At 48.8% G+C, this 575140-nt stretch overlaps 6 protein-coding genes across 22 annotated transcripts in view; 3 read left to right on the top strand and 3 right to left on the bottom strand.

Moving 5' to 3' along the window:
- VIPR1 (vasoactive intestinal peptide receptor 1) overlaps positions 1 to 24201 on the bottom strand; it is a 27432-nt gene extending 3231 nt beyond the window's left edge. Inside the window, exons 1-11 of one of the 4 annotated variants that reach the window (XR_004986925.2) lie at positions 24023 to 24201; positions 13940 to 14042; positions 9525 to 9632; positions 6586 to 6692; positions 5486 to 5589; positions 5022 to 5154; positions 2488 to 2641; positions 1961 to 2021; positions 1684 to 1753; positions 1206 to 1297; positions 964 to 1117 (exon numbers count right to left, since the gene is read on the bottom strand). Coding sequence is in view for 3 of the 4 variants with exons in the window: in XM_045579454.1 (XP_045435410.1) it covers positions 1206 to 1297; positions 1684 to 1753; positions 1961 to 2021; positions 2488 to 2641; positions 5022 to 5154; positions 5486 to 5589; positions 6586 to 6692; positions 9525 to 9632; positions 13940 to 14042; positions 24023 to 24091 (1001 nt within the window). In the remaining variant the exon portion in view is untranslated. The remainder of the gene's footprint in view (positions 1 to 963; positions 1118 to 1205; positions 1298 to 1683; positions 1754 to 1960; positions 2022 to 2487; positions 2642 to 5021; positions 5155 to 5485; positions 5590 to 6585; positions 6693 to 9524; positions 9633 to 13939; positions 14043 to 24022) is intronic. The other 3 variants (XM_045579454.1, XM_036431999.2, XM_045579453.1) reach the window with 3 other exon arrangements.
- A 44407-nt stretch (positions 24202 to 68608) lies between these two features.
- LYZL4 (lysozyme like 4) lies at positions 68609 to 75367 on the top strand. Its single transcript, XM_036432004.1, has 4 exons — positions 68609 to 68747; positions 68872 to 69021; positions 71193 to 71271; positions 75298 to 75367. Exons 1-4 carry the CDS (start codon positions 68609 to 68611, stop codon positions 75365 to 75367), a joined length of 438 nt encoding a protein of 145 aa, XP_036287897.1.
- A 45074-nt stretch (positions 75368 to 120441) lies between these two features.
- CCK (cholecystokinin) lies at positions 120442 to 125579 on the top strand. Its single transcript, XM_036432009.2, has 3 exons — positions 120442 to 120497; positions 121485 to 121720; positions 125178 to 125579. The coding sequence occupies exons 2-3, from the start codon at positions 121504 to 121506 to the stop codon at positions 125309 to 125311; spliced, it is 351 nt and encodes a 116-aa protein (XP_036287902.1). The 5' UTR covers positions 120442 to 120497; positions 121485 to 121503; the 3' UTR covers positions 125312 to 125579.
- Positions 125580 to 130622: 5043 nt separating this feature from the next.
- On the bottom strand, positions 130623 to 179562 carry TRAK1 (trafficking kinesin protein 1). Of its 9 annotated transcripts, none has more exons than XM_045579450.1 (16): positions 179246 to 179552; positions 168192 to 168268; positions 162329 to 162445; positions 161427 to 161527; positions 160859 to 160967; positions 158900 to 158978; positions 157745 to 157875; positions 156849 to 156923; positions 156160 to 156297; positions 153777 to 153853; positions 151758 to 151994; positions 149740 to 150056; positions 142728 to 142946; positions 135498 to 135783; positions 135281 to 135383; positions 132499 to 132640 (listed from the first exon to the last, which is right to left on the bottom strand). In XM_045579450.1, the coding sequence occupies exons 1-16, from the start codon at positions 179358 to 179360 to the stop codon at positions 132635 to 132637; spliced, it is 2187 nt and encodes a 728-aa protein (XP_045435406.1). In that variant the 5' UTR covers positions 179361 to 179552; the 3' UTR covers positions 132499 to 132634. The 9 variants fall into 9 exon arrangements, with proteins under 9 accessions (XP_036287851.1, XP_036287853.1, XP_036287856.1 ...); XM_045579452.1 differs by lacking the exon at positions 135498 to 135783 and adding an exon at positions 134488 to 134578 and having other exon boundaries at positions 142599 to 142946; positions 179246 to 179551; XM_045579449.1 differs by lacking the exon at positions 132499 to 132640 and adding an exon at positions 134555 to 134578.
- Positions 179563 to 289984: 110422 nt separating this feature from the next.
- ULK4 (unc-51 like kinase 4) lies at positions 289985 to 505021 on the top strand. 3 transcript variants are annotated; one of them, XM_036431957.2, is made up of 37 exons: positions 289987 to 290163; positions 293107 to 293300; positions 294518 to 294617; positions 296215 to 296354; positions 300084 to 300246; positions 301541 to 301642; positions 302667 to 302750; positions 304347 to 304422; positions 306999 to 307091; positions 309054 to 309172; positions 309311 to 309380; positions 310104 to 310200; positions 310587 to 310691; positions 311310 to 311370; positions 313112 to 313293; positions 314136 to 314182; positions 318651 to 318729; positions 326791 to 326898; positions 328647 to 328730; positions 330907 to 331068; positions 335780 to 335962; positions 343704 to 343831; positions 350617 to 350753; positions 352296 to 352417; positions 352835 to 352891; positions 358523 to 358574; positions 358678 to 358772; positions 363945 to 363996; positions 364075 to 364219; positions 376892 to 376984; positions 394980 to 395028; positions 412419 to 412524; positions 432458 to 432624; positions 436153 to 436251; positions 455041 to 455226; positions 500483 to 500568; positions 502184 to 505021. In XM_036431957.2, exons 2-37 carry the CDS (start codon positions 293163 to 293165, stop codon positions 502245 to 502247), a joined length of 3831 nt encoding a protein of 1276 aa, XP_036287850.1. In that variant the 5' UTR covers positions 289987 to 290163; positions 293107 to 293162; the 3' UTR covers positions 502248 to 505021. The 3 variants fall into 3 exon arrangements, with proteins under 3 accessions (XP_045435404.1, XP_045435403.1, XP_036287850.1); XM_045579448.1 differs by lacking the exon at positions 335780 to 335962 and having other exon boundaries at positions 289985 to 290163; XM_045579447.1 differs by lacking the exon at positions 436153 to 436251 and having other exon boundaries at positions 289985 to 290163.
- A 978-nt stretch (positions 505022 to 505999) lies between these two features.
- CTNNB1 (catenin beta 1) lies at positions 506000 to 541277 on the bottom strand. 4 transcript variants are annotated; one of them, XM_036431969.2, is made up of 16 exons: positions 541089 to 541277; positions 519409 to 519469; positions 518737 to 518967; positions 518292 to 518545; positions 517938 to 518176; positions 517651 to 517852; positions 516408 to 516552; positions 513209 to 513312; positions 512786 to 513124; positions 512409 to 512567; positions 510662 to 510781; positions 509590 to 509740; positions 509382 to 509503; positions 508171 to 508231; positions 507065 to 507285; positions 506000 to 506755 (listed from the first exon to the last, which is right to left on the bottom strand). In XM_036431969.2, exons 2-15 carry the CDS (start codon positions 519419 to 519421, stop codon positions 507077 to 507079), a joined length of 2349 nt encoding a protein of 782 aa, XP_036287862.1. In that variant the 5' UTR covers positions 519422 to 519469; positions 541089 to 541277; the 3' UTR covers positions 506000 to 506755; positions 507065 to 507076. The 4 variants fall into 4 exon arrangements, with proteins under 4 accessions (XP_036287862.1, XP_036287864.1, XP_036287863.1 ...); XM_036431971.2 differs by having other exon boundaries at positions 506000 to 506596; XM_036431970.2 differs by lacking the exon at positions 541089 to 541277 and adding an exon at positions 530256 to 530280 and having other exon boundaries at positions 506000 to 507285.
- Positions 541278 to 575140: the final 33863 nt, after the last annotated feature.

Genomic DNA, 575140 nt, shown 5'->3' with positions numbered 1-575140 from the left:
AGGCCCACAGCAAAAAGCAGAGCGTGAGGGTGGGCAGGCCTGAGGTCCTACCCCTTGGCAGACTGCCGCCCCCTGTAGGGCCTTCCCTTCAGCAACCGGGAGAAGCCCCGCCTCCACACCCAGCAGCAGAGAGTGCGGGCACCCTGGGAATGCCCATCTCCGTCTCCTGTCTCCTCAGTGAGATCACAGGAGTCCAGAATAGAATCCTCACTCCAGCAGCTCAGGACGTTCCAGCCTGGAACCTTAAAACCACAGCAGACTCCACCAAAGAGAAGCCAGGCCCAGAACATTCTAGAATCCCAGGACTAGAAGGCCCTTGCAGGATGCCCAGGCTTGTCTTGTCTGTGCAGCGCTGATAATCTCCTGTTCCCATCTATGGGCTTGCAGACTCCTACTCACCGCCCCACAGACACCCTTCTCTAGTTTCTTTTGTTCTGTCTTCAAGCCCATTGTTCTCACGAGAACCTGCCTGTTTCTCCAGGACGCCCGGGCACAGGGAGCAGCCCTCAGACCCTGCTAAGCCAGGAGCATGGCCCCTGTCCCACGGAGACAGATCAGGAGAGGGACGCTGGGGCCCGAGGTCAAGGTGCCCCCCCCCCCCCCCCCGCCATGCGACATACTCCCAAGCCTTTGAGTGGAGGGCATATGTGTCACTTCCTCGCTTGTAAAACAGGAGCAGTTCAGAGGGGATGGTGGGGTGAAAGGAGATGATGGATGGAAACCCCTGGCTCATGCCTGGCATGCGAACCGCAGATGTTGCTATTATGACTGGCAAGCCCTGAGTCCTGAATATGGCTGTCTTGTTGGTAGATTGGGGGCTCCCCAGGACAGAGCATTCATCAACTGCATCTATTGGCCCCTTTCCTGTGCCAGGCACATGCCAGGGACTGGGCACCCAGTGTGGACATGACACAGGTTATCTACTGTCTTTTGCAGCACCCAGGCTCGGCAGCAGGTTCATACCTGGGTCAAATCACCTGCCAGCGAAGGTGGCTGCAGGAGAAGCAGATGGAGGACTCATGAGCCTGGACTGGTGGGGCTGGGGCAGAGGACACGTGTGGGCTGAGCCAGGCCATGGGGAAGAAGTGGGCAAGAGCAACGTGGCTTTTTGGTGACTCTGGAGGGGGGCACAGAGGGGACGTGGGATGCTTTGAGGCCCGGGCATGGGGATCCTGGGAGAGCCAGGGCACTGGCGTCACACTCACGAGTACGTGCTATTGTCACTCTTCCCGATGTTTGGGGGCTGCAGCTTCTGAACCAGGATGCGGATGATGCGAATAAATAGGATGAAGTTCACCTGGCGGTGGTAGGCCAAGGTTGGGTGGTCAGACAGGGAAGATTGTCCAGCTCCCTGGGCGGATGGCCCGTCTCGTCCCTCGGGGCCCTGCTGCTCCTCCATCTTACTGGTCCCCTAGCTCTCCTCACTTTTGAGCAAGCCATCTGGGGACTCTACTTCCCACCCCTAAGGCCTGGGCCTCCCAATCCTTCTCCTCTACTCTAGAGGAAAAACGCATCCCTAAGGCCGTGGGGGGTCGGGGGGTGGGGGGAGACACCCTGTGTTAGGCATTGGGAAGCCTAGGTTTCAGTTCTGACTAGACTGGAATTTCCTGTGTGACCTGAAGCAAGCTGACTACCCCATCTGGGCCTGTTTCCCCATCTCTAAGCGGCAGGAGGAGGTCTTACCAAGATGGAGGTGAGGATGGGGGCCCTTAGGATCCACCACAACAGTGAGGAATTGATGGTGTCCCAGCATCTGGGCAGGGGATGGGAGGGGAGGATGAGAGAGGTTGTCCTCAGTCAGAGAGACGGTCCGCAGTCCTCCCCGTTGTCCCCAGCTCTGCCCCCGGTCCCTTCAGAGGCATGGGCCCAGAGTCTGTTGCTCCCAAGCCCCCCTCATCCCACCCAGGGGATCTGCCCCAAGGGATGGCAGCCAGGAGGAGGGGGTAGGGTGACAGCTCACCCATAATCCTCAAAATGGATCCTGATGATGGTCCACACCATGGTGAAAATGCTGGGCACCCCTGTCAGGGCCGGAGGAGAAAGAGAGGAGAGGGCATGGGAGGCGGGAGAGAGGGCATGAGGGAGAGATGAAGGAGGAAGAACCAGAGAGAGGGAGGGAGAGAGAGCAGGGTGGGTTACTAGGACTGTGCCGTATGGTTGCATCGGTTGTTCACTGTGCTCCATTGAGGATTGAAATTTGTATGTCTGAGGGGCTGTGCCCACCCACAGGGAGAGTCTTCTCCGGCCCTGTGTTTCAAGGGCCGGAGGGGACGTGGAAAGATGTTCCTAGAACCTGTCTGTCCCACAGTTCAGCCTTGGTGCGGTCCCAGGGCACCTGCCCTAGGTCACACATTTAGGGGACCTCTATCAACCCTTGGCTAGAGACTTGCAGGTAGGACCCACAGTCCAGCAAGACCCGCCCCTTAGTAAGCTCCCCCAGCCTGGTCTCCTATGTCCCCAGCCTGGTAGCCCTCCCCAGAACCATACCCCAGCCGATGAGTATGTACCCCCAGAAGTACTTCCGGTCGGAGAAGAAGGAGACTACAAGCAGGGTGTGCAGGTACAGGCCCTCCACCAGCAGCCAGAAGAAGTTGGCCATGACACAGTACTGGAATAAGACCACCACGGCCTTACAGCCCACCTGCAGGGAAGGAGGAGAAGAGGGGTCTCATTGGGGCTAGCCAGGGGCCCCGCATGCCCACAGCCTTGTCTGGGTTGCTGTACAGCCGTGTGGGGATGTGAGCTCTGGGCTGGGGAGTTATTTTTCTGTTATTTTTGCATTATCCTCTTAAAAATATACTCGGTGGTTTTCCAATTATCCTTGATTTGAGATCATCTGATGGTTTGGAATAAAATTGTGGTTTTAATTATCCTAGCAATTTATCATCTTATCTATCCACCACCTACCCATCCAACCATGCATCCTCCTACCTATCCATTTATCTACTTATTCACCCACCAGACATCCATTACCTACTCACCCATCTATCTATTCATTTACCATCCATGCAATCATCCATCATCTATTCATCTTTCCATCTATCAATCCATCCACACACTCACCTATCTACCTCTCTATTCATCTTCCAACCCACCCACTAGACTGTTGCTTCAATCCATCTACTACCAACCCGGATACCTAACCATCTATCTATTCATTCATCTACCTGTCCATCAACCTGCTCTCCATCCATCTATCCATCCATCCATCCATCCACCCCTCTACCATTATATATCCTTTCTTTTTCTTACTTTATCTATCTATCCTTCCACCTACTCAGTCATCCACACACCTATTTACTCAGCCAGCCATCTACTTACCCATCCACTTAAATATCCCTCCCCCATTCACCTTATTCCAATTAGGACTGAAGGTGGCTATAAGAGGTGTAAGGGCAGTTCTCGCTCCCATTTGCCAGAGTCCACTGAATGTGTGGGGATGTGAGCTCTGGGCTGGGGAGTAGCCCAGATACGAGTGTTGAGGAGAGATGGGGACTGAAAAGAGAGAAGTGGGGTGGGGAGGAGAAATGAAAAAAAAAAAAAAAAAAAAGTGGAGAAGGGAGGGATGGCTATTCCTCCTGGGGGCCAGAGGAGCTGGTTAAAGAATGGGTTCCCCAGGTAGGTGAGGACAATGGAGGAGTTACAGGCCACCCTGAGTAGGGCAATCAGGGGCTCTGGGTTGATTAGAAGGTCTCCCGTGCTCTCCTAGAAACAGTCTCCCATTTCAGATCAAGCCCAGCCTCCTGTGAGCCAGAGCTCAAAGCCGCCGCCTCCAGGAAGCCCTCTAGCATCTATTCCTCCCAGTACCTGGAATGCAGGGTCCCACTCTTCCTTCCTGTGCCCTTGGCTTTGAAACATCCTCAGAGAACAGCCTACCTTCCGTTGTATAGTTGCTTTAGGAGAATAACTCAGCTCTTTAACAGGACAGTTTACGTGTGTTTCTCCAGCCTTTGAAAAGCTTCACGGAGCTGCTAATGAGTCGGGAAGCCAGTCTCCACAATTACCCTTCACCAGTGAGCAGCTGGTGGCTGCCGGCGGCTGCCGGCGGCTCCCCAGGCTCTGCCCTGACACTGCGTACGCCTGGGGCCTCGGGGGAGCTCTGGGAATGGCCAGGGTGGCTCCCCTGGGGGTTCCCTTCCCTAGTCCAGATGCCTGAGATTCCACTGGCACAGATCACCCCTGGGGAGAGGGGACTGCTCCCCCCTGAAGCCATGCACTGTGTCCGCCATCACTCATGGAGTCGGGGCCTGAGTGGGAGCCGGGGCTGGTCACCAGCTCTCTGTCCGAGCTCCGGGACACTCCTGAGCTCAGATTCACCTGCACGCAGACCCCTCAGTGACAGCGATGAATTCTCAGGTGCTCTGTTAATTTCTCTTCTCGGGGAAGCTCCCGAACTTGCCGATGCCAGGGGAGAACAGGAGGGGGGGCTGTGTGTGTCTGGACTGGCTCCACATGGCAAGGGGGCGTAGGAAGGGTGGCGTGGTGAGCAGAGCCCGGGTTTGCCGATGGCAGAGGGTAGAGTTGGAAGCAAGCTTGGAAGTCCTTGCACAGATGGGGGAACTGAGGCAGGGAGTTTCCCAAGTCACATGGGGAGTTAGAACAGATGTGAGGCGGCGGCTGTGGGCTCTGGCCATGAATTTATTTCCCATTAAGGAGAGACGTTTCACATTGATGGGGCCAGGTCTTCAAACCCCTCGGTGGCTGGGCACCGCCTCCCATTCTGGGGAGAGGAGAGGATTCAACGAGCTGCCAGGCAGGGTCAGGTGGGGGTTGGCCATCCATATAGAGGAGAAGAGGGTAAAGGGGAGAGAGAGAGATGAGAGAGAGAGAGAGAGAGAGAGAGAGAGAGAGAGAGAGAGAAGAGAAGAGAAGAGAAGAGAAGAGAAGAGAAGAGAGAGAAGAGAAGAGAAGAGAAGAGGAGAGAGAGAGAAGAGAGAGAGAGAGAGAAGAGAGGAGAGAGAGAGGGAAGTTACAAGAGAGATATGGATGAAGGAGAGATAGGACGGTGGCCAGGTCCTCACCGAGGCCCCGGAGCAGATGTCTGACTCGCTGTCGTCAAAGAGGATCAGGTCCTTGATGAAGACGGAGGCTGCCCTCAGGATGAAGGACATGAAGAGGTGCATGTGGATGTAGTTCCGTGTGCAGTGGAGCTTCCTGGGTGACATGGGCAGAGCTGGGAGGCTGAAGGGGCCTCGGACCCCCACCCAATACTGTCAGTGCTCTGAGCAAGGATACAGAGGAAGGAGCATGTGGCCCAAGTGCTGGTCTTGCCCCAAAGGGGGTCCCAGGTATTCCTTCCCTGACTGACCGACCGACCAACTGACTGACCAACCGACTGACCGACCGACGGTGGCAGCCGGGCCTCCAATGCCTCAGCCTCCGGGTGTCTCAGTCCAGAGCACAGGCCCCGCCCTCTGGTCCCCTACTCCCAGGTGCAAGGCCATTCCGTGGGGACTAGGCTAGGACAGAGGAGGCTGGACCTTACCTGAACAGGCTCAAGATGGCCATGGCGACCAGAAGGGTGGTGAGGGACAGGCCATAGCCGATGGTGTAGCCCATCTTCACGAAAACGTAGAACCTCTGCCGCTGCTGGCAGAGGGAGGTGGTGAGGATCTCCGGTGAGGGAGGGGGTGAATGCACCTAGGGGTATGGCAGGGGTGGGGCGCCCTACACATCCTGCCTGCCCATCCCTGCCTTGGCGGAGGAGGCTGAAGCCCAGGGCCCCCTTCAGAACCCAGACCCATGACGACCCAGTCTGCCTCCTAGGGAGACAGTCTGCCTCCTAGGGAGGGGGCTGATGGTAATCGCCCTCTGCTCCTTCGTGGGAAATGTCAGGGAAGGAGAGAGAAAGACCTCACATGTCCCATCTGTCCACGTGTTCTTTGGTCACCCCCTCTGTGCCAACTCTGGGCTTGGCAGCTTCGGGAACCAGGACTTCCCTCTGTGGGGAGGGAGGCACGCCGGGCACAGAGAAGGCAGAGAAGACACTGTGGGTGATCTCACATGTGGGGCTCTATCTGAGAAGGCTGTCTGGGGCGGGACAGATGTCATCACAGACACACAGATACACGCACACACGGGCTCTCACACCGAAGCAGCGAGGGCCACTAGCTGAGAACGCCCGTTACAGGCCAGCTCCCCATCAGCATCCCTGCCTGGCTCCTCACAGTGACCATCCGTGCTCCCCTGCTCTGGGACTGAGGGGGCAGTCCCGTTCCCATCCCTGCCCCTGACTGACTGTTGGTTCCCTCCAAGACCTGCTCCTCCTTTTCCTTCCCCAGGTGCCAGGGAGGATGGTATTTCGCTTCCTTGTCATGTCCGGGGCCGGAGCAAGGTCCCAGCAGGCAGTGGGTGGCCTGGCCAGGGGGTGCGGCTGCAGCTTTGGCTGCTCTGAGTTCTCCTCAGGAAAGCACCCTCATCAGGGGGAGCCAGGGGACAAGACCCTGGAAAGGCGGGCCTGGCGAGGGAGGAGGCGCGGGGAGGGCAGAGCCCAGGGGTCCTGGCTCCCGCACAGCCTGCCACCTCCTCCCCTCGGTGGGAGAGAGTGGAAGGAGCCTGGCGGGGGTGGGATGCACTGAGCCCTACCTCGTCCAGATCTGGTTCTTTGCCAGCCATGCCACAGGCAATGTCGTAGGAGCCAGGCACCAAGTCGGTCCAGCCCTCGTCCGTACAGCTGCGGCTCACGTTGTGGCCTTGGGGGAGGAGAGAGGTTGAGGCCAGGAGAGGGGCAGGTCCGTGGAGTAGGCGTGGGGCTGTCCCAGCCCTCAGCCTTACTCCTGTGAACCTCTGCTGTGTCAGACTCCCACCTAGACCCCAGGGCATCATGGGGGAACCTGGGCAGGGAGAAGGGCCTCTTCTACCTCCCAGCCCCTGCACCCCATCCTTCCCCGCTGCCAGGGCATTCCTGGGCTCAGCCCTGCCCCTTATCATGTCTGAACCTGACCCCAGGTGCAATATAAGTTCTGATTCTTATCCCAGCGAGCCTGGATCCTTGGCTCTCTGCACGATCCCTGACCCCTTGCCATGAGCTCAACGTTGACCCTTGTCACAGGGCCTGGTGTGGCAGATGCCTTCTTGGTCCTGTGGGTGCAGACAGCAGCCCTCTGGCCTGTCCACTGCTCCTGGGCCAGCCTGCCTGGGCCTCTGGGCCTGGGTTTCCTCCCATACCTGGTAGGGCTCAGGCGAGGAACCACGGGTGAGGCAGGAGGTGGGTGGGTGGGGCTGGGGGACACCTGATAACGGTGCTGAGCTCCAATCCGCACAAATGGAGATGCAGGGAGGGCCTGGCGGGGGAACCTGCCCAGGCAAAGCAGGATCTTGGGGCTGAACCCTGTGGATCCTGGGGCTCCAGGCAGCTTTGGGATGGTGGGGGCGGGGCGAGGGGAGGAGGTGTTCTATAGACCCCCTTCACACAGACTTGAGTTTTCCCAACCAGAACAGCCATCACCCTAAAAGAGGCTCTTCAAACAGTTGAAGGTAAAGACCGGATTGAAGGCATGCAGACCACGACTTAAAGGACTAGGCCCCAGGTGCATTCTGGGGCTTCCATGAGTGGCCCGCGCCAGGCCCAACCCCACCCGGGCCCTCGGACCCAGTTTGGGAAAAGGACTTCTCCCTAACCCTCTGCCATCTTGATCTTCCGCAAGGTCTCTTCCGCTCTCATGGTAAAACCGGGTCCCTTCCAGCCCTTCCAGGGAGAGCACGTCTTCCCGAGTCCTGGTACCCAAGGAGCTAGTGCTGGCCTCCCCCTCCCCCCTCCCCTGCACGTCCCATTGGCCTCACCCCTCCCCTGCACGTCCCTTCCTCACCAACTTCCCTCTTTGGAAGGCAAGGCCAGCTGCTCACACCCTCTCCATCTAGCTGCCCAGGAAAACCCACCCTGTTTCCTTCACATTTCCAGCCCCTCACCCTGCCTGCCTCCGACCTCTCTCGGTCATTTTCAGAGACACTTGCATGGCCAAGAGGAGCTGAGCAGGCTGCTCCCTGCACAAGGGCGTCGGGCTGGTGGGGACGGGGGCTCAGTGTTCCTTTACACTCAGCTTGCCACCAGGTGGGCCTCTGAGAGTCTGGCTCTGTCTGGGGAAGGGCAGCCCTTTCCTCATGGGCACAAAGGCACAAAGGTGTGGGCCCCGGGAGGCTGGCGGCCGGGCATTAGTCAGCCGGTGGGCTGCGGTCCAGGTTCTCCAGTGAAGGAGCTGCTTTGATCATCCCAGCAGGGCCAGAAGGAAGAGCCGTCAGGAGGAGGAATGCAATTAGCGGGCGTCAGGAAGGAATGCAATTAGTAGGTGCTTCCTGGGACTGAGGGGAGGCCGGGTGCCAGGCTCCGCGGATGGGGCCTGGGGGAGTAACCATCTCCGACCTGCCCCCGGGCTGGGCTTCCCTGGAGGAGTGCTGGGCGGGGTGGGTGCCCTCTGGAATAGGACACGCCTGTGATCGCTCCCGGATTCTGCAGGGAGGGCTTGGGGGTCTCTCTGTCATGGCTGAGGACACGCCCCTGCGGGAGGCAAAACTGGCCTGCCCCAGAGAAACCATGTGGTCCACCTCCCCATGCCTACTTTACAAACAGGGAAACGGAGGCCCAGAGAGGAAGAGGTCACCTGGAGTGGGCGGTGCCGAGTCTTTGTGCTGCACCCTTTGGATCCTTAGCCTACGTCCTCCCTGCCCTGCTCCGGTCCACCTCGTCCCACCGATGTGGATGCTCTCCGGATGCCCCCCCCAACAGGATCTCTGCGTGGCGGCTCCCCCCACACTCCAGGTCTTCAGTTCCTGTCCCTGAACATCTGCTTTACAATGCACCCCATCCCTCTCCCCCTTCCCCTCCCGGCACCGCTGACCATTGAGGACACGTGTGTCTGTTTTCTCGCTCAAGGTCTCTCCAACTAGAACGTTAGCTCCCTGTGGGCAGACGGGGTGTCGTTTATGCCCGCCCCCCCTCCACTGCCTGTTTGCCTAGTCCCGTGCTGGGCATGTTAGTAGGTGTTGAATTAACATTCACTGAGTGAAAGGGTGGCTGACGGACCACATTATGCTGTCAGCCTCTTCGCTCACTAGCAAGAAAGCCCACTTCCTCAAGAGGCTCCGTTTTCTTTTCTCCCCTGTAGGTGAACACAGCGTTTAGGCAGAGCACGGCAAGGCGTGGAAGCAAGGCCACGCGGCGGTTTCACGGAGCGGGAGAGGGCACCGGCTCCAGGCAGCGAAAGACTGAATCCAGAGCAGACCGGGCCAACGGAGCGCGGGAGCCATGATTTAATTAAGTACCTGTCAGCCCATCAGTTATTAATTGCTGAGCAAATATTTAGCGAGCCCTTCCCACATGGTTATCTTTAGGCGAAGAGTTAATCAAATCCCGTTAAGTCCTTCCAAGACCTGGTGCCAGAGCATCCTCTTCCAGGAAGGCGCCTGGATTGCCCCAGCCCCTTTGACACTCTCTCCCTTTCCTTTTCATTCCTCCGGGAGGCGAGACTCCACTCTAGTCCGCGCCACGTGTGCCTCCCAGCTCCCTTGCTCGAACCCAGGGCTCTTACCTTGAAGCGGGGAGATTAGATTGTAGATGAGGGGACAGGCCAAGACGACCACCTGGCCCCTCGGGGTGGCTGGCCAGCAGGTGATGTTGTCCCACATCTTGCTGCAGCCTGTGGGGTAAAGGCAGGGGACCCATGGGTCAGCATGGCCATCGGGTGCCTCCAGCCGCTCTTCTTCCTCCTCCTCCTCTTCCAGGCTCCCACCTCAAGGAGCCTGTGGTCTGAGAGGGGAGGCACAGCTTGCCCAGGCTGTACAGGGACCATCCTGACAGGAAGCAAGGAGGACTTCCCTGGGGGATTTCTTTGCTGTGACTACAGCTCCACAGGCCTCCTGCAGGGGCAGAGTGCCCCGGAGGACAGCACTGGGGGATTTCTTTGCTGCAGATTGGGGGTCTCACCCTGCATTTGGTGGGCAGGCGCCAGCTCCAGCATGGCCCTGCACAACGGTGAATGGCAGAGCTTCTGCAAGACTTTCAAGTGAGCCACTGGGCATGGGCACCGGTGAAATCTTGTTGTTAGGACCAGAGCCTGGACTCACCCCATTCTCCATACAAACACGGGCACTTATGGCACGTCTAACACGCACCGTATCCCCCGAGTGCAACTACTGAGTAAAGGGAGGGAAGGCTGGGCTTTGGCGCTTTCTAGACTTTACTGAAAGTTGTTTAATGTTTTGGGAAATCGCGTTCCCTACAACAATGCTGCCCGTGACATCGGAGCCAGGGAGGCAACCACCGTCTATACAAACCTCCACCCATAGCTCCCCCATTCCCTGAGGTTATGTTTATAGACCCAACCTTCTTATCTCCCAGTGGGAACTGGCCTGGCTTTGTTAGATAGTATTTAATTATAAATTACTGTCCTTCCTTCTTTTATTTTATTTTATATATTTTATTGATTTTTTACAGAGAGGAAGAGAGAGGGAAAAGAGCTAGAAACATCGATGAGAGAGAAACATTGACCAGCTGCCTCTTGCACACCCCCCTACGGGGATGTGCCCGCAACCAACGTACATGCCCCTGACCAGAATCGAACCTGGGACCTTTCAGTCCGCAGACCGACGCTCTACCACTGAGCCAAACTGGTTTCGGCTGTCCTTCCTTCTTTTATGTTACAATTAGAACGTCATTTAAAAAAATGAATGCGTGGCCACAGCTGGTTTGGCTCAGTGGACAGAGCATCGGCCTGCGGACTGAAGGGTCCGGTTCTACTCTGGTCAAGGGCACATGCCCGGTTGTGGATTTGATCCCTCGTAGGGGGTGAGCAGGAGGCAGCCAATCAATGATTCTCTCTCATCATTGATGTTTCTATCTCTTTTTCCTTCCCCTTTCCTCTCTAAAATCAATAAATACATATATTAATAAAAAATTAAAAAATGAATGTGTGTCCTGAATGTCATTTTATAATAGTAAAGGAGGCATTAGACAATATATTTTTTTTAAAGAAGTTGTTTATGGTGGGGTGATGGGTATATTGGAGTTCAGCTAGTTCTTGAGGAGTCTTCATAAAACTCACAAAGCAAGACGATGCCCCCAACTCAGTGAAATTGTGACACGTAAGGCGGGGGGGGGGGGGGGGGGAGGCGGAGGGCGGGGGTGAGTTCAGAGGAAATCCTGTATCACAGGCTGTGTATTAGCCCGAGACCTGGTGGGGGCGAGGGGTGCACAGTGGGGTCCGGAAGAATCTACTTTAATAGGCAGATGCAAATGCCATGGTTTTGCCTGTTCAGGGTCTGGCGCCTCACAGGGACTAGGACTCCGCTGCCCTCCCCAGAGAGAGGTTTAACTGTCTCTTTGCAGCCCTGCCAGTCCCATAGCTTTTGTTCAGGAAACCCAACCCCTGAGCCAAAGTCAACGCCAGCTGAGCCAAGCCCAGCCCAGCCCAAGTCCGAAGGTTCCCGAGTTCCCAAGAAGGGGGCCTGGGAAGAAAAGGTGGAAGGATGTCCCCACTTGAGGAAGAGCCGGGCCAGCAATGGGGAGGAGTACCTTCCAGGCCTTCAGCAGCCAATGGCAGCTGCCGCGGAGGCCTGAGGACACCTGGGCCCCCAGGGCTGGCCCAGGAGCACAGGCTGCCTTCCTCTGGGATCTTAGAACTTCTGCCTCACCCTGTCCTGAGGCTTCTGTCCTCACTGGTTCCCAGTCCCTCCTTCACTCCTGTGCCAACCTCTCTGGCGGCCACAATAGGGCCAGTCAAATCCTGCTGGCTGTGCAAGAACATTCATAATACCAGTCAACACTCCTGGAGCCTATGTAAGTGGGAGGAGCCATTCCCCCCTTTTCAATGGGCCACTTACTTAGTCGTCCCATTTTAGAGATGAGTTACTGAGGCACAGAGCAATCAGGGAACTAGCCCAGGGGCGGGAGGGGTTGCTCCCTCTCCAGCAAACCTCTTGCTCTCCGGTGCTGAATGGCTGGAAGCCGATTCTGCGGGGAATTTTCTCTGTGGGGCATTTTCTCTGTGGGGCATTTTCTCTGTGGGGCATTTTCTCTGTGGGGCATTTTCTCTGTGGGGCATTTTCTCTGTGGGGCATTTTCTCTGTGGGGCATTTTCTCTGTGGGGCATTTTCTCTGTGGGGCATTTTCTCTGCGGGGCATTTTCTCTGTGGGGCATTTTCTCTGTGGGGCATTTTCTCTGTGGGGCATTTTCTCTGTGGGGCATTTTCTCTGTGGGGCTCTGTGTTGCCTCCCTGACGGCACTGGGCTCCACCTCCACCAGAGGCAGAGCAGAGGAGGGAGACCAGGCCCTGTCCTTGGGGAGGTCACACTTGGCCTCAAGGAATCTCAGTGCCACCAGGCTGGGCGGTGAACTGTGCTGGGCACAGGCCAGTGGGCAGGGCAGGGGAGCTCGGGAAGAAAGACAGGCAGAAGGACGTGGTCCAGGGAGCTTCCTGCAGGAGGCAGCAGGGTCTGGAGCAGAGAAAAGGTGATGGCCAAGAAAATGCTGGGCATCTGGAGGCCTGCTGTCCTGGGCTGGGCCTGGATGTATTCTCTGAGTGTCCACCCAGGGAGACCCACCACGTGTCACCAGGCCCACAGAGACACAGGGCCCGGCTGGCTGTGTGTGCCTGTGGGGGATGGGGAAAGGGTGGGGGGAGGGGGGACTGCCACCTAGCAGGAAGGAAAGATCAAACAGGAGCCTGGGGTGGGGGATGGTGAGGCAGAGTGGGGACCTCTGCCAGGTCATTTCATAGACCTGTGTGCACAGAGAGAGACACACTTACTGACAAGCGCTCCCAGACACACAGAACCACAGACACATGCAAACATACATACATGTATGCTCACTTGGACCCAAAAAGACCAGACACAAGTAAACACAGGCACAGAGACATGATTTGGACACATATGCATAGACATGACAGCGTATCACAGATATTCACACTCACACACTCAGTACACCAGGCAGATACACCTGGGCACGCCCAGGCTGCACAGACACATGCTCTGACACACAAAGACACCCAGAGTCAGACATGGAGCTCAGACCCCAGAGGCACAGAAACAGAACCAGGCAGACACGAGCCAGGAGCACACACCTGCACCTGCCACTGCCTGAACACGTGCAGAGCCCCACATAAGGTCATGGGCAGACTCACCACTGCCCACTGACCCATACCTGCCCTCCTCTGGATCCCCAGCTGGCTGCCTGGTGACAGGGTGTTTGTTGCACCTGACAGGCACCTGGTGCCAGCAATGATCTCATGAGGATCACAAGAGTGGCCGGCCCTTGGGGCCTGGGAGGGATGCAGGGGGGCCTCCAGTCTGGGGTCCGGGCCTCTCTGAGTTGTCCACGATCCAGATCGTACCACTGGGGCCCTGCTTCCATGTCCCGGGGGGAGCATCGGCAGTGGGCAGTACCCCTGGACCCAGGCTCAGTCTCAGGGGCCCAGGAGACAGGAGGGCGCCCCTCCGTGAGCTGAGCGAGGAAAGCTATCGGCAAGGCTACTCACGCTCGCTGATGGTGCAGGAGGAGAGAGCCTGGGCGCCGGGGCCAAGAAGGAAGGACCCGGAGGGGTCACATAATTGTCAGCCTCAGAGGCGGCAGGGGACTGGGGAGCCAGGAAGACATCACCCCACTTTTCCCGGAGAAGAGGGGTAGGGACCGCCAAAATACCAAGGTAGCTGCACTCACTTTTCTGAAACCCAATTCATATACTCTCCTTAGGCAACAGCTGGGAGCTCCTCAGACTTGGGGTGGGTGATGGGAGCATGGAGGTCTGTTGGTGCCTTCCGGCTTCATCTGGCTCTCCAGCTTTTCCCAGCATGCTCTCCTCACCACCCAGTACCCCCATGGTGCTGCCCCCTCCAACACTGTGCAATGAGTGTGATGTGGATCAGGGCTCGCACTGTGAGAAGTGGGGCTCCTCGGGGGTCTTAGGTGCCTTCTTTGTGCCCCTCTTCCTACCGGGGCAGGCTCACCTGCTGTTTCATTCCACAGCGGGTCCGCCTCCAGGCACTGCCTGTGCTCCACCTCGATCATTCGCATGAAGTCACACAGCTCCTGCTTGGAGGCCCAGACGCTCTGCAGGACAGAGACAGGGAGGGGACTGTCAGCCTCGTCCATGGCCCACATCCCATCCACAAACTCCCAGGAGCATGGGTTAAGTAAGGGAGGCCTGGTCACTGGACTGACCCGGGTTCCCGTCTGAACCCCAATCCCAACCTCGACTCAATCCTAATCCTCACCCCAGACCAAAGCCTGACCTGACCTGGATCTTATCCAAAACGTGTTCCTTGTCCCCAAAGCTTGGTCCGCCTTGAGGACCCTGTCCTGGCTTCCTGGTGGCTCCCCAGCCATGCTGTTGGTAACAGCTGTGTCTCTTTGAGGGTAGCATGGCCCACCGAGGCGAGAGGGCCTCTCCTTGGAGCCCAGAGTTGGTCCACGGACTCTACGATTGTCCAGCTTGGCGGGCGCCCTGGGAGTTCTCTGTCCCGTCTTCAGTCCCTGTGACGGACGGGGCCCAGCTAGTGCTGCCTCGTTACAGAGACTGGACCCTGGCCTCCTGTTCCTGGAGCCAGACCTGGAAGGAATCCAGGAGCCTGGCTGCATCTTCCCATCTGCCCCCATTCTAATAGGAGCCTGTGCTCAGTCCTCTGGTCACCAGCTAGAAGGGCACACTAGCCCTTGCTGCCAGACCTCAACTGCCTCCCTCTTAGCTTTTGAATAATTCAAGCTAAGTCAGACCTACTATTGGGGGGGTGGGGGTGGGGTTAGGGTTAAGGCAGTAAGGGAAGCCCTCCCAGGATGGCTTGCCACCCACCAGGCCTCCTCTGTCTCTGGAAGGCGGGGAGAAGCTTGAGCTTTCTCATCCCCTCCCATCCCCTCCCCTTCACCCTACCTAGCGATCAGGGGTGGGGCCAGACCTGTGTGCCAGTGGAACATTGGCACTGGAGCCAACATGTAAGTAGGGGTGATGGATGCCTAGGAACAGCCAGAAAATTCAGGTCTGGGGAGCCGTTGGGTGGGGAAGGGCGGGTGAAGGCCTCCAGGAAGGAACTGCTGGGCCGGTGGCAGCCTCTGCCTGTCTCTTTGGCTTTAGGGAAGTGGCTGCTGCCCCTGGGAACCCCGTATCAGCTTCCTCATTTCTGCTTAGGGAGGAGAATGTCACAGTCCCAAATAGGGCACCGGGGGAGAGTCCAGCAAGACTGTGCCAGAATCAGATTCTCGGTGTGTCTTCCAGCTTGTCCTCCCCGCCAGGGGACAAGGTCTTCGCCTCCCTCGGCCTCAGCTTCCCTGTAGGCTAAATGGGCCTTAACTACCTCTCCGAATGATTAGAAGGGTTCTTGTAGAGGGAAGTCACAGATTGGAGGAGTTCCTCCTTATTTCCTGTCTTTAAGAGGGTCCCCATCTAGCCAGTAGGCACCACGGGTGTGACTTTGACCATTGTTCTAAGTGAATTGCCCCCCCTGAGGGATAAGTGCCCTGGGTGCCAGTGAGCTAGCTCTTCCCTGCTGCAGGGAGGGGGGTCCAAGCTGAAGCCTGACCATTCTGTGTCCAAGGGCCACACGGCTGAGACCCTTCCCCCTCAGCAGCTGTCTCACCCCCTGAGGAAGGCTTGGTGGAGCCTCATTGTCAGAGGTCCCCAACTGTCCCAGTATAGCACCACAGCTGACCACGCCCAGGTCCAAGGGAAGGACTCCTTATCCAGGATATGTTCCAGACTTCCCCGCATCCAGACCTCACTTGCCCACGTGCCACAGGCCTGGGAGCCACAGTGACCTTGGCTTCCATCTTGTACCATTCACTTGACTATCCAATTGGAGTAACGACATTAGCTGATCAGTCACTTAAAACTTGGCACATTGAAAGTAACATGGATCTGTTATGGAGAGGATGATGTTATTTGTATAACTTTCAAAGAAAGGATATGAGCCTTCCAAGGAAGTGCACTGTGATCCCTGTTTGGCGTCGTGTGCTTCCTCTCTTGCCCATAGGGTTATTCAGATGAAACACTCCAGATGCTCTGTCCTAAAGGATCTGTGGCTGGCTCAGGCATGGGAAGAGTGGTGGCCAGATGGATCCCAGAGGTGGCCTCTAGAAGAGGAACCTGGGGATTGGCTACTCCAGGTTGGGTCCCACCATCTTGCTTGCTTGGAGGGAAGCAAGTCCCTTCCCAAAGTCCCTTCTCAGTCCCATTGTCCACCAGCAACAGGGTTCAGTCTGCCTTCTGGCCCCTTCCCAGCCTTGCCTGCCTCTCCTTCCCATTCCTACCTCTTATCTCCCACACGGTAATGGATCTATTGGATGGTAGTGGATTTATTGTTGCTGCCTTCTACCCTCCTCTGGTGCCATGTCCTCATCTCTATCTGGGAAACCACCTTTTCTCCCACTCCTAGTTCATGGGTTCTGATGATCTCTCTTCTAAGGAACCAACATGTGACCAGACTTGAGTCAGTCAGAGTATTCCTGGCCACAGTATCTGGCACATGGCCCAAGTCAAAGCCAGGATGTTCATTCCTGGGACTCTGGATTAAGCAATTAGGGAAGTGGATCTGTTCTTTTCCATTGGACTGGAAACCTCAAGGAATGAAAGGGCTGGAGCTTCTGCTACCATCTTGTTGCCAAGTGGAACGCAATGTGGTAGGTTTTGAGTGCCACACAGCTAAAAGCAGAATACAGAGACGGAGACACACTGGGCCCTCTTGACATGATCGGCTTCCCTGGGCAGCCATGCCTGAACCCAGCCCTGCTCCCAGCGGCATGAGTCAATACCTTTCTTTACAACTTGAGCCAGTTGAGTTTCTGTCTCTGTAACCAAGAGTCCAGACTTGAGCTGGACAGGGCAACGGATGCCCTCACTTGTGGGGCTCTCTTAAGCTATGTTGACCAACAACATTTCTTTTCAAATCACTGAGGGCTTCAGAGGATTCTTGGTGACTTCTGCCTGCTATCATAGTGGGGGAAGGATGTTGGGTCACCTGCTCTAGCCAGTTTCTGCTGCCTCCAGCAGCACAGTCACAGAGCACTTCTGCACAGGGAGGTAGGAGCCCCAGAGTAACCTGGATTCGGCGGTGTCTTTGAATAAAGTGGGGGTGGTCTGGGAAATGAGCTCTGACTTCACCACAATGTAGTTGAGTGCTGGGCCCCATCTGGAAACAGGGACCCAAAGAGGGCTGAGGTCACCCGGCAAATGAACATTCCTAGAAGGGACCAACATTTCTGAACTTTTGTCTGAACTACATCAATCTTTCTCCACCATCTCGCCTTGGGCCATCTGGTCAACCATTGCCCTTTGGGCCAAGGCAGCTCCCTCTAGTCCTTATCACTGAGGAATTCAGGCAGACTTTGGACTTCCTCTTCCACTTATTTCCCTATTCTAAACATCCTCATTATCCCTCTGGACTCCAGACACATGAAATTGGAAAATTCCCAGCTGGATACAGGCAAGCCTGCTGATCCATGGAAGGGTTCCACGGTAGGACATAGCTGGGGTGTGGACTTCATAGAGAATGGCTAGTAGAGGTGGGAGGGTCTTTGAGGATGTGTAGCAGGTGGATAATTAGAGGTGGAGTAAGAAATTCCAGAAAGTAGGAGCTCTGTGCACAGAAGCATGGAGGCATGAACATGCTGAAAACATTCAAGGTTGCAAGAACCCTGATGTGGCTGCAGCAAGGAGCCCTGGAAGCATCAGGAGACAAGTTGGGAGATATTGACAGGGGCCAGGCTTCATCAGTTCCTGCTTGGACTGGTACAGTTTTCAGTCCCAATACCGACAACCTGAGGGATCTTTATAAAATGTGTATCCCCATCCTCATTCTCCTGCTTCAAATCTCTGATGGTTCCTATGGCCTAGGAGTCAAAGCCCACACTTCAAAATGCATTCAAGGTCCTTCCCAAGCCCACACTTCAAAACACATTCAATGCTGTTCTCTCACAACTCGTCTCCTGATGCTCCACGTGGAGAAGAGAAAGCAGGGCTTTCCCACGCCCTCACCAATTACTGCGCTGAGGTCCAAGTGAGCTTAGAGTCAGCCTGGCCTTGCAGCTGGGTTGAGGCTGGAGAGTTCAGGACATCCTGGGTCCCCATCACCTTCTCTACGATAGGAGTGCCTGAGCACAAAGAAGGCACCTAAGCAAGAGTGAGGGAGTCCATAGCATCTCTTCAGTCCTGGTCCTCTGTGTTCCCTGCCAAGGAGTTGGCTGGACATGGGAGGTGACGGACAGAAAGTTGGTGGGAGAATCCTGACTCTCTGGTTGGGGTCAAGGATTAACCCAAGCCTGTTAATTCCATCTGCTCAGCTGGGGGCCCTCCTCTCTATCCCCATTGGGAGGGGCTTGGGAGAAACCCTGCCTTCTCTGCATGTGGCATTCCTGAGATTTGGGGCAAAGGCTGGGGAGGCTGAGGATGCTGGGAGTTGAAGCGGTTAGATGCTAGGGGCTCAGAAAGACAGGGAGGGCCCCGCTCCCATGTTGTAGGCCATCCCTAGCTCCCTCAAAGGGAGCCTGAGACCACAGCGTTGAGTCAGAACCCTCAGCCTCATCCAGGCAGGAGGAGTCAAGGGAGACAGAAGCAGTATGCTGGGGGAGCACTTTTGAGGAGCACTTCATTGTCTCAGAGGCGATTACCATGCAGCAGATTGGATTAGGTGAGACAGGAGGAAACTTCCTGCCTGCAAATTACCGAGCACTGGGAGCCACGTGAATAAGGGGGCTTGTTCCTGCCGGGGTAGGGATGGTTGGAGGAGTCTGGTGATTGGGGAGTAGAGGGTAGGGGGCTTAGGAATGGTCCCACTTACCATTCCCCCAATACCATCTTATATCCCCTATTTCTTTAAGCCCACCCCAATTGAAATAATGGAGCAACGAAGAGTCCCAGGGGAAAACTGAGAACCCAGAGAGAAAGGCACACAGGAGCACACCCCAGCCTCCCAGGTGGACCCCCTCCATTTTGGCATTTGTGTTGGAGTTGGTAAGGAGATGGAGGTCTTGCAGTGGATGGGGAGGGGCAGGAAGAGAAGAGGGTGGGGAGGGGTGTGGTGGGGGCACGAGGGAAGGTTAGGCAGAGCATGGAATGCAGAAGTCTCAGAAAGGAGGAGAATCACCGCGGCTTGGCAGAGGGCGTGAGAAGAAGCTGAAATCAGACCTCCTCTTAGTGGGAAGGGGCACAAGGGAGACTCTGGGGGGCCAGAAGATATGTCACTAGGTGATCTGGGTGGTGGCTACACAGGCGCACACATGTGTGACCATGCCCAAGCTGTCACTTCATACTTGTGCATTTTACTAATTAAAAACTATCTTGAAAGGCCCAGGGTAGCACGCGGCACCTGTAGCCGTGTTGGAAGAAGCAGTTCTCCTTAGGAAGACAGCAGAACCAGTTAGGCCCACAGGGTCTGGAATGCGACTGTCTGCCACTCCCTGGGTGGTGACCTCAGGCCAGGTATCCCAGCTCACCTGTAAACGGGGACAAGGACAGCACCGCCTACTTCCGGGGCTGTATTGTGTGGAGGGTCGCATGGGAAGTACACTAGGGGACAACGGAGAAGTGAGCAGTAATTACCCACATGCCAGGCCAGCCCCTCGTGCCGAATTGGCCTTTCTGGGACCCCAGCCTTAATGCCCTGCGTTGTCCCACCCCCTGACTAATGGCAGCTGTGCCATGGAGGTTTCCAGTCTGGCAGGTCCCCTCACCCGCTAAGGTAATCATTTCTCTCCCCTGCCCTGTATTTTTACATCCTTTAGCCAGCGGTCTGAATCTTCCCTTCTCTGCAAATCCATACTTTGCCGAGCACACCTCCCCCTGGGGAAGGCTGAGCTCTTGCTGGTAGGAGAGTGGAATGAGAACCAGTGTGTGTGGAGCGGGGTAGTAAGGAAAGGTGGAGACAGAGATGCAGGGGTGGGCTTGGGGCGAGAAAGCTTCCCAAGGCTCACGGTGGCACCAGGACAAGGGCTCTTGCTGTTAGAGAATGCAAGCAAAGACGATCAGCTTGGGGCTCGGCCTGGGTTCATCCAAGGGCTTTTCTTGCGAGATCTACTTAGGGGCACAAGTCCTTTAGGATTTCCTTGCAGAGGATCACGGTGGCATCCCGAAGCAGGGGGCAGCGGGACTCTGTTTTAAATCCCTGCCCCTTGGAAATCATCTTGGGTACCCTTAGGGCAGCCCTCAGTTTACAAGCATGAGGTCTGTGGGTGATGCTGGTGTTGGGATGGCCTGAGCACCAGCTCAGGGGGCCACAAGGCTGTGAGTCCCAGAGACACCAGCACTGGACTGCTGGTGACCTCCTTCCTCCTCTGATGACTCGCTGAGCAGGAAGAACTTGCTTCTAAGACAGTAAGAAGCATGTCCTAAAAGACAGGGACCCTCACATCATGAGCCCCATGAAAGGGGGTGCATATAAAGGACCCTGTCCAGGGAAGCCCCTCGCTCAAGGCTCACGCTCCCTGCAGCTTGCTCTGCAGCCACAACACGCCACAGGCAGGAAAGCTCTTTGCAAGGAGACCAAAACCCCGGATAATATTGATGCTTGATTCCAGGGTTCCTGGAGAGATCTGAATATTAGATCTTAAGGAACCCTGTTAATTTTGTGAGTTGTGATTGATGGTATCATAGTTATAGAGAAAAATGTCCTTTGGTTTTTTGAGATTCATTGTAAAATTATTTGGGGTAAAAGGTCATGATGTCTATAATTTATCTTAGAAATACTTCAGCCAAAACAAACAAACAAACAAAAACACACACACACACACACACACACACAAATGATGCAAATATTAATTAAGGCTAAAGATTGTTAAGGCTAATAACAGTCAAACCTAGGAACTGGGAGGGATGAGTGCTATTGTAGAAATTCCTATGCTGCCATTTTTCTGATGTCACTGCAAAAAATGAGTCTTTCCATGTTTGTTATGCCATTCTTTACGTTTTTACGCGTGTCTGAAAATTTCCCAAAAGCGCCCACTAAGTTTCATTCTCTTTTTCTGAACTATGTCTCAGGTATGCGAGGGCTTTCACACACAGCACATTTTCACACACAGCACATGTCACCATGTGCAGTGACAGCTGCATTGTGTGGGGAAGTCAAACAGGGGAGGCTGGAATCGGGGAGGTTAGGAAGAGGGACCGGGAGAAAGGGATGGGGCTTTGGCTAGCCAAAGCCCCTGGCTCTATTCCTGCATTCACAGCCAGCGGGACCGCAGTGAGGAGATCGGGCAGGTGGCAGGTGCTGCCCAGGTTGGACTGCCACTGAGAATGCCCACCATGTGAGGAAGCCCATCGCCTGTCACCCAGCCCTCCCAGCACCCCCTTGGTTTGGAGTCTCACCCCCACCCCCCCAACTTCTTCTAGCGCCACTTCTTTAAAATAGACTCGCCCAAGCCGTGGTATTTTGTGGAAGAGCCAAACTCAAGGGTCCAAAGAGCCGCATGTGGCTCAAGAGCCGCAGTTTGCTCACCACTGAGTTAAAGGAACCACACCTTTCCCAACCCCAGAGCCATTCCAGGCTGTGGGGGGATCTAGAGGCTTCCTCCTCCTTCTTCTGGGGTCAGGCCCATTGGTTCAGCCAACTGAGGCTGTTTCATGATTTCAGGTGGAAGGTTGGCCTCTTTTCATGGACCTCCTCCAGGGAGACTTCCCTGACTGCTCCTCTCAGAGACCCGGTTCTGGGAGGCCGCACCCCACACCCATCAGGACTCTGCTTCCTAGGTCACTGGCTCTGTTCTTCCCCACTTCCCAGGTCAAGGCCCGGGTCTGTCCCTCCACTGTGGCACCCCTCCCCCCACCTTTCGGCTGGGCATTGCCCAGAGCAGTTCTGCTGTCAGCGAGGAGCCCCTGTGCCTGCTGTCTGGCAGGTAGGAGCAGTGGAAGCCTGACAGGTGGCCTTGGGGTGGACTTCCTCCTCGGAGACACTGCAGGTTTTCTTCCCCTGTTTTTGCTTCCCTGTTCAGAGATTTCCCCTTCCCAGCCTGAGGTCAGGGCACCATAAACAAAAGTGATAAGGCCTTGGGCCTTCAAACTGAACTTTGCAGCTGCCACTTTATGGCTCTGATAAGGTTAGTCTCCCTCTCCCGCGCCCCCTCTTCCCCTCCCCTCCTGCCCCCCCCCCCCCACCACCACCACTTTGAGTCCGCTGGAGCAGGATTGCCTGATGTCCATTCAGTGCAGGAAGGAACAAGTGGCGTGGGGAGAAGAAGAGGGAACTGGGGCCTCTCCCTCCAGCCTGTCCTCACTCGGTCCTGGCTGAGTCCCTTCTCCTCCCTCTGTGGGCTCAGCCCTGCACTGGGCTGTGGGGGACAGGAGAGGAGACAGACCTCAGCCCTTGATCCCGTAGGATGGTCAGAAGAACCTAGGCTGGGAGGTGGGGAGGGGGGGTGGAGCTGAAGGGTGGGGTCAGAGATGGGAAGGCTGAGTGGGCTGGAGCAATCAGGGAAGGCTGTCTGGAGGAGGAGGTATAAAGTGAATAAGATGTGGAAAGACAGGGAAGGGGAGGCATTGGAGGAGCCAGTCTCGGGTGTCTCAGGAGGTGGGGGGCAGACGTGACCTAGCATGATAGGAGGGCTCCTTAAAACCACTCTTCACATGGGCTAAGAGGCCTCCAGAGATGGGGGACCGGGTGCCAGTGGTCGTTCCAAGATTCCTGGCCCATCCAAGGAGAAATTGAGTGATCGGAGCCCAGGGTTGTAAGAGCTATCAGTGGTACGAGAGCTGTGGCTTCCGGTCCTGAACGTGGTAGGGATATGAGTGCTCAGGAGCTGGGTCTCTTGGCTGGCAGTGGGAGGAGGGGAAGCACTTGCCAATGGTCACACAGTCTGCTCCCGGGACAGGCAATGAGCTCCCCGTCCCCAGGGTGTGCAAGATACCAGTGAGAAGGAAACACAGATCCCTGTCCTGGGGAAGGTGACAGTAAGGGAGGTAATCATGGGGTAGAAGAGCCTAGATCAACATACCCCACCCACCCACCAGCCAACCTGGAGCTGGTGGTGCCTGACCTGGAACCCTGAAACTTGGGGTTCAGGCCCTGCACGAGCAGCAACCCCCGACTCCTCAAGTCCTGGGGGAAGGGGAGAGAGAAAAACCAACCGCAGCCCAGGCCTGATGGGTAGGGGACAGGTGCGGCTCCTGTGTCTTTGGGCCTCACCTTACCCATCGGCAATATGGGCCTGAGTCGCTTTAGTGTATTGAGTTCTTCCTTGATGTTCGAGGGAGATGATCCTTGTGTCTCCTGCCTCCAATAGGATCAGCCTGGCAGCCTAGGTGAGCCACCCACAGATATGCGAGCACACCCACACATGGGGCACACTGGCACACATCAGGGGCATACCCATACCCATACCCATGGGGGTGAAGCACAAGTGACAGGAAGAGGGAGACCGCCGCTTGCTGGCTGTTTGCCCCCAGCTCAGCCTTCCCCATGCAAGTGGCTGGTCCTTTCTGGTAAAATCCCCTCGCCCCCCTCACTGCCCGTATGTGCCTTCCACCTTTGGCTCCCTGCCTTTCACCTCTGCTAAGCGAGGAGGCACAGGGAACGGTCTGCTGGTCACCCACCTGAAGCCCCAAAGCTCCTTCCCAGCCTGGCCTGGGGTCCCCAGCGCTGGATCTGGGCTGAGACGTCATTCCTCCACGGAACACACAGCGAACGCCCCGAAGACACCTCTCCACCGGCATCGCGCACACACAGCCCCCCTCCCACCCACCGTCTACCGTCCACAGCCCCAGCGCTGCAGCCCCTGAGCTCCCCGCTCCACGCACCCCCGCGGCCACAGCACGGAAGGCGGGTGGAGCGCGCTGGCACCCACTGCCCCCCGCCGGCGCCCCGATCGCAGCGCGGAGCGGAGCGGGCTGCGGGCTGTGCGCCCGGCGAGGGAGCAGGGGCGCCCGGGACCAAGTCCCTCCGATCCAGACACGGTCCGAAGCGGCCCCGGGGGGGGGGGGGGGGGAGGCGAGACCCCGCGCCCCGTGCCCTCCCTCCCCTGGCACCGGCGGCCGCACCAGCAGCGCGTCTCCCGCCGCCGCCGCCCCCACCCCGCACCCAGCTGCCAGGCTTCTGGGGGGCCCGGCGGGCACTCACCGCGGGGCGGAGGGCGCAGGCGAGGGCGCCCGCCAGCAGGCACAGCCGGAGGGCCGGCAGCGGGCGCATGGTCCGCCGAGAGCCGTGCCCGGCGGCCCCGCGCCGGCAGCGGGCGGGCGGTGCTCCGCGGTCGACGGCGGGAACCGGGCTGAGTGGCGCTGGCGCGGCCGCCCCGCGCCGAGAGACGCCGCTCGGGGCTGGGGGGAGGGACCCGGGGGCTCGCCTGACAGGCGGCGGCGGCAGCCAATGGGTCGGCAGGGGCGTGGCCGCAGCGCAGGTGTGGGCGGGGCCGGGGCGCCCGGCGCTGGGGTGTCCCCGGGCTCCTTCCGTCAGGCCCTGGTCTGTGGGCTCCGGTGAGCCTTCGCCCCCGCGGACTGCGCCCCGGGAGTCTGGAGGCCCGAGCGCGCCCCGTTCTTCCCCTGGCTGGCCGCCACGTCCCCTCCGGGCCGGCCCTCGGTCCCGCCCCAGGGCGCTGAGCCCGAGCACCTGCAGAGCCCCCTCCCCGCGGCCTCGCAGGCAGCCTCCCCCTCTCCCTGCCGTGCGCCCCGAGGGCGGGTGCTGGCGGGCCGGCAGGACCGCCAGACGGCACCGGGCACCTCTTCTCGCCCAGGCTGCCGGCTGGAGGAGGTGGGACGCGTGGTTTGCTCCATTTCCAACCAGCCCAACCCACCCCGCCTGGGCCAGCAAGGGCGCCCGGGAGGTCCGACTCCGGGCTCCCCGGTGCGTCCCCGGATCCCGGGCGGCCTGGCGGGGCGCGCTGGGCACCGCGCCCTCGCACCTTTGGGGGGAGGGGGGCACCCCCGGAGGGCGGCTGGGCCTAAGTCCCAGCGCCTCCACGCGGGGAGGGGAGGTCTGCGCCCAGCGCTCCGGCCCAGGCTCCACCCGCAACCGACCTAAAAGCCGAGCCCTCCTCCCTGTCCTCCCTCCCGCCTGCCTGCCCGCTCTGTTCTACAGCCCAGGAAACTTGGGTGCAGAGAAAGGTCCGGGCCTGGGCCTCCTGCCTCTGGGACCTCGCTTCCATGGCCCTGCGGCCCGGCCGCGGGGTGGCTAAGGGCTCGGGGCTCCGTTTGTTTGTGCCCGGAGCTCGTCCTCTTGGGACCCAGCGCAGGGGACAGCTCTGCCTTCTTTCCGATGGCGCAATGGAGACAGGTGGTGGTCCAGGGGGCAGGTGGATGGTACATAGACGGGGGAGGGGGGTGCCAGCGAGTGCGTCAGGGTTCCTCGAGGACCCGCCCGGGCTTCACTCCCCACGGCTCGGGGTCACTCCGGCTGCTGACCTTCTGGGGTTGGGATGGAGTTGGGGAGCCGGAAGGGATGAGGGCCCTGCCCTTCTCAGTTTCGGTTTATTTGCTTCCTGCTTTCCTTCCCTTTTCTGCCTCCCTCCACCTCCTCTCTTCCCACTTTCCTCTTCCCTCCCTCGCGCATGCCTTAATAACCCGCTATGTGCCACTCTGTGCTGTCTGTGCCCGGGCACAAAGGTGGGTGAGGCAGGGGCGCCTCTTGTTGGCAGAGGAGCTGGGGAGCTATGGTACTCCCCACACTTTCCACCTCCTCCCAGATATGATCAGAGAGACGGCGTAGGCCCCTCCCCAGGTATGGAAACTGTTCGTGGCTTTGGGTCTCAGGTTTGGACCCAACCCCTGGGTTGGGGGAGAGGGGACCGCCAGCCACATCCTCTCCTATCCTCACTTCTGGGGGCCGGCTTAGGCTCAGGGGCCAGGGGTCTTTGCTCCCTCTAACTCCCTCTTCTCAGGCCTCAGCTCTCAGCAGGACACTGGAGTCATGTCCTCCTCACTCTGGGGAATTGTCTGTGCCAGCGTCCTCCAGTCCCAGATGAATGGCAAATCCATGGGCACTCACAAACCCTTGTCCACTCTTCACACACACACTCCCTCCCTCCCCACCACCTGCAGAATGCTGAAATCCCACCATCAGTGCTCATCCCCTGGACCGAGGAGGCTCTGCTCTCTGAGGACAGGGGTCTGGGTCCTGGAGAGGTGAGGGGTGAGGATGGGGGAATAGCCTCCCGGTGGGGGGTGGGTTGCCTCTGCTTTTGTTCTGGAGCTGAGGGGCGGGGGGGAGGGGGGCCAACCCGCCTTTAGCTCCGGATGCCGGAGCAGGCTGCAGGCGGCGCGAGTGAGTGACAGTGAAACCGGACAGCAGATGGGTCTGGGCTGCTGTCACTACTTGAGCCACTTAAGCAGAGACAAGGTTGAATAATGTATGAGCATTTGTTGCAATAAAGCCGGCAGTGTGGGAGAGCAGTCCTGTCCATCTGTGAAAAGGTCACCTGCGAAAACCTGCTCTACCTCCCCCTGCCCCCAGCCCCCAGCCTCCAAAAGTTCGCTGTTTACATTGGTTAGAAGGACCAGCTCCTTGGGACCAGCTGGGACACAGAGAAAGGGGACCAGGGAAGTGGGCAAGGGGGATAAAAATGGGTATTCCAGGCCAAGGGAAGCAGGCAAAAGGAGTAAACATGGTGTAATGGTTACAGACGCCAGGCACTGCAGGCTGGGGGTTGCAAAGGGCGGACTCCACCGTTTGGGCAACAAGGTTGTTAATCTTTTCATGAGGATAGTTAGTCCTCGGATAAGGAGCAGGGACCACATTCCCAGGCTAACTCCCAAGTCCCGGGGTCCAGCTCCCAGCCGGGTCAGAATGTGCCTTCTTTAATCAGAACAACACAATCAGGGGTAACGGAGCATGATGAATATTTCTCATAACTGTAACTGGCCCCCAGGGTGCGATGTCTCCCCCCTGCCCCTAACAGCAGGGCGGCTGGGTGCCCAAGCTTTCCCGGCTCCCAGGAAGGAAGTGGGGGCCGAGGGGGACTATTATCCTGCAGATCCTTTGCAGTGAAAATGACTTCTTTGTTCTGTCTGAGGGAGACCCGCCCTTCCTTACCTATCAAAAGGCACTAACACAAAATCAGAAGAGAGAGAGAGAGAGAGAGAGAGAGAGAGAGAGGGAGAGAGAAAGAGAGAGAGCGCAAAAACAAACAAACAAACCCCTAAAAAATTTAACCAAGGCTCCAGGGACTGCGCTTCCACGGATTGCTGCCGAATGCCCGGTCCTGTGTCCTGGGCCCCAGGGGGATCAGCCATGGCCGCTCTTGAGGAGGCCATGGGGATCTGATGAGAAGCTAGCCAAGCGATTCATCTGTCAGGGGGGCTGGGAAGGCCTCTAGGTGGCAGAGGGACTTCCGAATCCACAAGTGGGTGGGAGGCAGTGACTGGGATCTCTGTTCCCATCCCTCCTGATCCCTCTGGCGTGGGGAGGGGCAGAACCACGCCCTGCTCTCTGTTCCCCCCATGCCCTCCTGTGTGGGCTCCTCCCAGAAACATGCTGTTCTGAGGCTTCTCCTCCTGGATCCCTGGAGCTGGTCCCCAGGCTCGGCCCCACCCCCACCGCCACCTTGCTTGGGGACTTGAGAACCGCGTGGGTGCAGAGGTGGAGGGGAAGAGAGAGGCAGTCACTCGCCATCCTTCCTGACATGAGTACAGGCACGACAAGCGAGGCAGGAAAGGCTCTGTAGTTACTCACCGGGAGCCTGCCTGGCTTCCGGGCCCGCCTGCCTCCCCCCTGCAGGGGGGCCACCCTCGCCTCCCCCAGTCCTTCACGCAGCCCTGAGTCACCGCGCTCTCTTCCCAGGCTCCCAGCTCAGGAGCTCAGTGGCAGCTGCCAGCTTCTGCCGCGGAGTGGGGCGGGCAGCTGGGGGCCACACACATGGCTGTGCGGGTGCAGAGAAGCTGTGCACTCCAGGCCTTTGAGTTGAAGGAACCCGCACCTTCAGGTCTTTATCCCTCTCATGGGGCTGGCAGCTCCAGGAAACGACCTGCTCACCGCTTCCCCTTCTTTGGGGCCAGTTCTTCCTGTGAGGAGACACATCTTAGCTCCAAGCTTAAGGCCAAGGTTGGGTGGAGGGCAGGAGGCCCAGGTAGGTGTTTCCAGGAGAAAAGTTCTGTTCATCCCTTTGGACTGGCACACAGTGGGTATGAAAATTCCTTCATTCTTCACTTACACTGCCAGGCCTGGGGACGGGCACTGGGGATGGCACGGTGACTCAGGCAGGGGTTGCCCTCCAGGGGAGCCTAGCACTGCTGGAGCAGGCACTGGGCCGGGGGGAGGGGGAAGGGGGGCGCGTCAGGGTGGTGGGCAAGCTTCTGGTGGTGCATGAGAAGTGGAGGAGTGGGGAGCTCCTGCTCCAGGGGCAGAGGAAGAGGGGACTTGGCTCCTACGCTTGGGGAGCTCCTATTCTGATTAAAGAAGGCACATTTTGACACTTGAGAAGGAACTCCTTTCCGCAGCATCCAGGGCTCAGTTCCGTCCTGGGGGTCGGAAGTCTGTCCTCATGAAGCTTGGCACGAAGGTCACGGTGCAGCGAGACTGGGACACTCCAGAGGGGAGGACCATGTATGCTCCAGCGGCCACCCTCTCTTGGTCTCGAAGGGGTCCTCAAACTTTTTAAAGTGGGGGCCAGATCACGGTCCCTCAGAGAGCTGGAGGGCCGGACTATATGAACTACTAATTCCTACTGTAACACCTCGGCTGCGCTCACTGCCCAAAAAACCTGCCGGGTCGGATCAGACTCCTCTGAGGGCCGCATGTGGCCCGCGGGCCGTAGTTTGAAGACTCTAGTGCCTACTGCATGTGTGTACTCGCGCGCGCATGCGCGTGTGTTTGTATGTGTGTGTGTGTGCATGCACATGCACGCCTGTGTAGGAAAGCGTGTGGGGTATGTAACCTTGTGTGTGGGCATGAGTCAGAAGAGACCTGTCTGATCCCAGCTGGGGTCTGAGAGCAGGGCTTGGCCAATGTGTGTTGGGAGGAGGAAGAGGAGCTAGGGGCAGATTGTGGGTAACTAGGGGCAGAGAGAAGCTGTGTCTCAGAGAGGGTGCGGGGACCACAGGCAGCACCAGGCCACCTCTCAGAGCTCATTCCTGGGGCTGGGGGTGCCCTGGGGGTTGTGAGGCACTTTCCACCCCAGGGAGAGCTCAGAGGAATGCCACAGGAGGTCTGAGCGCATGCGCTCACCGCCCCAGCTCCCAGCCCTGGTCCCTGGGAGTCGCTGTGTAGCCGATGTTGGGCAGAGATTGTAGGAGAGGAAGGTAATGGAACAAAAGAGACATGGAGTTTAAGCGACATAACTAATGTCACCAGAGATTGGCGTGGTGTGTTAAAATTTAAGGTTATCAACTGAAAAAATTCTGGAAGTCTCTGTGTAACTCCCATATGCAAGGAGAAGGAAAAAAAGAAAACACCACCAATTTAATAAAAGATTACATGTCTGGGGGATTAGAGCAAAAAACAAAACAAAAAAAAAACCATGATGAAGGGAAACATAAAATCAGATATATGGCATAATTATGGAGATTAATCATAATAGTCCATGCAAATGAAGGAGAGAATTTGAAGTGGGAAATTGAAGAGAAACAGTTCATATTATTAGAACATTCGATCTGTAATAATCCCAAACATTGACGTATCTAATGACATAGCCCCAAGTTACATAAAAAGGACACATTTTTCAAAAGGAAGACTTTCAAGCATACAGTCACAGTGGGAGACTTGAGTGCCCTTCCCTTAGGAATCTATTTGCGGGGTGGGCCCGCCAAAGAAATGAGCTAGCATCCCACTCCCCAGCGGCGGTCTATATCTCAGAACATGGTGCTGAGCAACCAAAGCAGGTTGTAGGATGATGTGAACAGAACCATGTCACCTGTGCAGAACTTAGAATCTGCAGGCAACACCGTGTGCCTTTGATGGACACATACGTACGCAGCGCCTCTAAGACATGCTTAGGAAGGATAAACACCCAAACCATGTGTTTCCTCTGAGAGAGGGGGAAGGGAAGCGAGGTGCATTCATTTTCTATTGCTGGGTAACAAATCACCCTCACTTAGTGCTTACAACATTTTCTGTAAATCAGGAGTCCAGATATGGGTTCGCTGTGTTCTCAGCTGGAATTGAGGTGTTGGCTGGGGCTGTGGTCTCTTCCAAATCCATCCATTTTATTTGCAGGATTCTTTTTTTTTTTTTTTTTTTTTTTTTCAGCTGTAGGACTAAGGTTCCGTATTTCTGCCGGCAATTGGCCAAGGGGTCACCCTCAGCTCCTGCAGGCTGTTCTCAAGCCCTAGTCACGTGGGCCTCTCCCCAGGCAGCTCACAACATAGACGTTTGGTTTGCTGCCAGGCCAGCAACAGAGGCTATGCTACAGATTTGAACTTCTTTGAATTCTGTCTAAACCACAGACCCTTCTTTAAAAAGGGCTCACCTGGTTAGGTCAGGCCCCCCACCACACTCAAGGGGAGGGATCACACAGGGCACGCATACAAGGGGCCCGGGCATGCATACAATTGGCTACCATTTCAGAATTCTGCCAACCATAGGAGGGACACACAGGGGGAACCTCAGATGCTTACGTATTTTATTTCTATATAAAATTCTACAGTGAATATGGCATTATGTTAAGGTTTAATATGACATTATGTTGAGGGTGATGACTAGACTGGGTATAGATTGCGTTCAATTTTCTTATTTCTTTCTCCTGTATATTTAGAAATATTTCACACACATATACAACAACACAACAACAACAAACCAAGAATCACCCTTCTAAGTAACTGTTGTAGTAAGACATCACAATTGAAATTACAAATGACTTAGAAACAAATAGCACAATGAATACAAAAACCTGAGAGATACAGACATTATAGTAATTAGGTAAAACACTATAGCTTTAATTACTATCTTAGGAACAAGAAAGACTGGTAATTAGTGAAATCAGTTAACAACTAAATATACTAGAAAAGAAACAACAAAAATGAATTTAAAGAAAGAAGGAATTAGTAAAGATAAAAGCATAAAGTAATGACAGAAATAAAATATAGAATACATGAAATAAATAAAATTGCCCCTTGAGCAGTAAACAGATAGGGTTAGCCAGCCTGATCAAGAATAAAAGTGGAGCCCTAATTGATTTGGCTCAGTGGATGGAGCTTTGGCCTGCGGACTCAAGGGTCCCAGGTTCGATTCCGGTCAAGGGCATCTACCTTGGTTTCAAACACATCTCCAGTAGGAAGTGTGCAGAAGGCAGCTGATCGATGTTTCTCTCGCATCGATGTTTCTGGCTCTATCCCTCTCCCTTCCTCTCTATAAAAAAAAATGTATATTTTTAAAAAAGAAATAACAGTGGAAACATAAGAAGAGGGACATAATTCCATTGAGGATATGAAAAACTGTAAGAGAATATTATCTTCATGCCAATATAGTTGAAGATCCAGGTGAAATGCATGCTTTTTCTAGCGAAATATGAATTATTGCATTTACCCTTAAAGAAAGATACCAGGCCCAGACAGTTTTATAGGAGAATTTTATAACCTTTAAGGAACTGGTAATTCCTGTGCAATCCAGCTGCTCGAGAACAGCAAAGAGCACGGACTACTTCCCAAGATATTCTCCGAGGTTTTACCATGCTGCCATTAAAACAAGGCAGGGGTAGCACACTAAAGAAAACTCTAAGTGCCTTTTCTGATTCAGGTCATATGAGTGAGTAACTGTGACTTAATTTAATACATACGTAACTTCATGTTTAATTCATGCCCATACATAATTACATGACAAAGGAGACAACCGAAGGGTTGGGGCAGGTCTGTTATCAGCTGCCAGCCATTGCCTGGTGAGGGGTGGGCATGGGCCCAGGGGGTGTGTCTGCAGAGGCCGGTCTCATCCGCCAGGTGGGAGTTGAAATTGAAGGAGAGAACCTCGCTGGTAACATGAAGGCTGCTCTGGATGAACCAGAGGTTTCCAGAAGGGGACAGACCCTAAGTCTGGGCTGCCATGGGCCTGAGAATCTTGGTGGAGTTGGGGTCTCCCCCTTATTGAGGTGGAGCAGTAAGGGAGTCAACTTCCGGGAGCCCAAGGCAGTCTCCCCGCCCCCCCTCCCCTGCAGGGCCAGCCTAGGCTTGACACCTGACACCCCTGGCCTGGACAACCCTCCTCTGTGGGGCGAGATCATTCCTCCAAGAGAGGAGTCATTCCCAGGGAGAAGAACAGCAAAACCCACCTTGAGCTCTCTTGGCCAAGTGGGGCCCCACCCTGCCCCTCCCTGGCTGAGATAGTGCCTCCTCTGAGCAGGAAAAATAGACCCTGCAACACCCCTTTTTCTCCTCCGGAGGAGATGTGGTGGTGTGCGTGTCTGTGCTGTTCTTAGCTGGGAGACAGCAGGCCCAGGAGACCGGGGGTGGGTGGGAGTGGGGGGGCAGCGATCAGAGGAATCACACTGGAGCTGCCTGGTAACTGGAGCAACCTAACTGCAGAGAAAAACCAGCTGGGTGGGCCACCTGTGCAAGGCTGGGCGCCAGGCCAGGGCGGAGCTTGCTGAAAAGAGGCGGGAGGAAGGCTGATGAGGAAGGAGAGGGAGGATGGAGATGTGGAGGAGGAGGGACGAGGAAGGGAGGGTGAGGAGGGTGGGTGGGAGAAGGGAATTTCATGGTGGTGGTGGTGGGGGGGGGAGTGAGGAAAGCCATGAGCAAGGCAGAAGGAAGACGGGTGGGGAGGAATCCAAAGCCTGGAGCATGGGGGAGTCTTGGCAAAGGAAGTCGTCTCCTGCAGGCCCCTCCCTTTCCCTGTGCCCGCCCCCACCTTTCCTCCCAGTCTCAGGTCGTCTTCATTCCCTCCCTTACTACTCAGCTGCGCATCTGAGCATCGCAGTAGGTTCTGGCTTCTCCCTAGCCCTGCCCCCCTCTCCGATCTCAGCAGCCAAGTTGTGCACCATTATTAGTTTTACATTTGTGAAGAAGAGCTTCAAAATATGCAAAGTGGATAAAATAGTAGAACAAACTCTCACATACTTAGTTTCCTCTGTGCACCCACCCAACTGTGATCCTTCTGGATAAAAATCACAGATCTATCTTTTTTTTTAATTGATTTTTTACAGAGAGGAAGAGAGAGGGATAGAGAGTTAGAAACATCGATGAGAGAGAATCATCGATCAGCTGCCTCTTGCACACCCCCTACTGGGGATGTGCCCGCAACCAAGGTACATGCCCTTGACCAGAATCAAACCCGGGACCTTTCAGTCTGCAGGCTAATGCTCTATCCACTGAGCCCAACCGGTTTTGGCACAGATCTATCATTTTAATCTGTAAATATATCATCAGTATGTATGAGGCGAGATAGGAACTAAAAAAGACTGACCTCAATACTGTTATCACACAATACCATTTTTATAAAAAAAGAAAAAAAAACCTCCCCAATTCCTTAATAATAATAAATATTCAGTTATTATTTAATTTATTTTTGTCTCATCGATGCTTTTTTAATTTTAACTGGTTGTGTATTTCAGTGAGGTTCCCACACTAGGATTTTCCACGGAGGCCCGCCACCTCCCTGCCCAGGCCGCTCCTGGCAAGTCCTCTTTTGAAGGAACTGGGTTGGTCCTGTCCGCTCGCTCCCCACAGAGGGAGTGTGCTGCCGGCACCCCTGTGGTGTTATTTAACCTCTTTCTCTAAGACCGAGTATTTTAAGACACATTGAGCACAGAAGCGAGAGACCCCACGGCTCCTTGGTTCCAAGGGCCCGAGTGAGTCCCCATCCCTCTCCTTTCCCTCTCCTCGGGGCTTCTCCCTCTTGCCTGCAGCCCCACCGGCCTCCCTGCGATTCCAAGAACCCATTCCTCACCCCATGCTCTCAGCTCTTTGCACTGCTGCTCCCTCTGCTTGCTAGGCCTTCCCAGGTCTCCCCAGGACTCCCGACCTCTCTCTTCAATGCAGACTCCCGTACTTAATGCTGCCAACGGCTCCCTCCCCTACAGCTCCGGGGTCCCCCAAGGGCACTTGTCACCTTCTGAGGCACCATGTCCTTTCAATGTTCCTGCATTTACTTTATTACATTTCTTACCCATCGCCCCGGCTAGAGCAGAAACTGCAGGAGGGCAGGGCTTTCCAGGTGTTTTGTTCCCAGGGTATCTCAAGTCCCTAGAATGGTGCCTGTTACATGGTAAGCCCTCTATTTATATTTATTGAATGAATGAATGAATGAATGATTCTTCCTGAAACCCAGAGCTGATGCCTCCCTCCTTCTGCTCCCAGCTTTTTTGTTTTGTTTTGTTTTTAAAAATATATTTTATTGATACTTTACAGAGAGGAAAGGAGAGGGACAAAGAGCCAGAAACATCGATGAGAGAGAAACATCAATCAGCTGCCTCTTGTACCCCCCTCTCCCCACCACTGGGGATGTGCCTGCAACCAAGGTACATACCCTTGACCAGAATCAAACCTGGGACCCCCCAGTCCACAGGCTGATGCTCTATCCACTGAGCCAAAGCTGCCAGGGCAAAGTTTTCTTTTATTTTTTTTTTTAAATATATTTTATTGATTTTGTACAGAGAGGAAGGGAGAGAGATAGAGAGTTAGAAACATCAATGAGAGAGAGTCATCGATCAGCTGCCTCTTGCACACCCTCCACTGGGGATATGCCCGCAACCAAGGCACATGCCCCTGACCGGAATCGAACCCGGGACCTTTCAGTCCTCAAGCCGACGCTCTATCCATTGAGCCAAACCGGTTTCAGCCAGGGCAAAGTTTTCTAATGCTGCCCTCTCACTCTTCCCACCCCCACCCACGCCTGGGCTCTGCCTTGCAGAACACAGTGCTCATTCTGCTTCTGAGCCTTTGGCTGGGCTGTTCCTCCTGCCGGGAATGCCTTCCTCCACACACCTCTCATGCCCCAGGGCTTGTCAGTCATTCCCTCTGGGGAGACTTCTGGGGGTCTCTACTAGGGTTAGCAGGGTAGCATGGGTGCCGGGAGGGTGGATAAGCGAGAGAAAGAACCCCTCGGGGAGGCCTGCCCTCCTTTGACCTTTCTCTGACTCTGGGCCGAGTCTGACCCTGGACCACAGGTTGGTCCCACACCCTGATCATAGGCCTCCATCCAGACTCATCTCTGATGCCGATCACGGGCCTCAGCCTGGAGTGACCCATGGCCCCAGGCTGATACCTACCCCTGATCACAGGTTTCAGCCCAGCCGAATCTGACCCCAGGCTGACCCCTGGTCCTGATTCCAGCCCCAACCCACACTGCCTGCCTTGGGGAGCCAGCGAGCCTGTGGCGGGCTCCCAGCAGGCTGGCCTTGAGACTGTGGAGCCAGGGCCTCAAGGCGGGGCGTCTCACTCTGCCCTTCCTCTACCCATCCCTCCCCTCTGGCTCCCACCCAGGGGATGCTGCCAACTGGTAAGAGACTTCGTGACCAGGTACCGAGGGAGGGAAAGAACTGGCTGGACCAGCCTGCACCTCTGTTTGCACAGGTCTGGGTAAAAATAGCCTCAGCCCCCGCAAGCCTCTCTCACTTCCTCCCTCCCCTGGATCCCGCCCAGGCCAAGTCCCTTGCCAGCTGTCCCTGCCCCGAGGCTTCTCCTGGACTCGGTGGGACAGGGCTCAGGAAGACGGGCAGGTGCCTGCACTGCCACAGTGGCTCTCGTCAGCCCAAGCGAACCCTGCCACCTGCTGCAGCCTCTGGGGAGCCCCCCTATTGGCTGCTGGCTCTCTTGCCTGGTGTTGGCTCCAGATATGAGATTATCGATCCTTCCTTGGAGGTGTGTAGTCATGTCTGTCCACTGCCTGGCAGGGGGGAGGCCCTGGCAGGGGAGAAGGAGCAAGGAGGAAGCTCAGGCCCTGCCATGAGAGTCCCCAGGGCGGGTGGGGGAGTAGAATTTAATTCCCTGTAGACGGGGGCGAGTTAGAGTGAGTGGGGGCTGCAGGCTGGCCTTAGCCTTTCTGGGTGCTGCAGACCAGAGGAGGGGTTCAGTGGGAACTGTGCTCTGAGGGGACAGAGGATCAGGGAGGGGAAGCCTTGGACTAGTGGTGGAGGAGGGGTGTGTGTGTGTGTGTGTGTGTGTGTGTGTGTGTGTAACCTACAGTGGGGGAGTGGGACCATGTGAAGGGGTCCCACTCAGGAAGGTACCGAACTGAGTGCTCTAAAGCAGTGTTTTTCAACCTTTTTTGGGCGAAGGCACACTTGTTTCATGAAAAAAATCACGAGGCACACCACCATTAGAAAATGTTAAAAAATTTAACTCTGTGCCTATATTGACTATATATAAAGTAATTCTCTTGAATAGGAATCAAATAAACACAAAGAAAGTATTTTATAATTACTTTATTATGAAATATTAAGTAAACAAAATAGTGAAAAATTATAAAATTCTTGTCTTGTCTGCACCTACGGCACACCAGGCAACATCTCGCGGCACACTACAGCGGTTGAAAAACGCTGCTCTAAAGAAATGCCCCACCCCTGGTTTAGGGGAAGTTCCAAATCATGGGAAAGCTGGGGCCCCAGAATACCGTAATATGGGGCCAGCGCAGGGGTTGGGGTCTTGGCCTTAACCTCCACATGGATGGGCTGGGTGTGTTTTACTTTGCCCAGGCTGCTCTAGCCTGGCACACGCTGGGCACTCAGCGGTTGGAGCCTCTTCCTTCGTCCTGATGTTAGCGTGGAACACCCAGCCACGCAGAACACATCTGTCATCACCCAGCGCCCTGCGGTATTGATTGTTGGGCGGAAACCACAACTCTCCTCCTCTTGGCCTATGTGGTCTAGGAGTTTGGAGGGACTCATCCTCCCTCTGGCTCTAGTCATGGAAACTCGCCCCATGCCTGGCCAATAAGAGGCATGCTGATGGTCACATGATTCAAGCAGAGCCAATGAGCATCAGGCCTGGAACTTCAGGGGAATTCTAAGCGGGCTGCTATTGGGGCCATGTGGACCTGTCTTAGATTTGAGCCAGGCCACAGAAAATCGGGTCCAGAAATGCAGATTGCCTTTTCTTTCTGTGGGGGATGGAAAGGGCCCTTGTGCCAGATTACTTTACAGGGCCTGGGCTAGAAAATTCCAGGCTGGTTGATTAAGATTACATTTCCAGGGCCGGTTAAAATAGCTGTTAGGCAGGTATTAGATATAGGGTTGGGCCCTAACCGGTTTGGCTCAGTGGATAGAGTGTCGGCCTGTGGATTGAAGGGTCCCAGGTTTGATTCCGGTCCGGTCCGGGGCATGTACCTTGGTTGTGGGCACATTCATGTTTCTATTAACTCGCTATCGCTCTCCCTTCCTCTCTGTAAAAAAATCAATAAAATATATATTTTTTAAAAATGCAGGGTTGGTATCATGGACTTTAGCACAGTGATGTCATTTGGGGCCTGTGGTTTTCTCTTTAACAAAAACTACAGTGACTCATATGACTTGGAAGTCACACACAGTCACTCTGCCACAGTCTGTTGGACAGACAGGCCACTCCGGGCTCAGTGGCGTGAGACCCTTGTCCACATGGCCCAAGCTGGCTTGCCACCGCTTCTGCTTTCCAGGGAGTGGGAAGGGCAAAGGAGAAGGAAAAGACGCCCTTCTTCCCAGCAACTAAGTGACTTGAAAATTGCACAGTCACCTCTTTTCATATCCCATTTGCCAGGACTTAGTCACATGTCCACACACAGCTAAAGCGTGCAGCTGGGAAATGTAGCCTTGATCAGGGGTAATCAAGATAAACGATTATATGTCTTCCAATGGGTACCCCTGAGCAGAACCGGGACTCGGGTGCAGATAGTTTATTTGGGCGGTGATCCCCGCTGGTTGGAGGAGGGGGCCGGGGGTGTGTTGCTGAGGTCTCTACTTCGGGGGAAGAGGCTCAACTCAGCAAGGGCTTCTGAAGCCTCCCAGAGTGGTCCACGCCGGGGTGGGAAGCTGGGGCATTTATGTACAGTCCTACCCTGGGAAGGAACTCTCCCCCACTTTCTGGCTCTTCTCCCCACTCCCCCACCCCTCACCCTACTCTCCCTGGCTCTCAGGGCAGGTGCAGAGGGCTCACGCTAGGGCCTGTCCTGGCGTTCACGTCCCAGTCCTGTCTGGTCACCAACACGGGTCATCTTCAGGAAACCCTGGGACTTGGGACTCTGTCACGCCCAGACCTCAGCTGGGAAACTGGGAGCCATTCTGTGGGCTGCTGGCCAACCCCCTAAAACCTCAATCCAGGAGGCCACAGACTGGTGCCCCCCAGGCCCGCGCTTGCCACTCCATCCTGCCAGGAACCCTCTCTGCCAAGCTCCGTACCAAATGGAAATGTTCAGAAGTCGAAGCCATAAGTGTAAGTCTAAAAAACGAACAACTAGAAAAGAATGGCTGCCCAGTTCTGCCCCCGAACACTCATTTCTAGGACTTCCTGGCCCCCTCTGCAGGGCTGAAGGAGGACCCCTCCTGCCTGGAGGCCCCCCTTCCCTCTTCCCTGGAGGTCTCTCCATGGCAGCAGGCTGGACCTTTTTACTTTCATGGACCTTCTGGCGAAGCCCGTGCACGCTGGTTAGAAGGATGTTTTTAAATGCATGGACCATGTCAAGGACTACAAAGGCAGTCGGTTAACGTTCAGCCATCAGAATATTACAAACAACGTTGCCTCACAGCGATGCCTGTGTCTTCATTCCATTAAGATCTGGCGGCGGGCTGAATGACTGCATGGCTTGAAAGCAGCGATGAGAATAAAGGACATTGTGAGCCGTCACCTCTAATGGAACTGTGAGATGCAAATAGCTAGGGTTTCTGTTGGTGACAGAGTCGCAGCTTCTGTTGGTGCCACCGTGCTTGCCTACTTTCATGGTGGGAGAATGTGCTCAACTTCAGTTAAAAGCTAACGGGAACAGCCCTGGCCGGTCTGGCTCAATGGACAGAGCATCAGCCTGCGGACTGAAGGGTCCCGAGTTCGATTCTGGCCAAGGGCTCATGCCTGGGTTATGAACTTGATCCCCAGTCGGGGGCATGCAGGAGGCAACCAATCAATGATTCTCTCTCATCATGGATGTTTCTCTCTCTCTCCCTCTCCCTTCCTCTCTGAAGTCAATAAAAATATATGTTGTGTTTTTTTTTAAAGTTAATAGAAATAAAGTTGTCATTTTCTCCCACCCAAATCCATGAACCTGATTTCTAGTCCTATATTCCTTGGTGGCCAGTGGACCCAGGGCTGAGATGCCCCATTCTACCGGGAGCCTTAACCGAGATCTGTGGGTATCTCAGGCCACATGGTCCCAGTTGGAGATCCTCTCCCTGCCTGGGCTGGCTGCTGATGAGCCAGGGAGGTTTGGGGGAGATGCCGGCGTGTGCATTCAGACCCTGGGGTTCCAGGCAAGGGGGAAGCTGAAGCAGACCCAGCCTCAGCCTTGCGAGGCTCCGTCAAGGAGGAAAGGATATTACCGGCATCTGAGGTCGAATGTTGCCGGGGCCACCAGAGTCTGGGGATCCTGAGGGAAGGGAGGCGGCATCTCTGACGGGACGCAGGGAGACGTCATGTCAATGCTGGCCTGTGAGAGTCCAGTGGGATGTGCAGGGTGGGGGAAGACAGCAGGGGCATCCCCAGCAGGAGGCACTGACAGCGTGATGGGGCTGTGGCTGGAGGTCAGGCAGGACTGGACTGGAAGGAGGTGGTCACGGAGGGCCCGGAGCAGAGACCTAAGCAGGCAGGCAGCTGGGCCCCAGCTCCACCCTGAGCCCTCAGGCACTTCCTCCTGTGCAGGCTGCCAGCAGAGCCGGCACAGCTGCCGCTGCACATCTTGGCTTCGGGACAGCTCGACCCAGAAGTGCCAGCTGCCAGGCACTCGAGCTAGAAGCCACTGCCCTCATGAGCTGGCGTGGGATCAGCTGCTTCGATGCCCAGTGGCCCGGATGTCTTAGAGGTTTGTAAATCATCAGATTAAAAAATGAATCGCAGGGTTAGCCCCAAACCTGGCTCATCCCTGTCAATGCCTGGTTTTGGTTTTGTTTCACTTCTGAGGGGTCATGGAAGCTGCAGGGACAGCTCAACGAAGCCTTGAGGGATGGCGGTCGGGGAGGTCCGTGTCTGTGGCTTTGGCTAGGCTGGCCTGGCCCCCTGTGTGCTGGGCAGTACCACCCACCTTGACTGCATGTCCCAGGAGCCTTTGAGGAAGTAGGGAAGAGGGCGTGGAGGGATGGCTGGGGCTGTAGACAGGAGGCTCAGCCTCCCCGTGGACCTCACCGGGCCCTGGGAGGAGGCAGGACAGGCTGCCGGACTGCAGAGGAAAGCTGGGCAGCAGCAAGGCCCAGAGGCTGGACTGGGTCACTTCAACCAGCCCTGAGCCCAAGAGGCTCACCGGCCTGGGAGGCTGCTTAGCATGTCAGCTGTGCCCCTGGGTTCTCCATCCCCCAGCCGTCCCAGAACCCTGACTCCCCCATCCTCTCTGCTCAAGACCCCCTGTCCTGCCTCCAAGTCTCCCCACAGCCTGACTCCCCACCATACACACACGGATGTGCCACTCCCCCGCCCCCACCTTCCGGGGCTCCCATCACTCTGCTCCTTCTGAATGGAAGGCCCTCTTCCTGTAGTTCAAGGTCTAACTTGCTCCTCCGTCCCAGTGTTTCCTGAACCCCTTCTCCACAGCAGCTCAGGCTGGAGCTCTGGAGCCACCAACAACGAGCAAGACAGCGCAGCTCCTTTTCCCTCCTGAGAACTTCCCCGCATCGCTGTGACTCAGCTCATCTGTTTGACACCTGTTGCACTGTGAAGCGTAAGGTCGAAGATCACACATCATTCATGTGAACACTCTGTCTTGCTGGGTTCACATTTCCTTCGAAGTCCTGGCCACTACAAGGTCAGGGCCGGGACAGCCCGAGAAATAGTCTGCCCACTTCCGAGGAGGCTGAAACCCAGAGGGGACACGGAAGACCCCAGGCCACCAGTACACGGCGCAGGCCTGGGCTGGGACTCGGGCTTCTTTCCTCACTGCTGGAGGCACGGGGGCCAAGGACACCTCCTAAGCCCCGGACGCCCACAGGAAGGCTCTCCCTGTGCAGGCTGCTGACGTTCTGGGCCATCGGAAGTCCTGCCTCATGGGGAGCTATTGCTTTGGCAATGGGTGGGTGTAGAGCCCACAGAATCTTGCCGCCATGCAGGATGGCTACACCCTTTCTGTGGAGGTGGCCGGGCCCCTCAGCACCCGAACACGACCCTCTCCCGCCCTGCTGAGGTGTGGCAGGGTGGCATGCGGGAGAGTAACCAGTGCCTGTCCTCCTCTCGGGGCTGAGGTCTGGAGTATCCACACCGGACAAAAAGCACACACGCCAGCCACCTAAAAGCGTGGGCGTCCCAGCCAGCGCCACCCTCTTCACACCCACACAGAGCCGAGGGAGCTGGGAGATACGGGAGGGATGTAGGTGTGCCCCAGGGTGGAGTGCTGTTTCTTGCTGCCAAAGACCCAACGGGAAGAAGCGGGGAGAGGTGAACCCATCTCCCAAGGGCCTCCTTCCTAGCCCGCCTGAGTGCTCCCCCGACCAGGGAGGCATCAACAGCCTCATTGTATTCCCCGGCAAGGCTGCCTGGGAGGGAGGCTGTCTTTCCCGTAGCACAATGTCCTCCAGGTTTATCTACTTCGCAGCTGCAGTCAGTTTCCTTTCTTTTGAAGGCTGAGCATCATAGTCCATTGTGTGGCTATCCCACATTTTATTTACCCAAATACCCACCGAGGGACACTGGGATTGGTTCCCTATGTTAGCCATGGTGAGTTCTGCTGCTGCGAACACGGAGGCACGAATATCTCTTCCAGGCCCTGTTGCCAATTCTTTTAGGTCTATACTGGAAACGCTGGATCCCACGGTAATCTTATTTTTAATTTTTTGAGAAACCACCATACTGTTTTCCCTTAGCAGCTCTCCCATTTTACATCCCCACTAACATGCACAAAGATTCCAATGTCTTCACATCCTTGCCAACACTTATTATTCTCTGTGTGTTTTTCATAGTGGTCATCCTCATGGCTGTGAGGTGATATTTAATTTGCATTTCCCTAATGATTAGTGATGGCAACAGCCTTCCATGTGCTGAGTGGCTGTGTGAGTATCTCTTCAGAGAAATGTCTATCCATGTTCTCTGCCCATTTTTGTGTTGGGTTTTGTTGTTGTTGTTGATTTTTAGTATTTCTCTACGTATTCTGGATATGAATCCCTTACCAGATCTATGAAATTTTACAATTCTTGGGGTTGTCTTTTTACTTTGTGGAGAGTGTCTTTTTCTGTACAAATTTCCAAAACTCTTTACGCAGTCCAATTAGTCTATGTTTTCCTTGGTTGCCTGCACCTTTGGTGTCATATCCAAGAACTCAATGCCAACTCTAGCATCGTGTAGCTTTTGCACCTATATTTTTTTCTAAGAGTTTTACAGTTTTAGGTCTTACAATTAAGTGAACTGGAACACTTTTAATATATATATATATATATATATATATATATATATATATATATATATATGTGTGTGTGTGTGTGTGTGTGTGTGTGTGTGTGTGTGTGTATTTATTGATTTCAGAGAGGAAGGAAGAGGGAGGGAGAGAGAAAGAAATATCCATGATGAGAGAGAATCATGGATCAGCTGCCTTTTGCAAATCCACCACTAGGTATTGAGCCTATGTGCCCTTGACTGGAGTCGAACCTGGGTCCTTTCAGTTCCCAGGCTGACGCTCTATTAAATGAGCCATACCAGCTAGGGCTGGAACACTTTTGAGAATGGAAGAAAAAGCTTTAAATAATGACATACTGAAATTTTATTGATATATTCCCCAACAAACGAATTGTTTTATTAATGACCCTATGAAATGTTTTCATTCACTAATTAATTTCAAATGTAAAGTTCTTTCTAAAATACAAGCAATGTATGTCCATGTGCATCAAAACAAACATTTTGTTGTGGTTATTTGAACATTAAAAATAGCATACCCAAGAACACCTGGGGCTGTCAACACCTGCTGCAGCTGAGGGACGCTGGAGTGAGTGCCCAGGTGGAAGGTATGAGCTCTTCCTGCTGGAAGGTCCCTTGGAGAAACAACCGTCCCCTCATCGCGCGCCCACTACCTGCGATGGTGAGTGAGACGGGTTTAGAACTCAGAGTGCTTCTGGTGCTTACCCCGAGCAGAGTTCGACCCTGTGTGAAAACAGCTTCCTGCCCTAACCAGGCTGTTCCTAAGATAATGTGTTGAAAACGTTCTCCTACCCTAACTGGTTTGGCTCAGTAGATAGTCAGTCCCAGGTTCAATTCTGGTCAAGGACATGTACCTTGGTTTCAGGCACATCCCCAGTGGGAGGTATGCAGGAGGCAACTGATTGATGTTTCCAATTCTCTATACCTCTCTCCTCCTCTCTATAAAAAAATCAATAAAATATATTAAACAAACAAACAAACAAAATCCAGCTTCCTGGTGCCCCAAAGACGACCAGGCCAAATAGTGCAGATGTTAACTTCCTGCCCTGGAGAGGGGTCCCACTGAAGTTCACTTTGTTGAAAATGACATTGTAACAGGCAAAAGCACAAGGATATTTGCCTTTCTCCTAATAGCATGGATATTCCAAATATTAAGAGACATGATTATCAAACCATTTAAAAAACAAACAAAAAAAACCACACAAATTACAAAGAGCAAAAAGGTAAATTTAGAGCCGAAAAATCCAGCAGATACCACTTCGCCAAACAAGTGATCAAAGTCAACATCATCAGTAATGGGACAAATGGCATCGCTTGCCTCCTGATGTGATATTCAGAGGCATCTAATTTATGGAGTGTTCCTGCCAATAAGTGCATTACCTGAATCACGAGGAAGCCATCAGACACATCTAAGCTAAGGAACATTCTACAAAAAGGTGGACCTGAACTCTTCAAAAACGTCAGTGTCACACAAAAACGAAGAGAAATGACTGTTCCAAATTAAATGAGATTAAATGGACCTGGCAACCAAATAAAAGTAAGATGTGATTCTGAATTGGATCTTAGAGTTGGGGAAGAAATTGCTCTAAAAGATGGAAACGGACATTTTGAAAAAATGTTTTTAATGTATTTCAGAAAGGAAGGGAGAGGAGAGAGAGAGAGAGACAGAGACATCAATGTTCAAAGAGAATCATTGATTGGCTGCCTCCTGTAAACCCCCTGCTGGGGATGGAGCCTGCAATCCTGGCATGTGCCCTGACCCGATATCAAACTGTGACCTCCTGGTTCATAGGTTGATGCTCAACCACTGAGCCACACCGGCTAGGCCATTTATTGCTTTTTAGAGAAAGTTGAATGTAAGTAGCATTTGTGGAAAGGAACAATCTTAAACAAAAAGTTCAGTCTCAGCTGTTCTATTCTAAAGTAACTTATTATTGCTTTTTAGAATAACTAGAGACAAATGTGAACAAAGACACTGAGACACATTTTTTTCTTAACACTACCTACGAGTGACATAAACAACCTGCATTTGAGGAAATGAGCAGAGTAAGTGGAAGCAAGCTCAGTCTCAGAAATTCTTCCCCAAAGTACCTACTTATTATTTGTTAGAATACAGGTAGGAATGTGAGCTTTATGTGGGAAAAAAAATATAAGACACACACATTGTGAACTGATATTTTTTTAATGTAAGTTAGAGCACATTGACAGATTTACATAGCATTTTTTATATTTGAAAACATTTTTAATGGAATATTTTAGTTTGAGATGATTACAGATTCACATGCAGTGGTAAGAAGTTATAGAGAGCCAAAACCGGTTTGACTCAGTGGATAGAGCGTCAGCCTGTGGACTGAAGGGTCCCAGGTTCGATTCTGGTTAAGGGCATATACCTTGGTTGCAGGCACATTCCCAGTAGGGGATGTGCAGAAGGCAGCTGATCAATGTTTCTCTCTCATCAATGCTTCTAGCTCTCTATCCCTCTCCTTTCCTCTTTGTAAAAAAAAAAAAAAAAAAATCAATAAGATATATTAAAAAAAAAGAAATTATAGAGGTCCTGTATACCCTTTACCCAGTTTCCTCCAATGCTATAATTGACCATAATATGTAGAGCAATATCCCAATCAGGATATTGACATTGGTACAATCAAGACACTCCATCTCCATGAGAATCTCTTCACTGGTCCTTTTATAGCTAAGCCTACCTCCTCCCTTCCCCATCCCATTTCTCATCGGCATCCATGGCAACCACAAATCTGTTGTCTATTTCTATAATTTTGCCATTTTAGGAATGCTATATAAATGGAATCCTACAGTATGTAACCTTTGGGGAATTTTCTTTTCTTCCCCACTCAGAGTAATTCCTTGGAGATTCATCCAAATCATTGAGTCAATCAAAGATTCATTCTTTTTTAAATTGCTGTGGAGTATCTATATATATAAAAAAGCTCAGCAACCAAATGGCAGAATGACCAGAATGGGCGGAATGACCAGAATGACTGAAACAAGGAGTTGCTATGACATGCACTGCAGCAGCCAACCGCCCCGATCCAGGCCCTGATTAGCCCCCCAACTGCCCAAAGCTCCTCCCCTTGCCGGCCCTGCCCCCGATTCTCGCCCCTCCCCTATTGGGGGTGAGGCTGGCTGGCAAACCTCCAGTGTCCCCTTCCTTCCCCTACCCTGCCAGCCTGCCCCAATCAGGCCCCCATCCTGGAGGGCCAGCTGGACCCCAACCATGCATGAATTCATGCACAGGGCCTCCAGTTTGAAAATATGTATGTAGCACTGTTTGTTTATTTTTTCACTTGTTGAAAAACCTAAGGGTTGCTTCCTGTTAGGGGCAATTATGAATAAAGCTTTCTGAACATTTGGGCACAGGTTTTCCTGTGAACATAACATTTAATTTCTCTGGGATAAATGCCCAATCCTGCAACTGCTGGGTCTTTTTGTGATGGAAAGGTTAGAAGCTGCCAGGCTGCTTCCCAGTGTGGCCGTACCATTTTACACCCCACCAGTAACGTTGGAATGATCCAGTTTCTCTGCATTTGGGGTTGGGACTATTTTTTCTTTTAGTCACTTGCTTGCCAGTGGCTATTCAATTGCTACGGCATTATTTGTTGAAATGACTTGTTTGTTCCTTTTCTTCAAAATTGCTTTTGCACCTGTGTCAAAAATCAGTGGGACATAAGTGTGTGGGTCTATTTCTGGACTTTCTATTCTGTGCCGTGGATCCATGTATCCATCTGACTCTAATATCACACTGCCTTGATTACTGTACTAAGCCTTGATTTGGGGTAGAGTGATTCCTCCCACTACATTCTTACTTTTCAAAATAATTTTTAGCTCTTCTAGGTCCTGTGCCTGTCCATATGAATTTTAGAAAACACGTGTCTATGTCTACAAAACACTTGCTGGGAAATCTGATAGGAATTACATTAAACCTTTCTTTACGATGTTGAAGTTTACATTTATAAATATGTTATGTCTCCCATTTATTTAGGTCTCCTTTAGTTTCCTTTATTAACATATAAAAATTTTTAGCATACATCCTGTTCATGTTTTGTTAGAGCTATACATACTAAAGTATTTTGTTTTCTTTGGAATGACTGTGAATAGTACTGAATTCTTCATTTCAGTTTCTACCTGTCATTGTTAGAATACAGAAATACAATTGATTTTTTTTATTATCTCATTCCTGTGATCCTGCTTAACTCACTTATTTGGTAGACTGCTTGGGATTACATAGATAATCACAGGGACAGTTTTAGCTATTCCTTTCCAACCTGTATGCTTTATCTCTTTTTCTTGCCTCACTGCAAGGCTAGACAGTCTAGTTAGTGCTATATTAAACAGCAGAGGTGAAAGGAGACACCCTGATCTTGTTTCTGGTCTAGGGGGAAAGCATTCAGGCTTTCCGCATTAAATGTGATGACAGCTATAGGCTTTTTGTAAGTTTCTTTATCAAGTTGAGTATGTTCTCTTTGAATTCTAGTTTTCTGAGAGATTTTCTTTTAATTTAATTTTTATTTTTATTGATTTCAGAGAGGAAGAGAGAGGGAGAGAGATAGAAATATCAATGATGAGAAAGAATCATTGATTGGCTGTCACTTGCATGACCCTACTGGGGATTGAGCCCTCACCCAGGGCTTGTTCCCTTGACCTGAATCAAACACGGGACCCTTCAGTCTGCAGGCCGACTCTCTGAGAGTTTTTTTTTGTTTTGTTTTTTATCATAAATGGGTGTTAGATTTTGTCAAAAACCTTTTTGTGTCTATTATTATAATCATAGGTTTTTAAAATTTTAGCTGATTGATTACCATGTTTCCCCGAAAATAAAACATCCTCCAAAAATAAGACCTACTTACAGGTTTCCTTCGGAGTGAAATATAAGGCATCCCCTCGAAAATAAGCCCCTCCCCCCCTCCCCCCAGGCTCAGGCTCAGAATGAAAACTAATTTACCGTAAACTGGTTGCTAGGGCCACCCCAACTGGCGTCTAGCAACCAGTGAAAATAGAATGGAGAGAAATCAGCGTGGAAACTTTGTGAAACCTAAACTGCAAGAAGTTGTGACTTGGGTGAAGAATTCATGGGAGAAAATCGCTGACAGTTGCATTGCAAATGCACTGCGAGCAGGCTACCTTGACAAGAAGTGCTCATTTAAAGACAGTGCTATTGCTAAACATGAGAGATTTGGTCTACTGATTCTGAAAGAAATGGAGTCACAAGAAATTCACCAAGAAATACAGGAATTGGATTGTTATGATGATGTTCCAGAAGATGATGACATGATTGTCATTAATAAATGAGTAAATTCTTGATACTGTAGGATTCACAGTTTGTCTGGTTTGTGTTGACAACTACCGTACTATCGTACCGTACACAGGTAATAAATTTCCTTTATTTTCATTTAACAATAAATGTGTACCGTATTCTTCTTCATGGAAAAATAAGAAATCCCCTGAAAATAAGACCTAGCACATCTTTGGGAGCAAAAACTAATATAAGACACTGTCTTATTTTTGGGGAAACAGGGTAGTTTTTGAATGTTGAGCACTTGCTATATGCCATGGTCTTTTCTGGGGGCTGATACTATAGTAGTAAGCAGAACTGATGGCATCTCCCCCTCCCCTATACATGAGACAATGAAAGGAAAACCCATCCCCATTATTATGAGAATTAAAATCAGAGACCCCAATATTCTGCTCAAGAATAATTTTTCAAAACTGGTAAGATTATGACTTATACAGATATAAAAGTGAACACATGTTAAAGATGTTTATTTTGCTCATTAATAAGAAAACTTAAAGATTTCACGGCTCAATCAAAAGAGAAACCAAAAAGCAGATCCATTTATAGACAGATTAGGACATTGAAATGAAGGTAGAAATGGATGCAAATTGGCTTTTCCAATAGAGGCGAGGGGCATCCTTCCCCTGCACAGAATTTATTTACACGTCTCTAGGCCAGAATGAGTTTGCATTGCTCTGGGCTACAATTTGAGTTGCAAATGAGCTCCCATAAAATCAGGATTGGATAAACTGGGCCCCAGCGTGCTATAAACAAATACATTGTTTTCCAATGAAACTCAAATTTCTCAGTTTTATTGGCCTAGTGGTTTTCCCTTCTAAACTCAAAGGAATGCTCTCACTGTAAACCAAAAAAGTACATGATAGGAAGGAGCAGGCCATGAGCAAGGAGGTGGCCTGATCCAGGATTGGGGGGGGCCCTTTGGGATGGAAAGCCACTGCAGAGCCCCAGCACCTGGAGACTGGCCTGCTGAACCTCTGCGCCTGTTGGCGGAAGGAGGGGTGGGCTCTCGGAGGCAGCAGGTGGTTGTCCAGAGAAGAGATAGCTTTGGAGTGTTAACAACCAGCACAGCACAGGGGTGACAGGTGCACCTACTCTGGGAATGGGGATGTGTCCTGGGTACCAGAGCATACCATTTAGGATGCCACTTACATGTCCTTTCTTTCTTTTTTTATTTAATATATTTTATTGATTTTTTACAGAGAGGAAGGGAGAGGAACAGAGAGTTAGAAACATCGATGAGAGAGAAACATTGATCAGCTGCCTCCTGCACACTCCTCCCTATTGGGGTTGTGTCCACAACCAAGGTACATGCCCTTGACCGGAATCGAACCTGGGACCCTTCTGTCCGCAGGCCGATGCTCTATCCACTGAGCCAAACTGGTTTCGGCTACACTTTCTTTCTTGATATCCTAGCCAACCTGAGTATGGAATCTCATGTCCATTTCATACTTGAATGGGGGCTCTCTGATCAGCACCATTGGACTTTGGAGTCAATCAATGATGGCCTGGAGGCCAGGTGATGGTCATGAAGATGACTGTGCCCATCTTGTGTGGATAGTAGTGATAGTGGCGAGCATTCTGCCCCATTGCCCAAGCCCCCAGAGGCACCATTCAGGTAAAGGATGGAGCTGTGTCCCAGAGATGCCACTCACACAGAACACGATGCGTAAGCTATGCCTGGAGTATGTACCACATGGGCTTTAGTGTTACGGAGTTGAGGGGTCCCAGAACGTGCCACCCCAACATATGCCTCTTTGGCATACAGGCTGTTTTAAGCTAAAGGCCGTTGAGAACCTGCAGATGCAGGAACAGCTCTGGAAGCAGGGCACACATTTTCCTTTGGTGAAGGAAATGATAATCCATTTATTATCAAGGAAATCTCCATTCGTAGGGGTGTCTCTATCTCCCACTCTTATCAGTGGGGAAGGTAAATCTACAACACAACGCTTGTCACCACACTTTTCCTGGTCACCGTCCCGGACCTGCCTCCTCCACCCAGAAGTCCCCTTTAGCCTAAGATGGTTGATAAGCCCGAGTCTAAACTCCCCTGCATGTTCTCTTGTGTTACGTGTATGATACACATATTAATAAATGTATATTCATTTTTTTCTTCTGTTAATCTGTCATTTTTTTACAGAGGACCTAGAAGGGCAGAGGGAAAAAGATTCTAAAAAAATCCCATACAGGGATGAAGACTATTTCCCAGAAAGTGGGCTTTTGAGGATAACTGTCCAAGGATGTGAAGTGGGGTAGGAGATATAAGGATGCACAGGTCATGGGATCCATAGCACAGAGGACTTCGGGTTTCTCATTAAGAATTTTCACCCACCTGCTGCCACCCAAGTGGGGGAGTTGACAAAGAAAGGCCAAATGGAGGCAGAGTTATAAAGGGGACTCTCACTTCAGGGCTCCCACCACATCTGCTCTTCTGGGGTGAGGCCCAGGCTTCAAGTCCTTCTGAATTGTTTTCTTCTACCCCAAAACGTGCCTGTCCTGTGACTCATTCCCTTGACCCTTCTGTCTCTTGCACAACGGTTAGCTAATTAGCAAATGACTAACAGTGATCTATATATATAAAAGGCTAATATGCTAAGTGTCCCTCCCACTGTCCAATTGGTTGCTGGGACACACACTGACCAACAGGGGGCAGATGCTCAATGTAGGAGCTGCCAAGCTGCAGTGACGTGGCAGTTCTTGGGTGGTGCACCCCAAAACCAGAGAGGAGGGAGCCCAATTCCTCACAACGCTATGCAATTCCACCTTTGGCCGTGGGTTATGTTGTCACTGGGGCACTGTCGGCCCTGAATCTGGTTTACTGCACACTTGCATTTGCGTTCCACACCCTGCACAACAGCAACTGTGCAGGGTGTAGAACCTCAGGGGATGTTGGAGAGCCGGTTTCTGCCCGATCCCTGCAGGCCAGGCCGAGGGACCCCACCTGCCAGAGGTACCTGCTCACTCTACACACCCTTAGAGGGGCCAGCAGGGAAGGGACTGCGGGAGGTTGGCTCCAGAGCATGTCTGGTCCATCTTTCCCAGTCCCGCCCCACCAGCCACCCTCTAATTAATTTCCTTTCAATGTGTACGAATCCATGCACCGGTCACTAGGGTGTTCCTATCATAGAAACTTTGGCAAGCATGTGTCTCCAAGTGCCTTTCCAGAAGGAGAGATTCTAATCGCGAGTCCTGAGCCCTCTGAGGACAAGGCTTCCAGAGAGGCTTTCTCTGTCATTGCCTTCAGTGGGAGCCCCAGTCATGGCCATGTGAGAGCAGCACCACCAGGTGGCAGTAGCGCCACGTCCCTCAGGCCTCAGGACACCCTCCGCCCAGGTGGTGGACTTGAGGGAAATAAAAGCTGGGAGAGGGGTGTAAGGAACGGAGCCTGGGCTTTGGAGCCACCCAGGTAAAAACGGGGTTTCTGCTCTGACCCTTACAACTCCAGGCCTTGGGGAAGGGTCTGAATTTGTGCTTCCATTTCCTCCCTGAGAGTGAGAACTGTGTCACTGCATCAGCTTTTAAACGAAACCCCAACCTTCCAGAATCATCGTTTATGCAGGGCTTATCATGTTTCAGGCGTGCGCTAAGATCTTTACATAAATTAACTACATCCCAGAAGAGGCTGTGAAGCACATGCTATGGTTATCCTCATTTTTTTTGGATGAGGAAACAGCCCCAGAGAGGTTCAGTAACTTGTCTACATCACACAGCAGGGCTGGGCTTTGAACCCAGGCAGGCTGGCTTCGAGCCGCTCCTGCCTAACTGCTGTGCTGTGCAGCTCAGCACCAGGGAGGGTGACAATCTGCTCCCAGGTTGCCGTCACGAGCCACCATGTGTGGCAGAAACTACATGTTGGGAAGACGGCAAAATCAGAAGAAACATCAAGATGCTTCTAGATCAGGCCACTCAAGTTCCTTGTCCAGTTTCCAGAGGTCATGACCTGTGGATCTAAGACTGTTGAGAGAACCTCCACAGGCATTGATGTCTTTCCCATCTGGGAGAGACAGCTCCCACCCTCCCTGCAAATTCTTTCCACTGGAGATCGGGGGGGCCCTGCCTCCTGGCTTCAGAGGATGTGGGGATTATGTGAGGGAGGCGTTGCTGGTTCTCCTCTGGGTCCGTTACTTGTTTGGTGCCCCATCCCCTGTACCTAACACTCATCTGCCATCCCCCTTTATATATCCTGATGCGCCCCTGCACTCCTGCTGGGCCAGTGTTGGCATGGAGGATGGCAGCAGACCCCCAGGCATTGTCGGTGTGGGGTTCTCCATCTCCACAGTCCTGGCCCTCGTGTCACAGGTGTGCATGGTGGCCTCCTGCTCCAGGGTCCCTCGGCCCCACCCTCCCGGCCCGATCCCGCACAGGAAGCCCTGCTCCCGCTTCCCAGGCTGGAGCTCCACGCGTGACCCTGGGGCCTCAAGGTCCAGGTGAGGACAGCGTGCCTCTCTGAGGCTCCTCCCTGGAGCTCACCCGGTAGAGTCACTGCCACACTCGCACATGCTGGGGGAGGGAGTTCAAAATGCCGTGGCCACGTGGCTAGCTGCTCGGCAGTAATGTAAAAGGTTAGATGTCTATCTGTCCTTGAACTCAGGTCTATCTGTCCTTTATTTAACCAAAGGCAATGTACGGTAAGGTCCACAAAAAAACCCGTGCATAAATATTCATGAGACCTTTACTCACAACAGCTCAACATTACAGACAGACCAGATGTCCTTGCTCAGGTGAATGGACAAGCAACTTCTGGTACTTTCTTTTCTTTCTTCTGTTAAAATATATTTGTATTGATTTAGAGAGGAAGGGTGAGGGAGAGAGATAGAAACATCAATGATGAGAGAAAAATCATTGATTAGCTGCCTCCTGCAGCTGGGATAGAGCCTACAACCTGGGCATGTGCCCTTGATGGGAATCGAACCAGGGACCCTTCAGTCTGCAGTCTGAAGCTCTATCCCTGAGCCAAACCAGCTGGGGCTGTTTTATTTTTTTAAATTAAATATATTTTTATTGATTTTAGAGAGGAAGGGAGAGGTAGAGAGAGATAGAAACATCAACGATGAGAAAGAATCGTTGATCAGTTACCTCCTGTACACCCCCTACTGGGGATGGAGCCTGCAACCCGGGCATGTGCCCTGTCCAGGAACGGACCACGCCTGGTTCATAGGTCAATGCTTAATCACTGAGCCAGGCCGGCCAGGCTGGTCCTTGCTCCATAGCAAGTGCTCAGTAAGTGTGGGCTTTTATTGCTGTGTGTGTGTGTGTGTGTGTGTTTTCCTTCCTTCCTTTCTTCCATCCTCTATCTATCTATATCATCTATCTCTATCTATCTATCTATCTATCTATCTATCTATCTATCTATCTCTCTATCTATCATGTAGAAGCCTGGTCTGGTGACACCCGGAGTCCACACTGTGCTGCTGAGGAGAAAGCTTCCTGCAGGTGGCAGCCGTGTCCTCCTCATCTGACTTAGGAAACCTCCACCAGAGGCTCGCCCGTCCCTCGGATGCAGGCAGAGCAGACATGGCCTTGCTGCCTTCCTCGCCTTTGTCTTCCGGTCATGCTCAGGCGAGGGCACCTTTGGGCGTTTCCCCAGGATGCACACAGAGCTGCCAGATTTAGCAAATAAAAACCCAAGGCACCTAGCTCACTTTGAGTTTCTGGTCAGTAATGAGTGTGCTGTTGGGTTTAGTGTAAATCCTGTCCCAGGTACTGGATTTTTCCTGGGGCTCCACACCCGTCTGAGATTCCTGCCATGCTCCTCACCCCCTGCCGGCTCCCTGCGGGCGGGTCCAGCAGCAGGGCCTTTTCGGGGAAAACCCAGGGTCCACGACCCTTGTGACTTCCAGAGGCTCCCCCTCCTGTGTCCTGGGGATGTCTCCTCCGGAGCTGGGGATCGGGCTCTCACTTGGCACAGGTCTTCGAAGTTTCTAGATTATCTGTAAATTCCATGCCTGAGTCTTCGCTTTCCTACGCCTCAGGTTGGTTTCTGACATTGAAAAGCCAGCCAAGGTTTTGATGCTCAGGAGGTGGGAGGCTGGAGGTCGTATCTGCCGGGCTGAGAGGAAGCAGGGCACCGGGGAAGCGCCACAGGTGTCTCCACGGGTCCCCCAGCAGCACACACAGGTCTCACCGAGTCTCTCCACCGTCTGGTCCCCCTTCCCTCCCAACCCTGTTCTTTGTTTCCGTGGCCATTGACGGGGCAGGGGTGCTGCTGGTACAAGTGCCAAGCCGTTAAGGGACAGGGGTACCTGGTTCGTTCACAGCCCCTCCCTGCCATCTGTCAGAAAACGCAGCTGTCCGCTTTTCGTGCTGCTTCCAGAGGGGACGGTCGCTGTGTCTATTCTGCTGGCCGATGGCAAAGGCATCGCAGCCGGGGATCCCGGTACATCTCTGCCGTGAGCTCAGGACCGAGCCCAGAAGGCAGAGGAGGCTGCAGAGACGTGGCAACTGCAAAGCGCTTTACTGAACCTTCTGGAAGATGCAGCCGCAATGCCCACGAAACTGAGCCTGGCTGTGGAATAAGCTTGGAACAGGCTTGGCTGGGTCCCTGCAGGTGTGTGAGCTCAGGACGTTACCTACCCGGCACGGTGAACCCCAAGGCAGAGGGGAGCGGGCATGGGATTCTGATGAGCGTTGTCCCTCAGCCCCGAGGCTAAAAATGTACCTGTTTGTGTTAGACACAGGCCTTAGTCGCCGGAGAGTGTGGCAGAGAGAAGCGTCTGATACTTGGCAAGCTCGCTGAGCAGTCATACTTCCTGAATCAAAGCCACTGACATTTTGGGAAGAGCCAAACTGAATCCAGGCGTTTGGGAGAGATCTAAACCGAATCAAAAAGGCATGAGGACCCAGTGGCAGCATGCATCTGGATGACTCGTTAGAATTGCGTTTGTTACGAAGCACAGCTTTCACAGCAGATGATGGGAAAGCCGATTTTGTAAGAACTGAGGAAGGGGGCCTATTTTATCAGGGCCGCATTTGGAAAGAACATGCATGCCTGAGGTGCCACGTTTGCTCTGACATGGAGCTTGGGGTGTCTTGAAAATGGGTCAAAGTTTTGTCCACTTGAGGATCATGGCTTTTTTTTTTTTTTTTAAATATATTTTTATTGATTTTTTACAGAGAGGAAGAGAGAGGGATTGAGAGTTAGAAACATCTATGAGAGAGAATCATCGATCAGCTGCCTCTTGCACACCCCCTACTGGGGATGTGCTTGCCACCTTGACCGGAATCGAACCCGGGACCTTTCAGTTCGTAGGCCGACGCTCTATCCATTGAGCCAAACCGGTTTCGGCGGATCATGGGGTTTTTAGCTTTGAGATTGTGGTTCAAACAAAACCTCCTTTAAAAGGCCAAGTTGCTGCCGAGACCGGTTTGGCTCAATGGATAGAGCGTCGGCTTGGGGACTGAAGGGACCCGGGTTCGATTCCGGTCAAGGGCATGTACCTTGGTTGCGGGCATATCCCCAGCAGGGGGTGTGCAAGAGGCAGCTGATCGATGACTCTCTCTCATCGATGTTTCTAACTCTCTATCCCTCTCTCTTCCTCTCCTCTGTAAAAAATCAATAAAATATATTTAAAAAATAAAAATAAAAAAAATATAAAAAAATAAATAAAAGGCCAAGTTGCAAGCCCAGCCAGTGTGGCTCAGCGGTTGAGTGTGGACCTATGAACCAGGAGCTCATGGTTTGATTCCCGGTGATGGCACATGCCTGGGTTGCAGGTTGGATCCCCAGTGTGGGGTGTGCGGGGGGCAGCCAATCAATGATTCTCTCTCATCATTGATGCTTCTATCTCTCTCCGTCTCCCTTCCTCTCTGAAATCAACAAGAAAAAAATATATATATATCAATATAAAGGCCAATGTGCAAAACCTGGAAGTGAGCTGCTCTGAGGAGGAGACCAGGAGTCTATGCCCCTGAGAGCCCCCACGTCACGTGTAGTTCTCCCCTCACTGGAATGTGTGTCCACGTGGACAGGATTTCCCCCCGACTTGCTCACAGCTGTCTGCCCTGGGTCTTGAATATTGTCAGAGGCAGCCCTGGGTGTGCATTCAGGCAATGCGCGAGCGAAGGGAGCACAGGGCAGTGAGAACGCTACACGTGTGGCCATGGTTTGCGAAGTCCCTTACTCCGTATGTAGCCCCTGGCAGGTTTGAACCTGTCGCGCTGTTCTCCTTCCATGTGCGGTAGCATCCCACGCCGCGGGTAATAACGCCGATGGAAGCTACAGTTGAAATTGCTAGAGTGAATGAGTCTAACTCATCTAATCAGAATGCAGCGTTAGTGTTTGTCCCAGAGAGTCCTTTTAAACATTCTCAAACGTTCTTCTCCAGCCTCTGAACAGAAACACGGCAACTTGGGTCCCTCTCAGACTTGGGTACCAGACAGTCTTGGCCAACCTCAGAAGACCCAGAGACGCCTCCTGATGTGCCCATTGAAGCCCATTGGCTCCAGACCTGAAGCAATGGAGGCAGCACTCCATCCAGCCCCACAGGACCCCTGCCCAGTTTCCCCAAAGAATCCCTCCTCAAATCCTGCCCCTTCCCACTCAGATCTTGTTTCTCATCCTTGATCCAGCTGAGGGTTCCCACTTCCTGGTAAATCTGCGAATGAGGAGGCTGCGTCTCGGATTTCCTTGGCTACCCAATGGGCAGCGTAGGGAAGCGTCCTCTGAACTGGAGGCCAGGAGTCCTAAAAGGGCATCGGGATCCTGCACCTGCTCACGGCTTCCTTCCTCTTCTCCTACTGCCTGGGTGCTGGGAACTTCGTGATTCGTAGAGTGGAGCTCCACCTCCTCAGAGTTCAATAGGGTCCCAAGCAGCAAGCTGAGAATCTTCACGTATGGAGACATCTCTCTCCGGTCCTGTGGACACTTTTGTCTGCCCAGAGCTGCCTGGAGGGGCCCCAGAGCTGCTCGCTCAGGTGATGAGCACCTCCACCTGCCTTCCTTCTCCCTCTGCCCTCAATTTATTGACTGAAAACACCTCCTGTGCTTAATAAAAGCTCAGAGGCCTGAGGTGGTGGCCAGGTGGAGGGCAGATGGGTTGGACTCTGGCATCATGAGTCCTGGGTAGAAAGGAAGTTTTTCCTCTAAGATTTTATCCATGTACCCCAAGAACCATGGGTGTCATTGGTTTTGAGGTTGGAAGGAAGCCTGTATTTAAAATCACAAAAGCAGCTGACCACTGTCTCAGTGGATGGAGCGTTGGCCTGCAGACTCAAGGGTCCCAGGTTTGATTCCAGTCAAAGGGCACATGTCCGGGTTGTGGGCTCGGTCCTCAGTGGGGGGCATGCAGGAGGCAGCCGATTAATGGTTCCCTCTCATCATTGATGTTTTTCTCTCATTCTTCCTTTCCCTTCCTCTCTGAAATCAATAAAAATATATTTAAAAAAAAATAAAGTCACAAAAGCAGATCTCCCTGTGGCTTCCTAGTCAAGAGTAGGAGGGAAAATGAGGGGGGATTTGGAATACGTGTTTCAAAGACTTGCAGTCCCCGGTAAGAGTAGGTTCAAGTAGTCAGTTCTCGACTTTTCCAAAGCTTTACGGTCTCTCTCCTCCCCCCTCCCCCCACCCCAGGACTTGGTTTTTGAAACCCAGCCCAAGGCAGAATCTTAAACACATCTCGAGTTATAATCTCAGTGGCAACGGGCTCCTGCTGGGTCGAGGTTCTGTAAGGCATTTCATGACAAATGCATTGAAGCCACAGGAGCCCAATTTCTGTACACAACCCTGGCCTCCTCCATCGCTCATTATCTGCCATCAGCCCTTGGGGAGCAATTAGTTTCCACAGAATGGAGAGGCTTTCCGTCTGCACACTTGCACTCACAGCACTTTTATTTTTACCAACCGTCCATTTGATCGGCCCTCTAAATTGATTTCGGCAGCACTGGAGATATTTTATTTATGAAAACCCTGTGAAACAGCTGTGCTGCTGCCGAACCTACGGCGAGATCCACCCAGGTGGGGGCCATTTTGCTAACACGCCGTGCCCCGCTGTGCCAGGGAAGGGATGCCAAACCTATGCAGGCACAGCCCTGGCGCGAGCTGGAGAAACACACCCAGAGGTCAGCGGGGAGGATGATGGCACGGAGGCCGAGACACCACGCCCTGGACATGGCGAGGACCTACCAGGGCTTTCAAAAACCATGTTTCAAGAGGTGGGCACCTGGGACATCGTGTCACAAGCCCGTCCACCCTGAGTCCCCTGTTAGAATAAAAAACAAGAAGGGACCCGCCTTTAAACCCCCTGGACAGACGAAGCCAGCGTGGTGGGGCGGACAAAGCTTAGCTTGGGCCCAGGCCCAGCAGTCGGTAGAAAGCCTGGGTGGCCCTAACCCCTGTGTGTGTTACCTCTGCTATGTTGACAGCAGGCACAGAGCCCGCCCACATGCCAGAGCAGGGAGTGGGACTCTTATCTTTTTTTAAAATTAAATATATTTTATTGATGGTTTACAGAGAGGAAGGGAGAGGGATAGAGAGTTAGAAACATTGATCAGCTGCATCCCGCACATTCCCCACTGGGGATGTGCCTGCAACCAAGGTACATGCTCTTGATTGGAATCGAACCTGGGACCCTTGAGTCTGCAGGCCAACACTCTATCCACTGAGCCAAACCGGTTAGGGCATGACTCTTATCTTTTAAGGGATGCCTGTCAAAGCATTTGTAGCCACCTGTAGTCTGCTCTGTGCCTGCCCCAGGCCAAACCCCAGTGAGAGCATAGGAACCCCGAAATATTGGGTCGGCAGCTAAGTAATTGCGGGTTTCACACATATATGGCTTCAGTTGAATTTTTAGGTTTGCAGACGTAGTACAAATGTAAAACACATTTTGTTATTTGATAGTTGGCTATTCAGCTGTTAATCAGTAAAAAAAGTTTTTTGATCTGTTTTGTAGTTTTCGTTTGGCGTTCGTTGAAAAATGGAAAATCAAAAGGAACATTTTCGTCATATTTTGCTTTTTTATTTCCGCAAAGGGAAAAACGCATCGCAAGCTCATAAAAAGTTATGTGTTGTTTATGGTGACGAAGCCTTAAAAGAACGGCAGTGTCAAAATTGGTTTGCCAAATTTCGTTCTGGTGATTTTTTACTCAAAGATGAAAAATGCTCTGGTCGTCCAGTTGAAGTTGATGACGCCCTAATCAAAGCAATAATCAATTCGGACTGTCACAGTACAACACGTGAGATTGCAGAGAAGCTTCATGTATCACATACATGCATTGAAAATCACTTAAAACAACTTGGCTATGTTCAAAAACTCAATACATGGGTTCCTCACGAACTGAAAGAATCACAGTTAACGCAACGCATTAGCAGCTGCGATTTGCTAAAGAAACGTAATGAAAATGATCCATTTTTAAAACGACTGATAACTGGCGATGAAAAATGGGTTGTTTACAACAATATCAAGCGGAAAAGATCGTGGAGCAGGCCAGGTGAACCAACTCAAACAACATCAAAAGCTGATATTCATCAAAAGAAGGTTTTGTTATCAGTTTGGTGGGATTACAAAGGAATTGTCTACTTTGAACTCTTACCACCCAACCGAACGATCAATTCTGATGTCTACATTGAACAACTAACGAAATTAAACAATGCAGTTGAAGAAAAGTGGCCCAAATTGACAAATTGAAAAGGTGTTGTATTCCATCATGACAATGCAAGGCCACACACATCTTTGGTCACTCGGCAAAAATTAATGGAGCTTGGTTGGGATGTTTTGCCACATCCACCATATAGTCCTGACCTTGCACCATCTGATTACTTTTTATTTCGATCTTTACAAAACTCCTTGAATGGTAAAAATTTCAATAATGATGATGATGTCAAATCATACCTGATTCAGTTTTTTGCTAATAAAAACCAGAAGTTTTTTGAACGTGGGATTATGATGCTGCCTGAAAGATGGCAAAAGGTCATTGATCAAAATGGGCAATACATTACAGAATAAAGTTATTTAGTTCCATGAAAAAATTGTCTTTGATTTTCTTTTTAAAATCCGCAGTTACTTAGTTGCCGACCCAATAGGTTTGTAGGATCTGGGAGCTTGAGAAAGAAGGCAGGCTTTCCGGTTCTACTCCAGGCCCGTGACCCAGAAACTGCATTTTGGCACGCTTCCCCGAGGTGTTTGTATGTCTAATGAAGATAACTTCTAAAGGACCCCCCAACCCCCCCCTTCCTCACCCTGAGATTCAGCATGGAGGAGAGCCAGCCGAGGACTGGGGAGGAACAGCAAGACTCTGGGCTTCGGCTTGAAGGCGCTGGCTGAGACACTTTCCCCGGGGGTGGGGGGTGGCCTGGAAGGGGAGTGTTCCATGAAGGGGCTGGGATGAGAACAGCCCCTGGGGAGGCTGACTTCCAGGACAGCTGAGAACCTTCTAGAAGACCCGTGTACAGGAGAGCAGGCTCTTCAGATGGCTGGGCACAGCCTGAAAATCCCCACCTTCCCAGCCGGCCACACTCAGAATCCTCCCAGCTGCTTGGAAAATATCCTTTGTGTTCTTCTTCTGAATAAAATACATTTTTATTTCATCCTTTGGGACTTGAATGGTTTCTTTCCTCTTTTCCACTCCCCTTCCTTATGTCTACTTCAGTGCTAGCTGTCAAGGCTGTTATTGCAACCTGTTCCTGCTTGTTTTAATTGCTACCCCCGTTTTTATTTTTTATTTTTGAGGCAAATGGGAAACTGAAAATTACTGTGATTTCTGTCCTCCCACCCCCACCTCCCCACCCCCACGTCTGTCTGTCTCAACAAGGATTTCTCGCTTGGCTATTTCCCTTGGGGCTTCGTGGCTGCTTCTCTCATTTTCACTTTGCCCACGTTCTTGTTATTTATCTGTAAGAGCAATTAAGTCCGATATAATGATACTTGCCCACAATGGGAGAGATGGGTATCGCTGCGCTCTGCTCTCCTTGAGGCTGTCATATATTTTTAAGAGATGTTCGTGAACGTGTCTTATTTCTTAGGATCTCTCCAGCACAGCAAGGCTTTATGTTGCTCCAGCGGGGGGCTGGGAGCATGAGACACTGCTGATAGCACCAGCGGAGGGCCTCAAAGTGTACAGCACAGAGGTTTGGATAAGTCATTAAATGCCATCCCGTCTGCTTAGTGACTACCCTTTCCTTTATTCACCACACAGTCCTTGAGCTTCCATCAAGGGCCACAAAGAGGGCTGAGCCACAGCCTGGATCCCAGAAGCTCACAAACAATTACAGTATCTCCCGGGGAAGGAAGTGGGGAGGTGAAGGGTGAAGGGGGATGCCAAACAGAGGTGTCAACCCAGCTGTGGGAAGCCCCATGGAGTGGGGCGGGTCACTGCTGTTCTCACAGGAAGAGAGGAAGAGTGGAGTGAACTCTGCCCCTGCCTCCCAACTGAGGATTGAGAAGAAGTCACTGGCTTGTGGTTTGGGGCTCCCAGCTAGGGAGATGGGTTCAGGAGAACTAAATATTTTTGTACAGGGGAATGGGGAAGAGAAGAGGTTGGGGAAAGGAATAAAGGAATCAGGTGTTGGGAAATGGATGCGGGAAAGAGGCAAATTGCTCCGCAGGAAAGGTCCACTGAAGGCCTTGGGAGTCCTAAACCCGTGTGTGTGTGTGTGTGTGTGTGTGTGTGTGTGTGAGAGAGAGAGAGAGAGAGAGAGAGAGAGAGAGAGAGAGAGAGAGAGAGCGCCAAAGTCTGGGACAAGGTGCCTGGTGGGCTGTGGGAAAGCAGAGAAAAAGGCTTGTCTTTCATTTCCGCTGAGTCTGACGAGTGCTGAAAGGGTCCATGTGCCTATCCCGGAAGCAGTCACTGTAGCCCGGGGAATGGGCTGCCCTCAGTCCCAGGTCACATGCTCCGACAGAGACTTCATACTTGTACTGTCTACTTGAATGCCTCCAATAGAAGCTGTAGAATCCGCCTTTGATGATCAAAACTGAGATAGTCAACACTGACTGGAGTGTGGCTTACGTCATCCCTTCAGGTTCTAGAAGCTCTAGAGCCCTTTTCTCTCCTACACAAGCCCTGGGTCTCGGGCCACAATAGAGGTTGCCCCAAGATCTGTCACAGAGGGCAAGCTCATGCCCCTCTGGGGACCAGCCCCCACCTGCCCTCCACAGCCCATTTGCCAGGGGTGGAGAGCTGCTCATCTGGGGACTGTTGCCCTGTAATGATCCGAGTCCTCTCGCCGGCTGCCCTTTTCCTGCTAATTCCCAGCCTGCGCGCTGTTGACACCGGATAATGCCGGTCCACGGGCTGATATGGCGGCGGATGAGCAAACATTGGGCTGCTGGCAGAGTCCCTGACTTCCTGAGTGGCCACCATCGCAGACTCATTGAAGTTTAAACACACACAGCCTCACCACCCTTGCCCTTTGCGTTTGCCAGGAGATGAGGTTATTGGTGTAAACAGCCAGCCCTCACTTCCCCCGCCAGCTTAGCTCAGCTGGCACTTTAGATTTTAATCAGGTACAAGGCCTGCCTGTAGGGCCCTCAGGCCAGCCCATGGGTGCTTGCATGTTAGCGTGCACGTTAGCGTGCACACGAATCACCCAGGGATCGTCTTCACATGCAGAATTGCACTCAGCAGGTCTGGGTGGGGCCTGAGAGCCTGCATTTCTAACAAGCTCCCAGGGACCCTGATGTTCCTCCAAGATCCACAAAGGGGCTAACACCCTTAAGATCTATCCAGGATGGTACTATGTTAAGTGAAAACTAAGTCAGACGGGAAAGCACAAATACCATAGGATTTCACTCACATGTGGAATAGAAAACAACAAGACCAAAGAAACTAACCAAGCAAAACAAAAACCAGTCATAGAGACAGAAAACAGAATGGTGGTCAACAGAGGGAACGGGTTGTGGGGAGGGTGAATGGGGTAGACTTTCGGTGGTAAGCATGCCATAGAGGACACAGATATTGAGTTATAATGTTATACTTTTGAAACCTCAATGTTATCAGTACATTTAATGTTATCTCAATACATTTAATTAAAAAATTTCATCAATGTTATCTCAATACATTTAATTAAAAAATTTTTTTCCAACGGACCAACAAATAAATAAATAAATACAAGCAAGGGCTAGGCCAGGGGTTGGCAAACTCATTAGTCAACAGAGCCAAATATCAACAGTACAACGATTGAAATTTCTTTTGAGAGCCAAATTTTTTTTAAACTTAAACTTCTTCTAATGCCACTTCTTCAAAATAGACTCGCCAAGGCCATGGTATTTTGCGGAAGAGCCGCATGTGGTTCACAAGCTGCAGTTTGCCAACCACTGGTCTAGGCCAATGGCTTTCAACCCTGGCTGCACCATCATGCCCCAGAGCCTGGCCCCAGGAGAGGTTAGTGCCACCTCCACGCCACTTCCCATGGGCTCCTCTTCACTGGCACTGGGCACGGGCTTCTAGATGGTAAACTCTTCTTTTCCGTGCTCACAACTCTTTCAATGGAAAGCAACTTCCTTCAAGGCAGAAAGGTAAGCGTAGGAAATGTGTGCAAAATGTGGTATTTTTGATTTCTGGCCTCAAATGGGTTGCTTTTACCCCTCAGGCCCAGCAGGGAAAGATGGTGCATTTACCAGTGTTTGTCAAACGGTGGAATTTATGTTAGTCAATGGAAAACAGTGGTGTCGGAAACGGAACTGTCGTGTAAGTAGTTACGCTATTGGAATCATCCATCCACCCACCCACCCATCCATCCATCCACCCATTCGTCCATCCCTTTATTGCTTTCTGTTCCGCAGATCCCATGGAGTGACCGTAGACACTCGTCCTGAACCCGCCAGACCCCAGGCCAGGCATCCCTCTGTGGGGTGGGTGGGTGGGTGAGAGGGTTGAGCAGGTGTGGCTCCATCTCCGGTGGAACTCATGTGTTTAAGTAACTATTATGTTTAGAGCCGCCACAACCCAAACTTGCCCAATTTTAACAATGGAAGTCCTGCATCCCTTAAAGCCCCCCAGTCCCAGACAAATGGGGGCAGTGGGTCTCCCCACCTGCTGTTTTCTCTCATCCCCTTTGTGATTTGGGTTCACAACTCCCGCACCCCACCCCCCTCCCCCTGGACGAGGCTGCGCCTCCCACCATGCCTGGGCTTGCGGGTCGTGACGGGTCCCCTGCCTGCTCCCTGCCCAGCATGGCTCTGGGCACAGCCTGGCGTCTTTCTCCTTCCCTCTCGGTGCCCTGCGGGTGGCCTGGGGAGTCTTTGTCTGCACTCAGGCAACTAGGAGAGCGTCCATAAAGGAACACCGCCCGCCCCTGCTCGTCTCAAGGCTGCGAGCCCTCTCTGCCTCAGCCAGCTCCCGGAGACTACACAAAAGCGGGGCGCTTTCTCCCTGATGCCATTTCAGAGGAAGCCGAATATTTTTAAACTAGGCAAGCAACAGCACAGCTACACATGCCTGGACTTGAAGATGAACGTGTGGCAGATTTACACAAATTCCTAGAACCAGTGGGAGGTGTTTTCAGCGCAAGCACACAACGTGACTGAAGGGGGCCAGGCCACGGAGCTTCGCGCTTCTTGCATAAGGAGTCTGGGGGGTGGGCAGCTGAGATATTGACTCAGGGAGCAGTGGTGCTGGGCTCTGAGCTGACATCAGTGCCATTCTCCAGGTCCCTTCACATGGAAAACATGGCAGCGGCAACTCCAAACATCACGCTGTGTGCAGCTGAGCCCAGAGGGGAAGCAGGTGGTCTCTGACTCCGGGGGGGATTTATTCCCAGGACCCCCCTCTCCCAGTGTACTTCCCCCTACATCTTACTGGCCACAACTGGGCCATACACCATCCGTAGGCCAGACGCAGGTCCCACCTTCTTTGCAATCCCCCCGGGTCTCTGCCCCAAATACTACTAGGGTTCTTTTAGAAAAGTTGGGGGGTGGGGGGGGGGCGGAGAGAAGCTTTGACTGGACCACCAAAAGTGTGTGCTCAGCCCTCTTTCTCTGGTGTCAGAAGCCCTGAGTTCTCGTCCTGGTCTGGTTTCTGTCTTGCTCAGGTGTGAATGACTCGATGAATTGGCCACATCATCCTCAAGTCCCAATATGGCCCCTATGGACCACTCCCAAGGAAGAAAGTGAGGGAGGGATGGAGGAAGGGGCTCCACAGCCAGAAACAACTGTGAATGCAGGTGAACTAGCTCATTTCAAAGCGAACTTCTACCTCAGGTGTTTCCGAGCATCATGATTGGCGGGCCAGCATCTTGTCTGATCTTCAGGCGTTCCTCCCCCCCCCCCCCCATATAGATGCAGATACGGACACAGATACAAATGTAATTATAGACTGTGTTATCTGGTCGTGTCTGCAGAGCAGATGGAGATCCATCTGTTGGGGAAAAGCTAGGGCTGGGGCAAACTGAGGGCAGCTGAAGGCAAATGAGACTCATGTTCAGGGCTGGCTCCCCATCTCAGAGTCAGAAGGGGCCACGCTTGTACACGTGTGCGTGCATGTGTGTGTGTGTGTGTGTGTGTATGTATGTGTGTAAAACTCCCAGTATGTGTGTGTGTGTGTGTGTGTGTGTGTATAAAACTTCCAGCATAAGATTCAAAGTCTGCTCTACCATTAAAACCTTTTAAAATATTTCTAATTTAACAGTATTTCATAAATATTTTTCCCTATTAGTATGTGGAGAGCTGCCTCGTTGCTCTATAAAAAACTTTGTGCCCCAGCCAGAACTCATAGCTAAGAAAAGGTCATCTCTAACGATTGTTGAGCAATTGTGCAATTATGGGTTTAAGTTTGTTTTTATGGCCTGGCATTTTCCCACCTCCACTTTATCACTTTTAATTAATCAATTAATTACCAGTCATAACTGAGTCAAGCTAGAAGGACTTCTGGGTTTTCAAAAGGCCAACACTGATCCTCAATCATCTCAACATCTCTTAACCTTTTTGGATCTTAAAGATAACCTGCTCTGATGCTCTTATGCAACAAATGAGCTTGCCGAGGCTCCAAGATAAGATGTCTTTGATTATGGTCCCATTGGGAGTAGAGAAACAAAATAAGAGCTTCTCCCACTGCTCCATGCTAGAAGGAATTTCTGTGGGGGCCCCGAGAATTCTGGGATAGGCAGAATAATGCTCCCCACAGGTGTCCACGCCCTTACCCCAGAACTTCAGAATATGTTATTGACATGGCAGATGTGATTAAGGTTGAGGACCTTAAGATGGGGAGATGATCCTGGATTGTTAGGGTGAGCCAATCTAATCTCATGAGACCTTAAAAAACGTGAGAGGAGGCAGAAGGTGAGTCAGAGAGGTACAATGGAAGAAGAGGCAGGGGAGAGTCAAAGTGTGAGAAGATTTTGACCCATTCTTGCTCACCTTGAAGCTAGAGGAAGGGAGGTCCAGTCAAGAACTGTGGGTGGCCCTCATAGCGAGGATGGTCCTCAAATGCCAGCCAGCGAGGAAACGGGATCACAGTCCTACAGCCACAAGGAACTTTGTTCTGCCAATAGCACAAATGACCGAGGGAACAGATCCTTCTCGAGAGCCCTCAGGAGCCTGCTAACACCTGATGTGAGCCCATGAAACTCATGTCTGACTTCAGACCTACAAAACTTTAAAACAACACACTTGTGTTGTTTAAGCTGCTACGTTTGAGGTCACTTGTCACAGCAGCAATAGAAAAAAGAATACAAATGCTATGGTGACAGACCCCCTCCCTGCTTCAGAATATTCTGGTGCATAGCAACTGATGTCATAGAAAAGATTCTAGAAGAAGAGGTAGTGGAGAAGGACATATGGTTTAGAAGCTCTTGGGTGGAGGCAAAGGGGTATCAAGAAGTGGCATCTGAAAAATCCAGGGAACTGAGTGGGGGGAGAGCAACTTTCCATAACAAAGACTGAAGCTGCCACAGGGGCTGTTCCTCCCCTCCCCCGAGAAGGCACCTAGACCTGCAGAAGGACTGGTAGACTGGTAAGCAGGTTGGCAGGAACCAGGACAAGTGTGACAATACCCAGTTGCAGGTGACACTTCTTAACAAATTCACTTACTGCTCATCCAACGACAGTTCTGTTGGGAAGAGTAGGTTTTTGTTCATTCATTCGTTCCAGAGAGATTTATTAAGCACCTACTATGCACCAGGATCTGTTCTAAGTTCTGGAGATAAAGTGGAGAAAAAATTGACCAGGTTTCTGCATCACTGATGCTTAAACTCTGGTAATGGGAGATAGACAAGTGAACAAATAAATAAACAAGGTGATTCTTAAATTGACCTATATTATGAAGATTGGAGCCTTCTGGCTGCTGGTTGGGGCCTTCCTTCATTCAGCATCACCCTCTGGTGGTCGGTGCACATCATAGCAAGCAATCGAATTCCCGGTATCCTGGTTGAACTCTTGAGGAGACACTTTGCATACTAGCCTTTTATATATATAGATAAGAATAATTGTCTGTGATGGGTAGTAGTCAGGGAGTCCTATTTGAGGTGGTGACTTCATTTGAGCTGAGACCATGACCAGAAAGAGCAAGCTATGTGGTGATTGGGTAGAGTCATGTTGTAGGCAGAAGAAACAGCATGTGCAAAGGACCTGTGGTGGGAATGGGATTGGGATGTCCAAAGAAAAACATGCAAGGTGAATGTGGTGGTGTGAGGGTGAACAAGAAGGGGAGAGGTATGAAATCGGGCTAGAGAAGTTCTCAGAGACTCAGTCAGGAAGGGTCTTGTGGGCCAGGTTGAGGAGCTGGGATCTTGTTTAGAGTACAAGGGGAGTCCATTGGAGGCGAGTGATGTGACGGGATACACGTTTTTAAGAAGGTCTTTCTAGGGTTGTGTGGAGAATGGGAGAAGGGAGCAAAAGAGGAATACAATTAGGAAACCTCAACCGAAGTTGGAGATGATGATGATCTGGACGAGGATGGTATGGAGATGGCGAGAAGTGGGTAGGTTTTGGAAGAACGGGGGCCAGGGCTCTGGATGAATTGCCTCCTGGGGAAGAGGGAGGGAGAGAGGACTGAGCATGACTTTTATCAGCTGAGAAGGGGCCTGCCCTCTGGGAGCCAGACATTGCCCAAAAATATTGCTTGCTTTCAACAATATGTTGAAATGTCAACAAAGTTCTCTCAGATCCATTGGAATTCAGTCATGAAGCTAAGGGTGTGGCGTGCGCAAGTGTCCATGGGAGATTGAGTCTTTGCATATTTAACTCACTCTTTACATCAATGCAATTAGGTGAGTGGTGCTTTCACCTTGATTGCAGCTGAGGGAACGGGCGCAAAGAGACGGAGACCCTCTCTTAGCTCGCCCCTGGGATCACGAAGACCCCAGCCACGGAGGGTGGGAAGCTGGGATTGACCCAGGCAACCTGAGCCCTTAGGTGCTAGGCCCTCCTAAAGCGGTGTGTTGGGTCATGCCTTCCTTCTTTTGTCTTCCAAAATGCATTTAGTGAACAAGTTCCAGTTCCACAATAAAGGGGAAGAAAGGACTGCAGCGTCTGTAACTGATGCAAAAGAGAAACGAATGAGGACGAACCAAGAGGAAGCCATTGGGTTTTGCTGAAGAGAAAGTGTGTGTGTGTGTGAGGAGAGGGAGGGAGAGAGAGGTGCCTTCAAAAGAGCAATTTCTTTTTCTTTTTAAAAAAATATATTTTATTGATTTTTTTTTCCAGAGAGGAAGGGAGAGGAAGAGAGAGTTAGAAACACGGATGAGAGAGAAACATCAATCAGCTGTCTCCTGCACACCTCCCACTGGGGATGTGCCCACAACCAAGGTACATGCCCTTGACCAGAATCGAACCTGGGACCTTTCAGTCTGCAGACCGATGCTCCATCCAAGGAGCCAAACCAGTTAGGGCCAAAAGAACAATTTCCTTAGAAAACAAGAGGTTAAGCAGAGGGTGGGGCCGCAGGTATCTGGGTTTGCAGGAACTTGCAGGGGAGAATTGAGATGGGCAGCCGTGTCGTGGCTAAGCCAGAAGGGACGCCCATTTCTCTGAGCATGCTGAGTCGCACCCCCCACCTTCACAGGGCTCGTCTGTCCCTTCAGAGGAGCCGGTGTCCCTGGGACTTTGGTAGAAACTGTCTGTGACTCCGCCCGCTCCCCTGGCCACTGCTGCCCAGAGCTGCAGGAGCCCGGTGAAGATGAAGGCTTCCGCGGTCCTCTCCCTCCTCGGCTACCTGGTGGTCCCCAGCGGCGCTGCCATCTTGGGGCGCTGTGTGGTGGCCAAGAGGCTCCACGATGGAGGCCTGAGTGGTTATGAGGGCTACAACCTTGAAAACTGTGAGTAGGCCCCTCTTCGTCCCCTTCCTCCTCACCCCTTCTCTCTCCGCCCCTTACCCCAGCACTCCCAACTCCAGCCCTCCTCCAAGCCACACACACACACACCCCTCCTGTTCCATCGTAGGGGTGTGCCTGGCTTATTTTGAGAGCAAGTTCAACCCCGTGGCTGTCTATGAGAACTTGCATGGGTTGTACACGGGCTACGGACTCTTTCAGATTCGCAGCCCCGACTGGTGCGACAGGGGCAGGAACCTCTGCCACGTGACCTGCTCAGGTAGGTCCCCTCCCTCCGTTTCACACTGGGGCCCTCAGGGGCACAGCTTTGAGGTCAGGGGTCTGCCTTCCTAGTGACCAGAGTTTGCAAGTTTGGAGCAGGGAGGAGGAGGGCGTGGCAGGTGGGGCCCCTGGGGCACAGGCAGAAAGAGGAGGGCTGTGAGCCAGGCACAGCGGGTGGCCTGGGGACAGAGCGATGGCCACCCACATCCAGATGGGCACAGGAAGTGTCTGGTGTTGAGGAGGGGCAGGGAGGAAGCTGCAGGCGAGAGAGCTCGCTGAGCCTCACGGGTGAGCGTAGCGGGCTCCGGCTGGGCCTGATAGGACCCACACTTGGCCCTGCACTCTTTTCAAGGGGACAGAAGCTGCCATGGTACCAGGCAGAAGTGGACCCTGGGAGGAGGCAGGAGTGGGCCACCCCACAGTGCGCTGGCCCTGCTTAGGAGGGTCCAAGCCTCTGTGGTCAAGAGGAGATGATTCCTCAAGATTGACTTGTCCTGTGAGCATTTCCTGAGTGCCCACTAAGTGCCAGAGAAACTGCATGAAGCCCCAAAAGGGGGTGGAGCATCCACCATCGGGGAGGGCACGTCTTTGTCTCCTGCCCCTTGCCAGGTCCTGAATGGTGGGGTCACGGAGGAGAACAATGGGAGGCAAGGTTGGAGGAATGGACAGGCATGTGGGGCAAAGTTAGACTAAGCCAAGGGTTTGGGGTTCTTTTTTGCAGGCAACAAGGGGGCCAGGAAGGAAAGTTTTAAAGAAAAGCAGACTAGGTTAGGGAAGGGTTAGCTGTAGTGCAGGCCAGAAGGAGGACATCACTGTGGTCTTGGTTTCCATATTCCAAGGAGGGAATGGAAGGATGGGTGACAGCCATGTTGGTTCCTCAGAGGCCCGCTCAGATGCTGTTCCTTCTGCCTGGAACAATTTTCCTTCTGTGACTCCCTCAACCCACTTTCCTTGCCTACTCCTTTATTTATTTACTAGGAGCCTGTTGCAGGAAGATTCTGCTACCCGCCCTGCCCTGCCCTGCCCTGCCCTGCCCACGCTTTCCCTCTGGCAGCTGCCTTGCTTTCTGCTTTTCCTCCCTCTTCCTTCTATGCTGTCTTCAGTCTTCACTCCTCCCTCCCTCCCTCCCTCAGCATTTGCAAATTAACTGCCATCTTTGTTGGATTAATTTGCATATTCACTCTGATTGGCTGTGGGTGTATTGAAATTACAGTCAATTAGCATTTTCTCTTTTATTAGTGTAGATTATTGATTTCAGAGAGGAAGGGAGAGGGGAGAGATAGAAACATCAGTGATGAGAGGGAATCATTGATTGGCTGCCTCCTGCAAGCTCCCTACTGGGGATTGAGCCCACAACCCAGGCATGTGCCCTTGACTGGAATCAAACCTGGGACCCTTCTATCCACAGGCTGATGCTCTATCCACTGAGCCAAACCTGCCAGGGCATCATTGCCTACTTTAAATATCACTTGGCCCAAATAGCCTTTTCCCTGATTCTTCAAATCTAACTTAGGTGCCTCCATTCAAGGTACACCCCACCCCCCGCCATTCCAGGTACTCCTTGTATTACAATTGATGACACTCTTTACCCACTTCCAGATGGCAGACACCAAGGACAGGGATTTATCACGTGGGTCATTCTTCTTCCACTACTTCTTATGTTGCCTAACACAGAATATTCACTACACACATATATTCTTTTCTTTTTTTAAAATATATTTTATTGATTTTGTACAGAGAGGAAGGGAGAGAGATAGAGAGTTAGAAACATCGATGAGAGAGTCATCGATCAGCTGCCTCTTGCACACCCCCTACTGGGGATATGCCCACAACGAAGGTACATGCCCTTGACCGAAATCGAACCCGGGACCCTTCAGTCCCCAAGCCGACGCTCTATCCATTGAGCCAAACCGGTTTCGGCCACACATATATATTCTTAATGAAGATATTGTAAGAATCACAAGACAAAGTGAATAGATTTAGTCAAAGATGACCACATCCTGCTACCCCCCCTCCTCCCCCCAATGCTGTCTGGGAAACATCTAGGGATAGATGTGTTCTTGGAACCACACGGAAGCCTCTCAGCTGGGAGCACCTCGGGCCTTCCCTGACGTGCTCTGATTTAGCCACGTGGTGGTTTGGTTTCATTCCACTTCATTTTCTCCACAGCTTTACTGAATCCAAATTTAAATAAGACCATCGAGTGTGCCAAGAAAATTGTGAGAGGAAAGCAAGGAATGGGAGCATGGTAAGTGGTACCTCTTTAAATGTTCTGTGTTAAAGACTTTTACCTTAATTAAGATTTCTTCTTACTCTCTGTCTAATTTTGGCTGCACACCTGCAGTCCCAAACTAGTGGGATCCCACTCCCCAAGTTAAGCGAACAACAGCATTGTGTTCTACAACCCCAAGGCCACAGAAGGAAGGAGATAATTATCAATCAAATTGCCTTAAGTTGAACATCTTTCCCCCTCCGTTCCCCCATTTAAATCTTGTGTAGGGTTATACCGGATGCTAGGATGAGCATCCTTGTAATAAATCCTGATTATTTCTTTCATGTATATTCAAGGGTTATTGAATACTTTCAAAGATCCTTGATGCATGTGGTGAAGTGACAGTCCAGCAAGCCTGTACCGATTTACACACATGTTAATAGTTGAGTAAAATACCCATTTACTACTCTCTCACCAATTATAAAACCATTGCCAGGTGAAAGCAATTTTGTCTCATCATCTTTGGCATTTTATGACATCCCCTAGGGCAGTGGTTCTCAACCTTTCTAATGCCGAGACCCTTTAATGCAGTTCCTCATGTGGTGACTCCCAACCACAAAATTATTTTCGTTGCTACTTCATAACTGTAATTTTGCTACTGTTATGAATTGTAATGTAAATATCTGTGTTTTCCGATGGTCTTAGGCGACCCTGCTAGCGGTTCGCAACCTAAGACCATTGAAAAACACAGAATTTACATGTTTCAAAATTAGTTATGAAATAGCAACACAAATAATTTTATGGTTGGGGATCACCACAACATGAGGAACTATAATATATTAAAGGGTCGAGGCATTAAAAAGGTTGAGAACCACTGCCTTAAGGTGTTTGCGATTGGGTTATCTGTCTTTTTCTTATAAATTTGCCAGGAGTTATTGAAATTCTGGCCACAGGGCTAGAATGGATGGTGACGCTGTGCTTTTCCAACCTTCTAAAGAGACGGGGATGGTCTGCAGAGAGGGCCTACGGCTACGCTCTGCAGAAGGCAGCCGGAGGGTTCCGTGCTGTCCTCCTGCGGGGCCTCCTCGGATCTCCTGAGCAGAGGCAGCAGCGGAGCGGGGCAGACCCGCAGGTGGGCTTGTTGCCTTGTAGAAGCCAGCGTGGTGTTCCTTCCCCTAGCCCACAGCCCTGCATACACTGGAGATCCTGTCCGGTGTCTGGCAACAGATGGGTCTGTCTCAGAGGCCATGGCTTTTGTGTTTGCTTTTTTATTTTTTTAAAAATATATTTTATTGATTTTGTACAGAGAGGAAGAGAGAGAGATAGAGAGCTAGAAACATCGATGAGAGAGAGAGTCATCAATCAGCTGCCTCTTGCACACATCCTACTGGGGATATGCCCGCAACCAAGGTACATGCCCTCGACCGGAATCGAACCCGGGACCTTTCAGTCCCCAAGCCGACGCTCTATCCATTGAGCCAAACCGGTTTCGGCTTGTGTTTGCTTTTTAGCTTTTTTTTTCTTTCTGTCTTTTTGGGAGCAGAGTTCGGCCAGAGATGTTTGCCTTCCGTGTCTCTGTCTCTCCAGCATCTCGCTCTATGCCTGGCACGTCATAGAGCCCCAAGGCCTCTTGAAAGACCAAAGCTGCACTTGAAGCCATTACCCAGAAGGCACTTTTATTATCTTATAAAAATAAAACAACACATAGGTATTCTAAATTGAAAAAAACAACAACACTTATTAGCAGCCTCCCCAAGGTCACCCAGTGGCCGTGTCTCATGAACCAGAGAAAAACTATCGCAAAGCTATTTCAAAGTCCACGTGGCATCCCGGGGCGTGCACGGACCAGCATCCAGCTTTTCTCACTCAGGAACAGAGCTTGCCAATCCTGGCGAAGCTCTCCCTCCAGCCTCTGCCATCCCTGCCACCGCTGCTCCGGGCTCGTCTGCCAGTCCCCATGGGGAAGCAGTGAGGCGGTTCCTGCTGCTGTTCCCAACAAGTCTACACGAGCATCTTGCTCTTAGGATTGTTATGCTCTTTCAAGTGTGTCCTATGGAAATCCCTTGCAGATGCTCTGCTGGGACCATTCAGTGCATCGAAACGTTGGAGACAAATTGTTAAATTGGCTCCAGGGAGGGCATACCTCCAGCCACACTGCGTGTGGGGGGGTGTTCGTGTATGTGTGTGTTTTGTGTGTGTGTGTGTGTGTGTGTGTGTGTGTGTGTGTGTGGCATGTTCCCCCAGCTCATTAGTTTGCAGCGTTTCAGCTTGTGTGGCTTTTGGCAATCATGGCTTGTAAAACAGCGTTCTGTTTTCCTTTGCATCTTTAAAATGTAAAATAAATTGGGCATCTTTTCAGTCTGTCTGAGCCATTTCCTCTGAACAGCTTAATTGTGTTCTTAGCCAGTTTTCCTATTGGGATAATACTTGTTTTTATTGCTTTTATATGTATCCTGCATAAATTAGAGTCATGACACCTTTGTCCACCATATCTTTGTAAACTGTTTTTTTCAGGTTTGTTATTTATCTTTTGACTTATGGCATTTTCATCATCCAGGAGTTGGACATTTTCACAGAATCAGGTCCCTCAATCCTGTCTTGTGTGTGTGGCTTGAGTTTTTGTGAGCTATCCTTGTTAGAAAGTTTCCCATCTCCAAGACTGCAGAGAAATGAAGCCATATTTCCTGCTGTATTGAAACAGTGGCTGGCACAGACAGAATCTCACATTAAGTTTTTGTTAATTCAATTACAAAATAGAATTGTTACGTTTTTATTCTTAAATTTCTGCCTTCTTGGGATTTATTCAGGTATAAAAAAGATCGTGCTTTATATTTTCCAAATGGCTAGTCGAGGGGTGGGGGTTCAGGGGGTGGGTCTCAACACCACAAATCCATGATTTGATTGTGTTTTAAGTGGGAGTCCCCTTACTCATGTGAACTGTCTTCTGAGTGTTTACAATAGCTTGCATACCTCGCCTTGACTTTGCAATGAACTTGGAAGCTTGGCTGACTCTCCAGGGTGAGCCCCAAGGAGCTGAAACCATCTGTGTGGTATAGCACTAAGTAGAGAGATGCCAGGTCCGGCTGGTCAAGGCCTTCTCACTTGCTCAGCATTCCCAGGGAAGTGAGCTCTGATCGTGCTAATAAGCAGGCAGGCCTTTTCCAAAGCTCAGGTGGTCAGCGCTGCAGCGTAGGGGCAGACAGGAAGGGAGGGGACCAAGACCCTGCACGCCATAGGAATTTCTCCAGCAATGCCCGCCTGGCTCGTGGGGAGCCTTGAGATTTCTGAGAGCCTGTGTGGTTTCTTTGCTGCTTTATTAAACCCATGAGGGGCCAGGAGCCGGAGTCTCCTCTTCGATTCTGGGACCAAGGACCCTGAAAGACTCATGGAGGCCCGGCACCCAACAGCATTTCAAATGGCCTGCAGCTGGCCTGGCGACACCCACAGCTTCCGGGTTGGGAGAGGAGGACCTGGGGTCTGGGTGCTGGTGCAGGAGCTGGGAATAGGGGGATCCCTTCCAGGGGTGCCAGAAGAGAGGTCAGAGAAGCTCAGGCCAGCCGACCTGGGCAGGCGGAGGAGCCGCCAGGAGTTCTGGAAGGTGAGGGAAAGCAGGTGCATGGAGAGGTGAAGGAGGCCCTGGGCTCAGGACACAAGGGTCCCCATTTCAGATCTCGGGTCTGCCAGGTGCTCCATGACCCTGGGCCAGTCCCAGAACTCTGACACTCACTTCGGAGAAGTTAAACATACTGAGCTTGCAGGGCTGGGGAGAGTTTTTCAGTTCACAGGTCCTGCTCCCCATAAATCGTGGTGTGGGATGTATGGAAAGAAGTGTGTTTGTTGCAGGGTTTGGGGGTTCGGGGTGAGCATGCGAGCATAGGGAGCATAGGGAGCACCAGCATTCCTTTAGGGTGTGGTGGAGGCAGCAAGACACACTCTTGAGATGCGAAAGCGCCTTGACAAATATGCCCACAGCAGGAGTAGCCTGCTCCAATGCCCCAGGGCCTGTGGGGGCTGGATCTCTGGAGAACCTGAGCTCAGACTCCCTGGCTGTCCTCTCCGCAGGCCCTCCTGGACTCTGAACTGCCAGTTCTCCGACACCCTGGCGCGGTGGTTGGACGGATGCGAGCTGTAGCTGCTGGGGCGGCCCTCGCCACACTCCCAGCTGAATGTTCTGAATGGAGACGCCTTCCTGTGTGCGGCCTTTACTCCGTCCCGCTTGGCAGCTCCAGGTTAAAAGGACAAGAGTTTGCTTCCTTCAGGGATGCAGGATGCAGAATAAACCAGCCACTTCCTCAACCTGGGCTAACGGTCTCCACCTGTGTGATTGTACTGTGATTGTTACTACGCTAAGCATCATTGGCCATTATTATGACTTATTATTAATTCATCTCAGATGGAGGGTTTGGAGGAAGGAAAGGACCTGGAAAACGAGATGTGTCTATGAATATTAATTAGGAAAAGGAAGAAAAGAGGCCGTGGGAGAAAAGGGGAGTCCACAGCATCCCCTTTGCACTCCTGTGGAGAGAACCCAGGGACAGTTGCTCTTTCTTATAAAGAGTTAAGTTTTTAAATATATTTTTATTGATTTCAAAGAGAAAGGGAGGGAGGGAGGGAGAGAGAGAGAGAGAGAGAGAGAGAGAGAGAGAGAGAGATACAAGGTACATGCCCTTGACCGGAATCGAACCTGGGACCTTTCAGTTCGCAGGCCGACGCTCTATCCACTGAGCCAAACCAGTTTCGGCTGAGAGAGAGATATACAAACATCAAAAGTGAGAGAGAATCATGGATTGGCTGCCTCCTGCATGCCCCACACTGGGGTCTGAGCCCCCAGCCTGGGCATGTGCCCTGACTGGGAATCAAACCATGACCTCCTGGTTCATAGGTCAATTGATGCTCCACCACTGAGCCATACTGACCGGGCAAGAGTTAAGTTTTTAAAAGTCATCAATAACACATACTCACACTAGAGGAGCTGTGAGAGATACAGAAACATAAAAAAGGAGCGTCCACCCATGATCCTGGCACCCAAAGACAGCAGTGCCATGCTTTGGTGGCACTCCAGCCCTTTCTCTGTAGACGGGTTTCCTTCCTTTTTTTAACAGCGCCGCCATAAGGCCATAGGTAGAGTTCTAACGTCTCTTTTTAGAAAGAAAATGGTGTTAATCCATTGCTCCCCTACATGTGTTTCCATTTTAAGCAGAAAGGGGTTTGCTCCCGGAGCCAGGAGGCTCATAGGGTCTTGCAGAGGAGGGAGCAGCAGATGTCAGCTCACCTGCAGAGACAGGCAAGCGGGAGCAGCAACACCTGCTCCCCAGGAGCCAGGGCTCCTGCGGGAACCCGAGCTGGGGTGGGCTTCAGCCCAGTATAGGAGGGGAAGGACTGGGGGGCGCAGGAAGGGCTCACCTCAGTGGTGTTAGAGATTCTTCAGAGTGACCACATTCCATGGTGTGAACGCACCGCGTTTTATGACCTTTCCCCACACTGTCAGCGTATTAGAAACCAGGAGAGGATGCTGGAGTGCTTAGACTCTTAAAATGACACAAACAACTACATGGGGTGAAGAGAATGCGGAGAGCACAGATAGCCATAAAGAAGGAAAGTGAAGACGCCCACCATCCCCTTCCCGGAAACAGACGTTGTTCTCATTGTCATGCAGCCACGCAGAGAGGACCTGGGCGCAGGGATGGGGGTGCCAGTCACTGTGGGTGCACCCTCCCCACTTCAGGGTGAACGTGTGCACATTCTCATCCTTACACACATGGACTGCTACTGTGTGTACCAGTGGTCGGCAAACTCATTAGTCAAATATCAACAGTACAACGATGGAAATTTTTTTTGCGATCCAAAAACTGACTTCTGCGCATGGGCCACAAAGTTTCAATGGCACTATACGTGCGTGCCCACACGTGGTATTTTGTGGAAGAGCCACATACAAGGGGCCAAAGGGCCTCAGGTGGCTCGAGAGCCGCAGTTTGCTGACCACTGGTGTATACGATTTTGTAGCTGTGTCAGTTAATGTTTTGTGGTCTTAATAATCTATGGCGCATCCCAGAGCTGTTTGCAATGACTGCACAGTATCCGTTTATGTGGAACAAACTATAATGAACATAACCCTCCATTAGTCTCTTCCATCTAGACAAAAAGTCAGCGACAGGAGTGAATCATGGCCCCCCAGAAGGCAGGAAGACCCTTCTTTTATCACTTGGCCACTTTCAGAAAGTAGAAGCAAGAGCTCTGAGTTAGAATTTCAGGGGCTGCACTTCTACTCAAGCTCAGTAACGACTGACCGGCCTGCTCAGTTGGTTTCGTGTGGCTCTCCCCGCTGTCTAGCTAAAAAGGCATTCCCAGCACAAACTGGACATTAAAATGCTGCTGGCGGTGGCACTTGCTGTGGAGGCCACTGAGAAACGTTTGAGACCGTGAGAGCAATTTCCTTATTGAGCTGGGCGGGTCCCGAAGTGATAATGCCCCTGCCCTCCACCCCCCTTACCCCAGCCGTTAATGCAGCCTGCAATTGACGTGAGCCCTGTCTCCTGAGGAGCCACCGGCGTGCTGCCGCCTCCTTCCAGCCCATTACTTCAGCCGTGGCTCATCGTTGTCCTCTAATGGCCACTTGTGTCAACACGGGGTGAGGCTTGAGGACAGAGCAAATGTTAGTGTATTGATTGGAACAGCCTCTCTGGGGTTTCCCCACATCATCTCCTGACTGGGCGACCTCAAACCCGCTGGTAACGGGCGTTACTGCTAGCACTCATTCTGGGCCCCTGGTCTGGTTTACAGAACGATCAAAACTAGATTAAGAAATCTCAGCAACTCCTCTTACTGTTACTTCTATCACCAGCAGCTACCAAATTAACTCCAATTGTACAAATATTACACTGTTAGGCCTTCACATACAATATTTTTAAACCTTGAATAAACCTTACAAGATCGGTATGAATTATAACCATGACTCAGGTGGAGAAATTAAGGTTTGGAGGGACTAGATCACCTGGCTTTACTCCAGTCTGATGAGTGAGGGAGATGGACTGGTATCTACACAAAACCTATAGTTCCTTCACACAGCCCCTTGCAAACCCTGGCACTATATGGGTGCTAATTTTCCATTCTACCCATTAGGTAGAAAATTGGCTCTCCAGCTTTTTCTTTTTAAAGTATGTTTTTATTGATTTTAGAGAGAGAGGAAGGGAGAGGGAAAGAGAGAAGCATCAATGAGAAACATTGATCGGCTATCTCCTGTATGTCCCCTACGGGGGATCAAGCCTGAAACTCAGGCATGTGCCCTGGCCTGGAATCAAACCGGTGACCTCTTGGTGCACAGGCGGATGCTCAACCAATCAAGCCACACCAGCCAGGGCCTCAAGCTTTTTCATGAAGACTTTGCATTGAAGAGGTTTTAGGCAACTAGCACCAAGCAATGGGTCATTATCCCAGTGCCCAATTCAAAGGCTGGAACATGGGAGACCTAAGAGATGAAGTATGTAGTAGTTGAAGATGAAGTATGTAGTAGTTGAAGATGAAGTATGTAGTAGTTGAAGAGATGAAGTAGTTTTCTCAACTACATAAAATTAACCAACAGAGAGGCAGTGTGGTGACCTGCACTCTTTCCAAACTGTCCTGATAAAAACCACCTGAGGTGGCTGTTAAAATGCTGAATCCTGGGTATGCCCCGTAACTACTGAGTCCCCATCTCTGAGAATGAGGTCCAGGAATTTTTTTTAAGGTGTCTCCAGATAAATCTGATCTTTGGGAGACTTGGGAGGAAGTGGTCAGTGGAAAGAGCATGGACTGGGAAGAGTCAGAAGACCTGGGGATCGTTCTTGGCTCTGGTACTATTGAACCACCTGCATACCATCTGCTTCTACTGAGTGGCCCAGGTGCCTACTGAAGCTGCCTTCTTTATTTTCTCCCTCCCTCTTTCTAACTATACATTTTTATTGATTTCAGAGAGGAAGGGGGAGAGAGAGAAACATCAAAGGTGAGAGGCAATCATTGATCCGCTGCCTCTTACACACCCACACTGGGGATCAAGCCCACAACCCAGGCATGCGCTCTGACTTGGGATTGAACCGTGACCTCCTGATTCATAGGTTGAAGCTCAACCACTGAGCCACGCTGGCAGGGCCTGAAGCATCCTTCTTGTTCTTTCTCCTGTTCATACGTATTCCTTCCTCACCTTTGTTTTCACTGTGAGAGCTGCTGCCATCCCTCCACACCAAGCATGTCAAACTCTTGGCTCTCAGGCTGCATGCCTCGTTTATTTGGCCTGTGTTAGCCTTTGAGTCTGACATGCTTACCCTACACTGTGCATAAGATAAGACATAAGTACAGATCTAACAACAACCAAGTTTTGTGTCTCACTCTTAACTTATAGATGTGATTTTTTTTTTAACCAGAGAGGAAAAGAAAAAAACAAACAAACACAAAACAGTTTATAGTACATCTCCCTCCAATAGATCTGCGTCTTTTTAAAAAAATATACCTATTTTGTTGATTTCTTATAGAGAGGGAGGGAGAGGGATAGAGAGTTAGAAACATCGATGAGAGAGAAACATCGATCAGCTGCCTCCTGCACACCCCCTACTGGGGATGTGCCCTTGACTGGAATCAAACCTGGGACCTTTCAGTCTGCAGGCCAGCGCTCTATCCACTGAGCCAAACCGGTTTCAGCAGATCTGTGTCTTTCATTGTGCATTTTCCCGCAACCCCTACCTGACCAGAATGCAAACACACTTGAATAAAGCAACAGGCTGTATCTATTAGGAGAGAACACGCGTTTGTCCAGTGAACAAATTCATTTGAGCTTAGAGTCATTTTAGGGCGTGGTTCAGAGCAGGGACCTTGCCATTCAGGAGACCTGGGTTCCAGTTCCAGCCCATGACTCACTAGCTGTGAAAGCCCCTGGAACTTGGGGTCATTTTTCTAGCCTCAGTTTCCTGATCTATAAAGACAAGGAAATTGGCTGGAAAATTGGGAAAGCAATGACTGGGGATATCTGAGGTTAAGTGAGATGTACATAGTGCATTATTATTCTAAAGAGTCGATGAATTCTAGCTAGTATTATCTCTCTGATAGCAATAACACTTTCCTTAATAATTATACATCAGTACAACATAAAAGCTTGAATAAAGTAAAAGCCTGAAGGATGATTTGACCAAGATCTCTTCCCCAGACCAAAAGATTACATACATGCACACCCACACACACAATGTCTATATTGTCTGTCTGCTTGGGCTAATTCAATGCATTCAGTGAGAGAAATCTATCAGCCCCTGAGACATCGCCCAGCCGCATCAGACAAGCAGTCTTTAAGAATTTGCTTTGCAGCCAAAACCGGTCTGGCTCAATGGATAGAGCGTCAGCTTGGGGACTGAAAAGTCCCGGGTTCGATTCCGGTCAAGGGCATGTACCTTGGTTGCGGGCATATCCCCAGTAGGGGGTGTGTAAGAGGCAGCTGATCGACGACTCTCTCTCATCAATGTTTCTAACTCTCTATCTCTCTATCTCTCTCCCTTTCTCTCTGTACAAAATCAATAAAATATATTTAAAAAAAAGAAAAAGAATTTGCTTTGCTGTTGCTGAAAGACTGTGTGTGTGCTACATGGGGCGCCATTCCCTGGCACACAGTAGATGATCCATATGTGTTTTCTGAATTCGGACCTGTTTTCTTCTTCCTTCCAGAATGCAGTTGGCTAGTTCTGTTTTGCTACCACTGACACTTTTTAAAGTTTCAATGTGCTTGTTAGGACACCAGGGTATTCCCAAGGCGTTCCTCTTTCCTCGCGGAGAGCTGCAGGTTTCAGCTCTCCGCGCCCTAGAATTAAGTGCAAAGCTGAGCCTAATCCATTTGGATTCCAGCAGGAGCCAGTGACCAGAAAGCAGCCTGCAGAAGCTTCTCCCACGGGGTGTTTTGAGAGACAAATGTAAATAAGGTTCCTGGGACTGCTTGTTTGGGCAAAGGCAGATTGGTTTCTGGATTTTACAGTCTATGGGGATTTGCACCCAGGAAAAGGAGACTTGACAAAGAAGTCCATAAATCAATCTTGGAAGCTTTCCCCTGAGGCTTGGTCTTTAAAATACTTGTTGTTTTGGGTCATATTTTTTTTTTTTTTTTGTCATTTTGGCTAGATTTTCCTTCCAGAAAGTTCCAATTTATTATCCCAGCAATAAATTCTGGCTCCTTTCAGATGCACTGTGATTTCAATGTTGGTTTTCTCCCCCTCTCCCCCTCCAGCTTTTTTCAAAGTTCAGAATCATTTTTAAGCCACCTGTCTTAGATCACTCTACACCACCAACAAAGAATATGGCCAGCTCCTCTCTTCCTCATTGTTTTTATTTTTTTATTTTTTAAATATATCTGAATGATTTTTTACAAAGAGGAAGGGAGAGGGATAGAAAGTTAGAAACATTGATGAGAGGAAAACATTGACCAGCTGCCTCCTGCATTCCCCCCATTGGGGCTGTGTATGCAACCACGGCACATGCCCTTGACCGGAATCGAACCTAGGACCTTTTATTCCGCAGGCTGATGCTCTATCCACAGAGCCAAACCAGTTCCAGCTCTTCCTCATTGTTTTTAAATGAAATTCTTAAGTAATCTCTTCATTTAGTAAATCCATTAAAAAACTTTCTTTAAATGAAGTAAGACAGATTGAAATACTGAAATGTGACAAAGACAAATTTAAGATTTTTACCCAGGATTTGGAGAGGATCAAGGACAGGAAAATTCCAACACTGGTTGCTATATTAGTTAGCTCTTGCCACAATAATGCTGCATAATAAACTATCCAGCCCTCAGTGGGCTCCTACAGTAAGCATTTATTTTTCTCTCATGTCTGCAGGTCATCTGAAGGTCATTGGATGTAAGCTGGACTCACCAGGACTTGGCTGGAGCTCATAGTTAGGTTTAACACTGCTTCATTAAATTTTCCATTTTTCTAGAACCACTGAGCTACTCTTGGGTGCTTTTCTTTAAAAAGCCCAACCTCACAAGCACATTTCAAGCCTCTGCACATGTCACATTTGCTAGCATCCCACTGGTCGTAGCCAACAACATGGCCAAATACAAAGTTGAAGCGCAGAGAACACACCCACCATGAGGTAAAAAATAAGTCACATGACCTAGCCCAACATCAGTGGATCAGGGCTGTCCACGCCTCCTGTGGAGGTGTGAGGTGGAAGTGAATACTTGCTAAACAGTCATCTTTGACCAATGCTCCCTGGAAGCTCCAGGAAAGGTATGGTGAGTAGAAGGTACATTGTGTCACTTTCCAGGCCTAGGCCTTAAGAAATTGGCAACTCACACTTTCTTTTTCATGGGGTGCTTGCTTTGGGACCCAGCTGCCATGTTGAGGGGAAGCCCAAGCTGCCCATGGAGAGGCTCATAGAGAGGAACCCACAAGTAGCACCATCTCAGCAACTTGTCTGAGCCCTTTGGCAAGTGGATCCTCCCGCCTCAAACCAGTTGTCCCAGTTGATGCCACGTGGAGCAGAGACAATCTGTCTCTACTGAGCCTGGCCCTGGTTGCAGGTTTATGATTGCTGTTGGCATAAGCTGCTCGATTTGGAGTGGCTGGATATGCAACAATAGATGAATGGAGTAGCCAGCTAGAGGAGGTTTTGTTGTTGTTTCGTGTTTGTTTTTTTTTCTTGTTTTTTTTTTCTTTCTGTTACTTACAACCAGAAGAGCAGTAGCACAGAGATTAAACATTTAGGTCTCGATTCAGGTTGTCCTGGTCCAAATCCGGTTTCGCCACTTGCTAGGTGTGATTTTTGGGCAAGTTGTGGCATCTCTCTGCACTTCAATTTTCTCACTTGTCAAATGAGGGGAGATATGGAAAAACAGTCATTTCCATCAGGTTGCTATACGGTACCAGAGCTGCATATTAGGAACCAGCTGAGTTGAGCTGGGATGGGAAGAAACGAGAGTCCTTGGGCCCCAGTATAGGATGCTGGTGAGCCTTTTACATTGAGGGACAAACACAGTCCATTCATCTTGAAGTCCGCCCATGTGGCCCATGTAGCACTTGGGGCAGCTCAGCAAAATGCTAGAGAATTTCAGGGGTTGAAGATCATCTAGAGACCTTAGCACAGTCTCAAGAAAGGGACAAGCTCCAGGTAAGCTGGCTTGGCCACCTGAATACAGAGCAACAACGACAGAACAGATACACAAGTTTGGCAAAGGACATATTACTTGCTGCTGGTGCCGTAAGGCCACAGGGTCAAATAATCATATCTTGATGAATGTCAGAGGCCACGTTCTCAGCTGCTCTGGAATAACTGCCCCGATGAACACGATAGGTCCCTGGGACAGAGATGCATGGGAGAAACCCAAGGAGACAGGCTGCTGACTTTGCACCAATCCCAGGATGGGACCATGCCACCCTGGGACCAACTCACAAATCCTGCATGGATGAGCCTCATAGGTTTTGTCTGTACTGCGTGTTTCCACCCCCTGACCATCCCTGACTGCCCTAGGGGAGAACCCAGCCTGGGCCAAATCCATCACATTCTCTGACCTTGAACTGAAGGACCTAGCTAGACCTTGGGTTGCTGAGTCATGGTCACGTCAGTACACCTGAGAGGCGGTCAGCAAACCTGCTGCCGAGTCCACAGACCTGCCCTTGGCTCCTGCCCTTCTCCAGCCTTGTGTGGGGGAGGGTGTGGAAGGCTGGCTTTCCTTTTTGCCCTGTGGGCTCCAGCAGGATGACGCAGTAACTGCTGCTTTTTGTTGGAGCTCACCAGAACGGGCTCCTCTTGTTAGCCACCCTAAGAAACTTAACATAAGGGAGATTAAAACAAAACCAAAACAGCAAGCCATTTACCATGGGCACGTGGTGAGGTTCAAAAAGATGTTAAGTCGTCAAGGTGACCAACCCTGCAGGTCGTCAGTAGGCCATCAGTAGGCTTGACTCATACATTGTCTCCCTTCCTGTTCCTGCTCTTGGTCGTGTGCTGTGTGCTCAGAGACACACCCAGCACCACAGGAGGCCAGACTGCTCTGCTGCGCTGTCCCATTGCCTCAGGGGCTGGCTGCCCTCCTCCCAGCGCATCTACATGCTAATGCAATTTCTGAGCATGATATATTGTACGCGTGGCCACAACTCCTGGGAGATTTATTATGTCTCCCGGTGCTATAGATCAGAGGCAATTTTTTTAATAAGTTCTTGCTTTTGCTGAACAATTTAATATGCCATTGTCTAGGCAACAGATTTTCCCTCAATTCGATTTTAAGGCTAATATGGGGGGAACTTTCCCCCTTCCTCTCCAACAATATTAGGAAACGCCATACGTCCTGATCAAGCGCAGAATTTGCTGGTGCCTCTCGGCAAACCTCAGACCTGATTCTCTTTGGCAGCAGGACTGAAGCTGACCTTCGGATGTCCTGTCGAGGCAGCTGAGGCTGCCAGTGGGAAGAACCCAAGTCTCCGTAGAGTCTGGGTACCGACCATGCAGAGGGGCCCCCTGTCAGGGGATGCTGACCTTAGAGAAAGGAGTCACTCTTCAGCCACATTCAATCTTTTCATGCCCCGAGTTACTGGATGCTTGACTAAACATAACCACTTAGGGACCTGAGAACAAACCAGAAGGAACACTTACTAATTTCAAGCAGTCTGGGGTGTCACACCAGTGGGGCGAGCACATGTTCTTCCTAGAGGCACTGCTCCCCTGGAATCCAAGGTACCTGAAGGTGAACATGACCTTGGCATGCAGGGCTATCGCTGGGTAATGGGCACTTGGAATGGCTGCAGCTCCTCCTGGGCAGGGGGTGGGCAGGCCCCACCCAGGTGCAACCACAGACATTAGTTAGTGAGTATCCATCCAGGGAAGACCTGGGGCTTGTTCTCCGGCCTCTGTTCTATTGGTCATGGGCTGATTCCTGGCTTTCCTCTCAGGAGACCACTCATTCCCGCCTCTGCAGACTCCGAGGGTCTCTTTCAGTCACCTTTATGCGGGCAGATCTTGTTTTGACTGGACCTGAGGGTGGGGCAGAAGAGGAGTTAGGTGACTCAGGTTTCAGTTTGGTGACAAAGCTGGGGGACGGTGTCCTTCCGAGTGTAGCGATAGTTGCCGTTTATGAGTGCTGTCCAGGGACCTTCGAATCATTAGCTCATTTAGTGCTCCCAGCTCTCCTCTGAGTAAAGTCCTAGCGTATTTCCCAGTTGGCTGAATGGCAACTTGGAAAAATCCCCTTGTTTCGTGTCAGTATTTCGTTTCCGTTTACCGGTTTTTATTTTGTCTTTAAAACAGCAAGCGGAAGCCCGGTGAGTCTTGTTCCATTTCCTGCTGCCGCCGCGGGAGCCAAAGGGTGGAGCAAGGGGAGAGCGGGGAGAAGGAAGTGTAATATATTCTTTAATAAGGAGGATGCTTATGAACATATTCTTCATTCACGCTTTCTGGGTCATAAGGATAACAAATTTTTATGAGTCTCCATTACCAAGAGCACAGTCTCACGAATGTATTCTCTTATGCGGCCCCCCAACCTCCCTTGATCTTCAACTGCAGCTGCCTGGAGAAGCGGAGACAATAGTCGAATATTCAGTGAAATCCTGTTATGGAGACAAGATGAAAGCTGGTCGATGAGAACAGAATACTTCAGAGCATCACGTCATTGGGTGGATCGTTCATTGGGCAGCAGGGCTCTCAGCATGCTGGGTGACCTGGCCATTGACTTGGCTTTGACTCACTGTCTACACCAGTGGTCGGCAAACCCATTAGTCACCAGAGCCAAATATCAACAGTACAACGATTGAAATTTCTTTTGAGAGCCAAATTTTTTTAAAACTTAAACTATATAGGTAGGTACATTGTTATTAACTTAATTAGGGCACTCCTAAGCTGTGAAAAACTCAAGGGGCCAAAGAGCTGCATGTGGCTCGAGAGCCGCAACTTGCCGACCACTGGTGTAGGTGCCTGAACGACCTGGCGTCCTTTGCCAGATGAGGAAGCAGAGGCTGGAGAAGTTGAGGCAGTTGTCTGAGGTCACAACACCCAGGGTTAGAGCCACAGTTTCAAGAGGACTAACAGTCTGGAGATCTGGCTCCCGAGTCTCACCCATCCCTTTATTGTCTGTGTGAACTCGGCTCCTCACTCCCCCACACTGGACCTCGGTTTCATGGGTTACAGGTATTGGACCTGTGAGCACAGGTGGTCCCATCAAGTGCAGCAGGAAGGGACTGACCCCAGACCCGTGGCTGACCCCTCCTTGAACAGGGCAGATAAGATAATCTCCAAGTCTCATCCCAGGATCAAAGGGGAACATTCATTGGCTAAAAATATAGGGTGTTCTCACTCCCCTCCCCCTCAAAGTTTGTGTAAACTTTGAACAATTGTAAAGTCAGTGTTTACTAAAAAACATTTTATTTTCAAAATTGAGCTATCAGCTGGGACAGCCTGTAGTGTATCTTTATTGTGTGCTTGTTCTAACCCAAGATCCTAGAAAAGATGGACGTTCGTTTATGCCTGCATTCACATAACCAGCTACTCTTTCGAGGATACCTCTGGTCTAGACCCTGAGCGTGGCACCATGAAAACAAAAATAGCTGAGAAACAGAAGGAAAAATAAGACAGTGGGATTCCATGAGGAATGTGTGTGTGTGTGTGTGTGTGTGTGTGTGTGTGTGTGGTGGGCGGGGATCGTTTCAAGAAAAGATAGTGTAGCTACTAAAGAGGGGCAAAGAGGGGCAGTTTGCCAGAAGGACTCAGCACCGGAGGCCAGCCAGCGGGAGCCCCCATCCTCCTCAGAACCTCAGTGACTCGGGCTTTCTCCACCTCTGGCCACGCCTCTCCTAAGGATGGGTGTAGAGCGCCCTGGAGATGTCAGCATTGTCCCCTCACCACACAGTGAGTGGTCCTGCACATTCCTGCTCAGGTCCAGACAGAGAACTGAACCCCTGCGGAGCAGCCTTCATGCCCAAAGTTTGGAGGGATAGCTTGAGCCCTGTGGTGCCCTCTGCCCCCCAATATTGACCACTGGGGAGTATCAGGGATTCCAAGAGACTAAGTTGTCTGTCTCAGATCACTCTGGGGTTGAAAGGAAGAGGAGAAGAACCTTCTTTCTACGCCCAAGTTGAAAGCATTCAGCTTCTTCTTCTTCTTTTTTTTAAAATATATTTTATTGATATTTTACAGAGAGGAAGGGAGAGAGATAGAGAGCTAGAAACGTCGATGAGAGAGAAACATTGACCAACTGCCTCCTGCACACCCCCCACCGGGGATGTGCCCACAACTAATGTACATGCCCTTGGCCGGAATCGAACCTGGGACCTTTCAGTCCGCAGACCCGATGCTCCACCACTGAGCCAACCAGTTTTTGTGCATTCAGCTTCTTATCACGTGAAGCTTCCAGATGAGGCTGCACCAGAAGTATCCCCCACCCCTAACTCTGCATCCCGGCTCTGGACACCAGACACCGGGCTTCCTCTGGGCTATTGCCTCTCCGTAGGGGGCAGCTCTCTGGTTCAAAGCTAGCACTTCTCATCCCAACTCCGGAAGCTTATGTGTCTATAAGCGGAGCCCTGGTTGCTAGGTGACGTCCTCCCGCCTGGTCTGGAAGCGGCAGAGACAGAGAGGAACCGAAGAGCTCTGAAGCTTCCCCTTTAAAGACAAAAATATGAAGCCTAAAAGAGGAAATGAGACCCTACATTAATTGGAGCCTTATGTAACAGCCAGACACGGTTCTCACGTCCTCCCCACCACCCTGCTAAGACCAGCGGGATATATTTAAATGTATTTTTTTTAAAATAGGGGGAAAAGTAGGAAGTTGGCCTGGTAAATATAGTTGGCTCTTCTGATTGGGAGAGGAAACTTCTAATTACGTCGCTTTTCTGAGCGGCAGCAATCAGACCCACACCCCCATTAGCCTCTGAGTCACTCGTGGGACTTATTGAAACAATTAGATCTGCAAGAACTGCAGCCATCAGCATGGTGGCAGCTGTGCCCGGGATTTAAACTTCTCATTAAAATTGGAGGGAGGCTCTTGTAAATCAATAAGGAATAGAACATTCCAAGAGAAAAATGAGCAAAGATCTCGAATAGGCAATTCGCCAAAGAACCATAAGTGGCCAATAAACAAATGAAAAAAATTTCCAAGCTTATTAGCAATTGAGGAATTACATAAAAACCATAATGAGAAAGCATTTTTTAAAACCTATTAAAGAGTGAGTATTTTTAAAGGGCAATATATAAGATGAACAATATGCAGTAGGTGCTACTTTTATACACTGTTGGTTGGAATAAGGTTATTTTTATTTTTGTTAATCCTTACCCGAGGATAAGTTTCTATTGATTTTTAGAGAGAGAGGGAAAGACAGAGAGAAATATCAATCTGAGAGAAACATCCATCGGTTGCCTCCTGCACACGCCCTCACCAGAGCCTGGGCCAGGGCAGAGCCTGCAACTGAGGTACCTGCCCTTGACCAGAATCGAACCTCGGACCTTTGGTCCACAGGCCAGATGCTCTATCCACTGAGCCACACCAGCTAGGGCATGAAATAAGGTTAGAGAAGATCTTACCGGAGAGCAATTGTGCCACAGGTGTGTGTAAACATATACGCATCTCTTGGCCAAGCAATATGGTGTCTTTTGTTTGCAAAGATATGTATCCAGCATTATTTATAAAAAGGGAGAAATTAAAAAAAAAAAACCTACTAAGTATCTAATAATGGGCTATTTTTGAAGCACCCTGTGAGTTCAATGCAGCATCCTGGGGCTCTCAGCACCGCAGTGGGAACTGCAGCCGCTGTAAACGGAAAGGCTCCTCATGGTTCAGTTCAGGCTGCCTGGTTGGCATACAGCTCTCTCATGGGCTAATGAGTGACCCCGTGCAGACGGGCTGCCTTTTCTGTGCCCCGGTTTCCTCGTCTCTGAAGTGGAGATAAGAACAGTGCTTACCTCTGGACTCTGTGAGGCTGTGAATGCCGTGTGCTTGGCTGGTGGGAGAATCAGTAACCATTAGCTCCCATTAACCCTCGACGGGGACTGCAGGGGCCTTTTATTTGACCTTTTATACTTTTTTGCATTTTCCAAATGTTACACAATAAATATATGTGACTTCTGTAATAAATGCATTGTCCCATTTTATTTTATTTTTTTTAAATATTTTATTGATTTCAGAGAGAAAGGGAGAGGGAGAGAGAGAGATGGAAACATCAATGATGAGAGAGAATCATTGATTGGCTGCCTCCTGCATGCCCCACAGTGGGGACCTAGGCATGTGACCTTGACCGGAATCGAACCTGGGACCCTTCAGCCCGCAGTCTGATGTTCTATCCACTGAGTCAAACCAGCGAGGGCACACTGTTTCTTTTTACATTAGAAAAGCAGTGCTGGAAGCTCACCCTGTCCTGAGCACTGTGCATGGCGGGACCCGGACAGAATGGGCACCCATGTCCCAGGGCATTCAGAGGCTCCCATCCCGGAGGCCAGCAAAGGCTTGGTAATTCTGCATCAAGAATGCCCCTCATACCCTGCCTGGTCAGAAGGGCTCCCTGCGGGCATCTTACTCATTAATACTGGACGGCTCAGCTGCTCCCTGCCCCTCCTTCGCCTGGCTGTTCGCCTACCTGCTCCAGACTCGTCCCTCCTCCCCAGTTGCGGGAGGTTTTCTGGGTGACATTGGCTTGTTGACACTGAACAGCTTTTGACTGGCGCACACCGTAGGTGATGCTGTGTGCCCCGTAGGACAGCACTTTGGGAGACCGTATTGTCCAATTGATCCTTTCGTCAAGGTCATGCCTACCAGAGAAGGCCAGGCCAAGGCTCCCTGGTGCTCTAGTGCAGTGTTTCCCAACCTTCTCTCATGATGAGAATCACCTGGTGGAGTTGTTAAAACACAGATTCCTGAATCCCAACTAAGAAGTGCTAAACTAGAATTTTTGGGAACATATAGGTAAAATTGCATACCTAACTTAGTGCTCTGTATATAAAATCTGTCTTAGAGCACTAGTTAAGTATACAATTTTACCTATATGTTCCCAAAAATTCTAGTTTAGCACTTCTTAGTTGGGATTCAGGAATCTGTGTTTTAACAACTCCACCAGGTGATTCTCATCATGAGAGAAGGTTGGGAAACACTGCTCTAGTGGACATGGTTCAGAGAAGGCAAGGCCAAGGCTAAGATCTGCCCAGTTTGGTCGGTAAAGATCCAAGCCACTGTAGATGTTGACAATGTCCCTTGCGCAGAGAAAGGGAGTGTGGTAGAGGTCTCAGCTCCCATGACCCCTCTCACACACCATAAAAGACAACAGTGACACAGAAAGGGCTGGATGCCTGCCATGCAAACGGTGGGCTCCCGGCTGAGGAGCCAGTGCCGGCTGCAGCTGAGAGATGGTATGCTCAGTCCGAGTCCAGGAGCCACGGGAGTGGAGCAGAAGCCCCCCCGCCTTATCAGAGCCTGGAAGGCATGAGACACTCTCCTGTGACCACCTCCCAGGGGAGGTAGGAGGCGAGTGGGAGATGGCCTCGCGGCAACATCTCACAACCTCCCATCCTGTGTGCTGACAAGATCACAGGACGTTCTGACAAGACCAGATTGGCCGTGGCTCAAGCCTTCGCCGCTGTGGGCACATCCAAGGCCACCGTGACCCATGGTGGCACTGTTTTCCTTCACCTGCCCAAGCTGGGCTGTTGAGTGATGGCGGTCCGAATGCCCCACCGGAAATGATCTGTGGGATGGCCCTATGGCGCTGCGTGAACCTTGAGTTCCCCATCAACCGTTCATCTGACGCCGCCCGCAACGACGAACAGCCTTCACCTGAGCGGACTGTTTTCACGGTGCTGGTGAAATGACGTGTCCTGTGTGCAGTCCCTCTAACCTGTTAGCTGGCCTTCTTCCGTGAAAACAAGCTTTTCCTCAGCGACTGGGGCTCTCTGGTTTCTTCTACTGAAAGTGCGGCGTTGGTGCTTCATTTTTTTTACCACTGCATCTCCAACATTTTGTTATTTAAAAAAATTAACATGCCCAGAAAAGTTGAAAGCATAGCAGTCTCTGTCTGCAGAGTTTCCGGAAGAGGAGGAGGCCGTGGGAGGAGGAAGCAGGCCAGAGAAGTGCATCCTTGCTGAGCTATGACCAACCGCTGGGCACACGGCTTGGGGCCTGGAATGAAACTAGGAAACTATTAATTTATGTAATCTGCTAATTAAGCTATTTGTCTGACCAGCGCCTTTTGGTATAGTCATCAAAAAGAGGCCGAATGAGCATCAAGACAAAGAGACCTTTTGCTTTTTCCATTCATGTCTTAATCATCACTTGGAGTGTCCCCGCCTGGTTGCTGTAATTATAGGCTCTTGTGGAGCTGGTTCCCCAGAGGACACCGAGTTCGGGTCCCTGCTCTGCGGGAAGCCGCCCGGTCCTCTCGGGAGCTGGAGTCAGGGACGCCTCTCTTCCCTCTGCCGGCAGATTCACTCGGTGCCTTTTGATCACAGGAGATGGATATTTCAGAACACATGGGACAGAGACTCGGGAAACTGCACCAAGCGGGGGGAAGTCCTGAGGCAGATAAATGTGATGCCACCATTGTCCCCTACAGTGTTCGTCTGAGTCCTTACAGAGCAGAGGGGGCCTGAGTGCTCCGGGTCCCTTGGTGAGAGGCCCGCTGGTGGGTGGTGACGGGGAACCAGGCAGAATGGACACCTCAGCTGTCCCCACACCCATTGACAAGGCCATGTCTCTACGGTGCTGCCAGTGTCCACCCCTCTCCCCTGGAGACCCTTACCACGTCTGGGCACGATGTCGGCCTGGCTTTCATCAACCACCTCTGTTACAGAGTCCCCGGACCTGCGTGTGGGAGGGAGTAGGAGGAGCCAGAGTATTAATGCCTGACAGGTGTGACTACCCTGGTTCCCTAATCGGCCACATCCCAGATTTCTCAAGGTTATGTTCCAGGTGCTGGGTTGACGCTCAACCACATGGTGCCATGGAATATCTCTGGTTCCGGACTGTGCCCCCAGCATCATCCCGATCTCGAAATGGCCATGTGGGTCCCCAGCTCCCACAGCCCCAGGCTCCAGGCTTGCTCCTTGGCCACAAGACATGGCAGCTGATAGACACAGGTTTTCCCTTTAGCACAACTGGGGCAGACTGACATTTTAAGGCATTTTTTTCTAAAAACAAAGGGGAAAAGGGGATAAACTCTTGTAACACAAACACGAGAATAATTAGTGACATACTCAAGTTTAGGCCTTAATTCTAAACATCCAGTAGAAGCAGCAAAAAAAGCTAATTGGAGTCCTGGGAATTTTCTGTTTGGAACAACCCCGAGGCGCTGTCCTGGCTATAGATCCTCATCCTCATTGCCTGCATCTGCCTGTGGCTGGCACACCAGATCTTGCTCGTCTGAGGGTCTCAGCCAGGAATTCCCAGTTTTCCCTTCACTTGGGAAGGCTTCAGAGACGGTGGCTTATCTCTGTGGAGTCCTTGGGATCCTGTAAGTCATCCTCTCCACAGTGTGGTAGGAAAGTGTGCAGCGAAGGGAGGGGCAGCTCTAGGCAAGAGTTGAGTGCACACTTGTACAAGGTCAACGCCAGGCAGGGTTGAGTGGGGCTCCTTGCCTCCGGGGCAGTGTGTGTGTGTGTGTGTGTGTGTGTGTGTGTGTGTGTGTGTGGCTGCTTCCACAGGTGCTTTCATTGTTTGCTAAGAAACCCAGGAGATGGTAGACTATCAGGTGATAACCCAGGTGGGGTTTCTGCCTTCAGCCTCGCCCTTAGACCTGAGGCCCTGAAGATAAGCCTGCCTCTTATCACAGATTCTATTTTTTTTTTTTTTTTTTACTGTCTTGCAAGCGCTAGACAGCAGCTGTTAGTAGGTGGGGGTTGAGCAGAACATTGATTTTGCTCTGGAGGAGCCAACGTCCCTGCAGCGTGCACATGACATCTTCATCCATAATGCCTGAGGCTGGACACTCAACTTGTACACTCATGAGATGGCCCAGGGAGGCAGTGGTCCGTGGGAGCCGATGATCTGTAGGAGAAACGAGGAACATTCTCTCCTGTAAGAGACAGCATTTATCATCATCCTCTTTCTGTCACAGCCCAAGGCTTTTATTTCTATGCAATTTAGTACCTTTCAGATCTTCATGGTTAGAAATGAATCAAATCCAACTCATTAGACCATCAGGGAACAGCGTCCACCCAGGGATTCAGAAGGTGGGCGTGTGGTGTGGTGGGGAATGTCCCGGTGAAGAAATGGGAAGATCCAGGCCTGACTGCAATTTTCTGAGCATGCACATATGTATATGTGTGTGTTTGTGCATGTGTGCATGCATGCTTGTGTGTGAATGTGTGTGTACGCGGGATATGCATATGGGATCATATATGACCACTTCTTATTTTAAAGTCATTTCCTTCTGAGGGCAGAAAACTTTTACATTTACTAATTAATTCAATCTCTTCTAGTTTGAATGTCTCTTTTGCATAAACATCCAGCTAATTCTGAGTTGAAACTTTCCCTCTGAAATGCTGCTCACCTCTCAAAGGATTATTCCTATCCCCTTTCCTTTCCAAGGGAATACGTATGAAAACCACACTGAGCTACCACTGCATGCCCCCAAGGGTGGCGGGAATCAAAATGACAGATAACAACAAGTGTGGATGAGGATGGGGAAAAATTGAGACCCTCATGCAGTGCTGATGGGAATGGAAATTGATGAGCCCATGATGGAAAACAGTCCGGCAGTTCCTCCGAAGGTTAAATATAGAATCACCATAGGACCCAGAAAGTTTACTCCTTGGTATCTACCCAAGGGAAATGAAAACGCATGTCCACACAAAAACTCGTATGCAAATGTTTACAGCCATAGTATTCATAATAGCCAAAAATATAAACAACTCAAATGTTCCCTGATGAATGAATGAACAAATAACATGTCCTATATCCATGTTTAGAATATTGGAAATATCCTAAATAATAGAAATATTATTAGTCAATAAGGAGACATAAAATACTGATAGATGCTACAGTATGGATGATTCTGGAAAACCTTACGCTAAGTGAAAGAGGACAGTCACAAAAGACCATATATTGTATGATTTCGTTTATATGAAATGTCCCAAATAAGCAAATCAGTAGAAACAGAAAGTAGATGGGGGATTGTCTAAGGCAGCGTTTTTCAACCGCTGTTCCGTGGCACACTAGTGTGCCGCGAGATGTTGCCTGGTGTGCCGTAGGTGCAGACAAGACAAGAATTTTATAATTTTTCACTATTTTGTTTACTTAATATTTCATAATAAAGTAATTATAAAATACTTTCTTTGTGTTTATTTGATTCCTATTCAAGAGAATTACTTTATATATAGTCAATATAGGCACAGAGTTAAATTTTTTAACATTTTCTAATGGTGGTGTGCCTCGTGATTTTTTTCATGAAACAAGTGTGCCTTTGCCCAAAAAAGGTTGAAAAACACTGGTCTAAGGTTGGGGGTGGGGGTTGGGGGAAGTGGGGAATGACTGCTAAAGGATGTAGGGACTTGTGGATGGTGAAATTGTTTCAGATTGACTGTGATGATGGCTGTATAGCTCTGTGTATACTAAAAACCACTGGCCTACACAAGTGGACAAACTTTCAGATGGTAAGCTGTTCAAGATGTGAACTGTATCTCAAGAAGGTTCTTACCAAAAAACAACCCCCAGAAAAGAAGAGTTTCTCTCTCTCCTCCCATGTTAAGTTGGCAGAACAAAAACGTGAAACTGCCCATGGCCAGATTTGCCTATTTCTGAATGAAGCCAGCATCTGAGAGGAAAGGCAGAGAAAATTTCCTGCAGATATTATTTGAGCCCCTGATTCAGCCAGGCCTGGAGCCATATTCTCTCTGGGCTTTCTGGTTATGTGGACCAATGAGTTCCTTTGTTTTGTTTAGTACATGTTAATTTGAGCTTCTCTCACAACTAAAAATACTCCGGCTTCTCTAGCAAGATGGGCAGTCTGGTTTCATAGGGTTTGCTTGGTTTTCAATCCAACTCTACTTTGAAACATGCCTTCCAGAACTTTCTCAGCTACATAAACCTGTGTGGGTAAGAGGTGCCCAGCTCCGCACACAGATGTCCTGGGTCTTGAGAAAATCTCTATGGAGCCCACTCCTCACACAGGGCTGAGCAGGGCTAGGCCCCCACATCCTGGGGACTTGTAGTCACACATCGCCCTGTAACACGAGGCTGATTTTGCAACCTCAAAATGTGAATTCAACCTCAAAATGTGACAGGAACACCTGTCACAGGCAGGCATTTCTGTCTGGGGGAGGGGGAGGCCAGTTTCTCTTGCACCCCGACCTGGCTCTCCTGAGGGCTGTCTTCTGTCCTTGACCTGGCCCCATGTTCAGAAGATAGCATCTGACCCTCAGAACAGCTTCGCTGCCTGACAGCTCTGTCCTCCATCATAACACACCCAGAGCCTGAAGCCCAAAACCCACCACTTCTCCCGTCAGAGCTGGTCCCAGGCTTCCAGGCACAAGTCCCACCCACCGACTTCAGGGACAAGCTCAGGCCTCATTGGGAGCTGTCCCGTTAGCCCCTGAGGGCTGGCGAGAGCTTGTCATCGATTTGTGCAAACACCTTACCTCTCTCGCCGGAGTGGCCCATCCCCGGGAGCACTGTGCTCACAACCCTTATGCAAATGCTGCTGTACATGCCTGGGCCCCACAAATGTCTGCGCTGAGTGAATGGGGCCACTGGGTAGACTTTGCTTTTTAAGTGGCTTCCCAGCCTGATCGCAGGAGGTTTTTGCTAACAAGCTCTCCTCAGTCATTTGCATTGCAGCATTTGGGGCTACTTGCTGGGCTGTTGGTAGAAACAAAACCCAAGGATGCCTTTTAAGTAAAGGACCCAGTGTTTAGAGTCCACGGTGAAAATAAACTAATGAATACCCTGGAGGGAGCTGGAAGCCAGGGCTGGAATGTCAGATTTGTTATAATTATTTTCTGTCCAGCTTGAGAGCTATGGAAGCAACTCGGAATTGACCTTACGTATAATAAACAACCTCAAGTAAGGGAACAAAGGACTGTCCCTGGGCCTGAGCCAGGTGGAGAGGATGTAAATGAGGACACAGCCCCCAGCTGAGGCGGAGGTGGTTTACCTGAGGGGGCGGGGGTGGAGAGGGTAGGGGAGTGCTGCTTCTGGGCCAGGAGAGGGAAGAGAAAGTAGATGGGAATGCAATGTTTGTTTTTGTAGGAAAGTGCCGCTTACTAAAATAAACAAATAAAACTGGAGGATATTAAGTTATTATTGAGAATTTTGGGGTGTTGATAATAGCATTATGGTTAAGCTACGAATAAAAACCATTTGTATTTTAGAGACATATGCTAAATCATTTACTAGTGAAGTGATAACTGCTCTGAAATTTGCTTAAAAGGATGGCCCATGGCTCAGTTGGCAGGGCATCGTCCCCGTGCACCAAAAGCTTGCAGGTTTGATTCCTGGTCAGGGCACACATCTGGGTTGCAGGCTCTATTCCTGGTAGGAGATGTGCAGCGGTCAGCTGATTTATGTTTTCCTCTCACATTGATGTTTCTATCTCTCTCCCTCTCCCTTCTTCTCTCTCTCTCTCTCTCTCTCTCTCTCTCTCTCTCTCTCTCTCAAAAAAAAATCAATTTTAAAAAAGCAAAGCATAGATGCAAGTAAAGGGTAAAAATGAGAATTTGTTATATTTGTTATACAGGTTTCTCTATTTTTGTATGTGTTCAGAAATCTCCATAGTAAAAGTAAAAATGAACAATAAAATCAGCATAAATGATCCCAACTTGCTGATTATTTATGGTTCACTGGTATGGCTGCAGAATTTCTCCCTGAGCTGACTGGGGGTGGGTGGGGAAAAGGGCAGCAATTGGTTGGCCTGGAGAAAAGGTCACTAAGGGATTTGTGTGAAGTATGTTTGCATAAAAAGGGTACTCATTTTACTTAAATGATTTATCTGGAATGGCTTGGCAATGGGCTAATGTCTACTGGGAGAGATGGGAGAGGGAATGGTAAAGTTCCCAAAGGTAGTCTAATTTTGGGAACCTCCTGTGAGTTTTTCTTGGGAGTCAGGAAACTTCTGGAACATTTGACCTGCTCTTACAAATTTTAGGACTTAGAGGAGAAACAGAAGCAGCCAACTATAGCTGCTGCTTCCTTCAGGTCTAGTGGGACTTGGTTTACTCCCATAGTCTAGGATGGTCTTGTTCTATACGGCCAAGTTCTGGACCTCAGAGTTCAAAAAGTTTTTGATGATTGAGTGATTGCTTGATTGGTCCACAAAAAGAATGTTATTGGGAAGATTGCTTGGCAGCACATGCCTAGCCTAAGGTCAGGCACACTGGATACACCATCATTCCCTCCCTCTGATGCCTCATATTGTTTGCCGCTGTGAATATCAAAACTGCAGAGAACAGTGCCTCGAAACAGAATTTTCCTCATTTTCATTTCCTTGCTTCGCTCTGTTCAGGTTCTAAACTTTGAGCTTCGTTGGCAGCTTAAACTGTAAGTCATTTCGGGGGGGAAAAACTAAACTCTGCAACCATGTATTTTTCCTTAAAAAAAAATATACACAATTGAGCGGTTAACTCAGCTCAAGATCCTGAAGATACAAAGTGAGCACTAGTCACTTATAAATACGGAAGATGTACACCTAAGGCCCACCAGGTCATTTCCTTATCCATGAGAGGACCTGTCGTTTCAATTTGCATATGCTTATACTTCTCAATCCACTTCCCAGGATCAAATAGCTTCCCCAAGTTCTAGGTCTAGACATCTCTACTCTTAGGTTCTCAGACATTTCTGGTGTTGAATTTATTTTCCTTCACGCTTGTTACCTGACTTGGGAATTGGCCAGGTCAGAAGCTGGTGTCATCACTCTGGCCCTGATGAGTCCGTAGTGAAAATAAAATAATGAATACTGTTGTTGTCCTCATGCTCTGTTGATTCTGACTCCTGAAAGCCTTGAGAATCTATGGATTCTTCAATCTGATGACCACTGATGGTTAACACCTTCATCATCTCTCTCCTGAATCCTGACTCACAGCCTGGATACTTCCAAGAAAATGGATGTAGGGTACTTCCTTGAATGACAAGAGGGCAAGCAATATTAGGCATATACCTAATAGGCAAGTAGGCAAGGGCCAGGTCCCAGTGGCTTTTGGTGCCATGATGGGAACTGGTCCTTCATCCTATGCCATTTCCATCGCCTTGCAGGAGGATGTAAGGTCCTTAGCCAAGAGAAGGACACTGAGACACCATCTTAGATATCAAAGATAATGAAAGATCAAGTAGACTGCCTTGGTCCTAACTTTCAGATAGCTTCAAATTGGTACATTCTCTCTGAAAAAGGTAGGAACCCTAGCCATTGTGACCTTCTATAGCACATAGTGTCAAACACAAGGCCCGCAGGCCAAATCCGTCCTGCCAGGCCTTGCAATGTGGCCCGCACCGCGCTGTCATCACTGCACTCTGCTGCGTTTCCATCACAATGACAGTTTATGACTGTTCAGTAAACCATTCGGCCCGCGATTTAGGCTGGATTTTAGATTTTGGCCCCTTCTCTGATTGAGTTCGACACCCCTATTCTATAGGGTCAGGAACCAGACAGGTGGAGCTCATGGACAGTGGGAGATGCTGCCCATTGCTCCCTCTGAGAGTGGAAGGCAGAATAAGAGCAGTGTGGGTACTCTTGTTATCTGTATTGCTTTTCATGGGCAATTTCTCTTGTATTACACAGCTCCCTATCAGTTTGCCAATAAATTCAACCTCTTTCCATAATGGTGACTACTTCAAGCTCTTACCTGCTAAAGATTTAACAGCCTTATTAAAGCTTGTTTAAAGATGTCTTCCTTTGATAAAGTGGCAATTATCAGGTATAGGGCTTGTGCCCCAGGATCATTTATCATTTTACAATCAATGATATTGATTTAGCTTCTGAGCGCTATGAATCTGAATGCTTTCCAGCCAATGGTAGCATCACCAAATGACCAAGTCATTGCCATCACAATGGTGAACTCTTGACAGGAATGGGATTTAAGAACATAACCCTTCCCCAGAGTCCTTCCCTGGAGTCCTACAATCACTCATGGGAAATAGGCTGGATGCTAATTTTGCAGTTTCCATATCTCTGCTCTGGGAACCCAGGAACATCCTTGTCAATGCTGCCTAATTATCTGGTTATACTTTTTAAAAAACTGTATCACCTGATCAGGAGAACCATATGCATCCACTCTAGTCTCTCCACACAAATCCCTATAGATTTAAGGAAATGTATTTTAAAAAATTTATCACTGTTGGAAAGAAAGAGAGGGTACCATTCGTGAAAAATGGTCAGGGAGGAAGGAGGACACCCAACCCCACGACATGCAAAGGAGAGAACTCTTAAAAAGGAAGGACTGCCAGAGAGGGAGCTCCAGTGGGGGCAGCAGGTAAAGAGATCTGACGGGTTCTGGCTGGGATATGGCAGGAGGAGCAGCCAGGGGGCTCAGGGCCTCTACTGCCCATTAGTTATGCTGGCAACAGGTGACAGCAGTCTCATTACTGAGGTGGGAGCAGTGAGTGCTTGACCTAACTTTTGAAGTATTCTTTCAGCCAGTGGGAGAATCGGGGGAAATTGTGTTGGGGGACTGTGCAAAAGAAGGGTGGATTTAGAGAACAGTCAGCAATGGAAAAGAATTGCAAGTGTCAGGAGTGTAGGTTGCCTGTATGGGGAAGACAGGAAATGCAGACGGAGGCCATTCAGGGCAGATCACAAAGACCCCGCAGGCTGGGCCAGGGAGCTTGGACTTCCTTCTGTAGGTGCAGGAAAGCACCGAAAGGTTTTAAGGAGAGGGATGGCCTGGTTAGACTTATATTTTAGTAAGATTCATCCGGGGACAGTAGCTAATAAATCGCATGGACAAAGCATTTCAAGCATGACTGCCCATCAAACCAGACATCGTGCAGCTGGACAAGCCAGGAGAAAGAACAAGATGGGTTCAGAAGAAATATGGCTGCCATATTACTTAGACTTAGGGAGCAGTAAGCAGATCTATTTAGAAATAAACACGAAGGACTTTTCCTATTTTTTTTCTACTTCCAAAACCTGAGAGGAAGGATTCAGTTCCAGGGTCAGTGCCAAGATCTCACCCCACCTCCTGGGGGGAGAGAAGTAGGAGTGGCGTGGGTGGACATACCTGGTTGGAGGAGGTTTACCTTAAGGAGGCCCCCCACAACATGGTAGGCGCTTAGGGGGCGCTTACCGCAGCCCCAGAATTGCTTGCATTCACAGAGCATCTGCCTCGCTTCTCCCCTTTCCTGTTTTCCCGAGTTGCGTGCTGGAAATAGTCGCGCACAAAGCACAGCTCCGTGGACAAAGAAGAAGATGCTTGTGTTCATGAAAAATTCAACCCTAATTATGCCTCTGGGAGCCAGTGGGAGCTAGGAGATAGCGTGCCCAGGATGCTCATCTTGTTAATAGATGCGGGCCACAGGGTGCTTCTTTCCCGTGCCATTTATAAAGCCTTTGACGGACACGAATGAGGCCACTTGCGTCAGTCCGTAGCGTTATGCGACCTAAAGGATATTATGGTAATTGTTTCGGGTGATTTTCATTTAGTGTCTGGTCTATGAGAATGCTTCTCTTCCTGTTAGGGCAATATTGTGGCAAAGGAAGCCCGTCAGCGTAGCGGGAGCTCACAAGGCACTAACTTGGGATGCATTGGCAGCCATTTAAAGGTTTGTTAAGGAAATGGTTTTAAAATGTTATTTCTGACTCAGTTTAGGAGTGGTAATGCCGCATCACATGGGCCGTTTGGTCCAGCCCAGACAAGGAAAGCTCGAAGGAGGTTTTTGGTGACTAAGGCAGCGGGATCCACATTTCCCCATGTGACAGCCGGTTTTCTGAAGGCGGTAAGCACTCCGCAGAGGGGACACATCAAATGCCAGCTAGTCCCTTTGTTAGAAGGACAGAGACCATCTAAGCAAGATTCTTTAGCCTGAAGTCCAGCTCAGAAACTCAGACTTTAGTGACTTTCACTCATGATTATGGAGGTTGAACCATACAAGACTCCTGATAGTCTACTGCTCCTGACTCTGTTGTTTCATATGGTTCAACCTCATCCTGTCTGCACCCTAGAACTTGGCATAGCCTGTGCTTGAACTCCAAAGCCTTAAAATCTCAGACCGTAGCCTCCTGTCCTTCCAAACCTCTCCTGTCCTCACTCCGGTCACCAATCAATTCTGCAGCCCAGCCAGTTTGCAGAGCTTCTGGCCCGAAGGCCCAAGTCCCCTGGGCACCTCCACAAGGAACTCTCAGTTACCTCAGCGCAATAATGTTTACAATACTGGTATGTTCCCAAATTCTCCAGAACGTGCTCTTTCAAAGGGTACAGTCTTAATCCTCTCCTCTTTAAGCATGGATGAACTTAATGACATGCTGCTAAAGACTAGAATGAAGAAGAAGGGTAATTTGCTATACAGCAGTAAATACTAGTAACTCAGGAATAAGAAGTCCAAATGTTAATTCACCTTTGTGCTAGTTTTGCAGGGGTATGGTAGCAAATTACCATAAATTACCCTTCAACCCAGTCAATCATTCCAAGAATCCAGGAATGTTTTATACCCTTCTGTTTTGATCACTCGAAACATCAATTGGTCACTGACATTTGTAGACTCTCCCTGCTTGACACCGCAGGCCTGTCACATCTTGGTCATTTCCAATTTCCCTGCCTCAGTTCAAGTCTTCATTCCCTTGTAGCTAGATGGCTCTATTTGCTTCCCAAGTGATCTCCTTTACTTCTGCCTCGCTCTCCATCTCTCTTCACCCAAAGCTCAAGACATCACTCTCCTGACTACAAACCTTCAATGCCCTCTTGCTTCCTCAGGAATGCTTGGGGTTGGCCCCAAACTCACCCAGGATCTAGGCTTCCCTGCCTCACCTCCTGCCACTTTTCATAAGCATCCTTGGCTTTGGTAATACCAAACTTGCCTTCAGACCTCAGAAAAGCCAGGCTGCCTCCTCCCCCTTGTATTATTAACAGGTGGCATTCTTTCTGTCTAAAAGGCCCACGACTTTCTCTTTTCAGCCTTTATCTAGATGCATCCAAATATGTTTTAAAATTCAGCATAAGTGCCATCTCCTCCTGGCAGCCTTCTCTGTGTCTGCAGGGACATTCTTTTGCTTCTCTCCAGCCTCTCCCCTGCAGTGGTGCCATTCTGAAGCCACCATTCCCTTTAAAAGCATGATTTCATGAATCCGGGACCCTGTCCACATCTCCTCACCTTTTATCCTTAGGATTCTGCTCTTTGTACCAGTCCCTGAGGGGTGAGTGAGTGGAAATCCCACTGTGCTCTGTCTGTCTCCTTTGTGCAATTCCACTGTCAAAGGGAGAGCTTTTAACAATAAGTCTGCCCAGCAGGGGTACCTTTTCAAAAATTACATTGTGTGTGAACTGGAGCCCTGCTCACACCTTTGACCAGAGAGGAAGGAGACTGGTCATCATTATCTCCAAGCTTCTTGCCCAGGAAGCTTGGGGTTAGGTCACCATTATCTCCACGCCTCTCACCCAAGAAGCTTTCTCACCTGTGAAATAGCCAAGGACAAAGAGACTGAGCTTGACGGAATCCAAAGACTATCCTCTGCTCCCAGAAGTCTTGCTACTCAAATGAAAGTGGAGACTGTTTTTGGAAAAGGGGGTAGTGCCTCCTCTTCCAGCAGACGGAAGGCCTTCATGGCCTAGGACTGTGGACGACAAACTGCAGCTCACGAGCCACATGTGGCTCTTTGGCCCCTTGAGTGTGGCTCTTCCACAAAATACCACGGCCTGGAGGAGTCTATTTTGAAGAAGTGGTGTTAGAAGAAGTTTAAGTTTAAAATTTCTCAAAAGAAATTTCAATCATTGTACTGTTGATATTTGGCTCTTGTTAACTAAAGAGTTTGCCGACCACTGGGCTAGGGGAGAGAGAGCAGGTCCAGGTCCCCTGCCCAGGCTTCCCTTCCAGCTTCACAGGAAACAAAGGCCAGGCTAACGCAGACCTCCAACCTGGGATTTTTCACGTGGAACCACCATACCCTTGATGGAGAAGGTCCAGGAAGAGAGGAAGGGGGAAGGGATAGTAGAAGAAAGAGAGATCTGAGAGCTAGAAATGTCAGCAGAGGGAACTGCCAACTGGCCTGAATGAACGCCAGTCTGGGGGAGCACATTGGAGAAATGAGAAGGTGGCTTGAGAAATGGAGGAGAGGCTGGCAAAGCTCACTCAGCAGGAGGAGGCAGGCTAAGAGGTGGCCTAACGCAGTGGGAAGAGAGGCCAGGAAGATGACAAGAGGCCAACAGGGGAAGACTTGGCTAGGCAGGACTACAGAGTTTCAGGGTCTTCATACCAGTCCCATGGCCCCAATAGAGATGGCCACAAAGGATGCCCCTATGTCTGAGCATTGATTTCCCATTCATTTGACATTAATTCCTAATGTAATTGTAATGTGGTTTTATAGAAGATAAACAAAATGACTTTTCAGGTAGCACATATTGATCACCTGTATCCCTGAAACATTGAAAGATCCGAGGATATGGGAGATGATATTTGTTCAATGGTACAATAGAATTGTATCCATTAAGTATTAATGGCTTGAGAGAGGATGTTTGGGGTAGGAGTGGGGTTGGGGGAAATGAGCTTGATTTGTTTGTTGATATAAATCACATCAGTTTTTAATTATGCCTTTTTATGTCCCAGGGGTACCAGACTCACGTCCTACGTCAGAAGACCTGCGCATTACCGACTCTTCTCAAGGAAAGGCTTCCTGCCCGTAGTCTCAAAGTGGTGCTTGTCAAGTGAGGCTCAAACACCTTTAAATGCCCAGGTGGTAGGCTACTCTTCAAAGCGTATTTCTATAGAAAACACTTTAAAACTTTCTTTACGACTGAATCGACCTGGATGAGAATTTAGAATCTCTTCAGTCGATTCCTCTGCCTTTAGGCTGGTCTAAGGCTATTTCAACTCATAAAGATAAGACTATTATTTTAAAGATCAGTGATCATAATAATTGCCTCAAGGAGCTATTTCGCTCTTTCTGCTACAAACTGGCTCCATTGTTTAGAGACATTGGCATGTAGGGGCCTCCTCCTACATTCCTTGTGCTTCAGTTGAAACTTTGTGGTGTTTGGTTCTAATCTTGGCAACGATGAATGCACTTGGCCATCAGGAGCAGTGCATGGCCATCTCGCCGCCCTCATCCTCTACTCTGTCCCCCTGAAGCCCTTGGCTTCACTTAGCCAACTCTTACAGCAACATTTTAAAGTCACGGTCTCACCACCGGGGCTAGCTTATGATTCATTCCTCAAAGGACAGTGAGAAGCAACTTCTAGGAATGTATTGCTGGGCCCAGGGGCCTCCGCTCCCACCTGGACTAGTTCAAGGGAAGCTACCCCACGTGTTTTAAGACGGCAGCATCTTATCTGGACATTGTTTTCAGGTCACTTTAAAACTCTTATTAACTATTCTAGAAAATGGGAACAAATCTGTAGGGACCAGACCAGATCAGTGGTGACGTGGGAATGGAGAGAAAATCGGGGAGGGGCACCAGGGAAGTTTGGGGGAGAAGGGAAAATTTGTTATCTTGACTGTGGTGATGGCTACAAGGGTGTATCGGTCAAAAGAGATCAGATTGTACATGCTAAGTGTTGCTTATTGTACTTTATACCTCATTAAAGTTATTTAATAAATTCTTATTAGCCGTCAGTTCAACTTCTTTCAGACCCAGGCTAATCTCAGGAGCCTTGCTTTAAAATTTGCAAAGCCAGTCTCTTGTCTCCTAGGCCCCGGAGCTAGGATCCAGAGCAGAACATCCTAACACAAACCCTGCTTTGTAAGTTGGCCTTAGTTCCCTGTAATCATGTAACCACTTCAGTGTCGATGAGGCTCAGAAATTAGCTCGATTGCAACTTGTTCCTGCCAAGAGCATCGTGCTTGCAGTTCAGCCAGGCGTGGGCTGCTCTGTGTCCCTGCAGAGGCGAGCCCCGCTCAGCACAATGGCCATTTCACGAGTGAGGATTCAGAAGAGGACATTCAGTTTCGTGAATGTGGACCCCTGCCCCCACCAGGACCTCCTCGAGGCCGTGACTAAGCCCTTTCCATTCTGAATGGGTTTGTTGGGGTGCATTGAGGTTCACCCCCTGTGTCCTCAGCAGCATCCCAGCTCTGTTTTGAAGGAAAGGGGGATATGATTCTTTACTCCAAATCAGTCCCCATCAGCCCTTTCTCCTATCTCCTTCACGGGGGAGCAGTGAAGGGAGATAGTGAGAACACTGAGTGTCGGAGAACAACTCCAGAACCTTCCAGAGTAAGTGCACCAATTGCATGGTCTCCCAGGTAAGACAGGAGAGAGATGATGAACACAGGTACCCAAATGCTTTTTCCGAGAAGGTGTGTGGGTCTTTGATTCTAATCACAAACACTCTTTTTACTCCAAGAGAAAACTACTTCCTCCTGGGAACATTTCAGGGTGGGTAATCCTACAACGTGATCATTATTTCTACCTGCCCTGAGAGAAGAGCCAGCGAGATTAAAACTATTGCCCAGGACCATGTACCAATATATGGCAGAGCAGGGAGCAGGGAAACGGGGCTCCAAGGTAAATGCAGAAGTGCTCGCACCAGCCAGACTTGCTTTTGAATCAACAAAAATATCAGCAAAATTTTCTTCCCCTGAATAAGGGAGGGGGAGAAGGAACCTCCACTTGTGGACTTTCTGAGGATTTAAACCTTAGGCATATATTGGAAGGTGATTACAGGTGCTCCTTTCGTCTATGAATGTCTATCACTATAAGGCTAAACCTTATAGGTCAAGGCCAATAATGATGACATTTCATTCATCAACACTTTCCCCCTCAGAGTTATTTTCTTCTCTGTGAAGGTCGAGTTCCTCTCTGCTCTGAATACATGACAAGCTGGCATCGCTATTTTCCTGCAAATGGGGTGGGCAGTCCAATGGCCTTTCCTCCTGCTGCAGAGGAGAGATAGCACAGGCAGAGAGGCAGGGTGTTCACCTTCCCACCAGAACTGCGGAATCTCCTTCTCCCCAGATGTAGGAGGACCACAGAGGTCCACCTGATAGAAGGCAAGTTCTGTGACCTTCCAGGTGGCAGCAAGTAGGAGGGGGCTTTTTCCTTCAGACAACAGCCTTTCTGGTTGAGGAGCCGGCCAAAGTTTTCAAAGAATCCATCTGTATGCTATCCATGTCCCTGTGTCTCCTGCCAAGTGGCAGAAATGGGTCTTGAATGAGATGCATGAGGTGGAAACAGACATCGACCAAGACCAATGCCTGGTGATATTCAGGCTCCTGCTTCAGTCAAGGCCCATTCCCACCTTCTCCTTGGCTTGGGGAAGATCCGCCAGGTCCCAGCAGGAAACAGACCATAGTCTCAAAGGGTTTAATGGGGCAAGTTGGTTATCCTACTTTTATTTCTACAGGTCAGCAATCACAGGGGCCAACGTCTGAAGAAATCACATGTGAGAAGAACTTCTGGAAAGATTGCCATGAACTGGTTTTACTGGTGCATCCCAAGCTTTGGCGTTTGAGGGCATGGTGAAGCCCTCTCTTCTCTCCGTGGTACTAGCACCAGGATCATTTCTCTCTCTCTCTCTTGGTTGCCAGCCAAGGTGGGGGAGGTGGCTTCACCAGCCTGGGCTTAGGCAGAGGCAGATATCTTTTTCTGAATTGGGACGAGGGGTCCCTAGACCCCCAGCTGTGTCTTTGGACAGTTTGCTTGGTGTGGACTGGGGAGTGGGTGGGGTGGCTTGACCCTTCCCTGGGGGACTTTGTTAGGATCAGCTATAGACAGAATTCTATGCTGACATTTATTCTTCCTCAGCACCTTGAAGAGAGTAACCTATTGTTTCCTGGAATTCATGAATAAGGATCCTCTCCTTATCCTTAATATTCTGCAGTTCTCCTCAACTGTGTCTACATGTGAATCTATCTTTATCCTGCATGGTTTTTGGTATCTACTGTCAGTCCAATGGCTTAAGATCTTTAATTCTAGGAAATCCTCAGCATCTTCTTAGAATATTACTTTTCTTCCCCTTTCTAATTCACTTCTTTTAGGGGTCCTTTCAGGTGTTTATTAAAAACCCTCAATCTAACCTCTCTTCTTGTGGGTGTTTTTAATATATTTTTATTGATTTCAAAGAGGAAGGGAGAGATAGAAACATCAATGATGAGAGAATCATTGATAGGCTGTCTCCTGCATGCCCTACACTGGGAATTGAACCCACAAGCTGGCCATGTGACCTGACCAGGAATTAAATGGTGACCTCCTGGCTCCTAGGTTGATGCTCAACCATTGAGCCACACCAGTCTGGTCTCTCCTTGTGTTTTAGTCTTCCTTTTTCTGGGCCACCTTCTGGGTTCATTCTTTATGACACACTTCCGATATATTAATACTAGAGTTTGTCTTGTCTATTGAGCTTTTACTTCAATGGCCATAATTTTTTTATGTCTAAGATTTCTACTTGGCTCCTTATCCTATTTACCTGGTCTTGTTTTGTTTTGGTATATTTTTATTCAGATTTTTCTCTTTTTTATGACTATTTTTTCATCTCCTAAGAATTCTTAGCATAAAGTGTTTTTCAGATTTCTCCATTATTTTCATTTTATCTGGTATGAACTCATCTCTTGTGTGCCGCACCAGCACAGCCAAGAGTGAACCTGAGTGGGGGCAGTGAAGGATTAAGAAAAGACAGACAAGAGAGTGAAAGCTGGGTTTGGGGGGAACCTGTCCTCTTTGATGGAGGGCCTCTCTGATGGAGAGCTAGCAACAGCGCCATGGACTACAAGCTGTGTCTTTATTTTATAGCCAATGCCGCGAGGCAAAGTAAGGGCCAAGACATTTACAACATTCTCCTGAGTTTCGATCCTACTCAATACATGCACCTGAACCCTATCAAGCCCACATCACTCAGGCACTTGGGGCCACGTGTTCACGCGTTCAGACCATAGGTCCAAGCTTACAACTACAGCTTTTGGCTATAATTGTGCAGGGAAGGCTCCGCCCTCCAAGCTGGGACTTGCACATGGCCAGGAGAGGACTGTGCCCTCTCATTAGTCCAAGGCTTGAACCTGTCCAAACATTATAGCCACTCTGCACACTCTTTATTGTTAATTTCACTGACTGCCTTTCTTAGAATTAGTTTTTCCTCATGTGTTTTCAAATTTATTTGTCAGCTTATCTTGAATTGCTCAGTCCTTTCTCTTTTCTCCTTCTCTCTCCACTTCTCAAGTGCTTGACTTCCTATTAGCTGGTTTTCTGTAGCCCCCATTCAGCCTCCCAGGACACCCAGCTTTCAGATGACATGAGATGTCACATAATTCGTTTACGTAGGCTTGGCCAACTCCTGCCTATGAAGCTCTGTAGATGGAGTAAGCCTTGGCTTCAGGAAGTGGCAGGATGAGAATTTTTTTCCTTTACTTTTTGGGGGGTTAAGGGAATCTCAGCCTAGTCTGTGGCTCCATAGGGGAGCCTGGCTCAGGTGCCTTGTCTCTTGTATAACACACTTTGAACCTCCAGTCCCTTTTGCTGTTGCTCACCTCTGCACTTGGGGTCATCAGGACTGAACCCTTAGCCCCAGCCCATGGGTATGTCGATTTTTGAAGCTATTTTTAATGTGCACTCTTCACATTTTATCTATTGCTCTTTGGAGAGGAAGTACACATTTACAAAAGAGGAAACAAATTCCTCCAAGGTCACAAAGCTAAGAAGCAAAACCAAGTGTTGACCTCCCATCTGTCTGACTCCAAAGTGAATGCTGGAACAAGGCCATCACAATTGCCCCTTTCTTGCTTTGAAAAAATATGATTGTTCCTCTATAATCACCTAAACAAAGATGAACTTCTTAATTATTATAAAATTACTCAGTTGAACATCTAAATTGCCATAATAAGTCTCTTTGCAGGTGATCTCTCGCATTCAGATCTTGAATAAATAAAAGTAATTACACTATAATAATGATAATATTCGTAAAGAGATTAAGCTCATCAGTAGCACTAATGTTTGTATGCCAGGCACTTACATGCTGAAATAGAAAAGGATATAAAACATGGTCCCTACTCGTAGGAGCTAGACAGACAGTACCTTCATTTTAAAAGGCATATAATACATGAAAAGATAGCTAAAAAGAAAACTAGGGTTAGTGCATGATAGGTTAGGGCAGTGGTCGGCAAACCTATTAGTCAACAGAGCCAAGTATCAACGATTGAAATTTCTTTTGAGAGCCAAATTTTTTAAATGTAAACTCCTTCTAGCCACTTTAAAGAAGCCACTTCTTTAAAATAGACTCGGCTAGGCCAAAGTATAATATTTTGTGGAAGAGTCACGCTCAAGGGGCCAAAGAGCTGCATGTGACTCTGGAGCCACAGTTTTCTGACCATGCAGCTAGGGTGATTAGGAAAGCTGCACAGAGTTGGTGGAAGTTACACAGACGTTTCAGGACAATGGCACCTCCACAGCTACCTGCACAGTTTATTTCATTATTCCTACTGGCAAACCTCTCCCTCAATTGAAAAATTCTACATCACCACTGTTGCTCCAGTAAACTAATATTTCTGCCTGGCTCAACGGTCAGTAATTTTATTAAGACGTGATAAGGTGGCCTAATATTTTTTTTATTAAGCCTAAAGCCAGAGCACAGTCTCAGGTTACATCTTCAAGTGATGAATAGCATAAACAATGGGACCAACTCTAATTTCAAGGAACTTTCCTGGCCACCCGAGGTCACGAGATAAGGATGTCAGTGAAATTGAAACATTCTCCTGGAAAAGATAATAACCCCGGGCCTGGACAGCTGGAAAAAGAGAGAAGCATTTGGATCTATAGTTTAAATAGTAAGTCCTCACGCATTGAAACTGATTTTAAATATATATTTTTTTAATTTAAAACTAACCAAAGGAGTAGACTCAGATTTTGTTTGTGGGTTTTTCCTTCTCTTCTCTCCTGCTTATTCCTTTATCACGACCACTTCCCACTAATCCCTACCCTCGTCTCTCTCCATGGAGGAAAATGAGAAGTTGAACAAACTTAAACCCTTGGACAAATTTTCCATCAGCATTTGGTCATTGTTTTTACTTTTCCTGGTTCAATCCATACAGCAGCAAAATACCTGAATGTACTGTTTGTCAAAGTATAGTCTATAAGCCCATGAGTGAGACGTGAGGGTCCGCAGACGGGAACCCAAACACGAATGCCAGTTTTTCTTCTCTCAAGATTCAAAATCTTGCACTGCCCGCTATCTTGTGCTAAAACCAGTTGCCTCATAGTTTTAGAATTGTTTACAGGAGGGTTCAAACTAGGATGCATGTTGTGGTGTTTTTCTTGGGGGGGGGATGCCTATTATTTGCTAAGTATTGTAATACACTGAACATATTTTTCCGGGTAACGTCAACATTTGCTGCTAATGAACTGGGTCTGTCATTTTCAATATACCACACTCAGGGACTCTAAGGCTCTTTGCAAAACGCGCTGTTATTTTAAAAACACTGAAGCGAAACCAGGCTGCTGATTAAACATGATTCCTTCCTAATCAGCCTGCAGGATGCGTGTACTAGTCACACCTGCCTCTTGTTGCTTTGCGTTTCTTTCATCTGTTCTAAGAAGCGTGGCCGCCTCTCCTGCCTTCGGTTGCATGGCGGGGAGGGCACTGAGCAATCCTTTGCGAGTATCTCGATGCAAAATGCACTCCAGCTTCCTCTTGCTCCTTGTGACCTATAAAAAGTTCCTGCCTGCTGTTTGCTGAGAAAATATGGAATTGTAATTATTTCTCCAACAGTGAGTAGATGCTCTCATGAGTAGAGCCCTACTGAGTAGATCCAACAGTGAGTAGATGCTCTCATGAGTAGAGCTCTACTGAGTAGATCCAACAATGAGTACATGCTCTACTGACAATATCTCTAGGCTTCTGGGGTCCTCCTACACACACAATGCCGAGTTGTGGTGTCACCTCCCCGAAGACATTTTAAATAGCTTTTAAAATTAACAGGCAATGATACTCATTACTTAGTTGACATGACATCCGTGTGCACAATCAAGGCCAAATGCGTGCATCGGTGCGCAGTGACAGCCACAGCCCTGCAGCGACTGTAAGATGCCATCGAGTGTAACACATGGCCTGTTTCCAACTGTGAAAAATACCCACATCTTAGAATTGATAAAGCATGGTGACATAAATTACATGCACATACACACACCTGGATGACAAAACCGTACCGGAAATTCTTTGCTCACAAAAGGTCTCCTAATTGCTGTTTCCATGTTGACAACTTCAAGGGCCCTTCAGAGTTGCACTGCCATTGACCTGTTTGCTGGCCTAGTTTTGCAAACTGTACTACAACTTAAGGACACTGTGCATGAAATGAAAGAAATTACAGTGTGAGCGCTCTGAAGGACATCCCTCGCTCTCACCCACCCTTCCGCCCCCTCCCCCCACTGGGAGAGTATACGAGGAAATCATCCCAAAGCAACCCTTTGCTGCAGGGACTGCCTCTGACTTTAGCTGAGGGTTGCCTTCTCAGGCTTGGTGATTCCTGTGATGTTTCTGTCTCAAGAATGAAGGACAAGGACCCTGCTCTTGACTTGGTAGTCTTACTGAGCATGGTGTCCCCAAGGGCCATTAGGGATGAACACTGCTGGGGAGCTCAGGGTGAGAGGGAGGGTCTGTGTTCACCACTGCCCCCTAGTCATTGGTTGAGGGCTGCTCCCATGACCGGACATTCATTCACAGAACCGGAAGCAGGCTCCCCCTCCCAGAAAGAACACTCCACACAGAGTCTCAGGGGCTGGGAGCTGCCAGTCAGACCGACCCACACAGGAAGGTGGGCGTTGAATAGACACAAGCGAGGCCCCGGATGGAGCATCTATGCTCTGCGAGGGCCCGCTCTGGGAAGGCAAGTTCCTTCCCATCCCAGGCCTGCTGCCTGGTCCTTTCTACAGCTGGGAAGAAAAGTGCTGTGGGTGGAAGAAAAGAAAACCACAACCTCAGCCACGAAACCAGCAGCATTTCCCCCGACGAATCCATCTGGATCTCCCAAGGGAAGCAGATTGCCTTGCGAGAGCCAGGATCTTGGCTGGAAACAAAAAAGGGCTCCTGGCATCTCATCTTCCCAGCTGTGTGTACAGCGCAGGCGAAGGCCGTTAGCAGCCTGGCAGCACTTGCGGGGATGAGGGTTGCCTCACTTTCACGCCCCCTCCTGCACCCGTGATTTCACTTTAAAATTAGCTTCTTGTTATACAAGGGGTCGTGTGTATGTGTGTGGGGGGTGGGGGGGAGGCGCGGAAGAGACCTCCTAAAACTGGACAGTTTTCATGGACTTGAACTTTTCGGGCTTTTCTTCCTCCACTTTGACTTCAATGGAGCCTCTGTTCCCAGAGGAGGGAGAGAGGGATGGCCCTGGGGAGCCTGGCCCGGAGCTGTGTAACTGACCAAACCAAGGTGCCTCTCTCCTCAGCCTCTCTTCCTGAGGTCAGTCTTTTCTTTTTCTTTAAAAAAAAAAAAAAAAAATATATATATATATATATATATATATATATATATATATATATATATATTATTGATTTTTTTACAGAGAGGAAGGAAGAGGGATAGAGAGTTAGAAACATCAATGAGAGAGAAACATGGATCAGCTGCCTTCTGCACTGCCCCCTACTGGGGATCTACCCACAACCAAGGTACGTGCCCTTTAACAGGAATCGAACCCAGGACCCCTCAGTCCTCTGGCTGACACTCTATCCACTGAGCCAAAGCGGCTTCGGCCCGAGGCCAGCCTTTCTGTTCCAAGAGGAGCTGAGTGTGGAAAGGGGCTGACAATGCAGGGTTCCTGGACCTGGGCCTCACCTCACCCGGGGAAGGTTTCCCTCTGACAGCTGGCCGCACTCTAGGACATGCACACTCTCCCCCTCCCCCTTCGTCTGACAGCCATGCTAGGTCGGGACACCAGAGCGGCTTACTCATTCCGTGGGAGGGAGGAAGCCTAGGACTTAAAGCGAGCTCCGTTTTCACGGTGGAATGCCCAGGGCCGGAGGAGAAAGGGAAGCGTGCCCAGCTTGCGAAAAGGACGTGTGTCTTGAACGTTTCTCCACGTCAAAGTAGGAGCACTCCTTGGTGTCCACGTTCGCCCCCAGAACAAGGACACATGAGGGAGACAGACGTGTGTTCTGGCAGTGCATGAATGTAATGGGGTCTCTCCTGAGGTTCCCACGTAGAGTGGGTGAGTCACTGTGGCTCCTTCACCCGCGTCCCCTCAGCCCACCTGAATCCACCCGCGGCTGCCGGGGGTGGCTCCTGTTCCTGTCCGGGACTTCCCACACCAAGTACCTGCCCCTCCTCTCTGCTGGCACTAGGTCCCACCTGCCGTTTCTCTTCTCTACTTCCTACCTTCTCAGTTCAGCTCTCTGAGAGGCCCTTCCCCAGGCTCCTTCTGTACTCAAGTTTTTTGTCTCAGGGTCCGTTTCTTGGGGGAACACAAGCTAAGTAAGACAGGGACCCAAATATAAGCAATATTCTTGCTTCAAGGCTGAGTCTCTTGTTCTTCCTCCCCTCTCCACGCTCCAGAAAGTTACATAAGCAACGCAATCTGGCGGATATGATCAGATCCTCACTCCTCTGCCAGTCCCCGCAGCCCCTGGGCCCAGCTGGCAGCTCCCCAGCCCTCTCCGGGGAAGTCTGGGCAGCTGGTAAACAAACGCCTTCCTTCGCTCAGCGTCCCGGGGGCTGGGAAAACATGTGCCCAGATCCCTCGTTTCCAGCCTGCCGGTTTTTAGCACTTCGTTGCGCTTGCTGCAGGTTTGTGCCATTCCTGGAGGAATGGAAGTTGTGAAAATCGAAATAGAACTTTTACTTGCACGGTCAAGTCCCTGCTGGCCAGATACTACTGCTGTGAGGCACGCAATGGTTTTCTCTTCTCTGGCTACCTTCCCAGCAGCATCCCCTTTGGGCGTTGCTCAGCATCATCCCCATGCGAGAGAGCCCCAAACTGGCTGCTCCTAGAACCCCAACTTCTGGCGGAGCTCAGTAGGTGCTGGGCACTGGTGGGAGCTCCCTGTCCCCGCTCGGGTCTCGGGCTTGTCCAGAGGAAGCCAGCGCGCACATCTTGCTTTGGGCCCCACATGCTGCCCCCCCTCCCCTCCACACACACACACACACACACACACACACACACACACACACAATCCACTGCATTCTGGAGTCCCTGCCTTCAACCCCTGCTCCCAGCTTTTGCCCTCCTGCTCTCTGGATTGAGCCAGGATAGCAAAGAACGGGTAGAGAAGGATTAGGCCTAAAATGTCCATGCTCTTAAGGCCTGGATCCCCAAGTTCATCTGATTCAACGCCTGCTTTGGATGATAGATATTTCTTTTTTTTAAAAAAATACTTTTTATTGATTTTTTAAAATATATATATAGAGAGAGAGGAAAGGAGAGGGACAGAGAGTTAGAAACATCAGTGAGAGAGAAATATCCATCAGCTGCCTCCTGCACACTCCCCACTGGGAATGTGCCCGCAACCAAGGCACACGCTCTTGTCCGGAATCGAACCTGGGACCCTTCAGTCCGAAGGCCAACACTCTACCCACTGAGCCAAACCAGCCAGGGCTGGATGATAGATATCTCACATTTTTACTTTATTGGCCTAAAATACTATGGATATGTCTTATAAAACACATATAACACATAATATTTTAAAAAATCAACATAATCCCCCACATATAACATAATGCAAATTTCAAGTGTGTTCTCTAATATAAATAAAGGTTAAATAATGTGAACAGAAGATTTTGGGAGTGGGACAGCTGGCTATGTGGGCCAACGGGTATGTCCCAGAGGCCACTCCAACCCCAGATGCAACGTTGGGGCTGATGACATGATTTTCCAAAATGGTGGCCACCTCCTATAAAACCCCCAAACAAAACAAAATGCAGTCTTTACTTGACTTAACAGGGCCCACATGCTTAGTAAGTTTAGTCGTGTTCAGACTGAGCCAAAATACCCTGGACTTGACATGTTACATAGTAGCTTCTAGGCTTGGGTAATTAGAGACAGGCCTTTCACCTGCCTGTGTGTCCAGTGGGTCATTCAGCATCACGTGATGGTCCATCCGGCAGGATGTTAGACACCCAGCTTCCTGCCCCTCCTCCCCCTGCAACCTCTGACAAATGCCAGTGGACACCCCATTATTGTCCTCACCCAGAAAAGTCCCCGTCAATTTACAAAATGTCACCTACAAGGTAGCACCAGCCACACTGCAGAGCATCACTCGCCCCTTGCCATCCATACACACAGGCCACAGGAGTTCAAACAGAACTGGGGCTCCAAGGTGAAACCCCAGCAGCTCAGTGGGGCCCACTCTCCATCCCCAGAGCTAATGCTCTATGGCAGTGAGCTTGGCCAAGGAGCTGACCAAGGTGCTGGAGGTGAAGCATTCAAATCAAGGAACGATAAACATGCTGTCCTGGACAGCTGGGAACATCTGCCATGGAGGGCAGCATGCCAATGACTATCAACATTTTAAGTGTCCCCACCCTTTAACCAAGCAAGTCCACTTCTAGGAATTCATCCCATAGGTAAACTGTGCATGTGCAGAATGATGGATAGACTAGAGCCTCGGTTATTATTTAAAAGTATTGGAAACTATTTCAACTTTTATCAACAGGGCACTGGCTGGATAAAAGAAGGCACATCCATTCAATGGAGTATTCTATAGATATTGAGGCAGAGTGATGCCAATAATGCAGGCTGACCTCACTGTATATTTTAAGTGAAAAAGGCAAAGTAGAGACCATGAAGTGTTCTGTGCTTCCATGTGGAGATTATATATGGAGAGAGAGAGAAAGAGAGAGAGAGAGAGAGAGAGAGAGAGAGAGAGAGAGAGAGAGAGAGAGAGATATCTTTGATTTGCTTGTATGTGCATAGACTGTCTTTGGAAGAGTTTACCAGAAACTAGAGGCACTCCTGGCCTCAAGGAAGGACAAACTGGATGGTGGAAGGACAGGGATGAGAGGAGACTTAGTTTTCACTCATACCACTCCTACTCCTTCAATTTTGAATTATTTGCATTTACTACCAATTCAAGCCATTTTCATTTCATTGTTAAGACAAGAGTCTTCCTGATAAGGCTCTCTTGGAACAGCTGTGTCCTCAAGCTTTCACTCAAAGGAGAGGGAACGGAAGCCATCAAGCACCTGGTGGGCGGGTAGGCGGGATGTGTCTCTGCTGGCGGCTGGCACAGGGCAGGAGCACACACCTGTCCCTGCTGCAAGAGGCCAGCTCCCAAGGGAGGATGTGACAGCAGGACCCCGGAGACCCAGACTGCCTCTCAAGGAGTTGCACCCTCTCCATTCGCTTTCCCCAAGTATGACCAGGGGGCTTGCCCTAAAATTTCTACAAAGCAAAGTGAGCCAGAGGGCAGGCCTGAGGACACTGGCTGCCCGTTACCTTGGCAACCATCGTTGGAGGGCTTTCCAGCATTAGTTTGAAAAGTGGAGGCTCGTTCTGCATGGAGATCGGTTGGCAGGGAGCTGACCTCTTCCCACTCCTGTCACCTATTCCTAAGGGGACTTCTCATTTCCCATAGCTCTCACATCCCTGGCTGTCAGGAATCGTGCTAAAAACAATTTGCTGGGTGGCTATCTGGGAGTCAGTGACCCAGAGGAAGGCCAGCAAATGACTTTTTATTCATCACGGCATGCCTTGTCAACGCAGTCAACTAAACCAAGAGTTGCTTGTCATTATTATTGTTTATATCGTTAACACTATTTATTCATCACTAAACATGTGTCCAGCATAATCCTTGCCCCGAGTGAATAAGTCACAGTGCCTGGATATGTTCATATAAATGAAGGGTTCAGTCAACAAATATTGATTGGGTAACTGCTATGTACCAAGGAAATTAAGGTGAAATATGGTAGCTCTAACTCTGAGTACCTACAAAGGATTAGCAGCAGGCCTGAGGTGCCAGGGAATTAATGACCCCACCCCGAACTGCCCTCCACCAGTGACTAAACAGCATTGATGTACACATGCCTCCACTCCCTTGGTCCCCGAAGGTGACATAACACTGACGAAGATGTTCCACGCCGCTCCCATGCTCCCCAGTGGGGTTAAGTACCGCCGACCCGTGTCCCTGGACATTTATCATTGTGATGTCACTCTTGCCTCTCTTAAGCCAGCCTGCTTCACTCCACCCGGTGGCGTTGGGATTCGTGACCATGGAATGACGGCCTCCAAGGTCCTCCGCAGATTTGAGATTCCTTGAGACCACCCACCTTTTAGAAACGCCAGTGAAAGAGTGAGATCCTCTCCCACATCCAGGCAGGGTGCAGTCTGTCACGGACTAAAGGTCCATGACCTCCCAAAATTCATATGCGGAAGCCCCGACCTTCAAAGGAAGTGTGGCCTTTGGCTGGTCATTAGGGTTGGCTAAGATCCAGGAGGGTGGGGTCCTCATGAGGGAACCAGTGCCCTTGTGAGAAGAAAAGCAGGGAGCTTGCTCTCTCTCGCCACCACGTGAGGACACAGTGAGGAGACAGGCATCTGAAGGCCAGGAGGGGAGATCTCACCAGGACCTGACCGTGCACCCCTCCCCCCATCTTGGGCCGGGCTTTCTGTGGCACCGTAGGAACAGGGAGGCATATTTGGAAGTGAAGGAAGGCTAACACCCCTTCAGCAGCGAGCGGCCAGTCAACGTGCATGGAGTTGGTGGGTAGAGGCCCCCAGCTCCCCACCGGCCTCAGGTGGGCTAGTTATGGGGCAAGTTCCAAGAGGTACCTCACTGAGTGCCCGGGGGATTGAGGCAACAGCAGAGACCTGCCACCAGCATGCACTGGGTTGTCTCTTCTCTCCCTGCACCCTCACCCCTGCTCCATGAGGTCACTCCCAAAGGCAGTTCCTGCAGCCACAGGCCCCTCTCAGCCCTGCTGTTGTGAGCACGAGAACTAAGACGAGAGACTCTAAAGGAACTCATCCTTGGGAAAAGGAAGAGCTGTTCACCTCAACCACAGTGACTTCTTTCCTTCCAGCCGGTCAGTCCCTGTATTGGCAGGTGCCCCTGGCTACGTGGGCCTTTGAAAACTTCCAAGATAAATAATGGTGTTTCTAACACGTGTCCAAGAGAGAAAAAAAAATTCAAGGCCCAAAATAGACGTTCTCAAACAAATAGGTCTCTAATGACAGCAAACAGTCCCCTGACCTCCTTTAAATGGGGATCAGTTGTAACAAGTTTAAATTCTATAAATAATAAATTAGGAGGCTCTCTCGTGTCCCTGGAAATTCCACCCAGTTCTCGACAAAAGTGAAATTCCTTTCACCCACAATCAGATGGAAGCGTCTAGATTCCAAAGCCAGTCAACAGTCACAGGTTTCCTCTCACTGCTCCTCTCTCCCAAATGCCGCGTGTGGGTGCGGTTCCCAGGCTGTGGGTGCCTTGGGTGAAGGCAGGGACCCTCCACATCAGGGCCTCAGCCCGCCCGTCTCACTCAGGATAAGGAGGTGGGGTGGAGGGGACAGAGGGACAACGCCCTTGTCTGGTTCTTTTTCTGAGACAAGAGGACGGCGTGGGGTGGAATGAATCACCATCTCACCCTTGGTAAGACACAGAACCTCCAAGCCGGGAAAAGCCCCTGGCAACGCCCTGTCTTCATTTGCACTGAGAAGCAAACTCATTCTTCTTAGTAGTGAGGTTTACAGCTGAAACCGGTTTGGCTCAGTGGATAGAGCGTTGGCCTGCGAACTGAAGGGTCCCAGGTTCGATTCCCGTCAAGGGCATGTACATTGGTTGTGGGCACATATCCGGTATGGGGTGTGCAGGAGGCAGCTGGTCGATGTCTCTCTCTCATCGATGTTTCTGGCTCTCTATCTCTCTCCCTTCTTCTCTGTAAAAAAATCAATAAAATATATTTAAAAATAATTAATTAATTAATTAATTAAAAAGTAGTGAGGTCTACATATCCAAGAGCCTAGCAGGGGCCTCAGGCAGGGCTGGAGTGTGTTCATGCCAATCCCATGCCCAGGATCCTAGACCCTCTCCCTACACCTTCTCCCTGCCAAGCTTGAGGGCGTGGGGGGCACCAGGACCCCAGGAGCTGTCCTCACAGTCCCATCATCCAGGACCCAAGGCTGAGCATAGATTCGGATTTTGAAAGAACTCCAAATCTCTCTCCATGAGGCAGAGGAGGGTCAGGAAGGGGTTGAGGGCCCCGGATGGATGGGATGGATCACAGGATGGGTAGCGACAGACCGCCAGGCTGGGGCGGCTGGGGGCCTGCGTGCCGTTGGTGAAATGGGGTTGGCAGAGCCCTCTCAGGGGCGCTGAACGCTGGCACCAGGTAGCAGATGTCAAAGGGGAGATGGGTGTGGACCCCGCGGCTGGCTGGCTCCAGTCCCCCTGCTTCGGAGCAGCCAGGGGCTCCGTGAGCAAGGAAGGGCGCCCCAGCGCCTCGGGGTCTCCCCTTCCCGCTCGGGGCGGGTCAGTGAGGATGGGTGAGGTCTCCTCTCAAAGCCAGAGCCACCGGAGCCTGGGGTGCGAGTGCTCGGGTCGGGGAAGGCAGGCAGGGAGGATGTCCAGGGCGGCGGAACGGAGAGGGGGCTCTCAAGGGCGCTCGCTGGCGCCACTTGGCGACCAGATGCCGCGAGCGCTGAGGGCAGGCAGGCAACTGGGCCCCCGAAGAGAACCCAGCCCTTTGCCCAACTCTGAGCCAAGCCCGAGGCCCCCCTCCTGCTACAGCGGCGGGAACAGAGCCCCCTCCTCCGCCCCCCCGCCCCGGGTGGTGCAGCCCCCACGGACCCAGCGCCTGGCTCTCGGGGTCCTGGAGGCCTGGGGGCCTTGCCCGGGCTGAGAAGAAAGTGAAGCCCCCCTCCCTGCCCCCGGGAGACAGCTCCCCGGTCCAGAGACCAGCAGCCGCCTGGGGTGCCCAGAGGGGCGACACCCCCTGTCGCCCAGCCCTGCACTTTGCTGACACCAGCCCTGGCCAGCGTGTCCACCCACCGACCCCCAGTTCCCCCTCTGGCCCCTCGCGTCTAAACGCGGGCAGTTTCTCTTGGGGGGACGGGGGAGATCCGAGTCTTAGGCTTCCCATCCCCCCACCCCCCCATTCTCCAGGAGCCGCTCACTGGGCTGTCCCCCGCCGCCCCCGGACACGTGCGAGGGGCCGGGCGGCGTCAGCGCGGAGCGGGGGCGGGGGCGGCCGCTGAGTGGCCCGCGGCTCCGGGCGGCGCTATTTAAGCGGAGGCAGCGCTCCTTCGGCCCTGAACTTGGCTGGGCTCCCGCCGCTCCGTGCAGAACTGCCAGCGGCCACTCCTCCTGCAGGTAGGTCCCCGCGCTCCCTCCCCGAGGGGAGCCCCGGAGCGCTGTCTGCCCTGGGCGCCCCTGCACCCGTGGTCCTGTGTCCTGTGGCCTCTCCTGCAGCTGGAGGGACGGTCTTACAGTCAGAGGCGCCGGTGAGGGCTGGGGCGGGGGCGCTGAGCAGCTGCGTCCTCAGGCCACGCGGGGATGTCCGGTTGAGGGGATGCGGTTGCGGGGATGAGCTGGCGCACTGGGGTTTGCCCGCTGGAGGGAGCGGTACCTTGCAGTGTATTCGTTCCAATCTATTCGGACGCACCACTGCGAGGACTTCGAGTTAAGTCCATCCCGCTAAACGCTGGTCTTTGGGGCTGTGTGTGTGTGTGAGTGTGTGTTTTATTTGCTCGCGGATCTGAAATACAGCGGAGCCGAGCCCACCCCCGGGGACAGAGCCCGTAGTTCTGACGTGTTGCAAACCCTGCCTCGTGCCCATCCCCTGGCCTAGACCATCTGGAAGAAACTTTACAAATAAGGCTTTTACCTGTCACTCCCACCTTTTAAAGTGCTTCTCTTCCTCCCCGCCCCCCTCCCCATATGCTCCCCTAGCAAACGCTTCTTACTGTCGGGAAGGTGAGACCTTCTCCGGGGCCTGAGTCTCCGGCCCCGCTCCCCTGCAGGAGATTCCCGCTGTCTTCCGTCTCTTGCGTGGGCAGTTGGAAGAGAGACCTCGGCAAACACTCCCTCAGAGTAGAAGCAAACAGGACATTGCTTCTGCCTAACAGGGCGGAAGACGGGGTCTCTGTCCGCCCCCAGACGGCGGTGTCCTTCACCCCAAAGAGAAGCCGACTGCGCCCCGACGCGCTTCCCGTGGCCGCGGGCCCCGTGCGCTCGGCGAGCCCTGGCGCTTAGTTTGTGGCGGGCGCGCAGGTTTGGGCCGAGCCCCCGTCTCCGTCCCCGGGGTGCCCGGCCCTCCCTCCGCGAAAGCACGCAGCTGCCCCCTCTTCTCGTTCACAGCTCCCCGTGCTCGGCGACCATGAAGAGCGGCGTGTGCCTGTGCGTGCTGCTGGCGGCGCTGGCGGCGGGCACCCTGGCGCAGCCCGTGCTGCCCGCCGAGCCCGAGGGCCCCGGGGCGCAGCGGGGCGAGGAGGCGCCGCGGAGACAGCTGAGGGCGGTGCCGAGGGGGGATGGCGAGCCCCCCGCCGCGCACCTGGGCGCGCTGCTGGCCAGATACATCCAGCAGGCCCGGAAAGGTAGGCTGCCGCCCCTCCGCCCTGCCCTGCGCGGGACTCCCCAGGCAGACCCCTCTCCTCCAGCGTCTGCCCCATGGAGGCGGGCAAACCGTCCAGAGCAAACACAGGCGAAGCGGAAAGGTTTTTCACTCTTCTTCTTCTTCTTCTTCTTCTTCTTCTTCTTCTCTCTTGGGAGGATTCGAAGAAGACTCCTCCTCCGAAGATCCTAGAAGAGTGAGATAAGCGCGAAGAAGAATCCGCGGGATTTTCGCTTGGGAGAGGAGGCGTCCTAAGAAGCCGGGAAGAAGAGGGGGTTGATAGAAGAGATTCCTCCTCCCCTCCAACCCTCGTCTGGAGAAGAAGAAAACCGAGGGGCGGCTCCCTCCCACAAAAACAGGGAGAGTTGGAGATTTGAGAAGATCCCCCGACCCCCCTCCTACCGAATTGTTCGTCTTCTCCTCCTCCTCCCTCCTCCTCCTCCTCCCTTCCCCTCCCTCCCCCTCCTCCTATTCCTCTTCCTCCTCCTCCTTTCCTCTCCCCCCCACCTCCTCCTTTTCCTCCTCCTCCTCCTCCTCCTCCTCCTCCTCCTCCTCCTCCTCCTTTTCTTTCTCCTCATTTCCTTCTCCCCCCTCCTTCCTCTTCCTTCCTCTCCTCCCTCCTCCCCTCTTCCTCCTCTTCCTCTTCCTCCTTCCTCCCCCCCCCCCCCAGTGCAGTTTCCTGGACGTCCTTTGTGGCAAACAGTTATTAGTAAGGGAAACTTTTGAAAAGAGCTTTCTTTAATCTCCGGCACGGTGTTGCTGTTAAAGTGCTGCGCCATATTAGAGACAAGAAAAGAGAATTCCTGAACACACTGCTGACTCAACCAGGGCTCCCAGATCCATTCAACAGCCTCTGCTGCACATGCAGGGGGGGCAGATCCTGGCACTGGGACACCCCCAGCAGAAAGTGCTCCCTGCTGGAACGCTGGAGCACAGACTGCAGCCGTTTAAAAAGGAGTGGCAGTGTGTCCCTCTGTAACGGGAGGGGAGAATCAGTAGCCCTTTGGAGTTCTTGGCAGCGATGTAACAGAATTACCCAACCAAGAGCCGCGCTTGTGATTTTGCTCTTGGAGAGATGTCCCCAAGTGCGGCCTCAGCAAAGTCCTTCTCCAGAATGAGGTGGTCCAGGGGCTGCTAGCTCAGTGGCTTACAGGACCCCCTACCCCAGTGGTCCCTTTCCTGGACCTGCCTCAGCCTTAAAGAGGGAGGAGGCTAGAGTGCCACGTTTCAGAGGGAAGCGTGTCCATCTCTAGGGCCCTGAGGAATCGTGACTGCGACTTCCATCAACTTCATCCACACGATGGTGAACACAGCCATCTGTGGGGCGGCTGGACAATCAAACCACAGCAAACACTGTGGGGGGCAGGGATGGGGTCCCTCTCAGGAGGCTCACTTACCCCACTGGCGTGCCCAGGGCCGCTATTTGAATCCTCATTCCTGTCTCTATTAGACTGGGGGTGGGGACATGGAGGGCTTCTCTCCCCACAGTCTCCTATGGTTTCCTGTGAAGGTGAGACCAGGGCCTCTTAGAGCAGGCGATTTCAGAAGGAAGGGGCAGGTAATTTGTTATATTTCTTCCTCTCTTTGGGAAATTGTCCCAACTACCATCTTTTAAAAAAAAAATTATTTTTACTGATTTTTAGAGAGAGGAAAGGAGGAGAGATAAAAACATTAACGAGAGAAGCATCACTGATTGGCTGCTTCCTGCGCGCCCCCTACTGAGGATGGCAAATTGAGCCTACAAATTGGCCATGTGGCCTGGCTGGGAATCAAACCAGAGACCTCTTGGTTTGTGGGTCGACACTCAACCACTGAGCCACACCAGCTGGGCCCAGCTACCATCTTCTGTTTTACTTCCCTGCTAATTAAATGGAAAGAGGTGGACTACCAATCAGAAGTCAGAAAGTCTGAAAACGTTTGAGGTTCCTAGTGTTTGTCTGTTTGGAAGTTATTGAAATATCTGTCCTTAGATGTGGGCTGCATTTCAGCCGGGTATATCCTTGGCTCTTCACTGAGCCATAATCTGGACTCTCCTCCCCACTGTCAGGAAAGATGCCCAAGAAACAGTTCTGAGAAGGAAGTTAGTCATCACACCACTTTCCTAGAAATGACCTTGACTTTCACCCACACATCTGAGCCCGGAGTCACGCTCTCCTATCTGAAGACTATGTACAAAGAACAAATATTTACTAACGTAAACACTGTACAGTTTCTTTGTTGATTTGGCATATTTTGAGATCAAGTCAGATTTTTTTAACTCAACTGTGGTATATGTTATGCTGAAAGATTGTAAAGAGACAATGCCCGCTTAGGGCAGCGCTAAGAAGCTTGGCATTGGGAGTTGTCTGTAGACATTTCAAAGGCCCGAGGAGAAGCGGGTCCCTTGGGGAGTGAGGGGGTGTAACGTGCACCTGCCCCATGCCAGCCAGGCCCCGGTGCCACAAGGAGTGGGGATAGTGTTCCCCAATACAGTGGAACCACTGAGTGTCCTTTGCCCCTTGACTCTTGAACCGACCTTGGCTTTGCCCATGGAGGCCCCCGAGGGAGGGGCGTTTCTTGCCCCTTAGTTTGCACAAGAGAAGGCTTTATCCTGGCTCCCCACCAGGAGGCCACTGTCTGGAACTCTGGGCTAGGAAGGTGTCACGGGCATCAGGGCATCCGAAGAAACCACCTCTTCGCGTCCCTGCTCCCTCCTCGCGCTGAGACACAGGAGACTCATTCTGTTCCTAAGGACCTAACTGCCATCCCAAAGGGCCCATTTCGGGTTCAGCTATTGCCTTGTGGTCATAATGACTGAATTAAATCATCTCTTTATTGTCTCTCTCTCTGCCCACCCTCCTCCGATGCTACTGATGTGCTGAGTTTTGAGGTCTGACGGTGCCTTTTTCTTAACAGCACTTTAAAATATAAAGTGGCTTTCAATTTAATACTTGTTAAGCAGTATTTCTCTAGCAATAGGACTTGATTCCTTCTTTTTAACCATTCCAACAAAATATTGGCATCACACTATCTTGACAAGAGCCAGGGATGCTCAGGATTAGAAAGGGGGAAGGACAGACATTGGGGCTGGGGACTGAGGAGGGCTTGATGGGCGTCTGCGGAGGGCCAGCTGCGTGAGGGGAAACACCCCTAGGCCGAGGAACAGCTGGGCAGGTCCCAGCGGGGAGAGGCTGGAGTCCAGAATCCACCTGATCCTTGCAGATCAAGAACCTTGCCTACGACTAGTACATTCTGCCCTCCATCCAGTTACACAGACGTGGGTCCTTCTCTTCTCGCAGATTCCGGTCCAGCAGTTTCACCGCCTCCGTAGCGCTGTGATACCTTTAAGAGGCTGCACCCACCCATTGCCTGGCCCATCCCATCGTCCTCCTTTGCAAACGGAACTAACTAGTGATGTTCTAGGTGTAACGGCCCTGTTTCCTTCCTCCCCGCCCCTGCAGCTCCCTCTGGCCGCATGTCCATGATGAAGAACCTGCAGAGCCGGGACCCCACCCACCGGATCAGCGACCGGGACTACATGGGCTGGATGGACTTCGGCAGGCGCAGCGCCGAGGAGTACGAGTACCCCTCCTAGGGCCCCGGCCCTCGCCAGGGCCACGGGGAGCCCCCTCCTGGCCCCCAGGAGGCAAGATAACGAAACCATCACACTCACCGCTCATCGTCTCTGAAGTCTGGCGTTCTAAATGTCTATTTATTAAGTTCTCAACGTGAAAACCCTGTGAGATTGTCGGGCTCAGCCGTGCACCTCAGCAGAATTGTACAAACGGGAAGGCGGATGTCTCCCTCCCCCGTGACCCTGGTCCCCCAGTGTGGCGATGCTATTAAAGTGATTTCATTCAGTGCCCTTGCTCCCTGTGTCTCCCGAGGGCAGAGGGCCCCTGGAAGGTAGGAAAAAGGAAGCCTGATTCTGGTGCCCTGGTGCAGATGGTCCCAGGCAGGGCGAGAGAAATGGGGGGGGGGGGGTGGGGGGGGAGGAGGCGGGAAGAGAGCTGGCTTCGATGCTGCAGGTGGGAGGTGGGGGAGAGGGGGATATGTGTGTATCTGTGTGTAAGGACCGCGGCGCCAGCTGCACAGCCCAGCCCTGCACCCTGGTTTCCGGGCCGAGGCTGGCCCCGCTGCAGAAAGACAACTCGCCCTGCTGGGAGCGAGCCCCCGTGTCTGGGTAAAGCGCAGAGTGGCAGCGGGGAGCGGAGCCACAGTAGCGTGCGTGGGAGTTGGAATGGCTTTGAGGGGACTGGGTGGAGCTTACTGGGCAGGGGTGGGAGGGAACCTACAGATCTGGCCCCCTGAGCCTCACTCAACGCCACCCCTGAATTCAGGACGGGCCCCTCCTAACTGCCCCGCCCTGCTCAGGTCTGTATGCCACGTGCCCACACAGGGACCAGGAACCAGGGCATCAGCCTGGCTCTCCCTCTGCCCTTTCTCGGGATTCTGGCCAGACTTCTGCAGCTAAGCTAGTAAGTCTCACAGCAGCTCGGGAGCTCTGCTATCAGGAAGCCTGGGGACCCCCACGATTCCCTTGCCTCCCCCTCTTCCTCCTCTCTCCTACCCTTCCCAGTTCACTTCTCTCCTCCCACCCCCCTCTGCCAGCTGCCCCTCTTGAATCCCTCCAGCGGGCAGGGCCTCCACCCCAGGCCGCTCCTCCTCCAGCTGCTCTGGCCATCTGCACCCCTGGCTCTGCCCATTAGGGCTGCTCTGCGGGCTCCTTGTTGCTGATCCATTGAGGTTTACAAGTTGGAAAAAAAAACATAGCTATCATTCTAGCAAAACACACACTCTTTTCCTACCCCCACTCCCATTTTATAGGGAATAAACTGGCCTAAGACCCCGCAGTGCATTGAGGATGGAGCCTGTAGCCCTGGGTGTGTGTGTGTGTGTGTGTGTGTGTGTGTGTGTCAGCTCCTGGCCAGGCGGAGGCATCAGGCGGAGGCATCAAGTTGCCGGCAGTCTCTGCACTTGCGGATGGATAGCTCTGAGCCTCAGCTCTGAGAGGCCCAGCCTGCCCCGCCCGGTGACCCCCTCAAGTCTCAACGTGGTCAGCAGCTAGAGGGGGGGCAGAACTCACTTTCCCACGAGTTGCTTTTCCCTAACCCGACTGTAACACGTCTCCCCTCTAAAGCGAGGGGGTCTTTCCACAATGCACCCAACCTCCGGCCCCCAGCGGCACCTTTGTGCTCAGGTTGTCAGTCACAGCTGAAAGGGAAGGGAGGGTGGTAGAAATCTCCGCTTATCCTTTTAACAAACAACAACGCAAAGACATTTTTTTCCCTCGTCTCGGGGTTTAAGAGATAAAGGAAAGAATCTTGACCACGTAGCTAGACTTCCAGATTGAGATGGAGCCACACTAGCATATTGGTGTGTTTTATCAGCATCTTCAAATTATTGCTAGTCCTGAAGGTAAGTCAACCGGAAGTCAAGCCAAAATAAAATAAAATAAAAAATAAAATAAAATAAAACACTGCCTCACTAATTTCCCCTGGGACTTCAGAGCAGGGTTAGCCAAAACCTTGGGTGTTTCTTAGGATGACTGGCTAAGTACCGCTGAGCAGACACCTCCCAGGACCCTGGGCTCCGTTGGTGTGCAGTGGCTGTGGGGAGCTTGGGAGGTTTGGACTAACGTATTAAAGAGTAAGGCACCATGCTATCTACGGCCCACTTTCTCTGGGAAAAGCAGAGTAAAGTTATGCGAGGAAGGAGCATTAAAATTGTTTCCAAAGGGGAGGACACCCTAGTACAGTGGTCGGCAAACTGCGGCTCTTTCGCCCCTTGAGTGTGGCTCTTCTGCAAAATTAGGAGTACCTTAAGTTAATAACAATGTACCTACCTATATAGTTTAAGTTAAAAAAAAATGGCTCTCAAAAGAAATGTCAATCGTTGTACTGTTGATAGTTGGCTCTGTTGACTAATGAGTTTGCCAACCACTGCCCTAGTATAGAACATGTTTTGTAAACTATGTTTTGCTTTTCTGTGTTTCCTCCCCATTTTGTGCTCAATTTCTTCACTTATACCCCTGTGTGTATGCTGCCTGTTGGCCTGGAGTGCCTTCATCAAGGCAAACTTGGCTCCTGCCTCATGACTTCCCCTAGCGTCTCGGTGAGGCACAGCCACCTGCCCGAATTGCTTTCCAGGGGAAAGCCAACACACCTGATTGCAGGCTGGGATGCTCAGGGCCCATTCCTTCCCGATTTCTGCTGTCTCCAAGCGCCCTCTACTGGCCACAGGAAATACATTCTCCCAGGAAATATATGTTTCCCGGCCGTGAGCCCAAAGGTGCAAGACATGAATTTTGTATTTTCCTAAATCTTGACTTAACCCCTCTAATGAGTATCCAGTCCATTCACATAGTTCAGAATAACTTCCCACTGCCACCAACCTCTCTCCAGGTGGCATCTATGGCCCAGTGCCCGCATTCGTTTGTTTCTCCTTCAGATCACATCAAATGGGGGTTGGCGCTGAGTTTGGTCCATCAGGTTCCTCCAAGACCCAGGAGGATGGGACTCCGCCAACCGTGGTGTGATGCCACCATTTCAACACGTGGCTTCAGGGGCAGGAAGCGGCACGGAATCTTCTCTGCTCACAGCCCACTGGCCAGAACACTTATATACCCTTGCCTACTACATGGCTGAGAAACACGTAGACCAGATGGCCCGTTTGGTGAACACCATAGTTTCTCAGCCACAACTGGGACTCATTTCTTTACCGATGCCCTTCTCTCTGCTTCCCAAACACACCAAGTGCTTTCCGACCTTTGTGCCTTCGCACCCACCGCTCTCCTTGCGAATGCTCTTGTTGCTACATCTCACAGGGCTGGCCCAGATGCCACCTTCCTAAGAGGCCTTCCCTGGTATCCTGAAGTAGCCAGCCACCCACTCCCTCACACCACCCTATTGTAATTCCCTGCTCGCCCTCAGCATGCCACGCTGCCCTGTCTAGTGTTGCCTCTCTCCGGTGGCCTGATGGCAGGCACACTCCACGAGAGAAGCTGCTCACTGGTTCATCATCAGATCTCCGCTACCCACAACCTGGCACATGGTAGGTGTTCAGAATAGACTTACTCAGCCAATTCATCCTAAGGACTCCTGTGCCCGTTTTCCAGGAGGACCCAAAGAACTGGCTGGTCCAACGTCACACCACTACTCAATGGTAGCACCGGGTATAAAATCCACGCTGCGACAACCCACTGTCTGCTGGCATCATTTTACTGCTTCCCAACATGGAGGTGACAGGGTAAGTTCTATTGTATCCTTTTCCCACAAGTCTTTCTTTGGTGATCCTCCCACTGTGTTTGGTTTTTTAAAGTCTCCTAACACAACTCTACAGCAATTTGATAGTAGGAAGGAATCTGTCTTGCAGATGTGCTCAGGGATGTGGAAAATTATATACAAGCAAAGTTTTTTTTCATGACAGTGCTGCAGTAGCAAAAGATTAGAGTTAACGCAATGCCCAGCCATAGAATACTGGTCTATACTGGTCATATCGGGGATGTGCATGTGGTGGGGTAGTAGACAGCCCTGGAAAGTAGAGAAGAGCTTCAGGTTATGATTGGAAAGTTGTCTAGGATATTATATTATCTATATCTATAAAAGCCAAGTGACTGGGACAGTGAAACAACTGGAACAACCGGTTGCTATGATGTGCAATGTGGTGGCCAACCGGCCTGATCTAGGCCCCGATCGGTCCACCTTCAGCGGCCCCTTCCCCTGGCCAGCCTGGCCCCAGCCCCACTCCAATGGGGGGCAGGGCCAGCCAACTGCCCACCGCCCCTCCCCGCCTCTGGCCTGGCCCTGATCAGTTCCCATCAGGGCAGGTTGGCTGTACCCCACCTGTGCATGAATTTGTGCACCTGGCCTCTAGTGTTCAAATAAAGGGCAGGTATGACAGTATGTAAAGAACTGCATGGCTTTTGTTTCATTTCCCCAAAGAGCTGAAAACCTTCAAGTCTTCTTACCTAAAGAGGTCATCATGAAAAAGATTTTAAAAAAATGTAAATCGCAATACCCTTGTGGTTTCCATCATTTGAACTTATTTTATTGATATTCATTAGCAAAGAAAATCTTATTATTGATTTTTGATGCATTACAACACACTTTTTGAGAGCGGCTGCCCCATGTTGATCCTTTATTTACTACCCCAAATACGGCAACCTCCGAACTGCTGCTTTTCCCTTTGGGATGACGGGTGGCTCCTCTCTCTGAATTCATAAAGTGGTCCGTTCAAGGCATGGTTCTCATCTTCCTTTGTTACTCTACCTACTGCTTTAAAATACATTCGGATAAGAAGATGTACGTTCCTTGCATTGAGTGCCCGCATACAGCCACGAGGGGTGTTGGGAACAGCTGGCCAACACCTTCTTCGTGTTCACAGAATAAATAGTCTGAAATCGTGGGACTGGGGTTCGCTCCTGGGGACTTCCTTACGGTGTCTCCGGCGGACATAAGGTTACACTCCTTCAATCGAATGACACACCTTCAATCGAATGCCAAGTGGAGACGGGAGAGTGTGTGTATGTGCGGGGAGTGGGGGGGGGGGGCAGTGCAAAATGGCAATTTCACTTGCATGTGATGTCACCCTTGCATACATGTCGGGAATAAATGGCCACGGGACACCATGAGGTACACGGTAGGCTTCAGATTAGAATAAATAAATGACCTGCTTTGATGAGAGTGCCAGACACTCTGTGACCAGGGCAGGAGGAGCGGGGGTGCCTGTTTAGAACACAGCACACACAAGCAGTAATAAATACGGGTTCTGGGCCCACTCCGCGACGGCCACCGGACGGGGCCCCCTTGCTCACTCACGGTCGTGTCACGAGCACCTTTATCTTTTCCTAAGGATAAAAAGTGGCACCGGGAGGCAGAGGGCTTTCTGGGGGGGCAGATGAAGGAGGGGGGGAGCAAAATGTGTGGGCCTCGAATGGCTGCCACGAAAGACCGCAGGAGGAAAAGCGCCTGGACCGGACTCGGGCTTTGGAGTAAGGAGTGGACCCAGCCACAGGCCAAGGCCTCGCTCCTCCACCCCGTGAACCAGTTTGGTGTTACGTTTGCTTCTGGTTCTTTTTCATTGGTCGATGTATTTCATTCATAACCTTTTTCCTCTGTCCCCTTTCCTTGTACTGCTAGCGCTGAGGTTGTCTTGGGCCTGATCTTATTCAATTGGGCTGTGCCACTTGGGTTCCCGGAAAATAAGCCATCTCCTGAGCGGCTTGGTGTGCCTGCCACTCGTGTTTTGGTGCCGCAGAACCACAGAGAGAACGTACCCTGGGCCTTTCCCCCCTCGGGGACCACTGCTTCCCTGCCTATAAAACGTAGAAAAATGGAACAGGACACGCACGGCGGAGTGTAAACACGTTCTCTTTCGGGCCAGGTGCCTGGCCCGACAGCTGATCGCAAGACTTTGAAGGATGACTTCAGGTTGAAGGCGTGTGGGAAGCCAACGACGTCACGCCTCAGAAAGGAAGCCACCGTCCCCGGAGGCAGAGGGTGAGGGTCTCGAAGGAGCTGGATCGCCCGGAAAAGAACGAACAGCTCTCTCTCTGGTCCCGGAGGCCACACCAGCTGCATGTGGCTGTGGACGGAGGCTCCTTACAGCTCCTGCAGGGCGAGCGAGGCGAGGCGCCCGACGACACGGGGTGGGGGAGGGAGGGAGGGTGTGGGCAGGGCCACTGTGCCCTGTGCCGTGTGACAGCTCATGACGGGCACACTGGCGGCCCGCCAAGAGTTCCCTGGTTCCCTATCCATGGGATAAGAACGCCCTGGGGAGTTTCAGTGCTTCTCAAAGGACAGAAGGAGGAAAGGACACAGGCCCGCCCGGCCCCCCAGGCCGGCACAGGCAAAGTCCTCACGAGAGCAATGACAGTGTGGGGGTCACTGCCCGCGGGATCGGAAGGAAGGGCCGGTTGGATACTGGTCTCCAAGTCCTATGTACACATTTTACAAAAGTCTCCGCTCTTTCCCCCATGAGGCACGAGGTTGATTTGTCTAGCTCAGGACGGGATGGGCGAGAAGGGAAGAGCGAGCGAGCGCGCAGTTCAGGGGGGGAGGGGGAAGCGAGGGAGGAAGGACAAGATTGGTCTCCTCCGAGGAAGGGCCCCACCTGCCACCCTCACCGCAAGCTGGTTTGCTTGGGGAGCTTAGCACCCATCAAGATGCCCGAGGTGAGTGTGCCAGGGGCCTTCATCTGCATGCTGGAGCCCACCATGGTGGGGAAGCTGCGGTTCCGCCGGATGCCGCTGCTGAGCTGCAGCCCGCCGATGGCACTGGTGACGGCGGCGCATCCGAGAGGCAGGCCCTCGGGTCCCAGGCCTCCGGGGACAAGGGCCTGCGCGGGGCCCGGGGCCCCACAGAGGAGAGGCCCCTGGTCCTCAGTCAAGATGGGGATGGGGGCTCGCCCCGAGGTCACCACCTTGGCCACACCGAACCTCCTGACTTTGTCCACGAGGTTGAGGTTGGAGACCGACACGTCCGTCTGGCTCTCGCTGCTCCGGACGGGCTTCTTCTCCCTCACCTCCCTCAGGATGGAGCTGGCCGGCTTGGACGCCAGGAAGTTGTCGTAGGGCGGGCTCGTGCACTTGAACTCAAAGGAGGGCGGGGAGGACGTGGGCGTCTGCATGGGCGAGTTGGGCGGGGTGGAGGGGATGGCGGCCATCCTGGGGGCGTAGGCGTGCAGGAGGGAGCCGCCCCGGCCGGCCCGGTCCCAGCTCTGGGGGTCGTACACGGCCGCCGAGATGCCCCGCTCCTTCAGCAGCCACACCAGCCCCAGCGACGTGCTCATGGTGGTCGTGGACTCGCGGGTGTTGGTGAAGGACTCGGCCAGGCTCAGCCTCCGGGGCGTGCATGGCGTGGCCACCGGCGTGGACGTCAGGTGGCTGGCGCTGCCAGAAGCTGGAGTCGGGGCTGAGTTAAGGCTGAAAGGAAGAGAGAGACAAGCGGGCATCCATCAGAAAGTGCCCCCGAGTGCCAGGGACGAGGGCAGTTTCCTGCAGAGGTGCAGGGCGGGCCCAGGACACGGCGAGAGGATGCCCCCAGCCCCGCCCCGAATGCCCCTTTCCTTCCATGACTGCGCCCCCCTCACCCAGGGGCTCGGATTCCCTTGGGGGAAGGGGGGGGGGGTTCAGTCCACAGGAAGCTGCACAGGGTATGTGTAACTGTCCCCTTTGCCGGTAAGGAAACAGACTCAGGGTCAGGTGGCTCCCTCAAGGTCACACTCAGCTAGAAAGGGGAGGACCCTGGTGCGAACCCAAGTACAGTGACACCCGCCACCCCAATGCGGGAGGAAGCCCTTTGACGGAGAGGGTTTCTTTCTCTCAAGATTGGCTCAAACTCCAGAGTTACTACCCACTACCCACTTCCCTGAGGGCAGAAGTGGGTGTGTCTCGGAATGGCCAGAGCAGGCGGGACACCCAGGTTGGGGGGCCTCTCGGCAACGGGGAGACAGAGGCTGAAGGAGCTCATCAAGTCAGCGGCAGACCCCGTCCCCTGACTCGCAGGACAGTGCTCTTTCCTCTGCGCGGAGGCGCCCAGCCCTCCCCGTGGGTAACTGGACGAGAGCAGCCACAGGGTGGGAGGAGGCCGTGCTGTGTTGGCAGACCTGCGTCTATGGAGCCACCCGGACAGGGCCCGGTGGGTGTCAGCCCTGTGACTGAAGGACAGCGAAGGTCCCTACGCCCACTCGTGTCAGGCTGGCTAAGGACCCAGACGCCGGGCCAGGAAGGGGGACACACAGTGCAGAGGCCCAGCAGGGGGAAGGCCCAGCTGGCTCAGTGCCCCCGGGAGCAGGCCAGCTGGGTGGTCTCCGGGAGCTGGGGGCAGGGCTCTCTCTCCTCAGCCTGATGGGGAGAAGACCAGATACCTTGGGCAAAGCACCAACGTAGGGAAAGGGAAGGAAGGGGACACACTCCGGAGCCCGTTCCTGGGATGACCCTTCAGGGCCCGCCTCCTCGGGCGGCACCATCCCAGGCGGGTCCAAGCTGCAGCATCAGTCGGCTCCACGCTCAGGCGACCTCGCTGTGACTGGTCAGCACAGGGAGAGGCACGCCGAGCAGGCCCACCCCCACAGGCTCAGGCAGGGACGCTGGTGGTCGAGGGCCACTCAGGGGGGACACACACGATTAGAGACCACGGTGATTCCTAAGGTTAAAGGTGGACTCTTCCAATGGTGCAGGTGGAGTTCTACAAAATACCGATTTACAAGCAACGGAGGGCGAAGAGGCTCCGGGCGGGACATCTCGTTCCCAGGGACGTTCCCAGGGAGGGTTTCCTCCTGGTCCGAGCTGCCATTCTTTCAGGCAGGAGCCTGCTCTTGCTCCTGAATACCCAGACTTCCCCGTCCACGACACGGCCCCAGGGATGCAGACGGACGGACGGACAGACGGACAGACGTGCAGGCCGGGCACCAGTCTCCCCTGGGGGAGGGGGGGGGAAGCCCTGTCCCACGGTTTGAACCCCAATCTCCTCCTAAGAGGACGGGGAGAGCCAGGTTGTCCGGAGGCAGGAAGGGAGATGGGGGAAGATAAGCTACAATGTGGAGATCCCTTCCAGTGAAGACTTCGGTTAGGCCTGGATTAGTGCCGGCGCTTGGCTCAACGGGGTGGTTTAGCTGGTTAGGGGTATCCACCGTCCAAGCCGAGTTAGCCAGGCGCAACCACAGAGACACACCCACGCCTGAGTCCCGGGTTAGTGGCGGCCACGTGTGCACACACACAGCCCTTTCCACGTGGCCCTGCCGGGGCAGGCACAGCTGGCGTGTGCTCACCGCCTGCCTGGCCCGTGGGCTCACTGTCTGCCCTACACCTCCTCTCAGCTCAACGGGGCCTGGGGCCGCTTCGCCGTCCTCCTCACATGACCTGCGGAGAGTTATTCAGAGTTGAGGGGGCGCCTCGGGGTGACTGCTCCCTCCACGCTGGCCCGGCTTGCCTCCCTCCACTCGGCTGTACCTTCACCCCTCTGGCATCTGGCACCACAGAGAAAACGGGTCACTCCCTTTCCCTGGAAGCTGTGGGAGACCTGAAATCAGGCCACGCAGACCACCCCAGGCCACACAAGACCCCTCTCCAGAAGGTGCCAACTTCTATGGCTTCTCCGAGGCACTGGAGGGAAATGAATCACGCTGGGCACGTGGCCCGGTCTTTAGATTCGATCATCTCCATCAGGGGCGCTGTGGGGCATGGTTCCTGAGGTCTACTGCAGGGGCACAAGGGGGTCCAAGGAAGAAACTCCGGGCTCTCCTGGCAAACCTTGGGGTAAAATGCCAGTAGACATGGGCTTCGGACCTGGGAATCTCCCGTGACCAGCTGGAAGGGCAACAGAAGGCGGCCCCGCCTCTATCTGCATGGATCTGAAGTAACAGGGACCTCAGGTCGGACGGAAACACGGGACCCGGTACAGGAGCCTGCAGGCGCTTACGAGATGGCTTCAGCTGGACAAGGCCATGTGGAATGAGCCTCTCTCTCTGCCTGGGCTTCCCCTGGCACTATGTCTCCTTGGCAAGGAGAGCCCCCACCCCACCCCACCCCGGCCCCGCTCACCCCCCGGCCTGGGTCCCTTACCTTGGCGTCACCCTCGTGAGCTCGTCGGAAGGGTGCAGGATGCGGCAGGTGGTGAAGGTGAAGGTGGAGTTGGTCTGTGACATGCACTTCCCAGGGTGGTGCGCTAGATGGGGGGGGGGGGGAGGAGAGACAAAACGTATTTCTTGCATCCAAGTACATCCGCGAGAAGAGGAGAATCCGGCTCGGCCCTCCACAGATGCAAGAAGCGATGAGCTACCTTGTGAACCGGATCTGGGCCAGGAAGGAGGAAACGCAAACGTTCTGGGTCGAAGGGGGTCCCTCAAAAGCAGCCACGCTTTTGAGCGCCGGCGTGCAGGGCACGGACCCGGCTTCCGGCCCAGTCCGGACAGGGCTGCGCATCGCGTTCTCGGGGCAGTAGTGGATCCAGCGTGAGGGGCCAAGAGGCCTGTGGGGGTCAGTTTGGTTGCCCTCTTCAGAGGTCAGAATCGGCTTCTGTCTTTGTGGCTTGGCTTTGCCTTTCGCTGGCAAATGGGTGCCAAACTCTGCCAAAGGGAGTGGCGGGACGGGGGGTGGGGGTGGGGGGTAGAAGCGCCGGCCCCCTGGGAACAGGGCTCGGCTCACTGGGCTCCCTTTTCTGTTTGCACAAAAAGGGGCGTGGCGTGGGGAGGCTGGTTCCACTACTGCCTGTCTGTGGCCTGCAGCAGGGACAGGAGCTCAGCTGCCTCAGCAACAACGTGGCTGAGACCAGCCCCGGGCCCGTCTGTGGTGCTACCGGACAGGGAGACGCCGGCAGCACCAGCCCCAGCCCAGGCGGCTTTCCTGCGCCTCCAGGAGGTCTGATTTTCATGAAAGTGAGACGGCCACAGGTTTCCTCTGGACGGTCTCCAGGGTTGTTGCTAAGGCGGCTGGAGGCTGTGAGCTGGAGCAGAGTAAATCACAGAAGCGTAAGGACCATGCAGCAGCGGGCAGGTGAGTGATGGGTAGGGAGGTCTACGGGAGACATCATGATTGTAGAGGTCACCCTCGTTCATAACTCAAACATCGAAAAAATAAAAATAAATAAAAAGAGGAAAAAATGCTGCTCCAACTATCAATAGCATGCGCGACGAAGGACCGGGAGACCCCGCCCACCCCGCCCGCCCGCCCGCCCTGCAGCAGCCCAGCCCCCCAGAGACCTCCTGGGAGGAAACGGATTCGAGCATCAGAGGCCATGAGCGCCCTGAAGATTCAAGAGGCAGCGAATGGGAATCTTCCAGCTCTCTATGGCAAGTTTTCTCTTAGATTTGACCAAAAAGGATGGCAAAACAGAAGAGAGCGGTGCTCCAGACCCAGATCCACACATGAGTGATTGTGTCTTTAAAAACACAAAACCAAAAACTAAAAAAAAATAAATAACCAAAAAACTGGAAACCAGATAAAACAAATAAACAAAAAAATGTTGGAGACACGCAAACTAAAGGCAGGCAGGACAGAGCCAGAGCACAAAAATGGTGGCGGTGACTCAGGGAGCAACATGGGGCTGGTGTGTCCTGATTATTACGGCCCGACCCGCCTCTCTGGGTCAAGGCAGGCTCCCGTGGCCCCTGGCGTGGCACCCAGTGAGCACCACGGCCACGGAAGCGAACGCTCAACCACAGGGAGCTCCAGGCCATGTGGGGGGGGGGGGAGGGTGTGAGCGGGGAGGCACATAAAAATAGCCTTTATGCATCTGTGCTTCTCAACCAAAAGATGGGATGGCTTGGGAACTCGGATAACCGAGGAACTGCTGCGAGCAAAACAAAAATGGAATAAGCTGCAGAAAAAGGCAACCGAACAATCACGAGTCTTGGACTGCCATGAGGTCTAGGAACAAAAGCAACAGGACAGCTGGGAAGGGAACCCAAATAACGCAGGGGGTTATCCAGGCGGGGGGGGGGGGGTGGTTTGGAGGGGGGAGGAAAAAGCGGTACACAGAAGTTATTAAGGCAAAAGAATAAAGAACAGGTAACATTTGAAAAAGAAACCAAACAAAAGCAAGACAGGATGGGAACCCAGAAGCCGCCCCATTTGAACGCATGGCCAGAACATCCAATCAAGGGGCCTTGAGGCCCACCTCCTCCTCCCCCGTCCCATCTGGACCTTGATTGCAACAGGGGGTGTAAGATGGACATTTCAGAGACACAGCTGCATCATCAGCAGAAGCAAAACCCATCGAATGCAAATGGGTTTTGGGGAGAGGAAAAGGCTGCTAAAATTCAGAAGTCATTGTCCCCAGAAGGAAGAGATGGCTTTAGAAGACCAAGGAAGATCCACCCGCGTCAAGAGTGCCAAAGCCAGAGGTCGGACCCCTCGGAAATACCGCTGGGACACCTGGACCCGTCAGCTCTCTCCGCACGTGTCACCGCCTGCCCGGCCGCTGCAGCACCTCCCTTCCTTGGGACACAACACAGGGACAGTGAGTGAGTCGCTCAGGCTCCTGGTGCGGCCGCGGAGCAGCCCCAGTGCTGCTCACTTGGGACTCCGAGGACATGGGTTCTTGGACTCGATGCTCTGACATCCTACTTAAACCCTCATTCTTCTTCTCAGCCTGACTTTTTCTTTCTTTTCTTTTTTTAAAAATATATATTTTTATTGATTTTTTTACAGAGAGGAAGGGAGGGAGATAGAGAGCTACAATAGAAACGTCGATGAGAGAGAAACATCGACCAGCTGCCTCCTGCACATCCCCTACTGGGGATGTGCCTGCAACCAAGGTACATGCCCTTGACCGGAATCGAACCTGGGACCTTTCAGTCCGCAGACCGATGCTCTACCACTGAGCCAAACCGGTTTCGGCTCAGCCTGACATTTTTCCCAGAGTTGTACGGAGAGAGTAAATGGGCTTCATTAGGATTTTATTCAGGAAGGAGGGACACTTCCCAGTAAAACCCCTAATCCTGTGGTGGGCAAACTGCAGCTCTCGAGGAGCCACATGCGGCTCTTTGGCCCCTTGAGTGTGGCTCTTTCACAAAATACCACAGCCTGGGGGAGTCTATGTTGAAGAAGTGGCGTTAGAAGAAGTTTAAGTTTACAAAATTTGGCTCTCCAAAGAAATTTCAATCGTTGTACTATTGATATTTGGCTCTGTTGACTAATGAGTTTGCCGACCACTGCCCTGTGTCCTGTCCTAATCCTTCATTCGTTTTATGTGTTCCTCCTTCCCCAGGTTCTGACACTGGCACAAAATCCTCCTCGATCAGAGATCACTTAATTAGTCCTGGATTATTGGAGGTCTGCGCTGGTGAACTGCATACTGGTGGAGAGTGTGCGGATTTCTGTTCTGAAAGCCTGGCACGTGTGAGCACACACCCTTTGGGCAGCGGCAGTGGGCGCTGGAGCGCTTATAAGGGCAACAGGCACCCTGCTCACCACTCTCTGATCCAACCAACGTGTCTCTTTCTGCCTAGAGAGGTGCACTTGGGAAAGGGTTCTGAGTGCGAGGCTCCTCTGGGGGCTGTGAAACCTGGTACCAACCGGAAAACTGAGACTGGGATCCTGCTGCTGCACCAGTCATGGGGGTGCCAGGCACCCTACCCCCATCCCATCTCCAGCGATGGCCTGCCCTGCAGACTGTGCTCGGGATTATCTGCAAGTACACCACGTAGACCTGTGATTGCTAGTAGACCAGGTGATTGCTATTAAACCTGGGGATTGCTAGTAGTCCTGGTGATTGCTATTAGACCTGGTAATAGCTACTAGACATGGTGATTGCTACTAGACCTGGTGATTGCTACTAGACCTGGTAATTACTACTAGACTTGGTGACTGCTACATAGACCTGGTGACTGATATAGAGACCTGGTGATTTCTAGTAGATCTGGTGATTTCTAAAAGGTGATTTCTATTATACAATACTTGGTGATTGCTAATGGACCTGGTGATTGTTATTAGACCTTGTGACTGATACGGAGGCCTGGTGATTGCTGCTTGTGAGACTCTGGCTTCTAGGGGGGTTGGGCAAGAAAGCCCACCTTCTCCCCATGGTCCATGGCACTAATGGTGAGAAGAGGAAGGAAGCAGGGACAGGGCAAGTACACTGGTGGGGACCTGAGGACGCCTGGAACTCTTCAGTCTGGCCAGCCACGAGGCCAGACGTGTACACACCGGCTCTTGCACGTCATTCCTTTTGAGTGGTCCCGTCCTCCCTCGCCCACAGGGAGGACAGGCTGGTCAGGCGCTGGGAGGGCAGAAAGTTTCCTCTCTAAAATCCACTGTGGCATCTGGTCCTTAAACGACCCCTCACATGAGCCCACACAGCTGTCCGAGAGAAAGTGCAGCCAGAGGTGAGGCACAGCCCCACACGGCCGCTGTCTGAAGGCTGCCGTGGTCTGTCTATCTGTAGGAGCCTATTTTAGGGTGTCCCTTCCCCTTTAAATGGACTCCACATGTCTGAGTATTAAAAAAAAGAAGAAAAAAAGAAAAAAGAAAAAAAAAGATCTTCACTTTCTTCTATCTCTGTGGCTTTAATCCCACCTCCTTCTCCCCTTTAAAGATCAAGGCAGCCAAGAAAATTCAGCTGACCTGTCCGCCCAAACACCTACCATCACAGCTGCATACTTTAAAAACTCTGATCTAACCCTTGACCCAAGCACGCAGGCTCTTGCCTGTTCATGAACACATAAAGCTCAAAGCACGAGCAATCCAGAGAAGACTCCCTCTTCTGATAAGGTGCCCTTTCTAGATGAATTAAGTCATAAAAATGTCACTGAAATAAAGTAAAACTATAATCTAAAATTGTTTTAAAGAATCCACTTTAATTATCTAAATGATTTACAAATATGAAAACAAGAATTCATTGTTTTCAAGACATGGGATTATTTAAAAAAAAAAAAAAAACAGCAAATAATGATACAAAAATAACACATGAAAATACGTTAATAGTTTTTTTTTCAATATGCACTCAAAACTTTTTCTCCGTGAGACAGCAGACGCTAGACAAACGTGCCTGATACACAAGACTTCCCAATTTCCTTCCACCATCCAGTTGCATGAAAAGAAGGCGAATCATCTTTGTCTTCTAAGTTTCTCCCTACTCGGTCTTCCCAGGCAGATGGCAGCTTCTCAGACAGAAGAGCCGGAGCATGGAGGGTGGACCAGCGCGGGGACCAGACTAGCCTGGATACACACGCCAACACGGAAGGTTCCCAGGCCTTCCTGCCGAAGCTCAGTGGCCACCCTTGACTCCAAGATTGTGTGCCTAGTGCCCCTCAGGGCCTCTGAGGTCAGGACTCAGCGTGACCTGCTTCTTTCATTCCAAGAATTGAAAGGGTCTTGTCCTTCCCGTTAATAGGGAAAAAAAAAAAAAAAAAAAAAAGAGCCAAACCATTGCGTGGGCCTTTCCTCACTACACTGAGCTTTTCCCAAGTCTCACCCTGAAAACCCTACACAACCAGATGGTCCCTAAATTCCCTTCCGCAGCCCACACACTTCTGTCGGGCCGCTCACTTCCAACCGCTCCTCCGAGGTGCTGGGATGGGTATGCTGCCGGGTTTGAGTTTGGAGGGAAGAAGCAAGAACCAGGTCTCTGTTTCGTTAAGAAAAGCCGTCAGGACTCAGATCCTCATCCTCGGCCCCCTCTCTCCCTCCATCTTCCTAGAGGAGTCCTCAGCTGACTTGCTAAGCGGTACTCCTTCTGTACATCTTAAAGGTGTGTCTGTCTTTAAACTTCCAGATACACCCCTGCTCCGGGGGCAGGGCTGAAGGGAGGGGCCACCACACGGGACAAGATTCCCTCCCACTTCAGCCACGAGGGTAAAGTTGTGTTTCCTGAACTATTGTCTGCCTTCCTGGTGCCCCTAACGAAGGGAGATGACAGCACCCTGGGCTCCCTCTCTGAAGTGTGAAGATGCTACACAACAAGCACTGTCATCCCCTCCAAGCTTCACCTGGTCCCTTAATCCGCTCCGGAAAAGAAAACAAGCCACACATAAACCCGTTTGCTGAACAAACCCTTTGCACTCTGAGAGACCTCTCAAGTTGGTGTTAAAGAAAAGAAGAAGAGTTGGTCCCCGCTAAGGCTCCTTGGCGATCGGCCTCTGAACTCAGCCAGGGTTTGGCTGGGAGACGCTGCCGGGAACCTCGGCTCTGTCGGGCCTGGCACTGCAGGGGGAACGTGGCGGCCTTCAGGAATGAAAAGCGAGACCCACCACGATGAGTGGACATCCTCTTTTTAAGCTGGATGCCTCGGAGCTGCCATGGGAACGAAGACATTGGTTGACCCATCCTTTTCTGGGTCTCTCACCTTATCCCATCAAAGCTACCCGGCCTCCCTAGCGCAAGCCACCAGGAGGTCCTGGAGGTCTGGCCCCTGGGCCCCAGGCCCCGAGCATGAAGCTTTTCAAGCCAGTGCCCCTGGCAGTCCCATCAACTCACGGCCACGGCTTGCGTGCTTGCTGGGACAGTGTGAGGGGTTCATAGGGGAGAGACGGGCCATGAGCTTTCCTGATTCATCCTGCGCCTTTCTCTGGAACAGCTTCCTGCCATCACTCGGGCTTGGGGTGGCTCAGGAGCATTGCTACAACAATTCTTAAAAATCCACTCCGAGCACGCGTGCGGGGAAGGGGCACAGATACCTGCATTCAAGTTAGGAAAGGGCAAAGGCTGCCCGAGTGGCGCCTCAAACCCCGCACACTTCCTGGCTCTCTCCTACCCCAGGTCAGCGTGCAGGTAACGGGGGCTCATTCCCTTCCCCTGCAACTGCCCAGCCCAGCTCAGCTCAGCTCAGCTCAGCTCAGCTCAGCTCAGCGTGGAAATGGCCAGGGGACTCAGACACCGGGATCTGTCCCTCAGACACCGGGAGAGACCCATAGCAGGAGCGGGGGGTGTTGGGGAGCTGGTGTTCTAGGGCAGTGTTTCCCAAAGTGTGGTACACGTACCCCCAGGGGTACGGGAAGGGTTAGGTGGGGGTACGCCTTGCACCGGAGTTTGGTGGGGCACCGTAGATGAGTACGAGGGGTACTCAGCGTGGCGAAAATTATATTGTAGAAGGGGTACCCATATGCCAAAAGTTTGGGAAACACTGTTCTAGGGGATGGGGAGTGGGGACAAGAATCCACTTCTTTTTAGCAGCCTTTCCTCCTCCGGTGTCCAGAGTCCCGCCGGGCGTGTACCTCCAAGGCGGGCAGGGAGCTGGGCCCATGTGTTACGAAAGGAGGCCTGGGACTGCACGTTAGACACGGAGCTGCGCAATGGGAATGCTTCCATCGTCACCCACACGGACGCGCGGAAGCCACAGACACAGAGCCGCTACGGATGGTGCTGGGGACAGAGGTGAGAATGGCCCAGAACGCTGCCTCCGGTAAAGATGCCGGGTGCACAGGACTTATCTCGGTGCCCTCACCAGACCCCTCCTCCTCCTCCTCCTCCTCCTCCATGGCCGCCGGCTCCTGCATCTCTTCTGGGGAAGCCTGAGGCCGGCTCGGGGAGCTTCTGCCGCCTGCGACAGTCACGTGCGCTCGGGACCTCTCACCTGAGGTCTCTGGGTGCTGTGCTGGCGTGGAGGTAGCTAGGCCCGGGGGGGAAATGTGGTCACCTGTGTCATCTTCTTCAAAGTCGTTAAGGCAGTACACTTCGTCCACGTCTACGTCCAGCGTCCGGAAGCCCTTGGTGACCACCCCGGGCCGAGGGTCCAGGATACCCCCGAGGTGAGGCTGGGCCAACTGCTGCCAGTGGTGGAGGGTGGCCGAACCTGGCAGGAGAGAAGGCCGACAACGGGGCGGGGGGAAGAGGGTTAGGATGCAAGTCGAAGCGGACGGCTGCTCACCGCCTCCCTCGGGGCCCCAGCAGGACCAGAGCCCCAGGACCCGAGCAGGTGGACTCTGGGAGGGACACAGGGGCGCTGCCTCCCCCTCCCTCTGCAACAGCAGCTAAGACCCCAATGTAAAGAATTTAAAAAAAAATTTTTTTTTAAGTAAAATTCATGCCATACTGTGTTTGGGACAAGCACTTTATTTTAAATCAACGAATGTTAACCCCTCAATCCAACACAGAATCGCTTTAGAAACAGAAGCGGTAAAACATAAGCCAAACATTCACAAAAGGGGGTTGAGGGCAGGGACAGCCTGTCTGACCGTGGAGCACACGCTGTGGGGGACAGGAGGACAAGCAGAGCATCTGGGACAATGTCAAGCCGAGCCCAGGCGCCTCAGGAGAGAAAGGCAGAAAGAAATGTAAGCGGCACACGATGGGGGTAGGGGTGGAGAGGGGGGCAGGGATGGGACCGCCATGGCCTCCTTTACTTAGTTGTTCTGTATCTGCCGGCGACCTCTGGTTTAGGGATGGGGACCGGCCTACAGGGTTGTGATGGAAGAAGGACCTGGCCAGTCCTCACTGGGGCCTGACGCTGAGGAGCCAATCTGCTCGGTGACACCGGAGCCTGGGACTCAGATGACACGGTGCGAGGTCTGTAATAACACCAGCGCGTGTCCCCGAGGACCTGGCGGCATCACAGGTGCTCACAAGGAGAAGCGTTCCAAGACTGGGCGTGCTGGGGACGCCTGGGCTCCGACCTGCATCTACGGGGGATCGTCCCAGAGCCCTGAGCACGTGGCCCTGGGCCGCGATTCTGGCCCCGGGAACCCCTGCTACACCCGGTGCGGCCCTGGCAGGCCGGGTGCACGGCCCGTGAGGCTGGGTGGCCCAGCCCCCTTCTCCAGGTGAAATCAACCACACACGTACATGTGCTACACGCCAGACAGACTTCGAGAGGGTCCCGGGCATGGGCAAGCAAGAGCCTTCCGCACAGTCACCGCTGAGTCACCAATGGCGTCCTCCAGGCCACCGGGCTGCCCCGTCAGAAAGGGGAGCGGAGGACGCAGGAGCCAGCAGCTCAGGAAGTCAGGATGGGACAGAAGGGACGGGCGGGCGGTGAGGTCGGGAAGCCAACCAGGAATGTGACCGAGAAGCAGAGAACCCTTGCTCATCCATCAGGAGCTCCAGATCTGGGGGAGTAGGGGTGGGGGCGGGGGGACATGGGCCGTAAGGGTCCCATCTCATCACAGCTGGAAAGTAACTTCCCGTGGGGCAATCTCAGCCAAGGAGCCACGAGGGAATTTGGTCAATGGGCCATTTCAAAGCCACACAAGACAGGAAAACACGGGCCCGCACTGCCTGCACGTGTTTGGAAGACTTCCGGGACCCCGCTTTGAGGTCTGTCTCATTCGCACAAGAGCAGCAGCAACCTGCTGACCCGGGATCTATTGGCCATAAATAGGAAATATTCCAAATGCAAAGAAGAGAAGTGGTGCCCTAACGGGTTTGACTCAGTGGATAGAGGGTCGGCCTGCGGACTGAAGGGTCCCAGGTTCGATTCCGGTCAAGGGCATGTACCTTGGTTGCGGGCACATCCCCAGGAGGGGGTGTGTAGGAGGCAGCTGATCGATGTTTCTAACTCTCTATCCCTCTTCCTTCCTCTCTGTAAAAAATCAATAAAATGTTTTTTAAAAGAGAGAGAAAGAGCGAGAGAGAGTAGTATCGTAAAAAAGAGGTTACTACTGTGCCAGAGGGCACCGCGCACCTGTTCTCTCCCTCAGAGCAGCGGCTCTCCACAGGGCCATCTGGAAAGGCCTGGGGCATTGTGGTTGCCACAGCTGTGGAGGGACATGCGAATGGCACCCAGTGGGCAAAGCTGGGGATACTGACGTCCACCCTACACACACAGCACAGCCCCCAGGACAAAGGATGACCTGGCCCCCGCTGCCAGCAGTGCCCATGGGAGACCCTGGCCTCTGACTGTGGTCCTCATGCTCAGATCCTTTGGGAACCTCCCCAAAGGCATCTCACATATAAGTGTCGCTAGGTGCACACAGCCAGGGCTGTGCACACACGCTGAGACCCGTTTGTGGGGTCCTGAGCCCCAGGGGCCGCAGCCTCACATTTACAAAGAGCTCCCCTGAACCGAGGCAACTCCCTCCTCAAAGCTGCCCTGCCCTACGAGGCAAGTATGATCATCCATCGAAGCTCACGGAAGTGACGTGACTTTGCAAAGTCCACACCGAGCCAGTGACGGCACAGCCAGGGTTCAGTGCTGGAGGCCAGGTTCTTTCTGCAGTCTCCGCCCCCTCCCCAACACCCCAATCCACAGGTCTGAAAACAAGCAAGGACGCCATCGCTCCAGCCAGCGAGATGCATCGATGGTGGGCAGTCACCCTTCCGGGTGGGTGTCCAGTGCCTGCCAGGAGACACACACACACACACACTTCTGCGGATGGGATTTCCCACGCCCACCCCACCCCCGGGGCCCCCATTCATCACCCACAACGGCCCCCTGCTTATGTGTCAGCGGGAGGCACAGACACATTCCTGCAGCAAAAGCACACGGGGAACAGGGCCTCCAGCCCGGCCTGCACGTGTGGGTGCGCCTTAGGAGGAGGAGGAGACACCCACAGCAGCCACGTGGCCCCGTCGCCTCTACTTGTGGGAGGGGAAGAGCGGGAGAGCCGACGCTGTGTCGAGAAAGGGGCCCGAGGTGTTTGCCACGTTCTGGGGAAAAACGCGGTGCGGCTGGAGGATGGGCCCCGAGTCCATGCACCTGGATCTTCCTGTCCCAACCGGCTGCCCCGCCTCTCCCGCTCCCAGCCCAATGCATGGGCTACCGGGAGAAAGGGGGCCGCAAAGGGCCCGCTGTGGAGTTAAGGAGGCTACGGCAGTGCAGGGGGTTATCTGCGTTCCCTGGCGATACCCAGCCCAGGAAAGGCAGTGAGATTACAAACGAAAGATTACGCTGCAAGGTGAAGCACGGACTTAGGTTTTACCCCAGGACTCAGGCCTCGCTTGCTCATCAAGCAGCTAACGTTTACTAAGAGCCAGGCACTCTCCTTAGAGGTCTACACTGATGAACTCACCTAACTGTCACGATAACCCTGTTGTCCCCATTTTACAGATGAGGAAACTGAGCTCAGGGAGGTAAAGTCACTTGCCAGAGGCTGCACAGCTGGCCAAGGGCCCATCTGGGATTCAAACCCGGGCTGGCCTCAGGGCCCACCCTCTGAACCACACAGACTGCCCCTCGGCCAGCAGCCCGGAGGACTCCCAGAGGCAAGTCTCGGGAGCTAGATGGACAATACACTGGCCCGGCAGTTCCAAGAATCTATGGACGATGTGAAGAGAGACTGACCGCACTGTCAGCTACCTCCCACTCCCACCCCCTCCTCCCGCCCCGTGAGAACGAGGCTGCGGCCAGGCACCAGGGCAGGTGGAGAGAGGAACCTTCCTGCTTCTAGTCGGCACCAAGATGAAATTCTGGTGAAACCAGAAGAGGTGTTACATCAACTCACTTGGCTTGATCATGAAACCAGGGTATGGGCAGCACAGAAACCATCATTATGGTCACTGTCCCTCTCCCCCGGTCTGCCTTCCTTTCACACCCCACTGTTCGCACTAAAAAAAGTATTCACGTCCTGGAAGAAGAAGAAGAAAAGCAAACCTATTTATGTCAGAGGAGCATCCGGGGCCTAAAAGTTAAAACTAAACCTGCTGGGTAATGCACTGCTTAGAGGTGTGTGCTTTTCCCTAACCCCATAGTATCTTCTTTATGCGGAAATACTCTCTTGGTTATAATTAATCAGAAAGGAAGAGCAAAATTCAGGGAGGGAAAAACACGACTCATCTTTGCAACGCGCACGGATCTCTCCTAGTCCGAATGTTTTGTCCATCCCTTGCTGAAAACACGTAAGGTCAGCGAGGAAACCAGAGTGCCCGCGTGCTCCCACACCGAGCCCAGCAGCTTTGGCAGACTCCAGCAAGCGGACAGCCAGATGGGGGAAGTGGGGAGGGAGACAGCGACGGGAGACGCAGATCGGCTATCGGCCACAGTCTCCTGGGGCCTCCCTGCAGGTACGGTTACCTGGGTCCCTGGAGGTCACGGGAATCCTACCAGCGTCAGAGCGGGCCAGTGGAAAGAGGCGATGCCAGGGCGTGGCCCCAGCACAACGCAGGCCCAGGTCTCAACAGTGGTAGGGCCACCGTTAGACCTGAGCTGCCAGAACAGGGGTCCGTTTGGGGGGCCTAAGCTTGGGTTAGCCCCAAGTAGGGTGCTGAGCATGATACAAATCACATCACGTGTACTCTTCATGACAATATCGTGCGGCACATGCGAGCCCTACGTCACCAATAAGGGAAAGCGGGCTCAAAAAGGTGAGGTGACCGATCTAAGGTCACAGTCAGAACTACCAAATGGAGCCAGAGGGCCTTCTATTGTGAGGACGAGTTACAGGACTTAGTGATAAGAGATGACTTCTTAATGGCAGTGGTTTTAGTGTTTGGATGAGCAGGGTACTATAGATGAAATTCATCTTGCAAGTCTAAAGGGATTTCCTCTTATTCCATTAACGTATCACAAAAAGCCTGCTGCCTAAGTCACAAGACTAAAAAAAAAGAAAAAGATGTATTGGTCAAAATAAATTAAAAAAAAAAAAATCTCTTCCTGCAATCATGCTTGGAAAATGGATCCAAAAACATATTCTTTGATGAGCTAATGAAACAAAATCAAATATAGAAAGCAGACAAGATAGAGGTGATAAACTCCAATGATCTTTGAGAGACAAGAGAAAAAATAAATAAATGAAAGATAGGCAGAAAGCAAAATTGCAGAAATGGAAGATTTTATTGAAAGAAAAAGACATAATCGTGGATCAGAAAACAATCACCAAGCTTACAACTGAATGAACATGAAAAGAAAAAAAAGAAGAAAAAAGAGCCATCCCTTTTTTGAAATCTAAGAAGGACCTCACTTACACAATGAAAAAATAAGCATGGAAAAAAGAACATTACCCACCCTCTTCCCTTCGGAGAACAGGGAACCCCATTATCTTGGGTTTTCAACAAGCACAACCTCATCTTATGGCAGGAATCCCCACCAGGAGAGGTTCCGCCCCCAAGGGGCTGAAGACGGGTTCTTGTGGGGTGAAAAGACTCTACTCTTTTTTAGGCACAGAGCACAGATATACATACAGCACATAACGGCGTATCTGTGGTATTACATCCTCAGGGGGAATAGACATCTAAATACATCAGCTCCTTTGAGGGGGGAATTTTTTTTTTTTTTTTTTTAAGTTGAGGAATACTGCCTCACAGAAATTCTGATTAGGCTTTTCATCAGAAATGTAATAACGGAATTCTAAGGCACCTTCTCAAACTCACCCGGGTTTCCAAACTACAGGGGTAAAAAAAATGAAAAATACAAAGATGTGGCAGGGAAAAGGTGCCGGTAGGGAAAAGGCAGACACTGTATAATGCTCTCAGAGCAGTGGTCAGCAAACTGCGGCTCGCGAGCCACAGCCCTTTGAGTGTGGCTCTTCCACAAAATACCACGGCCTGGGCGAGTCTATGTTGAAGAAGTGGCGTTAGAGGAAGTTTAAGTTTAAAAAAATGTGGCTCTCCGGAGAAATGTCAATCGTTGTACTGTTGATATTTGGCTCTGTGGACGAACGAGTTTGCCGACCACGGGCTTAGAGGAAGCAGAAAGAAAAACAGGTGCGTTTCCCCAGGAGTTTAACCACCTGGGGTGCCCCCCGAGAGCCGTGGTCTGGGAACTGCCCCAGGAGGATGCAGGATGAAGAAGGCACAGAACTCACAGGCCCCCACAGCCACCCCGTCCTGGCCCCCCGAGAGCCGTGGTCTGGGAGCCTTGCTCAGAACAGGACACAGGAGGAAAGCCACGCGATTTGAAGATGGAAGCAGAACATGAGCCGACAAATTGCAAAGACAAACTGCAGATCGCTTTCATGTGGTTACTGAGAAAACCTAGAGCATTGGCTTTGCACCCCTCCCTCCACCCTCCCTCCCGGACACCAACATTTCTGAGAAGCCAAAGCATGGCTTCTCCCCGCTGCTCAGACCCAGCGGGCGGGGCCTCAGGAGTTTCTGCGTCCGCAAGCAGTGCCTCTCGCTCTCGAAAAGATCTGTATGTCTGCCGAGACCGGTTTGGCTCGATGGATAGAGCGTTGGCCTGCGGACTCAAAGGTCCCGGGTTCGATTCCGGTCAAGGGCATGCACACTGGTTGCGGGCACATCCCCAGGAGGGGGGTGTGCAGGAGGCCAGCTGATGGATGTTTCTCTCTCATCAATGTTTCTAACTCTCTATCCCTCTCTCTTCCTCTCTGTGAGAAGTCAATAAAATATATCCAAAAAAAAAATTTTTTTGTGTGTGTATTTCTAAGACTCTACATGCAAAAGCGAGCGAACCAGAGAGCCAAGGCGGGCACGTTCTTTTCGCCGGCTTCCTGGCCAGGGATGGACGTGGGTGCCTGTGTGTGTTTCTCCAAACCTGCGCGGGCAGGGGCGGGCAGGGGCTGGCAGGGGCTGGCAGGGGCTGGGGGCCGGGGCCAGAGTCCCTCAGCGGAACTCAAACCAGCAGCGCGGGTGGCTGCCCCTGAAGTAGAAGGAGTAGGCGTGACAGACGGTCCCCGAGGGCCGGCGGTGGATCAGCGCCCACAGGGAGTCCCCGAGCAGGGCCGAGAGGGGCCGGGGCCCCCGGTGATCACCTTCCAGCGGCTTGACGATCTGGAGCTTCTCGGGCAGGTAGGAGCGGCTGCTGAAGGACATGCCCGAGAGGCCGGTGAACTCCGAGAAGCGGGAGTGCGTGCCCAGCGACATGATGCTCTCGGTGGGCGTGAGGGAGCCGCTGAGCAGCTCGCCCTTCTCCGCCAGCTCCCGCAGCTTCCTCTCCTGCTCCTCCTCGAAGAACCTCCTCTCCGACAGGTAGTTCTCCCGGCGCAGGGACAGCCGCCGCAGCGCCGTCTCCAGGTCGTGGGAGCCCGGGGTGCCCGGGGTCCCCGGCTTCTTGCTCTGCTCGTTGTTTCTGGAAGGGGGAGGGGGAGGGGAGACGGGTGAGCGTGGCACACCCAGCAGCGGGCGCTGCGCACAGCACGCAGGGAGGCCTTCCTGTGGAACGTGCAAGGGTGACGGTGGGCATTCTAAGGAAAACCACAGCGAGCGGCCGAGAGGCAGGCCAAAAAGGGGAAACGGCCCTGGCCGGTGTGCTCAGTGGTTAGAGCGATGGCCTGTGAACGGAAGGACGTTGGGTTCGATTCCCAGTCAAGGGCACATACCTACATGGCAGGTTCGTTCCCCAGCCCCTACCGAGCACATTCAGGAGACCACCAAGCAGTGTCTCTCTCTCACATAGATGTTTCTCTCTCTTCCCCCCCCTCCCTTCCACTCAAAAAAAAAAAAAAAAAAGAGCCTCTGGTGAGGATCAACCCCCCAAAAAGGGAAACAATGCCTACCCTGAAGAACAATTTCCCTCTGTTGGTTTTTTTGGGAAGATGGGGGCAAGAAGGAGCAGAGACAGAAAGCACTCGGGCAGAATTGAAATTCGCACATGCGACGTAACATCGAATCCCCTCAGTGCCCCCCCCCCCCCCCCCCGGGGGAAGAAGCCTTCTTCAGCTGCGGTTCCTGGTTACAGGAAGGGCAGGCTCAAGGGGCCCTCCTCCTTCTTCTTGGTCAGACTCAAAACTGTCCTGACCAAGCTGTGTCCCAACGGTCTGCCCAGCTGGTCAGAAAAACCAATGTTGTGAAGTCACAGGAGTCGAGTGCACACAGCAGACAATGTGTGTGGGGGGGGCGGGGATCCGGGGGGCTTCAGGCCGGAGAGGGGCGACCCCTGTGTAGAAGGGGCCACCCAGGGCCACCCGGTGTGATGGGCACTTGCGGGGCGCCCTGCATCCCACCTTCCGAAGCAAACCAGATTCTGGTCCTGAGCTAGAGCCTGGGCACTCCTCAACCTTTCGAGCGTCCCAGCCACCAAAGCACATGTGTCAAACACAAGGCCCGTGGGCCAAATCCGTCCCGCCAGGCCTTGCAATGTGGCCCGCATCGCACTGTCATCACTGCACTCCGCTGCGTTTCCATCGCAATGACAGTTTATGACTGTTCAGTAAACCATTCGGCCCGCGATTTAGGCTGGATTTCAGATTTTGGCCCCTTCTCTGATTGAGTTCGACACCCCTACACCAAAGGGTCCATGACGCACAGGTCTACACTGTAGCCTTCCCGGTGAAGACGAACAGAAACACACACTCACTGGTCCTGCCCGTTGGTCAGCAACTTCACAGACTTCCTGCCGCGTCCCATCTATCCCTTTGGACTGGTGAACAGACCGGCGTCAAGGCTAAGCAGGGGCCGAAACCGGTTTGGCTCAGTGGATAGAGCGTCGGCCTGTGGACTCAAGGGTCCCAGGGTTCGATTCCGGTCAAGGGCATGTACCTTGGTTGCGGGCACATCCCCAGTAGGGGGCGTGCAAGAGGCAGCTGATCGATGACTCTCTCATTGATGTTTCTAACTCTCTATCCCTCTCTCTTCCTCTCTGTAAAAAAATCAATAAAATATATTAATAAAAAAAAGGCTCAGCAGGTCGGTGAAATGCGTTTGAGAACTGAAGGGTCTGTATTTTTCAGGCCCTTCCTGTCGGTCTCCTCCCCCCTCTGATGACGAAACCTGCGTTCGCTCCACACCCATCCGTCTCCAAAACACAAAAGCCCCAGCTCCCGCCGCTCACCCCAGGCTGGCCGCCTCCGCCTCCAGGATGATGCTGTTGGTCTTGTTGTCCAGGACGACGTTGCCCACGTCGCTGCCGTAGAAGCTGGACCGGGGGGTGCTGACGCAGCTGGACAGGAGGGAGTTCATGGCCGAGGACTGGTTGGAGCCGGGGATGTTCATGGGGGAGGGCGTCAGAGACCTCTGCTTCACCACCTGGTTGATGTTCCTCACGGTCTCGAAGACGCGCTTCTGGTGACTGGGGAGAAGGCACGACATCGCCCGCGAATGAGCGCGCGCAGGAGCGACCCTGGGGTTAAACCCTCCCCGAAGCATCAGCGGGGAAGCCGAGAAGGTAGCTGGCCGGCGTGAGCGCCCGAGCCACCTGTCATCCTGCCTTCTGGATGTTTCTCGGGGTGTTGGCTGGAATGCAGGAGACTCCCCGCCCACGGATGTCAGGGCTGGAACACAGGCTGTGTCCTAACAGGGATGCTAGCAGGAGATATACTACTCCCCTCTCCCCCATAAGCTTGGCCTACAAATAAAAACACTTCAGTAGCGCTGTCTCCAGGCTAATTCTCTTTTTTCATGAGTATCACTAGAATGCAAACCCCAGGGGGCAGTGTTGACTGCTCTGCACCTAACAGGGCTCAGCGAGTATCAGTAGAACGAACACGCCTTGACTATTCACACACACAGTCATGTGCCGCTCAATGGCAGGGCCACGTCTTGAGAAATGCTTCATTGCGCCATTTGGTCGTTGTGCGAACATCGCAGAGCGCGCTTACACACGCCTGGAGGGTGGAGCTGACTGCTCCGAGGCTGCCAGCCTGTCCCGCGTGCTTCCACACGGACGACAGGAGGTTAAAGCAAGCACAAGCGAGTCACGCGATCAAGAGATGCGGTAAAACGGGGGCATGTGGGGCTGCTGCCCACGTGGCACGGCACACTGTTTAACAGCAAACTTGGTGCGTGTGTTTTTTTAAGTAGAGAGAGGACACTCTAAAAAATGGCAAAAAGTATAATAAATACAGAAAACCAGTAACCGAGTCAACGATTGTCACTGTCCAGTATGAAATACTATGCGTAACTGTATGTGATTCTTTTATACAAGTGGCAGTGCGGGAGGTCTGTTTACACCAGCACCACCACAATGGTACCATGGTGTGCTGTGACGTCATGGCAGCTAGGACGTCACTAGGGGGTAGGCGTTTTCAGCTCCTTTTTAATCTTACGGGACCCTCGTCCTACGTGTGGTCCGTCTCGGACTGAAGGTCATTAAGTGGCACATGACTGTATATATAAAAAAAAGCAAGACTTCAAGTTGGTCAAACTTCTGAGGTGATAAACATCAGATGAGTCTGTTTTTAGAAACTGCCACTTGAGAGCAGGGTCTCACATTTTGATGTCCATTTGTCCCCTTTTAAGGAGAAAAAGGCACGTTTCTATAACGGATGCATCTTTCTGGGATGGGGCTGAGGCTCTGGACACTAGCCATGCCCAGGATCCATCCCTTGTCGGTTGTGCCTCTGGGGTATCAGCAGAGAAAACACGATAAAATCGGACCCACGGGTTCCTCATTGCACCCCAGGGCAGGCCAGGCAGGAGGTGGCGAGTTCGGGAGAGAGATGGCAGAGGCCAGCACCCCTACACAGACCCAGAAGGGAACGGACGCCTTGCTCTCACCCCTGAGGGCCCTCTATATCTCCCACCTTACTTCTCCTCTTCCTAAAAGATGTTAACGTTTTTTAAACAATGGTTTTCGCTGAGAGGAAGGATGAAAATGAGTGGAGGTGCCAAGACGGCACTTGTGTGGAGACGCTAAATACGTCTCCACGGTCCCAACCTCCTGGATGTTCATAATCTATCTTTAAATCGTCACAAGAGGAGCTGGGGGTGATGTCCGCTGTGCCCTCTCCTTTCCCTTCATCTGTGGCGGCACCTCAGCGATCACGGTTGGTGCCTGAGGCCCAAACACGCTCGTTTTGACCACCCCCGGCCGCCAGGCGGTCCCTCGGGGAAGCTCAGAATAAGGCCGTACGCGATGTCCGGTGACTCGGGCTCTTCCAGCTGCAGCTCCTTCCGCATCGTCCCCTCGATCTCGGCTGCCAGGGAGTCCTGGGGGAAGCCAGAAGACACGCGTGTGAGCTGCAACCCCAACGCTCTGGCTCTGAAAGAGGCTCGTGCCCAGGCTAGCCCCAGAAGGGTAAACTGAGGCCTCAGAGGCGGCAGACATCCCACAAGGCCGGGTGCAGAGCGTCTGCATGGCCAGAGGCCCTGGCTGAGCCATCACGAGGCCGGTTCTGAACACGGCGGGCACCGGACAGCACCGGGTACAAAGCTCCTTCGCTTCCACGACACGGCTGAGTGTCTGAAAGCAAACCCTGCGCCCCCTTGGCCAAACCACGGAGCCCCAGCGGTGGCCACGGGAGAGGCGGGGAACTCGGGGAGGGAGGGAGGGAGGGCTGCTCAGAATGACCCCGATGGGCAGGGTCCCACGGACCGCCACGCTCTGAGCAGCCGGATGAGGTCGTGCCCACAGGGGCTGCACTAAGCTGCTGTCCTCCCCGTCTGCGGGCTGCTCACTGCTCAGCTCGCACAGGTTCTGAACCGCCCGCCGCTCCTCACTGTGTGAGGCAGAGCCCCACAGACAACCCCGCACAGGGAGGCGCCCACAGGGCCAGGTGCGGGCAGAAAAGCACCTGCCAGGGCCTCAGAGGAGCTCAATCCAAGGGCTAACACTGGGCTAACGTCAGCATCCCCGGACGCCGGGAGTGCTCCCTTTCGGTGCCGTGCGGGGCCACCAGCCACGGGCCCCCCTGGGCTTGAGGAACAGAATTCCCGACTGCATTTAACCTCAGTGGACTGACGTTAAATCGACTTAAGTACCTTGAAGGCATCATGCCCTCTAACAACAGCCCTCTTCCAACACAGAGCTGTGCCGTCAGCTACAGAGGGAGACAAACAAAGGCTTCATCTCAGCGCACAGGAGCGCCGAGGCTCCCTCCAGAGGAAGCCCAGCCGCAGCTTTCCAACCCCGCTTTCCTCATGCAATGGTTTCGATCTGAAAAAATACAGGCCTGCCCTGGAGGGTGGGGAATGCAGAGGAGTGAATCCTAGGGCCTGGAGACCACCTCGCCCCGGTGAGAAGCCAGGAAGGAGGGAAACCGAGGCGAGACGTGTGCAAAGCTACGTACACAGGCAAGTCTGGGAGCCGGCGTGGTCAGCTCTAGCCGAGGAACTCGGGGACAGAATGCTCTTCGCGGGACCCCTGGAGCCCTGGATCGCCGGCCTGCTCCTTGGGGGGCCGACTACGTTGCGTGCCTTTCTTTTTGGTCTCAGTAGATTTCAATCAGGTCGAGAGAAGACGGGAAAGAGTGCTAGCCTGACTTGGATGTAAGAGAGCAACAAGGGAAAAGAGGTCCCATGACCTAGGACAGGGGTCGGGAACGTCCACCCACAGGCCGTAGAAGGCCCTCGAAATCATTCGGTCCGGCCCTGCCCAGCAACTGCAAGCGGGACTCGAAATTCTATAAATTTAGGAGCTTTTTAGTCCTTAGCAACATGAACTTATATTAAGTGACTGATATTAATCGGATGAGTTATAAACATCCAAATGGCCCTTGGCAGGAAAAAGGTTCCCCACCCCTGATTTAGGAGGCGTGGACCAGGCAGCTAGGAGCGGGTGAAGGGGAAGAGCCCCACGGAAAGCCAAATTCGGAAGGGACCGACTTCCACAAACACAGGGACATCCACTCCCTCCACGTGCAGAGGAATTGCTCTCGAAAGTTCACCGCGTGTCACGTGTCACAGGGACGTGGCCAGCCAGGGTGACTGCCCAACCGCGGGAGGGAGAGCTGACCTGCCAAGCCCCTTCTCGGCCTTGCTCCCTACAGCCCGACCAAAAACAAGTCAGGCCAGGGCTGAACAAGGAGACGGCGGGGAAATATGGAAAATATAAAAATGCGTGCCCCCCCCCCCCCCCCCCCCCCCGCCTCGCACGGAGAGAAAGATCTCTTCAGATCACAGATACTGATGCCACCAGCCGACAAAGAGCCAGCAGCACCGCACAGGGGCAACTCGGGGATTCTGGGATGTCCTGGCGAAGCCGAAGTAGCACAGACTCTCGTAAGATCAGGAAAAAACAATGATGTATCAATAACATCCTCCAGGAAGCTGAGGTCCCTACTCCATCTAGTTGCTACTAAAATCTCTCTCGTCAAAGCAGGCAGAGAAAAGATGAGCGTGAGAGGGATGGAAAAGATGAGCGTGAGAGGGATACTGTCTGTATCGTGTAGCTAAGAAGCTAAGAGGCTCGAACCCGATCCACGCTGCAAAACGAGAGGCCGCCCCCACAGACCAGCCCCAGCCCTCGCGTGGGTGGGAACGGCGGGGGGAGGGTCCCGCTCGGCGGCAGCACGCACCATGGGGAACAGGCCCAGCGAGTGGTAGCGCCGGGACGTGGTGTTGGGCACCGTCTTGTTCCGCAGGTTCTTGAGCTCCTCCTGCGCCTCGTGGAGCATCTCCATGCACTCGGCGTACTTGTCCTCCAGCTCGCGCAGCTGCAGGGGGCCAGGGAGGCGTCTCGTGAGCACCGGGCACCGGCCCGCGCACCCGCACAGCCCGAAAGACACTCTGTGCACTCGGAGCGGCCCCTGGAGCCAAACGCCTGAGTCCTTAAGTTTCCGGTTTTTTCTTTCACGTGGAGCATCCTTTCTGACTCCAGAAATCCCCTAAAACTCTAACCAGGGGCAACTGAGATTGGGGACACCCAGAACCGAATCGGGGAGCTCATCGTGACACCCGGGACTCAAGGGTCTTTGAACAGACTCCCTTCACGGGTGTGCTCTGTGTCGCCTCTTTACTGGACTGTTTATCGAGCGCCTGGGCACGCCTGGCCCCGGGCAGGCACAGGGCCCAGCCTCCCAGGTGCTCACAGCCAGGAAGCGCATCAGAGGGAGTCAGCTTAGGAGTAAAAACAACCTTCCGTTCAATAGAAAAATGGTTGTTGAGGAGAACACAACCCCCATCCCATCAGGGAGAGGCAGATGCCCACGACCTGGCATGGGGGGAGGGAGGGCGTTCCCTGACGAGATGAGGGGGAGCCGCTTACCTCGGCCGTGAGCTGCCGCTGGGCATCCTTCGCGGCCCCCAGGTGCTGCACCAGCTCTTCATTCTCCACCGCGCACTGCAACGCACAGGCGGTCAGCTCCTGCCCCGCAGGCTGCTGGGAAACGCCCCGCTCCCCCAGCGACCCAGTCCCTTAGGACCCTGGGCCCTTCCACAGGGGCCCTCTTACACCGGGGGACATGTCCTCTGTTAGAATTCTGAAGGCAGTCTTTCCTACATCCACGCTCGTTCTCTGTGGCCCACCCCACCCCCACAGACAGCTGATCTCTGGGAGCATTTCGCCCCACGCTTCTAGCAAAGGCCAAACAAGGGAAACCACCAGATTGTCTTCTGGCCGCTTCATCGTCAACCTAAAGGGGACACTGGCTGCTGCAGAACACACCGGTGCGGGGTGTAAAAACAACTACTACTAGACTAGATCCGTGGTCGGCAAACTGCGGCTCTCGAGCCGCATGCGGCCCTTTGGCCCCTTGAGTGCGGCTCTTCCACAAAATACCACGGCCCAGGGCGAGTCTGTGTTGAAGAAGTGGCGTTAGAGGAAGTGTAAGTTTAAAAAACGTGGCTCTCCAAAGAAATGTCAATCGTTGTCCTGTTGCTATTTGGCTCTGTGGACTAATGAGTTTGCCGACCGCTGGGCTAGATGGTTCAATTCCCAGACGCCTTGCCTACAGCAGCTTTCGTAGTGAAGCCCCTCAATTTGAAGCTATTCTGAGGAGGAGAGTGGTGGTGAGGAGTGTAGCATTGGAGCCGCTAAGCTCTTTCTCCAAAAGGCAGCCGCCACTCCTAAGACACGAAGGGAAGGGCACTGTCTCCCGGGTCAGAGGCCCGTCCCGATCCCAGGGCGGCCCCTCGGTGTCGGCCAGGAGAGCAGCCGCTTACCGCTTTGGCCTTCTTCTGCAGGTCGACGATCTGGGACAGCAGGTGCGTGATCTCCTCCTGCTGGCGGGCAGCGTCTTCCGTCTTCTTGGCCAGCTCCTCCGAGATGCTGGCGATCTGCACGTTGGCGTCCCCTTGGACCAAGAAACAGCCATCTCGAAGTGAAGTCAGACAAACCCCCCCCCCCCCCCCGTGCACACCACGAGAGAATGGGTTCTTGGTGGTCTGTACCAGGGAAAGCACCTCTGTGCGGAGCTGGGATGAGGGGGGGGGGGGGAAGATGGGGAGCCGAGAGGACACAGGAAGAAGGGACGTGGACTGCCCGTTGTGCTGGACAGTGAAGCAAAGCAGAGCGGCTCCCCGGGCTCCTTCTGCCACGAGGAGGGACCTGGCTCCCAGCTGTGGCTCCTGCGCTCATGGTGAGGGCCCGTCCGCTGACCCAGGCTGCCTCCCCAGAGCAAATGGGGAGGCTCCCAGAGCCGGCCAGGAGGTGCCTCACCCCTACCAAGGTGCGTCTGGCCAAAGCCCACTCTCCACCCTCAAACAGGTCCATATATTCCCAGGAACTCCTGTCGGCCCTGCTCTGGAAAGGAAACCCTGTGGTGCACAGCACAGTTCCCTCGGCTGTTTCCCACCCACAGGCAGAGCCACAACTCATTTTCCTAGGTTTGAACACAGGGTGTGTTTCATTTATTTAGTGTGTTGCCGAAACTCAAGATATCCGGTTTACAGCATTGTCTCGTCTCAACTTATAATGGAAAGGGTGGAAAGAACTCTCGCCTCAACGTGCACCAATCAGATGGCTAGAGAGCAGTCTTTCCATATCTTCAACACACGGCTCTGAAGCTATGCCTAACTCAGCCGTAAAAATAATTCCAACGTTCCAGTAGAAAACAAAGTTAAAATTAAATGCCAGTGAGGCATTGAGACAATGTATGACTGACGACCTAGGCCCCCGATTTCTCATAAGTAGGGGCGAGGGGTGCCCCCAAAAGACCTGGGGGACCTCTAGTTTTAAGGAAAATGCTCCTGAGCCCCAAGCTGGCTGGGACACTGTACTTGGTCAGGGGACGCGATCCTGTACGCTCATACTGAGGGCAGGTGCAGAAAGGAAAAGGAGGGAACGGGGAGGGGGTGGGGGGATGGCCAGGAACATACTCAGCTCCTTCACGCAGTCGTTGACCAGCTGCTGCTCCTTCTCTTCGTAGGTGATGGTCTCCGTCTTCAGCTGGCAGGCCTGCGTGTGGACAAGCCCAGGTGAGAGGCCCCGCACTCACACTCGCACTGCTGGGGCGGGCAAGGCTGGGTCATGGAGCCAGGGCTTGCCTGGGTCTGGGAAGTCACCCTTTGGCATTCCCCCACTGTCACCTGCCGCATCCTCAAATACAGAACGTCAATCGGAATCCCCTCCTGAGTGGGGGCATCTCAGATTCTCAAGCCCGGAAAATGTACCACTAGAGGGCGCCCCTCAAGGCCATGCGCACAAGAGCTGTACACCCCGCTTCACTAAGACTCCACGAGCCATCTTGGCGTCCAGTATGTCTGCCCGGGCTCACAGCCTGAACCCCCTGTGATTCAAAAAGTGCCCAGGACACAGCTCTGCCTCCCCTGGGCGTTCGAAGGATAGCCACAAGGAGAATGGCTAATACATTCTCCTACAATGTGCAGGGCGCTGTCCCATGAGGCTCTAAGTTGGAGTTAAACCTCCTGCATTCAGCTGAGCGAAAACAAGGTCCAAGATGGAAGTGGAAGCATTAAAATCCAGAGGCCCAAGAGCCATCCCAGGACTCCGTGTAGCTTGCTCCTGGCTAACAAAGTGGGAGGCGAGAGATCTGAACACCCCAGTTAGGCAGGAGGACCTGGCCCCAGAGAACCCACCCTCCTAAAAACCCAGGGTGGGGGGAGGGTAGCGGACTCTGGCTGGGACCAAATTCCCTGGGCAGCTGCCCACGCGCCTGCCCACTTTCGGTGAAGACATAGACGGAGGGGCCATTGCTGTGTGTGCCCAGGACTAGAGTGTCTACCTGGGGCAGATGACGCTGGGAGGGGAGCACCAGACTCAGAATGGGGAACACTGGCTGGCAGAGAGAGAGTTCAGACAGCCTCTCAGTAAACGAGGGGCTGGAAGAGGTGAGTTCTGAGATGGCATGACCCTTTCCTCATGCCTCAGTGTCCCGCTCAGCCCAGACGTGAGGTTGTTTCCAACGTGTGGGCAAGTTCAAGGTGACAGGTGGCCTGCCCTACTGGATGAGCTTTGGGGCAGGGGGGACGTGAGGAGCCAGCTCAGGTGGGAATCAGCCCCAATTTGACAAATAAGGGCCTGCTAAGTAGGCTGCACCACACCTCTGGCTAGAGAGCAAACATGTACTGATACTTAAGAGATAAAAACCCACAAAACTAAATGTGCAGTGTTTCTAGGCAGAGACAGGGGGCGAGGGGAAACAGTGTGGGGTCTGGAGTCGTGGAGACTAGCAAATTCTGGCTTTGGCATCCACTGGCATGCCGGGCCGTGGGAAATCCAAACTCCTGGCAGCCTGGGTCCCGGCTTCCCAATGGACATGAGACAGAGTCGCCAGCTTCCAGCCTGTGGTGAAGATTTAAAAATCAACGCAGTCTGGCCAGCGTGGTTCAGTGGGTTGGGCATTGTCTTGGGCACTGAAAGGCTGCAAGTTCCATTCCCATTCAGGGCACATGCCTAGGAGGCTTAGGGCTCAATCCCTGGCACACGCAGGAGGCAGCCAATCGAAGTTTCGCTCTCACATCGACGTTTCTCTCTCTTCCTCTCCCTTCCTCTCTGTCTGAAAAATACTGTTTCCTGTCACCTGCGGGGACGTGAAAATGAGGCCTTCACCTTGGGCCTCCGCGTCATGCCCGTAGAGCTGGAGGACACCATGGAAAGACCCCCTCCTACCCTGCGAAGGGGGGGCGGGTTGCCATCCTTGCCCCTCCAGGCTCTGCATAATTCACCAGTGGGTCTGCCCCAGCCAGGGGAGGCAACCCCCGGCGCAGGAATGAGCCGAGGTCCGGGTGGTTCTTACAGAGAACCTCCGAGCAGGGCAGATTAGGTGAACGCGGCCGCCGCCCTCCGTGCGAACCAGAGCAGGGTGCGCCCGTCACCTCGGATCGCAGTACAACGTTCTCCTCCTCCAGGTCCTTCAGCTTCTTCTGCAGAGAATCCAGATGGAAGTAATTCTGGACCGAGGGCGACGACTCATTCCTCTTCAACCTGGGGAGGAGGTGAGGAATTAGGAAACAAGCACAGAGAGGTGAAGTAGCTCAGCCGAGAACACACAGCTAAGAAGCCACACGGAGTCGAGAAGTGAACGCGGACCATCAGGCTTTGGAGTTCACGCCACTACCAGGAGGCTCTGCAGGCTCTCACAGAAGCCCCCGCACCTCCTGCCCCCAAGGTCCCCCCACCCTGTCACCTGCCAACATGCCAGGCCACGTCAGTCTCAACTGGCCAATGAACAAGGAGACCCGGGAAGAGGAAAGCAAAAAACCTGTCCTCCCACATCCCACTGAAACGGTGAGACGCTCTGTGCCAGGCACGGGGAGGTGCCCGGCTGGAGGAGGCCGGAGCGGCTGACCGGCGCTGCTGGGGAAGGTGGCGGGCCCTGCCAGGCAGCTCCGGGGCCACGGGCGGCAGCCAGCCCGCGCTGTGACCCAGGCGCCAGGGACTTACGGGGTGGAGCACGCGGACTCAGGCTCGCTCTCCTCCGCGGCGCTGGTGTAGAACTGGAGCAGCTCATCCTTCATGGACAGCTCGTGCCGGAGCTGGGACACCTGCACAAACCGGGCCGGGCCCGTCACTCACCCCACACGGGACCGTGGCCCCCTCTCGCGCTCAAACACCTGCTGCTCAGGGACAGGCTTTGAACGTTCCTCCTTAGCCCGGCCAGCGTGGCGCAGTGGCTGGGCGTCGACCTGAACCCAGAAGGTCACGGCTTGATCCCAGGTCAGGGCACAGGCCCGGGTGGCGGGCTCGATCCCCAGTGGGGAGCGTGCAGGAGGCGGCCCATCAATGATCCTCCCTCATCACTGATGTTTCTGTCTCTCTTTCCCTCTCTCTTTCTCTCTGAAATCAATAAAGAAAATATTTTTTAAACTACTGATCCTCAAAAGTGAAGGTCTGTAAAGGATTTTGTCCTATTCAAAGGAAACAGTTAAGTTTCATCCTCTTTGAGAAAAATACAATGAATTACTCTTTGGCAAAAAAAAATAAAAATAAATAAAAATAAATAAATAAAAATTTAAAAAAAAATCCCTCTGCCTTAATTTACAATTTTTACTTTGGTATGGAGAAGAGATGAGAGGGGACTAGAAGTTTCTAGAATGATGTCTAGATAGCTTATCAAGTAAGCAGTTGGGCAAATGCCCAGAGACATGGATCATCATACCACATGGGAGACGAGGCCCCACGGTGGGAGGAGGCACAGGGAACAGGAGTGTTCTGTGTCCGGGCGGCCACTCGAGAGCAGGCAGCTCTGGGCTCAGGGCTTGGGCGAGCCCCCGAGGGCCTTTCCGAATGGGACTCTTCCCCTCACCCCGGACCGCGCCTGCGGCCCCGCCGCCCCGGCTCCTCACCTCCTCCCGGATGTGCTCCACCTGCTCCTCCAGCAGCTCGTTCCTCTCGGTGAGGGTCTTGTTCTTCTTCAACAACGACTGGCCAATCCGAGCAGCCAATTCTAAATCCCGCTCTTTCTGTGGAAGGCAGAGGGAGAGCAGAGATTAAAAAACAAACAAACTTGGGCTTCCTGAAGGAGCCCATGGAGCTCCGTGCCAATGGAGGAAAACAAGGGCACTTAGAAAGAACCAAGGGATTAATAATTCACCAGCCGTTCACCAGCACCGGACACCCGCTCAAAGAGGTGTACACTGTGCCCACGTAACGTGCAGGAGCTACGCAGACCCCAGCCCTGGAAGGAAACCTTGACCTCAGATGAACACAAGTGTCTGCTCCAACAGGAAAAACCTGCTTCCGAATCACTTCTCTGCAACTGCTTTGGGTATTTGTGTAGTCACCAGGTCACCATCTCTCCAGGAGGCCTGAGGGCTGGGCTCCCGGCACTGCCAGGTGCCAGCACCTGGAAACACCCAGTGGCCAGCTGCTGGGTGAATGAACGAACGCAGAAATGCCGGAGTGTTTCTATGAGAGAGCCACGTTCAGGGAGGCGGCCTCTTCCGCACATGTTAAGCTCGAATTGACCCAGTGCCTTGTATTTGCCTCCTATGACTCAAAAATGTTTCTGGATACCCTGAAATACAGCAACACGTTTCTTTTACTTTATGGAAGACGACTTGGGCTTTATGTTTTATATGTAATTATTTCAGAGAGGAAGGGAGAGGGGGAGAGAGAGAGAAACATCAATGATGAGAGAGAATCATTGATCGGCTGCCTCCTGCACATCCACTGGGGATGGAGCCAGAACCTGGGTATGGAACCATCACCTCCTGAATCATAGGTGGATGCTCAACCCCCCCTGAGCCACACTGGCCAGGCGAGGCTTTATTTTTCTAAAATACTTTCAGGATGGAGCGATAAAGCATAAAAGTTGCCCTCCTTCAGAGTCAGAGGTGTGTCCCTGTCACGGACACTTCTGTTGGTTCAGCGGGTGACATGGCTCAGAGCAGAGCAGGGCACCGAGGAAAGCCTGCGGGGCCTGCCCAGGGGCACCTGCCTTTCCGGGAGGAAGCTGTCCCCGGTCAGTGGAGACAGTGGGCGGCCGCCATCGCCAGACGCAGACTCCCTGAGCCCGCTGGAGGGGCAGTTGGCCACGGGGTTAGACTCAACTCGCTCACGCTTAGGTGGCAGTTGGCACAGGGAGGAGACTTCTGGGAACAAAGGTAATTCCAAAAGCCTGTGCTAATTACTCTGTTCACCTGGCGTGAAGAGCAGGGGAGTGGGAGCATGCGGAGTGGCAACATCAACGGAGCTGGAACTGCCTCGCACGCCTCAGACTCTGAGATGTTAAAGCAGGGCACCGTCCCCTTCAGGATGAGCCTAAGGAACCTCGTGCCCCAACGAACTGCTCACAGGATAACAAGCAAGCAGATATGACGGCAGGACTGACGGACACCTGGACTGGAAGTTCAAACCCTTCTTTAGAATAAACATCCCTCTGTTAGCTTTCCTGCACCAGTAAGAGCATCTTCCTTCTACGGATGGAACTGTCCCCATGTCTCATAAACTGGGACATTATTTAGGTTTTCGCACAGGGATTGGCTAAGCCTCGGCTGCATTGTGTCCGCACATTCCACTGCAAACAAGTCAAGCAGACATGGTAACTAGGGAGACCGGCTGGGAAAGGCAGTGCTAGTGCAGGGGGGAGGCCAGGGCCCAGGAGGACCAGAAATAGGAAAGGGAAGAAGAGCGAGTGGGCGGGAGCTCAACAACCACGCCCCTTACCCTCCGCATTACACGCCAGTCCTCACCTGGCCCTGCCCCACTGACAGGAGCCCTCTCTCACCTCCTCTGCACCAAAAACCTAATCCGTACAGGAACATAAAGAGAACTCTGCCGGGGGGAGGGAAGGGAGAGGGAATAAAAGGGCAGGACACTATAGTAAAAAACAGTTATGGATGAAATGAATACAACAACAAAAAAGGTACAGTATGCAGTGCCTCTGGCTTCTCTTGACTAAGGTGGCAGGCTGGCTGAGTGTCTCGTGGAGAATTCTAAGAACGAAGAAACTCCCCATTTCTCCCCACCAGCCAGCCACGTTTACTTCTGAATCCAGGAAGCAGCTAGGAAATGGCCAGTGGATTCAGACACGGCGAGAAGACAAGACTGCAGCTGAGCAACTGGAAATACGCTCTCACAGAACGGGTTCTCTCAGTCCCCGGGAAAGGTGGCTGGGTGGACCCCTCCGACTGCTCCCTCCCTCTTCCCAGCCAGGCTTTGTTTAAAAACACCGTGACTTGTGTCTCAGCCCCTTTCACCAACGAACACAACCCTGGAGCTGGAGAGCACCCTGCCCCCTACACCAGGCAGCTCAAGCACCCCAGTCACCAATTTTAGGATGAAAAGCGAGACTAAGGAGCCCCGGGAATAACCCTCCGGGGAGGAGGCCAGCTTTGCCCGGAGCTAAATTCCCAACAGCAGCAAGCCGGGCACGCTGCGAATCCGGTCCCCTGCCCACCCAGACGCAAACGCCCCACACTGGCCGTGCTCCAGGCCCTGTGCACCCTCCTCCCCGCCTCCACCTCCCAGCACCCCATCTGCCTGCGGCGGGCGAGCAAACCAAAGCCAACGATCGCGGTGGGAGGGGAGGGAACCAAAGCCAAGACAAGCTCACACGGTCCAGGGGTCACATGCCTGGGCAGTGAGGCGTTCACCAGGAAGCACGCCTCTTCCACAGAAAGGCGGCGCTCAGCCGTGATTCTCATCGGGCGGGGGGAAGAACCGCGGGGACGAAACGCTCCGAGACGCACGTCCTCCGGCCAAGAGCCACCACCCATTAACCCAGGCGGCACCGTAGCCACCCGGAAAACGGCCCACGGCGTTCTCTTCAGGAACTCGGTGATTACACCGGACAGCAGCGAGCTCTCCTCGCACTGACACACAGTTAGGAAATTTGCCGGGGGAAGTGAGCTACCTTTTTTTTTTTTTTTTTTTTAAATATATTTTATTGATTTTTTTACCGAGAAGAAGGGAGAGGGAGAGAGAGTTAGAGAGAGGAACATCCATGAGCTGCCTCCTGCACACCTCCACCTGGGGATGTGCCCCCAACCAAGGCACATGCCCTTGACCGGAATCGAACCTGGGACCTTTCAGTCCGAAGGCCGGTGCTTTATCCACTGAGCCAAACTGGTCAGGGCGGAAGTGAACTGCTTTTGACCAGCATCTGCATACAGGGCTGGAGCCCCAGGCTCCTTGGGAAGAGAGCCAGAGTGGAGCGGATGTCGCCCATGGGGTCCGTCCCCCCCCCCCCCCCGGCACTGCCAGCTCACACTGTGCCAGAGCCAAGCCTGCGGGCAGGGGCCACCCCTGAAACACATCCCTCGGCTCATGGTTTTAAAGTAAAAACGCCCCAGTGACATTCCACTAACCACGTTCCCCAAAACCACATTCTCAGAGCCCTGAACCTGACAGCCAAAGCAACAGTCACACCCGCTGCGGGAGGGGCCGGGGCTGGAGAGCCCTGCCGTCCAGGGTACCTCTGCTCCCCTCAGACCCAGGTTCCTGACTGGACAGACTTGGAAACTCACTGGGAATGGGGCGAGGAGCAGCGGCTGGAAACACCCCGGATCTGGAGAGGATCCTCGAGTGCTGGCATCCTCGGGGAAATGGACACAGCAGCGAGGGGTCTGTAACAGACCATTTCCAAAAGCCTCCCACTTGGCCAACACCAGCCACCAAAGTGGCGGTGACTGGAGCACCCCCAGAAAGCCCGTGCCCTACCATGCCTCACCGCCAGCCCTGTCACAGCCAAAACCCCTAATACCCCTCACTGGGGGCTTAGTTTGTACCTTCTCTGCCTCGCCTGGGGCCAAGCAGGTCTCGGCCCCTGCCCCTACGCCACCCGCCTGGGCCTGTGAGTGGGTGGCCCGCAGGAGAAAGGGGGAGAGGGGTCGCAGGGCAGGTGAGCCCCCAGGAACCCAGAGGGAACCCATCTCAGACTCTCAGAGCAGATAGGAGGTGCTGGATGTGCAGAAGGGAAAAACACAGGGAAGGAGAGGCAAAAACTGGGGTAAAAAGATGCCCCCTTCCCCCCCAAAAATTCTGGTTCTCACTACCGCTACTTGGTCTTGTGTCTCAACCTTGTCCTGCTAGTGCACATGTGTCAAACACAAGGCCCGCGGGCCAAATCCATCCCGCCAGGCCTTGCAATGTGGCCCGCACCGCGCTGTCATCACTGCACTCCACTGCGTTTCCATCACAATGACAGTTTATGACTGTTCAGTAAACCATTCGGCCCGCGATTTAGGCTGGATTTTAGATTTTGGCCCCTTCTCTGATTGAGTTCGACACCCCTATGCTAGTGGCTGAAAATGACGACAAAGATTCCTGTGTCTCAACAGGGGGGTGAGGACATGAGTGTGTGTGTGCGTGTGTGTGGGGGGGGGGGGGGGGTGTTGTGACGTTAATGGGGGAATAAGGTCACATAATACCTTAATCAATAAAGAAATTAAAGATTGGGGGGGGAAAGATTCCTGTGTCTCCCACACCCTTCTATTCTTTTCCTAGAAAAGGGCTAAGGAGTGGTCACATGAACCCAACTCATTCTCGATTCCAGAGCAGAAACAAGGGTCTAAAGGTGCCTTGAAGGCCTGGTTTGGTGGTAGGGTGTAGAGATGGTAATATTTAAAGATGGGCACTTACTCAACAAATACCTCCTAAGCACCTGCCATGTTCTGGCCTGTTCTAGGCATGGGAATACTCACATTACACTCATCTGAGTGCCGAGAAGAAACGGACAAGACCGTGTCTCTAACATGCCAGCAGCTGGTGTGAACCTACGTGAGTTTCCTAAGTTCTTCCTGCCATGCTTATTTTGGTGATCGCCACGTGACACTACCTAACAATATCCCCTTAACCTGATGTAAGTAAAAAAAAGAATACGTTACAAAGATACAGGTCAGGATATATCTTTTCTGATATTTTTTGGATACAACTGAAAACATATTGAGGGAACATACTTTAAGGGTTTTTAGAAATCTGAAACTGGGTATTCTAGCAAGTATTTCCATGCTTACCCAATTCTGTATCATTCATACTAGCACATTCATTGTAAACCCTAAAATACCATAAGTAAACTTACGGCCACAAAAAACTACAAAGCTATCGATACAAAAATAAAGCCACCAAGTGATCCCCCGAGAAGGCCCCATTTGGAAGATTCTGCGTGGAGACTTATAGTAATGCATGCTTTAATCAATATAAATTATAACCGGTCAATTATGAGTGACCCTCCACCATCCAGAACTGAAATATCATGGCTGACATGTACACATAAGGAACTGTTTGACATTGACATTGGGTCTCAAAAGAACTGGTGGCCCAGAAAGAAATTCACTACAGACTGATTCATTTGCCTCTCAGCATAACCATTATGGCTTGTCTTATTTTCGGTTCTTATAAGTGTATTTCTAGTTAGTAGGACATGATCTCACTCATCTAGGGGAAATGGTGAACAACATGGACTGATGAACAAGAACAGACCCAAAGATAAGGAGGCATGGATCAGACTGTCGGACCTCAGAGGGAGGGTGGGAAGGGTGGGGATAAAGGGGAGAGATCAACCAAAGGACTTGTGTGCAAACATATGAGCCTAACCAGTGGTCAAGGACAACAAGGGGGAGGGGACATATGTGAGGAGGGGTATGTGATGGGAATGGGGGGGATGAGGACAAATATGTGATACAGTAATCAATAAAGATATTTTTAAAAATTAAAAAATATTTTAAAAATTATAAGTGACCCTTTCCCTTCCCCTGAAACACTTACCTCCTCAAGAAGCCGAGTGACAGCGTCAATGTCATTGTATGTCTTAGTCATCTGGCCAACTCTTTCAGCACATAAAACTGCAAGAAATAAAAATGACAATGATCAGACAAGAAATAACAGGTGTTAGTGAGGATGTAGAGAGGAAAAGGAACCCAGGTGCGAATGTAAATTGGCGCAGCCACTACAGAAATGCAGGTTCCTTAAAAATTTAAGACTACAGCTGCCATAGGACTTTAGCAATCCCTCTTCTGTGTACCTGCCCGAAAAATCTGACAACCCTTGTCTGTAAAGATATATGTGCCCTCTGTTCATTATTTACAGTAGCCAAGGCATAGAAAAAAAAACAAAACAAAAAAACTAAATGCCCTTTGACAGATGATTGGATAAAGAAGCTGTGGTACATATACACAATGGAATATTACTAGGCCACGAAAAAGGCGAGATGCTGCCATTTGTGACAACATAGGTGCATCTTTCAGAGTGTCACTCCAAGTCAGGCAGAAAAGGACAGGAACCATTTCACTCTTAGGTGAAATATAAAACAAAAAAGCAACAAATGGACAAATAAAACAAACTCACAGATACGGACAACGGAACGGTGGCTACCAGAAGGGAAAGGGAGTGGGGGGAGGATGAAGAGGGTAAAGGGCGTCAAATACATGGTGACAGGAGACTGGGCTTCAGGCGGTGAGCATATAATGGAATATACAGGTACTGGGTTCTAAAGCTGTACACCTGGAATTCATATGACGTTATTAACCAATGTTACCCCAATAAGTTTAATTTTTAAAAAGGACACAAATGACCATGAAACTACCGACGACCCATCTAAACAAGCAGCTTCAGAACTGTGCCTGCAAATCAGGCACAAACGGCCGTTGGTTTTGCCAAGTTCAACCCACACAGCACTCAGCACCACCCAGTTTCATTTCCAAGTTCCAGGGAAGAGGCTGCAAAGCTCTGAGTGGGTGAGCGAGGCGCGGGTGACCTCAAATTTCTGCAAGGCCTTGACATTGTGTGTGACATATTTAGAGGCGGGAAAAGGCACTAAGTGGACAAGGACCTGGCCTCATACAAACTGAGCAAACTAAAATGGGTGAGCAGCGCAGCCACCAAAGTTATCACCACCAAGACCAACAGGAATCACACACCCTAGAGACCTCACAAACCAGAGACCCAGCCCCAGGGTCAGAGAGGGACCCTTCAGAAAGCAGCTGTGGGTACAATCACTGTACAACAGTCTGAGCTGGTAGTTTCATGATGGCACAGCCCTCCTCTTCTCCAAATGGCCTAAATTCTAAGGCTTTGAGACCAGATTCCATACCATGAAAACTAGGGTGACAGGGGTTTTGAATCCACGCCCAAAGGACCTCTACAATTACTGAGGCACATGTGACAGAGCGAAATGCTCCCTCTCTCTGACTCTAGCCTGCATTAATTCTAGCCTGCATTTCTCCCAGGCCTTCAGGGAAGTAGCTCCTGCTATCGATGTGCTAATCACAGAGGAATTGTGCTTGAGGCTGAGCTTTCTGCAAAGATTTGCAGGAGCCTCAAGACCAGACATTGATCAGCAGGGGTCAAGGAACCAGGGAACTGGGAGATTTACAAATTTCACACTCTTCCTTGGATCCCTGCTGGTGCCCAGGTGTCACACACCCTTACCTGCCCATTCTTGCTTCCCTTGACATAAAAGAAGCCTGAATTCTGGGCTCTCTTAGGATGGATTTGCGGACGCTTTAAGGCAACTCCCTCCCATCTTCTCAAGCTGGAGCCTTCATATATATATATTTTTTTTTTGATTTTTTTTTTTGATTTTTTTTTTTCAGAGAGGAAGGGAAAAGGATAGAGAGTTAGACACATCGATGAGGGAGAAACATCGATCAGCTGGCCTCTTGCGCAACCCTTACTGGGGATGTGCTGCCCTTGACGGAACCCACCCTTCAGTCTATAGACTGACGCTCTATCCACTGAGCCAAACCGGTTAGGGCCAAGCTGGAGCCTTCTTGATCAACAAACTTTTCCTAACTCCAAACTCTGATGTTGTGAATACTGGCCTTTATGAAATATCAGGCACGTGATCCTTGAATTGGTAACACACACACACACACACACACACACACACACACACACACACACAGAGCAATATTTCATAGCATGTATAATTTATGGGGCTCATAAGAGGCTGCATGCAGGCCACTTTGGGACGCTGTGCCTCTGTTCTCCCTTCCATTGGAGAAAAAGCTAGTGCAATGACAGAAGACGTTCATTTGCTGAAAAATCTCAGGATTGTTTTGTTTTAAATCCATGGCAAGGAACTGGCTTGCAGTTCGACAAACACCAGGAAGGTAGCACGGGTTTTATTCGGTGGAGGGAGGAGTGAATGCAAAGGGATTTAGGGCCAAAGTATAAACTCTTTTGAAACCTGCCCCTTCTGGGCTAAATAGTAACTTCTTAGTTAACTCTTCTTACCTAGGATGCTAGAGTTGGGCTTTGTGACAGCCCACGCAGGCACCTGGGGACTGTATCACCTCAGGAGCATCGCTAACGGCAGCTGCAAGTGAAATGCAATCGGGCTCTAAATATTTTATTAAACCCGAGTAGAGATCATCTTAGGGAAGGCGCTCAGAGAAATCTGACCCGCTGGAATGATTTTCTAGCTTTAAGAAGGTGACCTAAAATCTGGTTCCAAATCTGAAACCCAAGCAACACAGAGGCCTGGCAGCCAGGAGAGGGGACTGCCCTTCCCGCCTCTCCCTTTCGCAGCCTCTCCCCTTTCCCGCCTCTCCCCTACGCAGCCTCTCCCCTATGCAGCCTCTCCCACACCCGGTGCTTCATGGCAGGAACCCTCACCCTCACCCCCGCTGCAGGGATGGTCCAGCCTCGGGCACTTCCCTTCCCCTCACCTCCCTCGGAGCTGCCAGGATAGCAAAGGCAAAGAGAGCTTGTAAAACGTTGGTTTAAACCAAAATTGAATGCGATGGAGGTGGAGTCCAGCTCAAACTGCTGTAAAAAGTTCATCAGTTCAAGGTCTTGAGAAATCTTTAAGTGAAGACTCCTAGGCTGCCTTAAAAATTAACAAGAGCTAATTTTCGCTCTGACTGGTTTGGCTCAATGGACAGAGTGTCAGCCTGCAGACTGAGAGGTCCGGTCAAGGGCATGTACCGCGGTTGCAGGCACATCCCCAGTAGGAGGTGTGCAGGGGGCAGCTGGTCAATGTTTCTCTCTCATCAATGTTTCTAATCCTATCCCTCTCCCTTCCTCTCTGTAAAAAAAATCAATATATTTAAAAAGCAAAAGTTAGTTTTCCAGCTGTAGGGCTGCCATGCTCTGCCCAGAGCAGATGAGATACATGGAGCCCTCCAACCAGCTGGCGGTGGGCAGCAGCATGGAAATGAACCACAGCGGTCACCAAAGGCCCAGAGAGGTTAAACAACTCATCCAGTGCCACACAGCTACCAAATGGTGAACTTCAACATCAGAAGGGCCTCCTAACAGGGCAGCAGGCATCATGTATGAAGTCCCTGACGGCCCTGGGATTTAATATGCTTTCTCGATTGATCCCCACAACTCAGCAGCACCGACTTTACTTATAAGTTATTTTATACCAGAGGCCTGGTGCACAAATTCATGCACGGGTGGGGTCTGGCCAGCCCACCCCAATTGAGGCCGATTGGGCCAGGCCAGCAGGGGACCGGGGGTTGGGGGGGGAGGACTGTGAGCAGTTGGCCAGCTGGCCCCTGCTCCCTGATCCATCTTCAGGTTGAACTCTCAGTTGAATTCCAAGTCGAGGGCACAATTTGCATATTGGCCTTTTATCGTATAGGATTGATTAGAGCATTGTTTTTCACTTTTTAGAACCCGACCTCCAGTTTCCCCTCCCCAGTTATTTCTCAGTCTATCTTCTGTGCCTCAGCATCCGTGTTTATTTCTTTAAGTCCCTTTTATTTTCTACACTCTTTGTTGTAAAAAGTAAAGGCATGTTGAATAACTTCCAAAATAGTCGTGTGCCCCCTAGAAACTCTGATGAGTCTGCTCCAGACAGGAGCTGGGGCCCGGGTGTCAGAGCGAAGCAGGGCCCACAGGTCAATGAACTATCCCTTCTCACTCTGACCAGCAGCAGCAGGTGTCAGGGAAAAAAGCACCCCCTAAATCTGGCCCCTGATCCCACAGGAAACACACCTCGTAAAAACCGTCCGCCCTGTTCAAAGGACCAAGGGGTGGAAGGCTCCCCACCCGAGAGCCACAGCGAGAGTGCCTCCCATAAATTCTAAATGAGCCGCCCGATGCCAAGTTTCCAGGCGTTACGAGATGGCCTTCAAAGCGGAGTCCACGCTCTTGACAGTGTCTTATATTAATTTTTGCTCCCAAAGATGTGCTAGGTCTTATTTTCAGGGGATGTCTTATTTTTCCATGAAGAAGAATACGGTACACATTTATTGTTAAATGAAAATAAAGGAAATTTATTACCTGTATACGGTATGGTATACGGTAGTACGGTAGTTGTCAACACAAACCAGACAAACTGTGAATCATACAGTTTCAAGAATTTATTCATTCATTCAATGACAATCATGTCATCATCTTCTGGAACATCATCATAACAATCCAATTCCTGAATTTCCTGGTGAATTTCTTGTGACTCCATTTCTTTCAGAATCAGTGGACCAAATCTCTCATGTTTAGCCTAAGGGGGCCTTATTTTCAGGGGGATGCCTTATATTTCACTCAGAAGGAAACCTGTAAGTAGGTCTTATTTTCAGAGGATGTCTTATTTTCGGGGAAACACGGTAGTCTGCCCCACAGACACCAGGCTATTGTTAATTAGATAACTGCCATTAAAATGTGCTCAGAGGGCGGAACAATTTCATGACGGACCCAGAAGAAAACCAAGGGCCGGCCGACTCTCTCGGCTTTCTGAGAAGAGTCTGACTTTGGACTTTCTTCTCAGGCACAACACTCGCTCGCCTGCCTCCTCCCAAGTCAGGGCCACCTCTGGGAGGTTCAGCCAGCCCCCCACTTAGCTGTTGTCCTCCAATATCTACAAAATAACTTAGACTTGACCCAATGGCCCAAGTAGCCTACTAAGACCCATAAGGCCTACATTATTTGGTTTAATATAACTATTTTCATAGGGCCCTTCAAATAGCTTCGGCTGCAATGAACCTAATTTTTACCAGTGTCCCGTGTCCCTTCCCACGTGATACTTAAAAAAAAAAAAAAAAAGTGAGGGGATTTTGTTTTGCTCTCAGACCAATTTTTGCAAGGAAAGGCTCACTTCTAACCAACACACCCAGAGAGGGGTGTATTTCTTTCTTTTTTTTTTAATTTTTTCAATATATTTTATTGATTTTGTACAGAGAGGAAGGGAGAGAGTTAGTTAGAAACATCGATGAGAGTCATCGATCAGCTGCCTCTTGCACACCCCCTACTGGGGATATGCCCGCAACCAAGGTACATGCCCTTGACCGGAATCGAACCCGGGACCCTTCAGTCCCCAAGCCGACGCTCTATCCATTGAGCCAAACCGGTTTCGGCAGGGGTGAATTTCTTATCACCCCGAGATAAGCACGTGTCCTGGAGAGTCCTAAAAAAAAATTAAAGGGGCACAACCTCAGGTCCAAGGAGACTCAGAGAGATGGGGAGGCAGAGAGTTGTAAGAAAGAAGCCACATCAACGAGAAAGGCACCAACGGAGGAGCACCCGTGGCCTGAAGCCAGCAGCCAACGGGCCGAGGGAAGGTGCTGGTTTATCAGGGCAGCCTCTGGGATGCCCAGGTGGCAGAGCCAGCCGCGAGGCCAGCCCACGACCAGGGGCAGTCTGCTGGGCCCTCGCCAGCCTCTGCACGGGGCCCGGGCTATGAGAGAGGCGTCCCATGCCAAGAGAAGGGACCCGACAATACAGCTCCGGCAACATTTTCCTGCTCATGAGCATCACGGACGGAAATCTGTGTGAGGATTTCTCTGAGAAGGTAAGGCACACACATGAATTAGCATGCTTCACAGGCACTAGGAGAGGCCACGGCAGCCGGCGTGCCAGGGCCCCAAAGCAAGTCACTGAAGAAGCGGGGAGAAGAAATGAAATGACCACTGAGTGTCGACAACGTGCCAACTGCCACCCTGGCATTTTACAAATAGTATTTCTCTTAAAACCCAGAACAAACCCCTTATACAGCCAAAACCGGTCTGGTTCAGTGGATAGAGCATCGGTCTGTGGACTGAAGGGTCCCAGGTTCGATTCCGGGCAAGGGCACATACATTGGTTGCGGGCACATCCCCGGTAGGGGGTGTGCAGGAGGCAGCTGGTTGATATTTCTCTTTCATCGACATTTCTAGCTCTCTATCCCTCTCCCTTCCTCTTTGTGGAAAATCAATAAAATTAAAAAAAAAAAAAAAAAAAAAAGAAAGAAAAGAAGGCTTTGCCTAACCCAGGGTTATAAATATGAAAACAAAAACAAAAACCATTATACAACTATGATCCCCACTGAACACACGGGACAGAGAGAGAGGCCAAATGGCTTGTCCAAGGTCAAGCAGGACATAGCCATGGACTTGAATCTGGTCTTTTAGATGCCCCAATCATTTCCTCCACCCCCCTACTCCCTTACTCCCCCCCCCACTCACACACACACACACACACACACACACACACACACACACACACACACCGCACCAGGCTGGAACACTCAGTGTGGGTCTAAGGTGGCCATTCACCCCCAGGGAGTTAACAGGAGCCTTCGGGTGATAACCTGAGGGCTCTGGTTTACATTCATCCCGGGAGGGAAGTGTTGCTATGGTCCACCTTGGAGGCTTGAAGAAAGTGCCCAAGGTCACAGAGCTGTTAGGGGAGGGCCTGATCTGTTAGGACCCCCCCCTCCACCCCCCCACAAACACACACACACACACACACACACACACACACACACACACACGCTGACACTCTAAACTGCTGGGTAAATAAATAAATCCTACCCTCAAGGAGTTCTTGGCCTAGGTGAGTAGGTAAACATGCATAAATTAGCATAACTCAGAGGCACCAGCAGGAAGTGCATGGGGAGAGGTGCTCTCACCAGGGGAGTTTCAGAGAAGGCTGGGAATAGCAAGGGGTCAGGGGTCAAGTTCCAGGCATGGGCAGAGCAGCAAGAGGACCCAACATACACAGACCCTGGGTGAGCTTTGCTCATGGCCAGCCCTGGGGTGATCCTGGTACGCCCTTCTCCGCACCTCAGGAAGAGGACCACCCTGAGCAACTGACAGCGTCGGAAGCCTCCGTGGGGTTGCCATGGATACACTAACAACGGAAACCCCAGGCTGGACCCGGGTGATAACACCATCAGCCGGGAGACCTTTGGAATAGTGCTGAGGGCTGAACTGATAAGCGGGGTCAGCTCCCTCCTCTCTGTGACCCGAGGGGAGAGTCCTGCCTGGCACCCGCATGTGCTGCTGGCCACACAGCCACAGGGCGGGAGGCGTCATCTCCGGGACACGGCACACCCGCAGGCAGCCACACCGGTGAGGCCGGGGCCGCCTCCACACAGGAGCGTGGACTCCGTTTGTGCAGCTTCTCGTGCGTGGCTTCGGAACCCAAAGAGCGTGGACGGCCCAGCAGGTGCGGCTGCAGCTGCGGACAGAGCTTTGTGGGACCGGATCCAGGCGGGCCCTCGGGCTCTGGGTTCCCACCACCACCTGACATTTGTTCATCGTGCTTCTCCGGACGATGTCAGGCGGCTAGTGGTCACCACCTGAGAGCTACCCTTTGTGCAAAGGGCCGATGCTGCCCCCTGCTCTCGCCACCTCGAAGGCCCGGGTCCTCTCTCTCCTGCACCCAGCGCACTCAGAAAACCTAAACCTTGGGAAGCAGACCATCTGCGGGCTCGTCCCCAGTCCTGCCAGGAACGGAGGGACTGCTCTTGCCACTGAGCAGCAGCCTCAGAAGGGCCCCGGGGAGGAAAAATCACCAAGCTGCTGCTCTAAGCGTCTCCTTAAGAAAGCCACGGGGATCTGCCCCGGGGCAAACCACAGGCACAGAGGGCCACACCTGACCCTCCGCCAGGGTTTCACTGGCGCCAGGGGTGGGGCTGGGCCCAGGGGTGTGACTGCAGCTTCCCTCCCAGCAGCCCGGCTGGAGCCTCGGCAGAGCCTCCTGGGCGCCGTGACCCTGCCTGGGGCCAACTCCGGTCCTGCACCTGCTGGTCTTCGGAGAAGACACGGAGCGGGATCGTCTCTCTCCCCGGAGGCTGCGCTATGGGGAGGACAGGGACTCCATGTGCGTAGGGCCCGGGTGTGGCGGGAGGCAGGGTGAGGGCCCGCTCTGTGCCCACAGCCCTGGGACTCTGGACAGGGACAACCTGCCCCACCGCAAAGGGCTTGATCTCAAAGGCTGTTCTGAATGAAGGTGGCATGGGCGACATGAAAAAGTGCCCCCATCACCCCACAAAGTGAGCGGGGAGAGGACGGGTGTCGCCTGCATCCGTCCCTATCAGAGCAACCCAAATACGAATCTGGCCCTTTGGATTTCAACCAAGAGCATCTCTCTGAAACCAGTTCGTGTAGAAGGCCACCTGAGAACACGGCGTGTCCACACCCCACACACGTTTCCCCTGTTCACAGAGCACGTCTCCCACGCATGGGACTGAACAAAGGGGTGGGGGGGTGACGGTGCCGGAGAAAAACGGGTTGCTCAGGAACACTGGCCCCAGAAACCGACCTTTCCCACCCAAACCTCCACCTTCCCGGGCCACGCCACAGACTTCCCCCCGGCCAGGAGCAAGCCTGGCGAATTTCATTTTACCAAGAGAGCTAAGCCCGTGGTCGGCAAACTGCGGCTCGAGAGCCATATGCGGCTCTTTGGCCCCTTGGGTGTGGCTCTTCCACAAAATGCCACAGCCTGGGAGAGTCTATTTTGAAGTGGCGTTAGAAGTTTAAGTTTATTTATTTATTTATTTATTTATTTTATATATTTTATTGATTTTGTACAGAGAGGAAGGGAGAGAGATAGAGAGCTAGAAACATCGATGAGAGAGTCATCGACCAGCTGCCTCTTGCACACCCCCCACCGGGGATATGCCCGCAACCAAGGTACATGCCCTTGACCGGAATCAAACCCGGGACCTTTCAGTCCCCAAGCCGACACTCTATCCATTGAGCCAAACAGTCTCAGCTAGAAGTTTAAGTTTAAAAAACCTGGCTCTCAAAAGACATTTCAATCGTCGTACTGCTGATATTTGGCTTCGTTGATGAATGAGTTTGCCGACCACTGAGCTAAGCAGGTTGGCACTACAGTGTCTTTCTTATTTTTTTTTTTTTTAAGGTTACTGTCCTAGAAATATTGTTAACACTAAGCCTTCAGTGTGGAACCAGCAGGTCCAACGATTGGTGTTTTAAAAATCATCTTAGCATCTATTAAGGCATCTGTGCACCATCTCATGCTTTCACGAACACAAGGACCCGCTCAGGGTCCTGTTAGAAGGCAGGGGTCCGGGTGGGCCCAGGAGTCTGCATTCCTAGAAGCTCTCAGGTGATGTGGGTACACGGGCGGCCTGCGAGGCGGCCTGGCTCTGAGGGGCACGGCAGGTCCGTGCGCGGGGCTGGCCTGGCTCAGGGGAGCAGATGGGCGCCTTTCCCTCCAGTGCCTCCAGGAACCCGGCAAATGCACAGTCCCCTCCGTCTGTCACTCCTCCCTTCTCCCCCGCCCCCACCCCGACTCCGTGTCTTTCAAGGCCCGTCGGGGTGCCAGCCCTTGCTGGCTCCTGGCTGTTCTCCCCCCCCCCCCCTTTTTCCAATTCCACCCGTTTAACTGTCCTGAAGCACTGATATTTTCAAAATGCATACCTTTTGTAGGTGGCCAATTATAAATATCTAATTTCAAAAGTAAAAGCTACGCGGAGACAGGGAAAGAGGCGGCCGCCCTGCAGGGTTCTGAAAGGGAATTCCAACGCACCTACTCAAGACCTAGAGACCATCCACGCAGTCGCAGTCGCTGTTAAATGTCCCGTTTCCCCCCAGACCCTTCCTCCAGCTGCGGTCAAAGCCCCACAAACCCAGTTAGGAACTGACACCCAGCACGTGGGCACACCTCTATTTAACTAACACCCTCCCCTTCGACAAAAACAACACCCCAATACAGCACAGCCCCCCAATACACAATACCCCAATACAGCACAGCCCCCCAATACACAACACCCAATACAGCACAGCCCCCCAATATACAACACCCAATACAGCACAGCCCCCCAATACACAACACCCAATACACAACAACACCCAATACACAACACCCAATACACTACAACACCCAATACAGCTCAGCCCCCCAATACACAACAACACCCAATACACAACACCCAATACAGCATAGCCTCCCAATACAGCACAGCCCCCCAATACACAACACCCCAACACAGAACACCACCCCAATACAGCCTGGTGGTGATGTCAGTGTCAGCCTTGGACTTTTGCATCCGAAATACTTCTAAACTTTAAAAATAAAATTAAAAAATCCTTATCTCAAATTTGTCATTAATAATACTTTAAAATAATGCCAGCACAAAAACATGCTTTATTTATCACGACTTAGCCTCTTGCCCATTAACTTACTAAAACCTGTTCAGTCCCAAGAAAAGAATTAAAACAGAGTATTGGAATGCCACAAAGGGGGAAACAGAAAAGGTAACCGCTGATACTGGCAACAACAAGGATGAACCTCGCAGTCCTTGGCTAAGCCACGGCAGCCTGATAAAATCACACACACGGTTTGATTCCGTTTACATGGATCCCCAAATAAGCCAAACAAATCTCAGGTGACACAAGGGCGACCTGGGTGGCCTCCCAGGAGGCAGGTGAGCCGGGGATTTTGAGGGGACGGGGGGGGGGGGGGGGGGGGACCAAGGAATGCGTCTCCCATGGTGGCTTCCCAGGAGCGTCTTTCCACAGGAGCTCGTGGTGCCTGACGTTACAGCTCAGTAAGGAAAGGAGAGGGGGCTGTGAGCTCAGGGCAGCAGCCAGGCCACCTGGACGCGAGCAGCACACGCATCCCATCGGTGCAGAGCGAGAATTTACCCTCCTCCGCCAGCTCCACGGTGTCCTGCTGCTCTGGGACCTGCTTCCTCTCCTCATCCTGGCCGTCCTCGGACTCAAAACATTCTTCTTCCCCTCCCTCGTCTCTCAGGGACATCGCCGAAGCTGCCCCGAAGCCAGCACATCGCCCTAAGGGGCAGTTGCGGAGGGGGCTCCTGGCTGCCCGCCCAGGGGAGCCATCGGGGCGCGGGCCGGTCCCCGGGGCACTCGCTGGGGCCTGGCCGGGGCCTGGGACGTGCCCCGGCTGGGCTGGCCTGGAGGGTGTGCACAGGGCCGCTGGCCCCGCATCGCCCAGGACAGACCCGGAAGGGGGAGGCTCCCCGGAGTGGGGAGGAGGGGCCAGGCAGGGTGGGGCGAAGCACCTGCCTGCAACCAGAACGCCCTGCCCAGCCCAGGCAGACGGCCCTGCCAGGCGCCGTGTTTTCAGGGGGGAGGCAGGCAGGCAGGCGGGCAGGGGAGGACCTCGGAGCCCGCCCTCCAGGCCTTGAGGCTTGTCCCCCTCCCCCCTCCCCGCTCCCCAGACACAGGGACCAAGAGTAGCCTCCAGGAAGTCTCATAGCAACTGTGAGGGCAACACCCACCAGGCAGGTGCGGGCGGGCGGGCGGGCGGGTGCACCTGTACAGAGGTGGGGCCTGGTGGGAGGTGCCAGCCAGGGACGGCCCGCCGCCCTCGGAGGAGGGCTTTCCCGGGGCTGCTTCAGAAGCAGCTGTAAACCTGACTCTGACTCAGTGCCCAGCAGAGAAGGAAGCGATCGTTCTGAATTCCAGCAGAAGGAAAATGGCAGGAACCGCGGCCCTCGCTAAGCTTAATTCATCCCGGTCTTTCTTCGGCCCTAATAGATTGCGTGTGCTCTTTCCTAAAGTGTCTCTTATAAATCTCACCCTCCGCCGGCGTTTTAATTGCCGGGATAAGGAAAAACAAAACAAAACACACACACACACACACACAAAAAAAATCAATAGCTTATCCGCTTGCAACCCTGCCTGGAAACGGAGCTGCCGTGTCGGCGCATTGCTCATGGCCGATGCCTCCGCACCGCTGGCTCTGTCGGGGACAGGGAGGATGGCAGGTCCCTCCATCAAACCCACCACAACGTGGCCCTGGGCGCTCGTGTCTCTGAGCGTCGCTGCACCGTCTGCGATTCCGGGGCTTCTGCCGCCTCCCGGCTGCACGGTGGCAGGTCTCCCGGCTCCTGACAGCCACACGGAGACACAGGCTCGGCCTCTTTGCCCACGCACCCCCGTCCTCCTGAGGAAGTCTCTGCACAAGGTCCGAGGCTGGGTCTCGTTCACGCACCCGTCCATGGGGCCCGGAGCTCGCCCTGGCCACTAGCAGCGCCTGCCATTGGAATGGCCTTGCCACTGCCATCAGCGTGAACGGGGACCGCCACTGAAGAGAGCCAGAAAGTCATCCAGATTTCATTTAAAGATGAAAACCCAGAGAACCCGAAAACGGCTGCTACCTTTTATGACTCGGAGGATACATTCTTTGTGGGGGGGAAAGGGAGCTTTAGTAGAAACTCAGCCATCGCATTTGGAAACACCTGCATCGGTTTCAGACACAGTGTTTACAAAGATACACATTCAGGGGAAAATGATCTCTCTTCATCGCAATAAATGCGATCCAATTGGACCCATTCATTCCATTCAAACGACAGTGAGACTGGAGCCCTGGGAGGGAGGAAGGAGGGAGGAGGGAGCGTTTTGCCCTGCGTTACTCATTGGGTGAGGAGCAGACCGGCGATAAGATGCACAGGACGCTGGGCTGGGCTGTAGGTTAATGAAAACAAAGGCTGGTTTCGTATCTTAGGAAACAGTGTTAACTGATTTGACTCATAACCAAGTTGGTATGTTCACCCTTTCGCTGAAACCCAGGCTACCCTTAACAAATGGTGTCCGAGTCTCTATATGTTATGACATAATATATATTAAATATATCACATTAAAAAATCATTTGGGATGTGGCATTTTAAAAAATGTTTTATTTAATTTTTAATTTTTTTTTATTGACTTTTTACAGAGAGGAAGGGAGAGGAATAGAAAGTTAGAAACATCAATGAGAGAGAAACATCGATCGGCTGCCTCCTACACACTCCCTACTGGGGATGTGTCTGCAACCAAGGTACATGCCCTTGAACGGAATCGAAACTTGGACCCTGGAGTCCGCAAGCCGACGCTCCATCCACTGAACCAAACCGGCCAGGGCTAGGAATGTGGCATTTTGAACACAAGACCATCCTAGACTCTTCACGCCACCCCATTTCCCTAGGTTTCATCATTTTTCAGGCTATCCATCCCTCCACCACCTGAATCTCCCCTCCTCCCCTCCTCTCTCTCCCTCTCTGTGGGGTGTGCGGGAAGTCTCAAACCTCATCTATAACGGCATTCACTTCAAGGTTAAGGGCAGGGATTGGCCAAAGAGCATCCGTCCACTGTGACAGAGCAGTTTGTCTGAAAGCCAGAGCCGAACGTGACCCCTAAGTTGTGAGAAAACAGGGGACTCTGTGCCAAGGAGAGGCAGGGACAGGGCGTGGGCGCCCGGGTTGCCTGGCCCAGCCCTGGGAGGGTCAAACCACAGGTGTGACTGTTGCCCCAGAGACGAGGGCCAGCCGGGGGCCTAGAGCAGGGAGGCAGGGAGTGAGGAGGGCCGAGGAGGAAGGTGCCACCCGCCTCCCGCAGGGCCAAGGTCTGTGCGTGTCCCTCTCCAGACCCCCTCGGCCCTGTGCTGTCCAAAGAGCAGCCACGAGCCACTGTAAACAAAGCCCAGCATGCAGTCACATGGCTGCATTTCAAGCGCCCACAGCCAGTCTGAGTAGCACAGGAAAGAGCGCCTCTATCGTCACAAAGAGGGTGAGCTCTACCCGCCTGGGCCTTCCTGCCTGGGTCTCCCCGAGGCCTCTGCTCCCACCTGACACTCCCCAACCACCCCCCCCACCCCCCCCCCCCCCCCCCCCCGACCCCGACCTGTCCTCTACAGAAACACAGCTCTAAAACCATGGCTTCACTCTAGCTGAGTCATCAGCAAACTCATTAGTCCACAGAGCCAAATATCAACACGACAACGATTGACATTTTCTTCGGAGAGCCACGTTTTTTAAACGTAAACTTCTTCTAACGCCACTTCTTAAGCATGGACTCGCCCAGGCCGTGGCATTTTGTGGAAGAGCCACACCCAAGGGGCCAAAGAGCCGCCTGTGGCTCGAGAGCCGCGGTTTGCCGGCCGCGGCTCTAGTCCCCCACCTTCTATATCTGCAGGAAAGCATCCTTCCGCTGTAGCAGAGCCGGTGAAGAGAAACTCAGTTACATTTTACAGTCACACTTCATCCCCTTTCAAACATGTTCCCCGAACAGCCATCGGGAGAGTGCTGTCTGGGAAGGGAGAGGTGCACCCCCACCTCCGAAGGCACCCCCACAGAGCACAGATGGGAGACGGGAGGCGAGGCCCGCTCACACTGTTGGCCATGGAGTGCAGGGACATGAGAAAAATCGTCTCAGAGACCCCGTCCCTGCTTCCCAATAACCGCTGACAGTAAGTACCTCTGACAAAACTCCACACGCACGCCAGCCACCTCCCCTCCGGGTGGCATTGTAGAGGTCACTGCCACCGAGGGAGCAACAGCACGCCTGGCTGCCCTCGCTCTGCCGTGGGGGTTCGCTGGAAAGCCAGCAGTCACAGGGCCAGCTCCAGCCACCTCTCTGAGTTTCCCCATTTATACATTCACTGTTAGCCACACCATCTCCTGCTCAGACACGCAAATCTCTAACATGTAAGAGGAGGAAAGGAGGCTGGGTGTTTGCAAAAAATAACTGCCACCCTGGCCCGCCTGGCTCAGTGGGTTGGGCGCCTTCCTGCGCCCCGAAAGGTTGCTGTTCGGTTCCCAGTCACGGCACGTGCCCGTGTTACAGGCTCGATCCCTGTGTAGGGGGCATGCAGAGGCAGCCCATCACATTTTCTCTCTCACATCCATGTCTCTCTCTTTCTCTCTCTCTCACTAGCCCCCTCTCTGTTTCTCTCTCTCTTTCTCTAAAAAACCAATTTAAAAGGTTAAAATAACTGCATAACTGCAGCAAGGAACGGGTAGTCAAAATACTATACCTTGTTCCATCAACCATGTACCTTTGCAAAGGGATCTTTTTTTTATTTTTTATTCTTTTAATGTTTTATTGGCTTTTTATAGAGAGGAAGGGAGAAGGATAGAGAGTTAGACACATCGATCAGCTGCCTCTTGCACAGTCCCACTAGGGATGTGCCCGCGATCACGGTACATGCCCTTGACCAGAATCGAACTCGGGACCCTTCAGTCTGCAGGCCGAAGCCCTATCCGCTGAGCCAAACCGGTTAGGGCTCCAAAGGGATTCTTAAAAGGAATGTAATAGCCAGTAACCTTTCTGAGGAAATGCCGTGACGCACGGGCCCGGCGTGCCCTTGTGCACAGAGAGCTCTTGCTATAGGGACATGCTTCCCCCTCTTCCCAACATCCACGGCCCGTGTGCTTCTCCCCGCTTCCCAGGTGGACAATCCGGGTTGACAGAGGCTCCCTGAGGGCCTGGGGGGTGCCCACCCCGCAGCCACCGAGCCCACAAAGCGGGCCTGGGCTCTGCCGTCCCAGCTCTGTCTCCAACGGAATGCACCTCGCTTCTTTAAGAGCGCACGCTGAAACCCAAGCCTTTTTGAAAATGAAACAGCCCTCCTCTCTTTGTAAGAATACATGTCTTTTCTTGGAGTGGCCAGTGCAGCTAAGAAAGAACCTGAGATCCTGCAGCAGACCTGCGGGATTATTCCCAGACCCCCGTGCCCGGGGCTGGTCTCCACGGGCACCGGCCAGCGTTTCTGCAGCAAGCCCGAGGGAAGCATCCCCGGAAGAGGTGCTACAAACGCAGATTTCTCGGAGCCTCTCGGCTCTGGCGTGGGTCAGAGAGCCTGCTTTCCTACCGAGCGGGTGATTTTCACCGATCTGCCAGGCTTTCGAGGTTCTGCCATTAGATACAGGCAGTGTCCTGAGCCAGAGCCCTGCCTGACACCAGAGCGTAGGCTGTCCACGGTGGACATTCTGTGGTGGCGGCGGCGGGCTAATTCAGGTCTCTAAGCATCACCTAAGGTACCAGGCAGCCAACCCCTCCGATTTCTTGTTATCCTAAGTCCCGGCCCTTCGTGTCCCCCTGGGGTCTTACTGTGTGTGTGTGACGGGTGGGGGATGGGGTGTAAGATGATGCCACAGCCAACCCTGGGCAGGGAGGAGAAGGCAGTCATCGCACACCCCTAAGCTCAGAGGTAAACACACACACACACACACACACACACACACACACACAAAACAACGGCAGCAGCTTCTCATGTCAACTTTCAAGGAGGGGCCCTGGTTGTCCTGCAGCTCTTTGTCACACCCACACTGCTTTTCTCAGCGTTGACCCTGCGTTTTAAGTACGAGTCTGTAACTGGGACACACCGGATGATGCTGCATCTCTTCCTAAGTATTGGACTCAGCCTCTGGAATTCGTACGGTTAGTTCCCTAGAAGTCTCCCTCGGTAAGGACTCCGATGCCAGAGGAGAAGGGAGGCTCCGCCAAGCTGTGAGCCCGCTCCCTGGGCCGGAGAGGACCGGGAGGTGGAGGCTGATGTGCGATTTCAGAGAAGCACGCAGACCGAGGCGAACTGCGTTTCCGGACGGGCCCGCCGGAAGGAGTCCCACCAGTGAGAACCCCGGAAACAGGGACAAAATTAGCGTGTACTTGAAAGCCACCCCCTTTTTGTGTGTGTGTGTGGGGGGTGTCCTGAACTATGTATTTCTAGGCTTTTGTTCTCTTTCCATCTCTGTTTGCTATCTTTTTCTCTTTTTTTAAACTGATTTTTAGAGAGAGACGAAGGGAGAGGAAGAAGGAGACACATCCATCGCCTGCCTCCTGCAAACCCCCTACCAGAGATGAAGCCCACAGCCCTGGCATGTGTCCTGACCGAGAACCGAACCAGCAACACTTGGGTGCACATGACGACCTCTGAAGAAATGAGAGAGAGGAAGAGAGAGAGGAGAGAGAGAGAGAGAGAGAGAGAGAGGGAGAGAGAGAGAGCGCAAACCTATTGGCTAACTCTCTTCACAATGGGATTGTGAAAATGCCAGCTGTCCCAGGAAATTCCGTCCCCAGGGCTCTCTCCCTCCATCCAAATGCAGACGGAGGGTGAAGGCCAGGCATTTTGCTCCACACACGTCCCCACCGTCACTGCAATCAACATGCATTTACCCGTCAACAGATGAGCCACCTCTTCTTCCATGTTCCTTTCCTGCTGCAAGAAGAGAGAGCGGGCTGCCTCGGGGCCGAAAGACTCCATGGAGAAACGACGGGGTAAGAGAATCCTCCTGGCAGCCGCACAGACAAAGCAGCCTCCTCTCACCCTCCAGATTGACCGGCACCCGGACCGGCTTTATCTCCACAGACAAGGGTGTAAAGAGAGCTGGGCAGCACAGCAACTGGGTCAAGACTGTAAGCAACCTCCCTCCCCCGCTTCTCGGAAGGATCCGTATGAGCCACGGCCACACCCAACGCACCCACAGGCCCAGGGACAGGCGCTCGGCTGTACCCAATGGCCCACATGTTAAAGAGCTATGGAGCCCCGCCAGCCAGTGTGGCTCAGTGGTTGAGCATCGATCTATGAACCAGGAGGTCAAGGTTCAATTCCGGGTCAGGGCACATGCCCTGGTCGTGAGCTCAAACTCCAGTAGGGGGCATGCAGGAGGCAGCCGATCAATGATTCTCTTTCATCATTGAAGTACCTCTCTCTCTCTCTCTCTCTCTCTCTCTCTCTCTCTCTCTCTCTCTCTCTCCCCCTTTCTGAAATCAATGAAAACATATTTAAAAATAAAATTAAAAATAAAAAGTTATGCAGCCCAGCCAGTATGGTTCAGTGACTGAGTATTGACCTATGACCCAGGAGGTCACGGTTTAATTCCCGCTCAGGGCACATGCCTGGGGTGCTATAGGTCACAGGATGGGAACTTGTTTCCAGAATAATATATGCAAAAGAAAACAAGAATCCAGTCACCTTATCTCCCCCCTCCCCACCCCCGACCTCGAGAGCTGTCCACCAGCATTCATGACTCAAGATACTTAAAGACATACACAGACTGGACATGACACTGTCTTCATCTCACGCCGGGGGCCGGTGGGGCTCAACTGGGGAGGCTGCTCGGCACATTTCAAACTGCCCCCCCGCACCTCAGGAGAGCCTCTGGGCCCCCCTGCTTGGCCCAGGGTCAGGGCAGACCTCAGCAGATCAGAGATAATTATGCAATAGCTCAGCTTCCTAATGAGGCCAGCTCCCGGCCTGTTACATCATGCAGCTTCACCAAAGGTACCACCGGGCGAGCCATCTGCGGCTCCCTCTTCAATCACACAGCAGCCGCCTCACCGATGCCGGACTCACGTGGGGATGGGGACAGGTCCTCCCCGGGAGACAGACCCTCAATGTGCACATGTGCATTGTGTCCCTTTTGTGTGCTGCGTGTGCGTGTGAAGGCATGCGGTTTGAGGGTCATTTTAAAGACGACGACGGATGAGCTATGACACACATGATTTCAATAACCCCAGCAGCACAGGAGCCCGGGACCCCTCCCCCGGGGCCTGAAACCTCCAGAGGCCGGTCTGGCCACACTAGCTCCGCCCAGCGTCCTCTGGAATGTGCCACGCCCTCCGTGCACAAACTGAGACCTGGGGAAGGATGCAGGCTCTCCCTGTCCTTCCCAACACCCCTCTCCCCCATCCGCGTGGATCCCAGGAGCAAATTCCTCTGAACCACCTGCTATGTGGGAGCGGCTGCTGCATCCTTTTGGGTCTGCCTGGGCGGCAGGTCTGAGCTCAGGAAAGGGCAGATTCCCCGGGGCCTGCTGCTGCTGGTCCAGAAAGCCACCTCTTAAACACACGGTCCCCTCGCCCCCCCTGACAGCGCGGAGCACAGCAAACACATCTCCGCTTGCCCACACACATACACACACACACACACACACACACCAATGCCACGCTCACACCTCCTCCCGCAGAGAATCCGATGCAACTTGCAATGCTCGCAAGCCCAGCCCCGCAACACCATCTCCCTTTCCGAGCCACGACCGACCGCCGGGCCACCGCAGAGCAGCCACCCCCGGGCGTGAGCCCTGCCCACCTGCCACCCCCACGGCGCCTGGGAAGCCGTCAGAGCCACGCATGTCTGCTTCCAGGCCCCCTCCCTCTGCCGTCTCCCTCCCCCTCTCCCGGGAGACAATGCCCCATACACATCCCCGCTGTGCTGTGCCGGGCCGGGGCCGTCATTACCGTCCGAGCATTCTTCATAATACCAGTCCAGCTCGTAATAATCCGCCTCGATGAATTTCTGCATAGTCAGGATCCTCGCCGGGGAGAGGGTGGACCTCACCGCGCCCTCCGCGTCAAGGAGAGCGCTGCCATGCCGCCCTGCCCTTCCGGAGCCCGGGGCGGGAGGGCCTCCCGGAACGCGGCCCCGTTAGGCGGTGCATGCTCAGTGGCAGTCTGCAGCTCCAACAGAAGAGGGGCGACGGGGAGAGAAATCCGCGGGAGGGTGGTCGGAGGAGCAGGCAGGCAGGGAGGCAAAGTGCAGGGCTCACCGAGACCCCGGCCGCCCTGAGTGGGAGTCGCCGGAGTCATCCTATCCAGGCGCATGGAGGGTGACGTCAGGGACACACACCACCGCCCCAGAGCTCACTCCGGCCTGCTCGCCGCTCATCTTTCAATCTCTCTGTTGCCATAGAAACCGGCCGGCTCTGAAAAATGATGTCGAGATGGAGGCGATGTCTCCCGAGGATGCTGAGAGAAGGGCAGGGGCTGAGAGGTGCCACTCAGGGAGGAGAGAGGGTGCAGGCGGGGGTGGGGGTGGGGGGCCGGGGCTTCGCCGCAGTCCTCCCCTCCATCAATGCCAGGACAAGTTTATGGGCTCAATTCTGGGCCACCACAGCGGCTGCGTTTGAAAAGGGCCACCTTTTAAAATCGGCAACTGTTCCTTCCCGCTTCCTTTCCTCAATCCGAGCTCAAAGAGGAGGCCTCTCTGCAGGGGTCTGACTGCCGCCGAAGACAATGCCAACCACGTAGAAAAGGGAAGCACTCCCATGTGGACACCCTCCTGCTCTCTGCTCAAACTTCTGCCCCATAAAGGGGATCCACGATGTCACAGACACGCACGTGTGGAGTCAAAGCACAAACACACACACCGGACGGGACGGTTTGCCTTCCGAAAGGTGGATGCCTCCAGGGAGGGAAAGAGGGAAGGAATGGGGCTGTGAAACTGTCCTTATATATACACCCATCATGTTTCATTTCCTTTTAAAAGCATGGAGTTAACAGTTCTTAGTTCTTGGTGTTCGGCATATTTGAACAATCTCAATAAAATGAGCTACTGGACAGTCAGACAGACTTTAGAGCCACTGAGGGTCAAACCCTCCCCACAGCAGGATCTCTGAGGCTCACACCACTCATGTTTAGGGTCTGAGAAAGAGAAGGGGGGTGGGGGGGCAGTCCTGGGCATCGTAGGGTGAGGCTTTCAGGAATGCGTGCCCGGCACAGCGCTCACCACAGGGCCTGGGGCAAGGCGAGTTTGCGATCACCTTCCTCGCTAGTTCTTTAAGTCAGGAAACAAGCTATTAAAGAGAGAGGACAATTTTCTAGGCTATAATTAGGGAAACGAAGTGTAAACATCATTTATTAGGTTTTCCCAGCAGAATTCGTTCAAAGGCACCGAGTTCGCAGGGATGAGCAGGAGTGACCGAGGGGTGGGGAGGGGAGACGTGTCTCAACAGCAATGCGCTATGGAACAAAATTACATCACGGTCAGAGCCAGCACAGATCCCATTGACCTTCTAAGAAAACAAGAAAGAGAGAAAACAGAGAGTGTATAAGTAAGAGGGGACAGGACGTCACCGGTCAGGGCAACACGCTTCAGCTGTGAGCTCGATCCCAAGGAGGGAGCGTGCAGGGGGCAGCTGCCTATGTTCCTCTCTCATAGATGTTTCTCTCTCTCTCCCTCTCCCTCTTCTCTCTGAAGAAATAAAAACATATTTAAAAAGAAAATATCTTTAAAACAATATATATATTTTATTGATTTTTTTTTTACAGAGAGGAAGAGAGAGGGACAGAGAGTCAGAAACATCAATCAACGTGGCTTTGTGGTTTTAAAAAGAAATGTGACTTCCAGCTCCATCAAGAAAGTAGCCCAACAAGGAAGCCACTCCATGCATCTCTGCACTCAACACCATCGTGCCCGGACTTGGAGTTAAACTTTAACAGGGCTCCTTGCATTGCTGCTGGTTCCATGCTCAGGGCGGGGAAAGCAAGGCGGGCCCGCAGCACCACCTCGCAAGGAGGCTAAGACTGCTTGCTCCCGCAGGCCTGAAGCAGAAGAGAGAAGGCAAAGAAGCCAGCTGAAAAGGACAGCCCAGGGCCCAGGAGTGGCCATTCGAACATCGCAAAGAAAATACAGTTAATGACAGTTAAAGGAGCCAGGACCGGTTTGGCTCAGTGGATAGACCGTCGGCCTACGGACAGAAGGGTCCCAGGTTCGATTCCGGTCAAGGACATGTGCATTGCTTGCGGGCACATTCCCAGGATGTGCATGAGTCAGCTGATCAATGTTTCTAACTCTTTATCCCTCTCCCTTCCTCTACGTAAAAAAAAAATCAATAAAATATATTTTGAAAAATAATAATAGTTAAAGGAAACAAGCTGAGTCTGTAAAGGCCATGAATATCCATGTACATCAAAATGAAAAGGGCAGGTGACACAGAAAGGGGAAGGGAATAGAACAGAAGATAATTTTAATCGACTTTTAGAAGCGGGGGAGGGTGGGTGGGTGTGACTCTCTGTCTGACACAGCGCTGTCTGCCATTTCTGTCCCCGGGAGGCTGCCGGATAGGGAATGGGGAGGCTGGTAAAAGAACATTATCTCTGTTCTTACTGGCCTCGGTGGTCACAAACCACACCAGGTAGGATCAGGGCCTGCCCCTGGCACACAGCCGGGTCAAGTCTATGCTCTCTTTTGTCAGAGAATCTGACAGATCCTGTCTGCAAGCTTCAGGGGAATCTACTTAAATACATTTGTAATCAAATTTAAATGTTTAAAAGACTTCAATAAAGTTTCCAGTCTCTAATTATTAGTTGTGTATGAGCATCTGAATTAAAGTCATTTACATAGCCGAAACCGGTTTGGCTCAGTGGATAGAGCGTCGGCCTGCGGACTCAAGGGTTCCAGGCTCGATTACGGTTAAGGGCATGTACCTTGGTTTCGGGCACATCCCCAGTAGGGGGTGTGCAGGAGGCAGCTGATGGATGTTTCTCTCTCATTGATGTTTCTCTCTATCCCTCTCTCTTCCTCTCGGTAAAAGATCAATGAACTATATTTTAAAAAGTCATATACATATGTACAATTTTACACATATACTTGTATGTTTGCATGTAACCATTTCCAATAGTTTGCGATTCAGTACAGTTGAAAGGAGAGTAGACAACTAACAACTGAGGATCAGAATTATGAACTAGGAGTTGGCCCCCAAGGGTCCCTGACGTGACCTATCTCGCCCCAGGCCACCTTCCTCCGTGCCCCCTGGTGGTCAGCACAGGCCACGCCGAGGCCCCAGCTGCTCAGTGACCAGCTGGAGGTGCAAGGCTGGCTCCCTGTGCCTCTCCCTCCTGCTTGAAGCTCAGCCTCTCGGGCTCCAGCCCCCCCTGGAACATGCTCCCAGTCTCCAGAGCTTTCCCCTCCAGGAAACAGTGCTGCCGGCCTTCCGTCCGCAGCAGAGGACAGACAGCCAGGAGCCTAAGACAGAGGGGAAGCCCCCAAGGACCCTGATTCTCCGTTCCGAGGGGGCGGCAGGGCCCTCATGAAGCACAGCCTTCCACGCAGGCCTTCCCTCCACCCGCTGCAGAAACCTCCTAGCAGGATGCTCCCGCAGCATCCCTCTGATTTTTAAAAACATTGCGGCTGCCAGTCTCGGAGCTCCCTTGGAGGCAGGCTGGCTGCTAACGAACAGCTTGCCGTCAACCACCTCCCAAACGGTCTCCACTTCATTTTGGGAGCCCGTCCCGTCTCCGGGGAGAACAAAGCCTGGCTTCCAGAGAAGATGCCCCAAAGCGGGGACACAGCATTCGGTGGGGCACCGCACAGACAAGTGCCCCTGGCCTCGGGGTGGTTACTAAAACCACCGTGCCGGAGAAGGGGCAGAGAAGGAACGGGGTTCGGACGCGCGCACACCCAGGTCCGCTGCCTGCGGCCTGGGAGGGCCGCTGGGCACCTCCCTCCCGGGACCCGCAGGTCACGTGGCAGATGTCACGGGCTCCCAAACACCAACCCCAAGGGTCCCCGGTCATGCGCCTGCTGTGACTCTGGACGGCAGTGGCCTGAGCCCAGTGCCCAGGAGCAGTGGACGGGGTGCAAGCTGAGCCGTCATGCCAACTTCCCAGCTGGGCCTGTTCCAGCTTTGTCTTAAAGATGCTGGATGAACATGAAAAGGAAAACGGTCAATCTATACGGAATCACTTGCCAAGCATTTTTGTTTTTAAAAAGAAGAGAGAAAAATTAACGTTGAAATCTGGTCTGATGAGAAAGAATGAAAGCTTCCAGGTGGCAGGTGATGAAGTAGGCCTAGTTACCACTGGGTAAATCTGGCACCATGTAAGCCAATTCTAGAAATATACCTTAAAGAAATCATGAGTTGTGTGGACAGATGCATATGTAGGAGGATGCTCACGTATGTGTTATTGACAAAAAATCAGAAACATCTGAGGTTCATTGTAATAGACCAAATGGTTAGACATAAATGATGGAATATTAAGCAATTGTGATTTTCAAGAATTTAAATGCCACGGGGAAATGGTCAAAATACACGGTTAAGTAAAAAAAGCCTATGTTCCCAAATATGTAATATGTTTGTTAGAGAGGGAAAAGCAACAAAAAATATCTCAAAAAAATGTAAGTAGTGGTTACTAAATTAGTCATCTTTTTATCTTTACTTTCCAAGTTACCTACAATCAGCGTGCTGGTATGACCAGAAGATATGTTATTTTTAAAACCTAACTCTTTTAAAAATCATGTTCATTAAAAGGCCAAGCACTAAGGCTGAGATATGGGGTAGGCTCCATCAATCCATAAAGTAGTACTCTGAAAATCAGAAACAGACACTGACAGATGAATGGGTGAAGTTGTTGTGTGTGTGTGTGTGTGTGTGTGTGTGTGTGTGGTGTGGTGTGTAATGGAACATTATTCAGCCATAAAAAATTAGGCAGTCCCACCATTTCCAACAACATGGCTAGACCTTGAGGGCATTACACTAAGTGAAATAAGTCAGACAGAGAAAGACAAATACTACTACGATTTCCTTTATATTTGGGGGAGAGGGGTTAATTTAAAACCAAAACCAAACTCATAGAAAAAGAAATCAGACCCATGGTTATCAGAGGCAGAGGGTAGAGAGGGCGAGTTGGAGGAAAGTGGGTGTAAGGTACAAACTTCTAACCAAAGGCCCAGAGACCTTCCTACGTTGACCCAACCCGGTGCAAAGTCCCTGGTTAGGTAAGAAATGAAAGTCAATAGTCCAGGAAACGATTTCACTTCCTTCGCCAGAAAACCTCAGCTGGAACTCAAACAAATCAAGTCCACCAAAGATTACGGGTGCATACCAGGCACTCGATAAATACTTGGCTGATTCATCCCGTCGAAAGCAAACAACGCAATGATGTCTCAAAACCCTTGTTTGCTTCATAACCTTCTCCTCTCCTTAGGAAAAGAACTGTGTGAGTGCTCTCAGAGGTGAGCGGTCAGCAGATCATCCACACCTGAGACATAGAGAAATTTATTTTCTTGATCCATGTTCCTCGGACAAAACTTACATAACGTGGCCCATGGAAAGAGGAACCAGAAAGAGCCGCAGCCACTTATACATCAACACGGCGACCTCCATGCCTGCTGTCTGCTGAACGTCACATGACTGAAGGTGCCCACCTGAGGTCAGGGGAACGTGGCCTACAGACCACAGGAGGGAGGCAGACGTCGCAGAAAAGGAGGAAACCTCCCTGTGAATGCAAGCTACGTCAGGCTGGGCTTGAATAAAAAGTAAATTTTGGCCCGGCCTGTCTCACTTAGGGGTGGAGGGTTGACCTATGAACCAAGAGATTACAGATTTGATTTCTGGCCAGGGCACATGCCCTCGATTGCCAGTAGGGCCGATCCATGTTTCTCTCTCATAGATGTTTCTATCTCTCTATCCCTCTCCCTCCACCTCAAACATCAATAAAAAAAAATATTTAAAAAATAAATGCGACTCCGTTAGATATATATTTTATAAATGAATAAGCTACTGACATATTCAGAAACTGAGGGTGTGTTTTTTCCACTTTTACCAAATGAGCTTTATGCTTAATCTAGAATTTTTTTCTTGTTTAGCTACTTTGAGAGTGGTTAAGAGACGGAGTCAAACCAGTCAACCTAGGTTTGAAGCTCAGCACCCGCCTTGCTGGGTGACTGAGCAAGAGCCTCAGTCTCCCCATCTGTGGAATGGGGGCAGAGAGACTACTTAAACCAAGGCCACTGTGAGGATTGACCGAGCGACACGTAAAGCATTAAAAACAGAGCCTGGCCTACAGTAGGCACTGAACGCTGACTCATTTTTACTTCCTGTTGGACCGTCTCACTCTAACCGCCCATCTCTATGGGCATATTTGTGCTGTGGGTCATGTTCACCTTCTGTGTGTCACACACTCATTAGGAGCCAAAAAATCCACCTGCCTGTGGAAGTGTTGAAATCTTTCTATAAAGGCCATTCCACCGTGTGGTCAGGTGGACACCTGAAGCTTCTTGCTTCTTCTCAACAAGCCAGGCAAGGGAGGGCCAGATGTCAAAGGCAAAGTGTGGTTTCTCCCCTCTGGGGGATGACAGGTAGGGAAGGGAGCTGAGTTTTATCCTGCTCTGATGTGTGTAGAAACAGCTTAGGTGGCTCGTTCATCAGGGGTCTAGACCTGAGGAAGCTACTAGAACCCCCTGAAGTCCCCCCCATCGCCACTCACACCCACCACATAGAGCCACGGCCCCGATCAGTGCAGAAAAATCTCAGCGGAAGGAAGGGTGCTGCTATGTTCTCACACACCTCACCCATGACTTCACACACCTGTGAGTCACAGGGCTGTGAGTCAGGGCATCTCCCGGGTTACCCACGTGTAAACAGACAAACCCCAAACAGCCACCACACACAGGGCACGGCTGGCCTGTGCCCTCGGCAAGTACTGAGGACGGAAGAAAGCCTGTGATTGAAATGCTTCTTCGTCAGCCCAAGAAATGCCAACATCGAACAACAAAGGTGTTTTCAAAGCAATGATTGAGTAAGGTGATCATTCAAGGGGTCAGCTTCCCCTTCAGCACGACAGGAAAACATCCGTGATTCCTGCCGGCGGCAAAGTCACGGGTTCTGCTAATACCCTTGTGCCACTTTCCATGCTCATAATGGAAGGAAACGCTGCATTTCAGTTAGACGCTAATGAAGTTAACAATGTATTAGCTTCACTATAAGTTTTCCTTTATAGTTTGCCGAATCTTTTCCTTTATAAGTTTGCCGAACCTCTCCTCTGGCTCTCCAGACCCTCTGGGGGCCCCAGAGCTTGCTCACACCTAGTGCGCTGCCCACCCTCCCAGGCGGGGCTCTGCAGCCCCCGCAGGCCTGGCTCGCTGGCCCAGGGGCATTGTGGGTCTCCTGAGGGACCGGCTTCTGACACGGAAACCATCAGCCTTGCGCCATAGAAGTATGGAGTGGCCAAGATGTTCCCCAAATCTTGGGTTTAAATGCTGACACACTCCTTCCCAGTAGGAGTTTCTAAAGACTCACGTGGTACTTTTGGTTTGGACGGGCAATGGGAGCATTTTCAAATTCTTCTGCACAGTTAAGAGAAAGTCGGTTCTCTTCACTGGAAATTTGGCCCGGGCCAGTTTGGCTCAGTGGACAGAGCATGGGCCCACAGACTGAAGGGTCGTGGGTTTGATTCCGGTCAAGGGCACGTACCTCGGTCGCAGACTCATTCCCCGGCCCAGGTCAGGGTACATGCGGCAGGCAACCAGTTGATGTGTCTCTCTCACATCCGTGTTTTACTCTCCCTGTCTCTCCCCTTCCCTACCACTCTCTCTAAAAATCAGTGGGAAAATATCCTTGAGTGAGGATTAACAAGAAAGAAAAGAAAAGAAAAAAAAGAAAAGAAAAGAAAAGAAAGGGAAGAAAGAAAGAAAGAAAGGGAAGAAAGAAAGAAAGAAAGGAAGGAAGGAAGGAAGGAAGGAAGGAAGGAAGGAAGGAAGGAAGGAAGGAAGGAAGAAAGGAAGAAGAAGAAAGGAAAGGAGGAAGAAAGAAGAAGAAAGAAAGAAAAGAAAGGAAGAAAAAGAAGAAGAAAGGAATAAGAAGGAAGAAGGAAGGAAGAAGGAAGAAAAGAAAGGGACATAAAGAAAGAAAGAAGAAGCAAGCCAGAAAGAAAGAAGCAAAGAAAGACGGTCCGCCGGAAGGAAGGGAATGAAGGAATGAAGGGATAGTCTGATGAGGCTGCACGCCCCGAAAGAAGCCCCAGAAAAGACAGACCGCCCTTCCTTATTCCGCAGCCTTCCTCTGCCTTCGTCTTACCCACTTCCCCCGGTCCCTCATGCCGCCCCCCTAGACCTCTCGATCTCACCGTCTTCCTGTTGCCGCTGCGCGACTTTCCTTACTGCCATTCCTTTCACTTCTCTCCTCGATTTGCTCGGTGGTGAGGTCAATGTTGGCGTCTGGAGAGAGGAGGGGGGTGTGGAGCCAGTCGTCGTGGTCATAGCCGTAGATGGTGTCGGCCCTCAGCTTGTAGTGGGGCAGCTGCTCCTCCAGCAGGCTGATGATCTCGACTTCCGGCAGGTCGGTGCTGTTGCACACGTCTGGGGGGAAGACGGAGACGTGAGAGCCAGACCTGGAGATGTCCCCGCTGCTGCTCCTTAGCTAACCCGGCGGCTTAGAGCAGGTCCCTCCGGCTATTTCCCCCCAGCACGGAGTGGCCACACAAGGCCACATCCAGGGTCTTTATCAACCCCACATCGCGCTCTCACAACCTAGAATGTGCACACTTCCTGCCCCTCAGTGGCCCACTTCCTGCAAAGAAAAGGCAAAATCCTGTGCCTCCAGCGTCTGGGCCAAGTCTTTCTTTCCAAGCGTTCCTCTGGCCAACCTCTCTCCAGCACTCCTAGCTTAAGCCAAACCGGCTATAATTTCACCAAGATGCCTACCTTCTTTCTGCCGCTCTCTTACCATTCAAGCTATCCCCTCCACATAGGGTCTTGCTTTCACTTCATTCATTCATTCATTTATTCATTCATTCATTCATTCATTCATATGTTCCCCCACCTACATTTTCTTCCATGCATCCATCCAAACATGTCCTGGGTACCAGAGACACAGGAGACACAATTGGTCCATGCAACAGCCATGGGCCTGCCCTTGCAAAGCTTGGGTCTGGCTCTCCATCGAGGCACAGCTCCAATACCACCTCTCCTCTGGCACCTGGTGCTCTGAGCACTGTGGGCGGAATCCACCTGTCTGCCCGCTTCAATACAACCAGCCCTCCACAGCCACAGGTTCTGCATCCGCGGATTCGGCCAACCACAATGGAAAATGTTTGGGGAGGTGGAGGGGGTTAGTTACACTATTGCTGATGGGTACTCTGTGGTTAGGCCTACAAAGGTTGCATCTGTACTAAACAGGCATGGACTTTCCCCCCCTTATCATTATTCCCTAAACAACAGAGAATAGCAAGTATCTCCATAGCATTTATACTGTATTGGGTATTAGGTATTATAAGTAATCTAGGGATGACTTAAAAGTATACGGGAGGATGTGAGTAGGTTATCCGCAAGTACGACCTCATTTCCTCTAAGGGACGTGAGCACCTCTGGACTTTGGTATCGGAGAGGGTCCCGGAATCGATCTCCCACAGATACCACGGGACCGCTGTATTCACAGCATTTTGTCAGAACGCTCATCGCTGCACTTAGGAAGTTCTGCCTTCTTCCAGGCATTTTAATACCTGACTCATCTCCCTGTGGGTGGCCAACATCTCACATTCATCGCACCATCACACTCAACACCTCCCATCATCACATCCCATTCAGGGTTGTCCTCCGTCCACACCACTTTCCTGGCCCAGACTGTGCTCAGTGGCTGCGAGATACTGCCTAGGACGGTATGCATGCAGGCCTTTCATTAAATTATAAACAGGGCATCAACCTCAAGATGTTCCCACAACCAGCCTTACACAATGCCCAATCCCCCTCAACCCCCCTGAGGAATGAATTAAATAAATGCTAATGGGTAGCTATCAACTGATTCTGGCATCCATCACTGTATCGGCCCATTGGACAGGAAGTATTGGGGACCCATGACGGTAAATGACCCATGTGAGCAGCGGTGGTTTTGTCAACCCAGAAAAATTAAGGTGCCCATGGCACACACAGCTGGGCCAGAGAGAAGAGCTCACTGGGCTAGAAATGAGCCTTCAATGAGAAAAGCCACTCACAAGAGAAAAAATACAATGGGATAAATTCTTTCTTTTTTTTTTTTTTAAATGATTTTTTTTTTTTTTTTTTTTTAACAGAGAGGGAGAGGGATAGAGAGTTAGAAACATCCATGAGAGAGAAACATCGATCAGCTGCCTCCTGCACACCCCCTACTGGGGATGTGCCCACAACCAAGGTACATGCCCTTGACTGGAATCGAACCTGGGACCCTTCAGTCCACAGGCCTACGCTCTATCCACTGAACCAAACTGGTTAGGGCTGGGGTCAATTCTTAAGAAGATGGTTGCACCAAGTTCCTGTCTTGAAGCAGAAAACGAAGATGGTGGATCCGGATGGAGACCAGTTCAGTCTCCCATTCCTCTTGAGAATGTATGAAAGGATGGGAAAAACAAAAACACTCTCGAGAGAAATAAAACCCAAGGGAAAATTAGGAGGAGATGCCGACAAGAGATCAAAATGACGGGGTATTTCTGAAAGATGGAAGTTGGCATCAAATTAAAGGAGAAAGGACCAGCTCTAAGGAAGCGCACGGAGGAAATGACACTCAAAGGCTGGGGAAGTCCGGGTGCTCCAGGCCGGGGGAGCCCAGAGAGGGAGCAGCAAGGGCCGGGGCCCCAAAGCAGCGCAGCAGGGAGGCCCGGTCCCTGGCTCGAACCCAGGCCAGGTTCTGCTCCCTGGGCAGGCAGTGCCAGCCCGTCCTAGAACGGGGAGCGGACCCACACATTCCTGCACGGTGCACCCACACACCAGACTGGCACCTTCTGGTGTCACTGCTCCTTGCTGGTGGGGAAGGCAACGGTTAAAAAAAGAGAGAGAGAGAGAGAGAGAGAGAAATCCCTTCTAAGAATAACGTGTCACTTGTGAGCATGCTGGCAGCTGCTCAAACGCCAGAGACGTGACCTTCCCTTCCTTGTCTCCGGGGCCAGAGGTCAGCCTGTTTACAGGGTGGGTCTCCGCGCCCAGGGGTATCGCTTTCCTGAAAGCGTACGATGACCCCTGAGATAACGTGTCAAAAGGTGAGGCTGGGCCAAAATGCCTTTAAAAAACCCTGTATATTTTATTTTTCTATAACGTGACCAGCCAGCCACATACACACCGGCAAGCTTGCAGCTGCCTGGAAGGTCCAGAGAACCAGGGCGCAGGAGAGGGTGACAGAGACCGCTCGGGGAGCTGCCCTTGGCCTTGGCCACTGGGCCAGAACCCCGGGACCTCCTGTAGAGGGGACGCCAATTGTGGGGAGGACACATCCGAGGCCTGCGGTTGGGTGCACATGGAATGAAAGCCTTCCAGGAGCCCCTGAATCCCGCTTTCCCCGCACCAAACGCCAGCCAGGGGCCTTCAGAGCATTCCCCCGCCCTCCCTGCAGCTTGACACAGAGATGTCTGTGCTGTTTCACAGACGAGGAAGCTGCGATCAGCAGGGGCTGTGGAGGACCTGCTGGTCAAGGTCACACAGCCGAATAGGGGGCAGATCCTGTATGAGAGCCCGCCGCTGGGGGCTCCCCTCTGCCACCTGCTGCCCATCTCCTGGCCGGGCAGATCAGAAACTCCGGGGGATTCCCAGGGGATTCGGAGCTGGAAGTTTCCACGCTAGACATGCGAGTTCCATGGGCAAGGTAAGGATGTTCAGCTACACACACGGACGACTGAGGGAGTGCCGTGACGATTTCCCTTCCAGAGCCAAGAACTGAGGTGCCATGTCTGTCTGCAGGACCATGACGGATGGGGTCTGAGCAAGACAGCCCTGCCCCCTCCCTCCCCCCTGAAGCTTCCCCAAGTCCCAGGTGGAAGGACCAACCTGGAGGAAAGGAGCCCTCTGTGCTCCCGACGGCCATCACTTCTCCAGAGCCCCACCTCACGTGATTAACAAGCGACAGAAACATGTTCTCAGCGAGGTCTCCAATGAAGGGCATCGGCTCCTGACTGAACCTGGTCCCAACAGGTTCATGGCTCTGGCAGACCTGCAGCAACAAGCTGGAACCCACTAACTGACCAACTCCTCCCGCAACCCCCACAGCCTGTCCAACCATCAAAAGGCCGGGCTTGCCCGGCCAGCATGGCTCAATGGTTGAGCATCGACCTATGAACCAGGAGGTCACAGTTCAATCCCCAGTCAGGGCACATGCCCAGGTTGCAGGCTCAATCCCTAGTGTGGGCGTGCAGGAGGCAGCTGATCAATGATTCTCTCTCATCATTGATGTCTCTCTCTCTCTCCATCTCCCTTCCTTTCTTAAATCAATCAATCTATATATATATATAAAAGTATATATATACTTTTTACATCACAGTACTGTCCTACTTTATAAAAAAAAAAACAAAGTGTTTCACGATTCAGCCACACCTCCTTCCTAGCAGAGATTTTCCAATAATCAATTCCTACTCCCCCCCCTTTTGATCATGGATCCCACGCAGGATGGCTGGGCACATAGCCACCCCAGCTAAAAACTACATTTCCCAGCTTTCCTTGCAGTAAGGTATGTCCATATGCCTGTAGGTAAACAGAACTTCCAACTCACGCCCTTTCCAACTGTGGAATTGGGGAGATGGGCTGGCCCTGGAGCAGTAAAGGCCACACCCGGGTGTAACCAGAAGGACTCTGGGTGCCTGGAGCAACCTGGCGGGGCAGAGCACGCCGGGGCTACTTCCCACTTGGCCTTTTCAGAGAGGAAGGAAGGAACATCTACTGTACGGGGGCCACTATTACATCAGTCTCTGTTAAAGCAGCCAAGTCAATACCAAAACAGCCTTCCCTCTCCAGCTCAGCCTCCGCTATTTTCTCCAACACCGCTTCTGTGAGCCCACACCAACTCCTCTCCATTCTCCAAACACAGTTTTGCAGACATCTTGGTTTCTGCACCAGCTGTTCTGGCTGCCTAGAATGCCCTTCACCGCTCAGCAAACTCCATCCCCAAGTATCGCTCCAATGTCACCCTGTATTCCAAGCTGCCCTTGCCCTCTGTCCTCCGGCGACGGACTGGGTACATGATTGCACTGCCATGTTGGGTGTCCTACGGTCTCTCCTCCACCAAGCGTGAGCCCCTTGGGAGGAAGAGATGTGGATCACACACCTGACATCCAGCCCTTAGCACTGTGCCGGGCAAGGGTGACGGCGAGTGTTGGATGAGTCACGGAACAAAGGGAGAAGGAGTCAGCAAAGGGTGACGGGTCTGATCTGTCAACCCCCTGTCCAGGATGGGCACCCACCGGCCTTCAGTGGGGGGAAGTGGAATTACGAAGTGTCAAGGTCTCCCCAGGCCCCTGGCAGAATCACCCTCGGCCTTCGTCCAGCACGGAGGGAAGTCCAGTGCAAAGTGAGAGTCCCCTCGACCACTCAGCAAACACTGATCTGACCCAAGGCCCGCCATGCTTATGGCACCACGTTGGGAGCAGCACATAGTGGGTCTCTTCGCCTCTTTGAGCTATGGCCCTCCCTAGGCTTTCTCCCAGGCAGAACGTTTGGAGCAGACCCTCCTACCTGAGAGTGAGAGCTTCCTGCAGGGCTGCCCGGAGGTGGGAGAGGGCGCTGGGCCCGCTCGGTGCCCACTGGGGCTGTGTCCACTCTCTGCCCGACTCGGACTGGACCCTCTAGACCGCCAAGGAGGGCTAGAAGAAGGCCCTCCATCTGATGGTTTGCACTGATGCCCAGGTGACATGCCAGCTTCGTGAAGCTTGCCGGGTGCCCAAGACACGGCAGAAACAGCAGCTCTAAATTAGTGTCCGACACTTAGAAACCCGAGTCTCTTGCGTAAAAAGACAGACCCCTGGCCCCCAAGGCCACACAGTTACACGCCCTGAGTGGTGGCCGTCCCAGGTGGGGTGTGGTAGCTCCATGGGGTCTCGGGCTTGCGGTCTGCGCGCTGGAGAGTGGGCAGAAGGAGGTCTCGGCGGACAGTGTCCTAAACAGCCACCCAGGCCCCAGGAGATCCTGGGGGAAACATCGGGGGAGAGGGAAGAATGAAAAAAGAGAACGAGAGAGACATGCTAACAGGAAAACTTAGTGAGAGAAAACTGGCAAAACCAGAGGAAGAGAGAGAACACAAGGGCTCAGGGGAAAGGAGATATGAGGCCAGGCGGCACCACACTGCCACCTGCTGGCAGGTGCCAGGCCTGCGCACTGCTCCAAGACTTGGGGGAGCATGGGACCCAACTTCACCCCAGCAAGCCACCTCTTGGTCTGCCTGGGACTCAGTTTCCTCATCGTAGAACAAAGAGGTCAGGTTGCAGGAAAGCTCTCTTGTCGGTGAGCGGCTAGACCAGGGCTGTGTCTGGGGGCAGCCGCCACCCGGCACACCCTGCTGTACCTAGGAGAAGCCCCGTGGCCCTCGGTGTGTGCCTTCTCTCGAGAGGCCAGGGGTCTGCATCCTTAGATGAGATTCCCTGGCTTTTAAATGCTGGACACGAATTCTGAAGTTTGTGAACATCTGAGGGCCCGAGTGAACCAGTGTGCCTCCAGTGTGCATGCTGGGGTCTCCCGTCCTGGGGTCTCACCCTGGGCCTCAGGAGAAGGTTCTAGGCCCCGTTACAGTTGACAGTCAAAGGACGACACAAGAAACCTTAACTCCTCGAACCTGGCCATGTTCCAATAGCCCACTGTCTCCTCTCTCTTCCTCCCCATCCCAGCCCATCCCATTTCTTTCTTTTTTTTTTAAATATATTTTATTGAGTTTTTACAGAGAGGAAGGGAGAGGGATAGAGAGTTAGAAACATCGATGAGAGAGAAACATCGATCAGCTGCCTCCTGCATACTCCCTACTGGGGATGTGCCCATAACCAAGGTACTTGCCCTTGACCAGAATTGAACCTGGGACCTTTCAGCCCACAGGTCGACGCTCTATCCACTGAGCCAAACCGGTTAGGGCCAGACCCCATTTCTTTACTTGGCAGTGACCACAAAGCCACGGTTTTAAAGACAAGACCTCACGAGATAAGACCCTTCTCCTACTCGGCCACACACCAACCATCCTGTACGGCCTTGGAAGCAATTCCTTTTTTCTTTTTCTTTTTTCTTTTTTTAATTATTAAGGTGAAAGGGCACAAAGGCTCACACGCTGGGAACACATGTGATATTCTGTGTTTTTGTGTTGTTGTTTAATCCTCATCAAGGATATATTTTTATTGGTTTTAGAGGGAGCAGGAGAGAGAGAGAGAGAGAGAGAGAGAGAGAGAGAGAGAGAGAGAGAGAGAACCATCGATGTGAGAGAGAAATATAGATCAGTTGCTTCCTGCATGCTCCCCGACTGGGATTGAACCTTTTGGTGTACGTGATGGCACTCCAACCAGCTCAGCCACTCAGCCAGGGCCACGAGTGATCTATAATAATAAAAGCTAATATGCTAATTAGTCCGGGTGTCCTTCCGGATGTCCTTCCGGAAGAAGCCACAGCTGCGAGGGCCAACCCCCTGCGGGGATTTCGTGCATCAGGCCTCTAGTCCTTTGTAACTGGTGTCCGACAGGCATCCTTGTGGAAAATTCCTGCCAATCGTAAAGCCCCATGTTTACAGCCTTACCTAAGGGAACTCTGGGTAAATGCTCTCTCCCCCAGAAAAGCTGTGGTTTCACAATCCACAAAGGGACCATTGGAGCTAAAAATTCTGGCTCAACCGTCTCATCTGATGGAAGAGGACGCTGCACTGAGAGGCTGGGGAGGTGGCCCCATGTCTCGAGCAGCCAGCGGCAGACCCAGGACCGGGGCGCGGCCCGCGGCTCAGCCCACCGCTCAGCAGCCATATGAGGGGCCTCGCCAGCAGCCACAGCAGGGCAACCCGACTCAGGCTCCTCGCTGCTCAGCCGGCACCTTCCCAGCGCCCAGTCAGGGCTCAACAAGCTCTTGCACGCAACGCACTGGGACCCATTCCTGCGTTTCATCATCTCACGCACCGGCCAGCAGGGCAGAGTGAGGGCTGGGGACACATTTCACAAACGAGGAAACCGAGGCCCCCAAGATGACCTGAGGCTGGGCCGGACCCCACCCGGCCCGCATCCTCTCCAGCCTAATTCGCCGACTCATGCCTGCATCCCTGGCCCCTCCGAGGACCCCGCAGGAAAGGGGCCTGCAGGGGGGCATTTCTCCGCCCTCCGTTCACCTGTAGGGATTTCAGCAGGACGGAGGGCCCTCCCGGGGATGGGCCTGGTGACAGTGACCTCGGGCTGTCAAACCCCGGCCTCTCCACTCCTCCAATGGCTCCACCTGACCCTGACCCAGGATCGACTGGGCGGGACCGGAACTGGCTTTTCTATTCGGCCTCTGAGGGGCACTTGCACACTGACACTGGAATTGCCCGTTTGTCCTTTGCTGTTTTAATGAACCAAATTGGCTTAGTTTTTAAAAAATCAATAAGTAAAGCACATGGCTCAACATTAAACAGTACAAAAGGGGGAGGTGGTCTCCTGGCCAGCTGCCCCCCGATCCTTCTTTTCCCGGCTTCCACACAAGGCTTCTCAGACTCCCCACAGAGCCCACCGCCCAGCCAGTCCTCTCCCACCCCTTACAGAAGGGGAAACCGAGGCCTGGCAGGTCAGGGACGTGGGCAAGGTCTTGCAACAGGAACAGACCTAGGACTCCGGATTCTCCCGTCCCACGTCCATCCCTCAGATCCTCGGTGCCACCTCCCAGCTCACCTCCCAGCCTCGAGAGGCCGGGCACAGCCAAGGGGACGGGGTGTCGCCAGGAGAGGGGCGGCCACGCAGGGAAACCTGCATGGCACAAACAGGAAGGAAAAGGCCCGCTGTGTGCCAGAGGCAGGCAGACAGACACCCACATGACACGGGGTGTTCTCCGGGATCGAGGTGGCCTTACTTGCCACCAGAAGCGACTCTTTCTAAGAAAACGGATCAACAATGACACCGGATCGGTGCCACGGAGGCCGGGTGTCAGGTTCTGGGCGAGCGCCTCAGGGCACAGGACACCGGCTCCGAGGATACTCACCGGGAAGGAGCGGGCGGGAGCACGGAGCCGCTCCGAGGCGTCCCCTTCCCAGGCCGGCTCTCCCGCCAGAGGCTGAAGTGCGAGCTTGTGCAACGGGGAGCCAGGCCGTGTCCGCGGGGGCAGGCCCGTGTGTTGTGCAACGGAGGGGCGAGGACGGGCAGGGCCACGCAGAGGAGGAGGGCCCTGCCAGGGAGGCCCCGAAGGTCAACCCCAAGGTCAGCGGCGTTCAGAAAGGGTGGCTCCCACGGGCTTGGCGTGGAATGGTGCTCCCGCCCAGAGTGGATGGGCTCTCATCGTAAGACAGGCAGCTGGAACTGCCCGACACCTCTTCGCTTTCCACGTGTCTAATCCAGAGGTAAACCTCTAGAGCAGTGTTTCCCAAACTCCTGACATATGTGTACCCCTTCTATAATTTTCGTCACGCTGAATACCCCTCGTGCTCCTGAGAAGGTAGAATTAGGCGCAGCTAAGCACAGTGCAGTGCATGTCCCCACCAGACTCTTCCCGCACCCCTGGGGGGACGCGTACCACAGTATGGGAAACACTGCTCTAGAGAAATGCTCAAAAAATAGAAGGTGTTACTGTCCCTTGGAAGTTGTTTTACTGGGAGATAAATAGAAAAAAATACTTTGGTTTTCCAATTTTCTTTTCTTTTTAAAAAAAATATATTTTATTGATTTTTTTAGAGAGAGGAAGAGAGAGGGATAGAGAGCTAGAAACATTGATGGGAAAGAAACATCGATAAGCTGCCTCCTGCATACCCCCTACTGGGGACGTGCCCACAACCAAGGTACATGCCCTTGACCGGATTCGAACCTGGGACCCTTAAGTCTGAAAATCAACGCTCTATCCACTGAGCCAAACTGGTTAGGGCAGTTTTCCAGTTTTCTTGATAATTTCTCTTTAAAGTGCATATGCTTGATTATGTTGTGATTATTAAATCGCCAGGGGGAAACGTTTTTACAGAAAAACAGCAGAGCTCACGGCTGAATTCGTATTTGCTCAGGAAACAGTGCGACGGCATCTCTGGAAAACCAAAAAGTGGTCCTGACTTTTTTGCACTTACTTACAACTGCTTTCTATTTCCCAAAAACACTTATACCCCGAATTTACAGTGAGACCCTCTAAGCTGCCCGGCCGGGCTCAGGACACACATCCTTCCATCTGTCCTCTTCTCCCCAAAGTTAGTCCTTAACTGGGGGACAAAGGAGGGCAGTTAGCATCAAAGGGTACACTCTGAGATAAAGAGGGAAGTGCCCAATCGGGAAGACTTCATTGTGTTCCTAGAACAACATTTTGTGAAACCATAGTACCTACTGTGCCCCGCCACCTTTCAGCGCAGTCAGCTGTCTTATTGTTCATGGAAACGATTTCCTCAACAGGAAATTCTGCTCGTAAATGAACAATGGCTACTTTTTCAAAACATCAAGTGAGATCATCTGGATATTAAAAGACTTCAAGCTCATCCTCCCCAAATGGCTACAGAGAGATGGCAATAAACAGTTAAACAGCACGGACAAGGAAACCCGGACAGGGAAACGATTCCGTGTCACTAGAGCCAGGTTTCAAAGCCACACAGCCTTAAATTCAAAGTGTGGGACGTTACAGAGGACAAGCTCCTACAAAGAATACAAATGAGCCCTAGCGGTTTGGCTCAGCGGAGAGAGTGTCTGTCGGCCTGTGGACTGAAGGGTCCCGTTTCCCGTCAAGGGCACGTCCCCTGGATGCAGGCTCAACCCTGGCCCTGGTCAGGCAAGTGTGGGACGCAACCAATAGATGTGTCTCTCTCACGTGGATGTTTCTCTCTCTGTGTGTCTCTCCCTTTCCCTTCCACTCTCCCTAAAAACCAATGGGAAAATGTCCTGGCTTGAGGACTAACAAAAACAAACAAAGAATACAAGTGAAAAGTATAATGTAGGGGGCATGTTAGACGTAGCAGGTGATGCAGTTACAATATGCAAACGTCAGAAGCAATGCAGGGGTCTTGCAGGCGTGCGCTTGAATAGCACAACGGTCGCTCGAGGCCGTCCCTCGGTCTGTTCCCAAGGCACAGCTGGGTCTTGTGTCAAGAAGACAAGGGCAGCAAAATGCAGCCACCCTGGGGGGCCTGGAGCAGATTTGGGGGGTGGGGGACAGTGACGGCTAAAGAATCTAGATTTTCCATTTGGGATGATGAAATGTTCCAAAATTGATTGTGAAGATGATTGTACTAAACACCATCAAGTTATATACTTTATGTGGGTGAATTATACTGTGTATGAATTACATCTCAAGGAAGCAGACACACAAACATGTATGCATGCATGCACACACACACACACACACACACGCACGCACGCACACATGCAACCGGAGGCAGGGTCCCTGAGGGTACTCATTCACTTAATAACAGGGCCCCTCCTCCAAAAACAGAAACCTGCGCAAGGAAGGCAAACTGCCTTCCACAGCAGCTGCTAGGAGAGCCCACGGAGAGTGTACTGCCTTTTGCAGGCATTTCTACAGAGAATGGGCTCAGCGAAATGAGGTTTCACGTTCAGGAACAATAGCGTTGGCTGTGGAGGGAATTCAATGCTATAGAGCAACGTTTACAGCTTAACAATGCTGAGTGGGTGGGGCTCTAGTGGTCTCACCCACAGTCCTTTGAGGCCTTTTGTTTTGGGGTTTGTTTGGGGTTTTTGGCTTCCCAACCACAAAGGGCTATTTTTGTCTGGCTGTTGAGTTGGTACCCCAATACAGGTCAGGCCGAGCCCATGGCCCACAATGACCCCAGCCCTTGCCTGTTGGGAGAAAGGAATTGCTATTGGAACACAGTTACACCTGCTCCTACAGAGGCTGCCAATGGCAGCTTGCAGCTACAACAGCAGAGATGAAAAGCTGTGGCCGAGATCACGGGACCCACAGGCCTACTAGTAAAATAGTTACACTCTGGCCCTTCACGGAAAAGTCTGCCAACCCCTGCTCCAGGCCACAGGAGCCTGCGTCCCTCCTTCCCTCCCCATGCCCACCGCGGTCCTCTGGTCCAGCAGGAAGCAAAGGGCCTGGAGGTCGCTGACACCATGGGGCTTCCCTAAAGACCACCTGTGTGTGCGCCTCCGCCATTCAAGGCCGCTCCTTCGTTCCCTGAGGATCTTCTAAAACCCAGCTGTTCACTTTGCTCACAATGCTTCCTTCACTCCAGCCTTGCCATGGTTCGCCGAGATGGAATATCATTTCGCAGCTCTGGGACGCTGAGCCAGGCCAAAGAACTTGTTCAGGCCAGTGACATGCGAGTGGACAGAATGACTGCATGTCTAACCAGAGGCTCTGACTGCGCCTGTGTGGCTGAGTGCCTTCCCTGGAGCTCCTGTCCTCTGCCAGGAGAGGGTGGCCCACACAGCTGCTGCACCTTCAGCCCAAAGCCTTCCATGAGTGACACGTGGAACAGACCTGAAGCAAAGGCCAGGCCATCCTCCTCAGGTGACCTATAATCGGGATCAAGGAATAAATGTTGCCACTGTGGATCTGGGGGATGCTTGTTACTCAGCATTTCTCCAGCAAACCTGACTGATACACACCCAATCTAAAATCATGGAAGTAAGGCACAACCACTGAGAACTGGAAGAAGAGAGTTCACCACATGGGACTGGAATCACACCACCATCAGGATCGCCGGAGAAGTCTACACAAGGAAGACATGGCCACATGCAGTTCTCATCACATGCTCTCTTAGAAACACTAGGATTAGTTCCAGCAAAAGGCAGGTGAGGGGCAAATAAGATAGAGGTAGATGGCCTAGCCGGGTGTAGCTCAGCAGTTGAGCATCGACCCAGACACCAAGAGGTCACTGGTTTGGTTCCCAGTCAGGGCACAGGCCCAGGTTGCAGGCTCGATCCCTAGTGGGGGGCGTGCAGGAAGCAGCCAATGATTCTCTCTCATCATTGATGCTTCTCTCTCTCTCCCTCTCCCTTCCTCTCTGAAATCAACAATATATATATATATATAATTTTATTTTATTTTTTAAATAATAATAAAGGCAGATGGATCAAAACAGAAGGGGTTGGGTTGGGAAGGGAGGGTTTCTTTTGTTCCGTGCACACAAGTGAAGTTGCCTGCCTTACCTGTCGGGCTCTTTGGACAACCTCTCAGTCCCTTTCAAAAGGGGCAAAGCCAGGACACTGCAGGCATCATCCGGTCTCAAGGTTAAGGTTGCCATTCCTGTTGCTAGTGCTTCCTGGGCCCACTAGGTGGTGCTGCACCTGCACGGGGGCAGGCCCACTCCCTCTCTCCTGGTCCCGCAAAGGAAGGAGAGCTGGCACCAGATCTGCAGGCCCTTCCTCACCCTCAGGCTGGCCCCTCCCCGCACCACAAACCCCACACAACTAGGAGAGGCAGAGGCAGGTCACCCTGAGCAGCAGTGGCTGCGCGCTTTTTCCTTTTTAATAAAATGTGGCGCCAAGGTAGATCTAGGCTGGCAGAGGCCTTGGAAGCTTGGCCACATTCAAGCAGAACTCCGGGGTGAAGACGGGAGGGTGTTCCTCGGTGCTCTCCCACTGGGAGCTGGCCTTGCAAACGGGCCTCTCCCCTCCTCCCTGTGTGTGGGGGGGGGGCGGGGGGGGGGCACCCTCTCATGCTGACACACATCCTGTGATGGCGGGGAATTCCTGCCATTCAGGACTCACTGGTGTGGAGCCAGGGGAGGTCTGACGGCTGAATTCTGTGGAAGGCAAACTGGAGAGATCAGGGGATGGGAGTCGTGGTCAGGAAGGGAGCATCTGAAGTTCCGATTTTGAGTATTAACCCATGAACCAGGACGTCAGGGTTCGATTTCAGTCAAGGGCTCATGCCTGGGTTGCAAGCTTGATCGCCAGTGGTGGTGGTGGTGGTGGTGGTGGTGGTGGTGGTGGCATGCAGGAGGTAGCCAATCAATGATTCTCTTTCATCATTGATGTTTCTCTCCCTCTCCCTTCCTCTCTAGGAAATCAATAAAAATTATATATTTTTTTTAAAAAGCTAAAGAAATTGTTTCTCTTATTAAGAGGGGGAAGGGAAGCGTAGAGAGATGAGGAGGGAGGGGGAGAGAGGGAGAAAGGAGAGGGGAAATCGGTAAAGGAAGAAAGAAGAGAAGTGAAAGGAAAAGGGGAGGGGAGGAAGAAGACAAGGATGGGGGGAATAAAAGAGAAAGGAAAGTAAGGAAAACTAAAGATAAAAGTTCTCTGAGAAATGGCCGCTGGCCCCTGGGGCTGGGACAGCCGCAGAGGTGACAGCAGCTTAGAAGTGGGACCCTGAGCCCCTCCCCCACCCCCACACGATGGCTGCTCATCCTGTTTTCCAGCACAGAGTCTGGGAAATCGGGAAAGCTGTGGGATCCTGCTTACATAAGGCACGGGGTGCACCCGGGGTGATCCAAACTGTGGCTCCTCACGGCTGGAATTCAAGGTCCAAGCCACCAGACAGCACCGTGCCGGCAGGGGCCAACGGGCAAGGGGCTGTGCTGGGAGATTCCACAGCAAACTGGCCGGCTGGAGGCAGCTTGGCAGGAACTGGGAGCGAAGCTGAGACTAAGTAAGAAAAATTATTAAGAGGATGGAACTCCCCACACACACCACGGCTCCAGGCACTCGGCAGGAACGGACACACCGAGGACCGAGGACTGCCCGGGTCCCCGTAGTCACGCCCACTCCAGAGATGCAGAAACAGGTTCTGGGACTGGAGGGCGTGCCCGAGGCCACCCCGTAAGTGCTGCAGCCTGAGTCACGCCCTGACCTCTCCGCCTGACCTCTCCGCCCCAAAGCCAACATTCTAGGCCCCAACCGTAGGGGCCACAGGACAATCTGGGGTGCACAATGAGGGCAGGGTAGCCACCCACAAGAGCAAGCCCACGGCACCTTGAGAAACTGCAGTGGGCAGCCACTCATTTATTTCCTCTCAAACCCACGCGTGCCCAATAGGATTTCAACAGAACCTTCAGAATCAGCACAGAAGAGCAACCGGTACGTTTACCGAAGAGAGGGAGGAGGGAGTTGGCAAAGGACGGAGTTTTACCAGAACGGCTCCTCAATGAAAACCTCAGGCAACTGAGCTTCCTAGAAGCCAAAGCAACACACACACACACACACACACACACGCACATGCACACATGCACACACAACATGCCTCGTCATCCAATGAAAAGAGAAGAGAGGACAGATCAGCAGGAACCGAGCGAGTTCACCAGGGAATCTCGGAGACAAATGCCACGGGGCCGGTGAGGGCGTTTTCATCGAGAGGAGTTGCATCCTCGCAAAAAGATCTGCTGGGCTTCCGACAGCGCTTCAGGCTTTTCTAAGTATTTTCACGAAAATGTGTCCCCTGCTCCCTCCCCGCCCCCCCCTTCCTGCCCCCCATAAGCCCACGATTCCCATGAGACACGAACAGAGACACGAATCCTGCAGAAGCTGGCAGGCCAGCCGGTGCTCCTTGAGGCCACACCCCGCGGCCTGGGCCCGCCACGCCCAGCAGAGCGGGTTGCAGCATCCACCAAGGTGAGCCAGCCTCTGAGGGAGAGGATGGAGGGGACGGCAGAGAGCCCCATGGGCAGGGGGGCGGGAGGAGAGGAGAGTCCCCGCTGAGTAAAGGTGAGCACATCTCTGAGACACGGTGGGGGGGTGTGGATGGAAGAAAGGACTGAATAGACCATGGAGGCAGGGCCGTGGGGTCCAGGCTCAGAGACAAGACAGACAACCGATGGAGAGGGGCCGGTAAGCAGGGGAGGAGGGGGAGGAGGGAGCCTGAAGGGCAACATTAAATCTACGCCCAATGCCAGCCCGCCCCACCCCCTCCACCCACAACCCAGCAGCAGGAATCCCAGGATTTCCCTGAGGGCCACACACACGGATGACGACAGACAGACAGACAGACAACGAGGCAGGCAGCGAGGTGGCAGGCAGGAAGGTAGATAGACAGATAGACTGGTGACAGACACACAGAGAGACAGGCAATCGTGACACAGAAAACTGAGAAGTGAGCCCTTACTACGTGCCAACGGCATGCTGAGGAAGCTGCAAAGAGGAACCAGTTCAATCTCTGCAGCCATCCAGTGAGGCACCGCCGTGAGCAGGCTCTCCCGTGGGGAACTGAGGTGTAAATAGTAACCATCTTGTTCAGGGTGATGGAGAGTACTCCAGGAGCTAAACACAGAAACGATGAAGAGGCATCTATCTCACTCAAGTCACAGCAAAAAACAAAACAAAACAAAAAAACTCTTCTAGGAAACAGCAAAAGATGCTCCACATCCACACTCTGGGAGGAAGGCAGGCCCGAGACCAGATGCGAGGCTGTTTTCTGCATCTCGGCCGGCAAAGAGCAAGGCGTCTGCCAATGCCTAGCTGCCCGGGTGGGGGCCCAGACGCTCCCCCGGTACGACTGCTCCGGCAGCATCCATCACAGCTCAGGTCTGACGCGAGGAATGCTCCCCATGTGCTCATCCCTGTTTGCTCATCACCTATTTGCTCATCCTCTGTTTGCTCAGCTGTATGGGGACAGCCATGCCCTGCAGCCCTCTGTTTTGGCAAATTGCAGGTCAGTAACCACAGTAGGTCAGTATCCATGGTATGCGTATCCCAAATTTCGATTAGCCACTCCTCAACTGATGGGCACCTGGGCTGCTCCTACCTTTTGGCAATTATTGGACATTTGTCTGCTTGCAACACCTGCATATAAGGTCTGGTGTGAACTTACGTTTTCATTTCTTTCTTTTTTTAAATTAATAAATCTTTATTATTCAGATTATTATAGTTGTTCCTCTTTCCCCCCGCCCTCCATAGCTCCCCTCCACCTGGTTCCCATCCCACCCTCTTCCCTTACCTCCCCCACACTGTCCTCATCTATAGGTGTACGATTTTTGTCCGGTCTCTTCCCCCCCCCCCCCCCCCCCACCCTCTTTCCCCCTCAGAGTTGTCAGTCCACTCCCTTTCTATGCCCCTGATTCTATTATATGCACCATTTTACATCAGATTTTTAATTCACTTGATTTTTAGATTCACTTGTTGATAGATGTGTATTTGTTGTTCATATGAACAAAATTATGAACGTTTTCATTTCTTGCGTCTACAACAAGGAGTGAATTGGCAGGTCACACCGTCACTACGTGTAACCTGTGCGGAACTGCCAGACGGCTTTCCACAGAGGCCAGTGTTGTTTTAAAAGCTGCTAAATTTGGGGGAAATTTGTTACACAGCCAGGGATGACGAAGGCAAGAGAATTAAACAAAGTTAGATATAAAGGGCATTTAGACAACAACTAGTAGGTGCTCCAGCAGTGTTTGCTATTCCTATCATGATCAGCATCTCTCTACCACAGGGCCTTTGCTCATGCTGCTTCCACTGCTTCAAGGGCTCTTTCCCTCCCTCCCTACCCCACTGACTCTTACATATCCTCCCGATGTCTGCCCAACTGCTGCTTTTCCACCGGAGCCTCCTTGGAAATGCCAATTGAGAAACCCCCTTCACACAGTCTCTTAGCACCCACACTTCTCCAATATCAAACAGCGTCACAGTTAAATAGAAATCTGTGTAGCTATTTTTAAGGCAGTTCCCTCTTCTAAAATGGAAAAGAATCTCATGCTGGCACAGCGCCCTACCCTCTGTACACACAATAGAAATGCAATTCTACCCCTCAAAGGCCAGCAACCCACTAGGAAAATGAGCAAGGACAAAAGCAGGCTGTTCTGCAGAAAAGGAAACAGAACAGAATGGAGGCACAGACGCATTCCTAACGTAAAAGCAGGAGATAAGGCGAAAGGCCATTTCTCACGACTCTCTGACTAGCCAAGAGGAGAAGGATGGACAATGCCCAGATGTGGCAAGAAACTGCCAGAAACTGCCACTGCCTCGCGCGGGAGGATCGGCACTTCACCCGGCAGGCTCCGTGGGGCCGTGTGGTGAGGTGTGTGTACCGAATCCTAAACGCACATCCACCCCTCCGCCAGCTTACAGACACGTAGGATGAGGGACCCAACAGATACACACGCAAGAATGTTCCTTTTTTGGCTCAGTGGATAGAGCGTCGGTCTGGGGACTGAAGGGTCCAGGGTTCGATTCCGGTCAAGGGCATGGACATTGGTGGCGGGCACATTCCTGGTAGAGGGTGTGCAGGAGGCAGCTGGTTGATGTTTCTCTCTCATTGATGTTTCTATTGTAGCTCTCTATCCCTCTCCCTTCCTCTCTGTGAAAAATCAATAATATATATATATATATATATATATATATATATATATATATATATATATATTTTTTTTTTTTTTTTTTAAATGTTCCTTAGAGCAGCGGTCGCCAACCATTCGGTCCTCACAGACCACCAGTGGCCCGAGGGCCACGGGCTGGCGACCACAGCCTTAGGGCACAGCCAACAAGCAAACACCAGAATCTAAAAGCATCCTTCCAGCGGGTCTGCCGGAAACACTGCCAGCTTCTTGGGCCTTGAACGGCCAAGTACAATGAGCTGCCTGTAGGGCTGCCACCTTCACAGCAATGTGCCTGCAGGGGCTGCTCCGTGTGCATCCCAATGAGGCCCGGGCAGGTCCCCCAATCACGGCTGAAAGCCAGGCCCCATCCTCCTCCCTGAGTGTCTCTGTTGCATTCCAGCGAGGCACGGCATTCGTTCTTGTGAACGCAGGTGTCTCGGAGGGCTGGGGACCTACTCATTTCAGATTGATAAAGAAGAAGCTACAACGCGGCAGCCTCATAACCAGGCGAGCCGATTCCTTATAATAAAATGTGTGTGGCCAAAACCGGTTTGGCTCAGTGGACAGAACGTCCATCTGTGGACTGAAAGGCCCCAGGTTCGATTCCGGTCAAGGGCATGTACCTTGGTTGCGGGCATATTCCCGGTAGGGGGTGTGCAAGAGGCACCTGATCGATGATTCTCTCTCATCGATGTTTCTAATTCTCTATCCCTCTCTCTTCCTCTCTGTAAAAAGTCAATAAAATATAGTTTAAAAAAATAAAAATTAAAAAATTAAAAATAAAATGTGTGTACATGTGTATCTGCTGGGTCACTCATCCTATGTGCATGTGCGTGTGCGTGTGTGTGTGTGTGTGTGTGTGTGTGTGTGTGTGTCTTGTTGGTTCTGTTTCTCTGGGCAACCCTAATAAAGGATTTATGAAATCTGATTCATCCCAGGTCTAATTACAACTATAAAGTTCCAGTTCATGACGGTTCCAGCTTGGCGTGCTCACCGACCAGTGTTCATGCCGGAGAGCAGGGTTCCCAGAACACGGACAAGTTTCTCACTCAAAGTTCCTTGCGGGGCCCTGAGCCCGAGTCACCAGTGAACCGTGCGGCCCGGGGTCCCTCCAGACCCGCCTGGGAGGCCTGATCCCGGCAGAGGCCCCCGCCCCCTCCCCAGGAAATCCCCGGGAAGCCCCGTGGAAGAACCGGGTGCTGCTGCCTGAAGGCCGAGGCCCGAGCCTGGCCCTGGCCCAGCGACTGCCTCTGGGCCCTGGTCTGGTCACATCGAGAGGACAGCCCCTGGCACAGCCTGTGTGCTCCCGGGGGACCCTCACTTGCAAATCCAATGAATGTCAATCCATGACGGAACTCCGCGCCTTGAAGGAACACCATCAGGAAAGCCACTAGTATTTGTGGTTGGGGTCCGTGTTCTGAAGCCCTCCCTGCAAAGCACTCCCGATTAGTTATTATTTTATTTATTTATTTATTTCTTACAGAGAGGAAGGGAGAGACACAGAGAGCTAGAAACATCGATCAGCTGCCTCCTGCACAGCCCCTACTAGGGATGTGCCCGCAACCAAAGTACATGCCCTTGACCAGAACTGAACCTGTGACCTTCCAGTTTGCAGGCTGACGCTCTATCCACTGAGCCAAACCGGTTTTGTCTCCCAATTAGTTCTTTAATAAGATGACTCTGTAATGTTTTTATTAGCATGTGTTACTTGCCAGCTTCCCAAAATGGTTTGAAGGGAGCAGAGGTTAACACCAATACATTAGATACACTCAAGACTTGTTTCAAGTCCAGAACAAATAAACCAATTAGGAGGAAGATAATGTATCAAACACCTGGAAATGTAGGCCCCTAACCCCTCCGTCAAAGGTCCAGGATCTCACGAATACATTTTAACTCATTGTTTCATTTTATGTCAAAAACCCAGCTGGGGCCATGTCCCTCCCACCCACCTCATGAAGAGGAACCGAGGGGAGGCAAAAAGCTGGTTAGGAGCCCAAACCACTTAGCGCGCATTTAAAAGACGTGTTTTGCGTCTTTGCTGAAGATTAGTTACCTCCAGAAATCCACCTAATAGGGCCTCACTCCAGCCTTACAACCGCAGGAAGAAATCCACTGCTAAGTAGGGGTCATTCCGCTGGAGAGGAGAAGCAAAACACACGACTACGTTACATTTGTAACATTTCCAAGTTACAAATTTAGAACCAAGCTTCTCCGCCCTAACCTCTAATTCAGGTCTTCTCCCTCTGTGAAAAAGAGGGACCTTTCAGCTGTCCGCTTTTATCTGTTTCACTTTAGTCAAGTAAGTAGCAATTAGATGGCAAATTTTCAGTGGAAAACGCATTAAGAACTTTGGTCCAGACAGGAACTGATCAGCAAGACCTTCCATTTAACTCTTAACACAAGGCCGTAGTATTATATCTGCGCACGTTGGCAGGCAACAAATCCTCGAGTTGGATGGCTGAATGCCGCCGTGGTCGGCAAACCGCGGCTCGCGAGCCACATGCGGCTCTTTGGCCCCTTGAGTGTGGCTCTTCCACAAAATACTACGGCCTGGGCGAGTCTGTTTTGAAGAAGTGACGATAGAAGAAGTTTGTTTAAAAAATTTGGCTCTCAAAAGACATTTCAATCGTTGTACTGCTGGTATTTGGCTCCGCTGACTAATGAGTTTGCCGACCCACCGGCTTAACGTGTGAGAGACCGGGAACAAATCCTGAACGGTGACCCTGTGAACAAGAGGACGCCCAGGCAGGGCGTCCCCAGAGGCCTTTGGAGCCATTCTCATCGGGTCACGGCTAGTCGTTCACACCTGTGCCCACCTGCAGGGCCCGGGACCCAGACAAGCTCCCCATGCCCCCAGCACAAGCCGGCCTTGAACAGACGCTGCCTGAGCAGAATCGCAGAACACACCAGAAGCCATGCACACACAGACACGGACATTCACAGCTTCTCCACCAGCTTCTTTCGTGCAACGTCTCGTGGGCCTTGACACCAAAAACTAGTACACAAACTAGTACACAAACTACTACACAGGGACGAGAGGGGCTCACCCCTCCGAGGGATTCACTGCTCTGTGGCCCAGACAGTCGGGGGGGGCTGGGGAACGGCATGGAGGCAGGACAGAAGCCAGATGGCTCGGCAGCAGACAGATCAGCTCCGAGGCAGCGAGGAGGACCGTCAGCCACACCTCCACCGACGGCAGAACTGCTGAGCGAGCTCTCCGTCCCTGAGGGTGGGTCAGAGGTCCAGGGCCAAGCACAGGTAGTTAAAAATAAAAAATAAAAAAAAGGTGAGGGTGGAAGAGGGAAGGAGAGAGGCCCAGTCTAGTGCTATTCTCCACCTTTTGAAGACTTCCTTGGTGCCCCAGACACCAGCCAAGGATAAAGACAGAGGATTTGGGAAAATCTTGGGGACCTTGAGACCCCATTCAGCGTCTGCAAAATGTCAAGGGAACATAGTGAGAGTCCTGCAGGCCTGGTCCCAATTCAGACCTGGGCCCCTGGCCCCTCACCTCCCTCGCCTCCCGAGCCGGGATGAGAGGGTGAGGGTGAGCAGCCACTGAGGCCCCTCTGCTCTGCACGTCCATGATTCAACCTTGCAATTTCCCCGTCACATGTTCGAGGACACACCGCAGGAGAGAAACAATGGCCCCGGCGGTCCTTTCTCCTTTCCGGCCACATCACAGAAAAAACAAACAGCGGCCAACAGACACACACACACACACACACACACACACTTACCACCCGAGTCTGTCCGCACGGGCTGGCCCTGGCACAGGCCTGCCCGAGGCCGGGCCTCCACGGGCTGCCTGCCCACAAACACCAAGGCCATGTGCAGAAGCACCCTCCAACGGCGACTCCGACGGGAAGGGCTTCTCCGCGGGAGCCCGCCGGCCGGCAGCCTGGGCACCGCGCTCCCACGCTCCTCCTGCTTCCCAGCTGCCTGTCGGGGCAGATCCTGAGGCCGGGACCTGCCCCGGAGGCACAATGGCTTACGTAAGTCCGGGCGGCCCGGGCACCTTATCGGCTCATCTGGCAAAACCGCCCCACACAGAAGATGACGCACCCGCAAACGCGATACCCCCAGGTAGGGGCAGAGGGGTGCTGGGCGCTGGGCTCCGCCTGGACACCGAGGAGGAACAAAAAGCCTCCTGTCCAGCTCAGCGCGGCCTGGGAACCGGGGGCGGCGTGCCCTCGGCCGAGGCCGGATGCCAAGTGGTCTCCCGGGCCCGGCCGTGGCCAAGCCCGTGGCATCCACGGGGGCATCCTCGGGGACGCGCCCCCCCGTGGCTCCCACGATGCCTTTCGTTCCGCGTCCTCCTCTCCAGGAGCGTCCACTGAGACTTGAATCTGAGCGTGACCGGCAGGGCCTGGCCGCCGGCACCCTCGGCAGGTAACCCTGCCCGTGTTTACCCTCCTGTCCCCCGGGGCCGCCGCCAAACGTGACACCGAGCTGGCCGCAGGAGTCCCGGCGAGGCACCCCCGCCTGCCACCACGCCCTGCGCGGTTTGAGGTTTCAGCCCCGAGTTCCGCCATGCCTTCGCCCTCGCTTGTCACGTTCGGAGGAAGCGGACCTGCCCCGTAGGCTGGGTGTTCCCCGGGGTTCGCTGGCACCGACGCCACACGAATCCCAGGGATTAGTCCACATGTTCGGGCAAACGAAGACGCAGCTGGGGCGCCGCCCCCTCCAGGAAGCCCTCCTGGACTTCCCCTGTCTTTCCCCCTCGGAGGCTTGGCCGGGCACCCTCCGTGGTGCTCTCCCGTGTGCCCGTGCCCATCGCTGTGCTAACCACCGAGGTGCACACCCGGCTTCCACTCCAACTAGACTAAAACTCCCAGGTGGCAGAGGTTATGTGTGCCCCAGGGCCGTGCCCCACCCCCTCAGAGCTCAGGGATCTTGGGCAGATGCTGAACCTTTCGTAATTTAATCTTTACCTGCAAAAAGGGGGCAATGCCCCCCACCGCCCCACTGCTTCACAGGGATGCGGTAATAATTAAATGACAACTTATCTACCCAGCAGGTGTGTACTGAGCACTGGCCACACGCAGGCACTACCGCAGCGGCACACGAGTCCTTGCCCTGAGGTTAGTTTACATTCTATTTGCCTTCTGCGAGGGCCGCTCACGGCTGAGAAAGAGAAAGTGGAAAGGGAGATGGGAAAAGGTCGGGAGACCACATTTCTATGAAATGCCGTTCAGTGAAAGAAAAGCGGAATCATGGAGATGTGGGGTGGAGGGAGGGGGGTGGTAGGGCGACCTAGATGCCGGGCAGCTGCCAGAACAGGGCCCTGAGGAGGGAGGCTCCTGTGGGTCTGAGGACTAGCGAGGCCAGTGCCCCGGAGTGGGGCGGGCACAGAGGAGCCGGGGCACAGGGTCAGGCTCCTGTCCCTTAGACCTGGCAGGCCATCGTCGGGATGCAGCAAACCCGCCCGTGTTACCCCGTCACTGGGCTTTATCTCAAACGGGAGATGACAGAGCGCCCTGCAGACGAAACTGAGGGACAAAGCAAACTGCCATGCCCACACGACCGGGCTTCACTAGATCCGCTTCCGGCTGCCACTCCACACGCCAACCTACACCGCTGCCACGGGAGGCCTGACTGACAGGCACCGGGAAGAACTGATGTGGGCAGCTCTGGCCGGGGGACACGGGCCCTGCATGCAGTTCCCATTCCTGCATCTGACGGCGCCACACTGCGTCTCATCCCGTGACCCCCACCGTGGGTCTGAGACACGGAGCCTCGGAGAGAGGGCTCGGGTCGCCCTGCACCGAGCATCACCGCGGACACGTCTCTGAGGGGCTGCCCCCAGCTCAGGCCGGTTCCATGGCCCGTCCCACCATCCCGAAGCTCAGAGTCTAGTGGTCCCTCCCTGCCCCCCACGCTCCTCGCCTAGTCCTGTGACCACGCCCTTCCCGGGCCTCCCCCCTCCCTCCTCCCTCCCTGCCTGCCTGCCTGCCTGCCTGCCTGCCTCCTGGCGGGAAGAGGCCGCCTCCTACCTGTGATGGTGCAGGCATCCCGGTACCCTCTGCAGCGGGGGCCATCTTCCGCAGCCTCGCTCACATAGTGCTCCTCGGGGAGGCCCGGGCGGCAGGCTGGGACCGCATGCTGGCACGCCTCCGGAGGGGGCACAGGGTTGGCCAAAGCGTCGGCGAGCAGAGCTGTGGCGTCCAGCTTGGCAGGTTTCACGGGGAGGTGCCCACTGCCATCGGGGGTCCCGCGGCCGGAGTCTGGGGCGGTCGGGCGGGCGGACGGCCCCCCGCGGGGCTTCCTCACGGGGAGTCTGCGGACAGGGCAGAGAGGAGCACCGTTACTCGGAGTCTGAAAAAATAAACGGACAGAACCCTCGGAACATAAGGGCCCCTCCACCTCCACTCCTTCTCCACGCTCCGGGTCCTTAAAGGATGCCCCACGGTGAGAAATTGGCGGACTCCTTTAGGGCTAGGATGACAACCACAGACCTTATTCTGCACGATTTGTGGATTTTAATTCCCACGTGACTTTCCCCTGTCAAAGTCGTATTTTTGTTTTATGGTTTTTGAAACATAACATTAAAAAGTGCCGTCTTAAGCATCATTAAGGGTACAGCTCGGTAGTGTTAACCAGCCGACCAAATTTCTTTTTTCTTCCTTCCTCCTTTCCTTCCTTCCTTCCTTCCTTTTGTTAGTCCTCACGAGGATATTTTTCCATTGGTTTTTAGAGACTGGAAGGGAGGAAGTGGGAGGGGGGGAGACAGAGAGAAACGTTGATGTGAAAGAGACACATCAATTGCTTGCCTCCTGCACACACCCCAAGCAGGGCCAGGGATCAAGCCTGCAACTGAGGTACATGCCCTTGACCGGAATCGAACCCGGGACCCTTCAGTCTGTGGGCCGCCGGAGCAATGAAAGCGCCTCTGTTCTACCTGCTGAATTCCGCCGGCGAGCCCGCAGGCCAGAGGGCCGTTTCCTAGCGGAGGAGTGAGGAACTCCGCAGCCTGGCCGGGGCCCCAGCCTCACTCTCCCAGCCCCTGGTCAACCATCCCAGCCCCCGGGGGTCAGAGGGCGGGCGGGCTGCTCAGGCTGGTTCCGGTCAGTTGCCGAATTCAACTCTGCTGCTGAGAGTCCCCGTGTGCAAGCCCCTGCCGCTGCCCCATCCCCCGCCCCTCCCCTTCACACACACACACACACACACACACACACACACACACGAACACTCCGGCATGGGACTTTTGTGGCTTGGGAAACTAAGCTCAAACCCAAAGAACTGTGAGACCCGGGGAGTGGTGCCACTCCCCTGGGCCTCTGATCGGAATCGAACAGGCCAGCCGCCTTGCAGCTAAGCCACGCCAGGCACCCCAAAATCGGGGAAGGCAGAGCAGTGGGGGGGCTCTCTGTGTGAGCCCTTCCCCCATGCCCCGGCTGCCGTTAGTCCGAACCCTCTCCCACCCACACACAGGCGACCGGCTCCCGGCAGGAGAGCCGAGTGGTGCTGCCCAGACCGAGCCGAGCACAGATCAATCACCTCCTTCCCCGGGCTACAAAGCAGCTTCCACGGGGACCAACGCAGAGACAGGTCTTCAGGAGAAAGCCAGAGCCGAGCTCCGGGCTGCAGAAGCCGAGTGACCCTCCCTGGCCAGCAAGGTGCCTGGGCTCAAAGGTTCCTCTCTCTGCGCGGGGGCGTCCGAGAAACCTACGGGCCGGGACTGAACTGTCACAGCTCAGCGATTCTGCACAAACAGGTCCGGCTACAGCAAAAGTTTCCAAAAGACGACAAATTGCTCACCCCGATCCTATCAGCCCTCCATGGCTGCGGCGACAAATTGCCACACGTGGTGGCTTGAAAGCACACCCACGTATCAATCCACAGCCCTGCAGGCGAGCAGGCTGTGTCCCTCCCTGGAGCGCTGGGGAAGAGCCTGGATTCAGACTTATTCAGGATGTCTGAACACAATCTGTGTGCAAACCATCGGTTTCTTTGGGTTGCAGGACTGGGGTTCCCGTTTCCTGCGGGGGGGGGGGGGGGGGGGGGGGGGGCGGGAGGCTGGTCTTTGTTCCCAGAGGTTGCCATGTTCCTTCCCACACGTTCCCTGAGCTCCCAGGGGCCTCTCTCCAGTCCCTGCTGGTGCCTCCACATTTCAGAGCAACGGTGCCTCGAATCCTTCTGCCCCTGGGAACCTACTTCCCTCCCGCCACAGCTTTCTAGCCACCTCCTCTGCCCTCCTCGTCTGCTATTAAGGGCTCATCTGCTTCCACTCAGATAATTCCGGATAATCCCCCATCTTAAAGGCACGTAATCGATAATCTTGATTCCATCTTAAGTCCCTAGAGCAGTGCTTGACTGATTAACCAGGGACAGGAATCATGAGGGAAGGACCTCAGAAGTCTGCCCCGCCCCCCACCAGTGGACTTTGGTTCTGCAGACACAGTGTGCTTCAGGAGTCCCCATGTCACCCCGAACCCCGTGCGAGGGCAGCCCAGAGCACCCCAGGGCAGCCCACAGCCACCCAGCCCCTTTCTGTCCCTGCAGGAACTATTTCCATCCAACGCCGGCCCAGCCTGGGCTGGATCCCGCCACCTGGTTGTCAGGTTGCTCGCTGAAGCTGACAGGATGAATGCAGGTGGCCTGCCAGACCTAGGTAGCAGGCCTGAGACTCATCAAAACTACTGAGGCTCGCCCTCACTGGTTTGGCTCAGTGGATAGAGCATCAGCCTGTGGACTGAAAGGTTCCAGGTTCGATTCCAGTTAAGGGCACATGCCCGGGCTGTGGGCTCCAAACCCAGTAGGGGTGTGCAGGAGGCAGCCGATCAATGATTGTCATCATTGACGTTTCTAATTCTCTCTCTACCTTCCTCTCTGAAATCAATAAAAATTATATGTATATTTAAAAACACACACACACACACCATGAGCATTCTAAGGACCATGAGCATTCAAGCACCACAATATACAATGGGAGATCGTTTTCTTTTTAAAAAACATATATATATATATATATATATATATATATATATATATATATTTTTTTTTTTTTTTTTTTTTTTTTTTTTTTTTACAGAGAGGAAGGGAGAGGGATAGAGAGTTATAAACATCGATGAGAGATACACATCAATCAGCTGCCTCCTGCACACCCCCTACTAGGGATGTGCCTGCAACCAGGGTACATGCCCTTGACCGGAATCGAACCTGGGACCCTTCAGTCCGCAGGCCCACGCTCTATCCACTGAGCCAAACCAGTTAGGGCGGGAGAACGTTTTCAACACATTATCTTAGGAACAACCCCAGGCCACTGCAGGTTGTGGGTGGGCCCCCAGGGAAAGGAGCCACGTGGAATCATGGGAAGCACTCCGGGCCCTGGATGCTGGCTGGAGGCACTGCTCACCGAGGGCCTTGACTCAGGTAAGACCAGGGCTGGGCATTCCCGCTCTCTGGCCGGGCGGTTCTCTTTCTTGCCATCCTCTAGCTGCGTGCCTGAGCCCGCAGCGGCCTGCGTGGACGGTGACGAGACATGGGCCATAAGGAAGAGTGGGCAGCCTGGCACTCCCCTAGCTGGGAAATGAGCAACAGGCCTGGCGCTGGGCTCAGCCATGTACATGCGTGACCTCCTTTAGGGTTCACCACCCATGAACACTACCACTGCTTCTCACCGAGAGCACAGAGGCTCGGGGACATGCAAGAACCGGCCCAGGACATGAACCTAGATCTGAACGGATGCTGCTCTCTGTGAGTCACATTCTACTCACAGATGCTCACTCAGCCCAGTCCTGGCCGCTGTGGCTCAGTCGGTTGGAGCGTAGCCCCATACACCTAAAAGGTTGTGGGTTCGAGTCCTGGTCAGAGCACATACTTAGGTTGTGGGTGTAATCCTCAGTCAGGGAGGGAGCATACAGGAAGCAACTGGTCGGTCTTTCTGTCCCTCTCCCTCTCTCTCTCTCTAAAAATCAAATAAAAATATTTTTTAAAAGATGTTTTTCATCTCTTTCTTTTCTTCTCTCTCAAATTAATAAAAAGATATCCTCAGGTGAGGATAAAAAAAGATACAGTCCCGCGGCAAATCAGACATTCCATGGAACCCTTGACCACTGACCATTCTCCTACATCTGCCCACCGTCTCTCAAAACGGCCATCTTGCCGTAACAGGGGCAAAGGAACTTGATGCAAAGATACCAAGTGACCCCTCGGGTTCCTGGGAGAACACCCCCCCCCAGCCGGCCTGACGCTGGGGTCCAACCTCCAGGGCAATGCCTGCGGACACCAGAGGGGGGCCCTGCAGGCCTGCTCCCCCTCTTCCGTCCTAACGCTCTCCTACCTCATCTGACCTTCCCGGCAGTCCCCGCAGGCCCGGCCAGCTCCCGAAATAACCGGGCAAGTGGCCGCCGAGTGGGAAATAGCGCGGCAGCGGCGGGAGGAGCTGCAGGCCTGCGGGCAGCGCCAGGTGGGAGAAAGAGCGAGGCCACCGGGGAGCAGCTGCTGCCCGGCTGCCGACACAGCTCCCTGCAGTCCGCACGCCTCCCGCCACGGGTCCCGGGAAAGCAGGTCCAGGCCAGAGCTGGGGAGAAGGCCCCTGGCCTGGGAGGCAGGGTGAGCCAAGGTGAGGTAGCTGACTCAGATGTATCTCAGACCATGGCGGAAGCGGGACTGGGAAGCATCTCATTGATGATGCTCACGCCGGCTGCATGGGGAAGGCGCATCCTGGGAGAGGGCACGTGGAACGGGGAGAGGATGTGGAGGAGCCAGGAGCAGCCACTACGGCCGGCATGGGAGAGCCACATTGGGGTGACCCAGGCTCAGGTCGGGAGGTGCCATAGGGTCTCCAGGAGGACCGTCAGGCCTCTGTGAACCCGAAAGAGCTCGGAGGCCCCTCGGAGAGGAGAGGCGGGACCCTGCAGGCAGATGCCGTCACGGTTCCCACCAGAGTGACTGAAGGCGTGGAATGGGGACTGCACTCGTGGGCCGGTCACGCATGCCTTTCCTCCTTGCTACCCCTCCCCACACCCTCATGCCCTCCCACACACATGCATGTGCACACAGACATGCACACATGTGCAACATGTACACACACCAAAAAAGGGGGGCCCTTTTTTTCTGTTTATCCACATCTGAGGATATTTTTCCATTGATTTTTAGAGGGTGGAAGGGAGAGGGAGAGGTGGAAGGAACATCGATGTGGGAGAGACACATCAATTGCAATCGGTTGCCTTCTGCACACGTCCCAGAGCTGGGATCAAGCCTGCAACTGAGGTACGGTGCCCTTGACCACAATCGAACCTGGGACCCTTCAGTCCACAGGCTGATGCTCTAACCACTGAACAACCGGCTAAAGCAATAAATGCCATTTTTTACATTTAAAATGTTTTCATTGATTTGAGAGAGAGGAAGGGAGAGGGAAAGAGAGATAGAAACATCAATATATCAACAGCAATCAGCTGCCTCCTGCACACCCCCTGCAGGGGTCAAGCCCACAGCACAGGCATGTGTCCTGACCAGGAAGAGAACTAGCGACCTCTTGGTGCATGGAATGATGCTCAACCATTGAGCCACACCGGCCAGGCAATAAATGCCATTTTCAAGGCTATACCATTCTCTAGCTCTGAAGAAAGTGAATCCTCCTAACAGTTGTTTGTTTGTTTGTTTTTTAATCAAGAATCACTCAAAAAAAAATATCCATAACTTAAGGCAAAGAGAGAAAAATGACTCCAACGCAGCTGACTCCCATGACTCAGCCTTCCCGTTTCTAAACCTAGCTGAGGGCAGAAGCACGCCCGCCCCGTCACCCTGGCCCCGGTGAATGCCAAGTCCATTCCCTCCATCAGATCTCCTGAATGAACACTGCAGTCATGTGACCAGATTCCCCCGTTCCCAAAAATAATCCTGCTGCCCCAGGCGCTCACCTCCTGCAGGCCCATCCCTGCCTCTCAGACGGAGGAAGGAGAGAGAATGAAGAGGCCGCAGCTCCCACGGCCTTACGTAACCGCCCCAGCTGGCGGCGGCAGGTCCAGAACCGCCAGGACAAGCTCCCTCTCCCGCCAGAGCCCAGGCGGGGGGCTGAGCTGCTCGGCCTCCCGCGTCCCCAGCGGAACCTTCCAGCCCAAAGCGAGTCCAGTGCAACCAGCTGGCCCAGCACAGACAGGTGGCACCGGAGAGACCCCAAGCGCTGGGCCCGACCCTCAAAGCCAGGCTGTGGGTCCTGAGGCCGGGCGTCCCCAGGCGGGCGTGCCAGGCAGCGTGCCAGGTTGCGGGCTTGCTCTGCGCGCCCACACCAGCTCAGGACCAAGCCTTTGGACACTTCACCGGCCAGGGAGGGTGAGGCCGGCCTGGCAGGGGCAGGCAGGATGGAGGCAGATCTCAGCTGTACCTGTGCGTCTGTCCCCTGCCCCACTTCACACCCCCGCCCCCATAACCAGAGCTCTCTGCACATTCCCAGGCCCCGGGGAGGAAATCGGGGAGTGGGGATGGGGGGAGGGAGGTTGGCCAGGGCCGGAGACGCTGCCAAGAGCGGTGACCTCACGCCTCGTCCCTGAGGGGGCCTGTTGGGAATCTGGATGCCGCTGGAAGGCTGCAGCTGGAAGAGAAAAGCTTCCCCTGAGAAAAGCCAGATGTCCTGAGCGAGGAAGCCCTGGGCCCGCATCGCCTGTGTCAGCGCTTTGAGAGCCCACGGGGTCTCTGGGGAGCGAGAAATGGGGAGAAAGACAGCTGAGGGCCGGGGGAGGCAGTGAGGCCTGGCCCGCCCGCCCTGCGCGCAGGCCTGAGTGGCTCCACAGCCGCTCCGGGGACAGTGGCTGCTGAGCTGTCACTCTGGGATAAAGGGGCCAGGGAATGTGGGGTGAGGACAGAAGGGGGGCCGGGAGAGGGGGGAGGAAGAGTAGCTTTCTGTCCGTGACCCCCTGGGAGGGCCCGGCTTTTACTGCGCTCACTCCCTGGGAGGAGTCAGCCTCTGGAAAATCATGACTCCAGACCGGCCAGTGTTGCTAGGTGGTTAGAGCATCAGCCTGCACACCGAAGGGTAGTGGGTTCGACTGTCAATCAAAGGTGTATACCTGGGTTGCAGGTTCCATCCCCGGCTCCAGTGGGGGCACATGCAGGCGGCAAGCAACCAATGCTGTACCTTACTCCCCCACACACATACACACCTTTCTCTTCTCTCCCTTCCTCCCTCCCTTTCACTCTCTCTAGAAGTTAATGGGGGGGAAAATATGCTTGGGTGAAGATTAACAATAAAACATTTTTTTTTAAAAGAAAATAAAGAGAACGACAGCTAACAGTGCCGTTACCCTCCGTATTCGGTCCCTGGCTGCCCTCCAGCGAGACAGTCAGTCCAGCCCTCTCTCTGGATGGCCGGGTGAGTGCCACACCACTGCGCCATCCTACCCGCCCACACTGTTCCACAGCCTGGACCGGAGCACATTTCCCCAGCACGGCCACACAGGCCCGCGCGCATTTCCTGGAGAAAGCACTGCCCCTCCAAGCTCAACCCTCCGGGGGCAGAAACGCACAGTCACCACGAGTCACTAGGTGATGCTGGGCGAGGCAGCTCACAACCTCCGCAAGCCTCCACGTTCTCATCGGTAAAATGGGGAAGTGATGACGGCGCCTACGAGCTGGGGGCTGAAATGAGATTCTGTACGGAGAGTAAAACATACTCTGAGGGCTTCGCCAACGCTCAGTGAACAGCGGCTTCACTCGGGCCTCTGAGAAAAGGCCCCGGAAGTGGGGATTCATCTGCTGGGGAAAGGGGACCCTATTTGAGCAGGCATTTCCTCTGATCGGGTGATAAAGTTCAAGTGCACTCGGCTCACATCCCATGCTTCAGGCTGCATGGGCAGTGGAAGCCACTGACTAAACCACTCATCATCTCTGCACGTTTTGTCCCCTGTTCTGTCCTCGGGGTCGAATGAATTAAATGACTCCCTCTTGATGCCCTAGCCCCGTGGTCGGCAAACTCTTTAGTCCACAGAGCCAAATAGCAACAGGACAACGATTGACATCTCTTTGGAGAGCCACATTTTTTAAACTTAAACTTCTTCTAACGCCACTTCTTCAACATAGACTCGCCCAGGCCGTGGCGTTTTGTGGAGGAGCCACAGTGCGATGGAAACCTCGTGGCCCATGCGCAGAAGTCGGTTTTCGGCTCTCAAAAGAAATTTTTTTTAAATATATTTTATTGATTTCTTTTACAGAGAGGAAGAGAGAGGGATAGAGAGTTAGAAATATCAATGAGAGAGAATCATCGATCAGCTGCCTCTTGCACACCCCCTACCGGGGATGTGCCCGCAACCAAGGTACATGCCCTTGACCGGAATCGAACCCGGGACCTTTCAGTCCGCAGGCCGCTGCTCTATCCACTGAGCCAAACCGGTTTCGGCTCTCAAAAGAAGTTTCAATCATCGTCCTGTTGATATTTGGCTCTGTTGACTAATGAGTTTGCCGACCACTGGTCTAGACAGACTGTCCCACGTAAAGGACTCATACATCCAGCAAGTGCGGAAATAACGTACCCGGCTCCTGACTTTATTCGTTGGAAATAAGCCCCCCAGAGGGCAGTCCGTTTCACGAGGTCCACATTAAAATCAGACTCTGGGCTTACACCAGCTTGAGGGCAAAAAAAAAGAGACTCCACAGAGCACTGAGGCAGGCGCCGGGGGAAGGGAGGCGGGGAACGGAAACCAGCGCTCCGTTTTTATCATCCGCGTTAAGTAATCCGAAGCAGCCCCAGGATGGCTTAGGCAGCAGCACAAATAAAGAGGAATGTGCGGTATGGAGGGCAGAAGCCAAAGTCTCCAACTGTCTTAGGAAGCCAGGAGGTCAGGGCCAGAGCCCCCTCGGGCGGCAGGGAGCTCTTTTCCCCAGGAAGAGGCTCTCAATGAGTCTTCCTCGCAGCCACGAGCGGACCGTTACCAGGGAACTGGTCAACACGGCCTGTACACACGGGTAAACACTGACAGCTGGGCCTGCGGCCACATACTTCCTCCGACCGCCAGATCTCCCCGGGGGCGCGGGCCCTGAGAGCACAGGCAGAGCCGATAAGGAGACTGGACAAAAGGGGATCGCCGCCTGGGGACTGGACAGTGGAGGGCAGAGGACTGAGTCACCCCGCCCTCCGGACACCACTTCTGCACTGTCGGGTCCTTGCTGTCGGGATCAGCACACACACACTCACTCACACACACACTCACACACACACACACACTCACTCATACACACACACATACACACATACACATACACACACACTCACTCACACACTCACACATACACACACACACACTCACTCATACACACTCACACATACACACACACTCACACATTCACACACACTTTCTCTCACACATACACACACCATACACACACACATACCACACACACCACACACATACATGCACACACACTCTCTCTCAAACACACACACTCACACACACATACACATTCACACACTGTTACACATACACACCACACACACACACACACACTGTTACACACACACACACACACTCTCATACTGTTACACACACACACACACACACACACACACACACACACACACACGGCTTCCCGAGCGGGGCTGTCTCGTTGCCTGCCCCTCCTGTGCCAGCACAGAGCCCGCGGAGTCTCTCCCCAGGCCTCGGTGGGCCTAACACGCCGCAGAGCTCCCTCTTGACGACAGAAAGTGGGTCAGCAGGCCCCCCCCCCCCCCCGAGCCAGCGTGCTCACAGCTCCCAAACTGCACCGCCGGCCCGGCCTCCAGAGAGTGGACAGGGTCACATTTTTCAGACTCTGTGATGTTTGGCCTACAGCATGTTTTTAACTTCGGAATGAACTGACAAGCCTTAAACGTCAGAAAGCTTTCTCATAAAGAATGTGGAGCTCTCATCGTTGGAGACCTGGCCACGTCAGGCTCCCGTTCCGAAGGTGCTGCTGAGACGGCACACCGGGTCCGCAGGGTGGTGGCAGCTGCCCTCCCCAGTGCCACAGTCCCCGCTGCTCCCCAGTACCCCACACCCAGGTAGCGGGTCCTCTCCCTCTGTGCGCTCTGCCTGGCCTTTGTGAGCAAGTTATATCGGGGAAAAGGCAAAGCTCTAGAGTAGCTTTGCTTCAACGAATACAGAATGATTCCAGACTTGGCAGGCGCCACCTTTTTTATCTCCATGCCATTTTGCAAAATTCCAGATAAAAGGAATCTCTGGAAATGACAGGGGTGTTGGATAAATGTCTGGTTAGCGTATTGTTTTATACTTATAATTGTGAATATATAACCTGTGGTGAAAAAAAAAATTTTTTAATCCTTAAAGTTTCACATAATCAGTGTGTTCCATCAAATGCCACTATTCTATTTTATTAGAATTTCACAGAGGTCTTGTATGAGACCTTCAAAGACCTGATCATCCCAATGACAATAAATGGTTCCAGAGCACAGGAAATTAAAAAAAAAAAAAATCCATTTCTTTTATGAAGCAACTATAACACTGACACCTGAACTAGGTAAATATAGCACACAAAAACATAAGGACTAATCTCACTCATGAATATCAACAACAACAAAATCTTAATATAACATGAGCAAAACAGATCAACTGCCACATTGAAGAAGAAAACCCACATCATGGGACCTATTCCAGAAACGTAAAAACATGTTAGAATCCATGACCATAATCCATCATATTACTAGATCTCAGGAGAAAATCGTAATCTTTGCCAAAGAAATACTAAAAGCCTTCAATAAAATTGAACAACCTACTTCTAACATAAACGCCCCATGAGTCAGGGATGGATGGATGCTGTCTCAATGAAAATGCATAGACCACGGAGTCCTAATGCCTAATGTCTCAGCCCACAGGAACCCCAGCAGCACCCTCAATAGGTTAGGCACCCTCTCTCTCCACTCCGATGTAACAACGTGTTAGGGGGTCCCCAGTGGATACAATCGGATAAAAGAAAGCAATCAGCAGCATAAGAATAGGGAAAGAAGCAAAAAATCTCTGCTGATATGATCATATGCCTGGAAAACCACGAGAAATGACCTCAAAACTCAAACAACCAAGAGCTCAGTAAAGTAGCAGGATGTATTAACACAACAATCAACAGTTTTCAAAACCATGAACAACAGCAGAATTAGAAGACAAAATTCCATATGTGAGAGCAAAACACTCAGAAATAAACTGAGCAAGAAACATGGAAAACATTGAAAAAAAAATCACACAAAGTTACTCAACATGACATGACTTGTAAGAGTAAATTATTAGAAGCAGCTGAGATATTTCTATATAGGAGTGTGTTCAACCAAACAATGGAATATTGCACTGCCATTAACATATAATATATATGAAGAAGATCTCCCGCCCCAGCTGCATTGGCTCAGTGGGATAGTGGGTGGCCTGCGCCCTGAAGGGTCCCAGGTTCGATTCCGGTCGAGGGCACATGCCCAGGTTGCAGGTTTGATCCCCAGTGTGGGGCATACTGGAGGCAGCCCATCAATGATTCTCTCTCGTCATTGATGTTTCTATCTCTCTCTCCCTCTCCCTTCCTCTCTGAAATCAATAAAAGTATATTTTAAAAAAAAATCTCCCTAAACTGATTATAGAACAGTCTCCATAATATCTACTAAATGAAAAAAGAAAGGCATAAAAAGATTCTGCTTTTTGAATAAGAAAGAAGGGGGAATAAAATAGTCACACGTAAGTAGCTGTTTAGTTTTATTAAAAAAAAAAGTGGGATGAACAACCAACTGGAAATGGATTACCTTTGCAGGGAGGTAGAAAAGGTTGAGAGAATTAAGATGGTAATAAGCCATCTCTGGCTGTACCTTTTCTACACTTTGGACTTTGAATCGTGTTAGTTTTACATAATCTAGGAATTCAACTGCATCAATGAACATGGGGACTCTTAACGCTGCATGTAAACGGAAAGAATCGGCGTCATCACAGGGCAGACTATTTTTTTCCCCAGAAATTATATGTGTACATATCTTATCATTACCCCCCCACCCCCACTCCCGTACACGCCCTCACCCCCCAGAGTTTTGTGTCCATTGGTTACGCTTATGTTCATGCATACAAGTCCTTCGGTTGATCTCTTATCTCCCCCATATCTCCCTACCCTCCCCGCTGTCATTGGACAGTCCGCTTGTTGCTTTGCTGTCTCTGTATCTACCTTTTTTGTTCATCGGTTCAGGGCAGACTAGGAACATTGCCCTGGGAAGAGGAAAAGAAGGCGCCAAAGTCTCCCCTCACACCACACTCCGCACACACGCAAGGAGATCTAGTCTAAAGAAGAAACAAACAGAACTGCAGGAGGTAAATCCCGAATACTATTTAATAGTGTTGTTCATGGCGGTGGTATGGGTACACCCAATTTTAAAATCATTCGGGCCGCGATGTGTTAACATACCGTTGCTGTTCCCAAGAAGGTGTTTATGGAACGGGGGTTTGGGTGTGTCTGCGTGCTCAGTGGGAAGGGCAGGGCGGGCATTTTCGGCACAAGGTGCAAGGAAACCCTCAAGAGGCTCCCTGAGGGTGAAACTGAAGATTCCAGGGGAGAAGCTGGAGAGCAGGGGCGGAGGCCGGCCTCTTCCTCCCACACTCCGGGGCGCCCGTGTAACTAACTGTACACCACGCTGGCCCTGGCCTCGCACCCCAGGCCGAGGACAGCTTGGCCTCCATCCAGGACGCAAAGAATCCCCCGTGGCCCACGTTCCCGGGTCGCAGAGCTCATGGCAAGACACTCCGTGGGCTGAGGGGAACCCTGGGCTTGCACAGGAGACAGCTGCTTGGCCGGGGGGTCAGGAATGCACAGCACAAACAGGCACCCCGCTTCAGGCCTGCAGAAAGGCACGTGTTTTAGAACCCGTGCCAGCACCCCCACGTTCTCTGACCCCTGACGGGAATCAAGCCACATGCAACTGGACAGCCTTTACCCACCCTGACTATTGGACGGGGTGGAGGGGAGAGCGGGCAGAGGCATAGCTACTTAGCTCACTGCACACACCCGCTTCGTATTCCGAGGCAGAACCGCTCATAAATCATCTTCAGAAAAGCTCCTCGCTTCCAAGGAGAAGCCAGCGCAAATATTTTCACTTCGCTATTTTAGGAAACATTCCGTAAGCCGCTTTTGGTGTTTACCATCCGCTTGCTTTTCCATGAAAAGCTCACAACAAAGCAACGTGCATCCTTATTCTTTCTAGTCTAGGATCACAAGGTAGCTCCCGGGTCCTAGTTGAGAATATTTCTGAGGAATGGCCTTTGGGGATCTTGGCAAGTTCAAATATCTGCTTCACACGCCCAAGTCGGCCCAGCCCTGACGTTTTGGGGATGTGTCGGCCCTGGGCAATCCAGAAGGCGTGAGTGACCTTGGCTCCATCTCACCTTGCTCTGGGAGGCATCTACTGTTACCCATCAAACCAGTCGGAGACACGGTTACCAAAAATAATCATGATTGACTATCTCACCATTCTGTGGAGGCGGGCAGAGGCTCAGCTGGGTGGTCCTGCTGTTCCCACTCGGGGTCTCCCAGGAAGGGTAGCAAGGGCTGGCAGCGGTGGCTGGAAGACGGGACCCTCTCTCTCCCGTGAAAACATACTGTTTCCATGGGGTCCTCAGGCTTCTCACAAGGGGACTGGACCCCAAGGGGTAGCATACACAGTACGAGACAGACAGGGCAAAGATTTATATCAATCTTTTTATTTTTAAATTTAAATTTTACTTTTTTCTATCATTTATTCCCTCTGTGCCCTCTTCCACCTCCACCCATTCCCTCCACCCCCACAACCACCTCACTGTTGCCCATGAGTTCCCTCTCCCTCTTTCTCTCCCCCGCTCCCTCACTTTTTGCTCAATCCCTCTCCTCTCCCCAACCCCACCCCACCTCAGACTCAGTCTTGAGACTTGCGCGGTGTCACCTCTGCTACTATCTATTGGTAAAAATAAGACACAAGGCCAGCCCTGATTCCAGGGGGGACAGAGAGAGATCCCAGCTCTCCACGGCAGGCCTGTGGCAGGAACGTGTGGCTGGGGGGTGGCCAGCCGGTCTCGGGCGCCTTATTCAAAAAGGCACAGCCCTGCTCCCTGGCCCTCTGGGGCTCACACCGTTTCAAAGGAGCAAGGACTCGGTCACAAAGGCTGGCCGGCAAGCAAGAGCTGGTAACCCAAACCCTGCCGCTCTGCACAGGGCTGGACCGGAAACCTTTCAGGCTCTGAGGGCAACTCGGTCTCTATGGCAACCATTCAACCTGAGCTCCTAAGGGGAAAGCCGCCATAGACAACATGTGAGCAAATGGATGTGGCCGAGTTTCAATAAAACTTTATTTACAACAACAGCTGCTGGGGCAGAGTCACGTGCGGAGCCCTGGTCTAGGAGCAGGGGCGCTGGATTTGAGAATGGAAAGTCGGGCCTGGGATTCTGACTTCACTGCTCATGTGACTTGGGTTGGGTTTCTTACACTTGGCGGTGTGTCTTCCACATCTAAAACACGAGGGTGATGTCACCCACGGCCCAAGGTGGCTGGAGAGAGTGACACGTGACAGGACCCAGCACACCCCTCAGTAAAACAACTGACTCCCCAGAGGAGGTCCCAGGAAAGTCCAGCTGGACAGAGAGAGGGACACTGCTTCCCAATGAAATGGAACCTTTGCAGATGAAAATTCTATTTTGCAGAGGACTGACCCGTCTTTGTTAGAGACCTGGCACTGCTTTGTTCTTTCTCGATAACAAAATACCTTGTTTTAAGGCACACAGGTGGCATTGGCATAACCGGTATTTCACAAACAGGTAGCGTATGTGGACGTCTGAACAGAAAAAGACCCAAACAAGCAAGCCTCTGAAGGGTTATGACTCAAACACAGAGTTCCTTCAGAGGTATGGCTGTATAAGCCACTTAATTGAAGCCAGTTTTGTAGCTTCTGAAAGGTTAAAAAAAAAATTAGTCTCTGGGACAAGTGTATACATTTTTTCTGAGACATAGGGATGTTATATACAATATAATATAATATATAATAAAAATATAAAAACAATAATGGGATATTTATTAATACATTATATATAAATATATAATAATAAATATATATATTATTAATTTTATAAATGTTAGATAATAAAAGAAGATGAGATATATCGTTATATATATAAATAATATCAATGAGACGAGAGAAACAATTGATAGACTGGCCTAATCATGATACTCTCTATCTACTGGGGATGTGCCCGCAACCAAGGTACATGCCCTTGACCGGAATCGAACTGGGACCTTTCAATCCACAGACCGACGCTCTATCCACTGAGCCAAACCGGTTTTGGCCATAATGGGAATTTTTGAACAGGTGAGTATAAGCTTGATTTTTCTAAAACTGGCCTTTATAGAAAAAAATGTTGAAAAAACGAATTTTAATCTATCCTTAGACTAAAGGAATTGAAGTCCAGTGTTTGCACTAAGGGGCCAGTGTTTGCACTAAGAGGGAAGCCCTTCCGTGGACCAACAGTCTCCAAGAGTATTCCACGTAAATCACTGGAATTCCACGCCTGCTTTTGGAAAATTCCACTCCGTCCACAGGAAACTGGATGTATCAGAAGATGAGTGACTTTGCCCAAGGTCAAAACCTTGTCCACGGTAGGCTTTTCCTGCTGCAGACACCTGAGCCGCCTCTCGGCCAAGGACACCCACTTACAACCTCAACATCCCTGTCTCCCACAGCTGGGCAGCCCCGGCCGGAGCAGCCAGCCCCAGCCCCGGGGAGACAGCTGGTGCCAGGGCGTCAGCAACATGCTGGAAGGGTGTGGGCTCCCTGCTAAGCCCCAGAGTGAATGTCCCCTTCCACAATTGCGTGGACCCCTTCCAGAGGAAGGACTGATGCCCAGTCAGCACCCAGGCAAACACATGGCTGGGGGGCCCTGCGGCTCCCGATGGGTCCATTAACACATCGGTGGGCACTGTTGGTCGCCCGCTTCAGAAATCAGACGGGGAGGAAGTCAGGTGACTCAGCACCCAGGGAAGCAGAGGCGAGCGCTCCCCAATTCCCTTGTCTCTGTGCTGGAGCAGAATGGAATCCTCACATGACGGCCGGGAAGTCTATATTAAGTATCGCCGGCCAATCTTCTACTAAATAAAGTTCAAGTGGCGCTGCGTTCACATGACACTGGAGCCTTCCAGACAGCTGACTGTCCTCCCCGTATCTCCTCTGGCTTTAGAACCTGAGCTTCAAAGCAGCTCCGTGCCCGCTTTCGCCATGGCCGGCATCCATTCTGTGCCCGGGCGGGGGCCGAGGCGTGGGATAAGCGACCGAAGGACCGACAGATGACGGACCCGCCTCTCCCACGCGGGGTGCGTGTGCGTGTGCGCTCACGAGTGCGCGTGCAGTCTGCGTGGGCAAGTACACACAAACCCATCCCGTAAGGCCAATGGTCACGTATGACGTTAACATGAGGGGAAGCTGGGTCAAGGGTACATGGGAACTCTGGATTCTCTTTGCAACTCGGCAAATCTAAAATTAATGCCATAAGAAAGAGTTTTTGTTTTGTTCTTTAAAAACAAACTTTCGGCCCACTGAAGCCTATGGCCCCCGTTTTCCCAGGCTCCGTTAGCATCGGTCATTGAATCCCTCCGAGAGCCACTTTGTGGTGCAGCCCTGAGACGAAGCCGATAAGATGGCCTCGGGTCTGCAAAATGCACCCGACAAACGTGGTCTGAGCACTCCCTGCGGAGATCAGGGCTGTTCCCCCCGCCCCTGCCACGGGCTGTAACTCGAAACCGTGCGAAGGCCGAGAGCGGCCACGCTGGGGGCAGGCGGTCGCCGCTCCCCGGGTTACCATGCCATCCGAATCCTCCACGCCACCCAGGCACAGGGACAGCAAACACTGGAGCACACACCTCTGGCTGCCCTTTGTCGTGGTACCTAAGACAATATTTATTTCATTCTCACGGAGTTGCCTATTCAATATGTAAGCAAATATCTCAAAGGAAGGGATTAAACCCGCCTCCTTGGTTTTTAAAAACGCTGGGTCCCTGTACTTGTTCCCCCTCCTGGGAATCCCCTCCCCAGGGATCCTCGTGACCTTTCCTCTCATTTCTCCCCCCGGTGTTACAGACACACTAACCCCCCAGCAAGCCCTTTCCTGCCCACCGTTTCACAACCGCACTCGGCATCTTAGAAACTATCCCTCCTAATATGCTGTAATGTTCTCGTTTGTTTGGTGTCCATCTTCCCCAGGTAGAAATTACTAATAAGCTCCAGATGGGTGTGGTTTTTCTATGTTCTGCTCACTGCCAATGGGATTTCTTTAAAACCCTCTAGGGTGAGGCATTCCATGTTCATGGATAGGGAAGACTCAATACTGTCAAGATGTCAGTCTTTTTTTAAAAAAAAAAAATATATATATATATATACAATATATATATATATAAAATTTTTTACAGAGAGGAAGGAAGAGGGATAGAGAGTTAGAAACATCAATCAGCTGCCTCCTGCACACACCCCCACTGGGGATGTGCCCGCAACCAAGGTACATGCCCATGACCAGAATCAAACCTGGACCCTTCAGTCCATAGATCGAAGCTCTATCCATGAGCCAAACTGACCGGGGCAATGTCAGTCTTAATGACATGGTCCTCTGGCATCAACACAACCAGAACAGAATATTTTAAATTAGGAATGGGCATTTCTTATGCAGAAAAAAAGTGATTAACATCCATCGAGGGCTTTCTCATTCAAGGCTATGGGTCTGTTATACTGTGCCTTCATGCTTTTAGATATTACATTATCTATATTATCCATACTAAGTATGTGTCACTTCTATGTAAATTATACCTCATTCATTCCTCACCAAACTGTGAAGTAGAAGGAGCAGATATTATCATTCACTTTGAAATTTTTCCCGTAAGATATTTCTGAGTTGAATAATTTTAAAATAAAACATAAATATCCAAGAAAATTATACATGACCTATCACATATATTCTTGTAGGAAAATGTCCACAAAAGGAAAGATGAAAAACCTACTTAAGAGCCAGCCCCGCTGAGAGGCACACGATTGTTACCAAGCCAGATTCAAAATTTGGTTAGAATTCATCAAGACCTCCAGAGAGCCTGACAGTCAAGACAAGTATAAAGCTTTTTTTTTTTTTTTTTAATATATTTTATTGATTTTGTACAGAGAGGAAGGGAGAGAGATAGAGAGTTAGAAACATCGATGAGAGAGAGTCATCGATCAGCTGCCTCTTGCATACCCCCTACTGGGGATATGCCCGCAACCAAGGTACATGCCCTTGACCGGAATCGAACCGTGACCTTTCAGTCCCCAAGCCGACGCTCTATCCATTGAGCCAAACCGGTTTCGGCTAAGACAAGTATAAAGCTTTTTAAGGAACGGCCAACTCAGTTCCCATCCTGGGGTGGCGAGTGAGGGTGGGGATCTCAAAATCTATACATAAACAGAAGTACAGGTGAAACTTCCTGAAGCCTAAAACCTACTTACATTTCATATACACATGTCAGTATATATGTTATGTGCATGTGTGTATATATGTGTATGTATATGTATACACACACCTGGATCTACATTGTTTTAAAATATATAGTTTTCCGATTTTTTACAAAGAAGAAGGGAGAGGGATAGAGAATTAGAAACATTGATGAGAGAGAAACATTGATCAGCTGCCTCCTGCACATCCCCTGCTGGGGATGTGCCCGCAACTAAGATACATGCCCTTGACCGGAATCGAACCTGGGACCCTTCAGTCCACCGGCTGATGCTCTATCCACTGAGCCAAATCGGTTAGGGTTCCACTTTTTTTTTTTTTTTTAATTACAGCACAAAAGGAGTTTGTTAGAGTAACTCTCCTAAGATGCACATTTTTCACATTTTTTAAATCTGAGATTGAGGCGTGTACCTTACAACTGGTACTTACAACTACTCTGTAGCATTTTTTTTTCCTTCTTAGAGATACATAAAGCAATAATGTGTGTCTTATGATCTTAACTTCTGGTGACATATAGTGGATCCACGTTTCTTTAATTAGCACACTATACACACAGTCCTGCACTTTGCTTTTCTTGTTTAGCAGTGTATCTTGGATGACTCCTTATCAATGTCTACACAGATGTCTCTTTGACTTCCGCAGAGGCACAGTAATCCAATGAATGGAAAAACCATACCTGAACCAGTAGCCTAGCTGTGGGGATTTAGACGGGTTTCAATCTTTTGCTTATACTATAGCGAATATCCCTGGACCCCAGGGAACAGGGGTGTGTTTTGAAATCAGAAAATGGGCTACTAGATAAAAAATGGCTGGGTCAAATGCACTCATTTCAATGCACGTAAGTCACTTCCCCAGATATTGGAGGTGAAGATTAGCTCATCAAAGGTGGCCAAAAAATAAATAAAAAACAAGGGGCAAAGATACACTGGGTGCTCCGGGACATCCCTGCATCAGGTAGGACAGAGGACAGGGTCGCTTTAAGGGTTCCTCCAACCTGCAGTTACCAGGAAGCTCAAAGCTGCCACGCTACCCCCAACCTGGGCAACGGGCAGGTGTGGGGAGCAGTAAAGGAGGAAGTAGACTTTGAGCTCGGCCTTCAATGACATGCTCAGGCGGCAGAGACAGCGTCACCTGCAGACAAGACCATGTCCAGAGAAAGAGGAGCGGTCATCTCTTCACATGCCTCCCGCTTACCCCTGAGGAGAACCTTCCTCAGGAGACGGAATCAGACGTGTCCTAATCGCAGTGGCTCCGGTCAAAACCAAGGCAGGGGGAGTAGGACCACTGCACTGGGCCTGGACCAATCAACACCTGCCTGCTGCCTCCCACCTTCATCCCACCCTCATCCCGCCCTCATCCCACCCTCATCCTACCCTCGTGTGCTGCAAAGAGTGGGATATAACCGAATTCTGTTAAGAAAGAGGGAAGCCTGGCAAAATATGGCTATTTGAGCTGGCAATCAGTTTCTGCTGCTGCCATCCTTCACTCATTCATTTGTTCACTCATTCATTCAAGAAGTACCACCGGGAGCCAGATGTCAGTCTACATGGAGAAAACACTTGCCCAAAATTCCAGCCCTCCAAGAGCTCAGAGTACATAAGAAGAGTCACCTACGAATATTACATTTCCTGTACATGCAAAGGAGCCCGGGATATCCCAGGTGGCCTAAGAACCAAAGAGTAATTCACCCGCTTTAGGAGGGACTGTCATGACTGTACTTAGCACACCCCGGCGCCCCGCTCCCATCTTCCCGATCGCAGCGGGGTGGGAAGGTGCTGGGTCTGTGTGGGTGGAGGCCGCAGAAGGCGCCCTTCTCCAGGCCCCTGTTCCGTGACAGCAGCTGTGTGTGACTCCGGTTACAGGTTGGTTCCAATCCGGATAACACTGGCTCCTCTGCCTGGGGCAATGTGGGTGCTTGGTCTCTCACGGGGGATTTTTATTTTTAAAACTCTGGTATTAGAAATAGAAACGTCAATGTGGAGGGTATTAGAAAGGATGCAGAGTGGCCTATTATTACAATAAGGGCCAGAAATAAAGGAAGGCCTTACAAGAATTTTTTTTAAATTCCAACTTCTCGCCCTAACTGGTTTGGCTCAGTGGATGGAGCATCGGCCTGCAACTGAAGGGTCCCTGTTTGATTCCGGTGCGGGGCACATGCCTGGGATGCGGGCTAGATCCCCAGTGAGAGGAGAGGGGAGGCAGCTAATTATTGATTCTCTCTCATCATTGATGTTTCTATCTCTCTTCCTCTCTGAAAATCAATAAAAATATATTTTTAAAAATAAAATAAAATGAAATCCCAAGTACTCAATATTATATCCTCACTGAGAGGTTAAGATATGAAAAAGGCCTACTTTTAGGTTGCATTTGAGACATTAAAAACGCTTACCTTATTTCTACAAGATTTCTGGATTAACAAAATAAATAATGATTTCAACCTCACAATTTCTAATGTCATCTGGGTGAAATGATCCATTTAATCAAGTTAATATGTACATTAAATATCATTTAAAAATCAGACAGGATGCCCTCCCATTGTTGGATGGGATGCTGCCCAATTCATGAATCGCTTAATAAAGGTAATTAGATTTTTTAAAAATATATTTTTATTGATTTCAGAGAGGAAGGGAGAGGGAAAGAAAGACAGAAACATCAATGATGAGAGAGAGTCATTGATTGGCTGCCTCCTGCACGCTCCACACTGGGGATCGAGCCTGCAACCTGGGCATGTGCCCTTGACCGGAATCGAACCCGGGACCCTTCAGTCTGCAGGCAGACGCTCTATCCACTGAGCCAAATGGGCTAGGGCTAATTAGATGTTTAAATAAATAAATAAATAAAACCAATGATGTAGGAAAAAAGAGTGTACTTCTGCTTATGTTGAAATGTTTTAAGCATTTATTCAAGGATACCTATTCCAATATATATTTCAATTAAATAAAACAATCTCAAAATTTGTCTGACAAATGGCCAATTAGCACATGAAAAGATGCTCAACATCAGTGGTCCTCCAGGAAGTGCAAATCAAAACCCCAAGTAGACACCACACCACACCCATAGGATGGCTCCAATCAAAGGTTACCATGTGATCTAGCAAATTCCACTCATAGGAACCTACCTGAGAGACGTGAAAACACACGGCCATACGAAATCTTGTCAGTGAATGTTCGGAGCAGCATTATTCATAACAGCCCCAAAAGTGGAAACAATCCAAAAGTTCATCAACAGGATGAGCAGATAAACAAAACGTGGGATAGCCATACAATGGAGCATTATTTGACAAAGGCCACACGTGAACCTAGAAAACATCCAGCTAAGTGAAAGAAGCCAGACACAAAGGACTAAACGTTGTATAATTCCACTTATGGGAAATGTCCAGAACAGGCACATCCAAAGAAAGAGAAAGCAGATTAGGGGTTGCCTGGGGCTGGAGGATCGGGGGTACCGTGGGGTAACTGCTGACGGGCCAGGGGTTTCTATCCGGGGTGATAAAAGTGTTCAAAATTGATCCAAGTGATGGTCGCCAAACGTTTACTTCCCCGATGACGATATGAAAAATAAAAATGTTCACGAGTCCACGGCTTTGGACACCACAGCTGATACGTTATGAACCAGTGTTCAGAGATAATCATGTCAATGATTAGTCTGGGAAACGGAGACTGATTCACCCCCTGTGGATGTGACTGTATCTGTGTCAGTGAATAAAATAACCACGTCACCTGCACTTCCCACCACGCCTCAATGGCACCGCACCCCCAAATGCTCTGGCCGCACTGTGCACAAGTACGATGGTGGTAAGACAGCAGCCGTTTTTAGAAGAAAGAACGGAGTCTCCCAGATAGTGCTGCTTCTTCCAGGCCAGGAGTGGGAGGTCCTTGGTCTGGCTATTGGACTGGTCAGCTGGTGAGCCGGTGACCTGGGCCGAGGTACCTCTGATCCTCCTGCTTAAAACCCACTCGCTGAGAAAACAGCATGGCCTGCGGGCTCTCGCTATGCTGCATGGATCTGCCTCCCTGGACAGGGCCAGCGCCCAGGGCAAAGCAGGACAGCAAGGTGGGCCCAGACGCCAGCCAGGCTTTGCTCTCCGGCCAAAGGGAGGCCATCACGCCACAAGTATTTATGGATCGTGTTGATTAAGTACTTGGCACATAGGAGCCCTCAGTAAATGGTAACGGTAGCTATTTTTACTGTTACAGACATACACAATCCTACACACATACACATACACACACACACACATACACATGCACATACACATACACATACACACATACACTCAGGCTTGGTAAGGACAGGTCCCTGTGTACACTGCACCCTCCACACCCACACAGCAACGGCAGATGCTCCATAAACACACTGCTTCTATGAAGCCGGTCTCAAAGGACAGAGAGGGGGTGCTGCAGGAAGAGCCTGAGTACTTAGGAAAAAAGTTATACTAGCACCAAAGGCAGGTCCCCTCCCACCAAAGCAGGACCCATGAGAAAGTGTCATCTAGGCACCAGAAAGTGACCAGGCATCAAGTCTGCTGGCACCTTGGTCTTGGCCTTCCAGCCTCTAGGACTGTAAGAAATATACTTCTGTTTATAATCTAAAAAAAAAAAAAAAAAAAGGAAAGCAGAGCTTTGTGCATCTCAGTATGTCGTGTCACAGCATAAGTAAGCGTCAGGGCGGCCTGGGCTGTCTGCAGGGACCGAGAGTTCTGTTCCCAGCTGCATGAGATAAGCAGTAAATCCATCACCGGCCCTGACCGGTTTGGCTCAGTGGATAGAGCGTCAGACTGCGGACTGAAGGGTCCCAGGTTCGATTCCAGTCAAGGGCATGTACCTTAGTTGCAGGCACATCCCCAGTAGTGGGCGTGCAGGAGGCAGCTGATTGATGTTTCTCTCTCATCGATGTTTCTAACCCTCTCCCTTCCTCTCTTCAAAAAATAAATAAATAAATAAAAATTCAATAAAAAATATTTTTAAAAACCCATCACCGGTCCTGAAAAAGTAGGCTGGGGTCTGGGCTCGCAGGAAAGACGAATCAGGGAGGGAGGACAGGCGGAGTCCCAGACCCAGGATCCCCCTGTGCTGGGCCAGTCCAGGTCAAGCAGGGTCACGGGAACCTGGCTCAGAGCGGGCCTTTGGCTCCGGGGCCATCCTGGCCTCTGCTGACTCCTCTGGGCCTGGATCGCAGGGCACTGGCGCCTTCGACAGGGCTTTCTCCAGTCGTCACCTGGGTCCAGGGGGAGAGGAGACCACAGGCCAGAGCGGGGAGCCCCAGCCGAGTGTACCCAGCTCCCCACTATGAGGAGACACTCCCCCCACCCCAACCCCAAAGCGGCCACCTGCCCCAAGGGTCCTCTTTTACCCTCTCTCTTTGCTCCGAATTTGATCCCTACCTCTCAGTGGAACCATGGGATTTTCTCTCATAAAGGGTCTTCTTTATTTTTCTGGGAATGGGGGATCGTGGGCGGGGAGTCACCGTCTACCTTTCCTTTCCCTTCGTGCAAAGAATGAGCTGAGCTATCTCACGCACTGACTGTAAACATCAGATAAAAGTCACCCAGACGGCGTCCATAAGGCCCCCCGGCTCACACTCACGGCAAAGAAAGGCCTCCATTGTGTGGGGCACAGCCTGTGAGCGGCAAGAACTCATCAAAACGGCCATTGTTCGGGCGGAGAGGGTCAGACGGCCCATTCCAGGCAGCACAAGAAAAAGCAACATTCAGCAGCCTGCAGCGTCAGGGACTCTAAATGTCAGCGCAGTGGTCGGGCCTGTGAGCTCCCCTGCCTGTCCTCCATCACAGAGGCTAAAGCCAGGAGCCCCAACAACTCCAAGTGCCATGGAAAAATGGCTCCTCGGGGCCCCAGGGCACCCTGCCCCCGATTTCCTCAGGGCACGGGGACCACTGACAATGAACTCACATCCTGGGGCCCTCACCACCTTGCTCCTTGGTCCTAGGGCTCTCGGGTGAAGGGCGAGGGGGATGCACAGTGTGATGTCACATAGGTTGAAGACACATCCCCTACCCATACGCACACAGAATAAGGACTGGAAACAGCCCGTCTAGCGTGGCTCGGTGGCAGAGCATCGACCTATGAACCAGGAGGTCCCGGTTCAATTCCAAGTCAAGGCACATGCCCGGATGGTGGGCTCAATGCCAGTGGGGGGGTGTGCAAGAGGCAGCTAATCAATGATTCTCTCATCACTGATGTCTATATATCCCTTTGCTACACTCTGGAAATTTTTTTTTTTTTAAAGACTGGAGCCCTAGCTGGTTTGACTCAGTGACTGAAGGGCCCCAGGTTCGATTCCAGTCAAGGGTACATGCCTGGGTTGTGGGGTCGATCCCCAGTAGGGGGCATGCTGGAAGCAGCCGATCAATGATTCCCATCGTTGATGTTTCTATCTCTTTCTCCCTCTCCCTTCCTCTCTGAAATCAATAAAAATAAAGATAATAAAGTAAAAGACTGGAAACAAACCCCAGAATCCAACCACTCTTATCACTCACGTCCACACGCACAGATCTCCTTGGTTCTCCACATGATGCGGAATAAGACAAGTTACTTTTTTCCTTCAAGATCTAGTCATGCTTTTGGTCCAGCCGGGCTCCTTTCCCAAGTCAGAGGCTGGAACCCTCAGCCATGGCACAAGGGGCCTTTGGCAGTGATGCTGGAGGGACTTACTCCCGCGGGCTTTGTGAGACGGACCCTTAACCCTTACAACTGTCTTCTGTGTGTGCCTACAAGAGCATCGAAACCAGCTAGTGTGCGCCAGAACCTTCTGGGGGGCTTGCTAAAATGCAGATTGCGGGGCCCCGTGCCTGCGTTTGTGTGGCTGGACTAAGTAAGTGCAGGTCTCTGCATTTCAGACAAGCTCTCGGTGAGCCTGCTGCTGCTACTGGAGGACCACAAGGAGGACCACTGCTCTACCAGGGGTCTTCAAACTACGGCCCGCGGGCCACATGCGGCCCGCAAAGGAGTCTGATCCGGCCCGCCAGGTTTTTTGGGCAGTGAGCGCAGCCGAGGTGTTACAGTAGGAATTAGTAGTTCTTATAGTCCGGCCCTCCAGCTCTCTGAGGGACCGTGATCTGGCCCCCACTTTAAAAAGTTTGAGGACGCCTGCTAAACTAACAAACCGAACGCATCCCTAAGGAGCGACACACTGAACTCCTTGGCACAGAAGGTTCTTACCTGATGATAGTTCACTGTGCTGCTCCGTGTTTTGTGTGGGTGTCTGTATCTGTGTTTCATTTCATAATTTAAAAAATATATATTTTATTAATTTAAAAAAAAAATTTTTTATAGAGAGGAAGGAAGAGGGATAGAGAGTTAGAAACACTAATGAGAGAGAAACATCCATCAGCCGCCTCCTGCACACCCCTTCCTGGGGATGTGCCCGCAACCAAGGTACATGCCCTTGACCGGAATGGAACTTGGGACCCTTCGGTCTGCAGGCCAGTGCTCTATCCACTGAGCCAAACAGTTAGGGCTCATCTCATAATTTTAAAAAGTGTTTTTAAAAAGCTATGTGCATGACACTGTCTTGATAAAAACAAATTACTTTAAAAATAAAGTCTAATAGACATCACACACAGAGAAGATTTTCTGGCCAAGACGTTCTCTGTTCATCGAAACACTGGATATTTCTGAGTGGTATGATTTGGGATGGTTTCCTGCTTTTGTCTCTGTTTTTCCCTAAAGCCTACAACTTTAAATGCGTCCTCGCCTGAGGCTGACGGCAGCGATAGGCTTCTGCTTGGAGACATTTTAATCATCACATTTCAAAATTGCCACCTCTTTAAAACTACTTAACAAACGTGCGGGCATCGGCTGGTAACGATTTTACAATATTTTTTCCTGGTAAACGGGTTTCACGGCTCTGATTTCTTAAACTTGGCCAACTTGAAAATCCAGAAAGTCATGTAATTCAAGTGAAAAACAGCTCAGGAAAGAAAATAAGAAATAATTGGCAGCCAACGCATGGCTGTTTCAATGGCTGGCCTCTGTTCCTAATAGCCTCTTAATAACTAATAGAGAGCGTTTATTAGTAAGCACTTAACCCTCAGCACCCGATGAAGGTGGCACCCACGGGGTCTTACCCAGAAGGAGACTTTAGAGGCTTAGGGACCAGCTGGCAAGGGGCACAGGGGGCTTGGACCTGGGCGGCCTGACTCCAGAGTCCAACCTCCTGGCACAGCAAGTCGAACTTGTGCTGGCAAATCCGATTTAGTGACTCTACTTTCAAGGAAAGTTGCCCTTCTCGTATGGAAAAGACGCCTTCCGAATAGCACAATATTCAAATGGCCTTAAACAAAAACAAAAACAAACAAAAAAAAAGCCTCGCTGAAACCGGTTTGGCTCAGTGGATAGAGTGCAGACCTGCAGACTGAAGGGTTCCGGGTTCGATTCTGGTCAGGGGCATGTGCTTTGGTTGCGGGCACATCCCCAGTAGGGGGCATGCAGGGGGCAGCTGATAGATGTTTCTAACTCTCTATCCCTCTCACTTCCTCTCTAAAAAAATCAATAAAATATATATTTTTTTTAAAGCCTGAAAAGTAGATGGAGGAGGGGAGTAAAGACACTGAAGTAAAACTGATAAAACATTATTTTAAAATCCCAACATCAGAAAAAGATTTGACTTTTTGGGCGGCAGGCACATAAGACAATATACAGATGCTGTATCATAGAATTGTACCCCTGAAACCTAGATGATTTTACCAATCAATATCACCCCAATAGCCTGGCCGGTGTGACTCAGTGGTTGAGCACTGTCCCATAAACAAAGAGGTCATGGTTCAATTCCTGGTCAGGGCATATGCTGGGGCTTTGAGCTAAATCCCAGTAGGGAGCGTGCAAGAGGCAGCCGATCAATGATTCTCTTTCATCACTGATGTTTCAAACTCTCTCTCCTTCTACCTCCCTGTCTCTAAAAATCAATAAAAACATATTTTAAAAAAAATTAAACTAGTAAATATCTATATCTATATCTATATCTATATCTATATCTATATATTTGCATATATCCATAAATTTAATGAGAAAGTAAATTACAAAAAAAAAATTCCAACATCAGTTTTAAGGTTTAAAATCTAAGCCAGCCCAGTGCCTGGAGCCACCTGAACAGTGGGGTTTCTACCTGGGCCAGGGCCTGGGAGCATCTGGGCTCCAGCAAGCCAGGAGAACTAGCTGGTGAGCAGCCACCCTTTCCATCCCAAATCAACCCACTTCAGGAGATCAGAATGAAAAACCACAACCAGATGGTGAACACTCGAGTTTCATTTGCAAAGCATTAAGTTACGGTCATAACAAACATTTTGTTTTATTTAAAACTAGAGGCCCGATGCACGAAGATTCATTCAAGAATGGGCCCTCCTTCCCCTGGCTGCCGGCACTGCCTTCGCTCAGGCCAGAGCTGCCTTTCCACCTTCACTCCGGCCTGGAGCCGCCTTTCTGCCTTCCCTCTGGCCCGGAGCCGTCTTTATGCCTTCCCACGCTGCCCAGAGGCCCAGAGTGGCTGGAGTGGAACGCCTGTGTCATCACCATGGCAACAACACAAGCATCCTACACCCGGCCGCTTGGTGTCTGCATATGCAAATTAACCTGCCATCTTTGTTGGGTTAATTTGCATACTCACTCCTGATTGGCTGGTTGGCATCGCGAAGGTACAATTTGCATCTTTCTCTTTTATTAGTGTCAAACACAAGGCCCGCGGGCCAAATCCATCCCACCAGGCCTTGCAATGTGGCCCACACCGCGCTGTCATCACTGCACTCTGCTGCGTTTCCATCACAATGACAGTTTATGACTGTTCAGTAAACCATTCGGCCCGCGATTTAGGCTGGATTTTAGATTTTGGCCCCTTCTCTGATTGAGTTCGACACCCCTAGACTAGAGGCTTGGTGCACGGATCCGTGCACCAGTGGGGTCCCTCAGGGTAGCCCGAAGGGATCGGGGTGAAACCTGCAGTCCAACGCTGCCTGCCGCTCCTGCTCATCCCGGCCCTGCTGCCCCTGCTGCCACCGTGGCTCAGTAAGCTCGCTGCTGCTCTGCTGTGGTCTCTGGGCTACGGCAGCCAGCTGTGAGGCCTGCATCTGGCGCCCGTTGGTCAGCTGAGAGGCCCTCCTGCTGTGGGAGCACACTGACCACCAGGGGTCAGCCCCTGCATTGAGTGTCTGCCCCCGGTGGTCAGTGTGCATCATAGCGACCGGTCGTTTGATCATTCAGTTGCTTAGGCTTTTAAACATATAGATAACCAGCATGCTGCCAACCAAAGCATGTTAAAGGGCCACAAAGGCACCTGTCCATCAAGTTATCAAGAGCTCCTCAGAGGCCTTCGCATGGTGCCCTGGGGAGGGGAGAGGGGAGCTCCTGCCTCCCTCACTGGCCACTGTGAGAACCGGGGACGGCAAGGAGCAAAGCCAGAGCCTGGCTCAGACACGGCCAGACCCTGCAGATGGAGCCTGTCTGAGGCCAGAAACCTGGGGTCCGCTTTACTCCCCACCTCCGTGGAGAAAACGGGACACACGGGATTGTGTTGGAGAAATCCACAAGCAAAAAGCCGAAGGTAACGTCCATGAGAAGCTGGAGAGGTTTGCTCACAGGGCTGAGGGGGCTTGGCAGGTGGAGGGGGCTGGAGTCAGAGCAAAGACAAAGGATTCCCCAGACAGAGCGGGAAGGAGGAGGGCAGGGGTCAGGAGGAGGGGACTGTGATGAGATAAAAGAAGGGGCCGGGGGAGAAGGGGGAGATGAGAGGGAGGGGGGAGCAGGGAGGGAGCAGAGGAAGAGACAATGGGGAGAAAGCCAGGAGAAGAGGGGGAGGCGGAGGGCAGGGAGAGGGGGAAAGGGCAGGAGGAGGGGAAGGGGGAACAAAGCAGAGGCAGGCAGCTGAGTGCCACGAAAGGGTTGCTAGGCTGCGGCCCATAAGTCCACCAGAAAGGTAGCAGACGCACTAATCCTCACACCAAAAGGGGGAGGAGAGGTCAGCAAGAACTCGAAAGCAACCTTCCTGGGATCAAAGCCCACGTGAGCATCCTTCCTAGCGTATTCTTTGCGAAGGCAGCCAGCATCCTGTGGTAAAACGAAGCCAGGACCACCGTCTATGGGTCATTGATTTCAGAGAGGAAAGAAGAGGGACAGAGAGATACAAACATCAGCCACGAGAGAGAATTGTGGACCGGCTGCCTCCTGCACGCCCCCTACTGGGGATGGAGCCTGCAACCCGGGCATGTGCCCTGACCAGAATCGAATCCCAGACCCCTGGGCCTCCGACTGAGGCTCTCATCTACTGAGCCGAACCAGCCAGGGCACCATCATCCTTCCTAACAGATGAGACAAGGAGATAGGTATGATGAGCCACACCTCCGGAGCAGACAGGTTAGGGTCCACTTAAATATCAGAGACAATAACCATAGCAGGGGCGACAGCAGATGCTCAGCCCCAGACAGCGGAACAGCCCGGTGGCCATCAACAGTAAGAATTGTGTTCCTGCCGAAACCGGTTTGGCTCCGTGGACAGAGCGCCGGCCTGCGGACTGAAGGGTCCCAGGTTCGATTCCAGTCAAGGGCATGTACCTTGGTTGCGGGCACATCCCCAGTAGAGGGTGTGCAGGAGGCAGCCGATTGGTGTTTCTCTCTCATCGATGTTTCTAACTCTCTATCCCTCTCCCTCTCTGTAAAAAAAAAATCAATAAAATATATATTTTTAAAAAAGAAAACATAAACCCGGGAGGGGGTTCGTTAAAGAGAATGGGTGTAAAGCGGGCACGCCGGGAGTGTGTGTCCAGGGAGTGACTGACGAAGAACCCCGCCTCCCCGGTAACAGGAACCCTGAGACTATCAAAGCAGCTCCGTCTGTGTCACACACAACGCACCTCCGCTCTGCGGGTCCACGGCGCTGCATGCTGCGCTGTCCCCCGGGTGCCTCTCAGAGAGCACCCCCCGCCCCAGACGGTCAGACACGTGGGCGGACAGAGGCAGGCCTGCGGGGAAGTGAGAGACCCCGCAGCTCACTCTCGGACCAGAAACATGTCCGTTTCCCCCAGCTGCCACATGAGTCAGAGCTGCCGCGGCCATCTCAGGACCCAGGGGTCTGGTGATTACAGCTGGTGGTTTTAAAAGGCCCAGGAGGCGGGGGGCGGGGGAGCACAGAGAGGCTGCAGAGGACGTCAGACCCTGGGGACCGGCCCATCTCCACATCTGCCCTCCTATCTGCCCGGCCGAGGCTCAGCAGCGGAAGGCTACATCACGAAAACAGCCCGGGTTTAGATGGATAAGTTCACGGCGGCTCTTCCGGCACTCGATCGCTATTTATTGAGCGCCTACTATGTGCCAGGCACTAGTGTGTGCCTCTGTGAATGCTGGGAACACAGCCCTGGCTGGTGTGGATCAGTTGGTTGGAGCATCATGCCCTACACCAAAAGGTGGCGGTATGGTACCTGGTTAGGACACACCCAGGTTTCAGGTTCGATCCCCCCCCCCCCCCTCGGGTGCATTCTGGAGGCAACTGATAGGTGTTTTTCTCTCACTTAGATGTTTCTCTTTCTCTCTCACTCTCTCTTTTCCTTCCTCTCTCTAAAATCAAATGTATATTTATAAATTTTAATATTAAAATTTTATATAATTTAATTATAAAAACAATTAAATACTTATATAGTTAAATCTCAAGGCTAGTGTTGTTGTGTGTGTTTTTTAATATATTTTATTGATTTTCCACAGAGAGGAAGGGAGAGGGATAGAGAGCTAGAAAAGTCGATGAGAGAGAAACATCAACCAGCTGCCTCCTGCACACCCCCCACCAGGGATGTGCCTGCAACCAGTGTACATGCCCTTGAACAGAATCCAACCTGAGACCTTTCAGTCCGCAGACCGACACTCTATCCACTGAGCCAAACTGGTTTTGGCTGTTGTGTTGTTTTTTAATCCATGTACCCTTGGTCTTATATTAGGGGTGTCGAACTCAATCAGAGAAGGGGCCAAAATCTAAAATCCAGCCTAAATCGCAGGCCAAATGGTTTACTGAACAGTCATAAACTGTCATTGTGATGGAAACACAGCGGAGTGCAGTGATGACAGCGCGGTGCGGGCCACATTGCAAGGCCTGGCGGGACGGATTTGGCCCATGGGCCTTGTGTTTGACACATGTGTGACTTATATATATAAATATATATATTTATCAGTAAATATATATATATAATTTATGGTATCCAAAAAAAATGTATAAACACACTTTGAATAACTGTAAAGGCAGTGTTTATTAAAATACATTTCAAAGTTGAGCTATCCGCTGTTAAACTGCGTGTGTGTGTGTGTGTGTGTGTGTGTGTGTGAATACTGGGAACACAGCAGAAAACGAACCCGACACAAACCCCTGCCCTCCTGGCGCTCGCAGTCTGTGGGAGGGATCCGTCTCCATGCCCTGCTCCCTGCAACACACAGTCAAGAACGGCCCCGGGTCAGGTGCCCGGTGCTGGCTCCGACGCCTGCATGCCCTCCGCTGGCCAACCGCAGCCTCTCACGGACGCTCTTTACCTCCAGGGGCCAGAGACAAAAATACCGGCAGCGATAAGCCCCTGGGAAAGCTGCTGACACAGACGGGGAACCTGGGGTCAGCTCCCCGGCCAACCTCGGGCCAGGCCTAAAAGGCGAGCAGGCATCGGCCAGGCTGCCAGCACAGGCCGCGCGGAGAAGACGGTGGCGGGTGGGGGGAGGACCCTCAGGCGGTGACAGCAGCAGAGACAAAGGCCCAGAGGAGGGAGAGGAAGCAGGTGAGGGACCGGAAAAGGCTGGGAAGGGCTTCAGCAGCCTCCTGGCCCCGCGGGGAGCTCCTGAGCAGGCCTTCCGCAGGGAAGCGATGGGATCTGGTCTGCACTCGGGAAAGGTCACTTAGCAGCAGAATAAACATTAGAGCAGCCAGTAGGGCGGGGCATTCTGGGAGATCTGGCAGGCCATGGCTGGGAAGGAGCAGGGGTCAGAATTGGAGAGTGGGGAATAGGCCCAGGTTCCTGCCCGGGCAGCTGAGCGCCATGGTGCCCTCCATGTGACTGCGCTCAGAGACCCCGTATTTGGTGGAGGGAGTGGGAGAGGCCAAGCAACTAAGGTGGCGGTGATGAGGAGCCGAGCAGTGTTTGTGCACCTGAACTTGGGAGGTGTGCCCCGGGCAGGCAGCAGGCGAACGGGTCCCAAGCTCAGGAGACAAGATTTGGGTAGTGATGGCAATCGAGGCCACGGGCACAAGGCAAGGGGCTCACCAGAGGTGCCACATCCCGCAGACACCAGCATTGGAAGGCTAGCTGGGGGGCAGGGAGCCTTCAGCCCGTGAGACCAGGCCTTGGAGGAAGTGGTAGGAAGCCCAGCATTTCAGATGGGAAGGACGCGCGTAATCTAGATTCTGCTGGCAAAGGTCAATGCCAGGACCGGCAGGTGTGCCCTGGACTTAGCACCAAGTTCACTGGGCTGGGGTGGTGGAGGGATGGGCACAGGTGCCTGGTGGCAACAGGGCCAGGGAGAGACAGGCAGAGGACGTTTCTAACAGGCTGGCAGTGGCAGGGGCGGGAGGGAGCTGTGGCTGGAGAGGCTTGGGGTCTGGAAAGATCGGGGACAAGTGAGCCTCGCACAGATGGTGGCGTGGAGTCCGAGGACAGGACGCGGCTGAAAGACAGAGAAAAGGGCTGAGTGTGCAAGCGCCGCTCCAGAGAAGGGGGCTGAGCATGGGACCCGACGGGAAACCATCCGCTGCAGGCAGGAAGAGGGACAAGAGAAAGGCACAGGGCACTGGCCAGGAGGCTGGGAGGCGGCTCCAGCTCACCGGCTCAGAGTATCTACCGAAGGCAAGGAAGCGGGAGGTGTCTGAGAAAGACACAAGACGTTTGGGACAGTCTCTGTGGCAAGGGGCAGAGAGAGAAGCCTAAGGAAACAAAATAACTCCTGGGCAGAGCCCGCTGCGCCACAGGGGCCTCCTGCTGGGCGACAGGTGACTGTGCCATTTCCCCAGCTGCCCTCCCAGGCAGGGGCACGGCTCTGCCTGCCAGCCGGGGCCACGGGAGGACAACGGTGCTCGGAGGCGACCGGACAGCGTGGAGGGGGTAGCCTGGATGGACAGGGCATGTGTGCAAAGGGCTGGGAGGCCCGGAGCGCGGGAGCAGGCTGGCTGTGCTCGGGGTTTCAGAGGCGGAACGGGGTAACTCCCGGGAGCCGGGTGAAGCAGGGCAGAGGGGCCACCCCGGGAGGAGATGATCGAGGCCCGAGAGAAGCCATCAGAACCCAGAATGCCACCGACGGGGGACAAGGGAGGCGGACCTGGAGCGGAATGCCGGTCTCCCTGTCGCCCCAGGCAGAGAGCCTGGGGGGCAGAGGAAGAAGACGATGATGTAATGGAACGTGTCCATCCCCCTTCACGCAGCCGTCCACGAACAAGAAAGAACGAGGCACACCTTCCTGCGGGTCCATCGGCTACGGAGCCCCCGGTCACACCACACGGTCTTATTCTGTAGTTGGGAAAATTGGCTAAGAATTTCCCCACAGCCCTGACCGGTCTGGCTCAGTGGACAGAGCGTCAGCCTGCGGACTGAAGGGTCCCAGATTCGATTCTGGTCAAGGGCATGGACCTTGGTTGCGGGCACATCCCCAGTAGGGGGTGTACAGGAGGCAGCTGATCCGTGTTTCTCTCTCGTGTTTCTAGCTCTCTGTCCCTCTCCCTTCCTCTCTGTAAAAAAGATCAATAAAAATTTTTTTCATTTAAAATTTTATTTTATTTAAAAATTTTACTTTATTTAGCCGAGACAGGTTTGGCTCAATGGATAGAGCGTCGGCTTGGGGATTGAAGGGTCCCGGGTTCGATTCCGGTCAAGGGCATGTACCTTGGTTGTGGGCATATTTCCAGTAGGGGGTGTGCAAGAGGCAGCTGATCGATGACTCTCTCTCATCGATGTTTCTAACTCTCTATCTCTCTCCCTTCCTCTCTGTACAAAATCAATAAAATATATTTAAAAATAAAAATAAAAATAAAAAAATAAAAATTTTGCTTTATTTAAAAATATATTTTATATATATAATATATTTATATATTTTATTAATATATATATATAATTTTTTTTTAATTTTTTTTTTACAGAGAGGAAGGGAGAGGGATAGAGAGTTAGAAACATGCCAGACCCCAAAGCTGAGGTTCAGGCTGCCAGCCACCAGGTCTCGGGCCCCATGGCCCGCACAGACGGCACAGATTGCATTACTTACACCCCAGCAGCCGCTTGTCCCCGTGCGACGGCTCTAATTGCCCCTCACTCCCTCTCCACGGAGGAGGGGTCGGGTCAGGGGCCGCCCGCCGCTGGCTAACGAGCTGCGCCCGCCGTCCTCCTGAATGGCCCGCTGCCCTCCCTCCCGGAGACGGGCCCGTAATTGCCCGGAGCCCGTTACAGAGAGCCCGGCGCCGGCGTGCTGACAGCCCCGGAGCGGACGCGTGGGCACAGCGGTGTGTGAGGCAGCGGGTGCCCAGAACTCACATCTCTCCAAGAGCTGGCCTGAGCACCCTCAGCAGCAGAAGTCCCTTCCTCCCGCATTTCCAAACAAAGCAGCCAGGGTGTTCCGGGCAGGAACAGCAGAGCTTCGTTGTGAGGAGGACAGGGACCCAGCACGCTGGTTTAACGCAGCGACCGAATATTGGTGTCCCACGGCCGGTGTGGCTCAGCGGTGGAGCATCCACCTATGAACCAAGAGGTCACGGTTCAATTCCTTCATCAAGGCACAGGCCCAGGCTGCCGGCTGGATCCCCCGGAGGGGGGCGCGCAGGAGGCAGCTGATCCACAATTCTCTCTCGTCACTGGCGTTTCTCTTTCTCTCTCCCTCACCTTTCCTTTCTCTCTGAAATCAATATAATAAATTGTTTTTGAAATTGGTGTCCCAGTCCTGGGGCGATATTAAAAAAAAGAAAAGAAAGAGAGAGAGGAAATAAAATAGTTCTATAGGCCGGTGGCCAATATTCACAAGCGAACAGTCATTGGTTTGTAATGATTCGGTGATCGTTGGTTATGGATGGCAATAAGACAGAGTGGAAAGGCCTAGAAGAGCTCAGAGGTCGGGAAGAAGCCTTTCCAGGGGACACACTCGGGGCGAACTGGAGCCATAACCCTAGAACTTCACGCCGCCCGTGGCCAGACCAGCCAGGCTGCACCCTGCATGGGCCACGGCGGCCCCTCTGCACTGCACACGGGAAGCACAAGCCCGAGGCCACGGTCCAGAAAGCAACGGAACCTTCTGGAATAACCAGCGCGCCCCAGGCCTCCTCGCTTCCTGCCGCGCCAGAATAAACCCGGCTCTTGTGTGCATGGTCCTTCCCACACGCCACCGGGAACGGCATGACCGTCTGCCCCCAAACGCTTCGAATTCCGAGGGGACGCGCCCTCCGGTGCCTCACTGAAAACCTCTGACTCACTGAGCGTCAGCACAGCGGTGCCAGGGACCTGCCACCCTCCTCATGCCGTCCCTCCTGGCCAGCGGGTGGGGGAGCCGAACCCCTCCCTGCCTCCTCAGCTCGGACTTGCTCCCCCGGCCATGGCTTTGCAGGGAGAGGAGGAATCTCAGGTCCTTCAACCGTTTACATTCTTCTTTGCCCGGCTCCTCCACCACAGCCAGGGGTGCACACGTCACCCCCTTCCGCTGGCTGCCAGCGCTCCGCTGGGCCTGCACCCACACCAAACCCTCTCTCTCTGCCCTCCCTGCTTCTGCTCCTGCTCCCATTCCCATTCCCATAGCCTGGCTCTCCGCACAGCAGCAGGGGGACCTCTGTAAGAGGCAAGTCAATTCATGTCCCTCCCCTGCCCAGAACCCTCCAGCACCTTCCTTCCAATCAATCCGACTCAGATGAAAATCAATCATATTCAACTCCTGACCACTGCCCAGCAGGCCAGTGGGATGCAGGTCTGCCATGACACACACACACACACACCTCCCCCACATCTGCGTCCATTTCTCCAGGGGATCCCTGCACGCGAGCCACACTGGCCTTCTGGCAGAGGCCTCGCCGTTTGTTGTCTGCTTCGCCTAGAACGTTCTGCCTCCCTTTTTCCCCAAGGTTCACCACCGCTATTAGGGTCTGCTCAGTCATAGCCTCCCTACACATACCCTTGGGGCCACCCCCCTATCACCACACCTATCTCCCCTCGTCAGGTCCCGCATCTGTTCCTCTTTTGTGTCCTCCTGTCCCAGTTTTGTGTCCTCCTGTCCCCGGTTTAGCTGTCCTGCCTCGATGCCTGGCCCGGGGAAGAACTCCTCAGCAGCTGTCCTCGATAGACCTCCAGCTCCCGTTCTGCCCAGAGCGCCCCGCCTGGCGCCACAGGTGACTCCTCCCTGTCGAACACCTACGAAACCGGAACCAGCCAGCGCTCTGGGATAAGCATAAGCCACCCAGCAAACGCACCGGGATGCCCTCGGACACAGGCTGGCCCGTGGCCTGCAGCTCCAGCCCCTGCACCCGCCGGCTGGGGCTGCTGCTGTGAGAGCAGGCTTCCTACTCGCCATCCTCCTCCTTCGGAGTAAGTGAATTAGGGGAATGATCAAAGGCCGCTCCTGCCTTTCGTTCCTGCCTTCCCTTCCCCGTCTGTGCTTTAGCAGGGGCATCCATCCCTGTGAACGTTCAGTTGCCCAGCTCAGTGTTTCTCTGCTCGTGCTGATCTCATGCCAGAGTTTGGCTTTTGGGCTTTTTTTTAAAAGAAACCTTTTTTTTTTACAACTCAATCATGCTTAAAATCCAAAAGAGAATTTTTTTCTAAAATACTTATATTTACTCTCTTTCAAAGATAAGTGCCCAGGTTAGAGGCACTATAGAAGTGAGTAGGTTTCTTGAAACTATTTCTGATGCCCTGACTGGTTTGGCTCAATGGATAGAGCGTCAACCTGCAGACTCGAGAGTCCCAGGTTCCATTCCGATCAAGGGCATGTACTTTGGTTGCGGGCACATCCCCAGCAGGGAGTGTGCAGGAGGCAGCTGATGGATGTTTCTCTCTCACTGATGTTTCTATCTCTCTGACCCTCTCCCTTTCTCTCTGTAAAAAAAAAAATCAATAAACTATATTTTAAAAAAATAAAACTACCTTTGATAGCTGTAGCCAGTACTGGAGTAAGAAATGTCACACAGTAATGCATGCATGTATTGCTTCATTATATTTTAACTGGAGTCCCGGTGCATGAAATTCGTGCACTGGGGGTCCCTCAGCCCCGCCTGGGCCCTCTCACAGTTCAGGAGCCCTCAGGGGAAGTCCGAAGCCAGCAGCCGGGCATCTTTAGCGCTGCTGCGAAGGCGAGAGAGGCTCCCGCCCTCACCACTGTGCTCGCCAGCCATCAGCCCAGCTTCTGGCTGAGCGGCGCTCCCGCTGTGGGAGCACACTGACCACCAGGAGCCAACTCCTGTGTTAGGCGTCTGCCCCTGCTGGTCAGTGCGTGTCATAGCGACCGGTCGTTCCACCGTTGGGTCGATTTGCCTATTAGCCTTTTATTATATAGGATAACCATAGGAGACGTTGGCATCACAGCCACGAACATAATGTAAATATATAAAGAGGCCAGCCCTTTGAAATAGACAGGAGGAAACTTCTATCATGAAGCTTGCATGACCCTGAGCCTTGAAGACCAGCACTGAGCTCACAGCACACGTGGGGTGAAATTCAGTCCCCAGAATGATGAAGTCCCCCTGACACGGACGGGCCCTTGTGCTGCAGGTGAAGACGCAGGCTCCTGTGAAGTGCAGGGACAGGGAAGGGCCAGGTGACAGCTTCCTGATAAAAGCTGATTGATGAGACCAAGGAAACAGTGGCAAGAGGGGCCGTCAGCCAAACCAACAGCGCACAAACCCCGTGTGAGAATAAACAAAAATGACCATGTGCCCCCAACCACCCCCCCACCGGGCCCCCGGGCTGCTGGGCCCTAACTGTGCCGTCAGAAACAATCCCCCAAGAGTGGTCCCCCTCGGACTTACCTGCGCTCCTTACACTTCCTACCACAGGTCGTGGGCCACTGTTAACTCAAAAGGGGGCAAGCTTTCCTCACGTCCCAGGAGGTCCTTTTCTGGCGCCACACGGGGTGACACCAAGAGGCCCGGGAAGGAGGAGAAAAAGGGAAGAACCGGAGGGAGGGCGGCAGAGGCGGGGTGAGAGGAACACGGAAACAGAAAGAGGAGAGAGAGGCAGACAGAGCAGAGAGAGAGACAGAGAGACAAAGGCAGAGCGGGGAAGGCACAGAGAGGGGAAACGCAGAGTGGACAGAGACAGAGAACACGGACCCAGAGAGAGAAGCAGCAGGAGCGCCCGGGAGGGAAGCGCGATGTGCCTCCTGAAAAGCTCTCTGCGGCCCTGCGCTGTGTTGGGCCACATGTGGGAAGTGAGCAGGGCTGGATGGCGGCCTGAGAACATCTGCTAGGACCGGAGCAGCCCTAAGAATAGCACAGCTGGTGTCCCCGGCCTAATGAGCTCACCCCATGTGACCACTCCTCCTCCAGCAGCCCCTCCGGGGAGAGGAGGCGCCCAGGCAGGGCCTGTCCCGCCCTCTACCCTCCCCCCCACCACGCCTCCAGGATCCCTTTCCTTACACCACCCCCACCCATCTTCCTGAGCGAAGTCGGATGAACAGATGCTGCGAACAGATGCGTCCTTAACTCGAAAAGGCAAACACCCGAAATAAAATAGGGGGGCATCACTACAGACCCTCCCGACAGCACGAGGATCACAGTCAGGCCAACGAATCCAGCAGCTTCCAAGAAACGGACCAACTCCCTGAAATATACAACTTAGCAAAGCTATCACAAACCAAAGATCTGAGCGGCCCACAGTCTATTACAGAAATGGAAATCCACAGGCCACCCAAGGCCGCCAGGCCAGCCAGGGTGCCCTGCAGCCAGGGTGCAGGGTGCAGGGTGCCGGGTGCCGGGTGCAGGCCCCTCCGGAGCCCCGGTGACTCAGGGCATGGGGAGGACGGTCTCTGACAGGCGGGCTGTCAGCCTGGCTGGACTTCCCCACCGACCAGGGCCTGTTGCTAGGAGGAAGCCATGCAGAGCAACGCTGGAAAGGGGTGGGGGAGGTGAACAAAGAACTTGGGGTTTACAAAGTGGAAAAGTTTTAACCCTTCCTGGTGCGGTTTCTGGAAACTTATCCCCAAAGCTGCACACTGTTCAAAGCCCTCTAAGCTCTTGCAGGCACTGCACCTTCGCAGCAGGAAGGGGGAGGATTTGGGCAATAAGGGGAAGCCAAGCAGGAGGTATTGGAGGAGAGACTCCAGCCCTGCTCGCTTTTCCAGGAGGCACATCGTATCCATAGCGATTGGAAGAGAAGTGGAGAAATCTGGGACCTCTCTCTCTCTCTTTTTCTCTCTCTCTCTCTCTGTCCAGGCAACACATCCTGACCACAAGGAAGAGCCAAACAGACGTGATCCAGGGGCTCGCTCATTCACCAGGAAAAGACAAAGGAGGCGCCTTTCAGATATCACACTGGCGGCTGGGTGTGCTGGGCGTGCAGGACCCCGGCTAGGAAGCTGCTGGGCTCTCTGCCTGCCTGCCAGCTAATTCTGTCACCAGCTGCCGCCTGAGTCCTGGCAGGTGGGCAATCATTAACTTCCTTTTACTGCTACACACGGTTACACACCAAAGGCAGTGCTCTTCCACCTTGTTCACGCCGTGAATGAGTTCTCTGAGCCTGGACACTTCCTGTTGTAAGACCAAGGCCGCTCTGGCCGGAAGTTAAGACGCCGCTGCAGAGTTCACAAAAAACGTAGGAGAACCATGGCTGGATCTGAAGGACCCCTTTCACACAGCACTCCCTTTTGTGGGGATGTTGAATAGAAAAGAGTCCCCCCTAAGACACAACAGAGTTGCTTCCGTTCACGGGACGCTAAACGCATGAACACGGTCAATTTCTATTTCAGTCTCTATCTATCCACTTGGTCCTTTCACTTTCACTCATTAAGTCTCCCATCCAGGCCAAGTCTACGGCTCTCAAGTCCTGGAGAGGCCTCCTGGCTCCATCTCTGGGCCCACACAGGGCCTCCCCAGGTCACACTTTCAAGGACATCATGCTGAGTGAAATAAGCCAGTCAATGAAAGAAAAATACCACATGATCTCACTCATTTGTGGATAATAAAGAACATTATAAACTGATGAACAAAAAGATAGATTCAGAGACAGTAAAGCAACAAGCAGACTGTCAAATTACAGCGGGAAGGTTAGGGAGAGGTGGGGGAGATAAGAGATCAACCGAATGACTTGCATGCATGCATATAAGCATAACCAATGGATGCAAAACATTGGGGGGTGAGGGCATGTATGGAAGTGGGGTAGGGGAGGGAGGCAATGATAAGATATGTACACATATTAATATAATACCTTAATTTAAAAAATGAAAAAAAGGGAAGTTCAGAACACCAATCTGTCTTCATGAAAAATGTTGATATTTGGCTCATTTTAAATTTTTTTGGCCTTAGATTTTTTAAATATTGCACTAAAATATGTATCTCGATTACTTAAGTTTGGGGGCAACAGTTCTTCCTGACCCCTTAAATATTGTACCTTAAACAAGCACCTCAGTCACTCCACCCTCGTCCCAGCTCTGCACACCATAGATCCCGTGAACCAAGGAAAAAGGAATAAACACCCAGGCTTCAATACAATGACTCCAAAGGGGAGGATAGGATGAAAACAGAAGCCGGAGCACAGGTCAATTCTGCAAAACCAGTATCTCATATCATGTTGCTTTAAACTCTAGTAGTTTCCAAATTAACTAGGACCGTTCCCTATCTTACGCATTCAGCTCTATTCATTTTTACTTACATATACACCTTGTATCCTCAATACTCCCTCACTGGTAACCATCATTATTCTGATACTTAGTACAGGATAGTTTGGTCTGTTTTGAGCTTCCTGAAAATAAAATTATACATTATGTACATGTTTTTATGTGTGGCCTCTTTTGTTTGTAATCCTCATCCAAGGATATTTTGTTGTTGTTGTTGTTGATTTGAAAGAAAGAGAGAGAGAGAGAGAGAGAGAGAGAGAGAGAGAGAGAGAGAGAAACATTGATCAGTCACCTCTCATATGTGCTCTCTCTAGAGATGGAACCCACAGCTGGGTATGTGTCCTGACCGGGAGTCAAACCAGTGACTTTCAGTGCACAAACTGATGCTCCAACCAACTGAGCCACACCGGCCAGGGCATGTGTGGCCTCTTTTGCTCAACATTTTGTCTGTAAGTTTCATCCATTTGTTGCATGTATTAGTGTTTCATTCCTTTTTCATTGCTGAGTGGTATTCCGTTGCATGGCTATACGATCATTGGTTCATACAGTCACCAGTTAATGAACATTTGGGTGGTTTTTTTTCTCTCTCCCCAGTTTGGGATTATCAGGAGTAAAACTGTGTGAACTAAGTACCCAGCACTTGTTACTGTTGAATATAAGCCCAAGAGTGAATCACTGGGTCACGAAATAAGGGTTCAGCTTTAGTAGATAATGCTAATTTTCCAAGTGGTTGGTCTTTTGTGTGTGCGGCGCATGAGGCTTCCTATTGTCCCAGGTCCTCACCAAACGCTGGTATTGTTAAATTCTCATTTTACCCATTCCAACCGGGCTGCAAACGTTATCTTTGCTGAAACAAGCGATTTCTGATTTCCTCCCAATTTTACTGTGAGTCTGTAGTTCTGACGGTAGGAAAGGTAAACCCTCAAGTAAGCTGTATAAGAATCACAAGAAAGCATAGTAAAATCTCTCACTCTGAGCTCACTCGTTTCAGGAACTCATAGAATACGGACACCCACGAGTGCAAGCAAACACGATACTTGGCAAGGACATGTGCAAATTTTCATGAACACTAAGATTCTCAGGGCCAGGATGTTCCTATAAGATGTTTACAACGCTAAGCCAGTGTCTCCCCTGCACCATGGAAAACCGAGCGATCAACGCTACAAATATTTGCACACCTACCGTGTGTAAACAAACCCAAAGGACACTTTAGCCCTGATCTCACTTGGCCTCTCACAGCACCGTGGCCCCATGGACCCCACCCTTCACTGAAGGAACATTCTCTCCCCCACAAGCACTTCTCATCTCCTTCTGATCAACCTCTGGTGGGTCCTCTATGAATTCTTCTATACCTGATACCTCTACTGTCTACAGATAGGCACCTCAAACCCTTACTCACACTCAGATCTCTCTTCCACGCCCCAGGCCCAGGCGTCCTGCTGCCCTCAATGTTAAGTCTCCACGTGGAAACTTCCCAAGCCCGCTCAAAACGGGATCCCCAGGTCCTCACCCCTGCACAACTGAGTGATAGGAGTCCAATTCGGAAATCTCAACCTCACCCCTGACTCCACCCCTCCCCCACCTAACACGATCTCAGCAAAAAGCAAGCCCTATCTCCTCGACATCACTCAGAGGACTCCCCTTCTTTCCATTCTGCACAGTCATTTACTTCCCCAGTGAGGCCGCCTCCCTCTCTCACCTTTAGGAAAGCCGGAGCTTCCACTGCGGGCCTCAGGCAACCTGGATGTGGAGCAGGCCTGGGACCAATTGGCCTGGGCCACATGGGGAAGCCAGTGGCCTCTCCTGATGACACCTGCCAGCCAGGAGCCTTCCCTTCGGAAACGCTACAACCTGCATTCTCTTCCGGCCCTAGAGACCAAACGTGGATGTGACTTCCGGTCTTTGGGGAACTCCCCAGGTTGGATTACGCTGGTCAGTATACCGGGCAGGATAAACGTCTGATTATAAGGTCACCAATCTCCCAAGAATATTTATGTCCTCTATCCCCTTCCATAGGAGCATCATTTCTCTTCTAGTCCCAAGAGGCAGCCCAGGTAAACATTTTTTCAGGGAACATTCAGTAACTGCTCTAACATTCCTCTTGTACTTGTAATTTCTCTTTTAATAATAGAAACTATTTTCCTACCTTCCAAGCACAATATAAACACACCGACAGCATCAGTCAACAGTTGAGTCTATTTTCCCAATGATTATAAGGTCACGCCTTCTTATCCACTGTTATAATCGTAAGACTATTCTGCCTGTTTTCTCAAGTAGAAAGATACTTTCTCTAATATTTAACAGCAAAAAACTTCTTCCACAACAGACCTTGCAAAATGTCTTGATATTTGTGTCCAAACATCAAGTCCAAAGAGATTTCTCTAACGCCTTCCTCCCCAAAGCCAGAGGAGGCAACTTAGTTGTCAGGAGGGCCAAAGCCATGGCCACAGCACTGCCTTAGGCCACGGGAAGAATTCTGGTTAGCGTCATAAGAATGAAGGCGTGGTTGCCCGGCTAGTGTGGCTCAATGGGTGGAGCATCCTCCCATTCACAAAGAGGTTACTAGTTCAATTTCCCATCATGGCACATGCAGAGGGTGGATGGGAGGCAGCCGATCAATGTTTCTGTCTCATCAATGTTTCTGTCTCTCACTCTCCCTTCTTCTCTCCATAAAATCAATAAAAACGTATTTTTTACAAATGAAAGGATATGTGCTCCAAAATTATCTGTGGATGAGTGGATGGATCATAAGGAGCTCAATGACAACAATAATAATGGCTAGCACAAATGCTTACCCTGAGCCAAGTACACATATTAACTCATGTAATTCTCTTAATAAGCAGATGAAGGTATGTTATCATAACCTCATAAATAGGAATTCTTTGCGTGGTTCATAACCGACAAAGCACCATCAATAGTGTGTTCCAGTTTAGACAGATTGTCACGGGATTTTTATTTTTTTATTTTAAAAAATATGTTTTATTAATTTTTTACAGAGAGGGAGAGGGAGAGAGTTCAAAACATCGATGAGAGAGAAACATCCATCAGCTGCCTCCTGAACACCCCCTCCTGTGGGATGTGCCCACAACCCAGGTACATGCCCTTGACCGAAATCAAACCTGGGACCCTTCAGTCCACAAGCCGACGCTCTATCCACTGAGCCAAACCGGTGAGGGCGACTTTTATTTTTTAAGAAATGATTATAAACAAGGCTGTGCCCTACTCAGGTACACAGAACGGAGCTGTACACTTCCCACAGCATTCAGCATTTTATCAAAAACGTTTTCTAGGTGCAAAGGCTGAGATGAAATACCCACCATCTGGATGACACTCTTTCCTTCTCCACTGAGAGGGCCAGGAAACTGGCCAGGAAACTGCACCCAAGTGAGACACTCAGAGACACAGCCCCAGTGCGTCACGCCCGCCGCCAATTGCTCATTTTCCTTCCCCACCGTGTCTCTCCATCATCACACTGCTATTCCTGAACCACAGCTCTGGTTTGTTGTCTTTTTGTTTGGTGGTTTTCATCCCTGGGAATTTAGTGGTTTTACCAATTCCGACTCTGCAACCTGATAAGAATCTGCCTCTGCCTTTAGTTTAAATAAGCCTCCAATTTCCTCCCCACGTTGGAAACTCTGCAATGCGGGCAAAGCTGGTATCTTTGGACCTCTGTATGTGTGTTTGTGTATGTGTGTGTATGTATGTATGTATGTATAAGAAATACATACAGCCGAAACCGGTTAGGCTCAGTGGTAGAGCATCGGTCTGCGGACTGAAAGGTCCCGGGTTCGATTCCGGTCAAGGGCATATGCCTTGGTTGCAGGCACATCCCCTGTGGGGGGGTGCAGGAGGCGACTGGTCAATGTTTCTCTCTCACCAACGTTTCTGGCTCTCTATCTCTCTCCCTCTCTGTAAAAAACCAATAAAATATATATTTTTTTTAAAAAAGAAAAAAAAATAGAAATGCATACATATGTATGTATAAGATATACTACACTGAGTGGCCAGATTACTATGATCTCTGAATGCATAATAATCAGGCCACTCAGTGTATATCCTATAAATAAAAGGCTAATATGCAAATTTTCCCCTCGACCAGGAGTTCGACCAGCAGACAGGCCAGCCAACCACCCATGTCTCCTCCCCCTGGCCAGGCTGGCCGGACCCCACACATGCAGGAATTCATGTACTGGGCCTCATACACACACACACACACACACACACACACACACACACACTGAGTGGCCAGATTATTATGCATTCAGAGATCAGAGATCATAATAATCTTGGCCAGTCAGTGTATATAGCCCCTGATGTTATAATTCTGCTGCCAGATCTCTGCAGATGTCAGACCACCAAACACCCCACTCACAGTCCAGGGTCCACAGGCAAAGCAAGTGTACTCCTAGAATTCAGAGTCACAAAGTGTAAAGCACTGTCTGACTGAGTTGCTGTTCTACTGTTCTCCTCTTGCATCCCCCGATTTACACTCAAAATTTAAAAAGACAAGGGAAGGATGGAAGGAAAGCCATAAACACAATGACCCTGAAACAGGAGCAGAGCAGCCTCGGGGAAGCTTCGGAATCTGTATCCCACCACACTCACCAAATAACTGAAACATGACGCCCCCAGAATCCGCTGGCACTCGTTAGCCAGGGCTGAAGTAAGCACTCCTAACATTTCAGGCTTCCCCGCAGCTCAAAGGGAGCCAAAAGCCATGGCCAATGTTGAAAGAACAACAGAATGAAGAGGGAGAAAGAGAGTCAAGAGAAATACGATGTCACACCAATCAGGGTGACTATTATCCAAAATACAGAAAATCACCAGTGGGACGAGGATATGGAGAAACCGGACCCCTTGAGCATTGCTAGTAGGAAGAGAAAATGGTGCAGCCACGGAGGAAAACTGCATGGCGAGTCCTCAAAAATCAAATACAGCCCTGACCGGTTTGGCTCAGTGGATAGACCATCGGCCTGCAGACTGAAAGGTCCCAGGTTTGATTCTGGTCAAGGGCATACCTTGGTTGCAGGCACATACCCAGCGGGAGTTGTGCAGGAGGCAGCTGATGGATATTTCTTTCTCATTAATGTTACTAACTTTCTATTTCTCTCCCTTCCTCTCTGTAAAAAATCAATAAAATTAAAATAAAAATAAAAATCACATACAGACTTGCCATAGAAGCCTGTAGACCCAAAAGAAGTGAAAGCGTCTCAGATCTCTGTCCACTCAGAGCAGCACTAGTCACAGCAGCCAAAAGGTTGTCGCAATCCACGCGTCCACCGAAGGGTGAATGGATAAACTGGTAGATACCCACGCAGTACCATGGTATTCAGCCTCAAGAGGAAATGAAATTCTGTTCCTTGCTACAGCATGCATGAACCTTGAGGACAAGAGGCTTTGTGAAGTGAGCCGGTCACTAAGAGACAAATATTAATATTGTATAATTCCTCTTAGGTGAGAGGATCCTCGGATGGCCAACGTCACCCAGACTGATAGCGGGAAGGAGACGGTGTTGAATCAGTTCAGAGCTTCCGTCGGGGAAAAGGAACAAGTCCTGGAGATGGATGGTGCTGAGATTTACACAACAAGGCCAAGGTCCTTAACGCCACCAAAACGGTACACTTTAAAATGGTCAGCTTTATGTTACGTGTATTTTACTACTATTTTAAAAATCCCTTTTTATTGATTTTCAGAGAAGAAGGGAGAGGGGGAGAGAGAGAGAGAAACATCAGTGATGAGAGAGAATCATCCATCAGCTGCCTCCTGCAGGCTCCACACAGGGGATCCAGCCCACGACCCAGGCATGTGCTCCTACAGGGAATCCAACCTTGACCTCTTGGTTCATAGGTCAATGCTCAACCACTGAGCCACACTGGCCAGGCTACCACTATTTTTTTTTTAATAAAAGATGGCTATTGGCCAAATCCGGTTTGGCTCAGTGGATAGAGCGTCGGCCTGCGGACTGAAGGGTCCCAGGTTCTATTCCGGTCAAGGGCATGTACCTTGGTTGTGGGCACATCCCCAGCGGGAGGCGTGCAGGAGGCAGCCGGTCGATGATTCTCTCTCATCCATGTTTCTAGCTCTCTATCTCGCTCCCTTCCTCTCTATAGAAAACAAAAAATCAATAAAATATATTTTTTTAAAAAATATGGCCAATGAATTTGGGAATTAACTTTTCATCTCTCAGACTGGGAGGCTTGGGCACCTCCCAAAATAATAGCAAAATAAGATGAATTTGGCAAAGACAGGTTGTGGGCTGTGTAGAAGGAGCATAGAGGGGTGAGAGCACTGCCCCTGCTGGGAAAGCAGAGGGAAGAAAGGGGGGTGAGGAAGAGGTTACACACCCCCGCCAGGTCCACTCCCCTCTATCTAGCTTCCACCTGTCCCTCTAGCCCACATGTGTCAAACACAAGGCCCGCGGTCCAAATCCGTCCCGCCAGGCCTTGCAATGTGGCCTGCACCGCGCTGTCATCACTGCACTCCGCTGCGTTTCCATCACAATGACAGTTTATGACTGTTCAGTAAACCATTCGGCCCGCGATTTAGGCTGGATTTTAGATTTTGGCCCCTTCTCTGATTGAGTTCGACACCCCTACTCTAGCCTGTGCTCTCCGTATGCATGGTGCACTTGGCCTGCACTTCAGAGTTACTCAACAAAGACCAGGTGAGTGGTGGGAGGATGCTTCAGCCACTCAGCTAGAATTTGGGGGGAACTGTCTAGTCACTGCTCTGGTTTAGAAAAAGTCAAACCACTTCACCCCCATTCCATGGTTCCTTTCAACTCATTCTTGCAGGGGGGAGGGGGAATCTTCCCCAGCATTCAAACCCATACAATTAATACTCTGGTGGTTCTTTCGTTCACTAGTACACCTATTTGCCTTCAGTACGGGGGCATTCATTGTTAGTACACAATCTGTTTCCTCTAGGAAGGAGGTCACCTTCAGCCTTAAGATGTCCTGGCATTTCATAAAGTCGGAACTAGAAGCCATCCTAGCAATAATCCAGCTCCAAGATTCTCAAGTTGGGAGTACACATACTTCTGCTTGGGGGAGCCCCTAGGGCCCCCGGGGAAATAAGGGGCATCTTCCCTGAGGGAGTTTTATGCAAGGCAGCAATTTAACCGATATTAAAAAAAAAAAAAGATGAACCCTGTGTTCCACCTTCACCAAAGGAATCCCTGAACTAACACTGAAAAGCGCGGGAAGCCTCGGGCTGAGCTCCCCAACCCGCCCGCCCAGGGGTCCTACGGGGCATGTTTAAGAAGCATTCATAGCCGAAAAACGGCTCAGAGAAAAGAGTGTCGGTCTGCAGACTGGAGGGTCCCAGGTTCGATTCCAGTCAGGGGCATGTACCTTGGTTGCGGGCACATCCCCAGTAGGAGGTGTGCAGGAGGCAGCTGATCGATGCTTCTAGCTCTCTATCCTTCTATCCCTCTCCCTTCCTCTCTGTAAAAAATCAATAAAATATTTTTAAAAACTTTTTAAAAAGCATCCATAGAACCCACTGCACAGCTTGAGACACGGAGGCCCAAGAACTCCCAGTGCGGTGAGTGGCCGCCTGAGAAGTCGCCATGGGCCAGTCTTCCCCAAAGTGACTCACTCACAGCTTCCCCGGGGGAGGCGGGAGCAGCCCCTCCCAGAACACTGGGCGGGAAGCCCCAACGAGAGCTCCCCTCCCACCCCATGCCGCCCTCTCCCACCTCACATGCACTATTAACAAACACGCAATTACGTGAGCTTCTCAGTGAATGCCAATGCCTCACGGCCCTTCCTATAAGACACATGTCAAAGCCTTCCTTTCAAGCAGCTGCGCCTCTTGTGGGGTTCTCTGTAGTTCCATGGCATCCAGAGCTACACATGTGCTACTGCTGACTGTCCCTGGGCACATCCAAGGAGCTGTTCGACCCTGCTAGTGGCCTCCCCTCAGATACACCTAATGAGGCAGATGCAAATAGGAAATGCGTGTTCAAGAAGAAGAAAAAGGAAGGGAGGAGCCCAGTTCCCATTCCATAGTGTGTCTCTCACAACAGACTCACTCACCCAAGGCTATAAAATTAAATCTGAGCCGTAACCGGTTTGGCTCAGTGGATAGAGCGACAGCCTGCGGACCGAAGTGTCCCAGGTTCGATTCCGGTCAAGGGCATGTACCTTGGTTGCAAGCACATCCCTAGGAGGTGTGCAGAAGGCAGCCGATCGATGTTTCTCTCTCATCAATGTTTCTAACTCTCTATCCTTCTCCCTTCCTCTCTGTAAAAAATCAATAAAATATATTTTTAAAAATGTTAAACCTGAGACCCCGTGGAAACGGTTCTTCCCCTAACACCTTGATCTCCTAAAAGGAGCATCCCTTTGTCCTCCCCCACACACGTCACGCATGGCACATCCCAGGTACGGATGAGTCAAACAGATCAGAATACATTTTCAAAACCAAGGGTCACGGAATCCAATGTTTGAAGAGGCTGGCTGTTGTACCATTATCCCCGAGCTTCTTCAACTTCCCAGCGCCGTGGTCCACCGCTCCCCAGGTGGAAGGCTGGATTTAGTATCGGCAACCCTCTGAGTTTCAATGAACACGTCCCAATGCCTTTCTCAACTGAGTCCTAACGGGGGAAAAGGAACTGCCCCTTGGAGGACAAGTGGCCGCCTGCCCGCCTGCCCGCCTGAGCTGTGTATGAGCCATACGGAGCCGCAGAGCAATCGTCTCTATGAAAACACCGACAGCTGATGGCACGGAGAAGGCCCAAGGTCGGCTGTCCATCGTGGGAGCACGCAGTCAAGATGAGGAGCCCAGGTTCACCTAACAATTAGAGACCTACTAAGTGCAAGGTCAGAGGCAGGGGCTCAGAATGCAATGATGGGAAGCAAGTCCCCTCGGATAGCAAACACTAAGATGCAGCTAGTTAGAAAACGGGCGGGGGGGGGGGGGGACGGTTTAGGGACTCCTTGCAATTCAAATAATACTCTTTTGCCGAAACCGGTTTGGCTCAGTGGATAGAGTTTCTCGGCCTGCGGACTGAAAGGTCCCAGGTTCGATTCCGGTCAAGGGCATGTACCTCGGTTGCGGGCACATCCCCAGTGGGGGGTGTGCAGGAGGCAGCTGGTCGATGCTTCTCTCTCATCGATGTTTCTAACTCTCTATCCCTCTCCCTTCCTCTCTGTAAAAAATCAATAAAATATTTTTAAAAAATAAATAAATAATAATACTCTTTTATTTTACGTGTCCTGATTCGACCCTCACAAAATAAGAACGACAGTAATGACCACTATAATCTCTCTTTATTATCCCTTTTGGGGCTCGAAGCCAACTCACGAACCTAGTCCTGTTGGAACGAGACCTGAAAACTCTCAGAGGTCATTTAGTCAAACTTGTGCAGACAGATACTTCCGTTTTAAAAGCTCTTTGCCCTGCCCTAGCCGGTTTGGCTCAGGGGATAGCGCTCCGGCCTGCAGACTGAAGGATCCCAGGTCCGATTCCAGTCAAGGGCGCGTACCTTGGCTGCAGGTTCCTCCCCCGCCCAAGGCAACCCATTGGCTGTGCAGTAGGCAACCAATCGAAGTGTTTCTCTCACATCCATGTTTCTACCGTCCCCTCTCTCTTCCACGCTCTCTAAAAACCAATGGAAAAACATCCTCGGGTGAGAATAAAAAACAAAAAAACAAAAAACACAACTCTTCGCCATGCTGGCAGGGTAGCTCAGTTGGTTACAGTATTGTCCTGAAATGCCAAGGCTGTCGATTCAATCCCCCATCAGGGCACATACAATAATCAACCAATGAATTGCCTATATAAGTGGAACAACAACTTGATGTATTTTTTTTTCTCTCTCTCTCTCAAATCAATTAAAAAAATGTTTTTAATTAAAAAACTCTTTAAGCCTTACAACAGTCTGATGAGGGTTTTTTTTTTTGTTGTTGTTTGTTTGTTTGCTTTTTGCTTTGGGTGGGGGTCAGAGAAGAGAAAGCCACATCCGAGGGGTTAAATGAGGGCCCAAGGTCACAGCTAGGGGAGAGTAAGAGGAGCTGAGATTTGAATCCAGGCTTCCCAGGAGCACACAGCCAGGGTGGAGGCACTCTTCAGGGAGAACTGGGGATGGGAAACCAAACCTCGCAGGTCCCTGGGGCATGGGACAGGAAACGGCTAGGCCCGGGTCAAGCAGGAACACAACTGCTGCCAACACTGCTGCCTGGGGCCGCGGCTTTCTAAGGAGACCAGCTCAGCTGTCCAGGTAGCCCGCCTGCGCTTGTCCCTACGCCTCTGCGATAACAGAGGGGTCAGGGGTCAAAGTTCACGCCAGAGTGACCTTTCCGAGCCCACAGAGAAAGAGCGACGTGCCATCTGTCACTCCGGGTTCCCCTTTCTCTGGACCTGCCAGCCAAGCTCCGGCTCTGCCATCCTCCACTGGGGAAGTGGGGTGACTCCCCGGGGTAGACTGCCCCGAGCTGGGCATTGCTCTGCCTGACCACCTCCCTCTCTGCCTGACCCTGTAGCTGGAAACCAGGAAAAAACCCCTCTTCCTAGCTTGTTCCCCCGGCTCCAGGAAAAAGGGACCCGTCCTGCCTCCAAGCCACAGACAACAGTGGCAGCGTTCACACGTTGGTTTGAAGCCATTAAGTACTGGTAGAGCGTATCAGAAAAAGAAAAAAAAGTAAAGAAAAAAATCTGGGCTGTAACACCCAGACGGAGGGGGCGCTGAGAGCGGGACAAGGGTTTCAGGGTCTGCACAAGTGCAGCGAAGGGCCTCAAACACGGAGGCCTAACGGGTAGGGGACCCCCCCCCCCCCCCCCGCCCCCAGCCCCGCTAGCACCACCGTACAGAAGACGAGACAATGCGTTTCGTTATATTTGCTTTAACCGGCAAGAGGCTGACCTTGGAGATTCGCAAAGAATCCTAACACTCACCCGTCAAAAAAAAAAAAGTGACTAAGTGAACTTGCTAACTCTCAGAACGCAAGGGGGAGGGTCCCCAAAGCCCTCGGTCCGGTCCCCGAGACATTCAAACACTCAGTTCCCCGGCCGAGTGGAAATCGGGGCGCCGCTCGCGCCCTGGGCTGGCTCCGCTCGGGGTTCTTTGAAGGTCGCTCCCTGTCACCTCGGAGGACCCGCGCTGGGATCCAGGCCCCACGGCGTGACCGGCAGGACACCGTCTCCGTGGGCACCGTTCTGGGCTCCCTCCCTCCCCGCCAGAGGCTCCCGCAGGTGCGGCGGGTGCAGGATGGGGACTCCCCCCCCCCCCCCCGTCCCCAATCCCCCCGCCGGGTCCCCGCGCCCGGCCTGTCCCGCACCCTCCCGGGACCCCCGGTCCTTCCCCACCAGCCCCGGGCCCGGTGCACGCGGGGCCCCGGCAAGCGGACCCCGGACTTACCCGCGGGGGGCGCGGGGCGCGGCCCGGGAGCAGGCGCGGTGCCGGGGGCCTGGGTGCCCGCCTGCCCGGCGCTCGCTGTCCTCGGCGCGGCCCCGCGGCTCGGGCTCCCGGGGCGGCGGCGGCGGCTGCCCGGGCGGCGCGGGGTGCAGGCGGCGGGCTCGGCTCCGGCGGGTCCTCCTGCTGCTCCCCGCCCGCCGCCTGGGCGCTCCCGGGCTGGGGGCTCGGGGTCCGGGGCGCGGGGGTCGTGGGGCTCAGCCCCGCTCGGGGGTCGGGGGGCGCGGAGTCACTGGGCCGGGGCGCGCGCGGGCGGCGGCCGGGGGGGCCCGGGCGCGGCGGCCGGGGGCGCTGCTGCGGGCGTGGACTCGGGTGCGGGCGCCGCGGCGCGGCCTCTCGCCATGGCTCCCGGCGGGCGGGCGGTTCGCACCTCCCCTCCGCGCTGCCGTCACCGCCCGACGCGCCCCGGCCCTCCCCTCCCCTCCCCCCCCCTCCCCTCCCCTCCCCGCCCGGCCCGGCCCGGCCCCGCGCCGCCGCCTGCGCGCCGCCCTCCGGGATGCCAGCGCGGCCGGGCGCATCCCGGCCGCCCCCCCGGGGCTGCGCTGGCCCTGCCTCTGCGCTGTGACCCGAGCTGCTGGGCACGGAAAAGTACCCGAGAAAACACCGAAATATAGGGAAAAGCGGCCGCACCCCTCCCCCGAGCGATGCATTTATTCCGGCACTTTTTTTCGGTCCCCGCTGGCCGGTCTAAGGAGACGGAGAACGCAATGGAAGTCCCGGGGGTGGCCCGTAGAAAGGACCCCTTAGGCTTAGGCTGGGGGAGGAGGAGGTGGACGGATGGGCCCTCTGAACAAATGCCACCCTAGGGCGAGGGTGAGGGAGGGGACTTGGTGAGAGGCAGCAGGAAGTGATCCAGGAAGTGAGTGCGCACAGGCGACTCTGTTATGCAAATCACCGGTGGACCGTTGGTCGGGGAACAACCCACATGAGCTCATTTCCAGGCCAGGTTGCTGCTGAGTGTACGGCTTCGGCCTAGTCTCGGCCCAGAGGCCACAGAAGGACATTGAAAGGACACGGAGAAGACTCAGCCCAGAACCAAGGGCAAGGAAAGGAACAGGAGAAAACCTGGAAGAGGGACTTGAAGAGACCAAGTTTCAGACAAGAATCCTCAATGGATGCTCACACGAGGGGTAGGGTTTACTGGGGAGAATACATTTGCATGGGTTAACCTGGCTCCCAGAGATGGTTTAGGCTTATGAATAGCAAGAGGAAAACATGGACGATACATTGAGGGCAGGCAGACAGCATCTTGATCAAAATTAATATGAGGAGGAGATGGATTTCACGTCCTCAGAACACATCACCTCAGACAACCCCAAAATGAGGAATGTCTATTAAAAAGGAGCAGGAGCCTTGACCAGTTTGGCTCAGTGGATAGTGTCAGCCTTCAGACTGAAGGTTCCCAGGTTTGATTCAAGTCAAGGGCATGTACCTTGGTTGCGGGCACATCCCCAGTAGGAGGTGGGCAGGAGGCAGCTGATCAATGTTTCTCTCTCAACCACGTTTTTAACTCTATCCCTTTCCCTTCCTCTCTGTAAAAACCAATAAAATATTTTTTTAAAAGGGGGTGGGGGTGGGGCAGGGGCTATATTCTTCAAGCATGCCCATGTCATAAAAGACAAAAGAAGGCTTTGGAAATGTTCCAGATTAAAGAGTGCTAAAAAGTTATGCCTACGAAAGGTGATACCTGGTCCTGGACTGGAGGGCGGAAGTGCTATGAAGGACGTGCTGGGTGGACAGTTTGGCGTCCTGAGAGATTACAGGACTGGGTCAATGCTAAATGTGCTGAAGTTGGTGACTCGCGCTGTGGGCATGTAGAAGAATATCCTAATTCCTAGAAAGACACAGTGAAGTATATCGTGAAGGAATGAAGGGGCATGGTGCATGCAACTTACCTTCAAATGACTGGGGGCGGGGGGGGGGGGGATGTCAATAAGAAAAAATGACAAAGTAAAGGGACAAAATATTAACAGTCAGTGAATCTGGGTACAACATGTACTGGAATGTTGCTGTAAGTTTGAAATTATTTCCAAATAAGAAGATTTTTGAAAAGCCATCCAAATGGAGGCTGAGGTGGGATGGAAGGAAGGCAAGGCGTAGTTATAAAAGGGCAACGTAAGGGATTCTTGTGGTTTTAGAAGAGATGATACAATTTACGTAGAACTCACACACATATCCCTACGTACAGCTAAAACGGGAGATCTAAATACCATAGGTGGATTGTATCAAGGCCTAGTTGTGAGAGCAAATTAAGGTTTTGCAAAATGCTGTCACTGGGGGAAAGTGTGCAGAGGGCATTATTTCTTACGATTGAATTTCTTATGAATGTGAATCCATGATCACCTCAGTAAGCTGTCAATTACAAAAATATGTTCAAGCATATGCCAGGCTTGTATGCAAGGAGCCTGGGAGTCTGCGAGAACCAATGTGCCAGAGCCCAGCCTAGTGGGTTTAGAGGAGGCACGGGGCTGTTACCAACAGCAAGAGTCTAATAAGGGGGGGTGGGGGGGAGTTTATTTGAACTGACAGATCAGCTTCCTGCAGTCCTGTAATTGAAGAATCCTAGAGCTGCGGGATCTTTAGATCATCGGGTCCAACGGTCTCGTTTTCAGGAAACTGTGGGCAGAAAAATGGTACCTGACCACAGGGCATCAAATTAGCGGTAGACCTGTAACTACAACTCTCGTCCAGTGCTCTCTCCACCTTTCCCAGGGGCCCGTCACGCTCTGTTCCCACGAGAACCAGTCAGAGTCGGTACTGAATTTTGAAGTCATTCATTTATTCATTTTGAGGCCCTGGACTGAGGCCTTGTGGGAGAAGGATCCTGTCATGTTCAGCACCAGATGACAGACATGTGGATCCCGCCCCTGGGAAGCAGGGCCTGGTCCCCCATCCCCATCCCCAACTTGGAGGGAGCAGGTGGCAGGCAGAGCTCCCCAGTGAGCCCCCAGCTATGGGCCCTACGCTGCTTCAGCAACTGGACGCCTGCTGCTGCTGCTGCTGCTGCTGCTGCCGCTGAAGTCAAGGGTGAAGGGACCTGGTGAGGGGGCCGGACCTGGGGAGGCGGGGGGAAAGGAGGAGAGCAGGATGGGTACACTGAAAAGCAAACAGTAATTGCTCCAAAACCGGTTTGGCTCAGTGGATAGGGCGTCAGCCTGCAGACTGAAGGGGCCCAGGTTCGATTCCGGTCAAAGTGTGTGTGTGTTGGGTGTGTGTGTGTGTGTGTGTGTGTGTGTGTGCAGGAGGCAGCTGATCGATGTCTCTCATCAATGTTTCTCTCTCATCAATGTTTCTAGCTCTCTATCCCGCTCCCTTTCTCTCTGTAAAAAATCAATAAAATATATATATTTTTTTTAAAAAAAAAACAACAGTAATTGCCCTGGCGGGTCCCGGTCTTACCCAATATCAGGCAGAGGTCTCTGTGCCAGAAGTGGCTCTGGCCTCCCTCGGGCCACAGAGATTCGCTGTCTTCTTTCCTTTTTATCTAATCACATCAAAACATCAACACACGTTTATTTTTCTTTGCCAGGCCTTGAATTAGTGGCTGTGGAAAAATACAAAAAAAAAAAAAAAAAAAAAAAGAGTAGCTGACCCCTGGTCTTTAGGAACCCCAAGCACAGCTGGGGACCCAAGATGAAATGTAGAAAATCACCCAAATGGAAAACGAAAATGCTGGCTGTGTTGGCTTGGGTTCTCCTCAAAAGCAGTGCTGGGGAGGGATCCGAGGACAGGTAGCTTCTGGGAAGTGATCCTGTGGAAAGGGGCAGAGAAGGAATCAGACCCAGAAAGAATGAAAGAGGAAGGGAAGAAAGCCCTCCCACGGGTGCATAATGGAGGTGATCAATCCATGAGCAACTGGTCTAGTCCCTCGGGGCCTCTGAGACGCTGTGTGGAAAGCAAGACGGAAGGAGGGCGCATTCACCACCAGCTCCTCGCTCCCACTGGTCAGGTGGAGGCTGAGCAAAGAGTGAACTATGGGTGTGACCGGGTCATGCCTCCATAAAACCAGGCCTGACTCACCAGCAAAAAGGCAGCCTGTGGGCAGGGACTTTTGTCTGCTTCAGTCACTGCTGCGTTCTGAGCACCAGGAACAGTGCCTGCCTCACAGTACTGGCCCAGCAATAGAGGCGAAAGCAATGAAATAGGAGATCAGGTCAACAATAGAATACATTATTAAAGAGTACGTGCACACTGCCAAAACCGGTTTGGCTCAGTGGCTAGAACGTCAGCCTGCGGACTGAAAGGTCTCAGGTTCGATTCCTTTCAAGAGCATGCACCTTGGTTGCGGGCACATCCCCAGAAGGGGGTGTGCAGGAAGCAGCTGATGGATGTTTCTTTCTCATCGATGTTTCTAACTCTCTATCCCTCTCCCTTCCTCTCTGTAAGAAAATCAATAAAATATATTTAAAAAACAAAGTATGTGTACAGCCCTGGCGTGTTGGCCTGTGGACTGAAGGGTTCCAGGTTTGAATCTGGTCAGGGGCACATGCCCGGACTGCGGGCTTGATCCCCAGTAGGGGACGTGCAGGAAGCAGCCAATCAGGGATTTCTCATCATTAATGTTTCTATCTCCCTCTCCCTTCCTCTCTGAAATATATATATATATATATATATATATATACACACACACACACACACACATATATATATATATATATATATATATACCGGTGTGTGTATATATATGTATATATATACACACATGGGGGGTTGTTTGTTTGTTTGTTTGTTTTAAGAATTAAGCCTGTTCTCAGTAAAGCTGGAAAAAAATTAAAGAAAGTATGTGCACAGGTTGTTTTTCAACAATTTGTGTGTATGTGTGGGTTTGTGCCAGGTATTGGATGGACTAGGTCGATGGCGTAGTGAACAAACAGGTACAGTCCTGGGCCAAATGGACCTTTTAGTCCAGGAGAGAAGAGTCGGATGATAGGACACACACACTCCGTTAGCTTATGACAAGTGCCATGAGGAGAAGGATGTAGACGCTAGAAGGAGAATAATAGGAGGATTGCTGAAAGATGGGTTGGTTGGGGAGGACCTTAGAAGGTGACACTTAAGTTGAGGTCCAGAGGAAGCGCAGGAGCCAGCCACGCAAAGGGCAGGGGACAGCATCAGCCAGGAAAAACCTGCAGTAGCTGGAGCCATGGGGAGGAGTCAGACCATGGGCCTGTGGCCATTTTGGTAAGGAGAAGAGAGTTTTAGGTAAGGAGCGATGTGGTTAAATGCACTTTTTAAAAAACTTATTGTCTAAAGTTTTACATATGTATCCTTTTTGCCCTGGTTGACTGCCTCCCTCCACCAGCTATTCCTACCCTAGGCTAGGCTCCCCCACTCCCCCCGCCATGTCTGTGTCCATCGGTTATGCTAATATGCATGCATACAAGTCCTTTGGTTGCTCTCTAACCTCCCCCGTTCCCTGCCATTCGTCTCTGTTTCTATTCTTGTTCATCAAATTATGTTGATCATTATATCCCACATATGAGTGAGATCATGTGATAATTATCTTTCTCCGACTGGCTTAGTTCGCTTAGCATAATGCTCTCCAGTTCCATCCATGCTGTAGCAAATGGTAAAAGTTTCTTCTTTTTTATAGCGGCATAGTATTCCATTGTGTAGATGTACCATAGTTTTTTTATTTTTTTTAATTTTTCAAATTTATTTATTTTTAAATATATTTTATTGATTTTTACAGAGAATAAGAGAGAGAGACAGAGAGCTAGAAACGTCAATGAGAGAGAAACATTGACCAGCTGCCTCTTGCACACCCCCTACTGGGGATGTGCCCACAACCAACGTACATGCCCCTGACTGGAATCGAACCTGGGACCTTTCAGTCCGCAGACTGACGCTTTACCACTGAGCCAAACCAGTTTCAGCATACCATAGTTTTTTAATCCACTCATCTGCTGATGGGCACTTAGGTTGTTTCCAAATCTTAGCTTTTGTTAAATGCACTTTTTTCAAAGCCTCCTCCACACGCTGTGTGTAAGCCGGACTCATTTGAATAATCAGGAACAGGAAGTGGCTGTGGAGGTTGTGAGGAAGGCCAGACAACTTCAGGGCCAGCGAGGGACCCTGAGCTCCCACAGCTCCCATCTCTACCATCAGGGCCACCAGTGAGACCTCTGAACACTCTTAGCTTCCCTTCCACAACCCAGTATGAAGGAACTATCTATCAAAACCTTGCTAGATTCTATTTGTTTCCAAGATATACATATTCTTGAGATAATGAGTGTCCTTTATTACTTCCTGATTAGGACATATTTGATCAAATTGGATTATTTGTTCATCAAATTATGTTGATCATTATATCCCACATATGAGTGAGATCATGTGATAATTATCTTTCTCGGACTGGCTTAGTTCGCTTAGCATAATGGCCGGACAACTTCAGGGCCAGCGAGGGACCCTGAGCTCCCTGGGACCTTTCAGTCCGCAGACCGACGCTCTACTACATTATTACATACATACATTATTTTATACTACTTTTTAAAAATATTTATTTTATTGATTTTTCACAGAGAGGAAGAGAGAGGGATAGAGAGCCAGAAACATCGATGAGAGAGAATCATCGATCAGCTGCCTCTTACCCACCCCGCACTGGGGACGTGTCCGCAACCAAGGTACATGCTCTTGACTGGAATCGAACCCGGGACCTCTCAGTCCACAGGCCGACGCTCTATCCACTGAGCCCCGGCACAACTATTACTTTTTTAAAAATATATTTTTATTGACATATCAATAAAAGTATATTTAAAACATAATATATATCAATGATGAGAATCATTGATCAGCTGTCTCCCCATGTCCCTCACTGGGGATTGAGCCTGCAACCCAGGGATGTGCCCTGGGTATGTGCCCTTGACCAGAATCGAACCTGGTACCCTTCAGGCCGCAGGCCTACACTCTATCCACTGAGCCAAACCAGTTAGGGCCATACAACTACTTCTTTTTTGTTTTGTTTTGTTTTGTTTTTTAATGTATTTTATTGATTTTTTTTACAGAGAGGAAGGGAGAGAGATAGAGAGCTAGAAACATCAATGAGAGAGAAACATCAATGAGAGAGAAACATACCTCTTGCACACCCACTACTGGGGATGTGCCTGCAACCAAGGTACAGACCCTTGCCTAGAATCAAACCTGGGACCTTTCAGTCCGCAGACCGACGCTCTACCACTGAGCCAAACCAGCTTCAGCCATACAACTACTTCTTATCTCTAAGTTCTAAAATTCTAGATTACATTAGATGACTGTTGACAACCACTAATGGACTTTGAATTCATCTATTCCTCTTTCTAAATTAGAGTCTTAATTTTAGTTTATCTTCTTTGTTTGCTTTTTAAATATATTTTTTTGATTTTTTACAGAGAGGATAGGAGAGGAATAGAGAGTTAGAAACATTGATGAGAGAGAAACATCGATTCAGCTGCCTCTTGCACACCCTCTACTGGGGATATGCCCGCAACCAAGGTACATGCCCTGGACAGGAATTGAACCTGGGACTCTTGAGTCTGCAGGCCGATGCTCTATCCACTGAGCCAAACCGTTTAGGGCAGTTTATCTTTTTTTAAAAAAATACATTTTCATTGATTTCAGAGAGGGAGAGGGAGAGATAAAAACATCAATGATGAGAAAGAACCATTGATAGTTGCCTCCTGCACACCACCTACTGGGAGTCGGATCCACAACCTGCGCAGGTGTCCTTGACTGGAATGGAACCTAGGACCTTTCAGTCCACAGGCTGACGCTCTATCCACTGAGCCAAACCAGCTAGAGCAATCTCACTGGTAGTTTATCTTGATAGAAAAATACCTTTGCTCTTTTAACCCCTTAGTTGCTCCTATATAAATCTTTTCGAATTCATATGCCTTTCTGAGTTCCTGGTAGTGTTGCATTATTCTCCTAGCGGCCTTTTTCCTAGTGTTGTGCATCTATTTTTGGCTTTATTTCCCCTGAGCAAGGATTCTTTACCCAGGGTCCATGGAGGTCCAAGGGCAGGTGTCAGGTTAATCTGTTAGAGTGGACTAAAGTAATGTAATAAGTAAACCTAAAGTGGCTCAACACCATGCTTTATTTCTTGCTCAGGCAGAGCCTAGGTCCTAGAGTGATTGCAAATTGATAGAGGAGCTCTGCTCTATACACTCATTAAAGGACTTGGGCTAATTGTGGCTCTGCCATCTTAGGTCACCTATGGGCATGACCATCTCCATTAGGGACTGGGGTAAAGAGCATGGAAGAGCATGTATGGGAGGTTTCAGGAGCCAGGCCTGCAGGAGTGAAAAACCTCACGGGGCTCAAATTTCACCAGCTAAAGGTTTTAGTCACATGGCCACATTTAGCTGCAAGGGAGGCTGGGAAATGTAGTCTAGTTGAGCTACCAGGAAGAAGGAGTGCACTGACCTTGGTGCTCAGCTGGAATTTTCTTCCAAAAAGGGACTGAGAAATGGGCACACACACAATATATATTTTTTAATTCAATTTATTTTGTGTTATTTTGAAAACATAGCCTTGCTGGCATGGCTTAGTTGATTGAGCGTCATTCCATGCACCAGGAGGTTGATTTCAGATCAGGGCACGTGCTTGGGTTGCTGGCTCGATCCCTGGGGGGAATCAATGAATGCAGGAGGTAGTCAATGAATGCTTCTCTCTCATTGATGTTTATCTCTCTTTCCCTTTCCCTTCCTCTCTCTGAAATAAAAATAAATAAAAAATAAACATATTAAAGAAAAGAAAGTATAAGAAAAATTGCTTTATTGGTTCAAGTGATAAGCTTATGATTTTACTTCACTTTATGCTTCACTAGGAAGCATGAGGTGATATGACTGGCCCTACTGGGACATATGAGTACAAGGACTAGGGATTGGGGTGTGTTACCAAGGAAAGAAGCCAGCACACATGGTCAGGCAAACTACAGGAAGCATCGTACCATCACATCATGCTATGACATCTGAAATAATTTACTGATTAAAATTTACTGAGTAAAACCTATTGTAAGGGACACAGCTGGGGCCCCACCTGTGCCTCTGTGGCCAGACAGTTCGGTGTAGCCAGTACCAGCTGCCAGCATGCGCCTATCTTTTATTAACTGCCTCCTCTGGTACAGAGGCCTGGACGTTCCAGGGAATTGAAGATTTTGTTCCAGAAGTCCCTGTTCCCTCGTCCCCTGGGGCGATGTGTGTTTTATGCTGGCTCCAGGACTTCCTCCACATGACCAAGTTCTTTTTTTTTTTCTTGTCTTTTCTTTATAAAACATCCTTTGTTGGCTTTCTTCCCCTGTCTCACGGCTCTGCCCTCCTGCCCATGTGTCTTGGGGTCATCAGATCAATTGCGTGCATATCCCTGGGGCTTCTTTTGGGGGGACCCACATTGAGACCCCAGCTTTCCTGCCCTGACTATCGTGCATTGCTGGCCAGTGTTGGTGCTTAGCACAGACGGTCGGAAACTGTCAAAACAAAGCCAAGAGCCAGAAGGCAGCTTCTTCAGACACGCTGAGGATATGTCCCCCTGGGAGCTGAGGTGAGGGCAGGAGGGTCAGCGGTTTGGGTGCTGCAAGGACTCTGAGAAGAAAAGAAAAGTAACATTTTTGCATGGCTCAGCATCAGCAAGTAGAACACTTCCTCCTGGTGTTGCTAAATTTATCACATCCAGCAATATAAAGCAGTTACCCAATGTGAATAGACTCCTATTTCTATGACTGGGCCATAGGAAAAAGAAGCCAACAACCTCAGCCTCCAGGGGGGGGTACAGAACAAGGCCAAATTGGAGCTGAGTTAGCGAAGGGGAATGGGGTGGGGGAAACAGTTTACTCATTTCTCCCAAACCCAGCCCACATGGACCAATTAGATGCGAGACACAGCAACAGCACGCTCTTAAAAAAAGATATCAAATCAACAAAGGGGAACAAAGGTAAAGCATAATAAAGTCAAACTGTAAACTATGACAAGAAGGCCAAGGAGTAATGGAGGGTTACAGGAACCATCAAAAAGTTAAATCTGCCCTAGCTGGTTTGGCTCAGTGGATAGAACATTGGCCTGCAGACTGAAGGCACATGCCAGGGCTGTGAGTTCGATCCCTAGTAGGGAGGGCATGCAGGAGGCAGCCAATCAATGATTCTCTCATCAATGATGTTTCCATCTCTCTCCTCCTCCCTTCCTCTCTGAAATCAATAAAAAAAATATTTTTTAAAAAGTTAAATCTTCCTTTAGAAAAAGAAGACTCTTAGCCTGGGTGGGGGGAAAAAAGGAGTCTTTCTGGTGTTTACTGAAGGTATATGATTTTTAAAAAGTCAAAAAGAATGGGAAGGACAAAAATATAACCAAGGATGCACAATACATTAAGAAAGGGAAGCCCTGGCTGGTTTGGCTCAGTGGATAGAGCGCTGGCCTGCAGGTCCCAGGTTCGATTCCAGCCAAGGGCATGTACCTTGGTTGCAGGCACATCCCCGGTAGGGGGTGTGCAAGAGGCAGCTGGTCAGCATTTCTCTCTCATCGACGTTTCTAGCTCTCTATCTCTCTCTCCTCCTCTCTGCAAAAAATCAATAAAAATATATTTAAAAAAAATAGAATTTAAAAAGAAAAGAAAAAAGAGAGGGAAAAGTAAGAAGAAAGCACAAGTGTCCCCATCATATCTAGACTTGCCTCTCTCAGCTCACAAGGCGGATCCATAGCAGGCCCTACTATAGAAGCGCTGTTCTTCCCCAGGTTCAGGTGCTGCCCTTTTCCCCGTAAACCTGAGGACGCTGAAAACGGTCCATCTTTCAGAAACCCATGCCATGGCTCCTGGAGCTTCTGTGCTGGGGCTCTGAGGCTCACTGCAGGCCTCTGGTGTCCGTGCATCTCTCCAGTCAGTGCCACTTTGAGGCGTCCCAGCCGGCTCCCCAAGCACAGCTAATACAAGGCTGTCAGGTCTCATTAGTGATTGCACGTCAGCCAAGCTAACCAGACCGAAGACCTCGATGTTGTGGTATGTCATTTATCTTCAAATTAACTGCTGAATTGTATGTAATTCTAACACAGTGGCAAATCAATTTCATTGTAGGGAAATGACAATGTACTCTAAAGTTCACATGGAAGAATACAGAAGAATATCCAAGACAATTTTTGTAAAGCAATCAAGGGGCATTAATCCTGACCAGAAAGCAACATATGACATAAAGTGATAGACATTAGGGGTTATTTCTGTCACAGGAATCGATGTACACACCACTTGTGCAGAACTGAGAGTTGAAAAACAGGACAACGCATCTATGAGAATTTAGTTTTGTAGCTAGCAGGACACCGTTTTCACTTCGTTTTAGTAGTGTAGGTTCTTTGGGGGTCCTGGATAATCAAACAGAAATAGTTTTCCTAGAAAACTGTAAAAAGATTTGCTTAATTAGATAGTACCCACTGTGATATGAGTTTAGGCAAAATCCTGGGACAATCCAGAGAAAACAACTTTTGAAAAGATTCTCTAAATGTCCCCATTCTTCTCTTAATTTGTTCTCAGTTCTTTCTCCTCTTTTAAAAGAGATGATCTTGAGAATAAAGCTCTAGGAGCATCGTCTCATCCTTTGATTTTCTAAGATTCTCAGCCATCACTAATACATTCAGCAGGGTTTTTTTTTAAATTATATCATGAAAAATTTCAAACATAAAAATAGAATCATATAATGAGCTCCATGCATTTATCACCAGCTTCCTGAACAATGATTAGGGCTTAGCCAAATCCATCTCTATCCTCACCCTATTCCCTCATCCCTTGAATGATTTTGAAGCAAATCCCAGGCCCAGACATTTAACTTCACTTATTAATATTTCATTGCATAGCTTTAAAATATAAGAAGTCTTTTTTTTATGACAAGTTACCCAAAATGTACATATTCTCATCAATGTTTCTAGCTCTCTATCTCTCTCCCTTCCTCTCTGTAAAAAAATTAATAAAATATATTTTAAAAAAAAACAAAACAAAAACCCTTTAAGGTGAGAAGACAGCCATGCCTGGAGAGGGTTGCAGGAGAAGCAATGTCTTCAGGGAACAGCCAGGGGTCTTTAAATCCAGCGGTCATGATGGAAGGACTGGGAAGGGCACAGTGGAAGGGACACTGTTGGATTGAGTCTATCAGGATAAGAGAACAAGAGAGGAACGATGACCTACTCACTTCTGTGGCCGTTAGTCCCTGCCAATGAATCTTTTTGCTCTCTGCCTTAATCCTTCTCTCTACCCAGAAAAGAGGATTTGCAATTCAAAAGTTCCTCCAATGGAAGGATTTTTTCTTTAGACTTCAACAGCCATCTCTCTGTGTCATCATTCCTGGTTGTAATGCCAGAGCAGTCCATTCCTTGTTGGTTCCCAAAAACCTTGCAGAGAACATGGTCAGCCAGGCTTGAATGTTCCTTCCTTAGTCAACCTGTCAGATGGAACTGCCCTAGAGGAAAAAGCTGTAAGATAGGATGAGGTCACATGGATCATGAGTAGGCATGCTGGGAGGGTAACCAGCCTACTCAGGCAATTTACTGACACCGTCAGGCCCTGCAATTAGTGGTGCAGTAACACTGGGCACTCCCATCTTTAGGGCTTTGTGCACCATATTCCTCAGTTCATGATAAGCAGCTCATATCCCAAGGGCACCTGAGGCCCAGTGGTGTCTACCGGGCCCTCTAACCAGGCAAGAATTGTACCTCAAAGGGAGTTCCTTGGTGAGGAGAGGGTGCTCTTTTTCAATTTCATAAGCAGCACTCCTGCGTGATGTTCTGTGGGATGGTGAGATGGCCAGTGTCACTATGGGCTAACCTGGGGCACAGAGCTAGAGTGTGGACACAACCAACGATGGAAAATTTAAAAGTCTACTACTCACACCCTAACCGGTTTGACTTGGCGGATAGAGTGTTGGCCCTTGGACTGAGGAGTCCCAGGTTCGATTCCGGTCAGGGGCATGTACCTTGGTTGCGGGCACATTCCCAGTGGGGGTTGTGCAAGAGGCAGCTGATCTATGTTTCTCTCTCATCGATGTTTCTAACTCTCTATCCCCCTCTCTTCCTCTCTGTAAAAAATCAATAAAAAAATATATTTTTAAAAGTAATTACTCTATCAGGTGCAAGAAAATTACTTTTTGTGTTTGCTCTGGAAGAGCAGCTGCAGTTTAGATCACCAGCTGATGCAGCCTGTGGTAACCCCGCGTCATTTTTCAAGATCTTGGGTCCTTGTCAATCTTGATGATTAAATAGGAACGTGATGGCAAGTGTTACGCGTCTTGCAATCTCTGATAGTAGCAAATTCCACGTGGAGGCAATATTTGCTATTTCATTGGGTAGGAATGGCTAGAGGAGTGTCCTTGTAACCACATGTCCCACATTTTACAGCTCAAGGAGTATATATTCTGCGATGCTAACTGTATCTCAACTCCACACCCAGGACCTGGTTGAATAATAATCACTGGGTTTGTCTGGAGTCCTGCTGGGCCTCCAGGGAGATGGACATTGACAAATCTCTGTCACCTAACACCCTGCAGTCTCATTCTGATTGATGGGCCCAGTGGATTCTGGGAGCCCTGGTATTACTGTTACCTCAAAGCTAGTGTCCGGTATTCTCCAACTACACATTCTGCTCCAGGGACAATATATCAATATCTCTCCTTAGGAGGAAGAATATCTCTTCACTCACTGCTTTAGACTCCAGAGCTAATGTAGTTCCCAACATAGGGTAGGCCCTCAGTATATATATCTGCGAGTGAATGGATGGGTAATAGGTAGATTCCTTTTGCTCCTGCTCCTAGGGCAGTGGTCGGCAAACTCATTAGTCAACAGAGCCAAATATCAACAGTACAATTGAAATTTATTTTTTTAAAAACTATATTTTATTGATTTTTTTTTTTTTTTTTTTTTTTTTTTTTTTTTTTTTTTTTACAGAGAGGAAGGAAGAGAGATAGAGAGCTAGAAGCATTGATGAGAGAGGAACACCGATCAGCTGCCTCCTGCACGCTCCCACCGGGGATGTGCCCGCAACCAATGTACATGCCCTTGACCAGAATCGATCCTGGGACCTTTCAGTCCTCAGATTGACACTCTATCCACTGAGCTAAACCGGTTTCGGCTGAAATTTCTTTTGAGAGCAAAAATTTTTAAACTTAAACTTCTAATGCCACTTCTTCCTAGGCCGTAGTATTTTGTGGAAGAGACACACTCCAGGGGCCAAAGAGAGCCACAGTTTGCTGACCACGTGATGCGGACTCCAGAGTCATGTAAGACTTTTTTTCGCGTGAATTGATGTGTTGCAGCCACAGACAGGCAGTTAGTGCAGCTCAGTGCTTCAGGGCTTTGACTCTGACCCCCGGTCACACACACTGTGCTGCCTTGTCCTCACCATTTCCCCTCTTTAGGTTTTCGCTGTCATCTCTGCCCCTCCCTTCTCTGCAGATAATTTTTCTTCTGTATTATAAAATTTTAACACCAAGTTATTAAAAACCATCTCCAACTCATTCAAAAAAAGAGAGCTCATCAGAACAAAATTAGTAAGCCAGAGACAGAACTTAATGTGCATATTAAGGAATTGATCTATAATGAAGGAGACTTCTGGGCTTCGTAGAAGAGGTGAGAAGGGAAACAGAGCTATAGGCAGAGTCCCAGGGAGGAGAGTGGTGCATGGTGACTTGTGGGAAGGATGCCTCAGGGTGTGCAGGACAAAATGTGCCACGCTCCATTCAAGTTAGATGTATACACATATGTGAAATTCATCACATGTAAGTATACATATATACATACACGTACACATTAAATATATATGTATATAATATATACTCTTGAAATATATTCAATTAAGATTTATGATGTCCAGATAGAATAGGTGGTAGGTATGTGGTTCCAAATGCAAACTGTGCGAATTGCATCTCTTATACCCAGTTCTGCCTCCACCCACCTCCCCTCCACAGTCAGCATCTTCCTTCAGGAGATGTCTGAACTGTTCTTGGCACATATATGCATATATATTTGCCCCTCTTTTCTTTTATCTCCACAAATGGTAGTATACTACACCATGATTTTTCTCTGCAATAATAAGTCTTGGAGATATTTTCATATCATACACAAAGAGCAAATTTATTTCTAATTTAATCCGTCTCCTGCTGATGGACATTTGAGTTGTTACCAATTTTTAAAAATTACAAACAAGGCCGTGATGGATACTTCTGTGCCATTTTGCAAACGTAAGCATATGTCTATTGGGCAAATGTTTAGAAGTGGACTTTCGGGTCAGTGGGATGCGCATTTGCCATTTTGACAGATATTGACAAAGTGCTCTCCCATCAGTCATGTCAAAGTACCTGCTTTCTAACACCCTCACCACCACCACGTCTAACACTCACCTTTAAGTTGTTTCCTTTCTGTGCTGTCACCTCCCTCTATTATGTCAATAAAAATCTGTATCATCAGTAACGTGGGCTTTGGGAATGAAGAAGAAAGCTCTATCAAGTACATGAGGGGAAGCAGGGCTGGAGGCAAATAGCATGTGTTGGAGATAAGATGGTAAAAATGAACAAGCCTGCTGCAGGAAGTGACCCTTCTCCCCCCCCCCCCCAAAAAAAAAAAAAAAAAAAAACAACAACAACAACCCACCCACATGCTTTTCCTGAAAAATAATCTAACCCGCCTGGGAGTTGTTACAACACGTGTGATAGATGCTAGTATGATTAATTCTGTTGTTAAAAATCTGGGTTTATAATTCAAGATTGTTTATAGCAGGATACCTTAAAATGTTCTGGGTCATTAGTACCTCTGAGAATCTGATCAAACCCATGTCCTCTCTAGCAAGAAAAATGCACATGCACACACACAAATTTTTAAATATATATATTTTATTGATTTTTTACAGAGGGGAAGAGAGAGGGATAGAGAGTTAGAAACATCGGTGAGAGAGAATCATTGATCAGCTGCCTCTTGCACACCCCCTACTGGGAATGTGACAGGAACCAAACCTGGGAGGGACCCTTCAGTCCACAGATCGACGCTCTATCCACTGAGCCAAACAGGTTTCGGTCATATAATTCTTATTATTCAAAAAGGAACTCCTATTCACATGGAGGAAGCATAAAAGGCCATTAATTTGGTCTAACAAGCTTTCAAAGAGCATGGCATCCATGAAGAAGAACCAGAATGAAAGAACAGGTGAAGTTCTGAGAAAGAAAGCACTAAGCAATTGTTAAAAAAATAATTTAAAGTAATATGAAAAAGTAGCAACAAATGTTCAAAACATGAAAATTTTCAAAACATGAAATGGAGAACTGAAATGCATAAATATATCACAATATATATTTATATACTGCATATGAGGCCCTTAGAACCATAAGAAATGCAAAAAATTCACTGTTAACTCATTCTCGAACCTCCCCTTTAAAAATCAAATTGCCCCCCTGTGGGGCTCACGTTGGGAACCACTACTCTACACAAAACTGACCATAATAAGATTACTGAGAAGGCAGGATTATAAGTCAAAGAATAGGACATGTGTTTCACCTGAGATCAGAGACACAGTGTCTACAAGTTTGTAAAGCGTGGTCCCTTATCAGCAACATCTATTTCACCTGGTAACTTGATAGAAATGCAGACATTTGGGCCTCATCAACATCTACAGAACCAGAAGTTCTGTGGACGGGGCCCAGAAGTGCTTTCTTAAGCACTCTATGTGAGTCTGATGCTCAAGTTTGAGAAAAACTGCGCTAACGTATATGGAGGGAACAGGGGAGCTGGCGCTCAGGTGTCTGGTAGTTGGAATTAGAGGGCCTGGAGCTTTCCAAGTCATAAGCAATCAAATCGAGATCACAGGATCTGGAGGATCTGGTCTGTTTTCTCAGGTACAAGGAAGTAACCCATAGCCTTCCCTTTTCCAAAGGGTGGGGAACCCAAGGAGCAGGCTTCTGAGCCCTTGGTTACCCAGGTCCACCTGGGCTCCGGCGGGCGTTAAAAAGAATGGAAAGAAACGGGGGGAGGGCAGTGAAGAAATGATGAGAGCCCAGGGGCCCCAGAGCCGCCAAAGATGGAGCTACAGCCCAGATAGGTCCTCTTTATGGGTCCAAGACCCCAATCCCCACACTCCATGAAAGGATGGACCAACTGGCCGTCACCGACTCCTACTTCCAGCCTCCTGCCAATAGGAACCCAACTGCTCAGCCAATCAGCGCCAGGGACTTCTTCCGGCGTCCTGCGTGCTGCCCTGGAGACCGGATGGGCGAATCCAAACGCGGAGGGGTGCTGAGTTCGCGAGAGCCGAGAGCCCCGCCTCCCTCCACCACTTTCTACCCCGGCCCAGGGTCGGTGGACTCGTCCGAGGGCTGGGCGCGAGGCCCTTTGGGTTGAGGGAGGTGCCCTAGCCGCCATACTTCCAGCCAATAGGACCCGAAACTCTTCAGCCAATCAGTGCCCTGCGCTCTTTCTGGCGTCCTGCGTGCTGCCCTGGAGACCGGATGGACGAATCCAAAGGCGGAGGGGCGCTGGACGCTCCCGGCCTCCCGCTGCTCCCGTGCGTCCCGCCTGGCTTCATTGATTCCCCCCCGGTTTGGGGCCAGTGGATCCGTCCTAAGGGGCGGGGGCCCTAGTATTCGAGACCTGCGCACCAGAGGGAGCCGTCTAGCAGGTCAGTTGCATCTCCCACCAGAGGCCAGGTGAGCGGCAGTTTTAGGGGCGTAAACCTGGATTGGGGGTCCCTCAGCCTCCGCGATTAGAGACTGTGGGCTGGGGGGTGCTGCCCACCTACTCCCTCTTCTCCCCTCTCCCGCCATCCCTCGGTCCGAAGCCAGACCGAGCGCAGAGCCTGCAGTGAATTCGCTCAGGAGGCGCCCTTGTTGAAGTTCTTAGCCAAACGCCTTGCCGCCTCCTGGGTCTTCGGGGAAAGGGTGACGCGGCCTGAGGTTCGCGGAGTGGAGCGAGCATCCCGAGGCCGAATTAAAACTGCTTGCGAGGCCCGGATTCCAGAGTTTTCCGATTCAGGAGGTCTGGAACGGGGCGCGAGGATGTGTTTCCATCCAGTTCCCAGGTGTTGCCGATGCTGCTCGTGCGGGAGTGGAAAGGCGGGGATGATTGCGGGGAGGAGCCCAGTCTTCACCTGCGTGCGTGCCCCTGGGTCTTGAGTGCCTCAGTTGCTTGTAGGTGTGATTTGCTCTCACCTGTGGCTTTTCGGACGCTATCTAGTGAACTTGGGCATGAAAAGAGATGTAAACGGTGCACCACGCTTTTAGAAAATGTGCAAGACTAAGCTGTCTGGGATTGCACACACTTGGGTGAGAAAAGGATGGAGAAACCCAGGAGAGCGATTGCTTTTCGGGGGTAGGAGGAGTTGTGATGACTGAGGCTCGTGGAGGGATTTCTGGGGTGGCCGCCCAGCGCTATTCCTGACCTGGGTGGGTGGTGATGACAGCGCTGTGCCTCTGTCATTCAACTCTGTTTTGTGGGGTCTTCTGTATTTGTGTTTTATTTTTACAATTTAAGAGGTTATTTAAAAAAATTTGCCGAAACCGGTTTGGCCCAGTGGTAGAGCGTCAGTCTGCGGACTGGAAGGTCCCAGGTTCGATTCCGATCAAGGGCATGGACATTGGTTGCGGGCACATCCCCGGTAGGGGGTGTGCAAGAGGCAGCTGGTTGATGTTTCTCTCTCATCGATGTTTCTCTCTCTCTCTCTCTCCCTTCCTCTCTGTAAAAAATCAATAAAATATATTTTAAAAAAATTTATAGTGAGAAGTCCATTGTGAAGCATGCCCTTAGACCGTTGGTTCTCAACCTTTTTAATGCCGCGTCCCTTTCATATAGTTTCTTATGTTGTGGGGACTCCCAACCATAAAATTATTTTCGTTGCTACTTTATAACTAATTTTGCTACTGTTATGAATCGTAATGGAAATATCTGTGTTTTCCTATGGTCTTAGGCCAGTGGTCAGCAAACTTATTAGTCAACAGAGCCAAACATCAATAGTACAACGATTGAAATTTCTTTGGAGAGCCACATTTTTAAACTTAAACTTCTTCTAACGCCACTTCTTCAAAATAGACTCGCCAGGCCGTGGTGTTTTGTGGAAGAGCCACACTCAAGGGGCCAAAGAGCCGCATGTGGCTCGTGAGCCGCAGTTTGCCGACCACGGTCTTAGGCTCTACAGCATCTTTATCTGGGTGTATCCTAGCCAATTTATAAACATTTAAGTAAGGTCTCTTTATTTCTGGCTCAATATCTTCTTCATTTTAGCAATGTTTAGTTTAATCACCCAGCTGTTGTGGCTCAGTGGTTGAGCGTTGATCTATGAACCAGGTGGGGTTTGCAGAAGACAGCTGACCAGTGATTCTCTCTCATCATTGATGTTTCATACCTTATGATAGGGGTGTCGAACTCAATCAGAGAAGGGGCCAAAATCTAAAATCCAGCCTAAATCGCGGGCCGAATGGTTTACTGAACAGTCATAAACTGTCATTGTGATGGAAACGCAGTGGAGTGCAGTGATGACAGCGCGGTGCGGGCCACATTGCAAGGCCTGGCGGGACAGATTTGGCCCGCGGGCCTTGTGTTTGACACATGTGCCTTATGAAATAAATGAAAATATAATTAAAAAAATCTTGATTTAGCAAACTTTTCCTGTAAAGGGCCAGATAGTAAATATTTGAGCGTGTGAGCAGACCATGTGGTCTCTGTGTTACAACTACTCAACTTTGACATTGTAGCGTGAAAGTGGTCTTAACCAATATATAAATGAATTGGGCATAGCTGTGTTCCAATTAAACTTTATATACAAAAACAGGCAATAGCCCTGACCTGTTTGGCTCAGTGGATAGAGCGTCAGCCTGTGGATTGAAGGGTCCCAGGTTCGATTCCGGTCAAGGGCATGTACCTCGGTTGCGGGTGCATCCCCAGTGGGTGATGTGCAGGAGGCAGCTGATCGATGTTTCTCTCTCATCGATGTTTCTAACTGTCCATCCTTCTCCCTCTCTGTAAAAAATCAATAAAACATATATATTTTTAAAAGTTTAAAAACACACACACAAAACAAAAACAAACAAACAAAAACAGGCAACAGGCTGAATTGGCCCAGGAACCAGTAGTTTGCTGAGCTCTGACTTCAAATAATATTATTTGTACAATATCTGTGGGTTAGATGGAAATGCTGTCATTTCTGTATTTGTTTATGAAGTATGTTTACATACATTGTTTCATTTGTTCCTCATAATTTGAGGGTTAGTGGGACATATACTGCCCAAGTCATCATACAGATGTGGACATAATGTGCTTTCCATTGTAGCAAAGGCATCAAGATACATTGCCTGAAATTACATTCATTTCATGATTTTTGTTTTTTTTGAAACAGCCGTCACTTTCATTATTCTTGTTACGATCTTTAGGAAGTTGAATATTGGTTTGTGAATTGTTGTTTCTTTTATTTTTCCCATATGTTTTTTCATCCTAAAAAAAGAAAGACTCTGGTGCTCAAACTTACTTGTAGGTGTTGAATGCCAGAGAATCTTAATAAATTTATAGAATTATTAGACTTACTTACGTATTAAATATCCTGGCTAATTAATCATATAAATAGCTTGCATATATGGGTGTCATTTTTGTTCCCACTTTAGGAGCTAGAGATGCCATCAGGCTGTCTTTCTACCAGGTGTGAGAGGTTGGCCCGGAGATGCAAAACTTCGTCCTGTACGAGGAGATCGGCCGAGGGAGCAAGACGGTTGTCTACAAAGGCCGACGGAAGGGAACCATCAATTTTGTAGCTGTGTTTTGCACAGACAAGTGCAAAAGGCCTGAAATAACGAATTGGGTAAGCCAAGTATGTTTCCTTCCCTCTGGCAGCAGACAGCTGTGATTGGGTAGAATAAGTAGTGTGTAAATAGAAGCCATTGAACTCACTATGGCAAGTGCCACGTTTTCAATCTGGATGCCGCCAATCCTGACTAATGACTGATAAACTTGCCCTCATCATTAACAACTTCAGAGTTTTGTTTGTTTTGGTAAGAGTTGGGGGAAATACAGTCTGTATTAGTTCATTTACTTTTAAATTTAGTATGTGATTATGAAGCTTTCCAAAGGAAGGACTTCGGGGGAGGGTGACTTGGGTTTGAAATAGTCGTGCCACAACGACCAGGCTTCCTTTGGACCAAACCTGACCCTTTTTTCCCCTCAACTTTTTTGTTTATTGTGGTAAAGTATACATAACACAAAATTTACCATCTTAACCCTTTTTTCCCCTCTCTTTTGTTTATCCTCACTCGAGGATGTTTTTTCTATTTATTTTTAGAGAGAGTGGAAGGGAGGAGAGGTAGAGAGAGAGAGAGATCAATGTGAGAGAGACACATCAATTGGTTGCTTCTCATATGTGCCCCACCTGGGGTCGGGGATCAAACCTGTGACCCAGGTACATGCCCTTGACCAGGTATTGAACCTGAGACCCTTTGTTGCATGGGCAAACACTTTAATCACTTAGTAATACCAGCTACAGTAGCTCTTTTGATGTATATCTTTTGGCTATTTTCCTATGAATAATATTTCTTTTGCAATATTTACCCAAAATACACAGAATGTATTATACAAGTTTTGAAAAAACTCATTTTTAAGGTTGTATGTTTCCATGTGACCTTCCTTTATAATCATCATTTTGATGTCCATAAAGAATTCCTCCCAGTGAATTCTATTGTTTTCTTATCCATTTCCCGATTGTATATTTAGGTTTTATTTTTGTTTGTTTGTTTGTTTTAATATATTTTTATTGATTTCAGAGAGGAAGGGAGGAGAGAGAGATAGAAACATCAGTGATGAGAAAGAATCATTGATTGGCTACCTTCTGCATGCTCCGTACTGGGGATCGAGTCTGCAACCCTGACATATGCCCTGACAGGGAATTGAACCGGTGACCTCTTGGTTCCTGGGTCGACGCTCAACCGCTGAGCCACACCTGGCTGGGTTATTTAGGTGCTTTTTAATAGATGCAAGGGTTTTAAGAACTTTTCTTAAAAAGTGTGATTGGTGTGTGTTTTATAGGTCCGTCTCACCCAAGAAATTAAACACCAGAATATCGTAACCCTCCACGAGTGGTATGAAACCAGCAATCATCTCTGGCTGGTAGTGGAACTCTGCACAGGTAAGCCACATTATGTGGTTTCAAAAAAAGTCAGCTGTAGGTTTTGTTATTTTCCTTTCTTCTTTTACAGATACATGTTGATATTGTTGACTATGTTAACTTGAAAATCTGTTGTTTAATGGATATTAGGGAAGGGTAAGGGCTAAAATATTTGAGAAGAGGAAGATTTATAATATCATTCGGGGTTCAGCTTTACCTTGGTATAAAATATTACCAAACCACTTATGTGAAAATTTAGAAATATTTTTTAGTAGTAATTAATTTACCAAATAACTTTTTTTCATTCAATAAAAACAAAGTATTTTAGGTCCACTAACTATTAATTAGCTTATTACTTTATAATTTTTTTTTTTTATGAACAGAATACTTGCTCTTTATAAAAACTTAAGCAATGTGCAAAGTACAAGAATGAATCAACAGATACCACCACCTAGGAGTAATTAGAGATCACATGTTCTAGCTCTTGCTTGATACGACTCTCTAGGACTATATACAGGGAGAAGGGTGACTGACTACATAGATATTTGGGCTTTTAGTGCCAGTGTCTTCAGGGAAAAAATGAAACAAGTACCACGGTTAGTGTACTCCTGTTTGTACACCGAGGAAAACAGAGAGTCATTAAATATTAAGGCACGCTGTAATTATGTCTAACTTTATGAGTCTTACCTATTGGCACCTGGAATTTATAAAACTGAGTCACAGAGTGGTTTTGTCATTTCATTTGCTGAGTCGGTGGGATACTTTGGTCTGAATTACTTCCACAGATGTGCACACAGGGAGCAGGGGACTTCTCTGTGTTTTATTGTTGTTATTATTATTATTATTATTATTTATTTATTTTTTTTTTTTGCCTCAGTTGCTGTTTCTGGCCCATGACCAGTGTAATAGCCTAACTGTAATTTATGCCTGTGTTTGCCAAGGTTCCTCACCCACCAAGACAAAATCAAAAAAACCCAAAACACCTACTCCCTTTGTCACGATAATTCTGATTGAACTTCTAGATGCCAGCTGAGACTTCACTGTCTCTGAATTTGGCTCTTGCTTTAATCTTGACCCTGAAAAAAAGAAGCAAACAAAAAACCCTCCATGTTTATTTCTGGCACTGAGGTTTGATTTTCTAATGGTTAAGGAAAGGCACCATCTTTTTTTGCTATGCAGTACATTTGCAGAATTCGACCTAACTTTGTACAGGAACCAATGTGATTATACTTTGCATAATGTCACTTAAATGCACTGTTTGTGTCAGTGTTTCCCCCTAATTTTTGCAGCCATTCCTTTCCCGAAGGAGCTAGAGTGAGACATCACAGCACCAGGGTGATTATCACTTCCTGCTTCCCACCCACCTCCTCACTGAGCAGCCATGCAGACTGAGCAGTCGGTCCCCTGGGCTGGCCTGGATCGAGGACACAGGTTTCTGATAGTCTGATAGGGCGCTTGTCCATGGTGTTCACTCACAGGTGTGCTTCCCCTGCTGGGCTGTCCAGGGGTCCAGATTTGATCATTTTTTCCATGCTCAGTGTCTCTCTCTCCATGGAACCTGCTGGAGGCACCGTGTAATGCTGGGGGGCTAAAATGGGTGATTTTAATCAACTTGCAGGTGGTTCCTTAGAAATGGTCATTGCTCAAGATGAAAACCTCCCAGAAGATGTAGTGAGAGGCTTTGGGATTGACCTGATTACTGGATTGCATCATCTTCATCAACTTGGCATTCTCTTTTGTGACCTTTCTCCTGGGAAGGTAATTCATCAATGTTTTGATTTCCTAATTGCTTGTTCATTGACAGTGCTTTTTCAACGGTACATTTATTTTTAGATATAATTTTAGGTGTAGAACATCTTGAAATTTTGTGTTACCATCTAAATATATAAAAGGTTAATATGCTAAGTATCCATCTGGACATCACATACCTGGCTTCCTTTCCCTAGCGTCTAGCCTCCTTACAGTTTCTTCAGCCCAGGAACCCAACTTCCTTTATAGCCAGGTGGAAACATTTTACACTTTAACCAAATGTCTGTGAAGCATTTCCCATGCCTCATCTCATTTGATCCTCACAGAAGTCCTGGAGTAGGTAGATAGAGACTCAGTGGAATCCTATTTTCTTTTCATTAGCCAGGAAACATATTTAGAAAGCTTAGAAACTTGACCCGACTGAAAAGAAATAAGAAATGGTGGACCTTGAAAATGTCTTCAGGTGTTCTCACTGTATAGCATATAGGCAAACACTACTGCAGTTAAATATTATACCCTTTGTTCTCCCTGCATGATCTACAATACAAATCTGCTTGGTGTTGATATTACTGCTGTGTTGCTGACAATTGCCTGAAAGAGAAGTTGGGGTGCTTGGTTGACACTTCTGTTATGGAGAAAGGGCAAATAGCGATATTAAAATATTTCTTCTAATTAATTTTCTCTCGGTGTGCATGAATTTGTGCACCAGGCCACTAGTTTTTTTAATAAAAGGAAACTGTATTTTAGCTACCTACTTAGCTACCCATTGAAGTCCTTGTAGAATGCAGTTTCCCCTCCTTTCAGAGCTCTGTGACTGATTATTATTGCTGCTGACCTGTATTGTGAATGGTGAGGTTCATAGCTCTCTGAAATCATTCTTAATTCTTATAATACACAATTATGAGCCATTACTTTAGTTTGATAAAGGCATTTTTGGCTATTGTGGATCATATAGTTTCTTTTTTGGTTACGCTAATCATCCATAAATGTGCTTCAGTAGTTGTCATGAAACCTGCCTAGTTTCCTGGTCACAGTTGACACTGACATTTAGGAGCCCTGTGCTCTGGACAAGTTTCTCTCTCTCCCTCTCCCTCTCTCTCTCCCTCTCTCTCCCCACCCTTACTTTCTTGTCTCTAATATAAAAATGGGAATTTCAGGGCAAGTGTAAGGCTTACATGTTGTATTTAGGACAAGCTTCTAGGACACTTTTTGGTGCCCAGTGCCCTCAATCAAGCATCAGTTATTATTTTTAGAAGTACATACTCTTAGAGAGATTGTATTGATTATGGCTCTGAGTTGTTACTGTCTCTTTGTTAATGTGTACACAATGAAATGGAAAGTTGAATGTTTCCTTGTTAAACATTATTAGAAGCCATCTGTATGAGAACATAATTAAATCTTAAAAAAAATCTATAAAACTCTTCGTAACAGATAAAAATCCTTGTTTGAAATATTCATATACTTGCCTGAAGTCTACAGCCATTTCATTGTGGTTACAGCCCTGAAAGCAGCCATAGGCAGCATATAAATGCACAGGTGTGGCTTGTTTCAATAAAACTTTATTCATGGACATTGACATTTGAATTTTATATAATTCTTGCATGTCAAGAAATATTAATCTTATTGCATTTTTCCCCCAAGCCATTTAGAAATATGAAACCACTCTTAGCTCATACCTGTGCAGAAACAGGTGCTGGCTGAGATTTGGCCCAGGGGCTGAGGCGTGTGGGAGTTGTTTAGTGAGGTCTAGGATCAGCTGTTTATAATCTGGGACGTTCAGGCTGACTCGTAATGTAACTTTTATTCCAGAACTGGGGTTGGCAGAGTCTGGGCAGGATTCCTGTTCCTGTAAGTGAAGCTTTATTGGAACATGGCCACACCCTTTTAGTTCTGTATTGTTGGTGGTACAGAGTTGAGTAATCGGGACAAAGACCTTATGGCTTGCAAAGTCTGAAAGATTTACTAACTTAAAAAAAAAAAAAATTGCTGACCCCTCCCACTGGTTCTCAAAGTGTGTTCCCTGGACCAGCAGCATCAGTGTTTCCTGGGACTCATTGGAAATGAGTCCTGTAAAATCAGAAACTCTGGGAGTAGGGACTAGTAGTTCCTCTTAAATCTTCCGGGGGCGTCTGGTGCTCCAACACGTTTAAAAGTCACTGGGGACTTTTAACAGAGATCCTTAATATTTCTGATTAGAAACTAAGGGCAAACTTTAAATTTTTTTTTAAAATATATTTTATTGATTTTGTACAGAGAGGAAGGGAGATAGATAGAGAGTTAGAAACATTGATGAGAGAGAGTCATCGATCAGCTGCCTCTTGCACACCCCCTACTGGGGATATGCCCGCAACCAAGGTACATGTCCTTGACCGGAATCGAACCCGGGACCCTTCAGTCCCCAAGCTGACACTCTATCCATTGAGCCAAACCGGTTTCGGCTTAAATTGTTTTTAACGACAAAAAGCCAGCTGACTCGTTGCAGCTTCCCATAAGTATTTTTAGTGGCCGTGGAGAAAAAATGAAAAGTAACAGGACACTGGCTCCTGGCATGGTTCCAACACGCCACAGATACCTTCTGGTCACAACTTACGTTAGAGACGTGAGCACTTAGCACACGCCAGCCACTGTCCACAGCCCTTTGCACCCATGACTGTGGTCTGTAGAGTTACATCTGCTTTTTTTCATTTTATAGGAGGAGAGAGAGAGGTTTAGAAAGGCTAAGCAAGTTCTCCAGGTCAGATTGCCTGAAGTTAGGTGTCTAACTTTAGAACCTTAGTCTTAGCCAGACATTCTATAAACAACACCTGACAGGCGTGCTTTCTGCCGTATTGTTCCATATACACTGCCCTTAGGGCCCAAGGTTTCCCTCTGTGGTTATTGATGTGTTCATTATATACATCTGAGAATGAACAGCTTATTATTTGATTCCATTATTATTAAAATGTTGGATTTATTTTTATTTATTTTATTTTTTTAAATATATTTTATTGATTTTTTACAGAGAGGAAGACAGAGGTTTAGAGAGTTAGAAACATTGATGAGAGAGAATCATCAATCAGCTGCCTCTTGCACACACCCCCCCCCTCCCCCACTGGGGACGTGCCTGCAACCAAGGCACATGCCCCTGACTGGAATCGAACCTGGGACCCTTTCAGTCCACAAGCCGACACTCTATCCACTGAGCCAAACTGGTTTTGACTGGATTTATTTTTTTTAAGTTTCTGTAAAAAATTTTTTTTTTCTAATATATTTTTATTGATTTCAGAGGAAGGGAGAGGGGAAGAGAGAGAAATATCAACGATGAGAGAGAATCATTGATCTGCTGCCTCCTGCACGCCACCTACTGGGGATCGAGTCTGAAACCTGGGCCTGGGCCCTTGGCCGGAATTGAACCTGGGACCCTTGGGTCTGCAGATGGATGCTCTATCCCCTGAGCCAAACCAGCTAGGGCTCTTTAGCTGTTTCTTCTTCTTCTTCTTCTTCTTCTTCTTCTTCTTCTTCTTCTTCTTCTTCTTCTTCTTCTTCTTTTTCTTCTTCTTCTCCTCCTCCTCCTCCTCCTCCTCCTCCTCCTCCTCCTCCTCCTCTTCCTCCTCCTCTTCTTCTTTTTTAATATAAGCATTTAATTTTCTAAGTTGTGATGAAGCAAGAAATGCTTCCAAGTGCTGTAGTGAGAGTATGAGGTGCTGATGAAGGGTAAGTGGAGTCCATGCTGACCATGTTCATCTTTAATCTGTGTAGATACTCTTGGAAGGGCCTGGCATGTTGAAGTTTAGTAACTTTTGCCTGGCAAAAGTGGAAGGTGAAAACTTGGAAGATTTCTTTGCTTTGGCAGCAACGGAAGAAGGAGGAGGTGATAGTGGGGAAAACGTACTGAAGAAAAATATGAAAAGTAGAGTCCGAGGTATGTGGAGAGTTTTTAGATCCTAACTCTAGTTGTGGGCCACCTAAGTCATGTTTAGGGGAGAATGCTGACCTTTGATTTAAAGAATGGAGGGAAAATAATAATAATGGCGAGGAGAAGTCTGGATACAGGGATGACCTGTTGACAGCCTAAAGCAGTGGTCAGCAAACTGCAGCTTGAGAGCCACATGCGGCTCTTTGGCCCCTTGAGTGTGTCTCTTCCACAAAATATTATACCACGTGTGGGCACGCACGTACAGTGCCATTGAAACTTCGTGGCCCGTGCGCAGAAGTCGGTTTTCGGCTCTCCAAAGAAATGTCAATTGTTGTACTGTTGATATTTGGCTCTGTTGGCTAAGGAGTTTGCCGACCACTGGCATGAAGTTTTCCCGTGCGGACCTAATACTGTGTAGGGCACCGGAACCCCCGACCGCCACTGACCACACGTCAGAACATAACCAGCGGGGGTTTTGCCTCACTCCTGGCCGTGTCCTCAGCACTTGGCACAGTGCCTGGCACACACTAGTGGCTCAGTAGTTATTGGTTCCACATCGCTGAGCAGCTGATATTTGCCATTAAGGAAGATTTTTAGGGGTTCACTCTTGGATGGTGGTTTTGACAGTGAGCTTCACCCTGGCGTGTTGGCTGTCCTTGAGCCCGTGTGCAGTGCTGGGTGCTGTCTGCCTGGATGACTGAGGGGGCGCCTGGGGACGGAGCCTCTGTCAGCCCTGGTCTCTGAGTGTCTGGGCATCAGCCCGCGGCTGACCTGGGCTGCACTGGGGTCTGCATGATAAACAAGCTTTGCTGTAAATTCAGGGGGAATGTGGGGTGTTACTGCTGCGGAACTTAACACATCCTGTCCAAGCTATTCTACCCAGAGCTGCTTTTCTTTTGACTATTTAAATGGTTAATTTAAAAGAGAATAACTATGGACACGAAACTCTGAGGAGAGAGGGTGTGAATGGGGAATGGTAAGATATGTACACAGATAATAATTTAATAAAAAAAATAATCAAGGGGAAAAAATAAATAAATAAAAGAAAATAACTATGCCTATATGTGCCACACCTCTGACTCAGCTGGGTTTTTGAAGTAACTCTGTTTATATTTTCACATATCCTGGTAAAATGGAATCTTAACTCTCGGAGTCATTAAAAGATGTGAAATGCACCTGCAGTTTTGTTCATGTGCATATTCTCCTCCTCAATTTTCCCTCCTCAGGTCTCTCCCAGGCGGGTTTGTGTTGAGAACAAGACGAACATCTAACCGAGCTGTTGCTTGTACTCCCTCTGTAGGGTCGCTCACGTACACAGCGCCTGAGGTGGCGAGGGGCTCCGACTTCTCCGTCGCCAGTGACCTCTGGTCTCTGGGCTGTCTGCTGTATGAGATGTTTGCAGGTTAGTACTTTCCGCTTCCTTTTCAAGTCTCAGCTGGATAAATACAAAGGTGAAATTTTGTAAACGTTTCACCTATAAGATATGAAAAGGTTGGTTATTATTTTAACTCAATTTTTTAAATATATTTTATTGATATTTTAAGAGAGGAAGGGAGAGAGAAAGAGAGCTAGAAACGTCGATGAGAGAGAAACATCAACCAGCTGCCTCCTGCACACCCCCTACCGGGGATGTGCCTGCAACCAATGTACATGCCCTTGACCGAAATCGAACCCGGGATCTTTCCGGGATCTTTCCGCAGACCGACGCTCTACCACTGAGCCAAACCGGTTTTGGCTTAACTCAATTTTTAAAAAATATATTTTGTAATGATTTCAGAGGGGAAAGGAGAGAGAGATAAAAACATTAAATGCTGAGAGGGAATCATCGATCGGCTGCCTCCTGTACGTCCCCCACTGGGGATGGAGCCCACAACCCGGGCATGTGCCTTGACTGAGAATTGAACCATGACCTCCTGGTTCATAGGTCGATGCTCAACCACTGAGCCACACCAGCCGGGCAAAAGGCTGATTTTTCTAATTTCTGTCTATACTGATTTTGGCTGAAGTGCTTGGAGTCTAGGCATATTCGGGTCGCTAGGACCTTTTTGGCTTATAGGTATTTTTTGTGAAAATCTGGAATGTTGAAATGTGTCTAACTATTAAAGAGCTGTGCTTATTGGTCGAAATTCTTGCAAAGCTACCTGTGAATGACTTATTCCCATGTGTTCAGTAGCCCCATAAACTGTGGGTCCTGGTAGGTTCTATGTGTGAATTTGTATATTGGTTGGGGTGACAGATTTTGAATCATAGAAATATAAAAATACATAACAGTGTGCCTGGTATGTACTAGACTTTCAATAATTAGTTATTGCTAGATGAGCATTTGTAAATTGTGTAATGCTGAACTATCTGCAGTTTTTTTTTTCTTTCCAGAATTATTGGTGATGACAAATGTATTTAATTGACAAGTTTTCGTGTAATTTCAGGAAAACCTCCATTCTTCTCAGAAAGCGTTTCAGAACTAGTTGAAAACATTGTCCATAAAAATCCTTCGCCACCTATTCCAAAAGGTAGGATTTTGTTTACAAATGCAGTTAATTTACACTTTACACTGATTACAGGGGCACTTTTGTTATCATTTTTATTGACTCATGACCTCCCAATTTACATTTTATAAGTGTTCCCTAATTGATATTTTTAGAAATGTTAGCATTCCCTTTGCCATTTTTTTTTTTTTTTTTATATACTGAAATGGAAAAGTAGTAGTTTCCTCACTTAAAGTCACACATTACTTTGCCCTCCTATATCTAGCGATGTCTGGTTTACAGATTGAGACGTCTGACTTCTATTTAATTTTTTGTCTCTGTGTCGTTTATCTAATTTGGACTAGTGTCCTTCGTGGTTATTCCTGGTTAGTGTTTGCGTAGTAACGAATCGGGCCTTCTCAGCCCTTTGTCTTGAGGATCAGAATGCTGCCCTGGCAAGCTGGTCAAGCCTTTGGAAGGAGATATAGAGTAGTATTTTAAGTGTTGGGATTTTAATCACACAAATTGTGATTAATATAACCATCTACTTTAACAGTCTTAAGGAAAGGAAAGAAAAACAAAAGCAGGCACAAACGTAACAAAGCACTTTGCTCTGTACCACCAGAAAAGTGAATCTTAAGCCACACAAACGAAAAGAGGACTTTACAAAAATAATATTGAGAATTTTTAAGAGGAAAAAAAAAATTGGAAGTCATTCATGGAAGAAATAGGAATACAGGATATTTTCAATTTTTCAAGAATCACCGCTAGGTGAAAAAAACAAAACTCTTGACATTTTGAAAATAGTCTATATTTCTTAAAACAAAATGCTGCATTTTTTTTTTCTTTCATTAACTTCATCTTATTTTTTGTAGAAATCAGTTATTCGTATTTCTTCTGATGACTTGTCAATACAGTATTATTGTTTTCTCCTATAAGTTTAAGGTTTTTATGCAGGGAAGGAACCTGGAAATGAGGTGCCAAAGGTCTGGTCAGGTACCACTGGTGGCCCACGCTCGCTTATGTCTTGGTCCTTCATCAGACGGTGGCCAGAGTGCCTGACAGTGCCTGACAGTATCTGGCCGTGTCTTTAGTCATTGTCTTCATGGCTTCTTATTTTAACCATTTCTGATAATTGGGCCATGGTGTGTGTGTGTGTATATGTATAATTTAGAAAGGCAAAGCTTGGAGATTAAGAAAATTGAACAATATCATAATGTTGTGATGCTTATTATTTTTCCTGCTAAAAATAAGGTAAAGAGGAATAACAGGTATTCTACTCATAGTATATTACAGCAAAATTAGTTAAATTAATAATAAACACCTTAGAAAATGGGGAATAATTACTAGTGGAAGACAAGGATATGAGTTTGTCAGGCTGGTAATCTGGTGTTAGACAATCAAGTGATTTTAGTGGTTGGTTGAAATTTAGTTTTCAGTAGTATAGGAAAAAATATTTTTAAAAAATTTGTGCCCCTCTCTATTTAAATGGGAGTTTAATTGTTATTAGTAGACTCAGTGTTCTCTTTAAAATAATTTATGTGCTGAAAATACCATGACTTTAAATGCTGATGTAAGGTACGTATTCATCTCCTTATCACTTTTTTCTTTTTTCCTTTTTGGGCCTAAATTTGTGTACAGATCCTTCTCTTCCTAAAGCGTCTCCAGACTTTATGAATTTGCTGGATGGTTTGCTTCAAAAGGATCCACAGAAAAGGTCTGTGTGGATGATACTGTCTGTAATATGAACGACAAGTGGGATCTGTTTTTCTTCCATGCACTTCTGAAATAGCACTGTTCCTAACGCACACGGAGGGTTCAAACTGCTTTTTAAAAAAGGAAATCTGAGTTTACACCGAGGGTTTTTCTTTGCCCGTGTTTTTAATAATTTTCTCTCTTATTGTATTAGTTGCCTAATAGCTTGATGGATTCTCTTGTGACTCCTGAATCCAAGCAGCTTAGTCCTTTCCATTGTAGACTTCAGGCTAAGCTCCCTTTGACTGTTGGACCATCGATGGTACTGTCAAGATGGTTGGTGTCATCACACTAACTAAGTGGTATTTTGTTTTATTTTTTAAAGTATATATTTTATTGATTTCTTTTTTACAGAGAGGAAGGGAGAGGGATAGAGAGTTAGAAACATCAATGAGAGAGAAACATCGATCAGCTGCCCCCTGCACACTCTCCATTGGGGATGTGCCCGCAACCAAGGCACATGCCCTTGACCAGAACCGAACCCGGCACTCCTCAGTCTGCAGGCCAATGCTCTATCCACTGAGCCAAACCGGTTAGGGCCTGAGTGGTATTTTAATGCGATATATTTTTATGATGCCCCTGTCATCGTGGAGACATCAAGTGACAGGAAAAGTGCACGGTGTGAAATTTCTGTATTGCAGCGTGGAGAGGAGATTTCCCTGGCCTGGGTGCCGAGAGCAGTTGGTTCCTAGGTCTGGTTCTGCCCCTAGGTAACTACCCCTAGGTAACCAGGAAAAGGGAGTGGGGTGTGGTTGTGAAGCAGGTATTTGGGTCTCTGCCTCAGTGTAAAATAATGTATTTAACATAGCAAATAAAACACTCCATTCTCTGTCTTCATTAAATGTAAGAGAGACCTGGCAGAAGGAAAAGCTGTTCTTGTGTAAGTTTTAGGACAAAGCTCCCATGCTTGTAACAGAATGTCTTTAGGATTAGTGCTATTTTGGTGGATAATCTTCCAGACATCTTTTGATAGGCTAGAAGCATATGTTATTTAGGATGATATAACTATATTTCCACCTACTTATATCTCTATTGTATACCTTTTTTTTTTCTTCATAAATGGGACCACCCCATAAGCTACTTTTTTCTCTCTGTATCTGCTTAGTCATTTTTTTTTCTTTTTTAAATATATATTTTATTGATTACAGAGAGGAAAGGAGAGGGAGAGAGATCAAAACGTCAATGATGAGAGAGAATCAATGATTGGCTGCCTCCTGCACACCCTCTACTGGGGATCAAGTCTGCAATCTGGGCCATGACCTTCCGATTCGTAGGTCGACGCTCAACCACTGAGTCACGCTGGCTGGGCTATATCTGCTCAGTCCTTTTGACTGGCTGCCGTGTGTACATGATAACCTGTCCTGGCAATAAGCGCTGAGAGTGTGTCCTGACTTAGAATACCATACACACTGCTACAGGAAATAGCCTTTGAGTATACTTTTGTTGTTCACCTGGGCAGTTTTCTCTTTTGGATAAATGCTGGCCGAACGCTAAGAGCGCTAAAAAGTGTGCTTCGTGTGCTTGCATTCGGGGAACATGTGTGAAATAATTTCCACTCTCAGCAACGCTAGGAGGCTCTTAACCCACCAGTCACCCGCCACGGGCTTTGCTGATCTCACACACTTTTGCCAATCTTACGGATGGAAAAGAAATTCCATTTTACTGACAATTTATCTCTCCATGAGTGAATTTTAAGAGTCTTTGTATACATATTTGTAATTTTTTTCTCTTTATCATTAGTGTTTTAATTTTGATCAAAGTAGTTTTCACTTCAATTCAGAAATGTTGAATGATCAGATTAATTAAATATAAGCTATTTTCTTCTTTTGTTTTAAAATTTCAGTCAGGTTTGACCTTTCTGAGTCTGATGAGTATACCTGGAGGTATAATAATCGATTAGTAGTAAAACTTAATGCTTTGAGAGTGAGTCTGGGTTTTAGATATAGTCAAAAGTTACTACAATGTGGGTGACAACAGTTAATGTAGTTAAACAACATTTTGGCACCTAAGCAGAGATGTGACTGTATATAGTCATGGAGTTGATATTCTTGTTTATTTCTGAATGAAGTTGTGAGAGTGAAGTTCCACAAATGAAATGTATAAAACAGGCAGGGTACTCTAGAAAAAATCAAGCCTCTCTTGGGGCAGAAGTATAGGTTGGTAATATGTGATCTATTTACTTTACATTTTTAAATTATTGATAGATTTCTCCATTGACTGTTTGAGAACCCAAAGTGTTTTCATCAAGCTCCCTGGATATGACCCCTGAGACTACTTAATTGTCAGACTCTTTCATTCTGTACCATTTAAGGCTTCTGAATTATTGGTTGTTGTTTAGAGAATTTAACTGCATACTGAAATGAAAGAGTAAAGTATCACGCAATCTCAGGGGTACATTTACATGGAGATATTAATAGATGATAAAATCTGATTCCTATGAGTGGGACATGTCCTGGGACTTTCCGCTATAAGTGGGACGTGTCCTGGGACTCCCCCGGAAATTATATTAACAGGATTTTAACACTTGTGTTTTATAAGATTAACTTGGGCAGACCTGTTGCGGCACCCGTTCTGGAAGGACGCTCTTACCGGAAAAGACCAGGACTCGAGCACCGAGGACTTCGGCATCAGGCAGGACCAGCTTATCTCTGTGTGGGGAGCATGGCTGCTAAATACCCCTACCCATTACTGTTCTAATGAGGCAGCATCAACGACAGGAGTTTCTGTGCTTTCAAAGTAGAAAAATCAAGCATTTGTTTAAGGGTTGTTTAAAGAGTCTTGTCATGACATTTTTGTGTTCTTGATTTTGCGGATTTTCCGATCAGTTGTTTACACTCAAGTTACTGATTTAGTATGGTAGTTATTAGTTCTGTTTATCAACTACAAGTGGCTTCCCATCTTGCAAGCATGGGGCAGGACCTCATTTCCCCCTTTCAGTTAGGTATTAGCCACATGACTTGGCTAATGGAACGTGAGCAGAAGTGACATGTGTTCTTTCTGGATAGAAACTTGAAAGCCATTGTGGGATTTGCTGCACTTCTCCTGGCGAGTTAATTGGGAAAAAAAATGTCAAAACGGAGTTGCTGTCAGGCTGGGTCTTTAGTGTCCACGATGAGCATATCTTTCCTACCAGCCTGCATGTCTGTGTGCGAGGAAGAGACACAGATTCTGAGCCACTGGCATTTGAGGGGTTGTGTGTCACCACAGCATAACCTAGCTCATCCTGACTAATATACTTTGTTTTTATTATAAAAACCTTCTTAGCCCGGGATACTTACAAAAATGATGGTATTTGGAAAAGAACAGGCGAGAAGTAGCTGAATAAAAGTTCTGGTAATTGACTTCTCCCCCTCCTTACCGCATTATGATAAATGGTTGTCTGAGCCTTAATTTCAATCTTGGCAAGTTCATTGTATTGGATAGAGGAGTCTGAATTCTATTTGGAGTCTTTCCCAAACTTGAGTTTCTCTGATCCAGTGAGCTTCAGTTATGCTCTCACTATTGTATTAGGTTCTACAGGATATTGGGCTCTGGTCCACCGTGTCAGCAAGTCACAGAATACCCCCACCTTAGTTTGTCATCTTTCTTTGTAACCTCCTTGTCTTTATTTCTCTTTTCTGCCTTATTGCCCTGCTAGGACTTTTTTTTTTCTTCTTTCTAATAAGATACTGAATCAGGAGTGATGGAAACGAACATCCTGGCTTCTGCTTGTAGGATGAGAGTGCCTTTCCCCCTTAAGAACGATGAGGTGGAGGTTTCTGTAGCTGCCCTTTTTCAGTTTGGATGAATGTTGAGTTTTATTGAATGCCTTTATGTATTAGGTAATGTGACCATGTGGTTTTTCTTCTTTCGATTCTCATTATGGACGCTTTCATAAATTGGCTTTCAAATGTTGAACCAGCCTTGCATTCCCAGTTAGTGTGTATTCTGGTTTTTGTCTTGCTGGATGTGCTTGTGGCCCAGTGGCGGGAAGACAGTGAGAGAGGTTGAGAAAGATAGCGGGGCCCCAGGGGTTTGCCCCACATTCCTGAGGCCATAGCTTTCTGGTTAGAGCAGAGGATGACCCTCTGTGAGTGTTAGGCACTGGCCAGATGCTGCTGCTGTTCCCATCCAGCTGCTGCGGGGTTAGCTGGGGACGGGGGCAGGACAGAATGAAAAGAGAAAAAGAAAGCCTAGGGGATTTCCCTGCTCTGACCCAAGAGGCCCCTTTCCTGTCCTTGGAACACAAATAGAGAGCTTCTTTCAGCTTCCTCTGTCCTCTCGCTGCCTCCGAGCCCAGGCTGGGCAGCACTGAGAGGGGAAAATGCAGGGAAACTCATGGCTGGGTCACGGCTACTTGGAGTTCTGGTTTCCGTCCCCAGTTTGCCGGCTGCCATTTATTTTCCTGGGATAAGGCGTATAGACTTCTTCATACACCGCCCGCACGTAGTGGTGCTTTTTCGCTACTCGATGAAAAGCACTCCTCTTCTCACTCCATGGCTTTGCCGAATGTCACGTGGAATTCAGTTATCTCCAACCTTTTGTTCTACACAGGAAGCTGTGTGGAAAGCTCACAAGTAAGTCTGATTGTGTTGACTTTCTCCTGTTGAACAGCAGAAACACGATGGAATGCTCCGGGTCGCAAGATGCCAAGGAGCTGGTGAGGAGCCCTCCGAGCGGACAAGCCAGAGGGGAGAGGAGTGGTCAGCGGCCGGGGCGCTCTCTGAGACTAGGTGGGCTTTCCTTTGAGCCTGTGTGTGCCCCTGAGAATGCTGCCTCGGAGAGTTCCCTCCACATTCGTGTTGTCTCTCTCTAAGTCCCGCTCATGGGACTCGTTCCTTTATGGCTAATGTCCTCCTTTCCTGCTACAGAAAACCCAGCTGAGTTGCGGCCTAACAATACTCTTGGGGGTCAGCTGAACGAGTCCATGTTCCTTCTCAGGTAGGTAAAGTGACTTAATTGTGAGGGGGCCCTGTCCTGGATTTTAAAAACTTTGTGCCCTCCCTGGCATTTCCTGTGAGCTAAGTCAGTACTTGTTTAATGAATGAATAAACAGATAAGGAAGTGAAAGAGAAATGAGAATACTGATGTTTGGGAAGTTGAAGGAATTTGCTAAAGAAGACCCTGGTGATCTGAGTGAATTTCTTAAAATGTGAAAAACTCAAAATCAGAGACTGGGGGGGGGAATGGGTGGCCCATCGGGAGCACTGAGGCATTGACAATGTGGGAGGAGTAATCACAGTGGGTGTGGGTTTCATATAGCTCGTCACTCGGTAGGCACCAAGACGCCTTTCCATATGGAACACTTTCTGAAATCAAATGGTGAATATTATTCGTCCTTTGTAGAATATCTGACTTATTTTCTTAACGTTAATCCTGCTCACACCAGCAGACATTTAAAGAAGAATAAAATCACTGTCGTAAGGTTTCCAGTAAAAACAGGAAATACTGCACAGAGCATAGAAGCTGTAAACAAAAGAAACAATAAATTAGCCAGGAAATTACTTTAAAAAGTTATAATAGTCATGTAATCATAGATAAGATTAAGTGGTTTTTTTTTTTTTTTTTAATATGATGAGATCACAAAGAATTGACATTCTGTCCTTTTCAGAGGGGCACGTTTCTGACGTGGGAATAATGGTCCCTGGTGTGTGTGTGTTTCAGTTCTCGTCCAACGCCGAGAACCAGCACTGCCGTGGGTTCAAGTCCCGGTGAGGATGTGACCCAGAGTTCAGCGCAGGAGGCGCCTCCTCTGACCAAGGTGAGCAGCGATGGATTGTTTTTTATACGTGAGATATAGAGATTCTAAAGAATAATTGCAAGTTGGTTTCCGAACTATGTTCACGATTATAAAATTCACAATTAAGTCATTTCCTCATCCTTGGTTTTTCTAGATAGCACACTTAAGAGAAAGGTGCTTTATAGTTTCTTTCTTTGTTTAAAATAACAGCTTCATTGAGCTGTCGTTGAATACCACTAATTCACCCATTTAATTTGCCCATATGAAAACTCAAAGGAGACTCCCTGTCAGCGCTGTGAGCGTCAGTGGAGGTACGTTATAGACGGCCTTGCTCCGCATCTTATCAGTCCAGGCTGTAAAGCTCTCCATCAGGCACAGACAGAGGCTAATTTCCGTTCTCGTTTCAGACCGCAGGTGCGCCCCTGAGCCAGCAGGACCTGGAATCCCGGATGCGGGAGCTCATCTACACGGACGCAGAGCTCGTCGTCACGCCCATTATCGACAACCCGAGGGTGCGGAAGGACCTCCCAACCCCCAAGGGCTGGGCCTTCCATTTCCCTGAGGACTGATGTCTGGGTGACGTTTTCATTTCTGTCCCTCTTGTCCGCTTTGATTTCATTCGAACCACACACATGTATGCACGCCTACCTCCCGCCCTGTCTGTAACCCTCTCCCCTTCCTGCCTGGGCGGTGGTCTTCCTGCCCCACCCACCCAGCCTCCCATCAGTCCAGCGGGTCTAGGAGGCCCGAGTCCTCAAAGCCTTCCTTTCTCAATGCGTGCTTACCGTGGATCACTGCAGATGTTCTAGTTGATGGTGTTACCAAGGCAGGTGGCACTGAGCACCGCTCACCTGGTGTGCTGGGTGGGCCGATCAAGGGACCACCGCACCCTCTCATGGGTTCTCAGGACGCAGGTGGGCGGTGGCAGGTCCTGGGAGCTTGGGGGCTCTTGGTTCACTTCTACCCCAGGGGATTCTGTTGCTTCTTGTCTTTTATGTCTTCTTATGGGTGACACACCTTACAGCATTCTTTTCTGTCCTCACTAATTTATACTCTGATACAGGCGATAAATCAGGAGCCAATGTCTGTCTCAAAAGGTGTTCTTTTTTTTCTTCTCTTTGAAACCACAGATCATGAAACAACCACCAGTTAAATTCGATCCAAAAGTATTGCATCTACCAGCATATTCAGGTAGGCTCATAAAGGCTTAGACACTCTGTAGAAAGAAATTTAATGGCAAATAGAATATTTTATTCACGAATAGCTAAATTTCTATCTTCTTGCCAACTGGTTGTTTTCTGGGCAGTGTTATGTAAATTGTAAACAACCTGTAATCCATTTGTGCCAGCTTTGGACCATACTCAGAAAGTCTGGGCTGCCCTGTGCTCTTGTGGGCGGGGGAGTTCCTGAGAAGCTGGCGGGCTTTCCTGTCACATGGGTGGGCCCTTCTCCTGCCCTTCCCCTGGTGAGCCCATTGAATTGCCAACGTTTGTGGTGGTATTGTGGGTGTGGAGGGTTGGAGATCACAATGAAGAACTGGGAGTCTACTCAAGGAAGCCAGGGCAGTTGAGATTGGGGCCAGATGGTTCGCTTTTGTGAGGATGGTGTGGGAATGGAGATACTTAAAAGAAGATTGTTATGTTTCTTTTCACCTACTGGAAAGTCTGATTTAGGTGAATATCAGAAATTAAATAAAAAAGAAAGAAAGAAAGGAATTTAGAAAGAGGGGAGGGAGAGGTAGAGAGAAACATCTATGTGAGAGCAAGCCATCAATCCATTGCCTCCTGCATACCACACCCCCTACCGTGGTTTGAGCCGGCAACCAGGCATGTGTCCTGACTAGGAATAGAACCAGCAACCTTTTGGTGCATGGGACAACGTCCAACCAACCAGCCAGTGCAGAAATCTTTTTAAACCATAAATTTGGATGTATTTTATTTGATAAAAGCGATTGAACTAGATTTGGGAAAACTTCATCATCATAGCTAGAATAGAATCTCTGATATGAAATCAAATCAGAGTAAATAAAAACATAAAATATAGTCAAATTTAAATAAGCCATGCCAAGTAGAACACACTATTTATGAAAACGTAGAGGGTTATTATCAAAATATTATTCCTTCCCCTTTGCCCTTTACTCTGAGTTATTCTGGGAAATGACTGTTGCAGATTGTTTGTTTGAAGGTGGAACTCTGCTCAGCCGTGTTAACTGTGGATGCATCTCTTTCCTAGTTTGGCCATGTGTTGGTATAGAGCAGTGGTCAGCAAACTGCAGCTCGTGAGCCACATGTGGCTCTTTGGCCCCTTGAGTGTGGCTCTTCCACAAAATACCATGGCCTGGGCGAGTCTATTTAGAAGAAGTGGCGTTAGAAGAAGTTTAAGTGTAAAAAAATTGGCTCTCCAAAGAAATTTCAATCATTGTACTGTTGATATTTGGCCCTGTTGACTAATGAGTTTGCCGACCACGGGGATAGGGACTTTGAGGCAGGATCCCAGGTGACTTGAGCTGCTGTATTCGCCTTGTGATGTTGAAGAGTAATCTCATTGGAACTTTTCAACAACTGTAAAAATTTTGGCTTTTCTAATATTTTAAGGCTCGATTGCTTTATTTACAGAAAGATGCTTGCTTTTTTGTAATACAATTTTACTTAACTTTGCATTTTGTTAGATTCTCATTTGCAGGATAATTCTCCCTTAACATCTTTTTTTCCCCCAGCATCGTTACAGAAGTGTCCCATGGAAGAAAACGAGATGAGTATAAAAGAGTCAATGAGAGCAGGGTCAGCTTTGGCGTAGTTTTGATTTTGACATTGTGAAGTCGTGACTTTTTTGTCCTCAGTTATCGAAGTTCTGTTCCATTTTACTCCTCCCAAGATATTTTTGGTGGTGCTTTTTCACGAGGCCCACTTTCAGTCTCTCCTTTCCTCTCCAGCGGAGAAGTTAGTGTCGCTGAAGGACCAGGATTGGAACAGCTTTCTGCAACAAGTGTGCTCGCAGATCGACTGCCCCGAGAAGACCATGGGCGCCTCCCGGGCCAAGCTGAACCTCCTGTGCTACCTGTGCGTGGTGGCCGGGCAGAGGGAGGTGGCCACCAGGCTCCTGCACTCCCCCCTGGTAGGTGGTTACGTCGTGACACCAAGACTCCTCGCACGGTCCTCGCAGCATGCCTTCTGCGTGTCACTCACGTGTATCTAGAGATTAAAACGAGAGCTGAATTATTAATTTGTTCCAGTTACAATGGAAAAGGAATTTATCAAGATCATAGGTTTGTCAAAATTATCCTCTGTTTCTTCCTGAAGTTTAAAAGCAGTTGCATAGACGGTGATTTTTGAACGTCTTTTGCTAACACTCTGGCTTGCATTTTATGTTGACTGGTAATAATTGTGGGATACTTTTTCACATCTGAAATCATAGGACAGAGATCAGTTTGTGGAATGAGCTGCCCCTGTGGGCTAGAGGGTCCTTGATTGGGCCACCTGGTGAACCCCAAGGGTTCTGATCTGACACTGAAGTGTGACATTGAGTCCCAAGACTTTCCCCTTGGTCGTACTATTCCTCTGACTGGCTTGTCATGGGGTGGGGCCCTAGGAGTTGGGCAGAGCCGTGGAAGTCACCCCCAGGAGGAAGTTAGAGTGTCTGGGCTTTCTCCATAGTGGGGTCATTGGGAACTGGCTTGAAAATTAAGTCATTTGCTTTCAGGATAGTTTTAAGGTTACTTTTTTGGTACTTGGTGTGTGTATATGGCACATTTAGGGAATATAAGTGGGTATGAGAAACAGAAAGTAGTGTTTAGTTTTTATTTTTATCATATCCTCAGTGCTCTTGCATTTTTGTGAATAATTAACTTCTTAGTGCGGCATCCCCATCTCAGTTGTATGCAGGTCTGAGAGCTTAACTGTGCAGTCCCTGTCTATGGGGTTTCATGAATGAAATGTATGTCTTTATCTTTATCCTAGTTCCACCTGCTAATCCAGCATTTGCGAATGGCTCCAAACTGGGATGTGTAAGTAACATTTCTATTTTAATAATTTGTTCTTCATCATTTTATTAAGTTACAGCATACATGTTTATCAAAAGCACATTCTAACTACTTACTCATAAAACATTCTTGGTAATGATGATTGAGTCACCGGCAGTTTCTCTAGACATCCCAACACGTAAGATCTCAAAATAGTCCTTATCCTGATATCAGGACTATAATTCTCGGATTATGCAAAGCTTGTCTGGAGACATTATTAACTTACTCTTCGGAGTATTCTTTATCTAGTACTTACCCCTGATCCTGTGCTTTAATTTAGTTACGCCTCCTAAGGAGTTTTCCCTTCCCACTGTGTCTTTCTTTTACCTCATACCTAGCTTCCTTATGGTGTTATTTAAAGTCAAGTGGTATTATGATCTGTCAGCTCTTGGTCGGAGCATGTGTACTTGCTCATGGAGACAGCACGCCACGGTGAAAAGCACATCAGCTAACGCGTTAGAAGGCTCTGGGCTCTGGTGTCAATGAGACTTGACCAGGTGACGCCCTCTTCCCGAGCCTGTCTCCCGGGAGCCTTTGTGGGGCAATGGGATTGCCTGGGTTCGGGTACAGACAGATCTGAGTGTGGATCCCAGACTTGCCCCCCTGGACACATCTGCTTTCCTCATCTGCAAAACGGGGGGAGTGTATTCTCTTCATAGGATTTTGGTAGAATTAAGCTTTGAATGAGGCCAGCATAGGAAAGACCTCACACAGTGCCTGGTTCTCAGTGGGGTTAGTGTATTGGGTGTGGAAGTCATAGTTGTTATCATCAAGCTTATCTCGTGTCCCCGTCAGCAGAGCCCGTGGGGACAGGCAGAGGAAGGGGCTTTGTGAAGGGTGGTAGTGTCGGATATCAGCTATTCTTCCAGCCTGGCAAAATATGGGGCAGCACTAATGTTCGCAAGAGGCTTTTTTTTAAAATTTATTTTTTATTTTTTTATAATTATTCTTATATATTGTACTCTCCCAAGGTAAGGTCTGGCATTATAAAATAGGGCTTTTAAGTAATTTCTGAGCATGGAAAACGTTGAGATTTGTGCTATGCTCATTAAAAAGAAATCAACAAAACCTAACACTGCAGCTAAAACTTAAATTATATCTTTGAAAGGGGTGCCCCCTGCTGGCTTCTTAAAATAGACTTTCTTAATCCTTTCCAAGTACTGCTTTAATACTTTTTTTTTTATTAAAATTTTTTAAAAAAATTTCTCTCTTTGCTGAAAGTACTACAGATGTCCCCCTTACTCCTCCATCGATCCCCCCTCTCTCCCCAGCCATTTGTGTATCACCCCCACTCCCAGGCTTCACCCTGGGGTTATGCTGATACACAAATAAATTCTTGGGTTAATCTCTCTTCCTCCCCCCGCCTCCCCGAGATTCAAGTTTAATTGTTAAACACCTTTAATTTGAGAAAAAGGTAGACAAGTCCTCTGTTTAAAGCTTTCTTTTATTCTCTCCACTCAAATTCCGTTTTCACCAGTGAGGCCTTCTGTGACCCAGGTTCTGTCACCCTGGTGGCATTTGATAAAGGTCCTTCTGAGAGATCACTGTTGAAGTAGGTATTTTTTTTCTCTCTTGGTTTTGTTCACACATGGAAAAACAAAATGGAATCACATCATATAATTTTCTAAGTTTCTCTCCCATTGTAACATGTATTTTAATGTCATTAGTTATTTGTCTTAAGATATTTTTAAAAAGATATGCCTCTTTCTTAATATGCTACGAACGCCTGACAATTTATTTACACTCCTCTCTGTTTTGGTTTAGTAAAAATTATACATAGTGCAATAAGGAACATTTTTGTGTTTAAATCTTTCTGCCTCTCTGTTTTCTTTGACCTCTTAGGGCAGATTTGTACAATTAGAATGAATGGCTAAAAGGCAATTAAATATTTTTGGTAAATGGTTAAAATGCTCTTTAGCAAGATTGTCTCAACATTATTTCCTGGCAGTGTATATAAAGATGCCCTTTAGTTAGAACTTTAGCAGTGGATATTTATCAGATTTGTCCATCAACTTTATTGAAGTATGATTTGCATATAATTATAAAGTTTAAATTTATAAATTGTGGTTAAATATACATCATACACATTTTAGCCATTTTTTAGTGTCGAGAAGTATATTCATAGAGTTGTGCAGCACTCACCACTATCAGTTTCCAGAACTTTCCCATCATCTCAAACAGAAGCTTTTGTCCACTAAACAACAACTCCCTGTTTCCCCCTTCCCGTACAGTAACCTCTATTCTACTTTTTGTCTCTCTGATTTTGCCTCTTCTGGGTACCTAGTGTAAGTGGGATCAGACAGTATCTGTCCTATTGTGCTTGGCTTATTTAGTTTAATATTTTCAAAGTTAATTTATGTTGTAGCATGTACCAGAATTTCATTTCTTTTTAAGGTTGAATAAATTCCATGTATGCAAATGCAACATTATCTTTTCTTCTATTGATGGACACTTGGGTTGCTCCCACCTTGTGGCTGTTCTGAATAATGCTGCTTTGAATATTGGTGTGCAAGCATCTGTTCAGTCCTTTCAGCTCTTTGGGGTGTACACCTAGGAGCGGAACTGCTGGGTCATATGATAATCCTATGTTCAACCTCCTGAGGCCCCATGGTTTCCATAGCAGCTCCAGTTTACATGTGCACCGGCAGGACGTGACGGTTTCTGTTCATATTCTCTATATTTTCTGTATCTTTTTCTACCCCCTCTGATAATAGCTATCCTAATGGGTGTGAAGTGATAGCTCATGGTTCTGATGTGCCTTTCATGGTGACTAGTAATGCTGACCATCTAGATTTTCATGTGCTCATGGGCCATTTGTGTATCTTCTTTGGAGAACTGTCTGTCCCAAGTCCTTTGCCCATTTCTAATTGGCTTCCTTGTCTTATGTTGTTGATTTGTAGGAGTTCTTGATATATCCTGGATATTAACCCCATATCAGATATATGATTTACAAACACTTTCTCTCACTCTGTGGGTTGCTGTTTCACTCTGTTGACAGTGTCCTTTGCGTAAAAGTTTAAAATTAGTAGCTTGTAACTTTTGGCCCAAGGTCCTACCACTTCCTTTTCATGTAGTGCCTGGGGCTTCTTTAATCTGGATGCTAGTTCAAGGGGGATTGGGACCCGTAAGCATCATTGCTGTGCCAGAGCTCCTCGGAGTCTGACGCCTTCCCTCCAGGGGCGCCTGTATCTCTATTTGAAAACCTGACAAGCCAAGGCTCTCTGGCTGTTTCGCCCAGAGAACATGCCGCACTCCTCACAGAGCGCAGTCCTCACCAGCTCACAACTCAGCGTTCTCTCCACATTATAGAAAAGGTTCATGGCAAATGAATTTCCTACATGAAATAAACATTTCCAAATCACCTGAAGTGATGTTTATTTTTATTTTTTAAAATATATTTTATTGTTTTTTTTACAGAGAGGAAGGGAAAGGGATAGAGAATTAGAAACATCGATGAGAAACATTGATCAGCTGCCTCCTACACACCCCCTACTGGGGACCTGCCCGCAACCAAGGTACATGCCCTTGACTGGAATCGAACCCGGGACTCTTCAGTTCGCAGGCAGATGCTCTGTCCACTGAGCCAAACCAGCCAGGGCCTGAACAGATGTTTAATAGTTCATCAGCTTTATTTTCTGCTGGATGATGAAACAAACACTACACTAAGACTAGTATTGATTAAAATAGAAAAAATATTTGTAAGACTTATGATTGCAAAACTTTGTATTAAAGTGAATATATACATGGTGGGGCAAAATTAGGTTTACAGTTGTGAGTACACAAAACAGTTTTTTCTTGTATTATTATTGATACTTATTATTATATTTTCCATGTGAACAACTATAAACGTATTTTTGTACCTACCTGTATATGTTTAACACTAATATCAATAAGTAGTAGAACAGAGATCTTTAACCAAATACCTCTGTACTCAGAAATAAAAATTACTGCCCTAACCAGTTTGGCTCAGTGGATAGAGTGTCAGCCTGCAGACTGAGAGGTCCCAGGTTCAATTCCAGTCAAGGGCATGTACCTTAGTTGCAGGCACATCCCCAGTAGGTGTGCAGGAGGCAGCTGATCGATGGTTCTCTCTCATCGATGTTTCTAACTCTCTATCCCTCTCCCTTTCTCTCTGTAAAATACCAATAAAATATATTTTTTTTAAAAAGAAAAAAATTACTGTGTCCGTCTCTCTGGCTAAGGCCTTTTGAAATGCTTTCCCCTTTGCTGCAGAAGCACAGCTTGTTCAGCTTGTACACAGGGGGGCGCAGTGGGCCTGCTTCAGTCTCCTGCATGCCTCTCACTGGGCTCGGTACACGCAGTGTTGGCTCACCCTGTCTCACCCACCTTATCTCACGTCAGTGCTCATCCCTGCTTAATGGAACTCTCTCGGGGGTCCCTTTCCCCAGTCCCCGGCTCTCCTGTTCAAGGGCTGTTTTCTCTCCCTTTACAGACGGGCCAAGGTCGCTCGCGTGATTGGTTTACTGGCCTCACACACAGCTGAACTTCAAGAACATACGCCTGTTATTGAGGTAATTTCTCTTATTACGGAAATGCTATGAATGACAGAAGGGAGTGTCCCTCATTTTGTGACTTGGACCAGGCAGATTTCATTGACCTTCCCGAAGTTCTCTCTGTGGAATTGTCCCATGGCTATAAGGCAGTAACCTCCATGGACCTTTAGGCTCTCCACCAGCTGGGCATGTAAAACATGTCCTGTTATGAAGGGGTGCGGCAGACTATATTGTGAGCTAGGTCCTGTCGGACAATGACCTGGGTGTTCCCCATAATGCCATCTTTTACACAGCGGGCTGTGATAATTGAAGCAGCCACTAGAGGGCACCCAAACACTGGAAACAAAGTTTTACAAGTTCAAGAATTTATCTTTCAACTCCAGGAAGAAGCAGGCTTAGCAGATACATAGCTTTTCTGTTTTCAACTTTTCCTTGTTTTTTTCCTCTCCCCCCTTTTCCTTTTTCCCTTTTCCCCCTCCTCCCCTTCCCCCTTCCTTACTCCTGCATTCTCCTACTTTCTCCTCTTCCTCCTCCTTCCTTCTCCTTCTGTTTTTGAGTTTCCACCGTGTGAGATGCTGTTGCATTCCATTGGTGATGAAGACACAGGAGATGAATGAAAGCCAGCGCAGCCTCTCCAGCAAAGTGCGGTCAGCACCTTGCCCGTGATCCGGGGGGGGGGGGGGGGGGGGAGGGGGGTCGAGAAGCCTGCTGCAAACCTGAGTGCAGTGCTCCTTGGACAGGTTTCTCTCAGGTGTTTGCAGACCATTTTTCAGTCAATTATTCATAAAATTTCAAGCATGAGATGCATTCTGATTTCTCAGTAGGTTTACTGTTAGTAGATACTAAAATTTGGGGTTGAAGACTCTATAGACCTTTTTACGGTATAAAACCTTGTTTCATTATTCATCTTTGTTTCCCACAGTCCCTGGCAGCAAGGTGACATGTATTTCAGGCACTTAATGTCAACAGCTCTAATAAGTGATTGAAACAATGGTAGGGACATGTGCCGGTGTGATTTATTACAGAGGGGCAGAAGAGATTGGGGGGGAGAGGGATCTGTTGTGCTATCCTTAGGATATACAATAGTTTAAATTAGGGGTGTCGAACTCAATCAGAGAAGGGGCCAAAATCTAAAATCCAGCCTAAATCGTGGGCCGAATGCTTTACTGAACAGTCATAAACTGTCATTGTGATGGAAACGCATCGGAGTGCAGTGATGACAGCGCAGTGCGGGCCACATTGCAAGGCCTGGCGGGACGGATTTGGCCCGCGGGCCTTGTGTTTGACACATGTGGTTTAAATCTTTCATTCTGTCATTATTGGCTACTTAAAAGAGTTGAGCATTACCTCTTGTATGTATTTAGAAGCATTTATTCGATTCTTCATTTTTTTTCATGGAAAAAATGGAACCTGATTCTTAGGCTTTTCCTATTAGATCACCACGCATTTATCGCCCAGTAATCACTGGGGTTCCTGTGTGTAATGATTTTTAGGAAATAGCCCTGGCATTTTGATACACATTTGTAGCCTCAAGCATGCAGTGGATGTAGTTTAGGAAGTGGATTATAGAACCCTAAAATATAGAACTGGATGGAATAGTAGCAGGTGTACTAGTTTGACCCCTTCATTAAATGTTTTCATTGTAGAAAATTCCGACGTACGTAAAAGTAGAGGGACTGGCATAATGAGACATCACTCATTTCCAGCAATTATCAGCACTTTGCCCATCTTACTCGTCTGTCATCTCTTGCTCTCTTCTTTCCCATCTCATTCCCTCTCCCCTCTCTATCCTCTCCTCTCTCACTTTAGTATTTATTAAAAAAAAACAAAAACAGTCTGGACCGGTTTGGCTCAGTGGATAGAGCGTCGGCCTGCGGACTAAAAGGTCCCGGGTTCGATTCCGGTCAAGAGCATGTACCTTGGTTGCGGGCACATCCCCAGTAGGGGGTGTGCAAGAGGCAGCTGATCGATGATTCTCTCTCATCGATGTTTCTAACTCTCTATCCCTCTCTCTTCCTCTCTGTGAAAAATCAATAAAATATATTTAAAAACAAAAACAAAAACAAAAAAATATCCAGCCAGCCAGTGTGCTCAGTGATTGAGCGTTGATTCATGAACCAGGAGGTCACTGGTTTCATTCCTGGTCCAGGCACATGCCTGGCCTGTGGGCTTAATCTTAGGGGCCGTGCAGGTGAGCAGGGAGAGTGAGCAGGGGGTCGGTAGCCCAGGGCACTGAGGGGAAGGTGGTGTAACGTGATCTGTGAGACCCCGAGTCGCAGGTCCTTCTGGAAGCCAGAGGGGGGCAGTGTTCGCAGGAGTGAGGACGCCTCCTCATCTCGCTTCAAACGACTCCTGGAGTGAGGGCCCCGGTGGCATTTGCTGCTCGGCAGGACCGCAGGCAGCATGGGGGGACACAGACTCCCCCAGCATCTCGGAGGAGGTGACGTGGCTCTCCTTTGGGCCAAGCGCTGTTTCAGCGTGGCCTCTCCTCGGACTCGGTGAATGACCTCTGGCCTGTGCTTGCTGGGTGCGTGTGGCCGGCGGAAGGACTTGTGCTCAGCTCGCCAGCTGTGTTTCTGTTTATACTTTTCCTTCCAAAACCTGCATGTGAGCAGGGTCTTCCTGTGGATGGCGGTTTGTAAACACGGAACGGCCCCTCTTTGTGGGGTTCATGCCCCCCCTTTTCATGGTCATTCCTCAACCCAATGGAGCGTTTTGCACCCCACCAAGTCCCCTAGGTAGCTCTGTGTTGGCAGACTGGAAGGTGCCACCTTTCACATCAGTCACTCTGACATTTGTTTCTTCTTTTTTTAAAAAAATATATTGATTTTAGAGAGACGGGGCTGGGGGGAGAGAGAAACATCGATTTGTTGCTCCACTCATTTATGCATTCATTAGTTGCTGCTTGTATGTGCCCTGAGCGGAGATCGAACCCATTGCCTTGGTGTAGCTCTAACCAATTGAGCTACTGGGCCGGGGCCGACACTATGACCATGTCTGGCTTGTTCATAGCCCTGAGCTGAGACAGATGTCATTAAAAAAATTTTTTAAAAAAAAAATATATTTTATTAATTTTGTACAGAGAGGAAGGGAGAGAGAGAGAGAGTTAGAAACATCGATGAGAGAGAATCATCGATCAGCTGCCTCTTGCACACCCCGTACTGGGGATATGCCCGCAACCAAGGTACATGCCCTTGACCGGAATCGAACCCGGGACCTTTCAGTCCCCAAGCCGACGCTCTATCCATTGAGCCAAACCGGTTTCGGCTAAAAAAAAATTTTTTTTTTTTTTTAATTAATTGCAGAGAAGAATGGAAAGGGAGAGAGAGATTGAAACATCAACGATGAGACAGAATCAATTATTGGCTGCCTCCTGCACGCCCCACATAGGTCAATTGAGCCCGCAACCCAGGCATGTGCCCTGACCAGGAATCGAACTGAGACCTCTAGTTCATAGGTCATTGCTTAACCACTGAGCCACGCCGGCTGGGCCCAGTGCCATTTGTAACCCTCCGCACTGTTAGTGTCAGTGAATTTGCCCCTGTGTCTCCCTGCTAAACAACCGTCTTTTTTTGGTTGGTTCTTGGACAGCACGGGAGGGAAATGGGTTGAACAGGATGAAACGAGCTGAATAACATTCAGGCCTTGGTGTAGAGCGAAGGGACACGTGCTGGCTGCGTGTTGTTCAGCCAGGAAGCCCGGTGGATATCATTTGGGGCATCGCCATATTTTAATCACTTTTGCATACGAACGAAACACCTCACATCAAAGAACTCTTAAACGGCACGCTTCCTAAGTTTTTATAATGATCAAATTCATTGAATTTCTTACCTGACATCTTGTAGAGCAGTTTTTACCTTCCGTGTTTCTTGCTTTGACTAATCTGCCTGCTCGTTTTACCCGCGCTGTGAGCACACCTTTGTTACAATATTTTCAGAGCAGCAGCTGTGAGGCTTATCCATTGGAATGTGATGTGTTTAGTAATCCTTGCGAACCCAGCAAATGCCACATTTAATTTTCTATTAGATGAAAGAAACACGGAAGGAGACTTGGTGGTGGAAAGAACTGCACAAACATAACTAATCAGAGCTGATCCCTGAAGCAGAAAAATGCAATTTAAAATGAGCTTTCTTTGTATTTCTGTTATTTGAGGAGTGAAGAGATGACTATTAAGACTATAGTAACAAGTAAATAATAGTTATAAATAGGAAACTCAAGCAGTATTGCGGTTATGTTCTTTGTGTCATAACTTTGACGCATTCCAACATCGAAAAGACTCAGTTTTCATAAAGGACAATGGTGACTTGGTTTCCTAAGAAAACATGTAGCCCAGCTGTGGTGGCTCAGTGGCTAAGCATTGACTTACAGCCAGGAGGTCATGGTTTGATTCCAGGTCAAGGCATTTGCCCAGCTTGTTGGGCTCCATCCTCTGTTGTGCCAGAGAAAGCTGATCAATGATTCGCTCTCATCATTGATGTTTCTCTCTCTCTCTCTCTCTCTCTGTCTTTCTGAAATCTATAAAAATATATTTTTAATAAAAAGAAAAAACTTTATACAATGGGCATAATTGTGTTATGGTTCCAAATAAAAATGTCATTTAGCCCCATCTGGTTTGGCTCAGTGGTAGAGAGTCAGTCTGCAGACCGAAGGGTCCCAGGTTCAATTCCAGTCAAGGGCACATGCTTAGGTTGTGGGCTCCATCCCCCAAAGTGGGCATGAAGGAGTCAGCCAGTCAGTGATTCTCATCATTGATATTTCTCTCTCTCCCTTCCCCTTCCTTTGAAATCAATAAAAATATATTTTTCTAAAAAAAAGTAATTTAACCCTCAATATACAGAGTGGGGCAAAAGTAGGTTTACAGTTGTGAGTGTATCAAAGTTTATTTTTGTATTATTATTTACTAGAGGCCCCCCCCAAAAATGTTTATTTTTGTATTATTATTTACCCCCCTGCCATCCATGCACTGGATGGCAGGGGGGTGGTTTCCTCAGCCTGACCTACATCCTCTCGCAGTCCAGGACGCCTCAGGGGATGTGCAGCTGCTGGCTTAGGCTCGATCCTCCATCCTTCTGGGGACGAGCCTAAGCCAGCAGTCAGACATCCCTCTTGCAGTCCAGGGCTCTCATAGACCAGAACCCCTCGCTCCTTACTGCCCACCTGCAGTGGAGGCAGGAGAGGCTCCCGTCACTGCCACCGAGTTCACCAGCCTTGAGCCTGGCTTCTGGCTGAGCAATGCTTCCCCTATGGGAGCGCACTGACCACCAGGGGGAAGCTCCTACGTTGAGTGTTTGCCCCCTGGTGGTCAATGTGCATCATAGCAACCGGTCGTTCCACAGTTTGGTGGATTTGCAAATTAGGGTTTTATTATATAGGATTAATTATTGAATTATTTTGCGTATGGACGACTGTAAACCTACTACTTTGGTCCCACCTGGTATGTGTATGAAATCCCTGCCCGCAGAGGCAGGAGGAAGGACGAAGGACCTGAGGGAGAGTGTGGGAGCGCCAGCACCTGTGTCTGGCAGCCGATTCTCTCTCACCATTGATGTTCCTGTCTCTCCCCCACTCCCTTCCTCTCTCTGAATCTATAAAAACATATTAAAAACAAACAACCCCCCCCCCCCCCCAATATCCATATAGTACTTGGATTTCTGAAGCTGAAGAAGGCTTAACAAATCTATTTTATCTTTTTGTTCTGTTTAGTAATGGCATTTTGAATGCCAGTCTGCCTAGGTCATCAAACACTTATTTTTCTCTTTGGAATTTGTCATTTCTATGTTATGTTTGTTTACTATTCCTATAGTTTTCCTTTGTTACTAGTAATATTTCTTTAAAGTTTTGCAATAACAAGGGGGAACTGTCTAAACAACACTGCAGGGAAACTGCCTGCCGCGTACCATTCACCGCTCTCCAAAGCTGGCCTGGGCAGCGTGAGGTCAGCCTGCCGGGGTTAGGCAGCACAGACTACAGGATGCGTGTTTGCCTACGCGGTGCTCCTAAGCGCCTCTGTCGTGCTGGAGGCAGTTCACACAGTTTCATCTCTTCAAGGCTCTGCAGCATTAAGATGTTTTAATTTCCAGTGATGCTTATGATACAGAGTGCCGGTGGGTTATAAGATTGAGAAAAGCCGTAAATCCCTGCCCCTAGCTTCGCCAAGCAGCGAGCTGGGTTTGGGTTTCGAATTTAGTGTGAGGTTGACTTAAGAAAAAAAAGAATTAAACCTTTTATTTTGAGATAATTAATAGGCTCATATGAGGTGGTAAGAAATAATCCAGAGAGATCCTGTGTATGCTTCCTCCCGTTTCCCCAGAGGTAGCGTCTCGGAGAATTAGAGTAGAATATTGCTGCAGGATATTGACATCAAAACAGCTAGGGAACAGTTTCAACACCCCAAGGACCCCTCAGACCGCCACTTTTTAACCACGCCCACTGCCCTCTATCCCATGTCCTCCCCCAGCCCCTACTCCTGGCCACTACTAACCTGTTTGCCATTTCTATTCTCTTGTCATTTTGAGAATATTGTATAAGTGGAATCATATGGTATGTAACCTTTTGTGATTGGCTTTTTTCATGGTTAGCATGTTTCTCTGAAGATTCATCCAGAGAAAGAAGCCAGAAAAAGGAATACGTAGTATGCGATCCCGTTTACATAAACTCTAGAAAATGTGGATTAATGACAGGCGGTACATTGGTGGCCCTCTCGGGAGGAGAAAGGAGTGGGGCGGAGGCAGTAGTTACCAAAGGAATGGGGGGGACACTCGGGGTGTTGCCATTTTGATTGTGGCTGCAGGTGATGAGGTCACAGGTGGTTACCTGTGTCCATCGCATCTAAGTGTGCACTTTATATAGCTGCGCTTTATCGTATGTCAGTTTTAAAAAAGACACACCACACCTCCAGTGTCCTCCAGTACCTGACCACTGACCGTGAACTCCCCCGACACAGACACCACTCCCCCGGGCTCTTGTTCACAAGAGGGCCAGAGATCTGGTGCGGGGACAGTGTTCCTTTGTCCAGGTGTTCTGGAAGCTTTCAAGGGCCTCCTTTCGGTGTTTATGCTTCTGTCTTTGCCGACGGGAAGTCGTCTTGTCTTACCGTCGGAGCCCCGCTGCCTTCGAGCAGGTTTCCGCAGGGTCCTCCCTCCTCTCAGCTCCCTCTCAGGGCCGGGCCGGTGTTCACGTGCCATCGGAAACCTTCCTCCCCGCTTCCCGGCCACCGTGCGGTTCCACTCACCCGTGGCCCGGGGCGTGCATTCCGGTGACAACGGGACGGGATGGTCCCAGCACCGCTCCTGGGAAGTGAACTGCGTTTGATAAATGCTGCTGCGTGTCAGCGTGGGTCGTGTTGAAGCTTTGGGATAAGATTTATACTGCCGAGACCGGTTTAGCTCAATGGATAGAGCGTCGGCTTGGGGACTGAAGGGACCCGGGTTCGATTCCGGTCAAGAGCATGTACCTTGGTTGCGGGCATATCCCCAGTAGGGGGTGTGCAAGAGGCAGCTGATCGATGACTCTCTCTCATCGATGTTTCTAACTCTCTATCTCTCTCCCTTCCTCTCTGACAAAATCAATAAAATATATTAAAAATAAAAGATTTATACTCAGATTTTTGAAGGGATCATTTAAACGTTCAATGCCATGAGAGAGTTATTAAACTGGGGGGCGCTGGAGCGTGCCGGGGCCCGGGCAGGTAGGGGCTGGCGCAGGCCCTGGCTGTCCGCGGAGCCGGCGGAGACGTGCCGGGGCCCCCCCCCCCCCTCCCCGTCTCCGCAGTGGGCGCAGTGCCTGCCCCGCAGGGTCAGTGTCGCCGAGGGAGTGCGTGGGAGCTGGCCGTGCCCTCCAGGCCCGAGTGCGTTTTCCCGGAGGCATTTTTGCTGTCATCGGGGACAGCTACTATTTTATTTTTTCAGGAATAAGGCCCATGTTTTGAAAATCATTTGGAAACTGCTTCTTAAAAATGGAAGGTGAACTCTGGAGAGAGCCTCGCCTTGTATAACACATACAGGTTAGAGAACTGAGATACATATCAAATAATATACTTTCTTTTCTTTTTTTTTTTTTTTTTTTTTCTTTTCTTTTCAGGCAATTACTCTCTTAACCGAATTAATTAGGGAGAACTTCCGGAACAGCAAACTGAAGCAGTGCCTTCTGCCAGCCCTCGGGGAGCTGCTGTACCTCGTGGCCACCCAGGTGAGACGTCTGGTCGAGACGAGCCTGCTGGGCTCGGACGTGCCCTGACACATCCCGGCCGGCGAGTATTAATAGCCCACAAAGTCCCCCCTTTGCGGCTTAGAGCACGCCTCAGGAGCTGCGGAGAGAGGCTGCTTCTGGAGGGGGGAGGCTGTCCGTCTCTCCCTGTCTGTCTGTCTGTCTGTCACCTTTCCCCCCTCATCTGCTTCAGAGCAGCAATTTTCAGCCGGTGGGCCGAAATATTCCCCTTGTTTCTAAAAGTAGATCAAGAATCCTTTTCCTGGGTGCTCACTCTACTTGGGCAGAAGCTCGGCTGTTGTAAGAAAGCCCACGTCCGTGGCTGTGATGTGCGACCACATCTTAGGATAGGGAACCCGATTCTGTCCCTGGGTCCACGGAAAGCCGTACGTTTTGGGGAGATGAGGGCTTCTGTGGACCTGTCGCCGAACATATGTCAGCCTTAAGATCTCAGGTCCGTGCTGACCGAGAGGCTGGTGCACCCCGTGTCACAGACCCGCCCCGCCGGCCCCCCCCACCCCCCCGACACTCTGCTCGCACCCGGGGCCAGCTGGAGGGCAGAGGACGGAGGGCTTCTGCGGAGGATGTGCCCCAGCAGCAGTTGCAGTCTGTGTGTTTTTTGCCGTTTCTTTTGTCAGGGATGCCTCCCCTGCCCGGTGCAGGCATTCTTTCTTTCGCCTTTTTTTGGTTCGGCCCATAATCACCTCTTCCCTGGCCGTGGTCAGAACTCCCAGACAGTCGCCTGGCTTTGCACCGGTGTCAGTAAAAGTGTGCTTTCCAGATCTCAGCCGGGGTGAGCCTGTTAAGCACACACGGGAGACAGCGAGTGTTGCTCCTCAGAGGCCCCGGGCCTCTTGTCTTGCTCGCTGCCATCAATCCCTCCCGTTGCTTCTAGGCCCTGTGGGCTGCCTCCCCTGGGCCCGTCTGACCTCCGCCCCCCTCGCTCCCACTCGCTCCTTCCGCCACGCTGACCTCCCTGCAGCTCCTGGCTCACCCCCCCTGGCACACAACTGCTGTGCCCCGCTCCTGCCCGCACCCCTACCTCCGCACTGCGCTTCCTCCTGCTCGGGAGTGTCCCAGGTCTCTGTTCACGGGTCCCTTCAGAGACCTGGCTACATAAGCATGATCACGCCTCATTTATCCACAGTATGAGATGCAGCCACCCTGTCTAGTCTCCCTCTAACCTAGGGGTGTCGAACTCAATCAGAGAAGGGGCCAAAATCTAAAATCCAGCCTAAATCGCGGGCCGAATGGTTTACTGAACAGTCATAAACTGTCATTGTGATGGAAATGCAGCGGAGTGCAGTGATGACAGCGCGGTGCGGGCCACATTGCAAGGCCTGGCGGGACGGATTTGGCCCGCAGGCCTTGTGTTTGACACATGTGCTCTAACCGCTTCCCTGCTGTGGTTTTCCTTATGGCGCTCATCAATAGAGCAGATTCTCTGCCAGCCAGCTCCTGTTGCCCTGTCTCAGTTCCCCTCTAGCTTCTGATGAGGGGATCCTGTGTAACAAAGCAAGCAATGGGAGCAGTCCAGTCTGTGCGGTGCAGTCAGGGACCCCCAATCAGATCGTCATTGATGGGGGGTTGGGGAAAGGGGAAATCATACTGTAAAGGGAACATTATGAAGTTTTGGAGAGTTTGTGCATTTGAAACTGCCCCTTTCTCTTGAACGGGTTACTATCTTTTGTGCTGCTAGCTTCACAGCCTTTTCCTCCACTTCGTTTTAGGAAGAAAAAAAGAAGCACCCCAGGGAATGCTGGGCCGTCCCCCTGGCCGCCTACACGGTGCTAATGAGGTGCCTTCGGGAAGGGGTAAGGCCCTTGGTTGTCCTCTGTGGCCCCCGGATGGTAATAATCCTCCCGGTGCTGCTGGCGCTGCTGTGTGGGACCATAGCCCGCAGCTGCTGGCAGGCAGGCATTGCTCCTGAATGTCAGTCCTGGCCCAGCCACCCCCCAGCAAGTGACCCCCCGGCGGAGCGGGCAGAAAGCGAGCCAGCTTTCTCCTTCGCTTTTCAAAAGGTGGTAGCAAACAGAAGCAGCGGAAGTAGTTTGTAACACGTATTCTTAATCCCTGCCGCCTTTGAAAGCTGCCGAGAGGCCAGTCTGGGAAGCTAGGCGTATGCAGAGAATTTCTGTGAGCCTCAGAAGCCCGCGATTGGCTTGTCAGGTTGCTCTTGGTTTGAAAACCGGGCACCTTGAACAGGAGGCGCCGTTTCGTGTGCGATGTGACTTTTCAGGTTACTCAGATCCCTCCCACACCGCCGTTCACCGCTGTGCACGGCCCCTCGCCAGCCTGCGGGCTCGTACAGAGGTGCCCGCGTGGAACACGGTGAAGGGTTTAGTGGCTGACCTAAGAGGTTGGCATTGTCTGTTTGCTTTAAGCCATTTGACATTGTTTCACCCAAGGCAAAGCCGTGGGCTACGAGCATTCCTTAAGGAATGAAGAAAATATGTCACAGTAAACATCTTCCTTCTGAGTTCTCTGCTCCCCGGTAATGGAGCCATGTTCCACGTGTGGAGCATTCTGTAACCCCCTCCCCCTCTGCCCGTGACCCCAAGTGCAGTCTGAACACCTTCCGGCCTGTAGGGTTGATAGGTAGTCAGCTGTTGTGATGGGATGTGTGTGACGCCGGTAAATTATCTCAATACATCGTTTCAGTAACAGGGCAGTTAAGTCATGTTTATCTGCAGTCAGAGGGTACCTCTAGGTTTCATTCAAGGCCTCCAGTGAGGCACACTTGGGGGTTCACAGATGACGGAGGTGACATTGCCATGCCCTCTCACATCCCATCCATCCTGGAGATAAGATAAAGATATAAAGTGGAATATGTCAAGTAAATAAATGCCGAAGAACAAAATACAGGAACGCAAAGGAGAAAGGAGTCCTCCAGGAATTCTTTTCACAGTGTAAAAGCAATTTTAGAAACTTCGTGCCTTCAGTTTTTAAAACTCAGATGAATGCCTCGTCAAAGAGGATCCATTTTCGTTCACGAGGTTGTATCCCTTATTAAATATCTTCTTTCCTCTCCCTCACATATTTTTCATTGTACATATAATAGGAAGGATAATGTTTGATATCCAAGTGCATTGTTTTAAAATTGTTGTTAACTAGAAGCCCAGTGCATGCGTGATTTGAAGTCGCGAGGCCTGGGGCCTGTAAGGCCCCAGGTTCGATTCCGGTCAAGGGCATGTACCTTGGTTGTGGGCACATCCCCAGTAGGGGGTGTGCAGGAGGCAGCTGATGGATGTTTCTCTCTCATCGATGTTTCTCACTCTCTGAAAAATCAATAAAATATATTAAAAAAATAAAAAATAAATAAAATCACCTTCCAGTTTTGTTATGCTTTTATTGTGTGTTTTTTTTCATATTATTTCAGCTTTTTATTAAAATATGTGATATTATGCTAGGTTGTTGGTAATAGCTTCATAATAGCCTAAAATACCTCACCCATCTCCTCAAATACCTAAACTGCCGTATTTTTCGGACCATAAGACGCTCCGGACCATAAGACGCACCAGTTTTTAGAGAAGGGAAATGAAGAAAAAAAGATTCTGAAACAAATAGTGTCCTAAAATATTTTATGTGCATTAAAACCCAACATCACAGTCATAAACACATGTAATCAGCCCTGTAAAGTAAACAGCAGCATTTAGAACCATTTTAGAGCCGGGCAAGCACCCAGAGACCACACAGAGCCGGGCAAGTAAAAAAACGTTTTTTTTAAAGTATATGTGTAGGCTATATTTGGACCATAAGACGCAGGGACTTTCCCCCCCCCCACTTCTGGGGGGAAAAAAGTGCGTCTTATGGTCCGAAAAATACGGTACCTCCTATAAAATACCTGGCGCATGGGGGATGGGGGGGCAGGTCACTCCCTCCTGGAGCCAGGCCTTTATTTGCAGCGGTCACGAAAAGGTGACGTGTCTGTTTTTCACACTCGGTAACAGCCTTTCCACCCCCTCCTCGCTCTCTGGTCTCCTTCCGCAGGAGGAGCGTGTGGTGAACCACATGGCAGCGAAGATCGTCGAGAACGTCTGCACCACCTGCTCTGCGCAGGCCCAGGGCTTCATCACGGGGGAGATTGGGCCCGTCCTCTGGTACCTCTTCAAGCACTCCACCGTCGACTCTCTCAGGATCACAGCAGTGTCGGTGAGATGGAGCATCTTTGGGGGATACATTCTCACTTTATTGAAACACCAGGCTTGCAAACATTATGCGAGACACAGAGTAGGAAACAGAAACCTCCGAGGAATAGTGTTGATAGCAATAACGTGATTTTCTCCTTCAGTAGAGGTTTCACACCAGGGGCTGGCCAGCATTGGCACCGTCAGGAAATCCTGTCGGGACCCGGGGGGCGGGGGCGGGGGGGGGGGGGGCCCATGACACGATCAAAACTACACGGAGGCGACAGTGGAAAACGGCCCAGAACAGGATTTGGTTTGGTGTCTGTTTAGTGTGCCCGTCAGCTCCCTCTCTTGGATTTTATGTTCTAGTGGGTTTATTCATGTGGTTCAAATGAACTCACCCCCAGGTATCTGTGGTTTTTCGGGTTTTGTGTTTTGATTCGTTGTCTGCTACTTTGCGCACAAGGTCATGCTAACTCGGTGTGAAGGATAGTTATGTTTGAGACGTGCTAACAGGGTTGTATCAGGTGAATAGTCCTTGGGAGAAATGCAGTGCTTCCTCATGACATTAGTTTCTGTCCCCTCGTTGGTCACTGTTCTCTTGACCCCTCAGCATTACATGGCAGCCTCACTGCCTGTCTGTCTGCTCATTCGTACCCTCCCCACTGTGGTCCTCACTCCCCGCTTTCCTTACACCTCCGACCCCACGTTCCCCTTGGCATCCTCAGGAAGTGACTCCCCGGGGAGAGTGAGGACACCCAGGGGGAATCACCCTCACGTGCGGCTGCACATCAGAGGTGTTTCCACCCACACCTGTCCCCAGCGCCCCCTCCTGCTGCCTCTGACTGTGTCTCCTGTCAGACAGACCGCCCAGCTTCCTCCAGGCAACCTCACTCACTGGTTATTCTTCCTAAATCTCTCACCTGTCCTTCCAGAGCTTTCTAATCAGCATTCAGGTATTCTTTGCCCCATTACAAACCAAACCAAACCAAAAGCACAGAAGTAAACGTGTCCGAAGGACTCAGGCTGCGTATCCCTCTTCACGGCCATACTTGTTTACACAGAGTTGTCATTACAAATTGTCGCTCCTTTCTGGCCCATTTCCTCTTCACCCAGCTGTTATCTGTCCTGAAGATGTCACTGAAGCTGAGTCCATTGAGATCTGCAGTGACTTTCATGTTGCTAAATCTTGTGGGTATTTATGGATATTTTTTAGTTCTTAACCTTAATTCACCTACGTAATTTTGAAGATAATGGGCTAACAATCTGGCTCACAGAGAATTATTAAGCAAGGGATATATAGCATCGCATCACACACACACACACACACACACACACAGGCACTCATGCATGCACACAGGCACTCATGCATGCACGCACACACCCCTACACCTGCTTCAGGAGCCATGTGAGCTCAAAATTACAAAACCTAATGACCGTGCGAGTAATCATGGAGGAAGCATCAGAGAGCTCGTCACAGAGGATGCCAGTGAACTTTCTCCAGTCGTCTTGGAATTATATCTTAAGGCATCCGTTTTCATCGTGGCCCTGAGGAAAAAAAAAATCTGTCTTGCTTTAATTGGGTTCATGTTCTCATATCCATCTTTATATCTGCGTGGTTTCTTTTCTTGGCTAATTTTTCCCAGTTGTTCTCACCAAAGTCTTGTTCTTTTTAGCCCTTTCTTCATCTGACACATGAAGCTTCATTTTTCATCTTGGGCTGCTGGTGTTTCTTTCTTAGCATTCATCTAAATAATTTTTCACTGACATTTTGCCAATTAAACAAAAAAATGTATTTTCTTTTCTGTCCTCTTATCCCCTCCCTGCCCCTATTCTTATGTCTTTAAACCTCTTGGGTGGAGGAGAGTGTGTGTAGTTTGAAAAAGCCTCCAAGGTGGTTTAAACATGGCATCCAAAAATCACTCAAAAGACAAAAAAAGGAATGATTCTTAAATTTCTTCAGCAGTGATCCTGGTCATATAACTAATACGTACACAGCCTTCTCTTCTAAATGAGTCCATTTCTCAGCTTTTTATTGAATAGAAATTCTGAAGGTACTGCAATGTTCTTTTGGAAGCAAATTTTGAACTGGACCTATTTTTCATGAAAAGGCTGAAGACTCTTCCTTGTCCTTTTAAGAAAATATTTTTTGTATGCTTTTATTGATTTCAGAGACAGGAAGGGAGAGGGAGAGAGAGAATGATTATGAAAAGATCAATGAGAATCAATGAGCGAGAATAATTGATTGGTTGTCTCCTGTGTACCCCTGTTAGGGATTGAGCCCGCCAATCAGGCATGTGCCCTGACCGGAATCCAGCCGTGACCACTTGGTTCATAGGTCAGCATTCAACCACTGAGCCACACTGGCCGGGCGCCCTTTTCCTTTTTCCACATCTCGCTCCCGAGGACGCATTGGAGAGGGTCCTCTGCTTTTTCACGGTTGCTATGGGTGCTACCTGTTCCTTCCTGGTTGTAATAGCTCACAGTAGCGTTTTCATGAAGACTGGAAGTGTGGTTTGGCATAAAAGAAATACATCCACTTTAAACATGGCATTCTGGTTTGAGATGGACTTTCTGCCAACCAGTACTTGTTTTTTCTTACTTTATCAATAGGAATAACTTTTAAAGGGAGTTCATTCTTGGAGATAGAACAAATATTAATATTTTTCCTGAGATGTTCAAGAAAATGAAAATATTTCTCAAAGTCTTTATCTTCTCTCTCCCTCCTGCCTGCCGCCCTTTCTTTTGACATCGTAATATTTCTAACAACTCATCTTTTGCTTGATCTTTTCATTTTAGCAATTCATCTTATGCTTGATCTTTTCATAATCAAGGTTATAAATCCACTTTAAGTATAAATCAGGAAGGAGGTTATGACATTAATTATAGTGAATGTTTTTGTGAAACTATTTCTGGCCCACGTTTATTTCTCTCTTTGAAGTCTCCCAGGGACACGGAATATGACCAGGCCTCTCTTTCACTTTAAACTTTTGAGGTCTTCCCTTTGCTTGTGGCTGCGGTTTTCAACCTTTTTTTTAAAAAATATATATATATTTTATTGATTTTTCAAGGAGAGGAAGAAAGAGGGATAGAGAGTTAGAAACATCGATGAGAGAGAAACATCAATCAGCTGCCTCTTGCACACCCCCCACTGGGGATGTGCCCGCAACCAAGGTACATGCCCTTGACCGGAATCGAACCCGGGACCTTTCAGTCTGCAGGCCGATGCTCTATCCACTGAGCCAAACCGGTCCCGGCTGGCTCAACCTTTTTCATCTCATGTCACACATAAACTAATTACCAAAATTCTGCAACACACCAAAAATATATTTTTGTCATCTAACAAAAAATAGGTACAATTTTGATTCACTCACAGCTGTTGTTGTGTTGGCTATTGTCATCTTTTATTTGATAATCTAAGGACAAAAGGTCAGTGTCCCTGAATGAATAGTGAGGTATTGCTAACTAAATGTTCTAAAAATTCCTGCCACACACGGGTTTAAAATCGCCGTCTTACGGCATACAACTAGAAGGCCCTAGCTGGGTAGGCCCTCTCTGGCTTCAGCTTACTTTTACAGATGGATCCTGTTTTCCTCTTTCCTACTCTCTGCCTGCCCTCCTCCTCCCGAAGCAGGTTCTGCTTGCATCAGGCAAATGCTCTTCATCTCCCATCGCCATGGGAATCCTCATTCTCTCTCTGCCTAGAATTTTCCTCCCTTCCTTTCCCGCCGCCCATTTCCTGCTTCCCCTGCAGGAGCTGGCTCAGCATCACCTTGCTTAGGGAGCTGTGGCTGAGTTGCCTTTCCTGCCTTTCCTAGCGTGATTACTGAGCCCCCTCCTATTCCAACACGTACTACATTCTGTTAGTTTATTATGTACAGGCTTATATATCTAAAAGCTCATGAGCAATTTAGGAAAAGCTCAGAGGTCTGGTAACCTCAGTTTGAATTCCAGCTTTGCTGCTTACTAGCAGATGTTTTTGGACCAGTGGCTTAAATATTTTATGCCTTAGTTTTACCGACTATGAAATGGGGCTAATAATAATACCTTACTTACACATTGTTGGGAGAATTAAATGAGCTAGTCTGCAGATGCTCTCGGTGTTCTCCGCATACTGAACAATAAAAGTTAGATGTATACTTTCGTGATTATTTCCCCAGCTCTTAGCTTGGTGTCTGCAAAAGAGGGCCCTTAATGATGTTTGCTACTTACGGTGAAGTTTTTCTTTCTAGACTTATGAATTAGTTTATCATAGTTAGCTCACCATCATTTATATGACTATTACTTTAAGAGTATCTAATGTTTTATTTTTTTTTAATTTTTATTTTTTTCAATATATTTTTATTGATTTTGTACAGAGAGGAAGGGAGAGAGATAGTTAGAAACATCGATGAGAGAGAGTCATCGATCAGCTGCCTCTTGCACACCCCCTACTGGGGATATGCCCACAACCAAGGTACATGCCCTTGACCGGAATCAAACCCGGGACCCTTCAGTTCCCAAGCCGACGCTCTATCCATTGAGCCAAACCGGTCTTGGCAAGAATATCTAATGTTTTAAAACAACTTTAGTTTTCATTAGCAGCTGGATTATTGTTTTATTTTTCAATGTGTTGAAAATTTCCAACTCACTTAAGCCAGAAGCAGTGACGAAGGAGCACGCTAAGTGCCTTCTACGCTGACAGGCCTGGCTGATGCCCTGGGAGTGACTGACAGCTCGGCGCCCTGTCCCCGCAGGCCCTGTGCCGGATCACACGCCACTCCCCGTCCGCCTTCCAGAGTGTCATCGAGAAGGTGGGCCTGTCCTCAGTGATCACCGCCCTGGCCTCCGCCATCTGCAGGGTCCAGCAGTACCTGCTGACCTTGTTCACCGCCATGCTGTCCTGTGGGGTCCACCTGCAGAGGCTGATCCAAGAAAAGGTTTGCTCTTCCCTTCACCTCATACTCCACTGTCACACTGTTTTCTCCCACCGTTTCAGTCGAATATCATCTCTGGAGGATTTATGTTTCATCTCAAGGCACCTTTTTGAACTTTGCCATGCCTGTGTACCATAGGCCGTTCATCTGAAGATGTTATGAGAGCCTTTCAGTGATTAAAATGGAAATGGCTCTGCCTGCTGGTCCCATGTCCATAATGAAAAGCTACAAAATGTCCTTTCTGTACACTAGTATTTCTCATGCCACCTCTTCTTCTCTCCCCCTCCTCTTTCTCCTTCTCCCCCTCCTTCTCCTCTTCATCCTGGGACTCGTCTTCTTCCCTGTCCCATTCCTTCACTTCCTCCAACTTTTGCCCCATATCCTTTGTCTGCCTCAGGGAGGGGTCCCTTTACATTCTGACTCACTTTTATTCCTTTCCTTGTCCAATTCTCTGTCAGTGCCACACACCCCGAGAGCCAGCCCCCGTCCTCCTGCTTGTAACTTAGTCCCCATCTACTGCTTTGCTTTCCCATTATTTTATGTACAGTCGTTTGTAAAATCACATCACAAAACTGCAGCACTCTGAAGAAGGCTCTGTAGGGTAGCTTTCCTCAGAGTATCTTCTCTAGGCCCTTGCTGGGTAGCTCTGTTGGTTAGAGCATCATCTGGAAACTCCAAGGTTGCTGGTTCGATCCTGGTCAGGGCACATACAAGAATAAAAAGGTTTTAAAAAAGTGTTTCCCCAGTCCTTGCTGAAGAGAGAGCCCTGGGCCAGCACCGGCATCTTCTGGGAGTGTGTTGGAAACGCAGGCCCCACCCAGGCCTCCCGAGTCAGAATTGGCATTTTACTGAGTCCTCTAAGTAACATATTTTAACTTTATGGTTTGAGAAGCCCTGCCCTAGAGTGTTAGCATTCAATTCAGTGAGGTGTAAACAGGTGAAAAAAGAGGACCCTGGTTATATATACATTTGGAAAGTAGTGAGTTAGAGAGAATCTTAATGGGCAGACTCTCCCATTGTTTCATATGCCTATGTGTCTTACGAATCTTCGTGCGGTGGTTTTTTTTTTAAAATATATATTTTATTGATTTTTTACCGAGAGGAAGAGAGAGGGCTAGAGAGTTAGAAACATCGATGAGAGAGAGTCATCAATCATCTGCCTTTTGCACACCCCTTTCTGGGGATGTGCCTGCAACCCTGGACCGGAATCGAACCCGGGACCTTTCAGTCCGCAGGCTGACGTTCTATCCATTGAGCCAAATCGGTTTTGGCCATGCAGTGTATTTATAACTTATGGGACCACTGGTTACTTTTCAGAGGGAAATGCTTGTCACATTGGGTTTTTGCAGAATGGTGAAGGTGACGCTGCCGAGTGTGAATGGACCCACTTACGTGTTTCCTGTGGTTCCTCTGCACTGCATGATTTCAATTTTGATTTTCATACTACAAGTTAAAATTTCAATAGTTACTATTAATAGTGGTCAGGTTTGCATAGTAAACTTGGCCTGTGAAAGTCTGAGAGCAAGCCATTTCTTGCCTTTAATTAGTCTGATTTAGACTTTGCTGAGAGATGTGAGCTTCAGAGGAAGTATTTTTTTTCCAACAGTCTGCATATTTAACTTTTGCTCCTAAATTTTCCAAGTCATTAATGTTGTTGTCAGTGTATTAGAAAAAGCACCACTCGAGCAGTTTGACTGTGTAAATTGTGATAATAGAGGCTGAGAGTTTTAGCAGGTTTTTTCCACCCGAGCAGAGGCATGAATTAATTTAGTTTCAATATGATATTCACAAGCTGGTCAGATAAGAACTTGGTAGTTGGGCTTCCCTGCGGTGTGGGACGTGTTGGGGAGATCTGGGGAGAGAAAGAAGGCCAGCGAAGCCGAATGTAGGCATCAGGGATGAAGGGCTGTGGCAGGAAGTCAGAAGTAGGAGAAGACAAAATAAAGTACTTATCTCCCTAACTTAATATCTTTAAAAATTTTATATGTATCTTTCAAATTCACATTTGTTGTGAATATATATGTGCACATACACATACATTCATCTATTCCCTCCTTCCTGTTGCCATGCACACGTGCCATCAGAATTTTTTTTACAGACATGGGATCAATTTTATATTGTTGGTTAATCCATACTTTTCCTATCATTAGAATAAGTTAAAGCCAAGCAATGAGAATGAGGGTGATGGATAGTATGTTGTCCTAAACCTGCACTGACATATACACACAGAAGTTTATTCACATATAAATACAACTGTGTCTATACATACATGTGTGTGTGTGTAGGGAGAAGGGGAAAGTATGTGAATATCACATTTAACTAGACAACTGCTTTATGATTAAATCACTGGTATGGCTTCAAAATACACACAAAAAGCTTATGTTAAGAACTCAGTGCCTGATTCTTAATGTTAAGAAATCGAAAGCATAGGAAACTTCTGGAATCCCATTCTGCTGCATTTCAATTAATTGAGCTTAACACACTCACATCAGCTTAAGTCACATAGATTCAAACACCTGTCTCAGTCATTTTGTTCCTGGCATCTGTGACTTTGAATGGACTTAGTAGCCGGATCATCAGAAATGCATCCTTTGGACTTCGTTTGCTTTGTGGGGGAAGGGGGCAGGTGGTTCCCTTAATGATATAATATGAATTTTTAAAGCCCTACCATATTCCACAGGTGAGTTTGTTCAGGCTCACCGGTCAGACAGCTTCCTTCTGAGTGCCCTTGACGAAGATACTGCCTTTTAAGGTTTTTGTGTATTAATTTTGACAGTAGCCGCTGTCTCTATTTGTGCAGTCTGGTTTGACTGCAGCCTTGCTTCAGGTTTAGCATTTGGACCAAGCAGCACAACAGCGATTAATAATAAACTAGAAGCCGCAGACCTCTGTTGTTTGTAAGCACTGTGGAAGTTCACTATGAAATTTCGTGCCTGCAGAATTTTGAAAAATCTGAACGCTAAGTTTAGTAAGGTTTTATTTCTCACAAATCACTAATCACTAGGTGTATAGGCTCACTGGTTGCTAATCAAGGTTTTCAAATATGGTAATTAATTTATGCATACTAATCAGGTGATGAGTGCATACTGTGATATTTTTAACTTGTCCTCATTAATAAATATACTCTACTAGAGACATTTTTTACTTAGACACGTGGCTGAACTTCTTTAAGGAAAGTATAATCCGAAAACCATTTTAGATTTAATCGGGACAGTTTTCATTTCCGTCAGTATGAAAATTGTGTCAGTGTAGTTCTACACGTGATTTCTCACTGCTTTTCCTTGAGGCTATTATCAGCGATGGCCAGGCCGTACTCCTTGATTTTCTCCTGTGACAGTTGATTGAAGCAGATCAGTTTCACTGCGTGAGATTCACAAGAGATAATTCTGACGTTTCCTACCTCATCACTATTTTCCTTCACCTCCTCATTTCCCCTTTATGATATGTGCTGAAGGGATGGCTCATCTTTTGCTTAATTATGATAAGGGTAACATTTTGTTTGTGGTGGATGCTTCCACTGTGTGGGCCCATTCCTAACATTCTGAATATTCCGTCCCATCGTCTTTATGTTCAATAGATATGTCCATTTAAATGGCCTCTGCTTTTTGTTTCCACATGCAAAATGTAGGTGTACTGAATGGCAGGGTGGATTTAAATCAAAGCTGAATAAACAGTGATTGCGTGCTGAAATGACCAGAGGTCATTTGTGCTTCTCTGAAGGTCGTTTTGATTAGTCCTCCATGCCATTAGGCCTTTGCCTGCAGTCTGCAATCTCCTCTCCTCAGGTGTTGTAAGAATAATACTGTTCTAGAAGTGTGGTGCTGTTTTGTAAGATTAAACACGGGGCCCTGGGCAACTAGTTGCAGGGAGGTGGTCACTGCTGCTCTTTCAGTTTTTCTGAAGTGGCTAAATCAGAATTTAGCTTAGATCCCAACTGCAGTCTGTAATATATTGCCTCTTCTTCAGAACCCAGTTCCCGTTATTTCTGGTGTTTGCTATAGTTTGCCTTGTTGGTTTGACTCAAAATCCTTAGTGTATTATTTTAATTTGCAAGATTCTTAGCAGTGACTTAATCTCAAGGGTTGCAGCAACTATTGAGAATAGTTGACCATAATAGTCAACTTATAGATGACTAACATAATCCTATTTGCTGTCATAGAAGCTCACTGCAGCTGCATCTTGTAGAATAGATGGAAGAATGCAAGGATGGGTAAAGCCTCCTGCAATAATTCAGGAAAGATGATGCATTGAAATAAGCACAGTGTTTCCCAAACTTTTGACATATGGATACCCCTTCTATAATTTTCATAACGCTGAGTACGCTTCGTACTCATGAGAACATAGAATTAGGCACAGCTAATGACGGTGCAGTGCATATCCCCAACAAACTCCGATGCAACACGTACCCCCACCAAACTTTTCCCGTACCCCTGGGGGTACGCATACCACACTTTGGGAAACATTGAAATAAGGCATCGATGGTGGGGTGGTGTTCTCGCAGGATTGGGAATCTATTGGACATAGGATGGAGGAGGAAGAGAAAGTCAAGAAAGATGCCCAGAATTCTGACCTTAGCAGGTTGATGATCGTTGGAGCAGATCCCCTTTTGGTAAGGTGCTAAGTTTGATGTTGGACGTGTAATACAAATGATTGCAGTATACCCTTCACTCATATTCACCAAAGATGGACATTTTACCTTATCTACTTTATAGTTTCTCTTTCTATCTCTTTTGTTTGTTCTTACCATTTCTAAGATGTTGTCTTCAATTATTTTTTATTTTTATTTTTAAAATATATTTTATTGATTTTTTACAGAGAGGAAGAGAGAGGGATAGAGAGTTAGAAACATCGATGAGAGAGAGACATTGATCAACTGCCTCTTGCACACCCCCTACTGCGGATGTGCCCACAACCAAAGTATGTGCCCTTGACCGGAATCGAACCCAGGACCCTTCAGTGGCTGACGCTCTATCCACTGAGCAAAACAGGTTTTGGCTGTCTTCAATTATTTCACTGAATATTTCCCCAAACAAGCTATGGATTTAAAAACCAAGTTGACATTAATTTAGCATTATTATTAGCTAATCTACAGATCTTATTCAGATTTTGCAGTTGTCCCAGCAATGTTCTTGTATGCAGAACAAAACCTCCTGATCTTAAATTGCAGTCAGTTAGCATGTCTTCTTAGAGTTCTATAACCTGAGTAATTTTTCAGTCTTCAGCTAGTGGATGTTTGAATGGCTTTGGAATTTGTGTGTGTGTGTGTGTGTGTGTGTGTGTGTGTGTGAGTGTGTGTGAGAAGAGGTCATATTGGTGTGGAAAACAGATTGTGATCATGGTCTTTGGACCACAGAGAACTAGAAGGTGACTGGTGAACCAGACTGTCTACTGTGCATGTGCTGGAAAGGCGAATAGTTGACTAACATAAGGTGGAAGCAGATCTGTTACTCAGGGAACCTTGGTGTTGATTCTGTTTTGAACAGAATGGTGAAGAATTGGCTTATTTTTTTTTTCTTTAGGAACTAGGTGAGACTGATGCATAGTTAGAGATATTGGGTCTAGTAATAATTAATGTCTTTTTTAAACATTTGTTTAAAATCTTGCTTGGCGTTGACTTGTATTGACATAACCTTCAAACACGTGGTATCTACAGAACGTGTGAAGTGCAATTAACAAGTTTTGCTTGAAAAAGTTTGTGTTTGGTTTGGTTTTTGTTGCAAAACTAGGGCTAAGAAGATGGCGGATGAAGAGCATATTCGGCACTGCATGCTTTACGAGTTCCAATTAGGAAGAAAAGCAAGTGAGGCTGCAAAAAACATCTGTAGTGCGCTTGGTCAAGATGCAGTTAGCACCAGAAAATGCCAGCATTGGTTTGAGAAATTTCGCGAGGGAAATTTTTCGTTAGATGACAAGAGTGGTCGAGGCCGTGTGTCCAATTTTGATCAAGAAGCTCTTCAAGCTCTTTTGGTGCAAAATCCTCAAATTACCCAACAAGATCTTGCGACAACTTTAAATTTTTCACAAAAAACAATTTCCAATCAATTGCGTGCACTTGGCAAAGTCCAAAAGTTTGGAAAATGGGTTCCTCATGAGTTGACCGACAACAACTGTAATCAAAGAGTCACAATTTGCAGTTCGCTCCTCTCTCGTCAAAACCGTTTGCCGTTTTTAGAGCAAATTGTTACCGGAGATGAAGAATGGGTGCTGTATGTTAATTTGAAAAGGCGGCCTCAATGGTTGGACAAAAATGAGGCTCCGCAGCCCACGCCAAAACCTGACTTGCATGCGAAAAAAGTAATGTTGTGTGTTTGGTGGAATTTTAAAGGAATTCTTCATTATGAACTTTTACCATCTAACCAAACCATTACAAGTGCAGTGTATAGTGCCCAATTGGAAAGGTTAGCCCAAGCTTTAAGAGAAAAAGAACCCGCGCTGATTAATCGGAAGGGCGTAATTCTTCACCACGATAACGATAACGCACAACCGCATACTGCAAGAATCACTGCTGAAAAACTGTGCCAGTTGGAATGGGAAGTTCTCCCTCAACCTGCATATTCTCCTGATATTGCCCCTTCCGATTACCAGTTGTTTCGTTCTTTGCAAAACTTTCTTCTTGGAAAAAAATTTAATAATGAAGAATGCCTCAAAAATGCATTGACCGAATTTTTTGCATCAAAATCACAAGAATTTTTCAACAGAGGAATTAAAATGCTTCCTGAGCGTTGGGCACAAGTAGTAGAAAACAACGGCAACTATTGTATATTGTTGATTAAATTTTGTTGCATTGTTTAAATAAATTCGATTTAAAAAAGTATTAGAAAACGACATTAATTATTACTAGACCTATACATAGACATCTCTCCAACCTTCAGAGAAACATACACCTGACTGTGTACATCTGTCTGTGTTCTTCCTGTCTGACAATATGGCGCCCACTGTAAAGGCCTGAAGCATGGTAAAAAATTGAGCTGCTTCCATCTGCCTTGGACACACTGTCACCGTTAGGGACTTGCCTCTGTGAAGGACTCCTGGGAATTTGTGTTCCTGCTCTGCAGCCATTTTGGTGACAGCACAATTCCATATTCTTGCCTACTTACATTCATTAACTTTTATGCAGAACAAGGGTTTTGTGCGTGTGTGTGTTTTCTTTTTGCATATTAATAGACACCTAAAATGATGTGCAATCTCTCAGAAGGGGAAAAATTGTAATACTTGTGTTATTCTTCTGTTTTGCATTATACCTTTAATTACATAGGAATCTATGTTTTCTCTTGTGTCAGGTGTTGAGTATCATTTTTATTTTATGTCTCTAGGACCTGTGCATGTGCAGGTTTGCTCAGAGGCTCCTGTCTGCATGCAGTGATGGCCGCCAGGCCTAGTTATCATGTCCACACTTGCACTTGAGTCTTTGAGTGGTTAATAGGCAGGCTTTGCTGTCCGACTGGCCTGGATTTGAATCCAACTTTGTGAATTTGGGCAAATCACTTAACCTTTCAAAATTCATTTTCCTTTTTCAAAATGGGGAGAATATTGTCAACTTTTTATGGCTGGTTTTCAGGTTTAAATGAGATCATACATATTAAAAATTTACTGTAGCATCTGGCACAAATTAAGAATGCAGAAACGGTAGCTGATATTATTTTATTTCCTGCTTTCTGTTTGCTTATTATAATCCATTAACCTTGAGAGTTGACTGCCCTATTTATTTCCTGTTTTCTAAAGCAAATGTTAATATCTCCTACAGGATTTTGTCTCTACCATTATCCGTTTGCTTGACAGCCCCTCAGCTTCCATTCGAGCCAAAGCCTTCCTGGTTCTTTTATATATTTTGATCCACAACCACGAGATGCTGCTGCTCAGCTGCCAAGCAAGGTATGACTTTCTCTGATGGCTTCATCAACGTGTTCAGATGGGTGCCTGTTTCATTATTTTTTAGCCTCTGTGTGTCTGGTATTGAATTTTTTTCTTGGTGTTCTCAAGGGTTTAATATTTCATGTGCAGCCTCCACTTGGAAACCCTGGAGACCAGGGGGGCTGTGGAACCGAAGCAGGTGGTGGGAGCTAGCTGGAGTTTCCTAGGCCTGAAGATGATCCCAGGCGGATATTGAGGTGGCTCTGGCTTTCATCTTTGGGAGCGATTCCTGGCCCAGGGTCTTGGTGGTAGTTTTCATCATTGTAGGATTCTGGAATGTACGGTAGCCAGCCCGCAGGACAGCCTGGTGAAGTAGAGGAAGGGGCAGGGCAGGGATCGGGAGTATTAGGACAGGCAGGTCTCTCGCTCTCTGGGCTCCCCCCACCCCGGAGCCGTCCTGCATGTACTCGGTTCTCTTCACGCTCCTTGCTTCCTGAGTAGCATCTTCTGAACTGTCCAGTACATATGCACCGTTGAACCCCAGAGAGACCGTAAAAACATGGTCTAATATCTATTTATCAGTTTAGCATTTTAATTATTATAGAATATGGAGGAGAGCCTGGTGTTATTGAGATGGATCTTGATTAGGGATTGGCAGACTTTTTCTTGTGAACATCTGGAGAGTAAATATTTTAGGTTTTGTGCATAAAGAGGCAAAATTGTGACTATTATGTAGGTACTTACATAACAAGAGAGAAAACAAATTGATATATATATATATATATATATATATATATATATATATGGTAATACAGGTATAATGAGAAGAATAGAATTTTTTTCTTGGTGGCTGGGGAGACAGAACATTTTGCTTAATTAGGGGTCAAAGTTAATGTCCCCCTCAACAAAGCAGTGACAGGTGTTCATGATAGTGCTGATCTCTAATGTTGTTTTATGATTTCAGAGAGGAAAGGAAAGGGAGAAAGAGATAGAAACATCAATGATGAGAGAGAATCATTGATTGGCTGCCTCCTGCATGCCACCCACGGGGGATTAAGCCCACAGCCTGGGCATGTGCCCTGACTGGGAATCTAAGCGTGACCTATTGGTTCATAGGTTGACATTGAACCACTGAGTCATGTGGGCTGGGCATTTCGTGCTTTTAAAAATAATATGTCCAGGGATTTTTAGTTATTAAGATGGGGACTTGAGAGGATTGGGGTTGTACCAACTAGGCAGAACTAGAAATCCAAAGTCTCTTTTGAACATGGCTCATGGAAATGTGAATAGATCCAACTTTTGGGAAAGTAACTCAGAAACACTTGTGACTATTAACAGTATTCATCACTTTGGTTCTAACAAGCCTACCTTTGATATTTAGCTGCTAGAAATAGAGGTATGAATTGTTTAGGAAATATGCATGATAGTATCTAATGTAGCATTGTTTCTAGTGGTCAGTATCTGGAAATATAATTCATGTCCATTGATATTGAAATACTTCAACAAATGATGGTATAGCTAAACTAGAAGTCACTGTCTCATTTGATTAGCTTGGAGGGATGTTCATTATATATAGGTAAGTTTAAAAAATGGAAGGACAATTATAGTATATTAACTAGAGGCTCAGCGCATGAAATTGTGTGTGGGTGGGGTCTCTGGGCCTAGCCTGTGATCAGGGCCATCTTATCACCACCCACCCCAGTTCCCCCTTTGCCATCCACCGATGGGAGCCTGATGGCTGGGAAAGGGACTGAGAGGTTGGCCATTGCTGCCTGCTTGTCGGCCCCACCCCCGCTGTGGGTTGCCCTTTGTGTGGGGGTGACTGGCAGGGCAGAGGCCTTGGCCTGGCACCGCCCACATCCCTCGCCACCCACCCTGGTTCCCATTCGCCATCGGTGATTGGAGCCACCACCCTGGCTCCCGTTCACCATCGGTGATTGGAGGCTGCCTGCTGGGGAAAGGGACAGTTTCAGGAAGCCATTTCTTCTTTCAGTCAAGCTATGCTCTTCTGAAGGGATACTTGCAAGATGAGTGAATTTCCTGGACTGGAGCATGTTACCATACTTCTTTTGAGACGTGGTCAGTGCACCTCATAATGACTGATCAAGCAGTCGTTCTGGTCATTTTGCCATTATAGTTGCTAGGGTTTTATTATATAGTATTATGAAGTTATTTTTAGAAAACAAATAAAAATGGCAAAATTCTTCTATTTGTGTGTATTTGTATAAAATTTTATTTTTAAAAACCTGCATGGAGAGATATACATGCAGATTATCTGAGGAGGATGGGATAGGGATATTATGTATCTTAATTCATTTTCAGCCTTATTACAATAAGTACATTTCACTCCTATAATTAAGAAAAATATTTAATGAAGCAACAAACTCCTTAAAACTAAAATAAATATTAGCAATTAGCAAAATTGCCAGTCAGTTTTGAAGGGGAACCCCTAAGGCAGTCAAAGCTCACATTTTTTAGACTTTGTAGATTAAATTCAGTAATAAAATTACTCCCAGACACACAGGCAGCCAGTACAGACTATGCAAAGTTGGTTTCTATTTGTTCCTTTGTGCTCGGCAGCCCACGTATTGGTTAGTGTGCAATTTTATAAAATGCTAGGTTGAATATAAAATTATGGAAAAGAGAGGCAGACTCAGGCCAGAGAGATGTTAAAAGTGTCTTTGATGAATTTATATGGAAAAAAGTCTCCCTTCCTTACTTGTCTCCTGAAACTCCACTTACTGCTGGAGTTCTGAGCTTACCATGTGCTGCCGTGTGCCTGAGACCCAAAAGCTCACGTCAGGAGCCCACGATAACCTTTGTAGATATTTTTCCTGCTTACCATTGTCACTGTTGGCCTTTTATGGATTAAATTTCAGCACATTTTTTATGATGTCAGCTTTCACGTCTTTCTAGCATGGCGGCAGTGAAATGGAGCTGTCAGAATCGGATAAAAATGATATGATGGCCCCAGAATGTCCACCTATTACTTCAAATGGCTTCATGCTCACACTGAATATGGCGGGTGATAAAATAGGGTCCTGTGTGTCTCTAGAAATGATAACCCTTTTAGAGGATGAATAGGCTTTTATATCTATTGTACGGGTTTGCTGCGAGCCTGACATGCCAGTGCCTCTTGATGGATCAGGTCTTCCAAGAGGTTTTGCACCCTCCATAACATTGCTGTTAAAATGGTTATGGGGGTGGGGGGTGGGGGGAGAGAAACACAACAAAACTGCTTTGATCTTAAAAGAACAATTAAAAAAATATTTACCCTATGTGATTGGTTAACTGTGTGGGAAAAAATTATCTTCTCAGCTTACACCATACAAAAGTCAATTCCAGATGGATTAAAGAATTATGTACCAAAAGAAACTATAAACAGCTGGAAGAAAAAATATGTTTAAATATGGGTAAGGACAGCTTTTCTGAGTAGAAACCATAATGAAAGAAACCATAAAAGGAAATTCTGAGAGTTTGAGGCTATATATAGATCAGATACTTTTTCTATTTCCCCAAAATCATAAATCAAAAAATTCTTGCTTTCAAAATCTGTACTTTTTTTTTTTCATTATATATAACAATCTATGCATTGTAAAGAGATTTATAAAGATGGTGAACAGATATTCAGCCTCCTTAATACTCAAAGAAATGCGAATTGAAATAAGCAAATATTATTTCTACCCATTGTAATATCAAATTAAGACAAGAAACTATCAATATCTTATGTCCAATTGGTGGGACTACCTTTTTGAGGGCATTTCCAAGTGTGTATCAGGAATCCCTCTGATCCAGCAGTCCACTGACATAAATAACCTTGATTACAGGTTTGTGCATTGGCTGAGGATGTCAGGTACCTGGAAGATCTTGGTTGCCAGATTTTCATTAACTTTATTAGATAAAGTTGAAGAACTTAGAGGCTCTTAAGAGTCTTCTTTGGGTTCTGATTGTCCCTGGCTGCACTATTTGGCAGCAATCCGATTTTCTCTTGGTAATCATGCTCACTATTGTCCTGTAGAGCAAGCAACCTTCTTCGTTCCCCCAGATTGAACTGTTGTGTCCTCTGGTGGGAACTTTTCCTCCCTGGGAACCAGTCCAGCGGAGCTCAGGGTCATGGAGGCAGGAAGATAAACCCTGGGAGCCGGCTATTAGATGTAATAGTGACAGGCGGTCACTCCCACTTCTACCCCGGGGTTGCCAGACCTGTGTTTAGACTATGGAAGAGACAAAAGCGTATGTTTTGCTTGCTGATTCAAAGCATATGCTTCATTGTTGTAAGATAGAGCCCAAATCTGCACTGTGTTTCCCAGTTGGCACTGTGACTGAGTTGTCAGGAAGCCATTTCTTCTTTCAGTCAAGCTAGACTCTTCTGAAGGGATACTTGCAAGATGAATGAATTTCATGGGCCGGAGCATGTTACCATACTTCTTTTGCTACTAATAAGTTCCTTTATGTTGATTACCATGATAGTAAATAAGTTAGTTATTAAGTGGTGCTAAGCCTTGTGCAATGCAAATTCCAAAAAAAATATGTTTCTTTTGGAACCTAGGTTGAGAACCACTAGCAGGGTTGCCTATGACCATTGGAAAACACAGATATTTACATGATGATTCATAACAGTGGCAAAATTACAATTACGAAGTAGCAACAAAAATAATTTTATGGTTGGGGGTCACTACAACATGAGGAACTATATTAAAGGGTCGGGGCATTTGAAAGGTTGAGAACCACTGTACTAGAGGGATAAACAAGTATAGGACATGACATGTTTGGCCACAGAAGCATGGAGATTCAGCAGGAGGACATTCTAGAAGGCGGGAGGGAAGCATACAGGTGGATGTGTGTGGAATGAGCATAAGGATTCCTTTAGAGACAGGAGTAAGAAAATTGTGGTCCAGTTAGTGGGAATGAATCCTGGAGGAAAATGGGGGTGGGGGTGGGGGTTGGAGAGTAGATTGGGAAACACAATCCTGGGGAGCAATGATCCTATTAAAGGCAATGGAGGAAAAAAAAAAAAAAAAAAAAAAAAAGAAGGGATCTTATTTATTTGTGGTCTACTTGGATTACTGTTCAGATTGTTAATCTTTTTAACTTGATACTAGGACATCAAGAAATATCATGTGCAGTTTAGTTGTAGAGCAATTGTAAAGTGTTTATGGATACTATGCTCAAATGTTCCCATATTTTATTCCCTTCGTAGACTGCGAATTCTTTTAGTAACTAATGTGCCCTTGTCAGTAAAGTGAATTTATTCTATAGCTTGTGTAAACACATTCTGTAATGGGAAGGCATTGGGGAGAGCATCCCAGAAGGAGGAAATGGAGCATCATTCTAGAGTTCGTTTCATATTGTTATGGATCCCATCAGTCTTTTATTTCTCCCAGCAGAATCCATGGATATTTCCTTACGTGGTAACAGCCTGTACTAGTAACTGAAAACTATTCAAGTAGCTTTTGCCTTAAAGATGTTTTAAACTACAGTAATTAAGCTGCACGTTATTAAATGTTGTCATAGATCATTTAAATTTCAGAGAAAAATATGACTATGGACAAGTGAGAATTTACTTTTTTATACTCTGCAAAATTTGGATTTCACTTATGAAATAGTGGAGTCCTATTGCTTTGGTTTACTCATTAATCAAGAAGATTTGTGGTCAGATTCTGCTGACTTAGGCACATTTTCTCTGCATTTGACTAATGTCATATATTCGTTAGAGTGTGGCTGGGGCTGTCATCTACAACTAGAACAGAGGATGCTCACCGGCTTCCATGGCACTTAAGATTTTTGATTTTGTTTTATCCCCATGTGTTCACACATAAAGCAAAACCATGAAAAAATCTGCTGAGAGAGCCACAAAGATTCCAAGGGTTGAGATTTCAGTCCCCTTCGCGTGTATTTATTACGTGTGAACCACCTCTTTGCATCTGGCAGTGGGAGCTGCTTGGAAATTCTCCCTGAGAAGTAGCAGTTGGCTGGGATGAGTGCGAGAACAGAGCTGGGAGATGGATGATGGCCAGAGAGGCCAGCAAGGGAGCCGCTGCACAGGGGCCTCGGCCTGATGCAGTCAGCGGGCTCTGTGCCTTTAGAGTGCTGAGGGGGGGAAGATGACTGGTGGGTCCAGCAAAGGGGATGGATATGGGCCTAACACTTGTAAACAGCAGCCCAAGTATCTCTAGAGTGATAGTCCAATATGATGGGGTGGACACAGCTGGTTCAGAAATTGATATTAAAGGGATGCCAGTGGTTTGAAGAAGAAATAAGTTTATTAAAAGGCAGAAATCATAAGATTACTGGACAAAAGGACACGTGAAACCTGGTGATGGAACGAAATTCTTTCTTTGGTTTTATGTACACGATTTACTAAAGGAATTGGAATTCATGCAGTTGGCCCGAGGTTCCAAGCAAATTGCATACATTGAATACTGATGACAAAGTGCAGGCAACTTGCGGTTCTACTTTGAATCTTTGAAGCTCTAAGAACCGTCTTCTGTCCAGATGCCTTTGCTTGCCTTTCACTAGCATCTGGGGAATGCGTTTTTGTTTTTATTCCATGGGCCAAGGGCAGATGATGTCATCAGGGCCCTGTGTTGTCATACACTGGCAGAGATACCAGTTGCCTTTCTTTCTGCGTAAATGTGAGGCTTTTCTGAGGCCAAATGGGCTGTGCCTGACGTGTTGCTACCAATCTGAATGCCAACATGGCGGGCTCTGCCCGCCCCCTGGAGACAGTGCCATGGCGGCATCTTCAGACAGATGCCATCAGCTCTCTTATCCTGAGCGGTGACCTGTCGCACCTCTGTTTGCAGACTGGTGATGTACATAGAGAGAGACAGCAGGAAGACCTCTCCGGGCAAGGAGCGGCAGCAGAGCGGCAATGAGTACCTGTCCAGATGCCTGGACCTCCTCATCCGCCACATGGTGCAGGAAGTGCCGCGCCTCCTGGGTAAGCCGCAGTCTCACCCGCAGGCCCCTTGCTGGGACCTGGCTTTTCGGCGTCGCCCCCTTTTTATTCTGGCTGGTGTGTCATTGCAGGCGAGTGAGCGACACTCTGCCTTGAATGTGTAGTTTCAGCATCTGTTTTCCTAGTTATTTTGCATCAGTGAGGTGACTGAGGCAGGAGCCCGCTGAAGGTTATGTTGGGGTGTCATCTATGGTAAATGGGTGGTTTTGAAAAATAAGTAAAAGGAAAGCATTTCAATTGCTCAAAATTGGACTGATGCTCTTATTTTGGATAGTCTCGCTCAAATTTCTCTCTGCTTACAAAACTTACTCTTTTAGATGAGAACCGCAGATTTACTTATTGTTCAAAGTACTTAGGAGTGCATACACATTAACATTTGATATTAAAGGCTTTCAGTATTAAAATTTAAAATTTTCTATAGCTTGAAAAATTAAAAAATATCTAACACTGATTTGCAAAAGATGTTTTTTACAGCTAATCCCTTGTTTCATTGTTATTTGCAGAAATTAAAATCTAAGGGAGGTTTACATTTAGTTTAAATCCCATTTCATGCTTTTGCAGCAGATGTAGCGTGAAACCAGGAATGTTTATTGCTAAATTGATCCCACCCATTTTGGTAAATAGACTCTGAAATTCATGATATGAAGTCAGAGTAATGGAAATATCTTCATGGCTGAATGATATGCCTCTTTGCTTCTTACTGATACTTTGGTAGATTTTTTATATTTTTAAAAATATTGATTTTTTACAGAGAGGAAGGGAGAGGTATAGAAAGTTAGAAACATCAATGAGAGAAAAACATCAATTCAGCTGCCTCTTGCACATTCCCCCCTGGGGATGTGCCTGCAACCAAGGTACATGCCCTTGACCAGGATCGAACCTGGGACCCTTCAGTCCACAGGCTGACGCTCTATCCACTGAGCCAAACCGGTTAGGGCTGGGATATTTTTTTTTGTCTGTTAATAACTGAAAATAGAGCATTTCAAAATTTATTTTGGATTGTAACCTTTGTTTAGTCTTCAGTCTGAAGGCTTTGTGAGTCTAGTTTCTTTCTACTAGACTCTCTCTGTTTAAGATATGCTGATTAGGTTCAAATGTCCACAATACAAGTTTTATTTATTATTGGACTGATCATCCAATGAGAAGTTTTATGAATTGATCTGGTTTTATTTCCATCTATTATTAGAAATTGTGATCTATAATCTATTCACTTATCATCTTTAACATTTTTTTTCTGTTTACCAGAGTAATAGGCGCTTATGCTTAAAATTTGGAAAACACACACACACACAAAAGAAGGAAAATTATTTCTCAAACCCCCACTCTACCATGCTATTTATAAACTCAGACTTTTAGGTGAGAGATTTAGAAGCCACAGCTTTCTGCTACAGTCCCAGTATTTGTAAGTAATATCTCAGCTTCTGTCCACTTCATTTACTGTAGAGGTTCATTCCCTCAGCAATCTTATTAGTTTTCCAGCCATGACCGGTGGTCCCTGAGTATCTGTGATCTTCACCGCTGCAGGTGACATTCTCGCCGCCCTGGCTAATGTGTCCGGTCGTAAACACCCGTCAACTGTTCAGGCGAAGCAGCTGAAGCTGTGTCTCCCCCTGATGCCTGTGGTGCTTCACCTCGTCACCTCCCAGGTATGATCTTATCCAGAGAAAAATAATATGACCTTGACTCCCTTCTTTTTTAAGAAAATGTGTTTTTATTTATTTTTTGTTTTTTAGAGAGAGAGAAAGGGAGAGGGAGAGAGAGAGAGAAACATCAATGAGATAAAATCATTGATCGGCTGCCTCCCATATGCCCCCTACTGGGGATTGAGCCCACAACCCTGGCATGTGCCCTGATGGGAAATCGAACCAGCAACCTCTTGGTTCATGGGTCGACTTTTAACTACTGAGCCACACTGGCGGGGCTGTGACTCACCTTCTTTGTAAACTGGAGCTGTGACTCACCTTCTTTGTAAACTGAACGCCAACTCAGACAAAACATGTTCATTTATTTCCCCTCTGTACATGACTTTCAGGATCTAATCTGTGGAAACTCTCACCACACAGGTATTTCGACCTCGAGTTGTAACGGAAGAGTTCCTTTTCAGTTATGGAACCATTCTTGTGAGTAACACTGAATTTTTCATGTCCCTGATAAAAATGTGGCTGTCTCTACTGGTGGTGGAATTTGGTGTCAGAATGAGATAATTTAACGATTCTCATGGTATTTATTTGTCTCCAGGGAAGCAACCTTTTTCTGTTTTTATCTGTTGACTGTAATAAAATTTGACATTTGGAGAAAAATACATTTTTCTCCTGATAATGTATGTTGTTCACAGACAGTGCCAAGTAGGGGAAGTAAGTCCATAGTAAACACTTTTATTCACTTTGGAATTACACATTATGGGGAAATGTTAACTAATAAAACTGGTGAAAAGGGAATGTGAGGATATATTGTCGTTGTTATTTACATTGGCTTGCCTTGCCCAATCACGCGCTGTCACTTTTTATGATGGCATTTCTCTAAGTATAGCTTAATCTAACTTTTTCTTTAATTTTGATGAGATGGGTAGCAATGAAAAACAAATCAGTGTGCTATCTTTCATTCCAGTTTTTGCTCACAAAAAATACTGTTTGTATTCAGATTGTGGCCCGTGAATTATGTTATCTTTTGCCCTTGCCTGGCAGAGTTGCAGTGTGTGTCCTCCATAAAATGGAGAGCTTTTCAGAGGGAAAGCTAAGCATTTGTCACGCAGCTCCTCCATTTTTGCTTTGATGTTTATAATGAACAGTGAGCTGAGATTTTTCAAAATGCTGCAGAGTTATCTGTTAAGCAAACATCTCAAGGTTATTTTTATTTATTTTTTAATAAAAAAAGGATAGTCATCCACAAGTGGGAATATAGCTTTCTAGAAGGTCCATCATGGGGTGAAGAATGATGTTTTGAAGTACAGATGTTGAGTGCAGGTCACTGACTTTTAGTGAGAAGTGTGTGTAGGTAATGCAGTGGGGTCCTTTTGTGCTCAGTTTCAAATCTTTATCACCTTAGCGCCTAGAATCCAAATTCTATAAAGTACATAATTTTTGTTCAACACTCATAAGTTTGCAAATTATTAGAAATTTGTTTACCACCTTCTTTAATTTGCTCTTCAGTCTGCTTCTATGTACAATATGGGTATCATTGTAGCCTGACTATAACTCTGTATTTATAATCCCATTGCACTCCATATCAATGGGTGAAAATAGTAATTTTGCTTGTGGAGCCCACCTTGGAGGATTTTGGCGCAGTGTTTGTTTGGGACAGGTATAACTATCCGTGTTCATTCATTTATTTTTTTTCTCTGCCTACAGTCACTAAGTACACTTTAGTTTTCAGAGAACTACCAAGTATCTCCAACATAAAGGTCTTCATGGGCCTTTAGGAATTACATGTGTTTTAGGGGAGAACTCATCTCCATGTGATTCAGAAACAAGGGAGGAGACACAATGAGGAAAGGTCTCCTAACCTTCTCCCAGATGTGGGTGTACTCTGTGAGGGAGGGTTTATTCTGTAGGGGCTTCTTCATGGAGGCCCTTTTAAGGAATGGAAAATAACTTACTTGGCCCTACCTGGTTTGGCTCAGTGGATAGAGCATCATCGGTCTGCAGACTGAAGGGTCCCTGGTTCGATTCTGGTCAAGGGCACATGCCCAGGTTGTGGGCTCGATCGATTTCCAATAGAGGAGGCAGCTGATCAATGATTTTCTCTCATCATTGATGTTTCTCTGTCTCTTCCCGTTTCCCTTCCTCTCTGAAATCAATAAAAATATATTTTAAAAAAGAAAAAAAGAAAAACATCAATTAGAACGTCAAACCTCTGGGAAGGTAGGGGACAGTGGGGGTAAAGGGGAGAGATCAACCAAAGGACTTATATGCATGCATATAAGTCCTTTGGTTGATCTCTCCCCTTTACCTTATATGCATGCATATAAGTCTAATCAATGGACACAGACAACAGGGGGGTGGGGAAATGAATGGAGGTGGGGGAATAAGGACATATATGTAATACCTTAATCAATAAAGAAATTTAAAAGAAAAAGAAAATAACTTACTTGGCTCAAAGATAATTATAATATTGGAAAATTTTTATCAGTTTTTTTTCCTTATAATGTCACTCAAGTAGAGGGAGTTTAGGTCTCTTCAGGATATTTTCCTAGATAAAATCTGGGCCATTCCCAGAATTCTTTTGTTATTTCTCTTATCACATCTGTTATCTGCCCTTAGCTGTATGTTGGCACTGATGAAATACTAGTAAAAGGGAGAGAAGTAGTAACTCAAAGACCTGGATTCAGTTATCCACACAGTTCTGTGCATGTTATTATGAGCCATTGAGGTTGGATGTTGCTTCTAGGAGTTGATTTCTAATCTATCCAGAAGACGCCAGAGATATTATTCAAGGCAATAGTGACCTACTGATACCATGAGGCACAATCAACTCCTCCCATCTCTCAGAGCCCCTTAGAAATTCATAGTGCCGGTTAGCAAACCTCTTGAGTTTTCTGCTTTAAGAGTATTCTTTTTAATTTTGTTTAAACAGAAGTTTCCTAAACTTGTTTGAGAGGCTTTGTTTGGGCTGCACAGCTATAAATGTCTGTAGCCCGGTCCATAGAACAACTTTGTGCAACTATCCTGAGCACAATGTGTCTCTGTCTTTGTGGCATGTTCCATTCATGTGTAGACACTTAGCATCATGTTTGGGAAGCCTTACTGGTCTATCTGTAGATAAATACCATTTTCTGTATTTTTCAAGATTTATCTGGTTGAGTAGCTACTGTATGTACTATGGCAGGTCTATTATATTTTTTCATATTTTAAAAATATGCCTTAATTTGAAGTACTCAAACTTGGTCAACCTTTAATAACTATCCAGTAGCAGCGACTTGCTGCCAAGAACTTTCTAGGCTTCTGCTACAGCAGCTTCGCAGAAGCTGTTGGCCTTCCTCAGGTGGGTGTGGAGACAGCAGTCAACGTTGGTGTGATTTCCCCTCATTAAAAGGGCCCTAAAGGAGCAGGCTGGAGGGGGCTTTGGCATTGTGCTTCTCATTAGCTTCCATTTCTATACTGGCATTACCATATGGTTTGCCTCTTTAATCTGTGGACATCTTTTATTTTTTAGGTAGAAAAATTTAGGATACTTCTTATATATGGAGGCATGAACCTCCCCCTGTCCCCAAGTAAAGTGAAGTTTTGGTCTTCTTATACTTAAAAGAGGCTAGTATTTGGGGGGAAAAAATTGGCAGGATACTTGTAAACCATTATTAAGTTTTCAAAAGCTCCACACAAAAGAGGGCTACACAGCTGATAATGGTTGTTTTCACTTCTTATTGACAGAAGCAGTGTGTCATCATACTTGTTTTCCTCTTCAGTAAAATAACGTACCTAAGGATATGTTGGCAGTAAAGCATCTGTGCAGGTGCAATGGGGAAATTCCGTGGTGAATACTGTAGTTTTTTGGGCCTCCATTGAATTGGGCTGGGAAACAGGAAGTGATGACATTGAGGAAATATGTTCAGGAACTCATGATGTGTACTAACCCAATGTTCACTGTGTTTCTCTTGTCCTTTTGAAGATGCTCTTGATTAATGAGCTGAGGAAGAGAACTTTGTTGTGTTTGTTCTTAAGTTCCGGCCTTATTAGTTTATAAAAGAATTATGGCTGAGTGGTGATTTGACTGTAGTTTTCTACAAAAAGACATCACAATCGAAATTTTCAAATAAAAGAGGAAAAAGAAATGATAACATTATTTTGATAGATTCTCATGCAAGAGTATAATTATAAACTCCATCATTCATGAATCTTTACTTACCCTGGCACCGAGATAGTTATTCAAAGAAAAGACATACTTCCTGCCTTCTGCACGTTCTTATTTTAAGTGAATGTTGCTTTGTTGATTGATTTTTTTTATTTCAGTTGCTGTAAATGAAGCAGAGTGCAATCTTATATTTGGAAAAAAATATACTATATAATTATTCATTGCCAAACAAATATTCTTGTTATGAGTTTTTTCTCTGTTTTCTACAAACCTTGAATTTATATACTCAGTTTGCTACAGGAACTTATTTCTAGCCTCTTGGAGTAGTACTGAGTGATATTGAATAGCACCGCCTGCCCTGGAGCCATAGCTTTCCATTTTCCCCTTTAGATGGGGCCATTTTCTGCCTTGTACTCCTTCACCCAATGAGCCCATCCTTTTAGCTCCTCTACTAGACCTCACAGCTTTGAAGCTTGCTCCATCAGAAAGTAGCTTGGTTACCCTTGTGCTGTGACACAGGCTTCATGTACAGATTTCTTGGTCATTGCCCCTCATTCCTCAGAATCTTCCTTGGACCACTGTCAGTCTCTCCATGCTGCTCCTGGTGCCATTCTTGGAGAATTGGATATCCTTATGGAGGGCCCTCCAAGACTCAGCCTCTCAGTTCCTCCTCTACCTTCTTGTCTTTCCCTTCCACAGCACCTACACCCATGAACTTTCTTTCAGCATCACACTGTCTAATTTTCAATGTCTCTGCTCCCCATCTTCAACAGCCCTTTGATTCCTCTGAGACTTAATTGGTCTTGCCACTGTCCACTCATCATCTTGCCCCAACAGCTGCATTGGTCTTTGTTCAACTCAGGGTTCCATAGAGCTCCAGCTCCCTTCCCTGCCCTGGATTCACCTGTAGCTCCCTTTCCACCATTGTACTCCTCTGGCAGAGCCTAATCTTGGTCTGATTCAGTTCTCCATGTATCCACCCCTGCTTTGAGGGGCAAATGTAGCTAGAGAAGAACACCATGCAGGTAGCTTGTCTCACTTCAGATTCATGACTGCTCATTTCAGGTGCACCCTCTCTGCAGACTGGTGCATCTAGCTCGCTTTCCTGTTTTTATGTACCTATACGCTCACCTACGTGACCCTTTACAAGTTCCTTCTCGCCTTGAATCTCCAGTGCCTCCTACTGTGTCCTCACTCTCACCTGAGTAATTCCCATCACACTAAGAAGGAAGAAGAAACATATCAAGACATTAAAATTGGTAAATCAACATTAAGTAGGGTCTTAATAAAATAAATCAGGATAGGTATAAAGAAGAAAAGAAGTTAAAAGAAGCCATAGTACTCTGATTGACATTTAGAAAGACAAAATTAACACACATGCATGGTTAGAAAATTCCATGTGCAGAAAGGCAGAAAATGAAAAGTGAAAACATGCTACCCAATCCTCTGCCAGCGGATTCCTTTTTATTCACATCTATATTTGTGCTTTATCTCTGGATTCTTTTAAAATTATACAGGAAAGATCATAGCCTAAACACAGTTCAGTCTTATCTTTCTTAGTAAACCATGGACATTTGGTAGTTTTAAATCAAAAGACATCTCTACTGGTGAGTGAGTGTGGTTGCTATGAGGAATGGTTATAGATCAGTTGGATTACCTTCACTCTTGCAGGTTGTCCTATCTGGACTTATCTTGCTATTGAATTTATTCCAACATTAAGTCTCATCGATGGTGATTGGGATCTTTAAAAATGATGACAGCTAATAATGTATATATGCTGTTTCAGATGATCATATTTTAAAACGATGATTATGGAGTTTATAATTTGTGTATAGTATTTAATGCCTTCCATGAGTTGTTTCATTAAGAAGGTAGGTGGTTTGGGGGAAAATTGTTACCTATGTTTTATTTCAGAGTTATAATATTTTGAAATCCCCACTCACTAGTATTTTTATTTTTCACAGAGTCATATTAAGTTGATAGACTCAGGAGAAACTAACATAGAAGGAGCCATAGGTGAGTAGATCATAGGAACATTTTACATCCTTGACTGAGGTACTTTGATATTGTGATTTTGAACATGTAAACAAACACCTGCAATAGTTACCTATATTTCTAGGACTGATGGCATCGGAAGAATTTATCAAGATCACGTTGTCGGCTTTTGAAGCAATAATACAGTATCCTGTTTTACTGAAGGACTATTGCTCTAAGGTCAGTCCTGGCAGCTTTTAAACATACGCTTTTTTATTTACTTGGGAATTCTGCATATGGTAGAAATCTGAGTATATGCATATGTCATCATTTTATTTACTTTTGATAGACATTAGGTTTTACCTAGTTTTTGGCATTTATAAATATTGATGGATATTCTTGTTCATGTGTTTTGCTCTGCATAAGCATGCACTACTTTTAGGGTACATACTTGGGAATGGGATCAGTGGTCGGCAAACTCACTAGTCAACAGAGCCAAATATCAACAGTGCAACGATTGAAATTTCTTTTGAGAGCCAAATTTTTTAAACTTAAACTTTTTCTAAAGCCATTTCCTCATCCTTCCCAACTCTTGTTACTTCATGCCTGGGTATCTAGCAGTATTTCACCGTAGTTTTAAATGTTTGTATGATCAAGACTGCTAATGAGGCTGAGTAGTTTTTCAAATGTTTCTTGGCCATTTGAGAGCACTCTGTTATGAAGTGCTTGTTCTGTTCAAGTCCTTGTTTTAATGTCAGAGAGAGGAAGGGAGAGGCAGAGAGAGAGAGAAACATGAATGAGAGAGAATCATTGATCACCCGCCTCCTGCATGCTCCCTACTGGGGACTGAGCCCACAACCCAGGCATGTGCCTTGATCGGGAATCAAACCATGGCCTCCAGGTTTATTGGTCAATGCTCAATCACTGAGCCATGCTGGCCTGGCTTTTTAAAATCTTTATTGTTGAAAGTATAACAAATGTCCCTTTTGCCCCCATTGATCCTTGTCCTCTTTTACGACTTTTTTTGGAGGCGAGGATGGGAGGGCCTCTGGTTTTCTGTAGATGCAGTACAATTTAGCTAAATGTGAACCTGCTTTTATTTATCCTGCTTAGGATTATCTGTGCCCCATGAATTTGGATTGCCCTTTTTTATAATTTCTGGGAAATTCTCAGTTATCATCTCTGCTTATTCTCTCTTTCCTTTGCTCTGTCTTCTTCAGCTACTCAGGTCATGTGTACATTAAACTTTCTCTCTGTGTTTTTGATATATTCCATCAATTTTCTCTCTTAGGGTTATATTCTGGATAGCTTTGTTTATATTTTGGATAATTCTATTTCTGTCTTCCATGTCCAGTGTGGTACTAAATATAGCCATTGAGTTTTTAATTTTGGTTACTTTTCATGTGTAGAAGTTTTGTTATCATTAGAAATTCTGCTTATCTTTTTTTTTAATCTACTATATTTTTAATAATTTTTTGTTCCCTATATATATTTCCTAATCTGTGATGTATTTACTCACATTTGTTATAGGTAGTTGTTTTACACTACTTATGATCATTCCAATATCAGGAGACTGTGAGGTGCTGTGGTGTCCATCATATCTTGCTTGTGTACAAATCGTCTTGTGTTCTTGGAGATTTTCTTTACATTCACCGCTTGTTGGCCATGGCCTTCCTGGGAGCTGTGTGTGGATCGTCCCTCCTCCAAGAAGCTTCATGCTTGTCCTGGGCTCTGTCAGTCAGGGCTCCTTAGACAAAGGTCATTTGCACCCCATTTGCAAGTCCCTGAGACTGGAGTCTGAGATCTAACTTCCAATAGGGCAGCCTTCTCAGCATTTCCCTGGCCTGGGAGCATGTGTGGAGGGGTGGTCCCTGGTTCTGGTTCCCCTTACTGTGAGAGTGTAATCCCCGCTCTGCGGTGCCCGGCCCAAGGTAGGAGACTCACAGAACTCCGCATACAGCAAGACTGGACTCGGTCTCCATCTCTCGCCCTAGCGGGCCCTCTCAGAGCCCTGTGTTTGCACTATTGGTAAGTGCCTCCAGGGCACTCAATACCTGGTGCTAAGATAATTGCATACAAATGCTCAGACTGAGAAGTGAATTCAGCTCAGCTCTCCGGTTAAAGGTTTCATTCAGAAATTGGTCTGAAAGTTTCCTCATTGTCTTTTCAGATCTTCGTATTTCTAAGGTTTTGTTCTTTTATATTTTATCTGGCATTTTAAAATTGTTTTCAGTGAGAGAGTTAATCCAAATAATACCTACTATTAGCAGAAACCCTGTTTGTTATGATCACTTTCTGAGTAATGATTCCCCAGTCTTCCATTGAGATAGTGTTTGCTTAAGCGTTGCTTATTGATTGTTTTCTCTAATGAGCAATAACCCCATGGATAATTTTTGTGATCTAGTAGTTCCAAATACCTGTACTTACATTTAAATAGACACTCAATAGTTTATTTTCTAATCATGAGATGCTATCATAATAATCCTTGAAACTACAGGGTGTATTATGATAAGAACGGTGTCATTGCAACTTATGGGCTTCGTAAAAGAATTCTTAATGCTATAACTCATGGGAAATCCTCTAATTACCACTTCTGGAGCGTGACTGGGATACATGAAATTGAGGATTCAGCATCCCAAGGAGCATAACATTGTTTGAAATGTTAGCACAAACCATGTTCAAGGCTGCTGATCAATACCAGTTATATGGAAGTGGTTGCATGCATTTAATTCTCGCTGAGCACAAGTGCTTAACTTGGATTTTCCCAGAGTTTAGACTACTTTGTGCCTCCGAGTTGGAAATTACCAGTGTGGCCTACAGAGTAGTTAGAAATACCATAACCATTTGATTTGTTCCATTCATGGGGGTTCCAAAATATGTTATGATAGCAATGGGAAAAATAAAGGTGATTCTTTATTAGAAAATTCTGGTAATAACATATTGTACATAAGTGGCCTAAAATATATTTCAATTCATTTAGCTTAAAACAATAAACTAAACCATAATATATTTTATTATTACTTTTTTTTTTTTTTCAAAGATCCTGCCTTTTTGAAAGTTTTTAGTCTTTGGGGGTGAAATCAAGATGTCAGCATCCGTGTGTTCCTTTGGAGGCTCCAAGGGGAAAATCTGTTTTCTTGCCATTTGAGCTTCTAGGATCTGCCTCCATTCCTTGGCTCATGGCTCCTCCTTCCATCTTCCAAGCTGGCAGCACAGCGTCTTTACATCTCTTCTTATAAGGACCCTCCTCCAACATTGGGCCCACCTGTGTAATCCAGGATGGACACCTCAAATCAAAACTCTTAATCCCATCTGTGAAATCCCATTTGCTGTGTACGGTAAGAAATCAGCTGGTTCCAGGGATGTGGACGTCTGTCCGTCAGCATTCTGTCTGTCACAGATTCCTGTTTTTATCGATGGCTTCATGACTACACTTATTTTGGTGCTGAGAGTATAGCAGATTTGGTCAAGTTGGCTCATGTGTCCTTGTGAGAAAGGCCATCATTTTTTGAGCTAGTCTGTACTTTCTGCCACAACGCGGTATTTTGGCTGTTACACAGCTTGTAACTTACCCTGGCCTGGCCCTGGACTCAATCTTTTTTGGTTCCCTTTGGTGGGAAATGGCATTAGAGACCATACTCGGGGAACTAAGGTACTATTTCCTGAGATGTCTTAGCTTCTAGGCCCTTCCAAATTTATCGTCTTAGAGTTCTGAGACATACCAGTTGGGAAGTATATATGTATATACATCTATGAACACACACATATAACCCATTCATATGCACACTTATATACATGTATGTATATACACGTATTAGTATATATATTGAAATCATGTATTCACACCAGGGTCTTCAAATCTAGTCCATCCCCACTTGCCTTCCATCCTCTCTTGCCTTCCCCCATTCCATATTTGAATGTCCCTTCTTCTTTTGTAAAAATTCTGGTTTTTTAGCAACATGAGCCTATTTTCTTAATTGTTTAATCCTAATACATCTACAATGATTACAGAATTGCTTTACCTAAACCAGTACAGAAACAAACCAGATGGAATGAACTGAGATGAATGAGCCGTTAGTGTGAGATTTTATGTTTGTCTGGCTGGCTCTCCTCAGCAGGCTGTGTTTACTGTTTGCTGTAGCTGCTAGTTTCAGAGGCTGATATCCCTTCAGAGGTCTAGTTCTTGTCTCTCCTCCTGTCCTTGGGTCTCCGTAAGAATTCCTTCTTAAATAAAGCCCTTAGCCCTGTCAGTTACCACCCTGTGTTATTGTATAGGGGGAGCCCTGCTGAAGTGGTTGGCAAGGTGTGGTGAGCTTTGCTTGTGTGGGGCATCGTTTCATTGGTTTGGGCAGCCAGGTGGTGGTGTTGGGCTGTGAATAGTTTCTCCTGCCTTTTTATCAGTGTAGGCAGGGATTTTGGTTGTTGCCAAAACAGTTCATCAAATGAGATAGTAGGTTTCAAAATTAGACCATGGGTGTGATTTGTCCTTTCTTCATTGTCCATTTTTATTTGGAGGAGGAGGGAGCTTATTTTGTAGATTTCAAACCATATTTGATTGTGCTCTGTCTGCTATTACTAGGAAATCATAGAGTTGTTTTGTATAGTGGATATACATCTTCTGTATCTATTTATAAAAATAACCAGGATTAACTTGTCATAGCTCTTTGATGTATTTCACAAAACATGAAGATTATATATCTCTTTTTTCCTCCAACATTTTGATCATTGTTTATTTTCAACTTGAGTAATGATCACCAGCTCATAGATACATTAATTTGATGGCTTAATATCAACCCATGCCAATCAGATTTTGCATTAAATACTAAAGTTATTTTCATGAACCCTGAAGGTTTTGATGATTGTAATGTCATTTTGACTGGGGACTTTGAGCTTGGTCGTGAGCTTGGTTGTTTATTAAATGTCATGCAGACTTTAGCCGAAACCGGTTTGGCTCAGTGGTAGAGCGTCGGTCTGCGGACTGAAAGGTCCCAGGATCGATTCCAGTCAAGGGCATGTACATTGGTTGTGGGCACATCCCCGGTAGGGGGTATGCAAGAGGCAGCTGGTCATCGACGTTTCTAGCTCTCTATCCCTCTCTCCTCCTCTCTGTAAAAAATCAATAAGATATATATATATATAAAAAAAGGATCAATGGGAGAAAAAAAGGGGACATATATAATACTTTCAACAATAAAGATTTATAAAATAAATAAATAAATAAATAAATAAATAAATAAATGTCATGCAGACTTTAGATCCAGGGTAAATTTAGTTGTTGCCTTTTTCCTCACACCTTTGATTAGTGATTCTGCGGACTGAAAAACATAGTGGACAAAAAAACATAGATAGTGGTTGTTATCAAGCCCGTGTGTGCGGAGGTCTGAACTGAGTCTCGAATACCTTTTCTTGTAGGTTGTTGATTATATCCTGCCACCCTTGGTCTCCTTGGTTCAAAGCCAGAATGGTAAGTGACCACATCTCCCAGAATTCCATCGGTTCCATTCCATCTCCATGGAGTCACGCTCTCGGCGTTCTTTTCCAGTGGAGTGGAGGCTCTTCAGCTTGCGGTTGCTCTCAGAAACCACGTCTTTGCTGGTGAACCAGGAGGGTGGAGATGGCAAGGAGGCTGCGCCTATCGACTCTGACAGCAACCTTCTGGCTCTCATTAGAGATGTCCTCCTTCCCCAGTGAGTACCGTGCTCTGCACTCGCCCAGAGCGTGTGGGCCACTCAGGATGCCGCGGCCGGGCGAGGGCCACCACTGGCCTTGGGGTCTCCCTGTCCTCACATTCATGTCCACGTGCTTATGTGCTCACCGTAAGGAGGCTAGGACCAGAGGCAGTAACTGTCACACTGCCTGGGACCCAGGAGAATCTCCGTCCATGTTGAAAAATATCCATTTAGAAGTTCTCCTGTGTTCTACAGACTCTGAGATTATGCAGAGTTAAAGATGATTATGGCTGGGGACAGGGGTGAGGTTTATTATTCAAGGTCAACATGATAAGACTGCTGGCAGATGACATTGGGACTTTCCTGGGCCCTGCTCAGAAATGACAGAGATGGAAATCTTCCTTCCCCCAAACTCTTGTGATGGAAATTAAGTTTAGCTGCAGATACGGGGTGGTAGAACAAGTAATGTAGGAATCATCAGAAAGAGTTATCTTTTCCGTTTGACTCCATCACTCACATAGCAAACACACAGTAGGGTGATCACAGAGGTCTGACCTCACGTTGTTTTGAGCAGCAGCGTTCTGTACAGGCTTCAGCCCGGAGCAGCAGGCTGTCCCCTGGCTGAGGTGTGTGGCAGGCTACGCCACCTAGGTCTGTGTAGGCGCACTTCGATGTGCGCACAGTGACGGAATCACCTAACGATGCATTTTTCAGAGTGTTTCCGCCATTGAGGGGCGCATGTTGTGTGTGACAGTGTGTGAACGGCAGGTACTTATGTGGGTAAATATAAGCTTAGAGCCTTGTGTCATGGGATTAATGCTTTCGGTGCCATCTTACACTTACAAACTGGTTATACATAATCATAAACATCTTCCTGACAGACGCCTAATAATGTGACTTTTGTACCAAGTGTGATTTTTAAAAGATGTGTTCTGACTAGCTGCTGGGGAAGCGTTTCACAGGACCTGAGCTGTTCCCTCATATGTGGGGAGGGGTTTCCTCCAATGGGACTTCGCAGTTTAGTAAGAGCTGTTAACATGGATGTGAATTTGCAGTAAAATCTCTTCATATCTGCAGTGTGCCCACTTTAGGAGCAGTTTGTAAAATAAAAAGCGGTAAGTCTATAATTCAGTGTTCCTGTTTTATTTGTTTGAGTTGGAATGAATATGTCTTTCTTTCAATAGAAAAGGTGCACCCTCACCTTTTCTAGAGATGAGGAATTAAAGAGGAAAATACAGATGTGAGCCACGTGACAATTCAGGAACAAGAGTGATATTAGATGACTTCAGGTTTAACTAAGCAACTTGAAATGCACTTTGGATCCACTGTATGGGATCCACTGGGATGTGTTGTGGGGTATTTGCAAAGCTGTAGATAGATTCTGATGTGAAGGGCAGGTCTTGCTCTGCATTTCATTTTCTAAGCCTCAGTTTCCTCATCTATAGAATGGGATAATAGTACCTAACTCAGTGTGGGAAATAGTACCCTCTTGACAAATGTTTCCCCGAAAATAAGACATCCCCTGAAAATAAGACCTAGCGCATCTTTGGGAGCAAAAATTAATATAAGACACTGTCTTATTTTGGGGGAAACGGTATTATTAGGTCCATTATTAGAATCTCTCCTATGCAGATTGTAATGGTACCATAATAGCAATAGTACATATTATACTTCACAGAAATGAGGAGCCGATAAATGTATAATGCTGACTGCTTGCCTGGCAGATACAGAGAGTGGCTCAATCAGTGTTATGTAAATGTTTTTAAAAAAATGAAAGATAATGTATTCCTTTAACTCTGGAAAACTGGAAGCCTTGGCAAGAAGTTTGATTTTTGAAGATAAAATCTTGGTAATTGTAAGTTTAGAATCGCTAATAATGGACAACTAGGCTTCTGTAGTGAGCATATAAATATAATGGCTTACAATTATGAAGTTTCTAGTTTATAGGAACTCTGTGGCATCTGCTTCCATTTGGAAAATGTTGTAGCCCCTTATCTGCAGGGGATAGATATGTTCCAAGGCCCTGGGAGATGCCTGAGACTGAGGATAGCCCTAAAACCCCAACCCGTCCTTCAGCTCTGTCAGAAACGCGGCTGCAGCTTCCTCCTTGGCAGACGCAGCCTCTCTGGCAGCTTTTATATTTCTCAGGCCCAGCATGCTCCTGGGTCTGTACATCCACCCTTCAGTGCAGTAACTGGCGGGTGTCATTCATCTCTGGGATCCCTGGCTGATACAGGCTCAATACTTTCTGGTGCAAATTGTCGCCATCCATCGGAACATGTTTTCTATGTGTGTTTTCCACCCCCCAAATTTTCCCTCTTTTTTTTTTTTTTTTTTAAAGCTTTAAAAAAATTTATTTCTGAGAGGAAGGGAGAGTGTGAGAGAGAAATATAATGATGAGAGAGACTCCTCAATGGGCTGCCAATGGGGATCAAACCTACAACCCGGGCACGTGCTCTGACTACGAAGTGAACCATGACCTTCTGGTTCGCAGGTCGACGCTCAACCACTGGGCCACGCCGGCCTGCACCTTTTCCCTTTTCACTAACCACTTACCGCCCCTGTGGCTGTAACGTTTGCAGTTGGAGGTGCGACTGCAAAAACAGGCACGGATTTCTGGTTCTCTCTTCCAATTTCATGGATAGAAGATTTGTTGTTACCATAGCTCTTAGCAACCACATCAAATGATGTTTTTTTTTTCTTTCCTGACTCAGTTGAGAACTTTGACCTTTGTACACTTAAAGGAAACGCTTTGTGGTTTCTCTGTGCCATATCCCCGTTGCCAGCATCTCCTGCGCTGTGGGGCCATCGTTAGTAAAATAAGGCTTTCTTAGCACAGGCACTGCCATACTGTGACAGCCAGCCTGATGACAGAGGTGGCCACTGAGTGACTGACAGGTGGGGAGACTGCACGGAGGGGAAGCTCAGGACAAAGGGGATTCCTATCTCGGGCAGGATGGTGCAAGAATTCGTTATGCTTCTCAGAACGGCACACAAATGAACACTTCAGTATTGCTTTCGGAATTTTTTATTTAATATTTTCAGCTGCAGATGACTGGAACCGCAGAAAGTGAAACTGTGGATAAAGGGGGGACTCCTGTAGGTATACTACTGTCAGTACTTTTAATTTTGTTAACATTTTTTTTCCCCCTTAATTCTTTGGATAAAGCCAAGGCAACAGGCTTTTCATGGCCCCCCAGTTTTTTGTTTTTTTTTACAGGAGAGTGTTGTATTAGTTCAGAGTGTTTTGTTTGCAAATAATAACACTGGACTCCAACTGGGAAAGTAATTATTTACTCACTGAGAAGTCCAGGGCTTGCACTGGCGTCACATAACGCAGGATTCGGGGGTTTGAGTTCCTTTCTAGAGAACCGTGTGTGTCTCCATCTCCGTCTGCCGCTCCTGTGCGGCTTTGCTCTCAGAGACGTTCCTTCTCGCGGGGAAACGGCTCCTGGGCGCTGGTCCCAGGGAGAGAGGGGATGTCTGTTCTATTAGCTCGGGCAAAATTTTAAGGAAGGATAACAATTTAATCTTGTTAAAGACCATGTAATACCTGTGTTCAAGGTGCTTATCAGAACTGTTGTGTGATGTGAATGAACACTCAGTGGTAAGAATAAATACCTTGTTAAACTAAATATTAGATATGGTTCTCAGAGAAACAGAACAAATAGGATGCATACACACACCCCCACACCCCTACACCCCGTATTTTCCAGCGTATAAGACGACCTTTGAAACGACAAAAAGTCAACCGAAAATCAGGGGCAAAAGACCAAAATTGCACAAAAATTACCTGCAGATCTTGACGGCAAAGTAAGTCTTTTCTTTGAAGTGGGGGATAGTCTTATACAGCGAATATAGGCCTAAACCTATGTTTTAACTGTAAAATTAGGGGGTCGTCTTATACGCTAGAAAAATAGGGTGTGTGTGTGTGTGTGTGTGTGTGTGTGTGTGTATATATATATATATATATATATATATATAGAGAGAGAGAGAGAGAGAGAGAGAGAGAGAGATAAGAGAGAGAGAGAGAGAGAGAGAGAGAGAGAGAGAGAGAGAGCGCGCGAGCGCGAGCGCGCCCGCGTGCTCTATTGTATGGAATTGGCTCCCTTGCTTACGAAGGCTGAGAAGTCCCAATCTGAGCCTAAGGCCTGAGACCCAGAAAAGCCCTTGGTGTACGTCCCAGTCTGAAGGCTGGCAAGCTGGACACCCAAGAAGATCTGAGGTTTCAAGTCCAAAGGCAGCAAAAGACCAGGGGCCCAACAGAAGGCAGTGGGAGCAGCAGGAGTTCCCGCGTCCTCAGCCTTATTGCTCTATGTAGGTCTTCAGTGTGACTGGTGAGGACCGCCCTCGTTAGGGAGAGCCACTGCTTCCCCGGTCTGCTGACTCACGCATTAACCTCCCCAGAAACACCCCGGGGACACACCCGGAGTGACGCCTGACCCGCCGTCTGGGTATCCTGCGACCCGGTCAGGTTGACATCACCGTACCTATCATAAATACCATGCATGCCTCTCCGAACTATGAACTAACATCAGAGACCCATTACCTCTTCCCAGTGTGCATGCTTTGCTTTCTAAAGAAATGAACTTAAGTTACAAGTATTTGTGCCTTTTGTACGTAGAGGATTTTACTACCATTGATAGGGAGGCGGCATTTGAGTTATGAAACCTGGCTGTGATTGGATAGAAAGCGAGTGGGCACCCCAGAAAAGAACGGGGGAAGCCAGGAGGTGGAAGAGGCGGAGGAGTTGGCAGCGAGCTGACCAGCTTCTTTCCAGCAGAGACTGCACGTGAGAGCTGCGTGACATGAGCTTGGGAGAGAATGTTCTCTCTCTCCACCAGCCCGTTTGATATTCATGGACACTAATTGAATGTGTCTTATTTCACTGGCATATTTCTCGTTGCTGGAATAAAATAGTGAACAGGAGAGGCCCAGTCACTGCCTTTACGGAATGTACTGTCGGGTAGAGCCAAATATCTCAGACATTAGTCATATATATATTTTTTTAACCGTAGAAGTTTGTAGGTCGTGCAAATAAAAATGTTACTTAAATATAAATTGAATAAGCATCGAGGCCGCCTGTATTCACCGTAGGCTTCCTCGCTGCTCATTGGCCTGCCTGGGGACACGTGTCTTCGGGGACATTTTATGTGCTTCCTGTTCCTCTGCCTGTGAGTTTCTCAGTTCACACATTTAACTTCCCACAGCTCAGCGTTTCTAAAAATTAGGAGGCCTTCAGACACTCTTTCCCGTGGGCTATCCGTTAACATCTCCCAGACCTCTGGTGTTCCTTTGATCACCATCTTGAAGTGCTTCTCAAGGGCATTTCCAAGGAAAGGATGCTCACCATCGAAATTTTAACTTTGGCTTGTCAGTATTCACCGATGTGAACACGCTCAGTGGCTTCCATCGACACCTGTTGTTAAGTCACGCTCATGCTGCCTAAACCAGGTGTCTGTCCACTAGGACGCGTCCCGGTCTGAAGCCTGGGAGACATCTGCTTTTCAGGTTGCTGGCACAATGGTTCCTCACAGTTTGTATTAGTTTCTTAGGGCTGCAGTAAGAAACGACCCCAAACAGACTGGCTTAAAACAGCAGAAATGTACTCTTTCCCAGTTCAGGAGACCAGAAGTCTGGCATCAAGGTGTCAGCAGAGTTGGTTACTTCTGGAGAGTCTGACCTGGAATCTGCGCCTCTCTCCTGGCTTCGGGTGCTGCCCGCCATCCTTGGTTTATGGCAGCGTCACCCCAGTTGCTGCCTCAGTCCTCACTTGACCTTCTCCTCTGTATGTCTGTCTCACATTGCCTCTGCCTTTCTCTTATTAGGATATCTGTCATTATATTTGAGGTCTACCTAAATCCAGGATGATCTTATCATGGGATCCTTAACAACATGCAAAAGACCTTTTCTCCAAATAGGGTTCTATTCACAGGTCCTGGGTTAGGACTCAGATATGCCATTTGTTCTGTTTCTCTGAGACCATTATCCCATCTAGTACTTTAAAAAAATTTTTGTTGTTGTTGAAAGTATTACATGTATTTCCTTTTTTCCTCCCATTGACTTTTTCTAGCCCACCTCTGCCCCCCACCCCAGGCCTTCACTATCCTATTGTCAGTGTCCATAGGATATGCATAAATGCATCCAAGTTCTTTGATTGATCACGTCCCATCCACCCACCCTCCCCACCTTCCTTCTGAGATTATGCAGTCTTCCTACCCAGTACTTGGTTGTGGGGCAGAAGTCCTTGTTCTGTGCTGCCTTGTGTTCCTTTAGGTGGCCCCTCCCTCTTCAAGTCAGCAAGAGTTTGCCAAACCTCCCTCGTATTTGCAATTTCTCTCTCCTGCCACCAGCTTGACTAAACTGCATGTTAAAGCTGGTGATGTTGGTCATTGGTGATGAATCTGAGTCTTGTGATTGGAATATATTCATATTCACCAGTTGGCCCTGTCCTCTCTTCCTCCTCCTCCTTTTCCTTCTTTCAGTTTCTCCTTCTTTCTTCAAGATAGTTGGAGTGCCAATAATATAACTGAGTTATCTGTGTGAACAATGAGGAAAAGTTTGTTTTCTGGGAAGAAAGAGAACCATACATCCTCAGAAAATTACCATGGCGTTGTCTTCAGCAGGGAGAAGGATTTAATTTTAAAGGTTCATGCCGAAGAGAACAGGCAATCTTTAATGGAACTTAAGCCCAGAGTGACCTTATTAATTAAAATTGGCACTTCTCAGAGGTTGAATTCAGAGTCATTGTCAGTGAAATCTTAGTACTGAAGCAGTCTTTTGTTGACTGTTCGAACATTTTTTGGGGGTTGAGGGGGGTTGTTACATAAGGGAGGGCATTTCTCTAGCAGTATTTAACTGTGACTGGGACTGGGTTCCTCACTCAGGAGACACACCATTGTTATTTTGGGGAAGAGGAAATGTTAATATTCCTACAAATGTAAGTAATATAATTAGTACCACGCTGTGTGATTATGCATATGATGTTTGAAATCTTTTTCCCCCCCTTCCCTCCTTTCTTTCTTAGTTAATTTATTCAATAAATATACATATATTGAGAACTACTGTGAGCAAGATTGAATTCCTGCCTATCGCTGGGCTTACATGCCAGGGGTAAGACAAAGCAGAAAACACATAAATATAGAAGATGATTTCAGTTCAATATGAGAGCCGTGAAGAAAAAGAGAACCGATTAAGGGGTCAGAGAGCGACAGTGAGGTGAACAGGGAGGGGCTGTGTTTGGTAGAGACAGCCAGGGAAGGCCTTAAGCCAGGTGGCAGCCCAGGGAAACATTGGCTGTGCAGTTCGCCTTCGGTGACTGGAACCACTTGGCCACCAAGGATTTTACTGTTCATCTTTTCTCATAGCTTCGAGTGTTTTGTATTGAAAAGAGATCGTGCTGATATAAATGTGCTGAGAATGTTTTTTATGACAATATGGCATTTAGCATTTCCCTCCTGGGGAAAATGAGCACTGCCTTTCTCTTTTATTATTCTCCGGTGGCCTGTACAATTATCAGCGCCATAATGACTCCATAAACGGCTAAGGCTTTGTTTTCAGAATCTGAGAATCATGTTCCTTACAGATGAGAATCGCCTTACCCTTTCGATAGCAACACACTGTCGGGTTATTTATCTGCCTCTGGAATAATGTCCAGCAGAAGTCCTGAGTTTGGTTTCTATGCTGGTGGGTCGGGGACATTCAATGGTTCTGTATTGCATCCCTTAAGTACAAGTACTCTGTCTACATAGGCATGAACTTGGCTGTCTTGTATGGCAATCAGAATAGTGGGGAGTAGTTAATTTTTAGCCTTTCCTTAGAAAAAATTTATTTGCAGATAAAACAAGTCAAATATTTTTGCACCAGAAAGGAGTATCCTAATGTTATCCAGAGAACTAGCATGCTAGAATTGTTCTGATCAAGGATGAAAGAATATCCTTATTAACTCCAAATTATCCAAATTTGTAAACCTTGAGTATTGATTTTTTTGAAGTTGTTTTTCTTAGCCTTTCATACCTTTATAATGAAAATTTGCTGTTGAGTTTATTGAAGAGTTCAGAAGAGATGAGAGCTTATGTCTGAAATAAAATTTAATACTTTGAAGTCGTATCTGTCTTTTCACTTTAAAAAAATATATATCTACTTAGCTGTCAGTCTTTCTACCCACATGTCTATTTCTCCATTCACTTATGTATCCATTACTTAAATATCTATGCATTTATGCAAGACAGCAATGTGATATAGAACTCAGGCTACATAAAATCACAAGACAGGAAATATATCAAAATATTGACTACTAACTTGATTTATACCCACTCTCATTTTATAAAACTTTGGAGTTGACTAAAGATGTTACCTACTTAAAATTTTGGAGAAGATTCTACAGCAAATGTCCAAAAGAGTAAGCTATCTACCCCTTTCTCAGAGCATCCAGGGGAACTCTTGGCCTTACCCCAAGGTAGAGGCCACCTCCCCACTTTGTTTGGAGCCTGTTCTCCATCTAACCCTCAGATCTCCAGCCCCTCTTTGGGCCTCAGCTTCATCTTGCATGCTGTTAGATACACACTTGATCACACTGTCTTCCTTCTCCGTCATTCCCTTGCTCAGAAACCTTTACATGTAAAGGTTGTAGAAAGTAACCTTAATAGCCCAAGTCAGTTTGGCTCAGTGGATAGAGCGTTAGCCAGAAAACTGAAGGATTCTGGGATTGATTCTGGTCATGTATCTGGATTGCAGGCTCCCGGCCCTGATCAGGCATGTGAAGGCAACCAATTAATGTATCTCTTAACATCGGTGTTTATCTCTCTCTCTCTCTCCCTCTTCCTTCCACTCTCTCTAAAAATCAATGGAAAAAATATCCTCAAATGAGGATTCAAAGAAACCCCCAAACAAACAAAAGAAGAAAGTAACATGCCGAGACCAGTTTGGCTCAATGGATAGAGCGTCGGCTTGGGGACTGAAGGGTCCAGGGTTCGATTCCGGTCAAGGGCATGTACCTTGGTTGAGGGCATATCCCCAGTAGGGGGTGTGCAAGAGGCGGCTAATCGATGACTCTCTCTCATCGATGTTTCTAACTATCTCTCTCCCTTCCTCTCTGTACAAAATCAATAAAATATATTAAAAAAAAAAAGTAACATGAATGTACTTATGCAGCCATCCAAGACACTCAGTGTTTTGCTTCTTGTCTACCATTTCATGTTAACATCTGCCTACTCCCCTACGTTTTCTCCATCTCTGGTGAGGTTTACTTAGTGCTTCTTCAAAGTTTCTCCTTAGAACTCCCTACTCCCAGACATCATACTGGGAATATCTATATCTATCTATCTATCTATCTATCTATCTATCTATCTATCTATCTATCTATCTATCTATCTATGTATGTATGTATGTATGTATCTATCTATCTATCATCTATCTATCTATCTATCTATCTATCTATCTATCGCCTATCTATTATCTAGGTATATGTGTTTATCTAGATATGTGTTTGACTATCTTGTAATCTACTTACCCCTACATTCATAGATGCACTGGAAATCATTTAAACCACTCCCAGTTCCTGATCATCTAGGCTTTCCCAGTGTTTCACTATTAAAGAGATGGCTACAAAGACGATTTTCAGCACTACATCTTTCGGTGCAGACTTGTTCATTTTGTTGAATGTCTGGGTGTAGAGTCACCGTGTCAATAGTTACATACATGGTAAGGGCTTTTGAATATGTTTTGGCAAATAATTTTTAACAATGACGACCAGCTTGCGTGACCAGCATTCCTTTGTGAAACAACCTGTGTTGCTCTTCCTTGTCAGCTGGACTCGCATTCATTCCTTCGGATGTTAGAAAGCTGATTATTTCCACTCCCCATGCTTTTTGGCCACTGATACTCTTCTTAGTTGGATTTTGTCCTCTTTTCTGGTGGGATATTTATTGGTTTGCAATAATTCTTTATATTTTAAGAATATCAACTCTTTGTTTTACCAACATTCTGCAAAAAATTTTTCCTCTTGTGATTTATTTATGGTGGTTTGCTATTGAGAAATATATATATATATATATATTTCTCAATAGCTTTTTCATTCACTTCTCATTTGTTGTTATGTTATAAAGGTCTTCTCACCCAAGAAAATGTGAATATTTACGCATGGTAAATATTTACAGATTTACAAATTTTTTGCTTAGATTTTTTATTTATTGCCAATGCACTTTTATAAGACGTAGCCTGACCGTTCTTTGCCACTCCCTTTCTATCAATAAGATTACTTTCTTGTCCAGTGTTGCCACCTTCCTTCCTTTTAATTTACATTGTATTCTTGATCTCTCCCTTTAGGTAATAATTAGCACGGTTTTGCAAAGTATTTTAGTTTGTTATTTAGAATCTTCCTCATTGTTATTTCCCCTAGAGTTTCTTGGACAATCTAGACTCCCTCTTTCCCCCCAAATTCTCAGAGTCCACTTCATGGGATGTGAAACGTGAGTCTGTGGCTCGATCCCAGCGGAGTGGATCCTTATCACACGGTGCTTCTGCCCGACCCCAGGCCCCCTACCCAGCGAAGCAGGTTCTTCTTTCTACGTGGCCGATTCCTGGGCTACGTCCCCAGAACAGCTTCTCAGTAATTCCGAGTTATCCACACAGGCGGGGCTAGTTTCCTGCAGCCTGTCTAACTGGGCGCTGGTTGCTCCAGGTACTTGACAAGATAGGAAAGAGTCCATCCCTTGGGTGACTTTCGGATGCTTCCTCTCCGTTGGGGTAGATGCGAATTTAGGATTCATGGCTTGTCCTGCCTGTTTTCAGCTGTTTGGGACCTAGCAAAGGCCCTTGGTTTGGGGAGGACCCTAAAAGTGGGAGAGTGGGGTCTGGGCCACCTCCTGGACAGTGTGCTCTGATGTGGACGGAGCTCTCACTCTGGCCGGGCCCATGCCCGTGGCGTCCTCCTCCCCAGGGCCTGTCTGTCAGGTGGGCAGCTTCTCGCTGGCCGACCTCCCGCGAAGCCCTTCCAAGAGCCCGAGCTTATCTTTGTTTTGTATCTGTGTTTTCCTGCCAAGTGGCATTCAGAAGAGCGTGAGGTCCAGTTATTACCAGTCCAGCTGCTTTATCTCTCTTTGGAAGACAAACGTAATGAATCACAGCGTCGTTTTGGCTAGTTCTTGCTGCCTGTTACAAACCTTCCTTTGATTCAAATACATCCAAAATACTCAATATTTGTATTCGGAACATGTCTGCTGTGAATTTCACCCTTCATTTTCCGAGGGGAGAAAAACATAGGAATATTTTTTGCAAAAATTCTCATGCACAGGCTGATTTAGACTTCCTTCTTCCCTCCTGTTTCAAGGCAACCTCACACAACCTCAACACCTTTGTGTTTCGGTCAGTAATGTTTCCTCAGTGTTTTTCTTTTTCTTTTTAAAAAAATATATATTATTATTGATATCAGAGAGGAAGGGGCGGGGGGAGAGAGAGAGAAACATCGATGAGAGAGAAACATCAATCAGCTGCCTTCTGCATGCTCCCTATTGGGGATGGAGCCCACAACCCAGGCATGTGCCATGACGGGGAATTGAACCATAACCTCCTGGTTCATAGGTTGATGCCTAAACCACTGAGCCATGCCAGCCAGACAGGGCTTTGTATTTTGTAAGACTATTCCAGAAAGGAAAAATGATTTCTCTCTAGTGTGCTGAGTTCGTTCTTTCTTTCTTTCTTTCTTTCTTTCTTTCTTTCTTTCTTTCTTTCTTTTTTTTTTTTTTTTTCAATTCAGATGTCAGGTGCATTTTATCACTTCTAAAAAAGTTTCTTTGATTTTTGTTTATTCATGTGATAAAATGTATTGTTTTTCAAAAATTTCCTAATTTCATTTCCAAAAATTATGCTTGGTTGTGCTACTCATTTAAATACACAGTTCTCCTTTGATCTCTTAATATTTTGTTTATGACTTGGTTATGAATGATCTGGTATTTTGTGTCTCATCTGTCCAACATGGGCAAATCTTTTCATTGCCATGATCTGCGCCTGATGCCCTGTCCCCTGTGTGGAGGCCGGGTTTGCTCTCTGGTTTTTTTCTGGGCGTTCAAGTCCTGGCTGTACCTCTGAGGCTGCCTTTCTGTCCCGGTTCCTCCCCTCTCCTCCCGCTACGTGGCTCCTTTTTAACGGCTGTGGGCTCAGGGGCTGCTTAACTAGGCTTGTTATATTATATAACGATTTTCAACGTGAGAGCGAACAGGCTGTGAATAAGCTGGGGGCCCATTCTCTCCATGAGCAGCATCTGCTTCGTGTCATGGGTTTTTAAAGATACATTTTGGATTTTCTGGAGATAGATAGCTGCCTCTAAGTTGGTGGTGGTTCCAGATAGTTAAGTCACAGTTGATTGGTTAGTTAGTTTGTTCATCAACCCTGTCCATCAACCCATCCATCCATCCATCCAACACTTAAGCATCCGCCTAATGTTAACGTTCCCTGCTGTGTGGGCAGCTCAGTCCTAACGGCTCCAAGTGGATTGTCTCATTGAACTTCCACAACACTGGGAGGCGGGCAGTGTCCTCGTCCCCTTGGCCAGCGCAGACCTGGGAGCCTGGACCTTTATTTCGGCATCTGTGCTCCGTCAGACTGTGCACCTGCAGCATCTTGTTTCTGTGTGGGGAGGAGAGTCTCAGGAGGCACATTGCTGAGTGCTTCTCCCATCCCCTGTCCTTCCAGGTACGAGCACGTTCTCACGGAGCCCGGCCCGGTCCCGGCCTACGCCCTGAAGCTGCTGGTGGCCATGACCGCGCACAGCCCCGCCCTCACCAGGTACGGACCCCAGGCCTGTCTCTCGCTCCGCCTCTACAGGATGCACTTATGTGTCCTGCAAACACTAAAGATGATGAGATTCTGCAAGTCTAACGCTTGAGTTGCCGGAGTGGTAATTTCTCTTGTTTTATGGTTTGTTAACGTCGGTCACTTATGCTGTTTGGGGTCTTGTCATCGTTTTATCCCCTATCGGAGTTGGCATCCTGTGGCATTTTTGATGCTTTAAAATTATAAATTCTTTAAAGAGAAAAAACTAACACATAATCCTCTAAAATGTCAATCGTTGTTGCCTCATATTGTACGGAACGGTTTATTAAGTTGCTGCGGTATTTTCAGACTGTTACTTTCCGCCATGGTATGCTTGTGGGGAGTGATGGGGAGCTTTTCTTTATTGAAGATACTGTGTGCAATGATGCCAGATTTGGGGAACTTTCCGATGGTCTTAGGTTCTCTGTTCCTTTTGTTTTCTATCCAGCTAAACCAGGCAGGTCGACACCCACACATTGAGAACTGTTGCTGTAGAGCCTGAGACCATCGGAAAACAGAGATATTTACATTACGATTCATTAACAGTAGCAACATTACAGTTATGAAGTAGCAACAAAAATAATTTTATGGTTAGGGGTCACCACGACATGAGGAACTGTATTAAAGGGACGAGGCATTAGAAAGGTTGATAACCACTGTACTACACAGTAGTGCACCCCATCACTAAGGTCACCTGTGAACAAGAAAGACTGTCTGTAGAGAGAATCCATCCTGGGGGAAGTCTGGCCCAAAGTAATAGTCTGCAAATACCCCAGCGACTTAATAAACCGTTCAGTACAATACGAGGCAATACAATATGGGTGTGTCAGTGCACCAGGCACAGTGGAACTGACTCACAGCGAGCGGTACCAGATGCTCTGGCCCTTGGGCCGTCTGCAGTGCTGGGCGGAGGCAGCCCTCAGGCCATTCGCGTCTGCTGTGAGCAGCCCCATTCATTTCCGAAGGGCAACACACAGTGGCACCTAATTCATTATCCCTGTGCCTTGTGGCACACGGATTTCCACCTGGGCAATTAGTTTTTTTAATGAGAAAAAAATTTCAATTAATATTATAGCCGTAGTACACAATTCCATGTAGCGGTTTGAAAGGGCAAGATCAACTTTGAGCACGAAGATACCTGACCAGTTTTGTTAACAAATTAATTACTCCCCAACCACCACTGGGCCACCTCCACCGCGGCAGGGCTCTTTCTGGATCCCCCGTTCTGTCCCGGGGCCTCCTCCCATGGAGCTGGACATTAATGTGGGAGTTGTCCCGTCTCAGTTTTGAGTGCGGCTCCAGAGGTCAAGAGCAGAGCAGTTTTCCAAACCGGTTTATTTATATTCCTCACAGCATTGTGCGAGAGGTCAGGTTGTCTTTTTAAAAAAGTGTTTTTTTGTGTGTTTTTTTTTTAAAGTCAGGTTTTCAAGGTATGCTCTACATAGAGTAAAAGTGACTCATTTTATTTTATTTTTTTAAAATATATTTTAGCCAGGACCGGTTTAGCTCAATGGATAGAGCGTCGGCTTGGGGACTGAAGGGACCCTGGTTCGATTCCGGTCAAGGGCATGTACCTTGGTTGCGGGCATATCCCCAGTAGGGGCTGTGCAAGAGGCAACTGATCGATGACTCTCTCTCATCAATGTTTCTAACTCTCTATCTCTCTCCCTTCCTCTCTGTACAAAATCAATAAAAAAAAATAAAAAATAAATAAAAAAAAATATATTTTATTGATATTTTTACAAAGAGAAAGGGAGAGAGATAGAGAGCTAGAAAAGTCAATGAGAGAGAAACATTGACCAGTTGCCTCTTGCACACCCCTTACCGGGGATGTGCCCGCAACCAATGTACATGCCCTTGTCTGGAATCGAACCTGGGACCTTTCAGTCCGCAGACTGATGTTCTACCACTGAGCCAACCTGGTTTCGGCAAAAGTGACTCATTTTAGGAAGATAGGTCTATTTCCCCAAACACATACGGTGTGCAGCCGCCACCATGCTAAAGATAAGTATTTGTGTCATCCCAAAGTATTCCCTTATGCCCCCGGGGATGCTGGCTTATAAATTCTGTTGGCTGGATGGTGATATGACCTGGTCGATTTTCTATGTCATGTTAATTTTTAAAATACATTTTTAGAGAGTTAACACATAGCACATTACCAATGCCAGCATTTGAAAGGGGACACAGAGAAAAGCAAACTTTCACCTAAGCGATGGCTACTTTTCCCACCGTGTGTTAATTTTTCCATAGATAAGTGTGCTGTCTGCCATCTGCACCTCTTCAAGCACACAGAACAGCTTATAATAGTGAGATGTAATTCACATACTTCTCTACTTCTCACCTCTTCCAGAGAGACACGTAATATTGCACTTGATGGATATCCAGCATTTATTTAGCGAGCCCCCTTTGGTGAACATTTTTGTATTCCTAATCTTTTGGTATTACAAAACAATGCTATAATTAATGCCATAGATCATTCACCACGTGTGAACATGTATGTGTTGCATAAATAATGAAAACTGGATTTGCTTCAACAAAGGGTATATAAGCTCACAATTCGTCTACACATTAGTTATCTTCTGGGGAATCTTCTGGAAAGTGTAAGTTTCAGGGCCCAGCCCAGGCCAATGAAATCCAACCTCTAGGGCTGGACACAGGCACCAGGTATGTTGAGTTCTCCAGGTGATGCAGTGCAAGCAAGTTTGGGAACCGCTAGTCCGAGCTTTTGTAGTTTTGAAAGGGGATGAATTGCCTCAGTCTAGGATGTTAGTGCTCCCCACCAGCAGTATAGGAAAGGGCCCGCTGGTGCCAAACCTTTATCAGCTTAGCGTCTACCATGTCCATCATTGCCATTCTGATAGATGGAAATGGCCCCTTGCTTTTTAATTTCTAGTTTTTATTGCATTGTGAGCAGATCATATTTCTGTTATGTTTGTAATTTATTATTATTATTTGTGGTCAATTTTTATAACTGTTCTATGTTTAATTGTTTATTTTATCCCAAAGTTAGGCCTAGCCCTGAAAAGAGTATCACCCAGCCAAGTTTTGGAAAGTGTGTACGATAGTAACCTATAACATTTCCCCCAGCGACTTAGTGGCAAGGGTTTTAGGCAAAATGCTTGATTGTAAGTGTGTATTAAGAGTAGAATTCCTTTATTGTTACGGCCAAATCGGTTTCTAGTAGTATAAAAGTAACCATGAACCTTTTGTTATAAATGTAACTCATTTATTGGCTTCTTCAGCATTCTGTTCTTTGAAGGATTTTCATCTTAATTTAGCATTAAGAATTCAGAGTGCCAATAATAACATTAAACCACCCTGCGTCAGGTGAAGCATTTATTATCTTACTGGGTTTATTCTTATAGGATTTCTTATAGGATTCTTGGTGGATAAAGAAGTCTTCAAAAGCTTAGTCATAGTACAAATGAGAATTTGCTGTTCCCCTCAGATAAGGAACAAGAGCCTGATCAAATCTGCATTGCACCTGACAGGGATTTTCTTAAAAATCACTATGGCCCTGATGACTCTAGCTTATTATTGGTTTTATAGCAGAAAGGTAAATTGCTTACCACGTTGGTCCAATTTTACTGTTAGAAGGAGTGTGTTAAACTCCCCCGAGCACTGCCCTTTTCTCTCTGCTTAATTTTACAGTAGGTTGCACCGAACTGTTGCTTGAGGAGAGAACAGTGCCCCAGTAGCTTGTTTCCATTAAGAGATAATTCGTTTTGGCAAATCTTCCTTAGCAAACAAATTAAATTTTAACTTCTTGAGTTCTTTTGGAGCAAAATATAGCTCTCTTCCTGAACTGAAAAAAAAAAAAAAAAAGTTTATGTTCTTATCTAAGAATTATTACTTTAATTTGCTTGAAAAGTGTTAAAGCTGTTTGTTTTATGGCAGGATTCACAAGTGTCTTTTAAAAGAATGAAGTTTCAGGGGTTTGTTAAATGGAGTCCATGTGAACCCAAGGTGTAACCTTCAATGAAAAATACTCCTGCCCTTACAGACTTCAACTGAGTTCCCTCATTGGTTTTGTATTCATTTTTTGGCTATCCATTCATCCATCCATCCAACCAACATCTAATCAGCAACTACTGAGTGAAAACCAGGATAAGTAATAATTAAGAAAAAGTTCTCACCTTCAAGGCACTTAGAGAGTTTAGTGGAGAAGATAGAATTATATGAAACAACTAGGGGCCCAGTGCATGACTTTGTGCACCTTGAAAGGAACAGTGGGCCGCGAGGCTGCGATGGGCACAAGGATGGGTCTTGGCCCATCCTCCGCGCTCCTGCCCTTGCGGCCCTGGTCCCTTCTCTGCTGGTAGCCCTGCTCCTGCCGCTGCCACTCCCACGTGCTGATAACGCTGGCCCTGCTCGCACCCACTGAGGGCACAGAGCTATTGGGGCCCGCGCCAGCACCAGGTGTGAGTGGGGCCGGTGCTGGCAGTGAGTGTGAGCGTGGCTGCTGCCCTGATTGCCCCTCAGGAGCAGGGGGAGGTGGAGAAGCCCTCAGGGGTGATGGTGGCTGATAGCCGCTGCTCCCACCTGCTGATGGTGCTGAGCAGTCTGGGCCGGTGCTGGGTGCTGGCAGCAGGTGCAAGCCCTGGGCAGGACTATGGTGTGTGGGAGCAAATAATTTTCAGTAACTACCAGAGGCTTGCCCCAATGACAGCGACTGGCACCCCATCTTGGTCTGGAGCATGTCCCCCCCCCCCCCCCCCCACCTGCTCCACTATCCCACCTTGGCCAATTCCTGCCATGTTCTGTGCGTTGTTGCCGATTCCTGCCATGTTCCACATGTGCTCCCTGGTAGTCATTGCACATCATAGTGACCAGTTGTCCCACCATTCGGTCTATTTACATATTAGGGTTTTATATAGAGAGATGTAACGACTTCAAAGACACAGTCATGGTCAGAGGGTTTGGGAGAACCTGAAAGATCTAACCCAACTAGCTGTATGATCTTGGCCATGTTGTTGAACCTCTCTGTACCCAAGTTCCCTCAGCTGGAAAATAGTCTACAGAAAATCCTGTGAAACCACTCCCCCTTTCCTCATTCTCCCTTCTTCTTTTCTCGTCTCTTCTTCCTTTTCATTCTGAGGAGAGGAAGGCATGTTGAAGGAAGAATTCTAGATGAGATAACCCCTTTGACAGAAGATAAAATGTTCGATGATGCGGATTGAAACCAGAACTCCACACCCTACCAAGTAATGGGAAAAATATTTTCAATAAGAAAAAGAATATGGCCGAAATCGGTTTGGCTCAGTGGATAGAGCGTAGGCCTGTGGACTGAAAGGTCCCAGGTTCGATTCCGATCAAGGGCATGTACCTTGGTTGGGGGCACATAACCAGTGGGGGGTGTGCAAGAGGCAGCTGATTGATGATTCTCTCTCATTGATGTTTCTAACTCTCTATCCCTCTTTCTTCCTCTCTGTCAAAAATCAATAAAATATATTAAAAAAGAAGAAAAAAAAAGAAAGAAAAAGAATGTATTTGTCTGATGTTGAATAGCAATTGTGGGAGCCATCAGAAAATACTCCAGGCACAGGGGGCTTCCATTTGCGTTTTATTCTCAGTTTACATAGTTTAATAAAGTTAGGTTTTGCCATATTCTGATAGGTTCTAGTGGACACTTAGTAGTCTGACAAAAGAAAAAGCCCAAATCACTGGGAATGTCTTCCTGTTGTTAAACTAGCCAGTTAGGTGTGTTTTTTTCCTTCAATCAGCTGAATTTCCACAGATATTTCCTCTGATGGAATCTCGATGAGTGAAATAGCTATAATAAAGTGAAATTTTAGTGTTAAAATTAGAATGAATTGATTTCTCCAGAAATAATTTGCTGCTTCTCCAGGAATTAAAAAAAAAAAAAAAAAAAAAAAAAAAGCCTTATAATGAGAAGCAAGCCAATCTCCGTGTCCCTGAGGCTCCCGTTTTTATTCCAGGGTCACCGTGACGGGCCTTTCCCCTCCATTCTCTCCCCGCACTCACACAATCAGACGCAGGGTTTCTCCAGCAGCACCGAGCCTCTGAGACCCACCCTTACCTTCTCTTTCCTCCCTGACAGGCATTGTCCATGTTTGTTGTTCTGGCCACTTGTTCAAATTGGGTCCATTTCTGCACTTTTTACTAAAGTACTATTATAGTAGAGTCATTTCACGGGATAAAGCAAGTGTAAAAGATTTCAAATACTGAGCTTATCTTGAGCTCCTTTCATCATCCTGCAAATCAAAAACTTCTTTTGCTTGATTTTGTTTTTTTGTTTCCCCTTCTCTCTGCCTTGATTTAGGATTATAGTGCTGTACACTTGTTCAGCACGTGTTATTGGGACTTCAATACTGCTTAAGCAGAATTTGGAAATTAAATTTAAATTGACCCAATTGTCACTCTGGCTGAGGTCTTTGTGCGCTTCCACTGAGGTTGAGCATAAAATTTTTGGTTTACCCTGGGAAGTTTAGCATTTTCTTTTTCTTTTGTCAATACTTTTTCTTGGTTCTACCATTAGTGATTGTTAACTGTCATCGAAAATTTAGTAAAATAGCATCTTCCGCCGAAACTGGTTTGGCTCAATGGATAGAGTGTTGGCCTGTGGACTCAAGGGTCCTGGGTTCAATTCCAGTCAAGGGGATGTACCTTGGTTGTGGGCACTTCCTCAGTGGGGGTGTGCAAGAGGCAGCTGACCGATGTTTCTCTCTCAACAATGTTTCTGACTTTCCCTCTTCCTTCCTCTCTGTAAAAAAATAGATAAAATATGTTTAAAAAAAATAGCATCTTCCATCCTAAAGGAAGAGTTTAGACTTGGCTGTACATATATTACTAGAGGCCTGGTGTATGGATTTGTGCACCAGTGGGATCCCTCAGTCTGGCCTGTGCTCTCACGCAACCCGAGATTTCTTGGTGGATGTCAGACTGACGATTTTGGCCCTGATCCCCACAGGCCAGCCAGGGATCTTGTGACATCCCTGAGGGATGTAGAAGTGCACGAGGCGGCAGGTGGCCGGGGAGGAGGCCAAGTTCAGGCCTGGTGCTGTGCTGCTGCCACTCATTCCAGCCCTACTGTGCCTGCTGCTGCTACGCTGCTGCGGAGGCGGGAGAGGCTCATGCTGCTGCAGCTGCGCTTGCCAGCCTTGAGCACTGCGTCCAGCACTCATCGGTCAGCTGAGCGGCACTCCCGCTGTGGGAACACACTGGCCACCAGGGGGCAGCCCCAGTGTTCAGTGTCTGCCCCTTGGTGGTCAGTGCACATCATAGTGACCGGTCATTTGGTCGCTTTGCCTTGTTGTCTGGTTCTAGAAATCCAGAATCTATAAGTGAATTAGAACAGGGACGTGTTTTTCTTGTAGAGGATTTTTGGTTTGAGACCCTGTTGAGTTTGCGTTCACTGGACTCTAGGCAGGATGCTTATTTCAACAAGGTGATCTTTTCCCGTTGTTTTCTTTTAACACAGATGTGAGTACATGGTCCCATGACCACTTAGCAGCCATTTCTGTGTCAAAAGTGGATGGTTTTAGATTACTATTTGGGTTTGTTGTATTCCATTTACGAATTGCAGATTGATGTTTATCTGAGTAGGGATTCGGTTAAGTCTTTTTGTGTTTTCAAGGCATCCTTAGGCCTGTAGACTTTCCCATTCATCTGAAGCAGAGATTGGCCAACTGTGGCCCACATGGTCAGCTGGCTTGCAATATGGTTTTGTGTGGCCTGCCCAGTAAGAGTGTTTATGTTCTTAAAGAAAGAACGTAAACTTAACAACAGACCGGTATGAGACAGAGGCCTTGCTTCTGGCAAAGCCTGAACTACTTACTATCTAGCCCTTTCCAGAAAATGTTTCCTGACCCCTGACCTAAGGAATAGCACCTTTTTCCTTTATTCATGTGAGTGCAGAAATGTTAGAATTTTTTTAGCTGTATGGGGCTTTGGAGATCATCTGGGTGTTTTAAAATGTAGGCTTTTGAATTATTCAGGTTGGGGAGGTCAAAGATCAGGAAACACCTGCCTTTGAAAAGATATTTTACTGTAGACTCGTAGACCCCAAGAGGAGGGGGCGTACCATGCCCAGGCAGCCCTGGGAGGAAGCCCCAGGGGCAGTCGGGAGGCAGAGGAAGTGAGAGGAAATGCACAGGAGTCTTTATTGTAGTTTACAAATGAAGGAGGGGATGGGCCGGGTGAGCTGGTTGAGAGTTAGCTAGTTGGAGTAATTTCTCTGGGCTCTGGAGGGCATGGGCTGGTCCCTGTGCTGGGGGTGGTCAGGGCCTGGAATAGTGACCCAGAGTGTAAAGCAGGTGGGTGTGTGTGTGTGTGTGGGGGGAGAGGGCACGGTGCTGGTTGGGGGGAAGATGTATTCTCTCTGGAGTTAGCAATACAGAACAAAAGGGTGTGATTAGTACCCTGGACCTGTCTCCATTTTATACTGAGGACACGGAGGCCCTTCAGGGAATTTGTGCTTCAAACCCCAGAGTACAAAGCAACAAGCCTTGGGATCCAGACCTCCTACTGGTGCCTTGTTCTTTGCCCCTCCCTGCACAGCCACCTTTTTAAGGAAACTCAGGTAGCATCACAGTACACTTTGAAGCTGGACTGTTTTAAGTGTCATGGTGTTGCATCTCCCTCTAGGAGTGGTGTTGCATCTCCCTCCAACAGTCGTCTTCGGCCTCATGTGGCTCTGATAGCAGCCAGCCCATAATGCTCCTTGGCTTCCCTCTGCTTCCATCATGAGGGCCTGACACCTGTTCCTCTGATTTTCATCACGGTGGCAGCTCCTGGTGCAGTTCTGATCAGTAAGATAATCCAGGTTCCTGGGTCAGTTCAACCTCTTCCTTCCCTCGTCCTCCTAGGTTTCAAACCCTCCTCTGCTCATGATGGAAGTCACCTCACAGGGCAGAAATCCCTCCTCACTGTGCCGGTCAGGGTATAGCTCATCGTTGGGACTCCTGACCGTACATCGGCTGAGTTTTTACAGAAGTGCTTCTGTTAAATTAATTTTCCCACCTGACCCCCGAATTCTGTTCCTGATAGAATTATGGAAGGATACCAACCAGAGACCTTAAGAGTTTGATCCAAGGCATTCCATTTTTCTTAAACTTATTTGTGAGGACAGTCAACAGTGATTGTTTGAATTCCTTGTTTACCTGTATCTTGTTTACCGTCACAGGCGTTTCCCCTGAAGTCACAGTGACCCGGTCAACACGTCACTGCCTGTCCTTACTCTGCGGGCGTCAGTTGGGTTCCCTGAGACGGTTCCTCTCTCGTTAGAAACAAGTTACTCTTTTGAATCTGTACTCTCACGCCAGCCCTTTGTGCCAGAGGCCAGTCATTTCTGTTTTCCTCTTATGTCCTGTGTGGACTTCAGTGACAGCTTTCCTCAGGGAGGGCCCCAGGCCTGGCAGAGACGGCCCTTTGTCAGTGGGGCCACTCACTGCACGACGTGTCGGAAACCAGCTTTAGTTGAAGTCTTTGGACAGAGTGGCCCTGGTAGTTCGGGGATGGCAATCTGCAACAATTTCCAGTTCCTGCTTCTGTGTTGGAATAGGAGCTCCGAGATCCTTATTTTTAACCGAATTGTTTTTAAGGTGGAATTGTTTGGTGCTGCAAGGAACCGGGTGCCTCCTTCTGGTTTCAGGGTGTGTCACTTGAGAATCACCACTGCCAAGTCACTGCAGCTTGGCAGCTCCTGTGTTGAGCATCTGTCCCCCACTGGTCAGTGCATATCATAGCGACTGGTCGGACCATGGGAAGGACACTTAGCATATTAGCCTTTTATATATATAGATAGATACTAACACTATACTAATGCCTTGTTATTTCCATATTTCTATTTGGAGCTTATCATTCATTACTGTTCTTTGTTTCCTATTTTAAGATGATAGTAAAAATGGTTAAGTATTGTGATTATCATGGAATGCTGCCTTGCATTCCCCCGAACGTGTTTCTTTCTTGCCCACAAGCAGGGTCGCCTGCTGCTTTTTTCTTCTTCTGAGTCTCTTTCCACCATGGAATCCTGGAAGGTGAGAGCACATCAGCTTTGATGTTTTTCTACCTGCAAGAAAAGTTAATGTTATTCATTCCCTCAGTGAGTCACTCCACAAATAGCTATGTTCACCCACGTGTACAGACAGGGTCCCGGTTTTCATGGATCTGGTGATTGCACGGGGGAATAGACAGCACACAGGGAAACCAATGAAAAACCAGTTCAGCCAGTGAGGAGTGGCCCAGAGGACTGCCACTGGGTGGGCGAGCGGAGAGTGAGGGACTGGGTTGTCTGATTTGGAGAGGGTGGTGGGAGCTTCTTCTACAATAGAAGGGCACAAGGTTGGCGTGGGGGAGTTGGCCGCCTGTGTCAGTGCGGCTTCATTCTGAAAGAAACAGGCCGGGATGCTCAGAGGCAGGGGTGATGACAGTGCCACCTGCTGCTGAGCGTGTCAGGAAGGTGAAGACGGAGAAGGAACCATTTCAGTCGGTGGCGGGAGTAGCTTGCATAAAGGTTATTTCCAGTGGCACGTGGGGGCAGAAGCCTCTGGGAGTGCACTGGGGTTGAAATGATGAGGTGGACACTGGGAAGATCGATAATCCCAGGGTGAGTTTGCTGTGAAGGGCAGCTGAAAAATAGGGAGATGATGGGTCAGAGGTGGTTTTTTTTTTTTTTTTCCTTTGGGTTTTTTTTTTTTTTTTTTGCTTGTTTATAGGATGAGGGGTATTTTAGTGACGTTTCGTCGATGAGAATGATCTAGCACAGAGGCTGGTGGGCCACATCCCGACCACCTGTTTCTGTAAATAAAATATTACCAGAACCCAGCCACACCGATTCATTCATTTATCTTCTGCGGCTGCTTTTGTGTTCACAACGATTGAGCAGTTTTGAAAGAGACCACATGGCCTGCAAAGCAAAATGTATTTACTTCTGGCAGGTTACTGGCAAAGCTTCCCTGACCCTTGACCTTGCAGGATGGATAACTGATGGAGAAAGGGGGATGTCCGCACCCCCAGTGGAGCCCTCCTACAATATTCCCCCCCACCCAGGAGGAGTGTGAGAGCTCTCTGCCATGCCGAGGGAGGGCCATTGAGCTGGGTAGCTGGGGTGCTTGAAGGTAAGATTTGGGAAGTGGCGGTGCAGTTAGTAGTCACAAAACTATCTAGCAACTGGGCACCTGAGGGTGGGGTGACAAAAGACTTTGAAAGTGATAAGGCAATGAATTAAAAGGTCGTGTTTTAAGTTCTTACTTGGGTAATTGGAAATCACCTATTTTTATAATATTTATGGAAACTACTAGTGACCCGGTGCATGGATTCATGCACATGGAAAGGAAATTAATTAGAAGGTGGCTGGCGGGCGGGACTGGGCGAGAGGGGCCGAACATGCCCTCTAGCCAACCTCCTTTCCCTGCCAATTGCACCTGGGATGGTGCCTCCAGGGCTTGAAAAGCATCTGCAGTGTTAGCTGGGTCTCTCCGGTAGGTGGGGTCCCTTGGCCTGGCCTGCGGGGATCCGGCCAAAACTGGCTCTCCAACATCCCACGAGGGTTCTGGAGTCGAGAGGGCACTCTGCAAAGTTGCTATCATACAGGGTGTGGAACGCAAACGCAAGTGTATGGTAAACCAGATTGGGGCCGATAGTGCCCCAGCAACAACATAACCCATGGCCAAAGGTGGAATTGTGCGGCCCTGTGAGGAATTGGGCTCCTTCCTCTCTGGTTTCAGGATGCATTACCCGAGATCTACCACTGCCAAGTCATTGCAGCTCCTGTATTAAGCATCTGCCCCCTGGTGGTCAGTGAACGTCATAATGATTGGTCAGAAGATGGGAAGGACACTTAGCAAATTAGTCTTTTATATATACAGGTAGATACTAACACTATACTAATACCTTGTTATTTCCATATTTCTGTTTGGAGCTTGTCATTCATTACTATCCTTTGTTTCCTATTCTAAGATAATAGTAAAAATGGTTAAGTATTGTGATTATCGTGGTCATTAACAACTTCCTCTTTTTACAGTTGCCTTTTAAAAAAACAAAAAAGACATTTTTCCTGTGGAAAATGTTACATTTCCCCTAATAAATCATTTAAGTGTGTTTAGAATTATGATTTATGTTTAGCTCTTTGGGACAGAGGGACTCACTTGTTTGGACCCCTCAGTTCTCTCTGGAACCCTCGAGGCTTCAGGGGCGTGGTTTTATGAGTTGGGTTGTATATGTTTTGGAGCATTCCTATGTGTTCTGCTTGAACTCCTGCTTAAAGAGGGTGCCATCCAGTTCCTGCTACATATGTGCCTAGAATTGGTGGTTAAACCTCAGGTCTTCCATGCCGCCTCCTTTGAGACATTGTTTGGGCCTGTGACTCTGCAGGCCTTTCCTAGTGAAGCTTGCCAGAGCCCTGGAGGGATGGGCAGTGGGGGTGGCCCACAGGTCTCTGGCCATCTCCTTTTCAGGCTTCACAGTCAAGAGCCCTTAGCTTCCCAGACCACTAGGCGGAGCTAGAGACTGTTCTACAAAGTCTGTGGCCATTGTGGAGGTGGCCCGAAAGCATTGTAAAACCAGTGGTGCTCAAGTCCCATGGTGATTTTACTGCGGGAGGTCTAGCCTGGGCTATCAGAATGGGAAGTCAAGGTCAAGGTTTCAAGCTTCCTGACCATTTAAACATTGGGCATTACAGCCAGCAAAGCCATCAGCTCATGGCACCCTAGCCGTTGACATAATAATCAAAGTCTCTTGATTTGATCAGCGTACCTTCTAAAGTCTGAAATAATCAATCCCTTGATAATATTTGGCAAGTTTTGGCATCGCAGTTCTGTTGCAGTGTTTGCACTTCCTTTTGGTGGTTTGCCAGGGCAGTTTACCATGCAATGTGCTGCAGATGTTTGCTGTTGTTTGATAAAGTCGTGCATTGCCTGTCACTGGCGGTCAACTCTGGAACAAGTGAAGCCCAGCAGAATGGAGTGTAGCATGTGGCCTAAGGCATAGACTCGCCGTTCGTTTCTCATCTCTCCCTAGTCCTCCTCCATTTCAATGTCAAGCCCTCTGATTTCATGTGAAGGCAGCTATTGGTCAGACTGTATTGCAGTGTTTGCTGTACAGGCAGGGCCTTTGTCAAATAATTAAAGAGCACGAGAGCTGCCAGACTAAACAGTGGTCTGCGTTTCAAATGTTCTGTGGCTTCCTGGGCACACTATTACCATCTCCAACATGTGTTGTCACTTAGCGGTCTCTGCCATCGCATGTTACATAGGGAAGAAACCCAGACAGGGACGTGGGCCACACGGGGTTCTTCAGTGAGGTAATGCTCCGAGACACCTTGCACCCTCCCAGTGCACCATCACATGCTTATCTTCCTTCTGCTTGGAGTCATAAATACAGCACAACCCAGCTGTTTGCACAGTATCTTGACATTTCCAAAGGGAAAATGGACAAAGGAATGAAAAGGCCATTTCCACAATAAACATGAAAAAGCATCACCTTCATTAGTAATCACAGAAAATGCCATTAAAATAATTTTTAAAAGCAAACTGGTAGAGTGAACATACTGTTTGAATAGAATTGATTGGGGTAACATTGGTTAATAGCATTCCAAACATTTCAGTGTGCAGCTTTATAATACTGCTTGTATGCCTCATTGTGTGCTCTCCACCCGGGGCCTAGTCTCCGGTCACCACATGGGTTAGGTTTTGAATTGCACTTGCTGAGAATCCAGTGCAACGTGCGCTTTCATAAATTAGCACATGTTTTGTGACAAGCAGGCTGTCAGTATGTATTAAATCTACTCCTATGAATATATCCTAAGGAGCATAGTAAAAGATACGTACAAATATTTATGTGCAGGAATGTTCACTAAGACATTTAAAACAATAACAGTAAAGACAGCTCGTGTGTGTCTTCGGAGAGGGCTTTCTGCGGGCCGCCCAGTGCGGGCTGCTTCCCATTCACAGCGTGTGTCCCCGCCTCACTATCTCAGAGGGAAGCAGGCGGTGCTGTTGCCTCTGAAGGAAGCACGGAGCTAGGACCAGTGAAGAGCTGAGCGCATTAGGAGTGGTCCTGTCCGCACCATGTTGGTTTGCTTTCTAAGGAGCTAATGAAAAATGGAGGACAAGGGTCCTTCAAGAGGACCAGTTAAATACTTTGTAGGCTAGAAAACTGCCTGTGCAAGGGCTCATATTTGAGAGGGCTTATGCGATGACATAGGAAAGGTTTTTAATAAACGCAACATATGTGTTATGATCTGACCTTTCCCTCCCACCCCCTCTCCTGACACCGTGTCTCTAATAGGCTCAGTAACTGGCAGATTCCAGTTCTAATCCCAGCGCCACCGAGTGCTACCTCCCAGAGGAAGCTTTCCCTGGGGAATGGACTTAGTCTCTCAGGGTCATGAGACTAGCAAATGGGGCAAGGCTGTCCGAGTGCCACGGGAATGTGCACAACTGGTGGCTAACGGTAAGCTTGACCGATATGAACAGAAAAGAAAAGAGAGTGACCTATGTGAGTAGAAAAAAAGACAAGTAAATAGTACATCAAAACTTATTAATGATTTTCTCACAGTATCTTCCTTGTAATGCTTTTCCATTTTATCAAACATAACACTCTATAAGATATATTTTATGCTTCTGTATTTCTATATTTTATATAAATAACTTTATGTAAGTAGTTATAGAAAATCATTACGAATTTTAATTATTTTCTGTAATTAGGAAGACATCGATTCATTAAGTACGTGCTTACACACAGGCTGGTGGTTAGTTTTTTTGTTTTTAAAAAAATACATTTTCATTGATTTCAGAGAGAAAGGGAGAGGGAGAGAGAGAAAGACACATCAGTGATGAATCATTGATGGGCTGCCTCCTGCACGCTCCCTACTGGGGATCAAGCCTGCAACCTGGGCGTGTGCCCTGACTGGGAATCGAAACTGTGACCTCCTATTCATAGATGGACGCTCAACCGCTGAGCCACACCGGCCGGGCAGGTTCTTACCAGACATTAACATTAGTGACAGTCCACAGCCCCCTGGGTACCAGGAGTGTGGGTGTCCCTGCAGGAACAGTTCCCCGGAAGCCCCTGGCAGCCCAGGACTTGCAGACACCCTGCAGCACGTGGAGGTAGGAGAGGGCCAGGCGAGTGTAAAGGAGCGGCCCAGCTCTTCGTCTCACCCGTCGCACTTCCCGTGGCAGGAGCATTTGGTGGCCGCCTCCATGCCTCGCCACCGGCCTGGATTGGGCATCTGCCGAGGTAATAGATGGAAAAGCATTTTGCAGAGTTGCTAATGTAACATACAATTCTTTTATTTTCATCTAAAAATCTCCTTTTTGTAGGAAAAACACTTGCTTTTCACATAACCATGTTTTCTCTTACTGAAATTATCTTTTTCATGCCATGATTTTCATATATCGGGGGTGCATTCTGGAGTAGCCTCATTTTCTAACTTAATTCTAAGACCTCCGCTTTATAAGTTGGATTATTTTTGTATCGTATGTGTTTTTTGCCCACCGGAGTGTGAACTTCCTCAGGGAAGAAGTATAATGCCTGCCCGTAAGGAGGATTCTATAGATCTCTGTAAAATAACCAGATCTAACAATGCTATGTGCTAACGCTGCTAGATTCTCAACCCTGCCCTCCTCCTCGTCTGTGTGAAAAATAATTTTGTATATGTGTTCCTTTCCTGGGGAAACTTTTGCAGTTCTCTGCAAGGGAATGAGCCAACATTGCAGGCAAGGGCAGACATTTCAAAGAGAAATGTTACCAATATTATTGCTTTCAGAGCAGACATAATATCATGCTATAGCGAAACATTATGAAACCATTTCTGTTTGAAGCTGATTCACTGAACCAATAATTTGAAATTCAGCTGATGGTAGAGATTTTTTTTTATTTAAAAATGACTGTTGTTGGTCTATTAGGCTGGCAAATTGTATAAGTCATAAGAAATGAAAGATCTTTGTTTTCCATCTAGAGCTCCATTAGGGACAAATACAAACCCCAAACCTCCTAAGCAGCATTTTGGGGAAAATTTTTATTAGTCCGACTTGTATTTGGGTTTACACATAGTTGGCCAGGAGCAGCTAATTTAAATAAACAAATATGAATTGTTTTTTAAAAGGAGGGGGGTGTCCCAGGCCGGATGTCCCGGTTAGTTGGAGTATAGTCCCATGTACCAGAAGGCTGTGGGTTTGATTCCCGTCGGAGCATATACCTAGGCTGCTGATCAATCCCCAGTCGGGGTTGGCCTCTTGCACACCTCCTGCTGGGGATCAAGTCTGCAGTCCAGGCTGGTGTCCTGACCGTGATTCAAAGAGGTGAGCTCTCAGTGAATGGGATGATGTTCACTCACCTGAGCCACACGGGCCAGGCTATATTTTAAGATACTATTATGAGAAGTGTGGTGTTGGGAGTGGATGCTTAGATCTGATGTTGGGTGACTGTGCTGGAGGGACCTGTGCCTTCCAGGTCCCAGTGGAGAAGCAGCTGTGTCTGTCCCTGTGACTTCCTTGGCTTTGGTTGCTAGGGCAACTCTGGTATGCATGAGCTTGGCCATGTCAGCCCAGGCCTAATGAGAGTATATATTATTAGAACAAAACGTCAAAAGACCCATGTAGGAAAAGAGATCGAGAACATCTGGGAAGCTGAGAAGGAAAACCGGGAAGGTGCTGGCCTGGAGCTGAGCTTGGTCCTGAGTCTCTGCTTTTCCCGTGCTGCCCTGCCATGAGCTTCATACTCACATCTGAGCCTGCCGCGGCCCAGGAAAGGGAGAGAATGTAAATGAATTGGACGTTTGTAGTCAAAACCTCTCCTCTCCCCCATGGAACCCATGGAAACGATCACGCTCGGTTTGCTGGACACGGGGGTGGGGCTTTCTCAAGCTTCAGTCTTCGGGAACTTGCTCTGTATCTCACTTTCTCTTAACACACATTTGTGAACACTGTGATCTTTTGGGGGCTAGTCTCACAAGCCTTTTTTTTTTTTTTTTTTTTTTTTTTTTTAATCAATATATTATCATAGACAGACAAGCTCGAGGGAGGCCGGATGATAAATTCCCTTCCCATCCACCCGGCATCGTGTGTGAAATAGACAAACAGCGCGTATCTACAAAGGCAACATGCTTAAAGTGCTGCAGTTTATCACACAGAGTGAATTCCAATAAAAGGAAGGAATCTGATTTTTAAACTGAATCAGGACCAGCAAATTATAGCTTGTGGGCCAAACATGGCATGCTGCCCATTTCTGTAAATAAAATTTCATCGGAACACGGCCATGCCTCCTCGTTTCTGTGTTATTTTTGCCTGCTTTTCCATTCCAGTGGCAGAGGTCAGTAGTTGCTACATAGACCGTGTGGCCTGCAAAGCCTAAAATATTTACTGTCTGACCCTTGACAGAAGAAAGTTGACTGATCCTTGGCCTAAAGGACTATTTAGAGATGCAGTCACTTTTGAATCAAGGCTATTTTCTCTTAAATTGCATAGAAAAATTATTCTAGTAGATGACATTTTTAAACAAGGTTTAAAAAAATTAAATAAAAATAAATAAAAAATAAGGTTTAATGGAGAAGTACCTAGATTCCATTGGGTGATGGGCAACTATGCTTTTTAAAGTTAAAGATGATTTTTAAAAATCACTGTGCATTAAATCATTAATGCTGAGAAGATACCTGATGTGACACCTATGAAAGAGTACAATGTGACAGGCTCATAATTTAACTGTGTGGTGATGATGGGTTATGTGATTTGGCCAGCCTTGCCCAGTTTGATAGTCCTCATAATAGTTTTGAATTTTAATAAAATTTTACATTTACAAATACTACTCTGAGATTGTGCTTGCTGCGGATCAATAAGGCTAAACTAATAGTCATTTGCAAAGAGGCTTCATATTTCTCGTGTTTAAACGGCTGTAGTTCAGGGTATTAAAAATAAGTGATGTTTCATCAGATGATTTCTCAGTCACAGGATGTAAGCAGCAACACACAAGCCGTCTAACGTGTGGTTATCTTTTTATTTCTTAACAGACTTGTGGAGGAGAGCAAACTGGTCCCGCTCATTTTCGAAGTCATCCTGGTAAGGAAATATGAAACTTAAAACTTTTTAAAGTTTTGACCATGTTGTGCAGTAGAGTGCTGACCCTAACTGCCCGGAAGACTTGTGTGTGTTCCTCATTATCTGACTTAGCCTCATTGGGCCTCAGTTTCCTTGTCTACGCTCTGTCCCACTGTGAGATTGCATAGGGACACTGCCCTCTTGTCACAGTCCCTGATTTTATTTCTGTTGACGGAAGACCACATGTTATCTAACATGGGAAGTACTTTTTCTGAGGTTGGTTTGTGGAGGAAGGGAAGACTAATGACCACTGTTCTTCTGTATGAATTTCTCATGTTCAATGTGAAGTCCTCTGTAGTCACAGGGTCAGACCAACAGCTTATGCCTGTGAGCAGAATCTTCTTCAGAACGTAGCGTGGCTTAGCTTCCGTACGCCATTTCTTCACAGAACGCCACTTAATTGGAAGCCATCTGTTCCAGAAAGCCTTTCACCTGAGGTTCTACGTGTAGGGAATAAATGGATGCAGATGGACTTTTCTCACTTCTGGTAAATCCCTGCTTATAATAAACACAGATCGTAAAATCACGTGGAAAACCCAGTTGGTGCTTACAGCAAGGGAGCATCCTTAACCAAAGAAATGCCTCCCTGAATGAAGGCGGGGAGGGAGGAGGTACCCCCTTTGCCAAACACTTTCCCTCCAGAGCTGCCGAAAGCGCCAGGGGCAAAGGAAGGGACAGACCAGCCTAACCTACCTCGGTCATGATCGGAGCAATAACTGGGATGGGCTGCTAACCCTCCACACGGAAAACCAGCTTTCTTTAATCCTCTGAGGCATTAATCTGCAAGTTGTTTGTATGTTGCTATGGCTCCACGGGGAAAATGGTAATTTTCTTTGCTCCAGCTCCCTTTGGCTTTCAGAGGAGCTGGCTAGGGCTGCTGAGCTGTTCGAATTGGGTGGGGAGGAGTGGTTGTGGGATAGAGCCCGGATTGAAATTGCTTCAAAAATAGTAAAAGGGTGTAACCAATGTCCATCTGAACTAACACAGACTCATATTGAATGTCAACTGTAATTGAGAAAATAAAAGGAAAGCAAATAGTTTTTTAGAAGCAGTATTAGGAGAAGAAATGGAGGAAAAGGGGGGCGAAGACACGTGCAGATCAAGAGCTTTCTAGTGGGGATTCTAAATCGTTTTGCTTGCTAGTTTGTTGTGGAGGAAGGAGTGCGTGGTAAGGTGCTGCGTTCGGCCACGTGCTCGAGCATAGTGGCAAGACCCTGTGCTGTCCAAACTCAGCCACATCGGTCTTGCATTTGAAAAGAGATGGTGCTAGCGCTGGCCAGGTGGTCAGAGTGTTGACCATGGTTGTGGGCTCAATCTCTGGTCAGGGCACACACACAAGAAACAATCAATGAATGCATAAATGAGTGGAACAACAAGTCCCGTTTCTCTTGTCTCCCTCTCCCTTTCTCTCTCAAATCAATTAAAAATAAAACAACACACACACACACACACACACACACACACGCACACGAAAGAGAGGGAGGCGAGTTGCAGATAGACTGTAGAGCTACCATGGGCTGTAGGGTGGGGCACTCACTCTACCTTGTTGAGGTCAGTACAGCTCCTTGGGTCCCTGATAAAGCCTTACCTTTTGGCAATCCCCTCAAGGTCTGAAGGCTGCACATGGAAATTTCTTCTTGCAGGTTCACAAAACTCCTCCGTATACTCGATTAGTCTTTGCATAACGAGCACCTAGGAAGGCCTTGCATTTTACAGGCCACAGTGAAAGTTTAGTTGAGTACTGCATGGTTTAAGGCCTCGTTCTTGAGTTGTGGCATCGTCCGGGGTGGGTAGACGGTGACCTCTACTCTCCAGGCCAGGATTTCAGCTGGTCCTGAGCCCCGTGACCTCGCAGGCAGGTGCAGGGCGAGGCGCTTCCTCCGGCCGGAGCAGCGCTCTACTCGGGCTTCTCGTAGGAGAGAGTGTTAGAAAGACACTTGTGCCGCTGCTAAAAGAGTAAAGAAAAACAATCACTGCTTTTGGGGACAGGACATTGCTGTCCTTGAAGAACATTATTAAACCCCTATTCTATAATACTTCTGTCCTTCTTGAGTCAAAGAATAATCTCAAATTTCCCCCTCTGTATCAATACATTTCCTAATCCATGAACTATCTTTGTAGCAGTTATTCTGTAAACTATTACCATGTCCTTTCTAAAATTGGCCACTGAACCTAGGCATAAAATAGTATTTTATTGATGCTACGGTGTGTGCAATTTTTTTTTCCAGATTTTAACGTTTCTGAAAATGAGATGTACTTTCCAAATCAGTGGCTTCTTACAATTGCTCTCAGCCAGGTGACCTGGTTGTCATTGTCTTAACCAGTTTATTTTGCCTTTATTTTTTTTTTTATGTGCCCAAGAAAGATATCCTATAAGGATGTATGACTGAATAATTTTAACATAGCCTTTTCCATAAAAATAAAATAAAAACTTGAGGTAATAAAAAAGCATGTCATTGTTCAATTGGCAGCATTTTTCTTACTGTTTGATAAAATAATGGTGCATCTTAGAACTGTTGGATTCCTAGTTTCAAGAAGACACAGGATATTCTTTAGTTAGGTTTGGTTTCTAAGTTCAAGAGCATATGTGGGGTCTGGATATATGTAGCAGCTTTCAGCAATCATTTGATCAGAAGGAGACAATGAAAAGATTGTGCAGGGTCCTGCACGCTCGCGTCTTCTAGCCACTCAGTCAAAAAGCAAAACAGCATTTGAATCATTCAGCTGGTGGTCCACTGTGACCTCTGGATTTTTTCCCCCCCTTTTACTCCTAGCTCCTGACTGTTTTCCAGCTGCTTTTTGATGTACTTAGAGCCCAATTACGGGCTTTTATAACTTCTTTCTTCTTTTCTAGAATTCCACACATGCTGTGCCCTTACCAGCAGTGCCTCCTCCCCTGCATGGCTTTCATTGAGAAAGCAGACCTTTCTCTTCTGCTGGGCTGGGACTGCAGGCAGCGTCTGTGTCTGTCCTGCAGGCCAGGAGGAGAGCGGAGATGAAGAGAGCAGAATTCTGAATCTCATGTCCCGTTGGCACAAAAGAGCCACATACAAACTTTAAGAAAAGATTCCCGGGGTTGTGCACTAAAACCGAGAGCTCCCGGTATGGATCGCACTGGTTAAAGACATAACCCATGGAAAGGAGTTTTTATTATATTTTCAAAAAGATAAAAGCGACCTTCAATTGTAACTGTCAACTCAGGAGACACAGTGAGTCTTCCTGCCTGGGTGCCTAATGTCTGGCCCTCTGGTGTGCGGGGCAGGGAGAGAGCCAGGCGTGGGCACAGAATTGGTCAGGAGCAGCATGGGACTTAATGGAGGGAGGAAAGGCCACTGTGGGTCCCAGGGGAGGGAGAGACCCACTGCTCAGTGTCGGGGAGAGGAGGGTCACAGAAGTAACCTTTGAGTGGGGCCTTGAGGAAGGTGTCATGTGGAGAGAGGGCATCCAGCTTGGTGTGCCTGGGCCAGAGACCATGGGGAAACATAGGGAGAGGATAAGGGGCCATTTGGGCCCTGGTCCTGCAGGGCGTTATGCCGGGGTGGTTCCGTGCAAATAGCTTATGCTCTCTCAAATCAGTGCCCTCCACTTCAATCAAACCTTCAGAGCCTCGGTGCTGCCGGAGCTATGAGCAACGAGGAGGTGGCCGCTGGCCACCGCGGTGGGGCCGGGAGAGAATCAGGCTTGGCGTCATGGGCTACACTGGAAACTTGAAACAGGTTGAAAGCTGAACTCGGGGAGATCCCTGCGGGTCTCCTTCAATGAGGTGTTTGAGATGAGCCAAAAGGGCTGAGAGGAAGGAAGCCTAACAGGCAGAGCTGGTCTCCGAGGTCCGACCCCAGGGCCCGGGAGCGCTAACACCCCACTCAGGGTGGAAGGTTTTCTTTTCTTTTTTCTTTTTTAAAATATATTTTATTGATTTTGTACAGAGAGGAAGGGAGAGAGATAGAGAGTTAGAAATATCGATGAGAGGGAGTCATCGATCAGCTGCCTCTTGCACACCCCCTACTGGGGATGTGTCCGCAACCAAGGTACATGCCCTTGACCGGAATCGAACCCGGGACCCTTCAGTCCCCAAGCCGACGCTCTATCCATTGAGCCAAACTGGTCTTGGCAGGGTGGAAGGTTTTCTATCCTGCCCTGTGCTCCGCTCTGTGCAGGCCAGGCCCTGAAAGCCAGGTAGCTGATGGCTGACAAAGAGGGGCTGTCACAGCAGCCGGTGCTGCTTTCCTGTCGGGCCACCTGGGTGAGAACACGGAGGTTTTGTGGCAATACGGCCGCTGTGTTGGGCGGGGAGTGGACGCTCAGGATTAGCCGAATGGATTAGCCGAATATGGATTCCTAGTCTTCAGGGTCCACGTCACGGCCACGCATGTTGGTCTGCTTAATCAATGTGGCTCCCGAGGAACTGAGTCCTCACAAGTGCCCCGTGGTTTGGCTTTGGAGTGTACAGAGGGGTGAGCAGGATGGAGGCATCTTTTCCCCTTCGGCCACTTTCTAGGGCACATGTGTCAAACACAAGGCCCGCAGGCCAAATCCGTCCCGCCAGGCCTTGCAATGTGGCCCGCACCGCGCTGTCATCACTGCACTCCGCTGCGTTTCCATCACAATGACAGTTTATGACTGTTCAGTAAACCATTCGGCCCGTGATTTAGGCTGGATTTTAGATTTTGGCCCCTTCTCTGATTGAGTTCGACACCCCTATTCTAGGGAGTCAAAGTTGCATTGACACGTGTCTCAATTATGCGGCTGAATAGATCGGCCTTTGCATTTTGCTGCAACTGTAATCTCTCTTCATTTTATTTCAGCAGTTTATGTTTTGGCCTATTTCAGTAAATCATTTTAATGCCAAGTAATAGAGGCAAACTGTATTTCATTGGGAAAAAAAATCTTTATTCATGGCAGATTTTCCAATATATGCCAAAGTATTGCTGTCATGATGTTTTATGTGTCTGTTCCAAAACAAACAATTAAAGAGCAATTTCAGTGGCAAATGTTAACAATAAAAATGAGATTCGCAATACACTAGTTTGACAATTATATTGTTTTAACAGTTCTGGAAGATAGGTATTGAAGTGAGCGGTAGTAAATCTTCTTAGTCAACTGTGTCTTTAGAGAAGAGTCTCTTTACGGGCCTGTGGAGCCTGAGGATTTACTCATGGAGACACCAGCCTGGGGCAGACTGGCAGCCATGTTACATTGAAGGAGTGTTTGCAACCCATCTAGGCTTTTAAAAGTACTTTGCTCCATTCTCGTTACAAAGCATCTAATGGGGATTGGTGCGTAGGGTGTGTTGAAATGGCAAGTTCCTTATGAGTTTATGAATCTGCATGTTTATGTGCAATAGGCCCTTCATAAGATTCTGCAAGGCACAGGGGCATGAGTTTCTAAACTGGAAAACAATCTTTGATTAAAAATTTAAAATGCTTGACTTAGGAAGATACTTTCAAAGTTGTGCAAGGAGTACTTACCGGCTGCAGGGGACAAATCTCAATTCTTCCACCTTCTGCTGCACCTGTTCAGGGCTTCTGTAGATTGCAGAATGGAGCTCTGTAACCAATTATACAAAGTCTAGAGGCCTGGTGCATGAATTGTGAGTGAGCTAGAGGGAGGCGAGGCCTGGTGGTTACATTTAGACCCCTCCTTCCTAAAAGGCGTTCCCCTGATGAGGGGTTGGAAGGAGAAATAGTGGGAAAGGCCAGTGTGCTCCAGAGCGACATCTCCAAAAGGCAATTTGGTGACAGCTCCCAGATTTTGACCATGGCTACTGACACCACTTTATTTTGCTTCTGTTTCTGGACTCTGGGGCGGGCATGCAGCCATTGGCCACCCTTAGGTTCAGGCTTGTGTTAAAAACTAACATGCCTATTGGGGGTACCAGGGGTCGCTTAGTCTCACTACAAAACCCTGTGTGCTTGGAGCCCTTTAATAGATGGACCAGGTGGGACTCTGGGCAAATACACGGGAGGACCGAAGGGCCCTGCGTGGCAGCCGTGATTGCCCGTCCTCAGTGTGTGACCTCTGAATGTCACTTTTTCTCAACTTCTTCAGTGACGTAGACCCCCATGCGGTTTATTCAGGAATAAGACAGTGGAGAACACCCACTTTTTAGAAAGTGGAAATGACGAGCACAGAAAGCAGCCAGCACCGGCAGCATTAGCCTTGGATGCTCTCTTGCATTTGTTTTCCTGGATGAGCAAGCAGACTGTATGTGCTTCTCCAGAGCAGCCAAGGCTTTTCAGGAGGAGCCAGGAAATCTGACGCACTGGAGCAGCTTACAGATGTACGAGGAAAGGAGAGCTTTTTAAATAGCTCTGCCAAGCGAAATTGGATTTTAGATTTATTAGAGGCACCAAATTGGAGAAAGACAGTGTGAGAAGCCAGTAGGACAAGTTATTGCATAGGATTTTTAGGTGGTTTTTTTTTTTTTTTTTTTTTTTTTTTCCCCTGCTAACAAGAACAATACATACTTGTAAAGAGTTCAGACAATACAGAAATGTCTGACTGAGAATGTGAAGGCTTCCATAATACGCAGCTTACAGCTGTATAAATATTCTCATTATTTTTCACATCTTTCTCCCTTCCTCCCCCCAAAATGGGACTGCACTAACTATTCTACTTTGTATCTGTCATACTTCCTATGCTCATGGGAGGGATTGTGTGTGTGTGCATATGTATTATTTATTCTACTTAATGGCCACACAATATTTTATTGAATTAGCAGAATTTATTTAGCCAGCCCCCATCAATGGACATTTCAAGTCCCCACTCCCCCAATTTCCTGCTAACATGAGCAACTCTGAATATAATGTCTACACATTTGTGCAGGTTTCAATAGGATAAACGTTTGAAAGTTGAATAGTTACACCAAAGTATATGCATCTTTTATATTTTAGTACTAGAGGTCCAGTGCATGAAAATTCATGCACTGGAGGGGGAGGTCCCTCAGCCCGGCCTGCCCCTTCTCACAATCTGAAAGTCCTCAGGGTTGGGAGGTGATCCAGCGATCAGAGGAAGGCGACTGGCCCCATCACAGCTCTGCTGCTGCCACAAGCCTTGGCCGTCCCTGGTTACCTGACCCTCGGGCGGCTGGGCAGCCACCATCTGAGGCTTGCCTGTGCCTTGGGCTGGCCCTGGGTGGCTGAGGGAACTGGGGGACTCTGGAGGCAGGCACATGGAGTAACTGGGCTCACTTGCCATCTTGGCAGGGCTGAGGGGACTGGGTGCCGCCAGCTTTGAGGGCGTGACAGTCAATTAGCATATTCCCTCCTTATTAGCTGTGGATGCCGCCATCTTTTGCGATGTTGTGATGGTCAATTAGCATATTCCCTCTTTATTAGATAGGATTACTCTCCTGGGTACTAATGTGGAATTTCCCACATAGCCGGATATCAAGCAGCAGCAGCAGCTTCACCACACTCACTGGTCTTTTAGGTTGTTAGTGGCTTGTTTTTTGAGCTGTTTACTTTTTTAATATCAGAGGCACATTCATCAACTTTTTGGCTGATAGCTTCTTTGTTTTCCACTGTGCTTAGGAAAGGACTTCTCCCCAACAAGGTTATTAAATATTAATCTATCTTTTATTCTGTGCCCCTAGGATTTCATGATTAAATCCTAAATCTTTGCTCCAAAATAACTTTGTCGCCAGGAGTGAGTACAGAGCCAGCTGTTCTCTTCCCAAGGTGCCCTCCCCCTATCACTGAGTCATTTAGCAGTATGTGATGACGGGGACTTGAAATACCGTATTTATCATGCCTTCACTGCATCTTCGTATGTTGTCTATTATCCGTATCGGTGCACAGTAAGGTGCAGATATTTATTATGTATAACTTGATGAGGTTTTACATATGTACACTCAATCAAGATAATGAACAGATCCATCGCCCCACCTTGGAATGTCCTTGTGCCTGTCTGCCATGCATCCCTCTCCACCCCCATGCCAGTCCCAGGCAGCTAGGCGTTTGCTTTCAGCCCCTGTAGATTAGTTTGCATTTTCTAGAATTTTGTACACGTGGGGAGTGAGGTGTGGATCCTTCCTTTCTCCGTGGGCCCCTGGCTTCTTCGATGGGGCATGCTTGTTTTCTTCCAGGGAGAAGGCGTCATGTCTGATGCCGATCCCGCCCCATGGCTGTCTGTCATTTGTGTTGGTGAGACTCATATTTCTACTAATATCTCCCACCTTTTAACTCTTGCCCCCTTTACATTTCCAGCTGTTTTGTCAAAGAGAGATGCATTTGGAGCTTGCCTTTTCCAGCCTGACAAGATGAGTCTTCTACTTGAGGTGTTTAGAACATTTTCATTAAATGTAATTTTTAATATAGTTAAATCCACCATCTTACTAGTTTTGTTTTGGGCCTTCTAGTCTTCTTTCTGACTTATTTCTGACTTTTCCAGTTGTCTTTTGGCCCAGCTGAGTATTTCCTTTTTTGGTGGAGGGTCTACATTATGCCTCTTTAATGGACTCCAGTCTGCCGGCTGTCATGGAGGTAATTACCTTGATGTAATGGGACCTCTAAATAGACCTCCAGCCAAAGTGGCAGGAGCTGACCTCTATGCTGAACACCTAAAACTAATGTAATATCGACTGTCAACTGTAATCGGAAAAGAAAACGAAAAGCTTGTTTATTTGTTTTTAAATTAATTTTTGGTTTTATTTGGGGGAAGTTTATTGATGTTTTCTTTGTTTATAGTATAAACAAAGAAAACATCAATAAACTTCCCCCCAAATAAACTTTATACTGTGGTGTATTTTCATGAATTCTCTGTGTACAATGAAATATTATTCTCTTAGTCTCTCTTGAGTTCAGAGTTTGACTTGTATCTATAAGGTATATCTTATGGAGCATGTTTTATACATGTCCTCAGTAATTTTTCCTTTAATCTATCTTAGATTGAGGGAGGGGACTACAGTACCCTGTTATTAGGGTGTTTTTGTGTGTATCTCTCACTTCTCCTGGTTTATGAAGATTGTTGCTGTTATTGGGTGCCAAAATATTATTACAGAGTTATCAAAATTTATTATTTCTAGTTTAAAATGTTATAGGTTTATCCTTTGTAATATTTTGTTTTTCTTTCTCTTTAGATCTTGATACAAGTTTATAGTGGGAAACGGGTGTGTATTTATGTCTGGTCGTTGTAGAATGCTCCCCTCCTCCTGAAAGCTCACATTCAGAAAGAATGGGCATCATTCTTTCTGAATGTGAGCTTTTCCTCACCAGCCCTTTACTGCTTCGCAGCCTCCGCCAGGACCTGGCCCAGAGACTCATTTAATTAGCGAGTTGTGATTGCAGTTAAGCTTCAGAGCCTTTTCTCCGTGACGCTTTGTATAATAGAAGTAAACATGCTTTGGAAGGAGTATTTAAAACCTCACCTGCGTGTTCTGACAGGCGCATCCTTCTCTGAGGAGACCCAGTGAGCAGCCTTTCCAGTCTTCCTCTGCTGTGCCCTCGCCTCTCCGTTTGCACCCCCTCCCCCCCTGTTTGTGTGTCCCCTGCCGGACTGATTAGAGTTCCCCCCGTGCTTGCTCAGGGCTCACACCTGCATGGCTGCACGGGAGAGGCCTGCTGGATGTATATCTCAGCCCAGCAGCTCTGGTCATGGTAGTAGGTCAGTGCGAACATGAGAAAAGTCCATCAAAGAGGGAGGAGGAGGGCCAGCAGGAGGGCTAAGGCCTGAGGCGGTGCAGTGACCAGCAGTGTGGGACCCACCAGCACATGAAGAGGGCGGGTGGTTATGGCGCCCCTTTTCATGCTTCTGGTTAAAATTGCTTCCTAAGTTGATGAACTTCCTGTGGCTGATCAGAGGTGAGAGGAAAGTGAGAGAAGCTGCTGTGGAGGAGCGGCCTGGTGCAGGGTGGTCTTGCTAGCCCCAGCTGGGAACTCGGTTATAGCATTATCGGGTTCACCCAAAGGTCATGGGTTCGATTCCTGGTCAGGGCATATACCTAGGTTGTGGGTTACATCCCCAGTTGGGGCTCCATCCCTAGTCAGGGCACATGTGGGAGGCAGCTGATCGATCTCTCTCTCTCCCTCTCCCTTTCCCTCTCCTCCCTCTCCCCCTTTCCCCCTCTCCTTTCCTCTCTCAGTGTTTCTAGCAGAAGATACACTGTTGTCCAATGAGACTCTGCTCACACCATAACGCTTTCCTCAGATACATAAATAGAAAACAAAGCATTCATCTCTCTGAGTGGTTGCTCCCTGAGTACAGAATGGGTAAAACTTTAGATGATCCATCTCTTCTTATTAATCCCGTAGGGCTTCATAGTGGGAAATAAATGAGACTTATTTATGCTTGCAGATCAAATTGCCATAAAAGGTTGTTTCAACAGACAGAGGCAAAACCATAATAAAATAATTTAGTGAAAATGGGAGCTAAGAGTATGCTTAATGGAACATGATTACACTTAATTTTCTTACTATTTCCATCATTAAAGCTCCATTATCTTTTCTGAGACCTCATTTAGGCTTCCGGCCACGCTGCCTCTCGGAGGCGTTGGTGGCAGCACACAGAAGCCTGCGAGCCCCCTCAAAATACAAAAATAGCGAGTAATGTGCTGCTCTTTCATTTTTGTTATTTGATATCCTTGTCTCACATTCAGAGTCCCACGTGTTCTCTCTCTAACCCCATCTCTTGAAAGCCATCAGTATCATTACCTGAGAGCTTTCATACAAAGGAAGTTTGATTCTGGAATTGAAAACAAAACCGAGGCTTCCTGACGAATGTGTCTGAGATGCACAGATACTGTGGGTTTAAAAAAAAATCTCTCTGGCCGTTCCTTTGTCTGCAAGCATATCAGCAGCTCAGTCATATTTGTACATAAAAACAGAATCAGCCTGGCCGGTGTGGCTCAGTGGCACAAGCCTGGGTTGATAGGGGGGCGTACAGGAGGCGGCTGATGGATGATTTTCTCTCATTGATGTTTGTATGTCTCCCTGTCCCTTCCTCTCTGAAATTAATAAAAACATATTAAAAAACAAACAAACAAAAAACAGAATCAGCATTAGTCTTTTCACACACCATAGAACTTTATAGGTAGGGATAGGTAAGAATCTATATCTCAAAACCCCCAAAGGGTACTGTGGGCTGTTTGATGTAACTGGGAGGACTGTGCTGGTATTTGCAGAGAAGTCGAGTTCAGTTAGTCTAGTTCCATCTGAAGTCAGTGCCCAGAGGCCTACACATTCACATGTGGGCAGAAGCAGAGAGCAAGGTGTCGCGGTCAGGTGATGGAGGCTGGTCAGAGGTGAGCCTCCGTTTCCACATCTGTGACTTCTCCACATCTGGGGCTTCTCCTCCAGCTGCTGCTGCAGGCTCCCAGCCCTCCCAGCCCGCACCTGGGCAAGGCGACTGTTGCTGGGATGCAGCCCCGGCACTCGGCCCCTCTCAGTCATGCCATGCAGCAGAAAGGTTTCCTGTCGTCATCCTGGCTTCATACATGTGCTTCCAGCCTCCGGCCCTTCCCTGTGCTTTCCTCTGTACACTGGAAAGCCCTGGTTGGAGTGACTTCTCGCCACTTCCCACTGAGGTCTCCCTCCTGCAGGATTTACTAGCACCTCTTGGAGGCAGGAGCCACGAGAGCACAAACTCCCTCTGCAAAGAGGTCGCAGCGCCGGCGGGGAGAGAGCAGCAATTGAACACGTCTTGTGATAATTGCACGCATTGATCTTCCCGTTCCATTTCACCACGTGCAGTATTTCCTTTCTTTGGAATGGGCTGTTTATATTTGTGAGCAATTATCGTTAATGGAGAGTCCCATTGAAACGGTGTGAACCTCTTTCAGAACTTCTGGAGTGCATGTTTTCCATGGGAGTGCTTCACGGGTCCTTGATGAATATTTAGCATGTAAGAGGTTTTCTGTCCTTAAAGGAAAAGGATCTGAATTTACCATCTCTTGCAAATATTATTCAAAAACAAATGTGTTCCCATGGAAAACGTTTGGAGGAAACGCGTTTGTGTGGTTCTGTTTCGCCCCGTTACTGGTGTGCACAGGTTTCAGTGCTCAGTAAATATTTATCGATGGCTCGATGGAAGGCAATTGCTGGTTTCTGACAAACTTAACTTCTTGGAGGAGAAGCCAAACAGCTGTATCTCCCTTCCCCTGTGTGTTCACCCAGTGATTGTGAGCAGGGCTGTCCTTCTGTTAATTTCCCAGGGGCCACTGTGGACCAGGCATGGAGACACTGCTCAGAGCCTCAATTCTGCCCTCAAAGGGCTCAACATCCAGTGAGGAATGGGTGAACCAGTAGTCACAGGGCACGCAGCAGGTGCTGTGAGGAAGGCGGGCACAGGGAGGTGATGGAGGTGGGCACAGGAGGTGATGGAGGTGGGCACAGGAGGGGATGGAGGTGGGCACAGGAGGTGATGGAGGTGGGCACAGGAGGTGATGGAGGTGGGCACAGGAGGTGATGGAAGTGGGCACAGGAAGGGGATGGAGGTGGGCACAGGGAGGTGATGGAGGCGGGCACAGGAGGTGATGGAGGTGGGCACAGGAGGTGATGGAGGTGGGCACAGGAGGTGATGGAAGTGGGCACAGGAAGGGGATGGAGGCAGGCACAGGAGGGGATGGAGGTGGGCACAGGAGGGGATGGAGGTGGGCACAGGAGGTGATGGAGGCGGGCACAGGAGGTGATGGAGGCGGGCACAGGAAGGGGATGGAGGCGGGCACAGGGAGGTGATGGAGGCGGGCACAGGGAGGTGATGGAGGCGGGCACAGGAGGTGATGGAGGCGGGCACAGGAGGGGATGGAGGTGGGCACAGGAGGTGATGGAGGTGGGCACAGGAGGTGATGGAGGTGGGCACAGGAGGTGATGGAGGTGGGCACAGGAGGTGATGGAGGTGGGCACAGGAGGGGATGGAAGTGGGCACAGGAGGGGATGGAGTCGGGCACTAGGAGGTGATGGAGGCGGGCACAGGGAGGTGATGAAGACTGTCCACCATGAAAAGACAGCCTCCATGGCCTTCAGCTTCTGGCCTGGAGTTCTGAGAGCGAAGGTTTGTTTGCCAGGCTTTATTTTGGTGAGATGCTGATGCTGATGATGGCTTTACTTCTGGAGAGGGGCAGAGATGCCAGGAGCAGGCAGGCGTGTGTCTGGCGCATGCCTTTGTTTTCTCGTGCCCCCTGCTTTGGGTCTCTGCTGAGCTCGGGTGGCGTGTGTAGGGCAGACTGGCCCGTCTTTCTGGCCTCCGGGCAGAGGCAGCGCAGGGCACGGTCCCCCCCCAGGGACTCTGGTGCTGGCAGCTTTGCTCAGCGCCGCTGCCAGGGTCCTCCCCCGGGCAGCGCAGTGTTGGCTCTGGCCCGCGGCACCTGCCCCGAGGCACAGGCCCCGAGGGAGCCAGGGAGAAGGAAGCTTCCTGCCGGCAGCCGGATAACGAGGGCGGACGGGGCTGGGAGAGCCACCGCACGCACACCTGCGGGAGGGCGTCCACGCGCCGCTGCCCTCCAGCTGGCTCGGCACCCTGATGGGCACCCGGCGCCCGTAGGCCCAGGCCCTCCCTCTGCCACCTGGAACGGGTCACTGATGACTTGTATTCGCTGCTGCCAAAGGGCCCCTGCCGTGTCTGTCAGTCAAACTGAAAAGTAATTAGAGTTTTATTCTCTCCGGTGTTTAAGCGGAAAGATGGAGGCCTTCACATGGCGGTGCCCAAGTGAGGGGAGGAATGATTCTATTCCGCTGGGCCCTCGGGGGGCGGGCGCCTGCACTTTGGGCTACAGGGGGGAGACCAGTGGGCCTCACGGTTCTCCCTTTGCCTCCGAGCCCGCTGCACCCGCAGAGCCAGTGTCCGGTGGCAGCTACCCCAGCCCCAGCTTCATCGCACCCCACACATCCCCACTTCGGACGCCCAGAGATCAGCCTTCCCAGGGAGCCCCGTGGGTATATTTGTGGGGGAAATGAGCGGATTCATGTTGAGTTAATCTGTCCCTTTCAGTTTAATTCCTTCCTTGTCCCTCATCCTCAGGGGTCAGTATTTGGCTCAATAAGTCATGAGAAATATTCCCAAAATCTCGAGATGATGTTTCTCTGGGACTGAGAGCCTTGCAGGTGCCCTGCTTCTGCCGCCTTCTGGCCTTGGCCTGTCCTCCCCGCCCCAGGCCTCTGGGTCCACTGGGGCTGGGCGCGCACTGGGCTGTGGGAGCATGGGCCGTAGACGCCAACGTGCTCCCTAGACCTGTAGGCCCGGATCGGAGCCACAGGAACGAAGGTGAGTCTGCCCTTTGGAGCGAGGAGCCTGCCTCACCGTCCAGGGGTGACGCTGGACGTGGAGTCCCCCAGGAGGTGGTGGTGGCTTCAGCCCAAGGCGACAACACCGCCTGGTCTTAGAGGAAGATTCTGAGGGGCTCAGGAGGGCCAGGGATCTGGTGGGTGTTGGATGCGGGGATGAGAGTGAGGCAGTGCCTGGGTCACTCCAAGAGTTAGGGCTGGTGGCTGGGCAGAGGGTAGGGCCGTCACAGAAACAGGAAGCAGAAAGGAGGGGAACAGACGACTCAGGGGGAGCCCAGTGAGCTGGAGCTGCCTGGGGGGCAGTCTCGTGAAGAGTTAGTAGCACGGAAAGTGGCCATCCTCTCCATCTGAGTCCCCACAGACTTTCCCGTGGCCTCAGGTCCCTCAGCACCCAGCCCCCACAGGCAGCGTGGGAAAAGGGAGAGAGAGGGCCCCTGCAGTGCCTGGGAGCCGCACCGTGTGCCCAGTGAGCGTGTGCGCGGTGGGTGCCCATCCCGCAGAGCAGTGCACCCATCTTTCCTCGAAATGCACTCTGAACACGGGGAACCGGGTGTGCTGCGTGTTCACCTCTGAGAGGGCAGGTTCCGTGTGCCCAGTACTGTGCAGGCTGCTGTGCTTCAGTCTCCCCGTGGTTTCTAACCTCCTACGATGGGTGCTTGTCTTTTGAATTCTGGCCCAGTGCTTCCTGCCTCGACGGTTCGGACCTCTGCTGACCTGTCCCGGATCGCTGAGTCTTCAGTGCGTTCCCGTCTCCCCAGTTAGAGGGCGATGCCGGGTCCGCAGCGAGCCCGCCCGGGCGGCCGATGGCTGTCGGCCGCGTTTCCTTGCGGCGCCCTTGGTGTTTGGGAGCTGTTCTCCACTCGCTCGGAAGCAATTAGTTTTGAGAAAGCTGATTCTTCAGGGTCCAGTGCTCGCCTGCCTTTCATTTGCTGGGGCCGCTGCACATTTTAATGAAGTTGTTTCATCTCGGTTGCCAAACACTAGGTTTCTGCTGCTTCAATTCTAATTATCTGTGCTGGCAAATGCTATGTTTTATTAGAACCCGCGAGGGCTCCGTTTGTTCAATGTCCATACGCTGGGGCGTCAGGCACACAAACTAGGTCAGATGTGCTTGTCGCCGGGTTACGGATGGGAGAGCCACACAGTCTCCCCGGACCCGGCACAGGGCGCGGGACGGCCTTCAGCGGCGACGTGGGATGTCGGGGAGGCCTCGTCCCGCGAGCCTGCGTCCTGCGGCGCCAGCAGCCGGCCGGCCCTGGCTCCCGAGCGTCCGAGTGACCGGCTGTCCGTGACGGCTCTCGGATGTGTTTTCGTTCTTTGGGGTGACATGCTCATTCTTTCCTTTCCGGCAGTTGCCTGACACTTGCATCTTGCTTCCTGGGTTGTATGTCAGTGGCTGCAGTAGGAAAGGAACCACCTCGCCCCGTCTGGCTACAAGCTCATCGATCTCTCCTTTATCCTCTGCACCAAGCCTGAGTGCCCTCAGCCATGAGGGGAGGGGAGGCTTCAAACCAGGGCGTGCCTGACCCGCAGGCCCCTGGGAGCCTGGGCAGGGGCTGGCAGAGGCCTTCGGTCTGCGGGGGTCCGGGACCCCCAGGCCAGGAGCATCGGACCCAGTTGGCTGGGGCACGCTCCTGGGTTCTCAGTGTTCAGGGTGATGCAGGCATGGAAAGTGGGCTTTTGTACAAAAGGAAATGCCTGTGTCAGTGGCTCTCGCCCTGAGAGCGTGAGGGAACAGGAAGCGTGGGCTTCCCACGAGCCAAACACACTGCCCAGAGCGGCGTGGCAAAGGCACGTGTGACCACGAAAGGTGTGTGCATCGCGGGCGCGTGGCTCTGCCTCCGGCGGGACTGGCCTGCACTTGCTCACAGACCGGTCTTTGCACGGGGAGTGGTACGAGTCGTTTCACTGCATGGGACAAAAAGGAAAGATTGATTAGCTTCTCATCACAAAAACAGGTCTCCTGCGTAACAGTAGTTACTTTGTCACGAGTAAAACTTGTCGCGTCCAGTTGGCGCTTATTAATCACCCCCTCCTTCCAACTAACTGTAGGAATAATGAGATGAAATTAGTGGCAGGCCATCGCAACCACAATTAATCTTTGTAAGCTGGTGTCAGCAAAAACAGTCCACTTCTAAGCGCCTGTATAAAGAATGTTAGAGATCTCCAGGCTTCGGTATTCGGAGGGCAAACTCCTTGTCTTGTATCAACAAAGACCTGGCAGGTGAGCCTCCAGAACTCACGTGGCGGTCCGCAGGGCGGTGCACGTGTGACGGGGCAGCTTCGGAGCCAGGTGCGGGGTGGGTACTTCTGTCAGACTTGAAACCACGTGTCCCTCAAGGACTCCGGCCGCTCTGCCGCACGTCCTCACTCCGCGACTCGGGTTATTGGAGCATGACCGGTCACCAGGGCAGAAGGAAAGAGGGATGACAAGGCCTTCCCTGGCCCTTAAAGCTTCTGCCCAAAGGATTTAATTGGCCAAAGCAGGTGTCCTGGTCAACTCTAATCACAAGTGGGCAGGGAAGTGACCTCCCAGGAGGAAGAGGTGGCAATTTGTATACATTTGTAATGACTTAACTCAAAGCCACACATGTGGACGATCATTAAAATGGAAAGCTGGTTCCTTGAAAGACCAATGAAATAAGACAAAGCTTTGGTGAGTCTGATCCACAAGAAAGGGGGAGGAGATAGTGTACAAGGTGATGCAGAAGATTCAGGTCACAGAAGATCCATGAAGATGTAAAAGAATGCTGTGCACAATTTTATTATACGTGCAGAAGTATTTCTCAACTGATCTCAAAACATCTTTCAGGCCTGGTCTTCTCAGTCCCAAGTGCTTGATGTCTGTCCCTCTGACTCCTTTGTCCCCGTCTAAGCACAGAGGGCTGTGTGGTTGTCCAGTGCAGGCAGGGGGCTGCGTGCAGCTGGTGCTCCGTGTGGTTCAGGCTGCCTCCCAGCTCACTAACTCACCAGGGGGCGTGCCCTTGTGCGAGTGCACCTGCTTCCCGGCAGCACAGAGGTCCTCATGGCGCCTTGTGCGAAGAATGAGGGGATGGAGGTCATTTGCTCATTTGTCTCTCTCATGATGTGATTGTATTTCTGTGTAGTTATGATGCAAACTGTCATCTCTTGCAGGCCCACCAGGAGAACATTCTGGGTAACACCATGCAAAGTGTGATTGCATTGCTCCACAATCTGGTTGCCTGCAAAGATTCGAACATGCAGCTGCTTTATGAACACGGTAAGTGCTTCTTAGAATTCGCTTAGATTCTGTTGAGTTTTGCCTGTTTGTAAATTTTCTCATCTTACATAGTAGGGAGTCATGAAGTACCATTTAAAGTTAATCAGTCAGCCCAGCTGGTGTTGCTCAGTGGTTGAATATCCATCGGTGACCTAAGAGTTCACCAGTTCAATTCCTGGTCAGGGCACATGCCCAGTTGCGGGCTCAATCCCCATTGGGGAGCATTCAGGAGGCAGACAATTGGTGTTTTTCTCACTATCCCTCTCCCTCCCTCTCTCTCTAAAGTAAATAAAAACACAATTTAAAAAAATAGTTTATCAGTCAAAATAGATATTTAATGTCCTATAAATAATATTACGAGCTATAAGGAAAAGTGTGTTAAGATTGTGATAGCTTCTCTACATTAATTTATTTTCTACATGACACACGGTAAGTAGCATTGCTTAAAGATGATAATTCCCCCCTCCTCCCAATAAAAACCAAACAAACCACAAATGCAAGTGTAAGCAAAGTATTTATACATATTGCTGTCAGGCAAAATAAAAACATATATGGTCCAAAGCACCTCATAAAATGAGACTGAACGGGTCGAGTGTGAGTTTACTTTGCCTCATACATATCTGTAATATTACAATTGAGGACAATTTTTAAGACACTATATTTTAAGGACAGTTTTAGGTTTAATACAAAGTTGAGGGGGAAGAAACAGAGATTTTCTATATAATCCCTACCTGCACACAGATAGGGGATGTGTTGGTGTTGCCTCAGTCTATTTTTCTGGTTAAGGAAGTACTCATCTATTTTAATTTTATCTTTTGAAATGAAGAATAAATAAATACTTTTGGCTTCTATGGAAATAATCAAATGATTTTTCCTTGGATCTATTTATGTAATGAGTTGTATTTAATAGATTATGTTGTGTTAAACCATCGGAGCACTTGAGTCAGTAACCACACTTGATTGTGATATATTATTCTTTAATTGTGCTACTTAAGTTTTTGCTAATTGTGTTTTCAGGGAAACAGGGTAGGTACATAATACATTTACATCTGTCTTATAAACTAAACCCATGTACTTGATATTTGACATCTGGGGAATAGAGTCCCATTTCTCAAATATGTTCAGCTTTCATCAGTTCCAGAAACTAGATCAATGCCATCCTTCAACCAGAATGTAATGGGAGTGGCGTGAGATTTCCAAGCCCGGACAGCAAGGGTCTTGCAGCTTCCATGCAAACTCGTGAAATGTTACCGCCACCCAGGGGAAAAGTCTGAGCCATGGCTGGTGGGTGCTCTCATGGAAGAGGCCTGAAAAAATTGAACAGATATAATACTTTTAAACAGGCTAGAAGAAAATGCTCCATAGGTAAATATGCAAATTTAAAAGGTGAATTGTGTCCTTGGGGGACGGGGGTGGGATGGGGGGGGAACGATACAAAGTGTCATATTCTGGTGACAGTATTAAGCATCAAGAACAGAGAAAGGCGGAAACTGATTTGGCTCAGTGGCTAGAGCGTCAGCCTTCTGACTGAAATATCCCAGGTTCGATTCTGGTCAAGGGCATGTACATTGGTTGCAGACATGTCCCCGGTAGGGGGTGTGCAAGAGGAAGCTGGTCTATGTTTCTCTCTCATTGACATTTCTGGCTCTCTATCAATCTCTCCTCCTCTCTGTGAAAAATCAGTAAAATATATATTTAAAAAAACACACACAAAGAAACAAAAAACAGAGAAAGGCTAAAATCGGTTTGGCTCAGTGGATAGAGTGTTGGCTTGCAGACTGAAAGGTTCTGGGTTTGATTCCGATCAAGGGTATGTACCTTAGTTGCAGGCACATCCCCAGTAGGGGGTGTGCAAGAGGCAACTGATCGATGATTCTCTCTCATCGATGTTTCTAACTCTTTATCCCTCTCTCTTCCTTTCTGTAAAAAAAAAAAAAAAAAAAAAAATCAAGTGAGGTGAGACCTCATGGGGTTTTGATTTTCATTTTCCTAATGGCTAATGATGTTGAGCATCTTTTCATGGGTTTATTGGCTGTTTGTACATCTTCTTTGATAAATTGTCTATTCAGATTGGGTTGTCTTTTTAGTACGCTAGAAATTCTTTTGCTTGAATTTAAAAAGATTTCAAGTATTTTCATTGCATTGCCCTCTGCTAGGCATTTCAGAGATGATTTGTGTGGGGTGACCTTGTAACGGGACAATATTGGCGTAGGAGATAAAAGAACTCTTATTTTTTACACAGCACCCGCCAGGACGGTCATTTTAGGGTGCCAGTTTCCGCCTGCCACTCCCTGTGCCAGCCCTACCCTGCTTTTCGGAGCAGGGCTGGAATCGTTAACAGCACAGACCTGACGCCCCCTGCTGCCTGGCAGGCACTGTTCCCCGTGCTGTCCGGGCACGGCTGGTTTCTGTCACGCACCCGCTTCCTTCTCCCCCGCACCTTCCCACGTACCCGTCCCCATCCTGCTCACCTCCCTGCTTCCTCCTGAGCTCGGCTCAAACTCCCTTTTCTCCAGGAAGCCCTTAATGAAACCCCACGTTCTCTTTCCTTGCACTTATCACGGTTGTCATTAAAATAGGAATGAGGTCCCGATGGCCTCGCCTCCTGAGTTTTCTGTGGAAATCCTCACAAGCCCCCAGATTCTTCCGGAGCGGCAGGTGTAGAATTAGCTCTGCAGGTCGCAGGGCTGACTGGCTTTGGAGAGTGTTGGGAGGGGACAGTCTTCCTCCTCAGTTCCACCTGCCAGAGCCTCACACATTCATTGCTGTGTTCTTGGGCAGGCGTTTTCCTTGCATCCCCACATCTTGGTGCCCAGATCTTGGAAGCAATCATCTTTTAATCTGTGGGCTCAATAAACATGCCAGTGTCTAAAAAAGAACTCATTGATTGATTGATTGATTGATTGATAGATATTCATGTCATCTGCTGGAAGGAGAACCCCATGAACGCAAGAGCCTGCCCGTCCATTCACTGTTGACCTCCCTGTCCCTGCCCTCTCCGCACAGTTCCTGGTGCTCAGCGGTTGCTCTGTAGGTGGGCGCTGGCTGGATGAATGACAGGGAACCCTCAGTGCAGAGCTCACTTTCCATTTCCTGAATAAGGGCCTCACTTCCTGCACCTTGCCCAGCCTCAGCCCCTGGGTGTCAGCCCCAACGTGTCTTCGGATTTCAGCCCTCACGTCTAGTGCTTCATATCTTTCTTCCCTCACCGTGTGTTCATTGAGATCCTAATGGATTCTTCTAAGGCCATCCAAATGAGCAGCATTTGAGACACAGTGACTTTTCATCAGCTCTCACCCCGTTGCTCACGTCTGGAGCCTGGCTGGCTGGTCTTAGAGGGGCAGTCCTGTCCCTGGGGCACAAAACCCTCAGCTTGGATGTGGCGGAGTGATTTTCCGAAGCTGCAAACTTATAAGCAGTGGTTTTATTTTTTGCTTCAAGCTTTTTTTTGTCCAACCTTAATTTTGAAATATGGAGAACTGTGTGTTAGGCAGATAGATATGTCCCCTTGTCTTTCTTTAAAGTTTCACTGAGATGGAATGGCCCTCGTGTCGCTGCTCCCCTGCCCACGTGTCTCCTCACCAGGGCTCAGGGAGGCCCCTTAATGTCTGAAATTCTCTGAAGCATCAAAGCCATATTATCACTCTTCAAAAAGGATTTTTCAATATAGGAAAAGAGGGAGACGTTTAACAAGCTTTTTGGCTAGATCAGATTAAAAACATGTTAAAAATAGGAAGGAGGGACATGTAACAGAAGGTGTGAAATTATAATAGTGTCAAGGAACAGCACACAGTAAGTGGTGCCTCCTAAAAATACTCCCAGGAGCTACGGAAGGAACTTTGAAGCCGTGCTCCAGAAAAGAAGTTATAAGTTCATTATTTAGGGGAGAATTGGAGAAGTTAGCATGTGGAAAAGGAACATGGTATGTAATGGAAATAGCTGGGTCTGAACCCTTAGTCTGCAAGTTGATGAGATACTCTTGGGTCTTAATCTCTCTGGGATAATGATACCTATTTTGTATGTTTGTCTTGAGGATCAAATGGTAATATATGTAAATTTGTCATGTATAATTAATAAAATTAGCATAAGTATTTAAAAATAGCCAAGTGGTCCTCCCATGGGACCGTGTAAGCAGATCATTAGAAGGAGAGAAATGAAACTGAAGATAAATTATTGCGACAGTATCAGCCACTTAAAAAAAATTGTTTTCATTGATTTTTAGGAAGAGGTGAAGGGAGAAGGGAGAAATAGAAACATTGATCAGCTGCCTCCTGCACACCTCTTACTGGGGATCCAGCCCATAGGCATGTGCCCTGACATGCCTATTGAACCAGCAACCTCTTGGTTGATGGGTTCACACTCAACCATTGAGCAACACCAGCTGGGTAGTATCAGCCTCTTTAAATGAGTTAAAATATATCACCCCAAAGAGGTTATACTAGTGATGCAGAATAATGCATCTAACAAAATGAATATGCTGCCATTGTTAATGGAGAAAAGGAGGGTCTAGTCAGGGAAGGCCTGCAACCCTACTTAAGAAGCACTAAAGGAGATGAGACCTGGGAAATGGAAGTCATGAACCTACAGATCACAGTCAGAAAGAGTGAACAACTAGAAGACTGTATTTGGTCTGCGGGGGTGGGGGGGGGGAAGAATCAAAATTTCGGGTGGATTAACACAAAAAGTTTCTCAGTTGTATAACAGAATCTGGGGCATTTCTGGCCAGTAGGTGGCTTTGCTCTATCTCCTCCCATTTCATAGCGTCATCAATTCCCTGGATATTGAAATGCTCTCTATCCAGCAGGCAGAAGGGTAACACTACGGAGAAGGCACACCTGCTTCCTAAGAACCCCAGCCAGGGCATCCACTTCCTGTTTAAGATAAGGTCTTCCCAAAGATTTGAAGATTTGAGTGTTGAGAGATCAACCTCTGGACAGAGGGAGGCAGGAGGGAGTGCTCCCCACTGAGGGTGACAGGAGGTGGAAGGAAGGCTCACAGAGAAGCGATTCCAGTGCTGGGGGGAGCCTGGCTTGCGGCCTCCGGGGCCCCTTAACCACTCTGGAGAGTCTGTGGTTCGTTCTTAGACTCACGTGTTTGCAAACATTCCTGCAGCCTCCAGGATGTAACGCAGAGGAGGAGTTAATGAAATGAAAGAAAGCTATTAAGATGTAAATTGTTTTCTCTGTAAGTGCTTTCCCAAAGTGCTGAAACATACATTTACTTTCATTCCCTTCTGTCTGGGCCGAGGACCCTCAGAACTAAGGGTGGAAATGTGGAATCACGCAGGTTATTCCCTCTCAAAGAGGCACAGCTAACATCTGGTTCTTTCTTTTTTCCTTTAAATGCTACAATCAGCGGCAGTATCATATCTCTGATGCCTTCTCTTTTATATCCTTAGCTTTAGAGGAAAAGAAATCTCGAACAGCAATTATTCTAGCACATTGCTGCCATATTTCCCAAGCAGTAGGATGTGTAAAGTGAGGACAGCTCCTAATGGGATTAGAAAAGTAATAAAACTTTATAGAGAAGTTTAATAACTCATCTGCAGACCACGGAGCAAAGCTAATCATCCGCCTTCACCGGTGAAGTGCCCACTTTGTCCTGGGGTCCAGTGCTTCGACCTTCAGTCAAATGTCAAGAGATCACCGAGGTGTCAGGTGTGCTTAATGTGCAGCTTCCTGTGCAAGCCCACGGAATTTTGCATGCTTAGAAAAGAGTCCTCGAGGAGCAATGATCTCACATTAACGTTTTTAATAGAATGTAAGGTATCAGCTCTTTCCATATCCAGGTACACCGAGGAGTGATTGTCAGACAGTAAAGTGAGCTTCTGTCTATCTAAGCACCGAACTCTGGACTCGATCCAGTCTCTCTCTAGATGTCTCTTGGAGATCGGCTATAAATAGCTGAATAAATCACAGGCCGTTTATCTCCTATCAGGCTAACATTTTCTGCCATAACTGAGCCTCCTAACTGCTCTTTTTCACTGCGCCACTGCTTTTCCTGTTGGAGACAGTTGTGATTTGTGTTTTATTTCATTCAATAACCTTTTTTTTAAAAACTTACATAGTGTTTAGAGTTGGAGCATCCGTAAAACTCATTTATTCAAACCCCTCATTGTACCGGTGATGAAAATGAGGGCCATGAGGTGCAGAAACTTGTCCTGGGGGCCCCCAGCTGGAAAGCAGCTGGATGACCATGAGGTACAGAGGTTTGAACTTGAGCCACCCTCCTTACATCTTCATCCAGGGCTGGCTCTCCCCACCCCCCATCTTCAGAAAAGCAAGCAAGGTCTTCTTTTCTGCTTTTGCTTTGCTTGTGGACAACTTGTTTTGGACTGGAACGCTGCCCTCTCCCTCTGAGGCTCACATTGAATATTACTGGTAACTCAAGGTTCCTCTCTAGACGCAGTTCAGCATCTTCTCCCTTGGTGTGCTGGTGAACAATGGCGTGTGTTTATTGTGTTGTTTTTAAGACCTCTGGCCAGTGTTTCGAACAGGCATCTCTGCCCAGAGAACAAGGCCTCGCATTCCCCGCTGGGCTCCCACCACATGCCCGCTCCAGCCAGACGCAGTGTTCGCGCTGTGCTCGGTGTGCACCTGCTACGGAAAGCCTGGTAGCTCCTGTCAGGAAGGTTTCAGAGAGTATCCTAGAGAGAGGCTATATTTAAAATAAAGGGGAAAGGCTAATTGTTTTTTATGGCTAATTGATCTTCCATTGTATTTACCGTATATAATCCATGAACATCCCATGGGATCACCACAGTTTGTTTATCCGCTTACTGGGAAACATCTCGGTCGCCTCCAGGTTTTGGCATTATGAATAAAACTGCCGTGAGCATGCGTCGGAGGCTTCTGTGTGGACTTCAGTTCGCAGCTCATTTGCGTCAATAGCGAGGCTCACCATGGGTGGAATGTAGAGTATTCCTGTGCCGGGTTTTGTAAGAAAGTGCCAAGCTGTCTTCCATAGGGACCGAACCATTTCCATGCCCACCACCTCCCATCCTCACTGGCGTTGGGGCTGCCCGTTGGCGTGTTGGATTTTTCCCCTTCAGTAAGTTTAGTGACATCTCGTTGTTGTTTTGATTTGCAACTTCCCGATGACATAGAATGTGGAGCATCGTGTCACGTGCTGGTTGGCCATCCTCGCATCTCCTTTGGTGAGGTGTGGTCAGATCCTTTGTGCGTTTTTTAATTGGGTTGCTTGTTTTCTTATTGTTGAGATCCGAGGATTCTTTGTATATTTTGGATACAAGTCCTTTCTCCGATGTGTTTTGCAAATGTGCCCTCTCGGTCTGTGGCCTGCCTTTTCATTTTCCTCTGGTTTAGTTTTGATACGTGGTTTTAATGGTGTGAGAGCTGAAAAGCCAGCCCCGTACCAGTGCGCACATCTGCGTGGAGGTCACCCGCATTGACTGCTTCCAAAGTCACAGTTGTTTTCAGAACCACACACCAGTTATGCAAAGGCATTTAAATAATGTGTGCAGTAAAATTCCAGTTTTCCAAACTATTGCCTATTCTTACAAATTAATCGGAATACGTTGCATTCTTATATAGATTCAAGACCTACTGAGATTTACTTGAAAAAAACATTTAAATGAATGTGAAAATAGCTTCCAATTTTTTGTCATTTTGTATACTTTTTATATAGAGTGTTAGCAGGCAGTAGGAAAGTACAGTAATGGGTTTTTACACACTGAAAATGTCACACCAGCACACAGATGTGGGTAGGGAGCACTTGACCTCACCAGAAAGCTCTTTCCAGTCCCTCCCCCTTCCTTGCTCATGTCCACAGCTAATCAGTATTCTGGTTTCTGTCACCATTGATCCATTTTCTCTGTGTTTGTACTTCATATAAATGAAACAGAATATATTGACTTATTGTCTAGCTACCTTCATGAAATAATTTATGTGAGAGTTACATTGTTCTTTATAATTCCTTTTAAAAATGTAAAATATTGCTTGATAGTATCCCAATTTATGCATATATTGCAGTTTTTCCCTTTTCCTGCTGAGGGACACTGGCTTGTCTGTTATGATAAAGCTGCTGTTAACATTCTTATACGTGTCTTTTTGTGGACACAGCCCCTCATTTGTTTTGGTTACATACAGAGACATACACACACACACATACTTATATACACAAGTGTTTGGAAATGATGAGTCATGTGAAAGACATCCATGTTAAAATTTCTCCTTTCCCTTGCAGGGACGGGTTAAAAGTGTATGTTAAGAGGGGTGTGCATGTGTGTGAATATCTGTTAGATAGTATACTGACAACTTGTTTGTCATCACACAAAACCTTAGCAAGTATCTCTTCGTAAAGCAAAAACTGCGTATGAAATTGCTTTAAGGTCTCAGCCACGAGGTAAGCCCTTGAACTGTGGTTCTTCTGGTCACTCTACATCTCATCAGAAAACATTATAAAGACTTGCCGATTTTTAATTTTTTTATAGAAATAATCACATTGCCGGCTTAGTGTTTGAGAGTGGGCACTCCTGGGTTGAAGTCCTGGTTTGGAAATTAACAGTCTGTGACCTTGGGCAAGTCTTCTCTGTGCCTCAGTGGCTCCACTTGTCATGTCCAGTCCAGGGGCTTGTTGCAAGTTCATGGCAAAGAGCATAAAAGGGTCAGAATGTTGTCTTGTGCAAAGTTTGTGCTCCACACATATTGCACATGCATACAGTGTGTGTGTGTATGTGTGTGTGCGCGCACGCGCATGTATGTGTTTAATTTTGTTACTGTGTTCCTCTAGCACTTCCCATTTTCTGCCATCTAAGGACCCTACTGCAATAGTTTGCCAGCGAATGATGCTGGGAACAAATTGTACTTGCGGGGTTATCTTTGTAACCTCACCCCGAGAGTAATTATTTTAAAATTTCAGATCAAAGCATCTATTCCATTAGTGCTTTCACTTACATGGGTTTGAATAAAAACATTTCTAGTAAATGATTTGCTGTCCAGAATATATCTTCGGTAGCACATCTTTTCTTTAGTGACTCATAGAAAAAGTAATTATTCGACTATTTCTTGATAGAAACAGGATCTGGAATTACTGTGAGGAGAGTCAGTTTGGAATGGCTACACGGTGATCCAGCCTCTCATCATATATAATTTTTTCTAATCTGTGCTGCTGTGTAGTCACACAGTGAAGGCCACAGAGCCACGGGAATAACTGCTGTTATTCTACAACTACAACTGCTGTTCGAATGGGTGATTCCAGTTATACAAGCTGCAAACCGGGCCGCTAAACCTGGTGTGAGCAGTCCGAGGAGCAATGGCTTTTCGGGGGGAGGGTGTGTGCGGGAGGACATGAGCATTTTGGGAGCTGGCAACTTTCTCTCAAACTGCAGGCTGGCCGTGTGGGTGCGCTCCGTTTGGGAAAACTCATTTAGGTGTGCACTTACATTCGTACCTTTTTATATGTCTACTACACATCAGTAAAAAGCTTTTCTAAAATGTCTCATATCGATCATATATGTAGATGGTATATAAACCCTTTAGTGTCTGTGTACCCTAGATTGAGAAAGTCAGATTGGTTTGCCACTTGACACTACCACATGGTAACTGTGTGACCTTGTACACTCAGACAGGGCACCTGTGTGAACTACTTTCTCATCTATAAAATGGGTATAACAACATCATTGTTTAGTTACATTGAGAATTAACATGGCACATAGATGCCTTTGAGAAAATGCTCATTTTCTTATCTTTAATGGACAGTGTGTGTGCGTATGTGTATGGGTGCATGCAAAAATTACATGCATGTATATGTGTGTATATATAAAACTATATGTATATATACCATGCACACATCTATGGCAGAGTGCAAGAACTCAGTGAATTTTATATTACAACTCATGATAGGATTCAAAATGATCTTTTGAAAATGAAATGCTATCTCTAAATATAGTTTCAGTTTACATTTTATATAAAAATATAACTATATTTATGTAGCCATGCAACTATAGAGCAGAGTTCATTGAATGATTTTTTTATTTTTACAGTGAGATTGTGGCTATATATTTTTTCTGTCTAAAAATTATTATGTGTAATAAAACAGGTCATTGGTTACATTTAGGTTGTTAGAGATGATAGGATGGGACCTAATAATGATTTCTCTCCCTTTGCAGCCTGTCAGATGTAATCAGCAGGTAATCAGACATGGATGGAAAATGAAATTCACAGTGATGTTATGCATGTCTATATTTGCGTACATCCATCTGTAGAACAGGCAGCTGTAGTCCAGAATAAGGGAAATGGCTTTTATTTCCATTCATTTAGTAATTCCCATCTTCACTTATTTAACTATTTGTTGAGAGCTAATTCACTGTAGATGAGAAAGTATAAATGATGTGTGTCAAATGTGTGCCAGGTCATACATGTGACAGGGACAGAATGTGTGCCAGGTCATACATGTGACAGGGGTCAGAATGGGAGACGAGGTGTGTACACAGGATGGCTAGGGAAGGCCTCTTTTAAGATGACATTTCAGCAGAGATGGGGAGGGAGGAAGGGAGAGACATTCCAGTTTTAAGGGAGCGAGCATTCTCTTCCTGCCCCACTGCACTTCCCGGTTTTAATTCACAATCAAATGGCCCAAAAGAAGAGATTTAAAAAGACCTTTCTACTATAGAAATACCTGTTTCAAAAGCATCTCTCTACCTGTCGCGTCCGTTCTGTTGGCTTTGTTTTCGGCTGTTTGGACTCGGCCAGCACGGCCTCCCCGGTGGCTGGAATCAGAGTTAGACGACTGGATGTGAGTGTGGAGGTCCTGGAGGTCCGACCCCCGGCTCCAGCTCCTCTCTTCGGAGCCCTTGCTTGCGCTGGCAATGCATCTCCGTGGCGAGGAAGACTCAGGAGTTTGGAGGAGAAGGGAGTGCGGTTTCATGGCATTGTAGATGCAGAGCATTCGGATGCCAGCTCTTAACCATCAGACTTCTTCTTTAACAGTCCAAAAAATACCACAGGATTTAGAAAGCACGTACACTAATCACATACGTTATATTTTAAGTTAAACATAATGTGGAAAAGAGATGTTAGCAGTTAGGTTAATTTTTCAGCCAAACTCGGAGTTTGTCATCTTTTTCAACATTCTAACCTAAATAGACAATTTAAAAAACGGGTGTCCTGTGACCTTAGCAGGCATTTTCCGGAGTTTTTGAGTGGAAAGGATCTTGCGAGGTCTTTCTCAATGGGATTCCGTACTGTCTGTCTGGAGAAAGGGGGGAGAGGGGTGCAGACAGCCACCGTCTGGAGACTCCAAGACCAACGCCCTCCTGTCTGTTTCCTGGGTCAGCTTCAGGCCACGGTGTGCCTGCAGCGGAAGCAGAGCAGCTGTCAGGATTATTGGATAAATGATCCCTGAAAGGTTTACACAGATTTGATTTGTTAACAACTGAGTTTTGGCCTCATCTTTATTTGCCTTCATGCTCCCTGTGGCAGCGCACGGCGCACCCACTGATGTGTGTGTCTTGCTCATGGGTTGGAAGACTTGATGTAGCGAAGACACCAGGAGTCTCTCTGATCGGTGTCTGACTGCGGTGCAATTACAATAAGGAGGTGTGTGTCATGTGCTGTGGAGTCGGCTTCACTCTTGGTATCGCTGGGGATCACTGATGTCCCAGCACGGTGGTCTTTCCCAGAGAAGCCTGCCTTCTCGTGATGTGCCTCAAGCAGGATAGCGTCAGTTTTGTCACTTTTGCCTCCAGCCATGTTTCTGGCCTCATTTGCTCCAGGGCCCACTTCCTCATCTTTCTGGTGTCCGGGGTGTCTGTGGGGCTCTCCTCCAGCACCATCTTCCAGGGAAACACCACTTTCCCATCAGCCCTCATCACTGACCGACGTGCACATCCGTGCATAGTCATTGGGAGGGAGAGGGTGTGGATGATCTTGGCCGCGGTCTCCAACCACACATCTTTGCCCTTGATCTTTCCTAATTCTTCCATCAGTGCCCCGTGAGTCCCAGCCTTCTCTCCATTTCTTGGCTCCATTTAAATTGACAACTGAGCCTCCATAAGCAATGTCTTTAACAATTTGATTGTCTTCATTGCCTTTGCTAAAATTGTCTCCTTTTTGTCTGTAGTCGTGATTTTTTATATTAAATGCACTTCTGCTTAGGCTCTCTCCTTTCACTTTTGTCAGAAGTCATTCCAGAGCATTGCTACTTTCTGCCACTAAGATGATGTCATCAGCATATCTTGTTATCTTTATCCCACCCATTTTTACTCCTTCCTACATCTGGTCCACTTTTTCCTATAGCATGTTCTGTGCACCTGTTAAACAAATCCGGAGGTAAAATGCACCCTGGTCTGACACATTGGTCTATAGGAAACTATTCTCTCTCTCTTTCTCTCTCTCTCTCTCTTCCCCACACACCCCCCCCCCCCCTCCTCTCTCTGTCTCTGTCTCTCTCTCTCTCTCCATTTTCTGTCTTGAGAGTGGTTTGCTGCTCACGGTAAAAACAACTTTGAAAACCAGCGTTCTATTACATTCTACCTATGAGACCTGAGTTCCTGGCTCAATAGCAATAGTGGCAAGAAAATGACAGAATGACTGAATGAAGCTTGCCCAGGGAAAGGCATGTACCGGAGCCCATTTTAATTGAGCCTGATATTTGTCACCAAATTTCCTAAGACAGAAAGTAATACAGACTCATAAGATTTAGGTCAGATTTTTGCTGGGCCAGATTTCCCATTTCCGTGCATGCTCTCTATAGATTTATCTTTTCTGGACATTTCACATAAATGGGGTCATACAGTACATAATCTTCTGCGTCTGGTGTAAGTCTTTTAAAAGTATAGTATATAGGAAGAAATTCTAGTATTTGTCTATTTTCTGGTCCATTGATATTTACTTTCCTCTTTATTAATTCCTTCTATTTATTTTGGGCTTAATTGGTGTCTCCCCCCCCCCCCCCCCCAGTTTTTAAGGTGGGAATTTGTAGAATTTATTTGAAAGCTTTCTTCTTTTCTAGCATTTAAAGCTACAGAGCTCTTTCTAAGCACTGTTACATTTTTATCATCATTTTGACATATTTTTTAAAATTTCCTGTGAGTTCTTCTTTAACCCTTGGGTGTTTTAGAAGTTTATTGTTTAATATCCATACATTTGGGGATTTTCTAAATACTTTATATTTATTGATTTCTAACCTTTTCCCAGTCGTGTTGAAAGAGCACATCCAATAAGATTTCCGTTTTTTGAAATCTCTCAAGACTTAATATTTTGGCCTGGCATGTGATCTATCTTGAAGGTTTCGTGTGTATTGGGGAAGAATGTATGTTCTGCGGTTGTGGATGTAATGATCTGTAAAAATCGTTGGCCTCAGGTGATTGGGCGTGAGTGTTGTTCAGATATTTTTAAGCGGATTTTCTATATATTGATTGTGTGTGTGTTTCTATCACTGAGAGGCCAGTGTTGAGAATCTCTGGTTATAACCGGACTTGCCAGTTTGTGCTCCTCTGTTTCACCCGTGATCCCTCATTTATTTTCCTCTGTGGTTATTTCTGCCAGCTTCATCTTTTATGTCCGTATCTAAGCGAGCACTTACCAGTCCCTTTATAGCTTGCATTGATGTCTAGCGTGACTTCAGATTTTCCCAAAATTTGATATGTAAAAGCTGCATGTAGAAATCTTCCCCACTAGGATTTATTTCCTCCGCCAGAAAACTGAAACTGAATGTGCTTGCTGGCGGTTGTTGTCATTTACTCCACCGCGTTCGTGTTGCATATGGGATCCTGCTCTGCGTCTCCTGCAGTGGCAGCTGGAGCAGGCTTGCTCAGCGACTGGCACCTGCCATTGAACTAACGCCGAAAGATGTCACCGAAGCAAAAGATTGTCATGGCCTGATAGACCTGCTGTGTACAAATACTGAGCCCGCTTTCGCCAAAGAAGATTTTAACGAAGCAGATTTATTTTCAAGGCAGAATGTAGGGGCCTCCTCTCTTTCCTTGTTGTGTAGCCCTTTCAGCTCTCGTGGTGGGAGAGATTCGACTTCGTATGTGAAGCACTCCCCCTTACCTTTCTGATCCTTATCTGCTTCTCATTACTTCTTTTGAAAGCAAATCTTGCTTTTTTTGTTGTGAGGTGTTTGTGTTGTTGTTGTTGTTTTTGCATTTACACATTAGACTGAATAGTCTTATTTTCCTTTTTTGTCACTTCAGTTACAGAAAAGCAATCTTGCATGGTGGGTGCTAGCACATAGAACGTGGAGCCAGATGGCCTTGGTAAAGTTACCTAACCTTTCTGAGCCTCAGTTTCATCATCTGTGAAATGGAGCTGTGAATGGGATTTTGGTTAGGTACCTGTTAGAGCAGTTAGAATAGTACCTGGCACATGGTAAGAGCCAGACTGGTTTTTTGCCAACATTACTGTTTTTCTGTATTGACTTACTCTAATATCTAGTTTTTAGCTTTCAAGTATTGATTTATAAATACCCTGTTTCCCAGAAAATAAGACAGTTTCTTATATTAATTTTTGCTCCCAAAGATGCGCTAGGTCTTATTTTCAGGGGATGTCTTATTTTTCCATGAAGAAGAATACGGTACACATTTATTGTTAAATGAAAATAAAGGAAATTTATTACCTGTATACGGTATGGTAGTACGGTAGTTATCAACACAAACCAGATAAACTGTGAATCCTACAGTATCAAGAATGTACTCATTTATTCAAGGACAATCATGTCATCATCTTCTGGAACATCATCATAACAATCCAATTCCTGAATTTCCTGGTAAATTTCCTGTGACTCCATTTCTTTCAGAATCAGTGGACCAAATCTCTCATGTTTAGCCTGAGGGTGGGGAGCGCGCTTATTTTCGGGGGGATGCCTTATATTTCACTCAGAAGGAAACCTGTAAGTAGGTCTTATTTTTGGAGGATGTCTTATTTTTGGGGAAACACGGTAATGGTCATGGGCCAAAACCGGTTTGGCTCAGTGGATAGAGAGTTGGTCTGCGGACTGAAAGGTCCCAGGTTCGATTCCGGTCAAGGACATGTTGATTGCGGGCACATCCCCAGTAGGGGGTGTGCAAGAGGCAGCCGGTCATTGTTTCTCTCTCATCGATGTTTCTAGCTCTCTATCCCTCTCCCTTCCTCTGTAAAAAATCAATAAAATATACTTTAAAAAAATAATAGGCATAGTTTATTATGATCCATTTTTATTGAAAATAAGTTTAGAGGTAAATAATGTGCATTTGCCGGATTCTGGACATAATTATAAAATATCGGAGCTAGCAGGAGCCTCAGCTAGCACACGGGCTCCTTCATTTTCTGTGGATCAAGGCTCTGGAAATGGAACCCGGGTCCTTGGTCCTCGGTAAACACTGATACTGAGACCAGGGTGTGACTCCCAGGCCAGTGAGCGTTCTCTATTATAATTTGAATGACACGGTGTCCTCCATAGTTTGGGCTAACTAGGGGTGTCAAACTCAATCAGAGAAGGGGCCAAAATCTAAAATCCAGCCTAAATCGCGGGCCGAATGGTTTACTGAACAGTCATAAACTGTCATTGTGATGGAAACGCAGCGGAGTGCAGTGATGACAGCGCGGTGCGGGCCACATTGCAAGGCCTGGTGGGACGGATTTGGCCCGCGGGCCTTGTGTTTGACACATGTGGAAAATGAGTCCATTCACATGCTTTCCCCACAAAACAGGGTAGTGAATATACTGTCCAACTGGGTTTGCCGAGTTCTCGGCCCACCTGCTGATGTAGACTTAGAAGGGCACCTCATCGGCGGGAACAGTGGCTGAGGACTTCTTGGTGAAGATGGCAGACCGAGCCAAGAGAATTACTTGTGTTCCCTCCTTGCATTAGTTTCTTGTTGTCATAGCAACAAACCCACAAGTCTAGTTGCTTACCACAGCAGAACAGTCCTGGTGTTGCAGGGCTTTGTGCTTATTGAAGGCTCCCACGTCCTTGCCTTGAAAACTGAAAAGCTTACAGGAGCCGCCTGCCCTCTTTGGGCTGGGGCTCCTTCCTTTTGTCGTTACAGCCTCTTGCTTTCGCCGTCTCCTGCTACTCGGATCCCCTGCCTCCCTCTTACAAGACGCTTGTGATCACATTTTGCCCTCTTGGGTAATCTCCCGTCTCCAGGCCCTCAGTCACATTTGCGAAGTCCCTTGTGCCATGTAGGGTACTATTCACAGTTTCCAGGGGTTTAGAATGTGGACCTCTTTGAGGAAGGAGCATTATTCATTCTACCACATTCCCCAAAGGCGTGCAAATGAGAGTCTTTTATTTATTTTTATTTTTAAGTATATTTTTATTGATTTCAGAGAGAAAGGGAGAGGGAGAGAGAGAGAGAAACATCAATGATGAGAGTCATTGATTGGCTGCCTTCTGCATGCCCCCTACTGGGGACCAGGCCTACAAGCTGGGCATGTGCCCTTGACTGGAATCAAACCCGGTACCCCTAAGTCCACAGGGCAACCCTCTATCCACTGAGCCAAACCAGCTGGCGTGAGAGTCAAGTCTTTTAAATAAATCGTATGCTTGGAATATTTTAATACAGTGGTCTCCTCTCTCTGTGGATCTAAGTGCTAAACATAGGATCCAGGGACCAGTGGGGGCCCAAGGGGGCTGGGATAAGTTTGTTTTTAAGATACTCCCAGCCGAAACCGGTTTGGCTCAGTTGTAGAGCGTCGTCTTCGGACTGAAAGGTCCCAGGTTCGATGCCGGTCAAGGGCATGTATGTTGGTTGCGGGCACATCCCCGGTGGGGGGTGTGCAGGAGGCGTCTGGTCAATGTTTCTCTCTCATCGACGTTTCTGGCTCTTGTTTTTGCCGTCTCCTACTACTTGGATCCCCTGCCTCTCTCCCTTCCTCTCTGTACAAAATCAATAAAATATATTTTTTTAAAAAAAAGAAAAGAAAAAAGATACTCCCATATCCATCATTTTCTTAGGAATGTAATTCAAAACGAGTGCTCTGAATACTGAGTCCCTTCCCGCTTTTTTAAGGAAAAATTTAATTAAAACATTCGCCTCTGTCATATTTGTGAAGTCCCCGGCCTGCATTTCATCCGGGCACAGAACTGAGTTGCCTCGTCATGCTCATCAGCGAAACCTGTGCAGCGTCGCTCTCCCTGTGGGCACAGCCGAGCAGAAGGGGCTCTCGGTCTTGGGGCCCCGTGTGAGGGGAGGCTTAGGTGAAGAGCGGAAGCCAGAGCTCCCAGGCAGAGGGAGTGCAGACGTGGCAGTGCCAGTGCCAGTGCGGGGGGGGGGGGGGGGGGTGGGGGGGTGCGGCCAGGGAAAGGCGCTGGTCCGGTATCAGGCACCGGGCAGACTTCCAGGGCTCTTCTGGGGGAGCTGGACTAACACCTGCCCTGAAATGGTTCATCGCCTTGGAGCCCGAGAGATGTCTGGACATGTTGTTGAGGGGCCGGTTCTGTGCGGGTGGCCGCTCATTACCCGAGCTTGGCAGCTGTGGCCCAGGACCCGCAGTTCACAGACGCCTCCACGTACCCTGTCGGTGTGTCCCAGACCAGCACTGCCTCTGGCACCGTCCATGAATTTCTATTTAAAAAGCAGGCCTTTGACTCAGCTGCTGTGGTTGGTGCTGGTTTTGCTGGCTAAGTGCTGATAACGTGGGAAAGAACCGTTTCTCACACCAGATTCTGCAGGTGCTTCTCTTCCGCGCTGTCTGTTGAGTTGACGGGAATGAATCCGAGTGGACACGGCCACGTGTTTGTGGGATGTCCATGTCCGATTACCTGGAAGGAAGCCTCTGTTTGGGGAGGTGACATTGGGATTTAGAGTGTTCAGATCATTAGTGATAGAACTAGGAAGTATTTTCAAAAGCTTGGCATTTCAAAATGTACTCTCATATCATTTCGCTATTCCCAACAGATTTTGAAAAAGTAATAATATAATAAGGACACAGTGACCGGAGCTAGGAATAGCTCATGCACATTAATATCCCCAGAACATTAAACACTTGAAAATAACTTTGGGGGGGAGGGTTGACTCCTTTGGAGATTTGCTTATAATTAATACAAAGTAATTCTTGGATTTATTTTGGGGAGTTGGTTATAATTAATGCAAATAGTTGCTGGATTGTTTGGCTTAATGAATGCTGGTTTCTCTTAGAGATGTTAGGATGGAGTACTAAGAAGTTGTTTTGATGGCATTTGAGCAGGGAAATATAATACTACTGGACTCTCCCAGATGCCTCTGCTGCCTTTGCTGGCATTGCCACTGTTGGGAAGAAATAGTTTACATCTTATTTCATTTCTAATCTCACGAGCACCTTCCCTGACAGCCGGTGACGTCAGGGTGCCCAGCCAGGGCGTGGCGTTGGGTGCCCGTCTTTTCCCGTAGCCGGTGGGAGAGAATGCCATCCCAGCCTTGCACTCCTTCCTTGAAGACAGAATGAAGGTCAGGTTCACAGTTGCTCTTCAGCTGTTGAGTCTGAGTGAAGCAGCAGGGACATGGGGACCTAGGGATCTGCCTCCACCTTCTGAAGAGCCACTGACCCCATAGGAAGACTCACCAACACTCGCCCCCTGGCACTGTATCTTGGACTCTTGTCTACAACATGGCACTGAGTAATCGCGGGTCCCCCAAAGGAAGGCATCTCTCCCCGCAATACAACGCCGTACAGTCCTTCTTCCCCGCCCGCAGCTCACGAAAGCCAGGGGCCGATTCCTGGCCCGTGAGTGATGCGGTCTCCCTCGGAGGGGAAGGCCCGTGGCCATAACGCCCGTGTCGCAATAATTGCTTTTCTGTACCGCGTGCCGTTGATAGTATGAGCTGTCAGACCTTGCCGCCTGATAAAGAAACTGGGCAGTGATAATTCATTCTGCTTTTCCGTCAACCGTACTTATCTTCAGCCTTGTGACTTGCACCAGTTTTTGCCGCGAGGAGTGGACTGTGTAGTTTGGTTTTTCTCTGCCTTTAGTGACAACCTCAGTTGCGTTTGCAGTCTAAGAACTGCTTTGCACTCATGCGGGGAAACCAGATTGGTTTCCTGGAAACAACAGGACACGTTGTTTGGAAGAGATTCCGGGGTTTGAATGGCTCTGCTTGGCAGAGTTTGCATCTAATCGATCTTCATGAGAACTGGATGCAGCAGCATCCAGTGTATAGCACATGCCTGACTTCCTGACCATGCTCCCCCATCTGCTTGTGTAAAAGTGTTTCTATTTGAAGATCACTTTTTCTAGAACATTCAGACAATCTGTCTGTGCCTAAAGTCCTATTCACATTTAGGCTTATAACATTGTTCATGTTGTATTTTCGCCACATTTACACCTGAATCAGTTTTGGGAGTTCCAAGTTTAATTCTACGTAACAGTAACAATAGAAACGTCTGAGTTAAATATAAGCAATAACACGCCCCAAGATGCGAAAATGAATTTGTGACAGATGACGTCAAACTATCAATAAAAGTTGAAGAAGACCAACCCTTCATGTGAAGTTTGCAGGGACAAAACGATAGAAGCTGGCAAGCTGGCCATTTCTCAATTTCCAATTCTTGAAATCACAGTGAATCTCACATTTTAAATTTTTTTGGAATGCAGCAGGAAAAAACCATGCTTTATCCTCTGGAAAGGACCCACTTATTGTAGCGCCCTGGGTGGTTCCTGGTCCTTAGCGTGAAGAGCTGGCGCTTCGAGCAGATCCGGGGACAGTTTGTTCACACACAGCACGCTTCCCTCCGGCCCAGGGAAGCCTGACCGTGGAGGATGTGTTTTCCAAAGGGCAGTTTTGTTAACACGCATTCCTAGTCCCCGTCCCGGGCCCCTGAGCAGTCTCCCCGGGGGTGAGCCCTGGAAACTGCATTTTGCAAAGCTTTTCCCCCGTGTGCCTGGTACACAGCGGAGTTGAAGGACTGCTTAGCATTGATGCATCGTGGAGACCTGCTCTGTCGGGTTTCTGGGACACACTGTCTTTATATGATGATGACTATTTTGCCCTTTTCCTTTTTACCCTCAGGACTGGTGCATCATGTCTGTAACCTGTTCACGGAAACGGCCACACTGTGCTTGGACCTGGAAAATAAAAATGACGACGAGACGGCGACCGCGCTGCTCTGCTCCCTGCTGGACGTGCTGCACGGCATGCTGACCCACACGTCCGGCGTCGTGCGGCTGGCCCTGCAGGTACGGCCTCAGCCTCGGTCTGGCACCGCCCTGCACTGCACCACACCCCTGTCATCTCTTCTGGCTAATCCGCCTCTAAAGTGTCTTTACGTTTTACAATAGAAAGAACTTACGTCCTGTAGAGAGAGACTATCAATAAGCCATCTTTGGTGGCCAATGCCAAGAACGGATCATGTGGTTACAAAATCGGAAAGGAAAGCAGGAGGGGCCTCAGCAGAGACTTGGCGAGCTCTAATCGGGGAACGTTCCCGGCAGAGACCGTCAGCCCCCTGGGCACCCGGGGCTGGCCAAGCCGTGTGCAGCCTTTCCTGCCCCCGGAAGGGGCCCTAGCCACCCCATTGGGAAAGGTCAGCTTGCCAGGAGCACTTGGTCGAGATTTTAGGCCCATGCATCCATTCACACACACATATACTTATATACACACATGTATACACATGTATACATTTACATGTTGCATTACATTCATAATGCAACATGTAAACAAGCACTCGCTTTCCCTTGTGACCAGTAACATGGAAATACAGATGGATTTGAGACTTAGAAGTGTATGCAGTCAGTGTGCCCCAAACTGGACTGTGCTCTACGAAGGAAGGGGACGTGGGTCTGTTAAGTACTTCCCGTGTTAGGTGCCTCCACATGCCTATTTCATTTACTGCTCTCTCTCTGAGTCAGCTGATACTCCAGTCACATGAAAGCACACGGCTGACATGAATTCACTGTCACGTTTCGAATCCTGGTACAATTGCAAGAGGCTTATGTCGAGCGATAGCCTGTTGGCTTGAGTAGATGCAGAAGCTAACGGGGAGACCAAACTGTGTTGGTACCTCGCCAGGAGCCAGCGTGGCAGAGCCAGGAATGAATTCGCGAGCCTGGTTTAGCCTCTGTTACTCATCATTGTGATAAATGGTAACTTTTACCTACAGCGAAGCTGCTCCAGTGTTTAGCTTAGCTAGCGTGGTGGGTAAGTAATTCTAAGATCTCCTCAGCAAACATGGTCGCTAGTGTTTAGCGCACACTTGTAAAGCCAGTAGCTGAGAATGGCCTTGGAACTATTTATTATAGTTGTTTTTCTTTGCTCGTCTGTAATCATTCTGGGTGAACAGGAGAGCATTGTTAAGTACCTATGGAGTCCCAAATTAAGGTTTCTCTTAGCTTTTCCTCTCGTGTCTCTTCAGAGAATAGCTGTTCTTATTTCAGTGTCTGAAGGAGTTTTATGTAAATCTTCAGGATGTAGTTGCTAGTTACGTTCATAGATACATTGATGATATCAATCTGTGAAAAAGAAATGTTTTGTAGGTGGTAAATATAAAAGGGATCAGGCTAAGCCAGTGTGGCTCAGTGGTTGAGCATCAACTCATAAACCAGGAGGTAGTTGAATTCCCGGTCAGGGCTCGATCCCTAGGTAGGAGAGCATGCAGGAGGCAGCCAGTCAATGGTTCTCCCTCATCATTGATGTTTCTCTCTCTCCTTCTCCTTTCCTCTCTCTAAAATCAATAAAAACATAATTAAATTTTTTTTTGTAAGGAATCAGAAGTTCAAAAATTCTAGAGCACCAGAAATCTCTTATTAGATAAGTGATTATTAGGTAGGTAGTCAAGGTTGTTTAAAAGAAAACTCCTTAATAGAAATACTTTCTATCTTTCTTTTTTTGCTAGTGTACCAGTAGATCACTGTTTTTCATTTTTTTCATTTTCTTCAACACCACTGCATACCTCACTGTTGTGGTCTTTCTGAATCCTCCACTATATCAGCTGCCATGGATTGCTTTTGGCTTCACTCCCCGCTTTGATCTGCAGGGCACCTGGCGTTAGTCTGAGAGAGGCGGAGTCCTTGAGACTGAGTGAGGGGAAAGGGTTGGGAAGAGTGTGCACCAAAGACACTGTCTCCTGAAACACTGAGCTGACCGTGCTCTCCGAGCCACCAGCCGCCTCTCCCGCTCATAAGCATGCTCCACACCGGCGACTCTCCCGCATTCCTAAATGTCTAACGGGGACGTCCATAAAGTGAAGGATTCGGGGGATTGAGGACTGCCAGTGTGTGAAATGATAGTAGCGCTTCGGTTTATGAAGCACTTTTCTTTCTCAGGGAGGAGAGGGACATGGTGCAGGAATGTGTCCCAGGAAAGTAGGGAGTGGAGGGAGGCATGTGTCAGAGTCTCCCTTGGGAGCTCAGCCCTGACCCCTGCCTGCCTTGTGATGCAGAATTGGTCCTGCCTTACTTACGTGAACCTCCTGCCAGCAAGTACCGCCACCCTCGTCCTGCTGTGCCAGCCGCAGACCTGGGCGTCATCCTTCACATGCTCTCCTTTTTCCTGTTCCACATCTGACCTGTCACCAAATTATGGAGACTTTTACCTTAAACACCTAACCAATCCAACCACATCTTCCAAACCCGGCCAGCTACCACCCAGCTCAGTGTCCCGTCCTCTCTTGCTGAGAGTGTAACCACCGGGAGGGTCTGCCCTGGGCTGGTTAAGGGGCAGAGGCCGATGCTCTCTCTGCAATGGTGTTTCAGAGGCGGAACTCAGAGCTGCGATAGGAGAGGCGCAGACCTCCGGGGCAGTGCGGCCCGTTGTTCTCTGGAACGGAACTCTACCCTTGTTTCCCCTCCCGGTGCAAGTGGCTAAAAGGCAGGCGTTTGATTTTACAATTCTTCTGAACCAAAGAAAGCAGGCAACTCACCTTCTGCCCCATCAGCCTGAGGAGCGGAGGGAAACCTGGTATTTGTGAGAAGGGCCCTGGAGTCCAGGCTCCCGCCCTCGGGAGGGGCAGCCTGTAGCCTGGTCTGCCAAAGGTCATCACCCAAAAAGCAGTTCTGTTCCTTCCAAGTGAAAGTAAAAACCCAGAGGAAGCATTGAATGAAACATTTGTATTCTATAGCAAACAAAATTACTAACCAGTGCCTTTTCTAGTATGAAATTATGCCTGCCTGTGTTAGAAATCCCTGGAATTAGACAGTTCTGTAGAACTCCTGCAAGAAGGCCCACTTGGAATGAAAGTCACTCGCTTCCCATGGCTAATTTTAATTTCAGTGGAAGCCTATACTTTCCAGACCTTCTCTGAAGACTTTGCGCGCAGTGTTACGTTGGACACATATTCTAAGTGTCGCTGGTGCGTGTGTGTGCGCGCGCGTGCGGAGAAGGAAAGCACAGCAGGATGAGTAGGTGTGCACTGTCGATACGTGGGAGTCACACGCACTGCTGTACTTCTCTGAGCTTCAGTCTTCCCACCTGAACAATGGGGCCAGGAGCCCCTCCTTTCAGGCTGGTTGTCCACTGCAGCCTGTGGGCATCGCTTCCCAGGGACAGCCCTTGTTACCGCTGTCTCTGTGGACCACCCGGTCTGCCTCGGCAGCCTGAGCTGGTGGTGTGGCCGTGGTGCATCCTTTGTCATATGCACACCTCCTGTTCAGGGGACCGAGGTGGAATGTACCCACAGCCGTGTTCATCTGCCCGGTGGGGGGGAGCTGTCTCCAGGGCCAAGCTGCCTAACCTCCAGACCCCCCCCCTCCCCCTTTGCCTCCTTCAAGGCGCAGAAGGCTGGCTCCGGAGGCGACACTCAGGCCGCGGAGGACCTGCTGCTGCTCAGCAAGCCCCTGACCGCCCTCGTCAGCCTGCTCATCCCGCTGGTAAGGGCTCACCTGTTTGTGTGTGTCTCTGAGCACTGCTGGCGCTGAAGTGATTTTATTTGAATTTCATGATGTCTGGAGTCTTCATGCTATTTTAATTCCTTTCAAAACTAGAGCCAGGAGGAATTTCAGAGGCTCATTTGGCTTGGGATGACTACATCTCTACTTTATTTAAAACCAGGTGGCTTAGATATTTAAGTAAAGCAGAATCTCGGATCCTTCTTAATGAATGCGGGGTTTAAAAAAAATGCAAGAAATGAATTCCGAGAAGGGAAAATAATACGTTATGGGGATCAGTTCTCTTTCAAAAACAGTTTTTAGGGTTGTGCTTGGCATGCAGGGCTCCCCCAATCTTCGCAGAATTAGGATGAAATAAGTGGAATTAGATAAAAATAGGTGAGGCTACAGAAAACCGCGGATTACAGGAAAAGAGCCCAAGAGAACCTTGGCGTGTGGACCAACTTAGAGGGCCCACCATACAGACACGTGGCCACCCACCCTCTCCCCTCCACCGGCCAGAGCACTCAGAGGGCCGGTGGATGGCCTTCCACAAATCTCCCTGAAAACCTCTCCAGATTTGGGGATCCTAGAACTAGGGGTGCAGGCGACCTAGGGAATGAATCACTTGTGGCCTCACTCTTCAGTTCTCCAAGGCTGCGAAGGTTTCGCACATGGAATAGAGCGGTCACAGAGAGGCAGTGGGCTCACAGTGACGGGAGGCAGCAGCTTGACCCCCAGGAGGACTGGCCGTGCCCCAGACAGAGCGAGAGGATCTCTGGTGTTGAACTTGGCATGAAGTTACGGGGCAATAGCAGCAGGAACCAACTGCTCCAGCTCGAGTCTGGGGGCTGGACCCTGGCGGAGGAAACGGGAGGGTCCACGGACCAGAGAGAAGGGACTAACGCAACCACGTGCTCTTGTATGAAAGACTCAAACGGCATGTGTGCGTATACAGACGGATACAATGCATTATGTAGGATGGTAATCATATTTATAGCAAACAAGATTAAAAATAGCTGAAGAAATTCAGATGGAGAATCCATTATAAATTTCTAGGACTCTTTCCCATTCATGTTTGTGAAAGTTTTGGTGTTTACATATTCTGAGATTTGTTTGCTCTTATTTGTTAAACTTATCTTTGGTCTTAATTTCCTTGTCTTATATTTTCTTTCTAAATGTCTTCCTGTATTAAATATAAGATTTAATGTGCACATACACACACACCCCCACACACAGAAAACCTTTAACTGGACCAAGAGAAGGATGCTACAGTGGTAAGGAATCTTCTTGTCCTGAGTATCAGAGCACAGGCCAACGCAATGAGAAGGGCAGCATGCACACAGGGAGAAATAAACAGCAGCAACAATAACGCAGTAGTATTGAGATGCGACACAGCTTTCTCGTTGCCTGACCAGCCACATGGATAAAAATAATAACGTAGATCAGGAGTTGACAGAGTAGGGCCTGTGGACCAACTCTGGCCCGCTGTCTGCTTTTGTAAATAAAGTTTTACTGAATACAGCTACAGGACAATTTGTTTACACATTGTCTGTGGCTGCTTTTGCACCTCAGTGGTGGAGCTGAGTTACAGCAGAATCCTTAAAGCCCACAAGCCTTGTTATTTACTGTCTGGCTTTTTATATAAAACATTGGCTGACTCCTCTATAGAAGATACAAAAGCTTGAATAAGATAGATCTACTAGAAACGTATCTACCTCTAATAGAAATATAAAACTTGATCTATTAGAATTTTATCCACCTCTGTGCCCTGAAAATGAGACTGCACCTTCTGTTCCGTTCTCTGGCAACATTTTAAAGAAGTTAGCCATGCGTTGGTTATGTTAAAAGAATGTCAATACATTCCAACGCATAGGAATTCTCTAACTGTAATACAGTTAAGCTGGAAGGAAAGTTACAAACAATGAAAGATGCACTGTTAGCAGATACTCCCCGTGACTAGGATCCAAGACTAACACGTTGTGACGGTCAGCCTGGGTCCCATCAGGAGGCAGAGACCGCACAGCGTTGTAAACAGGAGACTTTTAATACAGAGAATGAGGAAGCTGTGCCAGAAGAGTGACTGTGCGATGGTAAAGGCACTCTCCAGGAAACCGTCAGCTCAGGGAGAGTACCCACTGAAGGACAAACTGGACAGGGGCCCCTCCCCAAGGTGCAGGCCAGACCTCATGCAGAAGGCCCGCTGCAGCCCCAGGCTGGGGAGGCATTCGCTGGGGTGCTCAGGCCAGAGCGGGCCACGCCCCTGGACAAGCAGGAAGTTACCCTTCAGGCTGCAGCTGAATCCCAGCCAGGGGGCAGGTTCTCAGAAGGAAGCAGGTGCCGCTGCTAGTGGGGGGCTTGGGGTGCCCAGTATTTGCACACAGAGGACCACAGACCCTGTGCAAGAGACAGGCAAGGGGGGTGCATGTGGGAAGCCTAGCGTGTACTGTACCCATTGGGGAGGGTGACTAGGCTAACCACTGGCCAGAACAGTGAAGGTCTGGTGACATCCCCACCAGATGCCATTATACCCACACTTCTGCCCCTCCCTGCAGTGTATTATCCGAGGGGTTCCAGCTTCCTGGCACTGTGCTCATGTTATTAGTAACTGGATCATATTGGGCTCTCATATATTGGCCGATGTCTGCCTAACATGTGTGAGCTGGGCATGGACCTGGACATATATCCCTGGAGTCCTGAGGTTTGAGAATGGCTGCAACATGACCTTTTCTATACGTCTCCTCTGGAAAAGATTAAGACGTTTACAGCTGTGTATAAAGTGGGGGAAAGCTCTATGGCTATTGAGGACCCAACCTAGAGCACACAGGCCAAAGATGCATTTTCCAGCGGTTGTTAAAAAATGTAACAGGTTCCCCAGGGCGCAGCTGGAATTTCATTCCCAGAGGGAAAAATAAACAGGCTTTTCGTTTTCATCTGACTCAGATAATTTTGGAAGCATTTTGCCTGAAGGCAGGTGAATGAACTTGTTAGCTTTTGAGATTCTTTCCAGAAACGAAAGTAAACATACTTATCCTTAGGAGATGAAACCTGTCAACCCATAAGTTATTACCTGAATTTATATTATACACCAGAAGGATCACAGTGAAATGTAGGTATGACACAGTGATTCTTAGTCCGTTCTGAGCGTGAACTGCTTTAAGAGTTGGAAAATTCCAAACTCTCTTCCCAGAAAAGTGCCTAGAATCACTTCTATGCAAATTATGCACACAACTCACTATTTCAGGGGATCTTTGAACCCTCAGTTGGGAACTGTGGTATAAGACATGGTGAATGAAGGATTTAACAAGTTGACCGTGTCTCCTGACCGAAAGAGAGAACAAGGCAATTGTTTGACCTAAATATTTTATTTCTTAAGAGGAAGCCAGGGTTTATATCCTAGATGCCTTTTATAACAGTTCCTGCAAGAAATTATGCCACAGTCTCCTGCTCCCTCAATTAAATAGGTTACTTACAAATTTGTGAGGCTTTAAAAAACGTTTTCTTTTTAAAAAAATCATGGTTCACCTTTTATAAAGTGTATGTATATTTATATTCTCCCACCATCATGGAATTAAACTTTAAATCAATAGAAGATATTTGGAAAATCCCAAAATATATGGAACAAAGTAACAGCACTAAATAATCATGGATCAAATAAAAATAATAAATTAGAAAGCATTCCTGAACTGAATAAAAATGCAAACACTACATGTCGGAATTGGTTGGATGCTGTGGAACAGTCCTTGGGAAAGGGACATTTTTAGCCTCAGTCACTCCTGTGCTCGGAAAGAGGAAAGGTCTCCGTGAGCTCAGCTTCTAGCTCAAGAGACTAGAAATAGGAGAGCAAGCTACTGTGACGCTGCTGTAATCAGTAGTGAGGTGTCAGTCAAAGAGACTATTGAAGGTCATGGATATGAACGTGATCTTGATGGTGGTACACTCAAGTATGTGCAGTTTATGGCATGTCAGTTATGCTTCAAGACAACTTATACAGTAAGTCATGCTGGTGTTGCTCTATTATTTTCCTTTCTTCCTGAGTCAGCTCCCCCGGTAGTCATTGTGTTTGGTGGTTTTGTGTCTTCGATCAGACTTCCTTCCTATCCAGGTGGTGCAGTCACCTCGTTTCTCTCCGAGTCCCCCAATGCAGACACACATCTGAGGCCCAGACTTCCATCGCACAGGGACACTGGGTTTCATCAAATCCAGGCCTGAGCCTGCAGGGGGTTTGGCCCAGGTCCTGTGGCTGATTTCAACAGTAGAGGAGCTCATGTATGAGCTGGAGCCCGGGGCTGGAACGGCTGGTCAGCCCGCTCTTGTGGCCAGGAATCCCAGCCCCCGCTCTGTGCCTGGCTTTTGTCCTTGCCCCTGTGTGTGTGTGGGGGGCGGGGGTGTGTGTGTGTGTGTGTGTGTGTGTTACATTGAAGATCCATTTCCTGGTTGCTGCTGCTGACTGCTTTTGAACTTCAAGCTTTTGTGTGGTCCACAGAGTTATTAATCTGCATCTTTAAAAGTTTATTTTGGTTATTATGGAGGTGGTGGTGCAAATTTTGAAGTCTCACCCATTATCTTGACTGGAGTCACATGTGTGTTTAGTTCCTGGCCCTCTCCCTGGCACTTTTCAAGTGCTCAATAAATAATTGTGGGATGCATGAATAAGGCACCAAAACCCAGGACATTGTAAATCTAGTATATACAAAACTAAATTGTAATGGGGGCTGATTTATGTCATGCTCCAAATATGTTTATATAAAGTGCACAAAGGAGGTGAGGGTGGAGTGATTTATACCAAGGGCTTAATGGTATTTCTCAACAATTTTTTACTTAAAAATAGATGGCTTCCTGTTTTGTCTCCTCCCACTTTTTAAAAAATTATTGTTATAATGAACATGAATTTCATAATATGCAATGAAGTTATTTTCATCTTGAAAAAAGTACACAAATAAACAGTGAATGACCCTGACTGTCCGAATGCGCCTGTCACCCTCCGAGGGGGGGACCGAGGGGACTTCCTGCTCTGCCCAGAGTGCGGTGTGCCAAGCTCGCTGCCAGCACTTTTCCTTCCAAAGGTCGGTCCCCAATGCTCTCGGCCTCAGATGGAGAGAAGTCTCTGGAACATCATTTTAGCTTCACGTGCCTTATACACCTCATCATTGTTTTGTGAGCAGTCAAATCTTTTTTCCTAAATTTGGATTCGAAATCCCAGAGTCCAATCGGATAGGTGACTCCAAGCTTCCCAGGTAATTTGTCCCTCCCTCCCACTCTCTCTGCCTGGTGGCACTGGGGGAAATGGTCATGCGTGTCCACCAACTCTGCACCCTGAGTTTCTCGCTGGAGCTGCTATCAATGAGATCCACTCGAGAAGCCTGCCAGGCAAGGCCCGTGTACTGTTCTGTTGGGTGGTGACTCGGATCTGGGAGGCCTGCCCATGGCAGGGAATTGGTTCTTCTTTGCTGTCATGTGCTGTTACTTGGTCCTGCCACACAGGCAGGTAGATGTGACTCAGCAGAACATAAAGCTTGATGGTGAGCTTTAAAATGTTGCTCTTCTGCTTTCAGACTCAGCCCCGTGTCTTGGCACCTGTGCCACATCCATGAAGTATAAGAATAGCAGTTTCTTGTAGAAAAAAGCAGGTGTGAGTTTCTTGGACCTATATTACTTATGACAATTGCCAATCGTAATTGAGGGAGCTGGCCCGTGCCCCCCTCTGCAGAGGACACGCCACCAGCAGCAGCCCCGAATCTGATCTCTAATTACAGTCAGAGAGCGTGGCTGCCTGGCCCCCTTCCCACGCCGGCATCCGGGGCAGACGGCCCCTGACATGTCCTTACCCAAGACCCCGTGCTGCCAGTTGGCACAACGCGTGAAGCACCTTTTCACCCACTTCCTTTGAAGGCTTCACCGGGAGTTAAAATGACTGTTTCCTGCCAACAAGTCAGTGGTTGGATTAGAACATCTGTGCCAGCCCCTTCAAGCTCCATTATTTTAAAATTCACTCAAGAGATTATGAAAAATCAGTTTGAAATGGGACAGTGTTTTTAAAGTGGATCAACCAGAAATATTCTTAAGGAATATTGGTTGCATGCAGGTCTGTCTTCCCACTGTTAAAGCATCAGTTGGGCAGAAAAGTAATTGTACTCCTCTTCAGTACGCAGTTACAACTTATTCTCAGATCCAGTTGTGTGGAGCAGTCTTTGACTCTCCTGGAGTCATGCCTCCGTGATCTGGAACAACAGATTAAGCAGCATCAGCCTTGATGTGAACCCATCGGCATGTGTCTTAGACATCGGTGCCTCGTCATTTTGGACTGGAAGCACGTGTGTGTTTCTTCTCCTAGATATTTTTATTTTCACTTGGATTGGATTCCCCAGGGTCGTGAGTAGCTACGTTTCCATGGTTTCTGTCTGTCTGTGGATTAAGCCGTCTTCAGGAGCAATAGGGGGACGTCACTCCAGACTCGCATGTGGGATTCATTTCCTGGGATCATTCTACCGTCAGGGACATGGCTGTTGGGTCGAAGGCTTTCAAACACAGCAAAGAGGGACCATGCATTTTACAGAGAAGGAAATTTAAGTGTAAATTGTTTGGTGAAGCTAATCCTATCTTTTATTTTTTCATCAGTGTGAATTGAGGGGTAAAATTTTAGACACGTAACTTTTTGTATAATTAGGTTTTAGCTTATAATTAAAGATATACTTTAGGCAAAAATAGGGCACCAACATTTCATGTAAATGACACCTCAAAGCTGTTTAGAATGTGGAGACTGCGATAATTACAAAATTCATCATGCAGAAACACTGCAAATACAGAAAATTCAGTGTTTAACCCAGTGATCATTTTCTCTTAATTTATCACTGGAGAAAAATAAATGGAATATTTAAGAACTGAAATCCATTTTCCCGTAGATTATTATTTAAAAATTAATTCAAACTAAAACACTTCGACTGTTAATCCTGAACAAATATAAAATGAAATATGAAACAATAATAAAATAAAGGAATATATTTTTATGCTTTCATGAATATATATTCACATACCTAATATCAAAAGGTAAAAATGAAGAATTAACTGAAGCCAGTTTGGCTCAGTGGTAGAGCGACTGCCTGTGGACTGAGGGGTCCCAGGTTCGATTCCAGTCAAGGGCATATATCTTGGTTGCGGGCACATCCCCAGTGGGGAGTGTGCAGGAGGCAGCTGATCGATGATTCTCTTTCGTCGATATTTCTAACTCTCCATCCCTCTCTCTTCCTATCTGTAAAAAATCAATAAAATATATTTAATTTTTAAAAAATGAAGAATTAGTCGGCTATCCTGATATGTTGGTAGGATAGCTCCCTTCTGAGTTTTTAAGAAATGTATTTTATTGTTAACAGTAACCTGATTTTTTAAAATATATTTTATTAACTTTCTACAGAGAGGAAGGGAGAGGGGGAAAGGGACGGAGAGTTAGAAACATCGAAGAGAGAGAAAGATCAATCAGCTGCCTTCTGCACACCCCTACTGGGGATGTGCCCTCAACCAAGGTACATGCCCTTGACCGGAACCGAACCTGGGACCCTTCAGTCCGCAGACTGATGCTCTATCCACTGAGCCAAGCCAGTTGGGGCATAACCTGATTTTTTAATATTTTTGCATGATTTATAGTATTCTACATTTTCCCCCCTCCAAATGTTTTGCATTTGACATAGAGATTTGATGTGCTAGTGTCTTATTAAAATCATAATTATATACACACATTAAAAGTAATACCTTCAACAATAGAGATGTTTTTTAATTTAAAAAAAGTAACTCGCCGAGACCGGTTCGGCTCAGTGGATAAAGCGTCGGCCTATGGACTGAAGGGTTCCAGGTTCGATTCCAGTCAAGGGCATGTGCCTGGGTTGCGGGCACATACCCAGTAGGTGTGTGCAGGAGGCAGCTGGTCTATGTTTCTCTCTCATCGATGTTTCTAACTCTCTATCCCTCTCCCTTTCTCTCTGTAAAAAATCAATAAAATATATATTTTTTTAAAAGTAACTCAAACTCTTCAGAAGGGTTAAAAAAATAAAAAGTAAACATTTTTCTCCTCATCTAGACCCAGAGGGGGGAAAAGTGTGCTGTTATAATTATATGTATATATGTGTGTATCTACATATATGTGTATAAATAAATGTGTATACAGGCCCCCTTTTTACATATAAATCTCTAACTTGGTTCCCCTTTCCCAATGTGTTTGAGCAAAAGTTTCATATCAGCACATATAAGCCTAGCTATTTTTTATGGCCGTGGCACCGGACAAATGAATATCCCATAATGAAATTGGTTAGCTCCCCTATTAATGGACATTTATTGTGGGTGGGGGGGTAGTTTTTCTGACACCAGGTATCTTTGTTAGATATAGTTATGCTTGTTTATAATTACATAATCATAGAATAAATTCCTGGAAACCCAATTGTTATAGGTGGGATGCTTGCTTTTGTGTGTCAGCCTCGCTGGACTGAGGGAGGCCCAGATAGCTGGTAAAACATTATTTCAGGGTGTTCCTGTGAGGGCATTTCTGAAAGAGATGAGATCGAATCAGACTAAGCGTAGAAAATCTGTCCTGGCCAATGGGGGTATCACCCAACCCACCTAGGGCCTGAATAGAGCAAGACGGCCGAGCTAGGCAGGTTTGCTCTCTGCTTGACTCAGGCCATCTACCGGCCTCTGGAGCCCCTGATTCTTGGGTCTTTAGGCTCAGACTAGGACTTCAGACATGGGCTCCCCTGGATCTGGGCTTGGGCAGGAACTGCGCCACCAGCTTTCCTGGGCTCCGGTGTGCAAGTGGTGGACTGTGGGACTTCTCAGCCTCCAAAATGGTGTGAGCCAGTCCCCGCTAGTAAATCTCTTTCCATAGATCTCCACTGGCTCATTTCTCTGCAGAACCCCATGTGATATGCTGGAGAGAAGGGTTGTCCGTGTTAGGTTTGGGTCTGTGTTTCCGAAGTGCCCTCCCCAAAGGCTGAGTGAGTACCAGCGTCCTCGCCGGAAGAGCAGCCGGTTTCCCCACACTACCTACAGCTTCATGGCGTCGGAGCATCTTTGCTGCTGATACACGAAACCTTATCTGTCTCTGATGTTTTGTGTTCATTTTATCGTGAGTGAAGTTTAGCATCTTTTGTGGATTAATTAGCCATTTGTGTGTCTTTTTCTGTAATTGGTTTAGTGTAATCTGCCAATTTTTTCCTACTTAGTTTACCTTTTCTATTGATTTTTAAGAGCTCTTTGTATATTAAGAAGTATATTCTGTCATGAGAAAGACATGGTTTTCCCATTTTCTCTCTCTCTTTTTTATTGGTGCTTCAGCTATAAAGGTAGTTTTCATTTAGTAGTCAAATTTAGTGTTTTCCTTCATGACTTTTAAGTTTTATGTCATGTTTAAAAGGTCTTCCCATTTTCTCATTCTAGGATTATATTCACCCATCTTTTCTTTTTCTTCTATTACTTTTCAGGTGTATGTGTTTTTGTTTTGACATTTAGATATTTGTTTTATACAGGATTATTTTGTTGTAAGGAGTAAGGTTGATATCTGTGTGCCGGTATATTTGTAAAAGATTTCAAACATCAAGTACTATTGAGATTTTATTACACTGGTTCTGTTTATCCTTTGCCATGTAATTATTTGATAAGTGGGAGCAGCACCTACCTATTTATAAAAATACTATTTCTTCGAATATAGTGAGTTTTATTTATTCTTGGCACCATAATCTTAAATAATTGGGAGTTTGGGTCCTATTAGATAATAGCAAAGAATACGCTATGGAATATCATCTCTTTGACTTAATTTGATGTCATCCTAATGAAACCAGCAAAAGGGAATGGCATGATAGGATTTCTGTCTTACTGCAGACCTGGGGGTCAGTAGTGGTCTCTAGGGAGGCGAGCTATTCTGGTGGGTTTCCTAAGGCTTACCAGAGAGCCTTGTTTTCCCAGTATGTCACCCTCCAGAGAAAGCTGCATTTTTAGGACTCTTTCCATGTGGAAAGGCACCTTTTCTCAATGGGTTCATCAGAGAGAAAAAGTCAGACTTAAGGCATGTCTTCTCCATTTAAAGCTGAGGTCTTGCCCTGTGAGTGTCAGCCTATGAACCTGGAGGTCACCGGTTTGATTCTGGTCAGGGCACACGCCTGGGTTGCAGGCTTGATCCTCAGTGTGGGATGTGCAGGTGGCAGCTGATCAATAATCCTGTCTCCCTCTCCCTTCCTCTCTCTGAAATCAACTTTAAAAAAAAAACCACAAAAAAACCCCATATTTAAAAAGCTGAGATGTTGATAGCTAACAGGTAACTTGCTGTGCCTATACCTGCATTATTTTCTCCCTCCTTCAAGGTCATACTGATTGCATTTTATTTTGTCAGGGCTGCTCTTTAATATCTCAGCCTCGCAAAAATCTATGCCAGGTTTTTAAATTGTGGAGAAGCTGTTAAAGGCAGCGGAGCCCTTCCCGTCTTCCCAGCCATTGTCTTTGGCTGTAGTGAGTCTTGCATTTCACTCCTGGCGGCAGGGGTCAGAGCTAGCAACTCCTGATAGCACGGAGCTGTGCCTTTACAGGTCACAGCGACAAAGAGAGAGATGCTTACATCTTGAACACGTGATCACAAAGCAGTGTCATCGATTATTCGTTTGACATTGCATGAGAGGCTGCTTGGCAAGACACTGTGATGTTCCCATGACTCAGTGGGGTCATCTCTGAACACCTGTCCATTTAATGGTGTTTGAGTTGGCTTCATTGGTTATCAGGTGAGTGACCGAGGACAAGTGGGTAAGTCTACGCACAGGAGAGGGAAAGGTCGGACACCTCACAGGGCTGCTGGGAGAAGTAAGAGCACTGCGTGGAGAACTCAGCGCTGTAAGTCCCCCACCGGGTGTGTGCTGCGTTGTTTGTGTTGGTGGTTAGTGCTGTATTACTCAGCAGTTTATCTGTATTACTCAGCAGTACTACAGTGTGCGGTGAGAAACCCATTATTGGCTACAGTTTCACAACACAACCCCCAGTTGTCTCTAGAAGTGGCGGGTGTGTAAGATGAGCAGCGACTTCCCTTGAAAAAAGCCCCGTGATTTTGTGTAACCTCAGAAAGCATGCCTGCGCATCGTCATTTTTGGAGCAGAAAAAGCGTGTGCATAGTTAATAGTGTGGATGTTTACCCGTATCTGCGTTAGCAGTTTCGATAACGATGTTTGGCTTTTTTTGTTTCGTTTAATGCTTGCAACTTTGTCCTGTCTATGGCTCCCCGAGGCCCTTCCCATTCAGTATGTCCTGTAATCGTATTACTGATCTAATAAACATCTATATCACTGTACTAAGCTCACTTTGTGAGCAGCCTCATTAATGTGTGAAATGTGTACCCGGGGGTGTTCCCGGCAGTTTCATCGGGGCTCCGCAATTAGTCGCCCTGATATTGGGCTCTATTGGAGTGGGAGGGAACTGCCGTGTCAGCTCCCTGGTGAGTGTCCCTCACGGGGCACGAAGGTGTACGAGGCCGAGCTCTAGGTAAAGGTGGTTTTGGGGCCACAGCATCCTACAGAGTAAAACCGGAGACAAGCAATCTCCTTTTAATTTTAATTCTGCATCAGTTTCTTTGAATAAATGAACCGTTAATTTGTAAAGTTAAGACAGTCTTATAGGATGTATTCTAAATGTCTAGATAATAAAGCCATAACTATGGTTAGCCAATTTTAGACAGACTTTTCTTCTTTCCAGCTGTAAAAATTGCCTAGCTTGATAAGTGGTTTTAAAAGTTTAATAGCCTTGCAATTTCAGATATCCATTCTTTTAATGGAAATACCCGTCTTTAGGAATAAATGTATTATCTCTTATTCTTTTTCCTTTGGGGTACATTCTCTACCTCAAACCTATTTCATTCAGAGAGGAGCTCCTCAGAAGGGGTTCTTTTAGCATAGAGAGGGCTTCGTGTATTTTTTCAATAGCCAGGATCCAGTAAACAGTAATTTTTAAGAACTCTAAGCTATATAGTTCTATTATACATTTTTGAATCTTGGAACCAGAGAGTAACATTTCCACGTGTCCTTTGTTCATTATTTGACAGTCATGAGACATCCTGGCAGTCTGTTACTGGAGCTGTTACAGGCAGATTAGCCTTTCACGCATCTCCATGGTCACTGGTTGTAGCAGATTTTGCATTTGATGTATGTCAGTGCATGAGGGTCACTGCAGAGGGTGCCCAGGAAATGCCCCCCTTTAAAAATTTTAGGAGTAAGGAAGGCAGATTTATTTCATATATTTGAATTATAAAAGGTGCCATAAGCACATTATAAGAATTCAAAAAATTTACAGGTGATTAAGGTACAACTAGAGTGTGCCCTCCCTTTACCATGGCACTACCCCAGGGTAACCAGGGTTACTTTTTCAAATTTAATATTTTTATTGATTTCAGAGAGGAAGGGAGAGGGAGAGAGAGATAGAAACATCAATGAGAATCATTGATTGGCTGCCTTCTGCAAATTCCACACTGGGGATGTAACCTGAAACTTGGGCATGTGCCCTGACCAGGAATCGAACTGGTGACCTCCTGGTTCATAGGTCAACGCTCAACCACTGAGCCATGCCCGCCAGGCACCTTGGTTACTTTTGATGTTTCCTTTCATTCTCTTCACTCTGCTTACAATCACCTGCACTTGTATCACTGAGTTTCTTTTATTGTTTGACTTTCATTTCTAAAAATAGGACCATAGTGTAGGTATTTTGTAACTTACTTTTCTTTTTACTTATCTCAATATTATAAACATCTTTCCAAGTCGATACTTACGCATTGATCTTATTCTTTTAACAGCTGCATAGTATTTTATGATATCTGTATACTATTATTTATTCAATTCAATCATTTCCTGGTGGATGGCCATTCACGTTGTTCCCATTTGCTGGCTATTATAAGCATGACACAATAGTATTGATTGGTTTTAGCTACTTCTGCTTTTCTTTTTGTTAGATAAGTTCCCACAAATGAGATGGTTCGATTACAATGTGCTTCTAAATCTTAATAAACATTAATTGCCATAGAACTTCCCAAAAGATTTTTAGCAGTTTATATTCAAATCAAAGGTATTTAAATGTACTTGTTTTTCTGTATCTTCACCATCACTGCATCTTCTGAGCCTAAAATTTTTTGGGGTCCATTTGACCAGTAAAGATGAGATAACTCACAGTTTTAATATGGATTTCTATGGCTACAGCATTAGGAAAGGGAAAAGGAAATATAAACACTCAAATGTGAAATATGTATAATACTCATGAAATATAGAGGGGATGCTTTTATAGGAAATTATACATGACCAAAATTGGTATCAGAACAGATAAAAATATCAAACTTCAGAAGTTAAAACTTAACCATCCAATGATGTAAGCCGCTCAACCATTTAAGTAAGAATACAGGTCTAATTCGTTTTAACCATAAGCAGGTGGAATATACTGATCCAACAAAGAAATCTTCTAAGTATGCATATCATGTAGAAATTCAAAGCTGTCAATATAAGCATCATCACCAAAGCAAACGTTGTTAGTAAGAGACCCAATCAGAACGATGTCTGGACGTTGATCACCCAGGACCCGGGCACCCTCTCAGCCCTTCAGATGCCTCTCAGGACTGCCTTACTGGAAATGATGACACTTTCAAGGACGATGTTAGGACATGAGATGGAATCCGCCTTGCAGCAGCTGGGGGAGAAATGAATAATTTCCTCTTTCATTCTGCTCAGACTGCTTTCACAGCAACTGAGAAGGGCTGCCAGTTTGCAGGGTAAATGCAAGGACTCCGTTAGTTTCTATCAAAAAGAAAAAACCTTGTTAATAGAAAAAAATGATACCAGACACCTGGATTGTCATAATGTGATGTCTTGCATCTACAAGATCTATCATTGCAATAGTGCAGGACTAATTGTTTTTTAATGCAAGTTCTAAATTTTTAAACTCCTATGTTATTTAAATAATTCAGAGTTTAGGAGAAGATAGAAAGCTCCCTGACTCATTGTCATAATGCTATCATAAGTCTAAAGCCATAGCCTACTTTAAAATAATATAGAACAATTGAAGATCACATTTACTTATGAATATAGGTAAGAAATTTTTTTTAAAAAGGTAAATCAAATCTAGTAATATATTAAAAGGGCCAATATGACCAAATAGGGTTTGATCCAGGAATTTAAGAATAGTTCAAGCACTGGAAAATTATAATGGAATAATTTTAAGAAATTGAATGAGAATAAAAACATGGTCATAATAGTCAATGCTAAAGAAGTTCAACTGGCCACTCAAAGTTTAGAAACTTTATTTAAGATAGAGTGAATCTTCCCAAGATGTTGAAAGTTATTTCCTAGTAATGAACACTGAAAGCATTTTCATTAAGATTGGGAAAAGAGGAATCCCTTCTGCTACAACTAATAGTCAACAGCGATGGGTAGTGGTATATTACAGACAAGAAAAATAGATATTAAGACTAAAACTGATTATTACTCACAGTTGTGAGAATTTTCATACCTAGAGAAGAGATTAAAATAAACTTGTTGAAACTAAAAAGCAAACTTCAGTAATTCATGGCATGTAATATAATACACAGAAACCAATAGCTTTTTAAAAATATACTGGTATTAGTCTGATATAAATAGAAATGGGGGGAAATTCTTTTATAGATGTGACTAAACCATCCCATAAAAAAAGGACAAACATAAATATAACAGGAAAATGCCAATCATGATGCTAACCGTAGAACACTTTGAAAGGCATAAAGTATGACCTAAATGGATGAGGAGACATGCCAGGGGCATGCAGGTGGTAAGACTTAAAAATACAAATTCTTTTCAAATAAATACACAGATTAAAAGTAATTTAAAAAAAATGTTTTTATTTCAAAGAGAGAGGGGGGAGGGAGAGAGATAGGAACATCAATGGTAAAAGAGAAGCATTGGTCCACTACCTGATACTATTGGGGATAGAGCCCACAACATGGGCATGTGCCCTGACTGGAACAGAACAGTGACCTCCTGGTTTATAAGTTGATGCTCAACCACTGAGCCATGCCGACTGGGCTAAAAGAGATTGTTATCATAATTCCACGCACACGTTTTTAGTTCATTAAAATGATCCTCATGCTGTGGAATAAGTGTGAGGCTTGCCAAAAGAATCCTAGCAGGAAGGCCTCTTTTCATTGCTCTTTATCCCACACTCAGTCCTGCCCCCCCAAATGCCCTTAAAGGAGAAGTATGGAGCTCAAAAAGGAATCGACTTCTAACAATGAAGAGGAAGGGGAAGGAGTCGCTAATACGTTAAAGGCTCGGCATATTCCTGGCTGTCAGAAGGAAGCCCTGAGGAGGATCCCACCGGGTAGAGGCAGCCCGGCCCCAAACGTCCTTGGAGGGTTCGGGGGTGGCATGGTGTTGGCCTCCCCACTCTGAGCCCCATAGCACCTCTGGCCTCAGGGAGGAGATGAAAATAGGACCATTTTCAGAAGCCTCTATCTGATCAGCTCTGCCATGGACCCTTCTAATGCTCCTCTCCGGTCTCCACATGCAGAAGACCCAGCAGCCCAGGGTGTGCCCCCCAAATCATGCCAGGACTTTTCCCTAAAGAAGTGGATGCTGAGAAGAAACTGCGCGCCCCTGAATGAAGCACTCCTGAAGTTCCTGAGGAGGGGAGGTCGTGGAAGGGAGGAGAGGCTGCCCTCTGGGGGGCTGCCATGAGTAACTCCTTTAGCTCCTTGCTTCCCGTGATGTCCGTGCTTGGAGGATTTCAAAACGTGTGTCTTTAGCCGTGACCTGTCCCCTGAACTCATGCGCATGGGTCTACCCACTAGCTATAATGTCACCCTAAGAACATCTAAGCCATGGCGGTCCCAGCGGTGAATGATGACCAACGTAAGTTTCTGGAGACACTATCATCTTGCCTCCCCCGGCCTCACTGTCTAGTCTAGACTGTTGTCCTGCAGTCATAGGGCCCCATGGCTCAGGCAGGGTCTGCGGACCACAGTTCGGTGCTCGGACAATCTTCTCCAGACAGAGAGGAGTCACCGGAGGTTCTGAGCAGGAGGGTGATCGAGTTTAATCAAAATTTTTAAAAATAACCACTGGGGCCAAAACCAGTTTGGCTCAGTGGATAGAGCGTTGGTCTGCAGACTGAAAGGTCCCAGGTTCTATTCCAGTCAAGGGCATGAACCTTGGTTGCGGGCACATCCCCAGTAGGGAGTGTGCAAGAGGCAGCTGATCGATGATTCTCTCTCATCGATGTTTCCAACTCTCTATCCCTCTCTCTTCCTCTCTGTAAAAAAAAAAAATCAATAAAATATTTAAAAAATAAATAAAAATAACCACTGGGGCTCCTGTGTGGAGGATGGATTGTGAGTGGCACAAGCTTCGTGGGACTTTGGTTATTTCCTGGATGACTTTCTCCAGCATCCTTCTCTCAGCCAGGGGCCGCCGACTCCACCGGCATGTCCAAGGTGGAAAGATAGAGCAGCAAGTGACAGCGTGACCAGGCCAAAGCACCTTTGCCATCGCAGTCAGTGCTGGCACATCTGTGCCCTCTCTGGTTCCTGCAACTCGGCTGCTTTGAGAGAACTGTTTAAGCCCCCTCTGCATCTACGGGTGACGATCTGGAATGAATGTGGTCCCGTTCTCTAGGCTGGCCAGGAGAACGTGAAGTTCCTTAGGGAAGTCAGGACAGCGCCGGAAGCCCAGAGGTCACGGCTGAGTTGACCTGCCAGTGTCTTTCAACTTGTTTTTGTTAACTCTCAGTGATTTGTAGACTAATAACTAAATCAGTAATGGCAGTGGCAGGTTCTCTTCCCTCTAAATGTCTACGTTTAGTAACAGCGTGCCTGGGGGTCAGTGAAACACGAGCATGCTCTCAGGGGAAGGCGGGCAGCGTCAGGGCCGCAGGCAGCGGTGTTTCCTTGGGTGCTGTCATCTGGAATTGCTGCCATTCATCAGCCTAATGATAGTTCCTGCCGCCGCCTCAGCTGATTTGGGCAAGAGGGATTGCTGTATCAGAATGCAGAGGAGCAAGGATGGATGGCCTGCTGTGAATTCTCCTTAAAGCATCCCAACGACACCGAGGGGCATTTTCCCAGGCGCTTTTAGATAGCAAAAAAGGGTGGGAAGTATTGTTGTTATTAAGTGGCTGTTGTTTTTTTCTTGGTTAATATATTCTCTTCTCTGACATTAAATATTCCGATGTAATTTTTGACAAAACACTGCACCAGGCAGTATTTAAAAAATGGAATGTAAAAGGAGAAAGATTCTGAAATGCATTGTACTGTGGAGATTGAAGGAAGGGAACTAAGCACTACAAATGCGATTTGAAGTTGTTTTAAGGCAGATTCAACATTCAAAATGTTTACTTGGAGATATTTCCAAGTTGTGTGTGTATATATATGTGTGTATATATTTATGATCTCATCTCTCCCACAAAACATTGGACGTGGCTAGTAAGAATGTTTACAATAAAGTTAGGGCTGACAGATAAAATATAAGATGCCAAATGGACATAGTGACACTAAAAAAGATTCCTTGTTTACCTGAAATTCAAACTTAATTGGGTGCTCCTTTTTGTCAAGTCTGGAAATCCTATATAAAGGAGGAAACATGAGTAAATCAGTGAAGGTAGGATAGGGTGAGGTTTCAGTACAGATAGATATGAGGTCTAATATAATAGTGGAAGTTGAGCCATGGTCTTGGCCTTGAATCTTGATTGCTGGAGAGAAATGGACATATAATCTATTACAAGATGTGCACCACCCAGAAAAGTGGGGTGTTTAGAGAGGAGACATTTACTTGGGGCAAGAAGCATGGCCTAGTTTGGGGGTCTGATACAACCACAGTCTCCATTAAAAGGACCTTTCTGATGGGGCTGGTGGTGTAATATCCACCTGTATTGAGCATGTAATGAACTAGACAGTCTTTCAAAGAGAAGTTTGTTTTTATTTTAAAAATAGATGAAATCCATTTTTCGTTTTATACATTGTACTTTCTCACTTCTAGCTAAGAAATCATTCCCTCGCTCAAGGTCAAAAAGATTTTGCCTGTGAGTTTTCTGAGAAGTTTTAGATTTTATATTTCATTCTAGCACCCACCCCCCCTTTTATTTTTTTAAGAATCTCTGAGTACATGGAAAAAAAGTGCTTTCTCTCCCACCTGTGTAGTTGATGATGATTTGGTCACAGACAAGTTCAAAGTGCTCCATTATATCTTCTAGGAAGTGCATTTTTCTAAGCAAGTTAATACCGTGTTTCCCCGAAAATAAGACATCCTCCAAAAATAAGACCTAGCGCATGGAAAGATAAGACATCCCCTGAAAATAAGACCTAGCACAACTTTGGGAGAAAGAATTAATATAAGACACTGTCTTATTTTCGAGGAAACAGGGTAGTAAGCAACATTGTAAGGGGCATGCCTCAGGAAATTCATAGTTTTCACACCCATCACACACACACACACACACACACACACACACACACACACGCGCGCGCGCGCGCGCGCGCGCACGCATGTAAAACCTGTGCTGCCCCTCTGACTGTTCAGGCTGTCTTTGCTATGCAGTAAAGGAAATTCTGCAGGACTTTCCTTGGATTTTGTGATGTGAGCTCTCTTTGAGTTCCTGTGTGTATTTTGAAAATGATCCACTCAAAAACCCCCACACCATTCAACTAGTCCAATGTTGTGCTCAGACTGATGAAAATTTGCTTCCCCGGGAAGGCAAATTTTACTGTGGTTCTCAAGGGACACCAACACCCTCTTCGAAGGAGCCTAAGTGGGCCTGTTCGTTCCTTTCCAGCTTCCTGCTGAGGATCCTGAAATTTTTGAAGTTTCATCCAAGTGTCTGTCTATCCTGGTTCAGCTCTATGGAGGAGAAAACCCGGACAGCCTGTCTCCTGAGAATGCCGAGAGCTTTGCCGACTCACTGGCATCCAGGCAGGACCCCAAGGAGCAGAAGCTGCTGCTGCGGATTCTCAGGAGGATGGTGAGTCCGCTGGGAGCTGGGCGCCGGTGGCGGCTTCTGTGGAGGCCCGCGGGCAGGGAGCAGACCTCATCTTGGACCTGTTTCAGTATAAGCTCCAGCCACCTTTCCCCATAGTCACCTGATGTTACTACTTACGCTGGATCCAATTCTGCCTGTCAGGATGTCTTTTCTGAACTGAGCGTTAGAGAGCATTGCGCCCCCTCGCCCCTTCATAAAAGAAGTATGCGTTTCCTAACAAAATCGGCGTTTCTCACTTACCCATTGTCTTCAAATCGGGAAATTTAACTTGATGCTCTTGTTTTACGCCCCCCCCTGCCCTCCATATCGCGATTCTGTCAGCTGTGCCAATGCCCTCTGCAGCCTTATATTCTGGGCGGGACCCAGCCGGGAGCGCGCGCTTTGGCAGACTTTAATCTGGAAAGACCTGTAACCGTTCTTCATCTTCATCACATTTTTGAAGACGGTGGGCTGGGTGTTCTGCGGAATCACCGTCCGTTGGTGTCTGTCTGATATCCATTCAGTTCAGGAAAACCCCTGAACGGATGTTGTCTTTCTCAGGTCAGCACCTCCAGAGGCTCCCGGTGCCTGTTTGGTCGCTGCGTTAAGGCAGTGAATACTTACCATTCTTAAATTCCTAGCAGCCGCACAGTGGAGGTTTCCTAAGTCTCAGCGCTCTGTACCAGAAAGCTTTCCCTGCTGCCCTGTTTCTGTGTCCCGGCAGCTGATGCTGATCGGAAGGCACTGTTGGAGACGGACTGACTTTCTTTTCACAACAAATCTGATGGCTGGTTTTGGAGGCCGCTCTTTGCAGTGGCTGCTGTTGAAGTTTATGAAGGGCTGAGGGTCCTGCTGGTCTGGCTCATGTTCTGGTTGGTCGGTCTGTTGGCTTCTAGACACAGGCATCCGAGGAGGCCTTTGGCCAGCGGAGCTAGGGATGAGCCAGGGGGTCGCACTCAGGATAACTTTGGTGCCAATTTAATAAATAGATGGCGATGTATAAATAGGTGGTTGGACATTTCTCTCACAATCGGGGACTTCTGCTAGCTCCTAACTGCTCACCTGCCTGCCTGCCTGATTGCCCCTAACTACCCCCCTGCCAGCCTGGTCACTCCCAACTGTCCCCCCCTGCCAGCCTGGTCACCCCTTAGTGCCCCCCCTGCCGGCCCAGCTCAGTCTACCTGGCGGGTTATGGGTGACAGGCTGGAAGTGAAACAGAGATTTACCTCATCTCCCTCCCTCCCCGCTGGCCACGGCTACTTTATGCTTTTGTACAGCCAAGTCCCCCACCCCCACAAGACTTGCCATCTCTGCGAGCCATTCCCTAAGAAACAGAGTGATGACTGGTCTGGGTGACCCTCAGTGTAAAACCCTCCTGGGGACGGTAGACAGGAGGTCGTGCGCCAGCCTGGGCCTGGGGGACACCGAGTCACATGGGCAGGCAGGGGTTCCCTCTCCGTTTTCTTTGTCTCTCTGATGGTTTAGGGTGGAAATCTTGGTCTGGTACTTTTATGCCTTTAACACCTATGGGCTTCCTCAGAATCTCCTTTGCCACACAGGGTCTACCTCTCAGAAACTCGGCTTTTACAGTGGAGATATTTCTTTAAAATTGGAATTGTATTCAAATAAACAAAGCTGAGTGAACGTGAGACAAGTACTAGGGAATGTGATAACAGGACTGATGTCTGGATGTGGCAAAATGGTGATTTTGGTAGAGAATGACCAGTGCTTGGGAAATAGTGATTTAAATCTGATATGATTAATTTCATAGAACGTTCAGGACCAGGTCTGTTAGGGAATTCATCACTTCCCATCGCTTTGGCATGGCACTGGTACCATTCAGCCAGGAAGAGGGGGCCGTGGCGTTGGCTACCAGGGGAACATCTCTGCAGCCAGATGTGTGCGTGTGCACAGCGAGGGGGGATGCAGACTCCCTGCGGGCCGGTCAGGGCTCGGGTCAGGTTCTGCCACCAAATATGTTCGTGATCCAAACTCAGGGAAGCAGGTTTGGTTTCAGAGCTCTTCAGAACTGCAGACAGGCGGTGATGGGCCCGTCTTGGAAATAAATTACACCATTTTCTAAAATACCGGACACATTAATCATGCAGCAAACCACTTAGACCCCGAGTTGGTCAGAGTAACCAGACTGCACCGCCTTTAATTTACTATTTTACTGCGTGAAATAATCTCCTTCGAGTCTCTGCCCTGCTGCACAAAGAACCAGGTAGGTGGTGTTTGTGGGAGAAAAAGTGAATCTAAGTGGCTTTCTACCCATTTATGGGGAAACAAGTAATCTCTGGTGCTACTTACCTCTTTTAAAAAATTATGGTAAAATTCATATCAGATTTACCAACTTTACCATTTGTAATTGTACAGTCAGGAGCACTAAGTGCAGTCACATCGCTGTGCAACCGTCACCACCATCCATCTCCAGAGCCTCTTCCTCCCAGATGCAGCCCTACCCGCTCACCATGACTGTCCCTCCCGACCCCAGCCCCCAGCCCCCGGTAGCCACCATTCTTGAAATACCTGGTTTAAGGCCCAATTTCGTGAGTTTCTTTCTAAAACTGCAATTTTCACTAACAGATGAAAGACTGAGGAAGTTTACCCTGCGCTAATGGTGCTGCCCCCAGGGTGCTCTTCTTACTTAGTCTGTAGTTAGAACATCCAGAGAGTTTAATTACCCATTGTCATTGCCAGGAAGTTGGGCGCTTCTATAATTATACTCTGTGTTCCAGCTTTAACACCGTGATGGAAATCATCCTGCAAGGTGCTCTCCCCAGTTTACCTCCCTCTGAACGCCCAATCCATGGGGGTGTTCCCCGAGCGATGATTGCAGATGAGCTGCTTGTCCTTTAATTAAAGCTGGCTGCCTCCTGCTCTCCCTGTATCCACTGCGCGGAAACCACCGCCGCCTCATTCTGTGAAACTGGCCTCGGCGTGTACCCCCGTGTACCCCCGCTCCTGTGAAGGCGGAGGGAGGCCTGGCCCACGGGAGGCGGTTGTAACTGATGTCCTGACTCCCACCTGCCCGCCCAGCTACCCTGTGATCCCTCTGTGCAGCTGATTAGAACGAAAGGCTATTACAGACATCCAGCCCTCGGAGACCCTTTCCTGGTGGCTTTCCCCAAGTCTTACTGTGCTCACATCCCTTTTCCTTTAGCTGCTCATCATGTAGAACCCTCCCCCTCCCCCCCGGTCCTGTTCATACCACCGGGAGAACAGAGGTGTTCTGTTGCTGGATTTCTTCATATAAAGAAAAGCCTTTAGCTTGGCCAGTGTGGCTCAGTGGTTGAGCATCAGCCTATGAACCTGGAGGTCACAGTTCGATTCCCTGTCAGGGCAGATGCCCAGGTTGCCGGCCTGGTCCCCAGAAGGGGCCATGCAGGAGACAGCCGATCAGTGTTTATTCTCTCTCTCTCTCTCTCTCTCTCTCTCTCTCTCTCTCTCTCTCTCTCTCTCTCTCTCTCTCTCCCATCCTCTCTGAAATAAAATTATATTTAAAAAAGAAAAGAAACGCCTTCAGAGACCAGATGGGGTAAGGAGGAGTTCCGCAGCCATTCATGTGAGAAACGGAACGAGTCTAGACTCAAAACGGAAGGGACTATTTCAATTAGAGAAGCAAGGACGTGTTCCCTGAGGTATAGCACATAAGTAATAGGTAAGATGATGCCTCTTTCTCTCCAGCTTATTTGCCTTGTGGTTTCAGTCCTTCTGTTCTGGATTATTTTCTTAACGGAAAAAAGGGGGGGTGTGCGGGAGATTGGTGTGAAACCAGTGGCCTACAAAGGAAACCCTCCGAACCCAAACGAGTGAAAAGTGAACACGATCCATTCCTGTGAACCCGGGCCCTCGTTCAGGGGCACCTGCACCCCGAGAGGATGCTCCGAGTTCCTCTCCCGGGATCGGTCCCTCACACCGGTCATTTGTTACCCGGATAAGCTGTCTCTGCCAGCGATTGCCATGGGGCACGCTCACTGGGAACTCTGAATGATTTAGCTGCATCTTTCCAACAAAGGAGAGAAGTGCCTGCCTGCAGTTTCCACTCCATTTCCCGAGGAAACCTTCAGAGGTTTTGAGCAAGATAGAACCCGGAGGCACAGGGCCGGGGAATGGAGCCGTCACGCTCAGGACTGAGGCTTGTGTGTGGCCGGAGTGAGACTCCGTCCTCAGGAGACTGCGGGAGTGTGGGCAGCGTTGCCCCATGTTGGCAGAGGATGTACAGGTGGCAGAGAAAGCTTTCTTCGTGCCCTCTGCTTCCTCCTCCCTGTCCCCCGTGGCAGCTCCTGGTGAGCAGGCCGGCACCCCCACTTTTCCGCTCAGACCATGTTGGTGGCTCCCAGGCAGCACTGTTTTCCTTCTGTTTTGACTTCTTTTCTCAAGAGATTCAGCCCCACTACCCCTTCCTGAAACTCTTCTGTCAAAGAAAACCCACTCCCTGTCTTCTCTAACGAGCCTTCTGGTTCACGTTCCCACCTGCCATTGATGACACTGCACCCACTTATATTGTGAAGTTCCAAAAACACGGAGAGGTTGAAAGAGTAGTTTGATGAACACCTGAGTAATCAAGGATAATCAGAATTGTTATCATTTTACCAATATTTATTCAAGTGTCCATATAGTTTAGTCACACAAGGTGTTGTCACCGTGATATTTTATTTCTATTTGTGTGTTTTTTAGTTTTTAGATAGTTTAATTTTATTCTGTATTGAATTTTCTGGGGTGATAAAATCGCATAGGTTTTGGGTATCTATGTGTTTTAAAAATCATGTGGAAATGCCCTAGCCAGTTTGGCTCAGTGGATGGAGCGTCGGCCTGCGGACTGAAGGGTCCCAGTTTCATGCCTTGGACCAAGGGCATATACCTGATTTCGGGCTTGATCCCCAGTGGGGTATGTGCAGGAGGCAGCCAATCAATGATTCTCTCTCATCATTGATGTTTCTGGCTCTCCCTTTTCCTTCCTCTCTGAAATCAATAAAAATATATATTTTTTAAAAAACCCATGTGGAAGTTAAGGCATTGTGACACTTGGCCTCTAACTAAGATAACATTATCACATCCAAGGATCTTAGTAACAATGTCATATCACTAATATCCAGCTCATATTTAATTTCCCTAGTTGTCAAAAAATGACTCTCTAGCTTTCTTAAAGCCAAATTCCAGTCTGAATTGAACTGTTGTTGTCTTAGTTCCTGGCCTTCTTCCCGATGCAGCCTTTCTGGGGAGCCTGAGGAGCTGTCTGGTGGTAAACCCTCTGGAACAGTGAGATGAAGGTCTCCTTGGGAGGGTTTGGAGGAGAGGCAGGGATGATCCGGTGCTGTGGTGGGAACAGTCCTTGAAGGGGGTGAAGGGTAAGAGATGTCAGGAGGTTCCTGTGATCCGGAAGAGTCCTGATCGTGGCTTGGGGCGGTCATGTTACGGATCTTGAAAGCAGGCCCAGTAGAATTTGACAACAGATTGGATATGGACTGTGAGACAGAGAGCAGCCAAAGACAATTCCGATCCATCTAAGCCAAAACTCGGGAGGAGCTGGTGTGGAGGGAGAGGGGAGAGGAGGAGCTCCGTCTTGGACGTGTGATGTTTGAGATGCCTGTCAGACATCCTAGTTGGCCGATGCATCTACAGTTCTGGAATTCCAAGCATGAGAGGTCTGGATGGGTGAGAGGAACGGTGGGAAGCAGTGATCACTGTGTGGGACGCTTGAATTGGGTTCTGGAGAGCAGCCAGGTAATGGTCATGGCCAGCTCTAGGGTAAAACCCCAGCAGTGAGTGTCTGTGTGTGGTGGTCACGGGAGGGAAAACCAGAGAACTGTGGGTGCTGGAAAGACCCTCTCGATGGGCATGGGAATTGCCAGGTGGTGCTGAGACAAGGAGAGAGCTGGGAACGAGGGGTCCACAGGGAACTGCAGCAGGGACAGCACCAGGGTGTTCTTTTGGCAGGAGAAGCCAGGTCTCTTCCCCATCTCAGGGAGCTGAACCCAACATCTAGATCAGCAGCCTGGGGAGACACACGGGGTTGTGATTGAGTTCTGCCGTAACCTTTTCTGTTCCAGGAATTGACTTTTTCCAGCACCACTGCTAAAGGAAATAGTTTGAAAGTGTTCCTCAGAATTATTTCCTGCAGCATCCTTCTTTCCTATTTCAGTTGAAAGCATACCACTATCATGACCCTCCTTGCAGCAAATAATGATTGGACCATCATTTCAAATTACCCTGGGCTCCCTTCTCGATTTATACACACAACATATTTATCCTTTCTTCAAAGAAGGTCTCAAAGTTCTACACAGCACCATTTTCCCAAGGTAATAAAGAACTTATTTACTACAAATGGATAGTACTTGGTTTCTTTCTATGAAACACCCTTAGAAATTGTATAGATTTTACTAATTGGGTGTCCAAAATATTTGGTATTAAGTACCACAAAAGTTTTGATGCTTCTTGCTTTTTCCCCCCGCTTCATTCCTCCACTATGATGTCAAGAAACGAAGCCTATTTATAAACTCCACTTGGACCTTGTGGTAATGGTTATGAGCAGGTTTTAATGAAATTTGAGAGTGTCTCTAGAGATCACAGATACTGGGGCCTTTAACATTGAGTGTTGCTTAGCAACCTGGAAGTCATTACATTTCCAGGCTCTGTAATAACATGATATACTTTTCTTTGCTAGTCCCTGATGAAAATGTAATGGAAATAATCCCTTTCTAAAGGTTGCAGTCTATGAGGAGGCAGCAAAACAGATCTACCCCACCCCCTCATTTCATGGTCTGGGCCTGTTTTAATTTTGTGCACAAGTATTGTTTTCTGAATGTTGCATGTGACCGAATGAAATATGTTCTACGATGATATTCTTAAAAGAAAGGCCTCCTGCTCTGAAACAATGATTACAGAAACCATAGAAATTGTTAGCATACATCTGTGTACCTCCACCATGTTGAGACTAGATTGATTAGTTGACCACCAGTTTATACAAGAATGTCTGCTTGCTCCTAGTTAATTTATTCTGCCCAGATATTTGCAGCTACTAGGTGTTGTAGGCATACACTAAACCATATGCTTTAGAGCAGTGTTTCCCAAAGTGTGGTACACGTACCCCCAGGGGTACAGGAAGAGTTTGGTGGGGGTATGTGTTGCATTGGAGTTTGGTGGGGATATACACTGCACCATGCTTAGCTGCACCTAATTCTATGTTCTCATGAGTACAAGGGGTACTCAGCGTTACGGAAATTATGGAAGGGGTACACATATGTCAAAAGTTTGGGAAACACTGCTTTAGAGTAATAGGAGCAGAGCTAATCTGCATGAGCCAAAAGTTTGATTTATTGATTATTTTTGGAAAGATATTTTTGTAATTTTTCTGAAGCTGTATTTTTTTTTTTTTTAAATTATAAAGTAACTAGAGGCCCAGTACACGAATTCATGAACAGGTGGGGTGCCTCAGCCTGGCTGGTGATCAGGGCCGATCAGGCTGGCCGGCCGGGGGTAAGGGGTTGGGGAGGGACTGCAGGAGGTTGGCTGTGGGAGCACACTGACTACCAGGGGACAGCTTGTGCATTAAGCATCTGCCCCCTGGTGGTCAGTGCACATCATAGCTACTGCGGTCATCCGGTTGTAATGGTCACTTAGGCTTTTATATAGATAGATAGATAATAATTTGTACATGAAGTTCATAGCCACATTGCTCATAATAGCCAGAAAGATGGAACCAACACAAATGCTTAACAGCTGATGAATGGAAAAATAAAATGTGGCATATCCATGCAATGAGCTATTATTCAGCCATAAAAAGGAGTGAGATACTGACACATGCTGCAGCATGGATGAACCTTGAGAGCAATACATTAAGTAAAAGAAGCCAGCTTGGCAGTGTGGCTCAGTGGTTGAGCGTCGACCCATGACCCAAGAGGTCACCAGTTTGATTCTTGGTCAGGGCACATGCCCGGGTTTTGGGCTCAATCCCTAGTAAGGGGCCTTTAGGAGGATGTCGATGATGTTTCTCTCTCATTGATATTTCTGTCTCACCTTCTCCCTCCCTTTCTCGCTCTAAAAATCAGTAAAAACCTTTTTTTAAAAGCCAGACATAAAACACACATACTGCATGATTCCATTTCTGTAACTACTATATTCCACTGATAAGAACTATTAAAATAGAGACAGAGAGAGTAGTTGTTGCCAGGGGCTGAGAGAGAGAGGGGGGAGTGGAGAGTGGTGGCTAATGGACTCAGGGTTTAGGGGATGATTAAGATGTTCTTAAACTGATTGTAATGACGATAACACATCTTTGTGAATATTACTAAAATTCAGTGAATTGTACACTTTGAAATGATGAATTTTACAGTATGTGGATTTGTTCTGAAAAAAAATCACAGAATCAATTCCCCACCCCCTCCAGGAATAGTTAGTCATGCTTAAACTATTATCCTATTCATTACCAAAGTTAACATTTTGTTTTTATTTCTAGACAGGCACGTGACATGTATGTATACACACATGCGCATAAACACATACACACGTATTGATAATTATTTCTAAATGAATTGAGATTTTAAATCATGATGTGCAAAGTTCATTTCCTTACCTTGATTGCCTCCCCAGATTCCATTGAAATGATCAAAATAAATATAAAAATAAGTGACAATCTCACTGAAAACAGAGGTCTCAGTCCTAGACGCCTCGCCTGGGGAATTTCCAGAAGGTGCAATCAGTTTACCAGACCCCACTGTAGGGAATGAAGCAGGCACACTGAGCAGCTCTGGAAGAATCCTGGGCTCCGGCATCAGGGGCTCACGGGAGGGGCCCAGCCCATCCCTGCTCAGCACAGCACCTTCCCCGAGGGGCCCCGCGGGGCGCAGAGTCACTGAATTCCAGGCGGGGCTGCCTGGCCATCCAGAGCCGCTGCCTGCCACCGCAGTGGATGCTCAGCCTTTTGTCCCTGTTTGTCTTCTGAATCTAAGTCTTCATTTCCCCTCCACTTCTCACCTACCCCGGGGGAAAACTGCCCACAGCTCTCAGCAGCTTCCACTTAAGAGGAGACTCCCCAAGGAAACGGAAGCGCGATCTTAAACATCCCGAGCAGCTCAGCAGGCTGCGGTGCTCACTGACACAGGTCTCCGTCTGAGATGCTGAGCAGACAGAAATCCCGGACATCTAAGGAAAGCCTAGTCCAGGAGTGGCTGCTGGTGAACCAGAAACACCAGTGGCCACAGGACAACAAACATAAGAAACAAGGCTTTAAAAAGAATTCTCATTCGTATCTTCACAAAGATTATGAAAGATTATTACTTTCATAAACAGGGCATGACTTTCAAATTTAAAACCCAGTAGAGGGATTCAATAACAGATTGAACTCTTGCAAAAGCCAAGTGAATTATTTATAAAACCAACGTACAAAGTCCTTCCTGAACACAGTGAGAGGAATGTTAAGAATTGTGGCAGTAGGATCCGGGAAATCCAACGGCCCTTCCCGGATATACACACCAAAGGGGTGGTGAGCCACCCGGATTAAATACCCTCGGCACAGGGAAGAGGGATGGAACGCTCAGCCGTGCTCTGCTGGTATCCCCGTGTCCTCCCTAGGAGAGCAGTGATGTCATGGAGCCATCTGACTGGGATTCCTTCTCTGGACCTCGGGGCTCGCTGGCGTGGGCGCCCAAATACACAAATGCTGCTTGCCTTTGCTCTGAGCGCGTCTCTGGCCTTTTTGCAATGGTGCCCTCGTCAGCCCGGTATGAGAGCCTGCCATCTCTTCTAGATTAGAATATTTAACCTGTGCAGCCTTTCAGATGTGTGTGTACTCAACAGATCCTTCCCTTGAGATAAACAGCCACCCGAGTGGTTCCTGACTGACTCCTCTGCAATATGGAGTATTTGTCTCAGTCCATCTTGATCCGTGTCTTTAATCAAGAAAAGCAGTCTCCTAATTCTATTTTTAAAGCCTTTATTTGCTATAGCCTAAGGATGCCGTCTTCCTTTCATTGAGATGGGTGAAGACTGAACTTGTACATGGAGCTTGTTCTGTATGTATTCCAGATGAAGGAGCTCTGTTAGTTTCATGGTGAAGAGACATAGGGGTTTGGGCAGCCTTGGGTTCAAGCTTCACGTCTTTTATCTATATACTAGAGGCCTGGTGCACGAAATTTGTACACTGGTGGGGGAGGGCAGAGCAGGCCAAAGCCATCAGTCGGACATCCTTAGCGTTGCTGCGAAGGCAGAAGAGGCTACCTCTACCACTGCGCTGGCCAGCCATGAGCCCAGCTTCTGGCTGAACAGTGCTCCCCCTGTGGGAGCACACTGACCACCAGGGGCAGCTCCTGCATTGAGCGTCTGCCCCCCAGTGGTCAGTGCATATCATAGTGACCTATTGTTCTGCTGTCGTGCCGAAACTGGCTCTCCAGCATCCCCCAGGAGTTTCAGATTGTGAGAGGGTGCAGGCCAGGCCAAGAGACCCCACCGGTGCATGATCAGGGCCCGGGAGAGATGTGGGAGATTGGCCAGCTGGGGAGGGACTGAGGGAGGGCTGCAGAGTGAGTCCAGCTCATCTTGCTCAGTCCTGATCGACCAGTCTCCAGCAGCAAGCTAACCTACTGGTTGGAGCATCTGGCCCCTGGTGATCAGTGCATGTCCTAGTAAGCAGTTGAACGGCCTTAGCATATTACGCTTTGGTTGAATGGCTTACCGGAGGACCGGACACTTAGCATATTAGGCTTTTATTATATAGGATATAAAACTCTAAGTGACTGTTGATCAGTTGACTGTTTGACCATTCGCTATGATGCACACTGACCACCAGGGGGCAGATGCTTAATGTAGGAGCTGCCCCTGGTGGTCAGTGTGCTCCCACAGTAGGAGTACTGCTTAGCGAGCTTACCAAGCAGCAAGTGGGCTAGGATGAGTGGGAGCAGCACAGCGCCGCCTGCGCTCAGGCTCCTCCCCAGCCACAGCTGCCTGCTGCTTTGTAATACTCCTACCCCCCTCGGGGGATGTTGGACTGCCAGTTTCAGCCCGGCTGGGCTGGGCTGCGGGAATCAGGCTGAAACCGGCAGTCCAACATCCCCCGAGGGGTCCCGGATGGCCAGGCTGAGGGACCCCACTGGTGCACAAATCTAATTGAATAAGTAATCTATCTTCACTGAGTCTCAGTCTTCTAATATAAAAAATAGAAATAATGTTTATACAATCAGAAAATTGAGTTAACACATGCTACGTATTACTTTCTGCCCACATAATTGGGAAAGTATTAGGACAGGAAATTCCGTGCTGGTTATCTGAAGGCATTTTGGGTTTGTTTCCTTGAAGGTCAAGCTCATGAGGCCTGCCACAGATTGTCAAGTTTTGTTTATTCCCTCCTCCTCCCTCTTGCATGAGGCAAGTGTGACTGTCCCCTGTGACGTGGAGAAGCCCTCGCTCATGGTGTGCCCTGGGAAGATGATGAAATTGCCCGGAGCAGACGCTGAGGGTGTCTGGATTCAGACTCCAGAAGGCGGCGGAAACGCTGAAACAGCACCTTCGCAGGGTCGTTTGATGGCGTGACAGAGTGACCAGGCCCTCCGACCCCTTGCTGCTCAAATGTGGTCCCAGACCCTCAGCGGCGTCCTTGCCTGGTAGCTGATTTGCAGTGCAGAGTCTCAGGCCCCGTCCTGCGCCTGCTGAATGGGATTGGTGTTTGGACGTGGGCCCGGGTGCACATCTGAGGAGCTCCAGCAGGAGTGGGGAACCGCTTTCTGCCACGGACCCTTGGATATTAATAATCTCATTCTCGGGCCACACAGAATTACCAGCTTAACGATTAGCCTGCTCTGTTGGGTCAGATATTTAATTAACTCGCCCCTAAGGCCTTGGCCGGACAAGACCAAACGATTTCATGGGTCTCATGGGGCCCTCGGACCGCACACCCCCCACCCCTGCTCTAGAGGCTGCTTCTGACAACCCAGAATGCATAGCTACCGAAGCCGCAGAAACGATTTGGGTCCCAGGCAGTTCCTTTTCTGAGTCTCACCTGTGCTTAGCCAGTTGCGTAGGCTTTCCGTTAAATTCGCTGGGAAGAGGACTTTGGTTTGTGTTGTCGGTTTATTGCTGCAAGTCCTGTAACATCCACCGTTGAAAATCTTTTTAATTCTTCAATTTTCTTGAATTTGAAAATGATAATGACATTCAAAATCGACGTGTGTGTATGGCTTCTGTCTCTGAGGGCGAGCTTCCCCAGTAAAGAATTCACAAGAGACTCGAGCAGCCCTGGAAGAGAAGCCTCAGACACAGGATATTGATTAGGTAGATGCGTGAACTGGCTGGCGGAGAGCACCGAGTTTTCCTATCTGTTTCACTGGAACAGCTACAGCGATGATATCCGCCTACCAGTGCATTAATAATGCAGGGACGTGGGCAGAGGGCCCCCCCGGGCCGGGGGAGGGCAGACGGGCCCACACCGCTGTGACGGATGAGTCCAGGCGCAGAGGCCAGGAGTGGGGCTGAGAAGTATTGAGGGAGCCGTTTAGACAGTCGGTACTAGGGACTGGGTTCAGAGAGGACATAGCTAGGCAGGCTCAGACCCGGACTCTGTCCTTTACCTGCTGTGTATCCTGGACCAGTCGCTTATGTCTTCATGCTGAGCGCTGATGACCTGGCTAGGGCCCCTGCATGAAGGTCATCGGGATTTACCATAGCGCAGTGCATCGCTTACCAGCACAGAGAAAGTCACCAAGACCCACGTGCACGGTCGCACACAGGTCTATACCTGGGAGATGGCAGGTGGCTTCCTCAGTCTCTGGGCCCCAGCACGTGTCCCACCAGACTCCAGCTTTTGTCCTCTTATTTCCTTGGTGGAGGCCGTTTCTTCCTGTCACATCCTGCACATCGTTCCTGTCACCGACACTCCTCTGCCAAGGCCTTGGTCACGCTGCACCTGCATAGAGCACGCATCTCTATTGCTTCCTCTGCGTGAATCTGGAGCTCTGAGGGCAGCTTTATTGAGCCACAGCCCAGTGTGGGGGAGCATCCCTCAGCCCGCCGTCTCCTAGCACAGGGCAGTCCTCCCGTCGCTTCCCTGGACCAGGATTGGGCCTCCCCTGCTCCTTCAGGATTTCTCAGAGCCGGCAGAGCTGCTCATGCCTTATGCATGAAGCTCGGTGATCCCATCTGGCCTCCCTCAAGGTCTCGACCCTTCCTTGGCCCTTCCTGCTGCAAGCCCATAATACTCTGCCCCCAGGGAACCAGAGGCCTGTTGCCAATTACTGTGGGTGTCTCTGTGCGCCCCCCAAGGAGCTCCTGGTGCCTTGTTAGGCTTAATTGCATGGCCGCTGAGAGCCCAGCCTCTGGAAGCAGGCTCCTCTGTGGCCCCAGGGCATGCTGGGGATGGGAGCGTGGCTCAGCTCGGAGGCCGACTGCCTCCATTACCACCACGCAGGCTGGAGGGCGACCAGGCCACGTCTCAAGTCGGACCTCACAGGCAAGGAGTGCTCCTGCAGGAGGGACCTTGGAGCAGAGCCCAGAGGCAGCAAGGGACCCAGTCATCCCAAGCTCCTCCCTCTCACCCCCACCCTCCTGAGTCCACACATTCTCTCCCCTCCGCTTTACACAGAGACCAAGAATGGATCATCCTTGACCACCTCCAACCACCCTCGCCCACTCCATCCAGGCTCCCGCGTGCATTGTTGTAACTTCCTGCTTCCTGCACTGCTCCCAGCCTCCAGCCAGATGGTCCTCCCAGCAGCTCACTGAGATGAGGCTCTCCTCCCGGAAAATCCGGTCCTGTCCCGATCTACGTGGCTCTTGCGATTTGGCCTCTCTCCTGCCCTTTTTTCATGCTCCCGCCAATCTAGACGCACCTCCTGGTCCTCAGATACACCCAACACGCTGCACCTCCAGCCTTTGTATGTGCAGTGCCCTCTTCTGGAAGGTTCTTCCCAAGCCCCCGTGGCTTTCTCCAGGTCTTTGCTCAGGTGTCACCCTGACCCGCTTCAAGGACGGGGCACCCCGGTCCCTGTCTCCTCTGCCTCCTGACCCACTGCCTTCTCTTTCCCCACTGTACTCGGGATTTTCTGGCGTTTTGTCTGTTTGCTTATTTTCTATTGTTTATCCTTCCCACTTGGACGTAAGTGCTGCAAGGACAAGAAGTTTGTTTTTGGCGTCAGTGCTACATCCTGGCACCTTGAGCTGCACTGGGCATATACTGTGTTTAAATAAATGAATGGTTTCTGTAAACTACGTGCCTGCTCGTCCCTGGACAGACTCAAGCTGTCCTGCGGAGACCCCCGTCCAGTGGTGTTTGCTCGAGGTTGTGCAAGAGGCAGCGAGGTGCCATGGTGAGCAACACGGCTCTGGAGCCAGAATAGCTTCACTCGCTCCACCACAGCCTCGGGTGTCCTGGCCTGCCTGTGCCCCAGGGTCCTCGCCTGTGACGGACGCTCAGAGGGCTCTCCCCTCGCGCAGAGCCGTTGTGGGAATCAGATGAGTTACTTCTGCAGAAGCAGTTAGAATGGCACCGAGCACATGGTAGGTGCTGCCTGAGTGTTAGCTCTTCGGTTTTTATTTGTCTTTGGACCCGCCACGACACCTGCCGTCGGAGCCTGGGTGAAGTGGGCATTCATCACGTGTCTGCCGTGGGGGCTACAGCCTGAGGGGGTTTGGGGCAGGTGTTGGGGTGGCAGGCAATAGACCTGTGCCCAAGCCTCTGTCACCTCGAGAATGCGTTCAGCAGATGTGCTGAGCCCTGCTCTGTGCCAGGCTCCACGCTGGGCGTCAGGCACACAGCGATGGGCAAACACAGGAACCTCTCCAGTCTCAGGGAGCGCTCAGCCCCGCTGTAGACAGCTCTCCCATCTGAGAAGCCGACGGGGAGGAAGTAAAGCAGACGCCATCTGTAATTTCATCTCACTGGCTCCTGCCGCCGCGGCTGCGCCAGGTCCTGCCGGCCCAGCTCCGGCGCAGAGGAGGGCTCAGCCCACACGCCTCCCACACGTGGTCAGAGTTGGCTCCGAGGTGCTGGCTGACGGGGCTGCGGCTTGTTCCCTCTGAGATACCGTGCACGAGGCGGCTCAGCTCTGCTCTGGGAAACCATGGGCAGGTACTTCCTTCAACATTCTTTCCTCCGTAACAATCTGGGTTTACAGCATCAGCTTCATGAGCTACTAAGAGGATCCATTGCTTATGCAAATGTGCTCACATGGACCAAGCTGAAATGACTCGGATGCCGTGGGTTCCAGCACCCCCTCCCGGGGTTGAGCCAGGACACCTGACATGTGGAAGGGACCTACGTTCTGCTGGTTACGTACACCCCGAATTTCTGCTGGCTTCTCGCCATCACGGCTTCTGCTCTGTTTTCTACTCCTGTCCTCCCACAGCTGGGACCAGAGCCTCCCTCTTTCAGCCTTAACCTCAACTTCCACTTCCCCAGCCTCCTCCTACCTTGCACCCCACCTCCCAGCCTGTGCCCCTCCCTTTAGCTCTTGCCTCCTACTTCGTCACTGGAAGCTGTTCCCAGACTCCCGGCTCTCAGGGGCTTTGCCTGGTTTCACTCGGCCTTCCACCCTGACCTTCTTCCTTGTGTCGCTCGGACCAGAGGAACATCTGTTTTTCTTAGAGGGCAGAATTAAGTCTTTATTTTTATCTTCTGGTTGTGTAGGTAACATGTAACCGTTATCGAAAATGGGTTGAGCATTGCAGAAATGACTGGGAACGTTAAAAAAAAATCCCAGAACAAGGATTCCTATCCCCCCCCCCCCCCCCCCCCGCCCCCCTGCGCCAACCGCTGCCTTCTGGTGCGGAGCTGTAAGTCCGGTTAGCCTGCGGCTAAGGAGTTGGAAGGACACAGTGCTGGCGCTATGACCTGGAACACCATGCCCTCAGGCCTGTAGGCGTGACGGCATCAGGAGAGAACGGTCCCAGTCACTGAGGGCTCAGGGACAAGAGGGACTGTCAGGGCGAAGGGCGTGGGATGACACTGACAATAACATATCACACGTCTCCCTGTGTGGCTGACACGGCCCAGTGACTGTCACGTCTCAGCCTCACATCATATGCCGATGGTTTTTGAGTGAATCTCTCTCCTTTGTAGAAATAAACATGTAGCGTCACAGTAGGGTGGAGGACACAGAACAGGGCCCCTCCATGGCAGCCTTCTCACATGGAAACACTTATAACGGCGCCATGACCTGTAGTTTCGTGTCTGTGAGGTGCACTGATAAACAAGTGAAATGAGCTATAAGGAAAAGGCTCTTGACAGTCCCATGGAACATCCAGGTGTTCATCTAACAGAGGCTGTGGGAAGGCCCCGGGGCTAGAAATCCGGTCTGCACACGGGTCTGTTCCAGCGCTTCCTGTTTTGAATTTGATGGCATTTTCAGCTGGCGGTTTTCCTCTCAGCATCCTCGGTAATGAAATAAACAAAGTGTGAAATGCGAGGCAGCGCCAGCTAAACATTTGCACCAGCCCTGCCCTGTCATCTCTTGAAACTATTAAAATGTAATGTTTTTATGGGAAATCATTATAAATTTATGACAAGTCTAATCTGTGCTGACGCACGATTGCCGGGACGGTGAGTTATTCTAAATTTCGGGCGGCAGATGCTCTGTCTGCGCGACGGTGCCGGCCGTGCTCAGCCCCTGTGATGGAGGGTAAGGAAATACCTTCCCATTTGCATAAGACACGAGTGCTGATTACACAGTTTGATGTGAGACCGACTCCGATATTTTTCCCAACCAGCAATCTTGACAATCAGCTCTCCTGCAGTAAGGGAGCGCTGATTGGGTATGAATGCGGCCTGAAGATTTCCTACCCCGGATCTCTCTGAAGAATGCACCCGCAGAGGGGGTGACATAACACATCTCTGCCTTCGGTCATTGGCTGTAAGCGGAAGCTAGGCTCTGCAGGGCGCTTGCTCCGCTCAAGGGCATTCTTGGGTTCGGAGATTGGGATTCGACGTGGGAATGGATCTCTCTCCCAGGGCAGGTCTTAGTTGTGGGCAGACCAACAGCCGTCGTTCTGGGATCCCAGAGGAGAACTAGGGATACCGTCCCACCGCCAAGGATCTCCCTGAAATGCATCCACGGTCCCTGAAATCCCACCAGCTAGCCCGTTTCCTTGGGGGATACACCTCTATTCATAGGCGCACACGCTTGGGAAGATGCTGTCTTTATCCTTAGCGTGAAGCCGGTTGGTTCTTGGGCAGATGTGAGTTTTCTGGCTGCTCTTCGTGAGGGAGAGGGCTGAGGGCACTCCTGCGGGAATGATATGCACAGCAGGAACACACAGGCCGCTGTGGGTCAGGGAGCCATTCTGGATTTCCACCCAACAGAGGCCCAGTGTTGAGCTGGAGGACTGCACGGTGGTTCTGTGTACAGTCATGTGTGGCTGTGATGAGACAGATTTGGAAAGCAGCTTCTGTTAGTGGACACAGCTTCCTTGGTGGGCGTGCCCAAGCGGAGCAGAGTGGGGCTGCTCTGCCCCGGAGCCATGTCCTGGGCCTCCAGGGCCCTTTCGTAAGCAGCAAGTGCATAGAGAGTTCCTTGTGTCTGACCTCGGGGCTCCCAGGCTGTTGGGCAAGAGCAGCGGTCGCCAACTGGTGGTTCGTGAGGTCCGAAAGGTTGGTGACCGCTGGGCAAGAGGCACGTCACCACACAGCGTGTGTGGGCGTCTCTGGACGCCGTGGGAACCCTCAGAGACTCCACCCCACCCAGGAGCAGTGCTTGTGGGTCTTCTTTTCGTTAGACACCCAAAGGAGCCTTTCCACACATTCCTCCTAATTGCCTCTTTCCATGAAATTTTAATGCCGCCGATACCCTGCGCCTGCTTCTGCAACTGCATCCTCCGGCGCCTTTGCAGCACCGACGATCCTCTCCCCCCGCCTCCTCTCCTCTCCCAGGGCGGTCCTCACCCCGCTGGGAGCAGTCTCCTGCCCAGGACGGACACGTGTCCTGGAAGGTAGACTGGGAGGGAGTGTGGACTCTCGCCTGGGATCAGTAGTCAGTTGCGTGACTGGCAGACGCTGGAGGCAACAAACTGAAAAGTGGGGAGTTCCAGGCCGTGGCGTCTTCTCTGCGAAGAGCTGGCACTGTTGGAAAAGGCAGAGCTTGGATTAGCCCGAGGGGAAGCCTTACCTGTAAGGGGCAGGGGAGGCTGGGGCCGTCCAGAGCTTGGAGTGTGTCTGAGCTTGCAGCTTGATCGAGAGAGAGCAGAAAGGACAGAGTTGTGCCGGTCAAATGCCATCCACTGCGGAGCCCGGAGTTGCTGCCTCCTCATTATTTCAGAGGCAGCAGTCAGGCCATTTTCCTTCCGCTGCGGCTGGACGAGGTTCCTGGTGTGCTTCCGGGAAGCCAGGCCGAGGCCTTCCTCCATCAGCTCTCGGTTCGGCTCCGTTTGTGAAGGAGGAAGGGCCATCAGGCTCCTGCACGGGCCTCGTGCCCACAACCCCACAGAAGCATGTCCCACTGCGCTAAGTTGTCTCTTAGGAGAGCCGAGGTCTGGACTCTCAGCTCCTAAAGGGGTCTGACGTGGTGATGCAGGATGTCAAGTTCTCAGCTCCCCAGAAGCCCGCTGGCTTTCCCCAGAGCAGCTCTGAGATGGGGGACCTCTGCGGTCACAGCTTCGCCCTGCGGGGCGAAAGGAAGAGAGCCATCGGAAAGGAGACGTCATCCCATGATTCGCTTAGAGATTTTGTTTGATTTTTGCAGCACAAACGAGAAGAATCTCTCATCACAGGCCCTACAGTTCCCGGCCCCGGTGCTCCCGAGCTCCCCAGCTCTGAGCTTTCCTTCTGAGGAGGCGGGAGCAGATCCGGAACCTCCGAACTGGGGGAGGAGGCCGCAGCCCAGCCTCCAGAGGACAAAGCCTCGCCGACTTCTCTGCAAAGGAAGTCTGCGCGCACATCCCAACGCCACCCAGCTCTTTTGAGGGCGCTCCCAGCTCGGGGAGTTTAAAGTGGAAATTGGAGTTTCTGGATCTTCTCTGATGACAGAGGCAGCCCCGGCAAGGCAGAGCTTGCCAAACACAAAGACACTTCTTGAAAGATACAGTCGAGAGTGAGCCATGATTCACCACAAAGACTGCTGGATGATTCTGGAGCTGCCTGATGTAAGCCCAGCATAGGCTGCTCTGAAAACACCCACTGCACACGCACACACATCATGCATACACACACACACACACACACACACACACACCTCTGGCTAGCAAACACCAAGCCATCATTTGAGTTTCTTACTCAAGCTAAATAACTGCAGGCCTTCAAACAGAAGCTTATTTGTAATTGGGATGACTTTTTGGTTTATATGCATAATAAGCACATAAGAAAGACAGTGAAAGACGTACAAGTTTCTATAAAGATCATTTCTATAAAGGAAATACACTTCCAGGGACATGTCATCAGTTACGTGAAAAATGTGCATTTCTCTTCCTGCACACTGATCTGGAGACGGATCCATCACTTCTAGTCTTTAAAAGGCCAATGACCTAAAACAAAATAAAAAACACACGATCAGGACTGCACTGCCCCTCTGCAGGGGAGACAGCAGCCAGGCTGGAATTTTATAGAAAGATCCCTTCAACTTACGCTTTTATTATCTTTATAGGTTAAGTGTGGGAATTGCTGGATGTGATGGATAGGAGGTTTGCATAAAATATGGAGAGGTCTGTGTTTGTGAAGGAATGAAGTTCACAAATCGCATTTATCACAATGGGGTATTAAATTATAAAATATACACCTCGTACCTGGAAATATACCCATGGAATGGCTTAGAGAATTTATGTCCATATTAATAACGGCAAGATGGATAAAATAATCTACGTCTTATTTTTCAAAGAGATATGTGGGGCCTTGACAGGGTGCCGTGGTGATATTTCCTTCATTTTACAGAGGAGCAAAATTACGTGAAGAAAAATCATGCTGTTTCATTGATAGCAGGGGCCCTGCATTTTGTCATGAGACAGGCTCCAAGGAGCAGCCTGTGTGCCCAGAGCTGCGTGCCCAGAACTGTGTGCACAGCCTGTGGTGCCCAAGGCCTGTGTGCTCAGCCTTGGTGTCCAGCTTGTGGTGTCCATTATATGTTAATACTTGACAAAGGAGCTGAGGGTAGAAAAGATACCACTTCAGATTGTCCCTTCTGATGCCTGACTTTGCCTTTCCTAAAGTTCACGTCTACCTGAGGGGCAGGATTGTAGAAGTCGGTGCTTATTAATGCTACTGTGATGCTACTAGTAATACCGCCATCACTACTCCTGCCACTAACGGTCCCTCTCATCTGTCTGCCCGAGAGGCTGGGGCTTGTGGATGGGGCGTTCCCATGCTGGCCCCGAGGAAGCCTGGGGCACCGGGGTGGGGGTGGCGGCTGGCTTACATCGTCCCACGTGGAGTGGACTGATCCAGCTCTTGGGAACCCCTCTTGAGTCAGGCTTCCCTCAGGATGGCCCCAGTCTGCCACATGGCACGGCAGGAACTCATATCGCCCCAGGTCAAGCCAGGGCCTCCTAGGAGTTACGTTGGATGCGGAAGGAAGGATGGGTGAATAGTTCACTGCTGTGAAAAGTAAGCTCTATCCTGGGCACCGTGGGAGCAGGGGACCGTGGTGCGTGCAGGAGGAATTTGGCCTTCCTCCACGTGTGACCTTCAGCCCGGCCTGGCCCCTGGAGACCCCGTCCTCCAGACGTGCCCACAGCAGCTCCAGGAACGAGAGCCTCGCCGTGCCCATCGCCGTGTGGCCCGTGTCTCAGAGCCTGGCCCGGGGAAGAGGCGCTCTGGTGCCCCGGCCTCCGGGGGCCTGGCAGGAGTCACCGTGTCTTCCGAGCGCCATGACGCGGAGGACTGCGGACCCTGGCCGCTCTGGCAGGCCCGCCAGACCCTGTGTGTCTACCTCTTAGGGACTCCAGTCCTGCCGAGCAAACGGAGTGAGCTCATGGACGCGGAAGCTGTCCGGGAGGGAGAACGCGCTGCACAGACAGGGACTTCTGTGACCTCTCTGGGTTTCTCCTGCTGAGTCCAACAGGCTCACCCGTACATGGACCCGCTCCCTGGGCGTGGGGGTGTGTTCAGTTATATGTCTCTCTCAGAATCTCATGTTCTTGGGCGGCATGAGGAGTGGGACACAGGCAGAAGGAGCTTCAGCTGCTTAGGCCTCTCTGGTCCCCACTCCTGCAAAGCGGGGATGACAGAACACTCATTCTAGAACGGCTTCGAGAAGGAGAAAGTTGGGATAAACTTTAAGCACTGCATGGGCACCAGCCTGCGGGCCTGCAGAAGGGCCCTGTGTGTTTGCTGGCGGTGACCGCTGCGCCCCTCCAGAACATTCCTCTTTCAGACCTGAGACCTTGTTCTTTTTCCTCCTCTCGGTCCGTTTCCTTTTTTAACTTGTCAGCAAGTCACCCTGTCCGCCTCTTCCTGGCACCTCGCCTTTCACGGAGGGAACGGGTACCCCAGTAAACCCCGCCGTGCACCCGGTCCCCCCGGGCTTGCTCTGCCTTTGACGAGCCCAGAAGAAGATGCTGCAAGCAAGGCAGCAGGAGGCCCTCGGCCGGAATGGTGGCCCTGGCTGGGGACCCCCTTTTTCTGGGGATGCTGGGCAGGCTTCTTAGGGCAGGTGCTGCCTGAGATGAGTTTGAAAGACGTGCGTACGGTTTGGGTGTGCAAACACGGAGGGAATGGCGCTCCGGGTGCAGGGAATAGCACAAGCGAGCGGGCAGAGGCAGAAAGGGGAGACCCATGCGCAGGGGAGGAGAGGGAGTTTTAGCTGGCGTGTAAAATGCCCAAAAGGGAACGGGAGGAAGGGATGAAGTTGGTGGGGAAGGACTGGCTGCCTGGGTTTTGAGAGGGAATGTCTGTGTGGCCCGCTGCGGTGCCGTGCGCTGTCAGGTCTCCCTTTCTGACTGAGCTCTGTGCCGGAAAGAGTCAAAATAAGAGTCTTTTATGTTACGATTTGCCCGAAAGTGAGGAGGCATGTGCGTGCTGGAGACGTGAGAGCCGTGTGTGCGTGACAAGGCCGTGGCGGGGTGTGCCTGGGGGGCTGAGTCTAGTTGGGATAAACTTTAAAGCTGATACAATGTGCCTTTGAACTCCGCTGGAGCCTGTTCCATTCAGAAAAAAAAAAAAAAGTATAAATCTTTTCTTGTGAATCCTGTGATTCTTTTCCCAAATACTTGTTCCTGTGTCTAAAAGGGGGGGATTTCTAAGACTAAATTCTCTAATTGGAGCTCTTTGAAGATAAACCTGAGCGATGACTCACGCCGGGAAGGTTTTCTGAGCCTTTCAAGTCGGAGGCTCGGCTGGAGGCGCGGTGGGGTGGGCCTGCCCGCAGTCCAGCCTCACGGCCGGTGCGGACCCGGGCTCTGTCGTCACGGCCGCCCCGTGGCCCCACACGTCCTTGGAGGTGTTTTATTTTAGGAAAAGAGCAGTCCAGGGCATTAGCATCTCTGCTCGCTGTCATCTCTTTCAGCTGTTTTACTTTAATTCAGATTTATTTCCCACCGCACACACAAAAGGGCACTCCTTCCTCATTCATTCTGCAGTAGCTATGCAAAGTCATTCACAGTGAAAATTAACACAATCCAGCAACCTCGGCAGTCTTGAAGTAAGCCTGAAGAACTGAAACAGCGGATTCTTCTCCTTGCCCCTCCCCACTTCTCTCCCTCTCCCGCACACCTGCCCCTCCTGGGCACGGGGCAGCTGTTTGCTGAGCTCACCTTGTGCGGGGCTCATGTGAATGCCGATGAACGCGAGACCACAGCTTGCCCGGGGTTCACCTTTTTGTTCATCTGCCTTCATGTCAGACAGTAGCTGCTTGTGTATTTCCTATACGATCTTAGTTCTGGTAGCGGTAGCCGCGTCCCAGTCGTTAAGGGCCTCCGCATCGGGGCTGATTGCAGCGCGGCCCAGGAGGACCTGGCAGGAGCCTCGGGCTCGATGGGAACGGGATGGAGCCTGCGATGGAGGGCGAGCCCGTTAGCCTGGCAGGGCCCTTGCTCTCCGCTCGGATCTCCTCCTGTCGCCGTCAAGTGGCCTGTGGCTACACATAGCCCGTTTCCATGGTGAAAGCTCAGGCAGAGGAGCTCGGTTCTCACCCCTCAGCGAGGGCAAGTCCTCTCCCCACGTGCTCCTTGCTCCCCCAGCCGGGAACTTAAACGGAGGGGGAGAGGCCAGCATGGCGGGCTAGGCCTCCTCCTCGGCGTCTTGTCGCTAGCCCTGCTCAACGTGCTTTCTCCATAAACTCCTTAATTTAACCCATCTGCTAAAAACGTGTGCTTTCTTTGACTTTTAATATAGCCGCATGTGTTTCTAAATAGGTCAGGAAACGTCATTTTGATATTAGGCTATTTTACTGATGCCTCAGGCTCCATGTCATTTCTAAAACAACACGAGGAAACATTCTAATGCACGCGATTGCAGTTCATTTCGTTATTTGTGGGCTCCACAAGCATCATGCTTTTCTCCTTTGTTCTCCTGGCAGGTGTTAAATTCCTATCGATAGCAGGGAGCTCATTTAGGGGAAGCATCAGCTCGTTCATTAAACAGACATTGGAACCTACTTCTATTAGAGCAGATCGTCAATAAATTCTGCCTTCTTTAGGCAATCTCTTCATCTACTAGACCATTACTTCCATGAGGAAGATGGAGTTTACTAGGAGACTTCTGTTGCTTTTTTACCACAAGTTATTTTTGTCCAAGTCATAAAGGGAACAAGTTAGAGCCAGCAATATGGGATACTAATTTTGGATCTTCTCTGAGTAAATGAGGTTTTTTTTTTTTCTCCATCAGATAACTCAATTTTCAAACTACAGCATGGTATGTTTTTTATTTTTTTCTGTGCTTTTATAAATGATCCGTCTCCCCCTTAAAGCATAAGGTCTTTGGAGCAAAGCCTGAATCCCTCTGGATCACTGTTGTACGTTCTTCATTAGCCTGACACACTGATCGCTCCCTCCTCCCCACCTGCTCACATGCCTAGGATGATCTCCATTTGCATGTATCAAGCACCATTTTTTATGAAAAGAAAACATGGGATGCTGATCCTCCCCTCAGCCTAGGAACCCTCCTTCCCCTCCCCCTCCTCCTCCTCCTCCTCCTCCTCCCCGCAGCGTCCACACTGTGGGCACCGGTGGGTGAAGGACCCCTGGAGCCACCTTGTCCAGCGCTGCCCCGAGCCTCCTGCAGCTGGGAACGCTCTGTCTGTGCCGCCCAGTCCAGGAGCCATTGCACACACGTGTGGGGACTGAGGAGCTTCCCTCTTAGTTCAGATCCACAGTCTAATGGCCGCACGTGGTGCTCACCGCTGCACAGACAGTGGGCCCCGTTAGCCCCTGTTGGCGCCTCCTCGACACCAGGAGGTGTTTCTTGAGAGAAAGAGAGAGAACTGACCCCCACCCGAGGCCACACAGCTAACTTGTCTGAAAGGCAAATAGCACCCTGGTGCCTGGACAGGCTGGCCTGGACCCCTGCGCCCCCCCCCCCAACTTCATCCCATCCCACCCCACTCCATCCCACACCACCCCACTCCATCCCACCCCACACCACACTATCTCACCGCCACCACCCACTCTACCCCACTTCACCCCACGCCACACTGCCTCACCTCCACCACACCACACCATAGCATGCCGCCCCACCCACCCCACCCCAGGCCTGTACCTGCCGGCATTAGTTTGCCTTACTTCTGCACTTGGAACTTTCTAACAATATCCGAACTTCTCATGGTCAAATAGGTTGGAAGAAAAAAATAAAAGAGCAGAAAAAACTGTTTTTTTCTGTCTTTAGTAATTTGAAGAGCGAGCATTAAAAACTCAATCAAACATCAAATAATTTTTACACAGTAGAAATAATATAGACTTTCCATCCAAATTAAAACGCACGCTCCCAGCAATTTAATTATGCAAATGTAATGTAAGCAGGCGCGAAACGGGGGAAGGGGAAGAATGAAGATTGATAAGCTCCAGTTTTCAGTGACATTTTCCTTTTTAATTTCCTTCTTTGGTGAATATTATGCTGATTTTCCCCGCGCTGCCTCGGTGGCTCCTTTACTCCTTTGCGATAAGTGCCTCAGAAATGTATGCAAATAACATTAATCACTCCGAGAAACAGCAGTGCAAAACCAGCCCTGCCCAGGAGCTTAGGCAGCGGCCTCGGGCGGCCTGTCGCTGGGAGTGGGATGAAATATACCGGCGGGCACCAAGAATTCTGATGCCTGAGTTCGACTCCCACCTTTGCCCAAGGGGGGCCCTCAGGGACAGCTGAAGAGGGGACGTAGATCGCCTCCCCCCACCCCCCTTTTCCCCAAGAGCCCCGAGCCACTGCCCTTCCCAGTCAGGAGCCCTGTCCTGGGGGCTCCTTCGGAAGCAGGGCCTGAGGTGAGGACTCGGGGACAAGCAGCATATGGAGGGGGTGGGAGAGGAGGATATGGAAGGGGGAGAGAGCCAGACGGGTGGGACCTCAGGCCCAGTCTTGTGGAAGGTTCCTGGCTTCACTCTGTCGTCACAGGAGTCTAATGTAAGGGACGCCTCCGAGTCTGTCCCCACTCAAGATCAGACCAGGACTGGCCATCCTACCTGGCACCCCAGGCAGCCATTGGCAAGAGCCTCTATTGGGAGTCAGTCCCCAGCTCTGGGAATTGGGCAGAGCGGCTGGCGGGCTGGGAGCAGTCCAAGCTGAGTGCTGGTGTCTGCCTGTGGCACTCACACCCGGGGACAGTGACCCCGAGTGCTGGACAGAGCTCTGGCACGTCCACCAGCTCCTCACCCCGGCCCTGCCCACAGCCGGCACCCCACCTCGCCGCTCTGCCTCCAGCACGCATGGCCCCTGTTCCCTACCGTCCCCCTGGGGCACCGGGAGCTTCCTGGTACACTGTGACCAGGCAACTGGGAGGTTTTCCCTGATGGTTTTTGCTCGTCAGATCACATTGGCATCTTAACAGTCATCTTCCAAGTTTTAACCAGCTGGTGGGCAGTGGAGGGAGTTTGTAGCAAGGCCAATGAGGGAGGCATTCAGAACAAGACAGCTATTCCAGGCAAGACCCACTACTCCAGACAAGGCCAGCTACTCCAGAGGCAAGGCCAGCTACTCCAGGCAAGGCCAGCTACTCCAGGCAAGACCCGTTAATCACAAGCCCGCAGGACCCAGAAGTTAAGGTTGGAGGTTCTCCTCCAGCCCCTGGCGACTTCCTTCTGAACCTGGGGCTGCTGCAGGGATTCTGCCCTGGGCTCGGCCAGGGGGGCTCCGAGCAGCAATGTCTCCAGCGTCTCCCAGCAGCCTCCGCAGCCCGGGCCACACTGACCAGGAAGGAGATGGAATGCCGAGTGCCCTCATGTCGAGGCACTCATCCTCCTGGAGAAAAGTGGGAGCCCAGGCACTTTCTCCCTTGTTTCCGTCCTCCCTTTCAAAGGAGTTCCTCTGAAGGCGCGCTCTGCAAAGCAGAAACGCCGTTTTGAAGGTGAACATAAAAGCTCTCTTGGCCAGGAAATTGCTTTGTTCCATTGGAGAGCCTCTCTTTGCCTCTGAGGAGCGGGCGTGGCTCCGGGAACTGGATGAGCCCTCATCTTCTCGCCTCTGGTGTGCAGGGAGGAGGCTGGGCGGAAGGCTCCCGTTGAGCCGGGCCCCTCGCACAGGGCTGCAATGCTGGGGTTTCTCTTAGGACGGGACAGCCACAGGGAGGCCAAGCCTGCAGCCCACGTGGTGGGAGAGGAGCCAGATCTGACATAAACCCCAGGCTGGTTCTGCTGCCTAAGGGCTTTGGGAATCCCACCCTGGTAATGAGGTCGGCGACCTTCCTGCAGGGGGTGCAGTGTGAACTGTGAAGTGCTGGGCAGTTCTCTGTCATGGTGGGGATGCTGGGTCTCGGGCTCAGAATTCTGTGTGCGTACACGCTTGCACATGTGTGCGCATGGATGTGGCGTCCGCTGGGCACTGCACGTTATTCCCAGTCGGAGCAAGATGGTGGTGGTGTGCCCCTCGGGTGCAGCCCGCCCCCACCGCGCCGGCAGGACAGGGGAGCAGAGAATGCGGCCTACAGGCGGCTCTTCCGGACAGCAACTCTTAGGCCCCAGCCCCAGCCACACAGGGGTCTGTCAGAGTAGGTTTTTACCAAAATGAAGTGTTTAAATAAATATAGTAAATAATACACCTTAGAGCCCAGAAGTATGAAGTTCAAAATAAAACATTGTCACTAGGACTTTGAGCAGTAAGACCTGGATCTGACACTCAACGTTGCTGTTGACTCACGTGGCCTCGGCCTCCCCTGGCGGGGATGAGGCTCAGGCCTGAGGGAGGACTGTGGGGAGTCCCATCATAGAGCGGTTTGAGCTGCAGGCGCCCCCTCACCCCACGTCCTAAGAATGAGGAAGCAGAGCTCCAGCTTGGTTCCGCCTCCTCCATGGCCCTCCGTCAAGGTTCGGCAACCCGAACTTCCTGTGGGTGCGCCCACGTGCTGGGGGCGGGCGGCAGGGATTCAGGGGCTCCCGGGCATTCGGGCGTGTGGAAGTGGGGGAGCAGGGGTGCAGCAGAGAAGCATCTGCTGAGCCCTTCGCGGTGTTTCTTGCCCACCCCCCCTCCAATGGCTCCCTGTCACATGACTTTATGGACAAGCATAAAGCCTCCAAAGATGGCTTAAAACAGGTGTACTGATTTCTTCATATGTATTTATGTCCTTATATACTTATTTATAGTGATCGATTTTCATGGCCTAGACAGGAAAATAATTCATAAAAAAAAAACCCTCCAAAGTCACCCAAGAGGCCCAGACATTTAGAGCTGGAAGGAGCCAAGGCTCTCCAGTGGGACACCCCGTCCCTGCCGCCAGGGGTCGGGGTCCCCCCCATATGACAGGGAGAAACAGAACCGAGTGGCCAGTGGAACCGTAAGAGAAAAGGCAGGGCTCCATCTGACAGTAAATGAGGCAGCCTCTCAACCCAACTCAGAAATAATTTTAACAAAGATTCCCCGTAGGTTAAGCCCTCTCCAATTTGCAGCCCCTTTCACAAACCTCCATGTTCAGGCCTCTTCCCATCACCATGGCAACACACTTCTCCTAATAACCGATTAGAGGGGAAGAAGCAATTCCGCAAATGTGACCTTCTCCTACCCTCAGTTATGCCCATGTGTGGGGGGTTTCCCTCAGTCGTCCTATCCTGTGAACTCTCAGTCTCCTCTCAAGATGTAAGCACCTTATGATCAATAGGACCTGGCGTCAGAACAGAGAAGCCAGGCCTGGAAGCTTTAGTCCTTTGGCGCTAAGCGTGTCACCCAAACCAGCGGTTCCCGAGAGCCAGTCCACGGCCCAGCCGCTTCGAGTCAATAAGGGTCCGGTCCAGACCAGCGGGATCACGGTCTCCAATCCCGGTGCCCCAGAATCTGAATTTCAGTGCTCCCCACTGATGCTGCGATGGGCCAGCTGTGCCCGTCTACATGTCCTGCACAGTTCAAGCCTCGCCTGGGTCATGGGAGGAAACTATGGCAGCCGTGTTAGACAAAGAAGAATGAAGGCGCCCACAGGTCAGCTAGGGAGGCTTGGGATGGAAAAGTACCAGACACCAAGGCAGAGGAAGGGCAGTGCCGGCAAGGCGGGCGTGAGACACCTGCGGTTCTGGCTCTGGCTCTCTCTCCCCAGTTCTGGTTGTGTGTCCAGCTTCTCAGCACTGCGTGTTGGGGTATTTCCGGTGCATCTCCATCGAAAGGGGTGTGACAGGTGTCACAGAAATGAGCGGGAGCTACGAAGCTCGGGCTCCCCTGGTGAATGCTGTGGGTCCGCTGAGGCTGTGTGCACCGTCGGGCTCTGCTGTTGTAGCGTTAGCATAGAGCTCACTGGCGATCAGGTTGTAGTTTGAAATGGCCCAGGTCCCACCTGCCGGCACGGTTCGATTCAGCCTCTGAAGCCACGGAGTGCCGGAGGCGAGGGGGCTTTGGAGTTGTTAGGTGACTTCGGGTGCACCACCTCTTAGTCTGTGACTCAGCACTGAGCCCGAGACTCCGGCACCCCGCACCCGGATGATGGACACGCTCTCGCCGCATCGCTGCTTGTCCGTGCTCAGGAGGTCCTGACCCCATTCCTGGGTGGGTCGGCAGAACAGGGAGAGTGAGACCTCACCGAACCGTGGTCCCGCCATACGAACCGCCCAGGTGCGCATCGTGCGAGGAAGCGGGAGCCGTGGCCAGCCTCGGGGAAGGTCCAGAGGCGCTCAGGATGGCAGATCACTTGTCAAAGCCATAAAAAGAAGTCAGTCCGGGGTCAGTTTCCGGGAGAAAGCAGAATCCCTCTCCTGACACGTGGGGAGGAGGACAGCTGGGAGACGCTGCTGGAAGGGAACACGGGGGAAGTGGGCGCGTGGGGATGAGAGCTGGCCGGTTCCGATCACTGTGGCCTGGACCAGCGCACCGAGTGCAGACAGGGACAGCAGGATAGTAAAATCCTTGCCAGGAAGCAGCTCTTAGCTTCAGGGAAAAACCACTTAACCGTCTGAGAGGAGCCGCCGGGCCTGTGGCGATGAGGCCAGTTTGTGTGATATTCTCTGAAACTCCTCCGTGCTCACACCGGCCAGGGGACTCTCATTCTGGTTCTGTGTCTTAATAATCCACGTGTTCCTGTGTTTTTTACTCCCCCGTGCAGTACCCTTTGTCAAATCTAATATGCTCTTCTTCCTTCCGAAGAGTTTGATTTTTTCATTCAGATGGTTTGAAATCCTCCGCTGTGTAAGCAGAGGTGTTTATTGCCACGTTGTGTGAGTGAAAACTAGGAAACTGTCTGAATGTTCCTCTGGAGGGGACCTATCGGGTCAATGTTGGCCCATCCGTATGATGGAACACAATTTAGTTCTTTGAAATACCGAGGTAGCACTAAATATATTGATAGGAAAAGACGTTACGGTATCAGGTTGTACAACTGTATTTATAGTGAGTTCACATTTTTATAAGTATGGAATACATATGACAATGTAAGCTTAGAAAAGAGTGTACCAAAAAGGCATCAAACCATTACCAGTGTATCCCTCCAGTGGTGAAAGTTATTGAGAGAAGGTTGTATTTTCTGATTATTATATATGTGTATCCATCTGTAGTATTTGGGGTTTTGTAGTAAGCATGTGCTTATTTTTTATTTTATTTATTTTTTTTAGAATTCACATTCCTTTAAAGTTAAACACTCATAAAGAGATTAAAAAAAAAAAATCACCAGAGGCACCAGGTTCTATAAATTCCTTACACTGAATTCCTGCTCTCCAGATTGAGCCAAGATGTTTGGAAAACCTGAAAAAGCCCCAGAGATGTCTAAGTGGCCAAAGTAGCCCATTGATGTTCCTTATAATCCTTTAGGAATTTGAATTGTTGGTACATGCAGCAACCTGGAAGGATCTCAAAGGCATTGTGTCAAAAGGCTACATACAGTATGATTCCACCTCTCTGACATTCTCAAAACCACAGAACGCCAGCGACGGGGAGAGCACGCTTACCAGGGTTTGGGAAAAGGGGAAGTGGAAGGGCTGTGTGTGTGTGTGTGTGTGTGTGGTGGAATCATCCTGTATCCTGACTAGGTACTGGTGAACATACTATTAACATGCTAAATTTCATAGAATGATACACAGAAACGTCTATTTACTATAAATTCATTTAAATATATATATTTTTTAATTTAAGCAAAAAAAAGTAAAGGAATAGGGAGCCAAGGAAGATTGTGTCTCTCACACGTAGGAGCATGGCTGAGGCTCTGCACCCCGGACCCACCCTCTCTGCCTGGCTTGGTCTCCTGGGCTGAGTCCCAGCGGCAGCCTCGCCCTCCCCTCTGCCCGGGCATCAGTGCCTCCACCCAGCAACTGCGAGGGATTGTCCAGTTTCTATCTGAGCGAGTCCGGGTCAGGAAGCTCAAACCTGCCAGGACTTCTATGGGGTGTACATGTGTGCCTGCTGTGTGACGTCCTCCCCGCACTTCAGGGGTTACATGTACTTCAGGGGGTTATATGTGTGCCTGCTGTGTGACGTCTTCCCGTACTTCAGGGGGTTACATGTGTGCCTGCTGTGTGACGTCCTCCCCGTACTTCAGGGGGTTACATGTACTTCAGGGGGTTACATGTACTTCAGGGGGTTACATGTACTTCAGGGGGTTACATGTATGCCTGCTGGGTAACGTCCTCCCCGTACTTAGGGGGTTACATGTACTTCAGGGGGTTACGTGTACTTCAGGGGGTTACGTGTGCTTCAGGGGGTTGCGTGTGCTTCAGGGGGTTACGTGTGCTTCAGGGGGTTGCGTGTGCTTCAGGGGGTTACGTGTGCTTCAGGGGGTTACGTGTGTGCCTGCTGTGTGACGTCCTCCCCGTACTTCTCCAGCAGAACCTCCTGCTGCTCCCTGGCATTGTGCACCTCAGCCCCAGCCCTTGTCTGTCGTGCAGCTCTGGAGACATGTGTGTGTGCAGTCTGCCCTCTGCTCTGCCCGGTCTCCAGACCCTCCCGGTGGCTGGCCATCCGCTGTCAGGGGAGGGCGAGGCTGCCGCTGTCAGTGTCTCTGTGCCCAGACATCGGCCAGACGTCGCCGTGTTTCTCTGGCTGTGGGCTGACAGAGCACGCAGCTGCTCTGCTCTCGCACTGACCCGAACACGGCTTTGGTTAGTGGCGCTGAGGACCGCGTTGTCTGTGGACCGGAGCGGGCAGACACCGTGCTCTCGCCTGTGTGGCTGCACAGCCTCCGCGGGGTTCTTTGTCTTTCCTCCCCACTCATCCTCTTCAGCATGTCTCTCCAGGGTGGCCATCCCAAACTTCCCCCATGCCTTTGGGTTCTGACCTGGGGCACGCCCCCACTCTCCCCAGCCGTGGGTTCAGACGTGCCGGCCTCCATCCCGTCCGCCGAACAGAGACCCGAGGCCGGGAGCCTCTGACTCACGGGGCTGGGCTGTTCGCAGGAGAAGTGCCAGCTCGCCTCACCTCCTCCTCCGCCCGCGTCCCCTTCGGAAGATCCCTCTCGCCTTCCAGATGCCGTCACTCTTTCTGCCTGACTGTTAATTGCACGCCTGGGTGCCAGGGTAGGCTGCCGGGGCAGGGTGGCGCCACTTAAGTGCCAGTTATCACCCTAATGAGCATCGCTGCGCCCGCGAGTGGGTTTGGAAGCCAGGCCTCCTCTGGCACCTCTCAGGTGTGTGGTGGGTAAGAAATGACTACACACATCTACACACGATGTCTTACTTCCATAACCGCCGCACTGAAAGGCGGCCCGGCCCGCCGGAGACTGAGAAGGGGTTCATCGTGTTCATAACTGGGGATCCCGAAGCAGCCCCCCTGGGTGGGGTGGGAAGAGTGGGTTCCAGGAATGACAGACAAGGCAGGTGGCCAGGGACCTGGTCCAGGAAAGGACAAACGGACCTAAGAGGAAGTGGAGACTGAAGACAAGTGAGAAAAATACGCAAAGGAAAAGCAACGAAAAGTGGCCATTGGCGTGATTAAAAGGTGTGCTATTAGCCCAACTGGCGCGGCTCAGGGGTGGAGTGTCAGCCTATGAAGCAGGAGGTCACAGTTTGATTCCCGGTCAGGGCTCATGCCTGGGTTATGGCTGCATCCCCAGTGGGGGGGTGTACTGGAGGCAGCCGGTCAACAATTCCCTCTCATCATTGGTGTTTCTCTCTCTCTCCCTCTCTCCCTCTCTCTCTCCCTCTCTCCCTCTCTCTCCCTCCCTCTCTCTCCTCCCTCCCTCCCTCCCTCCCTCCCTCCCTCCCTCCCTCCCTCCCTCCCTCCCTCCCTCCCTCCCTCTCCCCTCTCCCTCTCTCTCCCTTCCTGTCTGAAGGCAATAAAAATATTTTAAGTGCCTGTTACAATGCGGTAAATTGCACAGGCCAGGGAGTTGGTGTCATTTGCTCCTGAGCAGCGTGTCCCACGGACCTTGTCCAGCACGTCTCCCATCGAGTGCCCCGGGTGTGAGGGTAAATGGAGGAGCGACCAGCCTGTCCTTTCCCTCCCCTCCCCAGAGCCAGGGCTTTATTCCCAAACATCTTTCTCCCCCCCCCCCCCCCCCGTCTCATTTCACAAAAAAAGGAAACAATGAAGTCACCCAAAAGCCAAAGTTCTGGGCCTCACTAAAAGTCTCATCCGAAGGTGGGCTCTCAGATGCAATGTCAGCCAGACTGACCTGGTCTTTGTGGTTATTTCCCAGCTAGCCGCCAGGGAGACGGCCCTGCTCTGGGCGGCGTGGGGGGGGGGGGGGTCTGCTTCCTGATGGTGGTCCCTCTGATGGCTGGGCTGGCCAAGTGCTTCTGGCCTCTGTTCTCCCAGAGCCGTCGTCAGCAAACTGTGGCTCGCAAGCCACTTGCCGCTCTTTGGCCCCTTGAGTGTGGCTCTTCCACAAAATACCACGGCCTGGGCGAGTCTATTTTGAAGAAGTGGCATTAGAAGAAGTTTAAGTTTAAAAAAATTAGGCTCTCCAAAGAAATTTCAATCGTTGCACTGTTGATGTTTGGCTCTGTTGACTAATGAGTTTGCCGACCACTGTCCCAGAGCATCAGTCACTGTCGGAGTGAACCATTCCTAAATGACCTTGACACAGTAAAACGGGTCTGTCCACACCAATCGGGATGAAGTGACTTACGGAGAGAGAAGAAACTTACTAAACACAGCTCACAACTTGGATAAAGTGGCCTTGACTCAGTGACCACCAAGAACAGATTTCCTGTGAGCTTTCTTCCGCTCCTGAGTCCCTGCCCTTGTCCCCTATTGGCTGTAGCTTCCTTTGCCTTAAGTCTGCCATTGACCTCAAAACTACCTATTTCTTACTCCGTGGACAGAGGCGGCAGCATACACTGTTATGCTACTACTCGAGTTCTCGGGCACGTCCAAGCATGTAAATGTAACTTTCCTAAACTTAAGATGATTGCATTTCCAACAAATGTAGGATAATTTAGTTGAAGACAATTGGGAATTGTAGGTGGCAGGCGTTTCCATCACAGATTCTAAATGGTCCCTCCGTTCATAATGAAATTCTTGCCTGAATTAGCTGCAAACTTGTATTTAAGAATCGAATTTGAAGCGTTGTCCGTATTGATTTGTGAGGGTGATGGTGCTTCTGTGAGCAGAATGCTGGGCTGGCTGCTGCGGAGGAGGGCAGAGCGGTCAGCTCTGGGGGAGCCTGGGCGGGCAGGTGCAGGGGCCACTGTGCACAGTGATTTTTACTGGGGCATGACAGAGGCCTGGTTTTATTTTACTACATATGTGCATGCATTATGGTATATATCTGCATAGATACACACACACACACACACACACACACACACGTATGTGCAGGGTTGGGCAAAAGTAGGTTTACAGTTGTTGATATGGAAAATAATGCTATAACTAGTAAATTCTACAAGAATAAGCTCTGTGTTTTGCATGCTCAGAACTGCACACCTATTTTGCGGGGCACACCAGAGCTTCTCAGAATCTTCTGGCTGAATCTGGAAGGCCCCCATGGGAGTAACTGCAGCCTCAGAACGGAGCTCTGCTGCCGGCTTCTGCTGGCTCCTCCCACAGTGACCCTCAAAGCACCATCACCGAAATGCTGCGGCTCAGGAACCAGCGCGGGATGACCGGGCGCAGGCTTTGTCGCCTTCCCCATTCATGCTCCCAGGCAGGTAGCTACCCTGCGCCCCCACAGGAGAGGGCAACATCTTGCAAACCACTTCATCCTATTTTTCTATTGTTTTTGTCATGAAGTCTCTCTGTTCCTGGGGTGTCTTGATTGCAGCTTAGCTAGCTTGTTCCTTTGTGTTGACTCGGTAAACAATGCTCTACTCTACTGCAACCCCCTCCCCTGGGCCTGCCTTTTACTCCACCCGCTGGTGCTCCTGAGAGTGAGGGGAAGGGCGGGGGTTCGTCTCAGCAGACGTGCAGGTGTCTTTGCCCAAGAGGCAGCGGGCACGGCTGAGCGCCTGCCCGCAGGCTCCCGGTGCCAGCTCCTGGCCAGCTGGTGCTGACTTGGCTTTCTGTAGAACAGAGTGCTGAGGCCAGGAGGTGTTTAGCCAAAGCACACCATCACATCGCAGGTGCTAATTATCCCGTCTTCCTTCCTGTGTCTCAGAGCTGGATTTAAGGTTCCTCTCTTTAGTTGGGTGCCCAGGCCCTCTGATTTGGGGGCTGTTTTTCAGCTAGGGTCAGGATTTATTATTTTTTTTCTTCTCCCCTTCAATGTCTGCTCATGCACAGAGCTCTTTTATATATGTAGGTGTCTGGTTTTAATTTACACCAATGATTTTGTGCTATTGATCTTGTTCTTTTTTAAACTTTTTTCCACCTAACACTATACTTTTTTTTTTTTTTTAATTCTCACTCAAGGATGTTTCTTCCATTGATTTTTTTTTTTTTTTTTGAGATACTGTAGGGGAGGGAGGGAGGATGAGAGAGAGAGAGAGAGAGAGAGAGAGAGAGAGAGAGAGAGAGAGAGAGAGAGAGAGGTGAAAGACATTGATAGGGTTCCTCCTGTACGCTCCCCACCATGGACTGAGCTGGCAGCCTGGGCATGTGCCCTGGCCAGGAATCGAAGCATCAGCCCTTTGGCTCACCCTTTCTGTCCATTCTGACCCATGTAAAGTAGGGTATCTCTGCAACTTTAAGTTGCCTTTCCCTGCAGACAAGTGCTTCTGTGAACGTTCTGTTCATATCCTTTTCTCCTCCCCTGTCCGTGGCTTTCTCTGGTTGAGTTGCAGGTATAGCATAGATTTATGACCAGATATTTATATGTGCCAGTAGATCTAAAGATGGCAAATATTGTCTCCACGCCTGTCATGTTGGTTAACTTAGCCTATGATGTACTTTATTGACCATAAAAATAGCAACTGTTTGCTTTTGGTTAGCACCTGGGGAGGCTTGCTGGAGAAGTCTTTCCCTAATGCAGTCACAAAGACTACTCCTGCTGAAACCGGTTTGGCTCAGTGGATAGAGCGTCGGCTTGGGGACTGAAGGGTCCCGGGTTCGATTCCGGTCAAGGGCATGTACCTTGGTTGAGGGCATATCCCCAGTAGTGGGTGTGCAAGAGGCAGCTGATCGATGACTCTCCCTCATCGATGTTTCTAACTCTCTATCTCTCTCCCTTCCTCTCTACAAAAATCAATAAAATATATTAAAAAAAAAGACTACTCCTGCAGTGTGTCCTTCTCACCTTAGTTTTGGTAGTGCCATCCTGTAAATCTTTGGTGCATACTTATTTCAGTTTCTTTTTCATTTGAGTGAAGCAGAACTCTCGAATGTAGTTCTGATGTGTTTGCGATGTAGTCTAGCAAGCAGGAGTGCTGAGCTTTGCATGATTTGGCTAGAAGTAAGCATCCGTGTTTTTGTGTTTTTAACCATCGGTTCTGAGACTTTCCTGTCCACGGGAGCTTTGTGGACGTGCAGATCCGTGGTCCCTGCCGAGGGGTCTGGTCCATGGAGCAGGGAGGGGCGCTGGCACCTGCTCTGCATGCAGGTCCAGGTGAATCGGACGCAGGAGGCCTGAGCTGTGCTTTGAGAGATCGGATCTCGGGGAGGGGCCAGTTGCGGCCGGTGCATCACTTTACGAAACACCATCTACATCAGTCCAGGCGGGGACTGCAAGGAAGTGTGCCTGCTACCCTAGCCCAGCCCCTGGGGCTGCCTCGCTGGAGTGGGGGTCACTGGGGTGAGGGAGCAGGCGGCTGTCTGCCAGCTTGCCTGGCAGCGTGTTGAATATTTTATACCCTGAGCTCTTCTCCCGGGAATGCTGAGCTGCTGAAGGGCACTGGAGCCTGGAGAGGCTCTGCAGAGCCCATCACCACCCTCACTAACGCCCTCCTGTCCTTCTAAAGGAGCCGCTGGAGTGGGAATGGAAACGCGGGGTCTGGGGAGGAAACGATGAAGGGTAAACGTTAGAGCCAGAAAGACCTTGGGCAGTTTCCAGCCTTAAAAAAGGAGACAGTGAGATACACTTGCATGAAATCACCGAACTTGCTCCAGAGCAGCCTATGCGGCTTCTTTAAAGGCTGGGGCTCCCCGAGTGAGTGCAGGAGCGCATTCAAAAGGGAGGAGCCCTGCCCAGCACTGGGGTGCGCAAAAGTGGATCTTTTTGCCCAGCCTGGGCTGTGGGATCGGACAAGGTTACCGGATGCTTCCCGGGGTCCCACGGAAATGGGGGACCTAACTACTACGGACTTCCCGTAGGTTTTGGAGACAGAACTCGACTTCCCGCCTCAGGTGGGGCGCGCGAGAGAAAGGAGTCGAGGATGCCTGCAGGGGGTCGGTGGTGAGGCCTGGAGGGTGCGCCATGGTTCTCTCCCATCAGGACATGTGAATCTGGGTGCCGCTCACACACGCAGTGGGTGTCCCGCTGGCACACTTTGAGTCCTCGCTCCAGGCGTGGTATGAGCCGGTCTCGGCAGGGCAGGCACGGGCCACAGAGCCTCTGTCGTGTCCTTGCTATGGCCCAGACGGTCAGCAGAGAGCCGGGCCCGGGCCTGGGGCATTAGCATGGCCCTGATCCTCACTGGCCACTCAAAAGCCTGCCCGGACGCAAGGCGGCGAGCACAGCACTTCCGGGGCCTCTTCCTTGTTTCTAAGAAGAGAAATTCTTATAAATGTCGGCGCTTTACCTGCTATCAGCCACAAATCGCGGACGCCATGGCCGAGGGAGGTGCCACCGGAGCGGTCTCCGGGCTGGGCCCCGGGTACTGTGGATGCAGACGGGCCTGGGTAAGGCTGTGTGGGCATCTCTAGGCCTTGATTCAGCTGCTCCCAGGAGCCTTCGTATTAATTGGCGAGTGTTCTTCAACCTCAGAACAACTTTCATACAGAAATCAGTGAAAACTTCCTGCAAATCCTGTAGAATTTATTTGTTATCAATTTCTTGCTATCCCTTCAACATGATTGTTAGGTAACGCCCATTCTAAACACATATTTCCAGGAAAGTTACCTATCATCAAATGCTTTCTCTGTAGAAATAAAGGTTTCCCATCTAAAAATGGTTTTATAATAGAAGAGCAAATACCCATTTGCTTTTACCACTTAGAGCTGCCGTGATGTTCCAGAAATAAATTTCACAGTGTTATGCCAGCCTGGGTGACCCGGTGGGCATAAATCAGACAGCTCCCCAGGCTTCCACCCAGTCAAAGAAATGTAACCGAAGCCTCATTTCCCCATTTTTCACCTCCTCGGTTTGTCCCTCCCAAAAATGAATCTTGTGCTGTCAGGTGTGTGATGGAGCCGGTGCTCAGACTCTGCGGGCGGTGGTGGGCGAGGCGCCTGCAGGCCTGTTTCAGGAGCCACAGTACAGCTGAGGGCCTTGGCTCGGTACTCCTAGCCCTGCAGCCCCGTCCCAGAGAAAGGGGCTGAATCAGGAGAGGTGGCGGATGCCTAAAATTACTTATTCTTGCAAGTCATCCAAGAGTCCATCAACCTGGGCACGGTCAGGCAAATTATATTAGCCTCGTTCCACGGAATATTTTTTATAGTCTCCAGAAATTATTATAATAAATACAGATTAGCAGTGTGGCAAAACATGTGGGCTATAATGGTTCAAAGTAAAAGTGTCACAAAAATAGCATGCTCACTGGGTTTACAATCCACTCCCCTGAGCAGAGGATCACAGAACATAGGACCTCCCCTCCGAATTCCTCAGAGACCTCCACGTATCAATTCCACATCACTACCTTAGCCCCGGGGTCGGCAAACTGCGGCTCGCGAGCCGCCTGCGGCTCTTTGGCCCCTTGAGGGTGGCTCTTCCACAAAATACAATACCACGGCCTGGGCGAGTCTATGTTGAAGAAGTGGCTTTAGAAGAAGTTTAAGTTTAAAAAAATGTGGCTCTCCAAAGAAATGTCAATCGTTGTGCTGTCGATGTTAGGCTCTGCAGACTAATGAGTTTGCCGACCACTGCCCTAGCCCATCACCCCTTACCTTCCTGACTCAAAACCCGCCACCTTCGAGGAGCGGATGCCACGTTAGCGCCCGAGGCCGGGAGCTGCGGCTGGTCTTTGTGGGTCTTAACTGGACATCCGGGCAGCTGCGGGCCAGGCCGGGGTTCTCAGGTCCGCGGAGCCAGAGGGCTCGCTGAGGGGGAAGCAGTGTACGATGCCAGAGCCTGGAAGGGCTGCAGATATAACTAGAAGAGGAGGAGCAGAGGCTCTCGGCCCGTCCTCCTCTTTCCCGCCGGAAGTCACATAACCTCCGGCTCCGGCTCCGGCTCCGGCTCTGGCTCCCCGTCTGCTCAGTGGAGGGTATTTAGGTCGCCAGGTGCTGTGTGTCCAGCTGCTGTGCGTCCAGCTGCTGTGCGGCTAAGGGAGGTAGCACATCAGGTGCTTGGTACGTGGTGGATCTTTAATAACTGAGCTGTCTTCCTCGTGTGCCGCCATCTCTAACAGCAGAGACCTCACCCGATCTCGTGGCCAACGCCGTCGCATGCATGGAGAAGAGGAAGCCCGAAGCCTGGCGACTGGTGCTCAGCCTCGCCGCCTCCTTGTCGTCTGCCCTGCTGGGATGCCCTGAGCAGTGAGGGCAGGTTGGGGGGCACGCCCCCAGGGTCCCCTGCCCTGCTCTGGGGACCAGCGGCCCCCCTCAGCCGGCTCTCCAGGCCCCCCAGGCTCCTCCTGTGAAAGCTCGCCCCGGCCTTGACCTTCTGTCCCCGTAAAATGTGTGTGCAGGCCCCAGAGCCCGTTAAGCTCGCCTTGCATTTCGTGGCTGTTCTCACTCATGTTCCATTGCAGGGAGCGGTGTGGCAGTATTTACTGTTATTGCCAGCACACACTGGCCCAGCCCGCGGTGAGATGTAATTAAGGATTCGGAGGACGGAGTTGCCTTGGGGTCCCATCGATTATTCCGGTCACTGAGGGCAGCGACTGCCCCCTTGCACCTGCGGCGGGGCGCTGGGTAGCAGCCCCATTTCAAAGGGCCGCGCCCTCCCGTGATGGCGTGTGCTGCGGTTTACAATCGCCGTCACATCAGCAACAACAGAACACATTAAACGTGTTAAATAACCGAACGTTTCTCATGTGTGGGAGGCGCGGCTCTAATGGAAAAAGGGCGGCGCCTAAGGATCCCTCCCCCCACACACTCTCCCCCCATCCCCGGCTCTGACACGGAGCCCCCCACACCCACAGGGCGCTCGGCTGTGGGTCCCGGCAGGCAGGGCGGGCCGGCTCTGCTGTGAACCCAACAGAGTGGGACGCAAATATGTGCCGTCTCTGACCATCACCTTCCAGGGCGAGTCTGGGCACTGGGCGTCCAGAGGAGCGTTTCTTCTCCGAGAAAACATGGCCTCCAGCCTGGGCACAGCGGGTCTGGCAAGCTTCCGGCCGAAGCTGTGCTGGGACAACACGCTAAGGTCCCTCAGAGCACGCTCCGGGCCGCGTGTTAGCTGCCATTGCTGTGGGCCCATCGCAGAGCCTCCGGGTCAAAGCGGGTTAAGCGGGAAGCGCATGGCATCTCCCAGAAGAGGGTCCAGAGGTCCAGGGCCCTTCTCGCTCCTCCCCGAGGCGCCCTCCTCCTTCCGCGAGCTGCCTCCTTGGACTGGCATTGCGGGACCCGGGCAGCCCTTCCAGGGGTCGTACCGAGACGGGCCCTCCGCGGCTTCTCCCCTCGGCCGGGGGAGGGTGTGCTGCAGGCTGTGGGGTGACACGGAGCTGGGAAGCTGGCTGACGTTTTCTGCATCCATGTCCCTTCCCTGGTGCAGCGGTGGCCAAGCCCACGTCCAGGGAGGACAGCGCACCGCCACCTGCTCTCCTGGGGCAGCTGGGTCCGTCTTGGTGGCAGGGCGTGGCAGAGCCACAGCTTCCTGGGGTGGGGTCGCCTGGCCCTGGACCCCGCAGGTGGTAGGAGAGCGTCTGAGCACGTTTGCCAGCAGCCGGGCTGCTCTCAGGCGCGGCCAAACATCTGATGGAGGCACCGACTTGTCCGGACGCGTAGCCGCAAGGTTTGCCTGCCGCCGCCGCCTCCCCGCCCTGTGTCTCCCCGCCCTGTGGCCGTTCTCTCAAAGCCGGATTCTAATCTTTCCTTGAAAAGAATATTTGTTAAAAGAGGTGTTTTCTCCCTCTGGGAGACACCCCCGTGGCAGAGATGAGCAGAGGCTTTGATCTCGGAGGCATCTTTTTTAAGTTTGCTCTTTTGATCCGCTGTTGTTTCTCTGTACTTAATGGTTTGCTTCCACATCACCTAGCATAAGGTCACATAAGACAAACGCTTTGAAAAGCAAAGCCCAGACCCCCGCTTAATTGCAGCCCCCAGCAGAGTGCGGTTGCATTGTTCTCTGCAACCGGCAACTTGGTCAGAGCCTGGCAGGGGAGGGACAGGCGACTTCCCAGTGGGTCACGGGCCTGATGACCCGAAGCCCAAGCAGCAGCTCTGCTGCTCCTGTCCTCGCCCTCAGGCCCTGTAGGAAGGGATAGGAAAACTGCTCCTTCTTCCCCCCTCTCCCCCCCTGCTGTGCTGGTTTCCCTCTGACTTTCCAGCGATGACATCGTCCCATGGACACGTGGGCCTCGGAGCCAGAGGGGTGGGCAGCGCCGGGCACGGCGTCTCCGCGTCCCCAGTGGACGGAGCATGCATCCTGGTCTACCTGCCGAGGGCTCAGACTCCGCGTGGCTGCCGTGAGTCAGGTCCACCAACACTTGGTTCTGCTTCACTCTGGTTACAGTCCTGCATTCTGGGCCAAGGCCTATAATTAATTCGGCTCCATCTGTGCCAAACATGGGTAAGATTTAAGATCCCGTGGTTGCCACCCATCTTTAAGTCCATGAGTCAGTCCCCCGGCTTTTTTTTTTTTTTTTTTAATTATTATTAATTACCTGTGTTTTCTGAAGAAGACTGTTAGTGCTGTGACTGAGCGGCAGCATAGTGCTGGCTGTTGCCTGCTGTGCCCCCCTCAGGATGCACCTCTGAGTGCACCCCGCTTTCCAACCCGGGGACGGCCAGAGAAGCTCTGGACGCGTGAGCATGACAGGTGACTACGCAGGGACTCCACGCAGGCACGACGGAGCAGTGGGCGCTGGTGTGCCCGCCCCTGACACACACACAAACACCGTGTGCAGCCGTGGTTCCCGGGGCCCTGGCCTGCAGGCCGTGGGGGGCGGGTCCCGAGGCAGCGCAGAGGGAGGTGAAGCTGCGGTGGGGCCCGTCTCGCTGCCTTGAGAGTCGGCATGCCACGCAGGTGGAGGGCGAGCTGCGATGGAGCCCAGGGGGTTCCTCGAGTTGAGCTGAGAGTCCGGGAGGCAGGCAGTGCCCAGGAACCCTGCGTGGGGAGCCTGGGCTGCGGGGACAGGGCGCAGAGACCTGCGTGGACAGGGCCGCGGCTGGCGGTCTCCACAGCGTGCAGCAGAGCCCTGATCGGTGTGCGTGGGAGGCCCCCAGTGCTCGCCCAGGCAGCACGAGGCCTGTCCCACCAGCCGGGCGGGAAACTGCTGATCAGGAGGCGGGCGTGTCATGCACCGTCAACCTCGCTGTGATCTGATGGGAAAGGTGGGCCCTGCCCGCAGCTGAAGAAGCTTCTGGAAAAGGCAGAATAAGCAGCAGCAGGTAGAGAGGAGGGAGGGGCTGCCGGATCCCAGCCCGGCGTCCGTGGCAGGGGGCAGCATGCCTCGATTCGCAGTGGGTAGCAGTGGCTTTGAAGTCACATAGGAGCCTCAGCTGGAGAGAAGGCAAAGTATCTGGTTCAGAGCACAGAATAAAGGCCTGGGTGCATAGGTTTGTTTTGGGGATTTAAGCTCTCTGAAGGAGAGTTGTCATAGTTACCTGCTTGTTTTTACCTGTTTTCCTGAGATCTGAAGCCTGTGGAGTTAGTATAATTCTCCCCCGTGAAGTTCGTGTCGGTGCCAGCAGGCCGCTGGGCTGCCCTCCTGTGGTGCCTAGGGGCCCCCCGATTTCCTTCCTCGTCTCTTGGTGCTGCCAGGGCCTGTGCAGGGGGCTCGTGACTGGAAAACCGGGGCTAACATAGCTTCCTTAGCCCCTTGCACTCAGGACCACTGCGATCTAGACCTCCGTCAGTCCCGCCCACGGACAAGGCCCCACAGCCTGCCCACGCCTGACTCAGTGCAGCCACCCGCTCCGCACCCCCAGGCCATTTCTCCCCGGAGAAGCCCGCCAGAGCCTGCTGGAGGCTGACCTGTGCCTCCATCCATGAGCGGATCCGTCACGGACCACGATGGTGGGCAGTGGCAGTGCTGCTGACATACACGTTTTCCAGGCCTTCAATGAGGTGGATGGATAGGCACCAGGCCTGGCTCTGTCCCTCAGCGGCCGCTCTGTCCCGGACAAGCCTCTGTCCCCACTGCCCTTGCAGCCTCGGCTACACACGGCCCAGGCTGCGGCACCAGGGTCCTGCCACCACTGGGGACATGGGACACACCTGTGGTTAGTTTGCACTTGGGAAGCCGAAGTCCAGAAGCATCAGCCCCGCCTGTACCATCTCTAGGCCGTGAGCCGGAGGGAATGCGGGATAATAAATTCTACAGGCACTGGCGGAGTTTCGGTTCCACGTAATGATTGTTTCTATTGATCTACCTTGAAGTTCGACTGGATGCAAAGGCATTTGAGGAAGTTCGAATGCCGACTGATAAGGTCATCATGCGGAAGGCTGAAGAAAGCGACATATTTACCCCAAATACACGGGCAGCTTGTCTATCTCAGTGTGATGAGAAATCCACAGTAATTCGAATCATCGCTTCCCTCTAAGGAATGCACCTTTCTTTTTCCCTGCATGTTCTCAACATTCTTTGTCTTCAGCAAGTTTGAGTATGAACCGCTCGGGTGTGGACTCCCTGGATATCTTGTTGGACATTTTCTCAGCTCCTTAAATCTGTAGGTTCATGTCTTTCATCACTCTCGGACTAGTGTTAGCTATGATTTCCTCAAATGCCTTTCCATCCATTTATGCTGTTCTCTCATTCTAGAGCTCCAATGACACAAACCTTTTGTTATTGTCCTGCAGGTCCCTGAGGCTCTGTCCTTTGTGTCTTCCACATTTTTTCCTCTGTTGCTCAGATTGGATTGTTTCTATTGATCTATCTTCAAGTTCACTGCCTCTTTCCATTCTGCTATTGAGTCTATTTAGTGTGGCTTTTTGTTTATTAGTTATTATATATTTTTTGGTTCCTCTTTATATTTTCTAATTTTACAGTCTATTTTACTTTTACACTTTATTCTGTTTTCATACTGTTCTATTTCCATTTTAATATTTGTTTCAAAAGTGTTATAGTCTATTTTAATACTTCAAGTGTTAATTGTTTTAGCATTTTTATAACACTTTAAATTCTTTGTCAGATACTTCCAACATCTGTATTATTTTCTTATGTATTCTCTTATCTCATCCGGAACTGGAGTCTCTGATATTGTTTACAGTTTTTATTTTCTAATTAACTCGTTTTTACATGCAGGACAATAGTTGGTGTGGTCCGTAAGAGTTCCATTAAGTGGCCAAATTACAGAATTTTCAACTAATTCTTTTGGCTTTGCTGATGCCTACGTTTATGTCCATTCCGCACGATGCTATTTTGGTCCCTCCCTCTGATTGCGTGATGGTCACTATATTTTCTGTTTGCACCTTCTGACTAGCCTGGCAAGGAAATGAGTCTTACTGTTCCTTTGGAACCTGCTGGGTGATCTTCTTGGAGCCCACAGTCCCCTGGAAGGGCTGGGCGGGGCAGTGGGTGTGAACGCAGCTCCACGGACCTGCATGAGGCACGTTTTGGGAAACCTCAGTGCTCGCCTCAGGCATAACTGGACCTCAGCCACATTCCCAAACAGCTTGAGCTCACCCAGTTGGGTGTGATTTCGGGACACATTTCCCTGCAGCTCTTTGAAGAGGCAGATCTTTGCAGAAAGCACGCCCCATGCAGCTGGGCTGGCAGCTGGGCGAGGCACATGTGGGGAGCAGGGTGGCGAAGGTGCAGCGTCCACCTGGAAGTGTAGTGACCCTGTGACCTTCCTGTCACTGTGGCTAAGAAATCTCAGCCTCTTCTCAGAACTGGGCAGTGAGCCTGGGCTGCTAGGTCCAGTGGAAGGAACACTTGCGCAGGGGGTCACCTGAGGCCAGCCTGGTGCCAGCCTCCTGCCGGGGATAGGCTCCGGCTCCCTGGGTCCTGCCGCAGTGACCCCTGCGCCTCCCTGAGCCCCCGTTACCTCGCCTTAAGGCCAGGCTGTGGGAAAGAGCGACAGATGCGTAGGAGACTGCAGAGCCCCTGCTGTGACTCCCTCGTGCTCCCCACAAGGGTCACCACCATCTGCCTCTGTCCCCATCGTCAGCAGCGTCCTGTGGGGTGGGGCTGAGGCTTGCTCTCCAAGGCCACAGGCAGCCTGACACTCAGGGTGCCCAGCCAGCGGGCTGAGTCAGGGATGGGCCCACCGACCACTGTCTCCTCCGCCTCGCAGGTCACCTCCAACGAGAAGCACCTGGAGAGCCTGAAGGGCGCGGGCAGCCTCCTGCGGGCGCTGCAGCGGCTGGCCCCGGCTGGCGGGTGAGTAGGCCCAGGAGGGCCAGTGCAATCCAATGGGCTCATTCTTCTCTCTCCTCTGTCCCCCCATCCCCTCTGCACGCCAGGAACCCCCATCTTCCAGAAGGATCTCAGTGCCGGTCATTGCCATTGAGATCCCTCCCAGTGTGTGGCCAGTCCTGAGCCCCCCTGCTGTCGGTCCACTTGTAAGTGGACACCTGCCTCCACCGCACGCTTTCTGGCGGTGGCCAGGACACAGGGTTGGATTGGATGGAGTGGTTCTGGTGCTTTGGGGTGGGCGGTAACTTGAAGAAATACCTGATTGCTGAGCGAGTCTGTGGTGGAGGCTGGGCCCCCGTCATCCTTTTTGTACTTAATCCTGGATTGGGTGGGGGAGGGGGCACCACCTCCTGGGCTACCCACCCGCCATGGTTCCTGTGGGTGAGGGGAAGGACAGGCCCGCTGGTGGGAGGCCCTGCCTCACCATGTCAGCCTGGTGTGAGGGCAGACAGGGCCTCGGGCTGCGCCACGCGGACTGGTCTGTGAGGAGCCTACGTGGCCTCTCGCAGTTGAGTTGGGCAGCGGAGTGGAGTGGCCGGCTCCCGAGAGCCTTCCCCACCTGCCTGTGGACTCTCCTAGCGGGCCTCAGCCAGCCTTCAGGCGCAGGCCAGTGCGGCCTCAGGATGCACCTCAATCTGGACCAAATCCCAAAATGAGGACAGGGCTCCCTGGAGCCGGTGGCTTCTCCCGCACCCCCACCCGCACCCAGCACTCCAGGCAGGTGGGCGGTTGCAGCTGTGAAGCTGCTCAGATGGCGGGAGAAAGGGCTTTGTAATGTTGACCAAGAGTGAGTGAAGGGCGGTGTTCTCGGCTCTGTTGGCTCTGCCACAGGTGGACGTGCCCTTTGCCACTCACTGGCCTTCCCGGCGGCTCCCGTGGGCAGGGCAGTCCCTCGGGACCTTGGCTGCGCAGCCCGTCTCCTGCCCTGTCCCATGGAGGCCCCCCTCCCCTTATGCAGCCCCCTCCCGATTGTTTGACATCGGCTCTTTCTGTGTAGGAGGAAGGTGCCACGAGCTAATCTCATGTTCAAGGTGAACACTGCTGTGTGTCATTCTTTTCTTTACTAATAGTTGTTAGGGCACAGGCTTAAATGTGTGTGTTTGCTCTGGTGACAGTCTCCATTTCAAGCTCTGAATGGCACACCCACACCTGAGAGAATAAGAAACCCAGGATTCGTGGCTGATGGGCCAGGCAGCGGCAACACGGAGGAGAGGCAGTCTTTGGGCTGGGCTGGGCGGGCTCCTTGGTGTTGGGTACAAGTCAGCTGTGGGCCGGCTGAGCAGGGTCTGGCTGCCTTCGGACTTGCCTTACAGCTCAGCACCTGCACCTGGCCCAAGGGGGTTCATGTGCCGAGAGCTGGTGGGCCAGGAGCTCAGGTCTCGATTAGGGGTGCTGGTGGGGCCCGTTCTGAGCCCCACTGGGGTTGTGGGCTGACAGGTTCGCACCTCAGCCTGGTAACTTGGTCTCTGTGTCTCCAAGAGACTGCGGGGGGGAGGAGGGGGCGCCCTAGGAAGCAGCTGGTTCGTCAGACACCAGCCCCTTGGAAGGAGGGGCACCGCAGCCTTTGTTTCCCTCACAGTTCGTCTGCCGACAGCGCGGTGGCCGCCTTGGCCCTGGAAATCCTTCAAACTGTTGGACGCTAGGCGAGAGGGCACCAACCTCAGCTGCACAGGCAAGACCAGATCTGGCACACCCCAGCCGTCCCCACTTCCAATAAAGCCAGCTGACCCAGAGCCTGTGGCTGAGGTGCTCTCCCTCACTCTGGGCCCTGGACACCGCCTCCGAGTACAGCCCTCGTCCTGGGGGGCACACCCTGCAGAAATGCCAGTGCTCCAGGAACACTGGCTTCCTGTGAGGTCTGCCCACCTCGGTGGGTTGATGGCATCAAAGTAGAACTGTTCCCCCAACTTCTACCAGCCACTCCCAAACCCTTGAACCTCTTCAGCTTCTCCCTATGTCCCCTCACACACACCAGAACCTCCTGGGGGCCGGGCCCATGCACACCTGGTGGACACTGCAGGTGCTGGGCTGTTAGACTGAGGAATCTGGCCTGGAAGATGGGGTGGGTCCTGGACAGGTCAGACCAGGGGAGCAAGTTGATGCAGCCCCAGGTCTCTGGGGCCTCGGTGTCCGATCTGCACAAGGAAAGGTTAGACCAGGCCAACAGCTGCTGCCCCTCCAGCTGGGGGCTGCGCTTCTGCCTAGGTGGGCTGTCCCCTGCAGAGTGTAGCCCCTTTGCCACAGTGACCAGGGTAGTTTGCCAAGTTCACTGGGCTATAAGGCAAGCAGTAGCTTTGTGCTAACTCTCCAAGGCATGTCTGTCAGTCCCCTCCACAACCTGCAAAGCAGCTTCTCCACTTCCTCTCAGGCCATCTACTTGCTCGGCGCTGATCTCAGCACTCTGACTCCCTAGCCCTGTCTCTCCTGTGGGTGCGCAGAGCTTGAGCTGTAAACAGCTGGGGTGCAAGAGGCTGTCCCCCGAGCAGCAGGCAGTTTCATTTCATCGCTCATAGCCTACTTACTGCCCAGTGAGGCGGCGGCACCCCAGTGGCCTGGCTGTGTTCCTGGCTGGAGTAGGAGTTGGCTCCCGGAGCAGCCAGAGTCCTGGCTTTTGGCTCCAGCTGCTTTGCCTCCGGGGCACAGATCTCGTTTTCCCAGACCACCTGTTCTCTCCCGTGATTCAGTTCCCGGGAGACCACTGGAGTTCTGGGTCTCAAGAGCTCAGAGAAGGTATTTCAAAGACTGGAAAAGCTACTTCCCCCTCTCCATCAAGCAGGGAGGCGTCTGCTGTTGAGAGTTAAACAGGGAGGACTTACCATTCCCACACCTTGCTGAGCTGACCACTGCTGGCCCTGAGCCCATAGCACTGCATGTTGAGAAAAGGCGTATCTGCAGGAGGCAAGATGGAGGTCCCAGCAGGGCTACTGCCCTGCCAACGGTGCTCAGCCCAGGGTGCTGGCACTAAAGCCAGCCCGCGCTAAGCCTGTACCGTGTGAGGCTATGTCCTTCTGGACCTGGGGGGTCCTTTTGTCATTCTCTCAGTGTCAAACGGAAGCAGCAGCCTTAGTTTAATGAAACCGAGGTAGGGCGCGAGCAGGCTAGCGGCCGCAGAGACCCTTCCCTGCTTCTCCGGGGGGGAGGCTTCCCAGGCTGCTCCAGTGCTGAGAAAGGAGCTGGCCCCCAGCCCCATGGGAGCTCACAGGATTCTGAGTGTAAGGGGTCCAGACCCAGGTACCTGCTGCCCCCCCCCCCCCTTCCCACTACCTCCAAGCTTCACCAACGGACACACCACGGGGACAAATGTGTCCCTGAAGTCGGCAGCCGGAGCACGGGCTGGGGAGTGGCTGCACAGGACTTCCCTCCGCCTTCCCCTCGACTACACCCCAGGCAGCGAGACCGTGCCTGAGACCTCGCTGGGAGTAGATGGAGGACTGTGCCGGCCTGTGAGGACCGTCGGGTGACTGGCTCCAGGTGGTCAGAGAAGTGAGAGTCACATGGGCAGCTGAGGAGGTAGGTCTGCTGGGTGCAGCCACAGAATCGACTGCATGGTGGTTCGCATTCCTTATTACCATGAGGTTTTCTGTTACCTGATGGGGTTCCAGGTCAGCTCTGTGAATGTAGGGAAGCTCAGAAAGTGGGGGCGCTAGTGGCTCAGGCTCTTGTCCAAGGGGAGGTGGTCTCCCCTGCCTGCACTTGAGGCAAGATGCCAGTGTTCCTCCCTCCCCTAGCAACAGAAACAGGATGCAGAAATAGATCTCTGCATACGGATCGAGGCAGTGACTGAGGTAGGAGCCTTGGGAAAGGGGGAGGAAGCTACAAAATCCCGAAGAAAGGGGCTTGGCCATGGGGGTTGTCTGGAGTGGGATGGGAACCAGAACGGACAAAGGTTTGGAGGCTCCGGCTCGGTGGGGCTGAGGGAAGTGTGGGAACAAGAACAAGGGAGCGGAATACTGAGGGGAGGCTGGCTGACAGCCCACCTCTGGCCTCTTGCTGGAGGCGGTCAGGGAGTGGGTACCACACAGGAGTGAGGAGAAAAGGAGACTCCACCTTTTCTGCCTCACCTCACCCCTCCATTTTGTAACTGCCTTGGGGGGGTTAATCCTCTCAAGGAAGGAAAAGCAGCGAGATTCTCACCTGCTAGAACAAAACCACCATAGCCCATCCACTCAGCTCTTTACTAATTAAACCAAACAACACGATTCAGACTTGTTTTTATTACAGTAATCAAAACAATTAAGAAGCTTGTTTACCTTAAGATCTTTCACTGTCAAGGACTCAAATAACCAGATCAAAGTCTCATGTCTGAAGCCTCTATTCCAACAGGAAGCGCCCTCTTCCCTCAATGCAGTGGGACCAAGTGTCCTGTGAGCTCCACCCCCAGGTAACGGCTCTCCTGGCTGTGTAGTAATCTAAGAACGCCTTGCTTTTCAGTTTGCCACCCATGGATGAGTCCTTAATAGACTGCCCTTTTTTGGATCAGTGTAGCCCCCTTCAGTATGCATGTATGACTTCCTTTTGTTTAATGTTATGAAATATAGTCAAGCTGTTGTTTTTAACTGCAGGATGGCCACTCTCAACCTTGAGGCAAAAGAAAAATACTGAGAGTTTTATTTAAAATTAATAGTTTGTTGACTGTCATGGATTTTTTTCTGCGTTAACTTCAATTTTATCCAAATGGCCACCCACAGAAAGTCAGAAACCACCCTCCTAAGCACATACCACTCTTTTTAAAAGACCAAATCACAAGTCTTAACAGGTCTTCTGACTCTGCCCTCAGGGAGGAAAGCTGTGAGACCTACCGCCAGGATGACAGGCTCACCTGGCAGGTAGCCGGAAAGGCCCATTCTGGGTCTATGTTCAGATAAACATCTACACTTAAACCAACTTAATTATCAGTTCAAAGTGGAGTAGAAGGAATTCCCCTCTCCAAATGAGTCACACTTAGGTGAAGGTGCTTGGGATCTAAAGCCCAGGTAAAAAAAATAAAATAAAGCCCAGGTAAAAAAAATAAAATAAAGCCCAGGTAGCTAATTTTTCATTCTTACCTTAAGATAGCAAGTGGGGGGTGGGGAATTCCTATTGGCTTTCAGTTTTGCTCTATGCAGCCCAAAGACCAGCTAGATGCCTTCTGGTCACTTGGGCAAGCTTACACACATGGCCCAACAGAAGCCAGCTGAAGTCCTGGCCGTAGGGTCTAAGCCCAGTCCTTCAGTTGGAGAAGGTGGCATCGTGTTCATGGCTGAAGCCCTGGTGGTGCCACTGCTGGAGAAACTGGGCCGGCATTCTCATCTAAGGTAAAGAAGGTCCTGCCTTTGACCACTTAGTTCACTATGTACGGGAATATACTGTTACCCTCATAACATCGTTTGCTAACAAGGAAAAAGGTGACACAATCGAATGAATTAAAAGTTTAATTCTGAACAATTTTTATAACTGCATTTTCTCTTGAAGCATTGAATCACAGCAGGTTACAACAACTTTGGGATAAAAGGCAACTGGTAAACTGTCCAAAACAAGGTTCCAAATAACACCTTACTGATTTACCTACCCATACATATCCCAAATAAAGTTTTCGATCAAAAACATGAAATAGATCCACCTGCTTATTTTAAGCATATTAAAAAGGAAACTAATTGGACCATTTCTATTTGTCTATTTTATACAAAAAGGCTACACAATGTTACACTTTATTCAGATTACAATTAGAGTGATTATGAATTAGTGTTCTACACCATTACTCAATTCTTAAAAATTAGAAATTGCTGTAGCAGTATTCACTATAACTTAAGACTACAAGACTTAAAAAACTAACAGTTACTGCAAAAAAAATTAAAGAGCTACTTCAAAGCAAGCAAATCAGTACCATTACAAGATAATTAAAAAAAAAAATTTAACAAGCAAGGCTAGAGTTTGATAAATTCCATCCTGTGATCCATTCTTGTGCATTCTTCACTTCTTGAGTCACTCCCAAAAGCCATTTGTATTGTTACTCCTCGACCAAAAAGGACCAGAACAAAAAGTTTACTTCACGTGTTCCCATAGGAAACTCAGCTTGGTTAGTGTGTCAGGCACTTTCTGAGATACCAGCCCACCCCTCGAGCCCTCTCAGCAACTCTACAGGCCAATCACAATGCAAGTTCAGACAATACCGCTGTATAGAGAGAAAGGCTGCTATTAATGTTTAAAACAGCAAATGTTACTCATTTGAGCACTAAGTTGCAAAAGCTGTGGCAAAAAACATTAAAGTTAATGACTTCCACACATGACCACATAACCAGAAATCTGAGAACATTCAAATGTTCTAAGACATCTCCTTTCAAAGTATGTATGTATCTGTTTTGTTTTTTGTGGCAGATTTACAAATAGGTCTAAACCACTCCCACCCTACCAACCAAGTCTTTCTGAAGTTCTGTAGGCAGAGTAAAAGTTTTTCACCCAAACTGGCTTTTTAACTTCTTACCTAAAGGATGATTTACAGGTCAGTATCAAACCAGGCCAGCTGATTGCTGTCACCTGGAGGCAGCCCATCCATGAGGTCCTGGGCGTGCCCCAGATCTGGCAGCCCATCAACTGGATAGTCAGCACCAGGGTGGTGGCCACCCATCTCATGCTCCATCATGGGGTCCATTCCCAAGGCATCCTGGCCATATCCACCAGAGTGAAAAGAACGATAGCTGGGGTCTAGGAAAGTCAGGGTGGCAACAAAATGGGCAAGGGAGTGAGAGGAGAAAGACAAAAGTTACCACTGAGGTTAGGGTTAGGGACGTGGAAGGACTACGTACTTGTCAGAAAGCACTGCTTTCTAGCTTTCTTCAGCCCCGTAATTACCCACGGCCAGGCCACCCACTCAGTTCCAGTCACGCCTTCAGTTCACCCTGAATGTTTTGTATTTCCCTACACAAGTTCCTCAGGAGGAGAGCAGCTTCCACTGTACACGACCACCCAGGCATCAGGAAGCCATGGGCAGAAGGTGAGGCAACAACAAGGAAGTCTGGCAGATGTAATCTAGCTGATGAGAAGTCCAGGTGATGCCCACAAAGGTACTGAGAAAATGCAAGACATCATTCCCAATTGAACTTCTATATATTTCATCTTAAAGGTTGACATTTGTATGTCTGTCAAGGAAAAAAGCTATGGGCTTTAGTGGTTTAAGAATTAGGAAAAACAAGTTTTAAGATTACAAATTTAAGGTGAATAATTACAGTTATTGGTGGTCTACCCCATGTTCCATCTCCATTCCCAAGAGTGGAATTAGCTTTTCAGAAAAACCCGACAATACAACATACCCAGCCCAGACCTGAGCTTGGGGACACAAGTTTCCCATACTCTCATTTCCTGGGTGGGTTGTAGACCCAGGTATTATAGCTTCTCTGATGACATACACACACACACGAAAAAAAGAATAGCCAGAAATCTGGCAGGAGTGACAAGTGTTTGTGGTGTGATACTGTTGAAGAACTGACTTTAATTGCTTGCTTTCCTGCCAACACTGGCTTCCCAGGTAAGCAAACTAGCTCTTTTGATAAAGCTTGATCTAGAGTTAATCGAGAAACATGAGACACATACCATCCTGGCGATATCCAAGGGGCTCTCCCTGGGCACCAATATCAAGTCCAAGATCAGCAGTCTAGATAAACAGGCACAAAACAGGGAAACAAAATGAAGAGTCTCAACTTACAAAGTACACTCTTAAACATTATATTGATAGAAATACTTCAAAATGTAGAAGTATACAATAGATACATCAGACTCCACTCCTCAAAGATTAACCACAATACTAGAAACATGTTTTCCCATTGCACACAGTCTTTTATTTTATTTAAAAAATATTTTATTGATTTTGTACAGAGAGGAAGGGAGAGAGATAGAGAGCCAGAAACATCGATGAGAGAGAGTCATCGATTGGTTGCCTCTTGCACACCCCGCACTGGGGATATGCCCACAACCAAGGTACATGCCCTTGACCGGAATCGAACTCAGGTCCCCTTAGTCCCCAAGCCAACGCTCTCTCCATTGAGCCAAGCCGGTCTCAGCTGCACACAGTCTTTTAAAAACTCACAAATTTATCCTTTTAGTAAATATATGTCAGTGCTTACTATGTGCAGGCCCTGTTCTAGGTGCTAGAGATACAACAGCAAACAGGCCAAGTGACCCCCCCCCCCCCCCCCCCAAACAGGACATGTTCTATGGAGGCCGACTTGTAGCCTGTGCTGAAGCTGCCAGTAACCGAGATGGAGAAAATTATGACAGAACAGGTTTGTGAAGGAAGGAGATGGGTGGGGAAGTTCAGAGCTCAAGATGGAACATGTCAAGATTGCCTGTTAAAAGCCCAATAACACATTACTCACCATTTGGCTTTTTTTAAAACAAATAATATATAGGATCTCCTTCCATTCAACTGTATATTACTATGTACATTACTATGAAAATTACAGTTTTAACTTCAATGAATAACTGTGCTGAGGAATACACTAAAATTCATAGTAATTCTACTAGAAAAGTAGTGATAAAATGACCCCTAACTCACTGTTTGATTGCCTCTTTAATTTTAATCTCCCTCCCTGTGAATCCTAAGGTTCAATAAGCAGTTAGTTCATTCTGAGCCAACTTTTGAAAGCTGTAGTTCTCCTTCAGTCGTTGCCCACATAGCATGATAAACGACTATTGAAGTGAAGGACAGTCGACAGCAATGCACGCAGACCTAGTGTTCTGAGGGAAACACGAACTGCGCTGCCTGCTCCGGCCAACTACCCAAGACACACACTCGCACCGCCTACCTCATTCCAAGCCATTGGCTCTGTTCTGAAAAGAGAACTGGTCAGCTCCACGGAAAGCCGCTTCTTATAGTCCTGTGGCTTGTCCTCAGACATTCGGAACAACACAGCAGCTGCATACGTTGCTGGGATGACAGAAAAAAAGACTCTTAGGAAAATGGAGGCATCACTGTATGAACCGGCTGGAGGTCCTGGTTCCTCTTCTACTTACCCACACCTTCATTCCTCGAGTGCAGCAATTCCGTCAGGGGAGCCGTGGCTCCCTCGGCTTCAATAGCTTCTGCAGCCTCCTTGTCCTGAGCAAGTTCACAGAGGACCCCTGCAGCAACTCTTTGGATATTTTCAATGGGAGAATAAAGCAGCTAAGGAGAAAACACACAAAAAAGCCTAATTAAATTAAAGCATAGCAAGCACACCATTGTAGTGCAAACATTCTCAACTGAGTATGAATGGCGTTTGCACTACTTGTATTAAAGCATAGTCGTGCCCTGCTTAGCGAAGGAGTAAGTCTGAGCAATGCATGTGAGCATCAGAGCACACCTAACCTGGACGGTCAGCCCACTGCACCCCTAGGCCACATGCCCATACAGCACGTTCCTCTACTGAATGCCGTGGGGAACTGTAACACCACGGTGAATGTAGATTTGCTTACATCAGCATCACCATAAACACGTAACATATGCTATAACAGTACATTATCATGGGGTGACAGGAATTTTTCATTCCATTATAATCTTAGGTTACCACCAACTGATGACAGAAATATCATTATGTAGCACTTGACCGTATTCTCTAAATTATTTTCCAAAGTGTGTAATGCTCTAGGACACTGGTTTCCTAGAATATTTTTTGGCTACAATCCCTTTTCTCCAGAGATAGTCTCCATTGAGCTAAAACTTGGGAACCCAGAGGTAGGTGGGGGTCGGCTTTGGCAGCAAGACCAGCTCTCGTGCCTCTGCGATTGAGTACCTAACAGTGGAGCAAATCAGCTCCCTCTTCTTGCCTTCAAATCCAACGTTTCTCCTACTGCCCCCAAAATGAAGGGAATTTTTATAAAATTAAATGTATTCAGCCTAAAGGACCTCCCACGATGAGATTCTATTTTTCATGCTTTGGTATGGGGACATGGGCAGAGTATTATCATTTTATAAATGGTGATAGATACAAAAATAAGGGTACAGACATTTCATTTTCATCTAATTTCCTGAAAGTTTGCTTATTGTTAGAATCCTGAAATATTATGACACATAAAATCTAGAACACCTCACTTCAAACCAACATACCTGCACAAACAGTGGAATGGTATTCAGTCCTCTGATTACGATTCGGTTGTGAACATCCCGAGCTAGGATGTGAAGGGCTCCAGTGCAACCTTCAACTATTTCTTCCATGCGGACGCCCTCCTACCAAAAGAAACATGGTTAATAAATAGGGCATTCTCCTTCCCAAAGTTTTAAACTAAGATTTTCCGTTCTGAGTAGCAATTACTAGTAACACCACACACCCAAAGTTTTCAAGCATTTGCCGTTAGTTGAGGAATAAAGGAGGATTCCATTAAGCTGAGTGTCACTGAAAGGGGCCTCATGGAGCAGCCCTTTCCACACAGGGCTTCCTTTTGCCTCTGAATCCCAAAGGGAACTTCTTACAGTGAGGACGCCCACCACTCCAGGGAAAAGGAAATTGAAAGATGAGAAAGCAATGCTCAGACTACTATGTCAATGTTTTTCTTTCATATGCTCCATTTTTGTACACCTATGTATATTCGGTGAAAACTTTGCTAGGTTTTATCACCAACTACTAAAATTCTACTGAGCTGCCAGCAGAAAATTCACTCCTCACCTCCTCCAGACTATTCAACTGAAGGCCTGTATGAGAGAGGAAAGTTAGCTTCTGCAAAATATAAGTACTATGTGCTTTCCTTGTTTCTGAATTTTCAAAGTTATAATGCCCTAGCTGGTTTGGATCAGTGGATAGAGCATTGGCCTGCAGACTGAAGGGTCCCTGGTTCAATTCGGGTCAAGGGCACATATCCAGATTGTGGGCTCAATCCCCAATAGGGGGCGTGCAGCTTATTAATGATTCTCATCGATGTTTCTCTCTCCCTTCCCCTCTGAAATCAATAAAAATATATATTTAAATTTTTTTTAAAAGGGTTATAATTCTGCTCTTAGAAACTGTATTTTAAAAGAATATATTTTTACCATGACCTCCTGGTTCATGGATCCAGTCTCAAACACTGAGCCACACTAGCCGGGCACAACAAATTTTTAGAACAAATCCTTTTCTTAAATTCGAGATCGAAAATAAAAGGTGCCTTTGCACTTTAATAAGCCACCTCATAGACACAGCCCAGTACCAAAAGTAAAGAATGGAGAAAGCCCCCTAATGAGTGAATACACAAAGCAACTAGCAAGAAGATGTTCCCAAAATCTGTTCTGGGAAGTTCCATCCTTATTTCCTAAAGTAACTAAATTAAAGAAGAGAACTCTCTGAAGGTCTGAGTCTTATATTCAGAGGATCCAGAATGTCTTTACTTGTAATGAAGTTAGTATTAAGACTGCAAACTTGGTATCAAACGCTTTCTGAGTAAAGATTCCAGAAATGCTGTTATTATTAAAATTTGTTGGCAATCTTGTATCTGTGGAAATAGTTTAAACCACTCTTGGAAGAGACAGTAAATGGTGTGTTAAATATTTGTAAGGTAACACTCATGTTGTAATGGAGAAGAGGCTCTGAAATCAGAGTTAAATTCAAATTGTGGCTCTGTTGTTTCCTAAGAAGTAAGCCTTTGTATGGATGAAATGATAAAACTCTGTAGGAAGTACATAACCTCACTCTCCCTTTGTAAGCCTGACAATGCAAAGATGCAAAGAAGATGTCATAGGAAACATCACTAGAGGCCACTTTATCTTCTCAGAAGCCACAAAGCATGTCAGTTTTTTAGCCATTAGCAATCAGCTCTTCAGGCAGAAAAGGAGGAGGGAGCAAATGATGGGTTTATGTTATCTGTCACTAGTAAGATTTACCCACCACAAACTGCTGCTGTGTTCCACCCATAGACGTACGACGCTGGGTATCCTGATGTGCACGCACCAACAGCTGGACTAGTCGTGGAATGGCGCCCTGCTCACGCAAAGGTGCATGATTTGCTGGACAAAGAGCAAGATTTCGAATCAATCCAACAGTCGCCTGTAGATAAGAAAGAACAAAGAACTGGCATACAAGTCAACAAAACCATTTATAGCCTAAAGTTCCCACCACACTAAAATTCCTGGTCTCACTAATTACACAGATCTTCAGAACCCCATCCCAGCCACACTTCCTGGGCATCGATCCCTCATGCTGAGCAGCCATCCAATAGCTAGAGGCGGCTCATTTTTAATTCTGTGACTACTTTGGCAATTTACCTTTATCAGAGGCCAATGGGATGGTGGGTGTAGGAGTTTCACCACAACTGGTAGTCCATAGTGAAGGCGAACAGCATTCTGGGCCATCTCTGCTTCCTGGTGTCGGCTGGTCAGATGACGAAGAGCACAGATGGCAGGCTCAGTGATGTCCTCCCTGTCACCAGCACGAAGGACGGTACGCACAAGAGCCTCAATACCACCCACTTGGCACACCATCATCTTGTTCTTATAATTATTGCAAGTGAGATTAGAAAGGATTCCCGCTGCACAGGTGACCACATTTATATCGTCTGAACCCAGCAGCTGAACAAGAGTCCCAAGAAGACCTTCCATCCCTTCCTATGGAAACAGAAACAGAAACAGATGCTCAGGACACACTCATCTGGACTCTGTCACTAAGGCACCGGCTTACTCAGAATTTACCTGTTTAGTTGCAGCATCTGAAAGGTTCCTAAGAGTCCAAAGACAGTTCTGAACAAGACGCTGACTTGGATCTGTCAGATGAAGTCCTAAAGCTTGCATTCCACCTAGAAGATGAAAAAAGGTCTAAGACAATGCCCATTAGCTAACAATTCTATCAGCACTATGTGTCTTCTCTGGTCTTGGAGGGTGTTCCCCCTCCCATGTAAATCCTTTATTTCCTTTTATTTTCTAGGATACTGTCCAGTTGCCAGTTCATTTCAACTTCTGTCAAATATCTATGTTCCTTCCCTATGTGGAATAAGTTTTCATTATTTCCATTATTCCCATGTAGGTAATATTCCTATTATTTCATTTCAGCTATTCAATCATTTCAATATATATGTTCAATACTATTAGTTGGAACTACCAGTGAACAAAATGTTATAAAATCCCTAATCTCATAGAGCTTGTGGTCTAGTTGGAGGCGAACAATAAACAAATATACAATTAATAAACTAAAAGTGTATGTGTGTGTGTGTGATGATATTAAGTGCTATAGGGAAAAACAATATGAGGGAAGGGATTACAATTTTATGTAGGGTGATCAGGTCACCTCAATATGAAGGTGACATCTGAGCAAAGATCTGAAGGAGCCATGTAAATGCCTAGGTAAGAATAATCAAAAGAATGCACAGAATGCTTTCACCAGAGCTGCATAAAGGCACTGACTCCCAAGGGTCACAGCCTTCCGTCACCTAGGACCCTAATGAAGGACATTTACACTGGCAGGTGTCTAAATGGAAGCTCAATTCCCCATGTGCTGGCTTAATAACTTCACCGTCTCCCTCCTACTAAAATCACTTCTGAAGTGTGGTGAAATACTTTCTCTTGTTTCCTTATTCAACTTTTCAGTTATGTTTTATTTCCTCAAAGTAGGTTAGATCTACTTGCCATATCTCATAGCACTCTATTTTTCCTTCATAGTATTTATCCCAACTCTAAGTTTACCTCCCCTACAAAACAAAGGTCATCCCTATCTTGTTCCTTCCTCGTAGCTCCAGCTACTAATTGGTGACCTTAGCAAGGCTGACACTCAGTATTTGTTAAATGACTAGATTCCCTTCTATCTTCTCTCCCTCCAAGATTTCATTCCTCCTATTAAACTCTGAAAGTGGATCTGAACTCCAGATGCCCACCAGACTTTGCACATACATTCTGTCAGCAGGTCTCGGGTTGAAGTCCCTCCCATACAGAAGACTGAGGTAGCTCCCACCTCACTGAGGCCTTTCCCCCTCACCATGACTAAGAAGGCAACTCCCCAATCTGTAGCCCAATCCCCCCATATTCTAGTACCACACATTCCCAGCTACCTACTGACATTTGAGTCACTGAATATGTCACCACCTTTAATGGTTTTGTTCCTCAAATTAAAGAACCCATTCTGATAGTTCCATTTATTGTCACGATACTCATGATCTTCTGGTTGCCCTTTTAGCCCCTACATCGACACATTCCATGTATTCTTTCATAAGTTTCAAACATTCATCCTTTGTTGTCTATTTTTATACCAAACTACTACATTCCTAGAAGCCTGTAAGAAGCATATAATACATCTCAGAGGCCTGGTCTGCTTGCCTATGATCATCTAAACTGTCATACAATGTAGTATTAACATTCCAAACACCCTATTGTGATGCTATGCCACTGCTCAACAACCATCAATAGCTTATCTGTAAGACAACAGCCAAATTCTTTAGCATAATGTTAAGGAACCCTTTGGAAATCTGAATCCCATCTAGCATTCCAAACTGGACTCAACATTTTACACCTATTGTTTCAAAGCTGAAATAAAGTATGAATAAACATCTTATTGGGGCTAAGAAAGTTCTTCCCAGCATGACTGGCTTCGCACATCAACCTCAGTAGCCTAGCAATTCATCCCAGTTACTAAGTTTTCATTATACAGACTCTTTAGCAATCTTTTCTCTTAATCCCCACCCATTTAATTATTCCCGTGTTCCTATTTGCTCTTTGTTTCTCATGACACATATTCCAATTTGTAATCACTGCATATTTCTATCAACCTCACTTGACAGTACGAATAAATACTGAGACATTTTTTGTTAACTATTGGAAACCGTGTGTTTATTACAGTGCTTGAAACACACGCACTACTGAATATTTTCAGAATAAACTAGAATATCAGACTAACTGGGGGAACTTCTTAAAATGAATATTCCTAGGCTTCCAATCACATACACTTCCAGATTCAATACCCCAAGGACTATGGTTAAATTAAGTCTAAAAGTCTGAATTTTTCCCAAGCACTCCAAGTATTTCTGGAATAGCCGGTAGAATTTACATCCTTGTTCTATGAACCCAGCCACAATTGTTCATCTCCAGGCCAATTGTTGCAATGCCAGCAGCTATCCTGAACAATCATAAAACCTCTCTCCCATAGATTCTCAAGTAAAATCTTACGTGAGAAAATGGGTGTTTCCAACCCCATACTTCACTTCTAATTTTTTTTCTATTAAATGGCTTTACATCTTTCCTCTTCCAGTTTTACTTTGACACTTGGTTTGAGTCCAGATACATGTAATTAGCTGGGTTATGGGAAGGAAAAAGGATGCTACATAGTTGAAGAGTACCTATCTTTATAAAGAAAAGCAAGAGGCCCTAGTGTAGACCACCTACTCCTTGCCTCTACCATCAACGTGCCCACAATACAAGCTGCTCCATTAAAATTACTTAAAGGGAAAAGAAAGTGTTTTTCATGTGAGACCATTTGCTCACTGTCTACAGAATACCAGTGCAAAACACTGCTCATGAGTATCCACTAACAAATCAAGAAAACCACTTTGCTGCATACAATGGAACATGCTGTAACATAATTTCTCCTATATATTCACATGCCTACTAGCAAAGCAAATCAGGTTTGCCCAAAACCAAAATTAAAAACAAATTTTATCAAGCCAAGTATTCGCTGTCATTTTCTATGATTAATAAGAACTCTGTCTAACCTAGGCTTCAAGAGCACCAATGCAAGTGTGCAGTGGAACACCTTTTGTCTGAATGTGATCTTGGCTGCAAACTGAATAGGACCATCTACTTGCAGCCCATTAAGGTCAAGTTCTATTACCTTTTCCTAAGAAAGGTAATCTAATTAGAACTGCAGATGCTGTGCACATGAGAACTTAGAACAGACATGCATACTTACCAGCTTCTACAATAGCTGGTTTATTACTAGAGCAGACAGACAGCACCTTCAGTACTCTGCTTGTGGTCCACAGTAGTTTCTCGTAAGTGTAGGTCCTCATTATATTTACTAAAGCTTGAGGTCCACCACTAGCCAGGATGATCAGCTGGAAGGACATGTATATATTGTTAGTTGTGGAATCTGCCATGTTATATTACCAACGTATTTTACTATACAAAAATTTCAGCCAGCTTGCCATTGACTTATATGTATTCCTGGACCACGTAGCCCATACTCTCATATTGGGGCCCTATTTACCCCTCCTTCTATAGCATTCCACTCAAATTCAGGTATCCTAGTCCTCCCAAGAACATAGCAACTCTGACTCAATTTTCTTCTTCCCACAATCATAGCAAAAGGAAAAACAAAACAAAACAAAACAAAAAACCCTGTTGGTAAACAACAGTAATGCCCAGATATGAAAATCTCATTGGTTGGAAATTTACACCAGAATAGGCACTTTAACTCCTAATGTTCATTGCTTTTCCTAATCATATCCACCTTACAAAGAGATGATATACCATAAGCATCCATTATTGCCCTTTACTTCCCTACATACTCCCACCTCCCAACTCTACCCCTATTTTCTAAAAACAAATCTTATCACTTCATGTCTCTGCTGAAACTGACTTGACTGCCTCACACTGCTCTTTTAGCATGGTCTACAAGGCCCTGTGGGACTTACTCTATCTCAGTAGTCCCACCACAGATCTCTAGCTTTTAGTCACTTTTTGCTTTTCTTAAATTTCCAAAATTAGCCATGTTCCTCCTTCCGTAGGACTTTCAAAGATGCCATTTCCTGTCTATGACCTTCACCTAGTCAATCTCTCTCATCCTTGAGAGCTGAACTATTATTCCTCCAAGAGGTCTCCCTGAACCTTCAAAACAGGGTATGGTTCACTTATGTTTTCCATAGCCCCTACTTTCTCCTAACATGTGAATTAAATAGTAACTTGGCTATTATTTCATGCTATCTCCCACCCAAGAATGAAAGCTCTAAGGGAAGCCTACCTGCTATACCCCTATTGCCTGACTTAGTCCTTTACACACACTCAAATATTTAAAGAAACAGATGTTTAATTTTTCTAGGATATATACTAAGGGTGAGGCATACAATGAATTCCCAAGAGTCCACAGAGGGTATGACATTGGGGGGGGGGTCTCCAATGCTCCATGACAACCACATTTGGAACAATTCACTTACCTTGCTTTCTTGATTGCCATAAGCTAAAATCTGAAGGCAGTCTGTTGTAATAGCCAAGAATTTAACATTTGTTTTGTTGAGCAAAGCAACCATTTTCTGCAGCCCACCAGCTAAACGCACTGCCATTTTAGCTCCTTCTTGATGCAATAAAAGGTTGTGGAGAGTTGTAATGGCATAAAACAATACAGAATCCACTGGTGAGCTGGGGGGGAAAAAAGCCTCATCAGAAATGGTGTGATTGTACTCTTCTCCTTGAAGCTTTGAACATTCTGACCACGTTTTCTTACCCAAGCATCTTCACCAGGGCAGGAATGCCCCCAGACTTAAAGATGGCCAGCAAGCCCTCCCGATGATGGGAAAGATTGTGCAAGGTCCCAGCAGTACAACGAGCTGTTTCCACATCATTTGTATTCTGCATGGTACGTACAATAGCAGACACCATCTGAGGAGAACGCATGATGGCGTGTCTGGAAGCTTCCTTTTTAGAAAGCTGATGAACCATAACTGCTGCCTTATTAACCACCACCTATAATGTACAGGAATTAAGAGACAGCATTAGTCTTCAAACACTAACATTAGGTAGACATTCTGCGACTCCTTCCTTCAAAGCAGGTTAAAAAGCTAGCCATGTCATTGCTAACCTGGTCCTCATCGTTCAGCAGTTTTGTCAGTTCTGGGATTGCACGTGTGGCAAGTTCTGCGTCATCTTGGTAGTTAATCAAATTTACAACAGCATGTTTCAGCATCTGTGATGGTTCAGCCAAACGCTGGACGTTGGTGGGATGAGCGGCATCAAACTGGGTAGATGGGATCTGCATGCCCTCATCTAATGTCTCAGGGAACATAGCAGCTCGTACCCTCTGAGCTCGAGTCATCGCATACTGTCCATCAATATCTGGAAAGGGTAAATTCAATACTCACTATCCACAGTTCAGCAGCCCCTGAATATGTGCTGTTCTAAACAGTGAAGGTGACATTGTAATCACTCCCCTTTCTTTACCACACCTTTTTATTACACATTAGCTTGTAGAACAACTAATTCTCAAAGCTGCATGGTGACTTCCAGTAAGGCAATCATACTCTTACCTGCTACTTGTTCTTGAGTGAAGGACTGAGAAAATCCCTGTTCCCACTCATACAGGACTTGTTGGGTGGTATCCACATCATCTTCCTCAGGATTGCCTTTACCACTCAGAGAAGGGGCTGTGGTAGTGGCACCAGAATGGATTCCAGAGTCCAGGTAAGACTGCTGCTGCCAGTGACTAACAGCCGCTTTTCTGTCTGGCTCCATGGCCATGTCCAACTCCATCAAATCAGCTGTAAAAACCAAACAGTATCAGGATTACTACCACTGTAATGTAATTTTAGTTAAAAAAAAAAAAATGTGACATGACCCATTGAAATATTTTAGAAATAAAGTTAAATTTGAAAGACAGCCTAAGAATAAAAGAATGATAGCCAAGATTCGCTTGGTGACGAAATATCTACACTCTGAGGGGACCACCTAACAGTTACTCACTGAATCAGTGGAAGAATGGTACTGCATCCAGTCTCCAGAGCAGTCATCCAGACTAGATTCCTGCTGGTGGCTTGTTTGCTAGTTCACCAAGCCATTAGGAGGAGTGAGCAGAAAATGAAGCAAAAGGTAGCCTGATGAGTAAGCAGGGAGAGAGGAAAGCAAGGGGGATCTGAGCCAGGCTGGGTTAATGGCAACGAAGTAGAGTCCCAGTTCACTAACTAAAGGCTCATGATACAAACCTTGGGTAGCCATTGTCCACGCACAATTTTCAAGAACGTTGTATGGTGTACTTCAGATACCCTAAAAGAGTTAAATGGAAGTCATTAGGATTTAAAATTAATTCGATTTTAATAATCATTAAGTCATTAGAATGGTTTGTTAAACATCATGGACTATAGCCACAAAAAGCCCCAAATCATCTTTTACCCCGTGAAACACAGACCTATGGTCTCCTCGGACACCTCAACCACAGCTCCATCACTGCTGAGCCTATCAGCGAACACTCCCCTTTAACAAGCACTTCCTTTTACAGAAATACAAACTACAGATATTAGGGATATCAGGAAGTATCATTACTGAAGATGACAAAGAAGGCATAAAAGCGCTAATAATGAAAGCCAAGGCGAGGAGGGGACTATTCAAAATCAACTCGAGTTCCAAAAGGCCTCTCACATTTTAGCTTCTCTCCCTGAAAAGTTCATATCCTCTTTGGACAGAAGTCCAATGGGATTCTTAAAAAAACATTAAATTTTCACTTGGAGGATCGTTTTCTGTTATAATATGATGTCATCTAAAATACCTCCAAGAAAGTAATTTTGGTGACTGGATCAGAGAGCAATGGATTTTTTACTAAGAAGTAAAATTATTTTTCAAATGAAGGGTTTGCAACTCAAAAGCACGATTTTTAGTAAAGTTTTTTTAAGTTTAAATCTGAAGCAATAATTTATTATAAAAACAAGTACTACTGACTGTAATGCTATCTGATCAATATAAAAACTTAAAAATCATTCATATATATGTATAACAGTCTTAGCATTTGATTTATGTCTGAATTTTAGCCTTATTGCATAATTATTTAGGAAAACAGAATCACACAGGGAACTATTTGCAGAAAACAACAAATTTCCTTTATTACAAAGTCTGCCCCTAAACAAGTTCATCTTCACTATAAAATAATATATTAGGTAGATATGGACTAAAATATGTAAGTGTGAACTGTTTTGTATCAATGAATAAAGGAGTTTACATATGCTTAAAGGAAATTTGAAACTGCCCTCTCTAAAGTCCTATTTTTTGGGCAAAGGAGCATGTATTGATAATCTCTAAATTTGCTCTTCCAGAACTAGATTTTTACAACCACATAGATTGCTTAACACTTAAAGCTGGCAAGAGTTGTGGACGCAATTGTCTCAATGTCCGTAGAAACAATTGACAATTTATACACAAGGCAAAGTGAAGGACAGAAAACAGTAAAGATAGTGATTCCAGTCAATAAGAATCTTGAATTTTAAAATACAGTTGACCCTGAACAATGTGAGGGTTGAAGCACTGCCCTCCGGCACAGGTGAAAATCTGAATATGACTGAAGTCTGCAATCTATAGGTAGATTCCCATTTGCCATCTGACCTTGGGCAATGCAGGTTTGTACTCTGCAGGTCAACTGAAAAGTCAGTGTGTAAGTGGTTCAAGATCATGTTATCCTCAGGTCAACTGTAACTTACGCAGCAGGATTGTGTGTTTAATGTTTTAGGTCATTAGAGCTGGAGAGGGACACAGGAACGGCATTTTAAATTAACACTCTAGGATGCAGCAAATGACCCTTGGACTACACTCTTGAGATATACTCTGCTGGAAAGAACCCAGGTTCTCTCTCCACTGATGCTGTATTCCCTCGTATCTTTGTGACTGGCTATTTAATCATTTTTCCAACTCTCTGGAAAATGGGTCCCTACTGCAGTCCCAGTGTATTTCTGGGAAAGGGCATTTAAAACATGTCTATACTGAGCTCCATCTTTAGCCAATGCCACAGGGCTCAGAAACCAACTAGTCACATGAATGGGCTGCACTGCTATTTAAATAGCCTTTGGTATATCTGGCTTCAAAAAATAAAAATACTGATAGTATTTTTTCCTTGATAGTGTTGCAAAAGCAGCATATTTTAGCCATATTTATGTGGGCTGACCTAGTAACTTGACCATGATTTATAATGATTTTATGGAAAAAAGTTCTTGTTCAAAACTTACAATATCCATTTGTATGTTAGGGTCTTCTCAATACTCTTATTTTTATAGCATTTTAAAAGTTATGCAAAATACATGAAAATTACTTTTGCTCTTCACTGCAACTTTAGGAAGTGAGGAAGGTATCAATCATTCCCTAACTGCTCTTCAGATAAACTCAAACGTACAAAAAACCTGAGAATTACCCACTGAAGAAATTAAATATACTGCCTAGAGAGAACCAAGGCAGAATCATGCCCCAATAGAAAGCCTTCCTCATGGTTCCCCCTCCTGAGCTTTCAACCAAGCTATCCTCCACTACACCCTGCCAATCATTAAGGGCCTAACAAGCTCCCATCTAACCAAGGCTTGCCAAACACTTAGGAAAACCTTCAACAAAGAAAAAATTCAAGAAAAACCAACAGAAAAAGTGACTTTTTTTTTTTTTTTCTTAAGACAACTGAAAAATAGAGGTAGGGTAGAGAAAGAAACAGAATGTTTCAATTTATTACTTCCATGAAGTTTGGAGAGAATTAAAAACTCAAAAACTTAGATAGCTAAAGCTGGACAGTACCAATCGCGATAAAGGGGGAAAATGCGAATCTTTGTGTTCTGCCAACTTTGTCATCACCAAGTGGTGCTTAGAAACAGGAAGGAGGAGCCAGGATAGCTAACTTATCCAGTCTAAGGAGGTAGTGGACACAGGCTTTCTTCCTTTTATTTTTAATACTTACTATTTAAATATACACTTTCAATTATATATTTTTTGTAAAGAAAACCTCAAACCTCAGCTTTCTGTTTGATTTAAACTCTACAAAGGTTTTAAAAAATATATATCATTTATATGTAATAATTTCTATCTACATAGTAAGTTCATCCTGAACCATACCTTACTCAAGTATTACTATGAGTGATTTTTCCTTCAGCTTTTCTAATAGAACACTTAAGCAAGTGAGATTTTTCCTTTCTGTTATTATGGAAATTTTCAAATATGCAGAAGAGTAGCTACAACTGTACAATGAACACCCACATCACCTATACTTAACTATTAATATCATGCCATATTTGTGCCTTCCTACAGAATGACTTTAAAGATAGATTTCAAACTAAAGTTACTTCTCCAGTTCCCATCAAGACAAAATGACCTGATTTACCTAAGATTTAAAAAAGTTCAAGCATTACTCACTGGGAATTAACTTTGCTGTATAAAAACTATAGTTATTACTGGCAGTTCTTGCCAAAAATTCACTTTTCCAATATCTGCACTAAAGACCCAAAGCCAATTGTTTATTCTGCTTTAAAGTAAGAATATGCAACTCTAGTTCAGGAGCATAATAAATTTTTGGGATTTATTATGGATTAAATAAAGTTCTTAATTTTTAAGTCATAACTCACTCTAGTTTACTTTCTGCCTTTACTTTTCTCCTCGGCTCTGAAAGTGTTGAGGAGTCTTCCTAGACTGACCAATAAAAAATACATATATATATTATATGTGTGTGTGTATAAACTACCCGTCACTAACACATGGCACGCACTGCGGCCGGCCAACCAGCCAGACCAGCGGTGGGGCTGGCCAGCCAACCTCCTGTGGCCCCTCCCCTCCCTGCCAGGCAGACCCCACCTGTGCACAAATTCATTCACTGGACCCTTAGTATCTAATAATAATTTTGTTCCTCCAAAACACCTAACATTGATGCTTTGGCATTGTATTTCATCATGTAGGTGCAAAATGACGGAATCATGAACTGTCTACAGCTAGAAATGATTAGGATACTCCCCAAACAATCTTTCTTCATTTTATTCTCTTCTCTAGCTTATCCATAAAGTTATATTTTTAGTATAAAATGTTCCTTTGCCATTACCATAATGATATGCAGTCAATGATATTTTGATATGTTTGGTATTTTAAATTTACTGTTAGGCATTCTTTTAATATAAAAAATAATTCCATGTATTACAGACCCTTATAAAACTCTTATTATCTGTAGCATCACATATGGTGTGTCCTTCTTGAATATTTAGTTTGTCCTTCCCTATTTCGTTTGCTATTCAAATAATGCTGGACAATACAAATAGTTCTCTTAATTTCTCTCACCCAGGGATTGCTTCAACTACTGGATTAAAGGGTAACTACATTTAAGGCCTTTGATACATAGCTCCAAAATACTGGAGCATAAACTGATACAATTCTCACAGAAGGCATTATTGTACCCTGGCCAGCTTACCAAGGGCTTATCAGCATCAACTGTTATTTCAGACACTACTTAATAGCTCTGTCAGCCATCTAATGTATATATCACCACCCTACTGCAAAGCTCTTCTGAATTATGAGAAAATAAAATGCTTAAAAAATTTCTGCTACACGCAGAAACCGGTTTGGCTCAATGGATAAAGCGTCGGCTTAGGGACTGAAAGGTCCTGGGTTCGATTCCGGTCAAGGGCATGTACCTTGGTTGCGGGCATATCCCCAGTAGGGGGTGTGCAAGAGGCAGCTGATCGATGACTCTCTCTCATCGATGTTTCTAACTCTCTATCTCTCTCACTTCCTCTCTGTACAAAATCAATAAAATATATTTTTAAAAAAATTTCTGCTACATATGTAAGCTTTTTGGCTTCCAGATTTTTTATGTTATATATTATTATTATTATTTTACAAAGAGGAAGGAACAGGGGCAGGGTAGAGAATTAGAAACATCAATCAATTGCTTATGCACACCCCCTAATGGGGATCGAGTCCACAACCAAGATATTTGCCCTTGACCGGAATCAACCAGACCCTTCAGTCCGCAGGCCAACACTCTATCCAAACCAGTTAGGGCATACTCAAGAATTCTCTTCAATGACCACTAATATAACACATTTAGGCCAACTGTGTATGTCGGAGAATATGATTTTACTCTTTAAAATAATTAATTATGGTAATATCCTTTACATTTATGATATACTGTTAGTCTCATCAATGAATTTATGATCAGTGACACAATCCTAAAATAGTCCCGATCCTTCAAAAAACACACACAAACTTTCACTTTATACAAAAGGCAGACAGTTTCTCTCCAGGTTATACATTAATATTTTAAAACACATGCTACTTCAAAGGTACATACCAAATAGCCTTTCTCTACACAGGCACATTTTTATAATTTCCAAACATAACTTTATGCCATTTAGGTTAAAAAAAAAAAAAAACACAACACACACACAATAATTCATGTTGTATGTAGTAAAAGTACAAATATAATATATACTAACTTCCTATTCCTAATACTTGGGGGCAAAGGGAATAAGGCTGAAAAAGGTATTAAAGATGGCTTCAACTTTTCAGCAATTTTTGTTTTTGTTTTTTTTAAAAAAAACACCAAACAAATACAGCAAAATTACATCTGTTAATATGGGTGGTGAGTACACAGGTGTCTGTGACATTATTCTCTATACTTTGCATAGCAAAAATAACTGAATGAAAATAAAATAGCTGTATATCAATATTTCAGATAAAACAAAATGGAGTTACAGGGGGAAAAAAAGGACATGAGTACTATGAGTACTTTATGTGCATTTTTGTTAAATCAGCTAAACCTTACAAACTTGAGTCTCAAATATGAGGGTAAAATATTTCCATCTCCCATCTCCCTAAAAAGGGGACAGTCATAGAAGGCTAAGCAGGCTACAAATGTATTTTATAAAGATTTATAGCTATGTGGGACAATCTGTTGCTACCGCATCTTGGGATTGAGAATCTTGTTTCTCAAAATGAGTTCACAAAATAATGCCTGGCTAAATACTTTTAAACTGAGAACACTCTTTGTTAACTCAACATTATAAGGATACTTTATACCCATTTTATGTGGATTTTACAGTGTGATAAAGACTGCACAGAAAAGTTCATAATTTAATTACATTTTAATAAAAGCAAGTTAAATTATATGCAAACTACTTTCCTAAATACAAACAGGATAGTTAGAAAAATATAATTACAAAAAGATTTCATTTAAAATAGCAATAAAAAGATACATAACAAGATTAAATGAAGATACATTAAGCTCAATGAATGAACTCTGGGATGGCTGTAACTATGGCTTTAGTTCCTCATTGTTTCCAAAGTACTGAGCACATATAAAGCTCTTAAATATTTGAAGGACTGAATGTACCAGTAAAAAAAAATATTCAAGCCTTAAACTGGTTGGTTCAGTGGACAGAGCATTGGCCTGCAGACTCAAGAGTCCCAGGTTTGATTCCAGTCAAGGGCATGTACCTTGGTTGTGAGCACATACCCAGTAGGGAGTGTGCAGGAGGCAGCTGACAGATGTTTCTTACTCTCTATCCTTCTCCCTTCCTCTCTGTAAAAAAAAGAATAAAATATATTTTATTTAAAAAGAAAAATGTTCAAAAAGTAGACAGAGCAAATAAAATGCATCGTGAGTTAGAGAGCCAACAATTACATATAACCTAAGATACTTCCTAAATGCCTTTAGGAACATGAAAGATTCATCTAGGAAAGAAGTATCTCATCTAGAAGAGAGGTCGGCAAACTTTCTGTATAGAGCCAGAAGGTTAAGTATTTTAGGCTTTGCAGAGCATAAGCTCTGTTGCAACTACTCAACTCTACTATTTAGTACAAAGCATCCACAATTATGCACACCAATAAAATTTTATTCATTGAAATTGCAAATATAATTTTTTGAAATTTCATGTGTCGTGAGATATTATCCTTCCGTTGATATTTTATCAGCAATTAAAAAAACATAAAAACCATTCTTAGTTCTCAGACCATACAAGAACAGGTGATCCATGGTCAATAGTGGGCCAACCCCCTCATCTATTCAATACATACTTTTATTGAAAACCAACTAACGGCAAGTTAATTTATATTTTAATTAAGTACATTAAGCCTAAATGTGAAGACCAGTAAGCAAAAGGGTTTTTAAGTGGGTTGATATATTACCGAGGTCAAATATCTTTTCCCTACAGTATTTTAAAAAACTGGTTTGTGTAAAAAAATAAATGAGAACAAATGGCATACAAAAGCCAATAAGATCATGTATTTGCAGAAAATACCAGGCCATAAAAACCAGGAAAGTGCTAAACCAGAATTTGGCCTCAATACAGTATTTAGTCCCTCCTTATCTGCAGGGGATAAGTTCCAAACATAGAGAGCTACTAAACTTCAACTCTGCCAGAAATGTGGCAGCAGCAGCTTCATCGACAGACACAGTCTTTCCAATAATTTTTATGTTTCTCAGTCCAAATCTATTCATTACTTGGTGTCATCTGTTTCAGGGGATCCCTTGCTGAAGTATTCGTGTAAGCTTAATGCTTTCTGGCCCAAGGAGTTGTCATTATTCGGAATACGTTTTCTGTGTCTTCCACCTGTAAATTTAATGCCTTTTCATCTTAGCTAAGCACTTATCAACTCACAGTGGCTCCAACTTTTTCAGTTTGAGTTGCAGCAAAACCAACACAAATTTCTTTTTCCTTCATTTCACACATATAAGATTTGTTCTTACCATATATCTTAGCAAACTCAGAATACAATTTTTTTCTTATTAAGCTGAGAACTTTCACATCTGTACACTTAAAGGAAACACTTTATGATTCTCGTTTGGCATATATAAATTATCAGTATCATTACTCTTGAGCTTTAGGGCCATCTATAATAATAAAAGCGTAATATGCAAATGAACCAAATGGCAGCCAAACAGCTGAACGACCCTCTGGACAACCTTCCAGACGAGCCAGGGCTGCAAAGGACTACTCTTGCATGAATTTTGTGCATCGGGCCTCTAGTAATTAAATAAAATTAGGGTGACTTGAGCACAAGCACTCCATACTGTGACAGTCAATCTGATCACTGAGATGGCCACTAAGTTACTAATAAACAGTAGAGTATACAGAGTGGTTAAGCTGACAAAGGGTGACTCATGTCTCAGGCAGGATGGAGCAAGACAATGCAGAGTTACACTGCTACTTCAGAAGGGTGCATCATTTAAAACTCACCAATCTCTTCTGGGATTTCATTTAATATTTTTGGACCACAATAACTGAGACCACAGAAAGCAAAACTGCACATAAGGAGGACTACTTGCTTACTATAAAGATTTCCAAGCTCGCTTGAAGAACCCTTTAAACTGGTGACCAGATCCTTCCAATAAATCTAATGTAACTTTTAAAAATACACATCACTAGGCTCTATCCCCATGGAATTATTAGGTCTAGTAATAATTAATGTCGTTTCTAATACTTTTTTAAATCGAATTTATTTAAACAACAAAATTTAATCAACAATATAGTTGCCGTCGTTTTCTACTACTTGTGCCCAACGCTCAGGAAGCATTTTAATCCCTCTGTTGTAAAATTCTTGTGATTTTGATGCAAAAAATTCGGTCAATGCATTTTTGAGGCATTTTTCATTATTAAATTTTTTTCCAAGAAGAAAGTTTTGCAAAGAACGAAACAAATGGTAATCGGAAGGGGCAATATCAGGAGAATATGCAGGTTGAAGGAGAACTTCCCATTCCAACTGGCGCAGTTTTTCAGCAGTGATTCTTGCAGTATGCGGTCGTGCGTTATCGTGGTGAAGAATTACGCCCTTCCGATTAATCAGCGTGGGTTCTTTTTCTCTTAAAGCTTGGGCTAACCTTTCCAATTGGGCACTATACACTGCACTTGTAATGGTTTGGTTAGATGGTAAAAGTTCATAATGAAGAATTCCTTTAAAATTCCACCAAACACACATCACTTTTTTCGCATGCAAGTCAGGTTTTGGCGTGGGCTGCGGAGCCTCATTTTTGTCCAACCATTGAGGCCGCCTTTTCAAATTAACATACAGCACCCATTTTTCACCTCTGGTAACAATTTGCTCTAAAAACGGCAAACGGTTTTGACGAGAGAGGAGCAAACTGCAAATTGTGACTCTTTGATTACGGTTGTTGTCGGTCAACTCATGAGGAACCCATTTTCCAAACTTTTGGACTTTGTCAAGTGCACGCAATTGATTGGAAATTGTTTTTTGTGAACAATTTAAAGTTGTCGCAAGCTCTTGTTGGGTAATTTGAGGATTTTGCACCAAAAGAGCTTGAAGAGCTCTTGGACACACGGCCTCGACCACTCTTGTAATCTGACGAAAAATTTCCCTCGCGAAATTTCTCAAACCAACGCTGGCATTTTCTGGCGCTAACTGCATCTTGACCAAGAGCACTACAGATGTTTTTTGCAGCCTCACTTGCTTTTCTTCCTAATTGGAACTCGTAAAGCATGCAGTGCCGAATATGCTCTTCATCCGCCATATTCTTAGCCCTAGTTTTGCAACAAAAACCAAACCAAACACAAATTTTTTCAAGCAAAACTTGTTAATTGCACTTCACCCGTTCTGTAGATACCACGTGTTTGAAGATTATGTCAATACAAGTCAACGCCAAGCAAGATTTTAAACAAATGTTTAAAAACGACATTAATTATTACTAGACCCGATATATTAGTAAATATAATACCCCTGGTACTGTATTTTATTTTTGTTAATCCTCACTTATGATATTTTTCCATTGATTTTTAAGAGAGTGTAAGGGAAGGATACAGAGAAACACTAATGTGAGAGACACATCAATTGGTCACCTCCCGCGTGTGCCCCAACCAGGGCCTGGGAATCCAGTCTGCAACCAACATACAAGCCTAATATCGAATCAAACCTGGAGACCCTTCAGTCCAAGGGCCGATACTTTATCCATTTAGCCAAACTGGCTAGGACTGGTATTGCTTTTTTTTTTTTAAGTGTCATACATGTTGCTGACATGGCTATACCAGCAAAACTCTAGACCAGTGGTTGGCAAACTCATTAGTCAACAGAGCCAAATATCAACAGTACGACGATTGAAATTTCTTTTGAGAGCCAAAATTTTTAAACTTAAACTATATAGGTAGGTACATTATTACTAACTTAATTAGGGAATCCCTTCAATCGCACTGTACATGTGCACCTGCACATGGTATTTTGTGGAAGAGCTACACTCAAGGGGCCAAAGAGCCGCATGTGGCTCGCAAGTTGCAGTTTGCCGACCACTGCTCTAGATAAACTATATGATCCACTCTATAACAGTAGTAACCTAAGTTTAAAAAAACAAAATCAAAACATCCAAAAACCTGGTACCAGAGTAACCCCAGCACCAGCTCCTTTAGAAGCAGCTATTCATTAAGACACCAGTCCTACTTATCTTCAACAACCTCTGGCCCCCACTACATATCAAATTTATGTTACTCTCACAAAGAAAACATTTTACTGTCTTTGACAGCCAGACTTACCATAGTAATAGGCCTCATAATTATGAGGCTTTCTTATATTTAGAAAGGGTAATGGGAATATTTCAGAAAGTAGAGCTAGTTGGCAAGGAAGCTCTTTCCCCCCCCCCAAAATGTGCCTGCTTTCATTAGCTCAATACAAAGAACTTCAAGAACTCTAAATCTCTCTTCTACTGTGATTCCAAAAACACACCAATAAATTAGTCATAACCTGGCGCTATATATGAGTGACCCTGTGGTGATACTGTTTTTCCTCAATTTACTAAATTCTGATATTAGTCAAAAGAGATTTTCTGTTCCACAAAAAGCCTTTCCACAATTCCTTTTTTTACTCAATAGTTCTAGGACACATGTACAGATTTCATTAATTTATTCAACAAATGTTTCTGCAACTGCCACATGCCAGGAGGAGGTATAACAGATTTTGGGTATACAGTGGTGATTAAAACAGATGGTGCTTGTATTCTTGATAAGGAGACAGACAACTGAATAAACAATTACAAAAAAAATGGTAAGTGTATTAGTAACAAGTGGGAGAAGGGAGTGGAATGACACATGAACAAGTGAAAGATCTTAACTTAGAGCTCCCACAGGCTTCTTGAGGTTGGTAACCTTCAAACTGAGACCTGAAGAAGGATGCAAAAGAGCCAGTATGTAATGAGCAGGAACATTCCAGAAACAAGAAATAGCATGTGCAAAAAGCCCAGAGTCATGAAAGACCTGATCATCTTTTAACAACTAAACCCTGAGACAGAGGGATTCAACTATAGTGGGAAAGGGAGAGTGCAACAAGGTTAAGGTTGAAAATAGGCAGATCACGCAGGCTCTCTAGCCCTTGGCAAGAAATGCATTTTTTTACTCTCAGTGCCACCGGGAGTCCAGAAAAGGTTCTAAGCAGGTGAATCACAAGATCCCACTTGAGTTTTTAAAAAGCTGTTTTGGCCGAAACCGGTTTGGCTCAGCGGTAGAGCGTCGGTCTGCGGACTAAAAAGTCCCAGGTTCCATTCTGGTCAAGGGCATGTACGTTGGTTGTGGGCACATCCCTGGTAGGGGATCGATGTTTCTATCTCTCTCCCTTCCTCGCTGTAAAAAAATCAATAAAATATATATTTTTAAATGAATTAAAAAAAAAAGCTGTTTTGCTTTGTGTTTTGCTATAATGGAAAAAACTGAAAGGGGGCAAAAACAGAAAGCAGAGAGACCATTCCATAGGCTATCCTTTTCAAACTGTAAAGGGAACAGATAAAAAATGGGCATTAGATGGAGGGAAATAAAGGCTGCCCAGTTCTAGAATATTTACCTGTTCAACAAACCTTTATTGAGCACCTGTAACTTCTGGACACTGTTCAGAAGTTCCTGAGAGAAGAGTAGGAAAAGCAAGTAAACAAACATTACTTGCAACTATGACTAAGTGCCACAAACCAAATAAGAGAGTAATCTGATCAAGTAAAATGGGTGAACAGGGAAGACCTCAGTGTGGAAGTCATAGAATATAGTTGTATGCTATAAGGAATGAACCACAATGAGGTAATGAGATTTAAATGTCATTTAATCAGCACATTTACTTTATCAACTACTATGTGCCGTGATTCTCAGTATTAGGAATAAAGCAGTGAAGGAAACAAGACAAAAATCCGTCCTTTTTGAACAATTTGGTTCTCCTTATCTTGGAACACTACATTTCATCCAGTGACAGAGGAGAAGGTTATGAACACAGTCACATATAGGGAAGCGTGCAGGAATTCTTCCTATTCATTACTTAGTGAAATAGAAAGCAGTGGCTTAAGATAAGAGTGAGAATGAGGGAGGAGGCGTTGAAGGTTTCAGAAGAGAGAAAAAATTATAGTAATAAAAGAGGGTAAACTAATATAGCCCAGGGACCTCTGTGCACGAAGCCAGGGAGGGACAGGTTGAGTGTGTGTATAAGAAAGTGATTATGACTCAATGTGAAATTTCAGCTGGGTTGAAGTGAGGGATACTGAAAAGCTTAGATGTGTGGGGAGACGGACTATAGGTTCCAGTGGGGTGGATGGACTGCTGGAATTGAAGTATTTATGGGAAAAATAAGAGAGTGGGGCACTTGAAATGGGATTAGAGAAGGGAGGAGTTATTGGTAAAAATCCAAGTATTCTAGGATATGACAATGGGAATGTGTGGTTGAATCAGCGTGAATAGTAAGATCAGCGGAGGAAAGAAATCAAGGAAAAGAAGCCACAATATTGGAAGTGTCTTTTATATCAATGTTAATCAAAGTGCCAGACCATAACAACCTAATGAGCTTATTGACACAATGACTGCCTCCATCAAAAAAGTCTTGAAACCAACAAAATAGGAGGGAAAGGGGCTGGAGGGGAGGGAGGAAGGAAGGGCAAAAAAAGGAAGAACCAGGTGAACTAATGAACTAAATTTAGTGACATAGGTGTTTTAAATTCTGGCACAAATCTCATTTCACACTGGTAACAAACAGTTCACAGGCCAGATGACATTTTGAGTAGCAGCGCTCTGCATGGACATTGAAATCAACAAGAACCAAGAATTATGACAGAAATAAGATGACAATAAAGTTAGGAGCTAATAAGTGTTCAAGGAAGGAAGGGAATATCCAGGGGAGTGGGTGATATAATTTGAAGGTATAAGAGTCAAAGCTTGAATATCTCGGAAAGAATGGTCAAGAAGTGACAATGAGGAACAAAGAAGACTCTTTACCTCTTTGTTCTGCAGAAAAAGGTATGCATGAAGAGAAAGCACTTACCAGTTGAGAGCTACAAGGGAAGTAGCATTATCAGAGGAGAGACTAGGTTCAACAGTCCCAGACTTGATTGAAAATAAAAGGGATTTGCCGAGAACTATGAGTTCTAGGAAAAAACAAATGGATTTCAGATGATAAAAGGTGGGAGATGGAGACCAAAGTAGCAATGGAAGATAGAATCTAGAGGGTAAGGAGAATACAGAAGAGCAAGGAAATAACTAAAGGAACAAAGTCCTTGAAAACACATAAATCAGGACTGGCCTCTGACCAGAATATACTTCCTCCATTTATAAAGATGGACCTTCAATGCAGATTGAGAATAAGAAAGTAAAGGATTTACTGCCTAGCGTCTGATTGGGGAAAGGAAACTAGCTTAAGGAGCAAAGAGAAAGTCTTTCTTAGAGCTTTCTAGAGAAACGTAATACAATCTGAGGGGTAATGGCAGTAGGAGAACTGGAGGCCCTTTACCATACAGTCAGGGATTTTTTTCAAGCATGATTAATTAAGTATTTAAAAAAAAATTTTTTTTCAACTTTACTAGTTCCCAGCTCCAACTTATCAAGAATACTATTTTGTGTTTTCACTCCATGTGGTGTACAGGGAGACATTAGAATATGTTTAATCATAAAAAAAAAAAAAAAAAAAAGAATACTATTTTAACTACCATTATGCTACTTCATGGGTGACCCATGGGCTTTTGGTATTTCAGACTTCTAATCCTTTGAATTCCCAGAATGTTATTTCTCTTACTGTGCGGAACAGAATGGGTGACACTCTGATTCAGGATCCAGGAAAAAATAACAGCAGAATTAAGACAAGAAATAGTGACCTACAAAGTTAACTAACATAAAATCTTTGGACTTAAAAAGAAATGGAATAACCCAGATGATTTGCTCAGTGGATAGAGCACTGGCCAGTGGACTGAAGAGTCCCAGGTTCAATTTTGGTCAAGGGCACATGCCTGAGTTGTGGTCACGATCCCCAGTAGGGGGTGTGAGGGAGGCAGCCACTCAATGATTCTCATCATTGATGTTTTTATCTCTCCCTTCCTCTCTGAAATCAATAAAAATATATTTTTAAAAAATACACGAAATGAACCTTAAAGTTAAGCAAAATGCCAGAATACTAAATTTATGTTATCTAACTACAGAGTGTATGTCCGCATACTATGTTTCCTACATAACACGGTCTACTTTTGTATCTAAATAAACTATTAGATATAAATAATTTTGACATTGCTACATTCTTGCAGTAACTCAGAAAAGAATTCAGGTTTCCACCTTAGCACTTTGTACATAGGGGAATGGAACCCTACTTGGAAGTCTCTATAGTTAGTTGGATTAAAAAATACTTTCAAGAAACCCTTGTCCCTCCTTCATACATGTGTCATTCATTGAGTATATGCAGAGCTTCAAAGACAGACTCACTCCCTACACCCTTACCCCAAACCACTTAATTATAGTTAAATGAAGGGGAGGCAGTTTATAACCACCCCCCTTTAAGCAGTAAATTACTACAATCATTTAAAATCATCTTTAAATTAAATTCCCAAGAAATTTTTGCAGTAAACCTAACTTCTTACATCTTTATATGGGTAATGTACAAATCAGTGTGTGTACACATGTACATATATATCACAATTATTTCAGCTACCATAAAACCTTGTTAAAGTAAGTTTCTTAAACTAACCCTTCAGCTTTTGTACATCTTTGACTTCCTAGCCAGATCAGCTACCAGCATTTAAGATATGATTTATTAATTATAGATGTGATTTGTCTATCTTGAGGACTGATAAACATGAAAGAACTTAGATTAAAAATATCATCTTCCACACTCCAAATTTTTTAAACTACAGTAAACCCTTTATTTTTTTTGGACCTCGTTTAACACACCTCAGATCTAACAGACAAAATTTCAGGTTGGTATGTTGTATGTAAAAATTAACACCTTGTTAATCTTTAAACAAGACTTGCTTATAACTAAATTGACAGTTTATTATTAATTCATTGTTATTTTTAACAAATTTTAGCAAAGAGGCCATATGTTGGAAAAAACACTATAGTAATTTTGCCTGCATAAACAAATATATGTATCTACAACTATAGTCTACATATTTAAATCCCAGTCACCGCTCATAAATAATGTCCTCTGATTAGCACAGGACCACATTGCATGGAGAGTAACTGGCTCTGTTGTCTCATGGAGTAGCTTTCTGCAGCAGTTTTAACACCTGCTGGCCCATGTCCCCACATGTGCTAAGCCACGCCCCAGCCATGTGCATATGTTTTATTGAGGTTTTACTGTACTTGCTTTAACATACCTGTTACAAATCAGTTTTTAAAAAAAACATATGCAAATTATGAAATTACAACTAAAAACATGACAATTTAAGTGAAGATTTATAAATTATAGATATGGTTTGTCTTCCATGAGGACTGATAAATTGAAAATAAAAAGGGTTGCAAAGGGGATATTCTATGAAGCAGTTTCACCCTAGCATCATCCAGCTGTTCACACTTTTCAAACTGTTAACAGGGACAGGGAGGAGACACTTCAACAAGTTCAAAAGAAACCAGAGGCAGGAAATTTCTGTAATATTACGAGAAACTTTTCAGTACCTCCGTCAAGTTACAGGAGAATTGTGTGACAGGTGAGGGGAGAGTGCCTCTGGGATAAATGTTTTGTGGAAGGTCATTGATTGGTTTTGCTTGCATTTTATACCATATCATATAAAAGCTGCAGCCTGTTAACACTAGTTTCAGATGATGCTTCTTAAAACCAGTGTTGGCCTACAGTTTGTATTTCCAGTCCACTTAAACACCCAACTCTTCTAATTCTAAAAATGAAAAACTTTGCTCTAGCAGCAAAAGATTTAACCAAAATCTATTTAATTAACTGCATAAACTTATTCTGACCGAATGATATGTCATTTAAGTAAAATTTATATTCAATTAATTTTTCATTATCTAAACTTGGCTTTTAAATTTTGGATCTAGTCTGATAATAGTTTGTCTTAGAAATACAGACTTCAGCTGAAAACCAGAATATGGTTTAAAGATGTCAACAAAATTCCAGGCTGACATGATGGTGTATACACAAACAAGAATTTGTCTAACATTTTAAGTGTCTTCACAGATTAAGTTTTCAACCACTTAAAAAAAAAAAAGACTATAAAAACTATATTTAAGATGATCAAGTAATGAACAAATTGTTACTTCTTCCTCCTATTACTTAACCCAAATCATCTTAATTCCTAAACTTGAAAGTGCAGGTTCCCCAAATTTCACAAACAAGTTAATATGAACCTGCTTTTAAATTCCTAATCCATAATAGATTGACACAAGACATTTTCCAATGCCTGAACATAAATTAAAAATGTTATTTCTTAAGTTATATAAATCCACAGAATCATATTATCCTATCATTTATTAGAAACATTATTTAAAAAATGAACTCCAAATGTTACAAACTGGCAGTATCTTTCTGCCAACAGGTATATAATTTATGCTAAACAACATCCTAAAACTTGAATTTCATTCACCAACATGTGCAAATCAAGTAATGCACATTAATCTGGATTTCCTGCTTCTCTTAGGAAAAAAAACGCAGATGATGTAGCAACATGAACTACATTTCCACACAATGGCTTGGAGCTGCCAAAGATTGGCTGCTAAATTGGGACATGTGCTCTCTAATTTGTTGTAATCAACAGAGTCCTCGTTACCCCCCACCAGCCTGGCCCGGGACACATGAGTAGCCATTCCCACTGTAATATTAGGTCAATCCTACATGGTTTGACAAAGCAATCTTTAGTCATTTATAAATGTCAAATTGTTGTATGCTATATCAATGAAGTCAATTTCAAAATAAATAAATAAAATGCTTGCCTTATAGGTATAATTTCTGTCAATAAGCTTTATGCCCATAATTTTTAAAGAACTTTCAAATCCATTTTGCTATCTCATAAAATCTTGAAAAATTAAAACAGAAGCTCTTCAACTCAGAGACAATAAAGGCTGCATCAACTTGGACATTACTGAAATATGGTCCTTTATGACCATAATCCACTCTGAGATAACCACTTACATAAAACTGAGACATTCTTGCTTTCTTGTTAAAAAAAAATAATAATTTCTTAGTCAAAGATCATTATCAATGTTTCCACAAAATTATATTCAATTCCAAGAGCAAAATGAAGTAGTAACACTTCATTTCCCCTTCCTAAATTCTCAACTTTTAAATATCATTTCAACTGCTCATATAACAAAGAAAAAGAAATCTAAAGTGAGAATTTTTCATAAAATGACCCTTTGACTTCCAAAGGCTAATTTAGAATAGGTTTAATGCTTATTATCAGAACCCAATTTGAGACAACTATTTTCAAAAAATAATGTTACTAACAGAAATAGCAAGAGCTTTAACACAGAACCATGGAGAAAGGTCAGGCTGGTGGCTCAGTTGGTTGGGTATTGTCCCATGCACAAGGCATTCTATTCCCTGTCAAGGGCACAAGCCCAGGTTTCAGGTTCCATCCCCAGTAGGGGGGTATGCAGGAAATAGCCTATCAATGTTGTGTTCTCACACTGGTGTTTCTCTCCCCAACTCCCCTTCCTCCCTAAAAATGAATAAACTATTATTTAAAACAAAAACAATTGGTGCACCATAGCCCACAATTCCATACAAATGAGATGCTATAATCAATCACTAGGGCATTTTCTTTTAGCTGTTTCTATCTAGAGTCTAATTCAGACATATATTCCTCAATATAAAGAGCTGAACACTGACTCATGTTTTACTGTGTAACTCATTTTACACAAATTAGTAATTCACTTCATTAACTTTTTCTGAGAATTAGTTTCTATAATTCATTAATATGGTTAAACGTTGTATTTTCTCCCCAATTATTATATTGTGTTTTTGTTTGTTATATATTTAAGCTGAACTGCCTAAAGTGACAAATAAAATTGTAATCCTAATTTTACTTTGACCTTTCTGCTGCAAATATTGGCTTAGATGACATTTTCTCAAGCTAACCTTTTAATGAGCATTGATATAAATAAATTATTCTAGAATTCAAAAGGTTCCTTACTGATGCTTTCTCTTCACAACTACTCATAAATAAATATATTCCACACAAACTTACTAGGAGGAAAAAAATTATAAGCATTACATTACGTATATCCACTGGAGGGCACTCAACATAACCAAAGCATGCAATAAAAACATGCCCTAACACTCTTCTCACTCTGCTGCCATCAGGTTCGAGAGAGACTTTGGGAGTTGAGAAATACCACATAAGAGAATAGATGCCCACAATTTAAAAATTCAGAGAGAAGTAGTTAGATTCTAAAAAATTCCTAATGTAATTGATTCCCTCTTTCAAAAGCTGCCTTTTCCTTCAGGAGAAAGCAGATTATAAACATACTTCAAGGATAGCAGGGTTTAGGTCTCAACAGCCGGATCTCAGTCAGTTTCAAACTAAGTCAAGCTCAGTCTTGCATGAAACACAAAAGCAGCATTCTTAAGTTATCAAAGGAAACAAAGAACTTTCTCCTGAGTTTACATAAGGAAAAACTATAAGCGTTAAGTCCTACTAATTTTCAATTAATACAAATCACCTATTTTCCTTTTATGGAGATTAAGTATACATTTATTTTAACCCAATATCCTAAGTAATTTATCACACTCATAATTAAACAGTATTATGTAAACAATAGTCTGTTAAAGAATGAGCACCGATTCTGTAAATTAGGATCCCCTCAATGAGGGTAACGAGGCAACAGCTACATGCTCTGGCTAAGAAGCAGCTCCTAGGCTGTGCTTACTACACACCACTTCAATGGTATAAAAATGTTTTTAGTAAACCTGTTTCAACAAAAATATTGTATTCCCAAGAAAAATACCAACCCCCCCCAGAATAATACAACTCATTTTTTCAAAAACAATATTACAAATCAACATGTAGCATGACAGAAGAGTTGCAGTACTTTTAATTAGAAGTTTGCCCTGCGAATTCATCCTTTCTCTGCCCTGGGTTGGCAATCAAGCATGCTTCCAACCAAGCTCAAAGTACACGCTTAATAAAATTTGCCTCCTAGTCACCTACAATTATTATCAGCAATTATTAAACCATGAAAGAGAAACCAATTCATGTTATGACCGAACAGGTGTTTTGTTTCTTCAATACAAAGTTTCAACTGGCTGATTATACAATACTTATACAGTCCATTTCTGGGGTTTTGTTTTCTCAGCTACTTATAACTTGTAAGAGAGAGAGATTCAAACTTCTGAATTTTCCATGTCCATAGTCTTAACATACTTACACTCTTCTTCCCACCTTTCCCAACAACAAAAGACTATCTGCAGACAGCTACTCCTATACACCACACCTCAAATTTGCTGAGGGAGAGGAAGGAACTACCCATGAAAACAGAACTTCATTTATATGAACAATTTTTATTCCAATGACCACTATTAACAATAGGAAGTTCTATTCACAGTTTTAGTTATAATACTGAAATACATATTTCCCCACATAATATTGGTAAAAGAAATAGTCAGATGAGTTCAAAAGAAAGAAAACTTTTGAATGCTTCTTGACCCATCAAGACTGTTGTTTAAAGCTTCATTTTTTTAAATTAGCCACCTTATTTTTACAAGGTTGGTTTTTCCCGAAAGCTATTTAAAACGCTGTTCTGACCTCCGGGAAAATCTCAGGCCAGGGACTCGACACGGACTTTAAATTACATGCTACACTGAACTTCCTAGTGCAGTTTTTTATTTTCCCTCAAGGACCACAGGCTTAAATGGTCTCAGCATTCCTTTAATCCTACAGAATGGTCTTCTGCAAGTTTTCCAAGTTACTTTTGCAATCACTTCAGGGCCTTGTCCTTGCATGTGGCCTTCAAAACAAAGACTAGGTCTAAACAATGAATACTGGGTGCAAGTTAATCACATCTTGTATCAAATACCTTAAAGGTACATTTTCAAATCCAGGTTTTGTGGATTTTATTGTAAAAGTAAAATAAATGTAGTAGCAGCCTCAGCTCAGACTTAACCACACACACACACACACACACACACACAAACCAGCCTCCAAAGAGAGTACCTAAGTCTGCCCCTAATTTACGCAGTCACTAAACAGCAGTATTATGCAAATAACATTTCAAGCCACGTCTCACATTTCCTAGAACGAAGACTCGCTAACACGGAGCCATCTGAAGGTACTGAATGCGCACCAACTGACCATCAGGAGAGCAGCTCTCTAAATTCCAGACAAAAATACCGAATAACTCGGCGATCCGAAACACGCTAGCCTAGACTTTTTTTTTTTTTTTTTAATCAAAGGGGAGCCGTCCGTCTCTTCAAGTTGAAGTCTAGTCTGAGCCGCTACTATTCGCGGCACAAAGCTCCCGTTTCACTCCAGCCACTCCTCGATTTCCTCTGGCCGACCTCCGCATACCAGCGGGCCGGCCGCCTCCATTCACGCCCCGGGCTGGGGGAGGGGAGCCGCAGATGTCTGGGCGATACAAAGTGCGAGACAATGCTCCCTGCCTGCGAGGGGAACCCAAACCCACGCCAGCGCCGCCGCTGGCCAGCGGAGCGGCTCCGAGCGGCGGCGCTTCCCGAGGCCCCGCGCCGCCCGGACAAAAACACGGAGAGAAGTTGCAGGGCTTGGGTTTCACTTCGCCAACTGCGACGCGAGGGGGAGAGAGAGAAAGAAGAAAAAAAAATTCACTCCGCCGCAAAGCCATCGTGCTTCCAGCTGGGCGGCCGGGAGGGAGGGAGACGATGGGAGGGAATCCGTAACCTGCACGAACCCCGAACCCCGGGGCTCCGCTGGACGGGGAAACCGCACGGCCAGCCGCCCCCGCCCCGGTTTGCACCAGATCCCACACCCTCCCCGCCGGCTCGCCCACCTGCACGGCCCCCCGAAAACCCAAGTGCAAACCCTCCCGCACTCACAGGGGGGCTCCTCCCCGGAGCCCGGGCTGTAAAGTTGCTTCGGTTTCAAGAGGCGCCGGTGCCAAACTCGCACAGGGCAGGGCACGGACGGAAACGCTCCCATTTCTCTCCCACACTCTTCCCCGTTCGTCCCTCAGCCCCGAACGCGGCATCGGGAGAGGAAAAGTCCCCGGACTTGGCCCTTCTCCCCCACGGCGCCGGGGACCCGGGGTGGCGGCGTCCCAGGCCCGGCGCCCGCACCCCAACTCCCCGCTGGGAAGGCGGAGCCCCCACCCCGGCCGGCCCCACCCCGCCCCCCGCGCTCCGGCCCCGGCGCATCCCGAGGCGCAGGGTCCCTCCCCCAAACTCGGCCGCGGCCGGAGCCCCCGGACGGAAGCCGCCGTCCCCCGCCCCCCGGGCCCCCGCGCCCGCCAGGCTCCCCGGGACGCGCCCTCCCCGCGCGCGGCGGTTCCGGGGCCCCCCGAGGAGCCGCGCGGCCGGAACCCGGGCCCGGTCGCCGCCCTCCGACCCCCCGGGCGCGGCCCCTTCCCGGCGGCCCCTTCCCCCCACAGCCCGCTCCCCACTCCGGGCCTCCGAAGCGGCGCCAGGCCCGGCTCCCCGCCGCCGCCGCCGGGACCGCGCGCCCGCGACGACGAAGTTTGGCTCCGAAGGGGGAGCGGGCGCAGCCCCGGAGGGTGAGGGAAGGCGCGCGGCGCACCTCAGGGGGACAGGCTCCTCCCGCCGCGGGCGTCCGGGCGTCCTCGGCCTGCGGTGGTGGCGGCTTGGCGGGGACCGGCGCTGCTCCTCGGGCGCTCCTCCGTCTCCGCCTCCCCTCGCTCTCCGCCGCCGGAGCCGGTCTAACGCGACTGCCGCGGACCGAGAGGCTTAAGATGGCGCCGCACAAGGACCTCTTATAAGTCGCGCAGGCGCCGCTGTATCCTGCCGCCGCCGCCGGCCGCGCGGAGGGATCCGCCGCGCGAGGCCAGGGGCGGGGCGCGGGGGCCGGAAAGTAGTCCCCGCGCCGCCGCGGAGCCGCCGAGGGGGATCCGCGGCCGCCGTCCCGCCGCTCCGGGCCCGGGCGGGGACCCCACCCGCGCGCCCCTGGGAACCGGGGTGGGGGGCGGGGGGAACGCTCCTCCGCACGGAGCCCCGCGGCTGCCCCGCCCTGGGAACCCGGGGCAGATGGCGGGGGTCCCTGGTGGGGCCCAGAGGGAGGAGTTGGGGGGGGGGGGGGACCGGGATCCTCCACTGTCCCGACCCCGACGCCCCGGCCCTGCGCGCGCCCCGACCGTGAGAGCGGCCGCGGAGCTTTGCTGCGCGCTGGCCGCTGCCCACGGGAGGCGACACCTCGGCCCCGATCCGATCCCATCCGATCCTCGGGGGGGGGGGGGGGGGGGGAGGGAAGGGAGACCGCGCAGGGAGCCGCCCCCAGTCCTGGGAGGACGCGGAAATGCGCGGCCCGCCCGGCTCCTGGCGCTGCGGGCCGGTCGGTCGGGGGGACTCCGGCGGGTGGAGGGCTTCCGTCGCCGCTGCGGTCTGGGCCACACATTCCCTGCAGGACGTGGCTCTGCCTGGCTGCACCCCGCACCCCAAACCCGTCCCCCCAACACCCCGTCACGGTCCGGATCGCGGGTCCCGCACCCCAACTGGGTGCTCAGCCTGCATCTGGGAGTGCACTAGCCGGTCTGGCCTGCTCGCCCCACTCCCGCAGGCTGCGAACTCCGCTTAGGATGGGCGCTCAGCCCGCAGTTCAACAAGTCCTTGGGAGAACCGCCTGGGCATCCATGCGTGCTGGCAATGGATGAGCTCTACAGCCCTGTGGTTGGGCTAATTCTTGTAGATTCCATTTTTATCTGGTGCCACTGTGCTAAGAACCAACAGATTTTCTTTTTTTGGGAAGGGGGGGTTTCTCTTTGGAGGAGGTGCATTTTTGAGAAATCCAAGTAAGTTGTTTAATGGAAGGAGTTAGCGGTTAGGCGAGCTTCTAATTTTTTTTTTAACTAATTTTCTATTCTTCAAAAACATTTTTTCTAATTCCCTTTCATAGGCCGAAGTTGGGTCTTCATTTCCCTTGGAAATGTCTTCATTGAAACCCAGCAAGATGGGCATTTGTGAAAGCTGAAACAGTTATTGATTCACTTTCTCTAGTCTGTTGCTTTTTCCTTTTTTTTTCCCCCCCTCCCTCCAAAACAATGGACAGAGCACAAAAAGCAACAGTGAAAGTTATCTCGAGGCTTTTATCCCTGTAATTAATGCATGCAAACAATAGGTCTTTATACATAGGGACAGGCTGGAAACCCACTCATTCCTTCGTGGAGTAGACATGTCGTTTCAGGCTTAGCCAATGCTTCAGGACCAACATGCTCTTGAAATAATTCTTTTCTTTTCTTCTCATCTTAAAGATATTTTATTAAAAACAGTGGCAATGTCTACTGCTGCCTATCACCACAGCACACGAAAGTCTCTGCAGAGAAAGAAAGTCCGCACATTAAGATGATGTTCCATGAGATCCATTGTCTAGAGTGACTTTCGCATTTGTATCTTTGGGAGTAATTCTTTGGAAGTGTGGCTGATGGATGTGGGTAACTCGGCTAGCCATAATTCAAACAGATGGAGCAGAAAAGCTATTTCATCAAAGGACTATTTCTAATATAAATGTTTTCAAAAGTGTAAGTAACATTTCCAGGTCCAGATCCTTAATTTTAATTCTCATTCACAGAATCAAAGAATATTCAGTTGATTTTATTAAAGTCGTATGTTTAAAATCAGATGTCTGATTAATCAATATCTGAAGATTTTTGGTACGGATGTTTCCTTTTTCTATGTTCAGTTTTTGTGTCAGGGTTTTCTTAATTTGGTGGATTTTTTTTTTGTGTGTGTATGTTTTTGCTTTTTTGTTTTTCTTTTGGCTAGATAAGGAACACTTAAAATTGGTTAAGAAATATTTGCATTATTGGAACATCTACAGAATGAAAATTTCCATATTTGTATTTCTCATTAGGTGTCAAAATAATTGAAACATTTTTCTGTGGTTTAGATATCTTAACCTAAATTTGGAATGAAGAATTTTAAATCCCTAGTCATTCTTTAAGCAAACACACATTATTAAGGGAAATGTAAAATTTGCAACAATGCAGCAAGCTGGTTTACCATCAAATTTAAGTGTACCGGAGAATTACTGAGTGGCTAGCAAAAAGCAAATTAATTGAATTAAACAAATTGTTCAGAATTTCTATTCCCTTCTCTAAAAAAAAAACCCAGAAATTGTTCCAATTGTCTTACCAAAAAAAAAAAATATGTGATGAATAACTTCTGTGAAATGAAGGCAATTCCTGTTGTTAAACTAATGAAAAATACAAACATCAAAATACCTGATGAGTTTGTGAAATAAGGGATTTTGTAAAAATTATTCTTAAAAATTGGCCTTGGGCAATGCATTTCATAAAAAAAAAAATAAAATACTTGGTTATCCTTCTACGCCTTTTCCTTATATCAAACTTGGGTTTGATATAAGTTAATCCATTTTGTGAAAATGCAAAGGACAAATGGTTCCTAATATCAGGCTCTAGTCCTAGAAACCAAACATGTCTCCAGCTCGTTGAGCAGAGCACGTATTACTCTCATGCTGTCGGACCACTGGCATTATCAAGCAGCGTCTACACAGAACCTGAACGGAAAGTGCCCGTTCCCTGACACACACGTGTTCAAATGACCTTTAGGCAAAGACTTAAACGCCCAGATGGCTTCTGCATTTTGGACAGAAACGTTAATCCAGCCAGCAGCACTTTAAAGAAGGCCCATTCCCTTTTTTTTTTTTTTTTTTTTTTTTTTTTTTGCATAGTTAACTCTTACATCTATTCATTAAACATTTATTGAAGCTAAGACAGTGGCTTCCTATAGAGAGAAGAAAAGGGATGACTAGCTCTGGATTTTTTTGTTGTTTTTGTTTTTTTTCTTTAATCCTCACTGGAGAATAGGTTTAGAAAGAGGAAGGGAGAAAGAGAAAGAAACATCTGATCGGGTGCTTCCCATATGCGCCATGACCAGGAATCAAACCCAAAGCCTAGGCATGAGCCCCGACCAAGAATCGAACCCACAACCTTTGTGGTGTGCTGGATGATGCCCCGACCAACAGCCACCAGGGCAGGGCTGACTGGCTCCTTTGGATTAGTCCCCTTAATTGACTGTATAATTGTAATCGGTACTCAGCCCTACTTGAAAGTAAATAGTAGAAAACAATGCAAGGAGGGTGTGGTCTCCTCTGGACGCTCTAGTCAAGTCTCCTTGGGAAGCATCCTGTCCCAGCAGAAAGGTAAGGCTGATAATTACTCCATGCATGGATAAACAATACATCCCGACCCTCTGAGAACGCCAGTTAAATAACATTTCTTTTGACAGCCTGCAAGCACCGGACAATAATCAGGATCAGCCTCTCCTTTAGCGGTCCACCAAGTGGGCTATTTATGGGTTGGAACTTCTGATTTGCAGTACATCATCCCAGGCTTCGGGGTTATCTTTTGATTTCTTTCCAGCCGAACAGGCTAAGGAGCTGTAAATACCTCTTGTCAGGCTACAGGGTTGGCTATTCTCGCACACACAAGTAATCTAGGAACCCACCGGGCAAACTCGGCGGCCAGCCACTGCGGACAGCAGCTCGCCTCTGGTGCGTGCCGCAGGGCGAGGGAGGGGCGGCGAAGGTGGCCACGGGGGAGGCGATGGCCATGGTGGTGGCCGTGGCAGCAGCGGTGGTAGGGACACTCATGGCCGCGTCAGTTATACCAGCGTCCGTCCTCACAATCCGAGTTGCGTGTTCTCCAGGCCTTCCCCGGTTTGACACAACCGTTTGCCATCCTAAAGTACACGCTCATGGCTACCATAGCAAGTGTGAAGGGGAAGCAATGGGGACATCACCCATGATATTCAGAGAGCACAAAGGTGTATGTTTCTCCGTGTCTCTAAGAACTAAAACAGATCCCGCTGCATTGCTAAGAAATGATGCTTTGGAGACCTACCCCTCCAACACACACACACACACACACACACACACACACACACCCCTCCCTATTAAAAAATTTCAAAATGGTTGCAGATATTTCCTTCACCAGAAGGTTAAAGGCGTTTCCCATCGCAAGAAGGATTAACTTACCCGAGGATTCTGGGACTGCAGATGTACACTGCGGCAAAAAACCTAAAATTCATCGGGAAAAAAAAAAAATCATTTCTGGATTCCAGCTGCTAAAAATAATGGAATTATAGCAAATCGTGAATAAGATTAAAACAAGCCATTTTCACATTCCAAAGTGTTCGGGAGGGGGAAGAAAAAAAAGAGAGAGATTCTTTTAACTCATTTCTTACACAATGCAAATTTGAAAGTAGCCTTTCTTTGCCGAGCACGAAGCGCCATGAAATCGATAATTTTTGATCTTTCGGTTAATAGGCAACATGGTGAGCCAGTGCCGGGGCTGCGGGCAGCAGACATGTTCTTGTCAGCTCAAAATTTTCATACTGTTTTTGAATCCATGGAGGTCGGTAGATGTGGCATCACTGGTGGTGGTTGTGTTTGTTTTGTTTTGTTGTTTTGTTTTTTTTTGTCTTTGCTGGCACTAGGCTCTGGGGACGCACCCCCTCAGTGTATCCACATAGGCATGTCTGTGGCTTTCTATATATTAAAAAAACGGGGAGCCTTCCTGGATCTTAGACAAAAAAAAAATTATGTAAAAGGGGTGGCTGGTGTGATTATAATCCCATCATGCAGGGTCCACGGTTCCCATTTAGTGAAATTTCGCAGAGGGCAACTTCTTAAGAACATCCCTGCTGTGCAGAGTGAAAAGCATGAACAAACCAAAGACAGAATTCATCTGTGTTTATATTTTACAAACAATGAGAAACCTACTCTTTGTATGCCTTCCTTCCCCCCCCACCTTATTATTTCAGAGAACTGCAGCATCTCCCCGCCCCCATCCCAACACTCACCACCCCAGCAGTGCAGTGTCTCCGTGCCTCATGCTTCTCCTTCCTCGCCTTTTTTTGCGCTCTCACAAATTCTGCACGCGCCATCTTTGTGTGGGGTGATGCTTTGCTAATTTCACTCGCCCATTCTCTTACAAATCGGTTCAGAAATAGAAAATTATCGTGCGCTTTGGTGCTTCAACTTGCCTACATGTCTCTCTGTCTTCCTTTCTCACATAGAAAAAAATGGGAAGGATGGGGGTTTAGGGGTGGGGTGGGGGGCAGCCAAAAAGGGGAGATATTTCTATTATTGCCATAACCTGTTGTATACAGTGGCGGTAAAAAAAAAATAGCATTACCATAATAGCAACAGCTGCAGCCTAAATAGAAGCGATGAGATAATTAATGTGCTACAACAAATTAATTTGCTGCAGGTGCCTCTGCTGTGAACTGAGTCACCCATGCCATATAAAGTATAAATACAATTAGGATCCCCCCCTCCACCACATGCAAAAGCAAACTCCAGAGCAAAATGTCTCATTCAGTAAATATTATGCATGCCTATTGTAACAAAACAAATCCTCCCAGCCTCACCCCCCCCCACCCCCATCCCCACCAACGTATCTCAGATGGCTGAGACACCAGTGGCTACGGGTGGACTTGGAGTGGGTGCGTAAGTGTATGGGTGTGTATGCATTTTTAAACCGATGGAGGTTTCATGCTACGTCTTGGAAAACAGATGGACCCGCTATAGATTTTTTTTTTTTAAGGAAATAGATCGTTTATAATATTGGCGAGCTCGATTGGTTTTAAAACAAACATTAGATGTCCTTATGTGTATTGCTGGGAGAAAAATAACAGTGGTGAGCAGTTGCCCATCTGAATTTATATATATATATATATATATATATATATATATATATATATATATATATATATATATATTATTTTTAATCATCCGTCTCACAGAAGAGGGAGATGTGTTTGTAGTGTGGCAGTCTTCCTTGGTGTGAAAGAGAGAGATTTTGACTCTCGCGTGCTGCAGAGTAGCGTGCGGATGGAGAATGTTGCTGGCTGAATCGCAGGGATGTGCATCCGGGCAGCTCGGACAAGGGCCTGCAGAAGGTCACAGTGCCAGAAGCAAGTGTCCATTTTCTGTTTTGCTCCCCTCGGCAGAAAGTAACTTTGGGTCCAGAAAAGTGGAGGAACTTGCAGATTGAATTTAAAAAAAAAACACATTAAAACTACTTGACTAAAAATTCTCTGAGCGTAAGGACATCATCATTTCTGATTTTTCTTCCAGGAATGCAGTTTTTTGTGTGTTTTTTTTGTTTTGTTTGTTTTTTGGTGTTTTTTTTTCATTGCAACCTTAATTGGTTGTTACAAAGCCAGAAAATATCGATAGAAATTTCATCATTTTCAAGGTTATTGGTTATTGAAATGTATTTTATGTGTGATCTTAACTTTTCATCCTAAATCTTACAGTAAATTGGATACATTTCTTGTGCAATGCAGGGATTTTGATTTAACTTTGCAAAAATTTTAGTTCTAGGAGAAGATATAAAATTATTCAAACAGAACACTGTTCCAGCTGTCCCCAGAAGGGACACTGCATTTGCACGGGTTTTCTTTGAAAGATATTTTACTTCATATATTGCTTTCCGGGCACAGCCGCGCTCTGAGCCACCTCCATTCTCTGGGCAGGGGTAACGCACATCTGTCACCCCATCTCCTGCGGCGAGGGCCATGCATTGCACTCCGTTCCCCTTTTGTTTATCCTAAAGCTTTTTCTTCAGAATCCATTTTCAAACCTGCTCATATTTGGAATTTACATGATAGAATTTGAATTGGGAGGGACGGGGAGAGGGAAAAAAAAAAAAAAAAGAACAAAGACCATATTGTTCATCCTTTAAAAGGAGGAGAGAGAAATAGCCGATCCTTTGATAAAAATGAGAAAAGTGGACCAGTATGGAATACACGCATCTCTGGGATTTTCCAGCAATCTGTCAGCCAACTGGCATTTCACACAAACTGGAACTCTGAAATCACAGAGTTCCGTAGTTAGAAAATCAGGTAGGGTAAAAGGAAAAATGCTTTCATTTCTCTGGCTTCAAGGGATTGTCTATTCAATTTTTATTTATGTTTTAATCACTGTGAGCTGTATTAGAATCTGAGCTGTAAGAAATCAAGGTGGTAAATGTTGAACACATACTCCTCTTTCCTACAAATATTCTCTTTTCGTAGCATGGGGATCGGGCTCTTTGAAGCCTTCCTCCCAGGACTTAGTTTGCTTAGGTTGTCAGGGCAAGGGACGCTGTGCAGATTCTAACCGGTAAAAAATAGTTGTTGAGAGCCAGCTAGTTTTGGGGTGGTTGATTACGTAGGAACCGTTAACTAATATAGCTGCGACGGTTCCATTGTCGGCTTGTTTTTAATCATCTCATCGTACTGCAGGTTTATCCCGAGCTGCTTGTCTTCATAACAAAAAGATCCTAAAGCTTTTAAACGACGCAGTCTTCTGAATAGAATAGTGCTGAGTATGTGCCCTGTAGATGAATATGTACTGAAATGAAATCCATGGACTTCTGTCCGTGCATCTATTAAATATCTACGAAGCTTGGCTCCCTTTTTTAAGCTAAAAAGTCAATATAGGAGTTGCAATATTTTCTTCCCTCCTCCCAGTGGATCCTTGTGGGCACCTTTTGCTTATAGTCACCTCACTCAGGACGGAGCTTCTAAAATCCTGGAGTCTTTTACAGAATCTGCTTTCGAGCATTGTCTCACCCAGTCTGCATGTGTGCGGTTCGTTTTTTAAAACTAAACTCGGCTTTATTTATTATAGCTGCTGATTGCTGCGGGATCCTTTCGTGAATGACACATGGGCCTTTTCTATTAACTGACTTTAAAGAAACCCCTTTTTGGGGAAAAAAAAAAATACACACACACACACAAAAACAACAACCCACCATTCGTGTTTCTAGTAAATGTGTCTTACGTCACCGTTTTCTCTCGGTATTTAACTCTTTTGTGTGTTTTGTATCCTGTGTCTTCCCTTTCTTTGATTTTGTTCTAACAAAGAGATGGTCGAATTTCCAACAGAGGATGAGGAGACCTTTTCAGTGTCAAGAGATGATCCTGGGATACCTCACAGGATAATAGCTGTGCGTGTAGGGTCTGTTGATTCGGAGTCCTCGTAATGACCAAAAGCTGCTCTATAGCCAGACGTGCTTTTAAACAAATGGATGTTTTCATTAACCCCAGGGGAATTTACATGCATTTGAATACTAATCACACACCTACGCAGAAGACTCATTTTTCAGCGCCTGTATGGGGAGCAAGCCACTGCGGTCACAAAGCAGGAGAAGCAGTCTCACTGCTCGAGGCTCTAGCCATGGGACCTGGATGGGCTCTTTGACCTTCTGGTCTCTGCACACACCCTCCCCCCCCCCCACCCCCTGCAGTGGTCAGGAGGCTCACAGTGATCCCAGTGACCTTCACCTTTCACACTCGAACCATCACAACCAGTAAAGTATTTCCCCTCAGGTCACATCTGGGGAGATGAAGGAGTTTATTCCAGTCATCAGCTGGAATTTGAACCCTAGGCCTGTGCTAGCCAGGGCGGTAGCCATTAGCAGCCGGCGGCTATTTCAATGTAAGTGAGTTCACATGAAAGGAAATGAAACATCCACCCTTCAGTCTCATGAGCACATGGCCAGCTTCGGTAGCCCTACGTGGCTACCACATTGCACAGCACAGGTAATGAGCCATCATCCCAGTCTGTGAACTGGCCCTTGGCAAAGCCTGTGCTCTCACCAGTTCTTTCTCACCCATTCACTCCTTCACATGTTCCTCCTTTTCACAAACATTTACTGAGTACCTACTACACGCCAGGCACCAGGTTGGATGCGGGAGAGCCATCCCACTGTGTGGTTGTCAAGATCAAACGAAATAGACATGAAAGAGCTTCTTCAGCGGTAAGGTTCTAGATAACAATGAGGTACGTTCCTGTTGTAGTTGCTGTAATGGGACTGTGTTATTCTTCTTGGAATCCTCCGGTCCTTCCCCTGACACTACCCCTTCTCCCCCCGGCCCACTTCCCCCGTCCTGCACACACACACACACACACACACACACCTAGCACAGTGCAGTACCCATTAGAAGTCCTGCCTTCTTGAGCTTCTACCTTTATTAGGAGCTCATTGCTCCAACCTTCCGGGTGATTTTGTGTACAATCTCCCATTGCAGTGCGCCTGTCTTGTTTTTTGTCTGTGTGATTTCAAACACTTTCCCTAACTTACGTGAATTCATTAGGTAAGAGTATGATGGGCAACATGGGCTGTGGCATCCGGAGCATGGGCATGAAGTCTCCGTTCAGCCAATCAGATGCTTCTCTGTTGGGGTTTTGAAACTGGAAGCGTTGACACAAGAAAGCCAAAACAGACATCATCGTTTCAGGGACCGTAGCAGTAAAGTCCACTCACTGTACCGGACCTGCCACGGGTCATCTTAAAGGCAGCTTGACTTTTGTCCACTCCACCCTGACCACCCTCTTAAGCCTCCTGCGTGGGGTGGGCCTGCCCTTACCGCTGGGGGCCACCTGAAGTGGATGCTCGTGGCCCTCCTGGTCTTGGTCAGGTAACAAAGTCCTGTGGCCGTTAAGTCGCTATAGATGGTGTTTGTTTGTTTGTTTATTTATTTATTTATTTTTAATATATATTTTATTGATTTTCTTACAGAGAGGAAGGGAGAGGGATAGAGTTAGAAACATCGATGAGAGAGAATCATTGATCAGCTGCCTCCTGCACACCCCCTACTGGCATGTGCCCGCAACCAAGGTACATGCCCTTGACCGGAATCGAACCCGGGACCTTTCAGTCCGCAGGCCGACGCTCTATCCACTGAGCCAAGCCGGTTTCGGCTGGTGTCTGTTTATTAAGCCACACTTCCATCTTCAGCTGAGGGAAACATTCTCCTCCCGTACCAGGTAGAGCTTTGAAGAGGGCAGGTTGACTCCTTCTCACATCCTCCCCTTCCCTCCTCCCCCTACTCCCCACTCCCCGCTGCTATTTTTGACCCTGTGGAGCCATGAGGAAAGGTAAGAGGAATGCGGCATTTCTTTACAGACTGGTCATGGTCCTGTGCTGGCCTTCGCTGCCTGGGTCTAGCCAATGTCATGGGCATTGTCTGTGGGTTCCTGGGCAGCTCCCCTGCTGGAACACTCTGCCGGCTACCCCCTTGGTCGGGTGTGGTGGGTGCTCTGCCTCCAAGCTCAGTCTCTTGGAGGTCCTCACTTGCCCAGTTCTGGGCCATCTGCTTTGGCATTTCTGCCTGGTGACCTGCTTCAGACCTTACTCTGATGTCTAAAAGCTGCCATTTCTAGGTGCCTCCTTTGAAACTGGTGGTCTGACTTCCTGGGCCCTGGAGACAGCAGAGGGAAGCAGGTCCACGGAGGGTGATGGCAACAGTGTCCTTGCGGATGGATTTATGGGGATCGCTGCCTCGCCTCCTTGAGCTTCTACCTTTTATTAGGAGCCCATTGCTCTGACCTTCCGGGTGATCTTGTAAACTATCTGCTGTCCATCCATCAGATTCTTTTCTTGCCTCAACTAGCCAGTTATTTCTATTACTTATAGCTCAACAACTGGTCCAGTAAACCTTCCATTCTGATTACTTTAAATATATATATATATGTGTGTGTGTGTATATATATATATATATATATATATGATATTGATTTCAGAGAGGAAGGCAGAGGGAGAGAGACAGAAACATCAATGATGAGAATCACCCATCAGCCACCTCCTGCACTCCCCACACTGGGGATGGAGCCCACAACCCAAGCATATGTGATCTTCTGGTTGATAAGTCAATGCTCAACCACTGAGCCACGCCAGCCAGGCCATTCTGATTACTCTCAAGTGTTTATCTGTCTCTCTAGTTTGTATTGGTCATTATATTACTACTATTTTTTTTTTTCATATTGCAAAGCTATACATGCCCCACATAAAACATTCAAACAAGTCAGAAATATATAACAATGAAAAAGTACCTCATAATTCAGATATTCATCAGTATTTCTAAATTTAATTTTTGAACTAAGTAATGTATTACAGCAATATATTGAATTAAGTAATTATATATATATATATATATATATTTTAATTTTTTTTTATTTATTTATTTATTTATTTATTTTTTAATGTATTTAACCAGCTCATTCTCATTGGTGAATATTAGGTTATTTCCAAGTGTTTGTCATTACCAGCAGGTCTGTGTGAATTATCTTGCACCTGTGTCATTTACTACATGTGCTAATCTTTACTCCAGGATGAATTCCCGGAAGTGGGGCTGCCGAGTCAAAGGGTACACGCACCAGGAGGAAAAACTCAGCATTAGATGTTGTCAGGTTGCCAATAACTCGGCAATCCCAGTTGCCATTGGTGTTGTAAGAGCGTCTGTTCTCACAGCGGTGTATGCGAGTGCCTGTTCCTGGCAGGGCCATCAATGGAGGGTGTGGGCAAGCTGCTGCGCCCTACCCACACCCTCTAGACCCAGTCTCTGGATGCAGCTGCAGCTGTCTGCCCACAGCTTTGTTCTGGCTCCAGGAAGCAGGTTTAGCCTGTGTGTGAGCATGGGGGATGGGAGGGCAGGAATGCCAAAAAGTGAATGTCCCATGGGCAGCCACCAACCAGTGGTAGTCAGGGAGTTGGTGGGTAAATAAAATAACCCAGCTTTCTCACTCTTAGAGAGAGAACTGGAGTATGCTCTATGCCAGTGGTCGGCAAACTCATTAGTCAACAGAGCCAAATATAAACAGGACAACCACTGAAATTTCTTTAGAGAGCCACATTTTTTCAACTTAAACTTCTTCTAACGCCACTTCTTCAAAATAGACTCGTCCATGCCATGGTATTTTGTGGAAGAGCCACACTCAAGGGGCCAAAGAGCCGCATGTGGCTCGAGAGTCGCGGTTTGCCGACCACGGCTCAATGCTGTCTCCATAGTTCCCTGACTGAGCTGCACGTGCCTTGCGCCAGGAATTGGCTGGGTAACACGCCCTGTCACCACTTCTTTCCCCTTCCTCCTCACTTTCCTCCTGATGTTTCCTATGATCACCTCCCAAATCAATTACACCAAAATATTTGTCTCCGTTCTGCTTCTGGGAGAAAAACCGTACCGTCTATCATAAAGCTTTTGGGATTTCATAAATAATATCTCAGTGTAATTTGAGTTTGCATTTTTCTTATGAATGAGGCTGAGCATATTTTCATACTGCTGAGATAGTTTTGATTTCTATTTCTGTGAACCAGTGGCCATATCTTTTGCCTTTCAGTCTATTCAGTTTCTATAAAATGACTCTGTTTGGTAAGATTAGTGCTTTGCCAGTAATAGGAATATTTTTTTCCAGTTTGTTGGTTGTCTTTTTCATTAAAAAAAAAATTTTTTTTTACTTCTTTTTTCTCCTCTTCTTCCTTCTCATCTCTCCCCCCATTCTCACCCCTGCTACTGCTGCTGCTGCTGCTTCTTCACCACACAAAGTCCTTATTTTTATGTAGATAAATTAATCCATCTTTCCTTTGGTCTCTTCTGCATTTTGAGCCATGCTAAGAAATGCTTTTCTCCATTCTAAGTCATAAAAGAGGAATTCCATGTTGTTTCCTAATCACACTTTAAAGTGGTTTAGACTCATTCCTTTAATGCACTTGGAATTTATTCTAGTTGCGTGCTCATCACTTTCACCTTCCTTGGGCTTTTTCTGTGCCGTAGACTCTCCTGGAGTCACCCACCGCTCTGAAGCTGCCCTTGGGTTACTTAGATCCCGTGGTCGGCAAACTGTGACTCGTGAGTCACATGCGGCTCTTTGGCTCCTTGAGTGTGGCTCTTCCACAAAATACCACGGCCTGGGCGAGTCTATTTTGAAGAAGTGGTGTTAGAAGAAGTTTAAGTTGAAAGATGTGGCTCTCCAAAGACATTTCAATCGTCGTACTGTTGATATTTGGCTCTGTTGGCTAATGAGTTTGCCGACCACCGGCTTAGACCAAGGTGTCTTATTTCACTGCCCCAACCTATTTCCTCTTGCACATGATTATGGGTCTCTTGGCTTTCCTCTTAGCTTGGTCTTTACTACCCTTATTAGCAGGAAAGTTTCCTGCTTTACATCCTTTCTCTATCTGCAAGAGCCTCCCTGCATTTTTTTTTTCTTTACTGAGCTCATATTTTATCTCAATGAAAAGTGTGTATGTTCTTTCTTTCCCATAATGCTTAGTTGTTTTCTTTTGTCCTGTTCAAAATGGCAGGGCAACTTGGGTGAACCCAACCCCTCCTAAGATGGCAGCGTGCTTTTAATTACAGGTTCAGAAAGCCATGAAAAAGGTTAAGAGGGCCACAAAAACTTTTATACATCTGTGGGATTCTTCTGCACCTTGCTGACGATTATTTGTTGAGCACATTGCTGTAGATATTTTAAATTTATTCCTTTTTTTTTTTTCTTGATAGCTGTTCACTCTTAGGGAGAAATATATCAACATAATAGAGAAATGAATGATAGGTAGATGATAGATTAGCTATGTAGGCCTGATCTGTACTCATCTATAGAACTGTCATGCACATTAGTCATGAACTTGATTAAATTCTGTTGTTTTGACCAAAGCAGACAAACGGGAAGAGTTGCATCTTTTCAGATTTGTTTCTGCCTTTCCGTTGGGTCATCTCTTAGGGGTGCCTCTAAAAATACCGCGTTTGTACTTCTGGTGCCTTTTATGACAGCCTAGGCCAGTTCTACCCCCTCGTGTGGGCTTCCGGGTCGTTGGTCTTCTTTTCGCTGCGTAGACTGAAAGAAGGCCATCACGATCTATTGGCCTGGTTCACGGTTCCTACGGTTCCATCAGAGGCCCCGCTGGATGTGAGAAAGGACACCACACCTCCCGCCCACGGGAGTTTTAAGCTCCTTGTGCCCACAGAGGATACGAAGAAAATGTATCAGCACCTTCACCTGTGTACTCCACTGCCCCTCGGTGTGCCAGACTCCGTGCGCTTTGCCTGGAAAAAGAACAGTCCTGCTGGCAGCCATGGGAATAACCCAATACCCCCTCTCATGGATACTCTCCTCAGCCCTCCGGTGATTCCTTACATGAGACCAGGGGAGTGAAATTGGGTGGCGAAGGCCCCACCTCCCTACCCATCCTCCATTCTCCCTGAGAGTCTTCAGAATAGCCTCCTCTGTGGAAACTTCCATCACAGGCGTCTCCCTCGGGCACCCCCACCCTCCTCATCAGAATACTCCTCCCCCGCGTGCCACGAGCCGTGGGATTGTGAGACTCCATTATAATAAAGGTGACAATGACAGATCTCAAGGAAGTGGAGCTCCAAAGTGAGGGAGGGAGGTACATCAGAGGGAGCGGGCTCCCGGAGCCCGATAATGAGCATGGAGAGGACTTGTTCTGCTTATGGGCGAGCGAGACTGGGAAGCCTCTGTTTGAAGACAAAGCACATCATAACGTGATCACAGAGCTCTCCTAATGGGGCCGGTGTGATGTTCAGGAAAATGTATTCTTTTCAGGGCCTTCTCCTTACGTTCCGGGGGAAAAGGTCTTCGAGTGAGTGTTTACTTAATGGACCTAACTCCACACGCACACCACACTTCTCTACGGCAAAGGGACACGCAGGTGGGTATCTAATTGACTTACTAACCCTGGGTCCCTCACGTGGCTTTTTCTACACTCTTGGACTCTGTTGGAAGAATGAAAACATGGCCAGGCACACATCCCTTCTTAGTATCATCGATTTATTTCTGAAGGGTTTCCTAACATGCTTAACTGGGTACTCCTTTGCCCTTTTCTTCTTCTGAAAGGTAAGGTGGCTTTTTTGCAGACGGTGCATAAATTGGGGCAACCGGCATGGCCGGCTCCCTATGTAAGGAATGCGCTGTGTTCTCCAAGCTTGAGTTTGGAGATGCAAGACCCCATAGGGCATGACCTGACATCCCCTTGGTGCCCCAGAAGGAAACAGGCACATGTCTGCTTTGCTTGCTCCTCTCAGGATAGCCATGTGTGCACAAGCTCACGTTCTCTTGAGTTGTGACATGGTCATGGGCCATTCATTGGCTGGCTCCATTGCGTTGTGATAGCCTTCCCCTTTTTCTTTCTTTCTGTTGACCTGCCACTCACTGAACCTGCCAATCAGAAACACACTCCAGGGTCACGAGTCTCCTAGGCACATGTGTACAATGGGGTACTTTCCAGAGCTATTCTTTCCCATAGGGCTTTGTGGATGGTTCTTGAAATTAGTAACAAGAGGGATGGCCCATCAGCCCGATCTACTTTTTGCTTAGGACTAGGGCTTTGTGGGTAGGGGATGAGGAATGACTGCTAATGGATATGGGGGCATCTTTTTAAAAATATTTTTTATTGATTTCAGAGAGGAAAGGAGGAGTGAGAGAGATAGAAACATCAATGATAAGAGAGAAATTATCACTCAACTGCCTCCTGCATGTCCCCTACTGGGGATTGAGATCATAACCCAGGCATTTATCCTGACCAGGAATTGAACTGTGACCTCCTGGTTCATAGTTTGACGCTCGACCACTGAGCCATGCTGGCTGGGCTGAGGCATCTTTTTGGAGTGATAAAAATCTTCTAAAATTGATTGTGGTGATGGTTGCACAACTTTGTGACTATACTAAGAATGACTGATAGTACACTTTCAATAGGACTATTGCATGGCGTGTGAATTATATGTCAACAAAGCTGTGATGAAAATCTATTCACATCTTATTGTTAATGGGATTAACACTTAATCCTGTTCTTCTGGGATCCCATCCCTAATGAAACTAATGATGTGCGTTTCTCAAGAGCCATCTGTGGTCACCTGTGACTAAGTGCAGGTGTCAAAAGACATAAGCAGACTTTGTGCAAACTTTGTGAGTTCCTATGGCAGACTCAGCAGCTCATACAGTTCTTATAGACACTGTTCTGCAATTCATTTATTTCAAAATAGGGAATCTGAGTTGTACAGTGTATATGCACCCCCCATAATGCAAATGTTGGTATGCTTGAAGTTGTCCCAGAGGTTCCTTACACTATCTTCATATTTTTAGATTCTTTCTTCTTTTTGTTCTTCAAGTTGGGTGTTTTTGTTGTTGTTGTTGTTGTTGTTTTGTTTTGCTTCCTCATATTTTCATCGTTGATTTGATTCTCAGAATCCTCTACTGTTGAATCTCTGTATATTATTCTTTATATTTATCAGCCAGTGTATGCTTAATTTCTGACTGGTCCTTTTCCATTTTTTTGGAGGTTTCTAGAAGATTCTTGAGTAACCTTATAACTGTGGTTTTGAACTCCATATCCAATAATTTGCTTTCTTCTATTTCTTTCATTTCTGACATGTTTCTTTGTCTCCGCATTTTGGCAGCTTCCCTGTGTTTGTTTCTATGTGTTTGGAAGAGCTGCTGTGTCTCCTGGTAGAGTATCTATTGGGCTCAGCCTCCCCAGTCACCTGAATTGAGAGCTCTAGGTGCACCCCTTTGGGGGCCATGAGCACAGACTTGCTGTAGTTGAGACTTGATTGCTGTTGATGTCACTGGGAGGAATTGACCTCCAGGCCCCTTGAGTTTGTCATTTATGAATGTATAGAGTTGTAATCTGGTATGGTCTGATGCTGATCACTGGGTACACTGACTCCTGGGTCTTCAGGGAGGTGCAGGGAGGCCACCCAGCAGGAACTACAAAGATATCTGCTGATTCTTCCTCTTTGTATCAGGTTTGGAAGTGCCCAGATGAGGCCCAGCTGTGGTGCCAGGTCTTGGGCCTTTTATTGATAGGTTTGGGGCTCCCTGACCCAGCTGCAGCTTGTTTGAGAGATTTTACCCTGAGCAAGAAAAGGCCATTCATATGCAAAACATATGCCAGACAATTCAGTTCCTCCTCATATGTGTCTGTGTTCCCCAAAGCCTCACCCTGGTGCTGGAGCCCAGAGGAAGCAGGACCTTGTAAGTTCAGTCATGGTGCTGGCCTCTTAAGAGGAACAGCTGGGTCTCCAGCAGCCTCTGTGTCACTGAGCCCCAATCCGCACTGATTCTCACAGCCCGTAGTTCTTACTCCCTGTAGGGACTCCTTTTCCCAGCTCTGGGACCCTGGGCTGGGGCTCTGGTGTGGGGCTGGGACCCCTTGCTCCTCCGGGTGCCTTCGCAGAGACAATCTCCCTCTGGATTAAAAAAGCGGCACATGGGGGTGTGGGCCAGCCTGTTCCGCACCTCTACCCCTTCTACCGGTGTCAGTGTGCTTTCTTCTTTACTGCTCTAGTTGTAGGACTTCCATTCAGCCAGCTTTCCAGCGGTTCTGGATGATGGTTGTTCTGTATTTCAGTTGTAATTTTGATGTGGTTGTGGGAGGCAGTGAATACGGGCATTTACCTACAAAACCCTCTCCCTGTTTTCTTACAGGTCTCCCTGGCAGCATTTCTTTTGATTTTTTAAAATTTGATTGATTTTAGAGAGAAAGGAAGAAGGGAGGAAGAGAGATAGAGAAGCATTGATTTGTTGTTCCACGTATTTTTGCATTCTTTGTGTGCTCTGACTGGGGATTGAACCCGAAACCTTGGTGTATCAGGATGGCACCCTAATCCACTGAGCTACCTGGCCAGGGCAGCATCTTCTTTAGGAATTACCTGCAGACCAACCCTCCTTTCAGAGGCTGCTTTGAGGGCCTGACCTAAAACTCTAGTTGACATATCGGGCTAATCAGTGTGCTGGTGGCCAGCATGCCTAGAGCCCCAACTCCCACTGGTCTGTGAGTCTCCACTGACCGTACGAATCCAGACAGCCTTTCCCCCCGGAATATTGTAGTGCATGCGTGGGCACAGGCCCGGGTGGGACTTGGCAGAACCAAGAGGTTCTGGGTCCTTTGGTGACATTGTTTGAGCGCCAGGCAGGGCCAGCTTGATGGGCATGCAGTCTGTGTGGTCACAAAGGGCTCTCTGTTAGAAGGATCCTGCTCTTGAGTTAATGCTCTTCCATGATCATCTCGAAAGTCTTCATAGTGTTGGGAAAGGAGCCTGCACTTCTATTTTGTACTGAGCCCTGCAATTTAGGGAGCTGGTCCCAGCCCCTGGATCTAACCATACCTGAAGCTACATACTCCTGGGTTATTCCTTTCCTCCCCCTCTTCCCCAACCCCCCCATTGTTGTTATTCCACAACCCAGCAAATTTCCTTTGGGCTTCTGTCCTTTGCAGCTTATCAGGCTATGATCATGGTCTGGGCTCCCAGATGCAAATATCAGAAACTCATTCTAGCCCATTCAAGCAGAAAGGAAACTTGACTATTATTGTAGATAACTGATAGAATCGAAAAGGCCCAGAGCAGCAACAATCCTGAAGCCCAACAGCAGAGAACGGTAGCCAGATTCTATCACAAACAGAACACGAAACTGGTGTTCATACCACTGAGCCTGGGCCTTGGATGCTGCGTGGAACCTCTGTCCCTGGCAGCCAGACACGCTGCAGTTCTGCTCAGCAGAGCGGCTTCCATGGGCCCCAGCTTCAGGGCACTTGCTCCACAGGGTCGCATGTGGGTGTATCTGATTGGGGAAACCCAAATCTCCTGCCTGCACCTTAGCAATGAGGTAGCCAGGCAAGAGAGCTTCTAGCTCCTTCCTCAAGGAGGCATGAGTTCATGAACCAGGAGATTTTTCCAAAGATAGGAAGGGGCTTTCAGGATCTTGGGAGGCATGCAGAGGGTCCAATACCCACCACTTTAAGCTACATTTGAATTCTGCTTAGTCTAGTGCCCATAGGAAGTCTTTCATGATGCGGGATGAGTCTGTTGACACGCACACTTCCTGCTGCTCTCAGTAATTCTGGGGTCTTTCGGTGTGTCCCCCAACCAATCCTTAGGAAGCCTTCTCCTTGTTGCCCTTTTGGGGCTGTCCCAAGCCCACTTTTGACACCACCTCCTGGGCAAGCAACCATTTGCCACCCAAATGGAATCCCAACCAAGACAAGATGGGTCCATTTCTGCAAAGCAAAACATAACCCAGCCTTAGGGCCTGGCTATAAGGTGTTTGTTTGACGTAAGTCTGATAGCCCAAGGTTTAGGCTATCAGGTGTTCGTTTACCTTACCTGGAAGCAGGTGTGGTTAGGTGCTGTTGGCTGCCACAAAGCAAGTCCCACGCAGTCCCTGCAGCTGGCGGGTCAGAAACCTATTTCTATGCCAAACAACCTCTTTATTGCTGATCATTGTATGCCAGTGTCCAGCCCATTCAGAAGGAGCATTTTTCAGAATCGAGTGTTAATAAAGTAATGAACAGAATGAAATGTACAGTTAGTAATTACCACTTTCCTTTGATGAGTCTGACTTAGAGTTTGTTATTGCCAATCTGATGTAAAAATTACCCGAAGAACAACAGAATGCCTTTGGGGGAGGGGCATGAAATCCGCATTTAAAAACAAGCGTTTTAACCATTTTGTACCTTTGCATCGAATCCATCTATTTCAAAAAAGAGGCTGGAGCTTGGAAAGCGGAAATAGGAGGAGGGCCTGCTGCGGACACCTCAGGCTTCATGGCTATTTTGCCAGAGGCTCTCGGTGGCCTGTGGGTCGAACGTCCTGTTCTCAGAGCCAGGAGGCTGGGCAGACAGAAGCAGGGCTGACAGGAGCAGGGCCAGGATCGCTGTGCCAACAGCCTGGGGACCTGCAGGATTCAGCACGGGAAGAGAGCAAAGTGACATCTCTAGAGCACTGTTTCCCAAACTTTTGACATATGTGTACCCCTTCTATAATTTTCATAATGCTGAGTACCCCTCGTACTCATGAGAACGTAGAATTAGGCTCAGCTAAGCACGGTGCAGTGCATATCCCCACCAAACTCTTCCCATACCCCTGGGGGTACGCGTACCACACTTTGGGAACAAGTCCTTGGCTCTGCACCTCCTTCAGGGGCCCAGCCTTCCTGAAGCCTTACTGCTGGTTGGGAAGGGGTTGGCACAAACTGGGGTTCCTCTAGGATGTCACTTCCTGCCCCCTGATTGGAAAAGGGCGGGCGCTACAGGAGCCTTCGGAGTGTCCTTGCATAGAATGTGGCCTTGAACTCCATTTGTCTAGGAATCAGGCAGAGGGGTGTGGTCAGTGCTCAGCAAACATTTGCTAAACAAGTGTGTATTCACGTTGAGACTTTAAAAAATCTGTGCTATTTCCACTACCTGGAATATTTCCCCCCTTTTCCTTACTTCCCATTGGTCACTACAGCCGCTTGCAATGTTGACAGGAAGCATGAAGACATAAAACAAAGTCATAAATCTCCAGGGAGCCGTGTTCTCCTGCATATACGTCCACCCCGGAGCATTTTGCCTGCTCTCATATTCATTGCCCGTCCAGCTCTGCTGCCTGGCGAGGGAGAAACAGGCGTAGAAGGCCGTGGTAACAACTTTGAAGGAATAGCCACACCCTGAGGTACAACCTGTGCTGTACACTGTCACTGACCTTAAAACCACACCCAACAGCTGAAGAACAGCCGCAGGATGACAAAGGCAGCTGGAGGGTCCCCTCTCTAGGGAGCCAGCCCCATTGAGGATCCCTCTTTGCCCCCGAGTGCAGGTCCTCGTTTATCGGACTCCTCTCCCACAACTCCTCCTGAGACCCCCCTCTGTCCAGCATCCTTTGGGCTATGGTCTCACCTCCTGTCATCCACAGGAGGGAACAAGGCTTTCTCCACATCGGAGGGGAGACGTGGAAGCTGCCATCTCTGAGAAGGCAGAGCGCACCCCCTCCCGTCCCTAGCAGGGCCCAGGCTACAGGCTTAAATTCACAAGCAAATCATTCCCGGGCATGTGGCTTTGTTCTCTCTGTGATTGGCTTCCCCAAATTATTGCGCTTCCCCGGGGTTTGACCAGCCAGAGATGAGCTGGAGAGAAAAGGAGGAGCCGAAGAGGACTTTGTGTCCAGCACAAAGGAATCTGGAGTGTTCTGGAAGCTAGGGAAAGCCTTCCAAGGCAGGATGAGAATTACACTTCTGAAAAATCCCAAGGGAAGATGTTGTGCACCCATGAGTGTCTGTAGAGTAGGGGTGTCGAACTCAATCAGAGAAGGGGCCAAAATCTAAAATCCAGCCTAAATCGCGGGCCGAATGGTTTACTGAACAGTCATAAACTGTCATTGTGATGGAAACGCAGCGGAGTGCAGTGATGACAGCGCGGTGTGGGCCATATTGCAAGGCCTGGTGGGACGGATTTGGCCCGCGGGCCTTGTGTTTGACACATGTGCTGTAGAGGGTCATCTAGCCAACCAGGAGGCGGGAGGGGAGGGAGACCAGTGGGAGACTCCCAGTCTCAGGTAAGAGAAGACCCACACAGACCCAGGCCGGGCAGTGGGAATGCAGAGGGGCTAAGAGGAGCGGTGGGTGTGAGTGAGGTCAAAGGTCATCAGCTGTGCTGGTGAACGGGGCAGGCTGGGGAGCGGTCTTAGGTTTCTGGCTGGACCATAGCATTGCCTGAAGCAGGATGGAAAGCAAGTTAGGGGCAACATAAGCTGAGTTTGAGGTGCTTGTGGGAGGCCCCAGCACTGGTTCCTTGCTGTAGGTATAGGCCCTGAGCATGGTGAGGTCACACTAGATTAGCTATTGTAGTTTCAGCTGAGGAGGAGCTGCCGGGGAGAGAATACTCCAGCACAGAAACAGCCCTGATATCCATCCAGCCAACCGCGTGACAAACCAGCATGGCCTCAGCGTGGCCGTGTACTGCCCATAGAGGGTCTTCAGAGGTCCAGCTGCACGTTCTAAGGCTGTTTGACTGTACAGCTTGGAGGAGAAGCAATGGGCCAGAGACTGGGAGATGCGCAGTTTCAGGGGGGTTAGCCCTCCCCTCTGGCTCCCTGGCCTTGCACAGGGCTGCCCCCTTCTCCCTCCCTACCCTCCTGCAGTGCCACCATCAGGTGGGAGGGAAGCGGGGCCTGCGAGAATCCTCTGCCTGCCCCGAGTCCCTGGGGATGCCTGCCAGGGATGAGCAGGCCTCTGGGGAGCTTTGCCGACTTGCCTCTGAGGCTCTGCAGCGCCCGGCTGTCAGCAGGAGACGGGAGGGCAGCGTTCCCTGAGGCTTGGCTCTCCCGCGGAGGAAGCACAGTGGCTCAGGGAGCCTCTGCTCTGGTGAAGGAGGAGGTGAGGGGGCAGCCGTGCCTGGTGGCAGATCACAGGTGAGTATTCGAAGGTGGCATCCATGGCGGCCCAAGAAAGAGCAGGCTGTTCCCGCACAGGCAAGCGAAACAAAGATGGGTAAAGCGACTCGGTCTCGCTGAGAACTTGCTTAAGAAACAAGGTGGACCGCGGGGTCCCCTGTAGAGAGGGTGTCATTTACTTACTCATCCTAGGACCTGTGGATGTGCCACGTCAAAGCAACGTCTCTTCACTGTCTTACTACGTCCTCGAGGCTATCTCTCTGGGATTTGATGTTAGGGAAAATTTCCAGGACTTTGTGAAACCAGAGCTCTTTCTGTGCTTTAGAATCGGCCATCAAACTGTCGAAGAGCCTCGGTGTTAGCAATGCCTCTGATTCCAGCCCGGGGATGTGGAGCGGGGCCCTTCCTTCCAGTGTGGAGCTCAGGGCAGGTGCTCCCACCATGTCCATGCCCCTCCTCCCGGCTCCTCCTCAGCGTCCAGTCTAGTGTTGTGATGAGCTGTGCCCCAAAGCAGTTCCTCCACTTTGGCATCGCTACCACATGGGCCTGGTCACTCTCTGTTGTTCAGGGTTGGCCAGCGTATTGTCGGAGATTTAGCACCGTCCCCGCATCGGGATGTCAGTAGCTATCCTGCTCTTGCAAGCTATGACAACCAAAACATGTCTCCAGACATTGCCACATACCCGTTGGCAGGCAAAGTCACCCTCCCTTGGGAATTACTGCTTAGAAGGAAGCCCTCTGGTTAGATGTGGTGGCTGGCTTTTTAATACACAATACGTAGAGCCAAATTCTGCTGTGACATTTGCCCCAAGAGAAAGGGGGAAAGGGCTGGGCACGTGACTCCAGGCGCCAGTCCTGATCATGAAAGAGCCTCCTTGTCATAGCCACCGGGTAGACCAGATGCCAAAGCTCGGCACCCTCTTTGCTGGGGACAACGGAGAGGATTTCAGGCGGGCCATGGGTGTGGCTTGAGAAAATGCTAAATTCAGAGCCCAAAGCTTATAGCTTATATCCTTTCCAAGTTTCTCTCAGACGGACTGAAGTCTCAGATTGGTGCTGGCCTCTTTTCTGGTGTTACCTTAGTAACACGCCTTTGCTAATTTCCTTCCCTCCCACCCCCCTTCCATTTTATCTCCTGTATTAGCTTTTCTGTTCTGTGTCTTAGTATTATTCTGTCAGTGGTCACTCTGGAAATTACAAAGTGCATCCTTACCTATTGCAGTCTCCCTTAAGTTAGTACTTTAGGTACATCCTGAACAATGCAAGACCCTTTTTATTGATTTGAATTCATTTATCCCTCTCCTGGTTTTTTTCTCTTATTACCACACACTTTACTACAATGTATGTTATATGGTATTATTATTGTTGCTTTGAATAGTCAACAGTCTATATTTACCCTGGTAGGTGCACCGTAGTTCTTCCTGTGCTTCCTTCCTCCCATCTGGGATCATTTTGCACGAAGAAGTTTCTTTAGTATTTCTTCTCTTTTAACACCGAGAGAGCAGGCCTCAGGCTAAATTCATACGTTAGCATCTGAATTTAGTCAAAGTGTGTTTGTTTTTATTGTGTTTATTGAAGTTCTTCACTACTTTATAAAAACACACACACAATAGTTTCTTCTCATTGATCAAAATAATATATTAGGTTGATTTAAAGAAAATTATTGAGCAAATAACCATCTGGTGATACTGACTAAACACTGAGAGGGTGGCATGAAGATTTTTTGAAGGTTGGTGGTAGGAGCTCACGATAGGTGAGATGTCATGGTTGAACGGGAAGGAGAAAGCAGGCCTCCTCTCGCTGTGCCCTTTAGCAAGAGACAGCTGGGCCCTTGGGACCGAGCGTGGTGGGGATGGGCAGGGGGAGGAGGGGGAGTTACTGAAGGCAAGTTGCTTTGCTGCTGTCACCATAAAAGGGGACAACCTTCATGGTGTTAGAAGGAAAGCTTCAGGTATTTGTACAGCTTTAGGTTATTTATGGTCAAAACTGCTATTTGAAGTGTAAACACTAAATGTTGGCAATGTGCTCAAGACTCTGCACAACCAGTCTGACCGGTGTGGCTCAGTGGTTGAGTGTCGACCTATGAACCAGGAGGTCCCAGTTCCATTCCAGGTCAAGGGAAACTCCCGGGTTGTAGGCTCGATCCTCAGCGTGGGGCGTGCAGGAGGCAGACAATCAATGATTCCCTCTCATCATTGATGTTTCGCTCCCTTCCTCCCTATTTTAAAATATATTTAAAAAATGACTCTGCACGACCAGAGGTCAAGTTGCTATTGTTATTATTGTCTATCTCTCCATTTTCCTTTTATTACAAACGTCCCCATACTTGTTAGCTTTATTTTCCCCTGTACCTAATCTGTCCCCTGACCCTATGGCTTTCTAACTGGGTGATTTGTGGCACAGACTTTACCTTGCCAAACCTTGGACTATCCACCCATTAAATGGGAACATGGATAGTATTTATCTCGTGGGGTCCTGACCCTGTCACCAAGACCCTCCCTCCGATTTCATGCTTGGAATAGGGAAGATACAGTTCTGCCAAGGAAGGAGGCCTGCTGGCCTCACAAAACACCAGTGTCCTTGCAACCCCAAGTGTGCTTCCTAATGTGCAGGCCCATGGTGGACTTTTCTGGAATATGCCATTATCTGTTACCTCCTTAAAATGCAACCACTCGGGCTGCTGCTGCGTCCGCTGAAGGGGGGGAGCTAGAACACCGGCGGTTTCTGAAGGCCGAGTCTGTGTTCATCCATGAAGGGTGTCATACATCATTTTTAGCACCAAAAATGTACCCTGGTCCGCCTGTAAAATGCCTTCAGCCCTGTGAGCCAATCCAATGTCCTTGTGAGAAAAAGCTACGTGATTTAGGGTTGTAAGTCAAAAAAGAGGTGCTGGTTGCATCCAGGAGTGGCCACTCCCATCAAGAATTCTGAGCAGTATAGCTATTTGCTGATGGATGTTACCTAAACCTGTTTTGGTAATCATTTAATGGTACTAGTACAGTTGACTCTTGAACAGCTTGAGAGCTAGGGGTGCCGACTCACTGCACGGTCAAAATTCTGTGTATAACTTCTTTCTCCCCCAAATTAACTGCGAATAGCCTGCTAATAACACTTGTTAATAACATAGTCAATTTACACATGTTTTGTATGTTACACATATCCTGTACTTGTATAATAAGTAAGCTTAGAGAAAAGAAAGTGTTACTGAGAAAATAATAAGAGAAAATACATTTATGGCACTGAACATGTTTATGGGAAAATATCCACATATAAGTGAGCCCATGCAGTTCAAACCCATGTTGTTCAAGGGTCAACTGCATGTGAGAAGCAGACTGTTAGGCTGTACATCTTAAACCTACACTGTGCTGTATGTCAACTAGTTCTCAATAAAACTGGAGTGTGGGGGAGAAGCCCTCAAGCTCAGGATGGGTTGAGAAAATATTGCTGATTAGCCTAAACAGGGGTATGAGAAATGAGAAAGAAAAATGTAAAAAAAGAAAGAAAAAAAAACTTTTTGAAGCTATTCCCCACTATCCATGTTTACCTTAATTTGCAAGCAGAAGTCACTGTAGCCAGTGGGCTCTCTGATTGAACCCTTTGATTTGATCTCTAGTCCCAAGTTTTAGAGGAATTCCCCAATGAAGAATTCAGTGTAAGGAACATATTGAGCACCGATAATGCAGATACTGAGTTTGACATTAGGGACCCAAAAATGATCAAAAGTTATAGTCCCTGCCCTTGATGACTTGTGGATAATTATAGTATCACGTCATACATACAGTGACAGAGACATATGCAGTACAAGGGGCAGCTCTGCCAACTAAGAAGGTAGTACATACAGCCAGGCACCATTCCATTAGCCAGGAGCTGGGTACATACCATGTGCTTCCTGCCCAGCATGCTTTTACACCAGAGCTTTTGCATGTATGATCCTTTTTGCCCATATTATTATACTTTCCCCCCAAAATATCTTTATGGACCACTTCCTCACTTTATCCAACATCCAACATTCAAATGCCATTTTATCAGAGGACTCGCCCTGGCCATCCCATAGAGAAGAAACCCCTCCATACGTTTACCTTCTATTCCATCCCTGGCTCTGTTTTTCTTCATTGTATCTATCACTATCGACATGTTTTCTTGTTTGTTTGTTTTTAGTGGGCAACTCTTGACCTATACACACACACACACGCGCGCGCGCGCGCGCGTGCGCGCGCGCACACACACACACACACACACACACACACACAACTGTTAAAATTGAGGAAGCAGGGACATAGTGTTTTTGCTGTGTGTGTGTGTGTGTGTGTGTGTGTGTGTGTGTGTGTGTGGTTTTTTTGTTTGTTCGCTTGCCACATAGTTGATACTCGGTAAACACAAATTATAAATGGGTAAATGTGTTAAGCTACCCCTTGGATGGCTCAGCCTTAGTCTCGACAACTAAAATTGTGCAGTTTGTTTGGGAAGAAGATCAGTCAAACAGAACAGAACAAAATGTGGTTGCTGGTTTAATTGAAGTGTTTTCCAAGTGCTAACAAAGCTCGGAGGAGGAAGCTGTTCACTCCTTCCCTGTGGAGAGATGGTGAGGAAGGAGGTGACATCTCAGCGGAGGTCACATTTCACCTGGACCTTGAAAGATAAATGAGTTTGCCAGGCAGAAGAGGGATAAAGATTTATATAGCGGTTTCTGTGGGATTCACCCTCCAGTATACGGCACCAGTTGCATGCATATTCACCTCAGGCCTGAGGTTTTCTCTCCGGAGTGTGCAAGGCAGGCAGGAAATAAGCGCCCAAGAGAGGCCCTCAGCAATGGTGGGTGGAAGTTGGAGAGTAAATGCCCTGATATATTTGCCCCTCAAGTGGGACAACTTGGAATGAGGTCCATGTTGTTGGCCCAAAGTCTCAAAAGGGAGGGAGCCTTCCTCATCCACAACAACAACCTGCACATTCTTATTCTTCTTTTTTAATCTTTATTGTTGAGAATATTACAGATGTCCCCCCTTTTCCTCCTCTTTGCCTCTTCCACTTGATTCCTGCTCCACCCCAGGTCTTCACCATAGGCAATGCAGATATGCATATAAGTTCTTTGGTTAATCTTCTCATGCCCCTCTACCCACTTCCCTTGAGATTGATTTCCTTCCCTCCCCTGCCATCCCAACTTCCCTAGCAGTGTTTCCTGAGATCACTTCCCAAGCAAACTGTTTCCAACTGAATCTTTGACTCAGATCCACTCCTGAGAGAAGTACCTGAGACAGTCCCAGAAGGAGCAGGGACATGGACAAAAGGGCTGGACTATGTCAGGCAACCTTGAGGAGATGGAGAGATCGAAGCAAAAGCTAAAACGGTAGCCAGACTGCAGCTCATTGTGAGCTGGGTCTAACCCCGAGCTTTACTGATAGCAAGACTATGCTGGCAGACCCATCAGTTTGGAGCCAATATTTCCTCCTTCACAGCCACAGCTTTTAGATGCTAATTTAGACTTTTGGTTTGTTCATCATTTCATTTGCTACCCATTCATTCCAGATTTCCCCTTCTCTCTCAGTCCCTGGAAGAGAAATTCTAACCCTCCTGTGAGAGCCAAATCTCTCTTGTGAGAAGCGAGACTTGGAAAATGCCTGGACAGATTGTGCCCCACACAGAGATGCCACCTGGTGCCCCGGGGGAGATAGACTGGCTGGTGGGTGGGTATGACAGTGGGTGGTCTACGCACAAAGGAGGAAGATAGACCCAGAAATGGGGAACTGGCCTGGGACTCTTTGTCCCTTTAGAGTTGCTCATTCAAGCCAAACATCATTGTCATTTCAGTGAAGTCTTCTTGGCTGAGTGGCCAATTGTTCTAAGAGATAATTAAACAGTACTCAACAGCAGGGACAGTCAATACAAGGCTTGCTTCTGAATGGAGATGACAAGAGCAGCAAGTGTTTTGAGATATAAATCCATTCCCATGGGGGCCATCCAACTGGAAGAGAGGGGTGCAGAGACTCAGTGGTGCAGGTTCCAGTGGCTCCTCCCAACGTGTTTTCCCTAAATAAGTGACCGGGGGACCTTTGTCTCATCCAGTAGACGAAGAGGAAATTGAGCTGCCAAGCCATATGAGGCTCCCAGTAGAGATTTGGAGGAAGATGAATGGTACTTAAGGAACAAGAAGACCGTGAAATCAAACCATTAAAAAACAATTTCAAGACCAGTCAACTTCCCTCACCTCCTTCGCACTGCGATGAAGCCCCCAAGGTCATTGGACGGTCCCTTTGATCTTGCCCAAGTTGGTGTGTTGACTTTCTCACTAGCAAGGTACTGCTTGCTTTGGGAGAAATGCTGCCTCTGAGAGGGGATGGGGAAAAGAGAGGCTCCACACTTTCTCCCCATTTTCTCCAGTTATTTTTCAGTTTTGGGGACAAAGGTGGAAGTCTTGGGACTGATGCCATCAAGGTTGCCTGCAGGCATGTCTAAGAGAGAGACAGCCTCACTAGGCTTACTTTTTCACTGATTTTTATTTATTCATTTTATTTTTTAAAATATATTTTATTGATTTTTTTACAGAGAGGAAGAGAGAGGGGTAGAGAGTTAGAAACATCAATGAGAGAGAATCATCGATCAGCTGCCTCTTGCACACCCCCTACTGGGGATGTGCCCGCAACCAAATACATGCCCTTGACCGGAATCGAACCTGGGACCTTTCAGTTCGCAGGCAGATGTTCTATCCACTGAGCCAAACCGGTTTCGGCTCTAGCTGAATCTGTATAGCCCAGACATTGAGGTCAGAATTGAGGTCCAGAATGGACTTATGTGGGGTTTGGGCCCATAGAACAGGGTGCCATTAAATCTATCGGTGGTGGGTGACGCCTAGATGACATAAATTTCTCCTTCTGCCCCAAAGGCCCACCTTTCCATTTGTTAGCTTTCAATTAAAAAACCATAGAGAAATACATCCTCCTTATGAAAAAAAGAAACCAAAACCCTTTGGACAAGATTAAAGACATCTGAGACCAACAGTGTCCCCTCCCACCCAAAGAGGTAATAACTCTTGCAAGAGGATATATAGCTCTCTAGTTCTTTTTCCACTCATAGCATACGTGTCACTCATTTACGTCCCTATAGAAAACACAAAGAATGGGTGATTAGGTGTATTAAAGCTATCCTGCTTTACACAATTCTGCAACCTGCTTTTCCGTTCCACAGGTGCTCCTCATGGTCCCAGAGTCACCGCTCTGGTTGCACAGCTAAGAGGTGAGGGTACAGAACATGAGAGAGCCCAAAGCTCAGCCCATTATCTGCCAGCTTACCTCAAGGAAGGGCCGCCTTCCTCTCATTTGCTTACCCGGAGGGGACCACCTTTTTCTAATTCATTCAAAGCTATGGCATGTGCGGTGGTGGTCCTGGGTGCATCTTCTCTTCTCTATTTAATTGCCTCGTAGTAGTCCATAAGGTGGATAGATTGCCTGTCATGTGACCATCTCCATGGTTGGACATTTGAGTTGTTTCTAGTTCCTCACAGTCATAGGCAAGGCTTCCATGGACACCCCTGGACACATCTCCCTGTGCTCAGGGGCTAGTGTTTCTAGAGAGGCAGGGAGATTGCTGCATCACAGGGACGCACATTTTAAGATCTCACAGACAATACTAAAGTGCCCTCTTAGGGCACTACACATATGCAACCCCCCAGCAGTGTGTAAGTGTGCCCCTTCCCATCCTGTTCGCCAGCAGGTGATGCTGCCCAACTTCAGTTTTTGCCCATTGCTCTCCCCTTCTTCCCGGGCTTCTGGTGACCCTCCTGCTTTGGGGTTGTCCCTCGTCTACTGCTTTGTTTTGCTCCTGGTTTCTCCATCTTAGCTCTCTAAGCACAGGAGCCTCCTGCTGCCTGATCCCTTGACTCTGTCCAGGTGTGTCTGCTCCCATTCTGGCCTAAACTCCAGGTGGCAAGTGGGCAGGAGAAGAGCCCAGCTGTGTGATCACGGGCTGGTAGCTGGTTTGGCCTCAGTTTCCCCACTTGCACCTTAAAGGAACTGGGTTACAGGAACTCCAGGATTTTAGCTCTCAAGTTCTGGCTTCAGTAGAACAACAAAAAAATTCACTTTCAAAGGGTGCTCTCGTCCCCATCAGTGCTGGTCTCCGTGGGGCTGGCTGACGTGCTTTACGGTGAGCGCACCCCGTCAGACGTGAGTCATTTGAAGGCGTAATGAGTAGGTATGGATTTTATTGCTCCCATAAACGATATCACCATTCATTTCTGTGTGTTTATGGGAGGGGCTGGGTGATGAAGGACGGATCTTGTGGTCTGCCCAAGCCCTCCACCAGGTAGTGAACACGTCTCAGATAAATCAGGCCCACCAAGCCGCCTCCTCAGCCACTTCCTTCTTGCTCTTCGCTCATTGTCTCACCTTTCCCAACTCACTCAGCAACGTGAGCGCCTACTACGTCCCCTGCTCCATGGTTGTACTAGGGAAGGGTGCGAGGGTAAGATGGAGAGCACTTGGAAAGAGCTTCCATGAGCTGCCAGCTCTCATGGCGAAGTCAGTGCTGTTGAATAGAACTGTTTGGGATGGTAGAACCGCTCTGGAAGATCCATGCTGTCCAACGTGAACAAACGCCAGGTGCCTTGGCCCCTGCTATGGGAGGTGTGGTTGGGATCCCTGGGCTAAGCTCCCTTCTCTTCTTTGGCCCTTAGCCCAGGGGTCCATCCCAGTGAGTGGAGGGAAGGAAGCAGCAGTCCAGAGCTGGGGCTTTGCAGCGCACACTCCAGACCTCGGTCCCGCCAATTTTCTCTTTGAAGCCTCGGCCTCTTCGTCTGAGGACAATTGTTCTGAGGATCAAAGGACACAGAGTCTTGTAGGCCTTGGCGCAGAGCCCGAGGTAGGTGCTCCGTTGGAAGAACACCTCCCCCTCAGTTGTGTTTTCTTGGTTCTCAGGACTCCTGCCTCCTTCTGCCAACCAGGAGCTTCCACCCAGGGAGGAGGCGGGACTCCGGGAGCCCGGTGCTTCTGTGAGGAGCTGGCTGCAGAGGCCTCCTCCCCCTCCACAGGCTGCGGGAGCCTCAGACTCTGACTCAGGTTGAGTTCACAACATTACAGACGCCACAAATCATATCACTCTCATTGTGGGCCTTGTTCAAGGGTGGGAATTTGCCTCCCCAGCTACTGCTTCCCTCGACAGGTGCTGGAATGTAATAGGTGCTCAGTAAATAACTGTGGGTGGATTCATCAGCCAAAGCCACTCTAGAGGAGTGGAAGCCTGCCTCCCCTCGCCCCATCTTTGCCTAGGGGTGGGGGTGTGGGGGAGGGGGAGAGGCAAGGCCTTCCGTGTAGCAGACTCGGGTTGACTCAGCTCTGTGATCTTGGCAAGTGCCAGCCCTGCTTGGTGTCTTAGTTTCCTTCTCTGCCCTCTGGTTCCCCTGGAATTCTGTTGACCTAAACACATACAGGCTGCGTTGGCTGGGCAGGTCCCGCGGCGTTTATACACATTTCTCTTCAGTTGGGGTTTGTCCTGGCTGGCCACCCAGTCCCCTCTTCCTCCCCTCCCCCTGCCCTTCACACCGGGAGCTTGCGGTTGGCTTCCTGTGAGTCCAACAACAGGCAGGCGGTCTTCGCCTTCCCCTTCCCTGACCTCACCCAGCAAGCACTCCAGACGCGGTTGGAGCAAACAGAACTGGCCAGGAAATCCAGAACAAAGGAGGGCTTCTTTTATCAGCTGCTTCCTTTGTCAAAGATAAACTGGAAGAGTGATCGCCTCGCAACACGCAATGATTGTGCCGTGTGGGGGACCCGGAGCTGCGGCCGTGTCGTGGAGCACAGGACGTGGAGTTTGACCTCAAAGGATGATTAGAAATAAGAGCCTAGATAGATGAGGTTACAGTCCAGTAAGACTGGGGGTCACTGAGTTGGTCTTTTCACTGGTCCCTACGGCCTGAAGTTTGGCTGCCATGCAGTTGGGGCTTAGTCATTGTTTGTTGAGTAAGTGTGGGGGGGGGAAAGAGTGAATGAGGATAGGTTTTTGGGAAGCTCCTGGGAGGGGTTCTAATCTAGTATCCAAGACAACCTGGAAGAAATGACAAAGCTTGCAGAAAGAGTAGCCTTCAGTGCGGGGAAGAGGTAGGGGGGCGGGGGCAGAGCCTGGGGTGGTGCGGGCCTGGGTTCTGCAGGCCAAGGCGACAGCAGCACGCAGTTGAGGGTGAGGGCCTTGGGTAGGTTCAACCATATGAAGCTGCCAAGCACGGACCATTTTTGCCAAAAACACAACAATTTCGTTCTGTTCAACCAAACCCTTTAAATGCCACCGAGCAAGGATAAGGCCGTGGGAGCTGTGAAAAGAGACTGGATTGCCCCCCCTCGCAGGGCATGGAGCAGCAATGTGATTTTACTCCCTCATCCCCAACCCCGACCCTCAAATAAAACTATCTTTTTGTAAGGCGATATAACTAACATAGGTTATTATTTTAAAACTCATAGGATCACAAGACTGTAGAAAAAAAGGATAATAATCCTCTTTGCTCTCACCACCCGGTTGCTCATGGCCACTGTGAGCTGACAGGTCGGTCATAACAGGGAGGTGTGCTCTTTCCAGGCACGTGTTTCTCAAGACCCGGATGTGAAGAGGGTGAGGGGAAGCCGCTATTGAAAAGTTTCCAGCAGCCCCTGTGTCTGTAGGCTACCCTGGAAAAATTCATTTATTTATTTTATTTTATTTTATTTTATTTTTCAAATCTTTATTGTTGAAAGTATTACATATGTCCCCCTCCCCCCTACCCCCCACATTGACCTCTTCTAGCCCGCCCTTGCCCACCATCCCAGGCCTTCACCACCCTAATGTTTGTGCCCATGGGGTATGCATGTACACATACAAGTTCATTGGTGGATCTCTTCCCACCCACCCTCCCCTGCCTTCCCTCTGAGGTTCTGTCCCATGCTTCTATGTCTCTGGTCCTGTTTTTGTTCATCAGTTTATTTTGTTCATGTCCACCTGTGATCATTTTGTTCACATAGTCTTGTGAGCAATCTGAGTGGGAGAAAGGTGTCTCGGGGCGTCTGGGGGCTTAGCTGCTGCATCGCCTCACCTATGTCCCAGGTGAGGTTGCTGGTTGCTAGGCACAAGGGCGGCACGTTTGTATGGGGGTCAAGGAGCCCCTGGGAAGCAGGGCCTGGCGATCTAACACCTTCTCAAAGTAGACTGCACAAAACCCACCCATACCAAACACCTCAGAAACGGGAAGAACAGAGAGAAATTTAAAAGAGTACATGATTACCTATAGTTACACCATGAAGAGTTTCATTATTGACATATCTGGCCTGGCCACTACACACTTTGTCCTTATGGGAGAGCCTTTTGCTCCCGGGCTACAGGCCTGGACGGCATGTCACTGCACACAACACGAGATTAGATCAAGCACGAGAGAAAACTATGCAATTAATGAGATAAACACGAGATGCAGGAGACCGCTGCCTGGGTAACCGGGCACGCTGTTTTACTTAGAAATACCTGCCTGTCCCTTTGACCCACTTCCCAAAGCCTGCTTACATGGTCCTGGGCAGTGGTCGGCAGACTCATTCATCAACAGAGCCAAATATCAACAGTACAACGGTTGACATTTCTTTTGAGAGCACCAATTGTTTAAACTTGAACAATATAGGTAGGCACAATGTTACTCACTTAATTAGGGTCCCCCACGGC

Source organism: Pipistrellus kuhlii, unplaced genomic scaffold (assembly GCF_014108245.1).
Source record: "Pipistrellus kuhlii isolate mPipKuh1 unplaced genomic scaffold, mPipKuh1.p scaffold_m20_p_11, whole genome shotgun sequence".
Taxonomy (NCBI): domain Eukaryota; kingdom Metazoa; phylum Chordata; class Mammalia; order Chiroptera; family Vespertilionidae; genus Pipistrellus; species Pipistrellus kuhlii.
This window is presented reverse-complemented; position numbering and strand designations above follow the sequence as displayed.

Bases quoted from the DNA above. Each gene is read 5' to 3' on its own strand.
- LYZL4 (XM_036432004.1), top strand. From the start codon at position 68,609: ATGAAGGCTTCCGCGGTCCTCTCCCTCCTCGGCTACCTGGTGGTCCCC. The intron at 69,022-71,192 runs GTAGGTCCCCTC...TTTTCTCCACAG, and splicing joins CTGCCACGTGACCTGCTCAG to CTTTACTGAATCCAAATTTA. The intron at 71,272-75,297 runs GTAAGTGGTACC...TCCTCTCCGCAG, and splicing joins AAGCAAGGAATGGGAGCATG to GCCCTCCTGGACTCTGAACT.
- CCK (XM_036432009.2), top strand. From the start codon at position 121,504: ATGAAGAGCGGCGTGTGCCTGTGCGTGCTGCTGGCGGCGCTGGCGGCG. The intron at 121,721-125,177 runs GTAGGCTGCCGC...CCGCCCCTGCAG, and splicing joins CATCCAGCAGGCCCGGAAAG to CTCCCTCTGGCCGCATGTCC.
- TRAK1 (XM_036431958.2), bottom strand. From the start codon at position 179,360: ATGTCCCTGAGAGACGAGGGAGGGGAAGAAGAATGTTTTGAGTCCGAG. The intron at 161,528-162,328 runs GTGAGGAGCCGG...CGGTTTGTGCAG, and splicing joins TGGAGCACATCCGGGAGGAG to GTGTCCCAGCTCCGGCACGA. The intron at 158,979-160,858 runs GTGACGGGCGCA...GTCCACACGCAG, and splicing joins ACGTTGTACTGCGATCCGAG to GCCTGCCAGCTGAAGACGGA.
- ULK4 (XM_036431957.2), top strand. From the start codon at position 293,163: ATGCAAAACTTCGTCCTGTACGAGGAGATCGGCCGAGGGAGCAAGACG. The intron at 300,247-301,540 runs GTATGTGGAGAG...CTCCCTCTGTAG, and splicing joins TATGAAAAGTAGAGTCCGAG to GGTCGCTCACGTACACAGCG. The intron at 328,731-330,906 runs GTAAGGCCCTTG...CTCCTTCCGCAG, and splicing joins TGAGGTGCCTTCGGGAAGGG to GAGGAGCGTGTGGTGAACCA.
- CTNNB1 (XM_036431969.2), bottom strand. The intron at 509,504-509,589 runs GTAAGTAGAAGA...CTGTCATCCCAG, and splicing joins CTCGAGGAATGAAGGTGTGG to CAACGTATGCAGCTGCTGTG. The intron at 508,232-509,381 runs GTAGGCGGTGCG...CTGTTTATCTAG, and splicing joins AGCCAATGGCTTGGAATGAG to ACTGCTGATCTTGGACTTGA.